This window comes from Musca domestica, unplaced genomic scaffold, assembly GCF_030504385.1.
Source record: "Musca domestica strain aabys unplaced genomic scaffold, Musca_domestica.polishedcontigs.V.1.1 8, whole genome shotgun sequence".
In the NCBI taxonomy this organism is placed as follows: Eukaryota; Metazoa; Arthropoda; class Insecta; order Diptera; family Muscidae; genus Musca; species Musca domestica.
The window spans coordinates 1873890-2448018 of record NW_026712409.1 but is presented as its reverse complement, the minus strand read 5'-3'; the positions used below and the strand labels follow the sequence as shown (position 1 = coordinate 2448018).

The 574129-nt window shown below is 36.6% G+C and overlaps 38 protein-coding genes and 2 non-coding genes across 75 annotated transcripts; 12 read left to right on the top strand and 28 right to left on the bottom strand.

Moving 5' to 3' along the window:
* Nucleotides 1-15493: 15493 nt before the first annotated feature.
* LOC101890808 (uncharacterized) lies at nt 15494-55653 on the bottom strand. Of its 2 annotated transcripts, none has more exons than XM_005176492.4 (6): nt 54464-55653; nt 30668-30764; nt 17533-17939; nt 17329-17472; nt 16347-17216; nt 15494-16279 (listed from the first exon to the last, which is right to left on the bottom strand). In XM_005176492.4, exons 2-6 carry the CDS (start codon nt 30746-30748, stop codon nt 15838-15840), a joined length of 1944 nt encoding a protein of 647 aa, XP_005176549.1. In that variant the 5' UTR covers nt 30749-30764; nt 54464-55653; the 3' UTR covers nt 15494-15837. The 2 variants fall into 2 exon arrangements, with proteins under 2 accessions (XP_005176549.1, XP_011296158.2); XM_011297856.3 differs by lacking the exon at nt 54464-55653 and adding an exon at nt 31328-31677.
* On the bottom strand, nt 18052-22181 carry LOC101900770 (persulfide dioxygenase ETHE1, mitochondrial). The gene is made up of 6 exons (XM_005176463.4): nt 22000-22181; nt 21149-21437; nt 20914-21058; nt 18508-18874; nt 18324-18442; nt 18052-18256 (listed from the first exon to the last, which is right to left on the bottom strand). Exons 2-6 carry the CDS (start codon nt 21386-21388, stop codon nt 18198-18200), a joined length of 930 nt encoding a protein of 309 aa, XP_005176520.1. The 5' UTR covers nt 21389-21437; nt 22000-22181; the 3' UTR covers nt 18052-18197.
* Nucleotides 35868-35939, bottom strand: TRNAT-UGU (transfer RNA threonine (anticodon UGU)). Its single transcript has one exon. It is a non-coding gene; the product is annotated as a tRNA-Thr (tRNA).
* Nucleotides 55654-71740: 16087 nt separating the features above from the next.
* Nucleotides 71741-74952, bottom strand: LOC101900591 (SET and MYND domain-containing protein 4). The gene is made up of 7 exons (XM_005176462.4): nt 74469-74952; nt 74184-74379; nt 73302-73658; nt 72996-73238; nt 72596-72931; nt 72060-72399; nt 71741-71989 (listed from the first exon to the last, which is right to left on the bottom strand). Exons 1-7 carry the CDS (start codon nt 74788-74790, stop codon nt 71795-71797), a joined length of 1989 nt encoding a protein of 662 aa, XP_005176519.1. The 5' UTR covers nt 74791-74952; the 3' UTR covers nt 71741-71794.
* A 663-nt stretch (nt 74953-75615) lies between these two features.
* TRNAT-UGU (transfer RNA threonine (anticodon UGU)) lies at nt 75616-75687 on the bottom strand. Its single transcript has one exon. It is a non-coding gene; the product is annotated as a tRNA-Thr (tRNA).
* A 4848-nt stretch (nt 75688-80535) lies between these two features.
* On the bottom strand, nt 80536-85670 carry LOC101900300 (protein tamozhennic). Of its 2 annotated transcripts, none has more exons than XM_005176460.4 (5): nt 85246-85670; nt 83975-84153; nt 83707-83906; nt 83371-83638; nt 80536-83302 (listed from the first exon to the last, which is right to left on the bottom strand). In XM_005176460.4, the coding sequence occupies exons 2-5, from the start codon at nt 84096-84098 to the stop codon at nt 81222-81224; spliced, it is 2673 nt and encodes an 890-aa protein (XP_005176517.1). In that variant the 5' UTR covers nt 84099-84153; nt 85246-85670; the 3' UTR covers nt 80536-81221. The 2 variants fall into 2 exon arrangements, with proteins under 2 accessions (XP_005176517.1, XP_058986813.1); XM_059130830.1 differs by lacking the exon at nt 85246-85670 and adding an exon at nt 84595-84847.
* Nucleotides 85671-86889: 1219 nt separating this feature from the next.
* On the top strand, nt 86890-88195 carry LOC101890634 (programmed cell death protein 2). Its single transcript, XM_005176491.4, has 3 exons — nt 86890-87084; nt 87155-87334; nt 87404-88195. The coding sequence occupies exons 1-3, from the start codon at nt 86911-86913 to the stop codon at nt 88148-88150; spliced, it is 1101 nt and encodes a 366-aa protein (XP_005176548.1). The 5' UTR covers nt 86890-86910; the 3' UTR covers nt 88151-88195.
* On the bottom strand, nt 88146-100051 carry LOC101899512 (ubiquitin conjugation factor E4 B). The gene is made up of 17 exons (XM_005176455.3): nt 99892-100051; nt 99447-99625; nt 99228-99354; nt 98329-99129; nt 97558-98264; nt 96490-97476; nt 96309-96421; nt 96067-96244; nt 95855-96001; nt 95438-95780; nt 95080-95377; nt 90436-90814; nt 89809-90382; nt 89567-89748; nt 88969-89507; nt 88411-88894; nt 88146-88351 (listed from the first exon to the last, which is right to left on the bottom strand). The coding sequence occupies exons 2-17, from the start codon at nt 99495-99497 to the stop codon at nt 88211-88213; spliced, it is 6051 nt and encodes a 2016-aa protein (XP_005176512.2). The 5' UTR covers nt 99498-99625; nt 99892-100051; the 3' UTR covers nt 88146-88210.
* A 2768-nt stretch (nt 100052-102819) lies between these two features.
* LOC101899337 (SRSF protein kinase 1) lies at nt 102820-110937 on the bottom strand. Its single transcript, XM_005176453.4, has 4 exons — nt 110785-110937; nt 109101-110036; nt 105578-106570; nt 102820-105509 (listed from the first exon to the last, which is right to left on the bottom strand). The coding sequence occupies exons 2-4, from the start codon at nt 109843-109845 to the stop codon at nt 104584-104586; spliced, it is 2664 nt and encodes an 887-aa protein (XP_005176510.3). The 5' UTR covers nt 109846-110036; nt 110785-110937; the 3' UTR covers nt 102820-104583.
* Nucleotides 110938-112131: 1194 nt separating this feature from the next.
* LOC101899160 (protein phtf) lies at nt 112132-116266 on the bottom strand. The gene is made up of 11 exons (XM_005176452.4): nt 115959-116266; nt 115722-115864; nt 115269-115576; nt 115010-115206; nt 114253-114952; nt 114014-114191; nt 113823-113957; nt 113357-113756; nt 113166-113295; nt 112847-113104; nt 112132-112774 (listed from the first exon to the last, which is right to left on the bottom strand). Exons 1-11 carry the CDS (start codon nt 115982-115984, stop codon nt 112547-112549), a joined length of 2703 nt encoding a protein of 900 aa, XP_005176509.1. The 5' UTR covers nt 115985-116266; the 3' UTR covers nt 112132-112546.
* A 2514-nt stretch (nt 116267-118780) lies between these two features.
* LOC101898985 (WASH complex subunit 2) lies at nt 118781-124091 on the top strand. 3 transcript variants are annotated; one of them, XM_020039879.2, is made up of 5 exons: nt 118781-119108; nt 119240-119446; nt 119549-119694; nt 119758-123839; nt 123916-124091. In XM_020039879.2, exons 1-5 carry the CDS (start codon nt 118998-119000, stop codon nt 124029-124031), a joined length of 4662 nt encoding a protein of 1553 aa, XP_019895438.1. In that variant the 5' UTR covers nt 118781-118997; the 3' UTR covers nt 124032-124091. The 3 variants fall into 3 exon arrangements, with proteins under 3 accessions (XP_019895438.1, XP_011296157.1, XP_005176508.1); XM_011297855.3 differs by having other exon boundaries at nt 119546-119694; XM_005176451.4 differs by having other exon boundaries at nt 118783-119108; nt 119546-119694; nt 123919-124091.
* LOC101898701 (uncharacterized) lies at nt 124061-149514 on the bottom strand. Of its 5 annotated transcripts, XM_059130835.1 has the most exons (7): nt 149308-149514; nt 130405-130844; nt 130020-130151; nt 126350-126589; nt 126175-126275; nt 125427-125746; nt 124061-125343 (listed from the first exon to the last, which is right to left on the bottom strand). In XM_059130835.1, exons 3-7 carry the CDS (start codon nt 130080-130082, stop codon nt 124646-124648), a joined length of 1422 nt encoding a protein of 473 aa, XP_058986818.1. In that variant the 5' UTR covers nt 130083-130151; nt 130405-130844; nt 149308-149514; the 3' UTR covers nt 124061-124645. The 5 variants fall into 5 exon arrangements, with proteins under 5 accessions (XP_058986818.1, XP_011296151.1, XP_005176507.1 ...); XM_011297849.3 differs by having other exon boundaries at nt 130020-130844; nt 149268-149514; XM_005176450.4 differs by having other exon boundaries at nt 130020-130844.
* A 4842-nt stretch (nt 149515-154356) lies between these two features.
* On the bottom strand, nt 154357-238061 carry LOC101897946 (solute carrier family 12 member 6). 6 transcript variants are annotated; one of them, XM_005176444.4, is made up of 23 exons: nt 237188-238061; nt 201082-201227; nt 181501-181695; nt 177301-177434; nt 176969-177051; nt 174928-175030; nt 173086-173191; nt 172798-172927; nt 167200-167318; nt 167019-167101; nt 166812-166947; nt 166440-166596; nt 164688-164947; nt 164359-164611; nt 163929-164291; nt 163667-163853; nt 163364-163579; nt 162374-162481; nt 161548-161580; nt 156815-156907; nt 156567-156682; nt 156357-156496; nt 154357-154527 (listed from the first exon to the last, which is right to left on the bottom strand). In XM_005176444.4, exons 2-23 carry the CDS (start codon nt 201194-201196, stop codon nt 154436-154438), a joined length of 3222 nt encoding a protein of 1073 aa, XP_005176501.1. In that variant the 5' UTR covers nt 201197-201227; nt 237188-238061; the 3' UTR covers nt 154357-154435. The 6 variants fall into 6 exon arrangements, with proteins under 6 accessions (XP_005176501.1, XP_005176500.1, XP_058986741.1 ...); XM_005176443.4 differs by lacking the exon at nt 237188-238061 and adding an exon at nt 224208-224577; XM_059130758.1 differs by lacking the exon at nt 237188-238061 and adding an exon at nt 223348-223472.
* A 10741-nt stretch (nt 238062-248802) lies between these two features.
* Nucleotides 248803-287400, bottom strand: LOC101897667 (potassium voltage-gated channel unc-103). Of its 3 annotated transcripts, none has more exons than XM_011297847.3 (15): nt 287185-287400; nt 286051-287094; nt 285554-285797; nt 283863-284044; nt 279816-279836; nt 274472-274626; nt 261487-261607; nt 261060-261180; nt 260864-260982; nt 260441-260631; nt 260133-260275; nt 253667-253860; nt 253474-253568; nt 249077-249210; nt 248803-248966 (listed from the first exon to the last, which is right to left on the bottom strand). In XM_011297847.3, the coding sequence occupies exons 2-15, from the start codon at nt 287083-287085 to the stop codon at nt 248956-248958; spliced, it is 2766 nt and encodes a 921-aa protein (XP_011296149.1). In that variant the 5' UTR covers nt 287086-287094; nt 287185-287400; the 3' UTR covers nt 248803-248955. The 3 variants fall into 3 exon arrangements, with proteins under 3 accessions (XP_011296149.1, XP_011296148.1, XP_005176498.1); XM_011297846.3 differs by having other exon boundaries at nt 286051-287119; nt 287185-287399; XM_005176441.4 differs by lacking the exon at nt 279816-279836 and having other exon boundaries at nt 286051-287119; nt 287185-287399.
* Nucleotides 287401-287819: 419 nt separating this feature from the next.
* LOC101897493 (stomatin-like protein 2, mitochondrial) lies at nt 287820-289932 on the bottom strand. Its single transcript, XM_005176440.4, has 7 exons — nt 289776-289932; nt 289606-289710; nt 289238-289445; nt 288606-288805; nt 288403-288547; nt 288227-288342; nt 287820-288169 (listed from the first exon to the last, which is right to left on the bottom strand). Exons 1-7 carry the CDS (start codon nt 289812-289814, stop codon nt 287864-287866), a joined length of 1119 nt encoding a protein of 372 aa, XP_005176497.1. The 5' UTR covers nt 289815-289932; the 3' UTR covers nt 287820-287863.
* A 1404-nt stretch (nt 289933-291336) lies between these two features.
* Nucleotides 291337-292715, top strand: LOC101897326 (uncharacterized). The gene has a single exon (XM_005176439.4). The coding sequence runs from the start codon at nt 291423-291425 to the stop codon at nt 292551-292553; it is 1131 nt and encodes a 376-aa protein (XP_005176496.1). The 5' UTR covers nt 291337-291422; the 3' UTR covers nt 292554-292715.
* An 865-nt stretch (nt 292716-293580) lies between these two features.
* LOC101897147 (nucleosome assembly protein 1-like 1-B) lies at nt 293581-295736 on the bottom strand. Its single transcript, XM_005176438.4, has 4 exons — nt 295581-295736; nt 295016-295166; nt 294098-294893; nt 293581-294037 (listed from the first exon to the last, which is right to left on the bottom strand). Exons 2-4 carry the CDS (start codon nt 295144-295146, stop codon nt 293807-293809), a joined length of 1158 nt encoding a protein of 385 aa, XP_005176495.1. The 5' UTR covers nt 295147-295166; nt 295581-295736; the 3' UTR covers nt 293581-293806.
* A 1556-nt stretch (nt 295737-297292) lies between these two features.
* On the top strand, nt 297293-297767 carry LOC101896619 (DNA-directed RNA polymerase III subunit RPC10). The gene is made up of 2 exons (XM_005176435.4): nt 297293-297520; nt 297579-297767. Exons 1-2 carry the CDS (start codon nt 297380-297382, stop codon nt 297762-297764), a joined length of 327 nt encoding a protein of 108 aa, XP_005176492.1. The 5' UTR covers nt 297293-297379; the 3' UTR covers nt 297765-297767.
* A 46-nt stretch (nt 297768-297813) lies between these two features.
* On the top strand, nt 297814-298665 carry LOC101896802 (threonylcarbamoyl-AMP synthase). Its single transcript, XM_005176436.4, has one exon. It carries the CDS (start codon nt 297814-297816, stop codon nt 298567-298569), a length of 756 nt encoding a protein of 251 aa, XP_005176493.3. The 3' UTR covers nt 298570-298665.
* On the bottom strand, nt 298557-299508 carry LOC101896972 (mitochondrial inner membrane protease subunit 2). Its single transcript, XM_005176437.4, has 4 exons — nt 299355-299508; nt 299226-299292; nt 298872-299165; nt 298557-298811 (listed from the first exon to the last, which is right to left on the bottom strand). The coding sequence occupies exons 1-4, from the start codon at nt 299373-299375 to the stop codon at nt 298684-298686; spliced, it is 510 nt and encodes a 169-aa protein (XP_005176494.1). The 5' UTR covers nt 299376-299508; the 3' UTR covers nt 298557-298683.
* A 1588-nt stretch (nt 299509-301096) lies between these two features.
* On the bottom strand, nt 301097-303045 carry LOC101896439 (gamma-soluble NSF attachment protein). The gene is made up of 6 exons (XM_005176434.4): nt 302875-303045; nt 302229-302412; nt 301972-302166; nt 301827-301897; nt 301371-301758; nt 301097-301311 (listed from the first exon to the last, which is right to left on the bottom strand). Exons 1-6 carry the CDS (start codon nt 302925-302927, stop codon nt 301219-301221), a joined length of 984 nt encoding a protein of 327 aa, XP_005176491.1. The 5' UTR covers nt 302928-303045; the 3' UTR covers nt 301097-301218.
* A 1457-nt stretch (nt 303046-304502) lies between these two features.
* Nucleotides 304503-305130, top strand: LOC109614429 (large ribosomal subunit protein eL39). Its single transcript, XM_020039876.2, has 3 exons — nt 304503-304649; nt 304761-304864; nt 304925-305130. The coding sequence occupies exons 1-3, from the start codon at nt 304647-304649 to the stop codon at nt 304971-304973; spliced, it is 156 nt and encodes a 51-aa protein (XP_019895435.1). The 5' UTR covers nt 304503-304646; the 3' UTR covers nt 304974-305130.
* A 1059-nt stretch (nt 305131-306189) lies between these two features.
* On the bottom strand, nt 306190-309398 carry LOC101896151 (LIM domain-binding protein 2). 3 transcript variants are annotated; one of them, XM_005176433.4, is made up of 2 exons: nt 309249-309398; nt 306190-308180 (listed from the first exon to the last, which is right to left on the bottom strand). In XM_005176433.4, exon 2 carries the CDS (start codon nt 308154-308156, stop codon nt 306423-306425), a length of 1734 nt encoding a protein of 577 aa, XP_005176490.1. In that variant the 5' UTR covers nt 308157-308180; nt 309249-309398; the 3' UTR covers nt 306190-306422. The 3 variants fall into 3 exon arrangements, with proteins under 3 accessions (XP_005176490.1, XP_011296147.1, XP_005176489.1); XM_011297845.3 differs by having other exon boundaries at nt 309171-309375; XM_005176432.4 differs by having other exon boundaries at nt 309207-309375.
* Nucleotides 309399-310592: 1194 nt separating this feature from the next.
* LOC101890466 (bolA-like protein 3) lies at nt 310593-312287 on the top strand. Its single transcript, XM_011297844.3, has 3 exons — nt 310593-310708; nt 310777-310818; nt 311933-312287. Exons 1-3 carry the CDS (start codon nt 310628-310630, stop codon nt 312194-312196), a joined length of 387 nt encoding a protein of 128 aa, XP_011296146.1. The 5' UTR covers nt 310593-310627; the 3' UTR covers nt 312197-312287.
* Nucleotides 312288-312906: 619 nt separating this feature from the next.
* Nucleotides 312907-317726, bottom strand: LOC105262541 (uncharacterized). The gene is made up of 5 exons (XM_059130791.1): nt 316897-317726; nt 316141-316199; nt 315827-316077; nt 313379-314822; nt 312907-312936 (listed from the first exon to the last, which is right to left on the bottom strand). Exons 1-5 carry the CDS (start codon nt 316928-316930, stop codon nt 312907-312909), a joined length of 1818 nt encoding a protein of 605 aa, XP_058986774.1. The 5' UTR covers nt 316931-317726.
* Nucleotides 317727-317794: 68 nt separating this feature from the next.
* Nucleotides 317795-321159, top strand: LOC105261435 (neuroligin-4, Y-linked). Of its 2 annotated transcripts, XM_059130927.1 has the most exons (3): nt 317795-318906; nt 318974-319445; nt 319640-321159. In XM_059130927.1, exons 2-3 carry the CDS (start codon nt 319004-319006, stop codon nt 321070-321072), a joined length of 1875 nt encoding a protein of 624 aa, XP_058986910.1. In that variant the 5' UTR covers nt 317795-318906; nt 318974-319003; the 3' UTR covers nt 321073-321159. The 2 variants fall into 2 exon arrangements, with proteins under 2 accessions (XP_058986910.1, XP_011296159.2); XM_011297857.3 differs by having other exon boundaries at nt 317795-319445.
* A 6042-nt stretch (nt 321160-327201) lies between these two features.
* Nucleotides 327202-334110, top strand: LOC101890293 (protein rigor mortis). Its single transcript, XM_005176489.4, has 9 exons — nt 327202-328846; nt 328912-329251; nt 329307-329475; nt 329547-329706; nt 332206-333029; nt 333094-333265; nt 333321-333471; nt 333527-333784; nt 333852-334110. The coding sequence occupies exons 1-9, from the start codon at nt 327406-327408 to the stop codon at nt 333961-333963; spliced, it is 3627 nt and encodes a 1208-aa protein (XP_005176546.1). The 5' UTR covers nt 327202-327405; the 3' UTR covers nt 333964-334110.
* Nucleotides 334111-334453: 343 nt separating this feature from the next.
* On the bottom strand, nt 334454-337577 carry LOC101895992 (protein disulfide-isomerase A3). Its single transcript, XM_005176431.4, has 5 exons — nt 337323-337577; nt 336091-336178; nt 335674-336026; nt 335487-335600; nt 334454-335427 (listed from the first exon to the last, which is right to left on the bottom strand). The coding sequence occupies exons 1-5, from the start codon at nt 337469-337471 to the stop codon at nt 334662-334664; spliced, it is 1470 nt and encodes a 489-aa protein (XP_005176488.1). The 5' UTR covers nt 337472-337577; the 3' UTR covers nt 334454-334661.
* Nucleotides 337578-340220: 2643 nt separating this feature from the next.
* On the top strand, nt 340221-341715 carry LOC101895817 (phosphatidylinositol-glycan biosynthesis class X protein). Its single transcript, XM_005176430.4, has 4 exons — nt 340221-340577; nt 340751-340883; nt 340950-341098; nt 341156-341715. Exons 1-4 carry the CDS (start codon nt 340459-340461, stop codon nt 341547-341549), a joined length of 795 nt encoding a protein of 264 aa, XP_005176487.1. The 5' UTR covers nt 340221-340458; the 3' UTR covers nt 341550-341715.
* A 135-nt stretch (nt 341716-341850) lies between these two features.
* On the bottom strand, nt 341851-345236 carry LOC101895644 (putative inorganic phosphate cotransporter). Of its 2 annotated transcripts, none has more exons than XM_005176429.4 (3): nt 345094-345236; nt 343211-343884; nt 341851-343143 (listed from the first exon to the last, which is right to left on the bottom strand). In XM_005176429.4, exons 1-3 carry the CDS (start codon nt 345140-345142, stop codon nt 342436-342438), a joined length of 1431 nt encoding a protein of 476 aa, XP_005176486.1. In that variant the 5' UTR covers nt 345143-345236; the 3' UTR covers nt 341851-342435. The 2 variants fall into 2 exon arrangements, with proteins under 2 accessions (XP_005176486.1, XP_058986905.1); XM_059130922.1 differs by lacking the exon at nt 345094-345236 and adding an exon at nt 343948-343966.
* A 1597-nt stretch (nt 345237-346833) lies between these two features.
* LOC101895463 (proteasome assembly chaperone 2) lies at nt 346834-347666 on the bottom strand. Its single transcript, XM_005176428.4, has one exon. The coding sequence runs from the start codon at nt 347575-347577 to the stop codon at nt 346840-346842; it is 738 nt and encodes a 245-aa protein (XP_005176485.1). The 5' UTR covers nt 347578-347666; the 3' UTR covers nt 346834-346839.
* Nucleotides 347667-349728: 2062 nt separating this feature from the next.
* LOC101895175 (TGF-beta receptor type-1) lies at nt 349729-359473 on the top strand. 4 transcript variants are annotated; one of them, XM_020039873.2, is made up of 9 exons: nt 349729-350224; nt 350477-350709; nt 350946-351200; nt 352830-352944; nt 353147-353325; nt 356910-357140; nt 357199-357432; nt 357496-358019; nt 358079-359473. In XM_020039873.2, exons 2-9 carry the CDS (start codon nt 350568-350570, stop codon nt 358259-358261), a joined length of 1863 nt encoding a protein of 620 aa, XP_019895432.1. In that variant the 5' UTR covers nt 349729-350224; nt 350477-350567; the 3' UTR covers nt 358262-359473. The 4 variants fall into 4 exon arrangements, with proteins under 4 accessions (XP_019895432.1, XP_011296145.1, XP_005176483.1 ...); XM_011297843.3 differs by having other exon boundaries at nt 349729-350709; XM_005176426.4 differs by lacking the exon at nt 353147-353325 and adding an exon at nt 353852-353994 and having other exon boundaries at nt 349730-350709.
* Nucleotides 359474-362147: 2674 nt separating this feature from the next.
* LOC101890128 (serine protease filzig) lies at nt 362148-394856 on the bottom strand. Of its 3 annotated transcripts, none has more exons than XM_059131060.1 (8): nt 394780-394856; nt 392973-393216; nt 364690-368205; nt 364061-364247; nt 363815-363999; nt 363632-363747; nt 363023-363142; nt 362148-362956 (listed from the first exon to the last, which is right to left on the bottom strand). In XM_059131060.1, exons 2-8 carry the CDS (start codon nt 393109-393111, stop codon nt 362792-362794), a joined length of 4428 nt encoding a protein of 1475 aa, XP_058987043.1. In that variant the 5' UTR covers nt 393112-393216; nt 394780-394856; the 3' UTR covers nt 362148-362791. The 3 variants fall into 3 exon arrangements, with proteins under 3 accessions (XP_058987043.1, XP_011296144.1, XP_058987044.1); XM_011297842.3 differs by having other exon boundaries at nt 394765-394843; XM_059131061.1 differs by lacking the exon at nt 394780-394856 and adding an exon at nt 393397-393709.
* A 20989-nt stretch (nt 394857-415845) lies between these two features.
* Nucleotides 415846-453730, bottom strand: LOC101889962 (serine proteinase stubble). Of its 2 annotated transcripts, none has more exons than XM_020039870.2 (9): nt 453083-453730; nt 436949-437318; nt 423737-423894; nt 422246-423671; nt 420895-421473; nt 420653-420830; nt 416918-417070; nt 416585-416856; nt 415846-416514 (listed from the first exon to the last, which is right to left on the bottom strand). In XM_020039870.2, exons 2-9 carry the CDS (start codon nt 437316-437318, stop codon nt 416351-416353), a joined length of 3300 nt encoding a protein of 1099 aa, XP_019895429.1. In that variant the 5' UTR covers nt 453083-453730; the 3' UTR covers nt 415846-416350. The 2 variants fall into 2 exon arrangements, with proteins under 2 accessions (XP_019895429.1, XP_011296143.1); XM_011297841.3 differs by lacking the exon at nt 453083-453730 and adding an exon at nt 447106-447801.
* Nucleotides 453731-458492: 4762 nt separating this feature from the next.
* LOC101889620 (serine proteinase stubble) lies at nt 458493-474624 on the bottom strand. 4 transcript variants are annotated; one of them, XM_059131063.1, is made up of 6 exons: nt 473877-474624; nt 464752-464934; nt 460145-460759; nt 459695-459872; nt 459333-459630; nt 458493-459272 (listed from the first exon to the last, which is right to left on the bottom strand). In XM_059131063.1, exons 1-6 carry the CDS (start codon nt 474043-474045, stop codon nt 458970-458972), a joined length of 1746 nt encoding a protein of 581 aa, XP_058987046.1. In that variant the 5' UTR covers nt 474046-474624; the 3' UTR covers nt 458493-458969. The 4 variants fall into 4 exon arrangements, with proteins under 4 accessions (XP_058987046.1, XP_005176542.3, XP_058987048.1 ...); XM_005176485.4 differs by lacking the exon at nt 473877-474624 and adding an exon at nt 466131-466754 and having other exon boundaries at nt 458494-459272; XM_059131065.1 differs by lacking the exon at nt 460145-460759 and having other exon boundaries at nt 458499-459272; nt 473877-474612.
* Nucleotides 474625-481728: 7104 nt separating this feature from the next.
* On the bottom strand, nt 481729-483415 carry LOC131800465 (serine proteinase stubble). The gene is made up of 7 exons (XM_059130790.1): nt 483397-483415; nt 483084-483364; nt 482654-483027; nt 482350-482495; nt 482173-482280; nt 482082-482117; nt 481729-482008 (listed from the first exon to the last, which is right to left on the bottom strand). The coding sequence occupies exons 1-7, from the start codon at nt 483413-483415 to the stop codon at nt 481878-481880; spliced, it is 1095 nt and encodes a 364-aa protein (XP_058986773.1). The 3' UTR covers nt 481729-481877.
* Nucleotides 483416-487297: 3882 nt separating this feature from the next.
* LOC101889458 (uncharacterized) lies at nt 487298-512570 on the bottom strand. Of its 2 annotated transcripts, XM_005176484.4 has the most exons (8): nt 512308-512570; nt 491177-493605; nt 490705-490935; nt 489724-489835; nt 489410-489663; nt 488171-488309; nt 487949-488103; nt 487298-487885 (listed from the first exon to the last, which is right to left on the bottom strand). In XM_005176484.4, the coding sequence occupies exons 2-8, from the start codon at nt 492663-492665 to the stop codon at nt 487770-487772; spliced, it is 2496 nt and encodes an 831-aa protein (XP_005176541.1). In that variant the 5' UTR covers nt 492666-493605; nt 512308-512570; the 3' UTR covers nt 487298-487769. The 2 variants fall into 2 exon arrangements, with proteins under 2 accessions (XP_005176541.1, XP_019895431.1); XM_020039872.2 differs by lacking the exon at nt 490705-490935.
* A 9165-nt stretch (nt 512571-521735) lies between these two features.
* On the bottom strand, nt 521736-570462 carry LOC101894795 (uncharacterized). Of its 4 annotated transcripts, none has more exons than XM_011297839.3 (9): nt 569707-570462; nt 566218-566783; nt 526588-528154; nt 526333-526527; nt 526100-526265; nt 525876-526029; nt 525667-525809; nt 525382-525598; nt 521736-524427 (listed from the first exon to the last, which is right to left on the bottom strand). In XM_011297839.3, the coding sequence occupies exons 2-9, from the start codon at nt 566261-566263 to the stop codon at nt 522224-522226; spliced, it is 4692 nt and encodes a 1563-aa protein (XP_011296141.3). In that variant the 5' UTR covers nt 566264-566783; nt 569707-570462; the 3' UTR covers nt 521736-522223. The 4 variants fall into 4 exon arrangements, with proteins under 4 accessions (XP_011296141.3, XP_019895425.2, XP_019895426.2 ...); XM_020039866.2 differs by having other exon boundaries at nt 569741-570462; XM_020039867.2 differs by having other exon boundaries at nt 569882-570462.
* On the bottom strand, nt 529756-533017 carry LOC131806641 (uncharacterized). 2 transcript variants are annotated; one of them, XM_059131136.1, is made up of 5 exons: nt 532636-533017; nt 530535-530620; nt 530232-530464; nt 529999-530152; nt 529756-529927 (listed from the first exon to the last, which is right to left on the bottom strand). In XM_059131136.1, the coding sequence occupies exons 2-5, from the start codon at nt 530614-530616 to the stop codon at nt 529812-529814; spliced, it is 585 nt and encodes a 194-aa protein (XP_058987119.1). In that variant the 5' UTR covers nt 530617-530620; nt 532636-533017; the 3' UTR covers nt 529756-529811. The 2 variants fall into 2 exon arrangements, with proteins under 2 accessions (XP_058987119.1, XP_058987120.1); XM_059131137.1 differs by having other exon boundaries at nt 532696-533017.
* On the top strand, nt 539123-544677 carry LOC131806640 (uncharacterized). Of its 3 annotated transcripts, none has more exons than XM_059131133.1 (7): nt 539123-539662; nt 539809-540070; nt 540846-541066; nt 541158-541481; nt 541566-541699; nt 541774-542022; nt 542124-544677. In XM_059131133.1, the coding sequence occupies exons 1-7, from the start codon at nt 539437-539439 to the stop codon at nt 544572-544574; spliced, it is 3867 nt and encodes a 1288-aa protein (XP_058987116.1). In that variant the 5' UTR covers nt 539123-539436; the 3' UTR covers nt 544575-544677. The 3 variants fall into 3 exon arrangements, with proteins under 3 accessions (XP_058987116.1, XP_058987118.1, XP_058987117.1); XM_059131135.1 differs by having other exon boundaries at nt 539383-539662; nt 543814-544677; XM_059131134.1 differs by having other exon boundaries at nt 539383-539662; nt 541774-544677.
* Nucleotides 570463-574129: the final 3667 nt, after the last annotated feature.

The following is a 574129-nucleotide window of genomic DNA, read 5'->3' as shown; positions in this document are numbered from 1 at the left end:
TCTCACAATGCCGTGTAAGTTTAAATAAATATGGGAATTATTTAAAAATTCAAGAGACTTATGATTATTATTAGACGAAGATAGAAGTGGGCCTAACTTAACTTCATACGAAAATACGTATAAATATGACCATGCACTAAGTTTGGACAACATGACATACAGGGTGAGATGAAAAAACTGCAACGTACTTCAGACTGCAGCATTTCTAAGCCACTCGTCCGACAGCAGTTAAAATTATTCTAGTGACAGCTTATTATATTGTTTACAAGCGTACAAAAGCATTTTGGTGAGAATTTTCCAGAAAAAAATTATTCGTGATGGAATTCAAGCGTGATAGTGTGATTTCTTTATATTTGGCTGGAAAACCACAAGTGGCTATGGTTAGAGCACTCCAGCATTTAAATGTGAATAAATATTTTGTGTCTCGTATCGTGATACTGGTAGCGTAGCCCGACGTCAATGAAGTGGACGGAACAGCAACATCAGCAGAAACGGTTCGAAAAGTAAAGAAGCGACTTGATCGAAAACCCCGTCGCAGTTGTCGAAAAATGGCTCGTGAGCTGAACATATCACAACATTCCATTCAGCAAATATTGAAAAAATGAGCTCGGAGTAGAGCCATTGAAATTCCAAAAAAGTGCAAAAACTTACACCACAACAGAAAGAAAATAGACTCAAAAGAGCTAGAGTTGCTTCGCTTGGCCGAAAGTGGTGAACTGCTAAATTTGTTTTTCTCCGATGAGAAAACATTCGTTGTCCAGCAGTTTGCAAACAAACAAAATGATCGTGTTTCCTTGCCAAAGAGGTCAGCTGAAAATGTGCACCTTCTTCTGAGATCGGGGTAAAGCCTTCGAAAGTGCAAGAAAATAGACTTAAAAGAGCTAAAGAGTGGCTTCGCTTCGCTTCGAAATGCCGAATTTGTGTTTCTCCGATGAGAAAACATTCGTTGTCCAGCAGTTTGTAACAAACAAAATGATCGTCTTTACTTGCCAAAGAGGTCAACTGAAAATGTGCACCTTCTGTTGGCCACCAGAACGCAAGCGCCGGCCATGGTGATGGTGTGGACCGCCATAACAGCCGATGGTCGCTCTCCGCTCGTATTAATCGACTGTGGCATCAGAATAAATGCCGAATATTAACGCGAAAATATTCTGGAGGGTGTATTAAAGCCTTGGGCACGCAAACATTTTGGGCCACAGACCTTGGACATTCCAACAGAACTCAGCACGCGCCACTCAAGAATGGTTACAAACCACAATGGACACAAAAATTTCCGGATACCAATCCGTTGGACTATTGTGTCTGGAGTAGTTTAGTAAGCAAAGTTGGCACTAAAAGATACCAAAGTGTCGATCACCTCAAGCAAGCGCTTCGCCGGGAATGGACCAAAATACCGCAGAGCAATATTCGGGCAGCTTGTGACGGTTTCATTGGGCGTTTGAAGGCCATAATTCGTGCCAAAGGTAACCAATTCGAACAAATCTAAACTTATTCTAAAATTTGATGCTATTTCCGTCATTTTTTGCTTTCATTCAATAAAATTTAAAAAAAAATTTTAAAAATATGGCGTTTTTTCATCTCACCCTGTAGATAGGCCTATGCATGGCACAATGAATATAAATAGGTCAAACCTACTGACCAATTTTAATTTTTTATTTATCTTGTTATGGTAATTTTATGTGTATTTCTGGGTATTATTTTTAAATATTTTAAATTTGTTTTAAATATTAAATCTGTTGTAACAAAAATGGTTATTACCAGTTATGAATGGACCAATTTTTCTCTTTTTGTGAGGAAATATATATTTTAACATATATAGAAGACTATTTTGTGTATTTATTTAGTCAAAAATCAAATAAACAAAACATTTTGTTGCATATGTGTGAATTTGGTTATATTGACAGTAAAAGCCATTGATGCCTTTCCTTTGCCACCTTCTGTTCATAAAACCGTGGGCCTACGGTTATTTACTTCTAATATGTTTGATATTTAAATCAACGAATTTTCGCTCAAGTCTTTGTAGACTGCATCGGCTGATTATACGTTTCTCTGGAATTTCAGGGCGTAATTAAATCTAATTCATCTTGGAGCAACGTTCATTCCTTGTTTCCATTTGCCAAGACCCTAATAATATTTCTATTTCTGGTGAGAACAGCTAAAATCGTTTCAATGACATAAATAACTTTGTCATAATGTTATACGTTTGGAGTCTTTGTCATAAAATGTCGGTTTTATTTATGGCAATGAGGTAATAAAGAATCTACCAACCCTCCCCAAATAACATTACAAAGAAATTCGGTCTTTGTTTTCAATTGAAATGTATTTTTACTTATATTCTTAGCACGTGGGGTTTGAGTTATTTTAGAATGACATAAATAAACATTTCATCAAAGCCTGACGACTCAGTCCACCATACAACTTCAAATTAAAGTGACCCCAATGCATCGGTAAACATCAAATTGAATGGAGAATACATTTTAGAAAAACACTGGCTAAATTTCCCACCAAGTGTAGCATGCATGGGTTAAATCGATTACAATTTTCCTGTAGATATTTTCAGATGAATCATATGGCCTGGCACGCATAGTTCACCAGCCTTATTGCTCGTCATTGGGGTGGGATCTTGCCTAAATTCATCAAGAAATTATGCCAACTACCAGTCTATTTAATTATAATGCGTGCATAAATGATAGAAAGAAGTACAAGAAGGAAAGAGATATATGAAGAAGGATATCTATAGTCCAAAGCAAAATATCGAAAAGAGGAGTCTATTTCCTTCATAATTTGATAATGCCATGCTTAGCTGTAGATGCATGGTTAGCCCTCCCATCCTGTTTGCCATGAAAATCCAAAAAAACAAAAATAAATTGTTTAACACATATGGCAAACCCATATTTGTTTACCCTATGTTACTTTTCTGACCCCTGTTTCAAATTAAACATAGAACATTCGTTTAGCACATGGTTAACAATACCAAAAATTTATTGAAAATAAAATTCATTATAACTACTCAAAAAGAAACAATTCAGATAAATGTTGAAAATCCTAAATTTATAAAGATTTTAAAATTCAATATTTTTGAAACTATCATATTTATCACCGATATCAAATACTTGACCAATTACTAATAATTTCCACAAAAAAATCAGAAAAAACTAAAAAGCTAAATAATTACGTATCAAATTATACTAAATGTATATCTATAAAATTATATTATTGAAAAACATAAGTTAAAATTTTTAAATTTTTCAAAAAAAATAGAATTTCAAAATTCAGAAACAAAATTCGGGCTTGAACGTTAGATGTTAAATTGAAAAAAAAAGAATCTTTAATCAGTTCTGTATATGTTTGTGTGTTTCTGTTTCCTTCATGTGAACAGCTGTTAAGTACATTGACCTTTTACAGCCATCATCAACACAAGCACAAATTATTGCAATCGGAGATTTTTTTATATTTTCATTTCAAGTTAAATTATTTAAAGATCATTCCCCAAAAATAAATTCATATGTAAAGCAAATGGGTTTCAATAAATATACAATGTTGGATTCGTTATTGAAAGCAAAACAAAATAAAATTAATTTAAAATAAGAAAGAAAATCATTATCAAAGAATACATTAAAGCAGTGCTTTTCAAACTATGTTCTCTCAACAACATAGTTAACAGCGCCAATTGTTCGCAACAGCGAGCTGCCTGTTAACCCAATACTTAACATTAACACATCCAACACTTGTACATTTTTTTGCATAGCGAGTAAAATTCAAACAATCATCAACATCCGTATCCTTTAGAAATATTTTAATTGCAAAACAAGTAATTTTAAAGCCATTTAAAAAGTTTTATGATCATTTTATAATATCAGCAAAATATTTGCAAATTTAAAAATATCAATGCAAATATTTTGTGGAACGTGAGAGCAATAACGGTTCACCCACTTACTCTCTGTACAATAGATCGATTGGTTGGTTGATGGTGGTTTGATGGAAGTTAAAGAGAGTTAACTTACTTTGAATATGTCGGAGCTCCCACGTTGAAAGGCCTTCCAGAATGGGTTGGTTGATATTTACAACAGCAAACTCCCGCAAATTAACCAATTTAACAGTCGTTGGATCTGTTCTCTCTTCTCAAACAAAACACTTATCATATGAACTTTTAACAGAGAATGATCTTCACTTTGATCTGTACTTTTCTTATTTTGTTCTCTGGCCTTCAATTTGGTTAACCACACAAACACTCACTTTCGTTTCAATGCCGAATGTTTCTGATTTTTTTACATTTTTTCTTTCTTTTTTTTTTAGAAAACTAATGCAACCAATAAAAAATATATGGGTATTAATAATAATTTTGACGGGATAAACTACCAATATAGCGTAATATTTAAATTTTTGGTTTTTTTTTCTTCACTTGGTATACCCGCACTCAAATATTAATAATTATAAGATTTCCAAAAAAACTACCGATCGCTTTAAAGCCTACGAAACCACTAAACACTGAAAGTTGTTGAAGAAGTTTGGCAGACATAACAGCTTGTGGACGGCATCGGTGTATCAAGGCAGGGAAATAAGGGGGAATCCTTAAACCAAAGAGGAATGACAAAATTAAAACTATGGCAAAAGAGAGACATCTCCTATAGAAGATCTTACCAAGTGAAAACAACGACATGGAGCATATATGGTACTGCTGCCAAGTAAAAAAAACAGGAACTCCAAAGAATCCAATAAAAAGATGTATCTGGGCCACCAGTTAAGTTTCAGTATTGCAAGTTTTTTTAGAGTTCCTTGCTCCGGCAAGAATTTATTCCAACAATCGTGGAAACAGGCAAAAGAAAATTATTTCACCAACAATTACAACCACACTTGAAAACTGGCTGGCTGTTTTACAAACAATTAGGAAAACTTCAAAGTTTTTTTTTTTTGATTAAAAATTTTTGGTTATGACTTGCAAAAATGCAAAAAAAATAAACTTTTCTTTTCAAACTTTCAAATAACTTTGCAGGTGAACAGCTTCGAGGTTAAGATAAAATGATCAAAATGTCTCCTCAGTTACCCCCTTTTGTATCCTCGGCTAAAACCAATCAAAAACGGCTGAATAACCAATACTATCTTAAATTTCCAAAAACAATTATGGCGACTTTTCTAGCACAAAGACATGGTAAAAGCACTCAGTTGAGGTGTTGTGCATGTACAAATGTATGAAATAAGAACATACCAAAAAAAAAGGTTAAAGAAAGTTTCACCACTATCATCAAAAAAAAATTATAGCATTTCCCCTTATGGCAAATTATAGCATTCAGAAGTGAAGGTGAACTTCAATCTGCTATAATTTGTTGAAATTAAATTTTATGTTTCAAAATGAATTTAATTACCATTAAGAAAATAAAAAAAATAAAAAGACAAAAAAAATAATAATAATGTCGGGGCTGGGATTTGAACCTGGTTCTCCCGGTCCATAGGCAGAAGCTCTTCCACTGAGCTATAACACATCTCGAAGTCGGTTCAGCTAAGTAAGATCAACATGCGATCGCGAACAGCATTATAGATTTAATGGAATGCATTAAGGGAAAAATGGCATTACATCAATGTAATGAACCAATAGAAACGTAACAAAGCAAACAAACAAAACAAAAAAAAAAAACTATAGACTAGAATCTCACAACAACGAGATCAAACGGTTGAAGAGGCGATCATGTGGATCGAAAAGTACGATCTAGTAATTATGTGTAGTGATATGTAACTAAATGTTAATTAACATTGCGTTACACTGCAATGCTTCACCAGAGCTGTCCAATCCCTAGTTGTGAGGGTGCCAAAGAAAACATTAATATTTTTCAACTGAAAATCTATATGCGCCACTACAAATGCCCCCCGCCAAAATCAGACTTGTGGGATTAAAATGGACAACAAGGATGATACCGCATGTAGATTTTCACTACTGCCTCAAATCTTTCGCATGATATGTACCAAGTAATTTACCTTGAAGGTCCTCCAGTTCATAATAACTATTACCAAGCTTCCGACGAACTCTGCTTTTTATAAATGTTGGCGCTAGTTTCGCATTATACCCTTTCTCAAAATTACTTTGACTGAAGTTTCGCCTATATATCTCTTGGCCAACCTCATAGGAGACTTGTCGTGATCTTAGATTATAATGTTTTTCATTACGTTGTTGTTGTTTTTGCATTACCCTTACCGCTTTTGACCTAACGATGTCGAATGTGTCTGATCTATTGAAATTGATTGATCTATCTTCTAAAAGGTTCAAGTTCCTCAATATTTGGTAAGTGGAACCGTTTGTGACCATATGTTGGCCAAACGCCATAAAGTAAGGAGAAGTTCCTATTGCACTATGGACAGTTGAACGTAAAGCGCAAGCTATGTGACTTAGCTTTTCGTCCCAATCTTTTTGGTCTGGTTTTACATAAGCCTTGATTGCTGAAATGACCGATCTGTTAACTCTTTCAGATGCATTCGCCTGTGGCGAGTGCACTGCAGTATAAATATGTCTAATTTTGTAGGAATTCAAGAGATCGTTAAACTTTTTTGCTTTAAATTGTGTCCCATTATCTGAGATGACACATTCTGGTACCCCGAAAATGTGGAATAACTCTTCTTCCATGTATTTGATTACAACATCAGCCGTGAATTTTTTTACTGGTCGGAGAAATGAAAATTTAGAAAAATGATCTAAAACTATAAAAATCCCTATATTTCCTGACCTGGACCTCGGGTAGGGTCCAATAAAGTCCACATACAGACGCTGGAAAAATCTCTGTGTTATACCTGTATCGCCAATAGGTGGTCTCATGATAACGTTTGGATGTTTGGTACTTTTACATACTTCACACGAGTTAATGTAATTTTTAACATCGCAAACTAGATTTGGCCAGTAATAATATCTACGAAGTCGTTCTAATGTTTTGTTAATACCACTGTGAGAAGACAATGGATCATCGTGATGTTTTTGAAGAAGTTCTGGTACCATTGCTTTAGGGATCCATAACTTCCATGACATATCGTCAGTAACCTGTTCTCCTACAGAATGCTCTGTTCTTCTATAGAGATAACCATCTATAATCTTTAAATCTGGAGTCGAATCTAAATTTCTCTCAACCTTCTTCAAAAGATCCTTGTATTCGTCCGAAGAAAAATGACTGGACGCTAAATCCACGAATACTCCACGTTCATTATCAATGCCAGATAAACAGCAGATCCCCGACAAATCATCAGTGTTGGTACGCGAGAGCGCATCAGGAACTATGTTTTGAGACCCCTTTCTATGCTCTATTTTGAACCTGTATCCCTGAAGTTTTAAAGCCCACCTTGCCAGCCGTGAACTTAAGTCGGTTTGGGACATGAGCCATTTAAGAGAAGCGTGGTCTGTTATCACCGTAAACTCATGTCCCTCGACATAAGCCCTAAATTTTTTAATGCATAGCATTGCTGCCAAGCACTCTTGTTCGGTGACACTATAGTTGCGTTGGGCTTGGTTTAGTTTCTTCGACATAAATGCGATTGGAAACTCATCACCCTCCGCATTCTTTTGCACCAAAACTCCTCCTATTCCTGTTTTGCTTGCATCACAGTGTATGAAGAACGGCTGTGAGAAGTCAGGACTGTGCAAAACAGGGGCTGTGCAAAGAATGGACTTTAATTTTTCAAAGGATAACTGGGCTTCATCGGTCCAAATAAACCTTCTATTAGTTTTTAACAAGTCGGTTAAGGGACTCGAAATCGCAGCATAGTTCCTAATGAACTTTCGGTACCAACCTGACATTCCCAGAAATCGACGCACCTGTTTGACAGATCTGGGCTTAGGAAATTCCATGATAGCCGAAATTTTGTCAGGATCCGTTCGAATGGTGCCATTACCGATTACATGACCCAAATACCGAACTTCGCTCATACAAAATTTACTTTTTCCCACGTTAATCGTTAACCCTGCCTGTCGAAGGCACTTAGCCAATTCCCTGAGCACTTCGATATGCCTCTCAAAGTTAGGAGATACCACCAGAAGATCGTCCAGGTAGACCAACACTTCAGTTCTGAGAGACGCTGGTACTACTCTATCCATCAACCTACACATCGTTTGAGGGGCGTTGCATAAGCCGAATGGCATAACCTTAAAATGGTAGAGTGGTCTCCCAGGAACCGTGAAGGCAGTCTTACCTTTCGACGAATCATCAAGAGGTATCTGCCAAAAAGCGTCTTTAAGGTCAATGCTCGATATGTACTCTGCCTTAGGCAGACGGCTCAAAATTCCTTCGATGTGAGGAAGCGGATAAGCGTCCCCTTCTGTTACGGAATTAAGTTTTCTGCTATCTAAGCATAGGCGATTCTTCCCTGGTTTCCTATGTAGAACAATGGGAGAAGACCACGCACTGGATGATTCTTCTATAACCCCCATAACTAGCATTCTCTCAAGCTCTTCATAGATTAATTTCTCAATTGCCGGAGAGACAGGGAAATGCCTTTGTTTGATTGGTGTTGCGTCACCTGTATTTATTGTGTGGCATATTAGGTTGGTTTTTCCCAGGCCCTCTTTCGCAAATGATGGAAATATATCTATGACGCTTTGTAGTTGAAATTTTTGTTCTAATGTCAGATTTTTCTGATCTAAGAGATTATCGATGTTAAAGGACATTCCAAGGCTCGAAACATTATTTATTAAGGACAATGGAAGAAGATTGTATAACCTCCAAAAATCTATACCCAATATTAAATTCTGAGATAAGCTAGGAACAATATAAATCGTCATAGGCAGACTTTTCTCTCTAAAAACTATTTCGGTTGTGAAAACTCCAACTATGTTTTGAGGCTTACCATCAGCCGTATTAACCTTGGTATTTAATTTTTTGTATGGTGTTTGAGAGGACAGAAAGTCGATAGCAGCTTGAGAACCCAAACAGGTCACAGAAGCTCCAGTATCTAACAACCCCATCATACTCTTGCCTAATAGACGAACCTCGGCATATGGTCTAACATCTCCTGGCCGCTCTAATATAGAGATATTAAAATTCTTCCTGAATAATTTAACATTTTTCCAAAAATTTCGCATTCTCGCATTGGACCGAGTAATTTTAGGGTCTTCATTGAAGATACGTTCTCTGATTTTATTATAATTACTTAACCTGACATGAAAAGGAATAATCGGTCTAGGACCTATCTGAGAAGAAGAAGAAGAACTCCGAGATAAAATTGTAACATGATTTGGGTCTTGGTTTGACACACTCAAAGGTTCTTTGTGTATCACTTCCTGAAATGATTGATTTTTAATGGTATCTGGACAAAAAGTGGAATAAGGAATATTTTTCACATCGTCTGCGAGGACTGCTGACATGTTGTCGGTTTGTGTGCACTTTTCAGTGCAGGAATACGCAAGTTTTTTGAATCGTTGCATTTTCTACAGTTGGGCTTATATACTTGTGGCGTACCACAACCATAACAAAATATTGTTCGATCAGCTAAGCACTCCTGGTATCTGTGGCCAGATTTTCTACAGTTCCAACATACCAATGAAACTTCAGATAATTCTTCAAATTCCAGCAACTCTGGATCTGTACCATCATTGTAATCTAATTCAGTAACTCTGCTTGCAAACTTATTTTGTCTATTGCCACCAAAACCTTGTTTTCGACTGATATCTTGCATGAAAAATTCCCGTCTACGACAAATTTCCCGAAGCTGACCAACAGAATTTATGGACATATTCAAAATCTCGTGCTGTATATCTGGTTGCAAATTACGGCGCAAGATTTCTACCAGGGTTTTATCATCTAACGGTTTATCTAACCTATCGACTAAATCAATAACCGAATCATAAAAGGTGTCAAATGGTTCGTTTGGCTTTTGCTTTCTATCTCTAATCAATTCTCTAAAGTCGATATCTGTTCTAGAATCTCGGTATTGCTGGCGTAAAGCTTTACAAAGATCTCTCCAAATGACAACTGGTACCGTGCGATGAAACCTCCAATACCAGTCACTTGCCTTTCCTTCAAACAACGAACTGGCACTACGACATAAAATATCAAAATCGCCGTTGAGCGTCTGCTTTGTAAGGGCTTCAACACGATAAATAAAGTTATCGACGGGTAAACTAGTAGAACTGCCATTAAACTTGATTTTCCAGTTAGTGATAATCTGGCTAACTTTATCAGGTCTTGAGGACAAATCACGACTAGAGGTAGGAAAGCTTAAACGAGACCTATTCAAATTTACCTCGTTATTAGCTTGGCCAAATCCACCATTGATAACATTGTTAACATTGTTGGAAGGCAATCCCAAAAGTTGCTCCAAGGTTCTCTGTTCAACCTCACAAACATTTTGTATGCCTTGATTATTCCTAATCTCCACAGGAGAGGAAGCATTATAAATTTGAGGGACAGAGTTGATATTTAAACGAGCCAGACTCGCTTCAACACTTTTTTCTACTAAAGAAGAAATCTGACTTGAAATACTTTCAATTATTGTTGCCTGTTGACTACTCATGAGTGAAGCTACCATTTCTCTGACGGCATCTAAATTTAAATTTGCCTGAGAGGTTGATGTTCCCGCTGAAGGATTCGAGGTAGAAGCTATATCCTGTTGAGGAATTTCTTCTGTCCTGTTTGCATCAAAATTCCTGGCTTTAGATGATGATCTTGTTGTAATTGCGGAAGTTGATTTCTGAGAAGCTGAAGAATTGGACGATTTAATATCCTTAATAATTTTAACACCACAAACCGGGCAATCCGAATGAGTTTTTATGTAACTGTTAATGCATATCTTATGAAACGAATGTCTGCATATGGTTTCAGACAAAACTGAGGGACTCTGAATCGCAGAACTGCATATTTTACATATTAGACAATTATCCACTACGACTGGACCACCAGAAGCCATATCATCAGAACTCCTTTCAAGAGGCATTATTAACAAAAAATCTCAAAATCAAAAGGACAACAAGTGAATGGTAACAAATGAAGAAATATCCTAAATTTAATAATTAAATTATTAAGCAAAATGAAAAGTACTAAATAGGAAAATAATTATTTTTTTACAAGTTTAATTTGTTCAGGAGATCAGAAATTACATAGGGCAATGAATAAAAAAATAAATAATCAAAATTTGAGGAAATAGCAGAAAAGAGAAAGAGGCAAGAAAGATATAGAAATAGAAAGGACTATAGACTTTCATTTTCGATGGTTAAAAACATAATCTTTAACGTTTTTAAATTCCAAGTCGCAAAAATTGATAGAAGTAGAAGCTTCTTATAAGGCCTTAGAATTGAAGTCAGAATTAGACCAACCTCCAAAATCTGCATTCATTCAAACCTAATACCAGAAAGAACCTTCTACAAAGAATATAAAGAGAACAAGTCAACAGAACTTCTGGTTATAAACTTAAGCACAACTGCATATCAAATTTATAAATTCCAAAGAAAGTTTGTTAACAAGACGTATGAAAAATGAAGAAGGGAAATGAAAGGATTAAAAGAAGAAAGGACCTGAGTGATAAAACTATGATATAAACTATATCAAGTCGTTTTGTGTCTAAAAATCTAAAATATACTCATCACTCGGGCCCCACGTTGGGCGCCAACATAGCTGTAGCATGCATGGGTTAAATCGATTACAATTTTCCTGTAGATATTTTCAGATGAATCATATGGCCTGGCACGCATAGTTCACCAGCCTTATTGCTCGTCATTGGGGTGGGATCTTGCCTAAATTCATCAAGAAATTATGCCAACTACCAGTCTATTTAATTATAATGCGTGCATAAATGATAGAAAGAAGTACAAGAAGGAAAGAGATATATGAAGAAGGATATCTATAGTCCAAAGCAAAATATCGAAAAGAGGAGTCTATTTCCTTCATAATTTGATAATGCCATGCTTAGCTGTAGATGCATGGTTAGCCCTCCCATCCTGTTTGCCATGAAAATCCAAAAAAACAAAAATAAATTGTTTAACACATATGGCAAACCCATATTTGTTTACCCTATGTTACTTTTCTGACCCCTGTTTCAAATTAAACATAGAACATTCGTTTAGCACATGGTTAACAATACCAAAAATTTATTGAAAATAAAATTCATTATAACTACTCAAAAAGAAACAATTCAGATAAATGTTGAAAATCCTAAATTTATAAAGATTTTAAAATTCAATATTTTTTGAAACTATCATATTTATCACCGATATCAAATACTTGACCAATTACTAATAATTTCCACAAAAAAATCAGAAAAAACTAAAAAGCTAAATAATTACGTATCAAATTATACTAAATGTATATCTATAAAATTATATTATTGAAAAACATAAGTTAAAATTTTTAAATTTTTCAAAAAAAATAGAATTTCAAAATTCAGAAACAAAATTCGGGCTTGAACGTTAGATGTTAAATTGAAAAAAAAAGAATCTTTAATCAGTTCTGTATATGTTTGTGTGTTTCTGTTTCCTTCATGTGAACAGCTGTTAAGTACATTGACCTTTTACAGCCATCATCAACACAAGCACAAATTATTGCAATCGGAGATTTTTTTATATTTTCATTTCAAGTTAAATTATTTAAAGATCATTCCCCAAAAATAAATTCATATGTAAAGCAAATGGGTTTCAATAAATATACAATGTTGGATTCGTTATTGAAAGCAAAACAAAATAAAATTAATTTAAAATAAGAAAGAAAATCATTATCAAAGAATACATTAAAGCAGTGCTTTTCAAACTATGTTCTCTCAACAACATAGTTAACAGCGCCAATTGTTCGCAACAGCGAGCTGCCTGTTAACCCAATACTTAACATTAACACATCCAACACTTGTACATTTTTTTGCATAGCGAGTAAAATTCAAACAATCATCAACATCCGTATCCTTTAGAAATATTTTAATTGCAAAACAAGTAATTTTAAAGCCATTTAAAAAGTTTTATGATCATTTTATAATATCAGCAAAATATTTGCAAATTTAAAAATATCAATGCAAATATTTTGTGGAACGTGAGAGCAATAACGGTTCACCCACTTACTCTCTGTACAATAGATCGATTGGTTGGTTGATGGTGGTTTGATGGAAGTTAAAGAGAGTTAACTTACTTTGAATATGTCGGAGCTCCCACGTTGAAAGGCCTTCCAGAATGGGTTGGTTGATATTTACAACAGCAAACTCCCGCAAATTAACCAATTTAACAGTCGTTGGATCTGTTCTCTCTTCTCAAACAAAACACTTATCATATGAACTTTTAACAGAGAATGATCTTCACTTTGATCTGTACTTTTCTTATTTTGTTCTCTGGCCTTCAATTTGGTTAACCACACAAACACTCACTTTCGTTTCAATGCCGAATGTTTCTGATTTTTTTACATTTTTTCTTTCTTTTTTTTTTAGAAAACTAATGCAACCAATAAAAAATATATGGGTATTAATAATAATTTTGACGGGATAAACTACCAATATAGCGTAATATTTAAATTTTTGGTTTTTTTTTTCTTCACTTGGTATACCCGCACTCAAATATTAATAATTATAAGATTTCCAAAAAAACTACCGATCGCTTTAAAGCCTACGAAACCACTAAACACTGAAAGTTGTTGAAGAAGTTTGGCAGACATAACAGCTTGTGGACGGCATCGGTGTATCAAGGCAGGGAAATAAGGGGGAATCCTTAAACCAAAGAGGAATGACAAAATTAAAACTATGGCAAAAGAGAGACATCTCCTATAGAAGATCTTACCAAGTGAAAACAACGACATGGAGCATATATGGTACTGCTGCCAAGTAAAAAAAACAGGAACTCCAAAGAATCCAATAAAAAGATGTATCTGGGCCACCAGTTAAGTTTCAGTATTGCAAGTTTTTTTAGAGTTCCTTGCTCCGGCAAGAATTTATTCCAACAATCGTGGAAACAGGCAAAAGAAAATTATTTCACCAACAATTACAACCACACTTGAAAACTGGCTGGCTGTTTTACAAACAATTAGGAAAACTTCAAAGTTTTTTTTTTTTGATTAAAAATTTTTGGTTATGACTTGCAAAAATGCAAAAAAAATAAACTTTTCTTTTCAAACTTTCAAATAACTTTGCAGGTGAACAGCTTCGAGGTTAAGATAAAATGATCAAAATGTCTCCTCAGTTACCCCCTTTTGTATCCTCGGCTAAAACCAATCAAAAACGGCTGAATAACCAATACTATCTTAAATTTCCAAAAACAATTATGGCGACTTTTCTAGCACAAAGACATGGTAAAAGCACTCAGTTGAGGTGTTGTGCATGTACAAATGTATGAAATAAGAACATACCAAAAAAAAAGGTTAAAGAAAGTTTCACCACTATCATCAAAAAAAAATTATAGCATTTCCCCTTATGGCAAATTATAGCATTCAGAAGTGAAGGTGAACTTCAATCTGCTATAATTTGTTGAAATTAAATTTTATGTTTCAAAATGAATTTAATTACCATTAAGAAAATAAAAAAAATAAAAAGACAAAAAAAATAATAATAATGTCGGGGCTGGGATTTGAACCTGGTTCTCCCGGTCCATAGGCAGAAGCTCTTCCACTGAGCTATAACACATCTCGAAGTCGGTTCAGCTAAGTAAGATCAACATGCGATCGCGAACAGCATTATAGATTTAATGGAATGCATTAAGGGAAAAATGGCATTACATCAATGTAATGAACCAATAGAAACGTAACAAAGCAAACAAACAAAACAAAAAAAAAAAACTATAGACTAGAATCTCACAACAACGAGATCAAACGGTTGAAGAGGCGATCATGTGGATCGAAAAGTACGATCTAGTAATTATGTGTAGTGATATGTAACTAAATGTTAATTAACATTGCGTTACACTGCAATGCTTCACCAGAGCTGTCCAATCCCTAGTTGTGAGGGTGCCAAAGAAAACATTAATATTTTTCAACTGAAAATCTATATGCGCCACTACACAAGTCTTTTATTAGGACACATATTCATTTCATGTTTTTATGTTTTATACGATTCTTTGTCCAAGGACAACAAATTAAAATATGTTACTTTTAGAATTTTCCATTTGAGTTTTTCTATTATTATATCTTGTGAGGCTTTATTTTGTGTTTAAAAATTGGCTACTTTAAAATTTATATATTCATAAAATATATAAATTTAATTTATATATAAAATATATATGGAACACATTCAGTCCATAAAAATATCCTACGAAGGGGCTGAAGTTGTGTTGTGAAAATTTTACACATCTTCCATATTAAAAATAAATGGATCAAACTTTAAGATAAAATAGAACAGTATTTTGTTGTTTCAAAATAGTCAGATTTAATCCCATTATTGTTGTTCTTAAAAAATAAAATATTAACCTTATAATATATATGCATTACAGCCTTACACCACCGTCTTTTTTTAGGTATATTTAATGGAATTGGCAATTTAAATCCACTGGACTTACTCCGCTGAACTGTAAACTAACTATTATCCAAAATCGAAAGAAACAGCTAAATATTCATTGTTTTATTATTAATATAAATTATATTTTACTATACACCAGTCAAATTTAACTAAATATTCTTTTTTTTACTCCTAAATTATCAACTAAACAATACATAAACAAATGTAACTTATCATTCTATAAGGATATATATAATTGGATGGTTTGGGTTACTAGTTCCTAAACATAGCTTAAAAAAGAAATAATAAACAAAACGAAAAATTTCCGAAAAACAAAGCAAACTTTCCACAGAAAGTTTTGTTCTTTTCAAAAGAAAGTAAAACAAAGGCTGACAAAGGCCATCGGCATCTCAACGAACTCTTTTTACTGTAAAATCAAATCTCTTCTTGTAAACGAAAGAGACTATTCAGTAATTTTCATAGATTGTGCCGATGGCGACCCAACGAAGACGTCGTGTGCATGGACGAAGCGGAGGCAACGGCATGCCGACAGTTTTCGATGAGTAAACTGCTGCCGTTGTCCACATGGTTATCACAAGTCAGGGAGGGTTTCTCTGTCATGTGGGCCCGTTTGACGGGACGCTTGCGCTCCACTTCGTTGTTGGCATTCAATTCGACCGTCTGCAGGCTTTGTGCCCGCTGTAGAGATAGGCGCAATGGTTTTTTGGGCGGTGTCGGTCTAACGGTGCGGGCCTCTGACATGGTGTCCCTGGACTGTTGAGCCCGCAATCGAGGATGATGTGTCTCATTGTCACTATCAAAGTCCAAAGATTTGACACTGCGCATATCGCAATTTAGACGGGCTCGCAATGTGTGGATGTCAGTGCTGCGTGGAGTATCACGGCGGCGTTCGCAATACCTACAACAAGAGAAGAAACAAGATAATGAATGTCTATAAATTGCTGATATATCGAGATGACCCTTACCCATTCATGTGATTTAAATGTTCCACGCTTCGGGCATGCAATTGACTTCTGCTGCTTACACTATTTCGGTCGTAGCGTTCCTTCTGCCTCTCCTTGTCTTTTCTGTGACTAGCATTGGAATCACTGTTTACTGATATTTTGGAGGAGGAGAGAGCTTTGTTGGAGATCATGACATTTATATCATGCTGACTATTTTCACGTATCAATGTTTTGGTTATGTGGGCAGCCGATTTGCTCTTGGTCAGGACATTGTGTCGTTTGATTTCGATTTCTGGTGGCGTGGGTGTGTCATCGCCCAACAGCTCAATTGGTTTGCCTCCCACCAGAGTGGTAATGTAATTGCCTCTTTGGAATATCAACGGTTTATCTGGTGGTGTGGATGGTGGCGATGATATGCTTATGCTCGTAACATGACCATGTAATTGGTTTTCCTGCTGTTGCTGCTGTTGTTGCAGTTGCTGAAGCGTTTGCTGATGCTGGAGTTGTAGCTGCAGTTGTTCGTTTTCATGTTTGCTGGCCTGCAGCTCTTTGACTTGTTCCTCCAAATAGGAAATTCGATGTTGCAAACGCAAGTTGTTTTCCTTTTCCTGATCCAATTGTTTTTGTGGTATGGCGGCTGGTTTTCTTCGTAGCACCACCAGTTGACATTTTCCCGTATTGCCGATGGATTTTTGAAATTCTTCTTTGGTTTTGCAAGCGACTAATTTGCCATTTACCTCTATAATACGATCTCCCTTGTAGAGACCATCGCCCTCCAAGGCCCACTCGACATAGAACACACCAGACCCCTCGGGTATTTCCTGTGAAGCCCATCGGCCGGTAGTTGCCTGGACAGCATGTAACCCGACTGAGACTCCGCCGCTGAGGAGGCTATAAAAAGAGATTACTTTGGTTTAACAACTTTCAAAACAAATGCAAAAAATGACATGGAACTGAAGTTCCGACATTTGATAAAGACTGCAAACTCTTCGTAGAAACTTACTTGTATAGGCTTTGGGGTTGGACCTTCGATTTCTCTAGACGTGCCTGCAAGGCCCGAGCCTCTTCGACTATTGAAAGTAACTGCAACTCTTCACGGCCCAAAGCATACTCCAGTTCTGCTTGTCTTATGCGTACATCTATGTTACTGTGGAGCAAAGAAATTGGACTTTAGAAACTCCCTATTTCCCCAGGAGGTAGAACTTACTCTGTAATATCTAATTTATCCAGGGCTCCTTTTAGATTCTTAATTTTAATTTTCTTATTTTCGGCTTCTGTTTTGAGTTTCTGTAGCTTTTGCTCGGCCGCCGGTTTATCGGCTTCATCCAGCGGCGGGCCAGAAGGTCGTGGCAGTTTTCCCAAACATAATTGAATGCGTAGATTTTGAATGACCGTTTCACGATCCTGCAAGGCCGAACGTAGTTCTTTGCATTCTCCTCGTGATGAACGGGATGACAAAGTTCCAGCCAATGAAGAACCTTTGCGTCTTCGTCCTGTGGTAGAGCTATGTGTGAGGCTGGTGCTTAAGTTATCGACATCTACATTGCTTAAGACTTTGGTATTGGTGTTGTCTTGTAATAAACTATATTTGGTTGATTTTGGATTGAGAATGGTCTGCAAATGAAATGAAAGAAAAGGGGAGGTGAATACCAGTGAAGCTAAACATCGTTGCGGATAAGAGTAAAAGGGAAATTCCGTTAAAAAGTTGTTAAAGGAAAACACACAATTGAAGGTTATTGGTTGAGTTGCTTTATTAAAAGGTTAATTGGACTATTTTTAGGGGGGACAATAAACAAATAATTATCAAATAAAAGGTTGTTCAATTATGTTCGCTTTTTACAACAAATCTCAGATATACACATTTTATAGGCATTATTCTTCCTTGGGTATGTCATAAACACCGCATTCCTTGTTGGCTGGCAGGGATTTGTCTGCAGAAGAAAAATTAACATTTATTAGGTCCACAACTTAAACTTGGTTCCACATTTCTTAACTTACCTATCTTCTTGGGATAGGGCAAATTCAAATTGTCCATAATCTTAGTGAATTCCTCCAGAGATTTTGTTAGACGAGGATTGTATCTCTTCTCTTCAAATACTGAACTTTCCAATTGGCCTCTGCAAAGGAGATACAACGACATTTAACATTTATCCCTTAAATATTTCTTAATTTTCAATCTTACTTGTAATCGTGGGCTGGATAGATACGATAATTCTCAGGCAATGAAAATATTTTGCTGTGAACATTTTCGTAGAGGCTCTTCGAGTTGCCCTCTTGGAAATCGGTGCGTCCACATCCTCTAATCAACAAAGTATCTCCCGTAAAGACACAACCTTGTTCGGGTATGACATATGTCATGCAACCGTTGGTGTGACCTGGTGTTGCCAAAGATTCAATGGCATGACGTCCAAATTCAACTTTATCGCCTTCATGAATTTTTATATCAGCTTTGGCACCACTCGCTTCTGAAATCACCGATTTACAGCCGGGCAATAATTGTTTCAACCAACCGCTGCCGGTAATGTGATCAGCATGCATGTGGGTATTAACTGTAATCATAGAGGGTTTGCGGGGCGTAATAGGGATAATAAAATAAATTAATAAGTTTGAAATTAATAAGCGAGGCAATAAAAGGGGAGGATAAAGTGAAGTAAAGTGTTTAACCAAGTGACAGCCTTAGAACGTAATAAATAAAAGTTTCGAATTAATCTGCTACAAAAATGCAAAAAAAAAACGGAAAGTTTTTGGAGAATAAAATTTGTCAGCTGTGGGATGAGTTCTCATATAATGTGTATTTAGCCGGATATGTTCAAACATGCATTGTGGTAACATTCCGAATTATAACAGGAATGGTATATAGTACAATGTAGTTAGTTCATGATGAAATTGGGAATAAAAGTACAACGCGCTATTTTTTCGAAAATAGTTGGGGTTTTGAATTAGAAGAACATTGAGTAATTTTCACATGGGGGACGTAAAGCGAACTTGACCTTTTTTCATATTTACACCCCCGCACTTAATGTTGTCCAGCCCCCTGCCTACGTCGTGTACAGCATAATCCGGATGATATGTAATGAAATCGGTTAAAGAGCTACAAGGCACTAAAATTTTTAGGAAATATTGGGAATGGTAGATATTTTAGGCTCATAGCTGACGTAAACCAGAACATAAACTTGCGATAATTAACTTTCTTACAGTCAGGCACTATATGTGGTCCTCATTTTAAGGCTATAATTTTCTCTTCAGAAGGTTCAGCTACAATTAAAGTAAAATATTTGCTATGAGAGTAGACTTCGGTCGACATTTTCGACTTTCAATATCTATCCTTATGGAAGTGAGAGAATTCAACAAAAATGGCTGGACGAAAGGGGATGCAGCATCTCCAAAAGAATGTGGCCCGTACTCTCGGAGAAGAGAACAAAGTCGTTACTGTCCTTGTCGAAACCTGATTTAAAACTTGTCGTGGGTATTATCACAGGTCACTGCAAGGTGAGGACAATGACCTCAAAATGATATTGACTACTGTAGAATCTGTCAAGACGAAGAAAAAATTGAGATGATCGAACATTTGCTCTTCCACAATGCAGCACCAATTAACGTTAGACACAGGTTGTTAGGAAACAAGTGTCACATAATTTGTCCTCGTTCTCTAACACTGACCCTACATTATTATTCTTCAATTATCCAGAAGACTTTAGTGGCTAAAGACGACTCGGCAAAATTTCTAGCCGCGGATCACCCTCATAACTATATCTCCCATCAGTAATGTCTTCACTGCTTCCACTTTCTTTATTAGGATATTAACAAGGCAAAACTCAAAACAATGAAGTCTCCGAGCGCTTACCAAACGGCAACCGGGCGTCCTTCAACCTAAGCTAACCTAGGAAAATCTAAAAAATGAACTGTAAAAGGTTACCGTTTCTAAGACCGCAAATACAAATATTTTTATAATAGGCCTTTATGTTGTGAATACAAAAACTTGTAAGTTGGTCTGAAATTCTCCCTCAACAATAATTTCAAAATTATATTTCGATAAATCCCAAAATTTCAAAAATTGATTTCCTATCGTTAAGCCTTCTCCTGTGAATTAAATTTAACCAAAAAAAAAATCAATTCATAAAATGAGGGTATTATGGGTTGTTTTAGGGTGAGGGTAAAAAATTGCAGAATATAGGGTCTGATTCTGTATGGTAATACAAACATGAATTCGAAAATTTAATACAATTCCAAATATGATTTTAAAATTTTTGAATTAATCAAAAATTTGAAACAAACTTCTTTGGATTGTCATTCGAGAGAAACAGACCCACAATCCATAGTCCACAATGGACAACCTGCCTATGTGTGAAATGTCATGACTGAACACCTGTTCTGCATTTCTTTATCTCAATCTGAGGTAATACTGTATTTTTCCAAACTAAAATATTCGGTTGATATTGATCTGTGCTCATAAAATTATCAATGCTTGCTGATGACGAACTTGTTTACCCCATATTATGGAATCTTCCGATAAGACAGCTAAACAACAACAACGACAAAAGGGGGCATGACAAATTTCATAATTTTTTTATTGTATTACTCTACTTACCAGCATATTTCAATGTAAAGCCTAAATCCTTGATCAATTGAGCATCGCGTTTGGCCTGTTCCAACACCGGATCGATAATGATGGCTTCATGGGTGGTCAAATCCGCCAATAAATAGGTATAGGTACTGCTTTCCGAATCGAAGAGCTATGACAAACAGAAAATAAGGCCAAATCGCCATCATTAGTAACAAGAGACTATTATCTTTTGAAGATCATTATTTCACTTCCAACTTACCTGACGGAAAAAGAAATCTTCCGAAAAGGGGATGCGAGGAGGTAACATGTTTGCCGGGCAGTGGTGTAAACGGAACTGTGTTTGTTTTAGAAAACTTTGTTGGGGACAGAGATTTTGGTTTGCTATTTTATGGTGGATAGTGGATAAAGCGCGTAGACTTTGAATGGAAATATACTTGGATTGTTGCGCTAACAGTGACTGGCGTAAGGTGGAAAACAGACTAAGCTTTGGCACTCTCATATTTGGAGAACGTTGATTTTTATTCACAGCTCTGTTGTACTAAACGACACTAAGAATAATAATAATAACAATAGTATGAAGAGAGTGGGGAACACGCAACCATTATATGTGTCGAAAATTGTTGGCAGAAGGAGAGTGGAAGGAGGCGATTGTGGGAAATAATAAACCATTTTAGTACTATTAGCAGCTGTAGTGGTAGTTAGATTGATTGTTGTTGCTGTTGTAGAAGTCAATGGCGGCAGAGCCCCATTACTTTATATTCTGGTTTTGTTGTTGGTCAACTTATCTCCATTAACAAAAAAAGTGGAAAAAAAACAAAACTTCTTCCAAGACCAAAGGCCCCAAAACAATCACCCATAGAGGAGGGTGAGGTAATATCTTTGCATGTGTTTGTGCGCGTGTAAACAGACGGTAATTACTAGAATTATATATAGATTTCTGTTTTGAGTTATTTGTCAAATTTCGCACAAGCCAATGTGTTGGCCTCCTGTTTTTAACAGCTGGAATATAAAACACACTCTCTGGGAATAGTTTCACCAATTGTAAAAGAAAGTTGAACACAGCTGCTAATAGTTTGTTGCTTCCCCCTCCTGAACTTTGATGCTACCTACCTGTTTCAGATCACTTCACAATTCGTTTCTTAACTCTTCTAGTTTATGTTTGTTATGTTTACAAATCACTGCTCCTCCCCAACTTGATTGGTCGTTGAGCGATGTACGATGGGATGTGTTGCGTTGACTGCTATCTCTGTGTGACCCGGCAGCACATAAGAAGAACAGCTGTTTGTAAAGAGTTCAACACGTTATGACTGAAAAATCATCTCTGTCTTGGGCCATCGTGGTGAATAAATTGCAAAAGCACACAGAAAGCTTTTAGAATTGAAATCAAAAAGCTTTTGTCTTTTCTCTCGCTCAGTAGTTTTGATTTGACGTTACGTGATCGCCATTCGAATGAACTAAATGGCTGTCGTCCCACCGAATAATGAAAAGATTCTGCTGTATGGAATGCCGTGGAACATCTTAAGAATTTTTAATTTGAAATCCATTTGATTTATTGAGGAATTTTTTACCGACTAACCGTTTTTTTGCGGTTTGCAAAAATTATCGATTGGGTGGTAGAAATAAATTAAATGGTGGCTTATGATGGTAGCAGGAGAGTATCAAAATTGTATTTAATAAAATACGGCGTAAAATGATGGAATTCAGGCTACCATTTACTAATACCGGATTTATATACTTATTAAAATTTTTAATATCAGAGGTATTCTTGAATTCTAGGTTTATTTGCATAAAGGAATAACCAAATAAACACTTGTTTTTAAAATATACTCATTATACCCTCAGTCATATGGCTAGAGAGAGGGTATGCATCATTTGATACGGCCAAAACGTGCCTAGTCGAAATAACGGTTTTAGGCCCTAGGTCTCTTTGGACCAAATCCGTTTCAGAACATTAACAGTCGATCAAGTGATGCCCGTCCGTCTGTCTCTCTGTCTGGCTGGTGTGCACGATAACTCTCGAAGTATCCGATTTGATCCATATTTGGCACATCGTAATATTACAGGGTGAGATAAAAAAATGCAACAAAACACCAACATGCTTTTGTACGCTTGTAAACAATATATTGAGCTGTCACTGGAATAATTTTGATAGCTGTCAGACGCGTGGCTTAGAAATGACAGCAGTCTGAAGTTGGTTGCAGTTTTTTCATCTCATCCGATTTTATCCAAACTTGGTACATCGTAATATTATTGTCAAACTTAGATCGAGTTCGGAGATGGGCAATATCGGTCCACTTCTTCTCAGAAAGAGAAAGGATAATCTGATTTTGCTCCAACTTTGCAAATCCTTATCTTTGCATCAGTGCTAGGTCAGGTGCGAAAATGGACAATATCAGACCACTTCATCAAGTACCTCCCCCACAAAGAGTCAAGTTGTGAATAATTATAACTCTTATAAAATTTGATGGAAGAGTTCGATTGTCTTCAAATTACACACATAGCAATACTTTTCTTAACGCAAGGTCTGGTATGAAGATGGAATATATCGGTCCACTCTTTCTGGCACCTCCCCCACAAAGGGTCAAAATTTTGAATGTCCATGAAGCTCATAAAACGCGAAATTGAAATCCGTTTCCATTCAGACTTGGTACATCTCAATATTTCTATCAACACTAGATCTATTATAAAGATGATAGAGATCGGAACATTCCTTCTGGTACCTCCCCCAGAAAGGTTCAAAATTTTGAATAACCAAAACGATCATAAAACCCGAAATAAGCATCTGGTTATCTTCATATTTCACACATCCCATTATTTCTATTAACTCAAGATCTGCTGTGAAGATGGGATATATCCTTCCTTCTGGTACCTCCCCCACAAAGGGTCAATATTTTGAGTACCCATGAAGCTCAGAAACCTAAGATGAATATGGAATTTATGATTTCGCATATAAATGTTCGATTTCCTTGTGATTTTGCCCGTACCAATATTTTTATCTGTATTAGATGAAGTATGAAAATGTCATACTTCGGTCGACTATATCTGGTAACTCATCACATTTTAACATTTTCTAAAAATTTCACACACAGGGTGCGATGAAAAACCTGCAACCAACTTCAGACTGGTGTCATTTTTAAGCCACTCGTACAACATCTGTTAAAATTATTCCAGTGACAGCTCATTATTTTGTTTATAAGCGTACAAAAGCATTTTGGTGAGCATTTTCCAGACAAAAAGTTATTCGTGATGAAATTCAAGCGTGAAAGTGTGATTTCTTTATGTTTGGCTGGAAACCCCCAAGTGACTATCGTTAGAGCACTCCAGCATTAAAATGTCAATAAATCTTTTGTGTCTCGTACCATCGCTCGTTACCATGATACTGGTAGCGTAGCCCGACGTCAAGGAAGTGGACCGAAGAAACCACCATCTAAGCAGCAATGGTTCGAAAAGTAAAGAAGCGACTTGATTGAAACCCGCGTCGCAGTGGTCGAAAATTGACTCGTGAGCTGAACATATCGCAATATTCCATTCGGCAAATATTAAAACCATTGAAATTCCAAAAAGTGCAAGAACTTACACTGCAACGGAAAGAAAATTGACTCAAAAGAGCTAAAGAGTTGCTTCACTTGGCCGAAAGTGGTAAACAGCCGAATTTGGTTTTCTCCGATGAGAAAAAATTCGTTGTCCAGCAGTTTGTAAACAAACAAAATTATCGTGTTTACTTTCCAAAGAGGTCAGCTGAAAATGTGTACCTTCGGTTGGCTATCAGGACTCAAACTGCATTTCTAGTGCACAATGGCCACCAAAATCTCCGGATACCAATCCGTTGGACTATTGTGTCTGGAGTATTTTGGAATGCAAGGTTGGTACTAAAAAATACCAATGTGTCGATCACATCAAGCAAGCGCTTCGCCGGGAATGGGCGAAATACAGCAAAGCAACATTCGCGTAACGTGTGACGGTTTCATTGGCCGTTTGAAGGCCATATTGCATGCCAAAGGTGAACAATTCGAACAAATCTAAACTAATTCTAAAATTTGATGCTATTTCCGACATGGCTTGCTGTCATTCAAAAAAATTTTAAAAAATTATGTCGTTTAACTTTGTTGCAGTTTTTTTATCTCACCCTCAGAAGTAAAAATATATTTAAATAATCGAACATTGGCTGAGGGTATACATCTGTCGGCAAAACCGTCTGATATTTTTGAACTTGTTACTTATATATTAAGCCGAGTTAAAAATAGTAGTAAAATTAACAGCTTCTGATAGGCTGAAATGTTGATTTTGATTTATTCTCGTATCATGTCGACTTTTTTGATAGTTTTCCATTGCCGTTATTTCAGGGTAAAGCCATTCTCTCAGAGAAAATTTAACAATTCTCTCATTTACTATAATTACCATTAAAATATTTTAATTGCAGTTAATTAGTCAGATGTTTTGAAAGGTTTCAAAATCTTTTTGGATGAATAGTATCCATCCCCTAGATTTAATTATGATGACATTTCTATGGTAGTGATTGCAATTATGAATATCGAAAATACAATTTTCTCCAAATTTGTAATTATTTTGCACACCTGCTTGCGTCTTCATGACGCCAACCATCCACCACCGCCACCTTATATGACGAGGGTGTTATTTAATTTCCTTTTTTTTTGTTCATTGTTGGCGTTGCTGTTTATTTTGGTTATTGTACTTTACTTGATTTCCGGCCAATAATCATAATAATAATAATAATAATTATTATTGTTTTTATCATTTCTTATAAATATTAATATAATTTTAATTTTTATTATATTCGAATTTCGAATCAACGAATAGTTTAAAAAAAGGAAATCAACAAGAATCTATCCTCACGCCAACGAACATGGATGGGATGAGATGGTGGGTACGCATCATGAGAGTGACGTCCGTGATGTTGTTGTTGTTGTTGTTGTTAACATTACGCATACATTACGAGCATAGCATGGCATGGTATACGGTTTGTAATTGCACGCACGCATGCTCATCAGACTTTAAAACTTAATGAACTTCCCCAAGGGGTGAAATGTGGTGGAGGGGGCCCGTCACCCAAAGTAAACACACACACAGCTCAAAACAATTAAAATGAACTGTTTTGAACTCTAGTTTGGCTTTTTTTGTTTGTAATCACAACGGCAAAAGCTTAATTGAAATCATTATTGTTGTTGTTATTGTTGCGTTTTTAAACAATAGACAATGAAGTTTACATTAATTACAATTTTTGTGAGTTTTCATCAGAAACTCCCTCCCCCCATAAACACCGAAAAAAAAGATAAAACAACCGCAAATAAAACATTTTGTTAAAATTGCATGATGTGTTACCTGTCCGCTCTTCCACCTCCCACCCAAGACTCGTGCTGAAATAATGATGATGTTTTAGAGAGATCTCGAGAGGGGGAAGCAAGCAATCAATGCACAAGCGAAACGAAGAAGAAGATGATGGAAATAACGCCAAAACCATTTACGGCGAAAGTAATTATTGAGGCATTAAAAAGTTATCATTCATTCATCATTGCCGCATTTACATTTGCAATAGAATAAATGGCTGTGGATGGACGGACGAATGGATGGATGTGTGGAACCCCCCAAATGAGTTGTTTTAAAGTGCGGCAAAGAAGTCAAATGTTACGAATTAAACGATTGATGAACTTTCTTATTTCAAAATACAAAAACCAAAAAAAAAAAACGTTAGTTTCTTGTTTTTATTGTCGGTGAAAATCGTTGAAGACTTTATTTTATATAAGCGGAAAAAATGGGTGGAGGTGAGATTTCTATTTGCAATCATTGGCAATTATTTCACCTGGAGTCTATCTATCATTTAATCATTTTTTATGGGCAGTCGTTAACACTTTGATAGATGTTTCTTCCACACATCCAAACCGCTTAACCATAAATGTATTGAAAATTAATTAAAAATGATTTTAAAATTTAAACTTTATAGAGTTGTCATGGATGAGTAAGGTATTTCGAAATATAGGCACTATTTATTATCGACGTTGAAGAACAAAAATCACAAAGTCAAAAACTCGATGAAATCAAATTTTAGTATTCAATCGAAGTTCCAATTTGATCTTAAATTCAATCCAATATAATTTAAAAGGGAGGTATGGTAGCAAAAAATAAAATAATTAAATAAAATAAAATTCAACGTAAATTTTACAAAATGACAGAAAAATAGCCATTTCCAAGTGGCCCGGACAATAACAAACTCGAAGCCCCCTTCACGAGATTATTTAAAGGGCTGACCTTTAGAGGGGTTGATTCTTAAAAAGTGGATCGATATTGGCATATGATAAAACTGTCATACAAATACTATGATGTTCTAAGTTTAGACTCCCTGGGTGGTCAAATATTGATAAACAGTTAGTGTATTTATTCAAAATGTTTGAACTTTGTGGGTGGGGATGTGCTGGAAGATGTGATCTGGTATTAACCTACTTGAGAATTTCTAAACAAATTGAAGACTCTGTTCATATTTCAGATTTAGACCGGATGCAGGATATATTCTTCATCAGTATCTACCGTCTGTCTGTGGTACTCTCTTTATCTATATTGTGGTAAAAAAAATTTGGTCATAAGAATTTCATGTCTGAAAGTCTCATAGTCTTATGGGATTAAAAATGGTATATATCGGCTTTCGCCACATTTTTGAAGGGAATAGTCCCTCTTTTAAAGTGTAACTTATCATCCTGCAAAGAATGACTAATGTACAGGGTGAGATAAAAAACTTCAACGAAGTCAAACGCCATAATTTTTACATTTTCTTTTAAATTTTATTGAATGAAAGCAAAAAATGTCGGAAATAGCATCAAATTTTAGAACAAGTTTAGATTTGTTCGAATTAGTCATCTTTGGCACAAATTATGGCCTTCAAACGGCCAATGAAACCGTCACACGCTGTCCGAATGTTGCTCTGCGGTATTTTGGGCCATTGCCGGCGAAACGCTTGTTTGAGGTGATCGACACTTTGGTATTTTTTAGTGCCAACCTAGCTCTCCAAAATGCTCCAGACACAATAGTCCAACGGATTGGTATCCGTAGATTTTGGTGGGCATTGTGCGTTGAAAATGAAGCGAGGAACCTCATTTTGTAACTATTATTGGGTGGCGCGTAGTGAGTCCTGTTGGAATGTCCAAGGTCTGTGGCCAAAATGTTTGCGTGACCAAGGCTTTAATACGCCCTCCAGAATATTTTCGCGATAATATTCGGCATTTATTCTGATGCCAGGGTTCTGATACCATCGGCTGTTATGGCGGCCCACACCATCACCATGGCCGGCTTTTGAGTTCTGGTGGCCAACCGAAGGTGCACATTTTCAGTTGACATCTTTGGCAAGTAAACACGATAATTTTGTTTGTTTACAAACTGCTGGACAACGAATATTTTCTCATCGAAGAAAACCAAATTTGGCAGTTCACCACTTTCGGCCAAGCGAACAAACTCTTTAGCTCTCTTGAGTCTATTTTCTTTCTGTTGTGTTCTTGCACTTTTTGGAATTTCAATGGCTTTACCCCGAGCTCATTTTTCAATATTTGCCGAATGGAATATTGCGAATGATCAGCTCACGAGCCATTTTTCGGCCACCGCAACGCCCTTTTTCTCGTCCTGTAGATCCATGTTCTGGTATAACCCAATATTCGAAACATTGATGATTTTCGACGCCTTTTACAACGTAAATGATTGAAATTTGGTATTTGAGGTATGAAAACAGTTTCTAGTCCCTTGATAGAAAATGATTAGTCCACGATTTCTATTTTATTCACATTTTCTAACAGAATATTCGATGTTTAGAGCTAGATATGAGTGCTCACTGCTGTGGCAGAACAATGTAGGTCCCCGTGTTTTCTATATCCCCTATATAATGTTACCTTTCAGTGAAGTACACAGAAATGCGTTTCTATATCATTAGCCAACTATTAAAATTCCCCTTCTAACGGTCCGGACTCAATCCGACCTGTGTATTTTCCTGGTGCCTCCTGATTTTTAGTATTATGACGGGTTTTCAACATAACATTTTGAAATTCGGTATTTGAGGTTCGTTATGTGTACCATAAACCCCTCTGCTTGCACAGGTTAAGTTCGTAAATGAGTCATGTCGGTCCACGCCTTCGTATCGCCCCCATATAACGGTACCTCCCGATATTCGGTATTTTGATGATTTCAGCAACATTATTCACCGGAATCGTTTCGAATTTCGTATTGGAAGATCTTAATGGGTACTACATCCTATGACAAAATTTTTAGTATGCAGGTCCACGTCTTCGTATGGCCCCCACATAACGGTACCTCCCGATATTCGGTATTTTGATGATTTTTACAACATTTTTCTTCGGATTTGTCCAAAAATTGGTATTTGTAGTTCATAATAGGTTCTAGCTCCGGTGGCGAAACACTATGTATAGGTCTATGTTTTCGTATAGCCCCCACATAATGGTAGCTCCCGATATTCGGTATTTCGATGATTTTTCCAACATTTTCTCACGGATTTTTCTAAAAATTGTTAAAAATCTACCACCGGTGGCAGAACACTGAATATTTAGCTCCACGTTTTCCTATAACGCACATATTGCGATACCCACCGATATTCGATATTTTGATAATCCTAGTCACATTTACCCACGAAATTATTTAAAATTTGATATTTAGAACATTTGGCAGATGACAATCCCTAAAGTATAAAATTCCGTTTCCGTTTTGATATGGCTCCTATACAACGGCCTCACCCACTTTATGTTTTTTTGAAAAGTTTAACAGCATTACCCAAACGGTCTTACTAGTATTTGTAGTTCAAAGTGGAACACAATTGCATTCAGGTTCTTTCATATAAAAATGTTTTCTTTATCCAAAGGAGGAGGTATTAAAAGTTCTCGATCCGGCTGAACTTAAGTTTTTTACTTGTTTTTTCCTAAAATGCATTCCTTTGGCTATAGGATCCAAGTCATTGTGGGAAGTTGTAAAAAGAATTTTTTTTTTAAATTTTATTTTAATATATTTTTAATATTATTTCGAAAAATTGCAGAATACTCGTAAAAATCTTCCTTATCTTCCAAAAAATTCCCATTTACTTAATTTCCAAAATTTTTTTTCATAATAATTTAAATATGTTAAGCATCGGAGGAAACATAATTACCCCTTAGGTAGTGTGGCTTATGACCGAACATAATTAGGCGGTGATTGTGTGGAAATACCCACGCTACGCTTGAAGAAATTATGAGCCATCTGAACTTTGATGACATGTATTATACAATTTTCAAATGGTATATTGTGGGTATCTTGCGTTTGCGACTTCGGGGGAGTATGTTTACATTGATATATTAACATGACAAAATAAGTATACATATTATGATACATACGTGATTTTTTAGCGAAAAAATCCGACATCAAATTTTTAAAGGCTCATTTGAAGCCTTGAAGGTAAGAATACATAAGAAAAATTTCTTTCTGGCAAAAGTCATTAGTTAACTTTATCGTAAAAGAACAAAGGAATACAGGAATTCAATTCCGGACCATAATTTGAACTTGATTAGCCTAAAGTCCTTTGTTCTGTTACGAAAAATCTAGCCAATGACAAATACTCTTATGTATTTCTCATCATCAGAATCATTTTACATTTTTTCATTATCTCTCAAAAAAATCCTGGTACACCCAGGTTAACTCGCTGCTTCGTCCATTCGAATTATAATTACATACATGTGCATAATTAAAAACTTCAATGGAGTTACATAACCACAAATTTCAAAATCCACAAACAACAACTTACCATAGAAGCCGATTTTTGTTTGGCAAATGCACGATGTGCATCCGATATTGGTTCACTAACCACACTGCCGCCGCCGTCCATTGTCGGATCAAGAAATCTGAAAAGAAAAACAAACAAAAAAATGAAAACAAACACAAAAACAAAAATAGATATCAAAATAAAAATGATTACAAGGCCCAGGGAGTAGAACAGCAGAGCAATAATATCTGCGTTTATTGTTGGCCGACAGCCGATGAACAAACGAGCAAATCGTTGCTGACCATGATCTCAGGTCTTCAATTACCAAGTGTAATAATGGTAACTCTTGCAGAACTAAAACTGGAGCATATTCTTGCTGTCATGAGCAAACAATTGCATAATAAATATAAGCATGTAAGACGGCAGAGGTAGGCAGTTACATCTTCTGGAAACCTCACCGCCATCACCGTGCTACCTTTATCCAACAACATGTTGTCTAGTTTGCCTTGTCTTTTTTTTGGTCTCTCTGGTTATGGATGACATCTTGGCAGGCATTCATTGTTTTTTTTTTTTTATTCTCACATTTCAGGAAAATATTCCCACAATCATGGCTAAAATGCAGGAATATGGCCTGAACTGTATTTTCCTTATTCACAAAACATAATTTTTCCGCATCTTCTTCTCACCCCCGTCACGTCTTACCTATAGCCCAGGGCCAATGAAGAAAGTTCATTTCCCATCACAGCGCACACATGGGCAAATTCTCAGGCATTGCAGTGTTCCAAAATGTGCCAACAACTGGGCTCTTCTTTTCGCCTTCTCCTTCTCTCCCCTTCTGTTTGTGTGCACTTTGAATTAATTTATGACCGTTGAAGGGTCTTTTAGACGTTTTTGTTTCACGTTTATCTTCTACGTCTTCTCCATCAGTTGTTTCATAAATTATTGTGGGATTTCTATCATTTCGTCGGTTCAGTTCAGTTCGGTTCGTTCTAAGCCACTGAACTGTAACAGCCACCACGAAAAGCAGCTCTCCCAGTGGCAGACGATGATGTTGCTAAATTATCTTGAACTAAATATTTAGTACAAGTCTGTGGCTTTTGGAACCATGCGCGGGATTATTCCAAGCTTTTCTAATTGCACCTGCCTTGGCTTGAGAAGACATTTTTCATTCACTTCTAAAGTTCCCATACATCTGGGGTAGGGCTCAATTAGTTTTCTAATTGAGATTGTTTTTAATTATTGAAATTGGATTAAGTTTAAGCCACGTTTAAATGTAGAAGTTCAATGTGTGATAATTACCCTCAATTACAACTACATCATTCATCAGAATTTAATGTTGTTTTAGTCATAAAGCGGATAGTGACGTTTTTAGGGGATTTGAAACTAAACGACAGAATATTGAAGCTTTGCATCATAGGAAGGTCTTTGCTATTCGTTTAAAGTATTTGCCAATTACAAGTTGTAAACTTATGTTATCTAAATGCAAGTTTATGAGTTCAAAGTCCGGAAACAACGTAATCGGAGTGCTGGACTATCGTACACAAGGGGTTGGGGGAAAAAATTGTTCAATAACCCAAAGGTACTGCAAGCAACAGCAGGTAAAGAGAGCAATTTTAAAAGCTGAGGTCCTGAGAGTTTGTAAAATATTTCTAAAAAATATTTATACCCTCAGCCATATGGCTACAGAGGGTATATATCATTTGATACGGTCAAAATGTGCCTAGTCGAAATAACGATTTTAGACCCTAGGTCTCTTTGGACCAAATCCGTTTTAGAACAGCGATGTCCGTCCTTCCGTCTGTCTGTCTGTCTGGCTGGCTGATGCGCACGATAGCTCTCGAAGGAAGTGTCCGATTTGGTCTAAACTTGGTACATCGTAATATTTTTGTCAAACTTAGATCGAGTTCGAAGATGGGCAATATCGGTCCACTCCTTCTGGTACCTCCCCCACAAAACGTCGAAATTTAAAAAAAAAAATCATTTTTTGGACAGAATGTGAAAAGATAATCCTATTTTGCTCCAACCTTGCAAATCCTAATATTTGCGTCAGTGCTAGGTCTGCTGCGAAAACGGACAATATCGGTCCACTGCTTCTGGTACCTCCCCCACAAAGGGTCAAAATTTTAAATGATTACATCTCTCATAAAATGTTATGTAAGAGTCCGATTGTCTTCAAATTTCACAGATCCCAATATTCATATCAACCCAAGGTATGGTGTTAAGATGGAATATATCGGACCACTCCTTCAGGTACCTCCCCCACAAATGGTCGAAATTTTCAAAAAATATATATTTTTTGCACAGAAAGAGATATGATAATCTGAGTTTGCTCCAACTTTGCAAATCTTAATATTTGCGTTAGTGCTAGGCCTGGTGCGAGAATGGACAATATCGGTCCACTCCTTCTGGTACTTGCCCCACAAATGGTCAAAATTTTAAATAATTACAACACTCATAAAATGTGATGTAACATTCCGATCGTCTTAAAATTTCACACATCCCAATATTTATATTACCTAAGGTCTGATGTTAAGATAGAATATATCGGTTCAATCCTTCTGGTACCTCCCCCACAAACGGTCGAAATTTTCAAAAAATACATATTTTTTGCACAGAAAGAAAAACGACGAAAAACAAAACGCTCAAAGAAGGCGAAATAAGAATCCGACTCTCTTCAAATTTCACACATACAAACATTTTTGCAAACACAAGATCTGTTGTGAAGATGCTATATACCTGCGAAACCCTTCTGGTACCTCACCCACAAAGAGACACAATATTTAATACTTTTATATGTCATAAATTGCGAAACAACTCAGCGATTCTTTACAACTCTCTCTCTCTCTCTCTCTGAGATGAATATGGAAATTAAGATTTCCCATAAATTGGATATAAATGTTCGATTTTCTTATATATTCATAATACTACTTATATCATATTTATTTAGGTCCGATATGAAATGGACAATATTGCCCCATTCTTTCAAAATCCACCCCATAGAGGGTGAAGAGTTTGAAAATTCATAACAGAAGTCAAAATATGTTTAAATAATCGAACATTGGCTGAGGGTATACATCTGTCGGCAAAACCGACCGATACTTTTTTACTTGTTATAGTAAAAGTTAGCATCAGCTGTTTGGCCAAAGAGAACATGAACTTGAACAAATTCTCTCACTAAACGTAACTGAGTAATTTTTACTCAGAAAGTTATCGAACATGCCTAATGTTAAATATCATTGAAATAATAGAAGTATTTGTATTTCTTGCTAATTAAAAAGCTTTATTCGAAAATTGGAATTTCTAATGAAAATTCAACAGATTGTCATGGCAAAAACGTAGCATATACTGAGAAGCTTAACTTTCAAGGCACCTAAAAATGAGATACGCTTATGTGGTCTACTTTTTGCAGCGGAGACTAGTGGTGTGGATGGCCAATCATTTCGATCATTTTCAACTTATAATTTAAATATGTCTTATGTTTGTCATACCTGAGATAGTATAGCTTGGAAATGCCCATTCACTCTTTTTTTGGAGTACTCCTGTGAAAAAGCAACATAAATCAATTACACTCTATTTTTCTCTTTCACAGTCCAATAAGAATAACTCTTTGAGTCGATTTATGCATGTCAGTCCGTCTGCATGTCAGTCAGGTCGTCCAAGGACGAACCCAATTAAAATTGGTGATAATCCAAATGGAAAATATAAGTCGAAATGACCTGAATTTTGGCCCAACGAACTCAGTTTAGAAGCAAGTACATACAATTTGGAGAAGATCGGTCCAGATATAGCTATAGCTCCCATACATATGTTTCATCCGATTTGGTGTTCAAGTCCTCCACATTCGTAAAATGCACCGCACAAGAATGATGTTTGGTATCAGATATCAGTTACAGCCCAGAAATACATCATCAAATGGCCAATATAAGTCCAAAAGTCCTGAATTTTGGCACATCCGACCAAATTCAGTGTAAAAGCAATTAAATAATATTTGGTGAAAATCGGTCCAGATATAGCTATAGCTTCCATATATATATGATTCATCCGATTTGGTATTTAAGTCCCTCAGATTCGTAATATGCACTCCACAAGAATGATATTTGGTACCAGAAAATCGGTTCAGAATTGCATATGCCTCCCATGTATTAGTTCCCTCTGAAACCAAACTATAACTGCTCTAAAGCCAAACGTTGATAGGTGGTATGATCTACTTTAAAAACATTCTTTTGCAACGGGAGCTCTACTAAATATGTATAGCGGTGATGTAGGGTAACATATAGTCGGCCTCTTCCGCCTTTTCCTTACTGGTTTCACTTGTCTCTATTCTTAGAGTAAACTCCTAATATTTTTCGAGCACTCACTCTTACTCTCACTTAGTGCGAAATTCGGAATATTATGTGAAGAAATTTACATATTTCCATGTTTGTATTCTCGGAGGATTAAACATTCCAACATATCTACATAAAAAAAAATTCCGGCAGTGCCGTTAATTGGTTTAGTTTTTTGTATCTCGGTAAAAACTCTCCTGCTTTCATTCTATTTCACTAAATCTAGAGCTACAGATCAATTTCCCTCCCATTAATATTGGCAGAGCTCAACTTTTACTTTCCCTCCCGATTCTCGGACATGGGAAGCTTAATGATCCATTTTAGCATTAAGTGATCCACTTAAGTGTTCATCATTTCTATATTTACCTGATGCTCATCTGCTGGTTGTTTGCTTTTTAGTGGAGCAATAAAATGTCATAAAAAACACAACTTAGGCTTATGCGACGACAATAATCGCCAACTACAACGACAAACAGCCGCAATAACCGTAAAAAGGTAGCTGCAGTTCAAAGTCAACGCAAAAAAAAGATTATTACAAGGTTTACTTTGTGCCGGAGTGTCTGGCGTTGGCTGGCTGGTTGGTTAGTCAGTTGGTTGGTGGTCTGTTTTTTTTTTTTTTCTAATTTCTACTTGAGAAACAAATTAAGGTCATTTACTTGACAAACCGCCATTTAAACATAACAAAAAAATATGAAATATTATATTTCATAGCCCAATTATATCAACAGCAACAACAACATCAGCTTCGGTCTTTAATTGCCCGCATTAGGGGCTGGTCAAAAGGTTGTTAGCATAAACTTTGGATACAGCTAGGTTTAAAGACCGCTAATAACAAATGGGGAATTCCCAGTTTTGAGAGAGAGAGAGAGAGAGGGGGAGGGAGAAAAAAACGCACCAAAAATATTATTTTCTGGTGTTGCCTCCTGTGAGGATTGAACTCACGACCCCTGGTTTACAAGACCAGTGCTCTGCCACTGAGCTAAAGAGGCCGATGATCTTTTCTTCGTCGACAACTTCCAAACTGTCAACCGCACATACACACACGCACACATAGTTAGAATCTGAGCAACACAATTGCCGAGATGAGAGAACTAGAAAATAAGAACAACAATTAAGACATTCTTTTTGGACCAAAAATAGTAACAAAATTTCACCTGTCTGACAAAAGAAGCAGCAGCAGCAACAACAACAACTATTACAACGAGAACAAAAGAACAGAGTTTACTTTTGATTCTCAATTACAAAGACTACGACACGGTGGCTGGCTGGCTGAGTGTTTTCTTCTTGGCCAAGTTATGTGTTTGGGTTGACACAATTATCGGCGGCCACAATTGGAAATAATAATTGAGGCATTGTTCTTGGCTGTCTGTCACACAATGATGCCGGTCGCCTTCATCCTTTTATTCATTCATATTTATGGAGAATCAATTTTTATTCTTTAGACCAACAATACATGAGTTGCAAACATGGATAGGCAGCATCAATCAAGTATAGAATGGCATGGGATGTCTCTCAAAGCAATAACGGCGTGTGTTCGTGTATTCTCATTTGTAAATATCAATTTGGGAGAAATGGAAGCACCAAAAAAAAAGAGACACCCACAACTCACGAAAGCCAACGAAACTTAATACAGGAGAACGTCAATAAATTAGACAACTGGCATAGGTTTCCGTTCAGAAACATCCATGGAGGTGATTCTCCATTATAGCCAAAAAAGTTTAATAATTAACTTTCGTTGCAAACATGTTCCACTGTTCCAGAATATTTTTTTTATTTTAATTTTTAAGAACTCGGTGAGTTTTACCAAATTGAAACAGTGGCTAATTGACAATGGTTGGCTGGCTGGCTCATCATCATCCAAACCCACATTCGAATGCATCGTCGCCACCATCACCAGCACCTACCTCATCGCACGACAAATTTGAATGAAGATGTCGTTCGTTCGATTGTTTGTCGCTGTCGTGTTTTTGCATTTTTTGTTTGTTGGTGTTTGTTACCTTAGAACAAATTCAATAACATCAACTGAGATCATCATCACATATTAAAAACAAAACAAAAAAAAATAATTAAAATTTTAAATTCTAAACTATGATTATTGTTATGTACTTGTTATTGTTGCTGGCATTCTACCTGTCACCCGTATGAGTTGTGCACGAATGTTGAACCCCTTAAATATAAAAGGGGTGGGGGGACCTTCATCATGAATTGTGAAAAATTATGGAAAAATATGTGAATTGAATTAATTTTTTGGACAGTGTTCTGAAACATGAATGTTGCACCAATATTAATTTTGTTCAATTACTTTCCCAACATACATTTTATTTCGTAACATTTATTGAGAGAATTTTCTCTTTCTCGTACATATACCGCAAAATGTTATTGTACGTCCGTCTGAAGTCATTTGATAGTAAACAAGTAAAGAAGCCTAACCGAACTTTTAATACCCTTTACCAATTGGTAAGAACTTGAAAATTAAAAAAAAAATTAAATTGGTAAAAAATACAATTTAAATGAAAACCGTTATATGGTAGCTATACGATACGAGATCCTGCCTAAGTAATTTTTTGTCATAGGCTGTAGTACCCATTACGAACTTTAAGTACCAAATTTCAAACAATTTCGATATTTAATGCTTCTAAAATTATCTCGTCTCGAAACAGCTGATTATACTGGTTAATTATTACTCAGAAAACAAATTTCCCAATAAGAATCTCCAACCTCTCAATAACTTTACTGTCAACATTTTTTACTCTCTTACTTACCGGACTTTTCGGTTATCGAACAAACTTTTGTAATAAAATTTAAAAATCTTTATGGAGGAGGTTCCAAAGCACTTGGCCAATTCGTATCTGACTTAAGACTGATATAAATACTGATCGTTTATTTTATGATCGTTTTGGTTATTCAAAACTTTGACCCTTTGTGGGGGAGGTACCAGAAGAAATGGTCCGATCTGTACCATCTCTATAACAGATCTTGTGTTGATGACAATATTGAGATGTGCCAAGTCTGAATGGAATTGGATGTTAATTTCGGATTTAAGAGCTTTATGGATACTCAAAATGTTGACCCTTTGTGCGGGAGGTATCAGAAGGGGTGGAGCGATATATTCTATTTTCCCACCAGATCTGGCGTTAATATAAAAAAATATTGTTATGTGTGTAATTTAAAGACAATCGGACACTTACATCACATTTTATAAGAGTTCTAATTATTCAAAATGTTGACCCTTTGTGGGGGGATACTGGATGGAGTGGGCCGATATTGTTCATTTTCGCACCTGATCTAGTACTGATGGAAATATTAAGATACGCAAAGGTATGGTAACATCGGATTATCCTTTTACTTTGTGTGCAGTAAATTATTTTCTTTGAAAATGTTGACATTTTGTGTGAGAGGTACCAGAAGAGGTGGGCCGATATTGCCCATCTCTGAATTCGATCTAAGTTTGATAATTATATTACGATGTACCAAGTTTGGATCAAATCGGGTACTCTCTTCAAGAGTTATTGTGCGCACCAACCAGCCAAACGGACGGACATCGCTAGATCGACTCCAAATGCCCTGAAACGGATTTTCTGCAAAGAGACCTAGGGCCTAAAACAGTAATTTGGAGCCATATGGCTGAGGGTATAACTAGCCATTTGGCTGAGGGTATAACAATAGTAAATTGTTTCCAAATCGGGTGACTTTAACGTAGAGCTCCGAAAAACTCGAGTAAAGAGTGAAATTTGTTCGAAGTCGAGTGGGAAAAACAAAAAAGCAAACTCGATTTTTCGGTTTCGCTGAAACAGATGTGAGAATGCTTTGCTCGTTTCAGAGTGGTAGAAAAATTCGTTGAAAAACGAGAAGATTCTACTCTTACCGAACCATCTTTTAGTTTTTGTCATACCGTTGCTGTATTTCTATGTGCGTGTATTTCCTCAAAGCAGAAGCAAAGAAAACATGCCCACCTCATCGTATAGGTTCGATTTTTGGTTTCTCCCAAAGTAGTTACTTTTCGGGAAGCTTTTGGAAATCAGTCAAATTTTTTATTGTATATTCGGATTGGGATACAAAATCAGAACAATTTAAAATATTAAGCGAATCATTTTGATTTTTGGGCTAATTTTTCAGAAACAAAAGACCACGAAACTTGTATTTTTACACCCTTATCAGCTCGAAATATATATATGAGGATCCCATAAAGTTTATATTCTATGATGTCACGCTAGGGATCGGAAATTTATAATAAATTTTCTTTTGATATTTGGTATTAAAAATGGCGGTTATATCGGTCGACGACCGAATGTGCTGTAATTCGACACTTCGAATTTTCAGATTGTGGAATGTGTTCCTGACAAAATGTTGAATAAAAGTTCAGCCACCATAGAACGGTACCTCCAGTTTTTAAATATTTAGAGATTTCAGGTCAAATTGTTTGTAATCTAGTGACTTAGATGATATTAAACCCCAGGCTAAATTTTCTACCGAATGGTTAGTAATTTGTCATTTTAGGCTCTAAGTGGATGACAATTCGCCGTAGGTCATGTTACGGTGAAGCATACACAAATTTAAAATCCGCTGTATAAAACCTTAAAACGTTAACCTTTTGATGAGCAGAAGTCTGGGGACATATTTCTTTCGTTGAGAATACCAGAAAAAATGTTAATAAAATTCTTCAGCCTTCATTTATTGTTTTCATTTAAAAAAGAATTGAATAATTTTTTCATAACAGAACAAAAACGCACACATACACACACACAATGATCAATGAATAAGAATTTGCAAAGGCGTATTTCTTGGGCTTGCCAGCGACAGAAAATCTATGGCAATTTATCTAAAAGCGTAGCTTCTCGTTTTCCATTTTTATTTCGGAGTTAAATTTGGAAATTCATTCAGCTGACAACCGAGACACGCATGATTCATACTGGCGTTGTTGAGGTTTTTCTCCTTTTGGGTATGGCTATGATGCATTTATGCAAAAAAAGTGTGGAAAATGTTTCTGTGTGGGATTCGAAAGGTATGCAGGCAAAACAATTGATTTTTTTTTCTTCAAATATTTGTCAAATGCAATGATATACGATAATATTAAATGTGAACTAGAATTTTTATTTATATTTATTATATTTTTTCTTAATTTTAAATATTCTTAATGACTTCTTAATTCAAATTCAAAACATATATAACATCGCAGTATAAACTTCCATTGCCAAATAATCGTTTTCCTGATTCAATTCAATTCAATTTTATTTATCCAATAACTATTTTCTAAGGAACATATAATACAATTTTTGAGATATATCATAGTGATTTACAGCAATTAAATTTCATGTAATAATTTATAAATAAGAGCACTACATTTTAATTGATTTATAGGAAAAAGGATACAAAACCTATATTTGAACTACAAAATAGATTTCAAATATAATTAGAAAATATATTGATTAAAATTGATTATATAAAAATAACAAATTTTAATACAATAAATTTCAAATTGATAATTTTAATTTGTCATTTAAAATATATTAAAATTCTTCTATACATTCTCTTATCTTAGAATAACGAGATGCCGAAACTTTTATAAAAAATTTATCATTGAGGCGTTTTATGAAATCGGCGAATAGTTCATATCCTGTTTCTTCATGTAACGTAGAGGTAGGAAAATGCCAGTTTTTGTCGTATATTATCTTCAGGCATTTATTTTGAATTATCTGGAACTTTTTTATATGCGATTTCGCAGCTCTATACCAAATAGGGGACCCGTAAGACAGAATTGGCCGTATTACACCTTTATATAATTATAATTATATAATTTTTGTTTTCCAAACATAATTTGGATCTTCTATTCCTGATCATATCAACCTGCTAACCCAATATTTTTAAAAAAATATGCCACCTGACATGTGGTTATTTTTTGGGCAATTAAAGACGAGATGAGCTTGATGGATATTCAAAATTTTGACCCTTTGTGGGGGAGGTACCAGAAGAAGTAAACCATTATATTCCATCTTCATAGTAGATCTTGTGTTGGTAGATTTATGAACAGAACCGGATGCTTATTTCGAATTTTATTATCGTTTTGGTTATTCAAAAATTTGACCCTTTGTGACAGAGGTACCAGAAGGAATGGTCCGATCTCTACCAATTTTATAACAGATCTAGTGTGGATGGAAATATTTAGAAGTACCAAGTCTAAATAAAATCGGATGTTAATATCACCTTTTATGAGCTTCATGGAGGTACCAGAAGAAGTGGTCCGACATAGTCCATCTTCACATCAGACCTGGGGTTAATAAAAATACTGTGATGTGTTTAATTTGAAGATATTCGGACTCTTACATCATATTTTATAAGAGGTAAAATTATTCAAAAGTTTGACCCTTTGGGGGGTATCTGTGGACGGATATCGTCCATTTCTGCACCTTACCTAGCACTGATGCAAATATTACGATTTGCAAAGTTTGAACAAAATCGAATTATCCTTTCACATTCTGTGCAGAATTTTTTTTTTTTTTTGAAAATGTCGACCTTTTGCGGCGGAGGTACCAGAAGGTGCCCAACCTTCGAACTCGATCTAAGTTTGATAATAATATAACGATGTACCAAGTTCGGACCAAAGTGGATACTCCCTTCGAGAGTTCGCAACAGCCAATCAGACAGACAGACATACCGACGTACGGATAGACCGACAGACATCGCCAGATCGACTTCAAATGTCCTGAAACGGATTTGGTCCAAAGAGACCTAGGGTCTCATACCGTTATTTCGATGAGGCACGTTTCGGCCTTATCAAATGAGAGGGTATACCCTCTCTAGCTGTGGCTCTTTGGCTGAGGGTATACAAAGCCTTACTTAACATATTATTTTCCAACTACTGGTAATTTACCAGTTACATTACCACATAATGGGGTATTCAGCAAATGTGGCTTCCGCATTTGCGCTTTAAAGGCTTAGAATTCGCTTTTTCTGTGGATAGGTTCAAAAGTCTAATTGAAACCTATACATGGAGATGGGGAGCTCTACAGCTCTACCTCATAATAATAATCAAAAAAAGGAATAAACACCGGAAAATATGAACTCATATCTGGTGTCAATGAATAATTTGATGTCATTCAAACGACAATCAGGTCAATTAATTTTTTCTTTGTTTAATTTTTAGGATTGTTCCCTGGGTTTTACCATTATTCAACATTTTTATTTGTCTCTTCCTGGGACATGATACCCCGTATATGCATAGTTTATAAATCCAACTTAGTTTTTTTCCAAAGTGACTTACCAGAGAAGGAAGGAGGAACACGCTATGTGATTAAGAATATTTCCATAATTTGGACTCCACCACACCGCCACCACCATTGTCACACTGTGAAAAACGAATTCAATTGCGGGAATATTTTATGAGAACAGGGGATACTTATTTGTCGGTTGTCGTGTCATGTTGTTGAACTCATTTTTTTCTCTTAGTTGTTGTTGTTGTTGTTGCTGAATTCGTTCCCTTTGAGAAATACTTCCCATTACAGAACTTAGCAGAGCATGAAATACTCGAAGAAAACAAAGAACCCTTTCTTTCCACTTTAATAGTTGAAGTCTGTTTTTTTTTAATTTCCTTTAAGTGCAGCAGTAGTAGGAGAGGGCAGGGCGAATGCTTTTGGGATTTGCCACAAGTGTGGGAAGAAACAACCAACTGCACTCAATGGCACTCTTATTTATAGTTGAATAGCAATTTTTTGATCTTGATTGACAGCATTTGAAAAGTTAAGAGCCATAACGTTTTTTTTTTTCTTTTCTTCTGAAATTAAAATATCTTAATATTGTCGGGAGTATCGAAGGGAAATCGCCATGAAAGGGTAATTAGGGGGTAAAATGAAATGTATGTACATGTAAGTAGGTATGTTTTAAGTTGTTAATATTGCTTGTTTGCATTACAAATTATTTTGCGGAAATACCAAAGAAAAAAAACATAAGACCTAGGAAAATAAGGGCGTTTTTTATTTAACTTCAAATAATCTTTCGCCCAATTGGCTGAAAAATTGATAATCGAGCAGAAATTAAACAGCTGTCCTAAAAAATAGGTTCCGTATTAATAATTTATTTGGATAGCCATGCAAAAGGAAAGAAAATAATCATTAGGCCTGTTTCAGAATAGCCAAGAAGAGCTGCTGTACCTTAACACGGTCATAATCGAATCTTATTTCTGTGGCAAATTTGAAATCTCTGCATAAATTTTGTGTCTCCACACTTTTCTTATGAAAAAGAAACCGTGCAAAAGCTTCCATTACTAAACAGCTTACTATTTTACCCACTACCCAGGGATGTACACAAATCCATTCCATCATTTCGGTGGGTGAAGGATATATACAGGGTGAGATGGAAAAACTGCAACCAACTTCAGACTGCTGTCATTTATAAGCCACTCGTCCGACAGCTATTAAAATTATTCCAGTGAAAGCTCATTATATTTTTTATTTATATTTATTCGTGATGGAATACAAGCGTGATAGTGTGATATCTTTATATTTGGCTGGAAAACCACAAGTGGCTATCGTTAGAGCACTCCAGCATTTAAATGTGAATAAATCTTTTGTGTCTCGTACCTCCGCTCGTTACCGTGATACTGGTAGCGTAGCCCGACGTCAAGGAAGTGGACGAAAGAAAACAGCAACATCAGCAGAGATGGTTCGAAAAATAAAGAAACAACATGATCGCTATTCTCGTCACAGTGACCGAAAAATGGCTCGTGAGCTGAACATATCTCAATATTCCATTCGTCAAATATAGAAAAATGAGCTCGGGGTAAAGCTATTGTAAAAAGTGCAAGAACTTATACCGCAACAAAAAGAAAATAGACTCAAAAGAGCTAAAGAACGCCGAAAGTGCCGAACTGTCGAATTATGTTTTCTTCGATGAGAAAACATTCGTTGTCTAGCAGTTTGTAAACAAACAAATGATCGTGTTTACTTGTCAATGAGGTCTGCTGAAAATGTGCACCTTCGCTCTCTCCTCGTATTAATCGACCGTGTCGTCAGAATAAATTCCGAATATTATCGCGAAAATATCCTGGAGGGTGCATTAAAGCCTTGGGCACGCAAACATTTTGGCCGCAGACCTTGGACATTACAACAAGACTCAGTACCAACGCAGTCAGCACGCGCCACCCAAGAGTGGTTACAAAATGAGGTTCCTCGCTCCATTTCCAGCGAACAATGGCCACCAAAATCTCCGGATACCAATTCGTTGGACTCTTGTCTCTGAAGTACTTTGGAAAGCAAGGTTGCTTCACCGGGAATGGACCAAAATACCGCAGAGCAACAATCGGCCAGCGTGTGACGATTTCATTGACCGTTTGAAGGCCATAATTCATGCCAAAGGTGGCCAATTCGAACAAATCTAAACTTATTCTGAAATTTGATGCTATTTCCGACATTTATTGCTTTCATTCAATAACATTTAAAAAAAAAAATTAAAAATTCTGGCGTTTGACTTTGTTGCAGTTTTTGTATCTCACCATATACCAAAAAGTGGCAGAAAGTAGCCATTTCGGATGTGGCCCGAGCTCCGACCGAAATAAGTAGTAATTTTAGGCGACTTTATGTCGTGCTTTTTTTTATAAATTTTCAACCTTTTATACCCTCTACCATGGAGATCGAAGCCTACATGTGTATTTTGCAAGTGTGCGTTTTAAGTTCGTAAATGGGCCATTTTGGTCCACGTCTTCGTATAGACCCCACATAACGATAACTCCCGATATTCGGTATTTTGATGATTTTAGAGACATTATTCACCGGAATTATTTCAAATTTCGTATTTGAAGTTCGTAATGGATGCTTCAACCTAAAACAGAAAATTGTCCATGCATGTCCCCGTCTTCCCCCATATAACGGTACCTCCCGATAATCGGTGTTTTGATGATTTTAGCGACAATATTCCCCGGAATTGTGTCAAATTAGGTATTTGAAGTTCGAAGACGGTACTACAGCCTATGACGAAGAACTACTTATCAAGGACCAAGTCTTCGTATAGGCCACATGTAAAGGGTCTTATTTGAAAAGTTTTTTTCTACGGATTTTTTTTTTTTTTTTTTTTTTTTGAAATTCTCAAAATTCTTAAAAGTTCCGGCCGAACTTAACTGCTTTTTAACTTGTTTTACATAGATATTTTTTTGAACACATTATCTATATTGAACTCACTCTTGCGAACATAACGTGTTGTTTCAAGTTCTAACTCATTGTTTTGTAATCGAACGCGTACACTCTGTGCCAACGTTACTCCTTACTTGTAATGTTAAAAGTAAGTTCTTTTGTTTTTTCTGGTAATGCAGAAGGTAGGTCGTTTTCATTTCATTTTGTGGAATATTTGGCACATACAACTTCTATATTTTTGGATGAGTAGTAAAAAAAGAATTGTTTAATCCGCTCTGTGAGAGAGGCTTTATTACTCAATAAGTACGGGAGCGTAAAAATGACATTGTCAATATTTTTAATCTGTCAAATTTGTCCAGTGAAAGGTTTGTAAAGAGACCGTCATTTACCACCTATCTTGTGCGTTTTTTCCTTAACATAACTACTGGTTTTACTTATTATCCGGATACAGGAACGGATTTTTAGTAAAAAGTTGCAATAACGGTTAAATTATTAGATCCTTGCAAGTTCTGGGCCGAAGCTAAAATGATGTGACCTTTATTTGGATTTCTAATGCTGATCAGGAATAAATAATTTATGATGGAGCAGCTCAAGCTTTTCAAAGCATATCACCCTAACAGTTGCCATAAAAATTCAACTTCACACAAGTTGCCACAGAAACAAAAAAACCGGCACTTGTTTGACACATTTTTCCGAATGCAACGCACAGTTATACAGGGGCACCACTAACTTCCTAATGGATACAAAAAAATCTGGTAAGGCTTCTTTTTTTTGTTGGCTTTTTGGTTTATTGTACGGCGGCATATCATGTTTTTGTTAACTGCAATCGCTGCTGTTAAACGGTGTTTTGACAATTCGGTTCATTAAAATTTGTCGTCTTACAGTTTTTTTCGACGCTGCTGTGGCCATTAAAAAACGCAATGCCGGTGTCTGTTTTAGCCTGTCCGGTGCGTGTTGTGGCTGGCCAACGGGATATGAAATGGGTTACTTCAAACTGCAAAGCCAATTCTATTTTTAGGAAATTATGTTTCTTCAAGAACAAGAATAACTTCTATTTTCAGCAGCTGGTGTTCTAATGTGACTTAGGGTGTAACGATAACTGGGATGGGGTGTATGGAAATTTCTTGCGCAGAAAATTGGGAAGTTGTGTAGACAATACAATGGATTTTTTTTAGCTTGGTTCAAGTTTAAATTATTTCTCAAGGTCATTGGCTCGATTGGAAAAAATTCCAACTGATAAGTTTCTCAAGGCCATTGGCTCGAATGGTAAAATTCCAGCTGATAAGTGTCTGGGGAAAATATATAAGACCAGCTTCAGAGTCCTCTCACGGAATGACAAAACAACGACAAACAACTGAATACTCTTCACGAAAAGTCATAAAAATTCGGTAAGCCTTAGAAACGAGTAACGGTACAATTTCATGACACCTATGCTGTGCACAACTTCCACATTTAGCCCAAAATTATGTCTGTCACAATATTTACAAAACAAAGAAATTAAATGTTTGTGGAAACAATTTCGAAAACAAACACCGCTTTTTGTGAAGTGGCTACCAGCAAACGCTGCTACGCATGTCGTCGTATCGAAGGTGGGAAGAAACCTGGTTTAATAGGCCAAAACAAACCACTTGTCTGTCTGTATGTCCGACGTCGTCTCATTACATTTTGTGTAAACAAAAATATTATCCGAACAATAAATATTTCACTTGTTTTTGTCGTTGGTTTTCATGTTTGACTAGAGTCGCAGTTGCCGTTGTCAGAAGTTTTGTGCACTTTGATCGGTTTCCGTTCTTTTCTTGTTTGACATTCAATGTTGATTTGCATCTCTGATGAATGTGGTTGTTGTTGTCGTAGTTGTTTTTGTTGCTGTTGGTCTGGTATTTACATTCATTTGTTGGTGTTGTTGCTGTGCTGTTGTCTCTATTGACTCAATTTGTTTGCTCCGACTCTCAATGCTGCTGTCGGTCGGTGCGCTTGAGTGTCTTTGCCGCTTCGATGCAACAATGATAACAACGACAACAACAACAAAGGCAACGACATCAGCAGCAACAACAATTAATGTAATTACGAAATTATATTTGATTAACGACACCATTTGTAAGGTGAACTGAAACTCTGTATTTTGAGTTGCCTGCCCCATTCCGCCGAGGCTGGGTGGGTGTACAAGTGTTTGCCCCTCTAAATGGATGGCTGAATGAATAAATGATATTTTCTTCAGGTTTATTTCCATTGAGAGCTGGGACGAGTGTTTGTATTTGTTGTTGTTGTTGTTGGAAGAAAGCAATTAAACGTAGGTATTTGAGAGAATCACCGTCGACATGAAACAATGCAACACACCAAAAAAAAAAAAAAACTACAACATCAAATCTAAACAAACGATGCGGAACCAAAACAATGTCTTTTTGCGCCTCTGCAGGTGGTGGTGGCGGCGGTGTTGTCAGTGATCCATTTTGATATTCCATTCTGGGTTTTATGTTGTACAAGTGTTGCGTCTCTCGGCAGGCCCAAACCACAAAAAAACTTATTTCGCTGGAAAACTCCTCACCTCCCTCCCCCGCCTATCCGAAGTAATGTGGCAACATCGAAAAACAAGGTGTTGTGGCAAAATGTGTGTCAGAGTTGAAAAATGGCATATCTATCAAACACTTGTTTTGTTGAGTTTCCTATTGACGAGGGTTTTCTATTGAGTGGGCGGATATGAAATTTGTTTCTTTGAAAATTATTTCAGGATAAGAAAAATGTTTAATAAAAAAAAATTTGGAATTAGAAAAATTGTTTTCAGAAAAAATGTCGAGCAAAATGAACATCCATCTAATTCAGGAAAAAAATTGTTAGCCACAGAAAATTCAGGAAAAAATTGATGCCACTGGAATTTCAGGAAAAAATTGATAGCCACATAAGCTATTTTAAAGCTACAGGTAAAAACAACAACTTATCATCTGAAAATTTTTTGATGCAGGGCTGTTGCAATAAATGAGTCATATCGAAACGTGAACCTATATTATTTGGAAATTGAAGCAAAAAACACTAAAATTCCCTGGCAAGTTATCAAATACCATTAATGGGGCTGCAAGGTTAATTCCAATCCAATGAGGATCCTTAATGACGAATTGAGAAAAAAAAATAAAATAATATTCGTAAATTCCCGACGTTAAGGTGAGGTAGAATTTTTTGGGGAATAAGTTTGTGGGACCGAAAACCTCTTGGTGAATCGCTTGGGAGTAAAAATGATCGACCAACATAATCTTCGTTTTTTTATCTGCAAAAAACTCGCTCGAATTTCCACAACGAGTGAAACTCGGCGGAATTGAAAAAATGAGCAAGCTAATTTTTTCAATGTCGCTCGAATAGGAGAAGCATGTTTTCCTCGTTTTTGAGTGGAAGCTAAATTAGTTCGAAGTCGAGCAGATTCTACTCTTGGAGTGAACCTTTTTAGGTTATATCTACCGTTGTTGTATTTCTATGTTTGTATATGTTTTCTATAAACGGTCTGCGAGCCAAACGTCAGACGTGCGACAGGCCTGCTCAAAGTCTGAAGTTTTTTCCGACACATCTGACTGAAGTAGATATCAATTCTGACAAATTTTTCTGATGACTTTTAGAGTTGTTGTACCCTCATTACCCATATTGCTGGAGAGGATATATATAATTTGATACGGCCAAGACGTGCCTAATCGAAATAACGGTCTTAGACTCTATGTCTTTTTGGTCCACATCAGTTTCAGGAGAGGTCCGTCCGTCTGTCTGGCTGGGTAGTACGCACGATAACTCTCGAAGGGAGTATCTAATTTGATCCAAACTTGATACATCGTAACATTATTATCAAATTTAGATCGAGTTCGGAAATGGGCAATATTGGTCCACTCCTTCTGGTACCTCCCCCACAACAGATCGAATTTTTCAAAAAATATGTTTTGCTGCACAGACAGAGAAACGATAATCCGATTTTGCTCTAACTTTGCAAATTCTAATATTTGCATCAGTTCTAGGTCAGGTGCGAAAATGGATAATATCGGTCCCCTCCATCAAGTACCTCCTCCACAAAGGATCAAAATTTTGAATAATTATAACTCATATAAAATGTGATGTAAGATTTCGATTGTCTACACAGATCACAATATTTTTATTAACCCAGGATGTGGAGTTAAAATGACATATATCGGTCAACTCTTTATGGTACCTCCCCCACAAAAGTTAGAAATTTTCCAAAAAAAAATATTTTCTGCAAAGAAAGAGAAACGAGTCCGATTGTCTTCAAATTTCACACATCCTGATATTTTTATGAACCCAAGATCAGTTATCAAGACGGAATATATCGGTCCACTCCTTCTGGCACCTCTCCCACAAAAGGCTGAATATCTATTAAGCTCAAAAAAACGCGAAATTATCATCCAATTCCATTTAGACTGGGCACATCTGAATATTTCTATTAAAACAGGATCCTTCCTTCTGGTACCTCCCCCACAATGGGTCAAAATTTTTAATATAAATAACTCTCATAAAATGCGAAATAAGCATCCGATTATCCTAAAATTTGCATACATCCCCAAAATTTCTATTAACACAAGCTCTGGTGTGAAGTTGGTAGATATAGATCCACTACTCTGGTACCTACCCCACAAAGGGTCTACATTTTGATTAATCATGAAGCTCATAAAACGCGAAACGAGCATCAAATTCCATTCAGACTTGGCACAACACAATATTTTCATCAAAACAATATCTGATATAAATATGGTGGAGATCGGACCATTCTTTCTGGTATATATAAATCGGTTACCTCACTCATTTCCACATTTTACGAAATTTTGCACACATGTCATATAAAGTATATGAAGTACTCGATATAGTCCTAATTTGACACGGTGATATATTTATATCAGTCTTAGCCCAGACACAAATTTGTCAATATTGGCCATCGGCTTCGGGACCTTCCCCATAAAGGGTCAACCGTTTGAATAATCATAACTCAAGTCTGGAGGTATACATCTGTCGGCAAAACCGACTATTTGACTTTTTTTTTTTTTTTTCTTAATAAAATATTGATATTGTGTGAAATACCTTTTTTTTCTCCAGCTTCTGAACTTCTATTTTACAATTTTCTCCATTAATAACTGCCGAAATTTTCCCTGACTTTCTCCCTTCAAAAATATGCATCTTTCTAATTTTCTCCAAATCCGCATATCAATAGGAAATTTATAACAGCAATTAACGATTATTTTTTGTTTAACTGAAACGCATTTGTTTATTGTATTGTTGTATTGTTTATTTCCGGAATATTTGTTGTAAGCCTCACCTAACCTAACCTTTTCCAATAAGATTTTGTTTTGTTTCATATTCTTCTTCTTAAAAATTGTCCACTTGTTGCCCCCATCCCCCTCAGAGATGCTAATGTTAATTCATTAGAGATTCATTCCGCTTGTCTTTTCTTGCCCCCAACTGATTCACCGCTCCACAACAATTCGGCATTTGTTGATTAATATTTTGAAACAATAGCTGTCTAACGTTTTATTTTATTTTATTTGTTTGTTTTTGGTTTTGTCTCTTCTCCTCCCCTCTGCTGGCATCTTTCATTCTTTTCTGATTAATCAGCTGCGTTATTTACGAATCGTGTTTGGTTTTCGCTTAGATTACATAATGCCAACGGCTGAATATCTTTCACCGTTTTGGGATTTCTTTTCTTTTGGAAAAATAAAAACCTGGCCCATACAAAGATGCACACAGAGGGAGAGGGGTAATCTATTCAAAGAGCTCCGACGACGACATTGTTGTCGCATTAGTTATCAGCGCAGTTGGGACTGTTGGGGCCTGGTGGCGACAACAAAAACAAACACCTGATGCTATTTTATTATTAATTTATGGATTTTATTGTCTTGGCCATTGGAATAATACGATTGGTTACGTTGTTGGGGGGAGGTGGGTAAAGGGAGGAAGTGAAAACAAAACTGCTCACTTTTGTTGCAATTTAAGAAAGTTATTTCGGACCCTCAACCTTCTCTTCTGTTTGTTTGCATTCTTTGTTAAAATAAAATTATATAATATTTGAACTAAATATCTTGTGTTATTATTTTGATGGGGAATTTGTTAAATGTGTACTTATCAATTGGTTGTTTGTCAAATAAATTATTAACCAAATAATCACCTGCTTGGCTGGCAACTGCTGCTTGTCTCATGCGGGTAAAAAAATCAGCGAAAGTGAAATTTGCCCAGTTAACAATTAATTGGCAAAGGTAACTAACACTTGTTCGTCAATTTGTTAAGGTTAAGTCTAAATTGGTTTGAAAACTCATTTCCCAAATTTGTTAAATCAACAGCAAAAAAAATGTTTTTTTCGTTTTTTTTTATTTTGGTTTTGTTGGTGCAGCACAACAACAAAACAACAACATTTATAAATGTATTGACATTTCCGTTATTAAGTGTTTGAACGAACGTTAAGAGGGGGAAGTCAAACACACATATTTTGACATCAAACCAACCCACAACATTAAGGTGTAACGATAGAATTAATATATTTTTTTATATATTTTTTTATATATTTTTTTTATATTTTTTTTTTTTTTTTTTGATTTCAGGATTTTGGGAAACCAATCTCTTCGTCAGGTAAGTTGAGTCAGATGTGTTTAATAATTCCTCAATTCCAACAATCTTTTCTTGAATTTTTAAAATATTGCATTCGCATCGTTACACCCCATTATTGGAGGCAGATATTTTTGTATTATTTATTACCATTATCAATGATCTTTATAAGCAATTTGTGAAAGAAACTAAAACTGGTTTCCGCACAACTTCAAATCTTGGCTGCGGCGGCCCTAAATAATGATTTTTCGTTCGCATTTCAGAATCATTAGAAAAAAGTGAAGTTTCTATTTCGCCTTCCTCGTGCTGCTGTTATTGTTGCTATTAGCTTTCTTTGCAGAGTCATTAATAAATTAAATGCCGGCAGTCAAATGTTTCAAGAAAGAAAAATAAGGCACTCAAGCTTGCGAGCGAGAGCGATAGCGTGCTGCGTTGTTGCTGCACTTTTTTTTGTTTCCCAAGTGTGCCAAATAAAAGAATAAAACACCCCACAAATCGGGCTATTGAAATTCGAACAAATAGCACCGGCGAAAAAGAGAAGGTGATTTTTTTACAACTCTCATAAATTTACACCAAAAACAAAAACAGCTTTTAAAAATGAAAACGGCCATATTTTGAAATAATTTAATTAGCTGATATTTGACATTTCTCTGGGGAGTGCGTAAAAATAGATAAATGTCCATAACATTTTCTCTTTATACCCTGAGCCATATGGCTAGATATATGGCCAAAACATCGAAATAACGGTTTTAGACCCAAGGTCTCTTTGCACCAAATCCGTTTCAGGACATTTGGAATCGATCTAGCGATGTCCGTCCGTCCGTCTCTCTCTGGCTGCCTAGTGTGCGCGATAACTCTCGAAGGGAGTATTCGATTTGATCCAAACTTGGAACATACTAATATTATTATCAAACTTAGATCGAGTTCGGAGATGGACAATATCGGCCCACTCCTTCTGGTACCTTCCCCCCACAAAATGTCAAAATTTGCAAAGAAAATAATTTACTGCACAGAAAGAGAAAGGATAATCCGATTTTGCTCCAACTTTGCAAATTATAATATTTGCATCGATGCTAGGTCAGGTGCGAAAATGGAAAATATCGGTCCACTCTATCAAGTACCTCCCCCACACAGGATCAACATTTTGAATAATTATAACTCTTATAAAATGCGATGTAAGAGTCCGATTGTCTTCAAATTACATACATCACAATATTTTTATCAAAACAAAGTCCGGTGTGAAGATCGAATATATCGGTCCACTCCTTCGGGTACCTCCCCCACAAAGCGTCAAAATTTTGAAAATCCATAAAGCTCATATAACGCCAAAATAACATCCGCTTCCATTCAGGCTTGGTGCATCTCAATATTTCTATCAACACAAGATCTGTTATAAAGAAGGTAGAGATCGGACCATTCCTTCTGGTACCTCCCCCACATATAGGGTTCAAGATTTTGCAACAGCTGTTAAAATTATTCCAGTGTTTAAAAGTGTACAAAAGCATTTTGGTAAGAATTTTCAGAAAAAAGTTATTGCTCGTTGCTGTGCCCGACGTCAAGGAAGTGGCCGGAACATCAGCAGAAATGCTTTGAAAAGTGAAGAAGTGACTTGATCAAAACCCGCATCGCAATAGCCGAAACATGGCTCGTGAGCTGAACATGTCGCAATATTCCATTCGGCAAATATTGAAAAATGAATGGAGCTCGGGGTAAAGCCATTGAAATTCCAAAAAGTGCAAGAACTTACACCGCAACAGAAAAAAAATAGACTCAAAAGAGCTAAAGAGTTGCTTCGCTTGGCCGAAAGTGGTGAACTGCCGAATTTGGTGTTCTCCGATGAGGAAACATTCGTTGTCCAGCAGTTTGTAAACAAACAAAATGATCGTGTTTACTTGCAAAAGAGGTCAGCTGAAACCAGAACTCAAGCGATGGTGTGGTTGCCGTAACAGCCAATGGTCGCTCTCCGCTCGTATTAATACAGCGTGGCATCAGAAAAAATGCCGAATATTATCGCGAAAATATTCTGGAGGATGTATTAAAGCCTTGGGCACGCAAACATTTTGGCCGCAAACCTTGGACATTCCAACAGGACTCTGCACCATCGCACTCAGCATTCACCACCCAAGAATGGTTACAAAATGAGGTTCCTCGCTTCATTTCCAGCGCACAATAGCCTCAAAAATCTCCGGATTCCAATCCTTTGGACAATTGTGTCTGGAGTATTTTGGAAAGCAAGGTTGGCTCTACCACCCCAAGAAAGCGCCTCGCCGGGAATGGGCCAAAATACCGCAGAGCAACATTCGGGCAACGTGTGACGGTTTCATTGGCAGTTTGAAAGGCATAATTCGTGCCAAAGGTGACCAATTCGAACAAATCTAAACTTATTCTAAAATTTGATTCCCGACATTTTTTCTTTAATTCAATAAATTAAAAAAAAATTAAACATAATGGCGTTTGACTTTGTTGCAGCTTTTTTATCGCAGCCTGTATACCTAAATGAAGTAGAAATTCTTTACATCTTGATCTTTATAGATTTACGACTCCTAAGTCCCCCTTTCGTGAGAACAGGTGTAAATTGGCCTAATTCCAATAAGGAATCATATCTCTCATGCATTCACCACATTCGTTATTGTCATTATTAGTTTGTTGCTATTGCTTTTTGTTCGCGGAGCATTTTTCCATTCGATCCGGTTAATGCACCACTACAATGAAGTCAGAGACATGAATCTGATTGCTCAGCTTAGTTCGGAGTGTTTGGCGGCATGATAAATGATAAATATCCTCAAACAAAAAAAAACATATCTTAAATTTCAACTTACCGCAATTTTGTTAGGCCAACAGATTGAATTACCAAGTGTCGTTAAATATTTTGTGATGATTGTGATGTTGTTGTTGTTGCTTTTCCTATTTGACTGATAATGATGTTGCTGTTGTTGTTTGAAGGCTGCATTAAATAAATTCTGTCACTTAGTTTCACGGAGTCTTTTGTTGTAGTTTTTTGTTTTGTTTTGTTCTGATTTCACCCTCTTCTGTCGGAAGAATTGAAACTGGGCCAATGCTTTCGAATGGTTGACACCATAACCGTAGACACACACAAATTGGTACAGAGAATTGATTTAAAGTTCAGATTAAATGTTCAGGAGACAATGAACCACTGAATAATGGAAGATCAGTGTGTCAACCAGAGGCGGCTAAATTCAAAAACAAGTGGTGAGACTAATTCAAAGTCAGCCAGTCAATGGATGGAATTTTATTTTTTTTTTTTCAATTTTGCAGTGAATGTTCCAAACGATATTTTTATGACAATTGTTTTTGCAAATTTGTTGTTGTAATCGTAATTTTTATAAACTTTGGATTTTTTGTATTATTATTTTGTTGTTTTTGTTTCCATTGAAGTTACCAGCAAAACAAAGTGACCAACGTCCGTCAATAGGCAGCCAGCCAACACTGGGCCAAGAATAACAAAGCAAAATGCAATTATTGTTGCCTCTTTTGTTTTTAGCTACTGCTGTCGTTGTTGTTGTTATTATTATTATTTTTGCATTCAGCTTAAACACTTTCAAATAGGTACAAAGCAATTGTGCAGCAATTTTATAAATAATAATTAACCACTTCTTTTTTTATTCACTTGTTATAAAAAATAATAACTATAATAACTGTGCAGATCTCATTGAGTATTATTATTGTTGTTTAATTGTCATTTATTTACTATTATTGAGGAATTTTTTTTTTTGCTTTCAATATTTGCAATTGGATCGGAGGTATTTTTCGATTTTTGTTTTCAAATTTTGAAAAAAATGTCGTTTTATTTTGCAACAAAATGTTTATATTTTTTGGTTTTATTTTCTTTTTTTTTTACTTATAAGAATTTTTTGCTTTACACGCTCTCGTTCGTACGCTCAGAAATCAATTTGAACAGGAACTGTACGACAAACGCAGGCGCACCACCGTTCCGCTTCGAAATGATCAACAAACGTTTTTCGTTGCTAGACAAATTCAAACTGAAACTCCGCTCTAGAATTGGAAACGAACAAGCGAACCAACGAATGAATGAATGAACGGATGGTTGGTTGGTTGGTTCGTTGGTTGTGAGATGATAGGCGGTTTAGCTTTGTGTAGCTTGGCTAGATGCAGTGCTGCGTTGTTTGTGGGGTGGTTGCTTGACTCTATGAATGAAGCCAACACGTTTTCTCTCTCTCCCTCTCTCTCAGCGGAGTTAAGCTGAGTCGTTTATTCAAGCGTGTAATGAAAACTCACTAAGCTAATCGAGACTGCACAATGGAGCAACAGCTTGAGTCTGTGTTATTCGAGTTGCCCCTGTAGCCCGGCTGTGATGAGAAATTACATAGTATATTCTCTCTCTCTCCCATTTACTCACTCTCACTTACCAATGACACATTTAAAGCACAGTGAGACTAGTTGTTTCCCCATTGTAAATATTCCCCACTTGAAAATAAATAAAAACTAAAGAATTTTAAATCTACAAGTGTGGAAAAAGCGTTTTTTACGTTATAAGTCGATGAGATTATATTCAGAACTTTGATTTTCATGCACTAACATCATAACTGCTCAAAAGCATGTGCTAGCACATCAGTCCGGAAAAGGTACCAATTATAACAAAACAAAAATTACATATATTTTTATGCCCTCAGTCATATGACAAGAGAGGATAAATATCATTTGATAGAGCCAAAACGTGCCTTATCGAAATAACGGGTTTAGACCCTAGGTATCTTTGGATCAAATCCGTTTCAGGACATTTGGAGCCGATCTAGCGATATCTGGATGGCTGATGCGCACGATAACTCTTGATGGGAGTATCCGATTTGAACCAAACTTGATACATCGTAATTATTATTGACAAACTTGGAACGAGTTCGGAGATGCACAATATCGGTCCACTCCTTCTGGTACCTCCCACACAAAATGTAAATATTTTCAAAGAAAATAATTTAGTGCACGGAAAGAGAAAGGATAATCCGATTTTGCTCCAACTTTGCAGATCCTAATACTCGCATCAGTGCTAGGTCAGGTGCGAAAATTGACAATATCGATCAACTCCAGCAAGAACCTCCCCCACCAAGGTTCAAAATTTTGAATAATTATGACTCTTATAAAATGTGATGTACTTGTCCGATTGTCTACAAATTACACACATAACAATTTTTTTATTAACCCAATGTCTGGTGTGAAGATGGAATATATTGGTCCATCCTTATGGTACCTGCCCCACAAAGGGTCAAAATTTTAAATATTCATGAAGCTCTTAAAACATGAAATTAACATCCGATTCCATTCAGACTTGGTACATCTCAATATTTCCAAAACAAAAGATCTGTTCTAAAGATGGTATAGATGGGATTATTTATTCTGGTACCTCCCCCACATAGGGTTCAAGATTTTTGAAAAAAACAAAAGGCTCAAAGAAAGCGACATAAGCATCCAACTCTCTTGAAATTTCACACATCCAAATAGTTTTGCTAAGGCAAGATCTGTTGTGAAGGTGATATATATGTGCCAAACCCTTCTGGCGCCTTACTCACAAAGGGTCACAATTGTCAATACTTATATCTGTTATAACTTTCGATGCAAGTCGGCGATTCTATACAACTTGCTATATCTAAACATTTCTCTTAACCAGAAATCTGATATGAATATGTAATTTACCGGAATTTATGATTTCGTATAAAATTGCATATAAATGTTCAATTTCCGATAAATTTTACACATACCGATATTTGTAACTGTATTATTTAAGTATAAAAATGGAATAAATCGGTCCGCTATATCTGTTACGCATATTTCCACATTTTCGAAAATTTTTCATATAAAGTATAGGAAGTAGTCGATATAGTCCAAATCTGGCAGGTTGTAATGTTTACAGGGTGAGATAAAAAACTCCCACGGTCGATTAATACGAGCGGAGAGCGACCATCGGCTGTTATGGCCCACACCATCACCATGGCCAATGGAATTGTGTGAAAATCCACACAAGGAGTTCCTTGTGAATACTTTATCCCCTGGAAGAGAATTATCTACATAGGTCCACGATATCGTATATCCCACATATGAGGTTACCTTCCGATATTAGGTATTTTGTTGTCCGAAAATTCACACAAGGAATTCCTTGTGAGTACCTTATCCCTTGGAAGAGAACTGTCGAAATAGGTACACGTTTTAGTATAGCTCCCATATAAAGGTACCCCCAGATATTAAGCAGTTCAGTATTTTTACGACATTATTAACCGAAATTGTTTCAGGTTTTGTATATTTAAATTCGGAAACGCTACCTACAGTCTATGACACAAATTACTTATGCTGGGCCATGTCTTTGTATAGCCCCCATATTTTGGTTTTCATTTCAGCGGTATTTTTCGACGGAATTTCTCAGAAAATTTTCAAGTTTTTTCCAAACGGTGGAGGATATAAAAAGTTCGGGCCGGCCGAACTTTGCTACTTTTTTATACTCTCAGCCTTGTGGCATCGGAGCATATATATAATTTGATGTGCCCAAAATAGGCTCGTTTTAATAACATTCCCTTTGGTGGAAATCCGCTTCAAGATATATCTAGACATGTCCGCCTGTCTGACTGACTTGTGTGCACAATAACGCTCGAAGGCAGTATTTTTTTATTTGGAGACAGTCAATATCGGTCCAATCCTTTTAGAACTTCCCTTACAACTGTTCAAAATTTTGCAAAGAAGGCAAACCTCATATTGAGCGGAGGGTGTTCCTCATATAGTCAACCATGGTACATGGCAATATTTAGATAAGACCAATGTCAGGTATGAAACATAGCACATCCCAACATGTATGTCCTGGATTAGAGGAATTACGAAAAATGGAAAATATGAGTCCATTCATCCTGATGCCTCCTCCACACGAAAAAATCATACAATTATTTCAGATAAAATAATCTATTATCCGATATCGTCCAAACTTTGTCAGTTAATCTTTTATAATTTCAGATAATCTTTGAGTCTGAAGTCCAAAGATATGTTAGAAATCTTTTAGGTTAATATACCTACCAAGTAGGTCTGAATATAAATCTATCTGATGAAGTCACTAAGGTCATCAGTTAGGTATTATCAACAATGTCTCTGACGCTGGTATTTAATGTGGGTAATATTATTTGCAGTTTCTGCTGAAAAATTTTATGAAATTTTCTTTTTCGACTCTTTGTTCGATCAATTGACGAGGTTATTGGCAGGCACTGGCATTGATGATGTCGAACCTCGACAAAGGGTTTTGAAAACAACGGCTTTGCTACTTTATCAAAAATAAGTCTGATATTTTTACACTCGATGATTACAATAAATCCCCAGTTAGGTAAAGAAGTTCTAGAGGTTCCCTACGAACCATATAGAGCATACTAAATGTGGAGTAATAAATTTGGTTAAGATTGGAAATAATGGAATCTCAAATATGGGATAGTTCCCAAGATTTATTAAAAAACACAAAAAGAACAAAGCTCAGAACCTTTCCTGTAGGAACCAAAAATAATACGCTGGAAAATATCACACTGTGCCATGAGAACAAATGTTGTTGTTTTTGTAATGCCTTGCTCGGTTGCATTGCGTTATGGTTTCACTGCAATGTAAATAGAAAAGAGCACACCAATAGTTGTTGCTGTTGTTGTTGGCATTGTTATTGTTCGTGTTGTTGGCTCCGCTCTCTTTGGTGTGGTCTGAGGAGTGTGAAAAAACTATTTGAGTCTTGTTTTGTTTACAATTTCATAATGGGGCTCCTGATGTTGTTGTTTTTTATTCTCCTTCATTGTTTTTGCTGCTGCTGTTGTTGTTGTTGGTAACAATAAATATTGTTTTTCTTTCCAAAGACTCACTTCCACATCCCATTTTCCATTGTCTGGCGGCTTTTTTTCTTTTGTCTCGCCGTTTGTCGTCTTAGTACCCTTTTTTATTTTTCCATTAATGAACTCTGATTTTTTCCTTCCGCACTGTACCGTTTTCTTTTTTTATTCTACAGCAGGGGGGATTTTTGTGTAATAAGTGAAAAGTCAAGAAAAATGTAATTTTCTTAGAAATATACATAAAAAAACAATTGTTTTCTTTTTTTCAACGAAATTCCATTGAGAATTTTGGTCACATATTAGAAGTAATTACGCAATTAAAAAATAGTAAAACTAAAACTGGATTCAACATACTACACCAGGGCTGCCTAAGGAAAAGAGCTCGCTCACCACCCCAATTTCTCTTAGCTTTTTAAATCATCAAAAAATACATTAAAACATTTTTTAATAATTTACCTTATTATCAATTTTAAATGACATTCATGTTTAATATTAGCTGAAAAAATCGTAAATATGAGCAAAAAATATTTTTAGTTTTCCCTTATTTTTCCACAGTTTGGTTTACTGGTGTTGATCAGCTCGTCTATATAAATTACTATAGCTTCGTCTCGATAGGAAGTATTTTTATAAAAGTTTAGTCAGACTTATATTAGGTCATTCGAATTTTTGGTTTAAATATGAAATTTTTTATATACCTCATATATCTGTACCATCAGATTTAAAGCATTTTAATCATACTTGTAAGCCGAAATTGATACCAGTATGTAGAAAACATCCTTTTGAGAACCGTCCATATGGGTCCAAGTTTTGATATGGTTCCATATAACTGTGTCTCTACGTCCTCGTATTTCCCCCATATAACTTTACCCCACCCAACATACATTTTGTGTTTTGATTAATTTAGTCATATTTTTAAAATTCAAATTATTTCGAAGCTGGTAATAGATGTTGACAATAAGTACTATCTTTTCTGATAGAAAATCAACAGCACGGTCCACATTTTTGCGTAGCCCCCATAAACTGTAAGCTTTTTTTACCCTACACCACATAGTGGTAAGGATATTATGTGTTTTTACATGGATGGGGTTTGTAACATGGAGAAGGAAGCGAGATAGACCCATAGTTACTTTTGGGGAAATTCATAGAATCACTTTCTGAGTCGATATATCCATATAATGCAGGTCGCATTTATTATCCGATTGGGATCAAAATTTTCCAAACAATATTTGTTTGGCTTAAAGGCGAACCCTCCAACATATTGGTGAGAATCGATAGATATAGCTCCCATATATATCTTCAACGGATTTCGTGTTAATTGTGCACAACATAACCAATATCAGTCCAAATGACCTTCGGCACATTCGACCGAATTCAGTCTAGAAGCAAGTACATCAAATCGGTTAACATATAGATATAGCCCCCATATATGTGTTTCATCCAATTTGATGTTGAAATCCCTCATATTCGTAATATGCACCCCACAATAATGATTTTTTGGTACCAGATATCAGAAACAGACCAGAAATACCTCTGCCAAATTGTATCGAGATCGGTTCAGATTTGGATATAGCTCCCATATACAGGGCGAGATAAAAAAAACTGCAACAAAGTCAAACCCCATTAATTTTACATTTTTTTGTCAGATTTTATTGAATGAAAGAAAAAATTTTGGAAATAGCATCAAATTTTAGAATAAGTTTCGATTTGTTCGAATTGGTCACCTTTAGCACGAATTATGGCCTTCAAACGGCCAATGAAACCGTCACACGCTGCCCGAATGTTGTTCTGCGGTATTTTGACCCATTCCCGGCGAAGCGCTTGCTTGAGGTGATCGATACTTTGGTACTTTTTAGTGCCAACCTTGCTTTTAAAAATACTCCAGACACAAAAGTCCAACGGATTGGTATCCGGAGATTTTGGTGGCCATTATGCGCTGGAAATGAAGCATAGAACCTCATTTTGTAACCATTAGTAAGTGGCGCGTGCTGAGTGCGATTGTGCTGAGTCCTGTTGGAATGTCCAAGAACTGCGGCCAAAATTTTTGCGTGCGTGCCCAAGGCTTTAATACACTCTCCAGCATATTTTCGTGATAATATTCGGCATTTATTCTGATGCCACGGTCGATTAATACGAGCAGAGGGCGACCATCGGCTGTTGTGGCGGGCCACACCATCACCATTGCCGGCGCTTGAGTTCTGGTGGCCAACCGAAGGTGCACATTTTCAGCTGACCTCTTTGGCAAGTAAACACGATAATTTTGTTTGTTTACAAACTGCTAGACAACGAATATTTTCTCATCGGAGAAAACTAAATTCTGCTTCGGCATAGCGAAGCAACCCTTTAGCTCTTTTGATAATATTTTCTTTCAGTTGCGGTGTTAGTTCTTGAACTTTTTATAATTTCAATAGCTTCACCCCTTTTTTTAAAATTTTGCCGAATGGAATATTGCGATATGTTCAGCTCAGGAACAACTTTTCGGCCACTACGACGCGGGTTTCGATGAAGTCACCACTTCCTTGACATCGGCCTACGCTACCAGTATCACGGTAACGAGCGATGGTACGACACCAAAAGATTTTTTCACATTTAAATGCTGGATTTTTTCACATTTAAATGCTGGAGTGCTCTAACGATAGCCACTTGTGATTTTCCAACCAAAAATAAAGAAATCACCCTATCACGCTTCAATTCCATTCTGGAAAATTCTCTTTAAAATGCTTTTGTACGCTTTTAAACAATATAATGAACTGTCACTGGAATAATTTGAACAGCTGTCGGACGAGTGGCTTAGAAATGACAGCAGTCTGAAGTTGGTTGCAGCTTTTTCATCACAACCTGTATAGACATATTTTTAAAAAGTCAAAAAGCAGTTAAGTTCGGCCGGGTCGAACAATTTATACCCTCCACTATGTGAAGAAACTAGAAAATTTCAACAAATTCCGAAAAAAAACGTTTAAATGATGACAGCTGTACGAAGATGTGGACCTGTATAAGTAAATTTTTGTCAGAGTGCCCATTAAGATCTTCAAATACAAAATTTGAAACAATTTGGGTGAATGATGTCGCTAAAATCATCAAAATACCGAATATCGGGAGGTACCGATATGTGCCGTTATTTGTGTCGACATTACCCATTACTTGGCAATGAGAAAAGTATGTTCTTTTGCTTTGTCATTTTCTTAGGAAAAACTCATTATTTTCAATCTGCTGCTAATGCAGTAGATGGTTCTTTTACATTGCCCGCCCAGGGGATATTCGGCTCTTACAGCTCACAATTGTTTGCTGGGTAATAACTAATTTTTTTATTAAATTATTATTATTATATTTTTTAATTATTTTATATTTTCATAAATCCCAAAATCAGGATATGATTATTTGTCGGCATTTGCCTCCAATATTGGCCAGAAATATAAAACACGATACTATATAACCCACACCCTTTCCACTCCCTCGTACTTGTCCCAATTACAAAAAACACCGATGGATTGATTTTATGAGAATTACCCTATGACTTGGCTTCTTCACACACGTCTACGCCAAGAGGTGTTTGGCTGGCACATACGCATGGACATCATAAATAATTCATGTCACTACCTCTGCGGTGTTGTACTGCGGTGCCATTTAGTCCAGCCAAAAACCGAGTCATCAAAAGACCCATTAAAAAACAACAACAACAAAAACCACTAAAACTCAATTCAACCCCAGCCAAATAGGAAAATGAACCAAAGACACAGCGAAACCCCCTTAAATACCTAAAAAAATTAATATACAATTAATTCGACAATTTCCTGTTTTAACGGCCAAATTTGTAAAATCTTAAGACGACGACGGACTGGTTGGCTGTCAGACTGACACTGGATCCAAGACCAACACACCGTGTGCATTGAATTACAAGGGAAGAACGACAATGACGATGATATTAACCACGACCACCAGCTCTGGCGGTAATGATGTAAACACCATGAAAAGTGTTGGGAACAAAAGGTGGCTGGGGTGTCTCCTTTTTGTTGTTATTGTTCTTATTGTTGCATTCCAACAAAGATGTTTGTTTTCTAACCAGCTTTTCTTCTTCTTCTTCTACCTCTTGTTGCTGCTAATTCCTATTTTTCCAACAGACATTAGAAGTCAAACGTTTTATAAATCAACACCTTTTTTCACAAAATTAATTCGATATGCAGAACGTTTTAGGAGTGGAAAGCGGAGAGGGAAGTCTAAAAGGGTGCTTCGGTAACAGTTTCCGTTGCCAAGCATTAACCCCCAGCTGCATTTCCTGCGGCACGGGGTGAAATGTCCTTTCTTTATCCTCCTCCTCCTACTTCTTCTCCATTGTTCCTTTGAAAATTCAAATTGCATTGCCTTTTTCTTTCTCCCGGACAATAAGAAATTTGAAAATTGCAACATGTTTGGCAACAAATTGTTGGTTAGACCCTTTTTTGGAAATCTTGATTGTTTTGCTGCGATGTAACAAAGGTTGCATTTGCGTCTCAAAAGAACAGCCCAGCACCAGTCTAATATTTGCTACTCGATTACAATCGAACTGGTGGTAGCCTTGCCCCCTTCTTTCCAAGACGCACACAAGAAAAAGGAAACTAATTTCATATTCCCTCAAAGGCGGCCAACACATTGATTTCCCCTCGGTTGGTTGGCTGGATATGCCAACCATCTGGTTTCATAATTAAGGGTTAGAGGTTGTGAATGAACTAAGTCCAAGTTATGACAGACATTTATGGCTACGATTTTCCATGTCAACTGCTGGCTTCATTCCTATTCTAAATAGGGATGTTAAACATATGCTATCTAGGTGTCTGTGTGTGAATATTTCCATTTCAAAGAATGGCCATAAACGGCATTGCGAGGCTCTAGAAATTCTTATTAAAATGTGAGACATAAAACGCACGCCTGCTTCGTGACAGCTACCTGTAGGCCATAAAAATGAAGCCCAATGGGATTAACTTTCACATCGTATCTTTTAATCCTGAGATGAGTTCATTTGCCTGGCCAGCTAACATATGGTGGGAAAAAAGAAAATTGGAAAAATGTTGTCGAACGTGTCTTATTGCTCGGAGCTGCCGATAGAACGAAGACAGCTTTTGTCCGATTGATCTAAATTTGTGGAAAATTCAATTATCTCGTTAAGGGGGAATCTTCCAATGGATGTCACAGATGTTTTACATACCTTTGAGACGAATGGTTGGGAGGGGATTAAATAAGAACCATTTTTTAGCTAAAACTAATTTTTTAGGGTGTTTTAAATCGTCGTTTTTCCTGATGGAATAATTCATTTTCTCATTTTGGCCATTACTCCTTTATTATTGAGTTCCTAGGGTTGTGGGAAGTTGACAAACGAGGAAAAAATTAAAACAAATAAAAAAAGCTGTTAGTTCGGCAAGAACTTTGAATACGAAATTAGAACTAATTTGGAAATTTTCAAAAAAAAAAAAAAAAAAAACCGTTAAAATTTTTGTTAAAATCTTAAAAATACCGAATATAGCCGTTATATCGGGGTTTACACGACGTGGACCTACATTGTTGTCATAAGCCATTACCATTTCCAAATTTGAAACTTGAATAGCGTTACATCGGAGCTATACGAAGACCTGGACTTGCATAGACAATTTTCTGTTATAACCTGTAGCATCCATTACGAACTTCAAATACGACATCTCCAACAATTTCGGTGAGTATTGTACCTAAAATCGTCAATATACCGAATATAGGGAGGCAGCTATATGTGGGGCCTATACAAAGTCCTGGACCTGTATAGACAACTTTCTGTCATGGGCTCAAGTATCCATTACGAACTGCAAATACCAAATTTAAAACAATTCCGGTGAATAACGTCGATAAAATCATCAAAATACCGAATATCGGGAAGTATGAGGGCTACACGAAGACGTTGACCTGCACAGAAAATTTTCTTCCTAGGCTGTAGTATCCATTGCGAACTTCAAATGCCAAATTTGAAAGATTATCAAAATTCCGCTAATATTATCAAAATTCCGAATATCGGGAGGCACCGTTATATGGGGGCTATACAAAGACGTGGATGTGCACAGACAAGTTTCTGTCTTAGGCTGTAGTACCCATTACGAACTTCAAATACCAAATTTGAAACAATTCCGGTGAATAATGCCGCTGAAATCATCAAAATACCGAATATCTCGAGGTACCGTTATGTGGGGCCTATACGAAGACGTGGACCTGCACAGACAATCTCCTGTCATCGGCTGTAGCATCCATTACAAACATTAAATACCAAATTTGAAAGAATTCCGATGAATATTGTCGCTAAAATCGTCAAAATACCGAATATCGGGAGGTACCGTTATATGGGGGCTATACGGAAACGTGGAGCTGCACAGACAATCTTCTATCATAGGCTGTAGCATCCATTACGAACATCAACTACCAAATTTGAAAGAATTCAGATGAATATTGTCGCTAATATTATTAAAATACCGAATTTCGGGAGGTACCGTTATAAGGGGGCTATACCAAAACGTGGATCTACATAGCCCATTTTCAATACCAAAAGTCCTGCAGACATAATACACATTTGAGTAAAATTTTATCAATCTATTTCAATTCGTTCGAAAGCTAGAGTGATTTCCACAGACGGACATCGCTAAATCGACATAGGATTTTATGCTGATCATGAATATATATACTTTGTGGAGTCTAAAATGTATATTTCGAGGTGTTACAAACGGAATTACAAACCTAATATATCCTCCATGTTATGGTGGATGGTATAAAAATATGATGAGTTGTTGATTTAGATATAAGAATGCTAAGAAGGGACCTTCTAGTTACTAAAATATGCCGGTGGTCTATGATCTCCGTGATCCTGGGGCTTAATGGCATTGCACTTCGATCTTCAAATAGACTATCACTTTTAAAGTATTTACTGCAAGCAATTAACAATCACATACATACCAGCTAATACCCTTCCCGTCAAATAACAAGTTAAAGAAACCATTTTTTTCTCTCGTTCGTCGGTTCCAAAGAGATTTCCCTTTTGTTCAAACCATTTCAATATTCGGTTTTCCATTTTCACGGTTACATAATTAAGGACATTACTTCAATCTTAAATACTCATTTCCATATCTTGTTTGAAAACATGCGCAATAATATTCAAATGCTAAAACAACACCGATCTGCTCTAGTTTCAAATCTAAATAAATTAATATTCAATTTTTTGTGGCATAAACAAACAAGAGACGATTGTCCCCGAAAATTTGCTCTTTTCACAGTTCCATAGTCTATTGTGCGTTGAAAATCACTCTTGGTCCCCGCTTGCCTGCCTGCCTGCTTCGGGAAAATGGAGTGGTGCACTTTAGCATTTGTTGTCGACATTGACATGGCCATTAGGGATCATCCCATACAAATAAATTCAAGTGTTTCCTCCATTGTTTGGCTTGGCATATCTGATAATTTATTATTGTCAGATAGGCCGAGGGACGGACGAGCGGACAGACAGGCACACCTAATAAGGACACCAGTAAACATGGTTTCTCGTTGCTGTTGTTGTTTTTGTATTCCCTTTACCCCCGTCCAACAATACATTTTACATTAAGGGATGCAGTGTCAAAAAAAGGATAACGCCATTTACATTTGTCGCCTACTGCGTCACAAGAGAGTGCACAGTCAACTGACTGACGGGGTTTAAGTCAATGGCACAGCTAGCGCCAGGGGTGGTGGCAAGTTGAGGTGCAACGGATGTTGGCCGTATTCATTATAGAATCAAAAACAAACAAAGATCGGAACAACCTTAATTAAAATATAGCGCTGGGGTAATCATGATTACATTGTTTCCAGAATTCCTTTGAAAACAATATGCTGCGAACGCTGCCTGGCCGACACAATTAAAAGTGGACCGGAATGTAATGAATCAAAACGGAATTATGGTCAAATTAAATTTATGGCAGAATAACATACGCCGGGGAGCGACGGGGAAAATGAACATGTAGTAGATCGAAAGGCATGGGTAATAATTCAAAATTATGCAAATAGTAAGCGTAGTTGTTGTTATTTGTAATTGGACATGTGAGATTATTGTATACAATCCCCGGCTATGAGGATATTTTTCATGTGCTGGAACTGCCGATCAAAGTTTCTATAGATACGGGGTTTAAACTTCAGGGCTTAAAGAGCCGAAGAAGCCATTAAAACAAGAACTTCAGCATTACCAGCAGAAAATACAAAATAAGTTACTTTTCTCATTACCAAGTAATGAGTAACATCGCCACAAAGTGTGAACGGGAGACTACTATACCCAAGGTTGCGAGTTTGAGACTCGACGAAGAAAAACTTAATGAGACACGATGACTTATAGATGTAAGACTTCGAACAAGTCTTAAAGTTCATAAAAGTGACACAGTGTTTAGGCTGTTTAGCAGATCAGAAGATTGCAAATTCTATTCCAACAAGCGAACAAAGTAAAACAGAGGATTGTTGTAAAATTGGAAATGCTAATTATACCCTCAGCCATATGGCTACAGAGAGCATATATCATTTGATGCGGCCAAAGTGTGCCTCATCGAAATAACAGTTTTAGACACTAGGTCTCTTTGGGCCAAATCCGTTTCAGGACATTTGGAGTCGATCTAGCGATGTCAGTTCGTCTGTCTGTCTGGTTGGTGCGCACGATAACTTGATCCAAACTTGGTATATCGTAATATTATTGTCAAACTTAGATCGAGTTTGGTGATGGACAATATCGGTAGACTCCTTCGGGTACCCTCCCCACAAAAGGTCGAGATTTTCAAAGAAAATAATTTACTGCACAGAGAGAGAATGGATAATCGGATTTTGCTCCAACTTTGCGAATCCTAATATTTTCATTAGTGCTAGGTCAGGTGCGAAAATGGACAATATCGGTCCTTTCCATCAAGTAGCTCCCCCACAAAGGGTCAAAATTTTGAATAATTATAACTCTTTTAAAATGTGAAGTAAAAGTCTGCTTGTCTTCAAATTACACACATCACAATATTTTTACTAACCCAAGGTCTGGCATGAGGATAGAGTATATTGATCCATTGCTTCTGTCTGGTACCTCCCCCCACAAAGGGTTAAAATTTTGAATAACCATGAAGCTCATAAAGCGCGAAATTAACATCCGATTGCATTAAAACTCGGCACATCCCGATATTTTATCAACACCAGAACTGTTATAAAGATGGTAGAGATCGGATCATTCCTTCTAGTACCTTCCCCACAGAGGCTCAAAGTTTTGGATGACTTAATCTATTATAAAATCCGAAATAAGCATCCGGTTCTCTTCATATTTCACATATCCTATTATTTCTACTTATGCAAGATCTGCTGTGAAAATAGGATATATCGGTACACTCTTTCTGGTACCTCCCCACAGAGTCTTAAAATGAAAATGAAGCTCATAAAACGCGAAATTAATACTCGATTTCGTTCAGAATTACCACATCTCAATAGTTCCATCGACACAAGATCTGATGTAAAGATGGTAGAGATCGGACCATTTCTTCTGGTACCTCCCCACAAAGGGGCCACATTTGGAATAATTATATGTCTCATAGAATTTGAAATAAGCATCCGACTCTCTTCAAATTTCACACATCTCAATATTTCTACTAACACAAGATATGGTGTGAAGATGAGGTATATTGATCCACTCCTTCGGACGATATAAACGTCCGATTCTTTTCAAACTTCACACATCTCAATAAAGGGTGAGATGAAAAAACTGCAACAAAGTCAAACGCCATAATTTTTACATTTTTTAATTTTAAAAGCAAAAAATGTCGGAAATAGCATCAAATTTTAGAATAAGTTTAGATCGAAGCAGTAACCTTTGGCACGAATTATGGCCTTTAAATGGCCAATGAAACCGTTACACGCTACCCGAATGTTGCTTTACGGTATTTTGACCCATTCCCGGCGAAGCACTCTCTTTTGAGTCTATTTTCTTTCTGTTGCGGTGTTAGTTCTTGCACATTTTAATAGCTTTACCCCGAGCTCATTTTTCAATATTTGCCGAATGGAATAATGCGATCTGTTCAGCTCACAAGCCATTTTTTTGGCCACTGCGACGCGGGTTTCGATCAAATCGCTTCTTAAATTTTCGAACCATTTCTGCTGATGTTGCTTTTTTCTTCCGTCCACTTCCTTGACGTCGGGCTACGCTACCAGTATCACGGTAACAAGGGGTGGTACGAGACACAAAAGATTTATTCACATTAAAATGCTGGAGTGTTTTAACGATAGCCACTTGTGGTTTTCCAGCCAAATATAAAGAAATCACACTATCACGCTTGAATTCAATCACGACTAATTTTTTTCTGGAAAATTATCACCAAAGTGCTGTTGTACGCTTGCCACTGGAATAACTTTAATAGCTGTAGGACGAGTGGCTTAGAAATGACAGCATTCTTAAGTTGGTTGCAGTTTTTCATCTCACCCTGTATTCACACAAAATTAAAAATAAATGCTCGGTTTTCTTTACATTTTGCAGGTCCTAATATTTTTATTAATATTAGATGAAGTGAAATACTTCGATAGACTATATCTGGCACTTCACGCACCTTTTAGCACTCTATAAAAATTATCACATGTCTCGTATCAAGTGAAATAAATAGTCGATATATAGTCCAAATATGGCACCTTAAAATATTTATATCAGACTTATATCAGAGGAGTTGAACAATATTGACCTACTCCTTCGTAACCTCCCCCATAAAGGTTCAACATTTTGAATAATAAATACCGATGCCAAAATATGTATGAATAAATGGACAATAGCTGGGGGTATACATCCGTCGGCAAAAATCAACTGCTACTTCTTAACTTGTTTAAATTTAGGAATATTCTATGTTTCAATAAAAATTTGAAAATATCCTCTAAATTAATTTTTCTCTTTCTCATAGACTTTCGTTCTTATTATTGGTTTACATAAAAATAAGGAGTCAAAATTTATGATTCCAAAATCTTAAAACTATTACGAAAAGTGGAAGTTGCGGTTTAAGGCACAGGGAAAAAAATACATTCCGATTTTTATGCTTTGCTTCAAAATTCTCTATCCAATGTATATTTTACACCTCAGCAAAAAATCCTGAATCCTTTCTAATACTCCTTCGAAAGACTGATATTTTTTTTTTGAAAGTGAATATCGAGTTTCCAAATGCTAATTTTCATATCAGTGCCAAAGATCTAACGGTTTTCACACTCACTTAGCAAAAAACAGGATAAGTGGTTTATCAAAAAAGAAAGGAAAATTATGCCTTTAGATTTGTAAATGGACAAGTACAGACACGCACACACACACAAACGCAGAGACACACCACTTCAATGGTGCAATGCAAATCACAAAAAGTTTCACCAAATGTCTGCAAGGCATCCAAGGAAAATACAGTTACAACAAATCATTAAAAGGATTTTCTGTTGTAATATTTAAGGGTGGGATTTTTTTTGTCAATATCTCATCCTCCTCCTAACGCCAGCAACAAACTGTTCGTCCGTCCGTCCGTCCCTCGGCTAGAGAACTATCCATAGACCCTTTTTTACACGTTCTGTGATAATTTTTCATAGATCAAAGAGTACAGCTGCCGTTTTGTGTTGAGTTGATGACAATTGCCTCGCCCCGGTTGAATGGATGGTTGGCTGGCTGGTTGAGGTTGGATTACAAAGAGCGGTGGTTGACGGTTTTGTTGTTGCTCTCTCCAAATGGTGGCTGGCTGTCTGTCTGTCTGGCTGGCACACGATTTAATTTTCATGTAATCTGTCACTTCAATTTAACGATTCGATCATTACATTTTATGTCTTTGATTTTGGTTTGGCTTCTGTGCCTCGTCTCGGTTCGTCCCTCACTACACCATCAGTTCATCCAGTCATCCATCCGTCCCGTCCTTTGTATCAATTTGGTAGATCTGATTTATTTGTGTGATTACAGTGCACAAAATTTAGATACACATATGGTCTGTCGGTCGACCGGTCGTTCGTTACGCCATTGTCGACTGCCGGCGCGTTCCCTTGATGGATGTGATTAATGAAGTTGATAACCGTTTAACTGCTCGATTTAACATTCTTTGACATGGTCCATAATTGGATCGGGTGACAGATTTTACACTCAATTTCTTTTCGTTAATTTGTTATTAGTTTAAAATTACCGAACGCCATTGGCATTAGATTTCATAAAACATACTTAGTTTACAATGGACATAATGGGATTTAGTTCAGTAATGAGTTTTCAGAGAATGGTTCCCGTGGCATACTCCTGAATTCACATTCTCCTTCATCGTTTTCAAATTCCTTTATTACCGCCAGAAAAATTAATGACAAAATAATAAAATTGAACCAAAACTAAACTCAATCCAAATTATAGAAATTGCCCAGATGTAGGAAACAATCTTTAAGGAATTGCTGGCACTGACAGTAGTCGGGAAATGGTGGAGCCAGAACTTCGGACATGATTTTAATAAGATCCACATATTTATTCAGGGCCTTCGAATAGTCACCCGTATCGTACAAACGTTTGGCAGTACGCGTCATCATTTCAGTATCCTGGAAAAATTTAAAATTCAATTCAATAACAAGTTCAAAGTCCCAGATCGATCGCTCAGATCGCACTCACCTGCATCACTTTCAGACCCTTGAGAATATTTGTACTCTCATTGCAGGTCAAACATTTGACCATGAAATCGTTGCAGTTGGGTGGAACCTCAATGACGGCGTTGCATTTGTTCGGTGCATCACAGCGGAACCGGATGACATCGGTGGGCAACTTGTCGAAGGTGGGCCAATTCTCCAAACAGGCATCGCAGCAACATTCAAATTTGTACAAATCCTTGAGTTTGGCTTGGCGTTCGTTTCGGGTTTCCTGGGTGTAGATGGGGCCGTAATTTTCACAAATCTGCAAACCAGCCTCGACGGGCTTGACCATGTTAATGTGAATGGTTGTACCGCGGTAGTATCTGGAAATGTAATGGAAAAGTTAACAGCCTTGGGATTTTTTCTAAAAATCAAAGCAAAATCCTTTATCACTGCCGGAATTTTAGGAAACTCTCGAAAAAGGGTCCCAATCTGAATCCCCTAAAGAGCGGCACAACATGAATCCGATTGGCAGCTGAAATCCCAACCCCCTGAGCAGCCCTCCTCCCATTGACCTACCTCACAACACTCGGATCGCAAGAATGATTGAACAAAGCCAATGTTGGATACAAAGCACCACCAATGAACTCGGTCTTTTCACTGCCATCCCTTTGCGATTTGTGCAGCTCAGCCACCTCGTGGGTATTGAATTGTAAAAATTGGAGATTTCTCAAAGCAATTGCCTCAATCTTAAGAATATCTTCCGAATTCAGCTTTTCACCAAAATAATTGACAGTCTTCAGGCATTTAATCAGGAAACGTGCCATCAGGGCATGTTGGAAGAAATTCGAGGCGGTACGTTCATCCTCATGCCTAACCAAATGGGCAATGCGACGATAATCATCCTTGGGAATCCTGTCGAGAATCAGAGATTAGTGGAAATTTTGGCTACGCACAAAAGAGAGGTTTTCCAACTTACTTTTGAATCTCATCGGCTGTGAGCTTCTCATCGATCTTGTCATAGACCTCCAAGAAGTGCTCCACAGATCGGCTGGTCAAAATTCTCAGGGCCATGTGACAATTTACGGATGCTCCGGAACTCCAAATGGTTGGCAAAATGCCGCATTCATATTTGTGATACGATTTGGCAGCACGTTTTTGACATTTCTCCGAGCAGTAGACAACGTCAGCACAATTGGGACAGGCCACGGGAATTGCAGTTCTGGAAAAGCCAAACCAAGTTGAGATTTATGGCAAAGATACCTTATCATAATATATGCCTAACCTTATGAAACAGTTTTCACAATGAGTCTTGGCAAATTTCTCCAAAAGAACCGCCACAAAGGGTTTCTCCACCAGAATCTCTTCGCCCACCTTAACATCGCTGGCCGCCCTCACAAAACGACCCTCACTGCGATTCTCATCGAAACGTATGGCATCGCTGATAAACTCTTTTTCATCAGCAATGGCCAGCGATAGCGGAACTTCTTCGGGCAAACCTTTCTTTTTACGGATCTCCATCTGCTTGGTAGTGCGTGGATCGCGTTCCAACATTTTGATCATTGTCATGGCCACGGTATTCAGTTGAGATTTTCGCGATGCCGGTAAATTTTTGGCGTCATCCATAGAGGTGATCATTAGTCTGAAAAATTGAAATAAGAGGTTTATGTGGAAATTGTTGAGAGGTTGTGGAAATTGCGGTATAAGCCCGAGGAGCGTAAGACAGAGAAGTTCTATGAACATTTTCGGTGGTATGGGTAATTGTTAAGAATATCATTGATCCTTGGCGGCGAATATATTTCTGTCCGGTCTGGTTTTTCTTCGGAGTTCACTTTCGTAAATCTCGAATGAAGATGGGACCCCTTCTTTAGTTAGTCTATCGCACCAAATGTTTTAAAACTTCAACTCTCTAAAAATGTGAAATGAATATCTGATATTTTTAAACTTTGAACATCTCAATATTCATTCCCATGTAAAATCTTCTGTCGGATTCCCAATAAAAAAAGTTGCAACAATTTTTGTTGTTTTTTGAAAACATAATACTTTTATGCTTCTTATCTTTCCTTCAACGAATTTTATGTAAAATAAGTAAACAATTCTCTTTCCCAGCGGATAAAAAAATTAAACATCTAATAATTGTTTTCAGATGCCAAACGTCGTTACTTACTTGAAATATTTAATTGTATTTGGATAATCCTTTTTGGCCATATAACATCTGGCCAGGCGCTCATACAACTTGTATATCAAATCCTTGGGATATCCATAATCCAGCGATCTCTTGATGTCGATCAATGCCTCGTCGTATTTTTCCAAATGATACAGGGCCGCTGAGCGATTAGCCAAAACAATGGACTTCTCGTTCACTAAATGAGATGGAGAGAGATATGCACGATGAGAACACACTCTCGTGAGAGCAGCCAACTAAACTGTTACCACATGCATTCCACCATACCTTTATCGTCCGGCAGAGCCACATAACTTTTGGTATACAACACCATTGCCTCCAACCACTTTTGGGCCTTAAAGGCCAGATTGCCCTTTTCCTTGTAGTCTAGGGCCGTTGCCGCACTTTTACCATGAAATTCACGACGTATTTGCAATGCCTCATCCCGACCGTCAGTGAGACCCTTGAATGACTCCACAAAACGTACGCGTTCCAAATCATTTTTACACTGGTCAATTTTTTCAACTTCTTCGTCGAAATTTTCAATACTATTCTTCAGCTGAACATAATAACTGGCAAAATAATTTCTTTCACCCAACGACGAGGACATTTTTTTTAATTCAAAACTATTGGAATATTCCAATTTTATCGAAAGGGTAATTATATATATTTTTCTTGTTTCAAGAAAATTCTCACCACCCCACAGAACTACCGGAGAAAAGACGTATTAATAGCGCAACTTTTAAATGAAAACTGCAATATGTATTTTCCGAAAAGAAAATTCGGCAGCATGTGGCCGTTGTTTCGACGTTACAGAGAAAAGAGAACGACAAGTGAATACACATTCACGCACGCCTTACCCCTCCTATGATGTACCAATTATACTCACATTTACTATTCCCACTTGCCGATATTTATAGATACAATGCTGAGAGTTTAGAAGAGATCCGATGAGGATGGATAGGGCCCGAAAAATCGGGGCCTGTTGAATTGCTCTAGCCAATGACTTTGGACGTGTTTGGTAAAGAAAAGAGGCTTAACGGCTGAAACAAAACATTTTTACAGCTTATCAGTATAAATCAAGCAATACTTTTCTCCAGTCCAAACCTTTACAAAGGTTAAAGAAATAAAATAAAAAAGAAATAACATAATATGAAAATCTGCTGAAATTTAAATTTTAATATCAAAAAAACGAAAGTGGAGCTTACTATAAATCGGCCAAAAGTAGTTAGTTTAAAATTAGTTAAAAGTAATGCAGGGAAGTGGAATAACTGCCTAACTCATCCTCATTTTAAAATAGTCAATTTTCGTGATGGAAAAAATATAGAGAAAAAATTATTGCAATTATTTTAAAAATAATTTCAATTTATTTTATTGTTTTTTTTTTTTTTTATTTTCATAAAATAGTATACATTAAATGTAAAAAAGTTGGAGTTGCCTCCTGTGAGGATTGAACTCACGACCCCTGGTTTACAAGACCAGTGCTCTGCCACTGAGCTAAAGAGGCGTACGTTGGTGGGTCGACGATAGAAACGATTTTCAATTCAGTCGTGGTTGCCAAGAGTCAACAAACCATTTGCGCTTGATTGTTAACATGGGTGTCGTTTTCAATCTCTCCCTCTCTTTTTAGTTTTTTCTCCCAAGTGTTTTGTTTACTCTTTGTGTGATCCATTATGTTTCTCTTAATTTCAAATTAACACATGATGCTCAGGGTTGCCAAATGTTGATGTCCATGTCATGTGAAGTAATGAAATCATAATCGCTAAACGAGAATAAATAGTTGAAAGACATAAAGCAATTATACGATGTATATATTGCTTCGAAAGAATAAAAAACTATACAGAAATTAAAATAAAATGGACATAGCACGCTATTTGAGGATTTATGAAAAACATGTTAATTGCAAAAAAAAAGATACTTCAGCGACTCTGACTTGAAAATGTTCAAATTCACACTTTTGTAATTATACAAAGTGCTGTGTATTACATGGAAACAATATGCTAAAATGTTTCATCTTGATTATGAATCATAAATTTCTAAATCACACAAGTCAAATGGTATCAGTCGGTTTTGCCGACAGATGTATACCCCAGCCTTGACTTATGATTATTAAAACTCTTGACTGTTCATGGGGGAGGTTCCGAGGATATTGGCCAATATTGACCACTTCGTATCTGACCTAAGACTGATAAAAATATTACAACGTGACAGGTTTGGCCTACTCCCCGTACTTTATATGAGATATGTGCAAATTTTTGGAAAACGGGATATATTAGTCAGGTAACAGATATAGCGGACCGAAGTATTCCATTTTCATACTTCATCTAATTCAGATAAAATTTTTGGTATGTGAAAACTATGAAGGAAATCGAACATTTATATGCGATTTTATGCGAAATCATAAATTCCGACAAATTACATATTCATATCAGACTTCTGGTTAAGATAAATTTTTAGACATTGCAAGTTGTATAGAATCGCCGATTTGTTTCGCAAGATATTTCAGATATAAGTATTGGAAATTGTGACCCTTTGTGGGTGAGCTACCAGAAGGGGTTGACAGATGCATATCATCTTCACAACAGATCTTGTGTTACCAAAAATGTTTGTATGGGGGAAATTTGAAAATTTTCAAAATCTTGGACCCTATGTGGTTGGGGGAGGTACCAGAAGAAATGTTGCGATCTCTACCATCTTTATAACAGATCTTGTGTTAACGGAAATATGGAGTTGTATCAAGCCTGAATGGAATCAGACGCTATTTTCGATTTTTCGTTTTATCAGCTTCATGAACATTAAAAATGTTGACTCTTTGTGGGGGAGGTACCAGAAGGAGTGGACTGATATATTCCATCTTCACACCAGGCCTTGGATTAATAAAAATATTGTGATGTGTGTAGTTTGAAGAGAACCGGAAGCTTATATGGGATTTTATGATCGTTTTGGTTATTCAAAATTTTAACCTTTTGTGGGGAGGTAGCAGAAGGAATAGCCCGATCTCTACCATCTTTCTAAAAAAATCTTGCGTTGATGGAAATATTGAGATGTGCCAAGTCTCAATGAAATCAGATGTTAATTTTTGGGTTTTATGTGTTTCATGAATATTCAAAATGTTGACCCTTTGTGGGGGAGGTACCAGAAGGAGTGGACCAATATATTCCACCTTCACACCTGACCTTGTGCTAATTAAAATATTGTAGTGTGTGTAATTTGAAGAGAACCGGATGCTTTTTTCGGATTTTATAATCGTTTTGGTTATTCAAAATGTTAACCCTTTGTGGGGGAGGTAACAGAAGGATTAGCCCGATCTCTACCATTTTTATAACAGATCTTGCGTTGATGGAAATATTTAGATGTGTCAAGTCTCAATGAAATCGGATGTTAATTTCCCGTTTAATGAGCTTCGAGGATACTCAAAATTTTGACCCTTTGTAGGGGAGGTACCAGAAGGTGTGGACCGATATATCCCATGTTCACACCAGACCTTGGTTCAATAAAAATATTGTGATGTGTGTAATTTGAAGAGAACCGGATGCTTATTTCGGATTTTATGATCTTTTTAGTTATTCAAAGTTTTAACACTTTGTGGGTGTGGTACCAGAAGGAATGGCCATATTAGGATATGCAAAGTTGGAACAAAATCGGATTATCCTTTCTCTTTCTGTGCAGTAAATTATTTTCTTTGAAAATTTTAATATTTTGTGTGGGAGGTACCAGAAGGAGTGGCCCGATTTGCCCATCTCCGAACAAGAATGAATTCGCTACGAAAGTGATTTTATTTTGTTTTTAGCTTCTTCAGAAAATGTAATTCGCAACATTTTATCGATTTGAAACCACTTTTGTTTTTGCAAGTGAAATTGTATTTTTATGGAAACTGAGATTTTAAAACACTCTCAAAATACTTTTAAGTAATAAAAATGTTGTCTTAATGACGATTTTGGCCGTATCAAATGATATATATCCTCTATAGCCATATGGCTGGGGGTATAAAAAATGTATAAAAATATGTGTGGAAATTAAAACGAATCGCGTTTAGAGTTATTAAATTTAGAAAATGTTTGAGAATTATATAAGCCTGACACCGTTCCCATTTAATTTTGGCAAATGAAAAAATGTAAAAAAGCTGCCAAGTGTAACTTATACCCATTGAAATTTTAAATTTCTTTCACCTCTCGTTTTGCCAATAAAAACAGTGTCATTTCAGGGACAAGACTAATCAAGGCCTACATAAGGTCGTACAAGAAGACTACTTTCGAAAACAATTTGACAACAGACATAACAATTTTTGCACAGTTGTGATTAGACTTTCTATGAATTTCAAATCACATTTGACAGCAAACATGTGTTTACGTAGGATCGATAGGCCATGAGACTAATATAATGAATAAATTTATTATTTTTAAACCATGTTATTTACTTTACTTACCAAATTTCTTTTTTCATTTCTTCTTTCAGGTACGTGCGCATTTCTTGTTTAATTTAAAAAACAAAAAACTTCTCCAGCATCTGAAGGATATATTTTTGTAATGTCTTTATTATGAGAATTGTGTTGGTATGTGTGTGTGTGTTGATCTATTTATATAACCGAGTAAGATTTATAAACGTACATATTATATAAGAGGGTGATATATAAAGACATATTCGTCCTTTTCTTCTGTATCTCCTCAGTGAATACTTAAACCGTTGTTTTACTTTAATCTAAAAAATACTTAAAGCGTTCAAAATTCTTTTATTTCTTTTCAATCAATGATACATTTTTTGTTTCCTATCAAATATTTTTACCACTCTTCAATTCTGTCTTGAGGTGATTAACAACCATTATGTTTCGGGAGAAAAAAAAACGGAAAACATAAAGTGAAAACCCACAGCTGGTTAAGGATCCATCGAAACCAAAAGTTTTTCATTCACACAAAGTGTTGGCAACATTCTTTTTTTTTGGGAAGGCTGAGATTTTTTTCGGTGACATTTTTGCTATTTTGTTTCTAAAAATGTACGTGTTTTTTGTTTTTAAGCGTTTCTAATAAATAAATAAGTAGTAGATTGGTGTACAATTTTACTGTTAATATATACAGGGTAAGAAGAAAAAACTGCAACCAACTTCAGACTGCTGTGGCATCAGAATAAATGACGAATATTATTGCGAAAATATTCTGGAGGGTGTATTAAAGCCTTGGGCATGCAAACATTTTGGCCGCAGACTTGGACATTCCAACAGGGCTCAGCACGCACCACCCAAGAATGGTTACAAAATGAGGTTCCTCGCTTCGTTTCCAGTGCACAATGGCCTCCAAAATCTCCGGATACCAAGCCGTTGGACTATTGTTTCTGAAGTATTTTGGAAAGCATGGTTGGCACTAAAAAAATACCAAAGTGTCGATCACCTCAAACAAGCGCTTCGCCGGAAATGGGCCAAAATACCGCAGAGCAACATTCGGGCAGGGTGTGATTGGCCGTTTGAAGGCCATAATTCGTGTCAAAGGTGACCAATTCGAACAAATCTAAACTTATTCTAAAATTTGATGCTATTTCCGACATGTTTTGTTTTCATTCAATAAAATTTAAAAAAAAAAATGTAAAAATTATGGCATTTGACTATGTTGCAGTTTTTTATCTCACCCTGTATTGGCGTGTGAAATACAAGTAGGTTTTGTTTCTCTTTCCTTCTCTCGATAGGATTCCACTTCTTTTTGTTAGTTATTGGGAAACATGAAATAATAAAAAAAATACATTTCCTTTTGTTTGAATTAAATAAATATGTATTTGTATGTATTTTTAAAAATTAAAGACGGGTTGACATCAAACAATTCAACATCTTTTGGGTAAAGATTTTTCGCTATAACACAGATTCGTTATGACAAACAAACAATGCAGAACCAAAATAATATTTATATATTTGTTTTTTTTTTTTATACATAAATGTATGTATATTCACAGGTAATTAAAACAATGCGAACAACAACAAATCAAAACTAATATTCATAAACGCAGGGAGGCACACTTTGTTTCTCGTGGAAACTTATCTTTATAATTTTATTAATGTACGTACCGCCTACATACACTTAATGTAAGTATGTAAGTAGTAATATTATTAATTCTATTGAATGATTTAAGACTAAGTAATAAGACTTCAAACTGCTTCTCTTTTCATACGCACAAGTGCATTCCATTGGAAAAACATAAATACTGGGGCCAAATATTACATTATTTTCCACATAAAGTTCAAGTCAAATACAATTTAATCGAATTAAAGTACAAAAATCTTTTTGAAAATGGCGTAAAATATTTACCAATAATTTTTAATATGCATTTCCATTTCCAAATAAAAATACACCTGCATGTATGACACAATGACAAATGTTCGTGCGATCATATTCTTGTTTTTATTATTTATTTATTTACATGCCCTCAACTTCACAAATTGCTATTGCAATAAAACAATTTATCCGTAAAAGCTTTCGAAATTTACAATATTTGTTTTCCAAAATTCATGAAGTTTCTTTTTTTCTAGTAGTCATTCTCTAGTCGCACAAATTTTGTATAATAAATATTCATTATGAAATCAGTTGTTGTCTGGCTTTGCTTTGCTTTTTTTGTTGTGTTTTTGTTTTTGGTTTGTTATAGTACTTTGATAGAATTCAAAAATATAGAGTGTATGTTGTAAAGCCTGGTTTTGTTGTTATCTCTTATTAAGTTATTTGTTGTAGAGTAAAGGATTGCCACACATTTTCTTACTATCGTTAAATAAATTCTTCAGTCCTTTTATGCTGGTTTAGTGAAATGATCAAATTCGTAGTTTTCCTTTCTCGCCTCCTTCTGTTAACGAACACCACCACCACCACACCACAGCAATTTGTCATTTTGGTTTACCGGGGGAGTTTGGGGGGGCTGGAAAGGGAGCGAGAGACTGGAGGTGATGATGACAAGAAACCATATTCCCAAAAAACCAACGGGTATCCATTCATCTGTAGAAGAAATAGCAGCAGGTACATATTTATAAAATAGTTATGCAGAGTAGCAGGGTTAGCAGAGCGATTCACTTCTCTAGACACATGTTGGCGCTGTGTGGTTCACGGATTGTTGTGTTGTGCCTCCACTGCTCGAGGAAGCGTTCAAATTATTGTCCTTGGTACGACAACAAATTTCACAAATTCGCGTTGAGTCGGGATTGATAAATGTACAAAAGCGACAACTCCATTCATTTGTGCCGGTTACAATAATTTGCGTCGAGGCAGGGTTATTCGCCGACGCACTGCTGGACGTCGCCATTCCTTCGGAGGCGCTCCTTTTCGTGGAGTTTAATGAGACGGAGGAAGCCTTTTTGGTCTGTCTACCGGCACCACTACCGACGCTGTTGTTGATTACCGAATTGTTGTTATCATTGCTGTTGGCCTTGCTCTTATTGTCGTTAGCTTTGGAAAAATTTGTGGACTTCTTATTACTAGTGGTTGTTTGTTTGGTGTTGTTACTAACAGCAGAAGACTGTTTCAGTGCCGACTTCATTTTTTGTTTATTGTCCATCTGAGGCTTTTGCTGCTGCTGCTGCTGTTGCTGCTTACTACTACTATTGTTTGGCGGAGATGTGCTGACATCCTGCTTGGCAGGCATTGCAGTCTGATTATTTTCGAGCTCCTTGTTGTGGATCGGTCTGCGCTTCTCCACCGAACTTGTTTGACTTGGTGTTGTCGAATCGTTAGCTATGTTAAGTGAATCCAAATTTATAGACTTCACCAACAAATCCTCCCGATCGCCCAGGTCTTTTGAATAGGCCGAACGTTCGAGATTTTTGAAAACATAATTCCACGACTCAAATGATCCGACTCCATCCTGGTTTTTGCTAAATTGGGTCGGCGAATGTTGCCTGTGAATATTCGAGAAATCATCGTTGGCAGACTCATAACTGAAGTCGGTCGAATCGCCGCCCCCAACTCGTTCAGAAGAGTTAAATGGCGGCTTTTTGGAAATATGGGCAGATGCTTTGTGGCCCTGACGACTATCCTTTGGTATTGGTTTGGCATAGACATACATATCTGCTGGATTGCTAGCGTAGTTCTGATCCCTCTTTTGACTGTAATCACTTTCGTACATTTTGCTATTACGTTTCGCCTTCATTGCGTCATGGTGTTGATACTGCTGATGATAGGGATCAAATTGCCCAGCTGGAGGTGGAGGTATAATGGGAGGATCCTCGAAATCAATCAGTTGATCTGAGGCTGAGGATTGCATTGGCTTAGCATAGCCTCCTCCAGATCCCATCATATTTCCCGATGAACTCAACATGTATCCTTGTGGCATTTTAGATACCTGGGCATACATGTGATTGTCCGGGCCGTATGAAGAGGATTCGAATGCGGGATGTGGGGGAATTTTATCGTAGGCCGATAGTTGATTAGATATATTGTAGGGTAAGGGGTAGCGATTTCCAGATACATTATAGAGATTGGAATTATTGGATGCGGGATTATCGGGTCCAGATGACGCGGCCACTGCTGCATACGAAATGGTGCTGCCACCTCCCATCGATGTGTCATCAATTATATCGTATGGGGATTCATAGAAGTTTTGAGCAGGATTGCGATAGTATTGGTGTTGCTGTTGAATCGAATGATGTAACCTTTGCATTGGGCCATAGCTCTGATGTTGGTGATGGCCAGCCGCCGTGCAGCCTTGCTGCTGATGATCAAATGAATGCCGATGCGGCAACATGTTGTGCTGATGAATGCTAGCTGGTTCGCTATAGTGTTCCAGACTTCTCGAGTGAGGTAGATGACTTATATTTTCACTTCCAATACCCGACGGGGAGTGATGGAAGTTATGATTGGAATAATTCATATTACCAAACACTGCATCGGGATGACTGCGTTGCATTTCATGTGCACAGCAGGGACCATTTGCAATTCTTTGTCTCGGAGGTTGGGGAATTTGATATTGAATACTGCCACCACCACCTCCTGCTCCTCCACCACATTGGCAGGCTGGAGGTAATGGTGCATAGTTCGGTGAAGGCTGAACATCAATGTAGCCATAATTATCGCCACTGCCACCAGCCAATGCCTTCTCTCGAAGCCGATAACGCTTTTCTTCTGTTGCATAAATTAAATCTTTTACAGCCTGGGAAATGCCACCTGAAGAAGGATAAGAAGTTGTTGTTAATGAAACCAGCTCCAAAACTTGGAAAATGCAATAACCTTACCAATATTCTTTTCCCTATAGCGGAAGATATCCAACCATGTAGTCGTCATGTTATTCCCATTTAAGGCCATGTAGATGTTTTTCATTATTTGCAATTCCACATAGGCTGCCATGGCATCTCGTGACACGTTGGTAACCTGGTCCGGGCAGATGGGACCATCTAGAATCAATGTATCATCGGACAGACGACGATAACCCATGGCTTCAAAGAGTTTTTCGGCATCAATCAAGTTCGAGTGAATTTCGTGTTGAAAAAACCCAGAATACATCTGCAATTTCCAATAATATGGGTCTGATTAGAAACAATGCAAAACAAAAGCAGAAAAATGCTACAAACCTTTAGTATGCGAAACTCCTTACGCCATGGTTTAGTGAATAAGTTATTTGCATACTGGCTGATGGCCTCGAAGGCCCCTATGGCCTTCTGTACATTGAAATCGTTTAATTCTCGTATTGAGTTCTTCAATACCATGGCTGTCTCCGGCAAAAAGAACTTCCGATCATGTCGCACAATGCACAGCAATTCCTTTAAGCATCCTAAAATGATAAATAGAACAAAATCTGTATTTATTCATTGCAAATGTATTTGGTCTTCTCCGCCTTACCTTCTAGCTTTTTGCGTTCTTCCAGTTTTTGTATGCTTTCCTCAGTCTCCAAGTAAGTCCAATGGCGTTTCAATATTTCCTCCCATAAATCGGGTAAAATATCTCGTGGCATGAAATCCGACATTTCGCCCGCTCGTTCTTTTATATGGTGTCTGTAGTTGATCTAGTTTGTGGATTCGCTGCAATCAGACGGGAAAAATTAAAATCTGTATTTTGTTAAGTGTAAAGTACAAAATAAAAATAATAATTCTCTTATTCATCATGCTTGCCCACACATTCCAACAATTAATGTCTCTCCACAACGGAGCTACCTATAGAAAGGGAATTCCCCATTTTACTAAGGATGTTGGGTTGGTTTAACAAGTGCCACAGCTTTAAATTGTGCTCTGAAAAATTAGTCCACAGCGCCCGATTATTACACGCAAAAAAAAATCGAAACGAATGGAAAATAAATAAATTCACAAATGTATAAATAGCCGGCACTAATATATTCTCTCGGTCATCCATCTGTGGTCATTTCGTCATCAAACAAAACACCACAACATCAGAATTGGCAATGTTTCAATTGGAGAAAATTAGGGCTCATGCTTGCATTCATGGGATCATCATTAGGAACGTACATTTGTATGAAAATATGTGACCAAAATAAACCCGCTCACACCACCACTCAAGGCACACTGGCAGGCAGCGGCCATATTTTCAGAAAAATATTGAGATTATTTCTTGTGACAGAGCAGGTTGCTCTACATTTTATTTATAAACAGTGGGGGCACCGAAGGCAAGGCATCGACAAAATCTCAAAAGCATGAAAGGAAGAAATGCTTTGTGAAAGGTACGAGGCGAAACCTTCTTTGCGTAATCAAATGTCTTAAATTATTTTCGATATTTGTTGTTTTTTTTATTTATTTTTAATAATTTCACTACAATCTGCGCTGTGCCGAACAAAGAAGGCAGCAATGAGTAATACGACAGTCGAAACCCCATCTGCTTATGAATTCAAAGGGCGCAGAGGTTGTTGCGTTGTTTGGGCGACACTAGTGTATGAAACTGATTGCAGTAGGCCTACCTCACCTCACCACACATATATGCCGTCGCATTTCTAAGCAATTCCTGGCATTAAGCACTAATGGTCATCACTAGCCATTCTCCCCTCCCCCTCTGTGCCGTCTATGGGCATGTGTGGGCAATATTGTGACATTACCCAATGCAAATCAATGTAAACAACAGACACACACACGCCGAGTCTTTTGTACCAACATTTTTCTACGTACTTTTTTTTTCCTATAAAAAAATCGTCGTATTGCATAAATTCCTTCTTTTAAAACTTCATTTCGTCGTCTTTGTAGCACCCCTGTGAGAGGGATATTTCTGGCGTAGTGCTTTTAATCGCTTTTCACTTCCGTTCTTTCTGCATTGTTTGGTGACACATTCCTCCGTCCACGGGACACACTCACACACTTGATTTTGTTAATCTTTTTGTGAAATTCTGCCGTTTATTACGTTTTTCATCCGATCCGATTCGGTTCGATCGATTTCTTTTTCTTGAATCTTGTATTTACGAAATTATATGTATTGGATTTGGATGTGCGTACGTCGCGTCGTATATTTCTTTTCAATGAATCTGTTGTTTTTACACACAACTGTGACAGTGTCTCTCATTTGACAGGTTGTTTTTGCGAATTGTGACCAGCGAATGGGGTAGAAAGACGGAACACAAGGAAATTGGGTGCGAATATGGATGGGAGACGAATAGAGATTAAATTAACTGTTGTCAATGTTAACGTTTTTAGTTGGCGTTTTTGTGGGTTAACATAAGAAAGTAAGGAGGAGCTACCAGCTGATTACAATTTTGAACAGTTTTGAAAGAAAATTCAGGCATTTCATTCATTTCTGCGCTTTTTAACTCATTATAAAAGCCGGGAAAAATGTCACATAAATGGAAACAAATTGTTGAATATAATTTTGAATTATTCTGACACGAAGCAGATTTTTGATTTGATTTTGATTGATTTTTCCATTTCTTCGAAAACTTTGGCTTAAATTGAGTTCAACCCCAACAGGCTGAAAATTCTGATATTCTTACCGAAGTTAGGTTTTGTTATGCCAATCACAGCGAGATAAAGGAGGAAAATCAATATTTCCCGATATATAGGGGGAAAAAGTTCCAAAAATACCCCGTTTACCCTCTTTGCTATATCTAAACCGATAATCGAAAAAAAAAACTTCAAAAACTTCAACTTATGTAAAAACCTCATCTTATCTGTGGTAAGTTAAGCATAATTTTTGGAAGTCCGCCTTGACTGTGTTTTTCACATTCATACATAATTTAATTATTCAGGCCTAGCTAATACACGACGTAATCGTACACATGTGATATCTTCAAGAACCTACCAGTTTTGCATTTTATTTCGACATCATAAAGTTTTCGCAGTAACATTTTTACATCCTTGCAAGTTCTGAAACAGAGCAATACATTTTACAATTTAAGGATAAAACAGTGATCTTCTATTACGAGGCAATTTTGTGCAAATAAGTCAACACTCCATTTCCCCAAAATAAAATTTTTGATAGAAATTTGATTTGTAAACAAAACCAATAGTTGAATGCTTTGAAAGACCATTTGACACAAAAAATACAACTCGGTAGTATTTTTCCTTATAACTTTGAAGTTAAACTATGTAGTCTATCCACGCCACGGCTCTAGTCATCTACCAAATTAATTCTAGTCCAATTTTGATCACTTTTCAAATTCTACTTCAGTCTTGATAGCGACGCTTTTAGTAATATCGATAATGGCAACCCTGCACAAAAATCAAGTGTCACATATTGAAATGGAGAAACAAAAACAAACAAACGTCATAGGCACACGTGAAAAAAGAACTCACTCACAAAGCCAAAGACCATATAAATTTATAAATTAAATACAAAAAGCAAATATGTCTGACATTGATTTGGGATTTGCCGAGGAATGTGAGCCAGAATGGTTGACCAATGCCAATTTCCCCAGCAAGATCGGCGGGAAACCAGCTTGGTTACATTTGGGAGATCTACCAAAAACCGAAACCCTCCGTTGTCAGAAATGTGGAAAGCCTAAGAGCTTTCTCTGTCAAGTAATTTTGAACATTCCAATGGACAAATGAACAAAACAATGTTATTAAAGTTTTTTATTTTCTCGAAAAGGTTTATGCGCCATTTGAGGATGATCATAATTTCCATAGAACAATTTTTCTTTTCGTTTGTCGGACTGAATCGTGCTATGTCGCCAATGATAATGACCAGTGTATAACTGCGTTGCGCAGTCAACTACCTATGCGCAACAGTTTTTATTCCGAAATACCACCGGATGATGGAGTAGCAGCAGTGAGTTTTTACTTATTCGAGTTATGTACCTTCTACCATTCATATCAAACGTTTTCTCCTCGCCCTTAGCCTGAAGTACTGCCACCCACAACAAAATTATGTGCAACGTGCGGTTGCCTTGGTACACAGTTGTGTAGTCGTTGCAGAAAAATTAATTATTGTGGACCTGAACATCAGCGCCTTCATTGGAAATATCACAAACTTCAGTGTTCTGCGGAGAAAAATGCCGAGGGAATTAAATCAGCCCCCGAAGTCACAATTAAGGAAGTTATTTTTCCTGAACTGGAAATTTGTATGAATCCAGACGATGAAAGTGTGGCCGATGTTGACGAAAACTCCAGTAAAGTTGAAGTGAATGAAGAAGAACAGTTGCAGGAGTTAGACAAGCTGATTAGTTTGGGAAAAGCAGGTCAGTTCCAGAACTTGCCCGAGTCCGAGTTGGAAAAGTATACAAGCGGATGTGAAGAAGTCGATGATAAAGATTTTCGTAAATTCCGAAAGGAGTGCGCCAAAGCTCCGAGACAAGTTATCCGATATATGCGAAAGGGTGCACCATTGTGGATAGCAAACACGGATAAAATAAAACAAACGCTTGACAACATACCACCATGCAGCATTTGTGGTTCTCCACGCGAATACGAATTTCAAATAATGCCACAAATGCTAAACTATCTGGCTGATTCAAACTTGGATTGGGGAGTTTTAGCCGTTTATACGTGTCCCAAAAGTTGTCCTCTGCCAGAGGGAAAAGGCTACACAGAGGAGTTTGTCATAAAACAGGATATCGTAGTAGATAGCGACAAGAAGAACCTTTAGTCATTTAGTAGTTTATTATGCAATAAAGATCATGTCTGTTCATAATTTCGTTACTGATTATTAATTCAATTTGATTATTGGAAAATGACGATGTTTCGAAAAGTCGAATTCCGGCTGTCGTTTGGTGTCCTTTTGATGGCCTTTAGCTAGCACATTCATGACGACATAATTAACCTTAGCCACCTGCAGCATGTCGAGTATCTAAAAACAACAGAAGTTTACAAAAAATTCCGTTTATATGAGAAATAATGCGGGCATACCTCTTGCTCTGGATTTTGTATAGACTCCAAGGCATTTCGGGCTCGGTCAAAATGCTTAGCAGCTATTGCGTAAATCTCAGATGACGGGGGTCGCATCATATGTTCGCGTATATTCTTGAACTCTTCATATGAAACCGGAGGGGGTGATGTCAAATTGGCAAATGGTGCGAAACGACGATTAAAACGAATCTCCTCATTATCGAACTTAGGCATAGGTTGACGTATACGACCATCCTTGGTCAAGGCACCCATTGCCTTGTAGAAACCACCACACATACTCATCAGGGCATGATAGTAGAAGATTTCTTGTCGGTATGGTTTCTGTTGTTTCTTGTTCTTTTTTGGCTTTGGCTTATTGCGATTCTTTGTCGCGCTTCCGGCTGCGTTCTGCTGTTCCCGCTCATATTCCTCTTGGGCCAATAGGTTATTTTCCGTTCGTGTTAACGCCGAAACAATAAAACCAATCAAAAGCTCATATGGATACCTAATTACGAATGAAGAACGAACGAAATTACTGACTGCGTGCACTAGTTTATAAATAGCTTGCAATTCACATACCAGTATATGTAGATGAACTCATGAACTGAATACAGTTCCAATTCGAATCCCGACATCAGATATAACATCATGGCCCTGAAGCAGTTGTACAGTACCCACGTTGCGAATTGTGCGCTATACTTGAGCGTTGTGGCGGCAGCTTCATTTCCTTCGGCTAACTTCTCATTTGCCAACATACTGAGGTAGGAATCGAGCCGGGCAGCTTCCACTTGAATCAGATCGAAACTTCCGATGAATCTGCCCAGCTTATCACGTTGGCGGGCACTATTAAAACCGCAAATTCTTAAGAATTGTGTAAATGTGCTGACACAATAGCGAAAGAACGAATTTAAGTTCATTTGAATTTCACAATCGGTGGCCAATGGGTTTTTGGGGTTTAGAATCGGTGGCGAAGTGAAAGCTCTCACCGAGTCCCACAAGAAGTCCTTAAATGCAATGGTACCAAATACTAAACGCCTGCAGCTTAAGAACAGCCCCTGTAGAACGCTTCGAGACAATATACATTGTCCAGACTTACGGCTAAAATCAATAAAGAAGTTCTGTAAAAGGGAGCAGAGATTAACAACAACCACTTTTCAAATACCCGACAAAAAATTACCAAACTCGAATAGTAGTCCCGCATACGTATAATTTTGCAGGCATATTTCAGCCGATGAACCAATTCTTCCAGAAATGTAATACTGGACGGGCGGTCTCTCATCTTGACACTGCGGGGAAAAGTTGGTGGTTGACTTCTGTCGTGGACCCGTGGGGAAAATCCCAGCGGATTCGGGCAATCAGCTGCAAGAAAGTAGATCTATCCATTGGCAGTTTCTATCTATATTTCAATTATGTACTTACATCCAGCCTTTGGTTGGGTTCCCATGTCAATGGTCTTTCTAATTTGCGGGGTCAGTTCAAGGGAGGCATTCAAGTGCTTGTAGATATCATTAATGGTTGGTTCATCCACCACCGACTTCATGGCACAATCAAAACTATATATGGCCTGGTAAAAGTGTCGCATGAAACGTAAACGGTGTACCACAGCCATTATGTCCTCTGGCTGACTGGAGTTTTTGCTCTGCCTCACCAGTTCGTCTTCTGCTTCTTTAAGCATAGTGGGTATAGAGGCAACATGGGAGGAGTCTTCTGGGGCCAAAAGCGAGGAATTTCCGTACAACTGAAAGTCTTCCTCCTCGTTGACGCTGCTCGATATGATGATGTTCTTCACAATGATAATCAAATTTCTAACAGCGTGCGCAAATGCCTTCAAAGCTTTGTCTTCAATCTTCGCAGGGGCATGCAAATACAAACAGGTGAACAGAACTTGGTCCATTGAATTGCCCTCTAACCAGGAAACGATGCACGAAAACAGAGCATCGAAGACGCCAATCAACTCCTCGTTGGTTAAGTTGTTGAGTTTTAGTACTCCTGCCTGTATTAAACGGATTAATGTGTACGTTTAGCCAATAGAGTTTAACCACTCACCTCAACTGCCGATTCAAATGTGTGTGGAGCGGCATCGTTCTTGTTATACCCCATGCCGACATCCATTTTAGGGTCCATCATTTCTATGGCCGACATTGCTTCGAACAAACCAAAGAGCATGTCCTGTGCCAATTCGCCCAAATTCAGCTCGGAGCATGCCGATTTGAAGTCTTGTGTAATGTCTACCCAACCATATTTTGGGTACTCGCTGGTATCTTCATTGTTGGACCGCATTATCCGTTGAACTTCGGGATCGAGAAATACACATTCCTCCATTGGATATTGTCCAGCAGCATCGGAAGTTTCCGAATCAATGGAATCGATGGAGGCCATTGCTGCTGTCATGGCTGATGCTGCCTGAAATCCAGGTTCGTTGACACTACCAAATAAAACCGAAGAATACCTTTTTATTCAATAATGGGTAATGGTAAAAATCTTACATGGGATTCATTGAATCGCCTTAATATTGTCCAAGTGTGTGTATGCTGTGGAGCCGAAGGATTCGGTCGACTATTTTGCCACAAACAAAGAACTGTTTTACGTTCTTGACTAATTTTTAAAAAAATATAATTTTAATTTTCGACACACCGCACTCACACACACTGACACCAAAATAAAAGAAACCCAAGTGGAAATGGAAAAGTCAATAAAAATCAGTAATCAAAACAAAAAAATTCTGACAAGAAGAACATTAGGGGTTTGTAGGTCAATTTCGTACCAATGGAAAACATCTGATAATGGAACCCCATTCTTGCGTCAACATAAATAACATATGAGTTGTGCTTATTGGAAATTACCGTTACATGGATCGCATTTTAATTCGGCATGATATTTTGGAATTTTCAAACTCGACAAACAACAAAGTCATTACAACAAAGTCATTATTTTTTTTTTAATTTTATTTAATAAAAACAAAACATGTCGGAAAAGCATAAAATTTTAGGGAACAACTCTAGTTTAGTAAAAACTCTTAGATTTTTTCGAAATTTTTTCCAGAGGTAGGTATTTTTACCCTGATCCCGGGAAACTATTTTTTTCTTGGGGGACGGACCCGGGACCCCAGATTTTTGACCCGAAAGTCTAAATTGGATACCTTTTGTAAGTAGCCGGCCTTCGGCCGGGGCTTGTGATTTTCTCCTCTGGGTATGTCCTAAACCGGCTAACGCGAACCAAAGTTTCCTAAATTTGACACTTTTTGTATATAGCCGGCCTTCGGCCGGGGCTTGTGATTTTCTCCTCTGGGTATTTCCCACACCGGCTAACGCAAACCAAAGTTTTCTAAATTTGACACTTTTTGTAAATAGCCGGCCTTCGGCCGGGGCTTGAGATTTTCTCCTCTGGGTATGTCCCACACCGGCTAACGCGAACCAAAGTTTTCTAAATCGGATACTTTTTGTAAGTAGCCGGCCTTCGGCCGGGGCTTGAGATTTTCTCCTCTGGGTATGTCCTACACCGGCTAACGCGGACCAAAGATTTCTGAACTTCATTCTTACGCAAAATATACCATTTTTTATTGAAAACATAGTTTTAATGAACTGGTTAGAATCGGGTTATGCGGATGGAAAGACCCATATCTCTGGACTCAGTGAAGGTATTAGCACAAATTGTAGCATTTTGGAAAGGTAAAAGTGTCAGCTATAATTTGGCATCAATTTTGTTGTCCCCCATAATGGACCCTTTTTTGACTTTTTGGGGGTTTTATAAAAAATCCGGGTCCAAAAAGTCGATAATTTGACTATAACTTCCGAACCGTAACATCTTACCCCATCATGTGACCACTTGTTGGATAGGTATTTTCATAAGCTTTCCAACGATACCCATATTGTCTATATCGGGTAAGTGGATCCGGGTCTAGTCGGGGTCTTGAACCCGGACTTTCGGGTCAAAAATCTGGGGTCCCAGGTCCGTCCCCCAAGAAAAAAATAGTTTCCCGGGATCATGGTTAAAATACCTACCACTGAAAAAATTTTCGAAAAAATTGAAGAGTTTTTACTAAACTAGAGTTAAGCCAATTTTAGAATAAGTTTAGATTTGTTCGAATTGGTCACCTTTGGCACGAATGGCCTTCAAAAAAATACTCCAGACACAATAGTCCAACGGATTGGTATCCGGAGATTTTGGTGGTCATTGCGCGCTGGAAATGAAGCGAGAAACCTCATTTTGTAACCATTTGGCGTGTGGTGAGTGCGATGGTGCTGAGTTCTGTTGGAATGTGCAAGGTCTGTGACCAGAATGTTTGCGTGCCCAAGGCTTTAATACACCATCCAGAATATTGTCGCGAAAATATTGGGCATTTATTCTGATGCCATCGGCAGTTATGGCGCCCCACACCATCATCATGGCCGGCGCTTGAGTTCTGGTGGCCAACCGAAGGTGCATATTTTCTGCTGACCTCTTTGGCAAGTAAACACGATCATTTTGTTTGTTTACAAACTGCTGGGCAACGAATTTTTTCTCATCGGAGAAAACCAAATTCGGCAGTTCACAACTTTCGGCCAAGCGAAGTCTATTTGAGTCTATTATCTTTCCGCTGCGGTGTAAGTTCTTGCACTTTTTGGAATTATTTAGCTTTACCCCGATCTTATTTTTCAATATTTGCCAAATGGGATATTGCGATATGTTCACAAGTATTGGAAATTGTGACCCTTTGTAGGTGAGGTACCAAAAGGGGTTGACAGATATATATCATCTTCAAAGCAGATTTTGAGTCAGCAAAAGTATTTGGATGTGTGAAATTTGAAGAGAGTTGGATGCTTACTTTGCTTTCTTCTTTTGTTTTTCAAATGTGGGGGAGATACCTGAAGAAATGGTCCAATCTGTATTATCTTTATAACATATCTTGTGTTTATGGAAATATTGAGATGTACCAAGTCTGAATAGAATCGGATGTTAATTTTGCGTTGTATTAGATTTATTTAAAAATTTTGACCCTTTGTGGGGGGTATATCAGAAGGATTGGACCGAGATATCATATTTTCACACCAGACCTTGGGTTAATAAGAATTTAAATGATCGTTTTAGTTATTTAAAACTTTGACCCTTTGCACGGGGGAGGTACCAGAAGAAATGGTCCGATCCCTACTATCTTTATAACACATCTTGTGTTTATGGAAATATCAAGATATACCATGTCTGAATGGCATTGGATGTTAACTTCGTGTTTTATGAGTTTCATGGATATTCAAAATTTTGACCCTTTGTGGAGGAGGTACCAGAAGGAGTGGACCAATATATATAACCTTCCCACCAGACCTTGGGTTAATAAAAATATTGTGATGTGTGTAATTTAAAGACGGTCGGACGCTTACATCACATTTTATAAGAGTAATAATTATTCAAAGTTTTGACCCCTTGTGGGGGAGGTACCAGACCAGTGGACCGCTATTGCCCATCTCCGAACTCGAGCTAAGTTTGACAATAATATTACGATGTATCAAGTTAGGATCAAATCGGATAACGCAAAAATTTAATAGTTCTTCAAAACAAAAAATGGCTCACATAAGGTCGGCCAGTAAGGCGATCTGATAACCAAGTTTATCGTCAAAAGAAAAGAGAAAGAAATTAACTATAAAAATAATATGTAATGATTTTTATGAACTAAAGGCTTCTGTGTTACAAGTTATTGTATAAATAAATAACTTTGCACTATAAAATTTGTAATTTTTAACAGATTTAGGAAAAATAGATCAAGTCTTTTGCACTTCAGACATATTTTTAATGCCAAGTCCATAGGATTGTTCACATTGAAAATGGGCCGTATACGTTTTGCTATAGCACCCACATAACGGTTCTGCTTGAAACAATCGAATCACCGTACGGTCCACGTTTTAGTACAGCCCTCAATTAATGATATCATTACAATTCTGATAATTGCAGTCGCATTTTTTAACGGTCCAAGTTTTCGTAGAGAACATCTCGATATTCCATATTTTGACGATTTTTGGTGCTTTTTTCTTTTATTAGATTTTGCAAATTTCTAATAGCAGACAAAAACTAATTCGAACAATAGATCTCTGAAACTATAGACATCGGTATTTATAAATCTGTTACTTTCCCAATTGTAGTGTGAATTAAAAGTTCGGCCCACAGAACTTAACGGATTGACTACCAAGTCACCCATTTCGTTGAAAAGCATAGACAAAGTTGAGGAAATGCATATTTTTTATGAATCATGTTTTATTTTTATATTTCATTCCTGGAGTATTGCTAGCATTGCAGTATATTATTGAATTCATATAGAACGTGGATAAATATATCTGGGCGGGGAAGAGTGAGGAGTGAGAGAGAGAGAGATAAACGGGAGGAGGCGCATTGGACATTTTTTTGTATTCGTTACATATGTATACTGTACAACACTGTTTCAAACATACAAACACACTACGACGCATTATCTCTCTTCGATCATCATCCTGAGATGAAGAAATTTAGACAATGACAGAAAAACTTAAGATGAGATAACGTCATACGAATGACTACTATAATTAATTAATATTTTATGTTTAAGTAGTACAACTATTTTGAATTAAAAGCTAAGGGTTTATGTATAAAAATTATTCGAATTCGGCCAACAAGGACGAATTCGTATTTCCTTGAAGACGACGCCTAAAGGGTACATAGATAGATAGCAAACGATAGCCTAACTTTTAAGAGCTCTTGTCGTTTAAATCTAAATTACTCTGCTGTTGCCTTTTGTAGCGTTGTTCTTTGCGCCAGGCATCGATGCGTTCCTTTAATTCAATATTTGGAACGAGCATGTCCTCCGTTAGAGGCTGTCGATTAAAGGGATCGGTGTTGCTGTTCAACAAGTGGCGTGTTATAATTGCACGGTCCATAATTGTGCCAGATGGAAGGACGACCGGGTCTGACATTAGGGTGTCCATTAGAGGGTCCTTAAACTCATCAGGAGCATTTGCGCACTCATCTTCAGACTGTTGATTGGCCACTAAAATGACAAGAGTGTTAATTAAAAGACGCGCGCGTCTAAAGCGAAAACTGAACATACCATAGATATCATGCGCTTTAGATATCAATGCTCTAAATTTCTCCACTTCAATAGCAGATCGTATACTCAGACGTTCAATACGATTGGCGGCGTCATCAAATAAGTGCTTCTGAAATGATCTTTCGTCGGCTGCCAAAGCTTGGGCAAATCTATCACAGTCTAGATGCAGATAAATATCGAAAATTTGACCCAACAGACGTCTGGGTTCCCAGCCATACTTTGTGGGATTCCGGACTTTCAAGTCATTACATTTCGGGCCGCATAGTTGGTGTAGATTGAAGTTTAACATTGAACTAAGGCGGTCAACCAATTCGTCACGCATAAATGGTTCCTTGATATCATCCTGAAAGGAGGAAATTTAACAAAAGATATGAATGGAGTTTAACAATAAGTATTGAACATTCTCTTTTATCTTACAGTGAGATAGTGGAACATTTCAACCGTCTCTCTGGCCAGTGTCAAATAGGAACGACATTGTCGTTCATCTGTTGCCAATTGTGAAAGGCGAGCTTGCTGTTGTTCCGCACCCAAACTAGACCAGGCAGAATCATTTGCCATCATAATCTGAAAATATTTCAAGTATTTATGAAAAATCGTCTTGGCCAAGGAAGCGAGGACTTTGTTTTCACCTGAGTCTGATGTATACGTTTGAGATTTTCTAAGCATTCATCCAACAGGAATGTGGTATCATTCATTAGCATATTGATAAACTTAACAAACTGTTTGCCATTGTTCGATTCGTTGATCATGACCTGACGGTGAACAGGTCTTTCCCACATCGACTTGAACAGATGGCTTATGTGATATCTATGAAAGAAAGAAAACTTCAAAATTAAATGCTGCAATCGAACGTAGTGGACTTTTGCATTACCTTATTGTGAATTTGTCATAGAACTCTGTACTTTGGCCGGTCGTCTCAATATCTACATAAAATTTCATCAATGAACTGCATAAAACGGTTTGTGCCAATTCATGGTGCCATATCTGTACAACAAATGAAGCGACGCTGTTAATAAAATAATAATAAGCTTAAAAATAGCTTGCGCACTTACCATTCTATTTAAAACATTATCTGCCGGACCCAAGGAGAACACAAACAAAACTTCGACCAGTTTGGCAGTGACATAGGGATTTTTAATCATGTGAGGAGCACACACGCTGGTCAGCAACCAGGTTAAAATCGAATGATCTATAGCGTTGCGGATGTCATTTTGAGCATGCTGCATAGCGAACAAAATGAACTCGGCTATATCGTCGATATACCATTCGGGCAGTGCAGAGAATGCATCAGTCGGTTTCAATTGTTGTGGAGGCATTGTTGACATGAATGGCCCTTCAATTTGACGTCCCTCCATTTGATACAAGAGGTACTCGCACACAGTGGAGTAAAAGAACAGGCATGAATTCAACAGCTTGGGATCCAAAAGACACACCTCGCTGCACATTTTCGATCGCAACAATTTCTTCAACTGTTTTTGCCAACGGTCCCTAAACTGTTTGTTGCGCGAGGCAAACGGGGTGGCCTCCCAATGAGACGTGGTTCGGTCTATCTCTTCGATTAACTTCTGCAACTCCTTGATGGCCCTACACTTTTGTCGGTACCTCTGTATGGCTGGCATAAAGCCCAAGTGGTGGGCTTGCAGTGTTAAGAACCAACACTGAGTTTGGAAATTGGGTTGCTTTTCCGGCGTTTCCGTGTTGGTGGCAGTAAAATGTTGATCCAGGAACTGTTTATATTCTTCTTCGGTGAAGCGTAATTTTGTATCTTGTTCGATATAGATTAATGCGTTCTTATAAAAAGGATATTGCGGATCGATACGATCTAGTTTGATTTTAACCGAAAGTTGTTGTAAAACGCACATGAGGTTAATGGCAAAGCCGTCGCGTGCCAATAATTTCTCATCGCTGGCAAATTGCACACGTCGTTCGTTGTGGCGCAATATTTGCGATATATAGTCCAGAGTCTTTGGCCGAGTATTGACATTGACAAGTAGGGAATGGAAAACTGAATACATAAGTTGACGCATTGTAAACAATTGCTGGGGGGGAGTGCGAAAATAAATTGCGATGTTATTAAAGTCTGTCATTTATTTTTGTGTGTTTATTTCGTTTCTACTTACCCACTGGAATTTGCCCGAATTAAGCGCCAATGTGTCTACATTGCCATGGGCTTCGGCAAAACGAACATTTTCTTCAGCAAAGAATGACACCGACAAAAACGGCCCTAAATAGCTACATTTGACTATTTCTCTACCCGGAATCTGGGTACACAGAGGAGGTAAGAAGTTCGTCTGGCTAGCCAACAGATCACACAGGGGCCTGGCCGTGCCAATTTTAACCGACATTAATTTGGACAGTAAGTCCATGTGATGGGTAATGATGGTTGGCGAACATATATTGCGTTGCATGCCCATAAATAAGTCCCTTAACATTTGGCTAAAAATGAATTCAAAGTCTTGCTTTCGTTCATAGACCTCGGCTACCAGATCAAACAGGAACTCCTCGGGCACACGTAACTGATAGTACAGCTCCAGCAGGGTGGATTGGTCCAAGGCATAATTAAGATTTTCGTGAATGCGATCGGTAAGCACTAAGATTGTCATGCGAAATATCTGCTTGTGGACTGCCTTTAGCATGTTTTGTACCTTCTCTGCATCTGCAGGCTGTTCCTGTACCAGGTTGGCAATAAATCTCTCGTTAATGTGGCGGTGATTTTTGTGGCACTGTATCAAATGTAACAAAACTTTATGCTTGGCCAATGTCATTGGCGTGAAGATATTGGACGATGGTGTTGGGCAAGTGCCAATGAATTCCGAACCATTTATACCTTTAGAGAAAAAGAGCATTGTTATTGTCAAGAACTCAAAAAGTAAAATTATATTACGACCTACCACTCTGTAAGCCTCTGGATGTTGAGGGCTGATCATCGATTACATTGGCCAAAATTTCCTGCACTTCTGAATCGTCGCTTTTAATCTTCTTCGGCGTCGAATATGTAGGGGTGCTATCTTTTTTCGGGGCTGAATCAGCACCTCCTTTTGCGCCGACCTCACTTTTCATCTCCTCGTCGATATTTGCATCGCCGCCATCTTCAATGACATCTTCGTCGTTGTACAGCCTTAGAACACTCTCCATCAGCACGTTGCTACTTAGCCAATCGAAATCGAATCGTAGTTCCATGTGCTTTTCGAGGAAACTGGCTGTTTGTGGACAAATCATTGATCCAGTGCAATATTCATTCCATGTTGCATTCAATATTTTGGAGAGCATAATCTCCATACGCTCTTCTGTAGATTTTGAACCCTTCTGAAGGCCATCCAAAGGATTGGTGGTAGTTTGATCTTTCTGTGGTGTCCCAGCTGGCGACATTTGTTCTAAAGTTTCCATCTTTTCAATACTTGAATCGGGATCTTTCAGAGCCAATTGACATTTCACTTTGCTCGATGCAGACATTTGTTCCACAGACGCTCCTACCACCGTAGGGGAGAGTAGTGTGGGTTGTGATTTAATTGGTGTTGTGTTGACCGATTTCATTTCCACGTCAACATCCATTTTTTGTTCATCTTGATCGACGACAGGCAGTACAATGCTCTCCTGATTACTAACAGTTGTGGGTGAACCAGTCGGGTTTACAGCTTTCACCAAGCGGGAAGAACTCGAAACGTTGGTGGCTGGACGTTGAACACCGCTTACTTAGTTCGAAAGAAAAAAGAAACAAATAAATTATTAGTATACGACGCTCTCTTCTTTGCAAGCCTTAGTGCAGCTAATGCACACTAAATAAGAGTACCTTCGGTTTTGTTGTTGTTGTTCGAGGGAAGAGGCAGATTGGCGACACCGCTGCCACATTCCGCTGCACCAGCAGATGTGGCATTATTTGTTGATTTAGCCAAAGTGCGTAGTCGTCTCGCTCGCATCTGTCGGATGGACACAAAGAAACGAATAAATTACCCATTTTTATATAATTTTTTCTTCTGTTTTCCTCATAAAAAGTAATGCGGATATTCACCTCTTCTGCTGTTAATTCTCCTAATTTTTTATTCTGTTCTTGTTCCGACATTTTGAGTTTTTCTTTGAAGATATAGGTATATATATACGTATATTGTCTGTTTGTTTGTCGTCCTTCCGCTTGTGTGCCGAATAAACAATGACAAGTCGTTAATTTGCAGCTCCGTGGAAGTCCTGATTCTGAGTTGAACGAAAAAAAAAACAAACAAAGAAAATCCAGATAATAAATTCACTCCTCTGCTACATTTGCAGATTCTACTTCTTCTTCTTCTTCTTCTATGCAATTATTTTTCCTATACGAATTCAGAAGTGACAGCTAAAGCAAATTAAATCTTGTTTGCTTTTCGATAAAATTGGCTTGATTTTTTTACACCACTACACTTTTTCCTCGCTATGCGCTTCTCTTTGTTCTGATTGGAAAATTCTTACACACTCAAAGGATTTACTTTAATTTCCACAATCCAATCGAATCCAGTCACACTCAGTTACTATTTTCCCGCTTATGATGGATTATATCTCGAAATGCAATTGTATTTTCCCGTTAATGTGTTAATTTCCGAAGCTAAAATTGCTTCTGAACTTCTGAATCAAAACAAAAAATATGCCCACACATACACATCTATACAATGACAAACATTTTTTGCATTCGGGTAACCGGCAGTTATAGGTTACCAAGAAAGCATTTCTCAAACTTTTGTGATTAGTGCAGAAGCTGCTGGGGTTATTGATGTAGTGCGGTGCGGTGTTGTGGACGTAAATTAACTTAACCCTTTAATGGCTAGTGTGGCTTGCCCCTATCGCCCATAAATTCATTTCCAACAAAATCAGATGTAATTTGATATTTCAGATTCTCAGCTGGTATGCTAAAGGTCTAAGTACATAAGAAGCTTGAATAGGCATATATTGTGACATTTCATAAAGGGGTTACAGAGCCGCACTAAAATCCTGCCTAGCCATGACTTCAAGCTTTTTATGTACTTGCAACTTAACCCTTCTCAATGATAGGACGATAAGAGAACATCCGGATTTTCGGTACTGTTTAAAGGTTTCAGCCCCGTTTTCCAATCCAATCAGCTTTAATTTAAGATTTGCAAAAATGTTGAATAAAAAAGGTTCAACATTGTGCTGCATAGGCTCTATATTACGGATCCTACTTGTTTTTAGCATTTTGAAAGTTTCTACCATGAAAATATATATCAGGGTGGGTTATATAAAGTTGCACCCGACAAGGAAAAATTTGTAACTAAAAGAAGTAAAATTTTAAGGAAATCGAACATTTATATCAAGATTTTATTGAAAATTATGACTCTTTGGGGGTTAGGTACCTGCAGGGGTTCATCTTTACAGCAGATCCTGCGTTAGCAAAAATATTTGGATGTGTGAAATTCGAAGAGAATTGGATGCTTATTTCGCTTTCTTTGAGCGTTTTGTTTTCCAAAATTTTAAACCCTATGTGGGGGAGGTACCAGAAGAAATGGCCCTATCTCTACCATCTGTATCACATATATTTTGTTGATGGAAATAGTGAGATGTACCAAGTCTGAATGGAATAGGTTGTTAATTTCTCGTTGAGCTTCATGGCAAAAATCTTGAACCTTTGTGGGGAAGGTATCAGAAGGAGTGTACCGATATATCCCAATTTCACACCAGACCTTGGGTTAATAAAAATATTGTGATGTGTGTAGTTTGAAGAGAACCGATTTTCAGATTTTATAGTCGTTTTGATTATTCACAACTTTGACCTTTTTGTGGGGATTATTCACTTACATCACATTTTATAAGAGTTATAATTATTTCAAAAATGATCCTTTGTGGGGGAGGATGGAGTATTCCGATATTCCATTTTCCATTTTCGCACCTAACCTAGCATTGATGCAAATACCAGGATATTGCAAAGGAGCAAAATCGGATTTTTCTTTCTCTTTCAGTGCAGTAAATTATTTTTTTGAAAATGTTGTCATTTTGTGGGGGAGGAGTGGACTGATATTGGCCATCTCCGAACTCGATCTGAGTTTGACAATAATATTGCGATATATTTGACAATAATATTACGACATATATTTTAATCAAATCGGATACTCCCTTCGAGAGTCCTAAAACAGGTTTCGGTCAAAGATACCTATTGTCTAAAACCGCTATTTCGATAAGGCTCGTTTTGACCGTATGAAATTAAAAAAAATTGCATCAAAGTGCAATATACCCACAATGTTTCTATACGTCCTGAAAGTCAGTCATCCTGTATTCTGACAGAACATACCAGGATCCTTTAATCCTTCTTCAAACTTATTATTCTTTATTGTTATTGTGATAAGATTAATAGAATAGACAATAGAAAATTTTGACTTTAATCCAAAAAATTGTGATTCAGAATAACATTGCCTTTATCATGAAAACTGACTGAATTTCAAAATTAAAACAAGTAAAGAAGCTTTAAGTTTTGCCGGTATACCGTCCACCATTTAAACGATTTTCGGATTTAAAAAAAAAATCCGTTCAAACACTAAATTTGCAACAATTCCGGTGAAGAATGTCGGTAAAATCGTCAAAATACCTAATATCGGGGGTTCCGTTATATGGGGGTCCACGAAGACGTGGACCTGCACAGACAATTTTCTGTCATAAGCTGTAGTAACCATTACGAACTTCAAATACCAAACTTGAAAAATCATCAAAATACCTTATATCGGGAGGTACCGTTATATGGGGGCTATACGAAGACGAGAACCTGACCAGACAATTTTCTGTCATAGGCTGTAGTACCCATTACGAACTTCAAATACCAAATTTGAAACATTTCCGGTGAATGATGTCGGTAAAATTATCAAAATACCGAAAAAAGGGAGTTACCGTTATATGGGGGCTATACGAAGATGTGGACCTACATTACCCATTTTCAATACCAAAAGTCCTGTAGACATAATACACATTTGAGTAAGATTTTATCAACCTACTTCATTTCGTTCGGAAACCGTCCGTCCAGAGACAGACGGACATCGCTAAATCGACATAGAGTTTTATGCTGATCAAGAATATATATTTCGAGGTGTTACAAACGTAATATAACCGCAATACGATGTTGGAGGCTATAAAAATAATAATAAAATGAATAAAGTTAGCTTTGTACCAAATTGTCCGAAGAAATAACTGATTGCGTTTGCAAAATGTCTGCTCAAAGGGATCACTATGGATTTCATTTCTAGAGACAGCAAATCTTCGTAGACTTCTACAATAACAAATATATAAAGCCCTCAAAGACAAATGAGACATTCCCTTTTTTGCAAAAAAAAAAAAAAAAATACAAATATGGTGTTTTGGAATCTATGAATCTTTAAGCTACTCCATGAATTTCCCAATAAAATAAATTCAAGTTAAACAAATTGTTAATCCTATCTGATTGGAAAATTAAAAGCATTAATGTTTTGTTTGTTTGTCAGGCACGTATAATTTAAAAACGGATGCAAGGGAACCCATTAACATCAATTAACACACACACAGACACAATTATGTATTTATGTATATACTCTGCTCTTTTTGCATTTAAAGTTTCTTGCAATATGGTGTTTTATTTTTGCTATTTGCTTCATTTTCTTTTTCTCTATAAGTATTGTAATATTCACTACAATGTTTTCTTAATTTTTTTTTGTGAGTAATGTTAGTTGTCATATTTTTATATTCGTATTTTCTTATGGTTTTTTGCCAAACAATTTCATTTGCTTAGTTGTTTTTTTTTTAATAATTTTAGTAGGCTGCTCTCATCAGATGTGGAAGATTCGTTCTTCCAACCACCTGTGGTTTGTGTTTCTTTTTTTTTTATTAATAATATGTTGAAAGATGATATCTTAATTCTTCCTTTCCACTACTACAATATTTGAATGTAACTTGGGTTAAGTTGTCTTTTTGTTCAATCAACAAAAGAAGAACAGGCATACATATTTATATGAGAGAAAATAAGTTAATTTATTATTACAATTATTAAATTATTAATTAAAACAAAATTATTTGAAATGTTTTACAATTTAAAAAAACGCAAAGTCAAACACAAAGAAATTCTTAATTGCTTTGGGAACTTTGCGTGTGGTGTTCCATGGGTTTCTTGAAAATTTACAAAACAAAAAAAAAGGAAACTATTATGCAGTCATCATACATATGTTTTGTTTTTAATATTCAATTTCATAAAAACAAACACAACAAAATAATGCATGTGGAACATAAAATATATTCAAAAGAAATTCGTGGTGTACTATTATGTGTTGTTGTCGTTACGTTTAAGATGTTCATCAGTTTTAATTCATTTGACATTATTATTGTTATTATTATTATTATTTACTAACTGATAGTTGTGTTGTCATTATTAGGGTACTTTCTATAATAAAGGGAGGTTTCGCGCATATAAAGGAATTTTAACTCTAAACAAAATTATTGTTGCAGTTTGTTGTTGCTTTTATTATTTTATGTGAGAATCTCATCAGACATCTCACCACAATATTATTATATTTTTCTGGAAATAGTTAAACGAACATAAATAAATATGGGGAAGGAAATGATGCCTAAACGACGAATTATTTGAGAGTGGTTTGATATTACTTCTTTCATCATCATCATCACTGTCATCGGGAGATCAACCACCGTTGCTGTACTTGTTGTAGCCCTTCGTTTCAATGCTTTTTGAAAATGCGACGCCAGGTTTTTGCTTTGCGCCAGCACAAATTTTGCGCAGCATTTGTATTAGCCACTGGTTGGGGTGATAAGGATTTTGATGTCGATAAACGCCAAATAGATGTCATCAAAGATCGAGACGGAGATCTGCTATTTGCGGACAGTAGATCTGAGGCTACTGATGGTATGGCGGCGGGCAATGATGGCGAACGTAAATATGTAGCTGCCGACGATGAGGATGAGGCCGTGACCGCTCCTGCACGGAATTCACCGCCACTATCAAGAGGCGGTGGTAACGATAAACGGGGCAATAAACTCTTTTTTTGTCGACAAACTGCATACAAAGTAGCCGATACGGTGTCGTCATCGTCATCATTTGAAGTTGTATTCAACGTTGTGTTGGATGATGAGTAGGAGCTGCTGGTAGAGGACTGACTGTGGTGGGGATTTTGGGGCTGGTTACTGGGGTTAATAAGTGTATCTTATCTTAGCCATGGATGCTTTAGACATTCCGCTGCCGTTGCCCTTTTTGCGGGATCGAATTGTAGCATGGGCTTTAAGAAGTCGGCAAATGCCTCGGCCTCCTCCAAAGACCATTCGTATTTCTCATGCAAAACAGCCACTAGGCCCCATGGCTTCAAGCCAGTTATGTTACGTAGTTCACCTTTGCGGTTGAAACTATGTGTGGCGTAGGCTCCCCTGAAGACAATGTGAGGGGGAATGGGTCCCAAAAGTTCAATTATATGGGCAATGTGGTCTTCATCCCTTGTGTAGTTATCACCCGAATGTGGTTCGAACAAATAATCACCTGTGGCCAATTCAAAGGCCATGCAGGCTGTACTCCATATATCGGCTGATGTATCATAACCTGCACCCAATATCACTTCCAAGGAACGATATTGTCGCGTTTGTATGTCCTCGGTGAAATGCTTATCGACCCAGCAAGCATTTCCCAAGTCGGCAATTTTAACCTCAAAATCACAGGGCTCTAAGGCAGGATCCTTTGGCCGGGTTTCGGGTTCTGTTGAAGGCCCATTGGTAATTGCCACTGGTTGGTGCAGTTGCGGTTGCATTGGACTATGCTGTGGTGGCTGATTCTTCGGATTCTGATTTGCTTTATTGTTTGTTTTGCTGGTGTTATTGTTGTTATTGTTAGCCCCCTTCGTCGGGGGTTTGTTGTTTTGATGTTGTTGTGATTTCTGCTGTTTGCCTTGACCTCCAGCATCACCTGTATTTGACAATTGACCTTTCAGGGTCACCGAAGAACTGCTGGTGGAGTCGTTTTGTTCGCCTTTAATCGTGTTGCTGCCACTGCTCGAGGATGTTGTTGAGTTACCCGCAACCACTTTTGTGTTCTTTTCGTTTTGTGGTTGTTGCTGTTGTTGCTGCTGCTGCTGATTACCCTTTTCTGTAAGAAAATGTTGAAAAAAAAGGTTAAAAAATAGGTTTTCTTGGAATGAATTGATTTTTGCTTACTCTTGTTTTTCTTTTTCTTCTTCTTTTTATTTTCCGTTGTGGTAGCAGGTGCAGCGTTGTTCTGTTCAGCATCACCCTGTTGTTGTTGCTGCTGCTGCTGTTGTTGTTGTTGCTTTCCATTGTTGGGTTTCGAAGTCTTTAATTTGATGGGCTTCGCCGGCTCCTCCATAACGTGTTCATCGTCATCATCAGCATCAGCGTCCGCCGCCTTTTCCTCAGCCATGTCATCCTGTAGATCTTCATCGTCATCATTATCGGATGCATCGCCATTCTGTAGGGACTTTCCGCCACCATCAAGCTCAGTTTTCTCCTCCGCTTGATCGCCATTACCCGTGGCACCACTTTGTTCCAAATAGTCCCATTGTTTTTTAAAAAGCTCTAAACGCTTCTTGGCCTTCTTCTTCAGCTTGCGTTTCTTGTTCTTGCTCATCTTGCCCGTTATCTGTGGCTCCCTATACTCCTTGGGAGCCCGGCTGACAAACGAAGGGAACATCTTGAAGTTCATTACATAAAGTTCGGTAGCTTCGTTCGCCAGCTTTCGCACATAGTTTTCGTTAACGCACAAAAGCACATTTTCGGGCTTTATGTCGGTGTGTATGATTTTACAGCATGTATGCAGATAATCAAGTCCTTCGAGAACCTGCCGTGTGATTGTTTTCACATTTTCGATGGGTATTCCACGATAATTGGACTTGCGTATCAGTTTCAAGAGATTGTCACCAAGCACTTCGAACACCATGCAAATGTGTGTTCCATTTACACCCGTTATCTTAAAGTCATCCAACAACTGGACGGTTTTCTGGCGGCGTGGATTATTTGGATCTGAATCCCGCACCGATTTGAGTATTTTTATCTCATCTCGAGCTGTTTCGGCAAAATGTTGAGCTGATTTCACAATTTTAATGGCCACATATCGCTTCTCTTGCAAGTCCCAGCAAAGCCAAACGGTTGAAAAATGACCCCAACCTAATTTTCGCACAACATGATAGCGACCTGGAAACAGAGAACAAAAGCGTTAGACTACAATAGGTAAACACCTTAAAAAGTATTGTACATCCATCCATCTACTCTGTCTACATTACAACCTAGCAGATATATGAAGTCAGTAAAACTAATGTCATCATTGAATAAGTCCATTCTGTAATGCAACAAACTGTGCGGCGCGATTTTTTTAGTTAGCTTGACTGTTTAACGTTACTATCAGGTTGATACTAATTCCATGGTTCATGTAACTAGGTATGGTACTTTTATTTAATGCTAAATACAAGCCAGCCGATCACCTCGTCTCGTTTCGTCTCCACCCTTCCACCTTGAGTATTTTTATTGTTGTTGTTATCCCACCATCATCATCATCGTCGCCTATTGACCATTGTTATGGTCATTGCATTCTTTTCAATTATATCATACAAACATACGTACAGAATCGCTTGTACATATATATGTACACACATGTATTTGTGTGTGAATCATGGAATTACTGGATTTTTATTCTGCAGTGACATTACATTACGTTGAACTTGGGGTTGTGGTTCTATCCATCCAGAAGCTGCTGCTGCTGCTTCTCGTCTGCTATCATTCTGTGGATTATCACAATACGAGAGGTTAACGACAGTAAAACATTACCAGAAGGAAATTTTATATTGTTGAATACAATGCCAGTGAAAGTATTTAGCACCCATCGATTGTTCGAAATTGTATTGGGAGATAATACATTAAGCTGCGGAACCATTGTATGAGTTTAGATTGCAAAGTGGATGTACGCTTATAGTTTTTTTTTTTTTTATAGCATAATGGGTTGCTGTCTGAGAAGTGTCAAATTCGGGTTAAAATGTGATTGAAGGTTTTAATCACATGTGGAATATTGGACGTTTTCGTCATATGGCGTCTATGCCGTACTCCATTTCAGCAGGTTTAATCTTTTATTATAAATATTAAAAAATTTCCATCAAAGCTACGACCGGAGAGATATATCTTGACTTTTTTTGTCTGGGGGTTAGGGTACCTATCAAGAACCCAACAACATAGCCAGGTGATCTGACGGACCCCCTCTAAAATATTGAATATTAACACCATTTCGAAATATTTTCGAAAGATATTTCTGACTATGTTGTTATATGATCTAAAAAAATAAACTTCAGACAAATCCCTCAAAAACATGTAGCTACGAATTTAGCAAACTTGTTGCATGTATGTAAGTATATTTTTTGCCCGCCCTGTCTATGTAGCGTTTGCAAAAATTACATCATTTAAAAATATTGCCAAATCGAATGAATACATGTTCTGTTGTGTTAGTATTTTATCCCTAACGAGGTCTCGCTGAAACATTTTTTTTAATTTCTTTAGTCATAAAATTGAAAATATGCGTTCTATAAATAATGTACCTACATATGAGATTAAATTGGCCGACTTGATTGGTTCAACAAATGCCACTAAAACTTTTGGGCACGAGTTTGGGGCAATGTCTAACAAAACCCCTATTCTTTACAAGATTTTCAAATAGAGGTGAAGGAAGGTGATGCCTAAATTTCTCTGGCAAGGTATGGAGAAACAAAATACTATTAATTGGCCTTGGAGACTTCAGTATTAAGAATGAATTGAATAAAGTAAAAAAGAAAGAATTGAAGATAGGAAAAGAAGTTCTAAACTTGTTCGTGAAGTATCTTCTTTCGGAAGCATACCCTCTGTGAACAAATTGGCGAAGTTTCCTCCACACTTTTGTGGGGAACTAAGGACGAAATGCAAGATTTACTTTATTTGGCAGGCTATACGATCGATTTTTGGGTCCAACAAATGTTTACATAGAGTGATTGCGTTCTGGATTAACATTAACATAAAGCAAATGAACTAAATCTTCCCCCTTTCCCGCAGTAAAATGAAACAGGTGTTATAATGTAATAAACGATAGTGAATTGTATTTCACCCCCACTGATTAAAATTGACCACATAGTACGAGGTACGTACCCCACCCTCCATATGTATTAATTCATTCATGCTGTAGCCAGTCAGTGTGTGCGTGTGTAATATTTGTGGGGCAGTCATTCTCATTGTCGTCGTTGTTGTTTTTGTTGTTGGTAATGTAAACAAAAACAAGAAAAAGACACAATGCCTAAATTCAAATAGATATTTAAATAGGTTGGGTTGTGCAGATGATTCTGATGATGAGAAATCGCAACAAAAATAAAAATTCTGACACCACATTTCAGAGATTGACTTATATCTTCAAAATACATTAATAGACGTTGTTAACTAAATGTGTTTTGATTGATCGTCATTTGTTGATGGCGATTTCGTCTTCTCGAAACATCTAATTAGTGTGCTCTACTGCGCGAGTGAATCACTGCGGAGCAAGTGACAAAATCTAACTATTATTTTAAGAGCTTCTACATAAACGTTTTGTGTCATTCGGCGCGCGGAACATTACGGGAAGGCATTATGGGGATTATATGAAATGATTAAAGCATGCCTTCACACTGATAAAGAACGAAATACAATAAAAAAAGTAACCGCATACCACCATATTTACCTTGGAAAAGATCTCCAATATTTACTGGATGATAGCCTCCCTTGCAATAGTCTTCTTTAAGTTCTTGTTCCTCATTTTCGCTATTCAATTCTGATTCTTCAGAATCGTTGGAAGAACTACGTGGTGGATATTGATATTGTTGTTGTTGCTGCTGATGTTGTTGTTGTTGCTGCTGCTGCTGAAGTAATTGCTGCTTCTTCACATATTCGGCATGATAGATGGGATCAACATAATGTTGCTGCTGATGGTAGTGCAAATAGTCGTCATGATTTAAATGGTGTTGTTCCAAGTAACCATCTTGTGGCATGTAATCATCATTGGAAACCTCATTTGGATGTATGAAATTTGAAAACTTTTTGGACGAAGGCGTGCCAATGTATGTCGACTCATCCAAGGTATTCGATGAGCCAGTGATGGGAGTATTGCCCGCCAATGAATTTGAACCACTGGATGATGGTGCGGCACAAAATGATTTTGAGATTTTGGTAGAGATGCCACACACTTCTGGCATGGAATTCGGCGATTTTAAAATAAGATTGTCTTCGAGGAGATGATTGCTGATTGCAGCATCGGATGGTGATGGTGTTGCTGCATCGTTTACATCGTTCTGAGACATATGCTGCTGCTGTCCTCCACCTGCACCACCAGCATTGCCGTTGGCTTTACCACGTTTCTTATTTGGCTTGTGTCGCTTCTTTTTGGCTTGGATGGCCAAAACCCGTCTGTTGACGTCAGCCTTGTTCATTTCTGTGCTTTATTGTTTTCCTTCAGAGGCGGTGACAGACCACAACAAAAAGAATAGAAATATAGAAATCGGGGTCAAATTTATCTCAGTTTGCTCGCTGCAGGCAGTTTACTTGCACCCCATATAATGTTGTTTGTGCTTCATAAACCTTCTTCCGGGGGAGTCCTGACGACAAAAATTGTTTTGTACTCCTAAACATACAACACAACAGAAATATTATAAATCAATCAATTGTTACCACTTTTTTTATTGTTTTTGCCAAAGAATTTTGTTATTTGCAACCAACAAGCGCACAGACACACTCACGCACACCTTTAATATTATACTCTACTCTCATCCAAATCAATCACTCGAACTTACAGCAGAATGGGTGGTTTTGGACGACAACGACGTTGACGTTTTTTTGGATGTGATAAAAAAGAGAGACCCAGACGGTATTGCCTTGGCTTGCAACGACCCAGTTAACTTCCAAAGCAGTTGTATATATTTAGGATTATCGCTTTTGACAAATTAAAAAATTATTTAATATTTCAACGAGTACTGTGTTACTTTATTTTAACAATTTGAAACCGAAGTTTGTTCTACACAAGTCCGATTGATTTTGTGAATTATAATGAAAAAACACACACACGGACACATTCACACTGCGAAGAAAAGAAAAAAAACACAACAAGAACAATGCAAATATCTAATTGGACATATGCTTGTCCTTGTCTATTCCATTCAATATTATACGTGCCGCAGCTATTAGACATCTATAGTGGTCTGCTCTCCCCGCCACTTGAAATATATTTTCGCATATTTTCTCGTTTGACATACAAATAGAAATTTCTGCACACTATATTTTACATCACTAGCGTCTTGTTATAATTGCACAAACATTATTCTGGTGTATTTTTTGTAAAGTTTTCTACTTTCAATTATTGGAAAATTGCTTACATAGGTACAAGAACAACTTTAACCAAGTGGTAAAAACACGTTGGTTATTTGGTTGATAGAAAAACTAGAAACGACACAAAATGCGAAAACTACCACTTCTCAATGAAAACACCGAGCCAGGCAACAATGTAAATGACGGCGGCATTCAATTTAATTTCTCGGAGTGGAGTATCCATCATTGATCTGCATATACTGTATTTATATTTTCAACGTTAATAGCAGTATTAGTTTTAATTTACAATTGGATTGGTGAAGGAAAAAAAGGCCAAGAACAGAAATATATTACACATCTTTATCGAGAAGGTATATTTCTGACTAATTTTAAAATGTTAATGGTTTCGGCGACACATAACGTTTGATTGAACCCTATGAATGCATTTTAACAACCAACTAATAGCGTGCTTACATACGAATCCATGGAAACTTCGTGGTAGAAGAATTCAGGTAGTCGGATCAATGCGATTTTGGAATTGAAAATCTTGAATGAAAAATTATTGAAATTTGACAAAATTGTTGAAAATGCATATCATTACAAACTCCGATTTGCGTTGTATAAGAAAACATAAAGATCTACTTATTTTTGACAAAACACTATAAAATTTTTGACATATTAATGTTCCCAAGCGTTGTTCCATCTACCTATAGTCTTCTACCATGATCCAGTTGTAAAGTGCCCTTTCCAAACTAGCTGACTACCTATATAAATGTCAAAATTCATTATTGTGATTGAAATCGCAGAACAAAAAATAAACCAATAGCCAACAAAGTATCAAAATTGTAAAAGTATGCCTAAGTCCAAAGTACCTTCCAGGGTTAAACATGATAGTGGACCATGCACAAAAATAGCACTTTTACATACAATTACTCTGTTCCAAAACCTGTAAGAATCGCCTAGTTTTGCAATTTTTTTTTGCGAAATCTTATTCAAAACTTTAACATTCTTGCAGTTCTGGAACAGACCAAAAATCCGTTACTGGGCTAACCCTTATATACAATAATTTTAATGTATGTTTGTCTGTAGCCAACATTATTGTGATTGGTTAATAATCAGGGCTAACCCAGATGGAAATTTGGTATTAAAAGTAGTTTAAATTTAAGGCGTGTTCTATATACCCATATTTAGATTTATCAATTATCAGAGTTAAACGTATGTAATGCAAATATATTTGGCAGTTAAAAACAATTCCATAAAAAATGTAGTTGCACATTATATGACGATCTCGAAAAATACGGAAATAATCAAGTGTAATTTTTGAAAAACGATTAAATGTGTTATCCAAGTCGAGTAGCTTGGCTGAGTGCTGAGAGCCAACTGCATAAAATTTATCAACAGATTAAAGTAAGAAATTTGTTTAAATATTACTTTATTATCAACTGAATACTAAGTTTGCCTCTTTTAGATAGATGTGTAATTCTTATAAGCTATGAATTTTGAAGAATATCTTTTGAGAGATTTGAAAACAAATACAACATCACAATAATACACTTTTCTAAATATAAATATATAGGTAAATACATTCACACGTATTGCGATACTTTAAAATGAATAAATCTATGGCATTATTTTGTTCATCCATCATCACTTTGTTTATATTACATGGAAATCACAACCTTAGTGGTCTGCTTTGTAAACGTTCAATTAAGCCTGTGCATTCCATTCATTTAGAAAATAATAATAATAAGAATAGAAATAGAAAAAAATATTCACTACGATCTACGAAAGTACAGACATCAAGTGCTAAATTTTTGAAGGTACATACAATTATTTTATTTTGATTTTATGTAATTTTAGCTTAAAGCCCAGCATTTCGCTAAGAACTCCAGATAAGGCTGACAAAATCACTACTTTGATTGTTGTAAAAAGATATGGATTTGCACTGAGCCCGGATATTTTAAATGGTGTCTCCAGCTCCTTCAATAAATCAGATGCCAGTTTTAGAACACTATTTGAGACCATAAGTTCGTCTTTCTTTTTGGGTTTCTTTTCAATCTAGAAAAGGGAAAATTCATACAAAGTGAATTGATACATCTTTAAATATATATAAAAAAATGAAGAACATACCTGTAAGTAGAGGTTGATCTGTTCCGTTATTAGTACAGAAACACTTCGGTATTTATGGTGAATTTTATTGCCCAAGGTCATGAATCGCAGCAGGAAAATTCCAATTGTGCTTGACCACAACAATGCTTCCAGATTTAGGTGAGAGTGTAAATGCACTGAATCCTTTAACCATTCGACGCTTAAGAACGCCAACAGCAACAAGGTTACAATGAAAGCTGCCGATACAATGATGTCAACCGAACGTTGGGGACCCCGTTTCTAGAATCAGATGGCAGATGTTATTTGTTATTATTTTTGCTCCCCATTAGAAATTTCTTACCTTTAAATACGAGCGTACACTTAGCCAGGTTTTAATATTTCGCACTTTGTTCAAGCGGAAATGAGGTAAATTAGATTTCCTGGCTCGTCTAGACGACGTTAGATGTGAAAACAGCTTGGCATAGAGAAATCTGACGAAGAACGTTATATTATGAAAGGTTAATTAACATCACATGTTTTTTTTTAATTTACCTCTGTTTGAAAGTACGTTCGGCCACACTAAAAAACATGAAAAGTATGAGGGTCAAACATAAACGGTTGACGAACCCTATGATCAGAACCGTTCTCTCCCACTTGGTGTCGCCAAATGCAAAACGAAAAATAGCGGTGAACGAAAATGAAGCCTTCTCCCACAGCATCATTGGTAAATCCAAATAATTGATTTCGCTGGATTTTTCCGAATCCATTGTTATTTCGCACAGCCTACAGAAAACCGGTATCAGTGATAATACAAATGAGAAAAATATACCGATATAAATGTAATCGTTTGTTTCGGGCATCAATTCAACGTTCTCAATGATTGCAGAAGATATCTCCAAAACAGACATTTGGGCCTTTTTAATTTCACGATGATCCCAAATAGTGCAGCTAACTGAAATGAGGAAGCCACACCACTTTAAGCAATGGGAGCTAATATATAATATTTTGATTTACTTACTCCTGTCACTGGTCCCATGGGGGTTTAAAATGACGGTTGGCGTATAATCCAAATCGGATATATTTTCGTCCGAATATTGATTGCCCTTATAATCATCGGAATTATCATACTCTGAACTGTAACTGCACTCGTCACCTACAATGGGGATGATTATTTCGCATAAATACAAATGGGATAGTTGTTGGACTTACTGTTTGTTGTAATGCCCAGCCATTCTGTGGCAGAGGTCGTGCATTCGTTGCAATTGGACGTGTTACCACCTTGTGATGCTGGACTTGAAATTAAATCCCCATCGTCTCCATCTTCTTCGGTCTCATCACTGCTTACATCGCGGGATTTGGCGTCACTGTTGTGTGTTTTTATTTTGCGCTAAAACAGATTTCAGGTTTTTTAATCCTTTTACTCTATTTGGTATTTGATGAACACCTACCTCTGTCATTAGCTCCACCCGTTCATGACTGTTGCCAATATTTGAACGTAATCGTAAAGCGTGTGGTGACGCATTGTTGTCCTCACCACTAGAACTCTTGCCATTCAGACTTTCAAATCCATCATCCTCTCCGACAGTACGACGTGTATTCGAGGCATTTTGTCCTTCTGCCGGTGCATTTGCTGCCCGCTGTTGTTGAGCCGTTGTAGCTGAAGACCTACTCATTAAATCTTCATAGAATTCTTGTACGCAATCATCGATACGAACAGATTTAGTTGGCGATAAACACGGACTGTTCGACGATGGGCTGGAATTTTCACCTTTTAACGATGTTCGTGTACTACTGGTAGTGGATATTGATTGCGGAGAGGTTTGCTGCTGCTTCTCCTGCGTTTCTGCAAACTTGACATTACGCTTGCGTAGAGTGCATTCCGCGGCGTTGTTCAATAAAAAGTCTTCTGAATTTGTGATTGTATCACTGAGATCTAGCTTTAGTTGTGATAAATAAGGGGGTTGTTGTGAAGCCCCCAAGTTCAGTTTTAAAGATGTGGGAGGCTGTTGGTAGGGTGCACATGGAATTTCCAAAATGGATTTAGATGGATTTGGATTAGATTTGGTAGTAGCCGCCAAATCATTGCCACCAACGCCTGCCCCACTTGTATATTTTTTGTTATTTTCCAACAGATCCTGGCTTCTCAATCTGAAAGGCATGGAAATAATTATTCTATACGGCTTCCAGATGGAATGCGCAACTCACTTAACTAGCTTTTTGCGTCTACGCATGAATTTTCCTTGTCGCCCATTGCTGCTCTGGCTGGCATTGGAGTAACGTCTTCTTTTGCACTTGACGCCTCCAACTTGAGCTATATTCGTAGCTACTATCTGAGAGTGTATTAGACTTAGTAGAAGACTTAAGGCCATAGGAATCAAAAGCTCCGAAAGTGAAACGATATGCTGAAATGCATGGTATGACTTGAACATAAAAATCGCCTTTCAATCTTTGTTGCATCACTTACATCATTCTCTGATTTTTCATCGTTGTTTGTAATTGTTTGGCTTAAGTTTGTCGCCGTCGTCGTCGTTGTAATGCTATCGCTGCTTACATTTAATGCTGCTGTAGCTTCCAAACGATTCACATTGCAGGTGTAGACGGCCCAATTTATCATTTGGGTTAAATAAAGTACGAATAACAAGCCGAATGCATTGCGGGAGGTTTGCTTCACCCACCATTGTGCATAGAGGGGCAGAAATATGTAACGTAATATTGATAAACGTATCACAGTTGTTAATGATTGTTTCGGCTTAGCCTTGGGAAAGCTTGAACCTACAAAAGGCGGACATAGCAATACAGAAATGAAAAACAGGAATAGAACAAGTGTTTCAAAGCTATACAGCAGGTGAATTTAAAACACTAAACTTCATTTTTTTTATAAAAAATTGTATTTCTTTAACATTCAATTTGGCCTTACCTCTAACCAAGTCTACATCGATTAACTCGGTCTTTAGCTTTGCTGTCTTCAGAGCTACTCCGCTATTGAAGCCATCCAATATTTTCATTTCAACTGTCTTCTCCCATGGTTCTTTGTCGTAGGTTCCAATCTTTTTCTGATACCTATAAATAGAGAAAAATACAACGCACATTTGTATATGACTGTGTTTCGGAAGTGCTTTGTCTTATCTCAACAACAACCAGCACGACCACATACCATGAGACTATTTCATCCAATATCATAATACCAATCACAAAACTGCAGTTCTTTCTATTGATTCACAATACGAATGACTTAAAATAGAAGTTATTTTTGACCTGGTGAAAATCTCAAAAATGCAGGACCACCGAAGACTTAAATGTTAACGGTTTTCAGCGTTTTTGCAATAACAGCATCGGCCAACGTTTCGTTCAATCCAATTCCAAATTTCTTTCAAGTTTTTTTTTTCGAAAACAAAAAGAATTGATTTTCTCAATGTTTACTTCATTTCTTTTCCTCTGTTTTGTTTCTGATTGGGGGATACATAAGTCGACTTTTCTTGTAGCCAGTAAACATCGAAGTAATCGATTTGTTGCTTGTCGATAAATTAAACGGGAGAGGTACAATTAATAAGGATGTTGTGTCAGCTGCTAATTTCACCCATTTATAGCATGTTCACACGATAAATTGAATGACGTTGTTTGCTCTCAGAATCACGTACACGAATTAACCCGTTCATACGGCACGATTCGTAATTCATAGTAAAATAATTCCTTTTTTCAAAAAATTTGTTTGTTTAATTTAAATGGGAATTTATACGAAAATACATTAAATTCACACTAATATGAATAGAAGAATTATTGTTTTCCTCCCAAAGATTTATTATATCATTAATTTTACAATTTTCATTCATGTTTTCAACTTTTTGTGTAAATGTTGACATTTTGGACATATTTTAGTATTTTTCTATTTTCAAATTCTGCTGGAGAGACACTTGTTAAACTTTTTTTCTGCCGACACAAACATTTTGAAAATATTGCATCTTTTGTTTCCAGTTTTCTGTGGAAATTTCAACTCGTGGACAAAATGCGCACCTCGGATGAGAGAGAAAACAAAATGTACTTTCGTTTGAATGTACATACGCCATTCAACATTGTAGTTTTCATTCATAATTTTCAGTCTTCCCAAAAAATTTTAGAATTTCATTAAATTTTCCTATTTTTAATTTTTAAATGTCATAATTTATTTTTTCGATAAATGCTCTCATTTGTTAGGGATGGGATATATTTTTCGTTGTTCTGAGAGTGATTTGATTTGAACAACGTACAAATATAAGTGTTCGCTCAGGAAATTTTGTGTGAAGAATTAGATAGTTTTTTCATAGTTAAGGGCCAAACAACGAATAGAGAGCGAATCAAGTGCAGTGGAAACGCCACATTAGATTAGTTGCTAATCATTAGTACAATTATAAAATGTTCGAATCACATATTCTAATACATGCTCTATAAATGAACCGAACCGTAAACCAAACTTTTAAGCCGCACCAAAATCCGTTTTTAAACTTAAAAAAATGGTTCGGTTCACCAAAATTGGGAATTTGTGTCGGAACGTAGACAACGTATTATTATTTTTTATTAGTTCCCTAATTTTAAACATATACAGGCCGAGATGAAAAAATTGCAACCAATTTCAGACTGCTGTCATTTCTATACCACTTGTCCGACAACTGTTAAAATTATTCCAGTGACAGCTCTTTATATTGTTTACAAGCGTACAAAAGCATTTAGGTGAGAATTTACCATTACCGTGCGACCGTGGGTGTAGCGTAGCCCGACGTGAATAATGTGGATGGAAGAAAACAGCAACATCAACAGAAATGGTTCGAAAAGTAAAGAAGCGACTTGATTGAAACCCGAGTCGCCGTGGCCGAAAAATGGCTCGTGAGCTGGCAAATATTAAAAAATAAGCTCGGGGTAAAGTCATTGAAACTCCAAAAAGTGCAAGAACTTACACCACAAAAGAAAGAGCTAAAGAGTTGTTTCGCTTGGCCGAAAGTGGTGAACTGCCGAATTCGGTTTTCTCCGATGAGAAAACATTTGCTGTCCAGCAGTTTGTAAACAAACAAAATTATCGTGTTTACTTGCCAAAGAGGTCAGCTGAAAATGTGTACCTTAGGTTGGCCACCAGAACTCAAGCGCCAGTCATGATGATGGTGTGGGCCGCCATAACAGACGATGGTCGCTCTCCGCTCGTATTAATCGAATATTATCGCGAAAATATTCTGATGGGCGTATTAAAGCCTTGGGCATGCAAAAATTTTGGCCGCAGACCTTGGACATTCCAACAGAGCTCAGCTGAGTGAGACACTCAGCACGCGCCACCCAAGAATGGTTACAAAATGAGGTTGCTTGCTTCATTTCCAGCACACAATGGCTACCAAATTCTCCGGATACCTTTCCGTTGGAATATTGTGTCTGGAGTATTTTGGAAAGCAAGGTTGGCACTACAAAATACCAAAGTGTCGGGCAGCGTGTAACGGTTTCACTGGCCGTTTAAAGGCCAAAATTCGTGCCAAAAGTGACCAATTCGAATAAATTTAAACTTATTCTAAAATTTAATGCTATTTTCGACATTTTTTCTTTCATTTAATAAAATTAAAAAAAATAAAAATTATGGCGCTTGACTTTGTTGCAGTTTTTTTTTTTTGTTAACTCACGACTAGTGCAATGAATTTTGACAAGCAGTTTGTGTGCTGGACTGGATAGTAATGTATTTATGCATAACACTGAACAGAACCGAACCATAACCGGCGGAAAAAACAAAGCATGCTTCAAAAGTCCGCGCGAAACTCTGAACCGAAATAATCCTAATTGACAAATGGAAAAAATAAACATGTAGACAACTACTTTTCGTTGTCTGATTCAAATATTTTCTATGATAAGCGTTGAGAGTATTTCATTGTCTATATTTTAATTTGCCTACGGTACTGTTGTCGTTGATTTAAAAGTCCCTAGCACTCAGCTGGTCCAAAGTATTTTTCGATCTTTAAAACTCTATATCTTTATCGATTATGTTTTGTTTATTACTTTATTATTGAATCAAACGACGCGATTTTCCTAAATATTTCTTATATTTATGCACTTTTTAAAAGTTTAATAGTTTATACTTGGTGAGATTGTGTAATTTGCAACGAACATTGGTTTGGAATAATCTCAATGAGCGAATAAACATATCAACAACCCAAGAACGTAAGAAAGAATCATTCAAAAGAGAAACATGGAGCCAGACACATCGGATGTAAATCTAGACTCAATATTGGATCAAGCTGGCGATTGGACATTTGCAGGAGATTATCAGTTATTGCAGTGGATGAATAAAATATCACAGGTTATAATAATGTGTTTTGAAAATTGATAACGATTGCAAAATTGTTTGTACAAAACATAAGATGCCGCGAGGCTAATAGGAATGTAATAGCAATAGGAATACTATCCAATCGGAATCATATTTCTTTTTAGAATTTGCATGCTAGAGCTTCTCGAACTACAGAAAATTTCGATCGCCTCAATAATAATGTAAAATATACCCACAATGCTCTGGATAATGTAACCAACAGTTTGACGGCGCTTCAATATGGCAACCAGTTTGTAGAATGTCGGGTAGAAGATGATGATGAAACGGCTTCACCCAGTGGGAATAATCTACAGCCCACAAATGGCGTTGATGTAAGTTTTACAACTGTGTCTTCTTTGGTATAGACAACGATTTTAAAACGAAATGAATAAGTGCATGTTATGAAAAATAACATTCAAAATTCTTTTTAGAAGTTGGATAAACCAAGTGCAAAAGAAACTTTTGCTGCCTTTTTGGATAACAATCTAAAGTTATTGCGTATTTACGAAAAATATTCAATAGATGTATATGATTCAGATGATGATGATGATGACGTCGACGAGGGAAAGCGTGAAAAGACGTAAGTCTCTAGTATTCACTTAACAATAAACTGCTTATCATTTATGGTTTTCGGGCTTTGCAGTTGTATTTTTCAACCCGTGAATCCATACAATGAAAGACCTTTGCCACACATCTTTGGTTCGAAAGATTGGCATATGTCATCACATGTTGGCCTTCAATACGAACAGCGTGAATCCTCTTATTCTGGAGATGAGGCATCTGATGCATTCTCGGAATCATCCTTGTCGGCTGCAGCTGACAATGATGATTCCTACGAGACAAATTCCGAATGTGCTTCAAGTTTCTCGGCAAGCAACAATACTTTTGGTGGCAATTTTGAAGTCAGAAACGCCTCATCAGCCTTAATACCTCCTAAAACATCGAACTCCCAGTCATTTAGTGAATCAAGCTCTGCTCAATCGTCGAGTGCGAAAATAATCAACTTCCACACGCCCACTAACAATGTTAAACGTTCTGAAAGTAGCAGTTCTACAAATTCTAAAAATCCAAGTTTGCAAGAGTCAAATGCAACAAAGGTCACAACTTTACCGAAACCTCGACCATTTCAATCGAATATACCGCCATACACAGATTTATTTTCAGAGCCTCCCGAAGATGTGCAGTCGACTCCCTCCTCAAGCATTTCCCGTAAGACTGTTAATCTTTTTAACGATGACGATGATGAGGTATACAAACATTTAAGTATTGCCGGAAGCATACGCAACGAGCCAGTAGCAACTACTGAAAGAAAAGCCAGTTTTACTGGAGAGAAAAAGCCCACAGTGGACCAACAAAGCATTGCTAAACCCAAAACATATGAAATTCCTAAACCAGTTTTTGTTGATGAACTCCAAGATAAGCTATTCCATAAAACAGATACTCCCCGAAGCGCCGTTACTGCAGTGAAGCAAAATAATAAAACACAGTCTACAGCTTCTCCAGCAAATCGTCATATTAATTTATTTGATGATGAAGACGATGATGACGATTTCTTAAGTGCTTTTGTTCGAAAAGATACACCTTCGAAATTAGAGTCACAACCAACGCTTGCCACGGAAAGTTTGAAAAAACCATCCCCTGAAATAAATAAGTTTGTTGGTGTTAAAGACAAAACTGAAAATAAAAAACGTCATATAAACCTATTTGAAGATAGCAACGATGAAGAGGATGATGTCCAATTCAAAACCGGGCCGATAAAGGGAAGCGAAAAACAAGATATTATTACAAAGCCAAGCATTTTCAGTAGTTTAAAAACCACAAATCTGTTCGATGATGATGAAGATGAAGACGAGGATAACCTTTTCAAAGTCAAACCGAGAATATTTTCAGCTGGTCTGGATAAACTTGAAAAGAAGACAGAAATATCGAGCATTGCTCAAAGCAAACAAACACCTGGTGATGTCACTACAACTCCTGCATTTGAAACCAAGATTAAGGCAATTGACCTATTTGAGGATGATGTGAAGGAGAAGACAATATCTCCAAGCATAGAAAATCCCAAAGAAACTGAAAAAAATGTTGAAATTTCTGAAAAATCCAATGAAGTTCAAGAGAAATCATCTGATATTAAAGAAGTCCATCATCAAGCTGCCCTTAAACCCCTCCCTGGAGACGTGAATGAGCAAAATAAAGACAATGAAAGTATAATACCATCTCCAAAACTATCCAGAGATACTTTGGAAGACACCCATGAGGATACTCATAAACATCAATCAAATAATTTGAAAACGGAGAACTTATTTGATAAAGTTGTTGCATTACATGATCCAACCGTACAGCAGAAAAATGCTTCGGAAGGAAAGAAAAGTATTTTTGACGATGATCTTATAATACCATCTCCTTTGCCAAGAAAGTCTAGCGTAGTACAGGAGGAGGATGTCCCGCCTTTAAGTAACAACGTAGTAGAACATAAGGTTCTGACAGATAAAGAAAAACAACATACGGATACAAGCAAAGTTACTACACCACTCGCCGCAAAAATTACAAATTTGTTCGATGGCAATGATGATAACGTTACTAATCCGGATGAGGCTGATAAGACTGTGTCTATTGATGCAAACGTCGGTGAAGAAAACTATAAGCCTGATCTGTTTTCCACTGCCTCAGAAAATAAAGAGAAAGAAGAATCTTTGGTTCAATCGTTCAATCTTGCAAAAGAAAGTGGTAGAAATTCAAATGTTCCAGAGGATACAGTTGGCAATGTTTTTGAAGATCCACCTCATATTGATATACCATGTAGTGATGGTTTTATTAAGAAAACTCCTGAGATCAAAAACGATAATAATCAGTTGGAACAAAATGCTAATGAACCAGTTTCCGATGAAGGTTTGACGGTGCCACCGGAAGTAGTAACATCTTCCAGCACTAAGACATACAACTTCGATTCAAGCCTGCTTTTTGATGAGCCACCTGATGACAATGATTTCTTTGAATCTCTGGGAAAGTCCTCTCAAAATCCTAGTGTGAAATTTGGTGGCTTCGATTTAGATCACGATTTGTATTCTGAACCTGAAATGTCCAAAACTGTAACAGCACCAGCCGATAAGGTTTCGGAATATAAAGGATTACAACTGTTTAGCGATATACCACCTGAAGACAATGATTTTGAAGACGTTATTGAGCAGCGGGACACAAAAGAAATAGGCACTACGAAAAAACTCAGCAGTGTATTTTATGATGATTTCAATGAAACTATTCAGGCTATAGATCGCAACCAAAATAGACCTTCGACTTATTTACATCCAGTGTTTGATGAGGAACCACCCAGTGTTGACAAGCACATCAAGGATGAATCTACTCTTGTTAAAAAGCATGAAGCTCCAGCGGACATAGAAGGAAACTATGTGGGTATTGAAAATGAGAGCGATGCGAATGTGATTAGTGAGAAATCGATCACTTCCCAGAAAGATAACGAAAAAACGGTTGTCGAAAATCTAACCAGAATTTCAGATAAAGAAGTGATGATTGCCAAGACAGTGTCAGATGAAAATGTGACTAATGTAAAATCATTTAATTATCGTCCAATTTCAAAACTTCAAATGCCCAATTTCAATATAAATGTCCAGGCTCTGTTACCTGGTGGTGTTGGCAAGACTAATTCCTCAAAAGTAATGCAAAAGCAAAGAGAAGAAAGTGAACAACATATGCCTCCATCGACACCAATTGAAACGAAAGCCAATCACGATGGTTCCCCAAGTATCCAAAAAGATCATATTCTACCCAATGTTAATAAAAATCGTGTAAGGGCCCCTCTAAATCGCAGGCCCTCAACTCGAAAAGCAAGACAAGAAAATATTCGAAAATCGTTATTGGAGGAGAATCTAATAGATGACCAAACCGATGAAAATAATATGACGGAAACACATAAAAATTCAATGGTTCATGCAAAACCTCCCGAGGGTCCTGAAAATAAAGATATTTCTATACATAATACAAAAGGTCTTGAGATTGAGAAAGAAGCTGTGAAAAAAGAAGCACAGAAAGTTTCCGCGCTTAGTTTTCTCGATGGAGATGATGAGGAAGCAGACGACATTGATTTATTTAAAAATATCGTTAGTAAAAATGTTGGAAATAACCCCAAAAATACAACGGTGGGAATGTCAGCCACCTTAACATCGGCGGGTTCCATAACTACAGTTTCCAATAAACCTTCAGTGTCTGCCGAGATAAATACAACAAATACCAAATCGCCTGCAAATCCTTTAGTTACTTCCAAAGACAATCAAAATCCTTTAACAACACCAATGACATCCATTGCAGCAAAAACACCATCAAACCTGTCCTCCTCAGCAAGTAAAGAAATTACTAAACCTAGTTCAAAATCACTTTTCACCGACTCCGATTCTGAAAGCGAAAGCGATTTCTTTGCTAAGTTAGTTTCATCGAAACAAGCGAATTTACCTAGCCCTGCAACGCAAAAAGTAAAACATAGTGTCAGTGAGCCACCACCAAAAATGACCGCAACTCAAACGATTGCATCCAATTCCAATAAACATTCGTCTCTCTTCAGTGATGACAGTGACGACGATGAAGATTTCTTAAAGCCAAGCACCAAACTTCCACTATCGAAAAGTAAACCAAAAGCAACGACACATTCCAGCAGTATTTTTAGTGACATCGATAGTGATGATGACGACAATGATCTGTTTAAGAGCACACCCCTAGGTAAGTAGTCTGTGATTGAATCCTCAATTTAATTATATTCTAATAAATTGTATTGGCATATCTTTTTATTTTTGAGCAGCAAAGAAAAATCCCAGTTCTGCAGCAACTCAAGTTGTCACCAAACACGCCGCCGAAACAAAACAATCGACAAAGACGCCCATAGCCGATAATCCCTTAGCTGATCTTTTATAACAGACCTACAAACCATTTAAAGGCGAAAGTGCATTCAAAATTCGTATAACGAATATTTTTTTATATTTAATAGAGAGTTTTTAGTTATTTGTTTCTTTTTTTTTTGTATTTACATTGAATTGATCTTAGAAATATGGAGCGTATGGAATAGTTATATTACAAAAGCAAAAATCGTTGTGTTTGTTCTTTATATAAAACTTAACTCTATAGAACTATTATTACTAAAAAATATAAAAATATATAAATAAATATCAATTGTTTCACAAAATTAAAAAAAAAAAAAAAAATCAATTGCACTGGACGTTTATTCTTAGTCTTCTTAGTCGAATAAACAAAAGCAAACAAAACTGCCATTAGCTTACTTGTGGATCGTAATTTCAAAATAGCCTATAGTTGGTATTTCACTTGAGTTAGTTGGGTTTATCGATCTTTGGCTAAATCTTAACTATAAAAAAATGTCTTTCCTTATTTTCGAACTATTTTTACGCGATGACTTGACACTTCTACTATTTATTATTCGTGGAAATAGCTGAGCACCTTCAAGGTGTAACAAAACAATAATGAAAACTAAACTTACAATTGCCTTAAACTAGAACTTCTGGAAGGGATGTGGCCTACAAAGCCACATCGCGATACTTGCGATAATCATCCGACTCATTGCCCAAAGACAATTTCGAATTCGCTGTTATGTAGGGGTTTGTGTAGTTGGCATAGCCGAAACCGCCGTAGTATTGTAGTTGTTGGGAATTGCGTCGCTGGAATTGTTGCGGCATTGCTGCATTGCCTGCCAACACTTGTGGATTGAGACTGGTCTGACTGCCCGGTCGGCGATAAATACCACCATTCATGGCGAATTGGGCCGAGTGTTGTTGGTGCTCTTGCAGGTACCCCAGCATGGCTAAGTAGTACTGTTGTTGCTGATTATAGTTTTGCAGCAGATTGTGACCATAGGCGGCTAAATCGCTTTGAACCTTGTTTATACCCTCCAGATTCTCCAAGGATATACAGTTACGGGCCAGCTTAGTGGGTGGTTGCTGTTGTCCCGGCAATGCCATGGGTTCTCTTTGTCCGCGTGGTTGTGTTGGCGGTGACGGCTGCTTGGGTTCAATGGAGCAATAAATTGGATCGTTGGACGAGGAGCCCACCAGGGAAGCTGGCTGTTTGTGGGAATCTTGTAGATTATTTTTCAAATCATCAATTGTTATGTTGAAATATTTGCCGTTCTTTTCATCGCTGTTCTCTATAACATAGCGGGGATTGTACAGGCCCGGCAGGGTACAACGTAGATCCATTAATGATTGGGTGCGATTGCCTGAAAATGAGAACCGAGAAATGAAGTAGAAAATTTCATTTGAAAACACTATTGGATTGCTTCAATTATAGCATTTAACTTACCATTCCGATTAATTCCGCTTGCTGGATTGAATTGTTGCTGGATAAACGGCAAGGCAAACATGCTGGCGTTGAACTCATTCTGTGATCCAAACACATTTAATCCTTGCGGTTGTGAGCCGCCACCATTGACTGGTTTGCTCACCTCGGTCACTTGATAGCCGGAATTTTCAAAGGTACTCTGTTGATTTTGTATGCGCTTACTCGAACGTCTTGAGTCCGATTTTGATGTCAGCATCGGCACGCTAGGTGGCGGTGTCTGTAATTGCAGGCGTGTTGCCAAATCTTGCAACTGTGTAAGGACTTGTGATTCGCGCCGCCATCTATTGAAGAGACAGAAATTTATGGCATGTTAATGAAGTGATTGAGAATTAATTTTCTTCTTGAAAATTATATGAACTCTAGAGATGTGTCGGTGTTCCCTTGAAGGTCGCATATGTAATCATTGGTTTTGTACCATAACTTGCCCGGAGACATGGTTATAATCCATTAATTTATTGTTATGTTAGTAAGTAGCATCCCTGGGGCAAACAAATGAAAGTGGAATAATTTAATGGCCAAACCATCGCTCCATGTGGATATGGTGAATTATTGATACAAATTATCATCAGTTGCTGCGGATACATTGGTAGCAGCAGCAGTTTTTACGTTTCTTTCATTTCCATTTTCTCATTCGCTGTTTTTTTGGATTGGTGTAATAATTTCTACAACATATTTTTGCTTGCTGTTGTGTTTTTTTTTTCGTACATACCTTAGGCCAGTGGGAATCACGCAAATTAAAGCGAAACAATTTATAACCAAACGAATGAGGTAGGCTATTAACTCCGTTAGGCCGTGCACCGATTGCAAACCCTAAAACATTTGGAGATAATTGAAATATTTTCTGGTGTTGTTGCAATATATATTTTCGAATTGAATCAACTTACCCAATGTTGTGTTGTCATAATCATAACAAATATCAATTCAGGTATTGATAGAATTCCAATGATCACCGACCATGCAAATAGACCCCATGGCAGGCCCGTCACTAGACCGTGAATGAGTATCGTTGTGGCCACAAAGACAATGAAATATTGTGTGCATAGGACATATGCGGCATAGGGCAAGTCTCCTCGGGCCTCCAAAATCCACGATACCTCACAGGAAAAGGCACCTAAGTAGACAATCTGAAAAAAATGATAGGAGAAGTTGTAAAAAATCAAATTTTTCATGATATAAAAAAAAAAACAAAATAAATATGTATCTCAGATGGGTTAAGTTGATTTAAACAGGGAAAGAAAGAACAGATTAGAGGGATATTCGCAAAATTTTCAGGACAAAATATTCAAATATGAAGTGGACAAAAACAGAAAACAATGGTGATTCAATCTACGGACCAATCGTTGTGAGTCCGTCCATGTATTTTATAAACAAATTACAAAGATCGCATTTTTTGCCGATCGAGATATAATTTTGCACAAATCATTTGTTAGGACCAAGGACGAACCCCATTGAAATTGGTAAGAATATAGTACATGTATTTTTTGTATTTTTTATTTAATTTTTAAATCACCCTGCCAAATAAAATCAAATAGTTTCGAAATAGGCATTGAAAAATATTTATAATTTCAGTTTTGTATTCTTTCTCGTGGTTTATTTTTATGTCCTCTACCATTTTATGGATATATACCATCCTAGCTTTGTCATTCCGTCTGTAACTCATCGAAATATTCATGTTAGACCCTACAAAGTATATACAGGGTGAGATGAAAAAACTGCAAGCAACTTCAGACTGCTATCATTTGTAAGCCATTCGTCCGACAGCTGTTAAAATTATTCCAGTGACAGCTCATTAAATTGTTTACAAGCGTGCAAAAGCATTTTGGTGAGAATTTTGCAGGAAAAAAATTATTCGTGATGGAATTCAAGCGTGATAGTGTGATTTCTTTATATTTGGCTGGAAAACCACAAGTGGCTATCTTTAGAACACTCCAGCATTTAAATGTGAATAAATCTTTTGTGTCTCGTACCATTGTTCGTCACCGTGGGACCGAGGGTAGCGTAGCCCGACGTCAAGGATGTGGACGGAAGAAATCAGCTACATCAGCAGAAATGGTGCAAAAAGTAAAGAAGTCGCTTTGATCGAAACTCGCGTCGCAGTGGCCGAAAAATGGTTCGTGAGCTGAACATATCGCAATGTCCCATCGGCAAATATTGACAAATGAGCTCGGGGTAAAGCCATTGAAATTCCAAAAAGTGAAAGAACTTAAACCGCAACGGAAAGAAAATAGACTCAAAAGAGCTAAAGAGTTGCTTCGCTTGGTCGAAAGTGAGGATACATTCGTTGTCCAGCAGTTTGTAAGCAAACAAAATTATCGTGTATACTTGCCAAAGAGGTCAGCTGAAAATGTGCACCTTCGGTTGGTCACCAGAACTCAAGCGCCGGCCATGGTGGTGGTGTGGGCCGCCATAACAGCCTATGGTGGCTCTCAGCTCGTATTAATCGACGGTGGCATCGCGAAAATATTCTGGAGGGTGTATCAATGCCTTGGGCACGCAAACATTTTGGCCGCAGACCTTGGACATTCCAACAGAGCTCAGCTGAGTGAGACACTCAGCACGCGCCACCCAATAATGGTTACAAAATGAGGTTCATCGCTTCATTTCCAGGGCACAATGCCCACCAAAATCTCCGAATACCAATCCGTTGGACTATTGTGTCTGGAGTATTTTGGAAAGCAAGGTTGGCACTAAAAATATCACCTCAAGCAAGCGCTTCGCCGTGAATGGGCCAAAATACCACAAAGCAACATTCGGGCAGTGTGTGACGGTTTCATTGGCCGTTTAAAGGCCATAATTCGTGCCAAAGGTGACCAATTCGAACAAATCTAAACTTATTCTAAAATTTGATGCTATTTTCGACTTTATTTGCTTTCATTCAATAAAATTAAAAAAAAAGTGTAAATATTATGGCTCAGCGTAAAATTTTAAGACGATTTAGAGATGTCTGTCTCTTTGTCTGTCCGTCTGTCTGTCCTTTCGAAAGAATTGAAATAGGAACCCTGAAATTTTGCACACATGTGTATTAACTAGTATGCAGGTTAAGTTCGGAAATGGGGTCACATCGGTCCATGTTTTCGTATAGCCCCATATAACGGTACCTCCCGATATTCGGCATTTTGATGGTTTTAGCGACATTATTTATCCTAATTGTTTCAAATTTCGTATTCGAAGTTTCTAATGGGTACTACAGCCTATGCTTAAAATGTTCGTATGTGGGTCCACGTCATCGTATAGCTCCCAAATAACGGTACCTTCCTTAATTCGCTATTTTAATGATTTTAGCGACATTATTCACCGAAATTGTTTCAAAATTCGTATTTAAAGATCTTAATGGGTACTACAGCCTATGACAAAAAATTACTTATGCTGGTCCACGTCTTCGTGTAGCCCCCGTATAAAGGTCATCATTTACATGGTACTTTTCGGAATTCTTTGAAATTTTTCAAGTTCTTTCCAAATGGTGGAGTTAGCTAACTTAGTTGCTTTTTTCCTTGTTATACCCTCAACCTTAAAAAGGAGGGTATATTAACTTTGGCATTCCGGTTGTAACATCCCTAAATATTTGTTGTAGACCCCATAAAGTATGTACATTCATATTCAGCATAAAATTCTAAGTCCATTTAACCATGCCCCCTCTGTCTGTCTGTTGAAATCACGTTAGAGCCCACATTATTTGACATAGAGCTTCAAAATTTGGCAGAACAATTTGTATTGTGTCTAGGATGTAAATGAGATATATCGGTCCACGATTTGATATAGTCACATAATTGTACCTCCCGATATTTGGTAGTTTGATTTTTGCAATATTTTTTTATGGACTTGTCTAAAAACATAATATATATAGGTCCACGTTTACGTATAGCCCCCACATAATGGGACCTCCAGATATTCAGTATTTTGATGATTTTTGCCACATATTTCCCCGAATTTTTCTAAAAATTGGTATATTTAGTTCATGGCAGAAGATTTAATATTTAGCACTACAGAACAGTGTTGGCTTGTTTGTTCGGAATACCATAGTATTTTGTTGTTGCAAAATGGTCAGGCTTAATCCCTTTATTGTTGTTTTTATAAAAACAACGTTTGTTTATTAGTGGAGAACGATGGTAATGTTTACCAGGCTCTACGTTTTCCTATAGCGCACTATAACGATACCCACGAAATTCGGTATTTTGTAAGTCCTAGTCACATTTACCCACGGAATTGTTTCAAATTGGGTATTTAAGAAGATTTGGTAGATGGCAATCTTTTAAGTATTAAATGGTCTGTAGAGGTTCCCGTTTCGGTATAGCCTCCATATAACATCTTCACCCACGTTTATGTTTTTTTTTTTTTTTTGGAAAAGTTTAACAGTATTATCCAAACGGTCTTACTGGTATTTGTAGTTTAAAGTGGAACGTGTTTGAATTTAGATATTTTATATAAAAGTGTTTTTTACCCAAATGTGGGGGGTATTAAAAGTTCGGCCCTCTCAGCAGTTTTAATACAGATATAATTTGTAATAATTAAGAATCGAATTATTTCCGCTGTCATCATGTTCCGAATGCAACTTACCAATAGTAAACCGGCTGCAACACAGCATATAACGAAAAGATTCGCTTTTATAAAGCGCTCCATAATGTGCTGGTTCCAAAAGCTTGTTATGCCATCCGTTCCGCCGCTGCCAGCGCTTTTGAACGTCTCACTCTGTTTTTCACAATTCATTGCGCGATTATTAATATTTTATTGTTCGATGACAAATGGAAGGCAGTGATAGAGTGATGGAGGTGGTTTGATGCAGGTTGGTGGCCAAATGCCAATGCTATGTTGATGAGGGGCGGCCGGGGGTATGTATTTACGAAATGCTCAACAAAAGGCTAAGAATCAAAATTTTGTTGCGTTTTCTTTCTTTCTTGCCTCCTTTCTGTCGAAAGTAATGGTGATGGTGGTGGTGGCTTACTTTCTTCGCTGGATATGTTGTTTGTTTGCTGCTGCTCTGCTTGGCTTCGTATTAAGTAGCTGTAATTCTTTTTTATTCGCTTTTAAAAAATTTTGTTTTTTGGAGCATCGAATGTAGTTCTAAGTCAGTCTAGTTTTATTTTCTTATAATTGGTGTTGTTGTTGTTTTATGAAATGTTGCGCGGCGTAGCCCCATCATCTTTGTCTGTTGTGGCTCATCATTTTTGCTTTCGAGTTTCTTTTTGTCAAATGGGCTGATTTTTGGTCTGGCGGGGCAGGTGTTGTAAGTTGATTATAAATACGTTGGTTGGTACATATGTATGTTTGTATGTAGGTATGTATGATTGCTGTTTATGTTTGAACGAGCATATGTTTGCACTTGTATTTTATGTTAGTTTATTTTTTGTTTTTACAAAAAATGTTGAAGCGATAAAATGAAAGCTGTAAAAAGTTACAAGAAATTAAATTAAAAATAACACAAATGAAATAATAAAACAATAAATGCTATTAAATGCTTTTTTAACACGTCTGGCTGGAGCGAGTTTGGGGGATTTCTCTGGGCAACAGTGGTCCAAAATAAAATAGGTACTTTTTGAAAAAGTTGTATTGCACATTTTTGATTAAGTTTTTGAGCAGCCTCAAGATTAGATATTCAACTGACAAATTTTAAATTTGCATTGTACATGACACTAGATGGCGCTCAGGTACTGTGTTTGTAATACAGTGAAATTATGCGATTAAAATTATTTTTCTATTTTTGTTTGTTGAAAATTCTGTTTTGGACTTTTAGTGTAAATCGAAAATTTACACAGTGCCGCCATACATTTTTCATCATTATTTTATACAAGTTTATCCGTATGAAATAATTTAAGGCTAAACGTTTTAATAATATAAAGCCAATGTCCAGTTATCCGAGGATCACTGCACAAATTCCACCAGACACAGTTCACCTAATAACTTGTTAAACTTCAAACAAGCTTGCAATGCTATAATGAAATCTTGTTTTATTCCGTTTGAACTTAATTTGAGTCACATTATTTGCCGGCTGGCCAACTGACTGACAGGCCACAAAGAAGTCAGTCGTAGCAAGAGGAGCAAGAAATTAACAGATGAGATTTATTTCAATGGCTTGTCGTTGTCGAGTTGGTGGCAGATATGTTCCAGTTGACAAATGATTTCGGTATAATGGGGATAACCAGATTCATTCTCTGACTTGGCCAGAAGAAGTTCAAGTCCAACGCAGCAGGAATTTAAAGAATCCATGTCAAGATTAGTTTTGTGTTTTTTTTTTTTTTCAAAAACTGGATAGTCCGTTTTTATTAATTTCATGCAGTTTGTATTGAAAGCCACTTTTTTTATTTTTACCTCAAAAAGTGAGGATGCTGTGCTCTTTATTGTAATAAAGTTAAATTCGTAGTTCGTAACTTCACTTTTAAAATTTTTTATACCCTCCACCATAGTATGGAGGGTATATTAAGTTTGCCATTCCGTTTGTAACACCTCGAAATGTCTGATCAGCATAAAATTCTATGACGATTTAGTCTGTCCGTCTATCCGTCTATTAAAATCACTCTAGCTTCCGAACGAAATGAAGTAGGTTGATAAAATTGTACTCAAATGTGTATTATGTTTGCAGGACTTTTGGTATTGAAAATGGGTCATGTAGGTCAACGTTTTGGTATAGCCCCCATATAACGGTACCTTCCCATATTCGGTGTTTTGATGATTTTATCGACATTATTCACCGGAATTGCCTCAAATATGGTATTTGAAATTTGTAATGGGTTCTGCAGCCTATGACAGAAAATTGTCTTTTTGTATAGCTCCTTTGGTATAGCCTCCATATAAAATTACCTCCCTATATTCGTTATTTTGATGATTTTTATGATGCAGATCCACGTCGTCGTATAGACCCTAATATAACAGCTACATTCGGTATTTTAAATATTTTAACAAATTCGTTCGAAATGGTGGAGGGTATTCAAAGTTCGACCCGGCCGAAATTACGGCAAGTTGTAAAGAATCGCTGACTTGTTTAGCAAGCTATGGCAGATAAAAGTATTGAAAATTGTGACACTTTGTGGGTGAGATACCAGAAGGGGTTCGCTGATATATATAATCTTCACAACAGATCTTGTGTTAGCAAAAATATTTGAAGAGAGTTGGATACTTATTTCGCTTTTTTGGGAGTTTTGTTTTCCAAAATCTTGAACCCTATGTGGGGGAGGTACCACAAGAAATTTTCCGATTTCTACCAGCTTTCTAACTTATCTTGTGTTGATAGAAATATTGACATGTGCCAAGTCTGAATGGAATCGGATGTTCAATTTTCTCCAAAATTTTGACCCTTTGTAGGGGAGGTACCAGAAGGAGTGAATCGATATATCCCATCTTCACACCAGACTATGGGTTAGTAAAAATATTGTGATATGTGTAATTTAAAGAGAACCGCACGGAGAACAGTTTTGGTTATTCAAAATTTTAACCCTTTGTGGGGGAGGTACGATAAGGGATGGTCGAATCTTTACTATCTTAAAAACAGATCTTGTGCTGGTGAAGATATTGAGACGTGTCAAGTCTGAATAGAATCGGATGTTATTTTCGGTTTTTATAAGCTTCATGAATATTCAAAATTTTGACCCTTTGCGGAGGAGATACCAGAAGCAGTGGACCAATATATTCCAACTTCACACCAGACCTTGGGTTAATAAAAATATTGTGTAACTTGAAGACAATCGGACATCACATATAATTTAAGAGTTATAATTATTCTAAATTTTGACCCATTGTGGGGGAGGATATTTGATAGAGAGGACCGATATTGTTCACTTTCTTTTTCTGTACAGCATATTAGTTTCCTTGAAAATGTTGACATTTTGTGGGGGAGATTCCAGAAGGAGTGGACCGATGGAATTTTAACAATAATATTGCGATATACCCTTCGAGAGTTATTGTGCGGACCATCTAGTCAGACAGTCGGACGGACTGTCGACTCCAAATCTGGATCGACTCCAAATGTCCTGAAACGGATTTGGTCCAAAGAGACCTAGGGTCTAAAACAGTTATTTCGATGAGGTAATTTTGGGCCGTGATTTATACCCTCTATAGCCATATGGCTGAGGGTATTAAAATGAGTAAAGAGGGAAGCATTTCCGAGTTTGTAACATTGTCCTTCAACACATCAAATAATTAGGTTTGCCAGTTCCAAAATAAAAATGCTCTATTTGTCTGACAAGACAAATAACTGTCCGAATTTCTCTCTCAAACTCCTTCTCTCGCAGAACTTTTGCGAAAAACAGACAACTTTCAGTAACAGTTTGCAAAAATTGGGTTATCCCATGGTAGAAGAATACAGGTAGATGCATCAACGCTTGGCAACATTGATATGTCAAAAAATGTTTAAATGTTTTTCAAAAAATAAGTAAATTTGTATATGCCAATCGAAAGTTGTTATGATACACATTTTTTTAACAATTTTTACAAATTTGAATAAATTCTTCTGCCATGGGTTATCCTAAACACCTATTTAGTGAAAAAAAAACGTTGCTCGCCACTCAGCAGATTTCGTAATTATTCTCACATCAAATTCGATAAAAGCCAGCCAAACCAAATATGTCCCATGAGTTGGATGCGTGATTTCCCTCTTTCCTCCCTGGTAAATATGTTTCTGTCATTTTCTCTATTTTTTTTTCGGCGAAAAGTATTTCAATCCACACATGACCCAGTTCTTGACCGCGTACAACATTCTACGTTTTTTTCGGCAATTAAACGCGCATATTTTTCTTTTTTATGATTCAATCAAATCAACGCCTATTTGGGTTTTTCTTCAAGCGTTTAACATTCATTATCAGGTGGTTAGCAGAAAAACACCTCTGGCCAATTTAAATAATCACCACTTTTTTTCAAAGCGTTCGCTTAGAAGCCGGTTCTGTTGAGGTTTGTTTCAACAACATTTGTGTGTGTGTGAGTGAGAGTTTGTCCGTCTATTTGTCTATAAATAAATAAATAAAAGAACGCCATTTATCAATGGATAACAAAGGAAAGAACTTTGATATTGAATAGCAACAACAACAACAATACAAGTATTTCACAAACGGAACGGAAAAGATTGAGTGTTCGAGAGGAAAAAAAGAGTAGGGCGAAGAGTGGTTAAAGAATGGGAACCACCAACCAACCAAACGGGCAAGGGAAGTTTACAGAGAAACGGAACGAAAAACAGAAATAACTGTTCTTTGTTTTATTGTTTTCAATTGAAAGAAAGAAGAAATGTGAGACGCAAAGAAGACGAAAACTTATGGCCATAAATTTCTAATTTCATATTTTGCATACGACCATAACTGAATGCTTGGACTTATCAGCAAGACTCGGTTTGAAGAAAAGCTTCATTTATTGCCAAGAGGTTTATTTCTGATAATCCGATTGCCGTTTACTGCCGGGCTGTGTCTGTAATAGGGAAAAATGTTCAATAAGCATGCGCGTGGCTGCGTTATGCGTTACCGCACTCAAACGTTTAAGTGCGTTTACACAGGTATGGTCAAGACCATTTATACGGCCATAAAACGGCAACAACACAACACAACATTTTTGGTTTCCTTTTTATTAGTGGTTTCTTTCATTTAAATACGAGCGATGAACGGTTCAACTCTGATTGAATGGCGGAATATGAATTTTGAATGGTGTGAGTGTGTGTGTGAGAATGTGTTTAAATCTGTGGTTAACTTGAGCTGAGATTCTTAACTGACATTTTTGTTTTTGTTTTAAAGGTGCATATATCCGGCCCCCGGTTTTTATGGCAAACATGTCGTGTGAGTGTGTACCTGCATATGAGGGGGTATAGAGATGGACAGGTGTCTACGCGGTACTAGTGGTAAACAAGTGTATAGATGAGGATTTGGGGAAGGCTTGGTTCGATGGATATAAAATCTAAAGTCAATAAAGTATTATTGAGACTTCTTCAAATGGTTGACCCTCTGTGAAGTAGCTTCCCAAGGAATGGGCCAATATTGTCCATTTCGCATCGGACTTAAATAAATATAATATAAATATTGGGACGTGAAATGGACTTCCTTCACTTTTTATGAGACATGTGACAATTTTTAGAAAATGTTGAAATGTGCGAGAGGCCACAGATAGAGTCGACCGAAGTATTCCATCTTTATACTTCCTCTGTTGCAGATATAAATAGTGGTATGGAAAAAATTAATTTCATATTCATCTGAGGTTTCTGGTTGAGAGAAATTTTTAGATATAGAAAGTTGTAAAGAATGACAGATAAAAGTATTGAAAATTGTGACCCTTTATGGGAGAGGTACCAGAAGAGGTTCGCAGATATATATCATCTTCACGACAGATCTTGTGTTAGCAAAAAGGTTCTTATGTCTGAAATTTGAAGAGAGTTGGATGCTTATTTCGATATCTTTGTTTTATTTTTAAATATATTGAATCCTATGTGGCGGAGGTACCAGAAGAAATGGTTCGATCTCTACCATCTTTATAGCAGATCTTGAGTTGATGGAAATATTTAGATGTACATACAGTCTGAATGGAATCGGATGTTAATTTCGCGTTTTATGAGCTTCGTGAATATCAAAAATGTTGATGATTTGTGGTGGAGGTACCAGAGGAGGTTCGCAGATATATATCATCTTCACAGCAGATCTTGTGTTATTAGAAATAATGGAAGGTGTGAATTATGAAGAGATCCGGATGCTTGTATTCGATTTTATGACCGTTTTGGTTATTCAAAACTTTGACCTTTTGTGGGGAAGTTACCCGAAGGAATCGTCCGATCTCTATCATCTTTATACAGGATCTTGTATTGAAAGAAATATTGAAATGCGCCAAGTCTGAATAGAATTGGATGTTAGTTTAGCGTTTTATATGCTTCGTGGGTGGATATTAAAAATGTTAACATTTTCTGGGGGAGGTATCATAAGAAGTGGACCGATATATTCCATCCTCGCAGCAGATCTTGTGCAAGTAGAAATAATGGAAGCTGTGAAATGTGGAGAGATCCGGATGCTTGTATTCGATTTTATGATCGTTTTGGTTATTCAAAACTTTGACCGTTTGTGGAGGAGTTATCAGAAGAAATGATCCGATCTCTGCCATCTTTATACCGGATCTTGTATTGATGGAAATATTGAGATGTGCCAAGTCTGAATGGAATTGGATATTAATTTCGCGTTTTATGAGCTTAATGGGGGAGGTGTCAGAAGGAGTGGACCGATATATTCCATCTTCACACCAGACCTTGGGTTAATGAAAATATTGTGATGTGTGTAATTTGAAGGCAATCGGACTCTTACATCTCATTTTATAAGAGTTATTATTTTTCAAAATGTTAACCCTTTGGGGGGAGATACTTAATGAAGTGGATCGATATTGTACATTTTCGCACTGGACGTAGGACTGATGGAAATATTAGGAATTGCAAAGTTAGAGCAAAATCGGATCATACTTTCTCTTTCTGCGCAGTAAAATGTTTTTTTTTTAAATTGGGGTAGGTGCCAGAAGAAGTGGGCGGAACTCGATCTAAGTTTGACAATAATATTACGATGTACCAAGTTTGGATAAAATTGGATACTCCCTTCGAGAGTTATCGGTGCACCAACCCGACAGGCGGATGGACATCGCTAGATCGACTTGAAATGTCCTGAAACGTATTTGGTCCAAAGAGACCTAGGGTCTAAAATTGTTATGTCGATGGCCGTATCAAATGATATACACCCTAAGTAAGTCTGAGGGTATAAAAATGCGAAATACCGGAAAGAAAACTTCCAAATATTTCAGAGATTTAAAAACGGGCTTCAAAAGACCTTAGGGTGGTTTCTGATCGAAGAATATCAATTGAAGGTCTTCTATTCATAGAATCTTTAACAGAAAAAATTGGAAAGTCTTCTATCATCAGAAGACTTTTCGAAGCTCTGTTATCCAGATAAGTCCTTTAGAAAGTCTTTTGTTAATAAATATTTGGAATGTCCTATGTTTGCAGTGGAAAGTAAAATTTCTTATAAGACGTGGTAATTAATTCTAAGACAACTAGCACTCAAATCTCAATCTATTCACATGAAAATTCGCCAGGAATTGAGGGGCAACATAAAAAAGTTCTTGTCCGAGTTTCGCAGTGTTAGTATCATACATACAATAGTCACTTTGTTCTTCAACGAATTGGTCGTTGAACGGTTCAAAAGACTGTTACTTACATGCCACAACTTATGTTCTGCCTACCAACCAACCACCACAGACATTCATAATTTGTTGTGGTTTGCAAATATGTATGTATGTACACGTTTGAATGTACGAATATGTAATGTGAATGAATAATTTAAAAAAAAAAATCGTTGTAAACCATAATTTCAATTCTGCAGTTTTAGCTAGGGTAATATAAAGTCATTTAAACATACATTTTTCGGTTGCAATGGAAAGAACTTTTTTTTTTCAAATTTCCTCTTTCAGCTGTGGGTTCCGGTCAACGAATGTGTCTGTGTGTATGTGATTTTCACAAAATTTAACGAAATGTTGTCTATTTGTGTTTTGAGAAGTTCAGTTAAGTAATAATTATTTTAAAATCATAGATTTGTTTTTGGTTCACAATTTGTTGTTGTCTGTGGCTGCACTTACTACAGAAAACAAAAGACTTAAGACCCGAACGTTAATTACATATAATCTTTGTTTTAGTCGATACCGACCGCCCTAAGCCTCCGGAAATATTATGAAATTCAATATTTCTTTGCACCTTCATATTATGAGGTTTTTGTGGATTTTGGGCAAGTTAACTTTCTTTGAAGAAAAATTTGTGTCTATTCCAAAATTAATGTTGATAAAATTTCTCTTTCTTAAAATCTGTTGTAATAAAATTTTGCTGATTTCAAATCAATCAAAAGTTGAGTTTTTTCTATGGCAAAAATCGAATAGTCTAAAAACGAAATTTGTTTTCTATTACCTATCCCTTGTTAGTAATATGTAAGTAGTTAAAGGCGATATGGTCCCTTAGGACTAATTGTCTACACTCAAAATATGAAAATGAAGTGGTTCTATTGTATGTGGACTATACCTATATTGAATATTTTTTTGATAGAAATTAAACTACCCACTGCAACGGAATTGTCAAAATTTCAGATGATTTGTTTAACAATTGGGGTCGAAATCTTTTAAATAGCAAAATACAGAAGATATCCTTATATGGGGGCCATATCCAAAGTGGAACTATATTGAATATTATTGGCGAGGAATTTAGTTGCCCAATGAGAACCCGAGATGCCAAATAACAGGTGGATTTTATGAGCTTGGCGTCAAAATATTTGAAATACTCAAAATTAGGTGCTACCGCTATATCGGTATTATAAAAAAATGTTGACCCACCTGGAGCATTTTTTAAAACTACCCAATGAGAAACTGAAATATTAAATACATGCTATTTGGTTAAAAATTGGGACCAAGAACATCGAATTACCGAAAATCGAGTGACAAGTTGTAATGGGCGCTATAAGCTCTGTTTTCATTTTACAACCGAACTTTTTTGATTGGATTGTTTTCTGGAATAGTTAATTATGATCAAATGGAGTTAATTATGTAGTAACGACTCCGAACTTCGAATACGAAAATCGAACCAATTCCGGTGAATAATGTCGCTAATATCATCAGAATACCGAATAAAGGGAGGTACCGTTATATGGGGCTATATGAAGACGTGGTGCTGGATAAGTAATTTTCCGTCATAGATTGTAGTACCCATTACGAACTTCAAATACGAAATTTGACGCAATTCCGGTTAATAATGTTGCGAAAAGCCTGGAAATACCGAATTTCTCGGTGTAGCGTTATATGGGTACTATACTAAAACGTAGACTTCCAGGTGGTAAAAGACTTGTGTAAATTTTCAGACTATTCCATTGAAAAATGTGGCTAAAATCATTAAAATGCCGAATATGGGACCACCATTGTACGATATCGTGGACCTATACAGAAAACTCTCTTTCAGGATGTAAAGTACTCTCAGAGAACACCTTGTGTAGAATTTCAGATAATGTCATGTAAAAGCGTGACTAAAATCATCAAAATACCGAATGTCGGGAGGTACAGTTATATGGGGGATATGCGATATGGTAGACTTATATAGAAAATTCTCAGGGGGCAAATTATTCACGAAGAACTCCTTGTGTAGAATTTCAGACAATTTCATTGCAAAATGTGGTTGAAATTATCTAAATACTGAATATTGGGGGTATCGTTATATGGAGGCTGTACGATATCGTGGACCGATATGGCCCATCTTCAAACTTGACCTGCCTGCAGACAAAAGACAGATCGGTGCAAAATGTTATCTTCGTATAATTTATTCGTTTTGACTCTAGCGTGATTAAAACAGACGGACAGACGTACGAACAGGGCTAAATTGTGAAATTTAACGTAGGGTCTATTTTTATGAGTTACAAACGGAATGACGAACTAAATATACCCTCAATACTAATTATTATATTAGCCCAACTACTTTAGTATTTTTTTTTCATTTCAGACTTTGACCTTTAACCTTCATTTTTTTAAATTATGATTTTATTCTTGAAAATTTGTTATGGAAATATTTCAATTAACAGGTATTTTAATAACTCAGTTAGTCTGTCAGTCGCACATTGGCATCCCGCAAGTCAGTCACCTACATTCATGTGCAGTCACTCGAAATGGCATGACAGACAATCTTCGTTCGAAGCACTCCCAGTTTTTGCACATTGGCCTTATTTGAGCAAACATGGCTTAACCTGTCCAATCACAAGCTGCGGTGATGGATGCAACATCCAAACAAATGTGAAAATACGCATCAAAAAAAGTGAGATGAAAGAGATCTCTATAACAGGGATTAGTTCGATGTTTGAGATCAAACCACTTCTCTGCGTATATCGATACCCAGATACAGTTGTGGGCTGATAATTTGGAGGGGTATTTGTTTTGGTGTGCCATCATCATCATCATTGTCGTCAAACATGTGGGCGGCACAATTGTCGACATACAGGAAGGAGTGTTGAGCCAACATTGAAGAAGACGTCATTTCATTGCTGAAGATGACGATGATGGGGTGATGGCCGCCGCAACAAGGCGGCAATGAAATACAACAAATTTAAATACAACAATTATTATTGTTGGCGTTGGAGTTGTTGCTGCTGGTGGTGGTGGTGGTACTTGTAATTTGGCTATTAACTCCTCCTTGATGTAAGCAAATCGCAGACCATGAAAAGCCAATAAACTTTTGAACAAACATTGTGAATCGGAATCTGAATGTGCTTGCTGTTGTTGTTGCTGTGTTGTGCATAATTATTACGTTAATTATGACAGTACACGCATTTGAATTGAATTGAAAATGAAATTGAAAACATGTATTATTTTGTGTAGGATGGGTGTTTTCGGTTACAGTGGTTTAACCATAAAAAATACAAAAAAAAAATTGAAAACTTTACAGAAAACAGCACTTCTTGAGAATAACAAATTGAAGCAATAAAATGAGTGACATGGAGAGCTGCCCATCCTTCCGATAAACATTTTTTATACACTCCACCACACATAATATGGAGGGTATATTAAGTTCGTCATTCCGTTTGTAACTCATTTTTCAATGAAATTGTCTGAAAATCCACAAAAAGAGTTCTCTATGAGTACTTTGCCCCCTGAAAGAGAATTGTCTATATAGGTCCACGATATCGTGTAGCCCCAATATAATGCCCCCAATATTGTGGTTTTTTATGATTTAAGCCACATTTTTCAATGAAATTGGCTTAAAATTTACATAAGGAGTTCCTTCTGAGAGAATTATCTATACAGGTCCACGATATCGTATATCCACCATATAGCTGTACCTCAGACATTCGGTATTTTTATGATTTTAGGGTTTATATGCAGGCCGCGTCTTCGTATAGGCTCGATGTAACGGTATCTCCCAGTATTCGGTGTTTTGATGATTTTAGCGACATTATTCATCGGAGTTGTTTTAAATTTCGTATTTGAAGTTCGTATGCATACTGCAGCCTGTGACAGAAGATTGTCTGTACAGGTCCATGTCTTCGTATAAGCCTCATATATCACTACCTCAGTATTTTGACGATTTTAATTAAAATATTCACCAAAATTGTTTGAAATTTCGTATTTGAAGTTCTACAGCCAGCCTGTGACAGAAAATTGTCTATGCAGGTCTTATCATAGCCCCGCTATAACGGTACATCCCTATATTCGGCATTTTGATGATTTTAGCTACATTATTCACCGGATTTTTTTAAGTTTCGCATTTGAATATTGTAAAGTTGCCTATACAGGTCCACGTCGTCGTATAGACCCTAATATAACGGATATATTCGGTATTTTTAAGATTTTAACAGAATTTTTTGAAAATTTCGAAATTTGTTCCAATTAATGGAGGGTATTCAAAGTTCGGCCCGGCCGAATTTACTGCTTTTTTACTTGTTTTTGATATTAATTTTTAAAAGAGAACAAAGCTATTCTCAATTTTTGTAACACCCTCCTGTGCCATTTGAGAATGAATTGTCCAAAACGATATTGGGTCACTTTAACATTTGAAGCCAAAATAAGAAATAATCCTCTCGTCAAACTCTGTGAACTTTCCATTTTTATTTTGCTGCCAATTTTGTTTCCAATATTATTAGCAACCGCAAATGACTTAACATCATTTTGCGAACTGTTGTATCATCCGCTCTCTTAATGGTCTGTTCAAGTTCAGTGAATGAGTGGCTCTAGCATTGGACTTCATTAGGCGATTATTGAAATGTGAAATATTTTTGTCTGCAAAACATTGTTTTTTTTTTTTTTTTTGGACGTCTGATTGATTGGCTTTGGCAGTTGTCAACTGCACAAATACAACGATAGACTTGCAATACAAAAAATGTGTTTATAAAATTACACTTATCAAACATAATTTAAAAAAAATAAACATTGTGTAAGTAAATATAGTGCTACCCTTCGGTTATAAATAATACATATCGCTCATTTACTCAAAAAAAATTTTTCGAGAAAAAACACTGAAATTTGACTTCCCGAATTAAAAAAAAATATTTCACAAAAACTACATGCTATTTAAGATCAAAGATGGTATGAAGCTTTGTTTATTTAAGTAAATTTCTGATTGTAAAGGTGTTACTCCTTGAGTTCCACAGATACCAACATCAAATAGTTTTAGAGAGATAAAGTAAGATTTGTAGGAAAAATTGAAAAATTCCAATTTTGAGTTATGCCACTCTTTGAGTTAGTAAGCGATATCAATATTTAGTTGGTAGGAAACCAGTTGAAACCATAAATGAAAGTTCTTCAGAAAGGAATTAGAACACGTTATCGATTTAAAAGAAACAAGTAAAAAAACATCTAAGTTTGGTCGGGCCGATCGTTTAACACCTTCCCTCATTTGCAAGGATTAAAAAAAAATACAAAAAACAATTAATGGGGGCTATACGAAGACCTGGACCTATATAGACAATTCTCTTCCACGGAATAAAGTACTCCTGTTGTGAGTTTTTAGAAAATCCCATTGGAAAATTTGGTCCCCATCCCATTGAAAAATTTGGCTACAATCATCAAAATACCGAATATCGGGAGGTAGCGATATTTGGGGGCTATACGAAGACGTAGACCTATATAGAGAATTGTCTTCCAGGGAGTAAAGTACTCAAAAGGAACTCCTGGTGTGGGTTTTGAGATCATTCCATTGAAAAATGTTTGTTACAATCATCAAAAAACGGAATATCGGGAGGTATCGATATTTGGGGGGATATACGATATTGTGGACCTATATAGACAATTCTCTTCCGGGGGAGTAAAGTACGCAGAAGAAACTCCATGTGTGGAATTTCAGACAATTCCATTAAAAAATTGGCTACAATCATCAAAATACTGAATATCGGGGGTAAGCATTATATTGGGGGGATATCGTGGACCTATATAGACAATTGTCTTCCAGGGGGTACAGTACTCCAAAAGAACTCTTGCTGTGAGTTTTGGGACAAGTCCATTGGAAAATGTGGCAAAATCATCAAAATACTGAATATCTGGGGGCTTCGAACTTGACCTGCCTATAGACAAAATATTGATCTGTGCAAAATTTTAGCTTTCTATCTTAATTTGTTTTGACTCTAGCGTGATTACAACAGACGGACGGACAGGGCTAAATCGAATCGTAGAATTTTACGCTGATCAAGAATTATTTATTATTTCGATGAGTTACAAACGGAATGACGAACTTTATATACCCTCCATACTATGTATGGTGAAGGATATAAGAATTTTGAAACCATTTCGGGGCCCAACTAGCAAAACCTTTATTTTTCATGTAAAATATACATATTCATTAAAAAAGGTCGACGAATCCTGAAAAAATGTTTATACAAAAAGAATGACAAAAATGGCCATTTAGGAGGGGGTCCTCCTTAAATAAGTTCCTTAAAGAAGATTGTGCTAAGTCAGTTCGTCAGTGGCAAATTAGCTTTCAAATGGAACCTCGGCCTTAAGCGTCTAAACGGAAACTAGAATAGCGAACGATTAATCCGGAGCTGTATCGTCTTTTTACGAGCTCTCTAGAATACGTCTGTAGCAACACGAGTCCACAATACGCTCCCAGCTTTCCTGGCCTATTAAAAACAATTCAAAGCATGTCAAACTGCCACTGTCACAGAGCACTGCCACAAATGTGGTAACGAAGAAGAGAGACAACCAGTTAATCACCTCCTCGATAACTGTTCTCTCACCTCCCCCTTGATAACTGTCAAGTTTAAGCCGGCTACCAATCCAAATGTTGAACTTCCAACATGTTGGCACAAAGTAAGAAGTTTTACCCGACGTGTATTATGTCCGAGTTGTCTTCTGTTTTCTGATGTTAATATTTTTTATAAAATTTCATATTTTAAAGAGATTTCTTATGCTTACAGGGACGTACGTAAAGTGGGGGTTATGAGAAAAGGGTCTAATCTGAAATGATTACTTTCCTGAGTTTTTTTAACTTTAACAAGAAAATGTATAAATTAACCAACATCCCTAATACATAACACCATTAAATGGAGGATATATATAATTTGTCACACCTCGAAGTATTTCCCAAAAACTCCATAAAGTATAAGCAAGAAATTCCAGTGCTTTTATAGACAGTAAAATACTTCCAGGTCTTCAAAACAGCAGCAGGGAACAGATCCAGGGATCCACGTATTTTAATGGCAGTAGAAGATCTCCAGGTGTTCTAAAACTCCAAAAACTCCATAAAGTATTAGCTTAAAATTCCAATGCCTTAATAGACAATAAAATAATTCCAGGTCTTCAAAACAGCAGCAGAAAAAAACCTCCAGGGCTCCACGTATTTTAATGGCAGTAGAAGATCTCCAGGTGTTCAAGAAACAATGTGAGGCTTCCTGGCCTTTTGATGGCAGTGGAAGACCTTCAGATCTTCAAAAGGCAGTAGAAGGTTTCTTTGTCTTCTTTAAAAGCTGTATGAGACTTCCTGGTTTTCTTATGGTTGTAGAAGACCTCCTTGTCGCCTATAGCAGAAGAACTCCTCTAAACCCACAACCCACATTTATATGGGACGAAAGTCTCTGTTTTTTTTTTTGGAAAAACTTCTACCCGAAATTCCCTGAAATGGTTTCATTTTCTCTAAATATTTAGTTTGAACTATTTGAAATTTAGCACAGCCGGTTATGTTATTCTTAGGATGTTTAGGTATAGCCACCATCCTTCGACCTGACTCTCTGTATTTTAAAGATTTCTGGTTCAATTTCCAGTCGATGTAGGTCCTCCTTTTGCTTCCTCCTGATTTTCGGTATGTTGATGGTTTCTGGCCCAATATCTAACCAAATCAGCTTTAATTTGGTATTGCTGTTATTTGTGGATAAACTAGCCTTATTAATAAAATATTCAATATAGATTACCGCACCCCCCCATGTTAGGAAATCTCCAAACTTTAGGGAATTTAAGAATATCCGATCTGGTTTTCATATCTTATCACGAATTTCGTCCCGTCCGCACTTATTTCATTTTGAGCTTTGTATTTAGGAATAATTGATTGGATTGTGTTCAAAAAATATTTGAGAGAAAGAGGATGTTCTCTTTTTTTCTATCCAAGAGAGGATAGACTTTCCAGACTTTCATTCCAGGATTCGGTCGGATTCGTTCTATTTTCAGAAGTCATTACTACAAATTGCTACATTTTTCATAGGTCCACAAAACATATGGCCTCAGACTGATATTTAAACACCTACTTTGGCCTTCAAGCCAACTATTATTTGAGATACTTAGCCTCTAAGCCGCCATTATGCTGGCTTGATTTGACTTCATTTCATCTTATGAGATAACTAAGTTGAGTTTACAAATTAACACTTTTATTACACGCTTACATAAGTTACACCAGACTTTTCTATTTTGGCATGGTCTCCAAAACAAGGTGACGGAACTTTATTTATTTCTGTTATTGTTGTATTGTTTTAATAAATTTAAGTTTATTTAAATAATGAATAGAGTGAGACTAAAATTTAGGCAATGTCTTTTGTGTGTGTTATTATGGGAACAAAAAAAGTAGTTGCGTATTTCCACTCCTAATCTGAACTGATTCCATTGAAATCTTCGATAATTTAGTGGAGCAAAGTCACAGAAGACAAAAACCCTCCTGGGTGGGGTCTGGCTTTGTTTTTCTGTTTATGTTTCCAAGTTAAACCGCGAAATGCATTAAAATTATTCACAATAAAATCTCGGAGGTGTTGTGTGCTCACCACTGTGGATGTTAAAAACCTCTCCCAGCCAAGGTGTTGAAGATGGGTGTGTTATTAATTTCGGGTTTAAGGCCAACAAAGACGACATGCAACCTCTTTTCAAAACAACAGAAAACAAAAGCCAAGTGATGGCTGTGACGAAAAGCAACAAACCTTATAATAGCTTTGATATGCCATATTCGGTTGGTGGTGTTTTAATCTTTTTTTATTATTTTTTTTTTTGGAGGAGCACAGATTATTCACATGATGGGTAACTTGGGTTTGTAATGCAAATTGGATTTTGGAAATAAAGAGGTTTGAATTGCCTGCATGCCTTTCACTTGGTTTCAGTTTTGAGTTTAAATCCATTGCATGTCTTCTTGCTAATCAGGAAGAGTTCCAATTGAATAAGCCAACTGCCAAGCCTTTAAGTCAGCCAGCCAGCACAGAGAAGTGACGCATTTTTCATGTAAAGAGTTATTATTACAGCATGGAATTTATACAGCCGTTGAGGTTTGCGTTCAGCAGCTACAAAACTTTTTCGAATAATACAATGAAAACCACCAGCACAGCACACACATACAGGGTGGGATGAATAAACTGCAACCAATTTCAGATTGCTGTAATTTTCAAACCACTCGTCCGACAGCTATTAAAATTATTCCAGTGACAGCTCATTATATTGTTTACAAGGGTACCAAAGCATTTTGGTGAGAATTTCCCAGAAAAAAAGTTATTCGTGATGGAATTGCAGCGTGATAGTGTGATTTCTTTATATTTGGCTGGAAAACCAGAAGTGGCTATCGTTAGAGCACTCCAGCATTTAAATGTGAATAAATCTTTTGTGTCTCGTACCATCACTCGTACCGCACCGTGATACTCGTAGCGTAGCCCAACGTCATGAAGAGGGAAGTGGACGGAAGAAAACAGCAACATCAGCAGAAATGGTTCCGAAGCGCTTGGCAAAGAAGCTACTTGATCGAAACCCGCGTCGCAGTGGCCGAAAAATGTCTCGTGAGCTGAACATATCGCAATATTCCATTCGGCAAATATTGAAAAATGAGCTCGCGGTAAAGCCCTTGAAATACCAAAAAGTGTAAGAACTTACACCGCAACAGAAAGAAAATAGACTCAAAAGAGCTAAAGAGTTGCTTCGCCGAAAGTGGTGAAATGCCGAATTTGGTTTTCTCCGATGAGAAAATATTCGTTGTCCAGCTGTTTGTAACAAACAAAATGATCGGGTTTATTTGCCAAAGAGGTCGGCTGAAAATGTGAACCTTCGAGCACCTTGGCCTTCAAGCGACCATGCCGGCCATGGTGGTGTGGGCCGCCATACAGATGATGCTCTCGTACTAATCGACCGTGGGATCAGAATAAATGCCGAATATTATCGCGAAAATATTCTGGAGGGTGTATTAAAGTCTTGGGAACGCAAACCTTGGACATTCCAACAGGACTCATCACCATCGCACTCAGCACGCGCCACCCAAGAATGCTTACAAAATAAGGTTCCTCGCTTCATTTCCAGCTCCTAATGGCTACCAAAATCTCCGGATACCAATCTGGCTCCACCCAAGAATGGTTACAAAATGAGGTTCCTCGCTTCATTTCCAACTCACAATGGCTATCAAAATCTCCGGATACCAATCTGGAGTATTTTTGAAAGGAAGGTTGGCACTAAGAAATACCAAAGTGTCGATCACCTCAAGCAAGCTCTTCGCCGGGAATGAGCCAAAATACCGCAGAGCAACATTCGGGCAGCGTGTGACGGTTTCATTGGCCGTTTGAAGGCCATAATTCGTGCTAATTCGAACAAATCTAAACTTATTCTGAAATTTGATGCCACTTCCGACATTTTTTGCTTTCATTCAATAAAATTTGAAAAAAATGTAAAAATATGGCGTTTGACTTTGTTGTTGTTTTTTTATAGGTCACCCTGTATATAAAAATTCCACACAGAGAAATGCCTTACGATTTAGTCATCAAAGCCAGTCAGCGAACACAGTAACAGAAACAACACCAAACAAAACTGAGATTGGCGAATAAAACAACGTCATACCTGGCTCTAGCTTTGGATATCTAGGAAATATTCACAGCAGAATTCACAGCAATAGCAATAAAATGAAATTTGTTGTTCTTCTCCAAAAAAAAAAAAAAAACATAGAAATCAGATTTGGTGATGATTTCAAACCAAGATACCTTGAATATCTTTTTTCTAAAACAAAGTTATTGTTGTTGGTGTTTTTTCACACACCACACAAATCTAGCTTCCAAAAATGGTGTTTTTATTTGGGGAGCTTGGGAAAAAGAAGAATATTAAATTGTGAACCAAGATCACGCTGACACACTGACAGGCCATTTTTCTGCAGACCTCCCATTAAATGTTCGCCTTTTTTTATTGCATAGAACAAGTTTGTTTTAATGTGCAGGCAGCCAGGCTGGCAGGTATTTAGCAGTGGGTTAATTGTTTTTGTTATAGTTTATTTAGTTTTTTGCTTATTTAGACCCGCAAACTACTTTCGTTGGCTGGTTGGCTGGCCATTCACACAGCTGAGCACAGCACAGCACTTCGCGTAGCAAGTTCACTGAATGATGATTATCTGTAACGGGTTTCAATAAAAAGCGAAATTTAATTTCCATTTCAATTGTTTTGTATTTTTTTTGGTTTGTTTCTTTCGTTGCTATATATTTTTGTATGCATGCGTGTGTATGTGTGTTTTACTATATTTCACTATTGCAAATCAGTCAGTCAGCCAGCCAGTCACATAAACACAATTTGTTTTTTTTTTTAACTTTTGATTTGAACACTTCGAAATTCAAATTATGCAGATTAACATGTATTCTCGGGTATTTGTTTTTGTTTGCCTTGTGAGACATTAGACATCAGCAGGAACAACAACAACACTATCATCAAAATGTACAAAATGGTAGCAATGGTAGCGACGGCATACCTATTAGTTGAATGTACATTTAATTATAAGCATTTTCAGTTAGCAGTTGGCTGGAGCTGGCGGTATGACATGCTGACGACGATGATGATGATGAGTTGTAAACGTCATGACCGTGTACGTTTCAACGTCGTAGATGATGATGATGATGTCGGTGGATACTGGTGTTGAAAATGCTATAAATATTTTCTCACTGTTTTATATTTTTATAATTTTCAGCCAGGTTATACGCACTTTGACTTTTGACGTATCCAAAGTAACATAAACAACAACAACAACAAAACACTCAAATCGAATGGAAATCAGAAAACAATGAAATGCGCCTTCGAGTGAAAACAAAAGACTTAAGACACGAACGCGCACACACTCGTTGAACACTTCTGCTGAATCTACGACCGACCGTCACTCGCCGCGGTTTTCTAAGCAACTAAATCAGATGTTCGTCAGCCATGCTGGACATAGCGTTGAACAGCCAACAGCTACGTGGGAAAAAAGAGCCAAGTTGTTGTACAAGAATAAGCAAGCTTTCTTCTCATGGCTCTCTGTGTGTCTGTGCCATAGCCAGACAAAAGAAAAGCTTTATTTCTCTAAGACTTGTTTCTCTCCCTAACTCTCTCTCTTCCCTTGGCCAATTCATTTGTTTGTTTAAATTTGAATAATATTTGAAAATTTTCATTGTTTTAATTTCGGTTTTTTTTCTGTAACGGTTGTTAAAATGTGTTCATTATTGTTTTTATTGGAAGCTCGTTATGCGATTAAGTGTGGCCATTTTAAAGAACTTTCTCCTGAATTTATCATTTAGCTTAGAAGTAGCAGGTATTCCAAATACCCATAACTGTTTTTTCTTCTTGGCAGAGGTTTTCTTTATAAATCAGTAGCATCATCATAATGCGTTTGAAAACGAACTTGAAATTATCCATTTGCAATTAATAAATCGGGTTTTAAAGGTCTTGATTTCTATTTTTTTTAAATCTATGTTTTTTGTTGTGACTCAAAGCAGTGGCAGGTCCTGAGAAAAAGTAAAATAGTTTATTGGCAAAAATAATTAATGCTAGAATTAAATATTGTTTTGGACCATGTTCTAACACTACACCGACAACAGAGAGCAGAAATATTTAAGGAATCTGAGAAGATTGTGTTCTTAAAATATGAGGAAGAAGTTTTTTATGAAAAACTTGCGACGATAAAGATACAACAAAACAATAACAACAAGTAAAAAAGCAGTAAGTTCGTCTGGGCCTCCACCATTTGGAACGAATTTTAAAATTTTCAAAATGATAAAATCAGTTTAAAATCTTAACAAGTTAAAAAGCTTTAAGTTCGGCCAGGCCGAATTTTGAAGATCCTTCTCCATTTGGAACGAATTTGGAAATTTTCAAAAAATAAAATCCATTTAAAATTCTGTCAAAATCTTAAAAATACCTGCTATAGCCGTTATGTTGGGGTCTATGCGAATACGTGGACCTACATAGGCAACTTTTGTCAAAAGCCATTACAATATTCAAATAAGAAACTTGAGAAAAAAATCCGGTGAATAATGTAGCTAAAATCATCAAAATACCGAATATTGGGAGGTTCCCTTATGTCAAGGCTATATGAAGACCTGGACCTGCAATTTTCTGTCACAGGCTGTAGTATCCATTAGGAACATCAAATAAGAATTTCGGTAAATATTGTACCTAAAATCGTTAAAATATCAAATATAGGAAGGTACTGATATATGGGGCCTATACGAAGACCTGGATCTGCATAGACAATTGCGAACTCGAAATTTGAAACAACTCCAGTGAATAATGTCGCTAAAATAACCAAAATACCGAATATCTGGGAGTACCCGTATGTCGAGGCTATACGAAGACCTGGACCTGCATAGACAATTTTCTGTCACAAGCTGTAGTACGTATTAGGGACTTTAAATACGAAATTTCAAACAACTTCGCTGAATATTGTTCCTTAAATCGTCAAAATATTGAATATTGGGAGGTACTGACATATGGGGCCTATACGAAGACCTGGATCTGTATAGAGTTTTTCTGTCATAGACTGTAGTTCCCATTGCGTACTCGAAAGGTGAATACTGTCTGAAATCATCAAAATACCGAATATCGGGAGCACCGTTATATGGAGACTATACGATATCGTGGACCGGTATAGCCCATCTTCGAACTTGACCTGCCAGCAGAAAAAAGACTGATCTGTGCAAAATTTTAGCTTCCTATCTTTATTCGTTTTGACTCTAGCGTGATTACACCGGACGGACGGACAGACGGAAGGATGGACAGGGCCACGATAGAAGAATACAGGTAGTCGCATCGACACAGCTGCTGGGACAATGAACTGTCAGACCGATTTTGGAATTGAAAATTTTGAATGAAAAATTTTTGAAATTTGTAAAAACTCTTGAAAAATTCATATTATAACAACCTCTGATTTGCGTCGTATAAAAAAACATTTAAAAATGCACTTATTTTTCATAAAACATTTTAAAATTTTTGACATATCAATTTTCCCAAGCGTTGATGCATCTACCTATATTCTTCTACCATGGACAGGGCTAAATCGTCTCAGAATTTTAAGCTGAACAAAAATATATATACTTTGTTATGTCTAGAATTATTATTTGGATGAGTTACAAACGGAATAGCGAACTTAATATACCCACCATACTATGTATGTTGGAGGGTATAAAATAGGTCTAAAGAGTATTTGGACATTGGCCGCTAGCAGAACTGTTTAAGACCAATCGCAACTTTAATAGTTGTCTCCAAAGTCCCCAAAAGCTAAGGTGTCTGTAAAAATAATTCAATATTTGGCAGAGACTTCAAAATGGAATTCGAATGTGCAGATAAAGTAAAGTTTTTTTCGACTAAAAAAATTGGCTGCAACCTTCAATATCTCATAAATTAAAATTGTCTAGGTTCTACATTGAACTGAAAAAAATGGTAAATTGATAATTCGATTCGAAAGTGAATACGAAAATATAATACCCTTTTTTAATATTTTAAATTTAATTTTAACAAGTAAAAAACACTAAGTTCGGTCGGGCCAAACTTTTAATACCCTCCACCTTAGGGTAAAGGAAACATTAGAAGGAATGTGGCAAAAACCATTAAAATGCCGAATATCGGGAGGTACCGTTATATAGTGGGTTATACCAAATCGTGGACCTACACATGCAATGTTTCGCCAAAGAAGCTAGAACCCATTATGACCTACAAATACCAAAAATCATCAAATTACCGAATATAGGGAGGTACGGTTATATGGGGACTATAAAAACATTATGTCCAACAAATACCAATTTTTAGACAAATCCGTGAATAAATGTGGCAAAAAATTAAAATACCGAATATCGGGAGGTACCGTAATATGGGGGCTATACCAACACGTGGACCTATGCATGCAATGTTTTGTCACACGCACAGGGACCCGTTATGACCTACAAATACCAATTTTTAGACCAATCCGTGAAAAAATGTGGCATAAATCATCAAAATACCGAATATCGGGAGGTATTGTTATATGGGGACTATACCAAAACGTGGACCGATATATCTCATTTTCAATACCAACCATCCTACCAACACAATACAAATTGCAGACAGAAAGATGGACATCGTTAAATCGACTTAGAAGTTTATGCTGATTATGAATCTATATACTTTATGGGGTCTACGACGAATATTTAAGGAGGTTACAAACGGAATGAAAAAGTTAATATACCCTCCTATCCAAGGTGGAGGGTATAAAAATGCACTTGGATGGAGGTTTCCTTTCTAGAAACAGACTCTTAATTCGAATAAAAACTCAGTGTCATCTATTGGAGCATTTTAATGTAACGGTTTTCGGTGATTGTCTTCACTGTATTCCTTTCCAACTATCAACAGGGCGAGTCATAATTTTACTAATATTTGGGCTTTATGCTGCCTTAAAGTATGCAACATCTTAGCATTTTTTGCGCCACCACAATTAACAACAGGGGATGTAGTCGTAAGAGATTAATTCAACCGCAAATATTGGAATGTTGAACATGTTACCAAATTTGTGGAAAAAATATTTTGAAAAATGTACGTAATTGTATTGGAACAAGTAAAATATTATCAGTCGGTTTTGCCGACAGATATATGCCCCTAGCGTTGAGTTATGATTATTCAAACTCTTGACTTGACGTTGAAAATTTTGAAAAGATTTGGTCCAAGAAAACTTAGGTTCTAAAACCATTATTTCGATGGGGCACTTTTGGCCGCATCAAATGATATATACCCTCTGTAGCAATATGGCTGAGGCTATAACATTGAGATTGAGATTCATTTAATGGGAGAGTAATGCGAAATTTTTAGTGACAATCATGTGTGCTGTAAGTTAGATCTGAGTTAAGTGTGGCAAGAGGCACATTCCAATATTTCTATCATTACATGATCTGGTGTGAAAATGGAATATATCGAGCCAGTCATTGTGGTACTTCCCCCAAAACGGGTCATCATTTTGAATAATATAACTCTCATTAAATGCAAAATAAGCATCCAAATCTCTTCAAATTCACAACATTTTTTCCATAATTTTTAATAACACAAGATCTGGTGTTAAATTGACAGTTATCAACTCGCCCCTTCTGGTACCGCCCCCACAAAGGGTAACATACTTGTCTATATCACAAATTTCAATACATATATCTTATTTCACATTTCAACATTTTCCCAGTCGATATAGTAGTCCCATAGCGACTCTTGTATATCGTTCCATACTTCCAACTATCATTCTCCAGTTTTAATTTTGAAATAATTGAGATATTTTGATTCTGTATTTCAGGTTGATGCATTGAGGATTTCAACTCGGTAAGTGATGAACAAATTGAAATTATTGTGAAATGTCCGTCTAAATGGGATTGAATTCTTTTTAAAATGTCCTATTGTGTTTATAACGCCGCAAGCCCCCTCCCTCCTCCTTCATCGTGTCCCATGACAAAACAAAAACTGCATTTCTGGGTTTTAATTTACTAAATTTTGGTTTTGTTTTTGTTGTTGTTGTTTTTTTTATTATTTACTATAACATTTTTTATTATCTTTTTACATAAAATTAAGTTAAAATAGTTTTAATTGCATTTTACTTTTTGTTTTGTGTTTTTTTGTTTTTTGTTTTTGTTGTTTCATTTTATTATTTATTACCTAGAATTACTACTCGAATATTAATTGATTCAAAAAGTTGCCTAAGTTTCAAATATTACAAAATTGTTGTTATCATCTTTTTTGTTGTTTGTTTCATTTGTTGATCTTTTGTGTTTCCTTTTTGTTTTGTTTTTGTTGGGGTGGTGTTTTGTTTTTGGATTTTGGTTTTTTTATTTGTTTTGTTTGGTTTTTACTGCTTAAGAGTAAATAGTTATCACTTCACGCCCGCCTCCTCGCACCATTAGCACCTTTTCCAGTCCTTCTGTCAGAACTTCCATAAATTCCATATCTGTGAACGAAACAAAAAAAATGCAAAACGCAAACGGAAAGAGTTAAGGAAAACCATTTCGGTGGCTGACATTGGAAATGCTGGAATAAATAGAGAGAGAAAGAGAAATAGGTTTGCAAATAATAACGAATGGCCTAGACATGTTTGAACGGACCAGGGTCGGGAGTCTTGTCCACAAGTTAATGCCCCGAATGTTATCAGGGTCGGGAGTTTTGTTCACAAATTAATACCCCGAATGTTACATTTAAATGTAAAAATGTTGAGGTATGTAATTTTACCCAATGAAAACTCCGTTCCAGAACCAGCAAGAATCTACTACTTTACCATTTTTAAATTTTTCTAAAAATCCTGTACTAAAAGACCCCATAAAGTATATATGTTCATAATCAGCATAAAATTCTAAGGCATTTAACGATATCCGTCTGTCTGTCTGTCCGTCTGTTATTTAACGGACGAGATATATCGGTCCACGTTTTAGGATAGCCGCCATATAACAGTACCTCCCGATATTCTGTATTTTGATGATTTTCGCCACATTTTTCACGGATTCTAATGGGTTCTAGCTCCGGTGGCGAGACATATAACGATACCTCCCGATACTCGGTAGTTTAATGATTTTCGCCACATTTTTACCCGGATTTGTGTAAAATTTGGTATTTGCATGACTAGCTCCGGTGGCGAAACATTGTATGTATACGTCTACATTTTTATATAACCCCCACATAACGGTACCTCCCAATATTCGGTATTTTAAAGATTTTTACAACATTTTTCCACGGATTTGTCTAAAAATTGGTGTTTGTAGTTCGTAATGGGTTCTAGCTCCGCTAACGGAACATTGAAAAATTAGGTCCACGTTTTCGTATAGCCTCCACATAATGGTACCTCCAGATATTCAGTATTTTACTGATTTATTTCACATTTTTCCACGGATTTGTCTAAAAATTGCTATTTTTAGTTCATAATGGGTTCTATCTCCGGCGACAGAACATTGAAAATTTAGGTCTACGTTTTCCTATAGCGCATATATAACGAATATTCAAAATTTTGACCCTTTTTGGTGGAGGTACCAGAAGAAGTGAACCAATATATCCCATCTTCAGCAGATCTTGTGTTAGTGGAAATAATGGGATGTGCGAAATATGAAGAAAATCGGACTCTAAAATCACATTTTATAAAAGTTATAATTATTCAAAATTTTGACCCTTTGTGGGGGAGGTACTTGATGGAGTGGGTCGATATCGTTCATTTTCGCAGCTAACGTAGCACTGATGCAAATATTGGGATTCGCAAAGTTGGAACAAAATCGGATTATTCTTTCTCTTTCTGTGCAGTAAATTATATGCTTTGAAAGTGTTGATATTTTGTGTGGGAGGTACCAGAAGGAGTGGACCTATATTGTCCATCTCGGAACTCGATCTAAGTTTGGCAATAATATTGCGATTTACCAAGTTTGGATCAAATCGGATACTCCCTTCGAGAGTTACCGTGTGTACTAGCCAGCCAGGCGGACAGATGGACGGACGGACATGGCTAGATCGACTCCAAATGTTCTGAAACGGATTTGGTGCAAAGGAATCTAGGGTGTAAACCCGTTAATTTTATGAGTCACGTTTTGGCCTTATCAAATAAAATATACCCTCTCTAGCCATGTGGCTGAGGGTATAAAAATTCAAAGCGTATATCTCAACTCTTTTTTTGACAAAATAAATCGTCATACTCTCATGATTCTACATTTGTTCCGACAACACATGTCTTGCCATCTTTCGTTATTGTTTTCTTTTTTTCTTGAATTTTGTGAAATTCTTTAGTCGTTTTGAAAAGGATGCAATTATTTTCACGAGCTGAATTAACTTCCTTGGGTGGACCAGGTAAATTCATAATAACCAATTGGGCATCTTGTGATTTATTTACAATAACTTCGTTAAGTTTAACAGCCGTATGCATCCGACGAACGTTCATTTCATCGCTGGAAAAGAAGGGAGGAAAAAATAAATTTTAAATAAATTCCAAAACAGTGGTCAGCTCTCAAGACGTACGGTTTCTTTTCAACGTAGCTATCGTTGTTTGAATCTTCATCGTCGTCATCGTTTTGCCGGTTGTCACCATTCGCCTCGTAGGCTTTGCTGATGTTGTTCTCATCGTCCTTAGATTCCTGTGACCAAAAACACAAAACAAAAGACAAGAAAATGAAAAACATCAACATTAGTTAGGTAATGGAGGCGGGGTCTTCTTTTGTTTAAATTTCAATAAAAATAAATTTTGATAATTTTTTTGGAAAACTGACATTTTCGTGTTTTTCTTCTACTGTGGGATCAGCGAATCGCACTTTGGATGAGGTTTTCATACTTTCATGATGATGATCGATTATTGTTTGTACCTATAAAATTAAACAAAAGTAGGAAATTATAAACAAATCATTTTTGTTGTTGTTAAGGTGCATTTGTTTCACATTTCTCTTTTTTTTTGTTTTTGAACATAACAAATAGAAGAGAGAGATAGTATAGATTATAAGAGAGAGAGAAAGAGAAAATCGAATCAAACTATAAACTAATTTTGGGAAATAAAACGAAAACTAAAGACTATCTCATCAACAAAGCTTTAAATAAACAAACAATTCTCCATAACATTATTGATTATTTGTTGTAAATTAAACTTGTGTGCATTAAATCATACATACATACATAAATACTTTATAAATAATTATTTAATTAACTAAGGATTGGTCATATTTATAAATAATTTTGTTGTCCAATTAAACGAAATTAATTAAACTAAATTAATTGTTCCTAAAGTAATTTGGGGTCCTCAAATTAACCGAATAATGTGAGTTCATTTAGGTTTCAATTCAGTGGGTAATCCTTTGTGTGCTCTTTTAGTTAAAAAATCAATCCTTAAACTACTGCAATCCAAATCGAGACAGATGCCATCATTTTAGTAAAGCTTGATATAACACATTCCGCTTATTTTTAAGAATATCGAATTTTAGTGTAAGTTTCAAGGATAAATTGGCAATTAGTGCTTGAAAAAAATATTCACTCATTGGGCGGAGCTGCAGAAGGCAAACAGAAAAATACCTAAAAAGCGTTTTTTCTCTCAAAAGCACATTCCAAAGCAATGCTGTACAAAATCCTACGTTAGCCTATGTTTTTGTCGAACGCTCGTTCTCTTACGACGCTAATTATTGAAACTTCGATTAACAGAAAATTTTCTAATATTTGTTAAATTATCTTTCAATCAGTGAAAAAAATAAAGCAAACCTTTTGGTTTGGTTCTATAAATTATTTAAGAGAAGTTTGTTCTTTCTCGTCGTGAGCCTCAATGTTCTAAGAATGCCACGAGAAAAACGTAATTTTTCTCTCATAAATCGATGATTGCCAATCAAATTCATCGAAGCTTTATAAATTTCTTTCTTCCTTAAAGTGACGGATATTGTTTATTACAATTGTTAAAGTATGTTTACATTAGAGTCTTTTTTCCGAATTAAACTCATTTATGAGTATTTATTTGAGTTATATTTAATGTAACATCCTCTAATGTGAACGTACTATGTTTAAACTAAAAAATAATTTTAAATTTATTTTAAAATAAAAAAAAAAAAACGTCCGAACAAAAAAACCATATATTTTTTTGATATATAAACATTGCTCACATGCCATTTCCTAATCTATGCCAGTGCAAAAGAGTGTATCCGCAGGATTGCCATACTAACTTGCGATTGAGTTTTATACCTAAAACTTATTTAAAATGTAAATAATCTGGATATATCTGCCATACATAGTTCCCTCTGATTTCATGTTACAATGGACCAAGTTGGAAATATCATCCGAAGAAAAATAAAATAAAATTTTATGACACAAGAGAGGAATGCTAGAAATTGGTCAAATTTTGTGAAATCAGTTCAGCTGATTGCTACAAGATGAGGAGCTACAAAAATTCACGGACAGCTTAGGAATACTCCTGCTAAATTCGCCGGAAACCGATTCAGATGAAGACATAGCTCCGAAGCTCATTTAAGTTCCGTCCGATATAAACCATACCAAATCCGTAAAAAATGCATGGTTTGGTTTAGCGATTCTGGAGTATTCCCTATCGTCTTAATTTCATATTGTCCTCTTTTCAAAAAGAAGAAAACATAGCAACGTTGCAAAATTTGCTTATCGCTACCAATATCATGACTTAATCTCGGTGAATAGGATGGTCACTCGGCTTTTTCAGCTTGTTGATATGAGACTTTGGTGAAAGTTATTATTTACCTTAAACCCCCTATAAACACAAAATTTGTTACGGAATCTTAAGACTTGATACGCGAGTGAGAGTGTTCGAAGTGTACGAGTTTTATACAAAGTTTACTCCTTCTCTTTCTATTTATGTGGGAGCACTCGCGATTTACTCATGTTTGAAATCGAGCGAAGAAAATTATTTCGTTCGCTGGTTTTATGACTATAAAAGCCAAGAAGGTAAAACGGTGGACTTAGTGTACAAAAACAACCAAAGCAAAAACATTATTATGTGCTTTGTAGGTACAAATTGGCGACATTGATCTTGCTTCTGCTACGTATGCAGGTGTGTATTGAGAAAATACACCTAGTTACGGAATGGCAGAAATTAAAAGACTATTCGGAACGATTAAAAACTGATATAATTCCAACGAATTTTACTCCCACTCGAACATGAGCAAAGCTTGCTCGCGTTCTTATCCCAGTGACATCAATAAATAGAGAATACTCGATTTATTTTTGCTACTCTTAGGGGGGCTCCAGCTCCACTACGAGTGAGTTTCACTGTCTATTCGTATTCGAGCAAGCTTTTCGGAGTTTATGATACAAAGTGGTGTAGAGAATCATATTTTCGAGCTTTCCCCACTTTTGTCCTTTCCTTCTTGTCTAATAGATTCGTGTTCGTTTATTTCATGAATATCATGAAACTCCTTATGGTTGTAGCCACCACTCGGGACCGGGGGCCAGAAATTTTTATATTGCAATACATATATTATATAAAGCTAGATTTCTGAACCTTGTTGACGCTCAAGAAGACAACTGATAAATTTTCTAACAAATTACGAAGGCAGGATTTTATTGGATTAACTAGTCTGGAATTTGTTCATGGGTTAGAAAGGTCCAGTGCTTCTGTTATGTCCTGCCAAAACGGTCAAAATTTTGGGCATGTAGTAGGAAAAATATCGATGGTCATTTAATTCGATGTTTTTGCGATATATTTATTGCTAAAGATCGATATTGTAAATACTCTTAGTAAAGTAGGAGAAATTCTTAAGATATAGCCTTGAATCAATTCTCCCAATTTTTGACAATGTTTTAGAAACTCTAAAAAAAGTTGTGAAAAATAATTTGAAGAAAAAAATTAAACCGGACAAGAATAAGATAACCTCCTTTTTTCACATTGATAAGTACACTCCTGTGTTTAATAAAGGAGATCATCATATTCCCTCATATCCTCTTTATTCAGTTTTTCTTGCAATTTTTCTTATATTTTTATTTATTTAGTGCCAGAGTTTTGCCCAGAATTGTTGAGAGGGCGGAGTTAAACAGTTTTTTTCAGGTTTTTTTCTCATGTAAAAAGTGTTCATTAACAATTTCCAACGTTTGGTCCTTTTGGATAATATCGAAATTGAAAACTATATATCCCTAAAGTGCAAGTTTTTGCAGGGTGCACCAAAAACAAATCCGTTGTTTTTTGTCATCACCAAAGCTCGTACGTCCGTACCTAGAAAAAAGGCATCAACACTTCTAGAAGCCCTATAAATAATTTTTGGTGTTTGATCTTTGCCATGACATTTTTATTAGAGTAATTATGGCTACTAAAATATTCATTATAACTTTTATACCGGCTAATAAAGATTTTCCTTAAATATATCAAATCGTATTACAAAATAAAAATCCTTCATGCGGCTACGTTTTATTTGCAAGACTAGTAGAAGTTCTATTTTGTTGTCAAAACGCAATTTTTTAAATCTGAAATGAATTCTTAAAATGATTTCTTTAAAACTTCTAACTTTTTTGATTGATTCCTCGTAGAAGAGGTTTGACAGCAAGAGAAGACTGTGGCTTGAGTTGGCCTTCTGTACGACCTTATTAAATTGAATTTACATACATTTATAAAGGGTACTATGCTAAAAAAAATCCATTAACTCCCAAAAAAAAAAAACATCCTTTGGATACACTCAGATCAGATTAAATAACACAACATACACAAACAGTTATAAAAATTTGCACAAATAAGTACAGCAAGAGAGTTTGACAGAGAGAGAGAGAGGAATATAGATAGGAAGAGAGAACCAACATTGAACAATAACTGACGGTTTTTGCATGATGTGTGAGAGAGAAAGAGAGATATAGAATCCCCATGGAAGTTATGAAATGTGATACATGGACGACAATAGACGGTAATGAGTGACAGACATGGGCAACCATTTCCGGTGACAGGGATGTAGAATGTTTTTGTAGAGATATGAAGGCATATGCAAAATGGTTTTAAAGTAATGATGATGAATGTTCGTTGCAAGAAGACAAATGGAGGAGACGATGATAAAAGTGTGTTGTCACATAACCACACTGCCACTAAAATGGCAGAAAGAGATTTATGAATGATGAGAGAGAAAAATGGAAAAATAAAATGTTTTAGTCATTGGCTAAAACTCAAGGCGGTGAAGATGGAGGTGTGTTGCTTGACAATAATGGATTGTTTATACAAATGATGTTTGGCAGAGTATGCTCCCCATTGATGGATGAATAAATAAATGAATGGATGTTGGGTTGACGATGTTGATAAAGATCCTGTGATGGAATGCTGCGAATGCACTGCTAAACACAACAACAACAAACAAACAAAACAAAAAAAGAACACGAACGGATTCTCTCTTTTTGAACATTTAGTGATGATGGCTGATGGACAGATGAACAGATGGACGAATGGATGGCATTGCTGTTGGTAGTAGTAACAAAAAGTGGTAGTAGTAGTAGTAGAAGAAGAAACAGAATTAGATTGTTTTTGTTTTGTTACCAAAGGTATTTTATCCTCCCCAGTTGTTGGTTTCTGGTCCATTTGCAATATTTTTGTCGTAAAGGATTTTTGTTTTGATATTTTTTGTTTTCGTTTTGATTTTGTAGTAGTGGTAGTTGTAGAAACACACATATATAGATGTTAGATTAATACAAACAAATAAATTTCATTTTGATTTTTTTTTTGGTATATAAAAAGAGAAGAGAGGGAGATACAAGAACAATTGGTGTTTTGAGGTGTCAAATGCTCAGTGTGTGTGTGTATGCGTGGGTGGGTAGGTGGTTGGTTGGTTGGTTGGGTGTTGTTGTAAACAAAATGAATACAAACTCAATGTCGAAAACCGAAAAAAAACAAGTAAATAAAAAATATGACACGCATATTTTGATCCAATGAGTTTTCGAGAGATACGACAAAATAAATATTTGAATAATGAATAAATAATAAATTAATTCAATTAAATGGATACCAACAGAAATTAAACAAATGTAATAATGGCATAATGCATGGGGGGAATGATCGTGGGGGTGTCGCGCAACGGTAGACAAGTAAAGTCTTTGGACACATTCAATCGGAAAAACATTTATCGACATTGAATTCACCCAAAATAATATTCCAATAAAATTATCTTATTTAGCAGAACAAATTCGATATGCAGATAAGATTCCTTGTTATCTATAATAGTAAGGTTCTTAGGTGTAAACATATAAATATATGATGCTAGCCTTATTTTCAATCTTGGGGTTTGACAAAGACTTTACTTTTTCAAACATTTGTCAATTTTCGTTTTTTGAAAGAATTTTGGTTTCGTTTCTTGGGCAATACATACAACTTTGGTTTTCTCTGTGCGATTCAATCGTAATTCACGTAACATTTGATTCCTTTGCTCCATCATCAAGGTACGCTCATAGGTATAAGCTGATATATCACTGTTCATCTGGAAATGACAAAAGAAAAAGAAAATACACAATATATTAGAAAGAAGAAATAAGATATATTTTTGGACAGAAAAATATTTCAACATCTTCGATTTGATTTGAATTATTTTTTTATTTTCCGTTAAAAAAGTTTTCAAAAATTGGCATATTTTCAATTTCATCTAATGCAGATAAAAATATTGGTATGTGCAAAATTTGAAGGAATCGAACATTTATATCCAATTTTATGCGAAAACAGAAATTCCGATAAATTACATATTCATATCAGATTTCGGGTTAAGGGAAATATTTAGATATAGCAAGTTGCAAAGAATGTCATGACAGATATAAGTATTGGAAATTGTAAGCCTTTGTGAGTATATCATCTTCACATGAGGAAATTCGAGCAGGTTGATGAATGAATTTAGATGCTTATTTCGCCTTCTTTGAGCGTTTTGTTTTTCAAAATCTTGAATCCTATGATGGGGAGGAAATTATTTTTTATTGAAAATGTTGACGTTTTGTGTGGGAGGTACCAGAAGGAGTGGACCGATGTTGGCCATCTTCGAACTCGATCTAAGCTTAACAATAATATTACAATGTACCAAGTTTGCATCAAATCGGATACTCCCTTCGAGAGTTATCGTGCGCACCAGGCAGCCAGACAGATAGACGGACGGACATCGCTAGATCGACTCCAAATGTCCTAAAAGTATTTGGGCGAAGAGACTTAGGGTCTAAAACCATTATAGACGAGGAGGGGTTCAAGTGATTGCAAGAAGACATTTTTTCCAACAAGAATTTGCAAGCTCTCAGTGAGAATTTTTCTCTCGAATTGCTGTCCCTTGCAGAACGACTTCCAGTAACAGCTGTTAACAATTGTTAAAAATCATTTTACTCACCATTTCGACAACTTCAACTTCTGCCTCAATTCGCAAATGATAAAGGAACGTTTTCAAATCTTTTTTCATTTGTATGGAATTGTCCTCCATCTGGGCAACGGTGAAGATGCGCAATTTACAGTTTCTCCAAGTGCGGTGTTGTTTCAACAAGAAAGGCAATAACATTAGAAGGCCACCATCGTGGACAATCCACCAAATATCGATGTTGCCTCCAATCTAAGGGGAAGAGAGAGAGAGAGAGAGAGAGAGAGAGAGAAAATTTAATAGAATAAGGAAACCAGATCCCCCTTTCGATGAGCTTACCTTGTGATTTGATTCGGGGAAAAAGTTAATACCCTTTGGCACCAACAAGGCCATGTGACAGGCGGCGACAGTGCGCACCGTTTGTATGAAGATCTTCCAACTTTGCACGCCATCCTTGCGCCAGCTGTAGGGCCAACCCACAATCACGGTGTTGGGTTTCATGCCACCCAGACCAATTGTTTGAACCCTAAAATTGGAGGTGATTTTATTATCACGTTCCTATTTTTATCTCACTTTCATCTCCCGACGGGAGGGTACTTACACTGAACTAATACCCTCACCGATTTCCTTGGCCACCAAGACATCGCAAAATCCTTTAACTTTCTCGTCGTCCATTAGCTTGCGCAGAGCCTGTTTGGCTTCTACGGCCCGTGAGCCGATCTTCGAATGATCACCCTGTATGACCGAGACACAAATGGTCAGACCCTTGCCAGCCTTCAGCTGGGTGGCAAAGGCAAACATTTTGCGATATTTGGGCATGAAATTGTCATTGAGTTTGGAGAGCACCAAAATCTGTGGACGCCAGTTCTTGGTGTGCTGGGGACCCTCATCCAGACGTAACAACGAATATCTGGCAGCGGTGAGAGCCATACCTCGGATGCCATCACCCCATTCCTTTTCGGCTCTAAGGGTGTGGACAATTCATTAGCAATGGCGACTAGCAATGGAATCTCTTGCAGTGGCCAACTTACCCTCGGTATTCAATGTATTTATAAATCACAACCGCCATTCCCATGGCAATTAAGGCAAAGTACCAGGATGTCATGAACATAACGGAGATACACAATGTAAGGCCAATAAGTGACAGAGACCAGTGATAGAACTTGAAACGTGGCCTCCAGTTGGGTGTACGCAACAGGGTCTGTACAGCACAGGCCAGGTTAACGAAGCCGTAGCACATCAGGAAAAACATGGACAACAAAGGCGCCAACAAGTCAACGTTACCTGATAGAGGGAGGGAGGGGAAGTGGAGAGGAATTAGATTTTAACTCCCGGTCAATTACTCCTGACCCTTACTTACCCAACAAAATGCCGCACTGGCAAATGCACAAAGTCAACAACAGGGCCCGTGTGGGCTCACCACGCTTGGACGATTTGGCAAATGGTGCCAGGAATGGTATAATCTCATCTCTGGCTATGGCCTGCAGCAGACGCGGGGCACCAGTTAAACTCTGTAGACCAGCTCCCAGAGTGGATAAGAATGAACCGATCAAGATGACCCATTGATTTGGCCAAGCAATGTTGGCTACAACCAATTTACCGCCAATGGATTGACCGAATCTGAAATTGAGAGCAATCGAAAAAATGAAAATCGGAAGTCAGAAATATATGTTTGAGGAAATCTAATGGAAAATCATAAATATCTGGCTTGAATGTTCGCTTCGAATATAATGTAAAATTTGTCGTACTTTTTCGAGCCGAACAGACAGACAGACGGAAAAAATCGACATAGAATTTTATTTATATTATTTATTCCGATATTATTAATCAGAATTGTTTCAAATTTCGTAGTTGAAGTTCAAAAGGGTACTACAACCTAACCCCCTTATAAGCGAAGGGGTTTCATTTGAGAGGTATTTTTCTACGAATTTTTTTGAAATTTGTGAAGTTCCTTCAAAATGGTTGAGGCTATTAAAAGTTCTGTCCGGACGAACTTAGCTTCTTTTTTACTCTTTGAACTTCCTGTCCCCTACCCCTCTTTTTCGATATCAACATTTCAAAAATATAATATTTTTTACACCACTCCATCATAGTCTATGTCCCGCACAGCTCTAGCTCTTCCCTCTTCTTAATTGTCTGTATTTTTCGCATCCCCCAGTACGAATTTCAATAAAGTCCTTCTGAAAACTTTTTGCAGAGCCACACAGTAAATGTCTATATATTTTTGTGTACAATTTGGACTTTTTAGCACAATTTAGTACTTTTTAGTACAATTTAGTACTTTTTAGTACAATTTAGTACTTTTTTAGTACAATTTAGTACTTTTTAGTACAATTTAGTATAATTTTCCAAAAATCCAGTCTCATAAAAGAAATATGGACTGAATGCAAAATCATTAGGAATTTTAGGAATTTATTTCGAGCTATCCTTCTCTGGGAATAATGACTTGTGAAAATTTATATTCCAGAACAAATACAGATTTGAAAATTTTTTATCATTGATCCCGGGTGAGACATAAATTGTAGAATTTTTTCAGAACTGTACAGTGCATCGCCTTAAAATTTAAAATATACACTTGGTAGGATATTTTGAGTCATTACAAAAGCATATCCTTTATCTTACTATAGAAGGATGGACTTACGCTGGCTTGGCCCAGGAGTCCAAGCCCGCTCCTAGATGTCTATATTGCTGGCATTTTTCTTAAATTTTATATAGAAAATATTTTTTTTTTCCAGTTGGGCATCTCCCTCGAAATGGCGTCGGAATGGATTCTTGTGTTCGTCGCAAAATTTAGGCAATATTACTTCGAATATTTAAGATTTTTTTGTAAATTTAATTTGAACCATGATCCTTATAGACCCATAAATTATACGCAGTAGCCTAATAATGCTATATCCCCAGTCAGGACCATTGTGGGTTTCACTGCTTGCATAGAAAACCATCTTAACTTTTCGATCCTGTTTTCAGTGGTAAACCTCACTTATTTCGCTTTACTCGAAACACGAATACATTTGAAATATCGCTAAGTTTTATTATTCTAGTGTTTTATTTTAATAATTCACTAATGGATTTGACCCTCCCTCCTCCACCCCTCCCTCTCGCACATACTTACTTGTCTCTTAGCAATAGATTGTCCACGGTACCGGCAAACAACAAAACACACGACAGGTACACCGAACTCGTGGTTAGAATGGCGCAGATTGTTCCAATGGGTATGCTCTTTTGGGCATCGGCCAAGTCACCTGATCTGTTTGAACCAGCCATAATGCCTAGTAATTAGTGAGGATATAGGAAAAAAAAAACCAAACAACAACAACAATATTAATTATATATCCATAAACAATCATGAAAAGATTTGAAACACATTTGGCCATTCAAATTAGCGGCTTTTTTTGGCCACTGCTAACCACAACTAATGGCCATAAAAAAATTCACTCCCACGAAATGGATTTAATTGAATTAGACCCTCCAACCCCATACTAACCTGTTACTGAGGGGAAGAAGATGCCAATGAGCAGGGTGAAAGAGGTGGTAATATCAGCCATAACTTGATTGTAGGTCGATGGAGCCATATTGTCAATGTCTGTTGCATTTTTGCCATAGGCAATGAATTGTCCAAGCTGGAATGGAGGAGGAAAGGGGAAAGAGAGTTGCAATACTTCGAGAGGGAATCATTCAACCAAATACTTACTTCCAAAAATGAGGGCATAATATTGTCATAGAATACACCGCTGGACAAACCTTTGATACCCTTGACCTTGGTCACATTGTGGGCTAAATGAGTGAGGGGCGGGAAATGGAAGAAAATTGGAAATTGTCATTGAACCATTTACGGGATTTCTTTTTTTTTCAGTGGTTAGTCTGACACTTACTCATGTAGTATTCATCGCATTTGCCATCTGGACAGAATAGATCGGAGAGCACAGTGTCTTCTTTGGTACAATTGTCGATGTGTATATCTTTGAGTAGACGATTTCCGAGCACGCACATGCTGTACAACAAAATCAACGTGTGGAATAGATTGGTGTGAAATTTTAGACAAATTTTGGGGAGATGTTTTTTTTTTTTGATTTTTAATTTTGTGAAAAATCAGATTTTTAAATGAAATTACAGACCCGCAAAACAAAGACCTGGGATTTATGGAGGGATAATAGTTCAAATATTTGAGGTATTTAGAAAAGAGAAATAAATTAATGTTGAAGGGTCAATATTTTAGTTTTTCGATTATTCTCTTCAACAAATAATCGACTCGTCTATCTCGTATGAAAATGAAAAGAGACCAAAACTCAAACACCGTTCTAGAGATGACTTTTACTTTTTAATATCCTCCACCATTCTATGGAGGGTATATAAGCTTTGTCATTCAGTTTGTAACTCCTTGAAATATTACGGATGGACCCAATAAAGTATATACAGGGTGATATGAAAAAACTGCAACCAACTTCAGACTGCTGTCATTTCTAAGCCACTCGTCCGACAGCTATTAAAATTATTCCAGTGACACCTGATTATATTGTTTGCAAGCGTACAAAAGCATTTTGGTGAGAATTTTCCAGAAGTACAGTTATTCGTGATGGAATTTAAGCGTGATAGTTGGATTTCTTTATATTTGGCAGGAAAACCACAAGGGGCTATCGATAGAGCACTCCAGAATTTAAATGGGAAAAGATCTCGTGCCACCGCTCGTTACAGTGATACTTCTAGCGTAGTCCGACGTCAAGGAAATGGGCGGAAGAAAACAGCAACATCAGCAGATGTGGTTCGAAAAGTAAAGAAAGCGACTTGATCGAAACCCGCGTCGCAGTGGCCGAAAAATGGCTCGTGAGCTGAACATATCGCAATTTTCCATTCGGCAAATATTGAAAAATTAGCTCGGGGTAAAGCCATTGAAATTCCGAGAAGAGCAAGAGCTTACACCGCAACAGAAAGAAAATAGACTAAAAAGAGCTAAAGAGTTGCTTCGCTTGGCCGAAAGTGGCGAACTGCCAAATTTGTGGCGAACTGTCAAACAAACAATATGATAGTGTTTACTTGCCAAAGAGGTCAGCTGAAAATGTGCACCCTCAGTTGGCCACCAGAACTCAAGCGCCGACCATGGTGATGGTGTGGCCCGCCATAACAGCCGATGGTCGCTCTCCGCTCGTATTAATCGACCGTGGCATCAGAATAAATGCCCAACATTATCGCAAAAATATTCTGGAGGGTGTATTAAAACCTTGGTCACGCAACGCCAACAGGACTCAGCACCATCGCACTCATCACGCGCCAGCCAAGAATAGTTACAAAATGAGGTTCTTCGCTTCATTTCCAGCGCAGAATGGCCACCAAAATCTCCGGATACAAATCCGTTGGACGTTGGACTTGGTCTGGAGTATTTTGGAATGCAAGGTTGGCACTAAATAATACAAAAGTTTCGATCACCTCAAGCAAGCGCTTCGCCGGGAATGGGCCCAAATACCGCAGAGCAACATTCGGGCAGCGTGGGACGGTTTCATTGACCGTTTAAAGGCCATAATTCGTGCCAAAGGTGACCAATTCGAACAAATCTAAACATATTCTAAAATGTGATGCTATTTCCGACATTTTTTTCATTCATTCAATAAAATTTGAAAAAAAATGTCAAAATTATGGCGTTTGACTTTGTTGCAGTTTTTTATCTCACCCTGTAGAGTCTATGTTCGTATCCTTAGGACTTATTTTTTACATGTTACAATTAATTCAAGATAACCTCATATCAAATAATAATAATAAATAACAGATATTTATATTGATTAAAGGCCGGTTTACAAATCTGATTTCTGAATATACAACGGAATTATTAATTTTCATCATTTTGACATTAATATATTGTTAAACTTATAATTTGGATAAAATAGTTAAAAGTAATATATTTGGAAATTTTAGGTTCAAGTTTTTATTTTGTTGAGGGTCTGTAATTTCATTTCTTATAGTTTTTTTTTTTTTATAAATATTTATATGTTAATTTTTTTGATTTGATAATAGTGTTCAGAATCATGTTCCAAAGTCTCAGAGTTTGTTTTTTTTCTGTGTTGTTTGTTGTGAATCCTTTGTACCTGCTGAAAAGAAGTATCCTAACATTGTCCTATAATAGATTGAAATATGGCATTGAATGGAAGTTTTATTTTCATTTCGATTCTAAACTAAGCTTCAAAGCATGCAAAATTAGCTTTTGTAACGGAATTTATTCAATGACGGCATGAAAGCAAAAGAAAAATATTTTTGGTTTTTTTAACAAATAATTAAATTTTTTGTTATTCTTTTCTAATGTTAGCATGAAATATCGATTTGAGTTGTCTAATTTTCGGAATTAAATTGAAAGCATATGAAATGAAACATTTGGGGATAATTGTATCTGAAATTGGTGCAAATTTTAAAACACGTGCTTAAATTGGAAATAATTATTTTGAATTCACTTATTTTCAATAATTTCCAGCCCAAATGCGGAACTTACGAGTCGCGAAAAATACTTACTGTTGTAGTTGATTTGAATATATATATTTTTTTTATTCTATGGTATAATTAATTCCTGGTCTCTAAGAAATGTCACTAAACCGTACGTAGGTGCTGCCGCTGTTGGCAGAATTTTTTGAATCAGACAAAAATGTATTTTTCGCACATGATTTGAGAACCTAAGGTATTTTATTTTTTTTTATATAAATTATGTTTTTCCGCGACATATCTCGGCCATTGAAATGGAATAGGGCAAATGTTGTTTATTTTACCAAACCAGATTGGGGATAATCCGCAAAAATCTGATCTATCTGAAAAAATGATTGATTTTGTCACATTTAAACGTTGACTTGGATTTTCAATACCAAAAGTCGACTTACGTATCCTTATTAACTACTTCCCCACAGACATTGAAGTATAAAAGTGGAACATTGCAGAGTTAAAATATTGAGACTTGTTGGGTTGATAACCTTATGGAAAACAATATTATACTCATAATTTCGGTGACCTATAAAGGAGGTTTACCAATTCGTATCTGACCTAAGACTGATAAAAAATATTACAACATGCCAAATTTGGACTATATCGACTACATCCTATACTTTATATGAAATATGTGCAATTTTTTGGATAATGTGGAAATATATGAAGTAACATATATAGCGGACCGAAGTTTTCCATTTTCATACCTCATCTAATGCACATAAAAATAATGGCTTGTGCAATCATGAATCATAAATTCCATATTCACATCAGGTTTCTGATTAAGAGAATTATTTTGGATATAGCAATAATTGTGAGTTGTTTCGCAAGTTATGACAGATATAAGCATTAAAAATTGTGATCCTTTAGGGTGAGTTACCAGAAGGGTTTCGCAGATATATATCATCTTCACAACAGATCTCGCGTTAGCAAAAATATTTGGATGTGTGAAATTTCAAGAGTGTTGGATGCTGAGTTCGCTTTCTTTAGTGTTTTGTTATTCAAAATCTTGAACCCTATGTGGGGGAGTTACCAGAAGAAATGGACAGATCTCTACCATCTTTATAACTGATCTTCTGTTGATGGAAATATTGAGATGTACTAAGTCCGAATGAAATCGGAGATTAATTTCACGTTTCATGAGCTTGATGAATATTCACATTTTTGAACCTTTATGGGGGAGGTACCAGAAGGAGTGGACCGCTATATTCCATTTTCAGACAAGGATTAGTTAAAATATTGTGATGTATTTAATGTGAAGAGAACCGGAGCTTATTTTGGATTTTATGATCGATTGGGTTATTCAAAAATTTGAATCATTGTGGGGGAGGTACCAGAAGGAATGGACCGATCTTTACCATCTTTATGACAGATCTTATGCTTATGGAAATATTGAGATGTGTCATGTCTGAATGGAATCTGATGTTAATTTCGTGTTTTATGAGCTCCATGAACATTCACAATTTTGACCCTTTATGGGGAGGTACCAGAAGGAGTGGACCATTTTCACACCAGACCTTCGGTTAGTAAAAATATTATGAGGTGTGTAATTTAAAGACAATCGGAATCTCACATCACATTTTATAAGAGTTATAATAATTTCAAATATTGACCCGTTTGTGTGGGAGGTACTTGATGGAGTGGAGCGATATTGTCCATTTTCGCACCTGACCTAACACTGATGTAAATATTAGGATTCGCAAAGTTGGAGCAAAATCGGATTATCCTTTCTCTTCTTGTGCAGTAAATAATTTTTTTTGAAAATGTTGACCTTTTGTGTGGGAGTTACCAGAAGGAGTGGACCAATATTACCCGTCTCCGAATTCGATCTAAGTTTGACATTAATATTAAGATGTACCAAGTTTCGATCAAATCGGTTACAACCTTCGAGAGTTATAGTGCGCACCAGCCAGCCAGCCAGACAGACGGACATCGCCTCCAAATGTTCTTAAACGGATTTGGTTCAAGGATACCTGGAGTCTAAAACCATTATTTCGATTTTGTTTTGGCCGTATCAAATGATATATATCCTCTCTAGCCATAGGGCTGAGGGTATAAAACGATGCAGAATGATTGCTTTGAATGCTTAGGTTTACCTCTCTCATAATGGATTCTCCTATTTTTCGGTATTCTGAATTTGCTTAAATAAACAGCATTATTAGTACATACTTTCTTTCATAAACACTATCCCGCACCACTTTCCTCCTTGTCACAATAACATTTTCTGTTATCCTTATTAAACTCCCTGTTTTTCCTCTACACATTTAAAAAGAATGCTATTTATAGACCATTGTTCAAATATAACCTCAAACAGACTAAAAGTATGCTACAATACGCATATGCATGTGTACACAAAAATAAAAAATAGAAACAATATTGGTTTTGAGGATACTGTCAATACGAATCTAATGAACTCCCTATAAAAACAGAATACCATTTCATTTCATTACCTCGACACGTGTGTAACTCTTTTTCTTTTGGGTGTAGAGGAAACTTTTAATATATGTACATTCACACACACACACATATGTAGCAGTGTGTATGTGTATGAGTGGTAACTATGATATTTGATGGAGGGCTCTGTGGTCTGGTAAATACAACTTTCAAAATGCCAAAGTTCCAATCAATGACCGCAAACATTAGGGTGGCTAATAATGCTTGTTGCTTTTTTACGTTTGGGTACAAAGGCTGTAATCTCCTGATTAAGTTCAAGGATGGTAGGAAGGTGTTTGTCGTCCATTAGTCAGTTCATGTGAGGAGTGTTGCTGTATTTGTTATTTTTTTCTTTTTCAAAGTGATTGGATTGTTATCCAAAAAAGCGTGTCCTTTCTATGTATGTGTGTGTGTGTGTCAAGGTATGTATTGTTTTGTGTGTTTGTGTGTGAATGAGCGTGGCAAGAAGTAGTTGTACATGTGTCTGAAATACATTTTGTATCTGTTTTTCTCTTTCACTCATTTATTTTTGTAGTTGTTATTGCAATTGTTGCTCTCTTCTTTTTTTGACGAATAATACTTACTAAAGCTTTTCATTGCCATTTATGTTGTCGAAAATACCGACATAAACGGCGATTATTGAAAATATAACACAGGCCAAGGCCACGGCAGCGAATTTATTAACAAATCTTACACCCAGGAAGACAATTAAACCTATAGGGAAGGGAAGAAGCCCATCGCAGATGCGTGGTGGGGGAAGGGAAAAAAGTCCAAAATAGTATCAGTTATTTGAAACAAAGAAATCAATTCGTGTACCAAAGTGGCAATAATTTCGTATTTTTTTTCTTTTCATTCTTTCAATTTCAATTTACCCATGAAACAGAGCAGTCCAGTGCCGTAAACCCGAAAGTTGTTGTACATGGCATCGGCATCCTTGGTGAAGTCGCCAAATATTGAGGCCCATGGCGCCATGTAAGTCTGTGGGGGGATAGAAAAGAAAAAAAACCATGGAAAACACACATTTTAGGTGTCGGTTTGGAAAAACGGGACACAACACCAAAAATTATATAATAATAATAAGAATAATAATAAAATTAATAATAATAAAAATGATAAAAATAATAATGAGAATAATAATAAAAATAAAGACAATAGTAATAGTAATAATAATAATAAAAATAATAATAACAATAATAATAATAATAATAATAATAATAATAATAATAATAATAATAATAATAATAATAATAATAATAATAATAATAATAATAATAATAATAATAATAATAATAATAATAATAATAATAATAATAATAATAATAATAATAATAATAATAATAATAATAATAATAATAATAATAATAATAATAATAATAATAATAATAATAATAATAATAATAATAATAATAATAATAATAATAATAATAATAATAATAATAATAATAATAATAATAATAATAATAATAATAATAATAATAATAATAATAATAATAATAATAATAATAATAATAATAATAATAATAATAATAATAATAATAATAATAATAATAATAATAATAATAATAACAATAATAATAACAGTAGCAATAATCATAGAGATAATAATAATAACAATATTTTTTAATAATAATAGTTTTGGCAAATTTTATTTTTTCCAATAATGACGGGGAAAATTTAGCAGATAATGAAAGTAGAGCTAAACACGTGTATCAGCGTTTTGAAAACGTCACCGCAAAGTAACTAAAATAAAGGTACGTACTTTTGGAAATTTTCGGAGGCTGTGCAACAATATTGCAGATAAAAATACGAGGAATATTTGGTCGATAATTTTTACCCTTGAGTGAGTTAAAAAGGGATATTTTTGTTTTTTTCCTAAATTTTGATTAAAAACAGCCCTTTAACTGGATCGTAGCATTTTTTTATAAAAACTGTAGTACCTAGACATGGGGTTTATTCTGAGGTTTATAGCGGAATTTTGTATAGAATAATTCTTTTTTTGACACCTTTCGCCTAAAACGGAATTTTATGTTACTTTCCGGCGTTAGCTACAAAAAAGTCCGAGGAAAAATGGTTAAAAAATTGGACGTGTTTTCGCTTTTTTTGGAACATTGAATCAAATATTTATTTGATATACCATGGAATTAGAGACTTCCTTTTCTTTGGTGACTTAGAGTAAAATTAGATAGTGAATATTTTTGTGTTTGACGTCATCCTTCAGAAAAAGAGGCTTTCTTGGAGATTTTTGCACAAACTGACACATAGTACGGCTTCAACCCCAAAATGTCTTTTTAAAATTTAAATGAATTCTTGGCGTTTAGATAAGATATAGGCTTTTGTCGTCTTCTAGGACCTATCGTAGAATTCTATGAAAAATAATTTTGTAAAATATTTTAACTTGCTATGATGCTGTTTACAAGGAGTTTTAAAACATATTTTAAAAATCGGACCAAAAAAACCCCTTTTGTTGACTTAAGGCTTAAATTTTTGAGCAATGTATTGCACGTATTTTCTTCTGCAATGTTGCCTAATACACTTTATACCAAAAATACGTAGATTCTAGAATTCTTTGATCGAAAATATTCAAAAAGTGTGGTAATTGCCCCGCTTTAGGTCATACGTGCCTTCTTTTTAGCTCTACTTTCATAAACTTCTGGATTTTTTCCCGTAATTAATAAATTTGTCCTGCAAAAAAACCTTAAAAACGGCGAACTCACCAGGACAATTTCAACAGCACCCACAATGTACATGGCAGCCGCTAAAGTTGTACCCGTATAAAACAGCATTCCCACAGCACCGCCAAATTCAGGACCCAGGGATCTGAAAATGATAAGGAAATTATTAAAAATTATTGAAAAGTAATCAAAGTATAAATTAAAAAAAAATATTGGTTCTCAATTATGACCCCAACCGGGTTGACCTCAAAATCCCTAAAATTTGAGGATAGGTGTGACTGGAATCTTCAACAAACTAATAACTTGGAGGCATTCCATGTCAAATAATGCAATTGCAGCCACTTTGGCTTTAAGATATGGCTGGGGCCTTTAAATAGCTTTAAATCTATTAGCAAATCTCCATGGTACTTATGCCAATATGAGAAAATATATAGATCGAATTTTATTTAAGGACAGCTGCATTAGCCGTCCTTTGGGGGCTATAACCAAACGTGGGATCATCCTAGATACCTTCCATACAAATCTTGATTTCAACAGATACAGACAGACAAATCGACAAAGGAATCGACTTAGAATTTTATTTTGACCAAGAATATACATTATTGGGTCATCCGACGAATAATTCCGGGCGTGGTAAGCAACTTCCGTTAAAAGGTAAAGGTTTTATACCCGATTTTTAAACAATTCGAAAACGTCAATTTTTAATTTATGATCCACGGGACGAAAATTGAAATAGTTGTCGAATTGAGACCCTCGGCCAAATGAAAGGTGCTGAAAAGAACTCTTGGAAGAATTATGCCTTTTACACCAAAATTAGCAGTAAATGTCGGATTTTTACTAATTTTTACTTTTGGAAAATCCATTTTTTTCGAAAATTTCCTAAGAAATTGCTCTGAAATTGTATAAATAGCCACTAAATGAGTCCATTTTGCTTAGAAATGACTTATTTTCAACGGATTCATGTGGATTTGTAACTTTTGTATACCCTCCACCATAGAATGGAGGGTATATTAAGATGGTTAAGCCGTTTGTAACACCTCGAAATATACATTTCAGACCCCACAGCATAGAATTCTTTGTCGATTTAACGATGACCGTCCGTCCGCCCGTCTGTGGAAATCACTCTAGCTTTCGAACGAAATGAAGTAGGTTGCTAAAATTTTACTCAAATGTATATTATGTCTGCAGGACTTTTGGTATTGAAAATGGGCTATGTAGGTCCACGTTTTGGTATAGTCTCCACATAATGGTACCTCCCTATTTTCGATATTTTGATTATTTTGGCGACATTATCCGCCGGAATTGTTATAAATTTGGTATTTGATGTTCTTAATGGGTACTACAGCCGATGGCAGAAAATTGTCTGTGCAGGTCCACGTCTTCGTATAGCCCCCATATAACAGTACCTCCCGATATTCGGTATTTTGATGAGTTTAGCGACATTATTCATCGGAATTGCGTCAAATTTTGTATTTGAAGTTCTTACTGTATACTACAGCCTATGACAGAAAATTGTCTGTGCAGGTCCACGTTTTGATAAAGCCTCCATATAATGGTACCTCTCTATATCCGCTATTTTGATGATTTTATCTACATTATTCACCATTTTTTTTTTTAAGTTTCGCCTTTGAATATTGTAATGTCTTATGACAAAAGTTGCCTACGCAGGTCCACGTCGTCGTATAGACCCTCATATAACGGCTACATTTGGCATTTTTAAGATTTTTACAGATTTTTTAGACGGATTTTTAATTTTTTTTTTTAACTTTGCCAAATTCGTTCCAAATGGTGGAGGATATTCAAATTTTGGCCCAGCCGAACTTGAAGATTTTTTTTTGAGTCTTAAACGATAATTTAAGTTCCCAACTTAAATTCAATATTGAAAACCACTTATGTAGTGCCATTTTTTGGACACCACTGATTTACAACTACTACTACTACAAAAAAGCAGAAGTGTTTGTTATTTCTTCTAATGACAGGGTGATTAGGCATGTTCAATGCAAAACTAACAAAAACAACAACAAAAAAATATTTAATATAACTGCCATTAGCCCCCCCAGTAAATACATAAAAATCTACTTACCTTGATATCATGAAATAACTGCCTCCCGCCGGCACCACTCCATTTGTTGCAATAGCCGACATTGAAATCGCCGTTAACATAGTCTAGATTTTTTACAAAAAAAAAAAAGAAACGATAGCAACAACAACAGCAGCAAAGAACAATAGAAAATTATTATTTATTTTAATTACACATATTCCATCCACAAGCTGGCGGACAAGCTGAACGAACAACAAAAGCCTCTTAAGTAGCTGTTCAGTAGTGGGCCCAGTTGTGGGTGGAGGGGATAATTATGTTACACGTATGTATGTCGGTATGTAAAACAAGAAGAGACCGTGGAGAGGGGTACTTACCACACAACAACAAGTCAGGACAATCAGAAAGCCACATACCGCACCAGCCGTACCAACAACCCATGTCAGACGAATGAACAAAATGACACCGAAGATATTTTGAATGCATGGCAAGAAGACACCAATCAGGGTTCCTGGAAGAAGGTGGTTACGAAAAAAAAGAAAGAAAAACAATTAAATTGGGGTACCTTGAAAAGGACAAAAAAAAATTAGATGCAGATATGTTCGAACATTGACAAAAGCAAAACACCAAGAGAATTAATATCAGTTCCTTAGGTTTAATAAAAATTGAGATTCTCAATTTCCCATCATCCTTTTACTCCCAATTGAATCTGCTTTCAGGTGGCACATCATCTTTTGAGTTCCTCCGTTTCTGTTCATGGCATCAACATCAAAATCTGACAAATTTCGAACTGCGTTGTTGTTTTTGTTAGACCAATTTCGTCGTCTTACGGGACGACGACGACGTCGACGACAAATTGCCATCTCGTTGCTTTTTATGAAAAAGTCATAAATTTCACCATTGACGACATTTGATTTATGGATCTCTTTGTGTAAATTCGCCTCGACTCTCTCACAACGCCTGTTATTGACGTTTTGTTAAATTGCCTTCATTGCCTACCAGCCGGGTTCCAAAATTAGCCGGGGACTGGTGAATGGACGGTTAAAAAGAATTAATAGCTGTAGACATTGGCGGTGGCGACCTTTCCTCAGAACGACAATTTCGACAATTATACGAACATGCATGAATATAAATAGATATGTATGTGTGTGCATGTGTCTCAGTCGGATTTATTTTTAAAATTATCAGGAGGTATACTGAGGTGGTAGTTATGGAGCTTTATTTGAAGAAAAATACGAAAAAGATGCTTTGCTTTAAGGATAACACAAATTTGGATGCCTCAGTAGGACAATTTCCCTGCTCTGATTGGCTGATTTTTTTTGAAGGATTCGAAGTTGTCAGTTTTCTCATTTTTGGGACAAAACAGTTACCTCAGTTCTAAATACACGATCCGCTCTTTAACGGATTTCACCTCTTATGTAACTGTTCTCAGATAATTTATCATTAAAATCTACATGTATATACCTCTTGAAGTTGATTCTGTTCCTAATTCCAAATGAACTTCCCACTTTCAGTGAGAAATATATGGTGAGCCCGCACTTTTTTAATCGTGAAAGAGAGAAAATAAATTTCAAAATTGCTCTGATCGCTCTACGCGTGCCAGAAAGTACGAAAGGGATCGGAAACCTAGTAAAAATGGCAATTTTTCAAAGTAAATTTTTCGGCCAAGTTTGTCTGGTAAAAAAGGGACCGTCAAACTGGAGGCTCAGTATGTGGCGTAAAAATACACTAGGGGGTATTTTTATAAACCAATGGAAGATTTTTGTCCCCTGCCGATATTTTTACTCATGGGAGTATCAATTTTTTGATATTTGATGTTATTTCCATGGAAAATATTCCGCGATTTCCAAAGTGAAATCATGGAAGGAGTCCTAAAATCACTCAACACGGGGTCCACAAGGAAGGAATTCTAGATTCTTGTGTTCACCAATATTTCTGATTAAATGATCGGGAAATTGTGTGTGATTGAGTATACAGGTATCCTTCAGAATCTGTCAAGGGATATAAAACCAGCACTGACTACCTGTCTTAATTTTAAAGGTAATATTCAGCAGTAGATTTTCTCGTATGGGCCAAAATCTTGTGGCGCACCTCTCCAAGAAGAGTTTCGTACTATTATTGGAGTTTTTTTCTCAGAGTAAAGAAATATACGGACCGCATTTGTGACGATGACCTTGAATATATGATAAAAAGTAAACGAGTTCTCGTCAGAATAGAATCTGCTCAATTTCGAGGGAATTTTACTCCCACTCAAAAATTAACAAAACATGCTCTCTTATTCGAGTGACATCGAAAAATAGAGAATGTTCTATGGTTTCCTACTCCCAATAGTAATCGCATCCGAATTGAAGTAGAGGATTCGCATTTCGCATGTTTGAGTTTTTTTTTCTCAGAGAAAAGAAACATATGGATCGTTTAAACGGTCCCAGCAGATTGGAGACAATGCACTTCAATGTATTACAAAAACTAAACTCACGAGTAGAAGCTGCTCAATTTCGAGCGAAAATGAACAAAACATGATCTCTCTTATTCGAGCGACATCGTAAAATAGAGTATGCTCGTTGCTTACTTACTCCCAGTAGTGCTCTCGCTTGAATTCGAGCAGAGAGTGGACTTTGTATTTCGAAGGTATGATTTCAAAATGTTCTTCTATCCATTTATATAAGTTGACTAAAATCGATATAACATTACAAAATTCGATTCAATATTTTTGGGGGGGGGGGGGGTAAGATCTGCTAACTGTTTTTATACCCTCCACCATATGGCACCACCATACCCTTCCAGTAGACAGGTTAAATTCGTAAATGGGCCATGTCGGTCCACTTTTTCGTAAAGCTCCCATATCGGTATTTCAGCAATGTTATTCACTGGAATCGTTTCAAATTTCGAATTGGAATATCTTAATGGGTACTACAACCTATGGCAAAACATTTCGTATGAAGATTCACGTCTTCGTATAGCTCCCATATGGTGGTACCTCCCTTTTTCGGTATTTTCATGATTTTAGCGGCATTATTAACCGGAATTGTTTCAAATTTCGTATTTGAAGTTCGTAATGGGTACTATCCTATGACAAAAAATTTCGTATGCTGGACCACGTCTTCGTATGGTACCCACATAACGGTTTTCATTTAAGTGGTAGTTTTCGGATTTTTTTTTTAAATTTTTCAAGTTTCTCCAAATGGTGGAGGGTATTACAAATTTATCCCGGGCGAACTTAGCTGCTTTTTTACTTTACTCCCATCCTTGACTTTGAATATTCCAATAAACATTTTATCCATATGGTTGCATTAAAAACCGCCACCGCCACCACTCTAACGTCAGGTGGATGTCGGACCCTTACTAAGTATACAAAATACAAATATTTTTGGAAATTAGGCGGAAAATGTGGGTATATCGACAACAAATATTTTAAATCGGGATAATGGTATATCCCGATAGGGAGACTATGGCCATAAAAATTAATCTATCAAAACATCTGATATCTCGTTCCATAAATAATATTTCGAAGTATAGAGCATTATATTGGAGATTGGTTAAGGTTATGTATAAAGGACTTTCATACCAATACCCTTTCATATTCAATACCCTTTTCGATGACTTTTGAGGCATTTTACCATAATTGCTTTCGGATATTAGAAATATCCTTTCGCATTATTTAAATTCAGTACTTTTGGTTCTCAACCCCCTCTTCATAAAAATGTAAATATCGGAATATATTTAAAAAGGTTCCCAGCCTATATAAAACTGAGGTCTTTGGAAGGGTGCAGGGAAGGCTATTATTATTTTTTATGAAATAGATTCTTTAGTATAATTTAGGCTAGTTTTTCATGCATATGTATAAGTGATATGGTGGTCGCCACCTACATGCTCTGTTGGGTAAAGCTTCCTCTCACGTGCTCAATTATTAATTTATATCATTCACATGAGTCTTCCCAATCTCTTTTAATCTCTAATTGATTAGTTTTTTCCAAATCCCCCTACACTTATTTCATTGTTTAGCATCATTTTCCTAATAAATAATTAATAATTGGCCAACAACATAATCAATTCCAAATCTTTTAGCATCTAAGCCACAGCAAGTTGGTAATTGACAGATTTGCTCTATTTTTAGATGGAATAAACAAAATAATTTTCTCAAATTGCCAAAAAACCAAAGTCTGCACCTCACATGTTTCTCTTCTTAGCCATAAAATTATTTAGCAACTTTGAAAATGAAGACGCGTTCGAGTACAAATCGAAAGTCACGTTTCTTTTATGACAGCTGTCGTACAAGTCGACAATGTGGGTGGAGGAACTGGATGGAGTTGTCGCCTCTGCTGCTGCTGGTGCAGGTCATATGAAAGTCGTTGTTTCCTAATTTTCAGGTTTCTTGGTTTTATTGCCCAGATCTTTTGGCCTGTCATAAAATAATATGTGCTTAAACGTGGGGGTGGGGTTGAATGTATATAAAAGTATATTTTATCACATGCTGACTAAATGCTCGTCTTGGCTGCTGCTGGCATGACTTTTATCACATGATAATATCTGCCTTGGATGGGATGATGATGATGATTCGTCGTAACTTTACTACTTACCCATACGCGCTGAAGGCGCCGGTGCCTTAGCATCTGGATCGGTGGCAGCAGGTATGGTATTCTCATAATTGGCGAGTGAAGATATAAACGTCGATATATGCGGCCTCGTCTCCAAGTCATCATCGTATAAATATAAGTTGGGTTCTTTATTTGGTTTTTCGTTGTTTTCTTCTACGGTTTCGACATCACATTTTTCTGAAAGACAGAGAGGAAAGAAAAACAGGGAAATATATCCATTATAATAAGCTGTTATGTGAATGTCATAAAAATAAATAAATCAAGCAAATAAAATGCTTTGGAAAAAAAGAATAATTGGAGGGAATCCGATTAATATCTATGAAAGGGAAAATTACACATTCAAGGGGAGGAGGGGGTTTTATATCAGCATATAAAGTAAATAATTTGGTGGAAGACACAGTTGGTGGGAGGAGAAGTGGGGGTTGGGTGTATTTTTTCTTTAAAATTTCACTCTCCACTTTCCTTTCAACCTGATTTTCCTCAATGCTCATAATTAAATATGAAAATGGAATAAGGTATTAGAAAAATAATCTCATATAGGAAGACATTTGGGACTACCATAAATCTGCTGCTGGAACATGGAGATGGATGTCTGTGTAAAGCTCATGGAGAGTATTACAGATTGACATTTTCCAAATTATATTCTAAATTGGCTGTAATTTCGCATTTGGGGAATCGTAGTGAGTAACAAACATCCTTGCACTTGACGGAATAGGCAATAATGCCGTTAACGCCTAAATTAGTTTAGATCTATTTCCCGTTTCATAACGAATTGTTGAAGACATTCCCGTGATGGATTCAGGTTTTTGCAATGGTCTCATGATGCGGTAGTAGACCAGCTTTGTCCGTTGTGTCTAAGCTATATTTTCAGCTATCAGGTGTAAGCTATATTTTCAACGAATGTGCTAATACATTTAATATTATTTAGGCATTAAAAATGCGGTCTTTATGTATACCCGCTATTGAAAACGAAATAATGAAACCCATTTTGCCATGTCAAAATTCTAAAAAACAATGTAAAAAACACACTAAACATGGGCAATCATTTGCACAATGTATCGGTTCCATAGTTCTGAATTCGAGCGGCAGTAATACTCCGAAAACATAGAAAATGATCATATTTTTCTATGCCACTCGAATAAGAGCGAGTAGGCTTTGCTTTGTCGCCCAAAATCGAGCAGATTCTACTCTTATTGAATACTTCATTATTTTCTGTCATACCGTTGTTTTATTGGCATCTGAACCAACAAAACATATGATAGTGTTGTTGTTGTTTTTGTGCAACGACCGGCCCCCCCTTGCTTCAATTTTTCTTCTCTTCTAGGATTCTGTACACGATCTACCTCCACCTCTCTAGTCGATAGCTACATCAATACCTGTTTTCTACTAAAAAGACACACGAGCTAACAAATTTGTTCATCCTCGATTTAACTCTGCGAGTAAACTCTTACTATAATTCGAATATTTCGATTCTCTCACTACTTTTTAAACAGGAGTAACTAGCAACTGCTTCCATATCTAACAAAAGAGTGGAGAGTAAACTTCGTGTAAAACTCCTACTCTTTGAAAACTCCCTTTCGCTTGTCCGCCAAGATAAATTTAATTAGCAAAGACACCAACCAGAGTGATTTTTTCTCCGGTTAAGAACGAGTTAATAAAAAGAGTAAACCAGAGAAAAACAAGTAAAAAATAAGCTAAGTTCGGTCGGGCCGAACTTTTAATACCCTCCAACATTAGGAAGGAAATTAAAAATTTTCAAAAAAATCCGAAAACTACTACTAATTTGAAAACCGTTATATGGGGACCATACGAAGACGTGGACCTGGTTAGGAAAATTTTTGTTATATGCTGTAGTATCCATTACGTACTTCAAATATGAAATTTGAAACAGTTCCAATGAATAACGTTGCTAAAATCATCAAACAACCGAATATCGGGAGGTTCCGTTATATGGGGGCTATACGAAGACGTGGACCTGCATACGAACATTTTTGCCATAGGTTGCAGTACCCATTACGAACTTTAAATACCAAATTTGAAACAATTCCGGTAAATAACATCGCTAAAATCATGAAAATACCGAATATCGGGAGGTACGATTATATGGGGGCTATACGAAGACGTGAACTTGCACAGACAATTTTCCGTCATAGGCTGTAGTATACATTACGAACTTCAAATACCAAATTTGAAAAAAAGTTTGAAACCCTTAACCCTACAGAATATAGGATTTAAAAATGAAGCGGTGTTGAAGCTTGGCACAAATGATCTCTAGGAGTACTTTCCGAATATATGGCATTTATACACAAAAAACTTCAGAACTTTTCGTACTTTCAGAAAAGTTATCGCTTAATTTGAGGGAAATTACAGATAAAAGGGTCCACCGGACGGAAACTAAAAATGAAGCGGTGTTAGGGCAGGGCACAAATGAAAGATTTTTTTATCTGTAATTTCACTAAAATTAAGCGATAATCTTTCAGAAAATTCGAAAAATGCCTAAGTCTGTATTTCTTTTTGCCTATAAGGTCCCTATATATTTGGAAAGGACCAAAATCCCGCTTCGTATTTAAATCCTATATTCTGGGTTTAACAGTAGAGTTAAGGGTTTCAAGCTTTTTCAACGTAATTTGTATTATGTTAAAGCGATTTCTTTGTAAATTTCAAATTTGTAAGGAAAATTTTGAAATTTGATAAAAACTAGAATAAATTAAAATACCTTTAATTTTTCTCTGGTTTACCAGTTCTCTCTCTCTTTATTAACACTTTCTGAAGCAGTGAAAAATCTCATTGGTTTGTGTCTTTGCTAAATCAATGTTTAATTTGTCTTGCTTCATTCTCGAGTGAAATCTAAAAAATCTAGGCTCAGATAGAATTTATTTTCTTAACACAACAAAATCAGCTCTTAAGCAAAATCCCACATTTCCCAGTTGCGGACCTAATTGTGCTCGTCCATTCTAAGTTCCCACTGTTTTTACTTATTTTCCAGATTCGAGTATAAATTTCTTTAATTTCTCATCATTACATTTCTGAATACTCATGGATGTATAATAAAATTGTTGTTTTCAGACTTTTGGTGATCTTTTACAACTCAAACTATTTGTTGTTAGTGTATTACACCCACATACACATGTAATATTTTTATTATTTTGGTACGTCAAGGTGACTGATTCCGATGACAAATTTTGCACAGTTACATAAATCTCTATTGGTATTATGAACGCACACATACACACATGTATATGTATATATGTTTACATGAATGCGTGTGTATATTTTCGCACATTAGAAATGGGTCTAAAAAAAATCTCACACCGCCATTACTGGTATAGCCCAACGACCCTGATGAAAAACAACGCCAGTCGCCTTTTTAACGGGACATTATAATGCGATGTGTTGTTGTTAATAAGAAACTTTAAGTATCAGGCGATGATGGTCTCTGCAGTTGTTGTTGGCGTTGTTTTTATTGTCGCTGTTGTTGTTGTTGTTGTTAATGTGTACAAAACAGATCAAAAATTGTGTCGTGCTATTTTCACATATGTACGTATACTCGACATACATACGTATGTTTATTGCACAAACACACACACACACACATCATAATAATAATCACGGCGACTAACAATAGCGAAAGGACGAACTACAGACACAGACACACTCATGTCCTCCATGTCCCGACGACACGCTTGTCTGTTTTATGTGCGAAATGAATGGCAACATGCATGCAAATGTAGTTGAATATGGGAAAAGAAATACAAAACAAGAAGAAGAAGAAGACGAAGAAGCGGAATAACAACAACAACAGCAACAATCTGTAACACAAATAACACCTAACTAACTTGTTTTTCATCTTTCGCTCTTCCATTGCTCTCAAATCCATCCAAATGGTGTAATAAAAAGGCATTCCTTTGTATTTATGTGTATGTAGGTGTGTGTTTACATATATACACACATATAAATAGCGGAATTGTATGATTGTATCATAATTTCCATTTACAAAAATACATTTGCATATTGAATAATGCAAGGTATTTTTGGGGGGAGTTTTTCAACACTTTGTGGGTTATAAGTTCTCCCCATGAATGTGCTCCAAATTGTAGCCATCCATGGAATTGAAGCGTGTTAACCCTCTTATCCACTGACCAAATCCGAAGTGTTTTAATTTATCTCCTCGGAAAAATATCTCCCTGATCACCAATTACAAGGGAAGAGAAGCATTGAAAAATGCAAAAACAGGGAGTTAAGACTTCAGGATACATACGACTGCACGAGACTTGACACACATTATTTCAAATCAAACCAGGCTAAGCTGAATAGTGCAAACCCAGCAGCTTTGGTTCTGTATTTGATGCGTCATAAACAACCCGGTTGCACGAAAGGCAGATATGTTATTTGCGAGTGGAACTTGCCGTCAGCGAAAGTGTTCGAAGACTGCGAATTTTATACGAAGTTTCGTCTTGACAATTTTTTTTTTTTTTTGTAGAAGTGCTCTCTTGTTACTCCTTTTTGAGAAAAGCAGAGTGGGAGTCCAAATCCCCTAAATAGAGTAGGAGTTTACTCTAAGAATGAAATCTAGTGATCAAATTTGGCTGACTTGTGTGTTTAGTAGCCATTTGACTTAACTAACTAATTTTACCATCTCTTCAGATTTTGTTAAAATTCTCTCTTCTATTGTAATGTTTTGTTTTAATTCAAAAAATCATTTTTTACTTATTTTAATTTAAAATATACAAGCGTACACCTATAAAACAAAAAGTTATCAAAAAACAATTTTAAATAAACATTTTGGTAAAATTATGTGGTGGTAAAATTTGCAAACACGTCATGAAATACGTCCCAAAATTTCACCTCGACAATTAAAGGTTAAGTTGCTGGGGGTTGGAGGAGAGGCAGCCAAGAAAGAAACAGAAGAAGCAAGGGCCGTTAGATGTTATGCACAAAAACAATAACCCTATCAAATGCTCTATTTTTACAAATTTGCGACAATACTCTTCATTTGCTTTTGTTTAGTTTACAGCTGTGGGTTTTAAGTGAGTACTCGATAAGAGAAGAATTTACTCGAATTTTAATCCTCGTGAAAACGAGCAAAGCATGCTCGTTCTTGTTCGCGTGACATCGAATAATAAAGAATTCTCGATTTTTTTCTACTCCTTAAAGTTCTCCCGCTCCAATTCGAGTAAAGGGTAAAGTATTACTAAAGGCAATGCTGGATATAAAACTACTGAGTATCCTTTTTCAAATGTAGCTCAACCACATAAGTGATTTCCTCTCATCGGTAGTCCTTTTTTAGAGAGGCTAAAATCCCAAATTCAAAAATTCCATCCAAAATTCCATCTTTCTAAGCCCCTGAGGCTGGTGTGGTCCAAGACGCCAAGTGCTTCGCGCAGACCATTGTTGCATTGGGCGCCATTATTGGAACTTAAATTCTGTTTTATTCAATCTAAGGTTCTAATCCAAGATTGGTATTGGAAATGAGATATATTGGCCACATTTCCCTCCCAATATTCGGTATTTTGAAGATTTGTCTAAAAATTGGTATTTGTGGGTAATAATGGGTTCCAGCTCCGTATAGCCCCCATATAACGGTACCTCCCGATATTCGGTATTTTGTTGATTTTTGCCACATTTTGCCACGGACTTGTCTCGAAATTGGTATTAGTAGTTCGTAATTGGTTCTAGCTCCAGTGGCGAAACAGCGTATATATAAGTCCACGTTTTCGTATAGCCCTCATATAAGGGTACCTCACGATATTCGGTATTTTGATTATTTTTTCTACATTTTTTCACGGATTTGACTCGGAATATTTTACAGGTTCAATATTGTACAGGTCCATATTGTATAGGTCCACGTTTTAGTACAGCCCGCACACAATAATAACTCCGAATATTCAGTATGTTGATGACTTTTACCAAATTTTTCCACGGATTTGTAGTTCATAATGGGTTCTAGCTTCAGTGCCATAACATTGAATATCTAGGTCTCCGTTTTCCTATATCTCATATATAACAATACCCTCCGATATTCGGTATTTCGATAATCCTAGTCTCATTTACCCACGAAATTGTTTGAAATTTGGTACGGGTTGCCCATATTCGACAGACCTTTGGTTCTAGCTCCGAGGCTTGTCCGCAGGCAACATTCTTTGCGTTAATTGAATTTTGTACGGGAACAAATCCAAATCAATGCGAATAATCCGTTATAAAGTGGACCGAGCCATGCCCAACTGCCGAGAACGGCGTTTTTGGGATGTTCTTGGGGACCTCTCAACACTGGCTCGTACGGCAGCGATATTCTCGGCCGATCGCCTTGGTCGACTTTTATATGGCCTCTTCGGATTAGAAAGAGCCTTACCAGTCGAAACTTTTTCGTATAAACGCTTAATGGTGTTCTAGAAGGCGCATTTTCAACTATTTCAAAGCGCTCGCGTGGCGTGTATTGGTTCATGGTAAAAATCTGCTTGGACTGACGCTTCAAACGCGGTATGTCATTAAGCGATGTGACATCTCTGTCAAAAGTTATGGCGTTGCCAGATAGGTCCGTCGAATATGGGCAACCCTGTATTTAGGACTCGCAATAGATAACCATCCTTGTAGTATAAAATTGTCTATAGAGGTACCCGTTTTGGTATTGTCCACATATAACAGCTTCATCTACTTTATGGTATTTTGAAAAGTCTAGCAGTTTAACGTGGGACACGTTTGAATTCAGATACTTTTATATAAAAATATTTTCTTTACCCAATGGTAAAGGGTATTAAAAGTCCGGCCCGGACAAACTCAATGGTTTTTTATTTGCTTTTTTTGCTAGTTGCTTCCCCAAAATGATTTGGAAAATGCTAATGTGAAAGGCTATTACTTTTTAACTTTACAGTCAACATTTCAATTATTAAATCAAATTTGCCTTTTGAAAAGATTAACTACATATATTTAATTGAGCTATGGTATCTGGTTCTGGATTTTAATGACAAAATGTATTCCCCAATCCGCCGTCATTAACTAAATGTTTCCCTTTATTTATTTAGTTGGAATTTAAACCTATTTTTCTGTACAAAGTCAATTTATTCCCCAATACTTCCTTTGGTCAAATTGATTGTCATTTATCCACCCATAGACACTAAAGACCGATTTTCTCATAATTTGTTCTCGTTAATGGATTTAATATTGAAAATGACACATTTTTTAAAGCTGTGATGTCCTTTTATAATGGTATTTATTTATTTTTTTTTTCTTCAAAATAATGATAAAAAACCTTAAACACATGTTTAAAAATAACATAATTTCTTAAGAAATTTAATATGAACATCATAACACAAAATCTCTCTGTATGTGTGCGTGTAAGATTCATAAGATTTCTTCAGCGCGATAACAACAATTTATCTTCCACTGAAACATATTTTAAGTTATGACATTCTTGTAGTAAACGAACGTTTTGTATGTAAATATATGCAAATGCTTGTATATGGGTATGTCTGTGTGTGTGTACCTGTAACATTAGACCGTGCACATGTATAGGACATTGTAAAGCTTGCTCTCACTTACAGAACAAATAAACAACAAGATATTCTCGCACACTGCCAAACACCATCCCACACCCTCCCCCGTCGTCCTTAGACAAACAACGTTTTTTTTTTGTTATTTTTTGCTTCATCTCAACACAAATAAAAATACTAAGGCGCAGCAATAAACAAACAAAAAACAAGTCCTGCTGGTATTTTGTATGTATGTATGTAGTTACGTATGTGTGAATGTATGTTGTGTTGCTTTCCAATGCCCAAAACCCAAGAGTGTACATACGACCATCCGCACCTCTTTCTGTGAACAAACGAAGAACCCACACCCGCCCAAAAAAATATTTTTAATTTACATCGTGTTCTACCTCTACAAACAAATGAGAAAATCAAGAGTGAGATTTTCTAAACCTAGGTCGCACTCACACACACACACACACTCACGTTGACACTTTTATTTACAATGGAAAACATGCAAGCTCTCTCGCTCTCTCTCAGTTCCACTTTTCTCGGCAGAGCAGAAATGAGAGACATCCATATGTTGGCTCTTAAATTATGCTAACCATCGACTGGTGGTTGGCTCCTCGCCCAGTATGTCCTGGCTGAGCAAAAAATATTCATGCAGTCCCGAATCGAGCATGAAAGGCATCAACCCGAACTGAACAAATCCAACGAGGATAATAACTGTAAAAGCTCCATCATATTTTATGATCTTTGCAAAATAACAGCTTTCTGTGGCACAACACATGACGAAGACAACAACGGCGACGACATGGAGCGGTGGCCAGATGTTGGCCGATTCACTTTCGCTTTCTCTCGGCCACAACGAAAGTGCTTTTAAATGGTTGGCTGGAGACCAGTTAAATCGACAAAAAGGCTGGTTATGAATTTTTAATCCGTTCCCATCCAAAGTAGTTGTGGTTAATTAGCATTAGCCTCTCTCGCTCCCCACCACCCCCTCTCCCTACAAAAAAGCAAGTAGTTTTTATTCCACAGAGATTTAGCTGAAATTATGGGGTTTTTTTAAAAACTAAATGTTATTTTCTACGAAATTGGTGTTGAGTGGCCCAAATGATTCCAAAAAAAAAAGAGTTGCGTATACGTGATGTGTGAGAGCAGCAGCGGATTTGTGTTGTTTTCAACAGTTTGTGAACAGTTTTGTAGAGATTTTAACAACAACTGTGTGCTGAACTGAAAACGGTTTCTTAGATGCCATAATCATTTGAAAATCATTGCTCATGGAAATGAAGATAAATACCCAGTGGAACTGTTTACAAAACTGCCTCTTTAAGGGAACCTGAAGGATTGTCAAGAGTTTTTATTAGAGAAATTCATTGGAAAATTGAACCAAATATGGACTTCCATATCAGATAGTTCCCCTTTCGAGAAGAAATTACAATTTTAGTAAGAAATGGAAATTATCTTAAGTATGTATATGTGTAGCGTAGAACGAGGACCGTCGAACCCATCGTAATCAAAAGAACAACGAGTGCTTTGTAGACATCGTCAAAGGAGTAAGTAGGTGTCTATTGAAGAACTTTCATGTCCAAAACTGCAAGAATGTGAAAGTTTTTACTACGATGACCGATTTTCCCTTTTTGATATAGAAAAAATTGGAAAATTGTTAGATTCTTACAGGAACAGAACAATTGTGTACAGTAAAAGGCAAATAATAAATAATTGTAAAAAAAAATTAAACAAGTTAAAAATTATCAGTCGGTTTGCCGACCAATAAGTCCCATTTTCACAGTATGCTTCGTACGAAGTGCGAAGAAATATCGGTGATTTTGTTTGCATTTTATTGTGATAGAGTTATAATTGTGGGGGAGGTACGAGATGGAGTCGTTCGTTTTACCACGTCTTTATACCAGAGTTTTTAGAAAAAAGGTTTAAAAAGAATAGAATGTTATTTTTCGGATTTTATAATTTTTATTCAAAAAGTAAGCCCTTTGTGGCTGATATCGTCCTTTTCCGCATCTAAGAAATATTAGCATTTGCAAGGTGTAAACAAAATCGTATTATCATTTTTTTCTCTCTGTGGGTTAAATTAATATTTTTGATTTGAATTTTTGATGTTTTTTTTTTTTTGGGGGGGTAGAGGCACCAGAAAAAGGGGAACGACATTGCCCATTTCCGAACTTGATCTAAGTTTGACAAAAATATTACAATGTATCTATCAAGTATGGACGAAATCGAAACCATATGACTGAGGATGCCGTAGATATTTTGTTATTTGAAATCAGTTATAATATACCATTGTTATTTTTATATAAAGATAATAGCTACGGAGATATTCTTCGTCATGAATGTTTTTTTGAATAGGAGATGTTTTAAAACAATTCAATAAAAATGGACCAAAACACGTGGTTAATTTAAATATATTTGGCATTTTTTCTAAATCATGAGTCGCAGATTTTCTATCGAACGTTTATGCAATTCACACTGGACAGATGAGATATATATATCGGACCCACTTTTCAAAATTTCTTTCGCCGCAACATTTTTAATAATAATAATAATTATTGGACCATTTCTGCCAAGTCCCTTTTGGTACCTCTCGCAGTCGACATTATAAAATAACATAAATCTCGTATCAGACGCAAGGTTTTTTAAGTCGCTTCAAACTTTATACATCGTTACTAAGATTCAAGGCGAAGATGGAATTTTACGGTACACTGTGTCTGACGCCTAGTTTCAATGTTTAGAGCCCCCAGACTCATAGCTATGTGGGAGTAATACGGCTGAAAAGTGTTCTTCATCGAATTGATGGTCTTACACCTCATAATCTGTTTGAATAAAATCCACTTCTGGATGTCCAGGCATATCATAGAGATCAAGGGAGTTTCCGACTCAAACCTGAATTTGTTCATTATTATTTGTACTTTTGGGAAAAAACTACTATCACTCCTTATTAGATCTCTTCCTGCCACTACATCCTAAATAAACCCAACATTCAGCAACACATTAGTTTATGATTTATTTTTCTTTTATTATTATTTACTTTGAACAGTTTTGGCATGTTTGTTAGGGATTCCGTAGTATTTTGTTGTTGGAAAATAGTGCGGCTTAATCCCATTATTGTTGTTTTTATAAAAAAAAAACGTTTTTTTATTAGTGGAGAAAGATGGTAATGTTTACCAGGGGATAAGGCAGGGAATACCAAGGTTTCAGAAAAAACACCAATCCTCGTCAGTTCCCTTGTTGTTTGTCTGGGATATTACTTACTTATATTGTACCTAAAAAAGACATTCTGACAATTCTAGAATACTAAAAAACGAAAAATCCCTTTAAAAAATCGGTCGTATTTTAGCGAGAAAGTTATTAAAGGCATGATATCAATTTGGTCCAATTCGGATCTTCTTTCTAAATGGATATTGAGAATTTACTGCTTTACACCACACCACACTCCCGAAATGCTCGCTCGTATTTGAGTAGAGAGTGAAACACGCTTGACACTGAGCGGGAGTGGAGCAAACTCTATTTTTCTGTGTCTCTCAAATTAGAGTATGCTTTTCACATTTTCAAGTGGGAGTAAAATTCGCTTGAAATCGAGAAGATTTTGCTCTTATTGAGTGATCTTTTAGTTTTTGTCATACTGTTATTTTATTTGGACAGTATTCAATTTTTTCAAGGGACCTTATGCCCTTATAAATGAATAAGCCACATGCAAACAACGTTGGCCAGGAAACTATACAGCATGGGATTTTATAACACCTTTTGTTAGTCGCCGCCGTATCTTTAGGATATCTCAATTAAGTTATCAGAAAATTTTAATTATTGGAGGATTGCAATCAAAATTTACAGTTTAGGCTCTAAAAATCGGTTCTAATTATCGCTATACGAAAATTTGACCGTACTCATGGGATCCAACCTTCTATTAAAAAAAAAAACTTCTAAACTGTGTATATATAGACCGATTATGCATAAGGTAAGTTTACTGACGCAAATCTTGTAGGAGAGAGAGAGAGGGAGAGAGGTAAGGGGAATAGAAGTGAGTGGGAAACAACTTCCTCGCATGGAGGTATTTTTATTCTCTCCACCATTCTATGGAGGGTATATTAGCTTTGTCTATATATATTCTGGATCAGCGTAAAATTCTAAAAAAAATTCTAAGACGACTTAGCGATATCCTATCTATATGTTGTAATCCGCTATCTTTCGAACTAATAAGATAAAAGTCTTTAATTTTGCGCACATATGTATTTTGCCAGTATGCAGGTTATGTTCGTAAATCGGCCATGTCGGTCCATATTTTCGCATAACCTCCAAAAAACGGTACCTTCCGATATTCGGTATTTTGAGGTTTTAAGCGACATTATTTACGGGAATTATTTTAAACTTCGTATTTGAAGTTCGCAATTGGTACTACAGCCTATGACCAAAATTATTATATGTAGGTCCACGTCTTCGTATAGCCCCCATATAACAGTACCTCCCGATATTCGGTATTTTGATGATTTTAGCGACATTATTCACCCGAATTGTTTCAAATTTCGTATTCGAAATTTATAATGGGTCCTACAGCCTATGCCTTAAAATTTCGTATGCAGGTTCACGTCTTCGTATATCCCCCCAACAGTACCTCCCGATATTCGGTATTTTGATGATTTTAGCGACATTATACGCCGGAATTGTTTCAAATTTCGTATTTGAAGATCGTAAAGGGGAAAACAGCCTATGACAGAAAATTGATTTTGTAGGTCCACGTCTTCGTATTACCTCCGAATAAAGTTATAACGTTTATTTTTTTTTCGTAATTTTTTGAAAATTTTCAAGTTCCTTCCAAATGGTAGAGGGTATAAAAAGTTCGGCCAGGCTGAACTCAGCTGTTTTGTTACTTGTTTTTGTATGTTTTTTAATACGAAAATATTAACAACCGTAACAGAAAAGGCAATGTTGAAAAACGAAAATGCTTAAAAACAAGAGAACAATAAAAATTGCCGCAAGTATATTCGCCCACTTTAAAATCAATTATATAAAAGATATATACATTGATACATGTGTGTGCCAGGGGTGCCTATATTTTCAATTATATACTCTGGTTTGTATTTTGTAAATCCTCTTCAGATTTAAGAGTATATACCCACTTTTGTGGAGGATATTTTAGGTAGACATACTTCAATAAACTCTCATTGCCCGACACAACTTTAAATTAAATTTTCATTTTATCTTGTCTTTACATGAATAATGAAGTTTTGTTTGAACACACAGACACACATGCATCTGTGTGGATATATATCGTAGTTCCTACGAATATATAGATGTATATACATATATAGATGTGTAAGGATATACCACAACATTTTTTACATTGCCATTTCTGTTTTAATGGATTATTTGCAATTTTTGCCAATTTCCTTTTTTCCTCTGGCTTCGCAATACTGTGTGCCAATTGTCGCCAAGAATAGTGGATACAGACACTCACACACACGCACACACACAGAGAAACACTCTCGTGAGTCTATTGCAAATACCTTCATTGTGTCTCAACAAATGCCTGGTTGGCTGACTGACTCGATGGATGGCTGACTGTGGCTGGCTGGTTGACAAGCAACCATCATTGCCAGCTAAAGAACTGACCAAGTCAAATTCCCACCAGCAGGGGAGCAATGGGGGGATGGAGGATGATCCATCCAAAAATGATTGGGAAACAGGTGTGGTACATGATTTTGCTATTCAATTTCTTTAGCATCGAAAAAGTTTTGCAGCTGAAAAGGATTAGATTGTGTTGCTCCAAAAACAAAAACCAGACTTGGTCCTTTTTGCAGATTTGACTGATGAACGGCCTGAACTGAGCAGTGCTGCCAAGGTGGCGGTGTACAGGGATTCAAACTAGATGTGTGCGATGATTACAACATTGTCGTTGTCGTTGTTGTTCTTGAGTGTATAAGGATTTCCATGATGGGCAAACGTAAGCTTACCCGTGTTCGTGAGAGGAGGGAGACCGTTAGAGGGAGAGAGAGAGTGAGTGATTTTTATCATAATTTATGTAAAATATGTAGATTATCGAATTTAGCACTTGGGGTCTAGTGTCGGCCGGGCCTGTGACAGAATTTTAATTATTATTGCTTTTGTTGTTGGGGGCATTGTGTTTTGTTTTTTATTAATAATGCTGACAAGTAGACAATAACAACAGCCAAAAGAATAAAAAAGAAAAATTATGTTAAATTTTCTTTTGGGTTTGACATTTCCGTTCATGAGGTGGGTACACCATTGGAAAGGTGGGAAGGAGGAGGGAATATATATTTTTTTAATTTACAATTGAATGAAAATCCATACAAATTTTGTATAGCTTTCTGGGGTGTAGATATTTGTGTGTGTGTTTTTTTTAATCCTTAACTTGTTTGAGTATACAGGTATTTTTTGGACGATTTTAGCTGATTGTGTGTGTGTGTGTCTATGTGCGTGTGATGTAAACCTAAAGTGATGAAGGGATTTGGGCAATGTTTTGTGTAAGTGTGTGTGTGTGTGTGGCTCAGTGCTTTTCTCGTTTCAGCGAGCATCTGTGTTATGATGTACCTACACAAAAATGCTCGTGTATCGGCGGTTGCTGTGTGTGTGTATTGGAGAAATTTTAAAATGTTTTTCTTGTTGCTGTTGGTTTTGGGATTTCGGATGTTCTGCTTAAAGTGACTTACCATTTTGGTTAGTTTCAGTATTTGATTCATTTATTTTTGTATCCATTGCGGATGAGTTTTCCTCTCCCACATTATTTTCCGTCATTTTTGCAGGAGATGAAAGGGGGGCAGTAGTTTAATAGGTATTGCACCAACGACAACAACGAAACTGAAATTCAAACGACCGACCAAACCGAGCGAACGACCGACCGACAGAACGAATGTATTGCGGAACGAGGACACACACACGCACGCACTCACTCAAGTAAAGCCAAAGCCAAAGCCGAGTCAGTTGCGCGAGACCTGATTTTCTTTTTGCAAAAATTTTCCGTGTTTCGCCTTTCTTTTTTTTTTGCTTCGTTTCTATTTTCTGGGTTTTATCTTTTCTCACGCCACGTTTTGACAAATGTCTCTGCCGTTTTTGGAAAACTTCCTTCTTCTCGCCTTCTTCGGTTTCACGTCCTGGCCCTTGACTTGTGTTTGACGTTAGACAACGACATACATTTATCTTGGTGTGGCTGCTGCTGCTGTTCCTTTTTCTAAGTGTCAGCTATGGCGATGAAGGCGGCGGGGACAGTGTTAAGGCTCCTGGTCTCAGATCCTCAACATCTTTGCATTTTCCAAATATCTTTGTAGGAGATGTAGGATTTCATCTTTGCAGGTTTTGTTTTTATAAAATTTAAAAGATTTTTTCTTTTTCTTATATTTTTGCGAATTGTGTGCGATTTGGCTTAAGGTTTTAGGCGTTTTTGCTTTTTTCTTTGTGTTTTAGTTTTACCGTGGAAAGGAGGTTACCGAGCTCCCGTTTAGAAAGTAAATTGCTTATGTAATTTTGCTTGGGTTTTCTCAGTTTCTTTTTTTAATTTTGGATTGGTTTTCTTTTTTTTTAAAAAACGTTAACATTAACCAATAAATAAATGCATATTTTTCAAAATCATTTTTTGTCGACTTTTTCTGGCGAATACAAAACTAAGAACAATGTCCGGGGATAAAAAGAACCACAAACTTTTTTTTCAAATTTTTTCTTTTTTGTTTTTCTCAGGGGATTGGGGAAACTTGATATTGTTGTTTGCTGCCCTGCTGGATTGTGTGTGCTTTTCTTATTTTTTTGAAAATGGATTTGAATGATTTGTACAAGTTTTCAGTTTTTTTATACCATTTTTGCGAAAGGCTCAGTTTTGTCGAGTGGCGCTTAATATTAAGAGTCAAATGTTTGTGCTACTTGGTGAAAATTCGAACTAAACTGGCCGAGTTGAGTTTTCCCCGAAAATAACAACGAAAATGGTATCGACTTGGCTGCTGCGTTAGCAAGTGATGTGATGTGAGAGCGTGGTCCATGTCCTGTGCTGGCAAAAGGACCTGCGTAGTAAAGAGCCAGACTGGTAATTTGTGAGCAGTGGCGGCAGCAGCAGCATACCGCATCTGAGAAATCCTTGAAAAGGATGTGTTTAAAAGCTTCAGCAGCCATCAGGCACCAGTATTGCCAAATGCTTGCTCGCAACATATCGAGAGAGGGAGAGCGACAGGAAGAGAGAGCGAAAGAGCGGAAATATGCTGGGTAATCACATGCCAGCCTCCCCTCTAACAGAGAAAAAACGTTGGGTTATTTGCTTTCAAAAACAAACATGATGTTACGGAGGTCAGTCCTGCCATAAATAATATTCCCACCATTCGGCGGAGTTTGTGGGAGAAAGCTTTCGTTTCCACGATTTGTGGGTCACTGGGAAATCCTGTCAACTCACTCTTCTCCGTGTGGAGCTTTTACAATCACAACGTGAGATGCCCGAGAACAGAGATGAATGAGCAAATCTAGGGATTTTTGTTTTCCTTTTTTTGCTTCGGTTTCCAAAAGAAAATCTACCTACCTACCAACCTAACTACCTATGCATGAATAAGCAAAGCTGCCAAATGAAAGCAAAAAGCTTTGGCAGCATAACCACTCCCCAGTACGGAATTATGTAAGTTTTTTCATGTTGACCATTAACGCCATTCAAGCATCCCTAGATTTTTATCAGCCGCCAGCCACAGCAGCAGCTGGCCGACGAAGAGATGATTTGCTCAATAAGAAAATCGAGAGCCTAGTTTTGATGAGGCAAGTCAGCCAGCCAGCCAGCAAAAAAGTATGTGTACATGTAAGCTGGCAATATGTGTGTGTATACGATAAACATTTACACTTACATACAATGTAAATTGTGTGTAAGGATGTGACAAGTGTTGGCTGTGTGTGTGTGTGTTTGTGTCAAATACACACGTTGTTCCATAATAGTGGCAGCAGCCAGTCAGCCAGCCAGCCAGCCAGCTGCAAAAAAAGAACTGAGTCAGGACGAAAAGCTACGACATGCCTACATAAAAACAAGTTGTAAGAAACTGAAAACACAGCATCATTTCGGAGATTCGTATGAGAGGTGAGTGAGTGTGTGTGTGCGTTTGAGGAATTTTGCAAAAACTGAACAGTAGGTCAGTAACACACACAGACACATAGCCATATAGTAGAAGCAGCAGCATTAAGCTAAGCTCTATGTGGAATTATTATAGGTGGTATACCAGGGGTCACACAAACGCCCACACATCCATATTCGCATAATCGCATATTCATGTTGGCACACAGATGTAGGTTAAACGAACAACAGCGTTTTTTATACCCTACACCACAAGGTGGTCAGGGTATTATGTCTTTGTTCATTCGTATGTAACAGACCGAGATAGACTCATATTTCCTTCTGATGATCTGCATAGAATCACATTCTGAGGCGATTTATGCATGTCCGTCCGTCTGTCCATGTATTTCAGCCATATGGCTACAGAGGGTATATATCATCCGATACTGTCAAAACGTGCCTAGACGAAATAACGGTTTTAGATCCTAGGTCTCTTTGGACCAAATCCGCTTCAGAACATTAGAGTTGATCTAGCGATGTCCGTCCGTCCGTCCGACTGGCTGGTGCGCACGATGACTCTCAAAGGGAGTATCCTATTTTGTCCAAACTTGGTACATCGTGATATGTTTGTCAAACATAGATCGAGTTCGGAGATGGACAATATTGGTCGACTCCTTCTGGTACCTCCCCCACAAAAGGTCGAAATTTTCCAAAAATATATTTTTTTCACAGAAAGAGAAACTATAACCCGATTTTGCTTCAACTTTGCAAATCCTAATATTTGCGTCAATGCTGGGTCAGGTGTGAAAATGAACAATATCGGTCCACTCCATCAAGTACCTCCCCCACAAATGGTCAACATTTTAAAGAATTACAACTCTCGTAAAATGTGATATAAGAGTCCGATTGTCTTAAAATTTCACACATCTAATATTTTCATAAACCCAAGATCTGATGTTAAGATGGAATATATAGGTCCACTCCTTCTGGTACCTCTCCCAGCAAAAGCTCGAAATTTTGAATATCCATTAAGCTCATAAAACGTGAAATTAACATCAGATTCAATTTAGACTTGGCACATCTGAATATTTCTATCAACACAGGATCTATTAAAAAAAGGTAGAGATCGCACCATTTCTCCTGCTACCTCCCCCACAAAAAGGGTCAAAATTTTGAATGACCAAAACGTTTATAAAATCCGAAATAAGTATCAGGTTCTCTTTATATTTTACACATCCCATTATTTCCACTAACAAAAGATCCGTTGTGAAGATGGGATATATCGGTCCACTTCTTCTGGCACCTCCCCCACAAAGGCTCAAATTTTTGAATGTTCATGAAGCTCATAAAAAGCGAAATTGACATCCGATTCTATTCAAGACTTGGTGCATCCCAAAATTTCGATTAATACAAAACAGTCCAAACCTAGCACGTCGCAATATTGATATAATATTTATTTAAGTCCGGTACGAAATGGCCAATATAGGCCAATTTCTTCGGAACCAACTGCATAAGGGGTTAAACATTTGAATAATCATAACAGAAGTCAAAATATTTTTAAATAATCGAACATTGGCTCAGGGTATACATCTGTCGGCAAAGCCAACCGAATCTTTCTTACTTGTTTTAATCAAAGTACAGGTCGCATTTCTTCCCCGATCCAGATGAAATTTTGCAAAAATCATTTGTTTGACTCAAGGACGATCCCTATTGAAATTGGAGATAATCGGTCAAAATTTAGATATAGCTCCGATTTATATCTTCGTCCGATTGGCCTTTTATTGTGCACTTAACGTGCAATATTAGGACAAATGGGATGGCATTTGGCACATATGACCAAATTAGGTCTGAAAATAAGTATACTTAATTTGATCGAAATCGGCTGAGATATAGCTATAGCTCCCATATATATTGTTCATCCGATTTGGTATTTAAATCTCCAACTTTCGGAATATGCACTCTACCATAATCATATTTTGTACGAGATATCTCATAGAGCTCAGAAATGCTAAATATAACTACGAGAGCTATAATTACGAGAGCTCTACTAAATATGCATAGTGGTGTAGGGTATCATATAGCAGCCCCGCCCGACTTTTGAGCTTTCCTTACTGTTTTTTTTTTTTTTGTTCTCCATAGCCGTAATATGCACTCCGTAACAACAATATTCGAGGAAATACAGCTCTGCTAAATTTTATCGAGATCGGTTCAGATTTGAATATACCTCCCATACATATCTTCGTCCATACATACACTTCGTAAAAGTGTAATATTGGCCCGAATGGGGTGGAATTTGGCACATATGACCAAATTGAGTCTAGTCTATGTCAAATTTGGTGAAAATCGGTTCAGATATAGCTAAAGCTTCCACATATATTGTTCATCCAATTGCTGAATTGGTCCTGTACAGCCGTAAAATGCACTCGGTATTAGCGATATTGGGGGAAATGAATCAAATCAGCTCAGAAATACCTTTGTCAAATTTTTGTCGAGATCGGTTCAGATTTCGATATAGCTCCCACGTATATCTTTATCTAATTTCAAGTTAATTGTGCACCAAATGAATAATACAAGCCCCAATTAAAAATGTACAAATGCCTCGGCAAATTTAGTAGAAATCGATTCAGAGGAGGATATTCCTCTCATATATAAGTTCCTTTGGACGTATTAATTTGGACTTTAAGTTCGTATGATTTATTTCTCACAAATTCCCCATAAAATCGTTTGTTTGTTATGTGAAGCTCTACTAAATATGCAAAGTGGTGTAGGGTATCATAAAGTCGGCCTCGCTTGATTTTAAGACATTCTTTACAGGTTTTCTTGTAGCTACACACTTTTCTACTCACACAAAATGTAAAAAAAACAAGGAGAAGATATCCACTATTTGGTGGATGTGGATATCACAAAGGATTGATACACAGGTGTTTTAGCTCTCGTTTGGACATCGCTGTGTAATTGTTGCTTACTTACCCGTTTTTGATACTTGGCAAAGGATTAACTTTACATCTATTGTTGTCGTTAATAAATATTGGTATATAAGTGTGTAGGTGTGTGTAAACTTACCGTTATCACTTAGATCGTTTAGTAATTTCCCGGTGCAAGACTCTTCCAGGAGATAGTCCGGCGGAGCTTCACTCTCTTCAGTCTTTGTTACTTTAAATCTATCCGTCATGGTCATGTGTGTTGTTGCGTCTTTGATTTGCACAGCTCTACAAATGAGGGAAAAACGAAGAAGAAGAAGAGAAACAAAAATAAACAACAACATCAAATGTAAACTACAACTACAAAAGCAAATAAATAAATACATGTTCATATGTACGTATGTAAATAGGTAGGTATGTATGTTTTTTTTTTTTTTGTGTGACCGTCTATTTTCACATTTTAAAAATAATTATGATTGAGGGACATTGGATTTGGTTCTCTGTGGTCCATGATGTCGCACAGTTGCCTGTTGGTCTACCACAGAAAAGTGCACAGAATTTTTGTGAGCCTCTTTTTTTCCAACTACACATCTAAATCATCTCACACACTCGCCAATTTGGGGAAAAAATATAAAAAAATCAAAAAACCACAAAAAGCTGAAACTTTTAGCCAATGTCGTCACAACAGCGTTTGCCGGAGATTATGTCAACAAGCAAAAGCGAAAAATTATAAAAATTACATTTTTTTTGACAAGAGCTTGGCTGCAGAATATCTAAAACCGTTGCGGCTTAACTTTTTATGATTTTTATGTTATAAATAAATGTTTTTTGAATTTTTGTAAAATTAGTCATTTAAATTTGTTTCAACCACAAAAGTTTGTCAAAATTCTGTGATTTTGTGTTTTAACATTCCTAATGTTGTTGAAAGCAATCTGAGGCTAATGAGAACAACAAAACACATTCAGCTACAAATAATGGCAACTACATAATTTCCAGATTACCAGTAGGCCAAGAAATATTGACAACCCCTTACCCTCCGCATTATCAAGTAATCAAAAGAAGATAATAGTGAGTCAATGCAAAGTAACTTGTTTTACTTTTACTTGCTTGGAGGTTACATTAAATTTGTCACCTCAAATGGCCATTTCAGACCCCTCCAAGTATATACCCAGCAAACCAAATGTTGAACGTCTGCTCAAAGTCGGAAGTTTTGTTTCGAAATTATGTCCGAATTCTTCCAATTAGTCGGAAGAATTTTTTCTCTTGCTATTTTGTTGTTCTTCTTGCAGCGGAGAGCTCAGGAGAACTGCTGGTAACATTTGTTGTAAGTGCAAATTTTTTCGATACCATAAAGGAAAATCTGTAGTAAAGACGTTTACATTCTTGCAATTCTGGAACAGACCATTATTTAACTGTCATTACTGAAAATAAGTCAACTGTTAGTGCTACTTGCTTTTGACATTACGTTATGGCAGTTGTTGTTAATGTATACAACAGAACTTCATACGACTTTTTTCCGTAGTCGGACCGAGAATTATTAGAAAGTAGGCTAAAACTCAGAAATGCGCCCCATATTGCAGCCGAGTTCGGTCTGAAATCGATTCCACAACTCTAATGTCCCTTCCGAAGTGCGAATTCGGTTCACAAATCGGCTAAAACTTCAGACTTTCAACCAACCCTTCGGTCCAACAACAAGTCAAGCGCTCCATACAACTTTCGGTCAGAAGTAGGACCAAATTCGCATCCGAACTCGGAAGTTACTTCCGACTTTCGGTTCCAAATCGGACCGAACTCGGACACTTGGGTTCGCTGGGTATGTATAGGGAGAGATAAAAAAAACTGCAACAAAGTCAAAAGCCATAATTTTTTAAATTTTTTTAAATTTTATTGAAAGCAAAAAATGTCGGAAGTAGCCTCAAATTTTAGAATAAGTGTAGATTTGTTCGAATTGGTCATCTTTGGTACGAATTATGGCCTTCAAACGGCCAATGAAACCGTCACACTCTGCCCCAAAGTTACTCTGCGGTATTTCGGCCCATTTCCGGCGAAGCGCTTGCTTGAGGTGATCGACACTTTGGTATTTTTTAGTGCCAACCTTGCTTTCCAAAAATACTCCAGACACAATAGTCCAACGGATTGGTATCCAGAGATTTTGGTGGCCATCAGGACTCAGCACCATCGCACTCAGCACGCGCCTCCCAAGAATGGTTACAAAATGAGTTTCCTCGCTTCATGTCCGTGCGCTGGACTCATTTTGTAACCATTCTTGTGAGGCGCGTGCTGAGTGCGATGGTGTTGAGTCCTGATGGAATGACCAAGGTCTGCGGCCAAAATGTATGCGTGCCCAAGGCTTTAATACACCCTCCAGAATATTTTCACGATAATATTCGGCATTTATTCTGATGCCACGGTCGTTTAATACGAGCGGAGAGCGACCACCGTCGGTCATGGCGGCCCACATCATCACCATGGCCTGCGCTTGAGTTCTGGTGGCCAACCGAAGGTGCACATTTTCAGCCGACCTCTTTGGCAAGCAAACAAGATCATTTTGTTTGTTTACAAATTACTGGACAACGAATATTTTCTCATCGGAGAAAACCAAATTCGGCAGTTCACCACTTTCGGCCAAGCGAAGCAACTCTTTAGCTCTTTTGAGACTACTTTCTTTCTGTTGCCGTGTAAGTTCTTGCACATTTTGGAATTTCAATGGCTTTACCTCGAGCACATTTTTCAATATTTGCCGAATGGAATATTGCGATATATTCAGCTCACGAGCCATTTTTCGGCCACTGCGATGCGGGTTTCGGTCAAGTCGCTTCTTTACTTTTCGAACCATTTCTGTTGATGTTGTTCTTTTCTTCCGTCCACTTCCTTAGTTTCGGGCTATGCTACCATCATCATATCACGGTAACGAGCTATGGTACGAGACACAAAAAATTTATTCACATTTAAATGCTGGAGTGCTCTAACGATAGCCACTTGTGGTTTTCCAGCCAAATATAAAGAAATCACACCATGACGCCTGAATTCCATAACGAATAACTTTTTTTCTGGAAAATTCTCAGCAAAATGCTTTTGTACGCTTGCAAACAATATAATGAGCTGTCACTGGAACAATTTTAACAGCTGTCGGACGAGCGGCTTAGAAATTAAAGCAGTCTAAAGTTAGTTACCGTTTTTTCATCTCACCCTGTACGTTTAAATTCTGTAACTTTGTGTTTGACCCGCGCAAAGGCATATTTTTCCAAAGATAGCAGAGTAAAGTAATCGAAAAGGTACGGACCTGTATCTGCATGGAAGAACGAACCAGTAATCATGTTCATTCATAAATTACGAATATTTTACTTTCATTTCATTCGATCGGCCGAATGAATTTTATCTCAACCACGATAAAACAAAACAAAGGCTCTTAAATATAATTCCAGTTCTTAGCTTTGTTGCCGTCAGATGTGAAGGTTTTGCGTCACAAGTGACGTTTGATTTACAAAAACGTGTTTAAATGGGGTATCTTGACATTTTTGATGATTGGACGAAAAAGTACATTTGGGACACTTTATTTTTTGAGGCAGACCGGCGAGAGACCGAATTGAGCAATGGAAAATTCTCATTATCATGTATATGGTTTTCCAAGGTCCCAGGCTGTCTCTCCAAAGTGCATTGAACATGAGAAAATTAGAAAACATCAGAGGGCCGTTGTCAAGTCTCCATTCTAACTGTCTGAATATTTACTTTTGTCTTTCAGGAAAAAGAAAACATTTATTTATTCACTTGTCATTCTGATGTCAATTCTCAGTTGCTGGCACTGTCATTTCATCGCGACAAAATTCAAAATCAACAACAATAACAAAGTACATATGTCATTTTTTTTTTTTTTTTTGTTTATTCATTCATTATTTTTGCTAATGATCGCATTCGAATATCTATGAAATACGTAATTGATAATTTGTTTCGTTTTTTTTATTTTTATTTTTAGAATAAAAAGATACAAAAAATGTTTTGGTCGTTTTTTCTCTTTGCAATTATTCAACACTTCGGTCAATTACCGATAAAAAAAAAACCGCTTAATTTCTTCGCTCTTTCAATAGCCGGTCGATTGGCCAGTCGCACGCGCCGCTCCGCTTTGTTGTCTTTGCATGCCGTTTCGAAATGATCCGCTGCAACAACAAAGAGCAGATTTACTGGGAGGTTATTTGCCGAATAATTTTATCGTTTTAATTTTTTTTTCCGTTGGTGATACCGTGCAATGAACTGTTGGGGTTTTTTATTTGGTTCCTTGTCCCTCCTTCATTTGGATGGGGGTAATTTGGAAATTTATCAAAAATATTTAATGTTTTTTAAATTATTGCAGCAAACAAGGAAATTCGGTTTTTTTTTTTTGATAAATAAGGAAGTTTAACATACACAGTAGGAAAATGGAAGCAATCCTTGCATCATTTCAGAAGTATTTTGTCTATAGAATATGAGAAAAGGGTGCCATTTATATGTGTAGTAGACTTGCAGAGATTTATTTTACAGAGGGCTGACGTGGCCTTCTAATTTTTTGGTATTCATTTCGGCGCTAGTATGGAGGGTATATTAAGTTTGTTATTCCGTTTGTAACACCTCGAAATATACTTTTTAGACCCCACAAAGTATATATATTCTTGATCAGCATAAAATTCTATATCGATTTAACAATGTCCGTCCTTCTATCCGTCTGTGGTAATCACTCTAGCTTCGGAACGAAATGAAGTAAGTTGATAAAAATTTTCTCAAATGTGTATTATGTCTGCAGGACTTTTGGTATTGAAAATGGGCCATATAGGGCCACATATAACGGTAACTTCCCATATGCGGTATTTTGATGATTTTAGCGACATTATTTACCGGAATTGTTTCAAAATTCGCATTTGAAGTTTTTAATGGATGCTACAGCCTAAAACAGAAAATGGACCATGTAGGTCCACGTCTTCGTATAGCGCCCATATAACGGTACCTCCCGATATTCAATATTTTTGATGATTTTAGCGACATTATTTACCGGAACTATTTCAAATTTAGTATTTGAAGTTCGTTATGAATACTACAGCCTATGACAAAAAATTGTCTGTACAGGTTCACGTCTTCGTATAGTCCCCATATAACGATATTTCCCGATATTCGGTATTTTGATGATTTTAGCGACACCATTCACCGGAATTTTTTACAAATTTAGTATTTGATGTTCGTAAGGGATACTACAGCCTAAGACCGGAAATTGTCTGTGCACGCTTATGACAAAAGTTGCGTATGCAGGTCCTATAGACCCTAATATACGGCTACATTCGGTATTTTTAAGATTTTAACAGAATTTTTAATGGATTTTAATTTTTTGAAAAATGACAAATTTTAACCAAATGGTGGAGGGTATTCAAAGTTTGGCCCGGCTGAACTTGTAGCTCCTTTACTTGTTTCTAATGGTACATGTTCAAAAAATGTGCAGTATTCGCCGAAACTTTGTACCTTTTTAGTACAAACGTCCATAACACCTTCAATTTTTAACTTCTTCTACTTACAAGTGTGACCTTTTGACAAATTTTAGAATTGTTTCGTCCCTCTAAGCACCATTGATACCTTCCTTATATCATCAGCCATATGGCTACAGGGGGTATATATCATTTGATAGTGTCAAAACGTGCCTCATCGAAATAACGGGTTTAGACCATAGGTCTCCTTGGACAAAATCCGTTTCAGCACATTTGGAGTCGATCTAACGATTCGATTTTTCTCCAACTTTGCAATGATTTGTATCAGTGCTAGGTCAGGTGTGAAAATAGACAATATCGGTCCACTTCATCAAGTACCTAACCCACAATGGGTCAACATTTTGAATAATTATAACGCATATAAAATGTGATGTAAGAGTCCGATTGCCCTCAAGTTACACGCATCACAATATTTTTATTAACCCAAGGTCTGATGTGAAGATAGAAGATGGAATGTAACAGTCCACTCCTTCTGGTACCTCTTCCACAAAGTGTCGACATTTTGAATATCCATGAAGTTTACAAAACGCGAAATTAACATCCGACTCCATTCAGACTTGGTAAATCTCAATATTTCCATTAACACAAGATTTGTTATAAAGATGGTAGAGATGGGCCCACTCCTTCTGATACCTTCCCAACATTGGATTCAAGATTTTGAACAACAAAACGCTCAAGGAAAGCGAAATAAGCATTCAACTCTCTTCAAATTTCACACATAAAAACATTTTTGCTAACGCAGGATCTGTTGTGAAGATGATATATGTCTGCAAACCTCGTCACAATTTTCAATACTTTTATCTGTCATAACTTGCGAAACAACGATTCTTTACAACTTGCTATATCTAAATATTTCTCTCAATCAGAAACCTGGGATGAATATGGAATTTATGATTTCGCATAAAATTGGATATAAATGTTCGATTTTCTTGTAATTTTGACCATACAATATTTTAATTTGTATTAGATGTAGAATGAAAATGGAGTACTTCGGTCGACTATATCTGGTACCTCACATTTTAACATTTTCTAAAAATTATAGCAAATCTCATATAAAGTGAAGGAAGTAGTCGATATATAATCCAATCCTGGTACTTCGCTACATTTATAACATATTTATTTAGGATACGAAATGGACTATATTGTCCCATTCCTTCGAAACCTACTTCATAGAGAGTCAACAATTTGAATATTCATAATAGAAGTCATAATATATTTAAATAATCGAATTTCCAAAATTTCCAACTATTTGCAATATTAAGAGTTTATGCCTTTGGGTAACTTTTTAGTACCCTAACAGGTTAAATTTTGAATTTTCAATCAGCATAACATTTTAACATCGTGGCAGAGAATTCAATACACAATTTAAGGTTCTAGCTCTAACAGTGTATTCTTTATGTGCGTTACGATAAATTTTTGGGAGAGAGAGAGAGAGAGTTAGACTAAACGAAAGGAAAATTTAAGGCAGGAATGTTAAATGTGGACACCCATTCCATCTGAGACCACTGACAATGTAGGCGCGACTCATCCAAAGCCTGTATACAATTTCTACTTACATTTACACAGCGAGTCCGAAATCTACCGGCAATGTAAGTGAATGTTGGATGGGTCCGAAATCTACACACATTGTAAGCGAAGGCTGGATGGGTGCGAAATCTACCGACATTCGATTCACATGCAATTGCAATGGACACATTTTATTATATTTTGTTTTGCTCTTTAATTTAATATAGATTTTGTTCCTCAATGTAATAGCAATGCGACTCATCTAAATCGGATGCTACTTAAATGCTATTAACCACTGCCATTTCATTATTTCCTATTGGCAAAATAGCATAGATGGGTATTAAATTGTCAAGGCCAGTTTACTGCTGGGCATGGACGTTTTGAGTTTCTTGAAAATGTATCGCTCAACTTTAGTAAAATTATATATAAAAAATAATTAAATGGGGTCGAGAGAGACTTTCCTCTCTCTCTCCTTCAACTCGAGAAGAATTCCCTTGGTTTGGGTCTTTTTAATAGGACCATCTAAAAACTCCATCCTGTCACATGCTCAAAACACAGTTTTTTACGACTTTGGAGGATTTGTTCTGCCTAGAGTCCATTTGGCACAAATTTCACACACCTTGTTTATTATTCAATTATATGTCATTTAGAACCCTTGTAACTAAATCTAATGGTACATTATTTAGCACTTTGTAGCACCTTTTTTATAATTTATAAGTGCTGAACTATCTCCATAAATACAGTTTGTGGCATGGTACAATAAAAAGGTAAGGTAGAGCTACCAGCTGATTACAATTTTTTCTAAGTGTGCCCGTAAATTGCGAGACGCGCATTAAAGCTATTCGCCAGTTTTGCCATATGGAATTGAAAGATGTGTAGATCATATTTTTGAAATAAAATCCAGACATTTCATTAATTTTTTCCACTGTTTAAATGATTTTAAAAATCAGGATAAATATTGAATAAATGGAAAAAACTTGTTGCATTCAAGTTTGACATGAAGCGGGCATAGCCTCAGGTCTATATTTATGTAGTTTTACGAAGCTGTTCTAGCTCCTTATTGTACCATGGTCAGTAGCATTTTTCTATGGCTCTCAGAGCATGTTTGAGTAAACTCCTATTTCTACACCAACAATAATGCATAGTCGAATTTTCAAATGTTACTTTATTTTTTTTCATCTGAGCGTTGATTGACCAATTTTGCCTTAGTCATGTTTACGACTCAATATCCATATCTTGATTGGGGCTGCCATTAATTGAAATTATTATTTAATGAAATCATAATTTTGTGACGATTTGGATTTTCGCATCGAATTGCATTTGAATTCGAAAATAAAAACAAAACATGGCATGTCATGAAGTTCTCTCGCCACAACAGCAAAAGTTTCAAATAACACAACCTAGCGATGTAACGAAGCAGCAGCACTCAATTTAAACAATTAAACACATGGCGATTAGATAAGGCCGCCGTGTCCCGACCAAAAAATATAAACAAATTTTGTTACTGATTAATAAAGAAAGAACAAAAACAACAAAACATTTGTTATTAGCAATATTCGATTATCTTGGCAACCAAAACTATTTGGCCAAAAATCGGGTGTTTGCTTAAAAATGCTTCGTGACTTCATCATAGCCGAGTCCGAATCCCTGTGTGATAAAAGTTCATAACTTTCCAGTTGGGGCTTTATGGGGAATAACATAAAAAAATATCAGTTGAAAATCAAATATAGATATGAAAAATCGGGTCTTGCCCTTGAAGGTTATAACATGTCCTCCCCTCCCTCTGCCATCACCACCATGTACATATATGTGTAAATATGTTGGTATGTATGTCACAATGCTTTAACAGTTTGTATCGAATTTGCCGGTAGTTTAATTTCTGGTATTTCGTCACAATGTCGCCTTAGAAATGGCTTTGCTTTTGTTTTTTTTTTTGTTCCTTTTGCAGGGTCCACTGAAGACATGGAACAGGAAAATTCTTAACAATTTGCAATATTTTCCAATTGTTGTTAATGACCAATCTACCATGTCCACTTGAATGAATTGAGCGAAGAGGGGAGGGGATATGGAGTAGTACTCTCCCATTATTCAGCTTTAAATGTTCGTTTGTTTGTACGGCTACTGGCTTTGAGTCGTCGCCCACGAGCAGAGGAAGAATAAATGCCCAAACAAAACAAAAGCAAATACGATATCGATAAAAAAAGTCGAGCACATTGCGTGCCTCAGTTAATAGTGAGTGGGGTGGATGGATATCTTTTTTCCGTTTTTTTTTTTTTTTTTTTTGCTACAAATAATTTTACTTTGTCGTAGGAACGAAAACACATCGATAAATCGGCTAGTCCGTCCGTTCGTCTGTCTGTTCGTTGATTGGGTTGTTTGCAATGGTATTAAGCGACACTCACTCACACACACACACATCTGACAGCTGCTAAATACTTCATACCCACCAGACAACGAACAGCGAGTTCACAAATACATTTTGGGTGGTTGGGGGACTACTGGCGGCTCTGATAAGGTGCCATTCTCTGCACATTGGGATTTGAAAGAACTTTTGTGGCACGCAATTCGATTACAATGTAATACCTTCGGGCAGGGATGGGAAAATTGAGTACTGCATACGATAGTATTAATTTCAATACATTTTTATTTTAGAGAATTTGGAATAATATTCGAGAAATGGTGAAATCGAGACTGGGAGCATTCTCTAATTGGGTTCAAGAGTCAATACATTTTTAAGATAAGAGATTCTGAATAAGCGTTTATATAACTCGAAATATTCTTAGATCCCATAGAGATTCCATAATGTATACTTCGCTTATTAACTCAAAGAGTGTCAGATCCTAAAAAAAATCAGTTTCGAGAAAAATGCATTTGCAATTGATTGAATTTTTTCACCCCGAATAAATAAGATCAAAACAAAAAAATATGTAACTACAGGGTGAGATAAAACCCGATGAAACCGTCACACGCTGCCCGAATGTTGCTCTGCAGTATTTTGGCCCATTACCGGCGAAGCGTTTGTTGAAGTGATCGCCACTTTAGTATTTTTTAGTGCCAACCTTGCTTTCCAAAATACTCCAGACACAATAGTTAAACGGATTGATATCCGGAGATTTTGGCCATTTTGAGCTGGAAATAAAGCGAGGAATCTAATTTTTTAACCATTCTTGGGTGGCGCGTGCTGAGTGCGATTGTGCTGAGTCCTCTTGGAATGTCCAAGGTCTGTGGCCAAAATGTTTGCGTGCCCAAGGCCTTAATACACCCTCCAGAATATATTCGTAATAATATTCGGCATTTATTCCGATGCCACGGTTGATTAATTCGAGCGGAAAGCGATTATCGGCTGTTATGGCGGCCCACACCATCACCATGGCCGGCGCTAGAGTTCTGTTGGCCAACCGAAGGTGCACATTTTCAGCTGACCTCTTTGACGTGTTTACTTGCCAATTGCCAATAATTTGGTTTGTTTACAAACAGCTGGACAACGAATGTTTCTCATCGGAGAAACCAAATTCGGCAGTTCACCACTTTCGGCCAGCGAAGCAACTCTTTAGCTCTTTTTAGTCTATTTTATTTCTGTTGCGGTGTAAGTTCTTGCTCTTTTTGGAATTTCAATAGCTTTACCCCGAGCTCATTTTTCAATATTTGCCGAATGGAATATTGCCATATGTTCTGCTCACGAGCCATTTTTCGGCCACTGCGACGCGAGTTTCGATGAAGTCGCTTCTTCACTTTTCGAACCATTTCTGCGGATGTTGCTGTTTTCTTCCGTCTACTTCCTTGACGTCGGGCTACGCTATCATCATCATATCACGGTAACGAGCGATGGTACGAGACACAAAAGATTTATTCGCATTTAAATGCTGGAGTGCTCTAACGATAGCCACTTGTGGTTTTCCAGCCAAATATAAAGAAATCACACTATCACTCTGGAATTCCATCTCGATTAACTTTTTTCCTGGAAAACTTTCACCAAAATGCTTTTGCACGCTTGTAAACGATATAATGAGCTGTCACTGGAATCATTTTAACAGCTGTCGGATGAGTGGCTTAGAAATGACAGCAGTCTGGAATTGGTTGCGGTGTTTTCATCTTATGTAAGAAATGTAAAAAATTGTATCTTATATCTTTCCTACGCACCAACAGTGACCTACAAGTGAAGTTGCAGCTCTGAATGTGAATAAGAGAAGACCCTAATGTCATACTTCAGAATTCTAGGTCTACCGCTTCGCACTTTGTCATATAATTATTTGAAACTGAAAAATTCCATTCCAATTTATAGTTCCGATAAAAATTCTTCTTCGAGTCTGCTTTTGAAGAATATCTTCCATAGATGTTGTAAAGAAAGAACCACTTCTTGCGATTTTTTTACATTTGTGATTAATTTTTTTTTTTTTTTCAATAAAAAATTTAGATTCCCCATCTCTGATCTAAATTACCGAGTGTTTTTCTATAGGTGGCAACAGCTAATCCCTTTCAAAATATTTGATTAAAGTTTAGATTTCAGAAGGCTACGTAAAGAAAAGTTGAGCGGAGACAAAATAAATAATATTTTATAGAGTTATTTAAACTTGGAGAGAAATTTTTTGATAACAACAGCAACAACGCGGCCAAGGTGTCTGATTCATGGGCGAAATGTTGAATTTTAGGATTTAATATGAAAAGTTCCGAAATTTTGTTTTGCGAAGGGATCTTCTGCCCACTGTAAAACAAAGAAATGAGTTGCACCCTATTTATCAATTTCGCTCCTCTGTTCGATTTTTCAAACTTTTTTCAAAAAAATATTTAGGTATGAAAAGGGTAAAATTTTAAACAATTTTTTGTTTTGTTTGTAGTAAAAGTCATCTGTCAATAATTAAAAACAAATTCCCTTCCCCTTCGATTGTGGGGAACATTTCTAAATTAATTTTAAAAAAGTAACAAAAAATAGTAAATGGAGAAATAATGATGAAGAATTATTGCCAATATTTACACAAAACATAAAAAAACATTGTTTGCATGCACAAGCGTGACTTTATATATATATAAAATTTCGAACATTTCGAAATTTCTGACGTAAGTGGGTCCAAATTACCCTAAAAACATTTTTCAAAAACAAAAATAAAAGTTGCAAAATGTGGCCAAAACTTTGAAAGCAGTCAACAATGGTAACCAACCATGTTATATGAGGCCTATTCTAACGCCAGATTTACACCGGAATGTTTTTGTGAAGATATGTTCTATCAGCGCAAAGATTTCAAGATAACGAATTCTAATTCTTTGGCTGGGAAATGGACTTTGGACTTTCAAAAATCAGACATAACCGCCATATTGAATTTATTTAATTGAATATTTTTGATTAAAGGAATTTTTATACCAACAATAACTAAGAATAATAAATCACAGGTTTAAAATTGGTGCTGAAACCTACGAAAAGCCGAACAATAGATCTGCTATATGGGGGTCTCATAAAATATTGGACTTCTATGAAACATTTTCTAATGGGATGTTTGATATCCTCTTCCACGGAATTGAAAAAAAGAAATCAAAATCATTAAAATCCCTAAATAAGGGCTATACCGAGTAGTGGGCCTATTTTAAAAAGTTTTTGCCGAGAAAATACTCGAAATAAGGTGGTACCGTTTCCTGGAGTCTACCATAACCTGGAGATATAGTTTCCGATTTCATGCATCTCAAAAGCTTTGTCGTAATTCAACATTTGGAAGAACCGACAGACATAAGAGCTTTTTCTAAATCCCCGTAAAGTGGCATCTGATGATTATTTTGAGAGTTGTGGCAATCTAATTCCATCGAACGAACCAGTTCCTAACGAACTAGCTCCTTCCGCGTATTCCGGTTGTTTATATGGAAACTCCGCGTATGAGTGATGTGAAATATATGAAATCACTCATACGTTTAGGAACTGCTGTACTGCACTACGAACTAGATTGACACAACTCTAGTTTAAGGCGCAGATTGGACGTCTTCTAAACAATAAACCAGTAAAAAGGCCTAAAAATCGAGCGGGCCTACTTTATGATACCCTACACCAATTTGTGTATTTAGTAGAGCATCACATAAGAAATAAAAGTTTTTATGGGGAATTTTTGAAAATTAAATCATACCAACTATGATTATAGTTATAATTTAAAGACCAAAAGGAACTAATATATGAGAGGAACATTGTCCTCTGAATCGATTTCATCTAAATTTGGCGAGACATTTGAGCCTTTTCAATTCGGGCTTGTATTACCCATTTGGTGCACAATTATCTTGAAATCGGATAAAGAAAAATATGGGAGCTATATCCAAATCTGAACCAATCTTGGTAAAATTTGGCATATGTATTTCTGAACTGTATTTGATATATTTCCCCGCATATCGTTGTTACGGAGTACATATTACGGCTGTGGAGAGCAAAATATAACAATCGGATGAACAATATATATGGGAGCTATAGCTTTATCTGAACCGATCGATCTGTTTTGACATGCTAGTTTTTTGGCTCAATTTAATCGTATATGCCAAATTCCATTCTGATGATTATGGGAAGGGAAGTAATATATGAGAGGAATATCCTCATCAGAATCGATTTCTACTAAATTTGCCGAGGCATTCGTGCCTTTTCAATTCGGGCTTGTATTATCCATTTGGTGCTTGATGCCTTGAAATCGGATAAAGATATATATGGGAGCTATATACAAATCTGAACCGATCTCTATAAAATTTGGCAAAGGTATTTCTGAGCTGTATTTGATATATTTCCCTAATTCAAGAAATCGAATGAACAACAGCTATAGCTATATCTCAGCCGATTTCGATCAAATTTAGAATACTTATTTTCAGGCCTAATTTGGTCGTATATGTCAAATTCCATCCTATTTGGGCTTACATTACAAAATTTGGTGCACAATAAAAATCGGACAAAGAAATATATGTGAGCTATATCAAAATTTTGGCCGCTTATAGACGGGCATGCATTAATCAACTCAGAATGTGATTCTATGCAGATCAACAAAAGGAACTATGGGCCTATATCGTTTCCTTTTGCCTGTTACAAAACAAATGCACAAAGACATAATACCATGACCCCCCTTGTGGTGTAGGATATAAAAAAATGTCCCAAGTAATCTCCTCTAGTCTATATAAGGCCAATTTTTAATACCCAAATTCCAAGAAAAATATTACGGTTTCTGACAATATTTACATTAAAATTGAATGGGCGTGAGACCACTGTGCTCTGCAAGAAACCCATTCATGCTTGAATAAATAATGGGTTCAAAGTGAAAAGTAAAACACGTATTTGTTTGGGAAGGAATTCTGAAAAGACGAAAAAATTAAACTCTCCCTCCCCTTAGAGAAGAAAGGGTCGTTTCCCAAAAACAATACCTTCAGGAAAAATAATTTTTTGCAATGACAAACATTTTTTGTCTTTACCTCTCTCTCTCTATTGCCGCAAGGATTAATTTTTCAGTTCACCTTTTTTATTTTATTTGTTTCAATTAAGTCCGATTTCTTTGGGGAAATGATTATGCAAAGTCCATAGATAGCCTAACGTAAAGAAATGTGAGATTTCCAGTCAGCCATTACAACCAAAAGGGTCAAGCAGCTTACGCAGCACATTCTTGCAACTGCCGAGAGAGGCACAAACAAAATCGCAGTTGGTTAGCATTCGACGGACGGCACTCCTTTTTAAAATAAATCAAGGTAAGCACGGCAATTTACTTGAAATGCTCAGCCTTTGCAGATTGTACGCTGTAATTTTCTCGGTTTGTTGCAAGTGTTTTGCCCAAAAATCCTTTTCCCTGGGGTCCTCACATGCTTACTGGTTGGTTAGTGTGTGAGTTTGTGTCTATCGGTGTTGCTTTTGTCTAGCCACTTGCGTTTCAGCCGAGACGGGCTCAACCCAAAATAGAATATAAACACCAGGCAACAACAGCAACAACAATAACTTACGATGTGCTATTCTCCAAATGACCTCGGTCACACTCAACCGCACTGACATGCACACTCGTCACTACACACACACACACACACACACAGCCATACAAACATACGTTTTGGACATACCCATTAGACAGTCAACAGTCAAAGATAAACAGAAATAAATTGTTGTAGTTTCGCGGTATTCTATTCTGGCGAGAGTGGTGGGGGTGTGTGTGTGTGTGCGCTCGTTTTAGTTTTAATGTTATGCACACATGTACACTGTTGTTGGTGTTGGTGTATACATACACAATTGCATGTGGCAAACAATGTCTTTATTTCCTCGCATTTTCCATTTTCTTCTCGTCCTTCTCTTTTGGTATCCTTTATTCTAGGATTGCGGATGCACCAAGTCACTGTGTCCGTTTGGCAGACATTCGTGTTGCAGCGACTTAAAAATATTCAAAAGGGAGACACATTTAAATCTTCACGAAGCCGCTGTGTGTGTGTTCGGAATGAGTCCTGTCGTTGACATGCTCACTATTTTCATTTTGTATTAATTTCCTTCCGTTCCAATTAATTTATTAATTTGAGTTTTCCGCCATAGGAAAACTACTGCTTATTTATTTGTCCGTTAGTTTTCGTTTTCATTTTTTTTTTTGTCAGCTAACGGACATTGACCTCGCATTTGACAAATTTCGGTAGGTAGGTAGGGCATTCGTCCGTGCACACAAACATTTTGGTCTATGACATACAAACACACCTACACACATACGAGACTACAAATACGCCATAAACATATCAACAAATTCTTTTAATGGCAAGTACTTAATAACCAAGGAAACTGACGAGGATTGGTGTCTCTCCAAGCGAAAGAATGGTGTCTGTCCTGCCTTACCCCACCCCCTTGTAAATATTGTCACTTTCTTCTACAAATAAATAAACGCTGTTTATTACAAAAAATAAAAACAACAAAAATTGGATTAAGACTGACTATTTTGACATCATTTAGTAATGTCCTGTAACATTCAATGTGAGTCCTTTAATGTGGATGTATTTAAGAAGATGTGGATATATTTAAAAATATGTGAATGTATTTAACAGAATTCGTGGTTCATGGCTGTGCTAAGATGTCATCCTGTTATCAATGCTGCTGTTTTCCATTCAGCATCTGTATTTGTGGACAAAGCTTGTGTGGGATATGACAAAAGCTCCATGGTATAACAGGCGATGCTTTCAACAGATGTATTTTAAACTTTTATTTTTTCGTTAAAAGGAGACTTTTTTTTTCTCTGCTCAGTTTAATTTGATTCTGTATCGGAATTTTTCCCCAAAGCAGTCGTTGTCAGGTGATATGGGTAAATTTTTGAACCATAAAAGTTCGAAACTTTAATGAGGTGTTCTGTGAGGTAACAAATCATTAATGTTTTTCAATCCAAGAAAAGTGGATAAGACAGCATAGAAAGCAATGACCATTCAAACGGATATAAAGCTTACAAATAAAAAAGCAGTTAACTTCGGCTGGGCCCAACTTTTAATACCCTCCACCAATTGGAAGGAACTTGAAAAATGTAAACAAAAATCCGAAAACTACCACTTAAATGAAGACCGTTATATGGAGGATATACGAAGACGTGGACCTACATACAAACAGTTTTGTCATAGGCTGTGGTACCCATTACGAACTTCAAATGCGAAATTTAAAATAATTCCGATAAATAATGTCACTAAAATCATGAAAATACCGAATATGGGGAAGTACCTTCATATGGGGGCTATACAAAGACGAGGACCCGCATACGAATTTTTTTGCCATAGGTTGTAGTACCCATTAAGATCTTCCAATACGAAATTTGAAACGATTTCGGTGAATAATGTTGCTGAAATCAGCAAAATAGCGAATATCGGGAGGTACCGTTATATGGGGGCTATACGAAGACGTGGACCCTCATACGATTTTTTTTTTGCCATAGATTGTAGTACCCATTACGAACTTCAAATACGAAATTTGAAATAATTCTATAAATAATGCCGTTGAAATCATGAAAATACCGAATATCGGGAGGTACCGTAATATGGGGACTATACGAAAACGTAGACCCACATGGCCCATTTAAGAACTTAACCTGCCTACTAGTGAACTATGCCTGAATGTATTTTAGCCTTATATATTTATACCTTCGTTCGAAAGATAGCAACAGACCGACAGACAGACATCGCTAGATCGTCTTAGAATCTTACGCTGATCCAGAATATATATGTATACTTTTTAGGGTCTAATATGAATATTTCCAGGAGTTAAAAACGGAAGGTGTGTGTGTCTTTTTAAAAAAATAATGAAGAACAAATTAAAAAGCAGTAAGTTCGGCCGGGCCGAACTTTTAATACCCTCCACCATTTGCAACGAATTTGGAAATTTTCAAAAAATAAAATCCTTAAAAAATTCTGTTAAAATTTTAAAAATACCGAATATAGCCGTTATTTGGGGTCTATACGACGTGGCTTTGTTTGTCATAAGCCATTACCATATTCAAATTCGAAACTTGAAATAAACGGTGAATAATGTAGCTAAAATCATCAAAATACCGAATATAGGGAGGTACCGTTATATGGGGGCTATACGAAGACCTGGACCCGCACAGACAATTTTCTGTCACAGACTGTAGTTCCCATAACGAACTTCAAATACCAATTTTTAAACAATTCCGGTAAATAATGTCGCTAAAATCATGGAAATACCGAATATCGGAAGGTAACGTTATATTGGGACTATAAGAAGACGTGAACCTGCAAACGGAATTTTTTGCCATAGGTTGTAGTACCCATTGCGAACTTCAAATACGAAATTTGAAATAATTCCGGTAGATAATGTTACTAAAATAATTAAAATACCTAATATCGGGACCGATTTACGAACTTAACCTGGCAAAATACACATGTCTGCAACAATTTTAGCCTTCTATCTCAATTCGTTCAAAAGATATCGTGATTACAACAGACAGACAGACAGAATGACATCGCTAGATCGTCTTAGAATTTCAAGCTGATCTAGAACATATATACTTTGTAGGGTCTATTATGAATATTTCGAGGAATGAGAAAGCTAATATACCCTCCATAGAATGGTGGAGGGTATAAAAATTGGTTAAGATTATGGACAATCAATGGCACAAATCGGAAACTTTATATGGCATTTTTAGTTTTTAAAAACTCAAGTTTGAATGTCTCTTAGTCTTGTGAAACAAATTTTAACCTATCCAAATTTAAAACTTCTTTTAATTCTTTTGGTATCTAACTTTGAATCGAACATGTTTCTCTTTGAAAAAAACTTTGATACGATATCTGCCGTGATGAGGAAACGTTTAAAATTTAATTTTTTTTAACATCGTTGTATGAAAAATATATATTTTCACAAAAAAAAAAAAAGAAAAAAACAATTTTGAAATATTTTTTACAAAATCTTTAACAAATTTTGTTAAAAATTCAAAAAATCCTTGAAAAACATTGAAGTTAAAGGCTTATTCAAGTTGGTATGTCTCTTAGTCCTGTGAAACAATTTTCAAAAAATCGTAATTACAACACTTTTTATTCCTTTTTTGAACAGACTCCACTATTAGCGATATCCTGATCCTTTGACATATATATTTGAAAAGATACACATTGGAAAAACATTTAGAAGTTCGAAAACAACAGACCTCTAGGTCCTTTGAAAAATATTCAGGTTTCCAGTAGTTTTTGTTATTAGTAATAAAAACAGCACAAAAAATCCCACAATAATATTTTTTTATAAATCACAAAAAACCCTGAAAAAAATATTTTAATATAAGGAAAAGAACGTAAATAAGGTCAAGAAAGCCTTTTTAAATAAAAGTTTTAAAAACAATATAGTGGGTGGAGCCGTTATTTGGGGGTCATACCAAAACGGGAACCTATAGAGACAGATTTCTACTACAAGGATTATCAAAATACTGAATATCGGTGGGTACTTTTATGTGGAAACCTGTTCTAACCGGTTGTAGAATTCCGTGAAAAAATGTAGCTAAAATCGTTCAAATTGCGAATATGGGGAGACATCGTTATATGGGGGCTATACAAACTATTGTGCCAAATTTTAAATAATATGGACTGCATCATAATCTCAATATCAATTTTTCAAAAAAAAAAAAAAATAAATAAATAAATAAATAAAAAATATTCTTTAAAACTCCTCGTCAAAAGGTACCCAAAAAGTGTTTTTTTATAAATCCACTTTTTAATATATAAGTGGAACAAGTGTTATTTTTGTCATTAATAGCTAAAATTTTTTATTTTGTAATTTAAAGATTCAAAATTCAAATTTGAATGTTTAATTTTATTTAAAAAGTTCTAAAAAGAGTTCTAATGATTGAAAATCATCTTCAAGTATGGGGTTATGTCATGGTGCAATTTTTTTTCCTGCATAATCGGTCATGTGACCGCAGGACGTAGGGCTGAGTTGTGAGTTTCAAGTGGCTCATATTCAAATTTTCTTGACCAATGGACATGTGAATGATCTCTTAGCACCACAAAATACTTCTGTTCTAGATCGTTCAAAATTCTACAACTTTTAACTATTTTTTAAACTTTTATCAGAGGACCCATTTCCACGTCCGAAAAAGAGAAGGTGAATAAATTTGGCACTCTCTTAAAAAAAAACTTTAATTTGACAAATGTGGCCGGGTAAAAAGTGATGCCACTTGATAGGCTACTTGTAATGGTCCATCAAGATCAGATATTTTTACTAGTTTTCGTTCCCCGAACTTACTGGGCGTAGTATTCGTCTCAGAGCTATTTCTCTTGTTCCACCACACACAAAAAAGGTCTGCAACATAGCAAGTGTCATATTTCAGGCTTAGCAGAAAAATACCAAGCTTTTGTATTTTTAAGACGGTGGCTCTCTAAATAATAGACATTTTAAAATCTATAGCCACATTTTCACTGGAATCGGTTTTTGAGAATTTTTTTTATAAAGAACAAAACAGAAAAAAAAATATATGGTGCTTTGTCGGGGTTTAAGCCTACGATTTTAATTGTACAAACATAAGAAAATCATCAAATCACTTATCATGCGAAAGAATAAAAATTTTTGCAAATTTTACGTGAAAATGGAATCAAGAAAAAAATTGAATTTTGAAAATAAATTTCAGAAAAAACCTAAGAAAAAAATAAAATTATTTAGTTTTTGGCGAAAATTGAATTAATAAATGGTTGCGCTTTCAAAAGTATCAGAAAACATATTTGCACAGAAATATATCTTCCATATCCTGTTTTTAAATATTTGAACATAAATTCTATTTTTCACAATTTGGTGTAATTTTGACATTTAAAATTGAAAAAGTTTGTTAAGTAAAAACTCGGGCATTTTTTGGAAATATTCTCAGAGGTAAATAATGTTGCCCTGATTATGGAAAGGTATTTTTTTTCTTGGGGTAAGAATTATTGTATTCAAAATTTAAAATGAAAACTTTTAATAAGGCAAGAAATGCCGAATGAAATTTTTTTTATAGAAAACTAATTTAGCCCCAGACATGGACTCGGATCGATTTAACCGATTTTGACAAAATATGTAGCATTTGATAACTTATTTTTATAAGCTATCTAATAAGTGGTCACGTGATATATCCAGGAAAGATAATAATACATATTGTAGAATTTTGGAAAGGCCAGCTTTTATTATACCATATAAAACTATGTGTTGGGGGTATTATAAGTTTGTTTGGGCCAAAAATTATGTAACGCCTCGAAAAATTGGTTATCCACTTAGGAAAGTATATATGGGTCTCCCTATCTCGCCGAGCTGAGTTGATCAAGCTATGCATGTCCGTCCGTCCGTCTGTCCATAGTGATTTTTAATCAAGCTACAGGTCGCAATTATGGCACAAAATTGAAAGTGGAGGTGGGGTCACGACTAGAATAGAACCCTATTGTTTTTGGAGATGATTGCACAATATTAAGGGGTTGAAATGGACCAAAAACGAAAAAATTTCCTGGTTTTGCAGTTGCTTTATATACCACAATTATGAAACATTCGACGGAAATTTACATGGACTTAGAGTTTAGGACTGGGCAGAAACCTACCAATTTGGGCGGCCATCGTACAATATTTAGCGGGTAAAAAATACCCTTACTTTTATGTAAGGAAATAAGCAAATTTTCACTAAACCGCGAATGTTTTCTATCCCAGCCAAATCACAAATACATTAAAAGCTCACTTCTGACCATTAAAGTTATGCTAATAGCCAAGAAATCGGATATGTAGCAAAATAGGTACAAAATATATGTATACGAAATAGATCTTCGTTATTCTGCTATAAGTCAAGAACCGCTTGACTGGATTTTCACAATTCTCTTCAATTCGGAATAGTTTCTTGCTAGAAAAGAAAATCGCGTAAAAATATGACAAAAGAAAAATGAGTTTTTTATGCTCCATTTTTTCAATTTTTTTGTCATATTTTTTATCGCATGCGATTTTTTCAATTTGACTTACAATTTAGAATTGTAAATTTTTTTAATTTTTACACCCCCCGCAACACTACGTTTTGAGGGTATTATATGAATGTTGCAATTATCGTCCGATCCTCACGAAATTTTTCATGGGTTATTTTTTAAGGTTAGGGTCAGAATTAAAGTCTATTGTTCTTAAGATGTACATTTAGGGATTCAAATGGAAAAAAAAAATTAAGAGAAGAGAGTTAAGGACAGGGACATTATTTTTGACATTATTTCAAAAACGAAATTTTCCAAAATGAATTTGGGCATAAGAGGACTTCGAACAAATTGTAGTGTTGTAGGGTATCACATTGTCGGCCCCGCATGATTATAGCCTTTGCTTACTTGTTTGGGATTTATTTTGTGGACCCCCTTCGAACAAATTGTAGTGTTGTAGGGTATCACATGGTCGGCCCCGCACGGCTATAGCCTTTGCTTACTTGTTAGGCATTTATTTTGGGGACCCCCAAAATGGGCGCTTTTTGGATTTTTGGAAAAACCTACCTCTAAAAAATGCACAAAAAATCGAAGAGTTTTTTCCTAACTAAAGTTGTTTCCCATCAGGAACTTTCAAACGAACTTTGGTTTTCAAGTGGAATTTTTCGAATTCAGTTTAAAAAAAATACAAAATTAAATTTAAATTTTTTTCTTCAGAACTTTCGTATTAGCGATTAAAATTTATAAAAAAAGTATATATTTTTTAATTGCCCTTGCTAATGAGATATCGAAAATGTCCAATTAAATAAAACCAAACTTCAAAATAAATCCAAACAATTTCAAAACAATTTCCATATCAAACTGTCCTTTATGTCTAGTTCAAGTTCAATAAAAATTAGGCACAACATTGTAGTCTAACACATAACATTCGAAATTAAAAAAAAAAAAAACACACACACTAAACACTTGTTCCTCACATGTCCTTGAAAATTCAAGGATTGGTATTGAAAATTGCTCAAACAAAAATAAATGAAATTCCACTACTTTCTCACTTTCGTTTTAAAAAACCACGACGAAATAAAGCCATTACGGGGTTTTTATTATCTTGACCGCTAAACTCAAGGATACGAATGCCGCCGCCAACGCCACTGCCACTTGCCGCCATGCAAGCGAGTGATTTCAATTCCACCACTCAACCACCTGGATCGATATTCTAAATTGTATCCTGTCACTTTTTTCCGTTGCTTTTGTGCAGCGACATTCAACGATTTGATTTGTGCAATGCCATTTGAACTGGCCTCGGGACCGAGAATGTCCCTACATTCGAAAGGCAAACTAGGGGTTGGGATGGTAAGGAAAGCTAAACGTCAGGCTCAACAGTTTAGCCAGGAAGACGCAGTATCGTGGTTGGGGCAAAGGCAGGTGGATGTGGAATACACGAAAGTTGGTGTCACAGGTGTTGCTATTCCCCACAGGCTAACATTTTGAAATCGCTTCCAAAGGATGGAAGGATATGCATTCTAAATTTGAGTAATTAAAAAAGGATTTTTTCAGTTTTTATGCTTCGACATACTTTTCACTTGGATATTTTGATTTGTTTTTCTCTGCCTGTTTTTTCTACTTTTGTTTTAATTGTTGTTGTTGTTGTTGTTGCTGCTGGCATTGCCTTTTTCAATGTGTGTTTTTATTGATATCAATTAAGGCAAATTGTGAATGGTTAACATACGCAAGTAGAGGTACTACACGAAAAAGTAGAAAAAAAAATAAAAAAATGCTGACTAAGGAACTATCGTCCGGCCAGCCAAGTAAATGGCCAGCGATTCGTTTGGTAGTAGCACAGCAGAATGGCAAAAGGAACCGATTGATTTTCTTTTATTTTTTTAAATGTTCATAAAATATTTAAATTCCTTACTTTTACATACACAAATCCTTTGCGGCAGGTGCTGGCCTTTTTTGTGTTTAAATAAAGGCTCTTAAGGCGGCAACACTTTTAAAATTTAGACACTTTTTTCTTGGATTATTATTATTATTTTTTTTTTTTTAATTTTTCTTATGCTTCATTGAGACGTGCGAAATCTGCGCGTAAACCGAATTTCCGTATCAACGTTTAAACTTCAAGTATTCGTAAAGCTGAGATTTCAAATATTTATATTTCACTTTTCTTAGCTAATCGCGGGACTTTTGTTGCTGTAATAATTTTTATTAAATTTTTTTTTGGGGAGTTGAAAATCTGCTTTTTGTTTCTGTAATTTATTATTATAATTTATTTATTATTTTTTTTATAATTTTTCCTAATTTTTTTTTCACTGTTAAAAGACAACAACTTTTCTAACGAACGTCTATGCGAAAACTAATGTCACGAAAAGCGCATGAGTAATACGAAATACCACGAACGGCCGAATGAGTTGCTGTTTTCACTGGCCCCGCTGTTGTACTGCTCAGACACGGAACACGGAGCGTACGGAGCACAGCAGTGCGGACACAATCGCGGCCGGCAGCGATATTGATGACGTTATTTAGCCTCTCTAGATTTAGGTCTAAATGGTTAGCCAAATAAAAACAAATTGTGTTGCGTTGTTGTTGTTGTTGCTGTTTCAGTTTCAGTGCTTTTTGGTTTTGTTTTTGTATTTGTATTTTATTACTACAATAATTACACAAATTGAAACAGCGAAAACGAAGAAGCAGAATAAGAAGGAGCAGACCGAGGCGTATTCACGAATGCATTAACGGGTGCGACAGACACGACGACACATGAAACCAACCGACCGGCCGACCGCACACAATTATACTGGAAATTAAGAAATATTAAAAGAAATAATAATAACAACAACAATAAAAACAACAGCATTGAAAGAAAAACAATTTTACACCCAATTCCCATTAACTTTGTATGTCCATCACTTTATCGGAAAAGCGCTGGGCCAAAGGGGTGCGGTGGGGGGATAATTGATATCCAATCGCCAGGGACTGTGTGAGGGAAAAAGGCGATATTGCATATTTCGGTCGTGAAAGTGTTTTGTTTTCAATGTTTACTCGGACGAACGAAAATAGTTATGCACACCAACCAACACACAGACGCAAGACTCGGGCCAACGTCACATCGCACATCGCATATGATCGCCCCAGAACAATAATGATAACAGACAGCCAACCCAACCAGCCATCCAACCATTCGTTCTGACTGCAGACAGTTAAAAATACTAACAACATTTCGATTCTGTTCGATTGTCAATCGCGGGGTTTGTAAGTTTGTTTCGTCGTCGTGTCTGTTCTTTCTCTCATAGCTATCACTGGGTATTAGTTTTTTATCCTCGTCTGAACTATGCACTGCAGGGGGGATTTTAAGTTTATTGTTACATTTGAAATATTTCGTAGCATTTTGTTTTGAGTTTTGTAAAATACTACATGTCGACGTAGCTATATTGGACCTCTTGTTCGGTATTAATGTGTCAATTTCCAACCAAGTGTCTGAAATTTGGCATTTGAGATTCTTGTTGTGCAAGAGGTCGCCTTATCCTCAGTATAAACTGATATTTTGAAAAATAACCCATGCAGAGGATTCTTGCGATTTAAGGTGTTTGGGAGTTCCAAAGTATTTTTTAAGCTAAAGTAATCTTGTCATTCCGTTTGTAAATCCTCAAATTAAACACGTTGGCCATCCTACCTGGCAAATACTGGAAAGCTACATAAGCCTAAAACCCATTACAATGTAATATAAACAAACCACCTTCTGCATTACCAGTAAGTTGGAAATATTGGGTTATTCCTTAAAAAAATGATAAAGCAAAAGAACTTAGTTTTCTCACTACCAAGCAACCCGGCTAAGAGTGTGCGCATCCGACAACAAAACCGAAGCTACGATGATGTAGATGAAAGGCTTGTAACAACCCATGATGTTCCTAAACGTTGCGAGTTCAACTTTTTGATTTTTTTGGATGTCCAATCCTGGATCTTAAAATAATGAAATAATGTTCAAGGAACAATAGAGGTATTTCCAGGATTTTTAAATATTTATCTTCAAAAACCAATAAAGTCATTATTTTGGACTTTCAAAGACCAATACTCTTCTTTAATATTTCTAATTTTTTCTATTCCATACTCATATAGCAAAAGCAGCGTTCGAAAATAAACAGTACACTAACATAGTGTACTGTACCGGTACAGTATCACTAAAAAAATTTTTAGCGGTAGTGTTCCGGTACACTACCACTAAAAAATATTTTAGTGATACTGTACCGGAACACAACGATGATCGTAGTGTACCGCAGTCGGAGCGCTAAAAAATCGTAGTGTACCGCAGTCGGAACACTAAAAAATCGTAGTGTACCGGAGTCGGAGCACTAAAAAAACGTAGTGTTCCGCAATCGGAGCATTAAAAAATCGTAGTGTAGCACATGACCACATTAAAAAATCGAAATCATAAAACTCAGCCATACACTGTAAAATATTTAGTTTTTTACACCAACACTCATTCATTTTTCGGTACCACAAAATAGCAGGTAAATTATTTGCATAATAACCCATTACAATGCAACCACTAAAATACCCTTTTTCGTGGAAAATTTCAATTTTGAATGGTTAAATACAAATTATGACTTCAGATTTGGTCCTTTTTTATTCTTTCTACCTATTCCCATATATTTCTACTTTCTTCAATCTTGCAACCAATCTAAACATACATGACAAATAAAATAAATCCAGCTTTTATTTTCATAATATTGAATTATGCTAGTAATTTTTGCATTATCAAAAACATAAAACATCTAATTTTTCTCACAAATCGTAAACAACACATATGTGGTACACTACCGATACATTATTTTTTTAATGTTCCGCCATGCGGTACACTACGATTTTGTAGTGCTCCGACTGCGGAACACTACAATTTCGTAGTGCTCCGACTGCGGAACACTACGTTTTTTAGTGCTCCGACTGCGGTACAGTACGATTCTGGTTGTGCTCCGGTACAGTATCACTAAAATATTTTTTAATGGTTGTGCTCCGGTACGGTACATTATCTTAGTGTACCACTCCACCTCGGAACGGTACAGAACACTACGGTACAGTACCATACTGTTTATTTTCGAACGCTGAGCAAAAGTGAAAATACCTTAAAGAAACTTTGTGTAAACGGCCATACATAAATTAGTATTAAAGAATATGTGTTGTCTGTGGGTATGTGTATGCTTAGGGACATTTTTAAACACTGAATAATATCCTCTGATATATCCATACCCTAAAGGTATTTGCAATTGTCAAACACACATTAGAAAACATGTTCAAGCAAAATAACCTTTGATGTTGCATCTATTCGAGGTCGTTGTTAATGTGAAAAAATGAGTTGAAAAAAAAAAATATGTTGAAACATAAAAAAACAGAAGCTCAAGAATGGCTTCGGAACAGAACCCAGATTAGACGACCATGTCATAAAGCTTAGCAGAAAGCATAGGCGGCCATGTCATAAATTTAACCCAACAACAATTCTTTATTGCAGATATAGGTATGTAAATACTTATTTCAGGTAGTTTCCTGCTCTAACCTTGACACTATTTTCAGAAAAACAAGTAAAATAGCAGTAAGTTCGGCCGGGCGCAACTTTGAATACCCTCCACCAATAGGAACGAATTTGGAAATTTTCAAAAAAAATAGAATCCGTTAGAAAAATTCTGTTACAATCATAAAAATACCGAATATAGCCTTTATTTTGGAGTCTATACGAAGACGTAGACCTGCATAGGGAAATTTTGTCATAGGCCTTTACAATATTCAAATACGAAACTTGAAAAAATTCCGGTGAATATTGCACCTAAAATCGTCAAAATACCGAATATAGGGAGGTACCGTTATATAGAGCTATGTGAAGATCTGGACCAGCATAGACAATTTTCTGTCATAAGCTGTAGTACCTATTAGGAACTTCAAATATGAAATTTTAAACTAATTCGGTAAATATTGTACCTAAAATCGTCAAAATACCGAATATAGGGAGATACTGATATATGGGGCCTACACGAAGACTTGGACCTGCATAGACAATTTTCTGTTATAGACTGTAGTTCTCATTACGAACTCTTAATACGAATATTGAAACAACTCCGGAGAGTAATGTTGCTAAAATTATCAAAATACCGAAAATTGGGAATTACCGTTATATGGAGGCTATACTAAGACCTGGGCCTGCATACGTAATTTTTGGTCATAGGCTGTAGTACCCTTTTCGAATTTAAAATGCAAAATTTGAAACAACTCTTGTGAATAATGTCCCTAAAATCGTCAAAATATCGAATATTGGGGGGGTACCGTTATATGTAACCTAACTTCATCGTGGACCTAACTTCACATTTTTCTGCCAGGGGGTAGAGTGCTTAGAAAGAACTTCTTTTTAGACAATTCCATTGAAAATGTAGCTAAAATCATCAAAATACCGAATATACGGTGGTTCCGTTATATGAGGGATATACACGATATCGTGGACCTATATAGACAATACCCTTCCGGGGGATAAAGTACTTAGAAGGAACTCCTTTTGTGGATTTTCAGACAATTTGGCTACCATCATCAAAATACCGAATATAGAAAGGTATCGGAGGACACGATATCGTGGGCCAATATAGCCCATCTCAAAACTTGTCCTGCCTGCAGACAAAAGGCTGATCTGTGCAAAATTTTAGCTTTCTATCTTTATTCGGAAAGACGTACGGAAAAACTGGGCCAAATCGTTTTAGAATTTTACGCTGATCAAGAATATATACTTTCGTTATGTCTAAAATTATTATTTCAATGATTTACAAACGGAATTACGGACTTAATGTACCCTGCATACTTTGTATGGTGAAGGGTATAAAAACTGATTATTAAGTACCGGGACGTACACAGAAGTGCATTTCGAAACAATTTCCAAAGCATAAATTGCCATATGAAATTGCCGTTTCGATTGGACCCAGACGTACGTCCATGACTAAATGAAGAAAGTCCATCAATAAATTTTTAGCAGTTATAACTACTTACAATTTAGCTTACTGACACACACGAAATAAGTAGTTAGTCTTGTCTACTAAAAGTCATAAAATATGTTCGATGTCTGATTTGTTCCATTTTTGGATGAGTTGAGGTGAATTTATGTCGAATTTCGCCACGCCCTACTGGCGATGAGAATAGGACTCACAATTATCGGTTTTGTGCCACGGTCACTCATTACTTCGTAATATGTTCATGGCCAGAGAACATTTTTATGGAATAAATGTAGTTTTTTTCAATTACATTGTAATGAGTTATTCATCTCCAAGTGATTACTTGATATGTAATTAAAGGTATGGCATGTTATGTCATTAGTGGAGCAGTCAGTCGTAATTTCGAAATTTTCCTTCAATATTCACTTTTATTTTTAACAATTCAGAATTTCACATGAAATCGATGTATTCCATTCCAAAATCCAATTTTCATTTCATTCAAATATGTTTGAATTCCCTCATCTGAAATTTGAAGCCAATCGCTACGATTTTTTATCACTACTTTCTCCTAGCTGACAACAAAATATGCCACTCGCTACTGAACAACAGTTGCTCCCCAACTACACCACTGTGGTGCCGTCCTTGACCCAATGCTTAAAAGAATAACGAACGAATGATCTTATTTGGAACGCATGGCCTCGGGAACGGAACAGCTGTGCAAAAACAGAAAAGTGTTTCAGCCAAAAATAATAAACTCTTCTCGTCTCGTAATGCTCTCTTCTCTTGCACACTTCACTCTTTTACTCTCTCTCTCTCCCGCTTCGTTTACATTGTTTATATGTTCTCGAAAATCACGAAATATACCCGCTGGCAATGAAAATTACATTTAACTCAATTTCACCAGTCCTATACTAGATATAAGCCGGACTAGTACCAAATGTGTCCCCAAGTAATGCAAAGGTAACCAATTGACACCTTTTCGTCCCCAAGTAATGCAAAGAAGCGACAGTTGTGCATAAATAAAAACCACCACGAAAAAACCAAACGAACATTTGAATGAGGTCTCTACGAACAAGAACCACTTTGAATAGTCTTTTGTCACTGGTATATGACTGTAAACCTGGAACTAGTAAAGTACCATCTACAGGTAATGCAAAGGGAGCCAATTGGTTACCTCGTATGACATCCCCATGTTAAAGTTTACAGTTGTTTGCACTGTGAGGGGTCTTAAGTGGAACTAGTTACTGTAACTCTGAGAATCGACGAGTTTCCGATGCCGAACTAGTTCATGTTGCTAGCGGGTAGGCATGGTTAAATCGACCAACCGAGAATCTTTGGAGAAAACAGATATGCGACAGCGAGTGTATGTGTGTGTGAGTGTGTGCGTCTGTAAAAATCCACAGTTTTTTCTAAATTTGTCCGAATGTAATGTAGGAAAAAAACAACTAAATCTGGCACGAAAATGGGTGACGTACCGTGGACGGACGGACAACCGGTCACATTCGAAGGCGGCTGTCATTGAAATTCTTCTTTGGCAGAAAATTTTGAATTTCAAATTTGAAAAGATTTCAGCAAAAAAAGCAATAATCAGCAAATGCCAAACAGATTTTTGAGGTCGTTTGGTCGCATTAAAATATCATATGGCCGGGAAAAGAGACCGTCACAACTACCACCACCACCTCCATCCACCGTCATCTGCGCCGCCATCCAAAACACCCCCGTTTTAATAAATCATCAAAGGTGGGAAAATCAAAATCGAATGCTTATGTCAAATTAAATGGGGAAAAATATTGGCTGTTCGAGTACTTTCTAAATATGGACAGCGGACATGCTTTTGGACAGCCGATCAGCCGGCACGGGGTACATGCTTATGCACATTGTACATACATACCTACAAACATGTGTATGTACATAGATATTTTGTGTTATTTACAAAACAATTTTATAATACTGTTTGTTTTCAGTGTATTCTGCTATTGAAAATCACTCGAAAAAAGACCGAAGAACGAAACTGTCATAAATTATAGTTTTTTGTTGTTAATTCTAGAACTCAACGAGAATATTTTGCGATTAGACATAAAATTAACTTGGCCCCTGAGTCTGAGCGATGTTTATCGTCGATTTAATCTGTTTTTAACTGAAAAATAACTGCACAACTGTAAGGAGCCTTAATCTCTCCCCTCCCTGGTGTCATAAATATGTATTGACGTTAATGGGAAACAAAATGCCAAGTATTTAATACTTAACTGCTGATTAACTGAAAACATTTTTTGGTATTTGATTTAGGGTATGCGAAAGAATTTAGAATCCGGTCAAATCTAGTGATTTAATGGTATCTGGAATACAAGGGCGTTAACACGAAATTTTCTTTTGAAGAAAGTTTGAGACCCAAAAATCTTTAAAAATTTAATATTGATTTGAAAACGTTACATTTGATTGGCCAAAATAAGTTATTTTGTATTCGAAATTGATAAAAACTTTCGAATTGATGCATAAAAGTCCGCAGATACCGCAGGGTATACAAGGGATTAGAAAGCTAATATGATTTTATAATTCCAGCAGTGGGATGCTGACGTTTTCAACTGGCTTAGACGAAAAGTTCGCTTCAAATATAGTACGCCGATTTACTCGTTCTCACTCGGGAGTGAAACTGGCTCACGAGCGAGATTGCTCGAAGTTTGGGAGTTGTATACGGAGTTCACTCTTCACTCTTTTGTTTTGTGTGAGAGAGATCCAGAGTCAGTGTTGTTTGAATAATTTGACCCGGAAGAGAATCGCTCGAAATAGAGGGAGAGGTTGCTCGAGTGTGAAACAATTTGTTTGCTGTTATATGTGTGTTTGTGTAACTGCAAACGAGTTTTGATGTAGGTTTGGAATTGAAGAAGAGGAAAACAGAAGAAGCAAGAGGGCTTTGTTGATACAGTTTAGCCTTTCGTTTGCTGCTGCTGCTTCGAGAAAATACACATACATAGAAATACCACAATGGTATGAAAAACGAATCTGTTCGTTTTCGAACGAAATTTGCTCCCACTCTAAAACGAAAAAATTATGCTCACCCTGATTCCAGCGAAGACCGAAATATAGTTTTTGCACATTTTGCAAAACGTATTTTTCTATTGAAAATTTGTACATCCTCAACCACGGAAAGAAAAGTCTCTTCCCGAAAATTTGTTTTAGTATTCCCATGATTTTGGACGAAATTTGTTTCAAGACATTTCGACCTATCTGTCTGTTTGGTCCGCAGAAAAATTATTAAAATGGGCCTTCTCTTCAATTTACGCTTTGGGCTTGCTATTATTTTTTCTTCCTGAATCCTTCTATACTCTGTCCCCAAATTTCTTACACTTTTTAGATCCTGAAATATAGGTCAAATTTACAAAAAAAAAAACGATATTTACAAAAACGGAATATTTCCAGATATAAATCTACATTGAAGGGCTTAGGTATTTTCTGAAAGAAAATAGAATCGCCTCTCAAACGTTCAATATTCGCGTATCTCTTTTAGATCCTGAGATAAAGGCTATAGCATGCATTGTCCTTAAAAAATTGTATTTTCAAATGCTAATATCAAATCGTATTCGGAATGTAGAGGGAATCACCTCCCTAACGATACCTATACATATATACGCCTTAACATTTTAGTTTCTGAGATATTCGCCAAAACATACTTGGTCCTCAAAATTGTTAATGGTTCTGTATAAGCTTTAAGCAGAAAATCGTCTTTATTTTCCGTTTAACACTTATACATTTGTACAGTTCGCCGTTTGTCTCCGATAGGCACATTTCTTTAACTCCACCCGTTTATGTGCATTATTTCGTACATTTTAGTATTTGTACATTTAATTTTTGGATACGCGGATATCCCTAAAACTTAATTTTAAAATTCTTTAGAACCAATTTTCGATAACCGGTTGTTCAATAACACAGAATTAGTCACTCCCATACCAAATTTCAGAATTCGAGGATTACTCCTTCTTCTCATATCAATATCAAGTAAATTTTAGTAACTTTTGTACCCTTTTAATAAAGACCAATTACCAAAAGCTCAATACCAATAGTAAAATGTTTCATACCTTTTAGTTCGAGGCGTTTTAGTAAGAATTTTCGAAAACCCATGCCATGCACATGAAGAATGACCCTGATCTATATGTATATCATGTCTAGGATCTACCCACTCTTCTAATATCCATATTCAGTACATTTTAGTTCTTTTCGAGATTTCAAAACATTTACAAAAACCTTTTTCCATTGGATTTTTCATATTTATGATAGCATATTTTGTATATTATTTCTTTTCAATTTTTGTTTTTTTTTTTCTTTATTCTTTCTTTTTCAGAATTCGAGGACTACTCGTTTTCCTGTTGTCAATATCGAGTAAGTTTTTTTCTAACTTTTGTATCCTTTAAGTACGAGATTATATAAAACCTAACTGCCGGAAGCTCAATATCAATGGTAGGATGTTTTGTATATTTTAGTGATTTTCGAGGCGTTTTAGTAAGAATTTTCAAAAACCCATGCCATGGGCATGAAGAATGATCCTCATGCCATATTTCTGATATCTAGGGCTACTCACTCTCTTAGTATCCACATTCAGTATATTTTATTTATTTTCAAAACATTTTCAAAAACATTTTCTCATTTGGATTTTTTATATTCATGATGCGATTTGGTTAATCTTAAAATTATTTCAGATTTTTTTTAATTCGAATATGTTAAAGGTCATGGGGACTCCTACCAAATTTCAGATTTTTAGTTCAATCATTTCTCATAATACGTTCTGTGTCTTCTAACCACGTCGGATTTCCAAATGTGATCCCCATGGAAAATTTCACAAATTATCTAGAGCTCGGTTTGAAAACATACACACACATACCCAAAAACCTATCGAAAAAAGGTGATTGGTTTGCTGTCTCCCTAATTCACAATGATTCGCATCATTGATTTTCTAAAATACGTCAAATAAATACAAGAATGCGACCTGGTGTTAATAGCCCTAACTTGTATGAATATAGATTTTTTGCCATAACCAAACAAAAGAACAAAAATAAAATCTGTAAATTAGACTCTTCCCCCTAACAAACAAAAATAACAATGAATTGGATTGTTAAAAATAAAATGTCTCCGTCACAGCAAAAATAAACAAACGGGACGGATTGTCGTCACTCTCTTGCAGAAAAAAGGTATTTAATTAACCGCATAACCAAAAAACTCACTACCAAATAATGGGTTTGCAATAATATTTTGGCATCGTTAACTGCTTTCGAAACAGCACCCTGATCCCTTCTTTTAACCTTTAACTTACGAGGTGATGGTAAATTTTACCCTCCCTTCACATTTTATTTTTTTAACATATGGCTACAGAGGGTATATATATACAGGGTGAGATGAAAAAACTGCAACCAACTTCAGACTGCTGTCATTTCTAAGCCAGTCGTCCGACAGCTGTTAAAATTATTTCAGTGACAGCTTATTATATTTTTAGAATCGTACAAAAGCATTTTGGTGAGAATTTTCCAGAAAAAAAGTTATTCATGATGGAATTCAAGCGTGATAGTGTGACTTCTTTATATTTGGCTGGAAAACCACCAAAACCTGGCTATCGTTGGAGCACTCCAGCATTTAAATGTGAATAAATCTTTTGTGTCTCGTACCATCTCTCGTTACCGTGATACTGGTAGCGTAGCCTGACGTCAAGGAAGTGAACGGAAGAAAACAGCAACAGAAACGGTTCGAAAAGTAAAGAAGCGACTTGATCGAAACCGGCGTCGCAGTGGCCTGAAACTGGCTCATGAGCTGAACATATCGCAATATTTCATTTGGCAACTATCGAAAAATTAGCTCGGGGTAAAGCCTTTGAAATTCCAAAAAGTGCAAAAACTTACGTCGCAACAGAAAGAAAATAGACTCAAAAGAGCTAAAGAGTTGCTTCGCTTGGCCGAAAGTGTTGAACTGCCGAATTTGGTTTTCTCCGTCTCCGACGAGAAAACATTCGTTGTCCAGCAGTTCGAAAACAAACAAAATGATCGTGTTTACTTGCCAAAGAGGTCAGCTGAAAATGTGCACCTTCGATTGGCCACCAGAACTCAAGCGCCGGCCATGGTGATGGTGTTATGGTCGCCATAACAGCCGATGGTCGCTCTCCGCTCGTATTAATCGACTGTGGCATCAGAATAAATGCCGAATAGTATAGCGAAAATATTCTGAAGGGTATAGTATAGCCTTCGGATCGCAAACATTTTGACCCGCACTCAGCACGCAAATGAGGTTCCTCGCTTCATTTCCAGCACATATTGGCTGCCAAAATTTCCGGATACCATTCCGTTGGACTATTGTGTGTGGAGTATTTTGGAAAGCAAGATTGGCACCATAAAATACCAAAGTGTCGATCAACTCAAGCAAGCGCTTTGCCGGGAATGGGCCAAAATACCGCAGAGCAACATTCGGGCAGCGTGTGACGTTCTCATTGGCCATTTAAAGGCCAAAGGTGACCAATTCGAACAAATCTAAACTTATTATATTAACTTATTAACCCTAAATATTCGTCGTAGACCCCATAAAGTATATATATTCATAATCAGCATAAAATTCTAAGTCGATTTAACGATGTCCGTCTTTCTGTCTGTCCGTCCGTCTGTCTGTTGAAATCGCGATACAGCCCACATTATTTGGCGTAGAGCGTCAAAATTTAGCAGAATAATTTGTATTGTGTCTATGATGGTTGGTATTGAAAATGAGATATATCCGTCCACGTTTTGGTATAGTCCCCATACGGTACCTTCGGTATTGATGATTTTTGTCACATTTTTGACGGATTTGTCTAAAAATTGATATTTGTTAGTCATAATGGGTTCTGGCTACGAATTTGTCTAAAAATTGGTATTTTTGTGTCCTAATGGGTTCTAGCTTCGTTGGCGAAACACTGCATGTATTGGTATAGCTCCCATATAAAGGTACCTCCCGATATTCGGTATTTTGATGGTTTTTGCCAAAGTTCTTCGCGGATTTCTTTTGGCGAAACACTGTATGTATAGGTCCATGTTTTTGTATAGCCCCATATATTCGTATTTCCCGATATTCGGTATTTTTATGATTTTTGGCACATTTTTCCATGAATGTATCTAAAAATTGGTATATGTGGGTCATAATGGGATCTAATGTTTCCTTTACCCTAAGGTTGAGGGTATTAAAAGTTTGGCCCCGCCTGTACATCTGTCGGCAAAGCCGACTGATGGTATTTAACTTGTTTTTTTTGTAAAATTTAGAGGGATAAAATTTACCACCATGTTATAAATATGCCACCTCACCAGTTAAAGGTTTACGTGGTTTCTTCTTCTCATTTTATTAGGCTTTGAATTCGAATAGAAATAACTATTTATTTTTTACTGTGCTGGTAACGTAGAGGATATGTGGTTGCCATTAATGGTTAAAAGCTTAAATGGCAGATACGCCTACCAAATTTTTGCTGAATGCCCTGTTAGTCTGAAGCAAATAATCTATAGAGGAACTATTTGTGTTTACTATAAAATTAGCTTAAGCTACTTCGAAACCCGTTCAATTTCCCAATAGGTTATTTATACACATTGATATACATACATTAAGAGTTATATCCTATGAAATATGCAGTCGAGCCCTTCAACTCTTCTTCTGCTCTCTTGATTTGTATTTTATTATTAATTTGATATTTTTAATTTTTTTTTTTCAAATGTTTTCCCACTGATCTATAAATTTATGGGCTTCCCAGAACAACAGCAGCAACAACCACAAGACTGTGTTTCCCACACACGAAGAAGGCCAGTCTTCAATTGAACACTCATTCATTTATTTGGCCATTCAAATAATTCATCTCATCAATAAAATCATCTTTTGTCACCGAACTGAACGCTATTCATTCAGTTTGTTGTTGTTGTTGCTGTTGTTATTATTAATAATAAATTATTATTACCATTAATTAATTGAAAGACATAAACATTTGTTGTTGCCACTGTAGATGTAGATCTTGTTAGAAACGTCGTGGGTTCTGCTCCTTCGTTGTTCTCATTAAAAGCACATTTTAATTATGTATGTTTGCACACATATACATACACACAGAGATACATACGCACATATATTTGTTCAATATTGAAACTTTTTTTTTGTAAATTATATGTTTTTATTTATTTATCTTTTGTTATTTCTCGATTTGATTCGGCTTTTTTAAGTATTAGGTTGCGTTTTGTGTCTTTGCCTTGTTCATTTCATTGTTCATTCACTTGTTCTTTAATTATTTCGGAATTTTCGAATTAAATTCACAAAAACGAAAGACCAGATCATATTTGTTGCTTCTATTATTGACTGGGTTGGGGTTGGGGTTGGGGTTGAGTTGTTGCTGAATTGGTTAGGCTTAATAAGTTGGCGCGTCTGTTGTGGCAGCTGTTTGCTGTAGTTGTTATCGTTGTTGCTTTTGTTGTTGTTGTCGATGATGGAGATGATGACTTTGATGCTTTTAAGTTATTTATGGTTTGCTTGACATTTGTTTTGGCATGGGATGGGACGGGATGGGATGGACAGACAGACATACAAAGACGTCTTGTCTTCACTTTATGGATGGGATGCCTTTGTCTGGCCTGGCCGTTCAGCCTGAATGGCTATTGACGCGAGGGCACAACAACGTTGTCGTCGTCGTTTACTATCTTCCAAGTCGTCACGTCACTTTGCTTCACTTCACTTTTCAATTGAATTGTATCTGTATCGAGACCATTTCATTCATTAAAATTAATCAAGTTCGAACGCTCGGTGGCTCGTTTTTGTTTGCCCGCTTTTTCGTCTTCTTCTTGGGCTTTAAAACACTACTATTATTTATTTATTATTATTTTTTTTTAATATTTTATTTTCTTATTGTTATTGTTGGCTGAGTTGACCAAAACACGAAACGAAATGTTGTGGCGCTTGCCTTTTTCAGTGGCAAAACACAACAAACATGAGAATCTTTACCAAGGAACAGGCGAGCGACAACAATGACGACAACGGCGACGGCGTCGGCAGCGATGTCAGCAGACTGATACTCCTCTCAATGTAGCGTTTTGCCGCACAACACTCAACAGAGTAACAACATTTGAACGCGGCACCCAAATAATTCTCTGTTTTGTTTCACATTTCGTATTGTGTGCACAATTTGCGACAGTGTACGTGTGTGTGTGTGTACGTATATTCATGTTCGAACGGGAGTGTGTGTTTTTATACATCCCCAAAAAACGAAGCCAGGTGAAATTCAAAAGCACCCAACAACAGAAATCGAAAAATAAATTAAAAAAAATTACAAAAATGAATTGTGATTTTTGCTAATCTTTTCTTTTTGTTAATTTTTTTAATACTATTTTCTATTGTGATTTTTAAGATTAAGGGTGTTACGAATAGTTTTGAGTAGTCATGTATAGGAGTTCTTGGAACCATCAATCAATTGTTAATTTTGTTCATTTTTTGTTAATTTGTTTTAGTGTTTAATTTTAAGTAAGTCTTCTAGGATTAAGGATATTATAATTAATTTAGAGTAGTCATGTATAGAAGTTTTTTGAACCGTCCATGGCCCTGTCGGCTAGGTTTCTGTACAAATTGAAAATAAATAAAAAATAAATAAATAAAATCCGTAAAATAGATGTATACAGCTTCTAAACCAGAAAATAAAACGGCGCCCAAATGTTACTGTTTTCTAACTACTAATGACGAGTAATGCCCAATTACAGCCCCTTTGCCAGGGAAATATTGTTAGGTTAGACTTGGAAGATGTGGCATAATATGGATTATTAAAGACCATCTAAATACCTAACTCCCAGGTTAGACGTTACATGCAAAAATTTGAGAAAATGTTCTGACAGAAATAAGTAGATTTTTATGTGCTTTCTTATAAGACACAAATCGGGGGTGTTATGCAATGCATTTTTCAACAATTTTTAAAAACTTCAATGTTTCTTCATTCAAAATTTTCAATTTCAAAATTGTCCCAGCACTTGTGTCGATGCGACTCTCTGTATTCTTCTACCATGCATGAAAGATATACTATTCTTCAAATTATGAAGTCGATATCCCAAATTTCGGCCTATTCGGTTGGAAACCTACCTTCCATGTCACAAGAGTAGGATAGTCTGATGAAACTTCTTAAAACGCGTAATTTATGCGTCGTTGTTTGGCTGTCTTTACAATCGCACTCGACCATGTCATTATATTCTCCACGTTTTCGTATAACCCCCATATAACGGTACCTCCCGTCCTTTTTTTTGATGGTTCCTACCACATTTTTGTAGTTCGTAAGGGGTTCTAGCTCCGGTGGCGGAACATTTTACATATAAGTTCAAGTTTTCGTATAGTCCCACATAAAATACCTTCCGATATTCTGGAGCTAGATATTACGTACCTCCCAATATTTCATATTTTGATGATTTTAGCCAAATGTTTTTACGGATTTGTCTAAAAATTTGGCTTTTGTAGTTCTTAATGGATTCTAGCTCCGGTAGCAGAACATTGACTATCTAGGTCCCCATTTTCCTATAGCTCACATATAACGGTGCCCACCGATATTCGGTATTTTAATAATCCTAGTCACATTTACCCACGAAATTATTTCCAATTTGGTATTTAAGACTCGCAATAGATAACAATCCTTGTCTAGAGAGTGAGATAAAAACTGCAATAAAGTCAAACGCCATATTTTTTTCATTTTTTTAAATTTTATTGAATGAAAGCAAATAATGTCGGAAATAGCATCAAATTGTACCATAAGTTTAGATTTGTTTAGATTTGGTACTAATTATGGCCTTCAAACGGCCAATGAAACCGTCACACCCTGCCCGAATATTGCTCTGCGGTATTTTGGCCCATTCCCGGCGAAGCGCCTGCTTGAGGTGATCGACACTTTGGTATTTTTTAATGCCAACCTTGATTTCCAAAATACTCCAGACACAATAGTCCAGAGATTTTGGTGGCCATTGTGCGTTGGAAATAAAGCGAGGAACCTCATTCTGTAACCATTCTTGGGTGGCGCGTTCTGAGTGCGATAAAGCTGAGTCCTGTTAAAATGTCCAAGGTCTGAGGTCAAAATGTTTGCGTGCTCAAGGCTTTAGTACACCCTCCCAAATATTTTCGCGATAATAATCGGCATTTATTCTGATGTCACGGTCGATAAATATGAGCAGAGAGCGATCATCGGCTGTTATGGCGAACCACACTATCACCATGGTCGGCGCTTGAGTTCTGGTGGCCAACCGAGAACCGAGCGATGGTACGAGACACAAAAGATTTATTCACATTTAAATGCTGGAGTGCTCTAACGATAGCCACTTGTAGTTGTCCAGCCAAATATAAAGAAATCACACTATCACGCTTGAATTCCATGACGAATAACTTTTTTTTTCTGGAAAATTATCACCGAAATGCTTTTGTACGCTTGTAAACAATATAATGAGCTGTCACTGGTATTTTAACAGCTGTCGGACGAGTGGCTTAGAAATAACAGCAGTCTGAAGTTGGTTGCAGTTTTTTCATCTCACGCTGTAAATCTAATAAAAACTATAAATCTAGTCGTGAAAAGATCTATTTTGTACTTAAAAGAGTCATACCCAATAGAACAGGGGCGGGCAGCTTCTGATTGATGTGTGGAGAGAAATATGCGGGGCTAAATTTGCCTGTCACTGTTTTAAATGGAGAAATATTACTATGTGCTGCATTCGGACCGTATTATGTTTTAGAACGAACTATTTTCCGAAAAGGATTTCTACAAACCCATTATTTTGATACGAGATATTTTTAGTTGCACGCACCAGATTTCATGAAGCCCTAATGTGGCTAAAGGTAGTAAAGCAATGCCAAATACGTACCACATGAACAGTATGACGTGATGTAAGTAATTCACTTATTCCTGCAATTGTTTTAAATATTTTTTTATTCAAATGTTCGAGTGGAAAATTTGCTTCTGTCGGATGGGTCCAATATGTTAATAAAGTACACTTAAGTTCATTTGCATATCAGCCGAAATTGATTGAATGCGTTGGTTCAAATGTATGAATGTGTTTTATCGTGTGTGTGTTGTGTGTTTGGATGTGGCTCATTCATGCAAACACAGCAGACAGAGACACCACATGGACACACTCTCAGTCAAACAACACCACCCAAAAGTTCTGAGTGTATTTTGTATCCAACGCTGTAGCGTCAGCAGCAGCACCAACAACGCAAAGTAAACAAAAACAAGGAATCGTAGCAGAAACTACCAAACAAAGCAAATGCAAAAAATAGGGGTATTTTGTTGTTTGTCTTTTGTTTTGTGGCGGTCTTTGTGTTCTTTTGGTTTTTTTTTTTTCGTTTTTTATCTTTTGTTTTCCTTTCTGTTTCTTTTTTGTTTGCCTTCGGAAGGAAATCATATGGCATGGCTGACTCTCAGATACAGCAGAATAGGAATTCACATATCAGATGTTTGGATTTTTCCGCTGGAAGAGAGTGTGGGAGAGAGTAGGAGAGAGGCCGTTATTAGTACAGTGGGTGTTGTTAATGGGTGTGAGAAATGGTGAGAATATATCCCATTGACTTTGTTAAGGAATTTTTGTATTAAAATTAACTTTTGTCCAAATATTGTTAGAGATCGATGCATTCCTCTTAGTATTCATTTTTTTAGCATACTTAACTTTTTCCAATTAAAAACAGCTGATTTTTTATTATAAATTTCTTTCAAAGTTGAATTTGTTCATCATTGAAAATTTGTACCTTCACGTATTTCGGTGGCATTCATATAAACACATGTGTTCAAAAATACTCACCTTCCCTACTGTGGTACCTTATATTCTGCGTCCGTAATATACAAGTTCTAGAGATCCATTTATTTAAGGGCAAGTAAAAAAATTAAAAAGTAAAGAATTCTGCCAAATTTAAAATTTTCGCTATAGCCAAGACGCGAGAGAACAAAATTTAATTACAACCTTCGACGTTTTACTACTTTTTTTTTCTGCATTTGATTTTACTTATTAATGTTTATTTAATTTTTTGTAAATCCTTGTTTGCGTTGTTATCTCTTGCATGCAGTGACGGTTCGCTAATGCCATTGTTGCGTATTTGTTTTTATGATTCGTTTCCAAATGTATTTATTGACTGCCTGATATCATTCTGCACTTCATGGCTATCTACAACCATGGAATTAAAAATATTGAAGGCTATATGGAAAAGTTGTAATATTATGGGTACGGCCACACCCACAGTGATTTTGTTTAAATGACCTCTGACATTTTCTTCCAAATATCACCAAGAAATTTGACAATCTCACACCGGTCTATAGGATAAAAATTAAAAAAAAATACGTACAAAAGTATCAGTTGGTTTAGCCGGCAGATTTATATCCCCAGCCTAGAGTTATGATTATTCAAACTGTTGACCCTCTATGAGGTTCGGAACCTCGCTGGCTGATATTGACCAATTCATATCTGACCTAAGACTGATGAAAATATTACAACGTGCTAGAATTGGACAATACTACTCGACTACTTCCTATACTTCATTGGAATGTTCAAAATGTTGACTCTTTGTGGGAGAGGTACCAGAAGGAGTAGACCGATATTTCCCAACTTCACACCAGATTCTGTGCTAATAGAACTATTGGGATGTGTGAAATATGAAGAGAACCGGATGCTTTTTTTCGGATTTTATAATCGTCTTGGTTATTTAAAATTTCGACCCTTTGTGGGGTAGATACAAGAAGGAATGATCCGATCTCTACCATCTTTATAACAGATCTTGTGTTGATAAAAATATTGTGATGTACCAAGTTTGAACGAAGTCGGATGTTAATTTCACGTTTTATGAGCGTAATTAATATTCAAAATTTTGACCTTTTGTGGGGGAGGTACCAGAAGATGTGGACCGATATATACTATCTTCACACCAGTTCTCGGGATAATAAAAATATTGTGATTTGTGAAATTTTAAGACAAATGATCGATATTGTCCATTTTCAGATATCACCTCGAACCGATTCAAATATTAGGAATTGCAAAGTTGGAGCAAAATCGGGTTATCCTTTCTCTATCCGTGCAGTAAAATATTTTTTGAAAATGTTAACCTTTTGTGGGGGATGTACTCGAAGAAGTGGACCGATATTGCCTATCTCCGAACTCGATCTAAGTTTGATAATTTTATTACGATGTACTAAGTTTGGATGAAATCAGATACTCCCTTCGAGCTTACCAGCCTATCGTGCTCACCAGCCAGACAGACTCCAAATGTCCAGAAACGGATTTGGTCCAAAGAGACCAAGGGTCTAAAATTGTCTAAAAAAATTATATATACCCTCTCTAGCCGTATAGCTGAGGGTATAAACCCTCTCACGAACCTCACAAATCACCTCAACTGGAAATAAAAAAAAACTTGACAATATACAAATGGTTATGTCAAAGTGTATTGACACAGTAAAGCCAGCCACTTGGAATTCGATTCTCACAAAAAGCGCTTCTCTCGCGAAATTTTTATTAATGACTCTTTATTTCGGATATTTGACCTGAGTGTCTCGGTTCTAAACAAGGAAGGATCTATTAAACCGATTTAAACAATATAGTTAACATTTTGAAGCTTATTAAAATAACTATGGAAGAGGTCTCCATTATAGGAATCTACGAGTACAAACTAGATGCCAAATTACAACTGACCCTCTAACCTTTCCAAAATTCTATACTATATTTTACCCGGAATTTCGGCTCAAATATATGGCTACCGAGATCCGTCTCGCAAGAAATAAATCTATTTCCGAAATTAAGGCATAAATACTTATCTCTTGAAAGAATATATAACAAAGCGGAAAGTTTTTACTATCTAGAGCTAAGCCAAAAATTTGGTAGAAATATTACGACATGTAAAGTTCGACCAAATCAATTAGACTAGACTGAATCCAATGTCCAAAAATACTTAAGGTCAAAACCCGAAATTAGGAAGAGGAGAATTCTAACCGTATAGAAGAATTGAATCCGAAACAACGTCACATCGAAAATCGAACGACAATCAGTACTTAAATAGCTGCGAGGAAACTTCAAAAAAGGACCAAAACCGAAATGACGCAAAGCGTCTCTTCTTTTGAAAGAGGACACATGGCCGCCTTTCTTTCATATTCCATAAAACTTATCTTTAAAAAACTAATAGAACAGGATGCGCCACTGAAACACCACACAAGCTGCAGTGCAGCAAGCCGCCACCGGCATGTGAGGACGTGCACATATAAACGAACATTCGTTTTCACTTTATCTTTTCAAATTCCTTGTTATGTATCACGTGGCGACCTGATAGCAATTTCAAAATATTCCTCTGCACTTTAGGTTTGGCACGTTGTTTAGATTTGTTTTCAAATAATTTAGACAATTTATTTTCTCCCCAAAAATATCATCAGCAGCCATCAAGGGGGATTATAATTATGATATAGTACGAATTCGGGGTGGTTCGTTCAAATAAGATAAGATTAATAGATCGAAATTTCATTTTCCAATTTTGTATTCGTGGTTTTATAGAGCACTTGTTTTTTTTATTTTTGTTTTTGGTGTTTTATTTGTTTTCAAAATTCATCGTTTCTTGACATTAGAAATAAAGTAAACACGACTCGTTCCACATAATTAGTTATAAAACAAATGTAAACATTCAACCGAACATAATAATTTAATGCCGCCTAACACTGGGCCAACAGACAGTCTGCAAACTAAGAAAAAAAACGAAAACAGCTTGTCATGAAAAGAAAAAAAAAATAAATACCATAGGTTACTTAAACAATGAGATTGGGTAGAATTACGAAATAAATGACAAAATATTGGAGGTGGCGCTACATTTATTTTCAACTGCCTTAATTTGGATTATATATAAATACCTAGCGGATTTATATATAATCCAAATTAAGGTAGTTGAAAATATGTGTAGACCAGATATGTTTTGAACGTTTCGATTGTTTTTCTTTCAAATATCATGGATGGCATAGGCCCGAAAGTTAGTATCAAGAGTCATATATCTTTATGGATTTCAAATATAAATAAGAAAATTAATAGTTTTCATAACAGAATAAGTTGTTGGGTGTCATATTAGAATGTCAAAGAAAATGGGCAAATCATCTGTTTCCTTTTAAGGTTTTGCCCAAAAGTCCAGAAGATTTTTTCATTTCGGAGTAAAATATCTTCCCCTATCTCCCCTGAAAGTTGTTGAGCAATGTCCATTGATTACCAATGAAAGCGATCAGAATATTTCACTAATAATAGGTGTGTCTGGTTACCCTAACATTTGTAACAATTTCTGCAAATTGTTACTGAAATTCGTTTGTTAACACAAAAGTTCTGCAAAAGAGAGCGGATTGAGAGAGAAATTTTGACAGTTCTTAAGTGAAAATTTGCAAATTCTAGCTGCACATATTTTTTGCAATCACTTGCAGCTCTTCTTCTCTTGCCGATGATTTATAAGTGGGTATTCAATTTTAAAACATAATTGTTCGGCTCATTTTTATACCCTCCGCCATAGTATGGAGGTTATATTAAGTTTGTCATGGCATGAAATTCTATGTCGATTTAACGATGACAGTCCATTTGTCTGTCCGTCTGTGAAAATCACTCTAACTTCCGAACGATTTGAAGTAGATTAATAACATTCTACTCAAATCTATGTTTGGTCTGCAGGAATTTTCGTATTAAAAAGTCAAAGTCAAACTCCATAATTTTTACATTTTTTTTTTAAATTTATTTAATGAAAGCAAAAAATGTCGGAAATAGCATCAAATTTTAGAATAAGTTTAGATTTTTACGAATTGATCATCTCTCGCACGAATTATGGCCTTCAAACGGCCAATGAGACCGTCACACGCTGCCCGAATGTGGCTCTGCGGTATTTTGGCCCATTCCCGGCGAAGTGCTAGCTTGAGGTGATCGACGTTTTGGTATTTTTAGTGCCAACCTCGCTTTCCAAAATACTCCAGACACAATAGTCCAACGGATTGGTATCCGGAGATTTTGGTGACCATTGTACGATGGAAATAAAGCGAGAAACCTCATTTTGTAACCATTCTTGGGTGGCGCATGCTGAGTGCGATGGTGCTAAGTCCTGTTGGAATGTCCAAGGCCAAAATGTTTGCGTGCCCAAGGCAGGCTTAATACACGCTCCAGAATATGGAGCCGGCGCTTGAGTTCTAGTGGCCAACCGAGGGGCACATTTTGAGATGACCTCTTTGGCAGGTAAACACGACCATTTTGTTTCTTTACCAGCTGCTGGACAACGAATGTTTTCTCATCGGAGAAAGAGAAAACCAAATTCGGCAGTTCACCACTTTCGGCCAAGCGAAGCAACTCTGTTGCGGTTTAAGTTCTTGCACTTTTTGGAATTTCAATGGCTTTACCCCGAGCTCATTTTTCAATATTTGCCAAATGAAATATTGCGATATATTCAGCTCACGAGCCATTTTTCGGCCACTGCGGTGAGGGTTTCGATCAAGTCGCTTCTTTACTTTTCGAATTATTTCTGCTGATGTTACTGTTTTCCTCCGTCCACTTCCTTGACGTCGGGCTACGCTACCAGTATCACGGTATCGAGCGATGGTACGAGACACAATAGATTTATTCACATTTAAATGCCGGGGTGTCCTAACGATAGCCACTTGTGGTTTTCCAGCCAAATATAAAGAATCACACTATCACGCTTGATTTCCATCACGAATAACTTTTTTCTGGAAAATTCTCACCAAAATACTTTTGTACGCTTGTAAACAATGTAATGAGCTGTCACTGGAATAATTTTAACATCTGTCGGACGAGTGGCTTAGAAATACAGCAGTCTGAATTAGGTTGCAGTTTTGGTCATCTCACCCTCTATATCCTTGATTCGCATAACGTCGATTTAACGATTTATTGAAGTAGGTTGATAAAATTCTACTCAAATGTGTGTTTTATCTGCAGAACTTTTGTTATTAAAAATGGGCTATACAGGTCCACATTTAGGTATAGCCCAATATAATGGTACCTCCCTATATTCGTTATTTTGATGTTTTTGGCGACATTGTTCACCGGAATTGTTTCAAATTTCGTTATGATAGTTCGTAATGGGTACTACAGCCTGTGACAGAAAATTGTCTATGTAGGTCCACGTCTTCGTATACCCCCACCCTATTTTCGGTATTTTAATGATTTTAGCGATTTTATTCAGGGGAATTGTTTCAAATTTCGTATTTGAAGTTCCTAATGAGAACTTCAGCCTGTGACAGAAAATTGTCTAAGCAGATCTTCGTATAGCCCATAAATATCGGCACCTCCCTATATTCGATATATTGATGTTTTTTAGCTACATATTCACAGGAATTGTTTCAAATTTCGTATTCGCACTTCGTAATGGGTACTACAACCTGTGACAAAAAATTGTAGGTCCAGATCTTTGTATGGACCCTAAAGTAACGGTAAATCCCTATATACGATATTTTGAAGATTTTAACAGGTTTTATAACGAATTCTATTTTTATTTATTTCTTTAAAAATTTCCAAATTCTTTCCAAATGGTTGAGCGTATTCAAAGTTCGGTCCGGCCGAATTTACTGTTTTTAACTTGTTAATTTCTGCAGGCTTAACCTCTGTTTCTGCAGACTTGTTTTCTTTGGACAAATCAGCTGATTGCTTGCAAGTTTTTGCAGGCATTCCGTCTCTTGACTTTTCACAGCATTTTTGCAAAAGAGAATACAACTAACTTACTCTCTCGTAAAGGGACTACCGGACACTTCCTGCATAAAATGTAACCAGTCTCACCTAATAATAAAACAACGATTTGGCGGTGATTTGGAAATGTGTACTATTATTGTAGGAAAAGTACGAAGTGGTACCAAAATGGGTATTGAGTAAAGGGATGGAACTGGAATCCCGAAATTTGATATTAAGTTCTCTATCTGGGATGGTGACACGGAGATGGTTTTGGAATTGTGTACTATAATTGTACAAAAAGTACTAGATAGTACTAAATTTGATGTTGGATGAAGAAATAGAGCTGAAATCCTGAAATTTAATGTAGATGTCACTGTTGTTGTCTGGGGTTAAGATATGGATATGGATTTAAAAATGTGTACTTTATTTGTTCGAAAAGTACTAACAATAAAACAACGTTTGTATTCATTTCAATTTATTGTTTTATTAACAAAAAAATATGGTAGTATAACCATTTCAGTTAAAAATGATGAGCACACATTTTGCAATTTTTTATGAATGTTAACCGAAAAAATATGGATTTATTTATTTGTTAATTGTATTTTGTAATTTTGTTTTTTCTTTTGCATGGCAAATCTTCAAAGATGTGTGAAACTGTTAAAACTTGATTTAATTTAGCAATAACTGCCTAGCATTTTGCTCCGACACTGTGGAATACATGATACGGCAATCTGGTATTTCATTAAAGGAAGGATCTCCTTCGTCTTCGTTCTAAGCAGCATTTTTCCTCTTCTTTTCTATCTTTTGTTTTTTCTTTTTTAACTTGTTCTTCTTAGCTTTTTTTCGGTTTAGAATTGCGTTGGTGTTGAGTTATAAAAATGAGATTTGGTTGTGTCATTTGTTTTTGTTTCTGTTTTTCCTTTTTTTCTTCTTCTTCTCAAAATTTAACAAAAATGCAAACGCATGTCATATTTGCATACCTGCAGTGGGGGGAGGAGGGAGGGGTTTATATTGTCTCGCCGATAAGACTCCATCTTAATGTAAAAGCAACAATTGAACACTTGTCTTAAAAATAATCTAAAAATACATTATAAAAATTACATTATTAATTATAAGGGTTTGCAGCAAGAACAGCAACAATATTGTGTAAGAGAATAGGTTTTCCAACTTTTTGAAACGGCACTAACCACTTTTCGGAGCTTGTCCATATTTATAGTTGTTACTGTCTTTGCCCACATAAATATTGACGTCTGGCGTCTCCTTCATTGGAGCGTCACGCACGTATGCCTTGCTGTTCATTTTCTGATATGGCATTCCGACTCTGCAAAGAAAACAAAGGAAAAAACGCAAGCAATAAAAAAACAACAACAACCGCACATTACATTAATAATTTGTAATAATATTTTGTAATTGAAATGAAAACATTTGCAATTTAGAAGGTCTCGGATAAATAGTTTCAATTCATAGGAGAGGGTCATTATCGAATTGAGAAACGGCCCAATGAAACATTTTTAAAACAAAATGAGAATAGCTTTTGTAAAACTTCATTAAATGAAGAGACATGTATTTATTTATAGCAGAGAATTTAATTGGTTTATGACACCAAAAACCCATAAAACCATAATTAATAATTTTCAATTTTAATTTTTGGATTTCGTAAACGATCTGCTATCTGATTACTAGAGATAGAGAGAGAGAGAGTGGGAGAGAGAGTGGGAGAGAGAGTGGGAGCGTCTCTGAAAATTACTACTTTCAGGGATATAATGGAAATATTTAATATATCCATTTTAAATATATTTTAGTGATGGAACGATCGCCTTGGACTCCAAAAACATGTTCAACAGTAAGTCTGTCTGGTCACTTTTGCAGGAATACTTACTATTTACTCAAATTTCCAGTAGTAGCCAATGACTGCAAAAGATCGAATTGGTCAAAACACAATAATACGAAAGTACTTCTTAATTTTCAGCTTCCGATCCACAACGAACAAAACTCTACCACTTTGGCCGTTTTTCTAACTTTTTGCCCATCCCTGTACCCGAAATTCTAGTAAAACTGGCAGGCAAAGCTAAGAGAAAATACGCAAAAATTCCATCGAATGATGATCTGTTTGGAAACGTTTTACTGGAAAAATTGAACGAGTAAACAAGTAAAATAAACATTAGAAGAAATGTGGCAAAAACCATTAAAATGCCGATTATGGGGAGGTACCGTAATATGGGGGCTACACCAAAACGTGGACCTATAATTACAATGTTTCTCCACACGAACTAGGACCCATTATGGCCCACAAATACCAATTTTTAGACAAATCAGTGAAAAAATGTGGCAAAAACCATCAAAATACGAATATCGGGAGGTACCTTTATATGGGGGCTATATCAAATAATGGGCCCATGCATGCAATGTTTCGCTACCGAAGCTGGAACCAATTATGACCAACAAATACCAAATTTCAGACAAATCCGTGAAAAAAATGTGGCAAAAATCATCAAATTACCGAATATCGGGAGGTCCCGTTATATGGGGGCTATACCAAAACGTGGACCTATAATTACAATGTTTCGCCACACGAACTAGGACCCATTATGACCCACAAATACCAATTTTTAGACAAATCAGTGAAAAAATGTGGCAAAAACCATCAAAATACCGAATATCGGGAGGTACCGTTATATGAGGGCTATACCAAATCATGGACCCATACATGCAATGTTCCGCCACCGGAGCTGGAACCCATTATGACCAACAAATACCGATTTTCAGACAAATCCGTGAAAAAATGTTGCAAAAATCATCAAATTACCGAATATCTGGAGGTACCGTTATATGGGGGCTATACCAAATTTTGGACCCATACATGCAATGTTTTGCCACATGCTCAGGGACCTGCTATGACCTACAAATACCAATTTTAAGACAAATCCGTGAAAAAACGTGGCATAAATCATCAAAATACCGAATATCGGGAGGTACCGTTATATGGGGACTATACCAGAACGTGGACCGATATATCTCATTTTCAATACCAACCATCCTAGACACAATGCAAATAGCTCTGCTAAATTTTGGAGCTCTACGTCAAATAATGTGGGCTGTATCGTGATTTCAACAGACAGACAGACGGACAGACAGACAGACAGACGGACAGACAGACAGACGGACAGACAGACAGACAGACGGACATCGTTAAATCGACTTAGAATTTTATGCTGATTATGAATATATATACTTTATGGGGTCTAAGACGAATATTTAAGGATGTTACAAACGGAATGACAAAGTTAATATACCCTCCTTTCCAAGGTGGAGGGTATAAAAATAGTAGCCAGAGTCTGATAGGCTCAAAAGTTGATTTTAAACGACTACAATATTATTCAAAATTAAGTTTTCAGCTGATCCGACGCTAGCTACTATTTTTTTCTCGCTCAATTTTTTTAATTAAATAAGAGTAGTGAAATAACTGAGTGACTGACTGACCGAGAATTAACGCCCAGCCGAAACGGCTGAATCTAGAAACTTGCAATTTTGCACGAGGGTCAGACTTGGGTCATAGGCGTGATAGAATTTGGTTTTTGAAAATACGCACTAAAAGCAAATGAAAAGTACTAAAAAATAATACTTAAATAATACGAAAAGTACTAAGTGGTACTATATTGAGTATTGAGTAAAAGGGCGGAACTGTAATACCGAAATTTGATATTGGGGTCTCTGTTGGTATCTGGGATTGAGAAACGGAGATGGTTTAGGAATTGTGTACGATAATTGTACGAAAAGTACTAAATAGTACTAAATTTGATGTTGGTTGAAGAAATAGAGCTGAAATCCTGAAATTTGATATAGATGTCACTCTTGATGTCGGGGGTTAAAATATGGAGTTGGAATTAGAAATGTGTACTATATTTGTACGAAAGGTCCAAAATGGTACTTAATTTGATATTGAGTGAATTTATATGTCGGGTGTTCCGAAATTAGGTATTGAGGTCTCTGTTGGTGTCTGGTGATATTTTTGATAATATGTACTATAATTGTACGAAAAGTACTAAATAGTACTAAATTTAATGTTGAGTGAAGAAATAGAGCTGAAGCCCAGAAGTTTGACATAGATGTCACTGTTGGTGTCTGTGGGTCCATTGTAAAAGGCTTCACTGATATGTAGGTGGATTTGGAAGTGTGTACTATACTTTACGAAAAGTACTAAACGGGAGTCCCGAAATATGATATTGAAGTGTCTGTGGGATCTGGAATACTATAATTGTACGAAAAGTAGTAAATAGTACTTAACTTTTTATCACTATTGGAAAGAGGTAGATTGTTTGGATATGCGTACTAAATATGACTAAATTTGGTATTGGAAAAAAGAATAGAGCTGAAATTTGATATTGAGAGCACGGCTGGTTTCTAGGGTTTACATATGGAGGCGTTTTGATCAGAAAAATATGATGTGGTAAAAGGCTTCACTATTATCCTCCTCGTTAACTTCAAAATTAAAATTTTCAAGACTTTTTGGTATGAAAGTCTTTATTTTCTGAGAAATGTAGTTTTCTCTGAGGTAATTTTACATTTTTCTCTTTTGTATAATTAAATTAGCAAAGGAGAGAAATGTGAAATATCCTCAGAGAAATCTATGTTGTTCAGAGAACAATGTAATTTCTAGCATTTTTATAGGATTCTCATAGGTGCTACTCAATTTTTTTTTTTTGGAAAGAAATGGTCGGAGTTTAGTTATTGGAAAGAGTGAACCGACATATCTCATATTTGGGGAAAATATTGAGAGGTGTGAAGTTTTGAGGATATCATTGATTTATTACTTAAAATGTTGACCCTTTGTGGGGGATTTCATTTCCAATTCAAGTCTCACAAAAGTCTAAGAATAATCGGATAATCCTTTCGATTTCTGCATGATTATGTGGTGGGAAAGAAAGAGGGAGCCGGAGATAGCTAGCCAGAAGTGACTGAATCGATTCAAATGTTCTGACATTAATTTTACAAAAAGGGACAGACCCCATTTCCTTCTAAAATTATGTCGATGAGACACATTTTGGCAGTATCAGATGAAATATACTCTCAGTATCCATACGGATGAGGTTTAAAAAAATGTTTGGAACATTTTTTTTTTAATAAGAAGAGTTTTTTTCGAGCTTTAGTTAATTTCCCTGAAGATTCAATTTACACAATTTCTAAAACAGAAATAAATTAATGAGAAAACCGGCTTAAAGCTCCAATAAAACTCTTATTATTAAAAATATTGGAAAATAAGTCGAGGAAACATAGAGTTTGCAAAATTATTAAAATGCATTTCTATAGCAATGTGGACATCGCAGGATATTAAATGATCAGTCAGGCAACGCTGCACATAGTACAAATCTACTCCTTTCTGAAGCTGGATTATTGTTGGTTTAAAATTTAAATTGATTGTATTTTTCCATTTTAATTGACATTTCGCTCCTTTGAAAATTTTTTCAGTTCACATTTCCATAAGAAGAATATATAAATGTTAGATATTAACATTTCCATAACAAGAATCGGGTCCATATTCCTCAAAATAACACAATTGGTAACCCCTTCCTCTTATTATACTCACATTCGTATCGAATTCATATCGCTTGTGCTGCGTTCCTTGTCCATTGACTTCACTCGCAAATATTTATGTTTCACATCCACGCCGGAAGTGTATTCCTGGAAGAAGAAAGAATCCGATCAAAAATCATTCCATTTCATCGGAAATTCAAACACAGAAAACGCCGCCACCTCTGGACATCGTGCGATATACTTACATCTCGCATAACATAGGTTATCTCCAGGTTATTTACAAAACTGTCGAAGAACTCCGGGTACAGGTGTAATATATCCAGCAAATCATCGCGATGGATTTTATGCAGATCACAATATGTTAAGGCACGAACGTTGGCATTTGATTTGCCAATGTTGGGATAGATACAAGGATTCTCACCAAATATATCATCTTTTCCTAAAACAGAAATGAGATGTACAAAGCTGTGTATGTGTGGGTGGGTGGGTGTGTGTGTGTGTCTGTGCATATGGGTGGATAGGGTGGCCAGTTGTGTTAGTGCACAACACGTTGGAGTAGTTGCTGCAAATCTATCCATTCCCAGGAATCTATTTCTATTTTGCATGCCATTCAAAACTATTCTATTCGACCAGGGACAATTTAGGTGTAGACGAGGGAAGCACAACTTGGAGACAAGGGAAGCGTTTTGTAACACAAATACATACAAAGAAAAAATCATTGGTAGTAAATAAAGTAACTAAAATGTGGTCGACATATTAATTAACACACGTATCTAAATCAAGACCAAGAATAGGGGCTTCAAAATATTCGTATTTTTCTAATCTAAAAAAATTGACTATTTTCCACAAAAAAAAAAAAAAAATATAATATTTAAACAAAAAATTTTGTACACTACATGAAAAACTGTACAATCAGCTATAAAGATTATCAATCTTGTCATACTGTGTCTAGAACATTTTTTTTTTGGCAGTGATTAGTTCCAGAACATGTTAGATCACCTTATCCAGAGACATGTCTCAATACGACACACTCCATATAATTGGTTTATTTCCCTTATATTTTCTGTTTTTTTTTTTTTTTTCTTAATTATTGACATTCGGTAATAACAATAAAAATTATTGGAAAAGTTCCTTCGCCCAACAACTGCAGAAATCATATAAATTCTGTTGTTATCGTGTTTCTCCTTGTTTTTCCATTACGGATTATGAAACTCAACAGATTTTATTAACAAATTTAATATACAATACGAACTGATTGAATTGTATCAGATTAGATAGCCGCGCAATCAAGTGGGTCCCCAGAGCGATATGGCCTAATGGAATAATAATTGTGAATAGGCTTTTGAATTATCGACGGCTGGACAGACACAATCAAGTGTTTCTCAGCGATAATTGGATATATCAAAGGTAAGGGTTTTCAGAAGCAGTTCTTGTGGCACTGCGGCTCTCGACACAGTGAAGTGTTGGGGTTTTGTAACACTTGGAATTAATTTCAAAAATACTTGATGAGAAATGTATTGAAAATGGGAATGGAGGGTAGACCACTTCAGTCGTTATTCTGCTAAAGAGAAGCAGAAGATACGTCCAACTTACAAACCGTTTACAATGGGCCACAACTTTTGGGTCATGGTTTGATGGTGGGAAATTTCAAGTGGAGATGGTAGTATTCGGATTTTTGTTTAATATCCAAAAAGGGGGTTGGGTTTATTTAGGGTTTATTATATACACAACCCTAACCATAGACAAAGGGTCTCAAAAATGTTGCTCTATTTTTCGCAAAAAAAATTTACTACCTATAAAATTTGATACAGGCCTTTGAGTTGTACATGTAGTATCCGCTGTAAAAATATACGTCTACGTATTTTTTACATTTTAGCCATATTTGTATACCCTGCACTTTGAAAAGGAAGGTATATTATATTTGTCATTCCGTTTGTAACATCTCTAAATATTCGTCGTAGACCCCAAAAAGTATATATTCATGATCTGCATTAAATTCTAAGTCGATTTAACGATGTTGAAATCTCGATACAGCCGTAGACGTAGAGCTCCAAATTTAGCAGAACAGTTTGTATTATGTCTAGGACGGTATTGAAAATATGATATATCAGTCCACGGTAGGCTCCTACATTCGGTATTTTGATGATTTTCGCGACATTTTTCCACGAATTTGTCTAATAATTGATATTTGTAGTTCTTAATGGGTGCTCTGGTGGCAGAACATTGAATATCTAGGTCCTATAGCGCACATATAACGGTACCCGCCGATATTCAGTATTTTGATAATTCTAGTCACATTTATCCACGATTTTTTTTTCAAATTTGGCATTTTAGACTCGCAATAGATAACAACCATTTTAATATAATGTTGTCTACAGGGTAAGATGTAAAAGTGCACCTATCTTCAGACAACTGTCATTTCAAAGCCACTCGTCCGACAGCTGTTAAAATTATTCCAGTGACAGCTCATTATATTGTTTACAAGCGTACAAAAGCTTTTTGGCGAGAATTTTCCAGAAAAAAGTTATTCGTTATGGAATTCAAGCGTGATAGTGTAATTTCTTGATATTTGGCTGGAAAACCACAAGTGGCTATGGTCAGAGCACTCCAGCATTTAAATGTGAATAAATCGTTAGTGTCTCGTACCATCGCTCTTTACCGTGATACTGGTAGCGTAGCCCGACGTCAAGGAAGTGGACGGAAGAAAACAGCAACATCAGCAGAAATGGTTTAAAAAAGTAAAGAAGCGACTTGATCGAAACCCGCGTCGCAGTGGCCGAAAAATGACTAGTGAGCTGAACATGTCGCAATCTTCCATTCGGCAAATATTTAAAAATGAGCTCGGGGTAAAGCCATTGAAATTCCATAAAGTGCAACAACTTACACCGCAACGGAAAGAAAATAGACTCAAACGGGCTAAAGAGTTGCTTCGCTCGGCCGAAAGTGGTGAACTGCCGAATTTGGTTTTCTCCGATGAGAATACACTCGTTGTCCAGCAAATTGTAAACAAACAAAATGATCGTGTTTACTTGCCAAAGAGGTCAGCTAAAAATGTGCACCTTCAGTTAGCCACCAGAACTCAAGCGCCGGTCATGGTGATGGTGTGGGCCGCCATAACAGCCAATTGTCGCTCTCCGCTCGTTTTAATCGACCATCAGAAGAAATGCCGAATATTATCGCGAAAATGTTCTGGAGGGTGTATTAAACCCTAAGGCACGCAAACATTTTGGCCAACAGGACTCAGCACGCGGCACCCAACAATGGTTACATCCAGCGCACAATGGCCACCAAAATCTCCGGATGCCAATCCGTTGGACTATTGTGTCTGGAGTATTTTGTGTCGATCACCTCAAGTGTCGATCTTCTCAAGCAAGCGCTTCGCCGGGAATGGGCCAAAATACCACAGAGCGACCTTACGGCAGCTCGGTTTCATTGGCCGTGTAAAGGCCATAATTCGTGCCGAAGGTGACCAATACGAACAAATCTAAACGTATTCTATAATTTGGTGCTATTTCCTTCATTTTTTGCTTTCACCCTGTACAGCCTTAAAGGGCCTCAAATATTTGCTCTATCCTTTAAGGTATAGCTATACAATTTGATACATGCCTTTGAGTTACATGTAGTATCAATTGTACAAAATATAGTTCATGTCGGTCCACGTTTTGTGGTAACCCTTACATAAGGCTATACCCCGATTTCAAGTATTTTTTACTTTTTAGCAATAATTTTGAAATATTTTGGTTATTTGAGATCTTAGCAAAAATAAACCAACCATCCTTGTAAAAAATATATCAATGTAGGAGCACGGTTTAGTATTACCCTCATATCAAAGTAACCCCTGATTTCACCTATTTCCAGGGTCTTGGCCACATTTTTCACTTGACTTGGTCTTTATTTAGCTTCTTGATTTCTAAGGGGGTAGAAAACCTCTTCCCAGAAAAATTTCATATGAAGGTACCCCCGTGATTAGTAGTGTGTTTATATACACCACACTTCAGGAGAGGGAATCTACTACGCCCGTTAATGACAAATATCAGTAGATTTAAAACGCAAACATTTTATCTAAATAATTAAAAAAAAGTTGAGAGCAGTGTTTGTAATTTTACCGATATCGGGTGGAAACATGGGACCTTCTGGTAGAAATATTGCCCACCATTCACCGAGCCACTTTTGTGAACATTTGTTTTTGTTGGCAGCCTAGGAAGAGGCAGTCGCAATAAAAAATGGACCTGTAGACTCAATAAAAAAAATCAACTTTCAACTTTCGGTCTATCAATCAGTCTCCAATCAGTTAAAACCGATTTTCCATCATTATTTCCCAACCCGAAGTCGACTGAAATCGAGTTAGTTCTTTTTAGAACATTTTAAAAAATAGTAGTGAATCAAAAATTACGATATTTTTTTCGTTGATATTTTTGGTATAAAGATTGTATGTGTCAAAAAGCGATTACAAACAGCCCATTTCATGAATATCCACTCGAAATTCAATTCCAACGGAAAACATTTTTTTATGAGAAGTTATTCCCCCAATTTACGAATGTGGCAACACTAAAGTGCTAGCCTCTTTGTTGTGAAAATTTGAGCAAATTTGAAGTGTTTTTTTATTAAAAAAATTGCAGCTTAAAAGTCTAGGTTTCGAATACAAGTTTTAGATATTGATGAGTACATAAAAGAACATAGAATTTTGAAAATACGAATTTTTAACTATTTTTTTTTTCAATAAATTATATGCAATTTTAAATCAATTTCCAAGTTCAAATTATGTCTATGTACATAAAAACACGATTACTTTTCAATTTCTTTACAAACTCCCTTTAGTTTCTCAAGTGAGATGTTCTGGAGCAAAGTATGATTTTGAGAACATTCGCGAGGCCTACCTTATTCCGCAGAAATGCTTTTGGAGAGGAATTTTTATTTATGATAGCAAAAAAAGGAAAGAAATAAATGACTCGCGCAATGGGGTTTCATTATTGGGCTGACCTCGACTTCAACTTCAATTTGGTGTCCTTACATTCGTAATGTGCACCCCACAAGGATGATATTTGGTACCAGATAGCGGATACAGTCCAGAAATACCTCTGCCAAATATTATCGAGATAGGTTCAGATTTAGATATAGCTCCTATATTTATCCTTATTGTGCAAATAATGGCTAATAACAGGCCAAAATGGAGTGACTTTCGGACGAATTTAATATAATCCTTCTCGAAGTGATATCATGTACTTTATAGCAATGTTATTTGGCAAAAAGATCGATTCTGAATTGGATATGCCATCTATACATTAGTTTCCTCTGAAACCAAATCATAACAAATGTTGATTCCAAAGGAGTGGGCCAATGTTGTCCATTTTGTATCTGACTAAGTCTCATATAAAGTGCCACATTTGGGCTATATCTTCTACTTCATTTACCTTTACATGAGAAATGTAGTAATTTTCGGAATAAAAATATTTGTATTTGCAAAGTTTGCACCAAATGGGATCGTCCTTTCTTTTTCTATAAGAAAAATAATTTTCTATGAAAATGTTGACCTTTTGTGGGTGAGGTACCAAAAGGAGGAGTTTACCAATATTGCCCATCTCCAAACTCGATCTAAGTGTGACAATAATATTGATGTACCAAGTTTGGATAAAAACCAGCCTGACAGAAAGACAGACGGACGCACATCGACTAGATCGACTCCGAATGTCCTAAAACGGATTTTATCCAAAGAGACGTAGGGTCTAAGGCCATTATTTCCACTAGCCACGTTTTGACCGTATCCAATGATGTATGCCCTTCCTAGCCATATGGGTATAAAAAAGTACGAAGAAGGACTTGGTCTTAAGAGTCGTTTCTCCTGTTCGAATGTCGACGTAGAAATTTAAATTTGCCAACACCTCAACTAGAAAATTTGGAATTTGTATTCATCTAAAAATAAACATTTAACCATAAGTAAGCAAAACAAAAACGATCGATGATCCAATAATTTCATATCTCATAATTTTTTGCTTGTCTCGTGGAAAGTAAATAACATTCACATGCGTTTTTGTAATTGTTTCTGCCAGAACATGCTTGGCAATTGTAGTGCAGGCTTCACATCATCTGCACCTAAATGATTTTCTCCTGGCATTTTCATAGCTTCCATTTCAAGACTCCTTTGATTATGACATTATTAAAATACTTGGATTTATGCTACTTTACACATGGAAGGCTCAAGGTCAAAATGAAGTCATTGACTGGATGTCACATTGAAATCATATTTAATGATTAATTAATTAATTTCCTTATTCTAAAAATACCGAATGAATTCAAATTCAAAAAAAAAAAAAAAAAAAAAAAAACAACAGACAATTTCTGTATTTTTCACGGACAGAATATAACACTGAAGTTTTAATCCAATTCACCCATCGTGAGGACGAGGTGTCAACCAAACTGAGAATAGGAATTAATATCATCTCAACATCGAATTTCCAGTAAAAATAAAATACTACGGATATGCATTTCGATTAGACTACGGCATAATTGTACAACAAACACTAACATCGACAACAAATAACAACAACATTCATCATAGCATTCAACATTATTTTAAGAGCCTTCATTTCTACAACGCAAACCACAAACAACAACTACAACTACCATTTTTTGTTTTGTTTTTTTTTTTTTCGAAGCGGCCAACGGAGAAGAAATCTGTCCATCGCCCATTCTTCGTCGATGGTTGCTACTTACCCAGGATGACTACTGTCGTATTTTCTCTTTGGATTTCTATCGATCCTCTAGCTATGAAAAATAGTGAAGTCAGAACATCGCCCTTGTGGACCAGGACATCGCCGGGCGGGGCGTGGGTAGTTTTGAATTTCAACGAGAGAGCTCTGTGTGAGACGACGACGCAATCGTTTCGGTGGGAGGAAAGAAATCAAAAATAAAAAAAAAAAACAGAATTTCGCACGATTAGGATTTTGACCATTGTTTTGTAGAATTTAGATTAGAATTTTTTTTTTAATTTTCTTTTTTTTTTTTTTGTATTTTTTGCACACCTCAAACAGCCCGGACTGGCGCCGGCAAATGCTGGACAGTTTTGCAAGAGTTTACGATTCAAATGTAAACAGATATCGGCCTGCAGGCATTCGGGAAATCCTTTCAGCACCGAATTCATATCAATGCCATTCGTGTAGGTCCAGGCATGTTGGAAATACTCTTCGAGGCGCTGACGCAAGGGATTTGGTATCTTTGATGGCACAGTTCGGTGGATGGTTGTGTTGTGGACGTGTGGTATTGGTTCGTGTGTGTCGGAATTTCAGTTGTGGTGGGGTATGGGCGTGTCGTGGCGTGGCGGTATTGGTTTGTGGGTGGGGGAGGATATGCAGGATACACATACATTTATATATGAAATAAAGGAAAGTTGTTGTTGTAATTGTTTTAAGCTGAAACATGATCTCAAGACAATTTGTATGATTTACCTGGTGGAACCTTATAAATTCTCTTACTCTTAACATTTGTGTATGATAACGAGCTGTACCCGAATACAATCTTTGTATAATAGCAGAGACGTTACCGAATATACTAGCATACATTAAAGCTGAAATTATATTCGAACATGAATACAATTGTGTGTTGCATGGATCAGTCACAAACATGAACAGAAAGTAAACTTACAGCCCACCAACATCACACAAATGGTGAAAATCTTTTCAGCATCAGTATTGGGCGCCACATTGCCGAAACCCACCGATGTCAACGAGGTGAACGTAAAATATAAAGCGGTTATATAACGGGACTGTAAATAACGGATTAGAACAGAACATGCAGACAGAGAGAGAGAGAGAGAGAGAAAGATATATAGAGAGAAGATCGGGAGAAGAACAATAAGAAAAACAGAATTTGTTGATTAGACATCATTGTGTGACCCGCTCCAAGAGGATGTTAACTCCTCCTCTGCTAATCAGCCAGCCAGCCAGCCAGCTAGCCGTATAGCCAGCCAGCCAGCCAGCCCAGCTCTCGGCTGCCATGTATGTATACGCTTGTATGTATGCATGTATGGGTGTATCGGGTGTATGGTAAAACAAGAAACGAGAGACTTTACCTTGATAGATGGACCTCCGGTTTTGTTTTCAAAATAAGGTTCATCAATATCATTGCCCAACGTATGTAACCACCCTATATTCTTTGTGAGCATAATGCGTTCAGCATTGCCAATGGCATACCTGAAGGGGGGAAGGAATGAAAGAGGGACACATGAGAAAGAAATCAAAATTCAAGTGTAGCTCGGTATAATCTTTGATTAGGCTTTTTTGATTTTGTTTGTATTGCCTTACGGCATATTCTTAAGAGATATAAACATTGAAAACAGAAAATAACAACAACAACAACAAGAACAGCAACATTAAGTTTTCGTTTTTTTGTGTTTCAACTACGGACATACATACACACACACGTATTAGTAATATATATATATAAGTATATTAATTATTGTCCTCTTTGGAGTGGAGGGCGGGCGGTCATGGAATTTCCTAAAACAAAAAAAGTAGATCGAGGGCTGCATGGTCAACAGCAACAAAAAATTTGAAAAAAAAAATACATTTTATACAGTGTGCAGACGCTAAAACGATTTAAATTTTGGATCATTCCCGCAATGAGATACCTATTCGAAAAGGAAGATATGAATTCTAGCTAACTTCTTCTAGAGAGATGTTCCGAGTTATATCTATCTATGGGGTTGCTTCAACTTTGGTTTTTCAAAATGAAAAGGATGTGGTTCTATGAAGAAAACCAGATGTTTATTTCGGAGTTTATGATCGTTTTGGTTTTTCAAATGTTTAACCATTTATGGGGAAGGTACCAGAAGGAAGGGACCGATATATTACATCTTAACACCAGACCCTGGGTTAATAAAAATATTGTGATGTGTGTAATTTAAAGAAAGCCAGACGTTTTTTTTCGGATTTTATAATCGTTTTGGTTATTCAAAACTTCGACCCTTTATGGGGGAGGTGCCAAAAAGAATGGTCCGATCCCTACAATTTTTTTAACAGATCTTGTATTGATCGAAATATTGAGTTGTGTCAAGTCTGAATGGAATCGGATGTTAAGTTCGTGTTTTCTGAGCTTCATGAATATTCAAAATGTTGACCGTATGTGGGGGAGGTACCAAAAGGAGTGGACCGATATATTCCATCTTTACACCAGACCTTGGGCTAATAAAAATATTGTGATGTGTGTAATTTGAAGACAATCGGACTCTTAAATCACATTATTTAGAGTTATAATTATTCAAAATGTTGACCCTTTGTGGGGGAGGTACTTGCTGGAGTGGACCGATATTGTCCATTTTCGCACCTCACCTAGCACTGATGCAAATATTAGGACTCGCAAAGTTTAAGGAAAATCGGATTATCCTTTCTTTTTCTGTGCAGAAAAAATGTTTTTTTTTAAATTTTCGACCATTTTTGGGGGAGTTACCAGAAGCAGTGGACCGATATATTCCATCTTCACATGAGACCTTGGGTTAATAAAAATATTGAAAGGAGTGAAATTTGTAGGAAATCATACTATTGCATCACATTGTAAAAGCGTTATAATTTTTCAAATTTTTGACCCTTTGTGGGGGAGGGGCACTTGATGATCCATTTTCGTACCTGACCTAGCACTGTTTGGAAATATTAGGATTAGCAAAGTTGAAGTAAAATTGGATTATCCTTTCTCTTTCTCTGCATATTTTTTTTTTTTTTTGAAATTTTCGACCTTTTATGGGGAAGGTACCAGAAGGAGTAGACCGATATTGCTCATCTCCGAACTTGATCTAAGTTTGACAATAATATTACTATGTACGAAACTTGGATCAAATTGGATACTCCCTTCGAGAGTTATCGTTCGCACCAGCCAGACAGACGGACGGAAATCTCTAGATCGACTCCAAATGTCCTAAAAAGGGATTTGGTCAAAGAGACGTAGGGTCTAAAATCGTTATTTCGTTGAGACACGTTTTGGCGTATCAAATGATATATACCCTCTCTAGCCATATGATTGAGGGTATAACAAAAACTCAACAGCCCTCCCATTCAATTGTTTTAAAAAAATTTTGCATACTTTAAAAACGTCTTCCTTTCTGGTTATTCCAGGGCTATACCTATTGAGAAAATTAACCTTTTTGTATTAAGAGACTTCTCTAACGAAAACATATATTGTCCATAAGTAATAACTTTGCCTGTTTAAAGGCATGAATACCCAACTTTTTTTTCATTTTTGCAAATTTTTACCGGAATACCCTTTTCCGTACCGGTAATGCTGACATTTTGTTCTCGCCCACATTTTGCTATTTATTTTTTGAGATTAAAAACCTAAGAGAACAAAGCTATGACTAATATTTTGCAGTTATATTCAATACTTAAGTACCAGGGACGAATGTTGGGGCCCTGGTGTCCCATTCCCTCCTAAATTGTTAATTTTCGGTCATTTTTTCTACGTTTTGCATGGAATAGTTAATATTTTTCTAATTGAGCCCTGCACCGAAATGGTTTTCAAATACATATCGAATCTATTTTCAAGGCCGATATTTATGATGTCAACAGTAAATTATATAATAAATACTAAACTATCTAATGGATTATCCCATGGGGAAGATTCGAGATAGTGAGTCCACACTGTACAAATATCAAAAAAAAAAAAAAACATTTTAAATTTATATAAAAAAAAAATAGATTATTTGAAAAAAATTGAATATGATTTCAGTACCACACTTGACATTTAGAGTTGTTTTTTTTTACATCTAGATAGGTATGTATGTAGGTATTATAATAATTTTTTTGCAGACACAGTGCAACGCATACTTGAAGGTTTCAACCAAATCACTTTCGCTGTACCCAGAAACTGAAGAGTATTCATAATATAGAATTTTATGCAGAAAATATAATTTTGATTGGCCTTGCCGTTTATGCTTTTTTCTTACACTTTTTCGTAGGAAATCCGTAACAATCATTAATACGAATGACACTATAGTTCGGGCGAATATTTATAGAATTCAGTATTTGAAATAAAACAACAGAGAATGGCAACGCTGTCCAGAAAAAATGGATTGCAAAAAAACATCGATCAAAATTGTGAAAAAAGTGAGCGAAGAAAGACCGAGACTATGGGAAAAGTAGTAGACGAATTCGGCCGTACCGAGAAAACCGAACAATATACCTTTAATATTAGAAAATATGTGGAAATATGAGGAGCTTGATGAGTACCTTGACCCATTGTAAATGTACATATAAAAGTGGGCATATTATATTATACCCACGTTTAAGAAACAATAAATCAGCGATGTGCGAAATTGGGACAAATCGGAGGGACATACCCAGTCCTGTAACGAATTTTTTTACACTCTGTAGCCATTAGACTGTGGGCATAATTACAACTTGAAATTTTTTTAAAAATATTTTGATTTTAAGAAAAAAAAAAAAATAACGGATTATAAATAACTTAGATTTCGTTGCAGAATCTTTAGCTTAAATTCATGCTCAAATCTAAAACAGACCTTTTAAATGATAACTGTTTGCAATATTATGATTGCAAATTAAAAAGATCGATTTTGAAATCCTAAGGCTCCGGTATTTTTACGGGTTATGACAATTGATTCCTTTGTAGAAGGGAATGAAGAAAAAACTCAGGTCATCTTGGTTTAGCGATCAGTAAATATTGCGATCAGTAAAGCAATTAACGAAAGTTTATAGCCTCCTCTGGAAGAGATGAAAAAACTGAATGCCGAACAACGGAACACTCTTAACTCCAGAGGAGGTATTCGTTAATCGGTAGAATCGTAGAATCGGAATCTGCAAGGAATATGAATTAAGTTCTGATGTAGAGGCCTTTTGGTTATTCAAAATTTTAATCCCTTTTGTGGGAGAGGGGCCAAAAAAAAGTAATCCATTGTTCATGGCAGATCAATTGTTAATAAAAATATTGGGATGTGTGAAATTTGAAGAGAATCGAATGCTTATTTCACATTTTAAAGGAGTTATAATCATTCAGAATTTTGACCCGTTGTGGGGGAGGCACCAGAAAGAGAGGATCGATATATTCCATGATCTTGTGATAAAAATATTGGAATGTGCGCATTTTATAAGATTTTTGGTTATTCAAAATGTTGACCCGTTATGGGTGGGGGAGGTACTGGAAGGACTGGTCCCCTTTATTCATGCTTCATACTAGACTTGGTATAAATATTGAGAATTGGGACATTTGAAGGCAATCAGACTTTTTTTCACATTTTACAAGAGCTATAATTATTCAAAATTTTGCCCACTTGGGGGGAGGTACTTGATGGAGTCGACCGATATTGGTCTACCTTGCACTAATAATAATAATATTAGGATTTAGAAATTTTGCACAACATTAAATGACCTTTTCTTGTTCTACAAAGTAAATTATTTTATGTGGAGGTACTAGAAAAAGTGGAGCGATATTGCCCCTCTCCAAGTTAGATCTATGTTTGACAATGAGATTACGATGTACCAAGCTTGGACCAAATAGGATACTCCCTTCAAAAGTTATCGTGGGCACCAGCCAGACAGACGGACGGCTAGATCGACTCCAAATGTTCTGATTCGGATTTGGTCCAAGAAAACGCAGGATCTAAGACAGTTATTTCTATTATCCACGTTTTGGCCAAATGATTTTTAATTAATATGCAACATGAGTACAAAAGGAAGGCTTCGAGATGAATTCTGCTGATCCATTATTGGTATGGCTGGAAAACTCATGGAGAGTACCACCCAGATTTATGTTAACGGCTATGCTTAATATGTGGTCCTTGTCTTTGCTATTTTTTATGGAATTTATCGGAACCGACTTTTTTCAAATATATGAGTGTTACAATTAAAGATTCCGGGAAAATTTGTAGGCATATATTCTTGGTATTCGGAAACATAAGCCGTTCTTTATTATTTCTGCATTTTTGTAATGGGCCAGTAAGTTCGTGTAAACTCTGTTGGATTTTTGGAAAAATTAAAAATACCACCACATTGTAGGTCATGGAAAAATAATATGAAATCCGTTGTCATTTTTTCTCCTGGCATTAAAAAAAGATTCCGCACCATTAAAAAGATTTCATTGCATACATGTTTGCCCTTGCACTTTAGCTTTTCAAACAAATATTCTTCATTAGAATTGAGTATAACCGTCAATACTAGAGCATTTTACATAGACCTCATTCAGGATCTTCTCCAAATCGCAATATTTAAATTACAAGTTTCTTCAATAAAATATTTCACCGAATTGTTCTAAAAAGGGCGTTCTCAGAATAAAATTCCCCACATGATATATTGGGGTGGTATTTTTTTGGTCATAACCCTAATGCGCATACATTATTCGAATAAAAATCATCATCAGGGTTAATATTTAAACAGTTTCAAACATTGCCAAATCTACCCAAAATAACCCCGGTAGTGACCATAGAGCGGATGATGAATGCTAATTGAGTCTCTATGTATTTCTCAGTAGTTTCCCATGAGGAAGGGTATTTTGAGTTCCTGAAAGTTAGCATTTATAAATATTGAATTGTTGTTTGTCGAGTTGTGTCGATCTAGTTCATAGTTCAGAACACACAGTTCCTAAACGTATGAGTGATTTCATAAATTTCATATCACTCATACGCAGAGTTTTCATAAAAACGACCGGGGTACAAGGAACTAGATACGGAACTTGTTCGTTCAATCGAACTAGGTGGACCCAACTCTGATTATTTGTATTTAAAAATGAAAAATATTTTGCTAAAGTATTCAAAATTTATAAACAAGATAAACTAAAGCTCTTAATACTTTAAAGATAAAGCTTTTAGTACTTTACTTTTAAATTTATGATTAAAAATTATTTATAAAAAAATCTATTAAATTTTAATTTAAATTCCTTAGAAATATTATGAAAGCCAATATACATATGTTTTTTTTTTTTTTCTTTAAAATTTGAACAATTCTATTATTAAATATTGCACTTGTTAAAAGTTAAATATTATTTTTCGATAAATTGTAAATTAAATTTTTCAAAAATATTTAATTAAATGCTAAAGCGTTATTTAAAAAAATATATATATTTTTGCTAGTAAAACTGTAGGCGTTAAAGCTTAATGGTCAAGTATATAATTGCAGGAAGCGTTTCAAAATTTTTTTGCCGGCTTTGCATCAATGTGCGCATAGTGCATGAGTGCAAATAAACTTTTTCGATTTCGGATATATATGTACATATATTTTATATATTTCTATTCCCTTGAGTTATTTTCATTTGTCGAGATTGGTCAGAAAATCGTAAACATATTATTCTTAGCTTATTTGTTATGGATGTAGCTTTTAATCGATTGTTCATGAGTTAATAGGAGACAACAATTTGGATAGGAAAAATATTGTTCGACTGTATACCTTGCAAAAAAGGAGTACAAATTAAGGTTAGATCAATAATTCCATAATTTGAGCCGAAACTCTTCCCGTAATGTTTGACATAAGAAGTAGGTGGAAAAAAAGGAACAATATAACGAATGAGGTACCAAATCGTAACGCTGCCAAAGACCTAGAATGATAAAGACTAGACAAAATACATTCTGAGCTAATGGTTTGTGTCTATACAATCTAGGTAACAGCTCATGACAGAGCCATGTTAATATAAAAAACATATTTATAGAAAAAAATGACACAAAAAAGTTTGAAAAATTTTAAAATTGGGTTTCAAAATTCTATTCCATAGACTTTCCCAATTGCCTAAACGGTTTAAATCGTGATGGTGATCGTGAATGATGGTACAAGCCAGTGTCAAGATATGGCAACTCTGTGAAAATACCTCTGTTGTTATGATATCGTAACAACGGAGGAATTTTCACAGGGTTGCCATATATTGACTCTGTCTTGTCCCATCTTTACACTTCTGTGTCTTTGACGCTACAACCGTTGTGGCCAATTGGACAAAGACATAGAAGTATAAAGATAAGACAATTCGGAGTCAAGATATGGCAACCCCGTGTAAATACTTCTATTGTTATGATATCATAACAACAAAGTTACAAATGTTAACTGATTTATACCGCCAAGGCAATATGCAAATTTTCGGAAGGTCTATGGATAAGAAGTTTAAAACCACATTTTTGGATTTTTATACCCTCCACCTTGGAAAGGAGGGTATATTAACTTTGCCCTAAATATTCATCGTAGACCCCATAAAGTCTATATATTCATAATCAGCAAAAAATTCTAAGTCCGTCTGTCTGTTGAAATCACGATACAGGATGTAGGATGGTTGGTATTAAAAATGAGATATATAGGTCCACGTTTTTCTATAGTCCCCCATATAACGATATCTCCCGATATTCGGTATTTTGATGGCTTTTGTCACATTTTTTCACGGATTTGTCTAAAAATTGGTATTTGTTGGTCATAATGGGTTCTAGTTCGTGTGGCGAAACATTGTATGGCTAGGTCCACGTTTTGCTATAGTCCTCCATATAACGGTACCTCTCGATATTCGGTATTTTGACGATTTTTGCCACATTTTTTCACGGATTTGTCTAAAAATTGGTATTTGTTGGTCATAATGGATTCTAGCTCCGGTGGCAAAACATTGTATGTATAGGTCTACGCTTTGGTACAGCCTCCAGATAACGGTAACTCCCGATACTCGGTATTTTGATGATTTTTGCCACATTTTTTCACGGATTTGTTCTAAAAGTTGGTATTTGTTGGTCATAATGGGTTCTAGCTCCGGTGGCGAAACATTGTATGGCTAGGTCCACGTTTTGGTATAACTCCCATGTAAAGTTACCTCCCGATATTCGGTATTTTGATGATTTTTGCCACATTTTTTCACGGATTTGTCTAAAAGTTCGCTAGAACCCATTAGGACCCATGGGTTCTAGCTCCGGTGCCGAAACATTGTATGTATAGGTCCACGTTTTGGTATAACTCCCATATATCGGTACCTCCAGATATTAGGTATTTTGATGATTTGAGCGAAATTATTCATCGGAATGTTTTCAAATTTAGTATTTGAAGTTCGTAATCGATACTATAGCCTATTACAGAAAATTGTCTGTGCAGGTCCACCTTTTGGCATAGCCCCCATTTAACAGTACCTCCCGATATTCGGTATTTTAATGATTTTAGCAACATTTTTCACCAGAATTGTATCAAATTGTATATTTGAAGGTCGTAATGGATACTACAGCCTAAGACAGAAAATTGTGTGTGCAGGTCCACGTTTTGGCATAGCCTCCATATAATGGTACCCCTCCCTATATTCGGTATTTTGATGATTTAAGCTACATTATTCACCGATTTTTTCCAAGTTTCGCATTTGAATATTGTAATGGCTTATGACAAAAGTTGCCTATGCAGGTCCACGCCATGGCATATACTATAATATAACGGCTACATTCGGTATTTTTAACATTTTAACGGATATTATTTTTTTGAAAATTGCCAAATTCTTTCCAAATGGTGGAGGGTATTCAAAGTTCGGCCCGGCCGAACTTACAACTTTTTTACTTGTTTATATTAACATACCTCTGTCATGAGCAGTTACTCTTTGTTTCGTAGACACAAACCATTTTCTCAAAATTCATTTTGTCTAGTCTTTACCATTTTAGTTCTTTGAATTGGATACTTTTTTAAAATCGAACTGCCTTGGATTTTTTTGGCAAATCCAAAGGGTTCGTACAGAACTTTGTACCTCTAATTTTACTAATCAACCCGCTAGGAAATTAAGAATCTTCCCATTTTTTGTGAAAACAATGATCTTGATCTCTTGATAATAACCCCAGTTTAAAGTATACATGGTATAATTATTTCACGGTAACTTCACTTTAAATAAGAATATCCAGCTCTGCATTTTTCTGTAATTAACCGTGTTTCAAATATAACGGCATAGAAAATGGGTTTCCATCTCTGATTTCTGCATACACAATGGAGTTATGAATATACATTTTGACAATTAGATATTGTCAAAGGTATAATTTTGAAAAAAAAAATGTAAACAAATGATTGCATGAGGTTACCTTTTTAATTTTACCATGAAAGTATAGCAAGCGAGTCAATTGCGATTGCTTTAAAATCGCCTGATCGAACCAACTTTAATTTGCGTATAACACCACGATGGCATCAAAATAAAATTTCGAAAAGAAAATCTTCAATTTTAAAGACCAAAAACAAAAGAGAAACCCAAAAGTTGCTGAACATGTTCTCGGATTCACTTTCACGTTTGGTGGTCGCACCGAGTGTTGCAGATTTCCGGTCGTTGTGAGAGGCAAAAGTGAATTAAGAAACATGATACTCTCAAGGACAATTCAACTCTCACTATATCGTGGAATGCTGACCATAGGCATGTAAATTTACTCTAACAGCATTTTATTCAAGGTTCACGTGAAGTTGAAAACATGCAACAGCTTCCTTGGCGCTGCTCTGCAGAATAGAACAAAGAAACACACTTTATTAAAAATCATTTCAAAAAGGCAAATTCAAAAAACGAAACAACATTTTATACAGCAATCGTTCCATTCGCAATGGTAGAACTCCTACGGGATAGACTCTTGAAGTAGCGAGAGTGAAGAACAGTTACAAGAAGAAAAAAAAGGAAAAAGAAACGCTACAGGTGTTCAGTGGATTCCAAGCAATACATATTTACACACAATGTTCCTTAGTACATTGGATTGTAGGGTGGAACTGTTTCGTGTTGGAGAAATATTACAATGTTCTCTTAAAAAGGGGGTTTGGGAAGTAAGGGCATAGAAATATAGTGGCAACGAAATCAAATGTTTGAAGCAAGCAAAATACTACAATTACAAAATACGCAAAGCTGTGACAAGTGTTAACATAAACAAATTACCTTTTTCCATCCAGCAAAAATGTTTATCGTTTTTTTAATTTAAATTAAACTCTGTTAAGTTTTCAAATACAATATTACATTCTATATGGCGAAGAACTCCCGTTCAATTTAGGTATTAAGTTAAAAACGCTTAGCAGAATCTTTAAACCCATAATTTGCCCGAAGTTTTTAGAAAATTAATAATCAATCCTGGCCCCCATTCATGGAAACGTTGACAGCAATATTTCAACTGTCACTCTGTCATTTGGAAACTTTTGCAAGACTTAACATCCATGTTGTGTAAATTAATACATTACAAAAATTAAAAAAATTTATATTTCTTTAAATAAACTCTAGCTTGCTACTCTTCAAGACCGAAATCAATTCTGTGGAAAATGCCAGAATGTGTTTTGCAAAGTTTTTCACCAACAGGCAACTGTCTCAACATCGTGAAGCGTTGCCATATTTTCGCAAAACTCCACATCAACATTTGTTGTTCTTTCTCTAATGGTTTCATTTTCTCACACACAAATTGATTTTTCTCTTTTCTCTTCTGCGTATGTATGCGTATAGTTCAAGCTGGATTTGGTTGGTCGTCAACTCCGTCAAATACTTAATATTGTTGTTGCACTGTGTTTCAATATACCGATGAATCGGTATGTAAAAAAAAAAACATTTTATTTTTGGCTAATACTGAGCATACACGTAGCCACCATCACCAAATCAACCATCATCGAGAAAGTTTTCTCTCTTCGTTCATTTTGTGAAATAATAATGAAAAGTAAATGTGTGTGTTTATATATACATATTTACATGTGCACAAACAGACTAACTGTAAGCGATAGTGAGTTTTTTACATTTCGCTGGGTGCATTTTTTGCATTAATGGTATGTAAAGTGGTATGATATCACAACAAAATCAAACACAGGTGGTGGTAGTGGTGGTGTAAATGTTGTATTATGATCCACATTAAAGCGGTGTACACACCATCAATCTTCACAGGCTTTTTTATCGGTGTTGTCAGTTCACTCATTCTTTTCCGTCAACGATAATGATCGTGTTTGGAACCATAAAGCAAGCAATGGGCTCTAAGCAAACCAGTTAGATGTTTTTTTTATGAATTTCACTAAAGACTACTGTTTGTAAGAAGCCCAAAATACATGCAGTGCAATAAAAATAAAATATCGGAAAAAGAAATGCTTCCATAAAAATGTAATTAAAATAAAAAACAAGTTAAATAGTATCAGTAGGTTTTGCCGACAGATGTATACCCCCAGCCTTGAGTTATGATTATTCAAACGGTTGACCATTTTAGGGTTGGTTCAGCAGTTGGCCAATATTAGTATCTGACCTAAGACTGATAAAAATGTTACAACGTGCCAGATTTGGACTATATCGACTACTTCCTTTACTTTATATAAGATATGTACAAATTTTTGGAAAATATGTAAACATGCGTGAGGGTAACATTTTCATACTTCATCTAATACAGATAAAAATATCGCTATGCCCAAAAAAAATCGAACATTTTTTCCCACTTTTCGCGGAATTATAAATTCTGATAAATTACATATTCACATCAAATTTCTGGTTAAGAGAAATATTTAGACATAGCAAGTTGTAAAGAATCGCCGACTTGTTTCGCAAATTATGGCAGATGTAAATACTGGAATTTACTGGAAAATACCTGGATGTGTGAAATTTGAAAAGATTTGGATGCTTATCTCGCTTTCTTTGAGCGTTTTGTTTTTCACCAAAGGAGATACCAAAAGAATTGATCCGATCTGTACCATATTTATAACAGATCTTGTGTTGATGGAAATATTGAGATGTACCAAGTTTGAATGGAATCGGATGTTAAGTTCGTGTTTTATGACCTTTATGAATATTCAAAATTTTGACCCTTTGTGGGGGAGGTACTAGAAGGAGAGGTCCGATATATTCCATCTTAACTCCAGACCTTGGGTTAATAAAAATATTGTGATGTGTGTAATTTGAAGAGAACCGGATTTAATTTAAAACCTTGACCCTTTGTGGGGGAAGTATCAGAAGGACGGGTCCAATATCTACCATCTTTATAAAAAAAATCTTTTTTTATGCAACTATTGAGATGTACCAGGTCTGAATTGAATCGGATGTTAATTTCGCATTTTTTGAGCTTCATGAATATTAAAAATTTTGACCCTTTGTGGGGGAGGTACCAGAAGGAGTGGACCGATATATTCCAGCGATTCGTGTAATTTGAAGACAATCGGACTTCTATATCACATTTTATACGAGTTATAATTATTCCAAAATTTGACCCTTTGTGGGGGAGGTACTTGATGGAGTGGACAGATATTGTCAACTTTCCCACCTGACCTAGCACTGATGCAAATAATAAGATTTGCAAAGTTGGAGGAGAATCGAATTATTCTTTCTCTTTCTGTGCAATAAATTATTTTCTTTGAAAATTTTGATATTTTGTGGGGGAGGTACCAGAAGTACTGGACCGATATTGCCCATCTCCGAACTCGATCTAAGTTTGATAATAATATTATGATGTACCAAGTTTAAATCAAATCGGATACTATAAATCGATATTAAAACTTAGCTGGCTGTAAGTTAAAGCTGGTGGTGTAGACCGCTTAATGTGTCCACTTAGGTCCATGTGTATACAATGCAAAAATCATTCATATATAATTAAGATAACATATATATGTAGATAGGATACATATCTATATTAACAAACAACTATTAAAAAAAAAAAAAACTTTTTACAAACATAAAACTCTTCCTTTGGAATGACAACGAAATCTCGAAGTGGTGTGGCATATGGTGATGGTGGTGTGTGTTTGGCTGCATCATTAATTTATGCACACACAACCATTTACACTATGTAAATATGTTGACGTGTGTGTGTGTGGTCCAAATGCCACACACACATACTCTAAACTAAAAAATTTAAACAAAAACAAATTTAGAATTACTTTGGATCTCACTGCAGTTCGAAGCGCACACAAATATTAACCTACACACATTAGCAATTCATTTAGGACGTGCGGCCACACATCAGGTTCGTACAACGTTCACAACACGTGGCCCCAATCAATTCACTTGTTTACCCTAGTAAGACATAAGACAATGCAATCTGGCTAATGTGTGGCCCTACGGTTCTAAACCAATCCGGCCATGTGTCGGGCCAATTCGTGTGTCCTGGACTCGCTTGAGATTGTAGCCGACCGTTTTTGTGTAACAAAAAACATTACCATATGCAAGCCAGCCAGTGTGCAATGAGAACAAATGTGGCCATAAGCAGTACCAAGACAGCAGCTCCATATTCCGAATAACGATCAATTTTCCGTGCGACCCTCACCAGCCGCAGCAGACGGGCTGTTTTCAAAAGACCAATCAGAGTTGTTGTCTGGGTAATAAAAGATAAGACAAAGTGACATTCAGTTACATTTTTGGAAATGGATTCGGGGCATGCATCAACTAAATAAGGACTCTTCGCCATCAACCAAAGCTCCTAGGCATTCTATACAGTTAGTTTATTAGTTATTATTAATAACAATAGTAATAATAATAAGAATAATAATAACAATAATGAGGATAAGAAACCACCTTCCCATCAATATGCGGCGAGGTGTTACTGTATTTGGAAAAAAACTTGGTATGTTGCTACATATGTATTATGTATTTGTAGGACACATATGTGTGTGTTTTATCTATGTATTCACTATTTACTTACATCGCACATATTTCAGCCATAGTGTGGTATAGGTGGTTTTCTAATCCCTTTTTTTTGCTTTGTTTTTGTTTATTTGCTAGGCTCAACCAAAACTTTACTAAAAAAAATTAAATCTAGTTTTTTTTTATTGATTTTGTATTTGTCTTTGTTTTCTTTTTACCGATTATTAATAAGTTTTGGGCTTTGTTTTATATTTTTTCCAAGTCTATTAAATTGTGTTCTTAACTAAAAACCAAAAAAAGTTTCCAACTAAAATCTTGATAAAAAGCATCTAAACAACACTTGAGTTCAAAAAAAAAAACGGAAACTAGAAAAATTATCGAACAAAGTAGAAGAAGAAGAAAGCATTATTGAGAAGTTATGAAAATCCAAGAACGGAAGAAAAACTAAAAACCAAAACTCAAAATCACACACTCAGTATTCAATCGAATCGAAACGAAGATTTACACATACACAGAACCAAAAACAAAGGTGATGATTGATAACAGAGGTAGAGAAAGAGGAACAGAATGGAAACTGAAATGGAACTAAACGCAAATAGAACGACACTAAATCTTTTCATGACATATATTTATAATTGGACTTTCAAAAGTGGGGTGGGGGTAGGCCCTGTGGTGGCCTTCCATCACAAACGGTAACATTTTTACAAATCTAATTTCACTAAAAAATTTCATACGAATCGTTTATGAAAATTACTCACACACACACGCTCCTATGCAAACGATATGTATGTGTATGCAATTATTAGATTTTTTTTTTTTTTGATTGTTTGTTGTTTTTTTTATTTTTTTTGCAAATGTTTAAACTACATACTCCCTTTGCACTTATTAGGATTTGTTGTTTTTATTTTATTCTACGGCAGATGTGAATTTAGTGGTGGATTGGTTAATAGAACAAGAAGAAGAATAAGGTTAGTTGATCGGTTTGGAATAAGGCCTGTAAAAGTATTGAATAAAAATCAACTAAAAATGAAATCAAACTCAGTGATGATCACAAAAAGAGAGAGACGATCGCCAACTAGCTATCAACAACAATTATTTATCTCATGTATAAATGGTGCTTGACTACAAACTCTTCTTCTTTGTTTTCTGTATCGAAACTAACGATTGCGTCGTTCTCAATCTATTTCCTTTGCCGGCTGCTAAAAATTAGGTTACTAAGACAGTGCTGGCAAATCTCGCATAGAAAAGGAGAGTCTTCATATCATAACATAGTCTTTTCTATTATTGTTTCCATTTTAAAGCAGAATTCTTTGTTTTCTAAGAATTCTTTGCAATAAGGTATGAGTTTTTTTACCCCAGGGTTGAGTTATGGATGCAGAAATTATTACAACTTTAGATCAAAGGTAAAACAATTCTTTCAAAACTGGGGATAATTTTGTAAAAATGTTTTATGTAGGATGAAAAACTCATTCAATACCTATTCTAGAAGCCAATGGCAAATGTTATAAAAATTGTCTAGAATAGCATAAAGATTTCTAGTCTGGAGTATTCTCTCATTAGCCTAACTTCATATTATTCCCTATTATAGAGAGATTTTTTTTTTCAAAACTTAAGTGACAGCCATCATCTTGGCAAAGGGAATGGTCACTTTTCAGTTTTTTAATATGACGACTTTGTTGAAAAGTGTCGAACATTCACAGGTGAATGATTATCACACTCACTCCTGCCTTAGTTTTTTTGATTCCAGGAATCTTCAACATCAAATTTAAAGCAAAGACATGAAAGTATAAATATAGGAAAAGACAGAGTAAAAATATGGCAACTCTGTGAAAATATCTCTGTTGTTATGATATCATAAGAACATAGTTACCAATATGAACTAGTTTAAACAGCTAAGGCAATATGCAATTTTTTGGAAAGGTCTATGGAATAGAAGTTTGTATCCACATTTTTGGATCTTTCTAGTTTTTATTTGTCATTCGTTTTTGTAATCGTTGTTTTTATATTAACATGCCTCTGTCATGAGCTGTTACTCTACGTATTGTAAACATAAACCATTCGCTCAAAATGCATTTTGTCTACTCTTTACCATTTTAGGTCTTTGTTTGAAGTCTCGCTATTAAAAATGGTAGAAGAATACAGGTACTCGCATCGACACAGCTGCTGGGACATTGAACTGTCAAACCAATTTTGAAATTGAAAGTTTTTAATGAAAAATTATTAAAATTTGTTGAAAAATGCATACCTCCGATTGGCGTCGTGTAAAAAAAACATTTGAAAATCTACTTATATTTGAAAAAAAGACATTTTTAAATTTTTGACAGATCAATATACCTAATCGTTGATGCATCTACCTGTATTCTTCTATTATGGGGCTGGGACAATGAACTGTCAAACCAATTTTGGAATTTAAAATGTTTAATGAAAAATTATTTCAATTTATAAAAATTGTTGAAAAACGCTTTTTATAATAACCTCCGAATGACGGAGGTGATTCAGTGTGATTTTGACAATTGACAATTTTAGAAAAGTTATTTGCTGAATTTGAATATTTCAAAGAGAGTGAAGCAAGATAGTCTATAAAGCTCAAAGGGATAAGAATACGGACCTACTATTCTATTCCTATTATTTCGATTAAAATAACCTTAATTTCTTTTATGCTAAGGAAAATATATTTTTGCTAAACTTTTGTTGAACAAAACCTATGAAAATATTGTTGTTGTTGTTGAAGCTATAGGACGTTCGTCACCTCTGTACCAATTGTATTCCTTTATTAAAATCGTAAAAATTAAACAGAATATAAGTAAATTTAGATTTTTCAACTCGCTGTCTTTTTGGTGACAAAGAAAAACAACAGAGTTTGAATGGAAGGCGAGTGAACAAAACTAAATTAAAAAAAAAACGAAAAACTACCGAAAGTTGAAAGTAAATAGATCTTGTTCAGGGAATATATCGTCGTTCGCTCAATAGTAATAAAAAACCAATCTGTCAATATTGGATTGTGGAGTAATTCGATGAAAAAGGTATCTAAAACTACCTACAGCTATTGAAGAAAAAACATGCTGTGTACTCTTATCAGTTCACCTTTTAAATTTATTTTCACCGTTTCTCGTACAATTTTGAAAAAGATAATAATAAATGCAATAACTTTTGCACAATAGTTCCGTGTGAAAAACAGGATGGAAGGGATGTAATGTTGAAATGATAATCCTTATGTGAGAAAGAAATTAGCATTGCGTTATGGGCTTGCCATTCACTTTTTAAATGTTTTTTTAGAAAACATTGGATATTAATCTGGCCCTGTGCTGGTGAATATGGTACGATTTCTTCTGTGTTTTCAAAAAAAATCAAAAAATGGCACGGTATCAGGAAAGGAATTTTCACAAAAATTAATTCATTGGAATGACATTTTATTAAAAATTAGGCGGAGATTGAAATCTTCTACAGCCATTGCTCGTCTCGGTATCGTGAAGATATGACAAATTCGATGTGATGTCTTATGCATACGACAATTAGATCTCGTGATCAAAACTGAGGTGTTTTCGAGTTATGTTTCAAATCAGAATTTCCATTCAGGATAACATTCGGGGATTTTATTTATGTTGATGTGCCACTAAGGTATTGCATTTACTTCGGTTTTACTGTTAATCACATTGTCCCCGCTAATGACCAAATTAGGTTCCCTACAGCTCAGATTACGGAATTTCTTTTAGAAAAAACACGCAACGTTTTATACCGGGTACACGTTAGAGCAGATGGATGAATGGTTTTAAATTACAGCTATAAACTTTCTTTCCAATATTTTTTCTTTGTGGTTCTCACATATATATCTTTTCAGATGTCAACCAATTCATCCATCGTTTTCGAGCCCCTGCAACAAACTGTTATTTACACAAGTGTCGTAATAAATTCGCTAATACCTGTATCGTGTACATGTAGTTTTAGTTGTTTTGACACTGCATACGTAATTTTTTAAATATTTTTTTCTTTACGAAATGTCTTGGTCATCATTCAAACTAAATCCGAAACTATTCTATCGGAAAGGGATTTCTAGTTTGTTTAATAAAATCTACGAATTGAACTAAAAAACTGAAAAAGGAAACTAAACTAAACTAAACTAAATAATACAAAGTGTACAGCACATGTATGTAAGTAGGTAGGTAGTTAGGTTGGTAGTAGGTAGGTACATTGGCAGTTCATTACAAGGTAATCAGTCATTGGGTACTTGCGCTTTTGCAGTTGTTCTGAAACGAAATTGTTTGGAAACTTTGCAATTGAGAGAAAGCAGTGTAAGTTCATTGGAAATGAAAAGGGCGGTGGTAGATCGGTCATTTGTTGTTAGTCCATAAATTCGGTTTTCAATATGGTTTGAGGTGCTACTCCTTTGTTTGGAATTTGGAATTTCTTCAAGTCGAGCGAGATAGACAGAGAGAGAGAGTGAGGAGAGAGAAAGAGGTGCAGTATGTTTGTCAAACGAGAGCTTTGATGTATTTACAGGCAATACAATTTTCGGCCAGATATCTAGGGTACTTACAAGTTATTGCTGCGGTTGTTGTGGTAGAGTGGGTCTTTGGTCAGTAAAGGAGAGAAGAGGGGTTGGTTGGCTTATTGCGATCAATGCATTTGTGAAAATTTAGTTAGCTCAATTTCTCAGCAATTATACCTATTACCCTGACTGATTGACTGACTGTCTGACTGATAGGTTGACTGACTGACTGACTGACTGACTGACTGGTTGACAAATTGAAAATAAACAATTTTTGTATACGAATATTCACAAAACTCTTTATGCAAAGTAGTAGAAAATATTGAAAAAAATTAAAATCAAAAATCGTGTATGTTGTGGAATATTAAAGTTAAAGTTGTTTTTGGTTGCTTTGGGTTTTTGTTAAAAGAAATGTAGAAACTGGCTTTTAATACCTCTTCATTATCCAAGCCAAGCTGTAAAATATGTTTGTTAATAAAAACAACATTAAATTCGGAATTATTACAGTTAAAAGAGATTTTGTTTTTTTTTTTTAATTTTTGTGGTAAGTTTTTGTACAATAAATTAAGAGAATTTGTACGATTATGAGAATGAGAAAGAAGAGTGGGTGTTTAAAGAGAAATGGAGAAGAAAGTATAAAAAAGCTTAATGTTTTTTTGTTAAAAGGCTGCCTCTGATTCTGAAATGCTCGTTTTGATTTTTGTATCCTTCAAAGATCTTCCAATTATTTTTTGTTCATTAGTATTGTTTGCAAGTGTAGATGTAAGTGTTTTGGTGTGTGTGGGCGTTTTCGTTCGTTCGTTTGTGTGTGTGTATGTGGTTGGTGGTAGTTGCCCATTCGATCGAAATATCAACGATGGTGTCGGGAGTCGCCTTACTTTTGAAAATTAATCAACCAAGTCCAATTCGGAATGAAGATATCGACCGACTGTGCCGACTCCTTCGTTGACCTTTTAAACTCGATGGGAAGCAACGTATTTATTGTGTCTCGTTTCAATTTTAGTGCTGAATGTATTTGAAAATTGAAATTTCGCCAGAGAGCTTGTAAATCAAACCAATTTTTCGAACGAGAACGAATTCTAAAAATCAATAACTACCGTGAGTACGGTTGTAAAAACGAGTAAAATCGGAATTTTACTACCAGGCCTATCGTAAATATTGTATAAATTTTTAAGATTTTTTTAAAAGTTTAGACTTAAGAATAGTGTTAACCAAAAAAATTAAAAGGAAAATGAAAAAGAAACAAACATGCAAAATAGACTGCATTTTTCGGCTATTCGAAAAACCTTAGAGTGTTTTTTACCGCAAAAGATAGTACACACCATGATTATCCAATTAATTGCACCATGTCATCTGTGTAATCACTCTGTGCAAATAGCAATAGATATGACCTATAACATGGTAGAAGAATATAGGTAGACGCGTCGACACAGCTACTGGGAAAATGAGCTGTCAAACCAATTTTGGAATTGAAATTGTTGAATTAAAATTATTTAAATTTGTAAAAAATGTTGAAAAACGCGAATTATAATAGCCTTCGAATGACGTAGTATAAGAAAACATATAAAAATCTACTTATATTTGAAAAAAACATTTAATTTTTTTTTTTTGACATATCAATGCTCCCAAACGTTGATGCATCTACCTGTATTCTTTTGCCACGATCCATAACAAGTTGAGTGCAAAATGTTAATGTCCACATTGTTATCGATGTTATCATCATCGCAATAATTCTTTCTGTTATCATTTCTGGCAATATTTTCTCATTTACTTCTTTCGAGAGAGCAGAGAGAATTGGCGGTGTAAAAGTAAACAGACGATCTAATTTTGGCTGAGATTCCTTGAAGAATCTAAACGGACAGTCTTTTTGGGATTCAAAATATAGAAGAGAAATATTAAATATTTGGTTTTTTTCATTTTACCTCTCACATAAGCGAGTATCTAATGGAATATAAAGCACTAACTACGCAGGATCTATATATCTTTAGCTTATGTCAAAGGAAACATTTATTATTTTTATAATTAATAACAATTAAATAAATTGTTTCAACTTGGTAAAAAGCAAGAAGAATAATCACTGGCAGATTCTTATTTTAGTTTCGCGTCAAAGGACATTCTTCAATTCATGGGCCTTTCACCAAACTGGCACAAATGATCCCAGAAAATTCCTTGGCATTGAAAAATATCTAGACAGGTATAGAGTTTTAAGTTCCAAGTTATAAAAAAATAAGTAACTAAATTAAACTATTTTTCCCTTCCGACAAGGATTAGATGCCGTTAACCCGACACGCACCCATTTCATTGCAATATATATAACACTCAAAAAATGAAAACATACGGAGATTTTAAGACGGGAAACCAAACTGTGTAGATCGATGGATTTATTCGCACAAGTTATACACAAGTTTTCTTTTATACCCTCAACCATGTTAATTCGATTTAGTGATGCCCGTCTGTCTGTTGTAGTCACCTTACCTATCGCACAAATTAAGATAGAAGGCTTAGTAGGCAGTAGGCTTAATGGGCCATTTCGCCACTTGTCCATTTAACAGTACTTCCAGATATTCGGTGACAGGACGGTTTAAGCAGCATTTTCAATTAAAATTCGGTTTCGGAATGTCTTCTTCCTCTTGTGGCAGATTATTGTCCATATGGTGGCACTTTTTCCTATAGCCCTCATATTCCGGGCATTCTGATGCGTTTAAAAAGTAGTTTGTGAGTTTGTAATGCAAGAAGACTGTTTGAATAGGCTTATTATTTCTTATATCACCGAATATTTGGTACTCTTGGTGTTTTTTTGCAACCTTTGAAAAAAATCCAATAGATAAATTTTGAAAACTTGTCACTGACAAAAGTACTTTTATCTAAAAAGGTTTTATTTACCTTATGGTAGTGGACATTAAAAGTTCGGTCCGAGTCGTCGAATAATACATAACCTTAGCAACCGGTAGAGGAAATTTGTTGTTTTATCCTGAATTTGTTTGATTTTTAAACTGGAATAACTATTCTTCTCAGACCAGTGATTATTTTCTCTCGATTATTTTACACAAGCCGCCATATCCACATCAAACCCAAAATGTATACTAAAAATCCCACAAAATGTTGAAAGAAAAAAATATAATATTAAGAAAAACCAAAAAAATACACACGTTATACAAAACTCAAATCGAAACTGAAAATATGTATGTAGGTACCTATTCTGTTTTCGAACACAACGCTTGGCTTTAAACACATTTATCATGTAAAAAGTTTGGAGTCATTTTCTTTGGAGTGTACTCTATGTGTATATGTGTGTTTCATTGATGTTGTATATAGATATATGATGTATATGTGTATCTACGCATATAGACGTATAGATATCAGTGTAGACAATCAATGTTAAGTCTTTGCAGTTTCCAGTTTAGTCGTTTTCGGGTGCCAGTTTCCTGTGAACTGATATAGAAACAAAACGAAAAAGAATTAGACGAACACAAAAAAAAAGTTGAAATGAAAATCCATGATTGGACACTGTGACTGACTAATGTATTCAGAATGTTTTCATTTTTTCATAAATGCAAGTTGGTCCAATTAATGTTGCACAACAGTTAATCTCATTACTCGGAAACGTCATGAAAAGGTTTATAGTCGTTTAAAGCCAATATTTTTTTATATATATGTACCTATGTAGGTTTCAAAAATATAAAAATATTACATAACACTCGTATTGTATTTTCGTTTTTTTTTTTTTGACTTACGTAGGCTTGACAGTGTCCGATTTTCCTTGTTTTTTTTTTTTAATTTTTTATACTCTGTTTTGTTTTTACAATCGGACCAAGTAACTTAAACATGTGTTTTATTCCTTCACAAAAAAATAAGAAATAAACAAAATGCCCATTTATGTATTACAGTTGCTGGTGGTAGGTGGTTTTGATACAACTGAAGGGTGGCTCCTCTAAATTCAAAAAAAATCCCCAAAGAAATATTTCTCCAAAAACAAAGAACCATCCACATAAGACAATAAAACTAAAATGCTTTTACACAAAAAACAAAAAAGGATTCTCTATAGAAAAGACGGCGATATTAAGCCATGTATTTAGGTTTTCTATTCAAATATTTACTTTAATGTGTACACCCTTCAGTTGGTATTCAGCACACCTCCCAACAGTCTTCTTTTCTCAAAACGCAGCAAATGTCTGAAAATCCTCGCAATATTTTCATGTTTTTTTTAATGAATTAGTTCTTTGCAAATTCTGCCGCCATTTATTTTCTTTTGATTCGTCAAATAAGAAAGCGAAGCTAGATGATTTCAATTTTCTCTTCAATTGCTTTTCTTTTGTAAAATTTGTTTTTTTTGTAGCTAAGGATGAACTAAGAGATTCAAACAAATTCAAATCAAAATACAATCTAGTATTTAATAATAAATATTAAACAAAAAATACTATGCGCTTATTTGTACACATTTAACTAAAATACTAAATGGCGAGCTATTGGCTTTGACTTACCTCGTCCGTATCACTGCCCACCAGGAGTAAATCGAAGGGAATGGCTGCCACCAGGTCTATTAGGAACCAGCCACTCAGATAGTGGACTGCTATGCGACCGGGGTGGGACACCACCTCATCTTGCCCATTGACGAATGTGGTGCGAAAGTTGATTAAGATATCGACGATAAATGTTACATCAACTGCAAAAATGAAGGAATGTACAAACATGTAAAGAGGAATGAAAGAGAAAAGCATAGAAAGAACAGGAATTGAGAGTTAAAATTTTTGTAGAAAAAAAAAAAACTTATTTATCAGCCCTGGATAAATGCACGGCCCGTTTCAGTTGGTGTTTCTAAACCAAAACGGACCTCGAATGGCAAAGAGGTGCACACTTCTTTAATCTAGCTATTTATTGAACATGAACTAGTCGCAGGAAGAAAAGAGGAAAGAAAACTGAACTGCACTGGAAATCAAGATGATTTCGATTTTAATGAAACGAACTGATGATGAAGATGTGTTTGTGGGTGGGTGGATGGTGTCGAGGAGTCATGAGTATTTACATATTTTACAGAATATGAATGTATGTGTATGCGCTATTATGATTGCTCTGGAGTAATCAATGAAAGGTCGAAACGAAAACAGGTTACATGTGGTGCTTCTTGGCTTATTTTACAGTCCATCTTACCTGGGTCGGCTTACATTGTCTCTGCACATGTGTACATGTCACTTTTAATTGTCAAAAGAAATACCAGCCCACTGGCAAGATATCCAATGGGCCGTGCACTTTATTTTGACAATTAAAAACATTGGATATTTTATAGTTTTGAAATAGGTATCAGAGACCCCATAAAGTATATGTATGGATTTCAAGGATCAGAAAAACTTGATCTGTCCTAACATTCAATAGACCCGATGTTTGGCAGAAAAAAGTTCAACATTTTGTGTGTTTGAAATTGGGAGTCTAGCACGATAAACTTTTTCCCCACGAGTCTAGCGATGCAATCTATTTATCAAGACAACCCATCAATGCAACAAGTAGGGTTAATCAACATATACAAGAAAAATATTCGACTTGCCCTTAAGGTTCAGCCACCTTCAGTTGTGGCGAAAATACACATAGAAATATATTTTATCCACTACAAACGATATGCGCCTATTACGCTTTTCTTTTCTATCAGCGACTATGCCGTCTTTTTGAGGGGAAACCGTTTGTAAATTGAAGCGCATACACTTTTTTAATGTGAATCCAGTTAATTGGTTTTTTTAATTTTTGTAATTCAAAATCCTTTTAATTTGGTCCAATTTGATTCCAAAAGAAAAGAGAGTTTTGGGAAAGAAGGGATTCTCTTGTGAAAACAAACTCACTTGGCTTTACGGAATACTTTCAGCGAGTGACTTGGAACTTTCCGAAAATTAAATGGAATTAAGAAATCAGTTTTACGAATCCATAAATTTGCCATTGAACTATGTTAAATTGTCCTGCCCCCCAGTATGTATTAGCTCTGATTTACACCCTTGCCGCCCTCCCCCACTGACATCGACATACATATGTACAAAAAGGTTGTCATGGAAGATAACAGAGTACACAGATAAAGATAGAGATAGGAATAGCTAGAAAAAGATCATATTTCCTGATCACTGTTCAATATTATTTTCATATTCGCCCTTTTCGTTTTTCTGTATATGTCATCTAGGTGTTTTCCAATTACCTATAAGATCCACAATAACTATAGGATCACTGTTTATATACTTATTGGTACGTCTCTGATAATCTTGTTCACCCAACAAAAATGCAGCAACATATGGGGTAAATATAGCCGTGTACATCACCAATATCAAAATGACCCAGTCCCAGACAGCCTTGAACGGTGAGTAGTGAAGTATGGTCCAACGATGGGTTTTCGCTCCCATATTTTTCTGTTCGGGCAGGACATTGGCACCCAATGACAAAACCTGGAAGAAGAAATACATTGTTTACAGAAATGTCACACACAGAAGGCTTCTCGAAAGAGAAACAAATTTGAGAATAAGACAGAAAAATTGTTTACACGTAGAAAGTTTGCCACAGAGGAAAGTTACTTAAGGTGGAGATGGCCGAAGAAAAGCTCACATTGAGCCCTTTCTCTCCTTCAAAACGTAGTTTTCTTTACGCCAAACTTTCCACAGATACACAGCACACATACATACATATTCCACTTTTACATACCGTTTCAACGGGATCTGGAAATTTAATTTCCATTTTTGGACTCAACAATGCTTCCTTGTCCATTGTATCTTCGCCATGTTCGCTGACATGCTTCGATGATAGCTTTCTTCCAAATATTTGCGAAGAAAATTTGTATTTGTTACTATTGCTGTTGGCATTCTTTCGTTTTTCGTCCGGTGTTGTTTGGCAACTGCTTTGCACAGTCGATTTCGAGTAACCACCGCCGCCGCCAATACCGGCACCTACACCACCACCTCCTTGCTCGTAATGTCCACTATAGCCTTCGGATTTCGGTTTCTTACTCTTCTCGCTGGTGTTATCCATACCGCTTAGTCCGGCTTGTGTCTGTATTAGTACAGCTTTGTGACGTTGTTTCTCACATTTGTCGCACGAAACGCCCGCCCCATTTGCATCCATTTTATGGATCGGCTTTAACGTGCAGTTTTCTAAGGGTGTGTGGTGCTGTGGGTGGGTCCCCACCGTCTTCGCCGATTGCTGTTGTTTGTACAATTGTTGTTGCTGCTGTTTGCGTTTGTGTTGTATGGCCTCGTAGGCATTTGAACCATATTTTTTGCCCTGCTTCAAATTTTCATGCAGGCAGTTTTTTATGTTTTCCAAACAATTCTGAGAAAGCTCGTTCTTGGCACACTTGCGGTACATGAACTCCTCTTCGCCGTCATCGATGTTGTTTCGCAATATCTTGTGGTACATGTGAAAGTTGTTGGGGTTCTTTTGGCAGGTGTTACGTAAAAAGTACTTGCCGTTCTCGTCCTTGTATGAGAAAAGATTGGAATTCATAAGAATGTCCGAAACAAATACACTCTTTTTGTTCATCCTGTTGGCTGTGCACATCATCGAGAAGAGTTCACGCTCCACAAATTTCTGCAGCTTCGACGAGCTAAGGATTTGGAATTTTTTCTTGCGTGTATCCACCAAAGGAGTTTGCTTATTTTTCGATACGTAAATTTCACATTGGCGTAGAATCTCGTCTAACTTACGTATCTCATTCAGCTCAATGCAGGATTTCTGTGACATAATGCAGATCTAAATCAAAATTCGAAAAGAACATCTTTAGGAAGAAAGAAAAAAAAGTGAAAAATCGATTTCAATTTTCTTGTAAGGTCGACGACTCACAATATTACATCAGTCCCAATGTAAAAACCAAAAAAATAATTAAGTTTATGTTGTTTTTAAACAATGTATGTTCGCCTCTCTTTTTTTTTGTGATATTTTATTCACCCAACATTGTACTTTGCCACTTTTCGATTTAATTATTTGTAATTTTCTGCCAACTTTTTCGATTTCATGTATATTTGCTCTAGATACTCTCTGGATTGAATGAATCAATTGTACCCTTCAGAGAATTGCCATTTATTGCATTCAACCCCTAAATAAGTAAGTTCTTGCCAACTATCATCAAAAGATCGCATTGCCAACTACAAGTTTTATCATAATGTAAATAACGGTAATAGCTTGTTCTATATTAGATTGTACGGCAGCCCTAGAGCTGAGCCAACGAATAAAAGTAGACCGCGGCGAATACCGGTGGGCCTCAGGCATTTCATATTAAGTTTTTGAAAATGCTATTATAAATGTGTTGCTCATCAAACGTGCATGATTTTAAGATAATAAGATATCGCATCACTGGCAATGCAAATGTAGGGTTTTTTTTTATCATATACGACCAAAAATATCATTGCTCTTTTAACACCATGTATTTGCATTCAGTAATGTTAACCTTTATCCATTATGAGATTACAACAAAGGTATTCTACACAATTTGTATAACAGTTTTATTTTTTTATTTTTCTTGTTATTCAATATCTATTTTTGATACGTTTGCAGCTTGAAGCTTCTTTCGTTCTTTCAAGTCGGAGGTGTCATCATCTTCATTCATTACACTTGACGTATTCAGTCCAAATTCATTGTTGTTGTTGGGAACCTGCGACTCCAAGTTGTGTGTGGACACATTTTTATATACACTCAATGCTTGGGCAACAAATGACGAAATATCCCCCGTGTTGGCAGGAAGAATTAATGTATTATTGGTTTTGGCTAAATGCTTAAAGGCGGAAATGTATTGTTCAGCTAAGGTTAATGAAGCGGCGTTCTTTCCGTTCTAAAAGAAGAGTAAAATTACATTATCTGTGGTGTTATAAAAATGTGGTTTCAATACCATATCATGCAATGCTTTCGACAACGTCAGAAGACCACGGGCTCTTGCATCAGCTACAGCCAGCATAGCCGCTGCCTCACCACTAGCTTTGTTTATTTGCTCCTGGCGGTCGGCCTCTATTCTCAAACAAGAAAGACGTTAAAACATAGTTCCATTCGATTTAGCCTTTTAGTTACCTGAAGCCAATATCCGCGACTGGCGTTTACCCTCGGCAATATTTATTTCTGCTTCTCGTCTGCCCTCAGATTCCAAAATAGCAGCACGCTTTCTGCGTTCCGCTTCAACTTGCATTTGCATAGCTTCATGTACTCTTGAAGGAAGCTGGACAGAGAAAAAGGGTTATAAATATTAGAAAACCGTACATAGAGAGGATACTTACTCTTATATCCCGAATTTCGTAGCGCAAACATGCTATACCCCAAGCTTCACTAGCTTTGTTTATCGAATCAACGATGCTAACATTGAGCGACTCTCTTTCTCGAAAGACTTTATCCAGAGACATTTTACCCAACTCTGAGCGCATAGTTGTTTGAGCCAATTGAGTAATGGCAAACTCTGGATCTTCAACGCCGTACGAAGCTATGGGAAAAAGAAACATTTAAAATAAGATGGAGTTGATTAAATAAATGTAAGGTAACTTTCAATTACATCCTTAACCACTTAATTTATTGTTTTTGCAATTAGAATGTCATTTGATCTAAGGGTTTTCACACATTTAGAAAAATGTTTACCATGTATAACGCATTCAATAAAAATACAAATTCCTGGCGCAAACTGATAAGTGATAGGGACATATACACCAATAATTTAAATGAATAAATGCACAATCACTAATATTGGAGAATAATGACCAGACGCAAATGCCTAAAATGAATTGCACTATTATCCCAGACACATATATTCGGAACTACTATGTACGAAATGTCCTAGCCCAAACAAATTAAAAATTAAGTTTATGTAATATGAATGAATTTACGATTTGTTTAAACAAATTTTCAAATATCAACTTACCTCGATACGGGTCAATAATTCGTAAATACAATACACCATCAATGCTGAGAGTAACATTGTCGGAAGTGATGGCACTTTGTTTTGGAACATCAATAGCAATTTCTTTCAGACTTTGTACATATTTTATTTTGTCTACGATTGGTAGTAGGACATTTAACCCCGGCTCTAGAATGCGATGAAACCGACCCATACGTTCCACAATCCATGCCTGAAATAATTTTATTATCAGAGTTATCTAATAAAAGCTCGAATATAATGTGTATAATATTCCGACCCATCCCCCATTGTTTTAAGCAATGGCTCAGAAAACGTCAAGTCGTTTTTAGGCGAACTCTAAAAACTGGGAATGAGATGAAACGAAAACTTACCTCCTGTTGTGGAACGAACATAATGATGGTGTTGATTGGAGTCGAGGTCTTAGTCCTGTATTGATTTACCATCAGCGCATTATGCCGGCGTGTATTTAGAATTTGCTAGAATAAAATAAAATGTAGGGTGATGAAAATTGTGTCGTGGGTGCGTTGCTGTCCTATATTACTCTTGCTAATAGCCTCCCACTATTTACATAAAACGACATTTTAACTTAATTTCTTATTTCAGATGGTTTTGTAGATTAACTCTCTGCAAAAATACAATGTTGGTGTTGCCACTAGGAAAAGTGGTCATTCTATAAAGCAAATATGTCAAATGAATGTCGATAACAAAACATCGATAGATGCATGCTTGCGATCCATGTTAGTGCTCTATCAGACGGAATGTTCTAACAATGGGCTCTCAATTTTTGGTCTGTTCAAGTACCTATAAGAATCTACTAGTTTTGCAATTTTCTTCGATATTATAAAGGAAAAAAGTACCATTTATTATCGGTCTGTATCAGAACTGCGAGAATGCAAAAGTTTGTGCTGCGACACCCGATTTTCCCTTTATAATATTGGAAAATTGCAAAAATAGTCGATTTTAGCAGGTTCTGGAACAGAGCACACTAGAGAAATCAAATTTTTTAACATGACTCATAATTTTTGTTATCACATACTGCAATGTTTAATGTTTTTTAATTACATTTTTTTATATTATTATATTTTTATGCTTTATAAATTAATTTTTACCGCAAATTTAATTGTATATATTTTTACACAACAAACAAAGACAACTTTTGATTAAGTCATATTTTTCATTAAAATTGTGATTGAAATGTTCATATGAACTTTACTCATGGCGGCCATGTTTCACACGATACGTTTAACTTTTACATATGGAAATTCTGCACTACACGTGTAAAAAATATTATGCGTACAAACAGTCATCCACGACTTTGCCCATTGTTGAAAATATTTAAAAAAAAAAATTCACAAATGTTAACGATATTAGAAATTCCAGGATCCCGGGAGTTGTTCTCGAATGGCAAAAGAGTCATATAAAGCTAATAGAAATTTGGCCAGATCAGAAAAACCGACAGTAAAGATTGATTATTTTTTTAAAATTTCGATGAATTCATTAAATTTCGTTAGAAACATTTTGACTTGTAAAGTCTGGCACCAGTAACTACATAAAAATAGCATTCTAGAGTTGAATTTTTATTTATGGCACAGCCACTGATACGAATAAGTTGCTCTTTTCCGGAAACTGCAAGAATCTACTCCTAGTTTTACAACATTTTTCGATATCATAAAGGGAAAATCTGTTATCATAGTAAAAGGTTTAACATTCTTGCAGTTCTGGAACAGACTAATTACCAGATTTTTTCTGGGTAATTTTGGAATTAAGAATTAGTTCAATATTTACATATGATAGCCTTGCAATGTTAAAACATACACAGATATTGTATTTATTGTTTAGAGTAAAATAAAAAATAATTTTGAAAGTTTTTTACAGCTTTTGGGATGAAAAACTCCGAATCATTTAAGAACTCCATATTGTGAAAAATATAAATCCGTGAAGTTTCATTAATTTTTCGCGATTTTCTCTTTATATATAAAACCAGCTTCAGAGTTGTATTTTTCACATCTTATCCATCTGCCTTCCCTTTTTTATTATTCCACGATAAGTACAGACATTTCGTCCGATAATAATGATAAAAGAAACTCAATCGATATCCCCTTTAAATAAAGTATCGATACCGTCGAAATTGACATCGATTCCTTGTCTGACCAACAGAAAACAAAAAAACACTATAAATAATAAAAATATGGATTTTATTGACGATTTTATTCAAGAATATCGGAATAATCCATGCCTCTGGAAGGCGGATTCGGTTAATTATAAAAATCGAAGCAAGCGCCAGGAGGCCTATATGAAGTTAATTGACGTAGCAGCAAAACATGGCGAGCATTACAATGTAGAGAGAACCAAGCAAAAAATAAATAATCTTCGCTGCGCCTTTCGACACCAGCTAAAGAAATATAATGAACTCAAAAGCAAAGGAGAAAAGGAGGAGCCTTATTGCCCGAAAAGGAAATACTTCGAGTCGCTAATGTTCCTCAAAGACGAGGAAACAACCATAGACAAACGTAGCAAACAGGACAGCATTTGTGAACCCACCCCTACAATCAATAACAGTGGAAATAATGGTAAAAACAAATTAGCACGACTGCATGCAGATGCTGAATCAATCGGTTCAATTGAAGTAGCAGACACTGACAAAACATCAACATCGAATAGTGGTGCCAGTGCAAGTGTAGATGTCGAGGATCCTTTGCAGGTGCCTAGCAATATTTTTTCCGACATATGCAAGGAAATTAATAAGGAAAACAATGGCAACGAAGGTGAGGAGGACACAAATATTGAAGAGACGGCACAAAACATTTCCGTGGTATCTGACAAAGCTGAAATTGAAGAGGTAACTACCATTACACCAGTCAGGAAAGAACAGGTTTTTGTAATTGGTACATCAACCGTTAACAACACAAATGCCACTCCGACTATCAACACCCCCACAATGTCTTCTCCACAAAAACAACAACAGCAGCAGAGGGATTCAAGCAAAGCACGGAAGAGATCTTCTTCGTTCTCCTCGCAGCATAGTAATGAAACAACCGATACCACCCCCATTAAAACAGCAAAAAATGATGTCACATTTGATTTGGAAAACCTATTGTCCTTAGCGTGCAAAAGCTTTCAAAAGAATACCGTCGATCATCACACCAGTTTCGGTGAAATTGTTGCATACAAATTGCGCACTATGGATCCAACCCAAGCACTTTACGCCGAGAAGATAATTTCCGATATCTTGTATCAAGGTCACATGAAGTATTTATCACCAGCTGCAATACAACGTTGTTCAAATCTAGAAAGATTGCAAACACAGGAGAACAAGTAGATGGATGAATTTCCTACTCATCCAAAATGACACAATTTAATCAACTCCCATATTAAGAATTTCTATAATTATTTTAAAAATTAAGATATAAGCAAATATATCTATGATAATTTTTTTAGTCGCAAATCATTTAATAAGAAACCTTTCATTTTCGCTAAACAATGTGTTTCTTTAAATCAGTATATAATTAGGACTATGAACATGTATCTATCACCATCCATTTAATCGGAAGGATCGTATCCGGTGTTTTTTTGTTTGTTCTGCATTTAATTTTAAATTTTTGTAGGAAATGTTACCTCCGTTGGAAAAAAGTTTAAAACCAAATTAGCTTTAGGCATCTTTGACTAGAAATAAGTTACATACATTGAATCATTCGATAAGCCACTTGAAGCTGTAAGTCAAACTATGAAACTGACTCTCCCTGCGTACTATAAGACATAGGCTGATTTTCAATACGCACCTAAATAATGTCGGGGTGCAGATAGTGTCTAAGCCCCTTAGGTGCACTTTGATACAATATTCTCGACAAATGGTAGATTTGTAAATCAAAGAATATTTGCCTCCATACTGCACAAGGACAGCATTCCGAATTATATACTTTACATACATCTTTGGCAGTCAGCCGGAGTTCTTTTGAAATTTTAATATAATTTTTTGCTATTGTTTAACAATGATAGTAGATAATGCACTAAAAGTCAACAAATGAGTAGAAAAAATATTTGCTTATTTTTGACTTCACTTTTTGTCCGCTTCTGGTATTGAACCTTATGATTTGTTGTACTTTAACACAAAACACACTGTGCCATTAGTGCAAACATAGTGTTGTTAAAAGTCTAATATCTACATCAGCAACTCATACTTTTTATTCTTCGTTAGCAGAAGACGAGTCTCGAACTCACACAACCCCCGGTTTTGTAGTCGGACTTGTGTGCGTGTCCGACGTTCCGAACTACTACATTTTAATGGGGTTTCAGCCTTCGGGAGTTTGCTGGGAATCCAAGTTGTAAACAAATATAAATTGAAAATGTTTCAGCAGTAATAGATGGGATGGACCGTTCCCAGTATTTATTTTTGTAATGTGTTATAAATTCATAATTAAAAAAGTCGTTCCATTATCATCAAGTTTGCAAAGATTTTTGATCACTGTTTTTAGAAAACTACAGTATTAGAAAAACAAAATGAAATTTTATTTCATTTTCATATTAACATCTGATCGGATTGTGTTGTTATTTGTGAGGAGCTGCTCAATTAATTCATTGATTTTGACATTCATTTACATTTGGTTTCTTCTTATGGCCGCCACCTCCGCCACGGGGTTTCTCTTTTTCGTCGTCAGACTCTTCGTCCTCCTCCTCTTCTTCCCCATCTAAGGAGTCATCATCTTCGTCTTCGTCGTCGATAACATCTCCGGTGTAATACAAAACGGCTTTAGGAATGATTCTTGCACGCAAGAAATGACCGATTTCGAAATCAGTTGCTAAGATCTAAAAAAAACATGGATGTATAACATAAGAGCAGATCGTTTGTAGCCGAATAATACTTACGCCTTGTGTATCATCATCAATTTCTTCTTTGTCATCAGCTACTTCCGGTGGGTTAAAGAAATTGAAGAATGAGTCATTGGGCACCACCTTAACAATGGTTCTAAGTTCAGCACGTTGCTTATGTCTCTGCTTCTTTCTAATAGTTCTGACTGTCAAATTCATTTTCTTTTCCCAGTTAATGGTACATCCCTTACATTTATAGATCTCGGGACCCTCGAAACCAAATGGAAAGTCTTCGTCTAGGGCCGACTTTAGGAAATATTGTTTGGTCAACACTTCGTTAGTGAAATACTCATTCTTATCGAAGTGGAATTCCAAAGTGTATGAATGTTCGTCGTCGTATTTTATAGTAATGTCCCTAAGTTTCTGCAATACAGGCTCGTCGTGTTCCTGTACCATTTCCGACAAAATTTCCGTATTGCGGAAAATAGTTAACCAAAAGTTGGGAATACCTTTTGTGTTAGCGGGTATATCTTTAACTTTTTCCAACAACTTGGCGAACTCGGGCATATCTTCATGGTTTTCTTCTTCCGGCTCCACTTTCCATTTTGGTTCTTCCTTTGGTGGGTCGACTTCACCAGTAACAATGGCTCGGCGTTTCTCAAACAGAACTTGATACTTTTCATGGTACTTTTTCTCAAGCTGGTAAACCTCATCAAAGAACTGGGCTTCCAATTTGAAGTGCTCCAATTGGATATTTTTCAGCACAGTAATACGATCTTGCATCTTTTCTGGCAGACTCTTGACCATTTCTTGAAGAAATTGCCGGCGCAAAAAAGCATTCAAATAAGCAGGCCTTGAAGAAAAAATAAGTGTTTGTGTTGTGAATATTGTGTATGCTTTCCCAAGAACCGGTTTTAAGCCGGCAACTTTAAAATACCGCCACAAGACGATGAATTTTGTTTTTCATTTACTTACACCACCATTTGATTTGCGGAAAGCTCTTTTTTATCTTCATTCTCGCTCATAGATGATCCAGCATCCTCGTTGTCCTTTTGGGCGTCATCGTCGCTCATCAATGCATCTTCTTTATCTTTTTTGGCATCCATGCTGTATTCCTTTCTGATTTCTAAGAGTAAAAACGCAAAACATATACATTCTCATACATTTGTGTGTGTGCATGTCGAATAAATTATACATATAGTACGTGCAAAAATTACGAATATTAAAACTGCGTATTTCCTAACGTAATTGAAAAGGGAAAATGTAAATGAAAGTATCTTCAATGGAACCACAAGAGACAAGACAGACAATTTTTCTACATTACCAGCACCAAAATACTAATTGATATTATTTTTAAGCGCTCGCCATCAATTAGGCCTTATTAAATGAAAATGTGTGCTTTTGACGAAACGATTTTTGCAAAAACCACGTGTAGTCGACTGTTTCAGAACTATTCCCCGAGTTAACATGTCAACTTTTATTGGAAAAGCTATTTAATAATTATGAAAAAAAAGCCTGCAAACATTATTGAATTACTTACATAGAAACAAAAACCGGTAGAATCAAAAGAATTTGCAAATTTTATAAAGTCACGCTGCTCGACGCGACGCTTTTTCCACGAAAGAAAGAAGTACAGGACAGGGATTTCCAAGTCGACTTCCTCTGGAAGAAGAAGAAGAAATTGGGCTCTTACCAAAATGGTTGCGATTGGTTTTGTCCCAATTAGGGGCACATAAGTCTACTTTGTATTGATCGATTAATCGACTTGTTGTAGTGACAAAAATCGCAAAGTCCACTTAAAGAATCAATTGTAACAAAATTTTACTGGATGTTGACTTTTTACCCAAAAGTGCAGTAAACGAGAGTTAAAAGTTATATATATTTTGACAATTGTATGTAGAATTCATGGTAGAAGAATACAGGTAGTCGCATCGACACAGCTGCTGTCAAAGTGATTTTGGAATTGAAAATGTTGAATGAAAAATTATTGAAATTGTTGAAAAATGCATATTATAACAACCTCTGATTTGCGTCATATAAGGAAACATTTAAAAATCTGCTTATTTTTGATAAAACATTTTAAAAAAATTTGACATACCATCCCAAGCGCTGATGCATCTACCTATATTCTTTTACCATGGTAGAATTGTAGTAGACTAATACTATGTTCAGAACCTGAAGAAGTATCTACTAGTTTTAAAGTATCTACATTTTTTCGATATCATAAAAGAAAATCGGATGTCGTAGTAAAAACTTAAATATTCGTGCAGTTCTGAAACAGAACATAATTCTTGTCATGTGTAATTTCGATCAGCTGTTTTATAGTTTGCTCCACGGTTACCCGGCTGGAATTTACTAATGATATCTTTTCTTCTATTTTCGCACAATTTTCGCATACCACATCTTTACACTATAAATACAAATTTTAACGAAAATGAACGATGTCGTGAACAATTGTTAAATACTTATAATTATCATTTTAGTTTCACAGATAAACTGTCATAATTAGTTTTTAGTGTATATATGTCAACACACACATATTGCGGGCATTGTTCCATGTCTTTTTTATTTTTTCATTTTATTTAAAATGTGACACATTTTGTAGATAGTAGTTTGGAATTGATTTTAAAATTATTTGTAAATTACAGATGAAGTTCCAAAATATATAAGGGTTGCCGTTAGCGCTGTACCTTGTTAATTTTGCCATGGTAATCCTCTTAAAAGAATGAACGCAGCGATAACCCCGTCTTTTTTAGTAACCTTAAATCAATAAGAAAGGTTGCTCAACTTCAAAGAAACTAAAAAATGCAACTCTGTGCTGGAGTCTTTTAGTGTCAAACATACCTTTAAATATCCAACAGTTGGTATTGTTTATTTTTAAGTTTTTAACAAAATTTTTATATTGCGGAAAAACCGCGAACGAGGGCGGATTAAATCTAAAATAGTAGGACAATACAAATCGAAAATAGGCATTTATTTTGCAACCAAATCTGAAATAATTTCAAATTATTATATTTTTTATTCAAAACAATGCACACACATACATGTGTATATGTTTTGACAGAGTAAGGGCACAAAAGGAAAAAAATTGTGTTTAGAGAGCAGCTACATTCTGTAATTGTACCATGGATGTTAACCAACCATAGAATTGTTACTTAACGCAGATAGCTCTGATTTATGTCTTTCAATTAATGTCAAATACGGCAATCTCTATCAATAACAGCTGATATGAAAACGTGTTAGTACTTGTACTAAATTCATATGTTAAACGAGAAGCGTACTCTCAAACGGTGAATGTGAATTTCTGAACAAAATTTTGAAATTCCCAAGTAATGAATAATGTTGTTATTTTGTCCTCAGTGTAGTAACATTTTAATGGTGGAACAGGGCACTACAGGCCATCGTTTCTCGTGCAATACGTGTCCATATATATTTAACATAAAGAAGAAATCCTCGACCAAAACATATCCCCGTTTAAAGGTAACGTTAAATAAAATTCACTATAAACGTAAATATACATATGCTGCATATTTTCTAGGAAGTTGATCATGTTATGGGCGGCGCTGCTGCATGGGAGAACGTAGATTCCACTGACGCCGAATGTCCGACTTGTTCACACAAGAAAGCTTACTTCATGCAAATGCAGACACGCTCTGCTGATGAACCTATGACAACATTTTACAAATGCGCTAATCAATTGTGTGGTCATAACTGGAGAGATTAGATCGCTATTACTTTATTTTGTATTACCATAAGCTGTCTTGCAACAATTAATGTCAATTTTAATAAGAAGTTTTAGGCCCTTTGGCGTATATCGCTTTGCAACATTTAAACCAACATCAGAAATTATGCAGTCCCCTAGTAATCCACCGATTCATTATTCAAATGATAAAAACGCTTCCGATATTGCTGCCCACTATATTAAAAGTGGACACGTTATTGCTCTGCCTACAGATACAGTTTATGGCCTAGCGTGCGATGCAAATAACGAGATTGCTATAAAGAAGCTTTACACGATAAAAGGACGTGATTTTCACAAGCCAGTTGCTATATGCGTCAGGGACTTGGGTGATTTAAGGAAGTATGGACGAGCGGAACATTTAAGTGATTCTTTGTTGGAAAAGTTATTGCCTGGGCCCATAACCATCGTCATAGAGCGTTCCAAACATTTGAGTAATCCTTTCCTTAATCCCAGCACAAGCAAGATTGGGATACGCATTCCAAACTTTAAATTTATTCAAGACCTTTGTAACATCTATAATGAGCAACCACTGGCGTTAACTAGTGCAAACAGATCTTCTGAGAAGAGTAGTTTAAATATTAACGAGTTTGAGAGTTTGTGGCCTTCATTAGGGGGAATATTTGATTGTGGTCAAATAGGTACCTCTGAAGAAAGAAGATCTGCCTCAACTGTTGTAGATTTGTCTACACCAGGGCTTTATAAAATAGTTCGTGAAGGCGTTGCTCTAAAATTTACTCTCGATGCCTTGAACCAACACGGATTGAAGTCACTGGATTCTATAGGATAATGTTGATATAAACATATATTTATTGTACAATAAGTTAGTCTAAATAATGCTAGAAGTGTAAGACATAAACCATTTCACAAGTGTGAAAAAAATGTATTCAACGTAGTTTCTTCATCAAGCTTGTTGGTAATTCGTGGACTTGGCTATTTGAATGGGTATTCTTTTTCGCGGCAATTCACTTGGCAAACTTTGCCACCTTTCTGGTGGCCAAACTATGAACGCAGCCCTCGCCGTCATTAGGCCTGTAATAAAACAATCAATATTATATAATCCATTTATATACATATTAAAATTTGGCAAACCGATTGCAATGGGACCAAACGTATTGGAATCTAAAGAATGACCAGTGTGATCCCCTTCTACCCAACAGTGACCCTCTGGGACACGTACAATTTCCTGTTTATAGCCCAAAGTAGCGACCACATCGCCTTGCAGACCTACAACCCGTTTAATAATTTTCTGGCTTGGATCTTTAGGTGAAATTAGACAAACGATGTGTCCTCTTTGTATATTATTGCTCCGCACAGCCCATCTTGATAAGAATACATAATCAGTCTGAGATGAATCTGGATTTAAAGCCGGCTGCATAGAAATACCTTAAAGAACATCTTATTTTAGGCACGTTTTTAGGGGAAACCATTTCATTTTTTACGTACCATCGACCCTGGCCACATATCCAACGCAGTCCAAAAATGTTACCCCAATTGGAATACCAAAAAGCACCTTTTCAGACAAACATACGTTCGTAATAAATGCATTGAAAAGTTATCATGAAAAATACTAACCGACTTAAAGAAACGATACATGTGAATTTATTTCTTTGGATTTAACGTTGTTTTGCTATTGAAAATTAAATATATTATTTACAAATTGAGGAGAATGGGGTTCAATAACTATCTGGCATTGTTATCTAAACATATTTCTTCTTCTTATTCATTATAAATGAATGATGTTGCCACTTTCACGAAATAATTGGATATTTTTTAATCCCATGATAAAACAACATAGGTAACAGCGAGTGGGCTTAACTCTAGTTTAGTAAAAACTTAAATTTTTTCCAGTGGTAGGTATTTTTACCCTGATCCCGGGAAACTATTTTTTTCTTGGGGGGGACGGACCTGGGACCCCAGATTTTTGTCCCGAAAGTCTGGGTTCAAGACCCCGACTAGACCCGGATCCAATTACCCGATATAGACAATATGGGTATCGATTGAATGCTTATGGAAATACCTATGCAACAAGTGGTCTGGAAGTTATAGTCGAATTATCGATTTTCTGGAACCGGCTTATTCACTGTGATCGTGAGAAATAAATATTTGCTGCAACAAAATTTGAGCGCAATGATCTGAAATTTGCAGTGTTTACCTGTGTGCTAAAAACCTCACCGAGTGCATCAAATTTTACTAAAAACGTTGATACCAAACCTTAGCGACTACTTTTATTTCGTCGCTTACTTACCGCAAAGTTCGTTAATTATCGAATTAAAAAATTTTGTTTGCGATAATTGTCGTTAACTAGTTACAGAATCACACTACAGATGGGCTTACTGGCCTTTATGCACATGTTTTGTTTGTCATGCCAATAAGAAAAACAATAATAATAATAACATGGATAGTTTGGTTCGCTGGATAAACCTCGTACCCAGTAAACTATTTTGGCCGGTACCTTACCAAATGCGTACCCTGTAAACTATTTTGCCCAGTAACTTACCAAATGCGAACCGAACTTGTGTGAAAAAGTGGGAAACTTTTTGTGTAGGACGTTTTGTCGAGAGATATTCGAAAGGATCGTTAGATTTTTTTTCTTGAATTATCGAATTAAAAAATTTTGTTTGCGATAATTGTCGTTAACTAGTTACAGAATCACACTACAGATGGGCTTACTGGCCTTTATGCACATGTTTTGTTTGTCATGCCAATAAGAAAAACAATAATAATAATAACATGGATAGTTTGGTTCGCTGGATAAACCTCGTACCCAGTAAACTATTTTGGCCGGTACCTTACCAAATGCGTACCCTGTAAACTATTTTGCCCAGTAACTTACCAAATGCGAACCGAACTTGTGTGAAAAAGTGGGAAACTTTTTATGTAGGACGTTTTGTCGAGAGATATTCGAAAGGATCGTTAGATTCTTTTCGATTTGATTTAGCATTAGTAAATTTTATATATACAAAAAAAATTGATTTATAAGTCTTTACTGTTTTTTAATGAATAAAGGCCTTTATTCTGTATGACGATGAAAATAAGAAAGAATGCGAAAGAGAAGCAGAATTTCAAATGAGTTTTTAAAAATGTTTATTTTCCTTTACCTTCTCAAACAAATCAAACGTTTGATCCCTTCCAGAGCCTGCAAGAATCCACTAGTTTTGCCATTTTTCGGTATTATAAAAGGAAAATGGGTTATTTATATTTTCGGATCTCTGGAACAGGCCCGTTGTTAAACATTGTAATTTTTAGTAATAATTTGTAACAATTGTTGCAAAACATCGAGTAAAGGATAAGCATTTTCAAAAACAACTAAAAACTTTGTAACGGTATTTTGACTATATTTGGAATGAAATATTTAAATAGCATTATTAATTATACATCAATGTCATGTAATAACTAGCATTGTAACATTTAAGCCTTAAATAAACAAAATTAGAGATTAACAAAGTCCACCTTCTTCGTCGTCTTCGTCGTTTCCCGCCCCGGCACCGGCAGGACCTGCTTCGCCTTCATTATTTCCGCCCTTCGATGCCTGTAGGATCATAAATATTTCATCACAATCATGTCGTCTGAGATTTTTTCAATACTTACATCCATGTTTGGTGACGTATAGGAAGCTGTAGCATTTTTTATAACAGCAGGTTTGGAAGCATTCGGTAACCCCTGGGGTAAGGGAACGATTAACGCCAACTTGGAATATTCTACATCCATATGCCTTATAAATGGAGAAGCTAAGGCCTGTTTAGCCGTGTCGGGATCTTCATCGTCATAAGCCTGTAACAACATTTCTAATGTTTGTACTTCTTGAGGGTCGCAACAGTTTCCCCATTCCTTGAAAGCTTTCTCGGCCGCTACTTGATCTCCCCTGGCCAATTGAACTAATACCAGTGCTACGGCAAGTCTGCCGATTTGTCCATAAGATTCAGTTTGTTGGTTGAGACCGATTTCTCGCCTTAAAGCGTCTGCCGCTTGATCATACCTACACAAATAAAAAAGAACATTATATCTAAAAATTCCATACAAAACTATAACATATCAAATATTTACATTTGCAGTTTAACCAATATGCGTGACACTTTGCTTGCATATTCGGCCGCTGTTCGTGACGCATCTTCAATCTGTCATAACAAAAAAGACCACAATGCATGTAATGAAGCAGAGTATCCATCTATTATCATCACAAAAAACTAACCATGCTTATTTCCAGTGCTCGTTGATAGAAACGCAATGCTATTTCCGGATGTTTTTGTTCCACAACCTTAGACGCCTTATCTAAAGCCGATGCAGCCGACTCTGGAGATCCATGTTGTTGATATAGGTGACTAGCTCGGCCAGCGTATTCCTCGACGCTAAGCAAGTTATTTGTTTCTTTACATATTAATATAATCTGCAATAAATGCGAGGCATGTTAAGTTGGTTAAAGGACTCCTACTACTCTCCTCCACTTACTTGTTCATAACACTTGGCTGCATGGAACCAAGAGCTATTGTTCTTATGACAATCTGCAGCCTTTAGAAAGCACTCCTTGCTTTGATCGTACGATTTTGCAATACGGAATGCGGTTGCAGCTTTCGTGTAGCAGTCCGCAGCAGTATCGTATTCGGGTCGCCATTTCAAAAGGCCTGTTTTTAGACTGATTTGATAAATAGAAAATGGTTGCTGTAATATTCCAGTGTTTAAGTAGAATAAGGACAAATATGTAAAGTATTTGTAATAAAAATTGAATTCCGTTTTTTACAGCAACCCTTTTTTCTCTGCCAGCAACTCCAGAAAGACAGACGGTTGTGCTTAGTGCAATGGGGTAAATAAAAATATTGATTTTTTCACAAATATATACTATGATATGATTTTGTTTTATGACTAAGTGTCTTCGTTGTGGGAAAAATGGAAAGCAACGAATTTTATTAGGTGTCAGTAGGAAAATTTTTCCACGGGCCGCGAATGAGATCCACCAGTTCAAGGTCAGGGAACAATTCTACTTGTGTATTTAATAGTTAATTGACTCGTTCTTTCATGACCCTTTTTTTCAAATGACCAACGTAAACATTTACATTTGTTTATACAGAGTGTTCAAATATTATTATTCATAAGTTACCTTTTCTCGGCCTGCCTTATGTATTCCTGCCCTTCTTCAATTTTACTACTCATTTCAAGGAAACGTAAATTTTATGCAAAAATCAATAAATGTATTGCGGAATGTTAGATGTCAGATCCTTTTTCCTAGTTTGACACCTTAAAAACGCAGATACACACACTTGACTTTAGAGCCTGTCTGTAATAGTCGACGGCGTTGCGGGTTGCTCTGAACGATGAGAGAGATGGTTTCTACACAGAATGAATCGTAAAACGTAAGCTCAGCAAGAACGTTAAGCAAAGGTATGGGAAATGAAAATTGGAAACAATTGTTTCCTTTGTTTTTTTTTTAATTTTTAATCAAAAATTGGTCTGTTCCATGACCTGCAAGAACCCACTAATTTCAAAATATTTATTTGGATAACATAAGGGTAAAATCGGTTTAAAAGAGAACGATAAAAATACCACATGTAAACTCGCCTGGTCTAAAGTAGAACATATTAAATTCTTTCAAATGTTGTGCTTTCCAAAATTTGAGATTTTATCGAAAGATAGCGTGATTAGAACAGATAGACAGACAGACGGACATAGCTAAATCGACTTAGAATTTTACGCTGATCAAGAATATGTATACTTTGTTGGATCTGACATGAGTATTTCTAGGAGTTACAAACGGAATGACAAAGTTAATATACCCTCCATAGTATGTTAGAGGGTATAAAAGAGTTTTAATTTGTAGGTTTTGAAATACATATACTCTGTTCAAGAACTTACAATAACCAAACATTTTTACTACGATAGCTGATTTTTTTATTTAATTTGTACTAATTTGCAGGTTCTGGAACACACAGTATATGCTCTGTTCCAGTACCTGCAAGAATCTACTATTTTTGAGATTTTCTTCGATATCATAAAGGCAGAATGGGTTATTGTAGTAACAACTTTTACATACTTGCAGTTCTGGGTTACTTGCATATAAATGGGTTAACCCATTGGAATTGGATTAAATTTATCATATACTAGTACTTCATATAAAGCCTCCTAAAGTAGGTTAACCCTACAAAGAATTCTAACCATGCCTGGTAGAATAATACTAGTAGTCGCATTGACACAGCTGCTGGGACAATGAACTCTCAAACCCATTTTGGAATTAAAAATGTTAAATGATAAAATTATAGAAATTTGAAAAATGCATATTATAACAACCTCCCATTTGCGTCGTATAAGAAAACACGTAGATACCTACTTATTTTTGACAAAACGTTTTAAAAATGTTGACATATCAATGTTCCTAAGCGTTGATGCATCTACCTGCTTTCTTCTACCATGTAATCGTGGAAGTAAATTCATGCAAACATATGTGAACAATTTTTTCAAAATAATTAGTTTGACAATATCTCATTGTCAAAATATGTATTTATAAATTCATTGTAAATACACAAATCAGATATGTATACATTGTTTTAATGCAGTGAAATGTGTGCTTTTTAATTATTTTTTCATTCCTTTATAAAAGTTTTTATTTTGCAAAAAAATAAATTTGCCTCAGCCCATGACTTGTGTAAATATTTAGGCTTTGAGAAAGAAATTTCTTATGAAATAGTTAGCTTGTGACATATGACATTAAAACGGAATGCTTCTTCTTACTTTATAAACTATAATTGATATTAAACAAATATCGATATCTTGGATATCGATATTCGTATTAATTCAGTAATCTGAATTGTTATCGATTAGTTATTTTAATTTGACAGACACTTTTTTCTCTCTTTTTGTCTTAGCTACGAAGACGAGATGGTGCGTAATTGTAAATTAATCTTTAAAAATAATTGGAATCATTAAATAAAATAGTGCAATGATTGTGCAAATGCAAACTAATGGGAATAAATTTTGTGTCTCACATTTTAGGCGGCCCATAAAACATTCAGAATCAAGCAAAAGCTTGCCAAAAAGTTGAAGCAAAATCGTTCCGTGCCACAATGGATTCGTTTGCGCACAGGAAATACCATTAGGTATGTAAACTAAATGTCAAGAGTGGGGCAAACTTAAACATTTATGTATTTTGTTTTTAGATACAATGCCAAGAGGCGCCACTGGAGACGCACTAAGTTGAAGTTGTAAACTTCATTGCAGAGAAATTTCGGTACCATCTGCTTAAGGCAATGTTTGCTGATAGTTTTATTATTTGCAAGCTTCTACAATCATTCTTGTTTGCAGTGTAAATGTGTGTCGAGAAAAATAATATAATAAAATCATGTCTATGATTTAAAAAAAAAAATGCATTGTGAGGACGTGTTATTTTTTCTATGTATAATTTAACTGTGGAAAGGCCTCAAAAGCCGGGTACAATGTCGTCAATAGTATTAGCTCTATATTTGATGCTATGGCAACAGTATGAAACCAGAGAAATATACTCTCGGGCGACTACCAAAGGTCTACCAGATCTACGCAAATGTCAAATAGGTGAATTGTCGTGTTATTTTTTAGTAAAGGGTTTCAAACAGAAAACCCAAAATCTCAGACGAGTTTGCATATAATTATCCGGCCTTATAGGTTCCGCTAAAATCTATCGTAGTACCGTGTCCTAACCGACTACTTAAAACATTTGTTGGCCTGTGAAAATGGTTGGACATTTATTTGTCTATGACTTTTCGCTTTCTCACTATTGAGTTCTCAATAGATTTAGAGCATTAACCAAGTTAATATAAACAACACTACATTTTGAACAAGAAAATGTTTGGAATTGGAAAATAAGGTTTTATAATTAATATAATCAGCTTGGCTTGTTTTTGAAACGAATAAATGATAAAAATAATTTAACTGCCAAAAAAATCTGAATGTTTGCATCTAACATTTTTACGAGTGAAAATATTGCATTCCACAAAAGGTCACGTTTTTTAAAAACTTCCACTTGAAAATAGTTAAATCAATGTCTGATTTTCTTAAACTTTGCCCATCTTCATATTTTTTACCAACATTACGTCCCGGTATCCGATTCAATTTAAGCGATGTAAGCTAAAATATTTTTGTCAGACTCGGGTCAGTTGCGGCAATATCTCTCCCACAAATGTTCAATGTTCTTAAATTCATAACTCTTTCCCAATTTTCTTCAATCTTCGTCTACAGGCTGATCTATTGTTAAGGTGGTATAGGCAAGTCCACTATTTCTGGCACTTCCCCACAAATGGGCTGATATAAATCTGTGGGCAAGATGACTGATACTTTCTTACTTGCTGTGTTAGCTTAAACCGCGGCAAGAAATTGTTTAGTAAAATGTAACATATCCTAGCGGGAAATAAAGGCAAAACCTATCGAGTTATTGAAAACATTAAGTAAAGAATTTTCCATTGGTCTTTTATTTTATATGAATAAGTAATAATGGAGAGAAGGGGTCTGCCTTACATAAATACATTGGGTAGGGTGTATGGGGCGGTCAGGGACTGTCGATGAGAAATACTTGTTTCAATATCATTTAACTCTAATGAATAATTACGCATGTATATCAAATTAAAATTGTAACTTAGTATAATGTACACTATTCTCTAGTTTTGAAAAATAAATGAATATATTTTATTGAGAGACTATCGGGCTCTTTTTGTCTATGTCGGCCATATTGGTATTGTTCTGAACTGACCCACTCCCGGGACTAGCTGGTATTGCACCTGACCTATCCATGTTCCAGGGATTTGCACCTGAAATTGGTGAATCTGAATGTCCGAAACCAGTGTGATTTTCGTGATCCATTGTATTCGAACCGTCATACTGTGTATTTTCCAGTCGTGTAATGAGGCGTTCATCCTCTTCGCCAAATTCGCCACCCATTAGTGTGGGCTCACCTACAACCATGACATCTTGTGAGGACAGCGAAAAATTGTGACCGGACGGAGAGCGCTTTTGATTACTCACTGGTGGCGTGTTTGCGTTTGCGCCCCCGCCCGAGTTTGACCCCTTTCTTTTGCGCCTTTTGTTGGCCGGCCTCTGCGGGTCTTTTTTCCCAGGGGGTGCGACCATTCTTTGCCACTTCTGAAAAAGGGTCGTCTTTAAACAATCTCGGGGACTTAGTGCATATGCCTTGTGTCGAGACATTAGCTCTTGCATTGGCTCCAAAATGACACAGAGCCTTAAGTAATTCAAAGTGGAATTTGTTATGCCAGCTCTTGTGATATTTTTGGTAATTTGCTCTAGAATCATTGGGTCCGATGGTAAAGATGTTCCAATTACTGATCTAGGAATAAGTTCCCTGTGACCCTTGATTGTCATGTGCCACGATTTTATCCGCATATAGTCGTCATACATAAATTCCAGTATGAGACGAGCATCTGCACAAACTTTGGTAAAGAACGGTTTACCATGTTGTGTGATAACTGTACACTGATCACAATCCAGTGTTATTGATGTATTATGGAAAGATTCCTTGGCGTGTTTTAATTGAAAATATAAATCGGACACTCCTCCTTCGTAAATGCTTCGGAAAAATCTTGGAATCAATGTGCGTCCGATAGTATAACGTTTGGGTCCATCTTCCAGGCAAAACAGTACAGTTAATTTAGCGTCGTCTTCAAAGAATTCTGTTGTAAAGGAGTCCCACCAGCAGTTGTCGCTTTCCTCGGTCCTTTGCTGTAGTCGTTTGTTCATTTCAAAGACCCTATGCTCGGTGTGACTGAAGTATGAGTTATGTCGTCTGTATCCCGGATCAATACGGTCCATTTGAGGACCCCCCATCATTGGATGTCCACCACCGTGACCAAAGCCGGAAGTCGGTGGCATTGAGTTAAACTGCCCGCCAACGTTAAATACAGCCTGTCCGGGAAAGTGCCCTCCTTGACTATTAAAAGGTGTACCGGAACTAGCGGGACGACTAAACTGACCCATTCCAGAGGAAGGGGAGCCAAACGGCCCACCTACAGGCCCATTGAAATTTCCCGAATTCGATGGCTGTGGGTAGGGACCAGACATGTTTTGTTGCGAAACAGGTCCCGGTGTCGATGAACCGGAAGGTGCCGGCGATGATGTATATTGTGGTGTGTTTGAACCTGTTGGGTTAGTGTTTGGAAATACTAGTGGTTGGTTGCCGGCAGGCGAATTCTGTCCTCCCTGTGAATACGGTGTATTAGAGCCACCGTAAGGCATATTTCCTTGCGCAAAGCCTCCTTGATTTGATCCATCGGGATTCAATGATGGATTATTTCCACCTCCACCCATCATAGAAGGGTTTTCGGGAACATTTACGTTTTTCCAACTGGCATCATCCATGACTGATTGTGAATTTAAATTTGTATTTGCGTTAATACCTCTGCGATTCATAACTAACAAAAGTTCATTTCATTCCTGCAAATAGAAGAGAGTACCATTAGAATTTACACAGCCTAAGAAGTCTAATTGCAGAAATTTATTTTGAGCTTTGACATTGATACACAAATCTAAATCCAACATATGAGCACCTTTTTTAACAAAACACAAATCTTCTACGTGTTATGTATGATAGATACTGTCCCAGTAAACAATTTTTTCCGACTGCTCTGATTTTAGATTTTTTTCCGAAATTTCTGACGTTTTTTTCAGAAATTTCTGATAGAAATAGGTCCGATTTTGTAAACGTTTTTTTTTTAGAATTTCTGCACATTTTCCTGTGTTTTTAAGCGAAAAAAACTCGAAAAAATGTACAAACGGAGAGAGTAGATTGTCTATTGCTCTGGCATATTCTCTCCCACATGTAAACGGATGGTGGTGGTTTGACACATTCTCTCCCATAGTAGTTGTTGTTGTGATCATTCATTTCAAGATCTCAAGAACAACAAAGCGCAAAGCAAAATTGCTATTTGTTATTGTTATTGTGAACTGTTAGATTTTCCGTTGTAAAAATGTGCGTTTTGTTGTTGTTGTGAATCAGCCTCTTTCTCTTTCGAATTTTATTCCGAATTTTCTTTCGAATTCTGACCGATTTCTTTTAGAAAATCTGAATATTCCGCCGAATTTCCAGACGAATTCTGCCCGGAGTTGTCCTCCGAATCTTTTCCGAAAATCTAATTTTTTCTCCTATTTTTTCAAGAATTTTCACCGAATTCGGACCGAATTCGTCCAGAAAATCTAATATTTTTTCAGATTTTTTTCAGAAAATCTTTCCGAATTCGGTGACCACGTCCATACAACTTTCGTACCGAAATCGGAAGGAATTCGGAATCAGAATCGGACATTTTTTCAGAGATTCTGACAGAAATCGGACCGAATTCGGCAAAAATTGTTTACTGGGGTATAATATGTGTGTATGCGTTGATTGTGTTGGTGCCTAATGTTGATTCTTCTTCCTTAGGTACATACGGAACAAATACACTTAATTTTTCGATGCAACTTCACCTTTGTTTCTTGAATTGTCTGTAAATTTCAAGTAGAAATAACCTTTTTCGTTCTAAGCAACAATTTGCAAATATTCCCGATATTCTTTATGAAAAAATTAAATAGCGTACACCACAGAAACGAGCTGCAATTATTCAATTTGAACGGCGGCACAATTATTGGACAGTGAAATACTAGCTAGGGAGCTGTGAATCGATTATCGAATCCTGAAGTTGGGTCTCTACTATTGCAAGTTTTGAGGTGTGTTTCATGGTCACACCACTCGTAATACTAATAAAATTATTTTTTCTAATTGAACTTTCATAATTGTGCGCACACGTTTAGCTGGAACTAAAGAACGAGTGTTTTCTTTGTGATGGCGGCCGACATAGAGAAACTAACGAAGCAAAGCTATATTAACCTTTAACTGTCGAGGTGAACTTTTGGGACATATTTTATGACGTGGTGGTAATTACAAAGACATATAATATAATAAGATGGGACATTACATTGTTACTTTTATTCAATAGATGGCGCAGGTAGTGGAAAAAATATGTTATGTCACGATATTTCCAATGCATTTCTGTTATGTCGCCTGTCATCTACTACTTAATAGAAAAATTAAAGCCCATATGCATTTTGTCCAGTCTTTATAGTTTTATGTCTTTGTAATTACATACCTCTTAATTTTATAAAAACACCAATAATGGGGACTATTTTACAACAACACTGTTCTAAAAAAATATTTAAAAATATTTGTTGATAATTATTTTTGTTGTTGTTGCAAAATGGTCAGGCTATATCCCTTTATTGTTGTTTTTATATAAACAACGTTTGTTTATTAGTGGAGAACGATGGTAATGTTTACCAGGGATATTCTCCCCAGTCTGTCTGGGATATTCTCCCCAGTTAATTACCATAAATAAAATAAAAACAATTTTTTCATTTAAACAAAACAGGTAATTTTATTCAATAACTCGTGAGATTAGGGGCTATGTTCGGATTATTTTGTATTTTTTATCATAGCTAGGTAATCTGGCAAACACATATTTTTTCAATAACTGTGTATTTCACCATTTTCAGGTCAAAAATGCCTATAAATGATAAATATTTTACGCTAATCGGAACATAGCCTTAGTCTCAACATAAACGGGTTTTTTCTTTCATTCTTCAATAAATAACGAAATAACGCATACAGTGATCATTCTGTGTGGCATAAAATGTTGCTTAAAGCAACGTGTAAGTAATAGTATTTTTTAATGGGCACTTTCCATTTATATTTTCCTTTATGATATAAAAAGAAAACAATTGCAAAGCTAGTATTTTATTGTAGGTTCTGGAACAGAGCATGTTTTATGGTTGCAGAGCAATTTATTTGTACCAGTATGAGTATGTGTACTCTACCTAATATTTCTTTTGACCGGGGTTTCTGTCAATATGGTATGAAAATCGACGTTTGTGTCCCTATGTCATGTTTACGTAAATTTAAAAAAAAAACAATGGCTTCTATATCTCAGAAAATTGTAAGTAAAAGTATTTGTTTTAATGGGCATTTTCCATTTATCTAATTATTTTTTTATCCCTTAAATAGTTAGGACATATTCGGCCTTACAACCTTATCCGTTTTACACAGGTGAGTCAAGTACATTGTTTACCTTTCCACTCACCACCAATCATGCTGTACAGCCGGAGAGCCCATTGCATGTGTGAACTTGAATAACTTTAATACTGCCTCTATGTTCCAAATTATAAACTTTTCAGCAAAAATATATTTTGAGCTTAATTTTTAGTTTCTTATAAGGCTTTATACCATTAACTGCATTAAAAACAAAACAACTTTTTTGATTTTGATACCTCCCGTTTGAAATGAGATTAACATTATATATACAAGAAACTACCGGATTTATTATTCATCATTACCTTAAGAATTCGGGCCGGAAATGGATCTAAATTCGCATGATTTACTTTTTACCAAAAGAAAACTATTTTTATTTTTGGCTGACCATTTTCACAAAAAATAAAAAAAATGTCAGCAAGGGACCGATTTGAGAAGAATTTGTGCAACATAAGTGCTTTGCAAGCGTTGTTGAAAAATTATTGCGACACACTATTTTATAAGATTATTCTCAAGCTGTATTGTATTTTTAAATTAATAATTTTTGAAATTCCTCTAATAGTCATATCTAGCATATGCAAACATTTCCTGCATTATACACTTCTATCTTCAATACAAGAAAAAAAGAAAGAAATTTTACTTTTAAATTTCGTACGCTCGACGTATTTGGGTTACATTTATATAAAAGACGTCGACCAAATAGTCCAATTTTAGGTAACGCTGTAATATACTGCATTATTACATTTTCAAAAACTTGTTGGACAATATTAAAAGTGAACTCCATTTCTGAAATTGAAATGGTTTCATTTTTAAAGTTACAACTATAAAAATCATACATTCATAAACTATTTAAAGTCCGACTCACTATCAATATTGCTGTATAGCTAATGAGCCCCATGTACATGTGTAAACTTGAATGGTTTGTGCAAAGTCTTCAATCCATATCTCTGCTTCAATCTGTTTAATAAATAGTTCACTGCCATACAAAACGTTGTTATTTGTCACATACATATTTCTAATATTATTTTTTTTTATAAAGCCCTCTCATAGATTTCACATTTAGATTTCTGAATCTCAAAAGGCAATGAACTTTAGAAAAATTATTTTAACTGAATATACAATTGATTTACAGATTCAAAATGTGCGACTTTATAGCAGCACAGATGCTGAAAAAACAATTCAACAAGCATTAGCAAACAGATTTCCCAAAGCAACTATTGAAGTGAAGGATGTTTCAGGCGGATGTGGCGCAATGTTTGAAGTGTTCGTCGAAACAAAAGAGTTTGCTGGCTTAAATACTCTAAAACAACATAAACTTGTAACAAATACGCTCAAAGATCAGATCAAGGAAATGCATGGCGTACGAATACACACGGCTGTTCCTAGTTCTCCTTAAGACATTCTTTTGGAAGTAGATGTAAATTTATTTATATATTAAAATACATATGTACAAATATATTTTTAGTATGTATATACTGTTATTTAAATATTGACCAAAAATATTAATAGAATGAATTTTACAAAACGCTATACAAATTATTATAAGGTAAGGCCAAACTAAGTCCGAATTTACACTACGCAAGTTTAATTGAGGCCATCTCTGTAATGAGGAAAAACAGTATTTCTTAAAACAAATTACTTTGTATGAGTGCAAGAGGCAAGTTCAAAAGAGTTCGATAAAAATTGCCGCAAATAAGCTAGCCTAGTCTTAATCAGGACTACCATTTTCTTTACTTTACTGAAGATATACACTTTTTACATTGGCTATTTTGCGATTTAGCCTTTTTAGAGAACATTCTATCAAAAGAGACATAACAGCTGCAGAATGACTTCCTTAATAAGTAACGATTTTTTTTATTAGAATTACCAAGCAAATTCCGTATATTATTGTAATTTTATATTTTATTTTGGAAGTCAATTGATATAAGTTTATTCACATACATACTTATATCTTGGAATGTTGGCTTCTTTTAAAGTATATTTCAATTGGTAGAGGAGGCACGTTTCCGTCTTTTGTGGATAACAAACCGTTGTCCGCATCATTTGCAATTGGAATGGTGTCTGCGACTGGGACATTAGTAGACTTTGATCTTGTTTCGTTGTGATTCAATCGGGATCGGGAGGTTGTAGACGTTTCTGAATAATTGATCGATGTTGGTTTTGACATTGAATTCCCAGAATATGAAGCAGTGCTTCTTATATTTTCAGCCGTTTGGTTGCGCCTCCTATGTTTGTTTTTTCCTCTTGACCTATTCACAGAAACAGTATTGGTCTTCTCAGTTGATGTCACCTGCGCCCTGTTCGTATTTCGTGATGTGGTCTTTTGACTTCTAGATTGTTTGTTCGGACGATGTGCTCGTCTTGTTGATTCAGTCGAAGGTGCTATTGAAGTCACTCTCCTATGACTTGTTGTACTAGTCTCTACGGTTTGTGTGTATGTAGTTGATACCGGTGGCGGTTGTGTAGTGGTCGATGTGGATGTGCTTGATGTTAATGTATACTTCAGAAGCTTTATTTTTTTCGACTTGTATTGACGATTATATTTCGAGGTCTTTTTTGTTGCAAGCAAGGGACTTACTGTGGTTGATGTAGTCGATGTACTGTTTTTGTTGGGCTTAAATAGGCCTCTAATGGTTTTGGGATATTTGTGTGTGGCATTTTGGCCTTGGTAAAACGGACGTTTTAATTTTGTCTTTTTAAAAATATTTTCCCTAGTAGTAGTGGATGTTGCAACTGTTGTATAGACAGGCAGTTTGGAATGGTCACTAATGCTGGTGGTAGTTAATGGGGAATCTGAAGTCTGATCTTCAATCAAGCGGGTTGTAGTTGTGTCATCTAGTAAGCTTTGTGGTGTTGTATACTTAATTAAATTGTATGGTTTAGAAGTTGGTATTTCCGCACTGGTCGGAATCAAAGTTGTTGTTTTGCTTTTACTTATTCCAGTGTATCTATATGGAGGCGATGTGCTTATATATTGATATTGGTTGCCATTGGCTTGCTTATAGCGAAGATGTGTTTCATGGAGAAGATTTTCTTTATTTTGGTTTTCATCAATTATTCTATTACGAATTGGCGCAACATACTCGTTCGTGTTGACATAGTAGGGATCAGGGTCGTTATAACCTTTATCAAAGTTTGTGTAGTCATCGATCTGTTGTGTTTCCAAAGTATCGTAATTGTCATCAAAGAAATTGTGCATGAAACTTTGCTTAGTCGTTTTCAAGGTATCGTGGGCATTACTTTGCAACCTCATGGAGTTTTGTTGCTGACTTTGAGCATGTTTGAAAGCTTCCCATGGGTCATTGAATATTTGATTGATCGATGGAGGCTTTGTTATAGCATCTTCGAGGGTAAAGAAATTATGCTGTTGTCGGTGATGATATGCCTCCTTTCGGGTTGAGGAAGCTTCATTCTGCCGTAGTGGTACAAATGTTATAAAATTTGAAGTAACAATGGTTGGAGGGGTGGTGCTGCTAATGGGATGATGTGCTATTGGAGTTGGTAGGAATATTTTTTGTGTGGTTGTCTCGACTACATCGGGTTTAAAACTTGAACTCGGTGGGGTTGAAGGAGTAGATACCTCGACTTTTGTTGTTTGTTGAGGTAAGGGAATAATTTTTTGCTGAGAAACGTTATGTCCTTGAGGAATCGTTTCACAAGAGTGAGTACTAGCTATTTGTATGGAGTCCTTGGGTAATGATTTTCCAAAACATGAATATGACTTCGGCTCTCTTTCTTTAACAATGTTGTAGTTATCAATTATGGGCTTACTGATCGCTGTACTGCTACTTGCTATTGGCATGTTTCCGTAAATAGGTTGATATTGCTGAGCCACAATTGGAATCCTGCTGATGTTATTCCATCCTGTCAATTTATTTAGATATGGGTGGTACAGATGCTTGTTATTTCGATACTTAGGGTATGTTGGAAAGAATTGTGTTGTTGGCGAAGTGGGAGGGGGGAAATGTGGTTTTGGGATTACAGCATTTATGATGGTAATATGGTGAAAATTCCCAGGTTTTCTGTTAATGAATCAAATAACGATAAATAAAATTAATATTAATTAACATAGAGGAATTCAATTTATTTGTAATTAGATGCAAATTAAAAATTCTACAGTTGGTGTGCAAATTGTTAATCGGTAAAAAATGACTACAAAAATCTATTACCCACTTTTTTCATATTTTTGTTATCAATTGGAAATGCAAATTCCGTTAAATCATTATCATTAAAAGTTTGAAACGATAAAGGTATAGACGAGGAAATGTTCACAGAGAGTATGCTTAAATAAAGTTATCCGCCCGTTTGGCTTGTTTTAGAATTCGAATTTAGTGAATAAAAGCCCACATATGGTTAGTTTTAATCAAATTCATGAAAGTTTTCCCAAAAATCGGCTCGAATATTCCATAGTTTATACCTTTGTTTGTCATATGTTCTAACTTAATTTTACGAAAATAAATTATTTCAGGACTTTGCTTTTATAAACTTTTATACAATTGTGAATCGCTTGACCATTCAGTCGTTGAGAGTTCCGGTGATCAGACAAAAAATTGTTTAAGAATTATATGTAGATCCCCGCTGTACATTAAAGAGACATGTAAACATCCAAAACAGAATTATAAAGTGAATGCTTCATATAATTTTTTGAAAAACAAAAATTGCGATTCTACAATGTATTCCAACAATTTTTTTGACTTTAGTGTTTAATATTGCTTTACACTGTAAAATAACTTGTAACGATATATCGTATTAACAGAGGTAAATCCACGTGGTTTTTATATTTTGACTCTGTAATTTCTATGTTTTTTTGCACTGTTTTGAATAGTAAAGATAATTATTATGAAAATTAACTCAAATTCAGTTACTAAAATGTATATTAGTCATAATAATTGTTACAATTTTGGGATAAAACAACATTTGAGGAGTTGCATTTTTCCCATTTCATTTTAAATTAAACTACCTTTCCAGGTGTGCCATGGTTGCAAGTACTTTTTGATGAAATTACTTTATGAAACGTTTGTATTACCTTTTTTCGGCCATTTCATTAAGTCCATACGGCTGTAATTTTTGGTTTGGAGTTGGCATAGCAAAAATGTAACTTTGAGGTTTGAGCTGTGCAGGTAAATGAGAAAATCCGTATCGGTTGTAGTTTATTGGCATTGATCCAGGCAACATCGGTGTTTTTGGATTCATATATAGGTGTTGTGGCAATACTGGCTTCCATACCAAAAGTCGAGGATGGCTGTACAAATCTTGTCGATTATTTAGTCGCCATTGCTATTTAGAAACAATATACGTATGTGTGTATTACATAGAAACTTAAGTGATTTTAAAACTTACGGTTTCGGTATGAGGTCGATGATTTTGTATGCAATTTATCTCGACAAATAAAAAGAATACTAGCAAAAGGAAAGTAAAAAGTTATATGTTATAACTATGGGGTTAAACGTGTTCATGCACTTATTTAAAAGCTCTTCAACTTATTTAAGAGTCCTTAGGCAGTAATGCAAACTGTTGGGCTAAACTAATAATTAGAAACAGACAATCCGCCAATATTTTTCAACTTCACCTTGCTTCATTTAACTTTATTAAAAACAGGCGCCCATCTCTGATTTGTGTATATGTGCAATGGCAATACCTTCTTAATCCTACCATAGTCTAATATTCCATACTTGGATTCACTTTTTTCTTTAACAAAAATTACCAAATACTAAGTTTTTGGCAAAAGCGCACTGCTTGCATTTAGAAACATACAAGAAAGCCGTTCTTTAAATGTGGTTCTTTTCACAAACAGAAGCTGTTAATGATACGTCTTGATCAGTATTTATTTTCACGTTCCCATAATAATCACAATAAGTTTTTATAGCGGAATTTAAATTTTTTTTATTCTTTTATTTGAATGAAAAATTTGCTTCCATATTTCGAAAATCTTGATAATTTTTAATGTACTGACGTCAATTTAAACATATATCTTTGGCTTGGATAAATCCTGAACATTAACACTTTGAAAATATTGACTTCCCCTGGTATTATGATTTTTTATCAAGAGTCCGATGTGTATAGACATATTTTTTTCGTATAGAAATTTTCTTTTACCACAAAATGCAAAAAACAACGCAGGGCCACTCATCTTTTGCTAGGCCTTCTTGGCAGATTTTCGCAAATTTTCTCGTATTAGTATGAAAGTGCAATGTCTAGCGTTAAGACCAAACTGATTAAAGAATCAATTCATATATTTGAACGGCTACAAAACAAGATGGAATTAACCGAAGCAGAACAGCAGCATGGATTTTTTTGTTTAAGTTTTCACTGCATACATTCATAGTCTGGGTATGTTTACTTGCTATTTGATGCTCATGAACATCTATTTAATAATAAAATACAGACATTTAAGTACGTTTGGCATCGTGAATGCACGTTAACACTGTGCAACATAGAACTGGATTTAAATTGTTGCTTTAAATCAATGTAAAGGTAAAGAAATCATTAATTAGTAGCGGCAGTGAAAAAAGGTTCGGATATTTTGAAGCAGACCTAAATGAGTCATAAAGCTACCCTCTTTATTTAGCATTTAAAATTAAGTAGGATGAAATATGTGTCCAAAATCTTTATAATATCTGCTATGTAAACTCTGTATAGAAATGACTCCAAATTCTGCCAATTCAATTCAATTCCAAAAAAATGTACAAAATATACGCAAACATGCAATGATTGTTGTTTACTTTTTAAAATTCTCAGGCTTTATAAAATATAAAAAGATATTTCAAAATATAATAATATTTGCAAAGAAAAAACTTTCAATAATCTGCATGTGAATAACAGAATCCTTTTTTCGAAAATGGGCGAACCACTTTGGAATCATTTTTTACCCATAAAAAACTTCGATATGCATTTTTGCCTGCGGCATTATTTGTTGCGATACTTTTGTTGTGAAGTGTAATATATGTGTTAAAAACTACAATCATGGTTCACTTACATTTTAAAATCGTTTCAAACGCGATTGTAGTGAAAATATGAGTGTCTGCTACTGCAAGGAAAGTGAGAGTATTTCAAGACTAAAAGAAATATTTAAGCATATATTCACCTGCAAATATATGTATATTTATGGTTTTCAATAAAAATATTTCTTTAAAATGATATGTCTTAAGTTAGATATTCTTTTCGAAGGAAGTTCCCTTGCGAACAAACGCAATTTTACTAGATTAGGGTTTTGTAGAGGATGGAGGAAGTACGGCTTCGGCATCACATAGAAAATTCACTTAAACACTCTTAATTTTCTGAAATTACTCAGGTGTATAAGATGTATAATGTTTCTCTATGCCTACATTTTTTCACAGTTACATTTACACTATTGCTCTGCTACTACCTACTCTATCATAATTACTCGTCAAAAGGGTCATGATAATCAAGACTCAAGACAGAGGGCCTAAAATGTAAACTCAACGAATTATTTAAACCTCTGTGCTAAACCCCGTCTGTATTGCAAAGGAGCTTCGTCGATAGTTGTGTATCTTTCCTACTCCATTAAGTTAATGATGCATGGTTAACAGATTAAATACACAAGAAAGCTAAGAAGTCCCATTGCAGGACTAGGAACTATTTATGTCCATAGTCAGGCAACACTTCTAGAACCATCGTGAATCCCATAACTCAGAAGATCAATGCTTTCATTATGTTTGCCTGATATAATTATATACTATTGCTCTCAGTTTCTTCGAAGTAAATTTTTTCTACAGAATCTATGTTCATATTTCCATTGGAAAAATCTACTTCTTATATTTCTCAGTCCAGTCATGCAATCCAATCCTTAGCCGAATAGAACATTATATCAAAACTTCAATATAAATACACATTACTGTTGCTGCGCTCTGCGTAGAGAAGCTTGAGTCATCAACATTTCAACAAGAAGCCTTGCCTGCACATCTTACATGCCATTGCCGAAATTTCAGAAATCAAGGACACCGAAGAAGGAGTAATAATTTGCAATTGAACTAGTAATATATTCACCCCCGTACCAATAAAGACGAAATATTCAGTGGTTGTGTGTCACGAAATGCAATATCCTGGCAACGGCGGGCAATTACACCATGACAACGACCAAAAAAAGTAATTTCGTATTCACCCTCATAGGAGTTGAGAACGGAGCAATGTTTTTACCAAAAGTCTTTTGCAGAATTCCCTTAGTTATTGCTTAAGTTCGAAAATGTCAACAACGAATCGCCATATATTTCGGGCGCAGAGCATCGTCTCGGCCAAGTGGATTTTTATAATTGCCCCGTTATTGGGTCAGTGTGCATTCGTGTGTTGCTTGGAAGCACCCACGGTTCATCTGCCCAACCAGGGCGCCATTGTAGGAATGTATATGAAGATGTTCCGCACACAGAATATCAAGGCCTATTTGGGAATACAGTATGCCAAGGCTCCAAGATTTGCGCCACCCGAAATTAAGGTGAACAAATGGAATATGATATACAACGCGACATCTTATGGACCGAAATGTTGGCAAAGGCAAAAGGATACCAGGCCGACGGATAAACAAACATCGACGATACAGGAACTCCTAATGACTTCGACAACGGGCGGAACGAGTTTTCATGATGGCTACGATGAGGAGTGTTTATATTTGAACATATTCATTCCAGATGGTTAGTAATAGCACCTACACACTATTAAATTTAAGTGGATAATTCGAGCTTTATGAGGATCAATTTTTAAATGAGAATTTTCAAAATTACCGTGTTTTCAAATAACGGCAATTCGATTTTGAGTCTCGTCTAATTTTTCTTTGGTTTTCTAATGCGTATTAGTCACGGAAAGTTTAAATAACAAACTCTTTCAGGGTCCCCTGGTTTGACGGGTTATGCAGTAATGGTATGGTTTCATGGCGGCGACTTCTCATCAGGCAGCCCTACTGACATTGATCCATTTCAAATGGTTTTCAAGCAGAAGGTCATTGTCATTACCGTGTCTTATCGTTTGAGCATAATGGGCTTTTTATCGTCTGGCGATGCAGAGGCTCCCGGAAATTTTGGTCTAATGGATCAATCGGCTGCACTCTTATGGATACGCAAAAACATTGCTCACTTTGGAGGCGATTCGAAAAAAATTACCATTATTGGGATAGGAGCTGGGGCCGTTAGCGCAGGTCTACATCTTACTTCGGGTGATTGGTCTAGAAACAGTTTTCACAGAGTTATCATGATGTCGGGAAATCCACTAACAGAAGACACGGTCCGGACATTTGATGCTTTCAGTCCACATTTGGATTTGATTGCGAATGTCTTTGGATGTAATCGTAAACCGACTTCGATGCTAATGCAGTGCTTAAAGAGAGTTGATGCCAAGAGGTTAATGGATAATTTGCCCGACGTGGAATTCGGGCCTCTCATAGACAAGGGCTTCAGCAATTCATCTAAAGGATTCATAGACGACTTTCCAGTGGCGCTTTTCAGAAGTGGAAATTACCACAAAGTACCAATAATGATGGGGATGACTGACATGGAGGACGTTCTTCAAATACTAGACGACGAAGAACGAGAGGGCACCGAGATGACTGCAGAAGATTTCGAAACATTTGCCTCCAAGGTTGCAATGAACGATATTCAAAAGAACAATCAAAGCGATTTATGGTGCACTGATTATCCCATCGTACTGGATTCCATCAATCTTATGTATAAAAATGAAGAGGAGGCCAATCAGGAGACCGTATTGAACAACTTTATAAGTTTCCACACTGATCGAGTGTACTTGGCCCCTCTTTTTCTCTTGGCAAATCTGGTGAGCACCGAAGAAGATGTCTATGTGTATTACTTTAATATTCGTCCAAAAACCGAATTCTATACGCTTCCCAGTTGGATAAGTGTACCAAAGTATTTTGATCAGATATTCATATGGGGTGTTCCATATATGAATAACCAAATGTTTATAAATCGCTGGAATGCGACCGATAAAAAGATCGCCGAAATGGTAATGACTCTGTGGGCAAACTTTGCTAAAACTTCCAATCCCACTGCTTCCAATGTATACATAAAATGGAATTCATACAATATCAATAATCAGTCTTATCTGGTTATCAATGAGGACTTCAATGTACGGACTGTGGCTGAAAATCAAAAAATCAATTTTTGGAATGACTACTATCCCAAGTTGATCGATTTTGCCATCGAATGCTGCGCTTCCAGAAATAATGCGAAAACATATCTTCCATCCATTGGTTTCAATTTACCCTTTATAACTACAATATATATTTTACATAAAGTGTTTATAGTGTAAAATTGTTAAGAAATATTTATATATACACGGTATTTATTATTGTCGAATAAAATAGGCTTATCTAAACTGATTTGTTAACTTCGTCAATTATTGTTTTCTCATTTCAATTTTAAAGCAGTATTTTAGAGGAGTAGAGAGAGTCTGGTACTAATTGTCCATATTGATGGACTCAGGTTGACGGTTGAGTTGTGTACTTGAATGGATTTGAGAACATCAGATATAAGATTTTAACAAGTTGAAGCCAATTTCAAATAGCAACAAATCAATGTTTATGCATTATTATTTTTTTTTAAATTGTTGATGACCAAAACAAAATCAAAAAAGAGCTTGATGTAGAAGGAAGTAATGTTTCATTCTTAAAAAACTAGAACTGAGTGGACAAAATAGAAGAGAGATAATAATACTTAAACGTTGGTGGAAGTTTTATGAAAAATAAGACAAACTGGTATCAAATTTGTACTCTCTTAGAAAATTTAACAATTCAAATTTACGATTCCCTCAAAGCCGTTACAAGCATGGAACAATAAAAACGTAAGGTAGAGCTACCAGCTGATTACATTTTTTTTCTAAGTGTGCCCGACTTCTGCCAATTTTGGGTATGTAATTATTGTAAAAAAAAAAACAAAATATATATGTATATATAAACATAACATTTTTTAAATAAATGATTAAAAGAAACGTCGTAAATTGCCGGAGCGCATATTAACCAGTTTTTCCAAGAAATTGAAAGATTGAACAGTTTGGATCATACTTTTGAAATAAAATCCAGAAAATTTATTCATTTTCAGAGCTATTAAACTCATTTTAAAAATTAGGAAAAAATATGTAGGACATGAATACAATGTGTAGCATATAACTTGAATAATTCTGACAGGAAGCGGACATAGCCACAGGACTGTATTTCTGTAATTTTTCGAAAACATTCTGCCTTTTTAATTTTCCATGGTTATAAGCACTTCCATGGCATAATAATCGGAAGGTAGTAGCAAAACCCAGCTGGCTCGCTTCTATTGTAACATTAGTTTCAACTTCTATATGACGCCTCGTGTACTTATACGTGGGAGAAAAATATTCTCATTGAATTTAGAGGAAGGACATGAAAGCATTAAAATCATTAAAATGAAGCTTTTATTAATATTTCTTTTAGGTTGAATATATGATCTTATTCTACTTAAACTGCAGAAAAAATGCGCTAAAAACTCCTGTTGAAAAAAACTGTTAAATATTTTTTTTTACAAAATTAATAATTTTCATAATTTTGATCTTTATTTATTCTCAATTATCAATTGTTTGACATACTTATTATGTTGTCTACAGCTGCGCTGATGCGACTACTTATCATTCTGCTTTGACATTCAACGCAATTCGCATGGTAGAAGAATACTGGTAAATGCATCAACGCTTGGGAACATTAATATGTCAAAAATTTTAAAATGTTTCTTCAACTATATGCTAGGAACACAATTGGAGCGAACGACGAATTTCGCCCTACGCGGCGACAAAATGAGCCGCGAAAATTCGTCGTATGGAACACAATACCGACGAAATTATAAAACAGCTGATGAAGTTGTTTACTTTTTGCTCATTTGTTGACTACAATGAATTATACAAGAACACATAATTCTTTACGTTCTCTATTATAATTTCACTTATGTCCATCTTCTCTATTATAAATTCACTGATATCCATCTTCACTCAGGCGCAAGTACACAAATAAATAAACAAATTAATTATGTTTTTTTTATACGGCAGCGGGTTCTACGATACCGGATTGACCCGAAACAACAAGATTCCAGTTTCGGCCAGCGGCTGCCAACCCAGTATGTACATGTTTGTGTTTGTTTATTTTTCTGCATTGGGAGCAGCATATCCCGGAATGCTTGCTCCGGATTTTATTGGTCCGTGCCGGGATTGAGGAAAACCCCGGACCTTGGTTCTGCTCGGTTTGTCAGAACGTCATCCACCACAGATCTGTCTCGGTGCGATGTAATGGATGCAGAGAGTGGGTGCACTTCAAGAACTGTTCCGGATTAAGGCGTTTGCGAGACTACAGCGAAAGGGATTATGTTGCGACTTGCTGCAGTAACGTAGTCCCCAGCGAGTCCTCTTCTTCGTCGTCCTCGTCAGAGACGTCGTCGGAGTATGGCACTCCACCGCAGTCTCCAGAACAGCAACCAACACCGCAGCACCTAACGCCACATGTTGCTGTTCCAACTCCGGATTGTGCATCATTCTTGCAATTCAATTGCAACGGACTTCGAGGCAAAATAGATGAGATAGTGGAATTTATGAGTCGGAGGAATATTAAGATCGCAGCGGTGCAGGAAACCAAGCTGAATGAAAATTGCAGCCTACAACGTTGTTATGGTTACAACGTACTAAGGAAGGATCGCACCAGAAGTGGAGGTGGGGGATTAGCGTTCCTGTTACACCATTCTGTTCAGTACAGACCTATCTCGCTTGAGCTAGTCTCTAGTGACCCATACATGGAATGTATGGGGGTAGCAGTCAAGTGTGGAACTGCCGAGGTAGAGGTGCTTAATGTGTATATCCCGCCGATTAATAGCTGTGAACCACGTTATTTGCCTGATATTAGCCCATTATTGGTAGGCAATAACCGCCTGGTACTAGGGGATTTTAATGCCCACCATGAGTTGTGGCATTCCGTCCTAGGTAATGACCAGAGGGGATCAGCGCTGGCAGAGCAGATTGACTGCTCCACATTCTGCACGGTTAACGAGGATGCCCCCACCCGAATAAGAGGAGAGTGTCACAGTTCGCCAGACTTAACCATAGTGTCACCCGGTCTGATAAATGACGTGACTTGGCAACCCGTCATTTCTCTTGGCTCAGACCATCTCCCGATAATCGTCTCCATAAGCAGGTCGCCCGATTTCATAACCTCTGAACGCCGCACTTTCCTTAACCATGGGAAAGCTCACTGGCCAGAGTTCAGAGAATTCACCAACCGCCGCTTCAGAGAACTGCCCAACCCTTCTGATGTTCGGGTAGCAGAAAGGATTTTCCGAAACATCATCAGAGCTGCAGCCGCTCGCTATATACCTGCTGGTCGAATACCCGAGATAAGACCAAACTTCCCAGCAGAGGCAGCGGGATTAGCAAACGAGCGTGATGATCTCCGTCGTACCAACCCTACTGATCCTAGAATCAGTGATTTGACAGTGGAAGTCAACCGGTTGGTACAGGAGCAAAAGAGGAAAAAGTGGCTAGACCATCTGAAGTGCTGCAACATTGGAACCGATATGAGTAAGCTGTGGGTAACGGTTAAGTCGCTCTCGAACCCTGGAAAAAAGGATGATAGGACCTCAGTCACTTTTAACGACGTAACGGTGACTGATCCGAAGAGGTGCGCGGAATATTTTAACCGACAATTTGTCGAGCACCCCGAGAGTGATAGGGCGAAGCGAAGAGTACTACGTCGTATCAGATCTCTTCCCGCCGAGGAGGAACCACCACAGTTTACGATGGGTGATGTTGCAAATGTCATCCGTAACGCTAAGTCATCCAAAGCGTTGGGCCCGGACGGAATCTCAATGGTAATGTTGAAGCAGCTGGATACGCCGGGAGTCGAGTACTTAACGAAAGTTCTCAATTTGTCGCTAGCCACCCACATAGTGCCCGAAACCTGGAAAATGGGCCGGGTGGTCCCGCTACTGAAGCCAGGCAAGGATGCCAGTAAAGGCGAATCGTACAGGCCGATTTCGCTCTTGTCGCCAGTAGCAAAGACTCTTGAGGCTTTACTCCTCCCCAGCATTAGAGGAAGCTATGCAGTTGCTAACCACCAGCACGGATTCCGTCCACAACATAGTACCACAACAGCATTACACGCCATTTCCACACATATTAGTAGAGGACTAAACCAGAACAGGCCGTGTGACAGAACAGTGTTGGTAGCCCTTGACCTATCAAAGGCATTTGATACGGTCAATCATGCCACACTGTTTGAGGACGTACAGAGAACTACCCTCCGGCCAAGTTTGAAACGTTGGATAATCAACTATATGTGTGGACGCCAGTCGTACGTGGAATTCCGGAACAAGAAGTCCAAAGCCCGTAGAGTGAAACAGGGAGTTCCCCAAGGTGGGGTGATATCTCCGGAACTGTTTAACCTCTACCTTTCCGGAATTCCTCGCCCTCCAGACGGCATTGAGATCGTAACGTATGCGGATGATTGTACGATCATGGCGTCGGGTCCAGTGGTCGATGACATATGCGAAAGGTTGAACCCCTATCTCGCGGAGCTTGCCGCATACTTCCACGCGAGGAATATGAAAATATCCGCCACGAAATCAACGGCCACACTCTTTACCACATGGTCTGCGGAGATGAGAACACAGCTGAATGTTCAGGTCGAGGGGAATTTAATACCGACCACGAACTACCCCAAGATTCTTGGGGTAACGTTCGACAGCATGTTCAAGTCGTCCGCGCAAGCCACAGCTATCTGCGACAAGATGAAAAGTAGGAACAAGGTCCTCAAGGCGCTAGCCGGCAGCTCTTGGGGTGCGGACAAAGAAACCTTGTTGACCTCTTATAACGCGATAGGTCGGTCTGTGGTCAACTATGCGGCTCCAGTGTGGTCTGCGAATACTAGTGCTACGCAGTGGAAGAATATCCAGACCTGCCAGAACGCTGCCCTGAGAACTGCGACAGGGTGCCTCCTCATGACACCAGTGGACCATCTACATGAGGAGGCGAAAGTCCTTCCCTTACGTCAGCATAATCATATGCTTTCGTTGCAGTACCTGCTTGGGTGTTACCGTGAGAGCCATCCCAACCATCATATGGTGGATAACTCTCCCCCACCCAGGCGTGTCAGGAAGGACATACATGATCTAGAGAGGGAGGTCCAGCGCTACAAGAGAGAGCCTCTAGATCAAGAAGCCTATCAGGCAGGTCTGAGTGGCATTCACACCGATGCAGTCGCGGATGCTATTAGCAGTTATAAAGTGAATGCCGTCCTCGGAGTCCACCCCCCATCCATTGCAGCCGAAGAACGTCAGCTGCCTAGACAAACCAGGGTAGTTTTGGCGCAATTACGTTCAGGATGGTGTAGTCGCCTCAATTCGTATTGGGCACGAATTGATGAAGATGTGCGTGACGCCTGCCCGGCGTGTGATACAGGCCCGCACAATACGCTACACCTTTTTAATTGCTCAGCCAAACCTACCCAACTCACTCCAGAGGATCTCTGGCTACAGCCCGTTAAAGTAGCCGAATTTCTAAACCTGGAGCTGGAACCAGATTAGCAGAACACAAACACACACATGTACTACTGCTACAACAACAACAACGAATTTCGCCCTACGCGGCGACAAAATGAGCCGCGAAAATTCGTCGTATGGAACACAATACCGACGAAATTATAAAACAGCTGATGAAGTTGTTTACTTTTTGCTCATTTGTTGACTACAATGAATTATACAAGAACACATAATTCTTTACGTTCTCTATTATAATTTCACTTATGTCCATCTTCTCTATTATAAATTCACTGATATCCATCTTCACTCAGGCGCAAGTACACAAATAAATAAACAAATTAATTATGTTTTTTTTATACGAGTAACAGATAGTAGAGTGACCATAACAAATTTTAAAGTAAAAAGTAACTTTATTTACTAAAACACATAAAATTCGTACAAGTATGGCCACCTTGTACTGTTTTGTTCGCCGGTCGCCGGCGTATGAAATAGAAATAAAGCTAATTGAGTTCGCGGCGACCGACGAAATTTTCGCCGGTGCCGTGATTGTGTGCACTTCCATATACACATATGTGTTTTATTTTTGACGACGAACATACGCCGCGAAAAAATTCGTCGTTCGCTCCAATTGTGTTCCTAGCAATAAGTAGATTTTTATATGTTTTCTTACAAGACGTCAATCAGATGTTGTTGTAATATACATATTCAAAAATGTTTACAAATTTCAATAATTTTTCATTTAAAATTTTCAATTTCAAAATTAGTTTGACAGTTCATTGTCCCATCAGCTGTGTCGATGCGTCTACCTGTATTCTTCTATCACGGCAATTCGTTTACTCAGTAAACAAACAGCTGTTGCGGCATGTTGTCTCTTCCACTTTCTACATATTCGCCGTGTTGTTTCTTCCTTCATCCTCTGTTTGTTAAAAGGTGTAGAGTACAAAGCAAAGTTCGCCGTCGTCCATCGGCTTACACTGATAAGCCGCCGCCGCCGGAAAAAGTCGTTCCGCTTCGTTGTCTGAACAGGACTTAACAGGACAAAATTCGCAAGCACGTTTTTCGTTATTCCAGAAAATATAATATATAGACGAATTCATTATATGCCAAAATGAAAATTAAAATTCCGTTGGTGCCGCAATGGAATATCAAAAATGGTTGTGTTTGTACTCCCGATGGGGGATTTCTCTATGTAGGTTCCCGCAGCATTAACTACATAAGTTCCATCAAAGATGAGCAAGATACGCCCCAAATAAAAGTGTTCCATACCCGGCAAAATATTCAAATGATCGATATAGATCATCATTGGGGCGAAACTGAACAGGGTGGTGAGACTAATGAGCCTGCATCGAAATTTTTTGTGGTTTTATTTCAAGACAACTCTGTACAGATATGGGATTTCAACAAAGGCTATGCTCTACAGGGTCACCAAGCTCATTTGGCATGTATGCGCTATATGGAAGGCAATGGTCCCTCGCCTCAATATGCTGGAGAAGTATTTGTCAGTTATATGATTAATCGAAATGTGTTGTCTATGGACAGCAAGGATATAGTGGTGTACTGTGTTGCTTCGAATAGCTTCTGCAGGAGACCGATGTTTATATCGCCTCGTCATCATCAACTCACATCCATGAAATGTTCTCCATACCATGAAAATCATTTTGCTGTGGGCACAAGTCGTGGTTTGGTGTTACTCTGTGATTTGCAAAAAATGGTCACACTATATACCTTACGTGGTCATAATAGTGCCATTGCGTCTTTAGCATGGAATAGGGTTTTGCCATCGGATGCAGTTCAAATTGAGGACGAGGCTAAGCCGGAGAGGCCGTTGTCCAAATTTGCAAAATTAACAAGAACCGATACTACTATTGTCGATGCTGATGACATTTTTGATATATATGACTACGATTATTTAGATAATGAGTTTGGAGCCACTCCTCAAGAGCCCAAGACAAAGTCCGATTCCATATCAGAATTTGTTGGTATTGAAAAAACACAGGACACGTCGGGGACTGCGGCAGAGTTTGATTTCGCTGAAGCGTGTCAAAGCCTAAAGGAGGAAATAAATGCCTTAAGAGATGAAAAACCAGAACTCTCACCAGAACATATAGTTTCTCTTGAAGATTGCAAAAACTCAAATATACGCTGTGATTCATCTTCATGTGGCAGTGAAACTGATCACGAAGAACAACCTTCAGGGAGGAAATCTTCTGAGGACAGCCTGGTACGTTTAGTGTGCGGAACACCATCATCTGAAGAAAGTGTCGATGTGGATGGAATGGATCGTGTGGCAAAACAGAGTCTGGTGTGTCAAGCAGATGTCCATGCTGCATTATTATCTGAGTCCTCAACGACTACGTGTAATAGGGAAAATGAACAGAAACTTACGGTGGGGGTAGGTGAAGTGAAGAGTACAACAGATCACCTAAGTGCAGACTATCTTCTGGCATCATTAAGTGCAGATGGAAATTTATACATTTGGAATGCATCAACCGGGGCAACATGTGACCACCACAAGCTCCGGGGTTCAAACGGAAATAAAAATAAGAAACGTAAGCGAATTACATTTTTTTAAATATAGAAGTAGTGGTCTAACTCCAACATAATTCTATTTAAGATACAAGTGTTGAGATATCTTGGCTAAATTCGACATCTTTTATAACATCCAATAAGTCGGGCGAACTTCAGCTATGGACGATTGAAGCACAGACTGGTAAAAAATGTACCACAGGCGAGAATTCTTTAAAGCGGTATAAGTTCAAAGAAGTCAAACGACCTTGGCAGCAATGCACGATTGTTGCCTTCTCTGCTTGCAGATCCAGGCAGTATTTGTGGTGTGTTTCATCCAATAGGGAAATCACAATGGAAAATATGTCTCTTAACAAAATACAATTGCAATATGGTTGTGTCTCTACGAATATAGGTGCCTTGCGCGAATGTCCGGATGATATGAATAAGTATGCATAGTAATGATTTGAAAAAAATGCGTTAATAAACTTATTTTTTATTCAGAATAGCCTTGGCATTTTCCGATCGTCGAATTGGAATTATAGATATTTCCAAAATAGCTCCAAATCACATACACATAGACAATTTTGTACAACGAATCGAATCACCTGTAACTTCGCTTATTTGGAGTCCGGACTGTAAAAAAATCGCATATGGAACGCAAGAGGGCAGAGTGAGCTGATTATTTTTTGCTTTTCCCATGTTAAAACACATCTATATTTATTGACTTGCATATATTTTCAGATTGGTATTATATCAGTTGAGGCCGGACATAAACAATCACCATTCGCTTTCAATTCAGTTTGTGGTAAAACCATATACTCCATAAGCTGGGAAGATAAATATTTGTTTGTGGTGTGCAACGATCGCATCGCAGTTTACGAAGACAATCCAAATAAGAAAGGTACTTGTTTTACGATGACTGTGCCGTGTAACATTGGATATGACAATTCCTTTTGCCAAAAGATGTGTCTGTTTGTGCAGATGTAGTTTGTTTTTGTCTTTGATTTGCCAATTCTATGGTGCGCCTATGATGGTCCCATACGTTCCAGGAGACATTTGAAAGATTGTTATTTTTTGGTTTCCACTCTTTCTGATGCAGTTCAGTTTGTGCAAAACAATTTTTTTGTTTTGTTGTAACGTCCTCCGACGAATTCAAGCCTAGCTTAACTATGGCATCTTCCAATTGTAAAAACAATATCATGCCAACTGATCTTAAAATCATATTATTGAATTCCTGCAAAATACGTTTCTTGTTGTTTTCAGCATATCTGAGAAAGTCAGTGTTTGCAAGGCCGAAAATCGTGTTTAAATGTTGATTTGACTTCCACTCTATTCTTGAAGGAACTAATAAACCTTTTGTCACAACTATTGTAAGGAAACAATAGTCCTTAAGAAACAGACCCTGAAATTGTATGTGTGTATACATATGGCATTATAGCGATAACAACATTGTAGCAAACTTACAAGCTTCGTATAGTCCATACTTTGTTTTTTGTCATCTATATTCAGTTGGCCAATCAGTGTTTCCTCAAACCTTGTTTTTGATGTACTTGTGGTTTGAGAAATACTCCTTATCAAGGAGTGGTAGTGCTTCTGCACATTTTCACTGACAATTCCATCTAGATGATCTTTGATTTTGTTCACTTCCATTAAACAATTCAGATTTATAATCAAGGAGGTCCACACTTCACTAAGATAAACAAAGTGAGGCTAAAAATATAACTAATAATAATGCTTTGTCATTTAGATTATCAATAATTAATAATCTCACAAATATAAATTCAGTCTCAATTGCAGATCGAAACTTAAGAATGTCGTTGATTTTTTCGGTTACGCAATGAAACTTCTTCTTTGCCACATCAATCCAATACTGTATCTTGTGGACCATCTCGTTTATACGTTCCAGGTTTCTTTTATAGATCGAAAAGACTATAACGAATTTATTGATTTGACGTAGGACTTTTAAGGGCTGTCCATATGTGACAGTTTTCTCCTTGATGTTGATTAGTACTGCCTCTTCCAGTATATGAACAGCAGTTTCAATGTTAGCTGCAGCCATCTTTAAGCTCTCTCCCAATGATTCGTTGGTGTTGAGCAAAGCCATTTCTAAATCGCCATTTACTGGAACAAATAACACAATGTCAAGATCCATCTCATGAAATTTTTTTAGAAACATAATTACCGTTTATAGCATTATTGGTCTTATCCCTTTCTGTACCATTATACATGTTATATACCATAATACCACATACTGTTGCACCTAATCTATGTAAATATTCGTGTCGATGATATTTTTTCTTTAACACATACTTCTGAATATCTCCACGAGCCAAAACACTGTCAATACTTTGACGCGTTCGCTTAAGTAACTGCAGAACATGGTTAGTGGTAAAAGGTGCCAAATTAGACTTGAATCATTCATCTTACCTCAGTATCTGACGGACAACCAATAAAATAATTCGTTATTATAAAAATTTGAATTTTTGTGTACATTTCGTCCAGTTGTTTGGCACCGCAATTCTCTGGATATCTTAATATCTCATGCATTAAACTGCTTGTTTTTTCTTTAAGAGAATGCTCGACGTTTTCCTTTAAATCATCTAGTTTAAATCCAAAATTCTGCCTGGAATAGTAACTAAGATTCAAGGAACCCATGGTTATGTCTGCAGGATCGGCATATTTGTTTAAACATCTGTGCATAAACTGTTCGATTTTGCACAAACTCAGTTTTCCGGGCCCAAGTGTCAACCCGTCGACGTTATCGTGCAACATTAGACGTAGCAGAAACTTTGCAAGATTACAATCTATTTTTAGAAACATTTTTGCACCTTCATCAATGAAATATGGTACTAAGTCGTCGATACCAATGAATTTGTTTCGAAGGATTTTCTGTTTGTAGTCCCCAGTATGACCGACATTTGATTTGGGTTTGCCATTCTCAAATATAAAATTTAAAAGATAATCCCTAAAGCTGTTATTTGAACTTCCTTGGTAGGATTTTTGCAAAATATCGGGTAGAATATCATTTACGCTAACGATGAAAAAATTCATTTCGAATTTATAAGTAAAATAATTTTTTTTGACTTTGTTGTCAGTAACAACCAAATAACAACACTTAGTTTTATAGCAACTAAGTTGCACATAGAGAAAAAAATCACATTTTTTTCTACGTCAACCCTGGTTGAAAGTACACTGTATATCAGGGGATACAGAATAAACCCTCATAGGAGGAATAAAAAAATCTATTTCATAAGAAGCCTATGTGTAACTATATCATAGATAGATACTCTAAGTGAATTTCGAAATAGAATCGTTGTAATAAATTACATTGTGGAAATTTATTCTTCGAGAAATTGCAAGCGCATAGTGACGTTGTTCTTCTTCATTTATAATCTTCTAGATGCATACATAATACCAGACATTACTCAGGTATCGGCCTTATCAGTGAAAAATCGTTTTCTCTTTGTCGGAACTCAAAATGGTCGATTACGACTGTATGAACTAAAATCTAAGGAAACTCCAAACTTCGAATATGAATTGAGAAAGGAACTTGAATTATCTTCACGCTATGTAACAGAAATAGTTTGGAGCCCAATTACTAGAAACAAGTTTGCAGTAACAACCAATTCCAACGTTATTCATATCCTAGAGTTCAAGGAAGAAAACACATGTCTGTCAGTATTCCGTAAGATAGAAATACAATCGCCAAAAGCTGCAAACTCCTGTGTGAAGTGGAGCAATCGAAATGAGAATTTATTACTAACTTGTGGCTTTGATGGTGCAATACGTGTTTGGGATTTGAAAAAAGAAAGTTCAGATGAACGTTTCCTCAAATTGTACCACTGCCCAATGAAATGCGGTCTATTTTTACCAACTGACGAAGAGGTCGTAATGTGTGCAGGCATGAGTACATCATTGGAATTCATAGATATGCGCACAGAAAAACCAGATGTAAATTCCACCAAAACGAAGCGTACTCGCACTCTGGACAATGTTCAGTGGGCAACCAAAACCCCATCAAGGAACGAAGGCAAACCGCTACAAGGCGACAAAAAGTCGAATAAAGCTATAGACCTGAAGAGTCCACTGGAATCCAGTAACTGTAATCGGTGTCCCGATGGATCAAACGGAGCAAAAACAAACTGCGATGAAGTTTCAAAAATGTTTGAAGAACTAGACATCCGGAAGAATATTTCAACTGTGGGAACATCAGTCTATATGAAGGTTAATTGAATTGAGAACATCTCAAAAGGCGTAAATTGTATCTGAAATCGAATTAAAATTACAGATTCCTTCGACCCTGTTGTACCTCACATCTAAGGAATTAAATAAGGAAGCTTTGGAAATTATGTTTAATATTCTAAATGATTCGGCTCTGGGAAAGACAATGGAAAACAAGTCATTGTGTGCCAAATTGTTTGGTTCCAAAACTGAAGCAATGCAGCTGCTGTCAGAGGAACGTATGTACAGCAACGATATTGATGATTTTATTTATGGAAATTTATTGTTTCTTAGTTAAGAACCACCAGAACAGTGAAACCAAAGGAATATCTAACCTCTACATGCCGCAGGTTAACGGTACTTTAAAGGATGAAATTCTTAAATGTGTTCAGAATAAACAGTTGTGCGAGTGGCATGTTTCGCTGGCGCCCAGCATTTCATATAAGTATGTGGAGTTATTCAAATTCGCACTGATACATGGTTATTCATTTTTTGTTTAGTTTTTGGCAAAAATGTTGCCAGGCCTATGCCGAACAACTAGTGGAGCAGGGCTATGTACTTCAAGCTGTGGTTTATATGATGGCCATTCATCAGGAACGCGATGCCATAGAAGTCCTTGTGGAAAAGTCATATTTTAAGGAAGCGTTGTTGATATCTCGCATTTACTTACAGCCAGACGACCCCTTGAATGACAAAATAAGTGAACAATGGATTACACATCTTTATAAAAACGGAAATTTACATGGAGCAGCTCTCTTGTATGTAGCATAAGTTCGCCTACATGTAACGTTATTTTATTTTGTTTTCTTTTCTCGGCGAATCTAGGTGTTTGCTGAGCAAACAAAACGATCGTGCTTGCGAGTGTTTGACCAAAATTCGAAATATTGGCGCAGAAGTTGAACGAGTTATTCGCTTGTTGAAAAATTTGGAGAAATAATTTATTTAATTGGCAACAATAGCCTAAAGTTTTAAAAATTGAATTCAATATAAGTTTAAACACTACCAATTTAATTTTTATTTTTATAAAATAGAACCCGAAGGAATAAAATTCAAAATGAATGATAAATAAATGAATTGTGAGAAATAGCTGAGTTTTTATGTCAGGAATAGTAGAGTACGTTAATACCCACATTGATTTTATTGGTACGACCCGTGAAAATGTTTAAGTTTTACATAACATCTGTTGCTGCCTCTAGAATGATGATGCCGCTTTTGTATCGAAATATTTCCTCAATTAAAGCTTTTGAAATATCAAGCACCCACTTCCTATCTTTGACTCCATATTTTTTCTAAAAATTTCTAATTTGGTTGAAAATGATGATGTTGGTAAATTTCAACTCCCATAAACATTATTTGCGCAAGTGGAGTTCTAAACAAACCAATAATTATTTGAAATAACCTAGAGTCATGTAAAATAATACTCCACATTTCTTAGATGTAATTTTATTGTTTAAATTCAATTAAAAAAGAAGATTCACGATTTTAACATTAAATGCTAGCATATACTCCTAAAGGAATTGTATGCGATGTCGAAAATGCTCTGGGATATTTTGAGAACAAATATGAAAAATGGAAATGTGAATGAAGTTTTTGCCTTCTGGCATTATTAATATTACATTATACTTTTGTTACAATTTACAATTCTGTCTTCTTGGGTTTTCCGCTACGATCGAAACCCTTCAGTTCCTTGGTAGCGTGTTTCGAAATAAATTTCAAGAAGTCGTCGACTTCACGACCTTCATTGTAGGAAACTGGCTTATTCTTGGAGTCTTTGGGCAACCAGAATAGTGTAGGGAAGCCGCGTACATTGAATTCTGGAGGCACATCGTTAGCCGTGGCATCCATTTTCGCAATGACTACGTCTTCGTCTTGTAACTTTTCGGCCAACTCATCGTAAACAGGGGCCAATTTCTTGCAATGGCCACACCATGGAGCATAGAATTCGATGAGAGTGTCTTTGTCATTGTTCATAACAACTTCATCGAAGTTTTTCGCAACGGCAACTTTAACAGGGGCGCTGTTATCTTCGGGGATTGGTTCAGATTTAATGTAAGGTTCCAATTCGCCTTCCAACAATTTTTCTGCAAAGTCGCGCAAGTTTTCGACAGAAAACTCCTCTTTCAGTGCATATTTTAAGTTCTTAGCATCACGGGCCAAAATAACTGGTTTATCCCCAACAAAATCATAGCCATACTCATTGAGCTCGTGTTGGAAGTCATCTTTGGCAGAAATAGCAAAGGTCAACTTGCCTGCAAATTCCTTAGCTACCTTAAGTACGCGATTGCGCCAGTAATTTGTACCTTTTGGATTCTTGACATAGTCAACACCGTAATAAGCAGTGATCAGAGGGTTTTTGAAATCGCGCACAGTGTCTTGAGTACGGTGACCCACTAATCCGTGGCTAAAAAAAACACACAATTGTGAAATTGACATCTATGTATATATCTTTGGTAAACTCACTAGTTTTCTTTCACGAAAGCGGTTAGATCAGATTCGGACGATCCATCGAACTTTACGGTGGATTCTTCAAATTTATTCGCCAAGTGTGGAGCACGGACAAGGACGATGGCATCGCTATTCAGAAATAAAATACAATGAATTACAATCATTTTAATTTTTCAAGAATCTAGTTGTTTTCTGTTCTAACCTTTCAGTTGCCTTTTCCAAAACCTCTTCGTTACTACTGTGACCAAAGCGGTACTTTTCACGATTTTTGTCGGCGAATTTCAAGAATGTTTTGGCCAGTTTGGAGTTGACGTCTTTGAAGTATCCAAAGATGGTTGTTTCCTTTGCCGTAAAGAACTTATCCAACTCCTCAACCGATTTTATTTCTTTTGAAGCTGGGCCAACTTGGGCACGCATGTACTTAGCTATACCAGCAGCTTCACGGGGTCCATTGTAGTCTTGTGAAACCTCTTCGCCCTTGAAAATCTTTAATGTAGGATATCCACTGACGGAGAATTTATTACATGTTTCTTTTCCAGCTTCAGTACAATCAACCTTTATAAAATTAATAAAAACATGTAGTTTAGTTGTGTAAAGTATATAACCATAACTTATATACCTTGGCCAATGTAATAGGAGGATCATCATCTTTTACAATTTCGGCAGCTTTGGCGTATTCGGGTTTTAGTCGTTTACAATGGCCACACCTAAAAAAATATACATAATTATGAGAAACTAACTTAATTTCTTAACAAAAATTTGTTATCAATACAACCCAACGTTAGTTGTTTAAAAATACTAAAACAAATCTTATCACAAAAAATATTGCTTTATTGTTGCCACAATTTTATCAACAAAACGGAAATTAAATGTGTTGACCTATTTTGAAAAATTGTATTTTTTCTGTTCCTAGAAACACGGCACCCATTACAATATTATATCAACATGAGGGAATATGCGGGTTTACAGATTAAATCTACCGGATGGACCATTCAGCATTTAACTAAAATAACAAGCCGCACTGATACTAAAATTTGAGTTGATTTAATTTTATTAAAATCATGACGTTGCTTTCAACATTCTAACACTAATGGTCCCAGTCTTTATTCGTCTCCATTTTGGAAGTTAGCTATAAATAGTCCCAAAAACCGAAATTTGTTTATCCGTGTTTCTAAATGGAAACAATTGTTTAGTAACAAAATTATAACATTTGTAAATATGTGACGAATCTTCGAATATTGAGCCGTGGATACAGTTCCTAAGTCATATACTGGAAAATAGGCTCTGCCAATATCACACAAACATTTGTTTGTTTTCTGCTTCCCATTTTCTGTAGTTGTTGTTAAAACATCTCATTTAAAGCAATGTTCGTTGCAAACATTTAGTTGACAGACTGTAAGTGTGTAAGCGAAGTATGTTCAGAACAGCTTGTCGTTAACATTTTCATTATATGGAAAATAAGATATTCCACGTTATTTATTACCATATAACGCGCGTGAAGACAGCGAGGTAATAGGTGATAGGACTCGAGATAAATAGACATTTACATCATGCAATTCCCATAAAATTTGCTTTTCTTTTTCTGTTGACCGGCTAAAAAGGCAATTAATTCATTGTTTCTACAAGCAATACATTACAAAGTTATCTATAGAAGTGCTAGACATTAAAACCAAAATGAAACGATAGACCCTGTTCACTCACACTAATATAAAAACCGTTTATATGCACACACCTTATGAAAGTGTGTTTGTGCACATACCATTCCCAGTAGAACAAAAAATTTTAAAAATCTTTCAAGATGACGTGTAAATTTTGTTAATACTAGATTTTTTACTGATTCTTGAATCTTACCAGGGGGCATAAAACATGACTAATGTAGTGGAATGCTCACTCAAGACGGATAAGAAGTTATCATCGGTCAGTTCCAGTACATCGCTTTCCGCTGCATTGGACAAATATGCCAAACCAGCTAGGCACAAAACCAATAATGCTTTATGCATATTTTTTATTTGCTGCACAAAAAGAATAAAAATACGAATACACCACCAACTTTCGACACTGACTACCGGCAATTATTGATTTTACAAGAGTAACTCGGAGGCCACGTCAGTTTCGAAATACATAATAATGGCAACGCGAACATGTCGGCAACGTTGCCAACGTAGTGGTTGGCAAGCATGGTATAAGAATTCAGGTAGATGCATCATCGATGCGACAAAACTGTGCTCCGTTCCAGAACCTGTAAGAATCTTCTAGTTTTTCTCACCAATAATAATTGGCCCTATTACCGTTGTCGTCGTCGCAAAATGAAGTCGAGACGACAATAACGGTATTAGAGCTGTCATTTTTTTGTCGATAGCGATGAATGTTTGATATTATCATTGTCGATAGAACAGTCGACGTGAAGTCGTTTTTAGAGAATATCAGTTGCCGTAAAAAATTGTGACGATGTGGTATTTTTTAGTCGACCTTCATTTTTTAACCATTGATATCTGACCATGAAAATAACAGCTGCAGAATAATTTGGTAATATTGAAGTAATTTCCGACACTGGTCTAATAAAATCCTAGCGCTAAAAATCTCAATGCTTTGCCCAATTGGAACAACTCTAGTTTAATAAGAACTCTTCGATTTTTTCGAAAAATTTTTTCCAGTGTTAGGTATATTAATCCTAATTCCGGGAATCCTAATTCTTGGGGGACGGATCCTAGACTCCAGATTTTTCACTCGAAAGTCCGAGTTCGAGACCCGAATATACCCGATATAGGCAATATAGGTATCGATTGAAATACCTATCCAATAAGTGGTCACATGGCCACCGAAGGCCGGCTACTTACAACATCTGTTAAATTTAGAAAACTTTAGTTCGCATAGCCGGTTGAACATACCCAAAAGAGAATATCTCTAGACCCAGAAAATGTATTTTCACAAATTGTAGCATTTTAGAAAAGTTATAATGTCAGCTATAAGAGTATGTTCGCTAATTTAACTATAACTTCCGAACCGCTTTAAATAACCCCATCAAGTGACCACTTGTTGGATAGGTATTTTCATAAGCGGTACGTATATAGCCTATATTGGGTAAATAGATTCGGGTCAAAAATCTGGTGTCCGGGGTCCGTCCCCCAAGAAAAGAAATCCTGGAATCAGGTAAAAACACATGCCATTGGAAATTTTTCAACAAATATTGAAGAGTTTGGCAAAAATTCTATTAGTACACGCTGACAGCAGTCCTTGTTAATTCTGAAGTAATTTAAAAATGTAATGTAATCGATGTAATGTATGTTCGGTTCCAGGTTCTCTTTTCTGACGCACAGTTGAAAAAAAGTATTAAATTTGAAAATTCGATGTTCTGAGTCACCCTGTAGTTTTGGTGAAATCCGATGTGATCGATAGTTAGCAACGTTGCTAACTTCACGTAGGTGAATTAACTTTGTTTTGTTTCTAAAAAGTCCATTATTGATTTACGTATCCCTTCCCGTGACATTGCAAATCAACCGCGCTGAGAGAGGAGAGAGAGATGTTCCGACTTTGACTTAAGGATAATATTCGCCTGGATAATATTAACTTAAGGATAATATTATCCCCAGTATTTGTGTAGGAAATGCTGCCCAACTAGCATTTAATCATCCCGCCTTAGTACCGTGCTATGGGCCGTCCGCTCTCCAGCATGATCCTGAGGAAAAAATGTTGCCTGCGAATTGTATTCGTGTCCTTGTATTGGTATCCTTTCATAAACTACTAGTCTTTCAATTCCGCTCACCATAATGGCTCATAAAGCGTTGACCAATACATTGAAAAACGCTAACGCGATGACGCATCTACCTGTATTCTTCTACCATGAATGTAATAAACAATCGATGACAATAACAATAGCATCGATACTCAACTGTGAGAGTTATTATCGATTAATAGTTTTTCTGCCATATTTATCGGATAAAATGCCAGAACTAAAATTTATTATTTAGACGATTTATAGTATGTTTCCATTGGAAACCGAACAACGTTGTTCGCTCTCAGAATTAGGTACACGAATTAACCCGTTCATACGGCACGATTCGTAATTCATAGTAAAATAATTCCTTTTTTCAAAAATTTTGTTTGTTGATTTTAATGGGAATTTATACGAAAATACATGAAATTCTCACATATATGAATAGAAGAAATTATTGTTTTCCTCCCAAAGATTTATTATATCATTAATTTTACAATTTTCATTCACGATTTCAACTTTTTGTGTAAATGTTGACTTTTTGAAAACATTTTTGTGTTTTTCCATTTTTAAATTCTGCTGGAGAGACACTTGTCAAACATTTTTTCTGCCGATAGAAACATTTTGAAAATGTTGCCTCTTTTGTTTGCGTTTTCTGTGGAAATTTTAACTCGTGGACAAATTGCGTACCTCGAATGAGAGAGAAAACAAAATTTACTTTCGTTTGAATGTACATAAGCCATTCAACATTGTAGTTTTCATTCATAATTTTCAGTCTTCCCAAAAATTTTTAAAATTTCATAAAATTTTTCTATTTTTAATTTTTAAATGTCATAATTTATTTTTTCGATAAATGCTCTCATTTGTTAGGGATGGGACATATTTTTTCGTTGTTCTGAGAGTGATTTGATTTGAACAACGTACAAATATGAGTGTTCGCTCAGGAAATGTTGTGTGAAGAATTAGGTAGTTTTTTCATAGTTAAGGGTCAAACAACGAATAGAGAGCGAATCAAGTGTAGTGGAAACGCCACATTAGACGGAAAATTTGGAAATTTTCGTAAATTTCATTGAAAATTTTGGGAACAAAAATGTCTGTAAATTAAAGCCAAGATTCCTTTTGTCCAATGGATCGATTTGGAAAATATTGTTGCAGCATCAATACCTCTTGCAGTTAGACACACACCTGCCCCAAAATCCTACATAAAATTGCGTTTTGTATGATTTGTTTGTTTTATAAAGCAAAAAATATATCGAATAGAAAACAGTCAAGGATATGAGAGAAATATTGTTTGTAACATGTTTTCTGCTTGGAATCATGTCGTCACTGCAACAAAAGGATCTATTGTCCACACCTGTTGTCGGCGTAGAGTTGGGTGAAGAGGGATTTCACAGGTTTGTAAAATGAAATGAAATGCCTCAAGTTTCATTGTATTACTCATACCATTCCACGCAATTGAATTGTACGGTTGATTAGCTACTCAAGTGTGTGGAGCCCTGCCCACATTGTTATTGGAGATATCAGTGTCTTTGGGTATTCTTGTGTATTTAATTTTTTCTCATTCCAGAAACCTTATCTATACGGTGCAATTTGATTATCCGCTGGCAGGCAAAACTTGTGAGTACATATTAAGACAGTCCTTTCCACCATCTGTGTACATAAATGTGGATCAGCTGGATGATCTTTCAAGGAAGGATAAGGTATGCCCCAACATTTTTACATTTTAATGACAATGGGTAATCGATTATACATATTTTTGGGAACAGCTAAAAGCTATATATCCTCGATTTGTTGATATTGAAAAACCTACAGAAGACTCTAGTGGATTTGAGATATTTATAAAAGGAACAACTAAAGTTACAGACACAATTCATTTGCCCATACATTTTCGCTACCATGCACCAAGTGAAGAACAGTAAGGGTATCAGATGATTTGTTGCTTCCGTTTCTTTGACAACCATTTGTATTTCAGGTCATTTATTCCTATAGATCTCTTTGCACCAAATGCTATGTACATAAGCTGTCCTAGCCAAGAAGAACAAACGTTTGTTGAGCGCGAGTTAGAAATTGAAACTAGTCCAGGCTACTGTTTAGATGAAACAATTCCGACGATCAGGGAGGGCCCTAAACACATTCGCGATGCAACTTGCAAGTGGAAGGATATTAAAATCGCACTGCAAATTAAGTCGCCATTGCATGCTGAAATACCTATCGGAAACGAAAGTGCCCACCCGACGGTTTTATACATAACCATTATAGCCAGTTGGGTAGTGTCGTTATGGACAATACTTAGAACACGGCATATACCGATTGCCATTAATGCAAATCTAGAAGAGCAACGACTGTTGCAGCGAAAAAATAAGTAGTTAATATTATTAAGTAAATGGAGAAATGATGAAATCATATTTGGTGTGACAAGTTTTTATGTAGGTATGTTATTATGTTATATTAGTCATTTTATAATTGTTCATAGAAATAATTAAATGTATTATACGTGATAAAATAAAACAATTCACCGTACACAAGAAGCAATTATTTTGTTTTTATCAATTGCGCTATAAAGCTTGTTTACGCAGATCTAATTGTTTTTTATAAAAACGATGTGGAATAATTATAATGTTATTATAATATGTTAAAAATTTAGCGTCCAATTTTGGTAGTTTTTCATTTCATTAGAAGAAAGTTACCAGAAGCAAGGGAAAATCTGCGAAAAACAACAATTATATGATTGGATTCAAGTATAATTAAAAATATGTGCCACATGTACCTATTTAAAGTATTATTAAATACCGATTTACATTTGACATAAGAGTTCGTATATATTTTTCACACTCAGCATGAAAATACATATATATAACAATCGATGGTCACATAACAAAAATCTGTATCAAAAAAACAATACTATTTATTTTTTTTATTTTATATTGCAGAGCTTTCCATTGTGCGGCTCAATGAAACAAAGATAAGAGCAGAAGCATTAAACGTCTTGTTAACAAGAGCAACGATAGGGGTAAAGTAAAATCTGAAGTGTTCTCAACAAGAAAAAAAAACATTGATCGCTGAGTACGTTAAATATAGTTGCTTATTTATTTAGGTATCAAAAGTTAACCTTATCATCTATTTAAATATTATACAATATTTATTTTTTCACTTCACGATCCCTTAAAACCTTGCTATCTATATCAGTCAATGTTTCCTAGAGTGTATAACACAGGTACCACTTTTCGTACAAGTTCCTTGTCTACGCTTGTCTTATGAATGAAAGTCTGTTACTGATAAACTATCGGTGTTGTTCGGTAATGTGGTGGTACTAGCCGAAGTATTCACATTATTCCATGGTTGTACTGTAGCTTTACCAAATACCAAAAACAGACCGTTGCAAAGCAAATACACTCCGGCTGTTATAAAGAATACTATACGCCATTCGTCAGGACTTTCTTCATCTACGACAATTGCTCCTACAACCAGAGGGGTGCAAATGGATAAAAGGTTGGACACCATGTTGGTTACGCCCATCATTAAACCAGCAAAGTTGGGCGAAAGATCCATATGATTCACCAAGTATCCACAGAAGGAAGCTGCATTAAATCCCACAGCTATGGTCAATAAAGCGGTGGCTGTGGTTTTTTGGTCTTCCGTCATGTAGCCCAGAGCAATGAGACATACCATAGGCACCCATTGACCAATAGTATTAAATATTTTTCGTGATGCAGTGATGCTTGTTATATTGCGATTGATCAGTGTATCAGCTATTGGACTTACAACCAGGCACAGCATCCACATTACAAAATAGGGAAGTGCGGAGAGCAAAGCGTTTGTTTTAACATTAAAATGCAGGACATTAGCCATGTATGTAGGTATTTCAGTCAAGAGAGTGTAAAAGCCCCAAGTAAATCCACAATGAGCTGCTATCAGCCCATAAAAGCATGCAGATGTGAACATTGCTTTCCAAGGCACAGCCTGAAATGAAAAGACAATATTTAGTTTTCGATTTAGTGATAAAGTCAACTTCAGTCGGAAAACTTACTGCGTTTATCGGCTGGTTATCACTTCCTGTTGAGCATTCGACATACTTCCTTTCAGCTTCAGATATAAACTTGGTATCACGAGGCGTGTCGGCGCCAAAAATTAAAAATACCAAAGACCAAACAATTCCAATACCTCCGGTGACGTAAAATATGCCTGGCCAACCCATCTCTGAGTCAAATATGTTACCGCTAATTGCCAATAGGAATGCTGTTCCAAATTGTGCGCCAGAGTAAACAAGACAGGATAAGAAGCCTCTTTCTTGATGTGGAACCCACTTTGCCAAGAGCGTGTGCATGCATGGGTAGACGGTGCCCTGCGTAAAGCCAATTAAAACTCTTAATGCACAAACATACTGCCAGTCTCCCTTGTCCGCAACTAAAGGATTTAATATGGTTAATATTGAACCGACGCACGTCGATACGCCAAGAACCAATTTTCCGCCAAACCGTTTGGCCATCAAACTAGCTGGCATTTGACATGCCACATAGCCCCAAAAGAAACTGGATAAAATAAGACTTTTCTTGGAGGGATCCCAATCGTAAAAGGGTTGGCCAGCTGTAGGTTGTGTCATAGGAACAATAGCCGCTGATATATTCACACGTAGAAAGTACCCAAAGCACATTCCAAAGAAGAGTAGTATGCTCTGGACATGTCGAATTCCAAATATATTAGCTGTAAATGGAGAATAAAGTGTTTCTTTGAAATTCTTGTTTTGAATCCTTCAAAATGATTTACTGAGATCTCTTGATTCCTTAGAATATATTTTCATATAATTTCTTATTAAAGGTGTTTTTTCCGAAATAGATGATAGATAAACCATTACAAATTTTTGCAATGTTCCGATTTCAACGAATTCAAATGCAAAACTGATCAAACTCTAAGCTCAATTTGTTTTTAATTCAATAAAATTCAAGGTTTATTACAACACACATGTCATATGAGAGATTAGTTATTTGTCCACTACAATGCGTTAATTTGTTATCAGCTTCTAAAAGACTTGACTAGTTTATTGAATTTATAAAGGATAGAAAGAGATTCGATCGAAGTGAGGTAATTAAAAAAATTATGCCTGAATAGCAATTAAAATGTGCAAAACAGTTATTTCTTTAATATTTCACACGCTACATTGCTTTTTCGGGCTACTTCAATAACACTATTAATTTGATAGGCCCGTACATAGGCACAACGCCAGGAAGCTATCTTTTGTTTAGGGCAGTAAGACAATGTATTTTATCTGACATGCCATCTAAAGAACATACGTATCAAGCCATATATCAAGTGCCTACATGAAAAATAAAATAAATTATTATTATTTCACTATTTTTTTTTTTTTTTGAAATACTAAAATTTCAACGAGTTCGAAGTTTCAGCTCATATTAATCTTATCATTTTGAAGAGAAAACAAACAGGTCTACAATCGTTAAATAAAAAATTTTGAGTAGTGCTTGGGGCTAGATTTGGCACCTTCTTGTGCCTGTAGTTGCATGATTTCTGGTAAGATACAATTTGCAGCCTTCAGTTTCTTATACGACACATTCGTTCAGGCATTTGGAAGATCGTAATTTAAAAGCCTTTGTTAAGTGAGATAGCATTCTGATAGAACGTAACACCATTTTCGTTATAATCTAAATTAGGTATTGATATTGATTCCATTGATTTGTGTGTTTTCTATAAAAAATATATGTATATAATATATTGAAATTTTGTGTTTATTTTTACATTCTCAGAGGCACACTTTATACGAAAATAAATCTACTAAAGATCCACATATTTTCTGATTTGTCACGAATATCAATAACATCTCTGTTTGTTAATTGTGTTAATTGATTTGAATATTTCGAATAGATAAATGCGAAAGGTCACGAGGCGAAACAAACTCACGTCTTTCCATATTATGGTCAGATGTATCAGTTGGCGCTAATACTCCCATGACTTTGTATTTATTCCTGTTTTAATTTGAACTTGTTTTTATACAAAATATCTTTGAAGTGTTTGGCAGCTCGTGGTATGTCTGCACCAAAATACCGTTATTAACTAAGACGGATCATGGCACTGTCGTGGGTTTTTATCGTAAAAGTACTTCAGATCGCACCAACTGATTAGACACCTAAAGCACATTTGAGTGACACTCCAAGACAACGATTATCTTCAAATTATTTTACTGTTGACGTTTTGCTGGAATTAGCTAAATATAAACGATAAATTGGAGTTCCGTGGAATATTTTATTATTTAATTGTTATAAGTATAGTGTAACCCTTGCTCATTATAATGTTGACACACTTAACTACTTGATATATATATATATATATATATATATATATATATATATATATGCGTTAATGATTTGTTGCCCAAAATTGTTAAATGCTGCCCTTTTTCAAAGAACATTTAAATAAATATGCCTAGTAAACATCGTTAATTAATAAACAAAACGTTTCAAACGTCCAATCAAACTTGCAATATTACGACTGATAGCACTCGAAACCAGCGGTGTTTGAAATGAGTGACAATAGGTAGCAACATTATTCGAGCGGTTTTAATGTTCAGAAATATATAATCTTGATAGATGCTTTATTATTTCTAACAATCGTAATTATCTTAAATCCCAGAAAAAATGTTTTTAACATTCTCATATTCGGTCAATGCATTTCAGTACCGTTTATTGCCAAAACGTTTTAATAATAAAAATATATTGATTGAGTACTTCCATAAGATAAAAATGGTATCACTTCAGATGTTCATGCATTTAACATATCATAAAGTTTTATTTAAAAATGTTTATATCTTTATTTTCTGTTCTGTATAATTTGTACCCTATTCTTTAGATAATATATAAGTATTACAAAAAAATTGTTATTCTATCATATACAAAGACTAAAGACTGTTTTGTCACTGCGTATATTGTTTGAGTAGCACAAAAATGCCGAAAATATTTTAAAATTTAGTTGAAACAAAAAATTGTTCTTACGGCTTAACATTTTAAGGATGGATAATCATTTCAATCGTATTAAACTGTTGTCAAAAAAATAAACAAACGAAACGACGTTTGTATTGTTAAAATAGTAATTCAGATTGTAGTGACCACATTTTCGCGCTTATGGCATTTGACCAAAATCAACACATCCGCGAAATTGTTCAAACATAAGGGGGGCTAACAAAACAAAATAAGGCCACTATAAAATGGGATCTAAATAATGAGCAATACTTTACCATAGTTTGTGCAATGATAAGAAATTAATCAACCTTCGAATAGAAATGAGGCCGCCGTAAAAGGGGATCTATTAGAAATATCTTACCCTATTTCACATACACTCTCACATATAAATGCCATAAACTGAAGACCATACTTTAATTGGCATTGCTACCAAATAATCATTAAAATGCCTATGTTTATAACAGGTTTGATACATTAATCGCAAATGGGTTCCCTATGTTTTTCAATATTTAACGAAGTAAAAAGCTTTTATTCGGAGAATTCATTAAAAAAGAACATCAAATTGCAATTTCAATAGAAAATGTGGCTTAAGCTTTCCACATATTGCCTATATTAAATTTGGCTTAGACCAATACAGCAGCAAAAATTAACCATGAAATTTACCGCTACCAATAAAAGATAAGCATTTTCATCAAAAAATTAATTCTGGAATATCATTTCCGAACAAAAGTTTCCACGATATAGGAACTTTTAATTGTAATCCACCAACATCTGTGTTTAATGCTAAAAAGTCTTTGCATAGTTCGCTGAGCTCACTTAAAATAAGTGCGGCATCTGTTGAATTGTCCCCTTCTAACAAATAACGGAAGAGAATCATAACAGGTACATTCTGCTCATCCATAATTTTATATAGATCCAGGGCATTTCCGCCGCCAAATATCATTTCACCACCAAACTCTTTCCATTTCATGTTTTGCAATCGATCGCCATGGATTCCTTTGAATGATTCACTTGCTTTGTATTCGTACGGACAAGAATCAATAATGCGTTTTTCAAATCCCAAACTGCCACTTAGGACTATAACTTTTTCAGCGTTGTTCAATGTGTTGGCCAACTCCTTGTGAAAACTTGTCATATGCGTCGATATGAAAGGTGAGCGGAATTGAAAGACTAGCAGTTTACTGTCAGGACACGAATACAATTCGCAGGCAGCAATTTTTTCCTCAGGCTCATGCTGGAAAGCAGACGGCCCATAGCACGGTATTAAGGCGGGATGACTAATGGAAGCTACTCGCTTTAAATTCTTTGATGATATTAGCAAATCACATGCTAGTTGGGCAGCATTTCCTATACAAATACTGGGGATAATTACAGTGTATCCCTTGAAGTCTTCTAGGCGTACGTTATCCTTAAGTTGAAGTCGGAACATCTCTCTATCTCTCCTCCTCTCTCAGCGGGGTTGATTTGCAATGTCATGTGAAGGGATACGTAAATCTATAATGGACTTTTCAGAAACAAAACAAAGTAAATTCACCTACGTGAAGTTAGCAACGTTGCTAACTATTGATCACATCGGATTTCACCAAAACTACAGGGTGATTCAGAATATTGAAATTTTACATTTAATACTTTTTTCAACTGTGCGTCAGAACATCTCGGTTGATTTGCAATGTCACGGAAAGGGATACGCATGGCAGAAAAATACAGGTAGATGCATCAACGCTTGGGAGCATTGATATGTAAAAAAAAAATTTAAATGTTTTTTCAAATATAAGCAGATTTTTATATGTTTTCTTATACTACGTCATTCGGAGGCTATTATAATTCACGTTTTCAACATTTTTTACAAATTTAAATAATTTTTCATTCAACATTTTCAATTCCAAAATTGGTTTGACAGTTCATTGTCTCAGCAGCTGTGTCGATGCGTCTACCTATATTCTTCTACCATGGGGATACGTAAATCTATAATGGTCTTTTCAGAAAACAAAACAAAATGGAATATCGAATTATCGATATTTTTATAATCGATTGCATTGCTCAACCGTAGACACACCTCTGTTCCAAAACCTGAAAAATCTAAAAACTTTACTTTCGCTACCCGAATTCACTGGTTCAGGAACAAAACTACTTTTTACAAAACAACAATATCCGCATTCGTCAAACGTCAAAACAATTTCACCATAATCGCACTAATTCCGGTTAGTAACAGTTAATAAATTTGTTTAATACAACTTAATATTTTACTTCAGAAACTGCAAACTAGTATTAAATAGCAAAAAAAAAACCGGTTACTTGCCGTTTCTGAAACAGAATTTACATTTTTAATCATAATTTGTCACTCATACGACAAGATCGCCAAAATTAAACAAATATAATATTGATACAACGTATTTTTTTCTTTATATGTTCAAAATAATGAATAACAACTAAAATTAAAATGCTTGGATGTCGAAAATAAAACATTTTAATCATGTATTCACTATGTTTTTTCCGAAAGAATCGAAATTAGAATTCAAAATACAAACAAAGGGATTTTTGCCAACATTTTTTTTAAGTTGTTGTCAACTTTTATAACTTTTATTTTAAACTGTCGCTTCTATGGCTTACAGTAATAGCATTTATGAATCGAAGCGACGGCGAGGGTGACTTGCACATAACGTCGATGACGACTATAGAAACACCAACCGTATTGGGCCGATTATTCCTATTGTTATTTTTTACGTATTGAGATAAATAAATATCAAAATTTGTCTTTGTTACATAATATCAAAAATGGAATGCTTATGTTTTTTTTCATTTTCCGTTCTTCATTTGTTTTAGACGATATATAATTTTTATTTTTTTAATACTAAACAGATTGCTCTGTTTCAGAACGGAAAGAATGTAAAAGTTTTTACAAAGATAACTGATTTCCCCTTTATGATATCGAAGAAAATCCCAAAAATATTATATTCTTGCAGGTACTGGGACAGATCAATCATTATTGCTCTATTTCAGAACCTGCCAAAAAAAAATCTTCCAATTTTGCAATTTTGTTCGATTTCATAAGGGGAAAATCGGCTATCGTAGTAAAAACTTTTAAATTCTTGTAGTTATTGAACGGACCAAGTAATGGGAGATATTCAGTCATTGTACATTGCAGAAGAATATAGGTAGATGCATCAACGCTTGGGAACATTGATATGTCAAACATTTTAAAATGTTTTTTTCAAAAATCGGTAGATTTCTATATGTTTTCTTATACGGCGTCAATCGGAGGTTATTATAATATGCCTTTTTAAATAATTTTTACAAATTATAATAATTTTTCATTCAAAAATTTCAATTACAAAATTTGTTTGACAGTTCATTGTCCCAGCTGCTGTTTCGATGCGTTTATCTGTATTTTTTCTACCATGGCCATTGTATATGTGGTAATAAAATGCAACGCTGATTTAAATCAATTTGTCATATGTAAACGGTGAGACCAGTTGACATCGGCGGCCTGGAAGAAGACAACGGCTGTCTAAATCGACCGAAAGTCGATAAAAACAATCGATTATTCGGTCTTCCGAATAACCGAGTTTTGTGAAAAAAGAAGTCGATAAATTCGTTTCGACTTACTTACGTCCGTCATGTCGCAGTGTGTGTTAATTCTTTAATATTTTTAACAATTATTATCAAAAATATTTATTTCGAAGCATTTGCAAATATTACAGTGTGAACTTTGTGCAATTTAATAAATATTTGAAAATAAATAGAAGCATAATCACGTGATAATGTGTTAGTGAAAAAGAAAAGAAATTGAAGAGTTCTGGTGGAGAGTGAAAGAGAAGAAAACAAAATGAAAATTGGGGAAACTATAAGATTAGGATTTAATATGGCCAGAAGAGCAACAAACCTACAAACTGTGAATTGAAAATCGAAGTTAACAACGAAAATATTAGCAGTGTGTGAGATTAAAAAAGAAAGAATTCTGAAAAGTTCATAATAAAACACGTTAAGTGTTTGCGGTGGTCGTGTTATCAATGACGTCGTAAGAGCACAGTCCCCCAGCCCCCGAATGGTTTAATAAAACAACAAAAATAATTAGGGTAATAAACAACGGACTCTATAGTGTACCTGCCTAAATGTGGAGATTTTTGGTATAGCCGCAGCAAAAGCAAAGGATGTCAAATAAGATCGGCTGTTGGAGCAAAGCATTTAATTTTTTGTTTTCCTAGTGGTTTTGCTCGTGCCAGTAAAATTATCGCTTGCATTTAAATGATTTTGGTAAAAGAGTGCCCATACCGCTGTACATATTTCGCAGCATTTATGTATTCATCGATATCCTCTCCCGAACATAGGCCACTTAATTTGTTACCCTGAAAAGAAATTAATTTCGAATGCAAATGAAGAGCAAGTGTACTCGACGAAAGAACAAAAACAAACAAGAAAATGAAAGTTATGCCCGTTTTGAAATATAGACAATTTACGAATAATCTCCATACACTCTATTGGAGGCATATGTCGTTTGGCCATACTATGTCCGTCAGCACAACGATATTTTTGTATTTTCTAATAATTCATGTTGCACAAGGTAAGTAAAATGACAATAGATTTTTCATGGCCCAAGTCCAGTTTAAGAGCTTCACTTGTTTCGCACTGCAAATGTGGTATCCCGGTAGGTGTATGGGTTTACTTGATTCTTGCGATAATACCGTGCTAATTCACTTTGGGCCTTCAATTTTCAAACGATCCGAGTGAAGCCAATTAAAATGAACTTGAGGCCAAATCGATACTTGATCTACATTGTAATGTTTTCCTTTTCCACAGTCACTCCCGTTGCTATAAAATCTCCGCCATTGAACTACAACGGCACCTCATCTATAGGATACAACAATCTAAACAGACCTATGGAGTATGCACATGCCTACAACGGGAGTAGTAGTAGTAGTAATAATGGAGGAAATTTAAGAAGATATGTTTCTGGAACCGGTAGACCTTTTGCAGCGATTCGCAATGAGTCAATGCCGCAGTTATTGGTGTCTCCCACATTGGCAACACCAAAACAGATAAGGAATAAATCACGTAAGTCGGTAACCCAAGTTGATTTGTTTTAAATTGAAATTATGCTCGAGTGTTAAATATAGGTCATAACCAACTGTCTCAATAAAGAAAAAGGATGTTTATCCCAGGATAACCAGGGTTTTACCCAGTTGAAGATTTGTTTTAAAATTATGCCAAAAATTTATTGAACGTTAAAATTATGAAAGTATCTCATTTTTTTGGATCACTTGTCTACTTTAACGCACTAAAACCAAAGTCATATGCGAAAAGATATAAAAATCAAAATTACGTAGATCAAATCGAGGTTTTCTTTTCTAAAAGCCACCGAAGAAAACAAAGCAGGTTTTGGAATGGAGCATACACTATCATGGTATAGGTATAGGTATAGGAAATTAAAAAATACAAATTCGTAGAAATGTTGTCTGTAGTAAAAATCGAGAAACGTGTTACTTGTTTTTTTAATTTGCAGAAGTTGCAAAGTTCACTTGCATTTTATTCCAATTAATTTAGAAATGTTCAAAACATTACGTTGCATTGCTTAGAACACCCTAAACAGTGCATTTGCTTTTATGAACATGTAAAGTTTTTTTGGAACGAGATCTGTGTTATGGTAGTTGTTTTTGTAGCAGCTCAACAACAAATATTATGAAACATATCTCGTTCCAAAAATAACATGATATTTGAATAACAGGATAGTGGATTTAGGCATTTCCGTCTGTCACTCTTGGCACATCGTGATATTTCTTTAAACTAATATCGTTTCAATGAAGGGAAATTTTGGTCCACTCTTTCTTGTACTTATATTCTTATCAATACAGAAATTGCTACATTCGCTCGGTTGGAAACGAGTGATGATTAGCGCTTTGATGTATTGATACTTCTAACTTTTTTCTTGCTTAACTGTTGTTCAGCTTTGTGGAGGGGTTTTAAAATTTTAAAATAACCATAAACTTCGCATAGCCCAAAATGTATGGCTCACGTAGATCAGGTATGAAAATATCTAGCTGACAACCACAAAAGTTCAAATTTTCTAAAACTTATATCACATAAAATGCGTACGGAGTATGCATTTTTTACAACATAATTGATCTGTTGCAGAACCTGCAAGAATTCTGCAATTTTCTTCGATATATTAAATGGAAATCGGTTATCGTTGTACAAATTTGTACATTCTTGCCCTTTTGGAACAGACCAAATAATTATATGACGCTTAAGTAACTTGAGTAAATGGACAATATCGATAAATTACCCACAAACGACCAACATTGCGAATTATAGTTGCTCTCATAAAATGTGAAATCAATTCAGAATTTTCTTCGAAATGCGTGTGTATTTCGATCTACCCTCTTATAAAGCAAACAGAGTCTATAGTTAAGTCCGATCTTAGCACATGTATGTGTGTTATGTATCGCGCAGTAAATTGCCTAATACTTTTTATCTGATTTCTTTTAGATTTTTATATTCTTCTTTGAGGTTGTCGATATTTTGGTTTCCACTTCGCACATGTTAGGGTTTGACTTCTCTACTCCATCGGTACATATTCGGGGATAATTATCCAATTGATTAATATATTTTAAACTGTAGACACATATACATTTTGCGTTAAAAGCACTACTAACTTATAATACTTGATTTTTCTTTTTGTACCAGGTCCATTGAAATGTCATTGCGACATTTGCAAAGACAGCAACTATATATGTGAGACATATGGTTTTTGCTTCACATCAGTGGAGAAGAAAGATGGAAACACAATATTCAGTTACAGGTAAGTTGGGTTTTTTTCAATGCACCACGTAGCTACGTATTTAAATTAGCATTTTATTTTAAGAATATTTCTATTAATTTTATTAATAATAATTTTTTATGACAACACTACGACTTGCAATCAAACATATATATATGCGTTTGTCAACTGCAACATTATTGCCCTCATATTTACCGATCGGTCATTCGGTATATGTCTGTAGATGCCTTCAGAAGTCGCAAACCTATCCCCCAAGTCGATTTATCTGGTGTAATGATGGCCGACATGGTGGTGATGATGGGCCAAAAGCCAGGCACGTTGATAGCTATGGTCACGCATGTTGCAAGAACTCTGACCTTTGCAATTTGCGATTATCGCCCATTTTGAAAGATTACAAAAAAGGTGGGCAGCAACTTATCTGAAACGAAACCAACGGTTTTAACACAAGCCACAGCTTTCAAATTGTTACATACATTTGTTCATTGCTCCCCAATCTAATCTTGTTATGCAATTCTCTCGCGTCCCAAATAAGTTGTGCGTTTCAAATCTTTACTATCCCAAATTGCGCGAGAGAAGAAACTACTAAAATAGCCCTACTTCCCACTTTTTCCAGCAGCTAAGATGGCTTTAGCATTTTGTCTTATTTTCTTTCTGTTTTATTTGTTTTTTATTTGAATTTGTATATATGTATTTTTGAAAAAAAAAAGAAAAAAAATAGAGAATTGTTTTAAGTTACATTAAGTGAAGTACTAACTACTCTTCGCTTAATAGAAGCGATGCAAAAAAGAATTGTTTTTAGGATGTATTCTAAGTACAATGATTAAATTTCTAACCAATTGTTTGCTCTTGTGTTCTTCTTTTTTAACGTTTTTAATTAACCATGTTCGTCCACACGTTTTTGAATGCTCTTCATTATTGTAATTGTTAGCTGCCTTGATAAAACATACGATCTCCAGCGGGAGCCGTTTGAATGTTTGACCAGTAAACCGAAACAACATGTCTATGTAGTTCAGTGTTGCCATGATGATTTCTGCAACAAAAACGAACTCTTAAAACTGAAATTCTCCGAAGGTACTTTCAAAACAAAAAGCATATTCAGATTGCCTACAATACAAGTATAATACTTCCACTTATTCTTCACCTTTACCAACCACTATTGCTAATTTTATTTATTTTGCTAGTCTGCATTAATTTGTTTAACTAGACTCTTTAGTAGTGGTACTTGCCTATGTTAAACCTATGAATTATATGTCTAATAAAAAGTATGGGCGTATGAGCAAATAAAAAGAATACACAGGTCTAAATCCCGTGAATGCAACCACATAAATGCTTCCTTCCTTTCAATCCCCCGATCAGATCAAACAAAATAAAAACAAAAACTATTTTTATTTTTTTGCATTGCTAATTACATATTGAAGTAATGGTGCCGGATGTTGTGAATGCCTTTCCTTTTCTTAACAATTGAACATATAAATATACATAGACCTTTCTCTTCCACATCCTTTGTATGTTAAATGCCTTCTTGTTACTTTTCCCCCTTCTCTGAAACACTCATACACAACACAATCACACATTACAAACTGCACACAGCAAACCAAAACTACCGAAATAATATAAAACAAAACACGTATCTATCATCATATATATATATAAATGCGGTTAGTGATAGTCTTGAAGTGTGTCCTCATAACTAAATGAAAAATGACTAATTCTTATGGAAATATTTGTTATCCATCTATACGAAATAACATCCAATTTCGTTTTCCCTTATTTCGAAACTAGTTTTATAACTGCCGCTTTTAACAAATGCACTGCTCGCTCTCTTTCTTTTCCTAATACAATTGACAACTTAGTCGTATTCTAGTTAAAAATATAATTTTTTTATTTCCTTTAATGAAAATTTACAACTTTGTTATTATTAAGGTTTTGAATTGTAGATCGGCCTATTTTCAATCATGTTTGGATAGAAACATTGTGAAAGAGACCTTGGTGGCATTCCAAGAGGAATTTCTTTTCATGAATTAAAGATAATATTTACTTGAGAGCATTATTGGAACATTAACAGTTGTATGGGTACAGCATTTGCCACTCTGGTGTAGTCGAATTGCTTTCAATTGACAATCGTGTTACACTATTAATTTTGAACGTGAAATGTAAAAGGGTATTATCCCCATTTACTTGGAATACTTCAAATGCTCGTATACAAGTGTCCACCACATAGGGAGTCACATAAGAAGGACGGAGAATAATTGTAAAATACCATATTAAATATTACATTTCAGCTTTTTCAGCTGAAGAGCAAGCAAATTACATTTACTGACCGTTTTTAATATTCATATTCTTAAAGTTGGGCTACCTAGTTTGCTAAGACAACAACTCTGACAACATCAACATGAACCAAATACTCTTATTGCATTTATCGACTTTTGTTTTGCACCTTCAATTAGATGCTTTCCTGTAGAATACCACTTACCGCCTGATAACCCGGCCTGGTGTCACGTAAACACCTCTGAGTCCTCTATACAATGTTGTGAAGAAGATTTCTGTAATACAATAAAAAATGATGCTGGTACACTGGCAGGTGAGACCGAAAATAACCAAATCTAGAATTAGAAAAAAAAAAAAAAACAAAAACTTTGTATGAAAATCATCATTTGATATCAGAAATAAATAGATATGGAAATCGAGTAAAACAACAGATGTTCAGCACCCTCATTATCATTTCTTTTGCGCCCATTCATCGTATTTGAAATTCAAAAGCGAACATACCATTAATGTTTAAGTATCACAGTATCCGGAATTATAAATATCACCTCCACTCTGTATCATTGGCAATAAGGAGGAGGACGTCAGCTCGTTCTTGTTTTGTCGACAATTGCTTACTATATTTACGTGCGTCATCTTTGCTACGTCAACCTTGGTCCGGTCCATTAATATTGTGTGGGTTTTTTGTGTAACGTCCATTTTATTTGTATCATATCCTCTATATTGTTTCGTAATGTTGCGTACGTTTTGTGGGAAAAGTTCGTTGGTTGGGTGGTCCTTCATTAATGAGCAAGTTCCAATTGCAAAGTCCTCGCTATTGTGGGTTCTGTTTGTCTTGGATGTGTTTTTTTTTTTATCATTTATCTCACCCGTATGTACCTATTTGTGCACCATTCTTTTAGAAGTCAAGTCAGGTTTTAGGTAAGGCCTCTTGGGGGTTAAGCTTAAGGTGTAAATTCTGCAACTGTAAAACGACAAGATGTGTTTTATCTGTGGATTATTTCTGCAAGAACACCCAGCCCCATCCACACACACACACACGAGGAGAAATGAAGTCGTAGCTTTCATTTTGGCTCAGAACTTTTGCAGTTAGCAAAATATGGAATGTTAAATGGATGTGAGCGTTTGTAATCCTGTAAATATGTACATAAACTTGTGAATGCCAGCATAACAAACATCTATGTTCTCTATGTAAATAATTGACTCCAGTGTGTTTTCAACGCTTGAAAAATATGACGTCCAAATTTAAAATATTGCCGCAAACTAATTGATGTTTTAATATATGTATTACACTCTGGTCCCACACCTATGCTAAGATAAGTACTAATACACATTATGTTCCCCAATACATGGCATGTACAGTTTGGCTTTTAATTTGTTGCACTCTGGCCTTATCTTTATACCTAGTTGAGAATATACTAATACCCCAAGCACACATTTTGCACCTACGTACGTTCCATGCACACCTACAACCCCGCCTACATTTGCGTACATTTTTCTGTGACTAAATTTTTTGTGGAATGTAAAAATAATAACCGCATGTCCTAACTTGTAACTTTGGCTTTTGCTTTTGTTTGTTTTTGGTTCAGTAATTGTGGTGGCTTTAAGTAAAATGCAAAATTAATAAATAAATGTTATAAAACACGCACACACACACACACGCTTAAACAAAGTGCCCATTTTTTGTAATAATTTGTGCCGAAATGTTATGACACATTTAGATTTTCCGCCGGAGGAGACCATCAACTCTTGGGTGCTGGTCGCCATCATATTCGGGGCGACACTATTTGCCTGCCTGTTGGTATTTGTATCTTGGTGTTTTTATCAAAAACGTAAACAGGGTACGAGTCGCGCGCGTCCCTTTGCCCCCGAGGACTCAGTGTATGATCCAATCTTAAATGGTAACACATTGCAGGACATTATAGAAATGACAACGTCCGGGTCTGGCTCAGGTTTGTACTTAAATGAAACCCCTCCCCTGCCACACATAATGCTATTCTTTATTCTTAGCCGGTCTGCCACTGTTGGTGCAGCGCTCTATTGCACGCCAAATACAGTTGTGCCATGTAATCGGCAAAGGACGCTTCGGGGAAGTTTGGCGCGGTCGTTGGCGCGGCGAAAATGTGGCTGTGAAGATATTTTCCAGTCGGGAGGAGTGCTCTTGGTTCCGTGAAGCGGAAATATATCAGACTGTCATGTTGCGCCACGAAAACATATTGGGTTTCATAGCAGCCGACAACAAAGGTGAGCTTGCTGTATTCCTCTGAGTTGATGAGTTACATCCATTTTTCTTTATTATCACATCAGACAATGGCACATGGACCCAGCTGTGGCTAGTCACGGATTACCACGAGAATGGTTCACTCTTCGATTATTTAACGTCGCATACGGTCGATACCAAAACTATGCTTAGCATGGCACTGTCCATTGCCACGGGATTGGCCCACCTTCATATGGACATTGTGGGTACACGTGGCAAACCAGCTATTGCCCATCGAGATCTAAAATCCAAAAATATTCTGGTTAAATCGAATCTAACCTGTGCCATTGCCGATTTGGGCCTGGCTGTGAGGCATGTCGAGAAGAACGACTCCGTGGACATACCTTCGACTCATCGTGTCGGTACAAAGCGTTATATGGCACCAGAGGTATTGGACGAGAGCATGAATGCTCAACACTTCGACTCGTACAAGAGAGCCGATGTCTACGCCTTCGGGTTGATCCTGTGGGAGATTGCTCGTCGTTGTAACATAGGCATGATTTACGATGAATATCAGTTACCTTATTACGATGTAGTGCAGCCGGACCCCACCATAGAGGAAATGAAAAAGGTAGGACTTTCCATTGCGTATGTCTATTTAATACTTTGACTACGTGTTTTCAATTGCAGGTCGTTTGTATAGACAAGATGCGTCCCAATATTCCGAATCGTTGGCATGCCTCCGATGTGTTACACAGCATGGCCAAAGTTATGAAGGAGTGTTGGTATGCTAATCCTGTGGCCCGTCTCACAGCTCTCCGAATAAAAAAGACTTTGTCCAATATTAGGGTTGAAGAGAAGGTTAAAAACTGATTATACACAAAGGAATACAATACCATTCCCATTCCCAACCAATTTGACTTTATATAATGAAATTTGTTTTCAATTAGTCAGCAGCCCAATCTTCAAGATTTGTAAAATCTTATTGCCGCGCTTCACCCAGTGACGAAGAATGTCGTTGTGCCCAATACAACAGGAATTGACAGACTTCTTAAAATACTTTGAATAATTTCAACTGCACTATGTAAAGACAACGACAACGTGCTCATGACGTGCCCAGTTCGCGGTTGCTCCTGGAACTCCAGTGTTTGCCCATCCGCCTGACTTTTCCGATCAAATTGACTGTAAACTTTTTTTTTGGACATTTTAAATGTTTCCATTATGGTTAATATAATGTAGGCATTTAAGGCAGCTACTTTTAAGGTAACAAGTCGTTCAGGAACGACTATAAGTAAATAAATATTAAGAAAGGAAAGAATGTAAAATATTTCTGCTGATAAAAAAGACAAATTCGACGTTGCTAGTGTAAGTTAAATGTACCTAATAACTATTTATGTTTGTATGTATGTATCTATACTTAGTACATTGCACAGAGGAGCTGAAATTTCTTTAAATTCTTTCCATTTGCCCATTTTTAGAGATCATTTCAAATTAAGTGTACCCATGAAACCAAAGAATCAAATTGGACATCACACCACATGTACCCTCTAGCCCCAATTGTAGTGCAATGCGCCAGGGCCATAGTACCAACAAGATCTTGTTCCTTTGTATTATAACACTTCAGATGTTGTGTTTCGATTTTTATCCTGTAAATAAATCCTGGAAGAAATTGTGTATACCTTCGTTCATTTCTAGATTTAAGGTTTAATGTAATGTATGAAACTGTTATGCGACAACAACTGAATTGTAAATATATATTTTATAAAATAGGCATACTATTTATGCATAAGTACTAATTGTGAAAGTCTTTTATAAGAGGATAGATATTTTTGAATATTCACAGGTCCTTCATTTGGCTTGCGGCCATATATTGTTTCGTTTTGTTACATTTTGTACATTTCCCGTTGTTTTAAGCTTCGACGACATACACATTTTCCTATTTTACACTCACTCATACCCATCTAGTTTAGTTTATATGTATATGCGTAGCCTACAGATTCATGTGTTGTTTTTTTGCAAAATTATTCATGAAAAGCGGATTTGTTTTGATTTGAACAAAAATATATACAAAGATGTACTGACTTATTTATTACTGTAGTACCTTTTCCTTTATTGCTGAGTTTTTGTTTTCGTTTACTCCTCTACTACCTACACTCACACCTACACCCATAGTTCGGGCTCAGAACACAACAGAAGACTGCCATAAACTAAGTTTTCAATTCTGGTTAATTTTCCTCTTTAATTTCATTTTCAATGTGTGTAGCATAACTATTTAACAAATAGGAACATATATCAATAGCAGGCATTAACGATTTCTGCTAAATTACAAATACAACATAATAACAACAACAACAACAAGATACAATCTACGTCTTTGTTCATTTTGTAACATATTCAATGAAAGAGTATAGTTTTTTAAAATAAAACATTTTATTTATAAACCAACAATGCTTTGTGCTTTATTTGACACGTAGGTCGAAAAAATAATTCATTTATGTAATGACATGGTTTTTCTTCGAGTGGAAGGTTCCGGAGCGAAGTCCCAGTAAATACAAGTAATTTCGATATTTAATACTGAGCAACGTAGTGGCGTTTGCATACTCTCAGGCACATGGCTATAGAGGGTATATATCATTGAATACGAGCAAAACGTATCTTATGGAAAATACGGTTTTAGATCCAAACTCTCTTTGGACGAGATCCGTTTCAAAACATTTTGAGTTGATCTAACGGTGTTCATCCGTCGTTCGGGTAGGTGCGCACTATAACTCTTGAAATGAGTATCCGATTTCATCTCAACTTCGTACATCGTAAATTAGCTAACTTAAACCGAGTTCAGAAATGGACAATATCGGCGCTATTCTTCTGGCACCTCTCCCACAAAAGGTAACAATTTTCAAAGAAAATAATTTACTTCATATAAAGAGAAAAGTTTATCTCATTGTCCTCAAATCTCGCAATTTTTCTAGACAAGACAAGATCTGATTTGAAGAATACAAAGAACGAACCACTCCTTCTCGTACTTCGCGCATAACGGGTCAACATTTTGAATAACCATGACGCTCATAAAATGCAAAATGAGCGTTCGATTCTTTTCAGTTCTACCAACACAGGATCTAGTGTGGATGAATTATTTTATAACATGCAAAAAATCAGCGATTTTTTGTGTATCCAATATTTTATCTCGATCCACTTCCTTCAAGTACCTCTTCCAAAAAAGGTTAAAATTAAAATTAAAAATTGAAATCAAGTGTGCGTCTTCCTTTAAACTTTTTACGTGGTAACATTTATACCAGACATAGACCAAATGGGAAATTGGACCACTCCGTTGGCATGTTCCTTATAAAGGGTCAACTCTTTGAATAATTATTACGCGCGTCAAAATTTATTAAAATATGCGTGTGAGAATGTACATCAGTCGTAAAAATCGACTAATACTTTTTATACTTTTTTGTGCCAAATCCGTTTCGGGACATTTGGAGTCGATCTAGTGGTGTCCGTCTGTCTGTCTGCGCACGATAACTCTTGTAATATTATTATCAAAATTAGATCGAGCTCAGAGATGGACAATATCGGTCCACTCCTTCTGGTATCTCCCCCACAAAATGTCAAGATTTTCGAAGAAAATAATTTACTGCATAGAAAGAGAAAGTATAATCCGATTTTGTTCCAATTTTGCAAATCGTAATATTAGCATCAGCGCTAGGTCAGGTGCCAAAATGGACAATATCGGTTCGTCCGCTCCATCAAGTATCTTCCATAGAAAGGGTTAAAATTTGGAATAATTATAACTTTTATAAAATGTGAGGAAAGTGTCCGATTGTCTTCAAATTACACACATCACATTGTCTTCAAATTATTAATCAAATGTCTGGTGTGAAGAGGGAATATATCGGTCCATTCTTTCTGGTACCTCCCCCACAGAGGGTCAATATTTTGAATATTCATGAAGCTCACAAAACACAAAATTAACATTCGATTCCATTCAGACTTGGCACATCTCCATATTTCCATAAACACAAGATCTATTACAAAGATGGTAGAGATCGGACCATTCCTTCTGGTACCTTCCCTGACAGATTTTGAAAAACAAAACGCTCAAAAAATGCGAAATAAGCATCCAACTCTCTTCAAATTTCACAAATCCAAATATTTTTGCTAACGCAAGATCTGCCAACTCACAAAGGGTCACAATTTCCTATACTTATATCTGTCATAACTTGCGAAACAAGTCGGCGATTCTTTACAACTTGCTATATCTAAATATTTCTTTTAACCAGAAATCTGATATGAATATGTATTTTATCGAAATTTATGATTTCGCATAAAATTGGATATAAAAGTTCGATTTCCTTCAAATTTCGCACATACCAATATTTGTATCTGTATTAGATGAAGTATGAAAATGGAATACTTCGGTCCGTTATAACTGTTACCTCGCGCGTATTTCCACATTTTCCGAAAATTTGCATATATCTTATATAAAGTATAGGAAGTAGTCGATATAGCCCTATTAATATTGGTCAACTGCTTCGGAACCTCTTATAAAGATTTTGAATAATCATAACTCAAGGCTGGGGGCGTACTGACTAAATATTTTACTTGCTAATTTATTAGCCTTTAGGTATTCAACCATTGTTACCAATATTATGGAACTGTTAATTGTTTTTTACATGTGTTGTTTCTTACCTCTCCATTTCGAAATTATCGAGTGTATAGAATGTTGAATAGTTGAAAATATTTTGTTGTTTTTCTTTTATACAATTTGTTTTTATTTAATCTTGTTTCTAAATGGGGTTTCTTTCATATTTCATAATATTATCATATGTAATGATAAAATGTGCGACATATAGGTCGTATGCTGTCGTGATTTGATGTTTTTGTTGATCTCCAAATTCTGCTAAACACATACGAGATTATATATCACATGGGGATGTAATGATAAATGCCTTATTGAATCAACTAAAATAAATTAACTATGCTATAAACAATAATTTAACTAATGTAATAAATAAACTGCTGTCGGCGTCGTCAGTCTGGTTGTCCGTTCGAAAATAAATAGACAAATTTAATAAATAAAAGTATAAATAAATAAGTTAATTAAATAATAATAAATAAATAAATAAATACATGCACTATGCAAACTGCTTCAGATTTGCACACAAATAAATGTGGACTACTTATATACTAAATACGACGAGTACGGAGATGCCTTTCAGGTTACACAGAGGCCCCATTTATTGATCAATGAATTCCTCATTCATTGCAAACCAAACACCTTAAAAAGTAATCGTTGTTTTGTTTTCGTTGTTGGATTTTGCATATGGACAGGATGATGCGATGCTTTGTGTGTGCGAAGAGGGAAGGATGCGGAAATAGGGCTTTGGATTTGCGTTCAAACTCTTATTTCACTCCAGTTATACTTCTCAACCAGGGTTTGTAGAATGTGGTGCGCATATAGACACCGGGAAGATAGGGTGCAGCACATTTAATGCCATGCGAAACCGTGCCGGCCAATTCATAACGGCCATCGGGACGTTGCAATACCAATGGACCGCCACTGTCACCCTGAAAGATTAGAAGGAATTCCCGATTATAATTTCAATGTATCGTCGATTCGATTTGATTGCTTACTTCACATGAATCCTTTAAGCCGGTGGCATAGCCAGCGCACAGGAACGAGTTCAGAATTTTCTTATTATGTCCGCCTGTATTAAACATTTCTTGACACACGCTGTTCTCTATAACGGGTACCTGGAAGACACAATAAGCATATTAGTAGATTCAGTACAGTGTAAAAAGCTACATTTATATCAGTGGGGAGCATGTAACGGCAATGTTTTAATATTATTTGAGGACCGAAATGGCTGTAATATAGCATTTCGGATTCCCCTTGCAAAATACTAGATGTATAGGTCCTCTTTTCCGCGTAGCCATTTTCACTGAAATTTTCTGTTTCCAAAGATTTAACTCGAATATTGAAACACTTTACTCTTGTTTTGCAATGTTTTCTTTTACGTAGTTGTGGAGTTAGTCATTTGAAATATGTTGTGCCATGTTTGAAACCCAAAAGTACCACACAGTAGGCTTTTTGTTTGAAACAATATATACCCTTCGTTCCTTTTTACGTACGTACGTCGAATTTAACATGGTATTATGGACGCACTTAAATTTTGCGTGGGTAAATTCGTACGCATACGCAATGAGTTTGGTAGGGCCCTGAAACATACAAAATGTACTTACTTGAACTTCCTGCAGAACTGAGGGTACACCACCGCCATATTTCAAGCGACCCCAACCCGTTACGGTGGCCATGCGACCGGTGAAATCAGCATTATCGGGAGGCATACAAATTGGCACTGTAATTTGTTAGGGGAAATAATTATTTGATCTGTCGGGCCATAGAAAGAACTGCTTCCAAATTACCTATATGGGTATCGAATTGCACCGGACTCTCCAGTTCCAACAGGGCGATGTCATTCTCAAATGTGGCTGGATCGTACTGACGGTGAACTATTACTCGCTTGACATTTTTCGTGACGGCTCGCTTGCTCTCCAAGTCTCCAGAGATGTCGAATTCTCCCATGACCGCAACTAAGGAAGCTAAGAAACTGCAGATGGAAGGTCAGAATATGTGGGCAACGGAGCCTCTAATGCAAACTATCGACTTACCCGGGTTGGCAATGGGCGGCTGTTATTACATAACGATTGGTAATGAGGACTCCACCACACTTGTTTTTGGTGAATAGCCCCAGCCAGGTCGATTCTCTGACCAGAACTTGCCAGGGATAAGCTCCGAATGTGGCGCCCTTACCACCGACAATTCTGCCGGACTTGATGTGTGGTCGGACTCCGCATTCTGTTGATGTGGAGTGAAATGTTTTAGGTTTTAGGAGAAAGGGAAAGTATAGTAAGAACCAAGATGTGATTTTAAATTAAGTGCGTGTGTAGGTGTGCGGGTGGGTGTGTGCGGGGATGGTTGGAAAAGTGTGTGTGCGTGTATGTGCTTTGTGTGCGTGTGGCGATTAGAACGAATTCAGATTAGTAATTGTTAGTATTTGAGTATGGAAACAGGGGAAGGAGAAGGAAGAGGTTGTGGGTCGGAGGATGGGGTTTTCACAGAATTGCTACCAGGTGGCTCAATAGACGTACTGTACGCATTTGGGTACATTTTGCCAGAGTGAGGAATGAGGACAATGAGTGAGTAATGAATTAAGAAGAAAAGAAATTTCTATTGTTCGGATCTGTCCATCTTGTTCAATAATAAATATGGTTTGTTTTCTATTTCATTGCAGACTTACGTATTTTACGACCTCCGACACCTGGTCCCGACTGGGCATCATCTTCCTCGGGTATTTCGTTGTCGCTGGGATTGACGTCTTCCTCATCTTCCTCGTCGACGATTTCATCCTCCAGCGGTGCCTTGGTAGTGGTAGTCGCCTTGCGCACCGGCTTCCTTGTTGTGGGCTTGCGGGTGGTGGTAGTGGTACGCCTTACCACAGGCTTTTTCGTGGTTACCTCGGGTTTCCTTGTGGTTGCCGTCTTCTTAACGGGAGCCTTGGTAGTTGCTGGCTTCTTGGTTGTGACTTTCGTCTTAACGGTGGTTGCTTTAACGGGTTTACGCGTGGCTGGTTTCTTGGTAACCGTTGACGCTGTTGGGGACGACGCTTGGTAGGTGAGGACGGGCGCTGTGTTGTTGCTCTCGTCAATTATATCTGCCAGAGCCTCAAAGTTGCCTTGCAGCGACTCGACGATTTTGTGGACCAAGGTGTTCATTTTGTTCTTCAGAATTGTGTCTTCGACAAAGGCTGGCGTCGAAAGTTCCAAGTCGCTGGTCACAGCACTGGATGCAGCCGACATATTGAGGTTGGGATTTCTGACAGGTGGGAAGTTGACAAAGTCATTGGGCGATGTATATGTCTCTTCCTCAATTGCGGCACCCACCTTCTCCCCGGGGACGGGGAAAGCAGGGTATGTGGGCGTTGGTCCATAATAGCCAGGGAAGGCGGGCTTGTCATCTGAGGGCGGGGGATAGACATTTTCGGTGGATGATTGTATGAAAACGCTTGACAAGGGCTGAGGGGGTTGGGCGTGGTCGGGTGTGCCGTAATAGCCGGGATCATCAAAGTCGTTCGAGTTGACCGTTGTAAGGCCCACATACTCTGCACCAGCTCCAGCATTTTCTACGGCTCCAGGTTGTCTCGTGACCTGATGATTGCTGAGATACGATGTGCTGGAATAATCGGCTAATGGTGTAGTCGGAGTGGTATATTGGAAGACAGGATAATGGCTGCTGGCCACAGTGTTCAGCTTGCTGGGCTTGGGTGTTATGAGCACAGTTGGCGAAGGGGGTCTCTGTGTTATTGGTTTTTGAACGAAGGCGGGTTTCTTGTGCGTATTGTATTGAGGTTGAGGTCTGAGGATGGGCACAGGACTATCGGCAACAGAATTGTCGTACAGTGGCGATTCCTGAGTGTTGGCAGCAGCAGCAGAGGCCAAGCTCTCGGCCGTGCTGTGAACAAATGAGTCCAGTTTGTCGTCTGTTGCAATGACTTGATGTTGGCCATCGTAGCCAAAGTCCAATGTGGAGGTGGGTCGCGGTGACGTTGGTCCTGTCACATAGCTTGTGGAGACCGGCTTGGAGGTGTGTTTCTTTGTCGGCTTACGGGTGACAATAGGCTTAGGTGACGATTCTGCGGTGTAGGTGTTTTCTTGATAGTAGCTATTTTTGTTGTTGTTGGTGTTGGCGATGGATGAAGGATTATAGTTCTGATTGTTTTGTGGTTTGGCTTCGACTGGTTTTCTTATGGGCTTCTGTGTTGTGACTGCAGGCTGTTTATCCTGGTAGTAGTTGTTGGATGGTGGACCGTAATTTTGGTTGCTTGGCTGCTGATATTGGGGCTCTGGGGCCTTTGTCTCGACAGGCGTTGTCAGATAGGAGCTGGTGGTGCTGGCGGCTATTCTATTGATGGGCGCCTTGGTAGTTGGTTTCTTGTTTGAGGGTCTCTTGGTCACTAAATTGGGACGGGTTTTGGCCGGTTTCAAAGTCGTGGTGCTCGATTGATACATTGCTGTGGTAAGTTTGTTTGTGGTCATGGTAATCGGCTTGTATTCCACGGAGGAATCAATGTTTCCTTCCACCTTGGTGGTGTGCGAAGAGACGATAACTTCGTGCGGTACCTGCGGCTGGGGTTGTCCATAAGTTTGAGATGTCACGACTCCAATATAAGTAGCCACCGGATGGGGTTTTTTGGTAATGATTTGGCCTTGATATTCTTGCTGTTGCTGTTGTGGCTGCTGCTGTGTTGAGTATGAATTGCTTGCAGCGATTCTATGGTCACTCAAGTTGTCTTCTTCCATGTGCGACATATCGACGGGATAGGCAATGCCCATGGCGGGCATTTTGTTGAAGTCAGAGGTGTGGTGATTGGAAGCCAGCTGGTCATTGTAGTTAGTCTCCGGCATGGTGTGGTCTTCCAAAGTCAATTCGTCCGCATAGTGGCCATTGGTAGTGGTGGTCGTTTTGGTCGTAGAATCTTCGGAGGTCGACGAGCCATACAGCGGGGTGGCCGTTTGCTTTTCGTTGTGCTCAGCCTCAGCTTCGCCCTGGTACAGCGTAGTCTGTTCCTGATTGTAGTCCAGTGCTGGAGCATTTGTGGCATTGACGATTTCATAGGCAAATGTGGAGGATTGCGGACTAATGACGTTGTATGTGGGGCCATGACTGCTGTTGTTCAACTGTTGAATGATGGTCTCAATGGAGTCGACATGCGTTGTGATAGACGACGATGTAGTTGTGGTGGTGTCGTATGAGTTGCTGGCACTTGGTTTCTTTTCGCTGGCATCAGGGGCCGGTACGAAGACTGGCTGAGGACCATAGCCGGTGGAGAATTGCAAATCATTGTCGACTAGAACTGCATCGGCTCCGGGATGAGTTATATCACTGTGGCTGAAGGTTCCTGAGTTATAAAGGGCATCCTTGTGATGTGTTTGGGTATTTCCATTTACGGATACATGTTCTACAGTCTGAGATGACTCTGTGGCCGGGCTTGCGTGGCTCTCCTCAAACGACTCGGACTCCGAGCTCACGTGTTCGGTTAATCTGTTTACAATTTTCGTAGGTATTTCTGTGGTGAACGATAACTGTTGGTTGTCCTCTTCATTCTCCGGCGGTATGGTGTTTAGGGCTTCCATTACAAAATCGTCGTTTTGTGGGGCCTGAGGACTTGCTGATGAGGACATTTTCGAGGGTTCGTTCGTGGGTGGTTCCTGCGATGAATCACTTTGATTCTCGGTACTTGACTGGCCACTGTAGTCGGCTTCGGTACTGGAACTTGCTTGGGAATTTTCCGTGGACGTATCGGCATTGGCTGTACTGCTTGTCAGTTCCAAGGTGTCCTGTAGCAATTGTTGGTCGTTATTGTTTTGATATTCGCCATTAACATTGGCCGAGCCATAGGCATTCTCCTGTGAATGGGCGGAGTTTTCGGCAAAGTTTTCATAGGCCTGGGAAACGATTTTGTTTGTTTCGGTTTCCTGTTGCTGCAGCTTATTCTGTTGATACTGCTGGAAGTAGGCGTTCTGCGCATCATTGATGAGCGTACTTTCGGGCTTTTGTGTCTTCGGTACTTGACAGCAGGCACCGAAAAGGAACCCATCCATACACGCTCCCACCACTTCGCCATTGCGCTGGGCACACTCGTGGTTGAACATACATATCGTTGGTCCGCTGGCCCTGGGATCGGAGCTGGGCAGAGTTTTAGTTGCCCGGCACTGTTTCGGTGTAATGCGATAGCCACCGAAGAGTTTACGGCCTTCTGTAATTGAAAGAGCAACAAAAAAAGACGATTTTGAAATTCATTTGCAGTTGTAACATTTTTAACCTAGTTCTAAGGGAGTTTTTTTCCGTATGTCGATACGAATGTGAATAAGAAAGAAAAGCACCATTCCAAATATGTATTTCAGATTTAAATAAAAATTTTCGCATCAAACATACATACATACACAGGTCCGAACTGTTGTTATTTAATAGGCCAAAGCAAAATCATATACATTTTGAAACAGTATCTCATTCTGGATCAAATGCAACATTTATACAATCTATTTACTCAATAATTAGAATTATTAACCTTGAATGTCTCGGTATTTATTTATTATTTTATTTTTTTTTTTTCTTAAGGCTAACCCAAACCAATAATGTACCCGCACATTTTCTTTCTTTCAAATTAAATTCCACAATTATCCAAAAAGAGAATGTTAAACTGTTTTGAAGCACAGTGCCATCATCATCATCGATCATCAATGTGTTCGGCACGAAGATGGCTCAAATTCAATAATTAACACTTTTTCAGAAGTGAAAATAGAAACTGGGTCACTGGTTCAGTATTTTTTTCGAACAACGTCGGACGTCTAAATGTGTTATTAGAACAAGTAAAAGTTTTTTTTTTTCAGTAAATACAAATATTTCTACAGACATTCATTCATATATCATATCTGCTTGTAAGTCGGCAGCTTCATTGGGACCGTAGGGTTGGGTTGACTATACCCTTTGAAAGAGTCAGTATTTAAAGTGTGTTCACGTTAAACGTGGTGAGTCGTTTTTTAAGTTTGTCATTCCGCTTGTAACTCCTCGAAATATTTATAATAGACCCTATAAAGTGTATAAATAATCTGGATCAGCGTAAAATTCTAAGACGATCCAGCGATGCCCGTCTGTCTGTTGTAATCACTCTATCTTTCGAATGAATTGAGATAGAAGGCTAAAATTTTGCATACATGCAGTTACCAGTAGGCAGTTTAAGTTCGTAAATGGGCCATGTCGAACCACGTTTTCGTATAGCCCCATATAACGGTACCTCTCTATATTCGGTATTTGCATGATTTTAGTGACATTATTTACCGGAATAATTTTAAATTTCGTATTTGAAATTTGTAACGGGTACTACAGGCTATGGCAAAAAAAATTCGTATGCAGGTCCACGTCTCCATATAGCCCCATAAAACGCTACCTCCCGATACTCGCTATTTTCATTATTTTTGCGACATTATTCACCGGAATCATTTCAAATTTCGTATTGGAAGATCTTAATTGGTACTACAGGCTATGACAAAAATATTTGTATGCAGGTCCACGTATCCATATAGCCCCCATGTAACGGTACCTACCGATATTCGGTATTTTTATGATTTTAGCGATATTATTTACCGGAAATATTTCAAATTTCGTATTCGTAATGGGTAATACAGCCTATGACAAACATTTTTGTATGCAGGTCTACGTCTTGGTATAGCCCCCATATAACAGTACCTCCCGATAATCGGTATTTTGATGATTTCAGCAACATTATTCACCGGAATCGTAACAAATTTCATATTGGAAGATCTTAATGTGTACTACATGCTATGATAAAAATTTTTGTATGCAGGTCCTCGTCTCCATATAGCCCCCATATAACGGTACCTCCTGATATTCGATATTTTCATGATTTTAGCGATATTTTTTACCGGAATTATTTCAAATTTCGTATTGGAAAATCTTAATGGGTACTACAACCTATGGCAAAAAATTTCGTATGTAGGTCCACGATACTCGGTATTTTCGTGATTTTTGCGACATTATTCACCGGAATTGTAAGAAATTTCGTATTTAAAGTTCGTAATGGATACTGCAGCCTATGACAAAATTTTCGTATGCAGGTTCAGGTTTTCGTAAACCCCCAAATAACTATTTTCAATTAAGTGGTAGTTATCGGATTTTTTTTTTGACATTTTTCAAGTTCCTTCCAAATGGTGGAGGGTATTAAAAGTTCGGCCCGGCTTCTTTTTTTTTGTTATTTTAAAAAATATATAATATTTTCGATAACTAGACGTCCTATTTTCACGATCATAAGTACTCATTAACAAATAAAACTACTCATTTCATGATTATTTAAAAATATGTTTTCATTTAAGGAAATCATCTGCAGTTCGAATGGATTATCGTCATTAGTTTTTTTGTCATTTTGTCTTTCTGCAATCGGCTTATTTCTTCACAGATTTGCTGTAAACCTGAGTCAACAAACGAAATAAAAATAACAAAAAATTCAAATCAAGTGTTTTCGATTCGTTTATCAATCGAATCAAATCTAGCTTATTTGCCATTATAAATAACAAAAGTCGCAGCAGCAATAGCAGAAGCTGAAGCAGTTACCTCAGCTAGAAACTATAACAATAGCAAACGACAACAACAACAGTATGCTTAGTCACAACAATGCCATTCATCCAGCCGGTCATCTATCCATCCATCCCGCATTCCATATTCCAAAAATGTCTTTCGCTTGTAGCCGAAAAAACAAAACAGAACAACAACAAAAACATTGGTAAAAACCAACCGCAAACCACGCAAGCGCAAAGCGCGTCGCACGACAAAAAAATGAAAGTTCTCATTTACATAATTTCTCATTTGTTTCTCAAATGGTTTCACTTTCATTGGATTCGACATTTATTCGTACTTGAGGTTTTGAAATTGCGTTTCTTCCCCTCTCCAATCGGCTGAAATACGGAATGGCGTTGACCCAAACGACCAGGGCTCCAATTGATGGGATGACCAAGACCACCATTGTGGAAAGCCCTACCTGACCTAAGCTAAAGAGAAACAGGGCATTGGAACGTGCTATATGTGCGTTTGCAAGTTCTTTTTTGTTTTTTCTACCTCCCTCCCTCCCTCCCTCTCTCTCTCTCTTCCCCAAAATGTCCACAGTCTTCAAAACGCTGGATTTGAATCTTCACTCGACAGTGGATTTCTTCTTTTAGCTCTCACGAAAGTGGCACAAGTTCGTCGTATGTGATTGGATTATCAATGAATTTTTTTTGGTTATAAATTTTATGGAGTGTTTAAATTTTGTGAAAATGTTTTTATTTGAGTATTTTAAATAATCGAAAGAAATTGAAAGTTTGAAATGCACCAGCTATGCAATGTCGTTGAGGAACGAGATACGTGACTCATTAATGTCATTGGTAAAATTTTATGGAATCAACCATTCGTTTTTTTATGTTTCGAACATTACAACAGGTGCTCGCAACATTGTAATAAAATGTCGTTTTCAAAGGCCGCTGGGGTTGAAATGTTGTTTTATTGGTGAAATTGTTTTATTTATTTTCTGCCACAAATCACAATTTTTCCTGCAGCCGTTATGTATGCATCTGGGACTGTGTTGCTCACGTTGAGAGTTCGATAGATTGGGCTGTATTGGGTTCAATCGACGCATATCCGTTAATTGTTACTTGTGAGTCAGGGGTGTACATAGGAGGGGGAGGGGGGTGTGGTGGCTGCCCTTACCTCTCCGAATTGTTTTATTGTTTTCTGGTAGAGTCTTAGACGTGTATTAAGAACCATAAATACCAAATTTAACACAATTTTCTTAAAAATATGACGCAAATCTCAAAATCCCAAAAAACCAAGTGGCCATATTTAAGGCTACTATTTCAATGCTTGTATAATCGTAGGAAAAAATTTTGTCTATTGTAAAATCTAAGAGAATAGTGATCAAAATAACAATAATCGACTAAAAGTTCAAATATGCACTGCCAACATTTCTCCATAATTTTGCTCATTTTTACTGGACTTTTGGATAAAAAGGCCACACATATTTTAGAAAAGGTCACAGAAAGCCAAGATGATTTTAGCGACATTTTATTTAGAATTGTTTCAAATTTCATATTTAGAGTTCGTAATGTGAACTACAGTCTATGACAGAAAATTATCCATGCAGGTTCAGGACTTCGTATAGGCTCCATATATCTGTACCTCCCTATATTCGGTATTTTGACGATTTTATGTACAATATCCACCGAAATTGTTTGAAATTTCGTACTTGAAGTTCATAATAGGTACTACAGCCTGTGAAAGAAAATTGTCCATGCAGGTCCAGGTCTTCGTATAGCCCCGATATAACTGTGCCTCCCTATATTCGGTATTTTGATGATTTTAGCTATGTTATTCACCAGATTTTTTTAAGATACATTGTAATGGACCATATACAGGGTGATATAAAAAAACTGCAACAAAGTTAAACGCTATAATTTTTGAATTTTTTAAATTTTATTGAATGAAAACAAAAAATTTCGGAAATAGCATCAAATTTTAGAATAAGTTTAGATTTGTTCGAATTGGTCACCTTTGGCACGAACTATGGCCTTCCAACGGCCAATGAAACCGTCACACGCTGCCCGCATGTTGCTCTGCGGTATTTTCGCCCATTCCAGGCGAAGCGCTGGTTTGAGGTGTTCGACCCTTTGGTATTTTTTAGTGCCAACCTTGCTTTCTGGTGACCAACCGAAGGTGCACATTTTCAGCTGACCTCTTTAGCAAGTAAACACGATCATTTTGTTTATTTACACCGAATGTTTTCTCATCGGAAAAAACCAAATTCGACATTTCACAACTTTCGTCCAAGCGAAGCAACTCTTTAGTTCTTTTGAGTCTATTTTCTTTCTGTTGCGGTGTAAGTTCTTGCACTTTTTGGAATTTCAATGGCTTTACCCCAAGCTCATTTTTCAATATTTGCCGAATGGAATATTGCGATATGTTCAGCTCATGACCTATTTTTCGGCCACTACGACGCGGGTTTCGATCGAATCGCCTCTTTACTTTTCGAACCATTTTGGTAGATGTTGCAGTTTTCTTCCGTCCACTTCCTAACGAGCAATGGTACGAGACACAAAAGATTTATTCCCATTTCAATGCTGGAGTGCTCTAACGATAGCCACTTGTGGTTTTCCAGCCAAATATAAAGAAATCACACTATCACGCTTGAATTCCATCACGAATAACTTTTTTTCTTGAAAATTCTCACCAAAATGTTTTTGTACGCTTGTAAACAATATATTGAGTTGTCGCTGGAATAATTTTAACAGCTGCCGGACGAGTGCCTTAGAAATGACAGCAGTCTGAAGTTGGTTGCAGTTTTTTCATCTCACCCTGTATATATACCCCAATATAACGGCTATATTCAGTATTTTTAAGATTTTAACAGAATTTTCAACCGATTTTTTCAAATTCGTTTCAAATGGTGGAGGGTTTTCAAAGTTCAGCCCAGCCGAACTTACAGCTTTTTTTATTTGTTTTAGGTATAATAATAGAAGTATTTAAAATCTTGAAAGGTCTGGAACAGAACATTTATGGATATGTAACTCGACTTTTGCGGAAAATGATCATAGGTTTGTAGTCAATTTTCGATTTTGATGTACTCCTCCATTCTTCTTCATTTGTCCATTTGTAAAATGGCCCATGTAATGCCATAAAAAATTTAAAACCTTTATAATTTCATATTTTTGCCGGGATCAAATTCTTTCCTCAAATTCTTCCTAGATCTCGAATTACCGTCCATGGTATTGTCATGTATTTTATATTTTTGGGTAGCACAAAGGGAGACAATACTGCGTGCTTCTATGGTCGATGGGAAAGTTTAAGTTTTCCTTGCCTAGACAATGTTTATCAATCTTTCAATTGTGTAGCATTTGCAGAACGACAACGCCTTTTGAAACACTGTTCAGTAAAAATTTGAAAATTTGCAAAAAATAAATTTGTTTTTATATTTAATGCCAATTGAGCTAGGCGGAGAAAAGTAGACGATGGAAGACAAGACAAGAAGAATAGAAGACCGACGTTCGAAGCAAACCAAACCAAACTGCACATAAATGGAGCATATATAAGTATTTTCGACGGAGCCGCGTCACGAATGATTGCCATGCGTGGCTGTAAGTGTTCAACTTCATTCCACATCCCTCTTTATCTTTTCGATTTTCTTCTTCTTCAACTTTGGTTTATTTGTTCCGTTTTGTGTGTGTGTGTGCATGTTCGCTTATTCATCTAATAATTTATGTATGTCAGTTAGTGGGTTGCAAAGCAACTCCAACCACTATCAATCAAACTGTTTAAGACATCGGCCACAACGAAACCAGAGCACAAGTCTACTGTCCATCTCGGTCCATCCGATGGCTGCCCAAGAAAGCATTAGCATAACATAAAAATATTAAACTATTAATATGTTTCTAAGAATTCTGATAAAAGCCACTGACCAGTTATTAGCCGTGGCTTACAATAATTGGTTATTGAATGATGTTTAACTATGAGCGGACATGTTTTATGGCGTTATAATTGATGTCAGATGCCAAAAATTGTTTTTTTTTTTAATTAATTATTATTTTATGGGCTTCAATTTGTGGAACTAATCGATTGACAGTATGATTGGCATTTAAGAGATACGGGAATCGCGATATTTAACCTTGACCGTGGCTATGGAATTTTATGAAATCCTGGCTGAAGGCAATTTTTCAAAAAGACTCGATTTATGAAAAAGATGTACCATTTTAGATGGCTATGCAATCGGGGGCTAAGGGTCCGGGTCTTCAGATATTTTTTCAACTTTTTTTTTTAATTTTGGGAAGTAATTTTAAAATCACTTTTTTTTGTTGCAATTTATATATAACTTATTTGGATGCGGATTTGACTTATCGGGAATCATAAATAAATCTTTGGCATTTGTGGAAATATATTTCAAAACGTGGATAATTTTACAACGTCGGAAGTGAGAGTTTGATCGGACCTTAAGCTTACGGCGTCAAAGTTTTCCTTTACATTATTTTTATTTTTTTATATTTTAATGTCTTTAACCATGGAGGGTATAATAAAAATAACATAATACTTAAATTCTGTCTCGATTAGTTGAAGTCACGGTTGAGATTTGAAATTAGTCTCAGAATTGACAATGTTCTTAAGAAGTTTGGTTTTGAAAATATAGTACGTCGGTCCACGTTTAGTTATAGCCCCCACGGTATCTGAATTTTTTGAGGTTTGCGTCCCAATGTCCAACCAAATATGTTGTAATTTAGCACTTTTGGTTCTCTGAGGGCATATTTACTCTTCGCGCAAAAAATATTTCATAAAGGTCTACTTTTTGGTATGTTTCGCCTTCCACGAATAAAAGGGAAAATTACCCCATTATTTTCAAAAACTATAAAGCAAAAAGACTTACTTTTATCATTATTAAGTAATGAGTAAAGTCGGCATAGAGCAATGGCGCCCAACTACAAAACCTAAGATTGTGAGTTCGAAACTCGTGATGGGCAAACGAAGAAAAAATAAAAAAACGATGAGTTGTTGGTGTAGATATACGATTTCGAGCAATTTTTTGTGTTCGCATCAGTGGCACAATGTATTTCACTACAAATCTGAAGATTGTGAGTTCAATACCAGCAGGAGACAAAACAAAAAAGGGCAAGTGCAATTCAAACTATTTCAATTTTCGATTTTCTAATGTGACACACACATACATGTATACCAATAAATATTCAAAATATTTAAAGCAGTCTTCGCTGATCGTAACATTCCAGTCGACCGGTAGCAATATCGATTTATGTCACTCATCAATCATAAGTTTCAATAACGCCCCCATACCCGCTCCCATGTACATACTTGCAACTAGATTCCTTTTTACATGGAATTTATCCGATTGGAAAAAAATCTTACCACCGGCACACACTCACTCACACACACACACAGAGATTTGGACTGCTTGTGTTTACTCTAATTGTTCTAAAACAACAAAACAAGTTCAATTCTGACACACAGCTAAATGATTTAGTTTTGGGATCAATGCGCGGGACACCAGTAATCCAATGTCCAGCAACAGGTATTCCCATTTATGTTCATACATATATGCATCGAAACGCGCACACACACACACACATTACTCCACTGTAACAAAATGGACGTATTCATTCATTGGGAGAATCTGGTGGTGCCGGTTTTTGGGGTGTCGAGTAGCAGCAGTTGTAGTTCCACTTGGATATTATTGCGGTAGTTAAAAATGTAACAGTAACCCAAATAAAGAGAATTTCTCGACGTGTTGTCTGCTTCCCCGACCGGTGTAGCAACAAATTTAACTAAAGAAGAAGCAGAAGAAGAAGAAAAAAAACAAAACTGCTGCTAACGACTCTCAGTGTGGCTGCATCATCGCCATCGTCATTTTCCAGGCTGGCGTGAGCGTTTAAGCCAAGTATTTGCAAAAAAACCAATTGGAATTAAGTGATTTGTTGTTGGCGTAGATGTTTTTGTTTTTAATTATACCAATCGACTCACAATTGCGTCTAGACTCTAGACAATCTGTTGTGGTGCGAATTCTGAAAAGTTTGGCAAAATTTAAAAAAGCTACGACTTATGAGTTTTAAATGTATATCCCACGAGGGACAGAGATTAAAAATCTATTCTGTTTTAGGTTTAGTGCAGAGAAACTAAGTCCTGACATCTTACCGAAGAAGTTTTTATGCCCCACACCACATAGTGGTAGGGGTATTATGTCTTTGTGCATTTGTTTGTATGCATGGAGCAGGAAATGAGATAGACTCATAGTTACTTTTAGGAATCTTCATAGAATCACTTTCAAAGTCGAATTATGCATGTCAGTCCGTTTGTCAATCCCTCTGTCCATGCATTTATTATCCGTTTGAGATGAAATTTTCCAAACAATATTTGTTTGGCCCAAGGACGAACCTCATTGAAATTGACGAGAATCGGTTCAAATTCAGATATAGCTCCCATATATATTTTCAACCGATTTCGGGTTAATTGTGCACCAAATGGCCAATATCAGTTCAAATGGCCTGAATTTTGGTTTATCCGACCGAATTCAGCCTAGAAGCAAGTATATCAAATATGGTGACATATCCGATTTTTCATCCGATTTGGTGTTAAAGTCCCTTACATGGGTAATATGCACTCCACAACAAAGATATTGGATCCCGGAGATGCAGCTCGAAAATACCTCTGTCAAATCTTATCGAGATCTGATCAGATTTTGATATGGCTCCCATATATATCTTTATCCAATATCAGGTTAATTGTGTACCAGATGAGCACAATTGGACTGAATTTTGGCAATTCCAACTGAATTCCTCCTAGAAACCAGTACTTCAAATTTAGTGAAAATAGATTCAGATATAGCAATATGCACTTCACAACAGTGTTCCTTGGTACCGAACAGTGGAACTCAGAACTATCTCTGCCCAATTTTATCGAGATCCATATACATCTTCATCCGATTTTACGGTTAAAAAAACTGCAACAAAGCAAACGGCATAATTTTTACATTTTTTTTTTTAAATTTTAAATTTCGAAAGTAGCATCAAATTTTAGAATAAGTTTAGATTTGTTCGAATTGATCACCTTTGTCACGATTGTCAATGAAACCGTCATACGCTGCCGGAATGTTGCACTGCGGTATTTTGGCCCATTTCCGGCGAAGCGCTAGCTTTAGGTGATCGACACTTTGGTATTTTTTAGCTTTCCAAAATACTTCAAACACAATAGTCCAACGGATTGGTATCCGGAGATTTTGGTGGACATAGTGCGCTGGAAATGAAGCGAGGAACCTCATTTTGTAACCATTCTTAAGTGGCGCATGCTGTGTGCGATGGCGCTGAGTCCTGTTGGAATTTCCAAGGTCTGCGGCCAAAATGTTTGTGTGCCCAAGGCTTTAATACACCTTCCAGAATATTTTCGCGATAATATTAGGCATTTATTCTGATGCCACGGTCGATTAATACGAGCGGAGAGCGACCATCGGCTGTTATGGCGAACCACCCCATCACCGTGGCCGGCGCTTGAGTTGTGGTGGCCAACCGAAGGTGTACATTTTCAGCTGATTTCTAGGCAAGTAAACACGATCGTTTTGTTGGTTTACAAACTGCTGGACAACGAATGTTTTCTCATCGGAGAAAACCAAATTCGGCAGTTCACCACTTTCGGCCAAGCGAAGCAACTCTTTAGCTCTTTTGAGTCTATTTTCTTTCTGTTGCGGTGTAAGTTCTTGCAATTTTTGGAATTTCTATGGCTTTACCCCGAGCTCATTTTTCAATATTTGCCGCATGGAATATTGCGATATGTTCAGCTCATTTTTCGATCAAGTCGCTTCTTTACTTTTTGAACCATTTCTGCTGATATTGCTGTGTTCTTTTGTTCACTTCCTAGACGTCGGGCTACGCTACCAGTATCACGGTAACGAGCGATTTTACTAACACAAAAGATTTATTCACATTTAAATGCTGAATTGCTCTAACGATAGCCACTTGTGGTTTTCCAGCCAAAAATAAATAAATCACGAAAATGCTTTAGTAGGCTTACAATCAATATAATGAGTTGTCACTGGAATACATTGCACAGCTGTCGGACGAGTCTGAAGTTGGTTGCAGTTTTTTCATCTCACCCTGTATGCTGTATATATTTCAATTAGACTATGGTCAAGTGTATAATTAATTCTGCGCTTTTTATCGCTGTTAATGGATGCTTGCAACCTCCTAAGTAATATTGAAGGAAATTTCTCCGACTTCAACTTTTAAATCGGTCGAATTAGTCGACGGATTTTATAAAATCCATATGGCTTTTATATGGTGTCTTTAGTCTCAGTATATTTTCCGAAAATCTCGACCCAATTTTGAAGACAGCATGTGGTTGTCATTATTTTGGCCCTACTGGTAATGCAGAGGGTAAGTAGTGGCCTTTGTTTGTATTGCGTACAGAAAGTGGCAAATGTCTCCACCAAATGTCTTCTTCAACCTGCTGGAGTTTATTCTATTCTTCTTCAACTGAATAAACCACTTTTTTGTCGACCCATCTGCATGTACATTTGACTTTAACAATGGCACAATAGCACTTGTACTTATGCCTTGACGCTGTGCGTGTTTCCAGTGTCCAGTATTGTGGTACGAAAAAAACAACAACAACAAAACAGTGAAAGTAAAAAATGAAAATGACGAAACTCGTAAAAATGAAATATTCTTTGTTAAGTGCTGTGAGATTGTACCCAAACCTTGGCCGGCATATTGGGAAAGAAGATACGTCGTTACGAGGCATTTATATACATACCTACACCTACCTATGTAAATATGCATGTTCATGAATATTGAAAGTACTTGTCAGTCGTTCGGTTGATGTATCAATGAGTTGAGGGTATTGACATATCATTCCCAAGACAATAGCTATTCGATTCTTGAGAGAGTTTAGATGGCTGTCCATTGCAGCGGGTCCAATTCGAGTTTAGCTGAAATTTCGACAATAATGATGCGATGGAAAATATTCATATATATGTACATACTTTGGAAATGATCATAATCATAATTGCAGAGTAGGTACGTGATTAGTGGTCTCAAAAACAAACCCCATATTGCCTCTCGATGCACAATTATGGAGGTTCATCGAAGAAAACATTGCGTGTTGTGTTTGTTTCAAACCATTGAAGTTGGAAACACGTCGTCTTTGGACAGGTTCATGCAATGCTATCATAGTACAGGCACTGGTCTTCAACTTGCCTAGTAATGGCTCAATAAAAAGCCCAAACTTTCCTTATGGACAGACAACACACTACCAGACGAACAATTTTTGCATGACGTCATTGTGGCATTTGGCAAAAATTGAAAACCAACAAAAACAGCAATGCCGCCAATTTACCAGCCAAGCAGCCAATAGCTCATACAATAACTTTCACTGACAATGTAAAACAGCAACAACAACAAAAATGTAAATTTCTTTTGGCTGACTCCGGTTGCCAAGAAGGGCCACCGCCAGTCATGTCTCCCTCAAAAGTATTTACATTTTTCTTCTTGCCGCCACAAATCATTGATGGCGAGTGAGGTGACTGAATTATGTTTGCCTTTGTGACGTGTGTCAGTATGGGTGTGTGTGTGGGGTGGTCACCACCAATATCACCTCTGCTGAGTCTCAAAGTCCTCATGCTTGGCGATGGGATTTCGGTTCGCAGGTCATGAAATGCACATTCAAACAAAATTTTCTTCATACACTTGGCCAACTCATGTCATGGCTGGCATGAAGATCTGCATTTTACCCTGTAGTTGTTGTTTTTGTCAAATCTCATTAATATTCCAAGGTGAATGAACATTTTATTGCTAATTCACTGAGGCCTTTTTTTCAACACAAAATACATTATGAGAGCATAATAACCTTGTCAGTTTGGAATAATCAAAATTATTGTCTCGGCCATTAGCCATTGTGTGAGGGTGTGCATGTGTGTGTGTGTGTGTGAGTGTGAAAATACTTTGGGTTAATTATGTGAAAGTTACTCCCAAAATGGTAATTCAGTGTTGCGTTATCTTGGGAATAACGTAACCTGTGAACTCGATTGCAACACACTGTTCTCTATGACGACGATGCAAATACAAACAGAAGAAACTATCAAATATTTCAGATCTTAAAAAATTAAGATTATCATTCGCTCTAATGTGACGTAATAAGATAAACCCCATCCAAATGCAAAATTAAGGCCATATTTTGGTTGGTTTGATGGCATGCGGTGCAAATATGATCAGAAATTGCCCCAAAAAATTTCGGTAAACCTCATATGGAAAGCCCTTAAAAATCGTTCAATTTTTGTACAAAAATGTGAACTTTCGATTCCAAAAAAATATTGCCAACATATGTATACCTCCAGCCTTGAGTTGTGATTATTGAAATTGTTGATCCTTTATGGGGGAGATTCCGAAGCAGTTGGCCAATATCGACCATTTCGTATCTGACCTAAGAATGATATTAATATTACAACGTGCCAGATTTGGACTATATCGACTACTTCCTGCACTTTTTTGGAAAATGTGGAAGTATTAGATTTTTATACTCCATATAATACAGATAAAAATATAGGTATGTACAAAATTACATATTCATATCAGATTTCTGGTTAAGAAAAATATTTAGATATAGCAAGTTGTGAAGAATCGCCGACTTGTTTTTGCAAATTATGACAGATATACGTATAGGAAATTGTGACGCTTTATGGGTGAGGTACCAGAGGGGGTTGGCAGATATACAGGGTGATTTGAAAAAACTGGAACCAATTTCAGACTGCTGTCATTTCTAAGCCACTCGTCCAACAGCTGTTAAAATTATTATTATTATTCCAGTGAAAGCTCATTATATTGTTCGCGAGCACACCAAAGCAGGTGAGAGTTTTCCAGAAAAAAAGTTATTCGTGATGAAATTCGAGCGTGATACCGGGTTTTTTTTTCTATTTGGCTAGAAAACCACAAGTGGCTATCGTTAGAGCACTCCAGCATTTGAATGTGAATAAATATTTTGTGTCGAAGCGTAGTCAGACGTCAAGGAAGTGAACGGAAGAAAACAGTAACATCAGCAGAAATGGTTCGAAAATAAAGAAACGACTTGATCGAAACCCGCGTCGCAGTGGCCGAAAAGTGGCTCGTGAGCTGAACATATCGCAATATTCCATTCGGCAAATATTAAAAAAAAGAGCACGGGGTAAAGCCATTGAAATTGCAAAAAGTGCAAGAACTTACACCGCAACAGAAAAAAACAGACTCAAAAGAGAGTTGCTTCGCTTGGCCGAAAGTGGTGAACTGCCAAATTTGGGTTTCTCCGATGAGAAAACATTCGTTGCCCAGCAGTTTGTAAACAAATAAAATTATCGTGTTTACTTGCCAAAGAGGTCAGCTGAAAATCTGGTGTAGGCCGCCATAACAGCCGATGGTCGGTCTCCGCTCGCATTTAAGAATAAATGCCGGATATTATCGCGAAAATATGTCCAACAGGACTCAGCACCATCGCACTCAGCACCCGCCACTCAAGAATGGTTACAAAATGAGGTTTCTCGCTTCATTTCCAGCGCACAATGTCCACCAAAATCTCCGGATACCAATTCGTTGGACTATTGTGTCTGGAGTATTTTGGAAAATAAGGTTGGCACTAAAAAATACAAAAGTGTCGATCAACTCAAGCAAGCGCTTCGCCGGGAATGGGCCAAAATACCGCAGAGCAACATTCGGACAGCACGTGACGACTGTTTCATTGGCCGTTTGAAGGCCGTAATTCGTGCCAAAGGTGACCAATTCGAAGAAAATTAAACTTATTCTAAAATTTGATGCTATTTCCGGCATTTTATGCTTTCATTCAATATTTTTTTATTTCATCCTGTATATAGCTAGAGCTATATATGAACCGATTTTTACCAAATTTGACATACTTGTCTCCAGACATATATATATATATATATATATATATATATATATAAATCGACTCAGAATGTGATTCTATGCAGATCATTGAAAGGAACGTTTCCTTTTGCCTGTTACAAACAAATGCACAAAGACATAATACTTTGTGGGATATGAAGAATGAACAAAAATCACATTCGTATACTATTTGTTTAAAAAAATGATTTTTTTAATAAATTTCATTAAAATTTAATTAAAAAATAGTTGACAAATTGCCAGAGATTTTTCCAGGCTCAGACAGGTGGTGTAACATGTTGCACATTGTATTTTAAGTGCAACATTTGCGCGCTAACACATGTTTGAAGGCTAGTGTTCTCTAGCCTAAATATCCACTTTCAATTCAGGTTTTTTTTTTGTGTGAGTGTGTGCCAGATGTCTTGTTTTGCTTAGATTTTAGATTAACATTTTTATGTTCCCTCAATTGTGCGAAGTGGTGCCAGAAATTTGCAAGCATATTATGAGATGATTATGCGGGAATGCGGCATCTGCTTTTTTGAAAACATTTTCGATTTTCCAATTTCAATCATATGCACACAATTTATATACTACTTTATTCCACTTTCAATTCATTTAAATTTCTATGAAACTTGTTTTCTTGCCTTCAAGTGCCAATAAAATTCGGCTGGAAATCGTGGCCTTTCAACTTGTAACTGTAACTTCTTAAAAATGTCTACTAAATCATATTTCAAAATGGGAATTGATTGTTATCATTATTTATGTATGATCCCATTGTGTAACCCTCACCTGAAATGGTATATATGTGACGTAACACTTTCACAAAAATTTGGACATACACAGTTTTTTTGGGGGGTTGTAATGAATAGGTTTTTCATATTTATGTTACAGGCATTTTGCCAGAGGGCATGAAGTTGTAAAAATTATTTTATCTTTCTGAATGATTAATAGCATTCAAATACTATCGCAACTTGTCAAATTTCGTTGGAATTTAGCTCTGAAATGGCATTGAAATACATACTACAAGTAAAAGTAAAGAGCTTCGGACGGACTTTTGGTAGGCCAAACTTTCAAAATATCAAAAATCTGGAGGTACCTCTACATTGGGGTCTTTCCTATATGTGAAAGCTTTTGCAGGGAGGATTAATATTTTGTGTATGTCAGAATAGTCAAATTACCAGCAATTTGTTTGGGGAATATACCCAAATCTTCGATATGCGAATTACACTCTCTACTCGAATTTGAGCAGAAGTAGAAAAGAGCATGGGAGTATACTCTATTATTCTATGAGTGAGTGTAAAATCCGCTCTGTTATTGTATTTATAGTTTTTGCTCACAAAATCTACCGGTCCTTTATTTTTGCTGTTTTTCTCTTCTTGTTCTCTCGATATTTCATACCCAGTCCACAAAGAGGAAAATGTTTCATTTTTTTACTTTATTTCACTCTAACAGTGAACTTTGCAGACACTTCAACGCCACACATAAAACAAAACAGTGGAGAGAAAATTTCGTATAAAACTCCTACTTTTCGAGCATTCCCACTCACGAATAAAACGAGCAAATCTGAGCTCTGCATCAGGAGGTATCGTTATGTGAGGACTATACCAAACAAGAGGTATAAGGATTTTACATACTGAAAATAGGAAAATCAGGTCCATTAGCGACCTTATTCAAACTTTTGTCCAAAATTTTTCTTGATTTCAACACACAGCTCAGAATTTTATGCAGACAAATGATGTTTTTTTATATCCTCCACCATTGTGTGGAGGGTATATTAAGTTTTTCATTTTAGACCCCACAAAATATATAAAATCTTGATCAGCATAAAATTCTATGCCGATTTAGCGATGTCCGCCTGTCTATCCGTCCGTCTGTGGAAATCACTCTATCTTCCGAACGAAATTATGAGGGTTGATAAAATTTTACTAAAATGTATATTATGTCCGCAGGATTTTTGGTATTGAAAAATGCAGGTTCACGTTTTGGTATAGTCCCCATAAACTGGTACCTCCCGATATTCGGTATTTAGATGATGTAAGCGACATTATTCTCCAGAATTGTTTCAAATTTGTTATTTGAAGTTCGTAATGGATACTACAGCCTATGACAGAAAATTGTCTATGCAGGTCCACGTCTTCGTATTGCCCCCATATAACTGTACCTCCCGATATTCGGTATTTTGATGATTTTAGCGACATTATTCACCGGAATTGTTTCAAACTGTTACTCTAATATATATTATGTCTGCACGACGTTTGGTATTGAAAATGGGCAATGTTGGTCAACGTTTTGGTATATCCTCCATATAATGGTACCTCCCTATATTTTCGGTATTTTGATGATTTTTGCTGCATAATTTACCGATTTTTTTTTTCAAATTTTGCATTTTAATATTGTAATGGCTTATGACAAATGTTGCCTATGCAGGTCCACGTCGTCCTATAGACCCTAATATAACGGCTACATTCGGCATTTTTAAGATTTTAACAGAATTTTTAACGGATTTTATATTTTTTTGAAAATTGTCAAATTCGTTCCAAATGGTGGAGGATATTCAAAGTTCGGCCCGGCCCAGAACTTACAGCTTTTTTACTTGTTTTAACCTACCTTTCCGATACACATTAATAGTATTTTTCTATTTCAACATTGCTTATTCCTGCACATGAAAGCCCATAAGTAATGTTTGAGAAATCTGCTTTTGTTGTGAAGTTTAATGAGTTTATAGTCCTGCATTTTGAGCATAGCTCATACTCATTTCAATTCTGATTTAAAATTCCAATATTTTAACAGGGTCATGACGAGCTCTGTTTTTAGAGGCCATAAAGTAACTGCTTATTTTCGAGCAACATGCCTTTGTTAAAGCGATGGTTTGGTAATCAGATTTGTAATGAGTTTTTTGCTAGGAAATCGCCTTCGTATCATGATTTTCTTAGACTTTGAGGACACTTAAAACCAGTTCCGTTAATTCTACCCACTTTTCACCTAAACTACATGACAATTTTCAATTGAGTGAAGTCACAGCCCATACAGCTCTTCAGCATTCCATAAACTTTCGTTGCAGGTATTCACATACAATTTGTCTGCTAACATTTAATCAAACGATGATTGATTAGCATTTTTCCGCCACCACTAATTTTTGCGATTGGAAATTGTGACTCATACATATTTGTTGTTATTGCAAAGAAAACTATAATTTCCGCTATAACACAATTGATCGATCAATGGCATCCAAACTGGCCACTTAAATTAAAAAAGAAGAAGAAAAAAAGCTACAACAATAACAACGGCAACAATGATAATAACCGTGATGGAGCGACAACGACGACGACGACAGATAGATGGAAATATTTTTACATGAATTTCGTTGGCTTGAATGAGCACAAAAGAATAGTGAGAGTTGATAGTGGATCCATGTCTATTTTCACCTTAACAATGTTTTCTTTGCACATAGACGAACACACACACAAACGTACGTACGTTTCATATTCACATGCCTGAGCGTGTATATGTTAATGCACACATTCATTCCTACATGGCCTTTGTTACGGACAGACAAAAAAAAAGACAAGAAGTGAAAAATTTTAAGTACATTATTCACTTGTTGTAAATACCCGTGTTGCTGTTGTTTGTCGGTTTATTTCCAAACGAAATTTGTGTTTAATTGTATCGCTTGCCATTGTTGTTAGCCCACTTGACACAGAGAACTGCTGTTGAATCGCTTGCTACCCGCTCCCTTCCCCGGCTGGGCTGAAGGCCAAGGAGGTGGTGGAAAGAAAACGAAATGCGACATCTTAAAATGTCACAAAAGTGACATGAATGAAATGAAACGAAATGAAAAGAAGATCATCGTCATTATCGTCACGACGATCGTCATTGGCACTCATTCATTCGCCAGCACTCACCTGTTGTTTCTCTCGAATAGAAAATAAAAACACAAAACAAAACAATGTCAGCCAAATAACAATAATAGTTTTCACACAAAATATTATTAGCCAAAAAAAAAAATAAAAATAAAAATTTGAAAAAAAAAAAACGAAAACAAGTTAACCTCTCGAAAGCGTACCCTCCTCCGGCCCCTGCTCTGCTGCGAGTTTAATTGAATGTGTGACACATAAAAAAGTAAAACATCTTCACACTTCTCACCGCACTAGTCAATACATTTGTGTGTGTGAGTGCGTCGACAAATTGAAAGCGTGAAGAAAAGAAGTTAATCTACCATTAAATGGTCTAAATAGTGCAAAAGTAACCAGAACAAGGTGGCTAAATGTCATAAAATTATCAACAGCAAAACGGGCCAGAAGAACTTCATTTCATGCGCGTGAGCGTGTGTGTGTGAAACAAGTGTTTCCTCTTTTACAGCAGTGCTGCCGTGCTCAGGTATAATATCTTGTGTGAAAAATCGACCAGAGAATTTAAATACTAAATCGGATATTGGGGGTCTAAATTTCGACCTGTCGTTACGGCCGAGGCCCGACACCATCTGTCTTGAAAGGCAAGAGTAGTAGTAGTAGTACGGCTTTCACACGTGGCGGAACTCAATGGCGACCACAAAGCTTTTGAAAGCCGTACAATTGTATGACCGCCTATATCACTTCCATAAGTTCCACAATAGAATATCATCATTCTGATCAATAAGAACTACCAACATTCATTTATAACATTTGCCCTTGATCTATAGATCCAATAGGTCAATGTGTCCAAACCCCAAATGGATATCGTGTTCTCAGCCCCTGACCAGAGACAATATTTGTCAAAAATGTTCTGAACTTTGTTATAGTTAAATTAGAGCCGGGAAATTAGTCTTTCTATAATCTTGGTAATGAGATTAGGACATATTGGCTCAGGTTTTGATAAAAGTTGCCCAAATACAAGTAACACCAGATTAGGGTACCAACTTATAAGGTGCAGTCTCATTTCGAATATAAATACTTTTTTTCATAGAAGCCCATCGAGTTTTCTGAAATTTAGGCTTGGATTCAGAGATTGGAAGTCGAGGTGATGGTTCCAATTCCAAAACGATTTTCAGTTGCCAGCTTTCATTTTTTTTTGTCCTCGACCAAATATCCAATACTCCATCTTTTACGCTGTTCCTGACAACATCTTATATAGGGTTCTGAAATTTACAGAAATCAATCCTAATATCGAGGGTGTTGAGAATGGGACCTATATGTTCATGGTGGTAGTGTGACGCAAAATGGAAGTCAAAAGTCTAGAAGGGTAGGCAATTTCCTTGGAGAGGGTTGTCAAAAGTTTTACTGGTTGGTATATTTAGGACCCTGAAGGCCAAACTCGCCGTGAGACGAATTTTCAAAATAGAAGGACAAAATTTTCCGAAAAAAATTCCTCGTCCTCTTTGGCTCAAAATATGTTATCTCAAAAATAAGCTACAAACAAATATAAGACGATTTCGTGAAGCAAATTGGGGTCTTAGGCAAAAAATTCGTCAGGTTATAACTCGTAATTTCTATTCTAGGCGGATCTGTCCTTGGGGATTCCTAATGTATTTACCTCGCAAATTTTCGGTTCACAGTGTTATGTTTGGTCGAAAAGCTTTTTAAACCGGCAACGGACAACGACACAACCTCACGTATATTATTCTGGGCAAACATACATTCATGGACGTGGGGCTGTGTGCGTTTAAGTGTGTGTTAATTGTTAAAGACACAACACTGCATTAAGCCTGCTTGTTTGTGCCAGCTTGCTTGTTTACATACCTTAGTGTCCGATACGATGTTCGTTGGTCTGAGCTTGTTCGGTTCGGTTGGTTGTCTGTTGTTTGCATGCCAAACGAGACTGTCTCAATGAATGTTTTTCTTCTTCTTCTTCTTTTGTTCGACAAGAAAGAGAGTGTCATCCGGATCCGGCGTGTTGCTGCTACTGATGTTGTTGCTCTTCTTGTTGTTGCTATTCATCATTTTCATGTTAATTTCTTCTTCGAAATGGCCATAAGGTGTGAGTGTGCGTATGTGACTATCCATCCATGGCTGCGCAAGAGTGTGCGTCTGTGTGTGTGTCTGTGTGCGGCTATGCACTTGCTATTTGTTGTCTTGTTAATGATTTTCATTTTTCGCTATTTCTGGTTTGTAAATGAAACGCATAAACTTTATTGTTGATGGCGTCAAAAACCATGATTTTGGAAGTCAAGTGGAATTTTTTTGGGAGAGTGGAGGGACAAGTGACGCTCTAATTGTAACAATTTTACAAGTTTTCTTCCAAATGCTGATTGGTGTGATTTTTGCTGTAGATCGAAATATTTTTAGGCCACCAAAAAAAAAAAAAAAAAAAAACGAATCGTATGGGAAAGTCTTAATATGGCAAAGCCCCAAAAAGGGCGTGGAGGGAAATTCCAGCATTGGGTAGAGATGACCTTTAAATGTGCCTTCGACTATAGCGAGTTGGTATTCGACCGAGCTCGTTTATTTAAAAGAGGAAATATTAATTTTCCATTATAGCAGAAAATTCTGCTAAAGCCTTCTAAATATTGAATATCGCCCTGCAAATATCAATGAGGGCTATATTACATTTATTGTATTTACACAGACAATTTTTCGAAAGCAGAATTCTAAATGCTAATTGATGACTTAAAATTCCGTTAAAAATATGTCTTAACCCCCGAAACATGCTGACTTAACTCACATGGCCAAATTTGAATATCAACGATTCTGATGACTTAAAATTTATTCGAACAACATTTTAATCAATTTGTGAGAAAATAGAGTTATTTCTATAGATTGGCGAACATTGCTAAAACGAAGTAGAATTTTAGGTTGCTAATGATTTTCTTTAGTATTTGGGGTATAAAATCATTATTTCGATAATTTCGGTAATTATCCTTTTTATTGGGGAGGGAATAAAAATTGAATATCCAAATCTCTCTGAAGCCTCTGTCAAGGTTGGGTGTCACATGGAGGTTCCTATGATTGAAGAACAAATACATTTTGAAACATGTTGGTTATGTCATTTAATTTTATCCTATATTAAGTATTTAAAAATATGAATTTTAAAATCGATATTAGATAACTAACGAAATTGAATCAATTTTTGTTTTAATTTTTCTGAACTTTGAAAAATATGTTTGGGAAACATTTCGTTTTTTTCTACAAACCTTAAGCCAATGTCTATAAATATAAATGTATGTATGTTGGTATGCTGGATGTTGCTAATGCAAAAGAAATCGAATAAATTAAGAAGTCCATGTTTTGCAATAAAAATTACGCAACGCAACTTAGTTTGCCATAAAACAGATGTATGGCTACAGCAGTTAGTTCGATTTGCATTTCAAATTTGCATTTTTCGTTGATAATGCCGACATTCAAATTAAGAAGATGAAAAAGTAGCCGTCCATTAAACAAAATTTGTTTTTATGGCGAATTTATAATTATTTTTAAAATATCTATAAAAGTTAAGTGAAAATATAATATTTACCAATTATTTCAAATCACATTTGAATATCCCTGCCAAAATTTGCGGTAGACAAATCTGAAGATCTAGAATTGCTAAGAATTCTCACATAAATTAAAGGTCATAATCGTTAAAAATGAGTTAGGAAGATGTTTATAATCGAATATTTGATTCAGATAAAAAACACATAATTCGAAGGCTGTATCACTTAAACATAAACAGCGAATTTGATGATAGATTAATATCCAAAGCCTATCTCCAGTTTTTTAGGCTCAAACCACATGCGACCAAAAGTTGTATTTTATTTAATTTTTAAATATAAAAAATGAAGGGTGAGATGAAAAAACTGCAATCAACTTCAGACTGCTGCCTTTTCTAAGCCACTCGTCCGCCAGCTGTTAAAATTATCCCAGTGACAGCTCATTATATTGTTTGCAAGCGTACAAAAGCATTTTGGTGAGAATTTTTCAGAAAAAAAGTTATTCGTTATGAAATTCAAACATGATAGTGTGATTTCTTTATATTTGGCTGGAAAACCACAATTGGCTACCGTTAGAGCACTCCAGCATTTAAATGTGAATAAATCTTTGGTGTCTCGTACCATCGCTCGTTACCGCGATACTGGTAGCGTAGCCCGACGTCAAGGAAGTGGACGGAAGAAAACACCAACATCAGCAGAAATGGTTCGAAAAGTAAAGAAGCAACTTGATCGAAACCCGCGTCGCAGTGACCGAAAAATGGATCGTAAATTCCATTCGGTAAATATTGAAGAATGAGCTCGGGGTAAGGCAATTGAAATTCCAAAAAATGCAAGAACTTACACCGCAACAGCAAGAAAATAGACTCAAAAGAGCTAAAGAGTTGATTGCCAAAAAGTGGAGAACAGCCGAATTTGGTTTTCTCCGATGAAAAAACATTCGTTGTCCAGCAGTTTGTAAACACACAAACAAAAAAGGGCGTGTTTACTTGCCAAAGAGGTCATCTGAAAATGTGCACCTTCGGTTGGCCACCAGAACTCAAGTGCCAGCCATAGTGATGGTGTGGGCAGGTGTGGACAGCCGATGGTCGCTCTCTGGAGGGTGTATTAAAGCCAGGCACACATTTTGGCCGCAGACCTTGGACATTCCAACAGGACTGAGCACTATCGCACTCAGCAGGTGCCACCCAAGAATGGTTACAAAATGAGGTTCCTCGCTTCATTTCCAGCGTACAATGGCCACCAAAATCTCCGGATACCAATCCATTGGACTATTGTGTCTGGAGTATTTTGGAAAGCAGGGTTGACACTAAAAAATACCCTAGTGTCGATCACCTCAAGCAAGCGCTTCGTCGGGAATGGGTCAAAATACAGTAGAGCAACATTCGGGCAGCGTGTGATGGTTTAATTGGCCGTTTGAAGGCCATAATTCGTGAAAAAGGTGACCAATTCGAACAAATCTAAACTTATTCTAAAATATAATGCTATTTCCGATATTTTCGTTTTCATTCAAAAAAATTTAAAAAAAAAAAATTAAAATTGTGGTGTTCGACTTTGTTGCAGTTTTTTTTTATCTCACCTTGCATATTGGTTGTATTCGAAATTCATAGAAATACTACGGCGTGACATTTATATTTTAAATACTTTTTCCACATTTTTAATTTTTTAGGATTTTAGCAAAAGGAGGGGGCCGACATTACCCTCATTCAGGCTCCATATAGTTCTGGAATGATACGATATTCGAGAGCAGTTGTCTGTATTATTCGGACATACCGTCGCATGAACAGGTGGACATGATAGAACCGAGTCAAAATGTCCTAAAAGGGATTAAATCAGAAGGGACAGTGACATAAAGATTTAATCAAAAAACAGGAAAGTGTCTGAAGCAGATGAGGTACTGTCCTTAGGCTTTCGAAGTTCTCTACCTCTAATACTGGTTCTTGAAATTCTTGGTATTGGCCGTAAAAAATGTCAATTCAAATTGAAATCCCCAGAAAAAGCAATGGCTACAAATATTTATATCCATCTTATATTCTTGTAGACTTTTTGGTAAAAATCTCCATTTGAAAAAAAATTTTTTTTGAAATAATTGGTTCTGATAATGAAAAGTCTTTTTTCCCTAAGTTTTGTGAGTTTGAAAAGTTCCAGATTGGATCGACATCGGTCTTTCACCACAAATCTTCACAAGCTATATTGGTATTTTTCATTTTTCAAATGTTGTTTCAATTTCCTGTTCCAATAAGCCTATCCCGAAAAAAAGCATTTTTAAAAGCTTAAGAAGTTCCTTTCAAAAGTTTGCTCTCTATCGACATCCTTGTTGATTGATACCTGACGATAAAACATTTTCAATGTTTTCAAAAAATATCCATAAAAAACTCTCCTTCGATACAGAACCGCCTCTAATCAAAATGAAATATGTTATCCTTTGAAATTTTAGTTATCTCCGTCCGTCCTACTAATAATATAAAAGCCCATTCATAGTATAACAAAAAAATCATAAGATGTACCCCCTTTTCTTCCTCTATTAAGATTTATTTGCTGCTGCTGCAGTGTTTATTATGCATACATTTTGAGGCATTTACTGAAAGTGGCAAAAATTGTAGACAACAAGGCAAAAACAAAAACAAAAAAAAAAAGAGACAAATAGGCAGATGGCAACGAGTCACACAGGCCAACAACAGCAACAAGAACAACAAAAAGCTTTCACTGGCAACAACATGTTGGCCATAACAATGATAATGATGGAGATGATCTTCATTATTATTGTTGTTGTCGTCAATGGCAATGAGGACAACAATGACACACAAAAGACAAAAGCAACAACTACAACAACAGCAACATAATAATAATAAACAATTTGCACAACGCGATACTGAAACCAGACAAACAACTGGCTTAGCTACGCTAAGTCAGAGCTGAGCTGAGCTTGGCTTAAGTGAGCACACAACAACAAATAGTTGTCAATTGGCCAACAACAACAACAACAACACCAGACCCAATTGCTGTGTTTTATTTATTTACATTTGTTGCTGCTGTTGTTTTTCTAAATTATTGAAATTATGCCATGATACACTTACGATAAATTGCCATGAACACACACTTGCGTTCTTTGCGATTGACAAGAACAACAAAACTGACAACAACAGGTTAATGGAAAGAGGAAATATTTTCCGTTTGTTGGTATTTGTGACTTACCTCCACTGGTCATTCTAAATCCATGTGATAACGGCACTAAGGCCACAAGAGCCAAAAGCAGGACAATTTCTGGAAACGGCCGCCTTGTGTGGTTTAAGGATCGCCCGGTGAGCGATCTTTTGGAATTTATCCTTGACATTGTTGTCTCTCTCTCTGTCTTTTTGTAAAATTTATAAAATGTGATTTTTTTATTTCTTTCTTTTTTCAAATGTCGTTTTTGTTCAAAAAAATAAAATGACACTAACTAAAAATTTAAAAAAATTAAGAAAAATTTAAATAAATTGAATAATTTAAATAAAAATAATTCGCGTTGTTCCTCAAATCGTATTGAACTCAAACAAAACAAAAGACTTAAGCGACAAACTCGTTTTCCCTGATCACATTGAGGTTCGTCTGTTTGTTGCATTTGTTGCTGCATACGCACAATTATCGTTAGATTGTTATTGTTGTTATTTTTCTGTTAGAATTCGTTGCATTGCAATTTCTGCATTGGGCAGGTGAGAGTGTGAGTGCGCGCGTGTGTGTGTTTGCGTTTTGCTTTTAATCGAAGAGAAATTCTAAAAGTAATTAGTTTGTTTCGGTTTTTGTTTTGTTTTGCTGTTTATTTTTTTTTTCTTTAATTTTTATTATTAGCACTTTGTTCTTGTTTCCTTCTTTATTGTTTTGTGTTTTTCTTGTTTTTTATTTTTTTCTTGTTATTTGTTTAATTTCATTGGTATCGGCTCGCGTTTTCTTCTTCTTTTAAGATTTCCTTTTTAGGAGTTAACATCGAAGAGCTCTTGAAATATTTTACACTTCATTAAAACGTTTTGCTTTTCTTTATTTCTTTCACTTTTGTTCCTTCCTTTCTGTTTGTTTGCAAACCGAGACACACGCACAACTACGCGATGACCAAGGAAGGGTGTCGGAATGGTAAGGTGTTCGTGTTTATCTAATTTGCATACACCTGCTGCTCCAAAACTGTCCAATGCGCGTTTGAGTTCGAAAAGCGTGTATTGGAAATGTTGTGGGGTGGAGGGTGCAAAAATGGTTACCGCTCGCCGTCAGAGTGGCAGAAATGGAAATAATGTTACGTTATGAAACCACCGACCGACCGTTGTTAACAATTCGGACGTCCATACGCTTGGACGTTGCGCCAGTAAATGTTTAAGTGATGACCAACATTAAAGCATTCTTCTGTTCAGTTGCTGAGAGTTGGTCGGTTAGCTCGTTGGCTGACTGACTGGCTGGCTGACTAGCTGACTAGCTCACTAGCTGACTGTGTGTGCAAAGAAGAAAAGATAACGGACTTCGAATTTTATGCTTAACAAACTTTCACTTTAGACATGGAGCGCAGAAGCACACCGACCGACCGACCGAGCGACCAACCGATCGACCGCACGATCAACAATACCTGAGATTGAGTACGCTGGGCCAGCTCTTTTTAATGCGGCAGCTCAATAAAAACTCTCAACAACGGTAGCACCAAAAACAAAAAACCAAAATACCCGGTTTTGTTTGTTTTTCCAGTCGGCCTGTCAGTCAGTCCGTTTGTCCGTCTGTCTGTCTGTCTTCAGATTATTTTTGGAGCAGCATCTTAAATTGTCAAAAAAGAAGCATTTGTTAAACGATCTCCATTCAAAAGCCTATTGGTCATGCGCACTTCAATCGCTCTTCACTTGTCAATTGCCACCGGTCTCTGGCATGAATGCACTTTATGTTGCCTTGATTCGTTTCTGATTGTCTGGTGTGCTGTGGTGTGGTTTGTGTGCGCGTTTGTGTTTTCTTTCTTTCTTGCAACTGTAACGGTTACCGTTCGTTTCAATACCTCGAAGAAGTAGAAATAAAAAAACGTAAAGTTCGAACACTTAAAACTTCCACATGACCGTACCCTACGAAATCTCTTGAATAACTGAATCGCAGCTCGGCGGTCTGAAGTATTTTTAGTTTTGATCGCAAGCTCATGTCGTAACAGCTCGCTTAACATTGTTATGTTAAGCTCTCGCTCTCTTGTTGTTGCTGTTCCTCATCGTGGGTTCTCTATGACCACAAATCTAAGCCACTGTTAATGTTCGAATTGAGCAGAGAGTGTGGAGAGGCAATGGTCTTTGAGTTGTTGAATTTTCGGAAATCCGATTTTTGTGTTTACCATGTGTCTTAGGAGTTTGAATGACAATGTTGTCCCTCAAACGATCAATATTTCCAACATATCAAAGGGTCAACATTTTGGATAGTCAACTTCAATGAAATGCGAAATAATACTCGGATATTTAATTTTAGATCGGATGTAAAGATGATTTGCTCCGATTCACTAACATCTGGTAATCCATTAAAAAAAATCAGAAATTATATTTCTGGAAAATTGTCATACTTATATATTAGTCGGGGTCAAGTTATCCCGTTTTATTACACGAAATTTGAAACAATTCGGGTGAATGATGCCGCTTAAATCATCAAAATACCGAATATCGGGAGGTACATTAAAAATGTGGACCGACATGGCCCATTTAAGAACTTAACCAGCCTTAACCGAAACACACATGTGTGCAAAATTTTATTCTTCTATCTCAATTCGTTCGAGAGGAAGCCTGATTACTACAGACATATAGACATACACAGAGACAGACGGACATCGCTAAATCGTCTTAGAATTTTACGTTGATGCAGAATATATATACAGGGTGAGATAAAAAATGCAACAAAGTTAAACGCCACAATTTTACATTTTTTTTAATTTTATTGAATGACAGCAAAAAATGTCGCGAATAGCATCAAATTTTAGAATAAGTTTGGTCGCCTTTGGTACGAATTATGGCCTTCAAACGGCCAATGAAACCGTCACACGCTGCCCGAATATTGCTCTGCGGTATTTTGGCTCATTACCGGCAAAGCTCTTGCTGGAGGTGATCGTCACTTTGGTATTTTTTAGTGCCAACCTTGTTTTCCTAAATACTTCAGACACAATAGTCCAACGGATTGGTATCCGGTAGTTTTAGTGGCCATTGTGCGCTGGAAATGAAGCGAGGAACCTCATTTTGTAACCATTCTTGGGTAGCGCGTACTAAGTGCGATGGTTTGAATGCCCAAGGTTTGCGGCCAAAATGTTTGCGTGCCCTAGGCTTTAATACACCCTCCAGAATATTTTCGCAATAATATTCGGCATTTATTCTGATGCCACGGTCGCTTAATATGAGCGGAGAGCGACCATCGGCTGTTATGGGGGCCCACACCATCACCATGGCCGGCGCTTGATATCTGATGGCCAACCGAAGGTGCACATTTTCAGCTGACCTCTTCGGCAAGTAGACACGAACATTTTGTTTGTTTACTACGCTACCAGTATCACGGTAACGAGCGATGGTACGAGACACAAAATCAAGCTTTAATTCCATCACGAACAACCATTTCAGGACATTTAAATTCGGCCCAGCTGTTTGCCTTGCTATTGTGCATGAAAACTCTCGAAGGTAGTACGTCCGACTTCGTCAAACTTGGGTGTTTGGTGATGGCCACTATGGACCCACACCTTTTGATACCTCCCGCACAAAAGGGTCAAAATAGAAAGGGGAAGAAAACTTTGTTAACCCTAATATTCATATAAGCGCTAGGTCAGGTACGAAAATGGACAATATCGGCACATTCCTTTTAGCACCTTCCTCACAAAGGGTAACAATTTTGAATGATCATAATTCTTACAAAATTTGAAATAAGAGTCAGATTGTCTTCAAAATGTATACATTCCAATATTTCTACCACCTCTAGTTCTGGTATGAATACATATAGTACAGAACGAACCTCATCTTCCGATAGCTCCATACATCAAGTCAGAATTTTGAATAATTCAATCCTTATATAATGGAAAACAATAAAGCGATGTTCTTTAAACTTTGTAATCTCTATATTTCTGTCAACCATACCACAACCATAGGACTTATCGGTCGACTCCCTCTGGAACTTCTTCCACAAAGGACCTCCCTCACAATGATTAATAATTTTGAATAATCACAATTCTTACAAAATTTAAAATAAGAGTCAGATTGTCTTCAAAATGTATAAATTCCAGTATTTCTACCACCTCTAGTTCTGTTATGAATATAGTACAGAACGAATCTGAATAATTCAACCCTTATATAATGCAAAACAATGTTCTTTAAGCTTCGTAATCTCTATATTTCTGTTAATATAGTTCTCGTGGGAATATAGGACTTATCGGGCCACTCCCTCTGGAACTTCTTCCACAAAGGGCCAAACATAATATATTCGAAAATATATTCGATATATCATAGCATAATATATTCGCCTCTATTGGAGCAATAGTGAAATACAAGTCCATATTCAGTTGAACGACCAACCGATATAGTTCGAACATTGCAAATCATTAGGTTTAGATATGACTTAGGTCCTACAAAATTGGTTAACTCATAAAATATATATATTTTTTAATCGTACAAACATCTCATATAAAAGAAATAGGGTACCTTACAACGTCTTAATTAGGTCTGTGTAGTTTTTATTTAAGGCTTAGGCCAGGAGAGAAATTGACAAATATTGGCCCATTTATTTTACTTTCAATAACTTTCGAATTTTATTGAAAGGGGTCATGACCTTAAAATAGTTCTTCGAAAAAACAAAATCAATCATATATCCTCAGCAGTAACAGTATCGGATTATTATGATTTCGCTCTACGAAGCAGATATAATGCAATCGGAGTCATATAGTAAAGGCTTTAGGGGCATAAAATTGAAAAAAAAAATCCCATAGCTATTGAATGGACATGTGCCTTTGTCGATGGAATCAATCATTGAACAAAATCCAACACACTCACACAAATATGCATGCATAGACGTGCAACTCATGCACTTGAAGAATCACTATTTTCACTTTCTTCTTTGCAAAGGAAGTTGAGGTGTTTGTTTGCTCTTATCGCCCTGCGTTGTAAGCGAAAGAGTTGCGGCAATAGTGGTTAGCGGTTAGCAACGGTGTCTACTTGATGGGTCATACTTGGCACTTTAGTGGTGACTACCACAATTGAGAATGTTTGATGGGTACCAACGTCAGTGGTAATTACTTGTCAACACGATGATTACACGAGATTTGGTGAACTCAGGATAAACAAAGACGGACACACGATAGCCACTTCAAGCAACCAATGCAGAAAACAAAAACAACCGCAACTTCAGCAGCGACGTGGAAAGTGAGAGTGTGTGTTGTTGGCTATTTGTTTTTGTCATTTCTTTGCTCACCTTCCATTTGTTGTGGCCATTTCAGCAGCAGCAGCAGCTTCATTTCAATTGTCTGAGTTGTTTGTTTGGCCAGTTGATGGGTCCATAATTTAAGGGCTTTTATGTTTTTTTTATTTTTTATTTTCTTGTGATTAGATAACCGCGTACTTTGTTTGCTTAATTACATATTTAGAAAATATGAGGAAAAAAAAAAGAAAATGAAAATATTAAAAAACTCCGGGAATGTCTTCTTCATGGCGGCCACTTTTGAGGAAATCTTGGCATTTTCAAGTGACGGTTGGTATTTCGAAAGGCCCTTTTGTCGTCTTTTGTCTTTAATAGTTGTTGGGTTTTTTTTTTACAATTTTGATTAAAAAGCAGGTGCTATAAGCCGAGTGTTAGAAGGAAATGAATGACATAATAGTGGCGTCTATTGAGTAATTCAACACTTGAGATACTTGCGCAGATATGTGTGTGAGTGGCAGTTTTGCCAGGAATATTCCAATGGTGGCTGTTAAAGAAATGTGTCAATTGCCAAGTATCCGGTTGTTCTTTAATGGAAATTTCAATATAAATTTGAAATATTTTCCGACAGCGAATTCCGATTAATTGACGATTGTACGAGATATTTTATTTTTATTACTACCAAATTATTTTTAGTAATAAAGCGATCCTAATAAAACTTCCACGGAATTTAGCCAAGAAAAAATTGGCGTGATATAGCCCATTTTTATATCAAGTCTAATATTGAAAAAAAAATTGGATGGATGCAATGTTTGAAGTAACTTGGCCACATTGTTCACATTTTATTAGGGCTGTGATTATTTGAAATTTTGGCATTTCTATTGGAGAGGAACCGTTGGCTGACACAGCGTTCTAACTTGTTTGATATTCATTTAATTAAATCATCATTATTTGGAAAGGGAAGTATCCGAAGGTCACAGCATAACTAAATTAAAAAACTGAATTCGGACTTCAGTGCTCCATTAATTGTGTTTGGATTTGTATAATTTATCATTCTAATTTACCACCGAAGCAGCATGACCATTTGAAATTAAGAAGGCACACGTTTACACTATTCGAAACAAAGCAAACACTCTGCCGTTGCTGTTATCGACTGGATACCAACATTACATAATGCGATTACATAGAAAAAACAAAACAATTAAATCAAAATCATCAGCCAAAGAGAAAGGGTTTCACTTTCATCGACAATGACCGATGGGTCAATTTGGAGTGGACCACATTACAAGGGAGTGGCCTCCTCGCGCAGCGCACTCACCCAAAAAAAAGAGTTTCAATTATTTTTCTAATCAACACCAAAGTCGACGAATGTATTTTATGTTAGCTTAAGATTATCTTTAACACGCCATGCCATGATTTCATGTTACACTGACGGAAAATAATTATTAAAAGGTTTACAGGCACTTGGGTACTGGATGGATTCAATGAAGACATTACATGGCCACAAAAAATTGAAAAAATATATGTGACTGATTGCCTCATCAACGCCTGGACGAAACGGTGAAAGCGTGTGAATTATATCTGACTCACAGGCGCGAAATGTGCAAACAAATGTGTGTTTTATAGTAGTATTTTCAAAGCTAGAATCGGGACCATTGATCCTTTGTGCGAGGCATGGGATAAGTTTGAGGTTTTAGAAATCCGTACTAAAAGATACAACAGCTCATCTGGCTAGCTTTCCTGTAGTAGCTAAGAGTAGCTATACATTCGGAAGCTACTAAAGGTCAGATACAATTTTACCTCCCCTTTTACCTTTTTTATACCTCCCTCACAAGGGGTCAACATTTTAAATAACCATGACGCTCATAAAATGCAAACGAGCATTGGAATTTTAAAGTTTTTTTTTTTTTAATAACTTAAACAGAATGTGAAAGCAAAGCCGGATTTTGTTCAAATTTCGCACATTCTTATATCTCTGTCAACTCTAAATATGGAAAATGGACAGAACAGACCACTCCTTCTGTTACCTCCCCTATAATGGGTCAACGTTTTGAATACCTATAATTTATAGAAAAATGCTCACATCACATTATTTCTACCAATGCAAGACCTGGAGAGAAGATGGGATATAGCTGACGCCTTCTTCAGGTACCTCTCCCTCAAAACTTAAACATTTTCTAAAAAACGTATCTCACGCAAAAGTCCAAACCTGAATAAAGTCCAAACCTGGCACGAGTCAATATTTATATAAGACTTATGTCAGATGCGAAATGGACAATATTGACCCACTTCTTCGGTATCTTCCCCGTAAAGGGTAAATTTTTGAAAAATAATAAAATAAAATGTGAAAGATGAGACCGATTTCCTTCAAATTTCTCTCAGGGTCAACATTGTGCATAATCACAACATAAGCCAAAATTTAGCTAAAGAGGGTATACATCTGTCAGCCCAAAATGCAAGAGCTTGACTTGCATGACATGTGGATTCAGCAAGACGTTGCGAATGCGGTGAACATTTTATTTCTTTTTCGGGACCGGTCAATTGTCCGCTTTAATGATTTGTTTTTTTTTTTTTGGAAAGCTTTCCAATAGTTTTTTATACCCTCTCCCATACATAGTGTGGAGGGTATATTAAGTTCGTTATTCAGTTTGTAACTCATCGAAATGATAGTTTTATACCTAAAAAAATATATTTTTTTTTGGATCAGCGTAAAATTCTAAGACTTAAGACTAAAATTCTTAGACCTGTCCGTCTGGTTGTTGTAATCACTCTAGAGTCAATACGAATTAAGATAGGAAGCTAAAATTTTGCACAGATCAGTCTATTGTATCAGTCTATTACCGTATAGCCCCATATAAAGGTACCCCCGATATTCGATTATTTTAGCCACATTTACAATGGAATTGCCTGGATGAGACTCTTCTGAGCATTTTATCCCCTGGAAGATAATTTTCTATATACGTCCACGATATCGTATTGCCCCCATATAACGGTACCCCCGATATTCGCTATTTTGTTGATTTTAGCAACATTTTTTAATGGACTTGTCTGAAATTCTACACAAGGTGTTCCTTCTGAGTTTTTTTCCCCTGGAAGATAACTTTCTATATAGGTCCACTATATCTTATAGACCCCATATAAAGATACCTCCAATATTCGCTATTTAGATGATTTTAGTCTCATTTTTTACCGGAATTGTTTTATATTTCGTATTCAAAGTTCTTAATGGGTACTACAGCCTATGAGAATAAATTGTATATGCAGGACCACATCTTCGTATAGCCCTCAATATAAATGTTTTCCTTTGAGCGGTATTTTTCGACGGAATTCGCTTGGACATTTTTCAAGTTCTTTCAAAATGTTGGAGAGCATTAAAAGCTCGGATGGCCGAACATAGTTGCTTTTTTACTAGTTTAACTCTCAAAAACTCAGTTTCGGGCAAATCCCTTTTTAAGTTATCGATGGATATTTGACTTCCCGAATTAAAATGATTATTACACAAAAATTATCAGTATTAAATGTTTGATCAAGATCAAGCATGGTTTGAAGTGTTTAAGTATATCATAAACCCAATATACTATTTTGTAGATTTAAGTCAGGCTCCACGTAAAACAGCTCTATCTCCTTGAGTTCTCCAGATATTATCAAGACAGTTTGACAAAATTGTAAAGTAAGATTCGTAGAAAGAATAGAAATTGTTAACTTGAAAAGCTTTTCTGGAGTATGCCACTCATTGAGTAAATGAGGAACATGTTTAGATAACTAGCGCTCATTTACACATAGTCGATTTTCCAGAAAAAACATTTTAAATTTTAGTTAAAAAAAATAAGATGTCTCGTTAACTAACATAGCTTATATGTTGTACCGAGGCTTAAAATGTTGACACTGAATATTTACGTAAAATCAAACGCAATTAGACGTGTAATAGGGTCTCAATGGCTCAAGTAACTTGTCGCTCAAGACAAGAGTTTTCGAGATAGCACCATGAAATTTTGATACAGTAGGAAGTTGAATACGGTCTAAAAATTTATTCTTGAGCATCCGAGCAATATGTAAAACACATAAGAATATCAGGAACAATTGTCTACACAGAAATTTCGTTTCGTAATCAGCTTGAAATTCATTAATCGTCTGCTTCTTATCATTCCCATTGATCTAAATGGGAGTTTCATTAGATTTGCAGCCAACAGAGCGATTTGGTTTACCTTTTAAAAGGCCACACTATAGCGTCGTTCGTCACACATGAATTTGGCCAAATAAAAACTAAACTGAAGTGAACTGAACTGACAAATCAATTTCACTTTTAACATGTTGCTGCTTATTTTTGCGGTGTGCGTGTGTGTTGTTGTTGTTGCTTCGATGTTTGCCCAGTGCTCTGAAACTAAAACAAGAGTGTGAACTGCCGAAAGAAAGTATTCGGTTAGTATGAAGAGGAGACTTGTGCCAAATTATCACCAACTAACCAGCCAACCAATCATCCAGGCAGCCAAGTATCTCCTCTATAGCCAGCAATACGAAAGACATTGGGGTAGGTAGTTAGGTAGGTGAATAAATAAACGCTCGGATGGTGGAACAATAGGCCAATAATTGCAAAATTTCCAAAAAGCAAACGTTTAATTGGCGTACTTAAAAAGCCATAACTTAAACACTTGACATAATAAAGTAAACAACAACAAAAAAAGAAGAGAAGGAGAGAGAGAGGAAAAAACCGACTTTATTAAATGTGCAAAAATAAATATTAAATTTCATTAGAAATTAAAGAAACAACACCGAAAATAATTACACGTGAAATGTCGGATGAAAGGGAAACTCGGCGCAGACGCAAATGACAATGACGGCATTTCACACGCTTCCACGCTTGTTTCTCAGCGTTGGCTTGTAACTTGGCCTCGCTAGTCAACCAATAAAACATTCCACCGTCCGACGGAGTGTCTGTTTATTTATCATTATTAACTAAATATGCGCTTAAATTAAATTTTATTCATGACAGCAGAGGCAGAGTAAACACTCATCATTAGGTTTGGTTTGTTTGACTAGCGACGGTCTCGATGACTGTCACCCAGTCCCACTGACTCGCTGCATTCAGTCGAAGAAGCCCAAAGCGTTTAATTAAAATATTTGACCACAAGAAAAATATTTTGGCTTTTAAATTCAACAAAAGCCGAATGCGCAACGGCAACAACAACAACGCCACGATAGTCTTAACAGAAATCACTTTCATTTTCAGGCTAAACGGTACTTTGTACTATTTGAGAGCATTGTTTTGGAACGAACAACATAAGTCACGATGGCGACAATAGCGACGAGATCGACGAGACATTCACGCCAATGTTATTTAACATTCATCGAAACTCTCCGAATGGTGGAATCAAACGATCGAATTGATGAGCACTGATCTGTGTCTGCATTGTCAAGAATCTTCGGCATTGCTTTAGTTCTTCTTTTTTGTCTGCAACGGAAGTTCGAATCGAACATGATGTAATTTCACATAAATTTACATTAACCATTGTGTTTTTGCTGTTGTTGTTGGTATCTTTGAATAACAAAGAAAGTAATGGCGAGCACTGCTCAGGAATAGGTCAGGGATGGGAAATATCATACACGATGAGATCTACTTCGCAAAGCATTGGTACATCACTACAACACCATGTCCTGATTTTAAGCCTTTTACACGAGAAGTGATGGCCATGCCAAATTTCTGAATTCTATCTCTATGCCTCCACATTATGTACTACAAGTAAGTTTTATACCCTACATCATGCATGTCGGTTTATCTGTCTGTCCGTCTGTGAAAATCACTGTAATAGGTTTATGGAAATTAACTCAAATGTGTTTAGGTCTTTTCATAAATTTTGGTATAAAAATGGGTGATATAGATCTACGATTTGGTATTGTCCTCATATAATGCTATCAAAATATTTAAGACATTTTTGTAGCTTTTTTCTAAGTTGTGGTATAGACCCCATATACTTCCGGATATTTGGAGTTCGAAATGATTGTAGCCATCCTATGACAATTTTTGTTATAAAGGCTTATGTTGGGGCCCATATAATGGAAACACCTGATATTCGGTTGGTTCAGGTTTCGTTTAGCCCCTCAGCCATGTGGCTACAGAGGGTATATATAACTTGAAATTACATGGATATCGCATTAATGGCGAAATCCGTTTAAGGACAATATGATTTGATCTAGCTGTGTCTATCTTGCAGACTGTTGCGCAGAATATATCTCGAAAGGAGTATTCGATTTCGTCCAAACATTGTACATTGTAATGTTATTATTGAACTTAGTATTGAGTCCAGAGATGGACCAATCCTTCTGGTACCTCTCATACAAAGCGTTAACATTTTCAATGAAAATAATTGAACTTATAGAAAAGAAATGCTCATCCGATTTTGCTAAGTCTTGCAAAATCCAAATATTTATATCCGAGCTAGGTCTAGTGCGAAAATAACAATATATAATACCTGCCCCATAAAGGGTTATATTTTTGATAATTAATAATCTTTATAAAATGTGAAATAAGGTTCCGATTTTTTTTTAAATTTTACACATCTCAATATTTCTAATAGACCTGATATGACAATAGGCTTAAATGGACTACTACTTCTGGTACCTCCCCCTAATTTTTGAACGCCTATAAAATTAGAAATAAGCTTCCGATTCTTTTCAAACTTGACACATTCCAATATTTCTAGAGAGGGTATATATCATTTGATACGGCCAAAGTGTGCCTCATAGAAATAACGGTTTTAGACCCTAGGTCTCTTTGGACCAAATACGTTTCAGAACATTTGGAATCGATCTAACGATGTCCGTCTGTCTGTCTGGTTGATGTGCACGATAACTATCGAAGAGAGTATCCGATTTGGTCCAAACTTGGTACATCGTAATATTATTCCCATACTTAGATTGAGTTCGGATATGGGCACCACTCCTTCTGGTACCTCACAAACAAAAGGTCGAAATTTTCAAAGAAAATATTTTACTGCACAGAGAAAGAAAGGATTTTGCTCAAACCTTGCAAATCTTAATATTTGCATCAATTGTAGGTCAGGTGCGAAAATGGTCCCCCACATGGGCTTACAATTTTGAATAATTATAACTCTCATAAATGTGATCTAAGTGTGCGATTGTCTTCAAATTACACACATCACGATATTTTTATTAATACAAGGTCTAGTGTGAAGATGTAATATATCGAGCCACTCTTTCTGGTACCTGCCCCACAATGGGTAAAAATTTTGAATATTCAAGAAGTTCATAAAACACGAAATTAACATCCGATTCCATTCAGACCTGGCACATCAAAATATTTCCACCAACACAAGATCTGTTATAAACAAAATAGAGATCGGACCATTTCTTCTAATATCTCGCTCACTTAGGGTTTAAGATTTTGAAAAACAAAACGCTCAAAGAATATCTCTTTTCTATAATGCAAAATAATTCAATGACATTTCCTTTAACTTCGTATGCTTCCACTAACAATTCTTCTAATGCAAATATGGGACTGGTACCTTCCCCTAAAAAAGGGTCGATATTTTGAATAAATCATAAAATTCGAAAAATTTTCCCAGTTCTTTTCAATATTGCCTGATTTATGCAGTAAATGCACTCCCAATTATATCTGGCTGCGATCCATTTGGAAGTCGCAAATTGCGAGCATAAAACTTTGAAATATTTCATAGTTTGTTCTTAAAATAATTTTTAAAATGAAGACAATCGTTCTGGCCAGTCTCTTTCTAATTTGGTCTAAATTTGCAATTTATAAAAAAATAAGTTTAACTCTCAAACTATGCCACTCATTCATAAAATGAGTCAGAAGCATCACCAGGCGAAACAGTATTTCTGCGTTTCTCTGAAAGTTTTGGGCAACTCTTCAATGGATTGCCATGAACGAAAACATGATTTCGAGTTAGACGTTGTTTTGGATTTCCAACCCTGATTGTTTTCTCAGCAAATCACTTGGCTTATTGTAAACGGTTTATTAAAAAGTGGTCATAAATAGTTATTGTTTTTTTTTTGTGTTGCTCTCTGAGTGGTGTTAGAGCTTCGCTCATTTTGGGCCGGCTTACAAATGTCCAAAGTGTTTGACGTTTCCAATAACTTTGTAGCGCTTCGTAAATCCATTTGGTATGGCTTTCAAATGAATATTGATTTCTTTTTATGCCCTTTGCCTTTTGCCCGGTGTTTTGTTGTTGTTGTTGGCATTGCTTTTAGTGTGCGTCCAATGGGTCGATGTTGTAATATTTTTTTCTTGCTGTGGAATTGAAACTTCCGCATCATTTACCGACATTTAAGGGAAACTCTAATGAAGAAGACACAATTATTTGAAAGGCATTACCGCCATCATTGCTGGCATCTTCTCGTTAGCTTGGCTTGAGCTGGGGCTTTGGGATCTTTAATGATTTTATCATCAACGTTTGTCCGTCTATCTGTCTTTTGTTAAGCCATTGAAGCTTTAATTGTGGATTTTCTTCTCAGTTGTTTTTCGATGCATTGTAAGTACAAGTATTTACGTTTAAATGGTCTTTCAAAAAATAATTGGACGAAACACGAGATATGACCGGCAGTCTAAAGATGAGAAGAAGAGGAAGCAGAAAAAAATCCAACTGAATAAGAAAGGGAAAAGTATTTCTATTATTGTTTTTTAATTATTTCGGTTGTGGTTTGGATCAAATTTAATGCACAGTGGTTTTAAATACTTTTGCTCTAAAAAGACTGATTACATAGATATTTTTATCTTTAAAACCAAATAACATTGCTATAGAGTGCATGATATCACTTCGAGAAGGATTATATTAAATAAATATACTGGGTGAGATGACCAATTTCAGACTGCTGTCATTTCCAAGCCACTCGTCTGACCGCTGTTAAAATTATTCCAGTGACAGCCCATTATATTGTTTACAAGCGTACAAAAGCATTTTGGTGAGAATTTTCCAGAAATAAAGTAGTTCGTGATGGAATTCAAGGGGGATAGTGTGATTTCTCGATATTTGGCTGAAAAATCACAAGTGGCTTTCGTTAGAGCACTCCAGCATTTAAATGTGAATAAGTCTTTTGTGTCTCGTACCATTGCTCGTTACCGTGGTACGGGTATCATAGCCCGACGTCAAGGAAGTGGAAGGAAGAAAACAGCAACATCAGCAGAAATGGTTCGAAAAGTAAAGAAGCGACATGATCGTCGCAGTGGCCGAAAAATGGCTCGTGAGCTGAACATATCGCAATATTCCATTCGACAAATATTGAAAAATTAGCTCAGGGTAAAGCCATTGAATTTCCAAGAAGTGCAAAAATTTACATCGCAACAGAAGGAAAATAGACCCAAAAGAGTTGCTTCGCTTGGCCAAAAGTGGTGAACATTCGTTGTCCAGCAGTTTGTAAACAATCAAAATGATCGTGGTTACTTTCCAAAGAGGTCAGCTGAAAATATGCACCTTCGGTTAGCCACCAGAACTCAAGCGCCGGCCATGGTGATGGTGTGGGCCGCCATAACAACCGATGGTCGCTCTCCGCTCGTATTTATCGACCGTGGCATCAGAATAAATGCCAAATATTATCGCGAAAATATCCTGGAGGGTGTACTAAAGCCTTGGGCACGCAAACATTTTGGCCGCAGTCCTTGGACATTCCAACAGGACTCAGCAGCATCGCACTCAACATACGCCACCCAAGAATGGTTACAATGATGTTCCTCGCTTCATTTCCAGCGCACAATGGCCAATTTAAAAAAATGTAAAAATTATGGCGTTTGACTTTGTTACAGTTTTTTTTTTATCTCATCCTTTAGTTATTTCTGGGTTGTCTGGTACCAAATATCGAATGCATATTACGAATGTGAGGGACTTACAGACCAAATCGGAAGAAACATATATATGGGAGCTAAAGCTATATCGGAACAGATTTTCACAAAAATTTGGTGTACTTGCTTCTAGGCTGAATTCGGTCGGTTGTGTCAAAATTCAGGTCATTTGGACTGATATTGGTCATTTAGTGCACAATCCACCCGAAATCGGTCGAAGATATATATGGAAGCTATATCCAAATCTGAACAGATCTTGATACAAATTGGGAGAGGTATTTCTGAGCTGATCTCTGGTACCAAAGATTATTGTTGTGGAGTTCATATTACGCATGTGAGGGACTTAAAACCCCAAATCGGATGGAACACATATATGGGAGCTATAGCTATATCTGAACCGATTTTCACCAAATTAGAAGTACTTGCTTCTAGACTGAATTCGGTATGATGTTCCAAAATTCCGGACATTTGGACTGTTATTGGCCATTTGGTGCATAATTAACCCTAAATCGTTTGAAGATATATAGCGGAGTAATATCTAAACTTGAACCGATTCTCACCAATTTCAATAGGGTTCGTCCTTGGGCTGAACAGATATTGTTTGGAAATTTTCAACACAATCGGACAATAGATATGACCTGCATTTTGTTCACAAAAATACATGGACAGACTCGCGGACGGTCTGACAGGAAAAATCGACTCAGAATGTGATTCTATGAAGATCCTTAAAAAGGTCTATCTCGCTTCCTTCTTCATGTTAAAAACAAATGCACAAGCACAAAATACCCTTAAATCCTTATAGACTGGTACCCCGAGTTGGTTTGATTTTTGTTAGAGGTGACAATATAAGATATGCGAAGTTTCGAATGAAACATGAATTCCCTTTTATCTATGATTCTCCAAAATGTTGCCCGTTGAGGGGAAGGTCTCTGAAAGTTTGGAGTTATACATCCCATCTTTATACTAGTATTGAAAGACTTGCTGAGATTTTCCAAATCAAAGGCAACTAAAGAATTTTTTTGCGATTTAGGAGAATTAAGATTATTTATAGTTTCGACCAATTATGAGGGAGGTACCAGAAACTATTGGCCGATATTGCTCACCTTTGAACTCGATGGAATTTTTAGGACAACGTTTGAACCTAATTGGATATCTTCTTAGAGACATTTTTAGCTGGCTGGGTCAGATAAACGGACGGATGTCTCCAAATGTCCTGAAAATTTCTTTCAAAGAGGCATGGGGTCTAATGTCATGGTGAGACTCCTTTGTGATAGAGGTACCAGAGGGAGTATTCGCGATATCCCATCTTACAAAAGATTTGGGGTTGGTATATATATTAGGACTTGTGAAATTTAAAGAGGGACTCTTGTTTTACTCTTATAGGAGTTATTAAAATATCTAAATTTAACACTTTTGGGGGAGGCAATAGAGGAAGGCGGCCCGTTTGTCCGTTTTTGCACCAGACCTAGCACTGATACAAGTATTAGCATTTGCAAAGTTTAAAGGAAATCCTTTTTCTTTCTTTATTTGCCACTCGGGATTTTTTTTTCAAAAAAAAAAAAAAAAATGGAAGTTATTACACCTAACATTTATAAAAAAATATACATTATTTGAGAGAAAAACACATTTCTGATTTTACATCGTCCTCTTCTTTAAGTTTGGAAGTTCCGTTAATTGGAACTTTATCTATATTGAATATTGGTTTGAGACAATTAAATCTACCCACGAAAATCCGAAATATGAACATTTTGGTTAGAAATATATTGAAGTACTGTTATATGGACCGTTAGGCCGATGTGTTCCATTTTCAATACCAAACAACCTTGGTTCAAAAGCTCTATGTTTAATGGCGCGAACTCTATCCTGATTCCAACAGACAAAAAACTAGACGGACATGTCTAAATTCGATATAATTTATGGGATCCCCGAAGTATTTCGAAGTGCTACAAACGGAATGAAACATTTAGCATATCCTCCATTTTATGGAGGAGTGTATAAAAATCCATGTCGTTGGTTACATTATTCAAATAAATATCCCACTAAAATTATTTAAATAATACCCACAACCAGTGCAGGCCTATCAAACTTATCTGTCATACAAATCGATCTGCATTGTGACTACTGTGTAATTGCTTCCAAGAATCGATTCAAATAAACAATAGTACTTGTTGTAACTTTCGTTTTCGGTTCAAATGTCCAACAACAAAACCCCCAAACATTTCGAGTGGGTATTATGTTTGGAAACATTGTTTCCCATGCCTCTTACCCATCGTAAGTGGGTGTCTTCGCGTTTTTTGTTTTGTTTTGTTTGCTTTATTATTGATGTACCGTTGTCGGTGAGGAACTCCCCTAATGAATGAAATTATTCGCTCGCCCATCTCCATCTTCATCATGTTTGGTAACTATGTTTATTGAACCAAAAATTGGTATTGATAGTGGTGGTGGCTGTAGCTGTGGTGGTGTGACCGATGATAAATGATAAACATTTGTTCACAACTTCATTCCAGCCCTGGGCCAGTGGCAAATCGGAATTCGCACATACGGCTAATGCCACTAATAACAATCAATTTAACAATTTATTGCCAATCGAATGATCTATGCCGCCGATAGCGATGTTTCGAATCGGTGCGGTCCGGCCAGGCGGCACTTTGCTCAATGGAGGAGATGGAGATGACTCTCCTCAAATGGACTTTCTTTCATTCGATTTAATTGGCTGGCATTAATAACAGGTGATGGTCGATCGGATTTTATGAGCGACGACATGGAGCGCAAATTACCATCAACTCGCCGGGCAATTCGAACATCCAAGTGGATTTTATTGCCAAAACATTTGATTGAGTAGCAGCTCCATGAATACAAATATTTCCAAATAAGTCTATGACAAGTTAATGAATATCTATTAGAGTAGCCGCATCCAATAAAAACTATTATAATCGAAAGGGGTAGTTATTTGCAAAAAATTTGCATTTTTCGTCTTATCTATGGCTGTGTGTGTGTGTGCGTAACATGGGAAATGTGGAAACCATACATCAAAGTCAAAACAATTTTATTGTGGATATTTTTTGAATTCCTTGGCAAATACTTGAAGACAAGTTGTCCGTATTTGACAAATTGGGCGCCATTTTCAATAAATACATTTATTTGGTTCGTAAGTAACGAATTCTTCCATGTGAGTTCCCAGATGTCCCGACGCCGAGCCTAACCTAACAAAAGGTGGATAATCACATCTACTCATTTTGGGAAGACCTTATTATAGTCTCAACAAGGGAAACCAAATTTCCTCACATAATGTACAATCTCTCATCCAAGGAAAGCTAATATCAAATTTGGAATTGATGGGTATAATAGTTAAGCACCGCCTTAATGTCGATTTGTAGATCCTGAGAAATTTTTCTTCGATTCGTCAGACGCTAATAATTTCTCATTTTTTTGTTGGCAGCACACCCTTACTCACCCGAAAATAATGGAATAGGCAAAGTGAATTTATTTCAAATATTTTCTTTGTGATCCGCAATGAATGGGGCTCCAACATTTGCAATCTCCAGATTCGGAAAAAAACATAATTATATAAAATCACTTAATTATGAGTAGAAAAAGCAGATACGCGCTCCCAGTAATGTTTTCGATTATTACAAAATACCGTCTTCGTTCTGTTATTGCCGCTACAAGGAAACTACAATGAAAATGAAAGTTGGCCATAAAAGAAGAAGCCAACAACATGAAATGCATGACAGACAACACCTCATAAAAATCTTAAATTTTAATTAGTGTTTTTGTGTAGTTTTGTTTGACTTTGATACGACTCATCTGCTTTTGCACAATGGGCCGTAAAGTTTTCAGTTTTAAATTTTAGTACAAGGGCAAAAAGTGTTGGATTAAATTGTGGTTGGCCGTTTTGAACGTGGAAATAAGACCCAAATAAACAAAGACTAGACATCTCTATTTATTTGAATAAAGGTTTCCTTCACTTTAGATGCCGGTATTTAAGGCGTTAGTCTTGAACGGATTCACATTGGACTGTGCTGATTTTTTTTAAATTTTAAATATTTCTACTAATAGGATTGGTTGGGACAGAGGATCCTTGGACAGACGTGTACTCGAACTCAACTTTTGAGTTACTTAACCTTAACAAAACATCACAGCGAAGAAAGGGCTTTTTAACTGAGGTTCACCCGGTTACAGTTAGGGACGTATTTTGTTATTAAAAATTAGGCCGTTTTAGCTAGAGAATATCAATTCCTAAACAATTATTTTGCTAGAAGCTACCCAAGTAACAATTGAATGCTCAACAGAAACGAAGACTTTGACATTTTGTAACGTGGTTTTCTCGTCGGCTGTCAAGTTCTCCATAAGGATTCACTAAACATTATGAAACGAAAAGAGAAGAGTTTTCTCTTTCCTGGAGGTAAAAATAGGGTGTTTTATTGAATTCAATTACTAGATTATGTGAATATATAGGTATGATGGCAATTGACTTCAGAGATTCCCGGAATTCAATATATTTATTGTGTAGATGCGATTAATGATCGGGAATTCGATTTTTACGTCGGTCGGGAAAGTTTTCGACGGTCACGATGTTGATACTCGAGTTGTTGACGAAGTGTTATTGATCGGGGATAGCGTTCAGGTTTAATACGGTTTGAGGATAATAAGAAAGTGATGGGTCGTGATCGGATGTTGACGAGTTGTGGCTGGTCAGGATTTACTATGGTGTCGATTTGTAAGTAGTTGAGGTTTGTAGACGATTGGAACATAATCGGACGTCGAGTATTCGGGGATTGTGATGATGACGTTCAGGTTGTAGACGATTTGATGATAATCGGAAACTCAGATGGATGGACGCCGGTGTCCGGATGTTACGATGAAGCTGTTTGGGTTGTTGACGATTTGAAGATAATCGAGAACTCGGACGATTGAACCTCGGGGTTGTTCGGGGATTACGATAATGATCTTCGTGTTGTAGACGATTTTAATATGTTCGGGTTGTAAACGATATAAAGGTAATCAGGGACTCGCGAACTCTGGTGAGTGTTCGTCAAGGATAACGATTTTCGGTTTACAGATAATCTAATTTTGGCGAACGGCCGTCGAAGACCACGATGATGACGCTCAGTTGTAGATGATATTCCCCTTTGGTTTGTGGACGATACCGTTGTTCGGGCTATAATCGCGAACTCTGGGGAATGGAATTTTGCTTACATGTGTTCGGGTCGTGATGTCGGGTTATAATCGCAAACTCTGGAGAATGGCATTCGGCTCGCTTGGGTTCGGGTTGTAGATGATGGAGCGCTCGCATTAGTGCTCGGCGGTTAGTTAGCCGGGTCTATGCTATGGTCTTCGACTACCTCAACGTGACTACTCTGAATTTCGAGTAGGACAGTGAACCCGAATCTCCAGTGGGACAACGAGTCCGAAGCTCTTGTGTCAATGTATTACCTGACTTAAAAATCACTACGTATCCTTTAGGTAAGCCTCCTGCAATAACGATCCTCCTCTGTCAACCGAAATGAAAACTCTATATGTCACCGGCAAAGCCAAGTGAATGAGAATTATTTCTCATCTGTTATTAATTGAGTATGGTGGGCGTGATTGCCCTCAGGGCCTAAGGGGATTCCCCAATGGCCTCGGAAGATTCCCCCTATAACCCGAGGAAAAAAACAACGTGTCAACTTCTTCCAAAAGGGCCAACATGACAACTTTTGATTTTTACTAATATTTTCCAAAGAACCAGATGGGCTGAAAAAGAGGATTTGTAAAATTTACTTTTCAAACGATCAACAGGACCCTAAAGTTGGATTTTTTAAAAATATTTTTACAAAGGCCAATAGGATGTCATCTTGGAGCTTCTGTAAATATTTTATTTTTTTTAATATTTCTCCATAAAGACCAAATGTACCAAAAACGCAGTTTTTTTTCGCGTGATGGAGGGTCTCAAATCTTCAACACGGCCGAAATGTATTGATCTTTATGGCCTTACTTATGACAAAACACCAACCAAAAAATCTGAATAGAAGGATTATGACAGATAATATTTGAAATATGAAATTAAAGAGGTATTTCATTTGGTGGTTTAATGATTGTATTGCCTGGACAGTCATATGCTTAGGGTTTCTATCTTTGGGAAAACTAGTGGCACTTCCTAACTTGTTTTTTTTTTCAGAATTTTTGATTGATTTTTACTCCATGGAACAAGACAAAGAAAATGTTCGTCGTAGACCCCATAAAGTATATATATTTTTTAATCAGCATAACATTCTAAGTCGATTTAACGATGTCCGTATGTCTGAGTGTCGGTTGAAAACACATACAGCCCACATTATTTGACGCAGAACTTAAAAATCTGGCAGAAAAATTGTATTATGTCAAGAATGGTTGGTATTGAAAATGAGATACATCGGTCCACATTGTGGAATAGCCGATAGGTATTCGGTATTTTGCACATTCTTCCACAGATTTGTCTAAAAATTGGTATTTGTTTGTCATTTGTTTGTCCGGTGGCGAAACATTGTATGTATAGGTCCACATTTTTGCATAGGCCCCATATAACGGTAAGTCCCGATATTCGTATTTTAAAGATTTTTGCCATATTTCTCTACGAATTTGTCTACAAATTGGTATTTGTCTGGAACTAGGACCCATAGTTCCGGTGGCAGAAAATTTAAAATTTTGGGCCACTTTTTCGATACTCAGTATTTTGATAAACCTGGTCACATTCACCCACGAAATTGTTTCAAATTTGGTATTTAATTCTTAAAGTATAAAGTTGTCTATGGAGGTTCCCGTTTTGGTATGGCCCCCCTACCACGGCTTCACCCACTTTAGGGTCTTTTGAAAATTTTAACAGCACGTCTTACTGGTATTTGTAGTTTAAAGTGGAACACGTTTGAATTCAGATACTTTTATATAAAAATGTTTTCTTTACCCAAATGTGGAAAATTTAAAAAAAATCGGCGCGACGGTATATTTGAAAGAAAAAACACCAAACCCTTGTATGTTTGTCAAATCTTCGATTTTTATTTAATTAAAAAAAAACACACACAATGTTCCATATTTTAAATATTTTTCCAAATTTTAAATGGCATAAGGAAAACATCCACAAATGTGAAAGTTTACAACTATTGTTGCAGTGGAGTAAACCATTTTATGTAAAGCTCTTGAAGCTTTCCCCTGCACGTTGCCAAAATAAATAAGGTATCCCAACAAAAATAAGTTGTTACTTTTTGTTATTGTTATATAATGGTTTGTAATTTATTATTGCCAATTGTTGTTTACACTTCAATCAATAATGCTATTGTGCTTGTAAATGTGTGTGTGTGCGTGTGTTTTTGTGTGTATGTTTAATAATTGTTAAAAATTAAATAAAATAATAATAATTTATGTAACCATATAATTATCTAATATTACTTTCCTTACAACTAATTGTTCGTTTGTTTATGATCGATTGTAAGAGCGTGTGTGTGTGTGCGCATGAGAGAGGGTGAGTGAGTAAATGTGGGACAGTATTTGTTGGGCTCTCAAATGGAATGGAATGAATTTGTTAAATAATTTCAAACTAAATTAAGTCGATGCGTTCCCCCATTCCTTTTAAGGGGGGAAAGTTGGCTGATATGTCGGTCGGTCTCTGTCTGTTTATCTATTCATATTTACAATGTTTGTATGTTTTTTGTTTGTTTGAAGGGAAGTGGGTCCTGGGGCAGTTTTCTGTTCTTCTATAAATTTGTGAAAGGGTCGAATAGGTTTTGTATTTAAAATAAATGAAATCAGTCGTTGCAATGGTTATAAATCCGGAAGATCTGGGTACGTGGTGTTTTATAGAAATTCTCCGGGTTTGATGCAAAAAACTATTGAACTGATTGGTGAACATGCATCATATTGAACACCTTAGCTGGGTTGTTTTTCTGCCCAAGGGCATTCTAAGTGGAGATTCCAACCTCTACTCGGATTGCCTATAACCAAAGAACAAGTTGATTTCGTTTCAGGGCTTGTTGTATTCTCCGCATGTAATTGCCAATTTGTTTTAGCTTCGTTCTTTTTTTTCTGTGTAAATTTTCATAAGGAATATCGACTCATATCACTGGTTAATGGTAATCAAAAAAATAATAATAACGAAATTATTGCTCTAATTTGTTAATGTAACGAAAATATCAAATAAATTAGATGAATTAAATAGTGGATGGGGCGAAGTGGCTTCCGCTACTTCATCCCAACTAAAACATTAAATAAAAGTGCCCTAAATTCTAATCGCTTAGAATAGTTTGATTTACATAGGCAACTAACTAAATAACTAACACATACTACAATATATATAAATACAAATGATGATTATTTGCTACAAATGTCGTCGATCATCATCAACGGAATGTTCGTTCGGTGATCGTCGTTCTTGTTGGATTGCATTTAAAGTCTAAAATTGTAAAATCTGATTGATCCAGTCTCTGAACTCGGAAATTCTTGTGTAGACACCGGGCTGGTTGGCCTCGGCACAGCCAATGCCCCAGGAAATGACACCGCCCAATTGGAATCGTTTGTCGGATTCACGTTGCAGGACCATGGGACCACCAGAGTCGCCTTGAAATTTATGAAAAAAGAAATAATATTTAAAAATTCTGATATAATTTTAGGCCAATTTAGACTATACCTTCACATGAATCGTAGCCACCCTTTTTCCATCCCGCACAAATGAATATGTGCGGTATGTGCTCAATATATCCGGCCGATCGGTACATGGACTCACAAATGGTGTTGTTGATAACGGGCACCGCTACCTCTTGCAGCACACTGGGCAATGGACCATCTTCATAGAGGCGACCCCAGCCGGTCACAAAGGCCGTCTGGCCAATGAAATCTTCATCGCTGTCTGGCACACAGACTGGTATAATGTTGGGTTGGAACGTCACCGGTTCATAGAATCTGCAAAAGAGTTCATAAAATTACAACGTTTCATTCAAAATCAAATATAAATGGAATTTACCTCAATAACGCCAAATCGTATTCGAATGTCCGTGGATCGAATTGTGGATGGGAGGCAACAATTTGTACTCTCCTTTCTTGATATCCATAGGGTTCTTCCTCTTCCGCCAAATCGTATTCACCCAGACGCAAGAGCAAGTCCGATGGGGGAACACTGAAAATGGAAAATGTATTGAAAAATTATTTGGTGCAGAAGAAAGAGAGATTGAGATGTTAAAATAATGGATAATTCACAAAACATGTCACATTTTTTTAATATTTGTATTAAAATTGGTCTGGACAATTCAGCCAAAATTTTAATTAGAAATGGAAAGTGTTTCCTATTCAATTTTTTTGCAATCGTAAAGTTCTAACAACTTTGCATACTAACCCAATCATCTTCTATATATATCATTTTGAGGAAATCTATTTCAAGATCTGGGCGTCTGACTCTCAATGGGAGAGCCCGATTTGCTCAATACTTGTAACAACGACATATTTTGTTAAACTTAGATTTACTTCAAACTTCTCACATTCCGGTAGATCTACTAAAATAAGGTTTAGCGGTGAGATGGGATATATCGTTCTCTTATTTTCGACAACTCCCACAAAAACGTTCAACTTTGAAGAATTAAAACTTTGAATGATAAACTAACGCATGGAAAGTGTTCGGGTTCAAGGCTGGTAAATCGGTATTTCTGTGTCAAACTTAGGCCAAGAGGGAAAATGGGTAACATACAATTTTAAAAAATGATTAATGCAATATAATGTTCATGTTAGTAGTATTTCTACCAAATCAAGTTTGAAAAGATAGACTACATCGTTTGACTTTCTCTGGGAGTTCCCTAAAAGGGTCCTTTTTCGGAAAAACTTGGGTGGATTTGGTATATACGAGGGAACATATATCCTAAGTATGTTAGCCTGATTTGGTGAAAACCCTCTCAAATATATTTATAGCTCCCATATATTTGTCTCATCTCCCATAGCCGTAATATTCATTGTATAAAAATTATGTTCGGTACGGCTTAGATACATATCGGTTCATATGTGGATATACAGGGTGAGATGAAAAAACTGCAACCAACTTCATTTTTCTTCAATGCTGTCATTTTTAAGCCATTGGTCCGGTGACAGCCCATTATATTGTTTACAAGCGTACAAAAGCATTTTGGTGAGAATTTTCCAAAAAAAATTTATTCGTGATGCAATTCAAGCGTGATGTGTGATTTCTTTATATTTGCCTGGAAAACCTAAAGTGGCTATCTCGTACCATCGTTCATTACCGTGATACTGGTAGCGTAGCCCCACGTCATGGAAGTGGATGGAAGAAAACAGCACCACCAGCAGAAATGGTTCGAAAAGTAAAGAAGCTACTTGATCGAAACCCGCGTCGCAGTGGTCGAAAAATGGCTCGTGAGCTGAACATATCGCTATATTCCATTCGGCAAATACTGAAAAATGAGCTCGGAGTAAAGCCATTTAAATTCCAAAAAGTGCAAGAATTTACACCACAAAAGAAAGAAAAGAAACTCGAAAGAGCTAAAGAGTTGCTTCGCTTGGCCGAAAGTGGTGAACTGCCGAATTTGGGTTTCTCCGATGAGAAAACATTGGTTGTCCAGCAGTTTGTAGACAAACAAAATGATCGTGTTTGCTTGCCGAGAGGTCAGCTGAAAATGTGCACCTTCGGTTGGCCACCAGAACTCAAGCGCCGGCTATGGTGTGGGCCGCCATAACAGCCGGTCGTCGCTCTCCGCTCGTATTAATCGACCGTGGCATCAGAATAAATGCTGAATATTATCGTGAAAATATTCTGGAGGGTATATGAAAGCCTTGGGCACGAAAACATTGTGGCCGCAGCACCAGCGCACTTAGCAGGCGCCATCCAAGAATGGTTACAAAATGAAGTTCCTCGCTTCATTTCCAGCTCACAATGGCTACCAAAATCTCCGGATACCAATCCGTTGGACTATTGTGTCTGGCGTTTTTTGGAAAGAAAGGTTGGCACTAAAAAATACCAAAGTGTCGATCACCTCAAGCAAGCGCTTTGCCGGGAATGGGCCAAAATACCACAGAGCAACATTCGGGCAGCGTGTGACGGTTTTATTGGCCGTTTGACGGCCATAATTCGTGCCAAAGGTGACCAATTCGAACAAACCTAAGCTTATTCTAAAATTTGATGCTGTTTCCGGCATTTTTTGCTTTCATTCAATAAAATTAAAAAAAGAAGTAAAAGTTATGGCGTTTGACTTTGTTGCAGTTTTTTTATACCCTCCACCATACTATGGAGGGTATATTAACTTTGTTATTCCGTTTGTAACTCCTCGAAATACTCATGTCAGACACAACAAAGTATATATATTCTTGATCAGCGTAAAATTCTAAGTCGATTTAGCGATGTGCGTCTGTCTGTCTGTTGTAATCACGCTATCTTTCGAACGAATTGAGATACAAGGCTAAATTTTTGCACACACGTTTATTTTTACAGTAGGCAGGGTAAGTTTGTAAATGGGCAATGTAGGTCCACGTTTTCATATAGCCCCCATATAACGGTACCTCCCGATATTCGGTATTTTGATGATTTTAGCGACATTTTTCACCGGAATTTTTTCAAATTTGGTATTTGAGGTTCGAAATAGATACTACAGCCTAAGACAGAAAATTGTCTGTGCAGGTCCACGTCTTCGTATAGCCCCCATATAACTGTACCTCCCGATATTTGGTATTTTGATGATTTTAGCGTCTTTATTCACCAAAATTTGTTCAAATTACGCATTTAGGGTTCGTAATGGAAACTCCAGTCTGTGACAGAAAATTGTCTATGCAGGTCCAGGTCTTCGTATAGGCCCCATATACCAGTACCTCCCTATATTCGGTATTTTGACGAGTTTAGGTACAATACTCACCGAAGTTGTTTGAAATGTCGTATTTGAAGTTCGTAATGGATGCTACAGAATATGACAAAAAATTGTCTACGCAGGTTCAGGTCTTCGCACAGCTCCGATATAACGGTACCTCCCTATATTCTATACTTTGATGATTTTAGCTACATTATTCGCGTTTATTTCAAGTTCCGAATTTGAATTTGGTAATGACTCATGACATATAATGCCTGTGTGGGTCCACGTCGTATAGGCACCAATATAACGGCAATATTCGTTCCAAATGGTGGAGGGTATTCAAAGTTCGGCCCGGCCGAACTTACTGCTTTTTAACTTGTTTTAACTCATCCTGTACCTATCTGGTGCACCTCGTAATTCACACACAACTAATATTTATATCTGAACATAACATGTTATCGTTTCAAAGTTAAAATAATCTATTTTTCTTGATTTTTTCAGAGATTTTCCAGTTAAAAAATGAGGTTTGCCAGTCCAACTCCACAGGATAATCTGTGTTCAATGTAAAACTGACTTAAACATAATCTGCACTACAAAACTGCAATACACTACTACTATTACATATTTTGTAAAGCCGTTTAGAAGCGAAGCCTTCTAAATACGCTTTATCGGAAGAAATAACAGGGGCCTTAAATGAAACTGTTAAAGCTTGATATTCCCTATGGGATTTCTCTCAAAATGTCTGTTCAAAATGACAACCATGAGATCTGGATACAATTTTGGTATGTATAATTACATGTTTTTTCTAATCGAAACTATGCATCCATATAATTTCCGTTTACGGTAAAAAAATTTGACATTTAAGCAGAGTGTTTCTTTTTCCTTTCAAAACTAAACATCAAAATAACTCCATTACTTACTTATCCACACAATGTGCCGCTGTTATGGCCCAATTTTCATTCAGCAACGCAGCTCCGCACTTATGCAAGTAGGTTGAGGTACGCCACTGTCTCAGCGATATTTGCCATGGCCAACGACCAAAGGCCGCATTGGAACCACCCACAATGCGTGGTTCGGGGAACATTCTTCGGCCGCAAACTGAAATTGGGGAAAGAGGAAAATCGATTATTCTCTAGTTTAACTGCCACTGGGCGATCATTACCTTGTCTATAGTCGACACCCTCCAGACTGTTCGTAATGGAGACATTCACTGCCAGACTTTCAGGACTTTCGGTGGTGAATAGATCGACGATTGGTATGTCTGTGGCCGGTGGCTGGGGTGGTGTAATGGACGAGGCAGCAAATGGAGCCTCGGTAATTGGACTTGGTGGGATTGTTGGCGAGCTGGGTTTGGAAGTTGTAGTCGTGGAGGTGATTGGTGTGGATGGTGTTGCAGTAGAGGGTGTGGTGGGTTTCTCTGTGGTGCTAGTTGTCGTTGTTGGGGTGGTATAATGAGTGGGAGGTTTATGTGTAGTTGTCGTCGTTGATTTTGTTGTTGTTGTGGTGGTGGTGGAAGTGGTTGTGGGCTTGGCTGTCGTCGTTGTTGTTGTACTGGTACTAGTTGTTGTGACAGGCTTGCGGGTCGTTGATGTTGTCGTCGTAGTCGATGTGCTGGATGATAATTGGAAAATAATCGGTTTTTGTGGTGGCGATACAAATACTGTATTGTTATTCACCACAGCACTAATACTGGTGATGACAGAGACACCGACTTCCTCGTATTTGATTGAGTCGAGTGATTCTGCAAGAAGAAAATTCAAAGGTTTTATTGAGGTCTATATGAATTGAAAATAGTTTATTAAATTTATTTTTCACTGGTGGTGACTTCATGATCCCACTAAACAATCACAAACATGCAACACCACATAATATTGGAAACAATCCACAATAAGGGTTAACACCAACAGACGTAACAATAATCTCAGCTCCTTGTCGTACTTGGGCAGGGTAAACAAATGAGGTTAATTGGAATACTACCGTTTTTATAGGTCAAAATTTATACTTGTTTCGAATATCGGGCTAGAATCGGTATATCGGCTATACTTGTAATCAATATCGGGCTAGAATCGGACAAGGGCGATAATAGTGACGAATTTGATCACAAGCATACTTTGGGCCTGATTTTGAAAAAAGCTCCCTATGGTCAAATATCAACATAGATTGGAATTCGGATTTTTGTGTAGAAAAATTAAAATTTGTATTATCTTGCGGATATTTTATTTTGGAAGCCATACAGGACACACTTGTTCGAAAAAAATTATCTTAAAGGGGTCAAATACTGTACGAATTTAATGAATTTTCGAGTTCTACTGAAGATTACAATCTTCCATGATGTTGCAGCGATAGTTTATCGAACATGTAAGTTTAAACGAAACATAAAAAATGTGTTCTGCCTTAGAATTATGTCCACGTGTAGTATCGTGTCTGTTGGTTTAACTTTATTCCCCATCTTATATTCTTCTGTGGACTTTGAGTTTTATCCCCAAATCGACCACCGCCCTCTTTCAACTTACCTTCCGTTTTGTTATTGGCATTGGGGCCAGCTGTTGTGACAGGCATCCAGTCGGTGTCTGAAGCTTTGTTAGGATCTGCAGGTTCTGCATCAATATTTGTCCAAGTTACCAAACCTGGTTTTTGGGTGGTCGAAACGACCTCAGGAGCATCGGTGGTGCTTTGATGCACCGGTGGTGGTATGGTTGTGGTGGTTGTTGTCGTTGTTTTCTTAGTGGTGGATTGTGGTTTCTTTGTGGTGGAAGTCGTCGTAGTAGTTGTGGTATATGCAGAACTGGATGAGGAGGTCGACGACGTTGCTGGCACTTTTTTCGTTGCATCGGTTGTGGTGCTGGTAGTGACGATGAGTTCTTCTGGCGCATTGGTGGTGGTGGTGGGTTTGGGTCTGGGCTTAAATGAAGTCGTTGTCGGTCTCGGCACCTTGGTAACTGTCGCGGTGGCGGTAACTGTGGGTTTCGGTTTGGGTCGGTATCCACCGGGATATTTGGTAATGGTTGCATTTGCTGTTGTTGTGCTGACATGTGTCGTCGTGCTAGAGCTGCTGCTGGAAGTTGTGGTGGCATTCTGCTGCTTCATTTGATCGGCCATTGTTGTAGGCAATGGCTTGTTTGTTGGTTTTGCCGTCGTCCGTTTATGGCTTTGAGGCTTCTTTGTCGTGCTTGGTTTCCGACTGGTTTGTGGCTTGGGTTTAGTTATGGGCCGTTGAGCCGTGGTCGAAGTTGAATTTTTGACATTTGTTGGACCGACAGTGAGTTGTGGTGACTTTGTCGTTTTGGACGCTACATTCGGTCGCTGAGTGGTAACGGATTCCATTAGTTTTGTCGGTTCGGTGGGTGTTGCCACAGTGGTTTCCACAGTTTGGAAAGTGAATAGTTTTGTGGGTGGTGTGTTAAGCTCCGAGGTCAGTTCATCTTGTGCCACTTTGCTGCTGGCTGTTGTGGTGAGTATGGGTCGTGGTGTTGTAGTGGTTGTTGTAGTTGTGGTGATTTTCTTTTTCTTTGTTGTTGTGTTATACAAAGGCTTTCCCCCACCGGTTGTACCCTTCGCCGGCTTGGCTGTGGTCCTAATCACAAAGTGCGATTGCTTGTGTGTGGTGGATTGTGGCGGTTTGGCCGTGCTCGTTGTGCTGGGCTTCGTAGAACTTATTGCCGTTGTATTTGTTTGTGTTGTGACCGGTTGGCGGGTGTTTTGGTATTGAGTCGTTGAGCCTTCTGAGAGCATAGTCTGAGTTACAATATTCGAGATTTGAGTCAAATCTGCTTGCGGCTGTTGCAAGGTTGTATTGCTGTCAATGTGTGGCCCCAGTGTGGTCAGTTTGAACAGGGCACTCGTCGGCATTGTGGTGGACTCTGAGGTATAATGATGAGATATGGTATTTTGATCTATGCTATTGTCGCCTATCTCTGGGGCAAACAATGAACCTTCGTCCTAGAAGAGAAAGCGAAAGGATTTAATGACCAAATGCTCATTTGTAAAAAATGATGACGACTCACCTTAATGTCACAGCATGATCCGAAGTAGAAACGATCAATGCAGGTGCCCAAATGGGTTCCATTCTGTTTGATGCAATCGATGGCGAACATACAGACGCCAGAACGGCCGGACTTTCTCACTATGCAGGGTAGATGTCTGATGTTTCTGCCGGATTGAACTGAAAAGACAAATAAAGAGATTTTCAACATTAGACACGCCAGTGAAGACCAGTAGCATGGCCGGTTCGTGACATGCAAGTTTTCATTTTGATTTCCATGAGAAGTCATTTTGAAAAGTTTAGAAAGTTTTCTTTGTTGCTTTACATAACATTTCATTTCCTTTCCAAAATTCTGCCTCAACTGGGAGTGGAAGAGGGGAGAATACAGTATTTTTTCTTTTGCGAATTTCATGGCTTGTTATTTTTGGTGTGAGTGTGTGTTTGTGCGTGCGTGCGTGTTTTCAACCCAAAGATCTCCCATTTTTTTCAGTGGTATTTGGGTTGTATTTGTGGTGTTTTTTTTTGTATCTTAATATCTTTTTCTTTTACTTCTTCTTCTTCTTCTTGTCGTCCATCTTCTCCCCTAACAAGCTGCTGGTGATGGCAGTAATTTCATATAATTAACGTAATAAATTCTAAATGACTTCCTCCTCTAGCATAGATTGGATTGTGGAAAGCGGTGGTAGTCGATTGTTGGCCAGTATTCGCCGACTAACCAACTGGCTGTTGTGATTTTCTTCGCATTGTCGGTGGTAGAGTGGCGGGTCTTCAAAATGCGGTCACTCAACGGCAAAAGCCTGACTACCGACCATTATTGTCTTCTGCGTCTCCTTCGTTGCGTGTAAAAGTCCGCACTGCCCAGCTTCACAAATCATTTGCTTGTCACTGTGTTGGTCTTATCTACCGGCCGTTGTTATGCTGTGTAAAAGTTTGCGTCGAACCAACGAGCGAACGCTAATGACTTGACCATCCCATTTGGAGTATCTTTGGTTTGGCTTGAAAACAGTTTACACGATTTACGATTTGTATTCAACTTTTAAATCCCCCTCTCATATAATTTTTTTTTGTTGGCTTGACGTATATCATATTTCTTGCAGTAACTGATCCTGCTTTGAGTCTGCTTAAAAGGGTCACTGAAATTGTAATCGAAACTTGAGAATAACCGTTTTTCTTCGGTGAATAAAACGAGGAAAGATGGAGAGTGGGAAACGCATAAACTGTGGAATTATCTGCGTTGCTTTGGTGAATTATATCGGTAATGACTTGTAATAATAATCGGATTTCCAAAAAGGCAACAAATTAAAATGAACTTAAGAACACCATTATTCAGGGGTAATCAATTAGCTGGCTGCTTAACCCTCTTAAATTATTCTTTTGTCCGACAATAAGCGAGGAAGCTTATAATTTCGATTTGTTGGGTGCGTTACGCCACATTCTAGATACTTTAAATTATGTATGTTTTTGGACAGATCATCTATAAAAATTGTAGAGGATAGACTTCGTATTGCCACCACGGGAATCTTCTCCAAAAATAGTAAGAGTTTAGAGCACCTTCGACAGATTTGAAAACTTTTGTAAAAATGTATCCACATTTTGGTGAACCCCACGGATAACTCCAATATACCGTTTACATGCAAAAAGAAAAAAAAAACCTAAAAGTTGGGCGAGGCCGACTTTATGATACCCTACACCTTTTTGCATATTGAGTAGAGCTTCATATAAAAAAAATAAAATAAAAATATAACAAATCGGATGAACAATATGAGAGCAATAGCTATATCTGAACCGATTTTCACTAAATTTGACTTACTTACTTGCCTCTGGGCTTAATTTGGTCGTAAGTGCCAAATTCCATCCCACTTGGTCTAATATTACACGTTTGGTTAAGAATAAAAAGCAAATCGGAAGAAGATATATATGGGAGATATATCCAAATCTTAACCGATCTCGAAAAAACTTGGGAAAAGTATTGCTGTGCTATTTGATAGATTTCCCCAAATATCTTTGTTACAGATCCGATTTGTTAGATTTGTCCTCCGCAGCCATATTATGGACGGCTGCGGAGGACAAATTTAACAAATCGGATGAACAATGCAGGGTGAGATAAAAAACTGCAACAACGCCATAATTTTTACATTTTTTTTTAAATTTTATTAACTTGCTTGAGGTGATCGACACTTTGGTATTTTTTAGTGCCAACCTTGCTTTCTAAAATACTCCAGACACAACAGTCTAACGGATTGGTATCCGGAGATTTTAGTGGCCATTGCGCGCTGGAAATGAATCGAGGAATCTCATTTTGTAACCATTCTTGGCTGCTGAGTCTTGTTGGAAGGTCTGCAGCCAAAATGTTTTCGTGCCCAAGGCTTTAATACACCCTCCAAAATATTTTCGCGATAATATTCAGAATTAATTCTTATGTCACGGTCGATTAATACGAGCGGTGAGCGACCTTTGGCAGTTATGGCGGCCCACACCATTACCGGCCGGCCGGCGCTTGAGTTCTGGTTGCCAACCGAAGGTGCACATTTTCAGCTCTTTGGCAAGTAAACACGACTATTTTGTTTGCTTACAAACTACTGAGTGGCTTAGAAATGACAGCAGTCTAAAGTTTGTTGCATTTTTGTCATCTTACCCTGTATGGGAGCTATATCTAAATTTTGACCGATTATCTCCAATTACAATAGGATTTGTCCAAGGGTCAAACAAATGACTTGTGCAAAATTCTGGATCGGACAATAAATGCGACCTGTACTTTATTTACAAAAATACATGGACGGACGGACAGACGAATGGACGCACGGACAGGAATAAATCGTCTCAGAATGTGATTCTATGCCGATCATCAAAAGGAACTATGGGTCTATCTCCTTTCCTTTTGCCTGTTACAAACAAATGCACAAATACATGATATCCAGACCACTATTTTTGAGATGAAGAATTGCAAAGACTTTTCTTGTTCTGTTTAGATATTTGATCCTGAACTAATATCGATCTGAGAACAAACACCAGACGAAGTTTGGACTAGATTCTTAGGATTCTTATGGAGTTTTTATACCCTCCACCTTGGTAAGGAGGGTATATTAACTTTGTCATTCCGTTTGTAACATCCTTAAATATTCGTCGTAGACCCCATAAAGTATATATATTCATAATCAGCATAAAATTCTAAGTCGATTTAACGATGTCCGTCTGTCTGTCTGTCCGTCTGTCTGTCTGTTGAAATCACTATACAGCCCACAGTATTTGACGTAGAGCGCCAAAATTTTGCAGAGCAATTCGCATTGTGTCTAGGATGGTTGGTATTGAAAATGAGATATATCGGTCCACGTTCTGGTATAGTCCCCATATAACGGTACCTCCCGATATTCGGTATTTTGATGATTTATGCCACATTTTTTCACGGATTTGTTTGAAAATTGGTATTTGTAGGTCATAGCGGGTCCCTGTGCGTGTGGCAAAACACTGCATGTATAGGTCCACGTTTTGGTATAGCCCCCATATAACGGTACCTCCCGATATTCGGTAATTTGATGATTATTGCTACATTTTTTCACGGATTTGTCTAAAAATTGGTATTTGTAGGTCATAATGGTTTCCACCTCCGGTGGCGAAACATTGCATGTATGGGTCCACGTTTTGGCATAGCCCCCATATAACGGTACTTCCTGATATTCGGTAATTTGATGATTTTTGCCACACTCTTTCATGGATTTGTCTAAAAATTGGTATTTGTTGGTCATAATGGGTTCCAGCTCCGGTGGCGAAACATTGCATGCATGGGTCCATGATTTGATATAGCCCCCATATAACGGTACCTCCCGATATTCGGTATTTTGATGGTTTTTGCCACATTTTTCCACTGATTTGTCTAAAAATTTGTATTTGTGGATTATAATGGGTCCTAGTTCGTGTTGCGAAACATTGTAATTATAGGTCCACGTTTTGGTGTAGCCCCCATATAACGATACCTCCCGATATTCGGAATTTTAATGGTTTTTGCCACATTTCTTCCAATGTTTCTTTTACCCTAAGGTGGAGGGTATTAAAAGTTTGGCCCGGCCGAACTTAATGTTTTTTTACTTGTTTTTTCTATAACTTTTTGTGTTTTGTTCTTCCGAAATAAAATATCTCGCTCAAATATAGTTTTACTTCAACCGAGTTAGAATGAATTTATTACTTATCGGTCTGTAGAAACCCATCAAGAAATCGTCAACATAAAGCCAAAATTTAAAGTTGCCGACCGGGTTAATCGATTTATTAACATGCCACCGCTACAATACTGCACCTATGAAAACTATTGATATCATAGCAACTTACAACTATTCCCATGAGGGAACAAAGAATCTGTTAATTAGACTAAAAGTTTTGGCCTCAAAATCTATTCTGGCAGTTATTTAATTTTATCTTCTCTGGTACCCAATAAAATTTTCCATTTCCAAAATAAAATGGAAAATATTGAAACAAAAATCTAAATTTTCACATAACCGATAGAGAAGAGCTGATCACACGCTATCCGTCAATCTGCATTTAATTGTGGCCAATTAATACTAACTGACAAATAGCACAGTAGTCAATCATCCTCAATGGTAACTTCTTTTACGGCGAATACAAACACACCAAAGAAACCTTCACAAAAAGAAAGACATTCAAAATTAAACCAAAAAAATAAAAAAAAAAAACAAAAAAAAAAATCAACGGCAATTAGCATCCAAATGAAAACAGAAGAAAAAAATTGAATAAGTGAAAGGGAAAGAGAATGAAGTTCGCCGCACTTCAGCGTCTGTGTTTTCGGTCTGAACAATGAAATCTGAAGAAGAAAAAAACAAAAGTATCCAATAAAACCTTCATCTGGTAGAGAAATACAAAATGCCAAAACGGCTGACACCTAGGTATGCGAAAAGGAAGGTAGCTGCCCCAACCGAGACGAGGGGGCGGTCGTCAACAGAAACCGCAAACGTTCCGATATTCATTTCAGATGCATTCGTAGCCCGAGGCTTTGTTGTCTTTTCTTTAGCCATCATAGAAAACGTGAAAACTTACATGACGACACACATAGATTTGTGACTTTACTGCCTCCACCCGCCTAACGTCCGAACAACCCCCAATCGACCAATAAACAAAACATTGGCGACGGGTGGTGGTAGTGGAATTATAAGGAAGCACAGAGAGAGATATTCGGAATATGTGAGACAGCGAAACAGCACGCGACCTACTTTCGTTGTGACAAACCACCAGCAGCGTCGACCGCACCGCACCACCCCGCACTGTCACCACCGCACCATCATCGATAACAACAACAAAAACCACATTAACAGCAGCGACAAACAACCAATATTACATATGGTCGATGAGTCGTGCGGCCAATTGGTAGTCAGTCAGTTAGTAAGTCACCCACAAAAACAAAACAAGCGATACTTTTGTTGTCCGCGGGGCCCTGCTTGCCAAAGAACCCACATTCCCATATATTCAAATTCCTCGAAAGCCACCGCAGCACCCGAGTACGGACGGATGGACGGACAGACGGACCCCACAAACAAACCACTGAAATCGTTCTCGCCACCAACATCAACAGCGAATCGGTAGCTGTAGCAGCGATCGTAAAATTAGCACCAGCATAAACTGCGCATGCGCGCCACTTAGTTGCTGGTTACCAACAACTGGACATGAAATTGCTGCGCAGCTTTTCTTTCGCTACTGCTCTGCAGCCAGTGCACCGTTGACGGTGGCGTTGCTGTTGTTTGGGCCAACAGACGTTGTTGGCCATTGATTGTCGTTGGTTATTTTGTTGTTAACATTAACGACGACTGCGAAGCGATGGCTATACAATAGCCGAGTGAATGAGTGAGTGGCTAGCTGACTATTTGTTTGATCGTTTGGCTGGCTGGCTGTCTCACTAATTGACTGACTGACGCATGACCCAAAAAGAATATAATATTTAAAATACTCCAATACTTATGAGCCACAGCAACAATAGCAACACCAACAACCGATATTGCTGCAGAGCAAAGTGATTTGACTTTCCAAGCATTTCGCCGTGTGAATGAAGAAAATGCAATAGACAAACTGTCAGACAGACAAATGACCAACGAAACCAACCAACCAACCATCACTGTATGTTGTCGATAATAGCAGAACCACTTCTATTTTTAACCCATTCAGGTGTAATTATGACAAAAACAAATTTTAGTAGTTCATCAACGGCAACAAGAATAATTAAGACATTTGAGAATAATTAAAATATATTTCTAACAAAATAATTGAACATATCAGGGAAGTATATATTCGTCTTTGTCAATGATTTATATGTCATACGAATCACTGCAGATCGCTTCAGAATCCTACTTTTTTTGTTGTTTTTAGTGGAATAGAGGATTCAAGAAAGTTACAAGGATTATAAGGGTTGTAATCGTGAATTCTGAAAAATATTTATCAAGATTCATAAAGGCTATAGCTTGGATTCTTTGAAGAATATTTCTTGATTTTAAAGAATGTTTTTAAAGATTTATAATGGCTAAAGGAGAAAAATTGCCAAGGATCAACAGGGTTACATTTATGTATATTTTTAGGCATAATTTTCAAGGCCCACCAGGGCTATAGTTTTGGATTTTTAAATAAGATTTTTCAAGATATTAAGTAGGGATCTTTTAAAGACAATCAATTTTAAAATTTGGGATTTTCAACGACCATCAAGGCAAGCATTTGGACTTTAAAAATAATAAATTAAAGAATGATTTCAAGGACACTCGCGAATATTTAAGTTGCACTAATCAAGGACCTTTTTTATACTTTTTAAAGAATATTGCCAATAATATGTTCTTCTCTGTAAAAAAATTGCATTGTTAGGGCTATAATTTTGGGTATTAAAACATGTTTTTTAAAGGATCAAAAGAGATTTAATCTAGGTTATAAAAAACCTCCTACGATCATCAAGTTTTATTTTACAATATTTCGTACTTTTTGGAACTTTTCACTAATAAAATAATCATTACCTTATACCAGGGTTGTTAACCGGTTCCGAACCGAGCCGCTATTTTTGTAAATAAACCGAACCGTAAACAACACCATTGTCTAAAAAAACATCTGAGCCGAACCAAAAACCATATTTAACGTATTTTTTAAAAATGATTCGGTCCGATTCAACAATTTGCACATCCAAAATTAGGAATCTGTGTCGGAATATAAACAACGCTTTATTATATATTATAGGTTTCTTATGACAGTTAAAATGACACAATTTAACCTAATTTTACTATAGATATCTTGAAAAACGCTTTGAGGTCAGTCACAGGGATAACAAGTAAATAAGCAGTAAGTTCGGCCGGGCCGATCTTTGAATATCCTCCACCACTTGGTACGAATTAGGAAATTTTCAAAAAAAAAAAAAAAAAAAAAAAAAAAAAATATATATATATATATATATATATATATATATATATATATGTATATATAAAAAATATAAAATAAAATAAATAAATAAATAAAATCCATCGGAAGATGCCGTTATATGGGGGATATACGATATAGTGGACCTATGTAGACAGGGGGTAAAGTACTCACAAATAACTACGTGTGTGGAATTTCAGACAATTCTATTGAAAAATGTGGCTAAAATCATAAAAATACCGAATATCGGAAGGTGCCGTTATATCGGGGATATACGATACTGTGGACCTATACAGGCAATTCTCATTCAGAGAATAAAGTGCTCACAAAGAATTCATTGGGTAGAATTTCAGACAACTCTATTAAAAAATGTGGCTAAAATAATCAAAAAACCAAAAATGGGGGGAGGGTGTACCGTTATATGGGGTCTATACGATATCTTGGACCTATATAGATAATTCTCTTCCAGTGGATAAAGTACTCACAGAAACGCCTTGTGTGGATTTTCAGACAATTCCATGGAAAAATGTGTCAAAAATCTTAAAAATACCGAATATCGCAAGGTGTCGTTATATGGGGGAAGTACGATATTGTGGACCTATATAGACAATTCTCTTTCAGAGGGTAAGCTACTTATAAGGAACTCCTTGTGTGGAATTTCAGGCAATTCGATTGCAAAATGTTGCTAAAATCATCAAAATACCGAACATTGGGGGTACCGTTATATGGGTGCTATATATCGTGGACCGATATAGCCCATCTTCGAACTTGACCTGCCTGCAGGCAAAAGACAGATCTGTGCAAAATATTAGCTTCCTATCTTAATTCGTTTTGACTGTAGCGTGATTACAAAAGACGGCCCGTCGGACTGACAAACGGTCGGACGGACGAACAGGGCTAAATCGTCTTAGAATTTTACTCGGATCAAGAATATATATACGTTGTTGGGTCTAAAATAAATATTTCGATGAGTTACAAACGGAATGACGAACTCAATATACCCTTCATACTATGTATTGTGGAGGGTATAAAAATAATAAATTTCAAAAACCGAACCATGGCTCAAAAAATAGCCTGAATCACTGAAAGGAACCAACCCAAAGCGACAAGTGGTTTACAGTCCTGCTTTATATAATATCTTTCAACACCAGAGACCACCATAGGAAATTCCTAGCTTCCTCAGAATTTAACTTTGAAAAAAAGAAAAGCAGTACTTAGTACTTTTTTGTACTACCTTTTAAATTATTGGTTCGTGCAGTGCTAATCGTTAACATATCTTGTGTATATAAATTGTGTATCTCAAACAGTTTTATGATTCAAAAAAAATTTAGTTTTTTTTTTTTTTTTTAGTTTTTTTCTTAAGATTTCTACCAAACCAAATAAAACAAGATTGCCAATATGTAATGTAAACAACTCTGCCTCCTATTTAACAATGGGTTAAAAGCTTGTCTTTGGTGAACTAAAAAAAAATCGTACCAAATCTTGAACTGAAAACGTGATTGCCATGACTTTGGTTTGCTTGCGGCCTATGAGGTTGGCCATTTCGTTTTCGGTTATCAAGAAATGGTGAATGAATCAATAACTTGTGGAAATGAGCAATTTGTAGTGCAAATAGTTAGGCCTATGGTCGATGGAGACACGCTCATGGCTAAAGTCATATTTATAGATCCACCAAATGGAGGAATCCATGAAGAAATTCAAAACCCGTCTCCATCCATTAGCCAGTTTTTTGTTCTCTACCGCCATATCAAGTTGTTCACAACGTACGTTAAAAATCAGTTGGTCACTTGCCAGAACACTGCCAGAGTCCTGATTATGCATTAAAAAAGAGAGACTACGAAATATGCATCCATCCTCAAGCTGCTGGCAGTGCTGCAAGTTATTAATCTTCGCAAACAACTGCACTTGCATGTGCGTGAGTCTGTTTGTTCGGATGTTGATCTCTATGCAAATGTATGTCGCAGTCCCGTTAGAATGGAATTGATTCTTGTTGCTGCAAAATTTGCCTTTGTTTTTGTGCCGCATGGATTCGTTCCAGCTGCACTTCCATGAACTCAAATCATAAACCCAGGCATGTGGGGTTAATTTGTTTCTGCCAACCTGCTTCTCGAACGACGACTTGGTTAGAAAACAAGTTCCACGAGACAAACGATTTGCAAGACATGTTCATTTGGATGGGGGACTACCTCAACCATGGAGTATGCGATAATTGTTGTTGTTCTTATCAACCCCCCAGCGCACCATCGTCTAATTTGAGGAAATGAAGAAATTTGCCCAGATAAAATCAACTGAGATTTTATTGTGAGTGTAAATATTTAACTATGAACGAAACGGCAGAAGAAGAAGAAGACAAAGTTAAACAATGCCAATGGTGATGGTGGTTTTACCTTTTCTTGTTGTCGTTGTTTTTTTTTTTTCTTCTTTCCTCCTCTTTTTGTTTAACGTATTTGTTCCTAAAGATAAGAAATCCATCAGATAATTACGTGAGAGAAAGTTAAAAAACCGCTGTCACTGATTTAACAGCAACAAAAACAAAAAACAAACAAACGCACGAATGAAGACCACAAGAACAACAACATCAGCTCCGCAGCAGCAGCAGTGGCTGTAATGCCAATCATACTGACTGACTTGTCTTGTAGAGCTGGAGATGTGTTATTTGGAAATTTTTCTAAAAAGTGGAACATTTAATACGAGACAGGTTGCTGCATCAGTTACAGCTGGGGAGGAGAGATGACACTGCTGCGGCTGCTTGAAAGTTTTGTGGGTGTGTATTGTCAATGCTGATGCCCCAAAGCCCATTGCAGTGCTGGTTGCTGTGTGCCCGCAAAGGAAGCAAACGAATAGTACAACTGGTTGCAGAAAACATCTGCAATCCTCCAATTCATTCGACATTCCAATTCCTTGGCCAGAGGTAAAACCAAATGCTTTCTTCTCCATGGAAAGCGTTTCGAACTCAATTCAATTCTATGCCACATGGAATGTTTGCCAGCCTGTGTATGTGTGTGATTGTGGCTATCACGTTCTTCTAATGGAAACCTGATACATTCCAATGGCCAAATACACATCCACATAAACAGGTTAGCTAGAACAAGTGCGCCTACTTCTTCATTACTAAAACAAACAAATCGAAACTTGGCTATCGAAGAATTTATAGCGAACCCATGCAGGGGGATTGGTGAGGGGTATTCAAAACTATTTGTTTTATATTGACCTAAGAAATGCCATAAAGCTGAGCTGTTCTTGATTGTGACGAACATTGGCCAAATTAATAAAACAGGCATTGATATTTAATTTGGGCTAGAAGATTCGGACAGAATTAGAGATATGGGACAGATATCGAGGCAGTCGATCTTCATCATTGGATACTTGACGCCAAGAAAAACGTCTGAATTTCGAATGAGATGGTGTACCGTGATAGGTAAGAGCTAAAGCTCTGAATCCAGACAAAATGACGAAATGTACGGAAATGAATATAGCTATTAAGGGGACGACTAGATCTAAAAATCGAGAATTTGATATGTCAGTCACTATTTGCGTACACGGTTGAGATAAGACTATTTCGTACTAAAAATTAAAAAAAAAACCTACTAACCAAGCTACTGATCGGAATTTGTACGTGGTATCCGTCGGTTTTGCCCACAGATCTATACCCTCAGCCAATGTTCGATAGCAAGTTGCAAAAAATCGCTGACTTGTTTCGCAAGTAATGACAGATAAAAGTATTGAAAATTGTGACCCTTTGTGAGTGAGGTACCAGAAGGGGTTAGCAGATAAATATGATCTTCAAAACAAATCTTGTGTTAGCAAAAATAGCAGATGTTAGTAGAAATAATAGGATGTGTGAAATATTAAGATAACCGGATGCTTATTTCGGATTTTCTAATCGTTTTGATTATTCAAAACGTTGACCCTTTGTGGGGGAGGTACCAGAATGACTGGACCGATCTCTAGCATATTTACAACAGATCTTGTGTTGATAAAAATATTGAGATGTGCAAAGTCGGATGGAGTCGGATATTAATTTCGCGTTTTATAAGCTTCAGGCGTATTGAAAATGTTGACCCTTTTGTGGGGAAGGTACCAGACCTTGGGTTAATAAAAATATTGTAATGCGTGTAATTTGAAGACGGTCGGACTCTTAGATCACATATTATTAGAGTTATAATAATTTAAAATTCTGACCCTTTGTGGGGGACGTACTTGATGGAGTGACCGATATTGTCCATTTTAGCACTTGGCGTAGCACTGATGCAAATATTAGGATTTGCAAAGTTGGAACAAAATCGGATTATCCTTTCTCTTTCTGTGCAGTAAATTATTTCCTTTTAAAATTTTGATTTTTTGTGGAAGGTACCAGAAGGTGTCGACCGATATGCCCATCTCCGAACTCGATCTAAGTTTGATAACAATATTACGATGTACCAACAATATTACGTACGAACCAGCTAGATACACAGTCGGACGGACGGACATCGCTAGATCGACTCGAAATGTCTGGAAACGGATTTGGTCCAAAGAGACGTAGGGTCTAAAACCGTTATTTCGATTAAACAAGTTTTGGCCGTATTAAATGATATATACCCTCTGTAGCCATATGACTGAGGGTAAAATGGAATAGTAATAGGTCATTGCGTAAAGCAATGCATAGGAATATGTTTTCATCCTCCTTAATCGATTTGCACTGTGGAAATGCCTACTGAAATTTTAATTGTCAATTTTCGATTTCGTGTCCCAAAGTTTTTTAAAATCGAAATTTTAGGTTTCATGTGGTTTGATTGTCAATTTTCGGTTTCGCGTCCTAATTTTTTTTAAAATCGGAATTTTACTGAGCTGAAGTAAAATTCGAAGACCTATGTTCACCACGTAAGTGGGCTTTTTTGTAATTGAATCGGGAAAGACTTGTTTGCGAAACTGAAATAAAATAACCAGTTTGGCCTGGTTAAAAGTTCTGATTGCTCATGAAATATTTATAGTGTCTGCGAGGAAGTTTTCAATGTTTTCCAAATTCATTGCAATTATGGTGTCTCCAAAATATTTAACTACTTCTGTAAGCAACGTAATACGGTTTATAAATTATTTCATATTTTGTCCCAACGAAGACATTTTCATGCCTTCAGAAGCTTTCTTTGGTGTTTTCAACTTCTTTATCTTTAACTGCCTACTTGTATTGAAGTCGGCATTTTTATAAATAGAAACATTTCATAGCCACCATTGCCGTGGTAAAAAGGTTAAAAAAATTAAAATAGTCTCCACATGGTGAGAAATGTCGAGGCAATTAACATCTGGCAGAGTTCACACACACACACTCACACATTTAATTTAATTAAACCTCCCAGCACTTCGTCTCCCTAATTGCACCTGTTTTTGACGTCAAATTTAATTTAATGTAACATTTTATGGATCGTTGGTTGACAAGTACAAGATAATGTCTAAATTACATTATTTCAAAAACAAAAGACTTAAGACACAAACTTGAAAACCTGTTTAAAAGCGCTGCGACTCATTTACTTCACACAATTAAAACAAAATAATCTCTTGTTTTTTCGGATGTGATAAAAAAGAAATGTCTAATATGTTGATTGACATGAAAGTCAGTCTAACAATTTTTTACTTAGCCGATATCATCTATAATTTGTTAAGAATTCCCTGCCTTTTCTGCTAAGAGGAAATGCATACCGAAACAAACTAATGGCATAGATTTTGAGTTTGTCATTTTTATTTTTTACTTAGCCGATATCATCTATAATTTGTTAAGAATTCCCTGCCTTTTCTGCTAAGAGGAAATGCATACCGAAACAAACTAATGGCATAGATTTTGAGTTTGTCAACAATTGGGATTTAAACTTACATTGTGCTAAGCTGGGATTATCCACAAAAACGGGATTGGCCGATGCTGTTGTTATCAACGTCACCAGCACCAGGGTTGTTATGCTGATCAAATTCATCAGACTGCTCAGCCTGCTTCTGGTGCTGGGCGCTGACTTCTGTGCTGCTGACGGGCTGGAGACATTGTTGAGCTTCTGATACTGACAACGACGTCCCGGATGGGTATGGTTTTTGATTTGTGTGAAATGTTTTCTCAGCTTGGTGCAGAACACGGTGGCTGCGGATGGCGCTTCTTTGGCTTGGCAGGTATTTTTTCCGGTGCTCATGGTTGCATAATCACAAAATATGGGGGGCGAACTACTCGTCGCTTTCATTGGTTTATCTGACCCCATCTGAAATGAAACAAAAACGAAAGAAAGAAAGACATAACAAAAGGTTAGTCATATGCAGATCAGAGTTAGTCAATGCGTTAGCAGTTAAGGGTCGTCCTCACGCATCAGCTTTGATGCGGTGTGGTCAATTGTGTGTAACCAGGGGGTGAGTCATTTCAAATGAATTGGCTTGGCATCGGAGTGGCATACCAAAACAAAGATTATGAAAGTACTTGGTAAGTCCCATGAATATGATGATTAATGAAATTTCTTGCAGCTATTAATGACACACCGCCATCGAGGAGGGTTTCTTGTAATGACTTTTTATTGGGAAATCAAATCGCATCCAAGTTTACCTCGTTGTGTGATGCCCAGTTTCTTAGGAAGTCGATAAGCGGCGTTTCTGGGCCACACTTCGTTAAAAATGTTGTCTAACAGTTTGGCTTTCTTCCTCACAGAGATGTTTAATGTACCAACTCCTCTCCCTCCCTTTTCCAACACTACTTCATCTTAAGTTCATGGCAGTAGTTGTCTTGAGCAAAAACCCAGAGAAGTAAAAAAAGTTAACGCCACTGTCTTAATATAACTTACGCCTTTTGTTGGGTTAGAACAATGTTTTTCTTCTTCTCCCCATTCGCCGTCATCCAACCTCCAACGCCACCACAGTTGTCAACGTTTCTTTCTCCATTAGCTCTTGACTGATGAAGACATGAATTATGTCTACCTCTTGCGCCGACATAAGTCTTGCGTAACAGGTCGTTGACACAAACATCTCTAGTGACAATCACAATTGTTTTTTTCTTTCTTCTTCTTCTTTATTTTGCTAAGATGAATGGCAAGAACGAGAAGAAAGAAGAAAGGTTCTGGGGTTCTTTGTAAAAGAAAAGAAGCTCAAGCATAAAGGCAATGACAAAGGGCTGACGATTTGGTAGGTTTTTGGTAGTTTTAAAATCCATTGTGATTCTGAAGGGTTGGTTTTGGGGGAACTTTGGGTGAAAAATGAGTATATTTGAAATCAATTGATAATCAATTGTGGCCTCAACCAATAAATATGAGTTTTAATCGATTTTTAAGGCATTTACAAAATTGAGTTTGCGGGGAGATCCCAAAACCTATTGCCAAAAATGTATACAAATTATAACTAATTATAAACATGGATATATTTAATGTGCCAAAGGAGTCTCTTTACTAAAGGCGGAAATATTTCATAGAAAACTAAATAAAGTACTTCGATGGAGAAGACATCCTGTAGCAGTCGCATGATTTTTTTTAAGATTTGTAAGTTATTTTGATCGTTAATCGTTTGGCATAGGATTTAATCCGAAACAGAACAAAATGTATAATTTTTCATATCTGTTAAAAGGGTATATTATCATTTCCCGCAAAGATTATTTACCCCCTTCTGCGATTCTACGATCAAAATCTCTCTTAGAACAAAAACCTTAGTCATCTTTATTTTTGCATCAATTAAAAACCATTTGTTCGAAAAAATTATGTCGCTAAATGGCTATATATGTCATTTTACATGGCCAGCATGAGTCTCATTAAAACAAGTGTGCCTCTTTGAACGAATTCCGTGTTAGCATATTTAGAGTAGGCCACAATAATTCCATCACTATAAGCGTGAAGTTCGAAGATAAGCAATATACCCCTTATGGTTGCGCTCCCACAAATGGTAAAAATTAAAAAAAATATTTCCCAAATTTCGATACCTGTCATCTTCACACCAGATCTTGCGTTAGTAAAAATATTTGGATGTGTGAAATTTAAAGAGAATCTGTTGCTTATTTCGCGCTCTATGAGAGATATTATTATTCAAAATTTTGACCCGTTGTGAGAGAGTTACCAGAATTAGTGGTGCGATATATCCCATCTTCGCATCAGATCTTGAAAAAGAAATCGTATGTTTATTTTGGCGTTCTGTAAGCTTTATGGTTACTCAAATTTTTGACCGATTGTGGAGGGGGTACCAGAAGTAGTGTGCCGTTATATCGGTTCTATATACCTGATATTGTTTTAGGGCAAATATTAAGATGTGCGAAATTTGAAGACCATCGGACTCACATTTCACATTTTATAACAATTATTATTGTTCCAAATTTTGAACCTTTGTAGGGGAGGTACCAAAAGGAGTGAGTCGATACATCGCACCTTCACACCAGATCTTGTGTTTTTTCGTGTTTCATGAGCGATATCAGTATTCAAAATGTTGATCCGTTGTGGGGGAGGTACCAGGAGGAGTGATTCGGCCTATCCCATCTACGTACCAGACCTATAGTTGTTAGAAATATTGGGATATGCGAAATTATTTCACAATTTAATAAGCGTTGGGAATATTCAAATTGTTTACCCTTTGTGAGGGAGGCACTAGAAGAAGTCGGTCTGTATTGTCAAATTTCGCACCTAACCTAGGGCAAATACAAATAATAAGTTTGAACAAAAACGGATGATCATTTCTTGTTCTGTGAGGTAAATAATTTTCTGTCAAAATGTTAACCTTTTGTGGGATAGGTTCCGATATTGGCCATCTCCATGCCAGGAGTGGATCGATATTGGCCATCTCCGAATTCGATCTATGTTTGATAATAATATTACGATGTACCAAGTTTAGATCATACATCAGAGAGATGGACGGACGTACGGACATAGCTAGATCGACTCCAAATGTCCTGAAACGGATTTGATCCAAAGCGACCTAGGGTCTAAAGCCTTTATTTCGATGCGGCACGTTTTTGCTATATCAAATGATATATACCGCCTCTAGCCACATGGCTGAGGGTGTAACTGGCCATTTGAGGCGGAAAATCAATAGAGAAAAGAAAAGAGGCAATACCCGATTTAGTTAAAACTTCGATCTCTGCAATTTTTGTGTGAGACTTAGGTTAAATACGAAAAAATATAATATAGACCCACTCCGTTTGGTACCACGAAAGGACACAATTATAATAACCATTAATTTGAAAATATAAGAACTCCCTCCATTATATGAGAAGTTGGATATTTTCTTGAAAATTTTAACATTTTGTGGGGCAGGTACAAGAAAAAGAAAGGTGACAAAAAGAAAAGTAACAATATTAAGATTTTTTCCACCTTTGCTTCCAATATTGCTACCTTAATGGAATCCTTTGATTCTTTTTTTTTGTGTACCTCCCCCACAAAATGTAGGAATTTTGAAGAAAAAATTCAAATTCTCGTATAATGGAGGGATCCTCTGATATTTTATAAACGGCCAACAGTCCTGAATACCATATGATGTAAACGTAGTCAGTGACCACGTCCAAAATTTGCAAATCCTAATATTTCTATTAAATATAGGCCATTCTCAAAGGATAAAAACTGAAATTTGCCAAAAGATAACTTTGTCATGTAATGTTACAAAAATGTCAGAATAATAATTTACGTCCCTGGGACCGGCTATACTGGCGAATAACTTCTAAAAGTACCCTTACAACTGGTCAATTTTTGAAAACTCATATCATTCGAGAGGTGTATCGAAATTGACCCGATCTTTACACTTCATTATATTTCGATGAATTAAAAAACAAAGACATGTCAGTCTTTGAAATGGAGAATCCTCTTTTGCATTTCATTTCTCATTTGCCTTCTGTTAATAGACTATTTCCAAATCTCGTACAATTCGGTCCTTTGTATTGGGCTTATACAAATCAATACGAATTGGAAAACTTTGAGAAAACATATATTTTCAAATCAGTCTCCTAATTCGATTTTTGTAAAACAATCCCTTCTCAAAATATAGCCTATTTTTGTTTCATTTCCTAATTTTTTTAAAACAGCAGTTTGACTTTGAAAGATTTTTGAGCATTTTTTGTGGTTTTGGAGGAAAGCCGATATAAAGAAATCTTTTTCTATGGCAATTTCAACATTCGAAACTCAAATATTTTTACACCCCGCAAAATAATCTCCTGGGACGAAAAAAATATATGTAATAGATGAGGGTATGACAATCAAAAACTTTGAGAATTCTACGTTCTTTGAACACATACTTTTTTGCACATCTAAATATGTATGTGTGTCTGAAAGCAAAGCAAACACCCAAACACTTTTTTCAACACTGGCGTTCTGATATGGCTAAACTGGCTAATCGATTAAATCCATTAACAGGTTCTCTGGCACGAGATTTTGGCCTAATTTCCATACCAAAAAAAGAAAAAGAAAAAATCACACCTAGTAGGTTAACAGCGAATTTGGGTCACGTTCTTTGTGTTCGATTTGCAAATAAACATGTCTCAATGGATATCAGTGTATGTGTGTGTGTACGTGTGCCAATAACACAAACAACATTTTACGAGTGGAATTTCGCTTGTTTTTGGAAATGATGGAGGAATCTATAAACAACAATGAAAAAAAAAAAAACATTGTTGTAACACTTAAAAGCTCATTTGCAATTGAAGTTAACCCGCAGCCGGACATTTGGCCAACAGCTTCCGTCTGTGTTCGAGTTCGTGTGGGTTCGAGTTGTACACACACATACACTCACACTCTCGATGATTACTCATGGAATAAAAACGCACTACTAAAAGTGAAATTAATTTCGTTCATATTTTTTTTTTGTGTTCGAGTGTGTGAGTGTCCGTGCACTTGTGTGGCCATCACAAGCGTCATATCTCTGTGTACGATGGAAGGAAGGGAAGTTTTACAATCACTTTCTGTGTATTGGTGACGATGAATATATACGGGTTTTTTGTTCCACAGCTCAGCCGTTGTGTTGAGCATTTGTCGTTTTTTAAGTGTTTTTATTTGATCAGCGAGAATGTTAAAAAAAGCGAAAGTTTTTTATTCAGACTACGGCGAGGAGGAGCGGGCTAGGTAGGGTAGCCATAAATGGCAGCTTTTACCCACACTTTGGCCTTTTTGGTCTGTCATAATTTCTGAATAAAAGTGAAAAGCAAGCAAATGTCTTGGACGGTTCGCGACATCGCAATGTGGGCAAAAGCTGAAAAGAATCTGCTGCGGGAAGATGCGACTGGCTGACTAGTTGGCTGGCCGGTCGTCACAGTCGAGCTAGCCCCACCATCATCACCACGCATTATGTTAATGTTCACAAAATACTACATAACAATTTGTCCGTTTGTCAGTTTGTTGTATTGTTTGTTTTGAGAGCGGTTTAGTGTGTGTGTGTGTAAGTGTGTTTTACTTCTTTGGCATATTTATGGCAGTTTTATTGAAATCAAAGAAAGACGAAAGAAATGATTCCTAAGACTTTTCTCAGATTGGCAAAGCTAACGCCATTCGCATCAGTGACAACAAAAGAATGAAATTAAAATTTCTTTTTTGACTTGTTTTCTTTGAATCCATTCCGTCGACCGTTCGTCAGACCGTCGCCACTGACGGGTATTCACCATCACCAAAAATATAACGACATAATTTTTATTTTCAACAACTTTTACTTGAACATATAAGGAGGGTCTTTGTTGAGGCATTACAACATTTCTTCTTTTCGTTGGGGTTTTTGGTTTGTTGCTGTTGTTGCTTTTCGCATTGAGCGTTGGACAACGAAAAACAAGAAGAAGAGGTGTGTGAGTGAGTGTTGATGGGTTTTTGTGTTTCTTCGTCTAATGGCAATAATGGATGTACACCGTTATGGGAGTAATATTTGTTTGTTTGCTTTCTTTGTTGCTGATGGTGATTTTGTGATTTTCTACAGAAATACATACACATGTGTGGGTATGTATGTATTTCATAACTCATTATGTCAACTCGATGACAGCACGGCGATGATACGTTTTGTGGTCAATTGTTTTTGCATTCGGAGCACCCTTTGGCTTTGATATCTAAGTATGGGCGACCAGCTATTACCTAATTGCGGAGAATTTCACTTTTTCCATCCATCGCAACGAGGTGGAAAATGCAAAGAAAGGCAGCTCACAACGGAGCAATTGAAGAGCATGGAAACAATGTTTTTGTCATTTTATTTCTATTGAAAATCAATCAAAAATGTATTACATTACAAATCCGATATAATGGAAATACGAGCCATCGGGATTCGTATAAATGAGTTCACAACTTTCTTGCATTTTAGAGTTGTGTAGCATTCTTAAAATGTTTTCAATTCAAGGCCAATTATAGAATTAGTCACTTTGAACTGGATTTAAGTGCTAATGGGATTATATCCAGTCATAAATGGAAAATAAAACCAACACTCCATTAGATTTATTTTGAAGTCAGATCCATTATGTCTAGAACGTGGACCCATAAAGTATGGGTTTAAAAACTGAACCGGGTATAAAGCCCATTGACCATTAATGTTTTATTGTATAAAAAATAAAGGCATTTCAAAGAGTAGGTTAGAAGCCAGGCCATCAAAAAAAAATTGGTATGAAATTTTACCATTCCTGAAATCTTATCTCCTAAGTGAAAAATCGAAAAAGTGTATCTGAAGGTAAATTTTATCGGAGTTTGCCAAATAAAAGTCACTATTTGCCCTTCTGGCCGATCCTATCTCAAAACATAGAATATATGTTCGCAGTGGCCGAAAAATGGCTCGTGAGCTGAACATATCGCAATATTCCATTCGGCAAAAATTTAAAAAAATGAGCTGGGGGTAAATCATTTGAAATTCTAAAAAGTGCAAGAACTTACACCGCAACGGAAAGGAAAGAGGCTCAAAAGAGATAAAGAGATGCTTCGCTTGGGCGAAAGTGGTGAGCTGCCGAATTTGGTTTTCTCTGATGAGAAAACATTCGTTGTCCAGCAGTTTGTAAACAAACAGAATGATCGTGTTTTCTTGCCAAAGAGTTCAGCTGAAAATGTGCACCCTCGGTTGGCCACCAGAACTCAAGCATTGGCCATGGTGATGGTGTGGACAGCCATAACAGCCGATGGTCGCTCTCCGCTCGTATTAATCGACCGTGGCATCAGAATAAATGCCGAATATTATCGCGAAAATATTCTGGAGGGTGTATTAAAGCCTTGGGCACGCAAACATTTTGGCCACAGACCTTAAACATTTCAGCAGAACTCAGCACCATCGCACTCAGCACGCGCCGCCCAAGAATGGTTACAAAATGAGGTTCCTCGCTTCATTTCCAGCGCACAATGGCCACCAATATCCTCGGATACCAATTCGTTGGACTATTGTGTCTGGAGTATTTTGGAAAACAAGGTTGGCACTAAAAAATACCAAAGTGTCGATCACCACAAGCAAGCGCTTCGCCGGGAATGGGCTAGAATACCGCAGAGCAACATTCGGGCAGAGTGTGATGGTTTCATTGGCCCTTTGCCAAAGGTTAACAATTCGAACAAATCTAAACTTATTCTAAAATGTGATGCTATTTCCGCCATTTTTGCTTTCATTCAATAAAACTTAGAAAAAATGTAAAAATTATGGCTTTTGACTTTGTTGCAATTTTTTATCTCACCCTGTAGACTAGGGTTGACCGAAATGAGACCAGACGAAAAGCATTGTATGAGAAAAAGAGAATATCCATGATAATGTATTAGTGACCTGTTTAGTCATTCTATGCGATTCGGGTCGTAGACGAAAATTGTCGTCTCCTGCGTGAACTGTCTGATCTATGCTGGTGTAGATCATTACCACGTGAGTGGCTGTTATGTTCATTTACATTTCTTTCACAGAGATATTTTAGAGACTGTTAGCAGGAAAACCCAGTTAATGAAGGCTTTATTTTCAAACTGTTTTATTATTGAACTGGTATCTATACCCGATTATTTACCCGAAATTATCTCAAATGGTATTTCCATGAATCACCTGCTGAGCATAGTAATGAAATCATGATAATATTTTTGTGGAAGTGATCAGAGATGGACAAGGTCTTTTGGTTTTTTATTACGTTGTTAGGTCTTATGTTGATCTCAGTGTTCTGTAACTTTTTTCAAATCTCATTTCTATAGAGATTTCGTACAAAAATAACCACTGGAGATTATGTTGTGTGAAAACTTTCTCTGCCTTTTATTTATGTTACGAGGGTAGTGTTACACAAATCATAACCCATATCCAAAAAAAAAATATTTACGAATCTGCGAAATATGAGCTGAGAATTTTGAAATTTGCCAGAAATTTGAAAGAAGTAGAATTGTCATTAGTACCACATTGTCGAAGCACTCAGACGATGCGAAATAATCATTTTGTGTTTGCCTTGATCCGTTATGCTTAAATCAAACCTAGCTTCCAGGTAGAAGAAGATGACAGAAACCCTCAAATATATTCGAAACGAAAAACAAACAAACAAACTACCAAACTAAAGAACTAGCAGCCACTGTTGTACAATGCCATCGCTAATTGCTCTTTTAGCTAGCCAACCAACCAACCAGCCAGTCAGCGATCCATGTACGAGAATTGGGGTTTATCTCACAACAATCCATTATTTCAACTTAATAAACGAAAGACTTAAGACACAAGCACAGCATGCTAAATCAAATCTGAACAGATTTGCCACTTTCAGCAAAGCGTATTCAAATTATGCTTAACCCATGGCAATATCTCACTTCCAGAACCTATAATTTTCCGTAGCATGCAAGCATTTCATTTTAATTGTCAGCCAACAGCGCAGCGAAGCAAAGAACTTGGCCAAGACCCCGAGATACTCCATCGCCCTCGTGGGGTGGGGTGGAGGCTGTGAGTCATGGAGCAGCAAAAATAGTTGGCTTTTCGATAATCTTGAAATAGATGGAAATGAAGTGGTTTTTAATTGCAGTGGCAGTGGCATTTAATTGTAAAGAAATTGATGTGATTTTTATTTGATGACGACGATCTGGTTCAGAATCTAAGAACGCTCATGAATGGCCGGGCGAGAAGTGAAGGATACCCGTTTTGGGAGGAGATTATGACAAGTGAAACGAGATATGAATGAGCTCTGTGGGGAGGTGTGGGTCATGTGGTTAGTCTTTGGTCTTAACTGAAATGGAAAAAGTGCTGCAAGCAAACTTACCACAAAGCAAGAAGCACCAACACCAATGCTGATCGCTTTGAATGGTTAAGTGGCTCTGGCACAAGGAGGAAAACAAAGAAAGACACAAATCTTCGGTGCTCCACAGTCACTCGATGCGACTGGAAATGCGATGTTCCAAACAATCAAATGAACCGAACAACAACTTTCAACGGAAATGTAGAATGTTGTAGGCCTGCTGCTGTATGTTAATATTAAGTGATACGTGCTGCTGGCTGTTGGGCCTGGCGGTTGGATGCTGATGACGATGGTAATGTGGCTGGTAACTGGCTGGCACTACTACCACTCGTTACAAGAGTGCGGCAGATGATGGCTTTAATGCCTTGCCTTGCTTGTCCATGGAGCAAGTTGGCCGGTTGCCGATAGCTGGGGTAGGAATGCTGTTAAACGATGATGGTATGCCTGTTTGGCTCTTTGTTTCTTCACTTCTACCGCTGATCTTGCAGAAGAGAACCTGTTGTGGCAACAACAGTGGAAGAAGAAGAGGCAGATAATGATGCTGTTGCAGATGATGATACCGATGCCAGCCAGTGCTTAAAACTGTGGTTATTTGGTTCGAAATGGTTGTTCTCTGGTAGGGGCAGGCAGGCAGATAACTGTTGTAAACTGTGCGTGCCTATGTGTGCATGTGTGTGTGGGGGAGGGGTGTGTGTGTGTGTTGGTATAACTTGATTTAATGTCAAACTCTTGTGCCAAAGAACCAATTTTTTTTGGGGTCTTTGTGATGTCCCTCTGTCTGTCTGTTTGTCTGTCCGTCCGTTTGCTTGCAGCTACAACATGTGTAAGTTGGAGTACATACAAGTGTACCCACTTGGCAAAATTTCCACTGTTTTTTTTTTTTTTTAAGAAAAGGGGGACGAAAAGTTGGATGGGCACTTTACCGTTTTAGAAAGTATGTTCCGGCTATCTGATAGCAATTTGCGATGCGGTAGTTAGCCAATCACAAGCGTAGTTTTTTGTCGTTCTTATTCCAGTTTAAATATCCTCTGGCTTGAGTTTGGACCATTCATAACTCTTGGTGGGCTTTGATGATGATCATAGATTCGTTGTCGTTGTTGTTGTTGTCTTTGTTGTATTTAATTTGTTAATTTCTTGTTGTATTTCACAGACTTTCTTTTACACTATTTTCCGTTTTAATGAATAACTGAACGAATGAATAAATGAGTGAGTGACTGACTGACTGAATGACGGTTAGTTTGTGGACACAGGTTTTAATTTAAATTTAATGACCCCTCCGAGGTAACCGTTATAAATTTGCTTAACACAATCTTGGTACACGACTAACAAATGCTAGATAGACGACCACTCTTCACATCAAATTATCGCATTTAATTAATTTTTATTTGTTTGTTTTTTCTTTTTTTTTTCTCTCTCTCGTCTCGAGCTGCTACAACACAAATTTGATTTTCTTTTCTTGTTGTTGGTTTTGTTTTTTGTTGTCGAGGGTTTTGGTTTGTCACAATTTCTTTTTCATTTCTCTTCTTTTGGTTTTTTGTTTTGTCGGAGATTTGATTGCGGCCGTATTCCCAAAGCCTGTCCGACAAAGGCAAATGTAAAACAGCAACTGAAGATCCGAAAGTAATAAGCTTTAGCATTAAGACCCATTTGGACGACGGCTGACTGGCTGCCTTGGACGACGGCTGACTGGCTGCCGGGCGCGATGCGACGCTTCGGTGTGGCTGCTGTTGTTGTTGTCGTTGTGGAGTTTTGTTGTTTGCTTGTCGGATGGAAACTATCTTCGGTCCGTGGCAGAGGATTAGCCAACGTCTCAAGCCAGTGGTTACGAAGTCGGCAGCAACGTCAGCGACGGCGTGGCTGAGAGCAGCATTTAAAGCCTCGCTCTTGGCTTAGCAGCTGCCTTGACTTTGACTTTGGTTAACTCCACATTACCGCTATCGTCTTTGTTTGTGTCAACAACAAAACACAAGAATTCTCACCGTCATCAACAGCAACAAGAAGAGCACCAGTTCCAGTTCCAGCAACACAACATCACCATCATCCGCCTCAAACCGTAGTATTACAGAAATAACAAAACTTCTCAGAATTTCGTTTTATTTGGTTTGGTTTGGTGGCTGGCGATATCTTCTCGGGGTTTGTTTATGGACAAAGATTTGCGTTGGTAATGCCTTGTTTAAACAGACATTTCAAATCGCCGAGTCTCTGTCGTCACTGATTAGTTCTGTGGTAATGTGAGCATGGAGGAACGCGAGAGAACTCTCTGCTTGTGTACACATGTTCGTTGTTCTTGCAAAACACCAACAACAACAACAACAAGAATATCAACAACAGAAAATGTATCCAAGAAAAAGAAAAGCGAAAAGAAACATACCTTGGGGAGCATGCGCAACAAAAGCTCAGGCTAGGTTGACTAGGAAATACCGTACAGGCTTACTTTTCGCCTTTGGGAGACATATGAGGGACATTTTTGAAGAGATACATTAAAAAAATATAAATTCCTTTTAATTCTGAACATATATTCTTGTTGGCGCTCTTTAGCTGTGAAAGTTTTTTAAACATTAGTGTATATTATAAAAAAACGACGTCCTATCCGACAACCACAGAGAAGCCAATGCCCAATTCGTTTTATTTTGAGATTTGGTTTTTATTATATCCTCCACCTTGGAAAGGAGGGTTTATTAACTTTGTCATTCCGTTTGTAACATCCTTAAATATTAGACCCTATAAAGTATATATATTCATAATCAGCATAAAATTCTGAGTCGATTTAACGATGTTCGTCTGTCTTTTGAAATCACGATACAGCCCACATTATTTGACGTAGAGCGCTGAGCAATTTGTATTGTGTCTAGGATGGTTGGTATTGAAAATGAGATATATCGGTCTACGTTCTGGAATAGTCCTCATATAACGGTACCTCCCGATATTCGGTATTTTGATGATTTATGCCAAATTTTTCCACGGATTTGTCTGAAAATTGGTATTTGTAGGTCATAACGGGTTCCTGTGCGTGTGGCAAAACATTGCATGTATAGGTCCACGTATTGGTATAGCCCCCATATAAAGATACCTCCCGATATTCGGTATTTTCATTATTTTTGCCACATTTTTTTACGGATTTGTCTAAAAATTGGTATTTGTTGGTCATAACGGGTTCTAGCTCCTTTGGCGAAACATTGCATGTATAGGTCCACGATTTGGTATAGCCCCCATATAACGGTACCTGCCGATATGCGGCATTTTAATGGTTTTTGCCACATTTCTTCTAATGTTTCCTTTACCCTAATGTGGAGGGTATTAAAAGTTTGGCCCGGCCGAACTTGATGTTTTTTTACTTGTTTTTTTTTTTTTTTTTCAAAATTTAGCCACCTATTGCAATCATTTTATCCTCTGATCTCATAAAACAGATTCTATATCAAGGAATTTCCATAATTCCTGGTATATTTCTTTGAATACAGGTGATCTTAAAAGTATATTTTTCTGGTACAAATCGCTACATAGAAAAAATAGACTATATAAAAATGTGTGGCCGAAAATTAAAACTTTGCTTTAAAAATATAGGAATTATTACCTTAGAATATAATGGCAATGCAATTTCTATTGAAAGGAGACTTTATCTGGAGTATGAAGAATTGGTTTCATATGTTTTCAATATCTCTTTCACAATAATTTGTAATAAATTGTAAATATGACCTTCCGTAGGGTACTCACCATGTATCATATCTGTTTATGCTCTTATGAGCCATAGAGAGTAACAGGTATGTTTGGTCTTGTTTACTCAAAGCTAAACAGTTTTAGCAGATGTTGATGGCGATGAAGAAGAAGACAACAACAACTTAACGCACACAGTAACGATTGTGTATCCAAAGAAATCCAAAGCAGAACTCTAACCAAAGAACGCAGAGTTGGGGAAAAACTCTGGACAAGAAAAAAGTAACAAATGACTGTGGGACCTTATTAATTCAGATTGTGTTGTCTAGTGCTCGAATTGTAAATATGCCTAATAGAAATATGAACCTAATACAATTACTTTCTAGCCATTAAATTTTTTTGACTTTTGATAATTACTTTAAGTCCGGCGGTCCTTTGGAATTTTGCCTAATTTTTAGTTTTAATTTTGATTGTCCTAAACGACACTTTGGCCGTTTCAGACGAAACTGCAGTTTTGCATGTATGTCACTATTGCAGGGTAGAAGCGTAATATGATTGAGTATTTGGAATTTCCTTCCTAAACGTACTAAATAATTTATAACGCCTGCACCAGCAGAGTTAGAAAAGTGATTCTTTGTATTTTGATTTATAACTAATTAATAATTTGTTGTGCAAAAAGAGTTACTGGTAATTCGCACTGAACGAGTACAAAATACTAAAAGACTACAAGTGTACGTAACACTAGTTCAACATAATAAACGATAGACTTAAGACACAAGCACAACATGCAAAATCAAACCCGAAAAATTTGCCACTTTTAGCACAGCGTGTTCAAAATATGCTAAGCCCATGGCAATACCACACTTTCAGAACTTATACTGAACGAGTACAAAAGTACGGAAAAAATTAAATTTCATTTGTATGGGTAGACGATATAAAAACTGAAATGAATGCGGCTAAGTTTTGTAGATTTAAAGGACGGAATTTTTTTTAATATGGGAAATTCGTACTTAATCTCCAAGTATACTATAACGTTCTGAATACGATACTATAGAACAAGATTTTTGTAAAATATTGTCCGTCAAAACCGATATTATGAAATTCGTACTAAATTCAGAACTTTTAGAGAACGAGAACATTTCGAAAAAGTACTAACTATTGATCCATAAGTGTAAAAAGTTTTGAAATATACAGGGTGAGATAAAAAAACTGCAAGAAAGTCAAATGCCATAATTTTTACATTTTTTTTTAAATTTTATTGATGAATTGGAAATAGCATCAAATTTTAGAATAAGTTTAGATTTCTTCAAATTGGTCACTTTTGGCACGAATTATGCATTCAAACGGCCAATGAAACTGTCACACGCTGCCCAAATGTTGCTCTGCGGTATTTTGGCCCATTCCCGGCGAAGCGCTTGCTTGATGTGTTCGACACTTTGGCATTTTTTAGTACCAACCTTGCTTTCCAAAATACTCTAGACACAATAGTCCAACGGATTGGTATCCGGAGATTTTGGTCATTGTGCGCTGGAAATGAAGCGAGGAACCTCAATTCGTAACCATTCTTTGGTGACGCGTACTGAGTGCGATGGTGCTGAGTTCTGTTGGATCTGTGGCAAGAGGATTTGCGTGCCCAAGGCTTTAATACACCCTCCAGAAAATTTTCTCGAGAATATTCGGCATTTATTTTGATGTCACAGTCGATTAATACGAGCGACAATCGGCTGTAATGGCGGCCCACACCATCACCATGGCCGGCACTTGAGTTCTGGTGGCCAACTGAAGGTGCACATTTTCCACTGACCTCTTTGGCAAGTAAACACAATAATTTTGTTTGTTTACAAACTGCTGGACAAAGAATGTTGGACGAGATGCTTAGAAATGACAGCAGTCTGCGTTTTCCAAGACTTGATAGTAGAGGAGTTTTGGGTTTTCAGTGCCGCTTGACTATCGACGTATATAGTCACCGGACTGTTAACAGGCTCAGCAAATCTCGGAGATATGTCTAATATGGTCAAATGTCGATTTTGTCAAACTTGGAAAATCATTTTCTAATAGCGGTATTTTTTGATAAAATATAAAGTTATGAAAACCAAGAAAAGTGGTTTAATGTCTGAAGAACAATATTCTGCAAGATTAAAATTGTTCCGTTTTTTATCATCCTCTTTGCCTTCATTACCCATAACTTATTTTTTAGTATTTACTTTTTATTTATTTATTATTATTTTTAATTTACAATTTCTATTTATTTTTATTTGCAGTGAAATGCCACAACCTTGCTTGCCGCTATAGCCGCACTCCACGGTTTGAGCCAACGTGCTTGGCAAGAAGTCTCAAAACTGAGAAGCCATTTACGCAGCGTCGCTACATTTTATTTTTATGATGGATTCTACGCTTCTCCCCATTTCCTTGGGTAAGTCTTTCGTTTTGGAGCTCTTCTGTTTGTTTGCTTTCTATGTACATTGTCTTTCTTGGGTTCTGGTGGTGGTGCTGTCTCTTTCCTCATGTATTGTTGTTGTAGCTTTTTTGTTTTCTTTTTGGCCACTTGTTTGTTGTTGCTGTTTGGTGTTCAGAAAGAAGTAAGGCTTTTATTAGTTTTTGTGGCCAACGACTTACGCGCATAACGGTTCTCATTAAGGCCAACACACTCTCCGTTCACATTATGTACACACTCTCGCACACACACACACACACACATGACATTCCCATGTGTGTTTGTGTGCAGCGCCACAACATAGAGGGAGCACACGCAGCTCATGAAGAAGCCAAACGGCAATCCAAGCTGAACCAAACGGTAGTGTTGAGTGAGTGAACCCCATCAAATGGCTTTCTCACGAAAAGCAAAGCAAAACCCCGTTTCTGGTCGGTCAGCTGATTAACCGCAGTCAAGTGTTATTGGGACGTTGTGCGCATGCGCACCAGCGCTTTGATTTTCTCAGTGTGAGCAGTACATTTACGCAGGAAACATGGGATGTGTGTGTGTGTGTGTGAGTGTGAAAGAAGAGATACAACTTTCTCCCAATCAAACTAGTACTCACTCTTTGCTTCTCTTTTGTCTCCCCAAAATTTCTTTTTCTTCAAACAAACATACACATGCATATATCTGTGTACATACTTTATAAATAAAATACTGTTTTGGGGAATGTTATTTAATTGCGACAATTCAATTGTTTTGAAATATAGAATGCACTTCTGTTTGAATCATTTTAAGACAGTTATTTTTAAATAAAACCCCCATGATTTACTTACATTTGTAAATGTATCCGAACAAATCCAAGGGAGAAACAATCCACTTTGACAAACTAGAAATATTTAAAATTGTTGTTTACACTGGCATTCTTTTCGGTACCCTTTGGGAAACATTTTTCTTCTCTGCGGATTTTCTTAATTTTTCAATTTTTGTTGTTTTTTTTGCTCTTTAAATTGTTGTGGCTGTTTTAATGGCCGGCATTTATCGTGTAATGAAATTCATAATCTATTTTTAGACAAGACTCGCACTAAAACACCAAACCACACCGAAACGTAACGTACCGAACCGAACCGGGCGATCAATTTGCAGAATGGATATTTCTTCTTTTTTTCTGCACGACACGGACGCGACCATCGCCACCAACTGCGGACAAATACCGAACTTCTTCTTGGTGTTCTTCGCTATTGCTTAGCTTGGCTGGCACTATCTTGGCAACTCGCACAAGTACTCCCTACCAATTCACTCATTTGCCGTACGTACACCTGAGCAACACACCTATACAGCGTTGTTGCCTTTTTTGTTTTGGTGGCAATGTTGTTCTTTGTCGTGTTTTGTTGTTGTTGTTGTTGCTTTGCTTTTTCTCTTTGATTTGTTCTTCAGTTCTTGTTCATCCCGTCGATGATGAACTTGAGACCTTGACACTGAAGACGTTTCTTAGCAACTGAGCCAAATGTGTGGAAGAGAAAACAAGTTATATCATGTTCGTTGGTCAATTACAGCAAATCATCGATCCATCCATCCATCCGGCAGTAGCAGCACCAAGCAGTGGCAGTGGCAATGGCACTGCCAGTGTGGTGAGCACCAACACAAATGCAATATTTCACTTTAATTCATTTGTTGATTCCCTGGGATTTGGTATTGGGGCTCTAACGAACAAGAGGAAATGAGGCACAGTTCGCAGTTACCACATTTTTTTGTATTTTCGATTTCTTTAGGGACAACTATTCAGTCTTTGGCGACAATACCAACAGTTGTTCCCACATGGCGCACACATTCCACAGTCCCATCCCAGTCATTGCATTGTCAACAACTCTGTGCCCTCTGCCACCAATCGACCGGTAGTAGTGTCGATAAGATTAGGCGAACGTGTAATGCATTAGCAAGAGGCAAGTGAACATTGTGCGAACAGACATGGTTCAAAGGTGTCAATCAAAATTGGTTGTTTTTGAGCTCTCTATTCACACCATGGGATATAAAATCGAAAATGTTGAATCATAAAAAAAAAACTCCAGCTCATTGTGGTTGTCAGAAGGCGGAGACGGTTAAGCATGAATTTCAAAAATGACAAATTTATAGTTGCTGCTTTTTTAGGAGAAAACATTTTTTGGGGAACAAACTTTGTGCTACGCAAGGTACATTAGCCGTTACATAAGGACCAAGTGCTGTTAGGTCTCTGTGAACAAAATCCGATTTAGAATATGTTACGTCGATCCAGACATGTCCCTCTGTCTGATTGGATGGCTGTCTTATGAGAGTAAACTTTCCATTATTTTATTATATCTACATCGAGTTCAAAGATAGGCAATATTCCACCACTACACCATAATTTGAATCAAACCTTACAAGCCGTTTTGTTTTTCCTATACAAATGTAATCTTCGAAGATCGATCTACTCTTTTTGCCACCTTTTCCACTCAGGGTCAACTTTTTGAATAATTATAAGTCCAAACTCTCAATTGTCTAAATTTGTAAAAATTTGTAGCTTAAAAATCTAAATATTTTATTTGTTGTTATTCTGAAGCTTTTCTTTTGTCACCAAAAAATGTTGAAATTTTCTCAATAGTTAACAATTGAAAAAAGCAGCTATGTTCGGCTGGGGCGAAGGAACTTGAAAAATTTCAAAAACTTCCGGAAACTACCACTTGAATGAAAACTGTTATATGGAGACTATACGAAGACGTGAACCTGCTTTTTGTCATAGGCTGTAGTACCCATTACGAACTTCAAATACGAAATTTGAGATAATTCCGGTAAAGAATGTCGCTGAAATCATCAAAATACCGAATATCGGGATGTACCTTTATATGGGGGATGTACGAAAACTTTAACGTATAAACGAATTTTTGTCATAAGCTGTAGTACCCATTACGAACCGACATGGCCCATTTACGAACTTAACCTGCCTACTTGTATGCATAATTTTAGCCTCCTATCTCAATTACTTCGAAAGATAACGAGTTTACAACAGACAGACAGACGGACATCGCTAGATCGTCTTAGAATTTTACGGCGATCCAGAATAGGGTATATTATAAATATTTCGCCAAGTTACAAATGGAATGAAGTTAATATACCCTCCATAGAATGGTGGAGGGTATAACAATTATTGATGAATCGATAAAATCAACTACTGCGAGAAAATGTTTTTGCTCAATTTATAAAACACAATAAATAGATGATTGTAAAATTAAGACTGAATCGCCTAGAAGCCTATTTTAGTGAAATGGAATTAAGTATTTCTTGCCATACAATATTTTGACACTGGTTGTCTTATTATTGAAAAGCCTTTGTAGAATTGTTGAATTAGAAGAGTTTTAGAAACACAAGCATACCCTAAAACGTTGCTATACCTTTGGCTCAGAGAGAGTAAGAGAGAGATAGAAGGAGAGAGAATCCAAATTCTAAACAATTTGCAAGGTTTGAGCCTCACAAAATGTTTCCTTTGGATATCATGACCCAAAACTTTTGGGGTCAATAACAGCCAAAGTTGATTAGATAGGAACAACTGGAAAACATGTGTATTATCTTTTTTGGTAGTCTATTATGTTGCGGAATATATATATATATATATATATATATATATATCATCAGAATATAGTTAATAAAATGGTGTTTTTGGAAGTTACATTTTCACATGAATTAGAATATGTGGCGTCGTCAATTACAAATTCTGCTCCGTTTTTTTGTTGTTTTCACTTGTCTATCGATTCTCAGGGTTACAGTAACTAGTTCCCATTAAGGCCCCTCACAGTGCAAACAACTGTAAACTTTTAAATGGGCACGTTCTACGAGGTAATCAATTGACCGCCTTTGCATTACCTGTAGGTGGTACTATGGATGGTACAATATTTCCAGATTTACAGTTATACACCAGTGACCCCTACCTAGTCCCAAGTATCCAGTGTTGGTGGTGTCTTTTTTATTTATGCGCCTTTCCTTAACTTGGGGACAAAAAGTGTCAATTGGTTCCCTTCGCATTACTAAGTGACACATTTTGTACTAGTAGCCGAATGAAAATTCAAATTAACTCAACTTTGTAAGTCCTAGAAAATTGAGTTAATTTGAATTTTCATTAATGAATTTATTTTCCAAGTCTTCTGTCTTTCCAAAAACGGTATGCTATTTTTTTAATTCCTCAAAACTTGAAACAAAGGAATTTTTTTCGCTTGTAAAATTCGATCAAATAATCAAAATGCCGGGCGAACACCATATGATGAAATACAACACTGTGCATTACCTAACAAACTGATATATGAATTTAATTTGTGGACATTTTGTTATTCCGAATAAAGTTTCGTTAAGTTTTAATAATACATTGCGCCTAAATGTATGCCACATCTTCTGTGCTCTATAAACGAAATTAAACCTTATAAGCACAGTAGCCAGCGTTTGTTTGTTTACCGTTTGTAACATCCTTAAATATTCGTCGTAGACCCCATGAAATATATATATATATATATATATATATATATATATATATATATATATATATATATATATATATATATATATATATATATATATATATATATATATATATATATATATATATATATATATATATCTGATCACCATAAAATTCTAAGTCGGTTTAACAATGTCCGCCTGTTAAAATCACGATACAGCCCACATTATTTCACGTAGAGCTTCAAAATTTGACAGAACAATTTCTGTTTAGAATGGTTGGTATTGAAAATGAGATATATCGGTCAACGCTTTGGTATAGCCGCCATATAACAGTACCTCCCGATATTCGGTACTGATGATTTTCGCCACATTTTTTCACGGATCGGTCCAAAAATTAGTATTTGTAGATCATAATAGATTTTAATTTCACTGGCGGAATAATGTATGTATAAGTCCACGTTTTCGTATTGCCTACATATAACGATACCTCCCGATATTAGGTATTTCGATAATTTTCGCCACATTTTTCCACGGATTTGTCTAAAAATTGGTATATGTAGGTCATAATGTATGTATAGATCTATATTTGTGTATAGATCTATATTTTTTTATAGCCCCCATATAACGGTACCTCCCGATTTTTGGTATTTTGATGATTTTTGCCATATTTTCCAATGGATTCGTCTAAAAATTGGTATTTGTAGCTTTTACTGGGTTTTCGCTCCAGTGGCGGAACATTGAATATCTAGGTCCATGTTTTCCAATATATAATGATACCCACTGATATTCGGTATTTTGATAATCCTTGTCATATTTACCTACTGATTTTTTTTAAGTCTTGCAATAAGTAACAATCCTTGTATTATAAAATTGTCTAAATGGGTATCCTTCTTAGTATGGCCCCCATATAACGGACTCAATCATTTTTTTTTTGTGAAAAGTTGAACCAATTTATCCAAACGGCCTCACTGGTATTTTTAGTTTAAAGTGGAAAACGGTTGAATTAAGATACTTCTATATAAAAATGTTATCTTTACTCAATAGTGGACGGTATTAAAAGTTCGGCATGGCCGAAGTTAATGTTTTTTTACTTATTTAGTATGTATTTTTAAATCCACCTCCATATGTCAACCCCACCACACAAAAAGTGATCCTAATACCAAATTTCGGGTTTCCAGCTCCATTACCTCCACAAATACAAATTTAGAATCACATACTTCTCTTCGACTTTTTTAGCTGGTTTTTCCAAATTCACCTCCAAATTTCAACCTTAAACACTAATAATGCCCAATTTCATATTTCAAACATTACCAGTTAACCCAAACCCATATTTAGTACCATATAGTACAATTCTTCCATTTAGGTCATTTCCAAAATTAACTAACCCCTAAGTACTCTTAGAGTAAAGATTTTGTTATTTATTTTTTTTTTTGGCCTCAGTAATATAAATAGCTTTTGACTGGCAACCTCAATTTTCCGAAAATAATAGCTGTTTATTTTGCTCTTATTTATTAAAAATCACTATTAAGCGGGAAATTTGATTATCTGAAGTGCTCCGGTCTCGTCCGGCATGGATAATCGAAAGCTCATCTACTCGTGCTGCCAATTTATTCCTCAAAATTATATGCAGTTAACACGTCCTTAGTTCTAAATATGTCTGTAATTCTAAAATTTTATTTGAGATTTGAAATTTTATTTTAGAAAAAAAAATATTCTGTATATTATTTTAATTTAGGAAATCTGAATTTTAAGACTTAATTCCGATGGATTTATTTTCATATTATAATGAAAGTATTTTAGAATTTCCTTTTCCCAAAAATGTTGGGTCTAATTTTTCCAATCTAACAATTCTCCTGACAGTTCTCATTTTTTTAAATATTTTACATACTTTTCGTTATTTTTCTTTTAATTTATTATTATAATAATAAAAAAACATAAAAAATCAAATACAAATAAATAAATTAATTTAATAACTAAATGTATAAATATGTTATAAATAAAGGCGTTACTCAGTTCGTTACAAAGTCGGTAGGATGCATAGCTTATAGGCAAACCCGAAAATACTTTTTAAGACGGCTACAACGACAGCTGAAGTGGGATGGAGTAAAGACGGTCCAGATGCATAGATACTTAAACACTGATGACTTAAGTGCTAACAACCCCGAGATGTTGACGATAACCATCACTAAGTGGGCGACGCTTCAAGGAGTAAGTGACAGATGAAGTGTGGTGACGTGGGTGCTCAGATCAGCAGCATGGCTACGTGTTGCCGTTGTCATTGAACATGACTTTGTTAATCCAGGGCACAAACTTTTGAATGTTTGTATAGACACCTGGGAGGTGTTCGCGACCACAGCCAATACCCCAAGAAACAAGACCTATTAGAGTTTTACGGCCATCTAGGGTAAGGGTCAAGGGGCCACCAGAATCGCCTTGACATGAGTCGCGACCACCTTCCTTATAGCCAGCACACAGAAAGACATCGTGTATTGCTTCACGACGGCCGGCCGCCCGGAACCAACGCTGACAACGGTCATTGGACAACACTTCGACATCAACTTCCTGTAAATGAGCAAAATCGTTTCAATCAGAAATAAATATGGCATTATTCAAATCTCTAACCTGTAGAATGGAGGGAACAGTACTCTGACCATGTCTGGTTCTACCCCATCCAGCAACTGTAGCCATTCTGCCCACCAGCTTGGAGTTTGGTGGTGGAAGACACACCGGTATAATGTGTTGCTTGTAGACCACATTCCGATCCAAACGAATCAAAGCCAGGTCGTTTTTGAAATCAGCCGGGTTATAGTTGGGATGGACCTCTTTGCGTTCTATGCCATATTCCTCGTGATTGAGGCGTTCCTCTTGACCTCGCACATCCCATTCGCCCAAACGTATTTTCATATTGGAATTAGGGGTGCTGTAAAAATTAAAATGATTGCTCATAGTGCGCAAAGGAAACTCTGCAGGGGGGAATAACTTACGTGGCCACACAATGAGCAGCAGTAACAACCCATCGATTTGACACCAAAGCTCCTCCGCAGCTTAGCTTGCGTGATAAAAATCCACTTTTGATGAGGGCCACCTGCCAAGGATGCGAACCAAAGCCAGTCGAATGTCCTCCCACAATACGGTTCGAACGGGTATAAACCTCCCCACAACCTGAAAATGAGAAAACAATCAAATGAAATTAAAATGAGTTAGGAAGAAGAAGTAATCGAAAAATATCCAATTCAGAATGGCAGTGCAAGAAGCAAGGGTGCTGAGATAGATTAGGAAGAGCATAGTGCAAGACCAAGAAGTGTCATAGATTAGAAAGAGAACTGCACTACAAGTCCCAGAAAGTCCAAAAGAAAAGATTATGAAATGGGGTGAAGTAATCAAAAGTGTCTGGTGTTCTAAAAGAGATTTGGGTAAGCTTTATCAAAATATACCCGGCACTGGACGATATGAACCATCGGTGTGGGATGAACCGCTGGGGTAATCATCGCCTGCTTCGCCCGTATTCAAGTCCAAGACATTTCCCACCGCATAGTTCGACTCATTCGGCGGGACCAGGGAATGTGAGTTTGCTGAGTCCAGACTACTTGCCGGCCTCTGAACCTGCGGTTCGGGAGGCACATCGAAGAAGCTGTCCAAATGATTGGTTATGCCGGTATGACTTCCAACACCACCGCCAACACCTCCATGGCCAACGATGTGATTAATGTCATGGTCCCAAGTTCCTGGAGCATTTGCAAATCCACCGCCCGTCGATACAGGTCGCGTGGTGGGTTTATAATGGGAATGCAACTGTGGCCGATTGGTGGTGTAATGTTGTGACGCCGACGACGAAGATATCTGATACTGGTGATTGTTCACCACGGCCGGATAGGGATTGCCATTCGACAGACCCGAATGCGTTGTGGAGCTGCTAATTGCATTGCTGTGCACGGGTCGTTTCAGTGAGGTGATGTAGGCGTGGCTGCTGCTATGACTGCTCGGATGATGCTTGTTGTGGTTGTGATTGGCCAGGTCGGGATAGATGTCGTACAAGTGTATGATATCACCTGTGGAAAGCAAATAGAAATTTTTGTGCGATATTTTTCTTTGGTATGCAATTATTTGAGTACATTTCTCGGGAAATGAGCAGAGTTTGAGGCCAGATTTACATTCGGAGTAAAGTTTCAAAAAAGGGATAATCGTTATGGCACAAGTAATTTATAATAATTAAGGTAATAATGGATATATAATCACGATGGATGGACTAACCAAATGCATTTTTAATTGCGGTATCCTGTGCTTAAATTTGATTAAAGATAGTTTTTTTTTTAACTCACAGCTTCGTGACCCTTTGTGGAACCCCCTTTTTTGTGATATAGAAAATATTTTCTTTTTTATCCATAAAATATTTGAATATCTTAATATCTTTAATGTGGCTCTCATTTCAGTTTAATTGATTGAATAGCTGGGAAAGGTCGCATAAGAAAGTTGCTATATTCCCCACAATTTTCCTCCCACAAAAAAGTTTGTGTCTTAAGTCTTTTGTTTACTTTCCCTTATTATCGCCGAAAACAATGGTCAAAACTTTACACAGTGTAATTATTTTAAATAAACTAGGCAAATCTCATTTCTCACGACCAGTTACAATTGTTACATAAGTTTTACTCGGCGGTCCGGCAGTGCCGTCGGGTTTCTTTTTCTGACGAAAATTATATCATTTACACAGTGATAAACATAAAACAGAGCCACAAGTGTTAAAATATAAAGCTGCCGGTAAAATCCAGTTAATAACAAGGCAAGGGGATGCAGTCGCCACAGTTCGTCACAAAACGATAACGTAATGATGAGATAACTGCTTCTTCTTCCCCGTCTTCTTGTTCATTGTCAATTTGCACATCGGTAATCCCTCTTCCCCCCGCCTTTGTTTTATGATTATAACAAGTCACAGTGGAGGGGCTGCGAAGGGGGGAGGGGTTTGACAGGGCACAATACACGATGTCAATGCATTGCAACAAATTTTTGGAGCAGCAATCAAGAAGAGTGATGATGGAAGTTAAATTGTTTCTCAAGGAACGCGAGACCTTCATTAGCACTTGTTGCCCAAACAAATGGTCGGACCGGCTAACGGACGTGGAAATGTAATATTCAAAATTGTTGGGGTGGTAATGGTTGTTTTTGTTGCCAGTGATGTGAATGTTTCGACCGTTGGAGTAAAAGCGTTACACTCGAGATAGTTCAGTTCCTATGTGGCTGCATTGTAAGGCGAACGAATGAATGAATGAGCAACCCCCTCTCAGGGAGGCAGTGGAAAAAAGGTCGTTGAAAAAAAAAAGAAAAATTATGTGAATCTATTTAGAAAAACAGTGTAAAGCGAAATAAGACATAAATGCTATAACTCACACACATACACGCACACACACACACACTCCCACACATACATTTACACACCAATTGGAAAATAGCAAAAGTCTTAAATCATAACACAATACATGCATAGCAATGACTTGCTTTTTTTTGTTGTTTTTCTTCCAAAACAGTTTCACTTTTACTTTTCATAAAATATTGTTTCAATGAATTTAAAACAAATTCTTTGTTTAAAAATAAATGAGAATTTAAGCAAATGAAATGTTTAGGAGGATAAATCAGTTTGGTCGTCTTTATGTAGACGTGACATGTAAAGAGTGACGAATATATTATTTTGTAGTCTCGAGTATCGAATGTTAAATTCGCGTTTTATGAGCTTCAGGATATTCAAAACTTTGACTTTAAGGGGGAGGTACCGGATGCTTATTTCGGATTTTATAATCGAAGGAATGGTCCGATCTCTATCATCTTCATAAATATTGAAGACAATTGGACTCCTATATCACATATAGATGACAACAACTGCAACCAACTTCAGAATGCTGCCATTTCTAAGTCACTCGTCCAAAAGCTGTTAAAATTATTCCACTGACAGCTCATTATATTCTTTACAAGCGTACAAAAGCATTTTGGTGAGAATTTTCCAGAAAAAAAATGTTATTCGTGAGGGAATTTAAGCGTGATAGTGTGATTTTTTTATATTTGGCTGAAAAACCACAAGTGGCTATCGTTAGGGCACTCCAGCATTTAAATGTGAATAAATCTTTTGTCTCGTACCATCGCTCGTTATCGTGATACTGGTAGAGTAGCCCAACCTTAAGGAAGTGGACAGAAGAAAACAGCAACATCCGCAGAAATGATTCGAAATGTAAAGAAGCGACTTGATCAAAAACCGCGTTACAGTGGCCGAAAAATGGCTCGTGAGCTGGACATATCGCAAAGTTCCATTCGGCAAATATTGAAAAATGTACTCGGAGTAAAGCCATTGAAATTCCAAAAAGTTCAAGAACTTACACCGCAACAAAAAGAAAATATACTCGAAAGAGCTAAATAGTTGCTTCGCTTGGCCGAAAGTGGTGAACTGCCGAATTTGGATTTCTTCGATGAGAAAACATTCGTTGTCCAGCATTTTGTAAATAAACAAAATGATCGTGTTTACTTGCCAAAGAGGTCAGCTAACAATGTGCACCTTCGGTTGGCCACGAGAACTCAAGCGCGGCTATGGTGAGGGCCGTCATAACCGCCAATGGTCGCTCTCCGCTCGTATTAATCGACCGTGGCATCAGAATAAATGCCGAATATTATAGCGAAAATATTCTGGAGGGTGTATTAAAGCCTTGGGCACGCAAACATTTTGGCCGCAGACCTTGGATATTCCAACAGGACTCAGAACCATCGATCGCACTTAGCACGCGCCACCCAAGAATGGTTATAAAATGAGGTTCCTCTCTTCATTTCCAGCGCACAAAGGCCACCAAAATCTCCTGACACCAATCCGGTGGACTATTGTGTCTGGAGTATTTTGGAATGCAAGTTTGGCACTAAAAAATCCCAAAGTGTCGATCAGCTCAAGCAAGCGCTTCGCCGGGAATGGATCAAAATACCGCAGAGCAACATTCGGGCAGCGTGTGACGGTTTCATAGGCCGTTTGAGGCCACAATTCGTGCCAAAGGAGACTTATTTGAACAAATCAACACTTATTCTAAAATTTGATCCTATTTCCGACATTTTTTCTTTCATTCAATAACATTTAAAAAAATGTAAAAATTATGGTGTTTGACTTTGTAGCAGTTTTTTTATCTCACCCTGTATTTCCCAATCATTTTGTGGCAGTTTTTGCTAAACTGTTATGCTTGGAAGATTCTTCAATATTTAAACCGACTTTTCTATTAAAAACGATTAGGAGGCTCTCCCAAATATTGTATTTTAAACACCCCATTTCTCTTATGTTATTCTGGTATGTTAATAAGAACCACTTTTATGTCACAAGCTACCGTAATTTTTTCCACAACACTTTTTAATAATTTTTGTTTTCTAGAATAATAAAGCAATGCAGATTAATTAGACCTCTTTCTGCAACAATAAATGAATATGGTTCAAATTAGCCCCAATTACAGTTTATTCCGCCGTAATTGGTAACCAAGAATCGGGCTATTGGCATTGAATTGTAAATGTTCGACTTGATTTTCATTCGCCGACTTTGTTTATTATGCCACTCTTTTGGAGGGGAATAGAGGAATTGAACGAATCACTGCAAGTGCATGTTTCATGCCACAAATGGCTGCATTTGCTTGCCCATTTACACCAAATTGCCAACAACAACTACGGCATTCACAGCTCGGGCTGTTTTTTGCGATTCTTGTGTTGTGCCAGTCAGACGTTGAAGCATTTCAATTTTGTAGAATACCGTCAAGTTTTGCGAAATTGATCTACAAATCTAAATTGAAATTTTGTTGCAATTTATATGTTCAGCTTTAATGCAGCAAAAAAAAAAAACAAAGTTGCACAATGGCGGCACATGGCATGGGGTGGCATGTGTGCGCTTGTGTTCATGTAACAATTATTTGTATGCGGGTGTGAATTTGTTGTTTTCGCTTTGTAAACTAAGCATTGCACCTGTGTTGGCTGCAGGAGATGGCATTTTAAAGCTCGCTTTTAAATGTATTTGGAGTATACTCCGTCGTTGGATACTTACTGGTGTTGTTGACTTGACCTGCATTACTGGTTTCCTCGGCACTGTTTTCATCCTTGTCCACGCAGCAGGACCATATCATGCCACCGGAACATAAATCCAAAGGTTTGCCACCACTCAGAACACACGATATCGATAGGCCACATTCGAATTTTTGACCACGATAGCGACAGGTTTGGGGTATCACTGAAATGGACGGAGAAGAAAATTTAGTCAGATTGAGGCTATACACTAACACATGTTTTCGATTATTTTGTATTTTTAGATGTAATTTTATTGGAACACCAAGTATTTATAACTTTTAATTTACAAAATTGGAATTTTTTATTAGTAACAGTTTCCTAAGAGTGGGGAATTAATCCAAACATTTTGGCTATTTTAAGTCCGTTTTAGCAAAAGAAATATCAATCATATTAAACTTTTAAAAATGGATCTGTTGCTGGATCACAGAAGAGCACTTAGCAAGTTAGATTTTATCCAAATGTGGCTATGGAACGTGCAAAAATCGGATCTTTAGGGTAAAACGGAATCAAATTTCTAGCTTCGTTGAAGCTATTTTATAAGTGACTACGACGTTAGAATTCCAGAAAGTCTCCGAATTATTTATAATTCGAAATTAGCAAATTAAGAAAATGAAGCGAAGCGATGATTCGAATGGCATTACAAATAGTAAAAAACCTAAACAAATTTTAATATTTGTTTTGATTTTGAAATATTTCTTCAAGAATTATTTAAAACAAATAATATTTTCCGATTCAAGAATTCCCATAGTTTTTGTACTTTCAACATTGGTAGCCAATTAATTTCATATTTTCAATTTATGTGATAATTATACGAGAAATAAATAGTCCAAAGACTTAACCACATTTTGGTCATTTTCCTAAAGTTTTTCAGATGAAATTCGAAACATAAATTCAAGAATTTATTTTTAACTCAGAATATTTTCATTATAATTCAATTTTTCAATTTTTTATTTGAATTTAAGAATTCCATTTGTAATTCGTTTAATTTTATTTGAAATTTCAATTCTTTACTTGTATTTGATTTTCAATTTGAAAATTTCCATTATTATTTGAATTCGAAATATTAAATACGCGAACCCAATGCGAAATTATTTTGTAATTATTTTTGTTTCGAATTTTAAATGGAAAAATTCGATTTAAAATAAAACTCGAAAATAAATAAATTCGAATTACAAATGGAGAAAATATGAATATTGAATAGAATGCCATGGATTTAAAATGGAATTCACGAGCTGCTATTGAAATGTTACGAATTACAAATCGAATTCAGAAATCACACTTCCAAATCTTCAATCCAATCCAATTATCAATCAATAAATTCCAAATACGTAGAAAAATATTCAAAAACAATTGCACTACTTCTTGCTAGCATTTCCATGACAGAGTTTTCGCCATAGTATCCAGGTCCACTGCGCCGTGACAGCGCATCCAATATGATGAGATCGTGTTCCTGTTGCGGTGTGGGATAGCCCAAAGAGGAGAGCGAGTGGCTGGAGTGAACAAAGAGACACATTATTTCGAATGTCCATCTCAGCCACGTGTCCTTTTTGCATGCGTGGCGACGTCGCTTAGTTCTTGAACAAAACATTGCTACGGATTTTTTATTTCACTTCTGCGGTTTTCTTTTCTTCTTCTTCTTTTCAAATTTGATTTCTTTAGTAATTTTGCATTATTCCGTTTTGCGTTTCTTCTCCAATGCTTCACAAAGAAAATTTTCCACAACAAAAATAAAAAAATAACCCAAAGGTAGTCGTCGTCACTGATTTTCACGTTAGCGTTGAAAGCGAAAGGAAAATTTGTACACTTGTGTTGGTGGCTGGGTGGGGACAGAGGGGGGAGGCAGTGAATTGGAGAAAAAAGAAAGCTTTTGCTTTTTTTTGGGATCAAGCACACCAAACCAGCGGATATTTCCTCGAACGTGTTGCGTGTTGCTAAAAATTTTCACGAACCGCTCTTCTTCGAACACAAATCAGAACTAAACGCCTCAAATGAAACGCTCTGGCTTACAGGTACAAGACGCCAGCAGAGTTGTAGCTGTAAAAACGGCAATCACAACTTTTAATGAGAAGAAACCAAGTGAAGAAAATAATCCAACAAAAAACACAGAAGTAAACTCCACGATTTCGTATCGCTCGCATACGCTTTTCACTTTTCAACCCAATCCAGCCAGCCAGCCAGCGAACCAGCCATCCGTCCAACTACTCAGCATTTCTTCATTCATCCACTGCTGCAGCCTTTCTTTGCACTTGTTTGCTGTCGTTGTTGTCGTCGTTGGTGTTTTTGTTTTGAGTTTTATATTTATTTCGGTTGTTTTCTTTTGATTAAAGTTTTTAATTAAACTCGTCTGTGGCTTAGTCGCTTGCCGTCGTCTTCTTCTGCTTCTTCGGCTTCATGTGCCTTGTCTTCCACATTGAGGCTAAAATGCGTTGTTGTGATGGATGTGCGCATGCGCATTTCAGCAAAATGCTGTAATTGAAATGTTGTTTTGTGAACAAGAAACATACATATAAAATCTGCATGTGTATGCATGCTATGATGATATTATCAGTGCGAAGAGGAAGCCTAAAAACGGTATTCTCCTGTTGCCGTGGGTGCCTGCAATTATTTGATATTACCTTCTTTCTTATTCTTCAACTTCTTTTTCTACAAAACGGAATCGGAAAAGTGTTGAGTTACTACTCTTGTATCTGACACTCTTAACGAAGGCTTGTAGAAATGTTTCTCTCGAAGCCTATTCAAAAAAATATAAAAACAACGCTTAGCATGTTTGATGTTGTGGTAAAACTTGGATAAATATGCTTGGCATCAATGGCACTGCTGCTGCTGCCACAACTTTGTGTCCGGGCCTTGGAAAAGTTGTTTTCCTGGATTTTACGGACACACTTGCCACCATTGACTGCCGACGGCTCCATTCGACTCTGTCATTGGTGGCGTTGTAGCTGTGGCTGTTTACTCGCTTACAGGTACATATTAATGTCTAAATTGCATGCCATTGAACTTGTTGCAGCAACAAATCGATCTGGTTTGTTTTGATAGCTGTGCTCCAAAAAAACTGCCTTTGGGGCAAAATTATGTACGAACGAACATTATAATTTCATTTGACCTTTTGGCTGTCAATATTTTCTATGGCTATATTTTGGATGAGATTTCATGGATAGATAATATTTTTGGGGACGAACTTTTAACTGCAGTGACCAAACCCAAAGATGTTAATAAATTTATTTTAACTATTTTAATTTACAGAACAGTGTGGCTTGTTTTTGTTTTTACATTAAAATTTTGGCAAGAACACGAAACGCATCAATCCACTACCGTTGAAAGGTATATCAATGATGTCTCAAATAGAATCGATTGCTGTAGGGTCTTTGAAAACTAAGCAAATTAAACAAATGATCTATTTTGCTGTTCGTATTTAGTTAAAAAAATTATTAGGTGATCTTGAAAAATATTCTTAAAAAATCAAGTTTAGGTGTTCTATAGGTCTTAAAAATTATTTATCAAAATTTCACGTATATATTGGCTATGGGTCCTTGAAAAGCATCCTTTAAAAAATTCACGTTTCGGTAGTATATGGCTGTTTCGAAAGTATCTTTTCAAAGTCCACGTTTAGGTGATATATTGATCCATCAAAAATATTCTAAAGAAATCCTAGATAATTTAGTCCATTAGTCCAGGAAAAGTAATCCAAAAAATCCACGTTGATTCAAAATCGAAAACTTTTTCTAAAACCCATGTTTATTGACATATGTGAGTTATTGAAAAGTTCTTTAAAAATCCATGTGATCTCCAATATTCCCTGAAAAATTCAAGTTTATTAACCTTCAATTGTTCCCAAAAAATTATCTAAAAAAACCACGAGGTAGGATGAGAAGGGCTTTTAACGTTTTTGAAGTAGAATCACGAATGCAATAAATTCGCCTAATGAAAAAATACCAGAATACGATTCGAAACTTTAATTTTTTTAAACATTACAATACTCGAGGTTATTTCCTCCGCTTTATAGCTCAGATCTTGCTCCTTTCATTAGCTTTTTATTTCGCTCCTTCAATTGGAACACCGTACTTGTCAATATTTAAACTAGGGATATGTGATTCAGTTATTTGACCCTTTTCAACAAACGAATTCGATGTCGATTTTTGTCTGTGGTAAAAATACGCAAAGGGGATTTTCGATTCTGAGATTTTTGGATTAAGATTTTCATATCCTCCACCTTGGATAGGAGGGAATATTAACTTTGACATTCCGTTTGTGAGATCCCTATATATTCATCGTAGACCCCATATATATACTTTATATTGATAAGATTCTAAGTCGATAAAACAATGTCCGTCTGTCTGTATAAATCCCGATATAGCCCACATTATTTGACGTAAATCTTCAAAATTTAGCAGAACAATTTGTAGTGTGCCTAGGATGGTTGTTATTGAAAATGATATATCGGTCCACGTTTTGGTATAGTTCCCATATAACGGTACCTTTCGATATTCGGTTTTTTGTTGATTTTTGCTACATTTTTCCACGGATTTGGGTTCTATCTCCGGTGGCAAAACATTGTATGTATAGGTCCACGTTTTGGTATAGCCCCATATAACAGTACCTTCGGATATCCGGAATTTTGATGATTTTTGCCACATTTTGTTCACGGATTTGTCTAAAAATTGGAATTTGTTGGGCATGATGGGTTCTAGCTCCGTAGCGTACATAGGCCCACGTTTTGGTATAGCCCCCATATAACGGTACCTCCCGATATTCGGTGTTTTGATGATTTTCTACATTTTTTAACGGATTTGTCCAGAAATTGTGTGGCGAGACATTGTATGTGTAGGTCCACGTTTTGGTATAGCCCCCATATAACGGTATGCCGGTATTCGATATTTTTAAAATGGGTTCTAGCCCAGTGGCAGAAAATTGCATATTTACTTCCACGTTTTCCTATAGCGCACATATAACGATACCCACCGATATTCGGCATTTTGATAATCCTAGTCACATTTATCCACATACATAATTCTTTCAAATTTGGTATTTCAGAAGATTTGATAGATGACAATCCTTGAAGTACAAAATTGTCTATCGAGGTTCCCGTTTTGATATGGCCCTCATTTTTATAAAAATATTTCCTTTACCGTAAGTTGGAGGGTATTACAGGCTCTGCCCGGCATAACTTTATGTTTTTCATTTGTTTATTTCTCAACAAAATTTCGAATTTTAGCTAAACTATTTGATTTTGTTTGAAAGTCGAAATCCAAAATATATTTATTTCATTTCATATTTATTAAATTCAGATTTTAAAATTTTGTCTCAAAACTGAATTTGTTCTATAAGTAAAAAATGCATTTGTCGGTTTTTGATTCATAACTCATCTTTTGATGTTGATGGGAATACTCCGAGTTTTGCATCAATCTCACTATTTTCTATGTGTTTGTTTCTCTTTCGAGACGTGCTTAATGATCTGAAATTTTCTGCTTTCTATTTTTTCTTATTGATCTTTATAAAGCTATACAATTCAAGCAATTGACTGACTTAGATATCATTGTCCAGTCTTTTCAAAACTATGAGAGTGGTATTGCATTCGATTACATGGACCTACTAAAAATACGGAATAATTTTCGGTGCGTTATTTTTTGCTGCAAAACGGATGGAAATTGTTAGGCTGTTCCCAAATGGATTGTTATTAAAGAAACACCTTGTTAAATATACCTGCAACTTTTCGTATCAAATATGGATTCCGATCGTGAAATTTTTCGGGGAAAACATAATTAAAATCACTAATACTTCCTACAAAAACATTTACCATAGACAAGCTTGTAAAAATCAGTGATGTCTGATGGTGATAAGCTCAAATGTACATTTTGGGTGATAGCTGAAATTAATTTCTACGATTTTTATTTCTTTTTGGAACGTTTTTATTTTCTTTCTTTGTTTTCGGTTGATCTTTTATTTCCTTAGCTGGCTTAGTTACAAAAGGGTGCATGCGTATTTCACACAGAATGGCGGAGGGGGATTCGGTTTGGGTTGGATGGCGTTTGTTGCTTGTTTGTGGTTTTGATTTCGTGTTGCCGAATTTAACTGCAGATCGGAGCAGAATCATTTGTTGGAGCTTGTTTCAGGGTGCTGGAATGGTCAACGAATTACTTTCACTTGAACAGCTTAGCGATTATCGCCGACTTCCCTTTTTGGATGTTTACATAAATTAAGTTTTTGTCTTAATTGGTTTACATCCACAATTACGATTGTTGAGGCGGGACAGAAAGGTGTAGGTTTTGGGTTTATAGGCTAATGGAAAAATACGTTACACAGATGTGGTAGAAAAGCTATTGGAATGTTTCATCTTGATTTGCGTGTGGTGGTGGTCAGGAAATTTAAAGACCTTTTCACAAGAAGTGTGTCTTATGTAAGAAGCGTTACCTACTTATGTTGTTGTGATAATTAATAGGTCAAATCGATCAAATTTATATAGGGTAACTAAACGGATATCATTGTCGCTGATTAAACGAGGGCTGTTCACAAAGTATGGCAAATTTTGAACTTTGTGCGACTAGATTTACAATTTGTTAATATTTTTTCCAAAATATCCATTATTCGTACTTCGTTACTTTCTGATATAGGTTGTTCCTAGTTGGGTCCGTGGTACCTAGCCTGTATAAAATAAGTAAAAACTACTTTATATTTGGTTGGGCCGAACTTTTTGCATCCTTCACCATGTGAACACTTAACAACTACTTATTCTCAAAATATTGGGGCGTACAATGTAAGTTTTTACCCACAAATAATCCGAAATGTCAAATCTCAGTTTATTTGAAATACCGAAAATTAGGAGTAACCATTACATGGGAACTATACAAAAATGGGTAGCTTCTTTCAATATATTGAATTTCAAAATTTGCATTTTATACGGTTGGAAATCGGGAGCGAATATCAGGAGTATCGGGGCCATACCTATTTTCAGTACCAAAGAATTTTTAGAACTACAACCTCTGTGCTAAATTTCATTAATTATCATGGAAATTGCAGCCTCTATTTACATTTCATCAGACGGAAGAACGCACAGACTATGGGGTCTCCGACAAATTTTTCGAGAGGTTGCAAACGCTGTGACAAAATTAATATACCATAACATATGGTAGTGGGTATAACACGTATAATCAACCTTGAGTGCCGAAATATATTGGCTACATTTTCTTCTGTGTATAAACTGAAAATGTGGCAGGAATCGTCCAGAAATTGTAATGTCTAATGTAATTCCGAAATGTCTAATTGCAATTAATTTAGCCGGAAATACTGACCGAAACCTTAACGATCGGCAGAAATCTTTGTATTGGGGCCATACCTGGATACATATACTGTTTGAAATTGTAACAAGTGTAAAGTATCAGTCGGTTTTCGGATAGATTTACACCCTCAGCCTATGTCATTTTATTAAAATATGTTTTGACATACATTATGATTATTTAAAATGGAGGAGATACCGAAGGAGTGGACCAATATTATTCACTTCTCATCTGAACTAACTCTGATATAAATATTACAACGTGTCCGATTTGGACTATATCGACAACTTCCAAATGTTGAAATATGCCAGAGGTACCAGATATACGGATAAAAATATGACGACGTCCAACATTTGAAGAAAATCAGACAAATATAATTTTTTTTGGGAATAATCTGGTGTGAAGCTCATTATGAAAGATATAAGTATTGCAAACCGTGAATCTTTGTTGGAGAGGTAGCAGAAGGGGTAGGCCGATGTCTATAATTTTCATACCGGAACTTGTGTTAGTAAAACTATTGGGATACATGAAATTTGAAAAGAATTTCATGATTGTTTCGCATTTTTGAGATATACAATTATTCAAAATGTCGACCCTTTGTGGGAGAGGTATCGGAAGGAGTAGACTGATATATCATACGTACATATCAGAGTTTGTGTTAATAAAAATATTAAAGTGTGTGAAATTTGAAAACAATCGGCCCCTTATTCCACATTTTATAAGAGTTATAATTATTCCAAATTTTAACCCCTTTGTGGGGAGGTACTTGATGGAGTGGTCCGATATATGCCGTCTTCACTTCTTGTGTTGCTAGAAATATAAGGATGTGCGAAGTTTGAAGACATTTTATAAGATACATAATTATACCGAATTTTAACCCTTTGTGAGGGAGGTACCAGAAGGAGTAGTCCGATATATTTCATTATATTAGGATGTACAAAATTTGGAGACAATCGGATTCTCTTTTCACATTTTATATTCAAATTATTCAAAATATTGACCCTTTGTGGGGTAGGTACTTCATGGAGTGGACAGATATTGTGCATTTTCGCACCTGACCTAGCGCTGATGCAAATATTATGATTTGCAAAGTTGAAGCGAAATCGGATTATTCTTTCTTTTTCTTTGTTGTAAAATATTTTCTTTGAAAATTTCGAATTTTTGAACCGATATTGCCCATCTTCGAACTCCATCTAAGTTTGATAATAATATTACGATGAACCCAGTTTGGACCAAATCGGATACTCTCTTCAAGAGTTATCGTGCGCACCAGCCAGTCAGACAGACAGAAAGACAGCCGGACGGACGGATAATGCTAGATCGACTCCAAATGTTCTGAAACGGAATTGGTTCAAAGAGACCTAGGGTCTAAAACTGTTATTTTGACTAGGCACGTTTTGACAGTATCAACTTTTTGTGATTTTAAGAGAAATGAAGTCTGACACACGGGGTGTTATAAATGTTTTGATTTTTTTCAAATGTACCTTTTTCAATTCAAAAATTTTATTTAAAATTTTTTTTCTACATCAAAAATAAGTTTTGTCGGAATTGAATTTATTTTTAATTGTATGTATTCCAGTAAGAATCATGTATTAGGTAGATTTATTAAATGAATTCTTGGGTATCTCTGAAGTAAAATTAGAGTTGTAAGTCTGAATTTGGGAAAAAAGACACAAAATACACAAAAAAACGTCATATATTTGTCGACATGTGTATTCGACTATTGAAACAAAGGCTATGTCTTTTTGTTTTAGCTCGCATAATTTCTGATTTATATTTCTAGGTTCGATACCCCAAAAATATATTATACACCTAAAAATTTATACAAACTTACAGTCCAGCTCATCGAAGAACTTTGCTTCCTTGGGCAATTCCTTTTGAATGGCTTTTTTAAGCTCTGGGCTGACGGCTTTGTTGTAAAGGGAGTTGTAATTTTGAGATGCACTTGTCATCACCGTACACGTCCATAGCGCTATGAGCCACCATATTGAGTAGCTTAACATAGTCGGTAGTGCTCGTTATTTTTTGATTTTTTTGAGAACTCTTTCTTGTTTTATTTTGTTAATTTTATTTCAAATTTCAATCCGACAAGTACATATTTTGGGCTAAAGCGATTGTAAATATTTTGCACTAATTGGCCTCGTTTGGGCAAATTATACCAATGCACAATGGTGGCTGTTGTTGTTGTTGTTGTACCGGCAGTGGGAACAATATTTTTGTTTAGATGGATTTTGAAATTCGTTTTTGATTTCGCTCGAAATATTCACTTTGAATTTTTGATTCGACGTGACTCTGAGTTGTCAACACTTGTAAATGCAAATCACTTTGAAAAATCCGCGTAATTATTTCGAATTGAGAGGAGTAGGAGGAGGGTGAACGGCGGCGGAGGCTACAACGATGGCGGTGGTGTTGGTTGAGGTCGCGTTAAAACTGTTCGACAGTATTGAATTGTACTCCGGTGTAATCGATCAGTATGCGTCAACTTCGAAATAACTAATAACACTGGACGACAGTCGGCTCATGCCAATCCGTGGACGAGCATAAACGCGCTCTTCACACATGGCAATATATGATTTACGTACTCACTGGCGGTTTTTTTTTTCCTAAAGCTCAGCTCAGCTCGGCTCTGCAATGTGAACAGCCACCGCAAAAGCCACCAGAGAGGCGAACAAACAAAAAAATAGCAGCCAAATGAAATCGAAAGTGAAGTGAGTCAATGAATGGAACAATAACAACAACGACAACAACGGACCAAAGAGCCGTATAGATGGATGGATGCATCGACGTTGGGACGGACTTGTTGTTCGCACATTGGCACAACGACGACGACGGCAACGTCGAGCAGCAACATCGGTCGCTACTCAGCCAACAAATTGCGTACATTACAACATCAACGGAATTTGTAAGTGCGGATGTTTGTTTATTTTTGTAAAAGCCAATATGTGATGTGTGACTGTGTGTGTGTGTGTGTGTGTGTGTGTGAGCCACTGCCGATGAGGATAAAGGCATGCGATTCTTTTTAAACGACGCTCATTGAATTTGTAATAGAAACACACACACACACTCAAAATAATAACAGCTGTTTCAAGTGGAGGGTGGTATACGTTGGTGTTGCGAATTAGGGAAATAATAACAATAACGATCCGAAGAGAGGGAGAGAGATAAGGTTTGGGTAATTTGTATACCCTACACCATAAAATTGGGTGGGGCGTATTAAATTTGTCATTCCGTTTGCAACAGCTTAAAATATTCGTTAAAAAGGACATGAATTATACCTTTTATTGATCAGCACAATATTTTAAGTGGAATCAGTTATGTCCGTTGAAATTAAAAAGAGGTCGAACCATTTTATAAATTGTTTGGAAATTTGGTAAAAAATATATTTGATATCTAGGATAGTTGATGTGTTGATAATGGCTTTTAGAAGCCTACGTTTGGGTATACAGGGCGAGATAAAAAAAAAAATTGCAACAAAGTCAAATTCCATAATTTTTACATTTTTTAATTTTAAGTTTTATTGAATAAAAGCAAATAATGTCGCAAATATCATCCAATTTTAGAATAGGTTTAGATTTGTTCGTATTGGTCACCTTTGTCACGAATTATGGCCTTCAAACAGTTAACGAAACCGTCACATGCTGCCCGAATGTTGCTTTGCGGTATTTTGGCTCATTCCCGGCAAAGCGCTTGCTTCAAGTGATCAACACTTTAGTATTTTTTAGTGCCAAACTTGATTTCCAAAATAATCTATACACAATAGACTAACGGATTGATATTCAGAGATTTTGGGTCTGCGGCCAAAATGTTTGCGTGCCCAAGTCTTCAATACACCCTCCCGAATATTTTCGTGATAATATTCGGTATTTATTCTGATGCCACTGTCGATTAATACGAGCGGAGAGCGATCATCGGCTGTTATGGCGACCCACACTATCACCGTGGCAGGCGCTTGAGGTCTGGTGGCCAACCGAAGGTGCACATTTTCAGCTGACCTCTTTGGCAAGTAAAACCGATCATTTTGTTTGTTTACAAACTGCTGGACAACGAATGTTTTCTCATCGGAGAAAACCAAATTCGGCAGTTCACCACTTTCGGCTCTTTAGCTATATTGAGTATATTTTCTTTCTGTTGCGATGTAAGTTTTTGCACTTTTTGGAATTTCAATGGCTTTACTCCGAGCTCATTCTTCAATATTTGCCGAATTGAATATTGCGATATGTTCAGCTCACGAGCCATTTTTCGGTCACTGCACTTTTCGAATCATTTCTGATGATGTTGCTGTTTTCTTCCGTTCACTTCCTTAACGTCGGGCTACGCTACCAGTATCACGGTAACGAGCGATGGTACGAGACACAAAAGATTCATTCACATTTAAATGCAGGAGTTCTCTAAGGAGATCCACTTGTGGTTATCCAGCTAAATATGGAGAAATCACACTACCACGCTTGAATTCCATCACGAATAAGATTTTTTCTGGAATATTCTCACCAAAATGCTTTTGTATGCTTGTAAACAATATAATGAGCTGTCGGACGAGTGGCTTAGGAATGACAGCAGTCTGAATTTGGTTGCAGTTTTTTCATCTCACCCTGCACGTTATTGCTTTTGTAACCCATTGAAAACATTCATTTGAAAGAAATGACCGAAAAAGTAAGTTCCAGTCCTTGAAAGTACGAAAAATGGTATTTGGAGGCAGATGGTCAAAAGAACTTACTTTCCAGCTCTTCATACTACTCAATTATCGTACACTTTCCCACATCATTATTTGTGAATATGCGCAATATATTGATGGATAAATAATTTGATATAAAAACCTCCCAAGTTGACCCCTAGCCCAAGTCCGATCAATCAAAATGTCTTTATTTTCAATACTGACATTGATGTCCGGTCGAGTTAACGGAACTGCATCGCATTTATGGCGGCAACCTTTTCTTTTTGTATTGCGTAACGTACTTAACCTTGAAATCTGCGTTTATGACACATTTAGTATCTCTGTGTGTGTGCGTGTTTGTTTGCATTTGCTGTTGGCTGGCGGGTTGATTGGTTGCTTGGCTGCTTGACTGACTGACTGCGGTTTTCAATTGTATTTTGTAATCCAAGGTATTTTTCCAATTATGTCCAATAATGTTTATTTATTTAAATACTTACAGCCATAGCTGGAGCTGCTTCAGCGGCATGCATATCGTTTCGTAAGCCAACAGTAAGAAGCAACAGTGACAATATGACACTGTGTAAAGAAAAAAGTAAAAGAAGAAACAACTATCGCTCTGCAGAGAGTCAAAAACAGAGACTCACGACCGGTGCCTGCAAGTGAATTCACTTTTTACCAAAACTACTTTAAACCAAAACAATGACAAATAAATGTCAAATTATCAGATAAACAATATAATTTAACCGTTTGTGCCATCTTCGTCTGCCACAATACAGTGCATAGAAATGGGTTGCGTTTCAGACAAGATTTTTTCTTCATCTTCCCAAAAGCTTAAACAACTTTATGTGGGTATTTCCTAAATTGGGTTGTGCCAAAAGGAGAACCCAGCTAAAACCCCATTAAAAATGCCCTGCAATAAAAAAATACGCTGATCTATTTTTAAACATCAAATGATATATACCGGCCAAAGCGTATTTCATCAAATGACAGTTTCGGGATAGTATTTTTAGTCCAAATTAAATTCGGGACATTTAAAGTTGATGGGTGATGGGTTTCCGTTCGTTCATCTGACCGATGAGCACGATAATTCGCAAAGGGAGATGGGCAATGGATATTTTGAATAATCAGCTTATAAAATGTGAACAAAGATTCCATTGTCTTTAAATTTCTCATATCCCAATATTGTTAACAAATGTATGTCTAAAATGAAAATGGGATACATTATATCACTCCTTTGAATTACCTCCCCCACAATGGGTGAACATTTGGAACCCACAATCTTTAACTAGTTTAAAACTTGGAACATCCCAATATTTCTACTAACACAAAGTCTGATATAAATACGGGATTTATTGGTCTATTCTTTCTGATATATCCCCCACAAGAAGTCAATATTTTGAATAATTATAAGCATCATAACGAAAAATTCGTGAATTCCAATATTTTTATGAATCTTAGATGCATGTCTAAAAAGAGGAAAATGTTTGTTTGTAATTTATAGACTCGAAAACTGCTGAACAGATTTTCCTGAAAATTTCCAAATATACTACAGCAGAGCCTGAAAGTTATATAAACTACATAAATTTTTGAAATTTTTACTTGGAACGGGAGATATAGCATCAGAAACGGAGGTACATCCGAAGAATTTAGTTTTTGTATTCACATATCCATTGATTGATTACAGATATGGTCTTTAAATTTAGAGTGAGTAACGGAATTTGGAGCAAAAATAATTTTGTAAAATTATATAATGAAATCGGGTCGTGTTTGCCGCCATAGAAGCCGACCTTGGCATCAGAATACATTACGAATATTATCGCGAAATTATTTTGGAGGGTGTATTAAAGCCTTGGGCATGCAAACATTTTGGCCGCAGACCTTGGTCATTCCAACAGGACTCAGCAACATCGCACTCAGCACGCGCCACCCAAGAATGGTTAGAAAATGAGGTTCATCGCTTCATTTCCAGAACACAATGGCCACAAAAATCTCCGGATACCAATCCGTTGGACTATTGTGTCTGGAGTATTTTGGAAAGCAAGGTTGGCACTAACAAAATATCAAAGTGTCGACTACGTCAAGCAAGCGCTTCGCCGGGAAATACAAAATACCGCAAAGCAACATTCGGGCAACATTGGTCGTTTGAAGGCCATTCGTGCCAAAGGTGACCAATTCGTACAAATCTAAACTTATTCTAAAATTTGATGCTGTTTTCGACATTTTTTGTTTTCATTCAATAAAATTAAAAAAACTGTAAAAATTATAACGTTTGACTTTGTTGCAGTTTTTCTCACCCTGGACTTCAATGGAAAATATCGGTCCACTCTTTTAAAGTAACGAGATAGAAACATTTATTACTAATCAATAGACAGATTCATAAATGTGCCATACAGTCCGGGTATTTATCAAGTATCTTCTGAAAAAAAAAATATTTCAGATTTATTTACTTTCAAAACACTGTACACTGTATTGAAACTACAATGAAACAAATTACATTAAAAGACAAACCAATGTAAATTGTATTCCTATATGTATGACAACACGCACACACATATGACTGTAAAAGTATGTGTGTCGTTGCCATTTTTATATTGACTAACAACAAATTATGTCATTTGGCCTTAAATACTGCCAATTTTAGAAGAAATTTAGGAAACTAGCACAGCGCTAGTAAAAATAACAATCAAGAGGCCATTTACACTTGGTAATAACAACAATTGCAGCAACAATAACAACACGGGAATCTCCAAAATATAAACATATGAGAGCTTATTTATGTTAGTTTTCGATTTCGATTGCACAGGGGAACGACGGCGTGGGGGAAGTGGCAGGAAGGGAGGGAGGGTCGTCCATCATCAAGTGTTTATTTATGTCTACTTGTCTTCGAACTGTTGATTCGAGCAAGGCCAAAGTTGTTAGACAAAACATTGTTAATAGCGCTTAACACAATAGAAATTGACAAAAAAGTAAACCACGATATGTTGTACTTTCCGATCAGTGTGTTTATTTTTTTTACAGGCCTTTCGTGTGTGCGATCAGTGAGGCAGGCCATGGACGCCAGGGGAGAATTCATTGGTTTTAGAAACCAATCTCAATTTACATAGCAGTGCAGTACAAATGATATTTTTGAGGGACTAAATTAAACCAATTAGTTTTGCCGTTGGAAAAATTTAATGAAAGATTTCATCGTAGGGATCGAATATTCTAAAAATACCTTATCTCCGATGACTGCATAAAAAAGATTGAAAATATGTCTTAAAAGATTTTTCTGTCAAAATTGGTTCATCTGTACCTTAAGTATGTCAACTACCTCGCTCTTAGTCATAGCCTAATGCCAAAACTTTGAGTGAATTGGAACATCTTCACACTTACCACGCATACTAATTTGATCATTTATTTGCTCTGTCCGCAGCAACGAAACGTCAACGAATTGTTGTGTAATACGATCGTCGTTAGTTTTGGGAATGCTCTCCGGCTGTCGTACTGTCACCATTCCGCCGCAGCCGGCGTTTAAAATGTCGTCGGCCGAAAGCCAGGCCATTGTTTTTAGCTGTCGCCACAGAAACATATTAACATTTTATGATTTGTTGTTGCTGTAACCAATAACTGACCGACTGCAAGGTCAAGTTAATAACTCTGAAACCAGTTGTGGGTTTTGGGCCGAAGCCTTCACGTTTCATTTGTTTTTATCATAAACTTCACAAAGAATAATATAGAGGGTGTATTGAGTTTGTCATTTCGTTTGTAAATAATCGAAATTTTTTCGAAGCCCCATGGGGCACACAGGATGAGATAAAAAAATGCAACAAAGTCAAACGCCATAATTTTTGACTTTTTTTAATATTATCGAATGAAAGCAAAAAAATGTTGGAAATAGCATAAAATTTTAATAAGTTTAGATTTGTTCGAATGGGTCACCTTTGGCACGAATTACGGCCTTTAAACGGCCAATGAAACCGTCACACGCTGCCCCAATGTTGCTCTGCGGTATTTTGGCCCATTCCCGGCGATGCGCTTGCTTGAGGTGGTCGACACTTTGGTATTTTTTAGTGCCAACCTTGCTAAATACCAAAATACTCCAGACACAATAGTCCAACGGATTGGTATCCGGAGATTTTGGTGGTCATTGTGCGCTGGAAATGAAGCGAGGAACCTCTTTTTGTAACCATTCTTGCTGAGTCCTGTTGAAATGTCCAAGGTATCTGCGGCCAAAATGTTTGCGTGCCCAAGGCTTTAATACACCCTCCAGAATACTTTCGCCATAATATTCGGCATTTATTCTGATGCCACGGTCGATTAATATGAGGGGTGATGGTCGCTCATCGGCTGTTATGCCGGCCCACGCCATCACCATGGCCGTCGCTTGAGTTCTGGTGGATAACCAAAGGTGCACATTTTCAGCTGACCTCTTTGGCATGTAAACACGATCATTTTGTTTGTTTACAAACTGCTGGGCAACGAATGTTTTCTCATCGGAGAAAACCAAACTCGACAGTTCACCTATTTCGGTCAAGCGACGTAACTCTTTAGCTCTTTTGAGTCTATTTTCTTTCTGTTGCGGTGTAAGTTCTTGGATTTTTTTTGGAATTTCATTGGCTTTACCTCGAGCTCATTTTTCCATATTTGCCGAATGGAATATTGTGATATGTTCAGCTCATGAGCCATTTTTCGTCCACTGCGACGCGGGGTTTCGATCAAGTCGCTTCTTTACTTTTCGAACCATTTCTGCTGATGTTGCTGTTTTCTTCCGTCCACTTCCTTTACACAGCTTTTGGACGAGTGGCTTAGAAATGTCAGCAGTCTGAAGTTGGTTGCAGTTTTTTCATCTCACCCTATAGTTAAAATCACCCCCATCTTATGGTGGAAGGTATGAAAATCGTGAGTGCCCACAAGAAACGAAATCCGAATTTCATTCCATAGTTCGATTAACGATGTCATTTACCTCATACTCTCCGAAATGTAGGTGCCCAGTACACACATATTTTTGATAAGAAAAACAAAAATCGAATTAAATCCAAAGACACGTGAAAGGAAAATTTAAAAAATAAGCTTTTATTATAGATTTTCTTTTTGGAACAACAAATACCCTGATTACTAAAAGTCTAAAATATTCAAGTTTACACACAAATTAACTAGTTCTAAACTAATAAAAACAGAATCCATTGCGAAATTATTCGTTCACATCTAGACAGCGTGTCGCATCAGAACGTCTTGAATCCATTTCGATGTCTTCTGTACATTGTGATAAATTCCAGGTTGATGGTCGACGCCACATCCAAATCCAGCACTGGTGATGCCGACCAGAAAGAAACGACCTGATGGATGATTTGGAAATAGAAAATGTCAACTTTCCTTAGCTTCCTAGTGAATGAATATAACAGACTTTACCTCGCTCTTTGACAATTAGCGGTCCACCAGAATCACCTTGAAAACAATATGTTTTATTCGACCGCCGTAAAGTATGCTTTGAATAACTTACCAAGACAAGCATCTTGATGGCCATCTGAATGCCCGGCACAAAACATTTCATTGAAGAGTTCCACTTTGATTTGTTTGCTTTCATGCCAACGAAGACATTCCAAAGAAGCTGCACAAAGAAGACGAAAAAACAACATTTATATTTTGGCATTTTGGTGTTTTATCTTAAAAAATGTACTTATAATGGGCACGGTGGCTACTTGCAGCATATTGGTTCCTGCTTGACCCAAACTCGCCTCTGTTTTTCCCCAACCAGCCACTATTGCTTTACGCCCTGCCAGACGTATCGGATAGACTGGCAAGCAAATCGGCAATATATGCTCACTAAAAATGCAAAACATTTTTGAGAATTAAAAAAGACTATCAAAATCCGCAGAGGGTTATTTTCTTTCCTATAAATCAATGTCACAATTTATTTTATGGAAAAATTTATATTTTCCAATATTATTTCATTACCGCTGTCTGTGGTTTACAAAACTTACCTAAATCCCGTTGGTTTGGCCAATTTAAGTAAAGCTAAATCATAACGATCCGGTTGAGTCATACGAAACTCAAACAGTGGATGTATTAACTTTTGTATGACATTGTGTTTCTCTGCAGGCAGAGGCTCTTGGGCATGACCCAAATTTTGAGTATCCAATTCGCCCAAATAAACCGATATATCCTGTAATCGAGCCTGCTGGACACAATGGGCTGCAGTGGCCACCATGTTCTTTGATACCAATACTCCACCACATTGGTATTCGGCAATGCGTATGTGAGCCTGCCAAGGATATTCTGCAAATTGTGCCGGTCTGCCACCTATAATGCGCTTTTGTAAGGTGTTTTGGAAGGTATGGGGTATACCACATTCGGGCTATAAAAACAAAACAGTTTCAATTTAAGAAAATCGTAATATTCCAAATCACCGACCTTAGAGGCAATGTCGTTATCATCACGTCGGCGAAGAAAAACCCGTTTTGGAAGATTTGTCACTTTTTTGTTATATTCCACCAAAGCGGTTTCAACCAAATTAGCCGCTGGAGAGATATCGCCATCGGCCGCTATACAACATGAGAAAAACCATTTGTTGTTGCCACAACCTCTAGCATGTTTGCCGCCCTGTAGCCAACAGGAAAAGGAGAGCTTGCAGGGCCATACTCCACCTTGATGGAGACATTCCGTCGGTACACCCAGAATGGCGTTTAAAATACCTGTAATAAGAATCAACTTGAATTACTTTAGCTCAGATAGGTTGCTAACATTCCACTTACTTGCTTGTGCTGCAGTTAAGCTAACTTTGAGGGTTACTATATAGAGAACTCCCGATATGAGTGTTAGATAGTTCCATAGGTACATTTTAGGTGAATATTATCGACGTTTTTGCTTCATTTCCATGAGAATTTTACTGAAGTTAAATCGAAAAGATTTACTCTAAATTTGATCTTCTATTTTTATGAGACATCGTAGAAAACAAAAGACTTAAGACACAAACTATGTGGCAGGTGGTCATATAATTCGAAATATTTTGGTTGTGATTCTTAACTTTTCAATTCCGAGGAGTTGATTTTTTATTCAAATTATTTCAAGAGTTTCATTCGTAACAAGTCAAATTATATTATAATTGTTTAATTTCGAATTCGAGTTACTTCGCATTTGTAATTCGTTTGTTCGATTTATTTATTTTGTAATTCGAAAAGGCTAAAACGAAGCCAATGGACCTGTAAAGGCTACTTTTTTCATAAGCCATTACAATATTCAAATGCGAAACATGATAAAAACGGCGGTGAATAATGTTGCTAAAATAATTGAAATACCGAATATCACGAGGTACCATCATATGGGGGATGTACCAAAACGTGAACCTGCACAGGCAATTTTCTGTCATAGGCTGTATTATCCACTACGAACTTCAAATACCAAATTTGAAACAATTTCGGTGAATAATGTCGCTAAAATCATCAAAATACCGAATATCGGAGGGTACCGTTATATGGAGGCTATACGAAGACGTGGACCTGCACAGACAATTTTTTGTCATAGGCTGTAGTATCGATTACGAACTTCAAGTACCAAATTTGAAACAATTTCTGTGAATAATGTCGCTAAAATCATCAAAATACCGAATATCGGGATGGAGGCAAAAGGTGAACCTACATGGGACCTAAACTCAATACCAAAAGTCCTGCAGACATAATACGCATTTGAGTAAAATTTTATCATCCTACTTCATTTCGTTCGGAAGTTAGAGTGATTTCCACAGACTGCCGGGCGAACGGACATCGCTAAATCGACATAGAATTTTATGCTGATCAAGAATACATATACTTTGTGGGCTCTAAAATGTATATTTCGGGGTGTTACAAAGGGAATGACAAACTTAATATAGCCTCTTTTGAAATCTGCTTGTGTCTTAAGTCTTTTGTTTTATAAACATAAATGTATTCAACCAATATTTTTTCACAAAATTTTCATTTGAAAGATTTGTTTATTTTCCTGTGTTCAACTGCTGCTAGTTTACTTTGTTGCTGGTGTCCGTGTACTGTGGCGCATTGGTAATGACACCATTGACTAGAATTTCTTTAGTATTTTTACAATGACACTGAATCTGATCTAGTTCACAACAACATCGTTTTCATTTGCTCTTGTGCTGTCTTGTTTTATTGTAATTCTTTGAGAAGCCATGAGTGGGGGATGGGGCAGGGTGGCTCATATACACAAAAAAAACACACACACATATACATGTCCATCAACTTCAGTGACCGGAAATCAATGGCATGCGCCAATAAAGCGAGGGAGTGAGTTTGCATTCGACTAGAATATCAACCTTGAGACAAATTTTCATGGCCAAAGCCGCGGAGAAAACTAATGCGGACAGTTGGTTTTCTTAATGACACACATTTAGATTTAGAACACTTTCATTCGCTAAAATGATTTTCAAAATATTTAAAAAAGACTTATTTTATACCGCTTTGAATATGATTTATTAAATCATTATTTTGTCGATTCCACTTTTTTTGAGAATTTTTGAATTTTGATTTCTTTTTGTGATTCTTAGAAGTTTTGGGTTGTTGTTCTTCTATTTTCCAACGAAACGAAACGAAACGACCTTACACGTAGACTGACCAAATAAAACTGGTGTTGGAAGAGTAAAAGTATCGGCTCGTAGCCATCAGCCACAGTGCGGCGACTATGTTGCATGCATCAAGAATGGCTCCCAGTACGACACGAGCAACAGGTTCTAAGTAGACAAGCAATGTAAAGATCTCCTGTTGATAGCTAAGAACAAAATCATTTTATTAATGCATCTTGTGTAGATTTTCCACAGCAACGAGGGTAGATTTGAAAGGGTTCTCTTTGAATAAATGGATGTATGTATGTGATCATACAAGTGTATCAAAAAATATCTATGTGAGTGATGGAGGTCATTTTTATAGTTCTGGTCTTAATTAATGACATGTCTATTTCTTCACGCTGATTCGGTTATAAAATTCTGTCTGTTTCATTTTAAAAAAATGATGCGTTAATGCTTAAATTATTATACCACCATCTCAATTTTCCATCCCTCAATTATGTACCTGTTTGGGGATTAAATGTGCTCATATTTCTTTGTTTTTATACCCTCCACCATAGTATGGAGGGCATATTAGGTTTGTCATTCCGTTTGTAACACCTAGAAATATGCATTTTATTTTTTATTTATATTATACATTATATTCTTGATCAGCATTCTATGTCGATTTAGCGATGTCCGTCCGTCTGTGGAAATCACTGTAGCTTCCGAACAAATGAAGTAGGTTGATAAAATTGTACTCAAATGTATATTATGTATGCAGGACTTTTGGTATTGAAAATGGGCCATATAGGTCAACGTTTTGGTATAGCCCCCATAAAACGTTACCTCCCGATATTCGGTATTTTGATGATTTTAGCCACATTATTCACAGGAATTGTTTCAAAATTTGAAATTTGAAGTTGGTAATGGATACTACAGCCTATGACAGAAAATTATCAGTGCATGTACACGTCTTCTTATAGCCCCCCCTATATCGGTACCTCCCGATATTAGTATTTTGATGAGTTTAGCGACATTATTCACCGGAATTTTTTTCAAATTTGTTATTTGAAGTTCGTAATGGATGGTACATCCTAAGACAGATAATTGTCTGTGCAAGTCCACGTCTTCGTATAGCCCCCATATACCGGTACCTCCCGATATTCGGAATTTTGATAATTTTAGCGACATTATTCACCGGAATTGTTTCAAATTTTGTATTTGAAGTTCTTAATGGAAATGGTACATCCTAAGACAGATAATTGTCTGTGCAAGTCCACGTCTTCGTATAGCCGCCATATAACGGTACCTCCCGATAATCGGTATTTTGATAATTTTAGCGACATTATTCACTGGAATTTTTTCAAATTTGGTATTTGAAGTTCGTAATGGATAGTAAATCCTAAGGCAGAAAATTGTCTGTGCGGGTCCGAGTTTTGGTATAGCAACTATAATGGTCTCTCCCTATATTCGGTATTTTGATGATTATAGCTAAATTATTTACCGAATTTTTTTTTTCAATATTCGTATTTAAATATTGTAATAAAGTCGTCGTATGGACCGTAATATAAAGGCTACATTCGGTATTTTTAAGATTTTAAGATTTAAGATTTTTAATTTTTAACGGGTTTATTATTGTTTTTATTATTATTATTATTTTTTTTTGTTTTGAAAGTCCCAAAGTTTTTCCAAATGGTGGAGGGTATTCAAAGTTCGGCCCGACCGAACTTACAGCTTTTTTACTTGTTTTCCTCTTAATGGCATTCCAATTAATATAAGAAAACTTGCATTGTTAAGCATAAATTAACGAGCCCAGTTGTTAGAGTTTATAAGATCTAAAAATATTTTAGGAAGAAACATCTTGATCGATTAGAGGGAGAAGAACGTGTAATAATTTTTTTAGGTGATCTTCATAGCAACGGCAACATAAAAAACAAGTTGCATAACATAAAGAAGCTATTTCCTGCAAAGATGCAAAGTCCTTGATTTTAATGTATTTTACCTAAAATTCAGATATTTTTTGAAAGTAAATCAAAATCAATCAATCTTTAAAAAAATATTTTCAATTTATTTTATTTACATTTTTTGTTGTTTTTTTTTTTAAATAATAAAATAAATTATTTGTTTGTGGTTTCATTTGAATAAATATGATGTTTGTTTTTAACAATCTATAACTAATATGCATTTCGATTTGTATCGCTTACAAAACAGACCAATGTGCTTGGAATGTAACATTAAAAAATATTTATAAAATATGTTAATAAATAAATTTAAATGGATGTTCTTACAATTAATGCTAGAGTGTGAAAGGGGAGAGGGGAAGAGTGATGATAGCTTAGCATTTTGAGCTTAAGTATCTTATATATTAATGAGAGACCTATTATTAATATCAGCCTAAGGTAGGACGTTAGGCGTTAAAAGCAATACAGTTGTGTTGTGTAGGTCCAGTTCCACCTACAGTTCATGGATTCCATGCGAATTAGTAGCAGCAATAGTCAGTATATTTACAACAGAAGAAAATGAATGAACAGTGCAATTGGATGGATGGATGGGGAGAGCAGCATTTAAATGTTAGCCGTCAGACCGACAACGTAGGAAATCCAATCGACAGTATAGGCCACGCGATGATAGATGCCAGGTTGGCCGCGTGAGGCACACGAATAACCCGCTGAGACCACACCTACGAATCGGGAATGAAATGTGTTAATTTTTGTTGGGAAGACATTTCGAAACAAGAACCTACCAATCAAGTGCCAACGTCCGTTCTTTTCGTGCATCAGGGGCCCGCCGGAGTCTCCTTGACATGAATCTTTGCCACCATTTCTGTAACCGGCACACATCATTTCCGGGTATATCACAACGTTAATGCCATTTTGACGATGCCATCTCTCGCAGATTCTGAAATGCCAAACGGTAGAGGTTAATTAAAATTGCTCTATTTTCTGAGTTATTTCATTTTACAAACCGGTTTTCAATGACGGGTACATCGACTGCCTGCAATGTCTTGGGCCTCAATCGAGAACCAGGATTCAAAGCGCCCCAGCCCGCTGCCCAACCAAATTTGCCAAGGAAATCTTCATTCTTTTCGGGTAAACAGATGGGAGCTGTGAAGAAGGGCAGAAATACATAAAATTATTATTTAATTAATTAGTTTTTTTTTTTTCTGAAAAATAAATTGACATGCCAAGCCGGAAACCCCTTGCGCTCTACTGAAATGTTGTAAAGCTTTTCAATTTGATAAATATAAATAAATAGATATGTCATTCATAGCTCATTATGTCCATTACTCTTCTGATGTGTCTGGCACGTGTTCAAACATGCATTTCAAGTGTCTTATTTGGCAAGCGTAGCTGGTGAGCAGGCTGCCACTTTGTTTTGATCAATTCATTTTCAGTTGGCAGTCGAGAGCATTTCATTGGCCCTTAAACTATTTTTTTTGTGTGTTGTAACAAATATTGAGGTCACCTGCCATTACTTAATCTAAGCAAAGTGAATAGAGAATAAAGGTCAAATTCCTCCTGAGGCAACGATTTTCCCTAGTCCTTGAGGATATCTAGACTACAGAGATCAAAGATACTTATCAAAAAACTTTGTCAAATTATTTGTTTATTTATCTTTCGATATGAGCTTTATGATCTGGGATCCACAGTGAAAGGAAAAGCCAGAGAGACACTACTAGAGACACAAACTCACCACTATTCGATTAAGCAAATGCAGATCAAAGCAAATCGGTTTCACAGAGTTGCTTGTTTTTGTGATCAAATAATATTATAATAATAGTTTCTACTAACACTTGATCGACAGTGGAGCTGATTCACTCCTTCCAGTAACTCCTTCAAAAAATTTTGGCATTTGCCAAAAATGCATTTAGAGAAGGGTGTACTTTCCGTCCGCACTTGGCACAAGGTAATATTTCTATTAGTCCTACTCCAGGTGTGGAAATGTACGATTTTAATCCAGTCATTCCGGTACCTCCTATACAAAAATTCAAAATTTTGAATAATAGTAACTCTATAGATAGTGAACCAGATTTAAATTTTTTTAACTTCGTAAATCTCTTTTTGTCCTAAGGACATAACATTTTTAAAAACTAAATTTGCACATTGCAATATCAGAAACCTGAGGTTGTACCAAATTTTGAGGGTGTATAACAGTCGGCAAACCGACTGACATTTTACACTATTACCCAAAACTTTTTCCTTACCTATGTGAGGCATAAAATGCACAGTCCTCTCCAGCGTCAGCACTGAGACATCGAAACGATCCGCCTGAGGTGTAAATTTGAAGTAGGGATGTACATCGATGCGCCGCACTCCAAAGGTATAGGCTGGCAGAGGTTCCACGGCTGAATTGATGACATAATCACCCAATGTTACGTGGACCTGTCGCGGTGTGGCCCTTGCCACACAATGGCCGGCTGTTACCACGTGTCGTCGAGATATCAAAGATCCACCACATCTAAATCAAAAAACAAATTAAACTCAATTCTATTTAAATTGAAAAATCGCTGCCACTTACCTTGATGATCCAATGCGAATGTAGGCTTGCCAGGGGAAGGAACCAAAACCGGCATCGTCACCACCGACAATGCGTCTCTGGGCCGTCTGCTTTGCCAATGAAATGCCACAACCTAGATATGTTACAAAAACAAAAATTGTTGTTGCTATTGTTGTTCTCTTAATTACCCCAACATTTTTCACAAAACACCAAATAATTTCCATAAAGAATACCAATAATTTTCTAAAATGTTAAGCCAACAGATTTAAGTGCAACATAAAGCGGATACATTTAATGCAAAGCCAAGCTAAATACATGTAAGAGCTAAGACACATACACACACACACACACTCGTATTAGGATGTGGGTAAAATACGATTTGAGCGCCTGATCTTCCGCAGGAACAATGCTTGTCTTGGTTAGCGTTGGTTTCTTTAGTTACATTCCGCGCTACAAGATGTCTCTGTTGCTTGGAACTTCATTCGAATTTCAATCTCTGAGGACGACTATCCATGCATAACAACAACAAAAACCACAAACATCCCCATAACCAGAGTTGCGAACCCTACCCAACCCCCATCATAAAGGTGTTCTACGAAGCAGACTATTTGCGACAGCTACTCTACCAGTTATAAAGACTACAGGGTCAATTAGAGGTCAATCAGTACTAAAGACGATAGAATTATTCATGCGGGTCAGATCATGCAGCCGAATATATATTTTTAGGTATACGTATAGCTCAACATTTAAACTTGAGTGCAGTCGTTAGCAGTTTGCCCCATACAAAGGAGGGTAGCATGCAAAACCCTTAGCACCACCAATGTAAAGAACCGTGCATTCCCCCCTTGATCCTAGTAGACCTGGGTGGTGGACATGTTGCTGGGTGGGGGAGTGTTCGGGGAGTCATAAGTTAAGCAAGTGCTTCGCTACAGGGGACCTTTAACCAACGTTGCTTTGCCGGGCCGGGCGATCGTGCAGTTTTCTTTTCTTTCTAACACTCACTGGGATCATTTTTCACGGGTCCATATGTCTTTTGCGGAAGATCAGTCAAATCGATTGTGTTGCCCACGTATTCGGAGGTGCGCAAGTTGGCTGACTTTGCTGTGCGGTGACAGCAGCCGCGCAACAAGCCGTGGCAAGTGCCCTGCAGCAGGCCGCCAGTCATCCAGCAACCTACGAAAAACTCACAGGTTCCACCGCGATGCTGGCACTCCAGTTCGCTTGTGATGTCAACTGAATGTGAGAAAGAGAGAGAGGAAGGAGAGAGGAAGCATATACCAGTGTTGCTGAGCGGTGCTATGGACCTTGAACTACTTACAGCGGAGGCAATTCCATAGCAGGTCGATGGTGAAGTGCAAACCAGCCACTGGCCTCTATGGAATTGCCTCCTTGCGCATTGTCATGCTCGTGGTTATTGTTATGGGAGGGCAAAAGCTTTGTGATTAGTTGCTACTACAGGCTACACTGGGCTTACCTTTTTCCTTAAAGGTACTCGCCGACTGAGCTCCGTTCAGACTGCTGCTCTCCGAGGTGCTGTCCAGATCCTGTAAACTAAACTCGTTGCGAACATCTTGAACGGACGCCAATTCGTTGAGACCGAAATTTTGATCACGGAACACCACGTTATCGTTGAAATAGACTCCAGTGCCGGTGGAACTGGGCCCTGTTGCGCCCACATTATCGTTGGTGGGGAAGACCACTCGTGGGCTACGCGATGACTTGAAAGGATAATAACGACTTTTGCGAGAACTAGACGGATCCACGGCACCAATGTAGTCATTGAATGTTTTCTGCGGAGTAAAAGGCCTCACGAGGGAGCCGGTGCGAAACTCAGTATCTCCAAAGAACAGACCTCTCTGTGGTCTCTGTGGTAGAGCAGTAATGGGCCCATTGATGTCACCAAATTTCGTTACCTCTTCACGATATTGTTTTCCAGCTGCCACGGCAGAGTTCAAAGTGTGTGGAATGGTGCTAGCTCCTATGCCGGAAAAGTCATACGAATATGAGGTCGGAGAAACATCCGGCTCGAAGACCAATTGGCGAGTCAGACGCTTGTCTTGCAACGGAACCTCTTCAAAGCCAGACGTGTCGCCGAATACGGGGTTGTCTTCTCGGTAGCCCTGCGGTTGGAATGGACTCGAGGGGCTCAGACTGTAGCTGGGGAATTGGAAACCCACCCGGCGGCTGCTCGTCTCTTCGCCTCGGTCGTACCGATCCGTTGAGGTAGGTGTGCTGACTGGAAAACTATCGCTGCGTTCTGTTCTGTCCGCCGATGGTGTCACCTCTTCTCCGATTTCTGGTACGGCCGGCAGCACATCACTCGTTGGTGGTCCCAAATCACTCAACGATGTATTACCCTTCGGTTTGAGCTGCAAGAGATAGTTCTGGGAGGGGTCTTGCTGCAGAGGAATATAAAGGTAATTTCGTTTACGTCCTTGCCTGGTGAAATTGGTGGCCAGCGTGGCCGGAACGACGTTCTTGGGTATGGTTATCAAAGGACTGGAGGGAAGTTCCACTGCCGGGGCGTTGATTATCTCTACTTCAGCATTGTCGGAACGTCTGTTTGCCTGATGGAGATTCGCTGCCCCCGAACGTCCTTTGCGATACGCACTGAAGGTCTGCGCCGCTGAGCCATCAGGCCTTATAACCACGTTGGGAAAATTGGCAACATCTGCTTTGGAAAAGCTTTGATAGGGGGCGTAGAGGTTGCGCGCTGTATTCTTTTGATCCCTTGGAGGCAAATGTTTGTTATCTAGCCATGGTGGCTGATTTGGAGAGGTAGCGTAAGGCTGCGTCGACGAGGAGACTTGGAAGGGGGTTGTGGGCGTAGCCGTCAACTGTAATGCTGGGGCCAGCGATGGCGTGTGCAAGAAGTGTGCGTTACCTTCAATCACCTGAGCTGTAGCCGACACTGCTGATAAGACAATGAGAGACCAAATACTGCATTGTGTGGTTGCTTTCATTTTACATCGAGCTCTTCACAAGAATGACCTTGACAATGGATACTGTTGGTTGGATGTAGGAGGTGAGGACCGGGGCAATGCACAATGGCAGCACAAGGGGAAGTGGACAAATGTCGAAATGACGGAAGGAAGCTTTTTTGCTGGAAACTGGTTCGTTCGGGAAGGAAATAGAGTTGCTTCCGCTCGCCTGCTGCTGGCTTAGGGAGCCGCGTTCATTGAACTCCTTTTCGGATGTTATGGAATGTTGTTTGGAGCGAAGTGGCGTCTGCCTCTTTTCCTGTGCAGCAGCGCTATGATCCGATGATTATGTACCTGCCGCGGATATCTCGAGTTGCTGCAATTGCTGGCGGTATGTTGCTGCTGTTGGTGCCGGTATGGGCAATGATGTCGTGCTTAGCTATTTTGAGGAACTGCCAGCGTCTGTCAGGGGGATGGTTTAGCGTTTCGCGTGGTGGTCTGAATCGAAGCACTTGCTCCAATTGTTAGCCTTCTGCAGCTCGTGTTGTGCTCTGCTCCGCTGCCGATGCGGTGATGTGATGTGATGTGTGATGCACACAACTCGTCTGACTGCGGTTATTGGTCTTTGCAACTTGGCCTGTTGCTGCCTGTTGGTGGTAGCTATTGGCAATTGCTGGCAATAATAATAATTGGTTAGCAAGATGCTTCGCCTGCCGCTGCTGTTGCTGTTGCCGTTGCACGTTACACACCTTGTGTTATTTCGGCTAAATGTTGTTATTACGTGAACATGAAAAACCTGTGTTAACAAAGTCCGCTCATCGCATCACTCTGGACGTTGCGTTGCGTCGCGTTTCGTTTTATTTTTCGTTTTGATGTCAGTGCTGCCTCCGTTCAAGTGGTAGTTGTTGTTGTTGTTTTTGGGAAGAGATATCGATGATGGACTTCCTTACTGCCACTTGCCTTGCAACGTAAATAACTTTGGCTGTAAAAAAAAACAAAACGAAAGGAGAAGGAGAAGGAAAGATGTTAGATGATTAAAACAAAACAAAAAATAAAAGAAAACCAAAAAAAAAAAAAAAAAAAACACAAAACGTGTCTATTAGTTAAAGCATGCATCCGGAAGTCATCGATGCGCTAAGGAGTTCAACAAACACATAACGGCGAGTTTGAGACTGTGTGTGTGTATGTCTGTGCATGCGGTCAGTATTTGATTTTGAAATTCAAATCAATTTTGGCTTCAATTTTGCGCGCCATGGACCACCACGGTGCTGGTGAAATAAGGTCAATGTTCCGGATGGCAATTCGCGCATTCATTCACATTTCTGATGTTGTTTTTATTATTATTTTGCTTCCATCATGAGTGTATCTGTGTATGTGTGTGGATGTATTTGTGGGTGAATGCATTTTATTGCATTGTGCAATGATAACATATTTTTGAAGTTTGAACCTTTTTTTTGTCGTTCGGTTATTGTCAAAATAATGGAAAAAATCATAAAAAACAAAACTTTCACTGCAAACGAACAACAACAAAAATAATAAAAAAAATACAAAAAAAAAAAAAACAAAGGCCAAAACTGAAACTAAAACGACAGATAGGTCGGTACGCAGATGGTTGCGTGATTCAGTAAATATGTACGTTTTTTTTTTCTTGTGCTCACAAAGGGTATCCCACTGCCGTTCTCCATCACCACTTCCATCCGCTGTGACTGCGTGGCTGGGCCAAACACCAACGAAATGACAACTATTCGACTCCAAGCCATTTTACTCCAGTCATTGGAAACTCCAAGTCTTTGCATCTCTCACAAAACAAAGGCAACAGCAAAAAAAAAAAAAAAAACAATGTTTGAACAATGCAACAATAAAAGGCAACCGCACAACCGTTTACGAGGAACAAATAATGCGAATGATTAGCGAAAACAAAAGTAACATATTCATTATTTGGCCGAATAACAAATACAGTCCTAAGACAAAACCTACCAACGAAGAAATTAGACAACAGACCAACAACAGCCGAAAATTGCCCAAAAATACAACAGCTAAGTTTGGGCAAGGGAGAGCAGCAGATACATTCATACATACAAACATACATTCATACATATCTATTGTAATTGAAAAAGTCCATCCATTACGATGTCTTTTACCGGGAAAGCCAATCTCTATACCTTTACCACCAAATGACTAATTGAAATCATACCTACGAGATGGACTTTGACAGTCCAAAGTACAAATATTGAATGGAGGCAAAAGTTTAATGGGAAATATGTATACACACATATTGGTTAAACAAATTAATATTGGTTCGCATAGGAAGTGTGAAACAGATTTGATATGGAGAATAAAAAATGAATCGGTCATGGTACATAAAATGCATTTTTTTAATCGCCACAATAATGCGTCTAGATAGGTGTTCCGCGCAGGATTGTATTCATGTATGCATCAGATTTTTACCGGCGATTAAAAATGGATGCATTACGAAAACTCCAAGTTCAAAAATCATATCTGAAGCCCTGAAGCCGACCAACCAACCCGAATATCCGCGGTGTCTAAGTAGGGATCTGTATTTGGCGAAATTTATTATTTAGCTTAAAGAAAATCCTTAAGACAAACGAAAATATTCGGCTGGGCAGGACCTACTGAGGGTATATTTGTCGAGACTCTACCCCTTCCGACAATAATTCGCTACGGTCAATATGAAACGTTATTTTAGAATATTGACGAGAGTGGATAGAGTCACAGATTAAAAAAATGTAGAATATGTTGTAATATGAGGCTCAGCCCCACGAATTTGTTTGAACAGTTAGAAAAATCTAATTTTTGTGTTTTGAGAAAACACCTCGCCCATCCCCATCGTTGGGGTTGGATTGCACTTAGAATAGAAGCATTTCATTTCAGGGTTGCAGTGGACCCAAAAAAAAGTTTTCCTCAGTTTGCGGTCAATCAACAGGTCTTAATTTCAGTCTGTCGACATGAATTTTTGCAGTTAAGAATAGACACAAAGGCCTATAATGGTGGCGACCGGATAATATAGAATAGAATATATTTTTAATTGAATATTGAATTCCGTTTAGCCCTCTAGCTCAATTTAAGGTCAATTGGCATGGACTTGCAAAATTTAACATGGATAAATAAAATGAATAAAAAAAATAAAAACGTAGGTTTGAAAATTCAAAAAATAGAATGAGGGATCCTTTATTATACGCAAACATTGGGGTAATAGACTTGGTCAACAATTTTATTTAAAAATATCTGACTCAAGGCAATCGAGTCTATAAAAAGGGAATATGTTTGTACGTTTGATTGTTTGTATGTAATTTTTAGACTCAAAACCCGCTAACCAGATTTTCCTGAAAATTTCCATATATGCTAAAGCATCGTCTGAAAGTAACCTAGGCTATATACATTTTTGAAATTCCACCCGGAACTGGAGATATAGCATCAGAATCGGGGGTACCTCAAAAAAAAAATAGAATTTTTATGCACATATCTATTGATCGGTTACAGAAGTAGTCTTCAAATTTGGAGTTTGTAACGGAATTTGGTACAAAAATAAAGCTGCCAAATTTAATTGAAATCGGTTCAGATTTGGGTGTAGCTCCCATATATATTTTCGGTCAATTTTACATATTTGATGCACCAACCACGATATGTATGTCCGATTCCAATGAAATTTGGAATTAGTGACGAATTTTAGTGTGAAAATAAATTCGCCAAACACGTTATGTATCTCCAATATCAATGGAATTTAATTTGTCCAATTATATTGAAATCGGTTCAGATTTGGATATGGCTCCCTTACAAGTGTTCAAAAGCATTTTGGTGGGAATTTTCCAGAAAATATGTTATACGTAATGGAAATCAATCGAGATAGTGTGATTTCTTTATATTTGGCTGGAAAACCACAAGTGGCTATCGTTACGCACTCCAGCATTTAAATGTGAATAAATCTTTTGTGTCTCGTACCACGTTACCGTGATATTGGTAGCGGAGCCCGACGTCAAGGAGTGGACGGAAGGAAACAGCAACATCAGCAAAAATGGCTCGAAAAGTAAAGAAGCGACTTGATCGAACCCCGCAGTGGCCGAAAAATGGCTCGTGAGTTGAACATATCGCGATATTCCATTTGGAAAACATTGAAAAATGAGCTCGCGGTAAAGCCATTGAAATTCCAAAAAGTGCAAGAACTTACACCGCAACAGAAAGAAAATAGACTCAAAATAGCTAAAGAGTTGCTTCGCTTGCCCGAAAGTGGTGAACTGCCGAATTTGGTTTTCTCCGATGTGAAACATTCCTTGTCCAGCAGTTGGTAAACAAACAAAATGATCGTGTTTACTTGTCAAAGAGGTCAGCTGAAAATGCGCACCTTCGGTTGGCCACCCGAACTCAAGCGCCGGCTATGGTGATGGTGTGGGCCCCCATATCAGCCGATGGTCGCTCTCCGCTCGTATTACTCGAATGTGGCAACAGAATAAATGGCGAATATTATCGCGAAAATATTCTGGAGGGTATATTAAAGCCTTGAGCACGCAATCATTTTGGCAGCAGACCTTGGACATTCAAATAGGACTCAGGACACTCAGCACGCGCCACCCAACATAATGAGGATCCTCGCTTAATTTCCAGCGCACAATGGCCACTAAAATCTCCGGATACCAATCCGTTGGACTATTGTGTCTGGAGTATTTTGGAAAGCAAGGTTGGCACTAAAAAATACCAAAGTGTCGATCACCTCAAGCAAGCGCTTCGCCGGAAATGGGCCAAAATACCGCAGAGCAACATTCGGGCAGCGTGAGACGGTTTCATTGGCCGTTTGAAGGCATAATTCGTGCCCAATTCGATCAAATCTAAACTTATTCTAAAATTTGATGCTATTTCCGACATATTTTGCTTTCATTCAATAAAATTTAAAAAAATGTAACAATTATGGCGTTTGACTTTATTATATCAAGGATTTTTAAGAAATTGCAGGTTGGCAATCTATTTTTGAAAATTTTAAGCCTATACACAATAAAAATGTTCTTTACGACGACATCATTTTACTACCAACACATGGCAATCCCCCTATAGGAATTGCCACAAAATACTTTTGATGGAAAATTTCTTTGGTGAACGCAGCTGAAGACTAAGTTGTGCTTTGTCATTGTTTTTAGGCATTTAGTATTGTCATTTTTCAAACTCGCTGAACGTTTACTGAGCATAGCCAAACTTCACATTTTATTGCATTCATTGTTGGTAGGCATTTTGAGTTGCACAATCTTTCTGGTGACTGGAAAATGAGGAGCTTCCATGCCAAATTAATGACATAATCGCTTGAGAAATGGATTCAATTTAATTAATAATCATCATGAAAGAGCACAGCGGCAGACAGACAGACAGCAGCGATGAACACTATCAAATACAGCTTTGACTGGGTGGGGTGTCGGCACAGGCGGTGACTGGTGCTAATCGCTGTAATCACGCTTAATACTCCTTTTTAATTAAGAGCGGAATATTTTTATTTTGTTTTTAAACATTTAATTTAATAAACCATTTCGAAATGTGAATTAGGGCGGTGGAGGGGGGATTTTAATAGGAGAACACTCTGTAAGTTGTAAATATGAACATCATCATAAAAGTAGGCATATCTTGGGAGGCAATAAAACCCAAGCCTGAGTGCATATATTTTTAAATTTTGTGTGGGAAATTGTTAATAACGAGTATTCCACCATTAACGCTGGAGGCCCAAGCAAGTGGGAACTTCTGTTTCATTAAATCATCGGTGGCATTCAACGACTAATGGAATTGTCAGATGCCTCGAGTGTGTCCCTCGTCATTGGCTTTCTGCTTCTTTGTCGTTTTCACTTTCAATAATGAGTTCAGCACACTTTAAGAGGATGTTGTAATAAAAAAACATTTAACCGCAAAGAAATACAAACTCACTTTCATGCACACACATACACACACAGAGAGACACATTTTACTTTCGACCAACAACGCTACCTTGCAAAAATTAAAAAAAAAAACAAACATTCAAACATGCATTTCCTATGCGGGAGGGTACCAAGTCCGCACGATCATTTCAGCGTTAAGCGATGTTCGTAAACTTGAATTTCCACTTCTTTTCCACGGTTAGTGGTTTGGCGTTGAACAAAACCGGCGGGCGGATAACTTTCCATTTATCTGCACAGCAACTACAACAACAGCGGCAGAGAAAAGCGGAAGTAAGGTAGAAATGCCATAAAACATAACTGACCTTGAAGAGTTGCTTTTCCAAGCACGATTTTCCACTTGAAGGCAGCGGGGTATGCTGCTGGCAACTCGATTCAATTACGAAATTGTGTAGTGAAATAAATATATAAATATAATCAATAAACAAATTTATAACATGTACCCGTACGTACGCACACACACACACATATGTATGTAATATGTGTGAAATACGAAATTAAATTGTATAATCATCGATACAGAGAATTGCAACAATGTTGAAAAGTCGATGGATTGTTCATGGAGAGGTAGAGGCGTTGATGAGTTGTCTTTGTATTTTGCCCAGCCAACACTCAGAGGAAAACATTCATCGCCACAAATTGTGGTGCAATCCTTGTACACATGCAGCCAAATCTTTGGTGACATTCGTCCTTGGTTAACAAAAAATATTACATTCAATAGGAAATAAGTGCGACACGTACCTCCATTTCAAAAGTATATTAAAGGGCAAGTAGACTTCAATGAACTTTACCAGTTCATGAAAAAAATCTCTTTAAAAATTATCGATATAAGTCCACCACATTTTAAACGAACTTTACTATCTGAGCTTTGAAGCAAATTGACTGAAATTTAGCAATTTTTTCATTATACACAACTATGTGCAATTATATTCTAAATACGTGCCTTTTCTAACAGTCTAAGCCCCTACAGACCCATAGTGGACAAATTTCGAAAAATTTGTAATTATTTATTGTTCCCAGTTAAAATATATTTCTACACATTTAACCTAATAATAGTTAATTCCTTTGGTCTTTGATTTAGAGGGTGGGGGAAAACCTCCGAAGGAAGGGTGTCTTTATAGTTTGTCATTCTGATTGTATCTCCTCAAAATTTTCATTTTAGAATCCTCAAGCCAAGCTGACATGAGAAAGAAGTGCCTAATAAAAAAGTATCCAGCTATAACATAAAGCCCGGAAATGGAAACGACATATTCAATATATTGTTACAAATGTAAATTTAATAAAAAACGAGCTCGAGGTCTTTGTTGTTGTTTAATTATTTTCGATATTTCGTCCTCCAACGGAAGACATCATCAGGAATAATATTGTTTAAACATATAACAAAATTTTACAAAATACCGCCAAGCTTCGACGCCGACCTTGTGTTATTGCCATCTGTTTTGTCATTGTTTCTGATGATGTCTTCCGTTGGAGGACGAAATATCAAAAATAATTAAACAACAACAAAGACCTCGAGCTCGTTTTTTATTATACCCTACAACACTATGTGTTGGGGGTATTATAAGTTTTATGTAACACCTCGAAATATTGGTTTCCCACATAGGAAAGTATATATGGATCTTCCTAGCTCGCCGAGCTGAGTCGATCTAGCTATGTATGTCCGTCCGTCCGTCTGTCCGTCTGTCCATGTTAATTTGTAATCACTCTACAGGTCGCAATTATGGCCCGATCTTCACGAAATTTAGAATGTAGGTGGGGCTTGGACCAGAATAGAACCCTATTGCTTTTGGAGATGATCGCCAAATGTTTAGGGGTTAAAATGGACCAAATACTGAAAAAATGTCGGATTTTGCAGTAGCTATACAGGTCGCAATTATAGACCAATCGACGCGAAATTTCGCATGTAGATAGAGTTTAGGGCGGGGAAGAAGCCTACTAATTTGGGTGATCATCGTATAATATTTAGCGGGTAAAATAGACCATATCTTTTGTGTTGAAAAAAATCAAAATTTTTCATTAAACCGTGAATATTTTAAATCCCGGCGAAATCACGAAGCCATCACAAGGTTACTTCTGACCTTTACATTGATGTTATTATCCAACAAATCGGATATATAGCAAAATATGTGCGATATATAGATGTCTATCAAAGAAGATATGCTTGAAAGATCTCTTATATGTCAAGAACGGCTGAACTGATTTCGACAGTTCTCATTAATTCAGAATGGCCTCTTGGCAGGAAAGAAAAAACGTCTAAAAAAATCGCATAAAAATATCTCTCTAAAGATGATAATATTGATTTTCTAAAATTTTCTCTAATTTTTTCAATTTTGTCATATTTTTGGCATATTTTCATTTTGAATTAAACATTTGGTAATATTTCTACAGCTAACAAAACTAAGTAGTTAGGATATCAGGATATCATATACAGATCTCATTTATGGCCCGATCCTTACGAAATTTTGCATGGGGATAAGATGAGGGTCAGAATAGAAGCCTACTCTTTTTGGAGATGATCGCCATATATTTAGGGGTTGAAATTGACCAAAAAACTGCAAAATTGTCGGCAGGTCGTAATTATCGCCCGATCCTCAAGCACATTTGAATGGGGGTTACCGGACATTGCAAAAGCCAAGCAGTTTTGGATGGCCATCCAAAAATATTCAATGTGTGAAGGAGTTTACCAACTTTTGTAGACTAAATACGAAAATGTCCATTCCAGTGACTTTTTGGAGAATTCACAAATACAGGAAAGACGCACTTCTGACTATTTCGTTAACGCTGATTTCATTGAAGAATATAGTCAAATGTCTGTATCTCATATAGATGCGTTTCAGTCAAAAACTAATAATAAATGTTAATCTTTTGCCACTTCTGAGAGGTTATAAGTCTTTGGGAAATATTGGTTCCAGATCTAGGAAGACCATTTACGTGCAAAATCTATCGACAAATTGGAAATGAGCAAATTAGTTTAAGTTGCTATTATTCGAAAATTAGAGAACGAGTCCTGGTGGTTTTCTTTTATTATTTGTCACAATATCTTGTGGAATTCTTTCGAGTATTTCGCCTATATAAACTGTATGGTTTATTATAGTGTTGTAGGGTATTCAACTGTCGGCCCCGCTCGACTGTAGCCTTTGCTTACTTGTTAAATTTACATTTGTAACAATATATAATAAGGGTCGAATTAAATATCTAAAAATCAAATAATATTCAATATATTTTGGAAATATGGACATAAAATGTGTTCCACTCCAATTTGTGTATATAATTTGTTTATAGTGATCCCTCACGATATAGAGGTTCCTGACATTTTTCAACCAAATTTGACATAATTTAATATGTCAGAGTTTCAAAGGATAAAAACCCTTCTAACCTGTATTTTCCAATATAGGTTTATTGTTTGGCATAGTTCATTTATAGCGATTAATTCTGATATTCGGTATATGAGGGTATCGGTTAAAACATTGAAAGGAAATATGTTTAATTATGCATATTGAGTTCTCGCAACATTTTGAACCTCGGTCCACATTGCGACTTTTCTCAATTTAGTGGTTGAGTATTTAATGCCTTATCCACATTTTCTTAATGGGTAGAAAAAATTCGATCCTAGATGTAGTTATTTTAAATGCCAAATGGCTTTACAAAGGTATTGCGTCTTCATACATTCTGGTATTTTTAAACCAGACGATTTGGCTTGTGGGGGGCGTGCTTAATAAGTTAGACCCTAAAAACTTAATAATCATGACGGTATAGGCTGACCAAGATAAATGGTTTGTGCTTTCCCATATTTCCTCGTCCCTCCCCATTGGTCTTTATTACAGGCTGATGACAAACATTTCATAATCTCTTAACATTGTTATAAATATTTCGACAAAACAAACTCGGACATGACCTACCTTTATAATTTTTAAACATTTTTGTCTATTTTTCAACTTCTTCAAATGATTTCATAATAGTTACTGTCCAATTATAAATAATAACTCAATATGCGGTCCAATTTCGACAACAATTTCTTGAAATGCCGTCAAAAGCCATATAACCTATTTGGCAACATAGACTACTTGGGAAATGTGTTTCGCTTGAATCTTCTTTGGAACACCCGCGACAGCGACTGACGGCTTACCTTTCACCCAAAAATTAATTTTGCAAAATTGTGGGGGCGTATCTGTGTTTGTCATCTCGAAACGAAACATTTTAGTAAATTAAATATTAGTACTTCTTTTTCCTGTCATTTTTTCATCACTTGGCCTTTTTTGCTTGGCTTTGAAGTTTAGCTGGTGCTGTTGCATAAGTACGGGAGAAATTTCGTAAACAAATGTTGAGGCTTGAGATTGAAGTGAATGTCACCAAATAAAGACATTGCGATGTTTGGCAGACTCAAGAACTCTAACAACAGGCCAAGGAGACGGAAACCAGGCAGGCAGGCGATCGAACGACCGGTTATGATCGACAGAGTCAGTCTGGTGCCCTGATGGTGTAATGGGCCAAAAATAGCAACATCAGCTGCCGTATTGTGATGCGTTTGCCCAGAGTGCCATAAACTTGTTTCGATTTAAGGGCACAATATCGAAGAGATGAATTTCGGCTAACTTGTTGTTGTCGTTGTTGGGTTTTTGTTTTTATTTGGGTTGTTTTGAGGTTGAACAACAAAACAACTTAAAACTTGACTTCAAAAATCACGTAATAACTTCATTATAGTCTCAATGGTAATCATGTTAATGATGATGATGATGACGGTGATCATGATGATGATGGTGACTGCAAAGGCATTCAATTCGAATAGAGCGCATGTGTGAGTGTGTGTTTTCTTGGTAGTGTTGAGGTGCTATGTCCGCCTGTGTAATGCAAGCTTAGGAGATATATTTTTGTTTAGTGTTTACAGGCTAGTCATAGGTGTATTTTTTGGGGGATTCAGAGGAACTCGTTTTGACGGTTTTCGTAAAATTGTGGCCATGGCCATGGAAAAGACCAGCTATTGGTAACATTGTTTCGTTAAGTTATCATTAACACGGACATGGACATGCATGTTTTGGTGGTTGTGAGTGCAGCAACATGTTGTCTTCGCAGCGGGCCAAGGGGGAAATCGATAACTCGGAGAGCTGCAGCCTTTTAAACCGTTACAATGTTTTCTTGCATTTGGAGTTTATGTGTATCGACGTTGGTAGGTAGGAGGGAGCGACCAGTTCAGATACATACATACTTGTGTGTGTGTGTCTTTTGTGCATTTCGTTAAAGTTTGTTTGGCTTATTATATAAGCTTTTGTGAACTATGTTTACCCAATTGATTATGCAAATGATGACGCCAGTGACGAAGATGGCGTTGATGCGATCATGGCTTTTTTATTATTTACAAATTTTGCCGTTTTTCGGGCAGGGGCTATTTGCCTTGCCGCAAGACGGAAATGTTTTATCTTCGGTGGATGTTTTTAACGATGCGTTGGTGTAGTTTTGTTATTTTCATCTTTCTTCTTTTTATTACACCGGCTTAATGAGGGCAGCCATAAATTTTCCTGCCAGCGCGAAATGGCAAATCAAGTTTGTTGCCTAAGTCTTTCGTTTTTTTTTAAAGGGGGGGGGGGGAGATTTTCGTTCGTGTTAAGTCTAGCAATTTGTCTGTTATTTTATTTCGTACAAACACGATTATGTTATAACGTTTTTTAATGTAGCTATTAATACGACCGCCCCCCGCATTTGTTGCAGTTGCTTGGGGAAGATGGGCTGCTGTCTTCACCATTATCCACGCCTCTCCTCTCCTCGCCTCGCATCACATCGCCTCACCTTCATTGTCGTTATCTTCTGCTCTTAGGTAATAATTTCGTCTGTTGTGTTTTTGATGTTACAATTTTTTGCTTTTTGTTTTAATATTTTGTTTTATTTCGTTTGTACATTCATGCATCCATTTCGTCGAACCCCATCTTCAGCCAGCCAAGCAAAACCGTTTTCAATCCCGCATCTGGCTGGGTTATATTTACGAATTATATCTCCGTATCTGGCCTTACATCTGCAAATAGCACACACTGAGTTGCGGGTTTTGGTTATGTTTATTAAACTGCTATTACTACGATATTACATAAAAAAATAAATTCATTTTTTTTCTTGGCGTTGATGTTAATGTTGTTGTTGTTATTTTTTCGATTTTGTTAATAATAATTTGAAATGCCTTAAATTGCATAATCATCAATCCCAGTGGCGAAGAAGAGTATTCGCTGTAAAAACACAGACGAAAATCGAAATCAAAAGAAGCCACCAAAGTGGCGCTAAACATTTGCATGACACTCTCAGCACGACTTACTGCGGATTGCGAAGAGCGATGTGAATATTTCTAAGCGGGTAGTAAATGGATGGGTGGGCAATTTGCTGGCTGGAATAGAGCAGCGAAATGTAGGGAAGGTGGTTTTGGCCGTTTTGGCTGATTTTTGTTTTCAATTCGTAGTTTTGGTGTTTATCTAAGCCATGGCACAGTATCTGCTCAGTACTCGGCGTTTAGTTAGTTAATCGTTGTTGTTGTTGCTAAAAATTGCTTAACCGCCAGCTCAAGTGATTGAGACGCTCGCATAGCCGTTGCGAAGACTTGCTGTGGACTGAATATTTAATAACACTTTTAATACTTTTACAAGCACAAAATTCACTTGTCTGCGGTGCCCATTGCTGTTGTTGTCGTCGGTGTTGTTGTTGTTGTTGTTGCCTTATGGCATCTCTCTGACAAAAGGTGTTTGAACGAACTGTTGTCTGCTTTGCTATTGCATTGGAATGGTAGATAGCGGACTGACTGACTGCTGGTGCGAAGTGGGAAGAGCAGGAGGAGTTGGAGGTGGTGTGCCTCCCCACTTCCATGGGGAGGTTAGTATTGTGTATTTTTACGCACTTACCTTACCCAATATTATATTTCACGTTTGTCATTTTACCAGTATGGCGTGTTTGAGTGTGTGTGTGTGTATGTGTGTGTAGCTGGCTTAGTTAATTGACAGCTGCTGCACACAACTGCCGTGTTCAAATGACTTTTTCGTTATGATTGTGGTATTATTTAACACATTTGTTGTTGTTGTTGCTGCTGCTGTTGTTGCTCCAGTGCGACTCTCCTCTTTCTTCATATGCCATTCTGTTGATTTGTGTGAATGTGAGTGCTTTGTTTATAATTATTGTTGGTTTTTTTGTTTTGTTCAAGCTACGAGTTTTTCGGTATTAGCATAATCAGTCAATATGTGTCAATGCCATGACATAAATTGTTCACTTTTTTTTTATTATTTTCTCGAAATGGTCATATGGTTCAGGGCTTCCCCCGGACTCAAAAAGGGCGAATTAAAACTCAAGTTGTTTAGGTTGCCTTTCTTGGAGAAATTAAGTGCGTCTGTGTGCGTGTGTGCGCAATATATTGACCTTTTCATAACTGCAAATTTGGCTTTTTGGGTCGAGGTCGTGTGTCTTCTGTTGCAATTATTGGACAGTGGACAAGAAAGCTCAATAGAAGATCGAGTTTTTGTCATCGGTGAAGGTTATTGTACACGGTTTAAACTTTTTTCTATATTATTTTTATGTGGACTTGTCAATTTTAGTAATACGACGCCATTTAGTAGTATTGTAAAGGGATTGTATGACATTTCGTCGGTGATATACATAAGTGCCTTATATGCCATTTATATGCTTTGAAGAGAACGCATTTGAAAATTCAAATCTTGAATTGCATGGAGCTGCCTGAAAAGTGTGTTTGTATGTGTGATTTAAAAAATATTAAACCATATTTACATATGTCTCGAATATTGGATCAATTGTGGTCGAACTAGCCAATCATTCAAAAATACCTTACTCAAAAGCTGTAGATATCACAAATATCTCAACAAGTCAAATATGGTGTACAGGAAAAAACTGCAACCAATTCCAGACTTCTGTGATTTCTAAGTTACTCGTCCCACACATGTTCAAATTATTCCAGCGACAGCTCATTATATTGTTTACAAGCGTACGAAAGCATTTTGCTGAGAATTTTCCAGCAAAAAAGTTATTTGTAATGGAATTCAAGCGTGATAGTGTGTTTTTTTTTATACTTTTGGCTGGAAAACCACAAGTAGTTATCGTCAGGGCACTCCAGCATTTAAATGTGAATAAATCTTTTGTGTCTCGTACCATCGCTTGTTACCGTGATATTGGTAGCGTAGCCAGACGTCAAGGAAGTGGACGGAAGACAACTGCAACATCAGCAGAAATGGTTCGAAAAGTGAAGAAGCGACTTGATCGAAACCCGCGTTGCAGTGGCCGAAAAATGATTCGTGACCTGGACATATGGTAATATTCTATTCGGCAAATATTGAAAAATGAAATTCCAAAAAGTGGAAGAACTTACACCGCAAAAGAAAGAAAATAGACTCAAAAGAGCTTAAGAGTTGGTGAACTGCCGAATTTGGTTTTTTCTGATGAGAAAACATTTATTCATTGCCCAGCAAACAAACCAAATGACATGTGCACCTTCGGTTGGTCACCGGACCTCAAGCACCGGCCACCATGTGTGGGCCGTCATAACGGCCGCTCATATTAATCGACCGTGGCATCACAATAAATACCGAACATTATCGCGAAAATATTCTGGAGGGTGCATTAAATCCTTGGGCACGCAAACATTTCGGCTGCAGACCTTGGACATCCCAACAGGACTCAGCACCATCGATCGCACTCAGCACGCGCCACCCAAGAATGGTTACAAAATGAGGTTCCTCGCTTCATATCCAGTACACAATGGCCACCAAGATCTCCGGACACCAATCCGTTGGACTATTGTGTCTGGAGTATGTTGGAAAGCAAGGTTGGCACTAAAAAATACCAAAGTGTCGATTACCTCAAGCAAGCGCTTCGCCGGGAATAGGCCAAAATACAAAATTCCAACAAATCTAAACTTATTCTAAAATTTGATCCTATTTCCGACATTTTCTGTTGCAATTTTTATCTCACCCTGTATAGAACACTAAATAATTACATCGACGATCTATTTGAAATTGCGCCAAAAATTCTAAGCTAAACTTTTACAAAACTAGCGCTTTCATATAACGTTACCTTCAAGTTTAATTATTTTTTGCGTATTCTCAAAAGTTGTTAATATGGGAGGTGGACTTGTGCCAGAAAATCCATTTTCCATATAAAAATCTGTATTGTTATGGATTTCGAATAAGTTTTCCCTTATGGTAACATTACTCAAATTGCCAATAAGAGTTTTCTGTTTGAATTTAGCTTCGTACCACTTGTTATATAAGAATAATCTATATTTGGAAACTGGAAATTTCTCAACAATATAACCATAATTTGCCACTAAGCAGGACAACAAATAAATATTTCCATCTGAAGAAAGAAATCTATTTGGTTTATGGTGCTGGTGTCGGTGCTGGTCTGTTATGTTATATGATTTCATATGTATGTCTGTGTACATTTCTATTTCACACCATCCGAAATCGCAATACTCCTCATAACAGTTCGTTCCATCCCACTTCAAGCCCCCGCCTGCGCTCATGCCGCCGAAACTTAATGAAAATAACAAATTTATAACAATCTAAGCTGTGGAGTCGCTCGCTTCACCGGGCAAACAAATTCAAAACATTTCAACAGCAAATAAGAGAATGTGTTCGCTATTACTCTATTATGATTGCTTTGATTGCCATCGCAGCCACCATAACAGCCATACATTTAAACGCTTACCACCACCACCACTACCACCAGCAGCGCCATTGCTTTTGCGAAAAGTAGCAAAACGCAACAGCAGCCAGGTAAAAATTAAATGAATTGTACTTAAAGCCTCCACTGTGGAATGGAAGAAATTACGGCGACGACAACTGCTCGGCCGTCTGTCTGTCCGTTCGTCCGTCCGTTATTACATTCATTCGTCTGTGTTGCAAACACAAAGTGGTGTAAAAATAATAATAACAACAGCCAGCCCGTCAGCCAGCGAGTAAGTAACAATAAGATAGCAAAAATAAAATAAACAAATGAAATACAACAGCACTATCCAGCCTAACAAAAAAACACAACAATAAAAAAGAGCAGAGTGGAAAAAACATACCGCACCGCACCCCCAGCCCACCTCATTTCACCTTGGTGCTGTGCCATCAACTACAACAACGGACAAGGAAAAATCCATACAAAAATAAAATCACTTTCACTGACAGCACAGTGCCCCTTTGAACGGCCAGGCCTGCTCACCAGCCAGCCAGCCTGACTGGGCTGCTGGATGATGATGGAGGCCGTGACTGGAAACGTTACGTTACGAAGGTGACGATATGCAGCAGGAGCTAAAGGCCCGTGGCGAGAGCAAGTTTATCCCTTCAACAATAACATCTCTTTCTCTCTCTCTCCAAGCTAACCCCAGGTTCAAATACAAGCCCAAGGTATGCGATGAAGAAATAATCAATATCGAATTTCGACGCATCGTTTAACTTTGTTTTTGCCAAACGAAAAGACCTTGAACATTTAAAATTCAAATATTCAACCAATAACCAATTTCGACTGAGTCATCACAATTTAGCAAAGCGAGCATCTGTAACGAAGTTTATTTTTTTAGGTCGCACTAATTCAAGTGGCCATAATGAACTGAAAGCGGGATGCCTTAAGGCGTTGTGATAATCATGTTCGATCGCAGTTTGCTTCACAGAGCATATACGATATAATATCGACGAGCATAACGATATAATCGTATTCAGTTTATTATCAACACCTTTTAAGATACTACGACTTTTTATATTCCCTAGGGCCAAGCATCTTTGATTACTTTTCGAAATGGTTGGACCGATTTTGATGAATGTTCGTTTTTTGTGTTCGCTATGTGCGAGATTGTGTTGCTATTTTTTCGACTTTCGTAGTTGAGGAAACAGGAGCTTATTTTCATTTATTTAATATAGTTAGTGTTAGTAGCGGTGATTTTAGATACCTTTACAGATGTTTTTTTTTTTTTTTGGATAGGAGAACCAAGGCTCACTTTCTAAAATAGGGAAACCCATTGAAATATATCCAAGGAATTTATATTGCAGAATAGAATTTGAAGTTTATAAAAATGAAACGAGTGAAATTTCACTTCAAAAAATTTAAGGGTACCTAAGAAGACAAAAATCAATATTTCATGAAAATTCGGGCTTATTGGTTAGTCAAATTATTGTCATGAAATGTCAACAATTATTTGATCATTTCCAAATCATTTTTTAACCGGAATTTTCAACCAATTGGCCTCTAATTTGGAAAAGTTGAATAAATAAAATATTCGTAGTATAGACTACGTTTTAAGGAAGCCCTCATGTGAGAGAATTTTGAGTTCCAATAAAAAGTTTTTTTTTGCTAAATATTATCAATATAGTTTAATTCCTTTTTATATATCCCACATGGCTGATGGTTCAGATACATTAAATTAGTTTTGAGAGTTCCTTCAATTTTTTAGCTGTTTTGAATTTTGAGTTAAAAACAAATATATTTTAACCATTTTAGCTTGTTGTTCCAACAACAAATTTATATTTCCGACACAAATGGGCAATACATTTTACGATTTTGAAATAAAAAAATATTGTCCTTTTATCTTCATTCAAATTTGTGGAACAACCATAATATTTTATTGAATTTTTTTCTCTTTCGTTTCCCTAATATGTAATTATTTGGTTCCTCTTCTATTGAGCTTACGGTCTCGTCACTTGGGTAAAAAAAGATTTTTTGTCATAGAAGTTATTTTTAAAAAAACTTCTGGGGAGAATATCCCAGACAAAAAAACCAAGAAACTGATGAGGATTGGTGGCTCTTTCCGAAACGTAGGTATTCCCTGCCTTACCCCTGGTAAACATTACCATCAACCTCCACTAATAAACAAATGTTGTTTTTATAAAGAACAACAGTAAAGGGATTAAGCCTGACGATTTTGCAACAACAAAATACTATGGTATCCCGAACAAACAAGACAACACTGTTCCATTTTGTAAATAACAATTATAATGTTAACAAAAACGATTGTTGCATCCTTTAACCCAACGAGATTTTGGTACTGAGTTGCACTTTTCGAGTTCTTTCAGTTATGCCATGCTGAGAGTACATAAAATGCGTATTTGACTGGCTTAAGTCATCGGCTGTCTTCTTCGAAGAGGAACAAAGAGTTTTAGGTTGACTTATTTCGATTTTGGTCTTACGCTAATTTTTGCTTTCCGAAAAAGCCAGCCGATGACTTAAGCCAATCAAAAATTCGTTTTATGTATTCTCACCATTAGTATGATAATAAAAAAAGTCAAATTTTTGGCAATAATTTATTTTGACATAAGTTGTATGCGGAATTCTGAACTTTTGCTCTGAAAAATATTTTTAATTTCAATGGCATGAATTTTCATATTGAAAACAGTTTTATTATATTCTAATTTTTAGTAATTACACTCATAAGTGTTTTACTGCTAAAATATAGCCTTTTGCGGCACCACGCATAAATTGTCATTTTAGCTTTGCAAACTCAGGCGTAAATTAAAAAAAAAATTGGAAATTTAAAATTTGAGAATATCATCCACAACTGAATTTAATAAATTCCCAATATTTATCCTTGGGCGGAAAGAATTTCCCTAGAATTCGATGCAGTCATTTTGAGTTATGCATTATTAATGTTTTGAAAATGGATTGGATTGAAATTATTGACCTTTTATACTTAGGTTTGAACGGTACGCTGTCAACGTGTTGTTTATACACATATCTTTCCTCAACACAATTTCGAAATAAGTTCATTAATTAAATAATTAGTTAAAATACAAATAATCCTCTATTTTAATTATAAATTGTATTTTTATAGAGGTTGTGTCACACTCAAAAAAAAAGTAAACCTTTTCTCAAGAACCTGCAAGAACGATTGTTCCTTTATGGTATCGATGAATACACCAAAACCAGTAGATTCTTGCAGGCTCTGAAAGAGAGCATCAGACTTAACTTTTTTTCATAAGTCAAAATTTTTTCATAATTCAAAAATGCTTCAGAAAGAATACATTCATGCACTGATTTCTGAACATTTATTTATCTTGGACATAACAGACACACATATTAAAAATACACAGCTGCAAAATTAGCAGAACTGATGCTACAACAAGGACTTTTATCGAAATTATCATAAATACCCTCCAATATTAAAATAGAAAAGAAAACTACAGCATTCCAAACAGGAGTAAACATGAAAACGCTCTCACCGTGCATCCGTCCGCTAACTCAAATGCAATCTCAGTCACCAATCAAGTGGACAGACAGACAGACGGACTGACAAACAAAAAGAAATAAAAGCAATGCAAATATCTCGACTCAAAAACATAGATAATTATTTTTGAGGTTTCGGACAATCGATTTGCGGTGAGGAGTCAGTCAGTCAGTCGTCAGCATCATGGCCAACACAACATGTGGCCGGCCACAAACAAATCCTCTGTTGCCGGAGTTGGTCGCAATCGGCGACTTGTTGTTTTGCAATTGTTGTCACAATGACAACTACAACAACGGTAACAACAACTCTTTGTATTGGTTCTGCTTTCAATTGTTTATAATTGTAACTCACTAAAGTTTAATGGCTTTCGAGGCAACTTGCAACTTGTTGCATGCAACCAACCAACCAACCAACAAACAACGTTAGACTCATAGTAACACTTTGTTCAATAGGCTTTTGAGTTTGAATCTTTGTTTTGATTTCGTTCAAGTATATTTCTTCGTGTATGTTTCTTTGTTTTTCCTTTCGTTTTTATTATTTTTTTTTGTTTTTCAACTTGTATCCATGTAGAAGAAGAAGCACTTACACTTTATCACCACCAACAACAAATTCACAAATAAAACGTTTTCTCGTCGAAATATAAGTCTTTCCGCAAATTGAGTCCGTAGCGCGTGCCGCGTTTAGCCCCAACGACGTTTAATCCACAATTAATCGAAACAAATCGCAGAGAGCGCGTTATACTCCAAAGACGAATGGCGATACAAAGAGGAGACAGAAAAAGTCGACCGAAAATCATGGACTGATTACCAAGCGTGCAAACAAATTAAAACGACCTTCTTGAGTCGAGTCTCAAAGAAGTCTGACGCGCATGAACATTGCGAGCGTTGTAAACACCGCTTACGAATCGGTCGAAAAGGCAAAACAAAACAGCTGTGTCTTGTTTTGTTATTGTTTGGTCCGCAGTGCAGCGCAGCTTAACGCTCTGCGCCATAGCTGGATTGGAGCTGCTTGTGGTTTTGCAGTCAAAAAGCTTTAGATTTTGGGGTATTTTTCATCTCCATGGCAGTTGTGTGTTTTCTTTGCTTTGCTAGTAAGCCCAGCGCCTGGGTCTGCAAATTATGGCTGCCCTGTCCTCGCTTGGAGTAACTGTTTGTCGAGCGAACGATGCGAGAGAGTGTGATTGGATAACCTCCTATTGCATTACCTGCAACGATCCTGCTGGCTACTGCAAATGCATTCACCGTAGAAAAGCTCCGCCGAAAACAGCTGTGTCGGTTGTAATTATTCGCATGATCGACGTAATGATGAGGCAACAACGAATTCGAAAAGCAGTGACGGCCATGAACGTATCTCAAGAGTTGGACAAAAAAGGGGGTAAAACAGACTACAATCAAACGAAGGGTTTTGAAGTAAAAAGTAATTGATCTGATGTGAATGCAATTTACCAGGATTGAAAATCTAAAGCTTATTAATTATACGTTCGGCCATATAGCTATAGAGGATATATATAATTTGATACGGCGAAATTGTGAAGTCGAAATAACGATTTTAGAAACTCTTTGGAACCTCTTTTGGTCTCTTCGATGTCCGTCCATCGGTCTGGCTTTTGCGAACGATAAGTTTCATCCAAACTTGGTACATCTTAGATCGAGTTCCGAGATAGGCAATATAGGTCCAGTCTTTTGCTACGTCCTCCACAAAAGGTCGAAATTAAAAAAAAAAAAAAAAATAAAATGGTATCAGTCGGTTTGGAAGACAGATGTATACCCCAGCCTTGAAGTATGATAATTCAAACTGTTGACTCCTTATGGTGGAGGTTCCGAAGCAGTTAGGCAATATTGACCAATTCTTATCTGACTTAAGACTGATATAAGTATTGGAAATTGTAACCCTTTATGTGCGAGGTACCAGAAGGGGTTGGCAAAATGATAACCCATTTGTGGGGGAGGTACTTGAAAGAGTGGATCGATATATCCCATCTTCACACCAGACCTTGGTTTAAAAAAAAATACTGTGATGTGTGTAATTTCAAGAGAACCGGATGCTTATTTCGGATTTTATGATCGCTTTGGACACTAAAAATTTTAACCCTTTGTGGAGGAGGTACCAGAAGGAATGGTCCGATCTCTGCCATCTTTATAACGGATCTTGCATTGATGGATATATTGAGATTCGTCAAGTCTTAATGGAATCGGATGTTAATTTTTTATGAGCTTCATAAATATACACAATTTTGACCCTTTGTGGGGGAGATATCAGAAGGTATCTGTATATATTCCATCTTCACACCAGACCTTGGATTAATAAAAATATTGTGGTGTGAGTAATTTTAATACATTCGGACACTTAAATCACATTTTATAAGGGTTAAAATTATTCGAAATTTTGACCGTTTGTGTGGGGAGGTACTTCATGGAGTGGACCGATATTGTCTATTTTCGCACCTGACCTAGCACTAATGCAAATATAATGATTTGCAAAGTTGGAGCAGAATCGGATTGTCCTTTCTCTTTCTGTTTTTGAAAATTTCGATCGTTTGTGGAGGAGGTACCAGAAGGAGTGGAGCGATATTGCTCATCTCCGAACTCGACCTAAGTTTGACAATAATATTACGATGTACCAAGTTTGGATCAAATCGGATACTCTCTTCGAGAGATGTCGTACACACCAGCCAACCAGACGGACGAACATCGCTAGATCGACTCCAAATGTCCTGAAACGAATTTGGTCCAAATAGACCTAGTGTGTAAAATCGTTATTTCGATGAGGCACGTTTTGGCCGTATCAAATGATATCCACCCTCTGCAGCCATATGGCTGAGGGTATAAAAACAATTTCAAAAATCTTCGCATCCTATATTTCAATATCCGACAGATGGCCGTAATCTACCAGAATTAACCATTAAATTATGTAATTCTAACATAAACAAAAAAAAAAAAAAAACACATTTTTACATCATTCCTCTTGTGCACATGTGTGTGTGTGTCTGTATTTTATTTGGACCAAAGGTCATTAGACTTTTACCCACCAAAATTAACTAAATAGGCCATTGTTTGTTTGTTGGTGGTAACACTGTTTCAAAGTCAATTGTTGTCCCCCTTTGGAGATGTACATTTACCTGGTGTGTGTATTGGACTTGTTCCAGCGTCTATGTGTGTGCGTCTGTGTGTTTGTTGGTTGTGTTTTCTGTTGTTGCTTTGTTGTATATTGTTAACAACAAAAGCCAAAAATTGCCTAATTTCCCAAAAAGCCAAGCCATAATTACAGTAATACTCAAGCTCGTAGATGGATGCATAATGTCGCCACGGTCATCACACTGGTCAAATGTGGTAATTAAGATTACATTGGAAGCATTTGTGTGGATTCATTCAAGCAAGACCCAAACTGGCAGGCACAAATCAATGGCCAATACTACTGCTGCGGAGCTTCGTTTGTCTATTTGGTTACTTGGCTGAATAGATGGCTGATTGGCTCCGATCTCTTGCTGTTGTTGTTTTTGTTGGTTTTATGCATCGATCCATGGTTCCCCCGACAGTAGCCATCATCAGAAGCATTGACAACATTTTCTGGTAGCTGGTTTATATCGGCTCCGTTGCCAGTTTTATAGCTATTTATGATTTTCTTTTGTCTGTTGTCTTGCAGATTTACGACCAGCGAAGGGGGGGGGGGGGGGGGGGGGGGGGTGATATATGTATGTATATTTACCAGTAGGATTTTCGGAGAAGCCTCACTTCTTTTTTTGGGAACAAGTTTTTACATGCGGAAACTGTTTGAGATTCGAATGTAACAGTGTAACAGAGGGCAACTTCATCGGCATGACTATGGGTCATAGTCGCTTCTACGGCAAATGAATATTTATTTCTGAATCTCCCTCCATGTGTTTTGGCCGAGTTCAATATAGCCATTGTATCGGCATGTATGTATGTGTGTGTTTATTTTTTGCGGAGAAACCTTCAAAATTGTCAAAACTCAGTCGAGTACCGGTAATTAACTTGACATCCATAGCCAAAGATGTTTATTTTTCAAAAAACCCATTGTATTTGACTCTCAAATGATCGGCTGACTAACTGTGCGTATGAGATATCATGGTCACTTCGACGTCTAATGGGTCGTCCAGCAGCTTGTGATTCACATACAACAATCGTCTGCTTGGGTATTTTGAGTTTTGTTTTCGCTTTTTGTCGCTACCGTCAATGGCAAGGGGGGTATTGTTATGGTTTTAATAATTTATAGAATATTTCGAGACTAACCAACTGTTGTTATAATGATTTAATTATTTATTGTAATTTTTTGTAGAAATATAATCAAAAGGCTTTGAGGGCTAACATTTGGAGATAATTCACGAAAAGTACTTATGCTCCGTTTCAGGACATTTGAAGTTGATCTAGCGATGTTCGTCCGTCCATCCGTCTGTCTGTCTGGCTATACGCACGGTAACTCTCGTAGGCAGTAACCGATTTGATCCAAACTTGGTGCATCGTAATATTATTGTCAAACTTAGATCGAGTTCAGAGAAGGGAAATATCGGTCCACTCCTTCCGGTATCTCCCCCACAAAATGTCAAGATTTAAAAAAAAAAATAATTTACTGCACAAAAAGATCCGATTTTGTCCCAACTTTGCAAATCCTAATATTTGCATCAGTGCCAGGTCAGGTGCGAAAGTTGACGTTATCCGTCCACTCTATGAAGTATCTCCCCCACAAAGTGTTAAAATTTTGAATATTTATAAGTCTTATAAAATGTGATGTGAGTGTCCGATTGCCTTCAAATTACACACATCACAATATTTATATTAAGCCAAGGTCTGGTGTGAATTATATCGGTGCACTTCATCAAGTACCTCCCCCACAAAGCGTTAAAATTTTGAATATTCATGAAGCTCGTAATACATTCAATTAACATCCGATTCCATTCAGATTTGACACATATCAATATTTCCATTAACACAAAATCTGCTATAAAGAAGGTATTGATTGGATTATTCCTTCTGGTACCTCTCACATAAAGGTTCAAAGTTTTGAATAACAAAAAGGTTAATAAAATCCGATATCAGTTTCTGGTTCTCTTCAAATTGCACACATCACAATATGTTGATTCTGTCAAGGTCTGGTGTGGAATTGCGATAAACCGGTCCACTCCTTCTGGTACCTCCCCCACAAAGGGTCAAACTTTTGAGTATCCATGAAGCTCATAAACTGCGAAATTAACATCCGATTCCATTCAGACTTGGTACATCTCAATATTTCCATCAACAAGAATGGTACAGATCGGACCATTTCTTCTGGTACCCCACCACATAGGGTTCGAGATTTTTGAAAAACACAACGCTCAAAAAAGTGAGATAAGCATCCAACTTTCTTTAAATTTCACAATCCAAATATTTTTGCTTACTCAAAATCGGTTGCGAAGATGATATATATCTGCCAACCCCTTCAGGTACCTCACACACAAAGGGCCACCATTTTTAATACTTAAATAAATTTTGCACACACCAATATTTATATCTGTATTAGATGAAGTATGAAAATGAAATACTTCGATCCGCTATATGTATTATCTCACGCATATTTCCACATTTGTCAAAAATTTACACATATCTCATATAAAGTAGTCTATATCCAAATTTGCCACGTTGTAATATTTTTATCAGTCTGATGTCACATACGAATTTGTAACTATTGGCCAACTGATTCGGAACCTCCCCATAAATGGTCAACAGTTTTAATAATCATAACTCAAGGCTGGGGATCGTTGTTTTTTTTTTTTTTTTTTTTTTGATATACAATGAAAAAATAGATTCATTTTCTTTGGTGACTTATAGTAAAATTTAACGAAGAATATGTTTGTCCTTCCAGAATGGTTCTTTGTTAGAGATTTTTGCACAACTCACAAAATTTTCTACCAAAATATTCCGTGTATCTTTATCTGCAATATTACCGAAGACACTATATACCCGATGCACGCGGATTCCGAGGAACGAGGTGAAACTTGCACCACTTTTTACAATATTTTCCCATGTAAACTTATATACCTTTTTATACCCTCAGCTATATGGCTACAGAGGGTATATATTATTTGATACGGCCAAAACGTGCCTAGTCGAAATAACGGTTTTAGACCCTAGGTCTCTTTGAACCAAATCCGTTTCAGAACATTTGGAGTCGATCTAGCGATGTCCGTCCGTCCGTCTGTCTGTCTGGCTGGCTGGTGCGCACGATAACTCTCGAAGGGAGTATCCGATTTGGTCCAAATTGGGTACATCGTAATATTTTTGTAAAACTTAGATCGAGTTCGGAGATGGTCAATATCGGTCCACTCCTTCTGGTACCTCCCCCGCAAAAGGTCGAAATATTCAAAAAAATATATATTTTGCACAGAATGAGAAAGGATAATTCGAATTTGATCCTCATTAAATGTGATGTAAAAGTCCGATTGTCTTCAAATTGCACACATCCTAATATTTGTATTAACCCATGGTCTGGTGTGAAGGGTGAATACATCGGTCCACTCCTTCTGGCACCTCCCCTACAAAATATTGAAATTTTGAGTACCCATGAAGCTCATAAAAGTCCAAATTAACATCCGATTCCATTTAGACTTGGCACATCTGTCGCAATATTTGTATCATATTTTTGGGTCCGATAGGAAATGGGCAATATTGGCCCATTCCTTCAGGACCTGCTCCATAGAGGGTCAAACGTTTGAATAATCTTAACACTAGTCAAAATATATTTAAATAATCGAACATAGGCTGAGGGTATATATCTGGCGGCAATACCGACTGATACTTTTTAACTTGTTTAGCTCCACTTTCATAATCTGAAGGTGTTTGCCCATAATTTTTGAACACGTTTAATTTTGTCGCACAGTGTTATCGATAGAGATTCCTGAACTAAAACAATTAAAGATTACACAGAAAAGTACTTGAGAAAATTTGATATATATATAAAGTAAGATTCCTCAAAATTAGAAAATTGTAACTTTAAAAAAACTCTTCTTTTTGAGTAATGCCATTATTTAAGTAAATGAGCAAGCAAATATTAAAAATTACGTGAATCTATTTTTACGTCATTTGCCCCCCATTCGAATTGTTGTAGTTGTCTCTAGCCAAATCGAATCGAATCTTAAACGTGTGTAATAATTATCATCAATGTGAGATAAGAAGCCAAAGATGCAAATTTTTTGAGTCAACAAATTAAGATTCTTGTTAATAGCCAGCGAAACGTTTTGAATTGCCGTAGATAAATGTTGTCGGTGTCAACAGAAATAATTGCCGCCATCGATTTGTTGATTTGCCACAAATTTCATTTTTTTTTTTTTTTGTTGCAAAATTGATTTTTCACCATTCGAACTAGGAAGTTTTTGCATCGGGAATGATCCTCTCGAAAAGAAAGCAACGCGAAATAAATGTTCGAATGGTGTTCGATCAGCTGTATGTTTATTTAAAATCCAACCCGATGGTATGCAACATTCAAGTGATACTTCAATTCCAATCAACAACTTCTGCGACTCGACTCAGTTGTGTTTATGAGGGGGATACACTGTGGAGCAATCATTCGAATGTGGATATATGTTACGTGTGGAATTGGTATTTAATAGATGAAAGAGGCTAATTAAATGAAATTATTAATTATTTATGCGAACAAATACAAATGCATTTACAGGCGCATACACTCTTATATTTTTTTACTCTTTTGAATTCTACTTTTGTTATTAATCAATATGTTTGCTTTTTTTACTTTTCAAATTAAACTTATCACTCACTATTGCTGGCATGCAAAAATATATCCAAAACTATCTGTCGCTGATTATCGAGTGTGGCCTTGTGAATGGCTTTCACTTAACCGATATGTGGATATGCAGTGCAATCAGCAGCAGTAGCAGAGTATTGGCCAGAGTCATCCGATACTGGCAACTAACATTGTTTGCCATCCAGTCTACTTGGATGACAAAGTCACTTTTCCGTTTTCATGTGCAAAATAAACAAAATTAGAAAAACCATATTTTTTGGTGTGTATGTTCCCAGCAAAAATTGGGTGATCGTATGTGCCACTTTTAGCATTACCGGTAATGACAACTGCATACCCTCTGCATTCTAGTATTCCAATAACAATGCAACTACATACTCTCTGTATTATCTGTAACGCATGGTGTGCGCGACTATCAGTCAGAAGAACCGAAGTTCGATCCCTCCATCAGACAACTAAATAAGACTGAAATGCATAATTGATAAAGTTGAGGTTCCACTTTACTTGCCGATTTAGAAATCTATTAACATACGCTTTGAATTGTATTTAATCTTAGAATCACTTCCAATTACAGTTACTTTCTCTAATTAGAATGTTTCGAAAAAACTGCTCAATAAATTAAACCTTTATTACTATCCAGGTATTGCTATCCTTGTAATTTGTGAGGTAAACTCTTTTATTTGGCCACCTCTATAAATAAACGAAACATTTTCCCCAATAATAATACTGTGTTTTCTTTTTTGCAGGAAGACGATGACATGGAGAACGATGGCTGAAGTTTTCGAATCTTAAACTGGAAATACATCAATGCAAATTTGTATTTAAATTATTATGAACAAAACTGTGAATAAACTTTTTCAAAAAAAATATATAAAAAAATAATTGTATGTAACTAAAGAATTAGCAAATGAAATGTATGAAAGAAAAGATAAATCGTAAATAAATGTAAAAGAAAATAAAGTTGTTTGTTTGTCTTCTTTGATGTGCGCCTGAAAATAGGCTTTGATATATCATTGATTTAAAGTGGTTTTTCTATTGGCAGGGTAACACTGGCAATTACATCGGGATAGCGCCATCTATTGAATTGTATGATTCAAATGATGAAAATTTTTTTTGAATGCGAAATTTTCATATGCCCTTAAAAGCAATATTTTACGGCAAACTCTTTGAAATTAAACGGTTTCATGCGAGATATTTACTAAACAATTTTAAGCATAAAACAAACCAATTTTAAAAGCAAATTTAAACCCAAAAGCTATGTTCAATTTTATTTGAAAATATCATTGGACATACATATACCATTTAGATACATTTAGGAAATACCAAAATGTGGCGAGCAAAAACGATCTGATCGAAATTTTAATTTAAAGTTCAAAATGCATAGTTAACGTTCCGGAAATATTTATGTTGTATTTTCCTAATGCTCTTCCTTGTTTACATTGAGATGTGCCTTTTCCGTGTAATTTTTTTTCCAGAATCGCAAATAATTCAAAAGAAAAATTGTGAAATTGTCATGTATTAGGTCTATTCCAAAAACAAAAAATCACTTTAAGTTTTCAAATAGCAGACTTCGATCTGATCATGGTACGATCACTACAAGGCAGGGCAGATTGATTAAATCCAAACACTTTTCTCTCGATATTTTAATGTAAGAAAAAATTATGAAACATGAATGGAACTCCACGGATTTTTCACAATATAATTTTCCTAACATGATTGTGTTTTTCAAACTAATATGCAAAAATCCCCAAAAACTTGTAGATATGATTTTAAAGTTCAACTGAATTTGACAATTTTTTTGTATGTTATTGAAAATAACACACTGCTCTGTCCAATACCTGCAAGAATGTACTAGTTTTGGCATCATAAAGGAAAATCGGTTATTGTAGTAAAAATGTTTACATCCATAATAAAAATTTGGAAGGATTTTTATAGAAAAATACGTATTTAAGTGATTTGGTCATATCTGCCACTTAAATCGCAAGAATAAATCGTATTATTGGCTATATGACTGTGATTCTCTTTAACGACCTGTAAAAATTTCGAAATTAAAAAAATATCTGGCTTTTCAAAACATGCATATCAATAGATGGCGCTATCCCGATGTCTTTGCCAGTGCTGCCATATCTACAACAAACGTGCTATTTTTATTCATTGATATGAGCATACTTTTAGGCAGAAAGATATGCGGCGCCATGTCAGTCAAAACATTCAACTCGGATCAATCTACTTAATATTTGCAACTAAAAATCCTCTTTACTTTTATTATTTTGTGTAATTTTTCGTATTACTTACGCTTTTATTTTCTTGTATTTATTTTATTAACATTACAAAATTCGCTATATTTTAAAGATTAACATAAAAACAATATGAATACAATTTGCAATAGAAGGGACAGAGAGAGAGAGAGGGGGAATATATTGCTGATGCAGAGAATGTAATAAATTAATATTTGTTTTGTTTTAAACATTGCAATAATTATGAAACTTACAATTATGATTTGAAATGTGTACATTTCCATTTTTAATGCCTTTTTGTGGGTGTATGCTGTCTTGAAGATTGCCTTCCTAAACTATGAATATTGTAAATCTAATGGCATTTGGTGCTGATCCAAGCCATAGTCTTTGGATAATGAATGATTCTATGAAAGTGTAAGTCTAAGCGATGCATGCAGAGTAAAGTGGTTCGTTTTGATGATCTATATATGTAGGTATGTTTGTATGGCAGCTAGAATCTAAAATATCTATTCACATTTACTTATTAAAATTATCGATCTGTTGAAGCACCCAACTTCGGGTACTAGAGGGACTTAGATCAGGCGGGCACATTATCACACCGGGTCCGCGATTATTGGCCAAGGGCAATGTTTGATCTTTGATCGACATCGATCGCTTAAGGGGTGATTTTTCTAGAGGAGAGGGCGGTACATTTGCAGGCTTCGGTTTTACGGGAGGATTCTGTGTTATTCGCAGTGAAAGCGAAAGATTTTTATCAATTCTTCGATCATTGTCATCACTGTACACAGCCGAGTCTCGAAAATCGGTCTCCAAACTGGCCTCAACGCTGTCTTCGTAAGCAAAGCTTTCCTTGTTGAACCGGGACTGGGAGTTACAATCAGTAGCTGGTTTCGGTTCGCACACACTGTCATTAGACGAGGTCAGCGAGAATACGGAATCACGTTGCAAGTGTTTATTTTGATCGCATTTAATCATGGCGAACAATGTGCGGGGGTCTGCATAGTCAACATGGGCCATCCGCTCCCCAATGGTTTCGCTACCTGGCAAATGTAAAATGGAATGTCGCTCCTTTTCGAATTCGGCCGAGCCTCTGCGCTCCAGACTGCTCACAGAACGACATAGGGCGGCATTGGATGTGCTCTCTTGCACCGTCAACGTGGAGTGACTCCAAAGTCGTTTCAGAATACTTTTGGCTGTATGAGGTCGGGTCTGGTTGTAATCCGAGGTTCCGTGGAAACTGGCACTCATTTGCTGAGGTATTTCATTGAGACTACTTTCTGCCAGATTTTGAGAATCAATGCTATCCCTTTTGAGGGTTACAGTAGACGATGAGGAGGACGAAGGAGAGGTTGGTGATGTCAAGAGTGTATCCTTGGGTGGTAGGGGCGGTGGAATTTCATCGTCATCAACATGTTTTAGTACCCCGTCGGCAGTGTAGACTAATGTGACATAGTCCGATTCTGGGCGTGGTGGAGATTTTGATTTCTCGGGACTGCTGTTTTGAAGATTTGAATTGTTACCTGTGTTGTTGGTGGCGGTGTTGTTATATTGCACAGATTTCGATCTCGCCATTACAGGTGAGAATTTATATGGTACATGGACATTCCTTAGAAGTGTTTCATAGATTGGCTCTTCTAGTGCCTGCTGGTCCAATGACTTGAATTCGAGGCAATCTACTTCGGTCTCTAAAGGTGGCGGTGATCTAGAAGGAGGCCTAGGTGGGATCTCCAATGCCTCCTTATTCCATTTTACGTCGCAAACTTTCGACAGATGACCATTCTTTTCCAGCGACCGTTTCTTTTGCAACTTGGAGCAAAGTTTATCGAACTCTTTACTGTTCTTCAAAAGATCTAAGACTATTTGGGCATCCTGCTTTGCTTTGTCGGTAGGAGCCACGAGTTGTGTTTCACAGGGACTCATTTCAACAGCATTGGACGATTCTTCAGTCTTTTGTATAACATCCGGTAGTTGTTGCTGCTGTTGTTTTTGTATTCTAGAACTATCCGACTCCTTATGATCGCTATTGTTGAGTATATTTTCTGAAGATTCAGTAATCTTCAATACCGTATTGCTGGTGTCTTCAAATTCACTTAAAGCCATGTAGAACGTTGACGTCTCCTTGGCTTTGGATTTCTGTTTTCTGAGCGTGGATGACATGCGCTTCGGCAATGTTTTACAGCTAGTGACTACAGCATCGGTTGGTTTCGTGCATTTGTCCTTATTCGTATCGGGGTCAATTTTTTCTAGACTTCCCGTTTCCATGCTGATACGGGGAACAGATTTACTACGCTCTTTTAGAGGCTTTCCACCACCGAATCGGAATGATTTGCTGGCATGGCGGGCGGATTTCGCCCTAGCTTCGTTCGTTCCATTCATTTCGGCAAAGGAGCAGATGCATTTGTGATTCTTAGCACATTTCGGATTCTTACAAACGCCATCACGTAACCTCACAATATCGTCGGCTTCTGCCTCCATGGAGGCCAGCGATTTGTCGTTTATACTTTCGGCACTCTTCGAAATTGACTTTAAGAAGTTGTGGGACTCTTTGTTGGCGCTCTCATTGAAGACTTCAATGGATGAGGCATTTGTAATGGTTTTCCTCTTCACCTTCGAACGGTTGCGCATTTCGCTGCGACGAAATTGATTGCGACGTTCCAGATAGGTGGGAGTAGATGTGGAATGTAGGCCCCATTTCCAAGGACTCTTGTCGACCGAATGATCTGCAAAAGATGGGAAGGAAAGTGTCAACGAATATCGCCATAATTGAGTTGTGGTTTTAGTAAAAACTTAAACGTCTAATAAAGCCAATGTTAAAATGGAGCAAGAGATGTGCCTACAACCATGCGAATGTGCGGGTATCTGAGATGGAAAATATGGTCAAGAAGAGGCAGGGTTCTGCGACAACTTGACAATGCCAATTTACAGAATCCAGATGTTGTTCGTAATGGATTGGGGTGCGTAAGGTGCATTCGGATGTATAGCAGATTTAGACTAACAGTACTAACCCTAATTGGTGTGATGGTATTAGGATTGGTTTTTTAAATTTGCTTTTTATTTTTGACTTCACCCATTTCATCGAACTACAGATTGATTGTGTACACTTTCTATATACAAAGTTTTACATCACTAGAATTGAAAGAAAACAGTGTCAAGTTAGCCAAATAATCAAATAAATATGGGTTATTTTCCATTAGACCTCAAGATGGTGTAAATTCTACTAGCCTCCTTGTATTTTTGGAAATGGATTACAAAAAGGTTACTTATGGAAACACTGGACGTTACAACAAATATTTGATATTGTTTTGCAATCTCAAGTATAACAGTAAATAATTGTAGCTTAGGAAGACTCAAAGATAATGGACTTAGCTGTGTTCAAGATCAGCCGATGTTTGAATGGATTTGATTTAAAGACCTGCCCATCTGGTCAACCATTCGAGTAGATTTCAATACGTGATCAAAGTTCATTACTCTGTCAACTAAGTCCATTTCAATTTCAGCTTCCCTTAATAGCTACAAAATAATAAGATAACAATTTTACAAATACAATAACAATAACAACAACACAAGATGTATATGTGTCTAACGTGTAACGTAACGCAACAACAGCAACTCAAGGAGCACAGGAGTAACTCGTGACAGAGTCAAGGTGTGATGGAAATTGACGACATACATACCTTCTTCGTCGCCCAATTGGTAGACCAGTTCCTTGGCGCGTAGTGGAATGTTGTCGAACTTTTCGAGTATGACACTTTTAATGTGTTGTGTCCACAGGCGTTTCTGGTCACGATTTTTGGCTGTTAACTTGATTTGGTTGCGGGGTTCATCGTATGGTATTACATAAAAGCTTGTGGGTTCGCCGGCCAAGTGTTCGCTCAGCATGAGATTGTTTTGCTGTAGAAGAAGAGATAAGCATTAGTTTTGTGTGTGTGCGAGAGTGTGTGTTGTCTTCTGCCACTTACATGTATGTAACTTTTGAATTGCAATCGATTGTCCTCTTTGGCTTTGGCTATTATAAACATGGTGGCGAAAAGTAAAACTTTTCTTGGCTTGTTATTTTCCATAAGTACACCCTCCAGACGTAGTTCGCCCAAAACAGTAAGCTCTAGAAGATAAAATGTACATTGTCAAAAAACTAATTTTTTGGGTCTACCATTCTTCGGAATAATACCTGGTCCCATCCATCCATCTAAAATGCCAGACAGCTCCTTTACTCGGGTCTGTTGTTCCAACTTTCTCTTCACTTGGTCAATATTGCGTGCCACCTGACGCATTATTTCATAGGCCTGCATCACTTCCTTGATGTCGCAATGTTTCCTCAAATTCTGAAATAAAATCATGTAAAAACGTATTTTTCAATAGGTCTCCCTCATCGTGTCCTCATCTTCAACTTACATCCAATAGCAGGTGGTATTTGAGGATCCTTTGTACTGGCTTGAGCAAATACGATCCTAAGGGCAGTGTATGGTGCAGCATTCGTTGCGTAGATGCCAACAAGGCATTGGTATGTGTGGCCTGTAGCAGTTTGGTAAGCAGGGATATGGCTTCGGGATAGCTGGTGCTGAAATGGGGACACATAGAATATATATTTGAATCCTATGAAATCAATATTCATCCTGCTGACTTACCAATAGGTGGTGTACACATCAAAGCCATCTTTCAGATCAATAAAACACTTGGCAATTTTAACTGGATTCAGAATGGCATCCGATAGGTGTTTGAGCAAATACTGATTGAAGTGGTAGACATCTTCAATATTCGAAAATAATACCTGTAGTTCATTTGGGCGCAAGCAGGCGCGCTCCTTCCAATCCAAGAGATATCTGAAAGGGTCAAAATTGATTAAAATCGATTTCATAAAACTGGCCACTCAGCTCACTTACCCATTTATAATTTCTCCCAAATCGTTGACATAGTTTCTCTCTGAGTCGATGATTTCCATACAGGCTCTCTCGAACACCGTCATCCCGGAATGCGTTTCTGTTAATTCGTTTTCACTGTGATCGGCCAAACTCTCCACACTTGCTAGGTAGGAGGTATTGAATTTGCCATTTATGTGTTCTGCTCCCGAGCTGGAGCTAGAACTTGAAGACGTGGTGGAACATATCGATGAGGAAGAGAGTGGTCGATGTTTTAGCTTGGCTATATCGGGCAAGACGAGGCCTGATAATTTCCTTGATTCCTTGGGAGAGAACTTAGACTTGATGTCGGAGAGACGATCTAAGCTCTCGGCTGAAATTTGACTTTCGTCAGGCTCCAGATCGGGCAGAAGCATTGATCGCGAAGCCGTTTTCTTCACTTCAATATTCTTTTGGGCAAAATCGCGGGCAGCCAAACTCTTGGAACGGGCATAGGTTAGAGGGCGTGTTGTGGCGTTACGAGTTGTATATTTTGAGATCAGCGGTGTGTTAATGGCATCGACAAGTTGAATACTTTCCGGATCGGCTGGCTCGTCACTGGCATTAGTAAAATTGAGATTTGTTTGAATTTCCGCTCCAATACCTGCGCTAGTGTTTGTCTCTGTTGTGTGGTCTTCTACGCCGATGTACTCCAAAGACATGTTGGAGACTATCTCATCGAGGGTGGACTCATCGGCCAGAAACTCTTCTTCATAACGCCTTTGAGGCAAACTTAACTTACGACTGCTATGCAGTCCTTCTCCGTGCGTGGAGTCGAACACAAATGGCGAAGCGTTTGTGGGTGTCCGCTCGTCATCTACCCCGGGAATGGGATAAATAGCAGGTGTTGGTGGTTTTCTTAGGCAATTCGCATTGATTTCGGGTCTTCGAACTGCCTCAATGTCGTCGTCGTTTAAACCACTGCCGTTGTAGGTTTCGACTAAATCTGTACCGGTCTGGGTCAACTTCCCCGTGGTTTTCGACAAAGGCAGATGGGAAAATTTTAATTTGTGTGGTGTAGAGTGGGGTGTCGATGTCTTCTTATATAGACGTTGCTGAGTGTGAGTATCCAACTTGGCAGTGCTCTGCAATGCCTCAATGTCCACAGCTTCGACTGCTTCCGCATCCGAATGAGTGATGATGCGCTGAACATTTGGCGATAGCACGCGTATATTAGAGCGATGTTTACTGAGCGTGCTACTCGTCGATGCCACCGACTCTAGAGATCCCCTGACACTGCTGTTGCTACTGCCGCTATTCGAAGGCGTGCGAGAGATTTGCGAGATATTATCACAGGTGTCCACCTGACTGGCAGCCTTCAGTTCAGCCCTCTTGGCATAGCTCTGGAGTTTGCTAAGATAAGATTCCGATGCTGTCGGAAGCTGTTCTTTAATTTGCAAACTCGAATTGTTGAGATTATCACAGTCGGATTTTGAGCATTTGTTAGGTGTGGATTGTTGTTTGGCTGATGCTGCTGACGCGGTGTTGTCTAGCACCGTGGTTAGTTTATCGTAAATGCACAAAAGGGAGGGGGCCAAGTCTGTGGAACTGCCTGCAATGAATAAAATTGGGGTATTAGAATATATTGTCAGGCCGAATGTGTCAGCGAACATAGAGTTTTAACTGCATATTTTTATATAGTTCTTAGCAACTTTATTTTGTTCGTAGTTCTCATCAAAGTTTTGAAAACGAAGTTCTTAATAATGTCTACCGTATGTATGTTTGTGTGCAGAAACGACGTCACACAAATATTCAATCTACAAAAATCTTAGGCGCAAAACAAATAGAATAGCCCTACATATCTTCGCATTTCTTTCGAAAAGAAAATGTATGGCAAACCTTAGAGACAGATTAAAGAATTATTTACTCGTAAAGACGTTTCAGTTAATATGCTCTGTAAAGAAGCGAGGAGGTTCCCATAGTTAGACCCAAACAAATTAAAAATGCACTTGTATTTTTTTGAATTTCAAGTGAAATCATAGAATTAATGTGGCCCTTGTTAATATGACCACGCTTGGCGAATGCGACAAAACACATTTCCGCGCTGCTGCTGCTGCTGTTGAGGCGAACAGGCGAATGGTTTTCCCACAACAGCCAGCCAGTTACACATATATTTGTTTGTTTTCGTCGACTCAAGTATTTTGACCTCCCGCCTTCCCAAAAGTACTTTAACCCAAATTTACGCGCACACAAAATCGTAAACGTTGCCATAGCATCATGGACCGACCAACCAGCCGTCCATCTTCCATGATTGGAGATTGAGCAGAACATTTTGCTTTCATTTCGATATTAAATGTTTGGTTTCTTTTTATTCCAGAGGAGGTATGTTTGTAATGACGATTCTGCGAATACTTCAAAGATGCTCTCGTCGATGTTCGCTTCATTGCTACACACACGCACACTCACACACATACACGCACATTGGTAAGAATTCCAGAATACTTCTTTCAGACCAGATGAAAGGAAAATCTCCCACTGATACAACGGACAGGAATGCATTGGTTGCCGGGTCTGAGTGGACTAAAAATAGCTTTCCTCGGAAGATCAATGCGGTTATGGTAACGAGATGCAGGCATGACAGTTCTGGGATGAATGTGAAATTATGTCGTGGCATTGTGATCGTCGACGCTACACCATCCTCGGGCATGGTGTGGCAACTGGAAATGGGCACATGTGAGTGTGTGAGAGCCGTACATACCCAGTAAAAAATTGGATCATCCAACGATTAATCGTAGGACGCTCCTTTTCGAGCAATGGAGTACTCCTTAAATCTCCGACTCTCTTGCATTTTATACTCTTTTTTAACATTGCATGTCCTAGGAGGCGAGCACTCCTTTTGAGCTCCCATTGGATGACAGACGGAGTACTCGTTTTCATCTCGGAAAGGAGGACAAAGGGAGTAATCTTTGTTATCTCCTGAAAGAGCATAGACGGAGTACTCGTTTTCATATCGGAAAGGAGGACAAAGGGAGTAATCTTTGTTATCTCCTGAAAAAGCATATAGGGAGTACTCCTTTTGATCTCGGAAAGGAGAATCAAGGGAGTAATCTTTGTTATCTCCTGAAAGAGTAAAAGAAAGTAAAGAAGTAAAAGAAAAGAGTAAAATAAAGAATATATATTTTATCATTTATTTTTAACGAAAAAAAAACAAATAATTCATTTTTGTACTATAATTTCTTATAATTAAAAAAACATATTAAATACTTTATTTATTTAGATTTTAGGCTGTAGGTTTGCCGGTAAAATGTTGCCTTACATTTGCGAAAGGCCAACTTAAAAGATTTTTCAAATTCAGGATAAGTTTCGTAGGTGTCTCTGAGTGATTCTGCAAAAATAAAGGAAAAATAAACATCATGTACATATTATTTAAAACACGTTATAAAATCAAGCTATTACCGAAATAAAAAAAGTTAAACAACCGATATTTGTTTATGGCTGTCTTATTTTTAGCTCCATCCCAATTTACCCGAAGCAAAATATTGTCACCAATCATTGCATGTAACGCCTTTTCTATTTTGTCTTTGCCAAATTTTAGTTTCATATATGATATCTGAAAATAATTAAAGATAAATATAATTAGCTTTTAGTACCAAATTCACTTAAATTATGCATTAAAAACTCTGGCTTACCACTTCTGATTCAGGCTCGTTATTAACTAATTGTTCTGCCGAATTTAATTCCTCTAGTGAATTTATTGGAAAAATTTTGAGATCCTTGCTAGTTGGGCGTATGTGTTTAACGACCTGTTCTAACAAAATTGTCTGTTTACACATAATTTTCTTTAAAGCTTCGACTTCAGTTTGAAGGAGATCAATTTTGTTTTCCAATTTTTTATTGGTGTTTTTTGTTTCATTGTTTGTTTCTAGAAATGAACATAAAATCAAATAATTACTATGATAAAAAATATAAAAAGAGCTATGAGTTAACATTACCTGCGACATTATTCGGTGTGCTTTGTACAGTTTCATCCGTAAAAACTGATTGAGTTTGGAATATGTTCGCATTAAAATTCATGGTTCTTAAGGTAGAAAAATAGTTTGAAATATAGTTTAAATATTAGTATTTACTAAATTTGACAGTGGTGTAGAATAGGAATAAATACAAAATATTCCCCATCAGGTACGCAAAATATCTTGCAATATATGTCACGCATGTTAATTTTCTCTCGGTGGATATTTAGTGTTTTCGCCTTACAAATTCCTAAACACTTTTTAGAGTCCACTGGGTACTGAAACAAGCTTACTGCATCTGTAAATGCGTTACCGACTACGTATTCTTCGCCGCTATCTACCAAGAAACCATATACTTTAATTGGAACCATACTCATAGTGAAGCAAAAATTGTCAGGAGATTTTCCGGATAAGAAATATGTGTCGAACTTGTATCTCATAAACAAGTTGTTTCTGTGTTTTTGCCCAAGTGGTAAGAATTTAGGATCATTTGTTTTCAAAAGCAAATGCCGCTCCATGCATCGATTATTTAGCTGTTGGCTAATGTATGATGGTTTCCGACAATCTTTTTTTAAGGTTTGCAAAAAGTTCTCATATTTATATGATGAAAAATTTTCTACATTTCCAAAGTTTTCCACGCATTTCGCCAAATGTAGTAAATTGTGCACGTTATAACTGATCTTATCACTTCCATATATCAAGGCAAAATCGGCAACAAAAGCTTCCATTAGTTGTTGAACGCATTGCAAATTCTTATGACAATTTGAAGGACACGAAACCATCCGATATGCTGTATGTAATAGTAAAAAGTGTGTATATAAATCCTCATGCAATATGTTTTTAAAAATAATTATTCCCGTGTAAAGCACAACTTGCCGGAATTCCTTTGCCTTCCACCTGCATACCTCGTCAAATAGTCTACCTTTTCGAGCAAACTCCTTTGGGGTATACTTCGCAATATACAATATTTTGCGATTTAATTCATTTATTTCCGCTACATTTAACTTTGATTTTGTATGCTTGTTTTGTAAAATTAAACGCAACATCTTTTTAAACACTCCAAGGTCAATCAAATGCATAGTGTCAAGCGGAAATTGTGTGACCATCTTAATGTTGCATAATTCCAAAGGGTGAGTTTCGCTACGAAATTGCTGTATGTGATATGCTTGACTTTTTCGTGCTAGGAAAGCTTCATCAGTCCTGGCATTTCCGGGTACTATAGCATAATTTAGTCTCTTATTTTTATATGAAGCTTCTTGCTCACATTTCGAACATCCTTGCGCAGAAGTGTGTCCCACTGTACCGGTTAAAAAAGCCCTTGCAGGTGTGTCACAAACAAAAAGTCTAATTTTGGGTGTAAAGTATTTATCACCAATTTTAAAACCTTCATTTTTCAAATAGATGTATTCCTCCACAAATCTTTTTAAGAAATCCTTTACATCCGGAGGTTTTGATTTACCAATATAAGTAGCAATTAAAAATGGTTGTGAGTTTTTGAACTCTGAGAAAGAACATAAGATTGGCCATAATGACGTTGATGAGCTTTTATAAAGCGGCATTCCATCCACAAATACATCAAGAAGTAATTCGGACTTTGCATTCAACAGCAAGTATTGGCCATGCATCATCAGCGCTTTTTCTAATCCAAAATGAAAATATTCACCTGGTGGCATTTGTGATATTGACGGGCTCTCATTAGGGCAATAAGAGTTTTCTGCATATAACGCTTTCAACAATGTTTCCTTGCATAGTGCAACATTAATACCTTCACTTTTTAAAATGCTAAGAAGCGAATTACAGCATTCGTTGGAAACGCGATTATTTATTACCCACGAAGCAAGCTTCCGATCAATACAATCTTTTTTTTCACTGCTGAAACTCGTATCATTTGGATTCATTTCGTCATGAATATTAAAGTTTTCCGATTGGCTACCCTCATTTGATGACTGATTAATTTCTATAGGTGCCGAAAGTTCCTGATCAGTAAGAGTCTGCCGAGTACAATTTGAGAAATTTTCAATTTCTTTTTTTACAAGCCGTCTAAGATGACGTTTAGAAACAAAATTATCACACATTATTTTACCAATTGATTTTTTTAATTACACTTTTTTAATTTTTTTAATTACACTTTATTTACACTTACAACACGTGTTTCACTTCAGACGGACACAAGAAAACTGAGCAAATGGACGGACAACCATAAAGAAATAATCGAACATGACGAAAGCAACAGTTAAACAACAGTTACATCAAACAAAAAAAAACATGCCAAAAATGCTTTGATGCATCCCTTATTGATCCATTTGGAGCATAAGGCGAGACATCAATTTTTTTCCAACTTCGTGGAATTTTTTGGCAAAACAAAATTCATACATTGCTCGCTTATTACTCCAAATGGATGAAGAAATCATTACTCCTCTATTGCTCGGTTGAGGATTACTCCAAATATTTTTTACTGGGTAGTTCCTGTTGCATGTCGATGGGGGCACGTGTATATCGAATCGGATCGCCACTCGTTCCCTAACTTGCACTCCTTCCTAGATGCACAACAAAGAACTTTGTTTCATTATTAATTGAACAAGAGCGAATGAGTGTGCCGATCGGGCCAAATGTGTGTGTGTGTGTGCGGAGAGTGTGGGCAATTGCAATTTAACATGCACCGCCACACCATTCGATTACTTTGAACTTTGGAATGCCAACAAGACCACCACCCTCCGCATCCGCCCAGACCGCCAACGGCAGGCACCACTTTGCCATTGAAGATGGATACAACTGGCGCCTCTTAGACACGATCCATAATCCAGTGTTACAAGCCAAGCACAACAACAACATTCAGCCAAAGTTAACAAAACCAGCAAAGACAACAACAACAACTGCTATCAGCGAAATCAAGAAAGAGAGTACGGCCAGTATGTGTGGGTTGCCAGGGGAAGAATAACTTAAAAGGCAACTTTTGTTTTTATTGTTTTGTTAAGACAAAAACAATATAAATAAAGCAACACAAACAACAACAACAACAACAACAACAGCTAAAGCAGATGCCTTTGAATCGGCGATCGGGAAGCATATGCATACATATGCTTTGTTTTCAGGTTTTTTGTTTTCTTCATTGGCACGGTGCAAAGCCATAGTTATCTGCCCGCCACCGACGGAGTGCACGGTGCGCATGCGATGATTAAAGCCTTTGGAATGCACCTATAAATTGTTGTGATTTATTCACTCACAAAGAAACGAACATCTTGGCTGACATTGTGGCTTATGAGCGATTGCATGTGGCAACAATGGTCCCCAGAATGGAAATTTGCATTCTTTGTGCTACGGAGAATATTCAAAGTTTCGACTGAACAATTCTAATAGTTCGAATATGGTTAAGCTTAAACGGGTTAAATGAGCAGAGGGTAGTAAATGTGTCAGATTGTCGATACATTTCAACTATGTGTGGTAAATGCCATGTCTTCTCCAAAAATCCAGTAAAGGAGGACGAATTTTGTGACAGAGTAAACAGCTACAGAAAGGAGTTTTTCATATTCTGCAAGATGGAAAACATATCGAACTGTTTCAAAGTTTTTCTTGGTTTGAAATATTTAGAAATTCACAATACAAGGTTCCAATTATTGGTTATATATAAATAAAACCAGTTGGAAAATATCAGTCCAGTTTGCCTACAGAGGTATACCCTCAGCCAAGGTTCGATTATTTAAATATATTTTGACTTCTGTTATGATTATTCAAACTGTCAACCCTCTATGGAGTAGGTTACGAAGGAATGTGTCAATATTGACCATTTCGTGTCGCACCTAAATACTTATGACACAAATATTGCGATGTACCCGATTTGGACTAAATTGGCTACTTCCTTCACTTTATATGAAATATATGATAAATTTTAGAGAATGTTGAAATGTGCATGAGATACCAGATATAGTCGACCGAAGTATTCCATTTTCTGAAATTCTGACAGTTTATGCGTATAAAAAAATATTAAAATATTTTAAACACAGAAAAATTGGAACAGTACTTTCTAGCGGACTTGGGTACAAATTGGTATTTGGGGTTTTTTCTGAGCAGGCAGAGGTAACAGCCTTATTAAAAAAATATACAATATCGAATAATTGCCCAAATTTGCAGGCATTGACCTTGTTTTCCGATTGATTTCACTGATATTTGTATTAAATTCAACTTTGTTTTTAGTTAAACTCGTTCTCCCTAATGGTTGGGGAACCATTTTTTTGGCAATGAGGTGTAATGGGGAGTAATATTTTTCATTGACTTAGCTAACAGGAAATATATACAAATATATTAAGAGCCATTGGTAATTAAAAAAAATCGCAGCATCAAAATGGCATCCAGCGAATAAAAAAAGCGAACTGAAGAATACCCTCAAATTAGAATGCTTCAAGTTTTTAGCAACGGAAGTTGTTGCGCTTCCTCTGCCAGCCCATGTTTTGTTTTTTGCATTTGGACACGTTTTCGTTCGTTCATGACATTCGTTCATTTCTGAATATTAAGCAGAAGGCTAAAAACAGCAAACAACGCATGTGTTGCACATCGAATTTAGGAAAAGGAATCCTTTGAAATGTGCGGAGATGCAGCCAAGGGATCCGTCAAGAGTCATTCATATTTGCAGTCAGTGAGCGAACACATGTTTCCAGTTGTCGGTTGTTTTCCATGCAGTTTGTCTGTGTCTTAGATTTCCTTGGGTGTATTCTTCTCCTTCTTCTTCTTGAACGTCTTGGCGTCTTGGTGCTGAAGGCGACGTCTGTAACCCTGAAAAGTTGAATGACTTCTTGAGAAGTGCTCCTCTCTAAGCAAACAGGGACACACAGACGCACTCCCGAGAATCGAGGAGACACCGGGCGTTTTGAGTTTTGTGCAGTGCGCCTTATTTGCATTCATAAATAGTAATTCGTACGAATAAGCAAAGTGATGGCAATCATGAGGGTGGGGAGGGAGGCGTTAGCGGTTGAAGTTATGAAGGAACGTTTATGCAAAAAAAACAAAAACAAAAACTTGGTTATGCATATTACCATCACCATACAGCACCACAACAACTGGCAATTTGAAGTCAGTCAAATGCCCATACACACATACATAAATACGTACATATATAAACACATACATACGTTTTTGTGTGGCGTTGCAGTGTTTTGTGTTCACTCAATTTTGTTTGTTATCTGCTACAATGCATCGAATCTAGGCACAAACTTTTGTGCAGATATACTCGCATTTGAATACATACAGACGCTAAATATCGCCAAAATATTAAAGAAAAACCGCAATTGAGAGATGGTTGCGCATTGGCAGAATTAGAATGTAGGTAACATGGTATATTACCAGTAACGTGTAAACACAAACATTTAAAAATCAATTCAAGCTATAACATGCATCGCAAAATATCACTTCGTTTGAGAAATTTGGAAATAATCTTTTAAGATGGTTATTAGATATATTAAAATATGTAGAAATATGTAAATTTATACATTATTACTTTGATCCTGTCATAAACCATTATGGTTTTGAATTTTCCAGAAAAATCGATTGATGTCTCTGAAAATAAATTTGAAATTTTTAGCGTATAACCACGTTCAACTGTGATACTTCACCTTGTAAATAGGTATCCGTTCTGGTATCAACGATAACATACATAAAGCTCATATTTGGCTGGCTTAAGTCATCGACTGGCTTCTTCGGAAATGAACAAAGGAGCCTAGAGCCATTTCCGAACTAAGTCAAACTAAAACTCCTTTGTTCCTCTACGAAGAAGCCAGCCGATGACTTAAGCCAGCCAAATATGTGCATTTTGTATTCCCACCCTAACTCAGACAAGTTTCGAAGTTTAATAGCTTTTTAAGTTACAAAGAGGATACACATTAAAAATTCTTGCATATAAAAGAACAAAGCTAAAGGGGACAGGTTTCCGTTTATCGATATGGTTCTCGGAATTTCTTGGACCTGGGTCTCTATCTAAAATTTTTGTTTAATAATCTCGAAATATATCTATTTGGTTAGAATTCACATTTCACAACACAAAATTCGAAATTCGTTGTTGGATGAGCTGGTTATATATTTTCAGATGAGCTGGTTATATATTTTTTAAAGAAGCAGGTTGAGATTTAACCAGATTGTTTGTTTCCCTACCTGGGACTGCGTGGTGTTTTTATGCCCTACCCAAAATAGAAGGAAGCGAGATAGACTCATAGTTACTTTCGAGGATCTTCATAGAATCACTTTCTGTGTCGATTTATGCATGCCAGTACGTCCGGCTATCTATGTATTTTTGAAAACTAAATGTAGGTCGCATTTATTATACGATTGATATGAAATTTTTAAACAATATTTGTTTGACCGAAGGATGAACCCTATTTAAATTTAGATGTAGCTCCAATACATATCTTCAACCGATTTCGGGTTAATTGTGCACCAAATCAGTTCAATATCAGTTCAAATATCTTAAATGTTGACACATTCGGCCGTATTCAGTCTAGAAGCAAGTACTTCAAACTTGGTGAAAATCGTTTCAGGTATAGCTATGGCTCCCATATACATCTTTCATCCGATTTGGTGTTTAAGTCCCTCACACGCGTTATATGCACTCCACAACAATTATATTTGATACCTAGCTTTGCCTACTTTGCCAAATGTTATCGAGATCGGTTTAGATTTTTATATACCTTTGGTATACATCTTCATCCGATTTTATGGTTAATGTTCATCATAGCTCAAATTGAACGGATTTTTTCACATTCAACCGAATTTTTCCATTTGGTGAAACTCGATCCAATAAATATTTTTTAATATAATTCTTTTCGAAGTCATATCATCAATGTTATTTGGTACTAGAAGTAAAAAAGCCTCCGTCAGATTTGTTGAAATTCGCTTCAGAGTTGGATATAGTTCCCAAATTGTGACTATTCTATAGTCCTGATACGCATTCAAATAAGGTTCATAGTTGGTATGATCTTCTTTACATAAATTCCCAATATAAACTTTTTTTACGGGAGCTATACTAACGCCCGACTTTTGACCTTTTCTTACTGGTTTGGTGTATAGAGCTTGCATCGCCTTTCTTACAAAGTATCATATACTTTTCCAATTTCTTAGATATCATAAATGCAAAATCGATTATCGTAATAAAAAGTTGTACATTCTTGCTGTTGTGGAGCAGAGCATAAACAGGTTGTTTTGGAGTTTTTTTTTGGAATTGTGTTTATTTTTTAATGAGCGAAACTTGAATTGAAATTTAAACCTCCATACATTTAAATCTTCGTAATCACAGCCATATTTGGAAAATTTTTAACTCCAACTTCAAAAGGTTAGCTATGAAGCCTTACCCCCAACCGATGTTCCTAAATGTATCTAAATACTCAATCTTAATTAGTTTAGTTCCCCCAAATTTCATATGAGTTCCATGAAAATAAAATCATCGAATCTTTACATATCGTTTTCTGCAATTCCATGCGGATACATTCCCCCATTGACAAGGACCCCGAAATATGCGTGTCTATTGCATGTTGCCCATACGTGTGCACATGCTGAAATGTAGGCGTCCATACGTTATCGCCCACCTTCGAAAAAAATCACTTAAAGCCTGCAACGGCATTTGCTGCATGCAACACCACTCTGGATGCACTGTACTTGCGACGTCTACAATGTCTACACGCAGAAAAATATATGTTAGAAATATGTTTGGATCCAAACATATATTTGTTTGGGACTGGTTGCAAACAAATATATTTTTGGATGCAAACATAATTTGTTTCGGTGCAAACAAATATTTGTTTGCAACATTTTGTAACATAACTCAATTTTATTTGTTGGGTACCAACATATTTTATATGTTAGAACATATTTTTTTATGGGTGCGGAGAGGATTTTTTTCAAAGAGCTAAACAACAGAGCTCTCGATTACTTTTGAATTGGTGTTATAGGTGACTTAAAAGAAGACAGGAGGGTGAGAAGTCTGTTTTTGCGTTGATGATGTGTTGGCTTGGTTGGCCGCACAACAAAGCAGAACCGAAACATTTTTTGCTCTCTTCCAAATATAACTGTAAATAGAAGTTGTATGTATGCATGAACATTAGTAAGAAGTAACGTCTCAGCAACAACTAGAAAATACACACCGCACAACAACAACAACGAAAAAACTTTTTGCATGTTTTTTCGTTGCTGTTGTGCGGTGTGAATTTTCTAGTTGTTGCTGAGACGTTACTTCTTACTAATGTTCATGCATACATACATACATGCGTTTTTCGCATTAACACCGACATATATACAGAGGAGTCAATTTTTTTGTGTGTTGTTGTTGTAACGTTTTCTTTCTCAAGTAGGCATTTTTTGGTGCATGGACAATAAAAAAGAAATAAACGTCTCAGCAACAGTTTCCATCCCTCTTGCCGCGCACACACCACACATAGTTCCATCAGCAATCGGCAGTGTTTGCTTGGTGAGAACAAAAGAGCGTAACATTGGCGCGTATCTCAACTTGAGTGTCTCAACTTGAGACACGCGCCAATGTTACGCTCTTTTGCTCTCACCAAGCAAACACTGTCGATCGCTGCTGTAACTATGTGTGGTGTGTGCGCGGCAAGAGGGATGGAAACTGTTGCTGAGACGTTTATTTCTTTTCTATTGTCCATGCACCAAAAAATGCCAACAACAACACACAAAGAGCTGTTTGGATGTTTTTTTGTTGCTGAGACGTTGCTTCTTACTAATGTTCATGCATACATACATACATGCGTTTTTCGCATACACACCGATTTGCTTGATGAGAACAAAAGAGCGTAACATTTGCGCGTGTCTCATGTTGGCATTCTGGTTGTGTTCTTTTTTATTCTTTTTATTTGTTTTGTGCCTTCGCGTCGTGTCACAAGTGTTGTAATAAATGTTGATACCAACTGTTTTGTGGGAAGACAAATTATTTGTCGAAGCGCCGGAGCCTTTAAATCTACAAAGCTTTATAAAAGCAGCCAAATTAGAGTTAAAAATTGATGCCTCAAGAAAAATAACAGCCTTAGTGTTTGGTGCAACCATTAAAGAAGACCAGTTTGAAAAAGTAATTCATCAATATATGTCAACACCTACTTTTCATATTGAGTTGCAATTTGGAGGTAAGTACACTGGATTTACAGCCTGTTTCTTTATGTCGGAACAAAAAAAATTTCGTTTCAAAATAAAGAAACAGGCTGTTAATATTTTTTTCTTTTTTTAAATAATATATTTCTTTTTTTAAATAATATATTTAATTTTCATTTAGACTCCGTTCGATCAGTGGCATCAGCATCGACAGTTAGTGGCACTCTATCGGAGTGTGAATCCGTAGGTGGTTTTGGGGATCTTACCCCAAAAACAAATGTTATTTCAACTTTAAAGACTGACATAGAGTCCATCAAGTCAATTCCGGCTGTCAACAAAATATGGAGAATTTTTATTGCCGAAAAACGCCTGCAAAATAAAGATAGGGTGAATATTTCGAAGGCCCTTATTGACGAATGTCTAAAAGAAGACCCTAACAGATTGTAAGTATTTTACTTTATTGAAAAAATAGTGATTTTAATAAAAGGAAAAATAATAAATTAATAAATAAAAATAATAACAAATATTAAGAATAATATTAATAATAATAAATTAAAAAAATAATATAAAATAAAAATTTTATGAAAACTGGCACGATATAAATTATAAACTTATTAACAAATGTTTATTTTATTTTATCAATAACAACAATATATTATTTATAAAAATTAAAACATAATAAATTAATATTAGAAACATAAGAATAATTTTAAGCATAATAAAAATTGTAATAATTAATATAATATTAATATCAGTAATAAAAAATTGTTAAAAATAATAATATTAAAACAAAAATTCTACTTATAAAAATATTAAAGAAAATAAAAAACTATGTTTCATTATAAATTATTTATTTTCTTTAATATTTTTATAATTAGAATTTTTATTTTAATATTATTATTTTTAACATTTTTTTATTACTGATATTAATATTATATTAATTATTACAATTTTTATTATGCTTAAAATTATTCTTATGTTTCTAATATTAATTTATTATGTTTTAATTTTTATAAATAATATATTGTTGTTATTGATAAAATAAAAATGTGTTAATAATTTAATATTAATTATTAATATCAATATTTTTATTGATTTTAATCAGTTTTATTATTATTTTTTTTAGTATTTGCAAAAGTTTTATATTTTTTTGCTTTTATTATTTTTTAATACTTCAATAATTATTGTTATTTATTTATTAAAAAAAATATCTTTCAGACTTAAACGTGAAGATTTTGAAGTTCTGGCCGAATCGATTGTCCACATTTTTTATACCGAATTAGCTTCTGCATACTTCCTCCCCTCGGAGAAAGGCTGTATTGCTAGAGGAAAGTTGTGGAGTGCGTACAATAACAAAAGGACATCTTTACGTTCTGATGGAATAATAAGTCGAAGGCCTCGCAAGGACCTTAAGCGTAAAGCAAATGTGTCTCTCCCATGTAAGTTATTGGTTTATAGGCTACACCACTATGTGGTAAAGGATATTAGTAATTTATAACACCTTGAAATTAAAAATGATTTTTTTTTCAGCTGAAGCAGAAAGTATTGAGTACCTTACTGAGAATACCTCGGATTTATCTACAATTATTTTAAAGTGGCAGGAAACTCATGCTTATCGCCGAAACGAATTAAAAGGAAATATTTCCACATTTGAATATATCTCAAAGTACCCTGTGCTACAGGGTAACAATGGAATCAAGCTAACCACTTTGGACGTGAAATTATTGTATTCAGCAACAGAACCTGTTGAAAATTGGTTGATGATATATTCAAATGTTTTGAATCACGCACGTACTCTTCGGGACAAAGCAGTCTGCAACTTACTTACGAAAATCGATACATCCACTGAAGAACGTAAGTGTTAAAATTATAAAGCATTAATTAGTAAAACAAATATTTTATTTGGATCACGTCATAAATACAATATTTATTTTTTAGGATTGAGAGCACAATTGACCCTTCTTTTAATACCATACATCTTACCACACAGTGGAAAAAGACACGAAACGCATGAAAAGAAAGGTAGAGCCACTAAATTTGAAATTCAGGAGCGTTTTATTAAGGAATATGAGGTAAGCTATTTTAAAATATGTTAATATACAAATATTTATTACCCAAAATAATCAAATTTTATTTTAATTTACAGTCAATTGTGCAATTGAAAGAGGATTCTATTACGGACTTACAAATTAGATTTGTAAAATTTGGCCATGACATCACTTATGCGCAGTTTAACATCGCAGGTTTCATCTATAAATGCACTGATCTACTTGAAGCTTTAAATATAGGATTCATGTATATTATGGCTTTAGATGTTGCATACCCACCACTGTGCAAACACGTATGGGAATTTATCCAATTATCCATTTTCAACATTAAACTGCCAAACGAAAAGGTAGCTATTATTGAAACCATAATCAAAGACTTATTTTAATAATTTTGTATTTGTATTGTCTTTTATTCATTATTATATTCTTGATTTATTTTAATTTAAAGATCATTTTAAGTTACTTTACGATGACAGTATTAACTTGCCACCTTTGCAAAGCAAATTGTGATATTCTTAAAGATCTCATAAAACACTATAGGAAAAAACACAGAAGTTGCAAATTTTTTGAATGTCTGGTTTGTAGTCGCAAATTCACCAATATAGAATCATTTAGATCCCATTTGAGAAAACATTTATGTGTTGAACTTAGAGAAAGATCAGATGAACATCAGCCTGTAGTTAGTCAAGAACTAGATATTCATCATATTTCAAACGAATATTTGCAAGAATACTCAGAGCCTGTGGATAATGAAGATTTTGAATCTAGCACTTTATTGTCTCTAAAAATAGAACAGATTCGAATGGAATTTCTGAAAGTATTTATTAAAATATACAGTCATAAGACAATTTCACGGAATTCAGCAATAACAAATTCTAAGCAAATAGTGCTGTTTTACAAAAAATACCTTCAGAAAATTCATTTGCAGTTACAGCTTTCAAAATGGGACGACAATGAAAAGAAAACGGAATTAATTTTATCTGTGTGTAATTTAATACAAGCAAGCCAACTAAATTCAGAATACAAAATTATATCAGAACTAAAACGTAGTAAATTATTTTTCGATATTGAATATCATAATATACAAGATGAAATTAATGAATGTATGGACATGGATAATTCAGTTGTTTTAAAAAAAATTAATTATACTGTAGGGATATTTCCTTTAAAAATATTTTTTGGCGTTCTTTTCAATTCTACCCCTTTTCTTCGCGACATTATTTTATATTACCAAAATTTGTTGACACACCAAAATAATGGCACCATAAAAAACTATGTTCAAAGTAATCACTGGAAAAAAATAATATCTAAATATCCAACATCGAAAGAAATATTTTATTTACCTTTGTTTATTTTCAGTGATGACTTTGAACCGAATAATGCTCTAGCTTCGCACGCTGGCATCCAAAAAATTTGTGGTGTGTATGTAAAATTCGCGTGTATGCCAGACCATATGGCTTCGAAATTACAAAATATTTTTACAGGAATGCTTCTCTTTAGTGAAGACAGGAAACAATTTGGAAATTCCCGTGTATTCACACCATTCATAAAATATCTGAACATCCTAGAGAGTGAGGGAATAATTTTAGATTCAGAAATAGAAGGATATAAGGTCGTAAAAATTGTTTCTGTTTTGGTTCTAGGCGATAATTTGGGGTTGAATACTGTTCTCGGATTTTCAGAAAGTTTTCAAAGCAATTTTTTTTGTAGATTTTGCAAAATGAAACGTTGCGATACGCAGACATCTTGTGAAGAAAAACCAAGTTTGTTGCGAAATGACATTAATTATGCTGATGATGTAGAGACATCAGACGCTAGACAGACAGGTATAAAAGAAACATGCGTTTGGAATAAATTAGAACATTTTAATGTACTTAACAACTTTGCCATTGATGTCATGCATGATTTGCTAGAGGGTGTTTGCCATTACGATTTGATATTCATTTTAAATTCATTTATTACAAAATATAAGTTTTTTACTTTAGAACAGTTAAATTATCGCATTTTGGTATTTAATTATGGTCCTAACTGTAAGAATAAGCCACCCATTTTAAATAGTGATGCTCTTCTGAAATTTAAGTTTAAAATGTCTGCATCTGAAATGAAAACATTTTCTTCTAATCTATCTTTAATAATAGGCGACTTAGTCCCAGATTGCGAAGAATGGCACTTGTATTTACTGCTAAGAGAAATTTTAAACATATGTTGTAACTCTGACGTTTTACAAATTAAGTCAAACGTAATACTAACAAACTCGATAACTGAGCACCACAGATTATATTTGAAACTCTCAAATTCAACATTGAAACCTAAATATCATAATTTGACTCACTATGGACGAATTATGGACGAAGTTGGTCCGCTAAAACACTTGTCATCAATTCGATTCGAAGCGTTCCACCAGCCTTTCAAAAACTGTGCAACTTCCACCAATTCTAGAGTTAATTTAATAAAAACATTATTCACAAAATATCAGCTTAACATCGCCAATACTATATTAAACTTTGAAGAGTTTTATACTAACAAAGTTGAAGGAGAGAGAGTTGTAGAATGCGACATAGAAAGTATTGTAAAGAAATTTCATTTACAAAATCCTATTTCAATTATAAACAATCTAACTATTAATGGCATTTACTATAAAAACAAAATGGTTGTACATATCGGATATAGTGAAGACCAGTTGCCGGAATTCGGCCTTATTTTGCATATTTGTAAAGAACCACAACCAATTTTTTGTCTGCAAAGAATATTGAATCATGGATTTGATTCCCATTTTTATGGATTTCGAGTAGAACTCGACGATTTTTTTTTCACACATCCAGTCGATTTATTGTACACAAATGACACATTTTATATATGTTCAAATTTTGAAAATAATTTATTTATAAATTGCCTTTAAAACATATGCTTATAATATGTATATGTTTTTTAATTTTATATTATATATTATAATATGTATGAATTTATTTTATGTTAAATAAAATGTGAATATCAAAAATTGATTTTAAAACTAGTTTGCATTATGGTTGAATTATATCTGCAGTAAGTATACAAATGGACCCAATCATAAATTTATGTTTGCACCCCAATATATATTATGTTTGGACCCAAACATAAATTATATCTAGGTCCAAACACAACTTATGTTTGGACCCAAACATAAGTTCGTTTCCAGTCAAACATACATTATGTTTGGATCTAAACATATATTATGTTTGGACCCAAACATAAATTATATTTAGATCCAAACACAACTTATGGTTGGACCGAAACATAAGTTTGTTTCCAGCCAAACATACATTATGTTTGGATCTAAACATAATTAATGTTTGGGTCCAAACATAAATTATGTTTGCACCCGAACAAAAATTATGTTTGGACCCAAACATTAATTATGTTTGGACCCAAACATTAATTATGTTTGGACCCAAACATTAATTATGTTTGGACCCAAACATTAATTATGTTTGGACCCAAACATTAATTATGTTTGGACCCAAACATTAATTATGTTTGGACCCAAACATAATTTGTTTGCAGCACCCAAACATATGTTATGTTTGGGAATGTTTGCAAACATATATTTGTTTGCTGCAAAATATGTTTGGGACATATGTTAGAGAGGCTTATATTTTTTTGCGTGTAGACTTAATTTTGTGCGCCTGATTGCCTCCCTCCTCTTACGTTTGCGACAAATGCAAATGAAAACAATGAGCCCAAGAACCCAGCTCATGAATGAATAAATGAAACGACAAAACACTTCGCCTAATGGCAAATGGTGCTAAGTAGTCCTTAACAGAGACTCCAACCCACAAACAAAGGTTAAGGGTACAAGGGCTGCCGCACTACCACACTGCCAAATGACCGGTGTACCGTGCACGGTGCACACTCAACATGTAAGGTTTCATTTGGTTCTTTTGCCAATTCGATTCCCATTGCACTGCTTACCTTACAGAGAACACTTTGGAACACGTACAAGTCACCGAAAACCCACAACACTGCCAACGGATTTAATGAGCATCCCACCGACAAGAGTATCGAGCAGGCACAAGATAATTCATGTGGGAGCCCGTCGAAGACGACACAAGTCACTCTTAATTACGAGATGCATCCGAATGCATTCAAGCAGAAATCCAAAGCAAAAACGCTCGCTGCTAATGGGCGACCGAAAACACACAACAGAAATAAAACAACAAGCGGGTACAAGAAATGTGAACGCCACGGGCTCAAGCAATCACCAGTATCGATTTCAGCGGTTGGGTGCTTAGACGAACGGTCGGCCGGCCGGAGATGGATGAATGTCCAACTGTGAACCCTCGAAGCGACACAATGACACAAACGTCCAAAACTGACTGAATGTTGTTGGTTGCTCAACGTCCACCGGTGTGCATTTGCGTGCCGGGTAGCTGTGGCGACGACCAGATTCGATTCGATTGCAAACCGGTACTAACCTTAGCTGATTAACTTCAATGCATTCCAAGCATGGCCCGGCAGTGTTGTGTCACTTTTTTGTTTGTTTGTTTGGTTCGCCTCTCTTTGGCATGCTTCATTTTTATGTTTTTGTTTTGTTTTTGTACGTTTGTTAGCTTGGCCTGGTGATACATTGCCAACCTTAGTTTTCGGAAAAGGGAGAGACTTTTTCTGTGTGACGACGGTCTGCTTAACTAGGGGATGCAACATGCAAAAGTGCCAAAAAGTTCTCTTCAGTGACAGAAAGTTGTAATTTTAAGAGAAATGGCGAGACTGCGTGACACCGCATATCATTGCGATATAATGCTGGAAATTCTCTACCCTTATTTGTGGGGGGATAAATCCAACGACAATGCACATCGTCGGCCGTTTGGCACGAGTAACCCGGAACATCTTTTCGTTTGTGTAAATATGGGTCCCTGCGGCCAACGAATTAGGGCGTATAATGGCTCACTGACACTTATTTCCTTCCTTCGATATAAATAAAATATTAAACGGTGTCAAAGAGCGGTAAATAATGTCAGATAGCTTTGCTTTAATTACTCTTTCGTTGCATTTTAAAATGCGAAGAGATATTGGGTTTTTTGTTCGACAAAAAAGGATTATAAATAAAACGAGAATTGGGTGAACCAGAAGTAATTCGGGGTGTGGATGAATTATGTGCAGCATGAATGCAGTTAACCTTCTTTTCGAAGTAAATAAAAAGAGAATTGTATTCCTAAAATAGAAACCATTAAAAAATGGGGGAGTTGGATAGATTAAAGAAATATAAATGGATTTTTGTAAATTTGATTAAAGGGATGTAAGCGCGATGAATGCAGTACATAAATCATTAGACAATATATTAAGCTTAATATAAACATCAAAAGAAATTTCCAAGGCTGTATCCGTAAACAGGGTGAGATGAAAAAACGGCAACCAACTTTACACTGCTATCATTTCTAAGCCAGTTATTCGTGATGGAATTCAAGCGTGATAGTGTGATTTCTGCCTATCGTTAGGGCACTCCAGCATTTAAATGTGAATAAATCTTTTGTGTCTCGCACCATTCCTCGTTACCGTGCTACTAGAAGTACGACGTCAAGGAAGTGGACGGAAGAAAACAGCAATATCAGCAGAAATGGTTCGAAAAGCTCACGAGTGGCCGAAAAATGGCTCTACAGCTGAACATATCGCTATATTCCATTCGGCAAATATTAAAAAATGAGCTCGGGGTAAAGCCATTGAAATTCCAAAAAGAGCAAGAACTTACGCCTCAACAGGAAGGAAATAGACTCAAAAGAGCTAAAGAGTTGCTTCACTTGGCCGAAAGTGCTGAATTGCCGAATTTGGTTTTCTCCGATGAGAAAACATTCGTTGTCCAGCAGTTTGTAAACAAACCAATTGATCGTCGATCACCTCAAGCAAGCGCTTCTGCGGGAATGGGCAGAGCAACATTCGGGCAGCGTGTGACGATTTCATTGGCCACTTGAATGCCATAATCCGTGCCAAAGGTGACCAATTCGAACTAATCTAAACTTGTTCTAAAATTTGATGCTATTCCGACATTTCTTGCTTTCATTCAATACCATTTAAAAAAATTTAAAATTTTGGCGTTTTTTTATCTCATCTGTCCATGTTACAAATGAGGTGCGGATTCGGTTCGTGGTTCTTGTCCATTATCACACCTAATCTAAGTCTGGCATTAATATTAAAATACCGAACTTTCTTCGTTTTCTACGTGATATACGATTTGTTTTTGAAAATCATGAACTTAAGTAGACGAGGTTCCAAAAAGAGTGGAAAAATATTATATGGACACCGGACTAGCAGAAAAGAATAAACTGAAAAGAATCGCCAAAAAGAACTTTCGCATGCAACGTGTTTTATTCCATCAAAGTGAAGCATTTGATAACGTTTTGGTATGAAACAGTGTCATTTCTACAAATGTGAACGTTAAAGTTCCAAATGTCTGAATTCGAAAGCAATAAAACGTATAGCCTAGACTATTCCTAATGGAACACAATTCGTTCATCAGACGCCCTTAATTCAATACCAAAATGAACGCAAAAAATATTCATAAATAATTTAGAATTTTATTTTCAGCTATGCCTGTGTGGCGTGGTATCGTTCATATCGTATCTCTCTCCTCTATCTGTTCTGGCGTTGTTGGTGTTGCTGTTGGTGCTGTTCTGCGGTTCTTTTGAAAACAATTAAATTGCCTTTTAGCGCAAACAGTGAAAAGTAGAACAATGATATCAAATGAAAGATAACACTGGTTTTCCATTCAAATGGAAATCGACTCGCTGTCTGTGGATATGTGAGCTAGAGAGCGGCGCGCGAGTTAGTGTGTTCGAATGCAGAATGTGCATGCAGTCACTCACTCAATCACCAATCGGGTAATGGTGCATGTTGTTAGTTTGTGGTTGCCCAGACGCATTTCTTCTAATGCAGCAGCCAACATCGGCTGCAACATCAATGACGGCCATAGCGCGATCCACTCGAAATTCGCTGACTGAACGAACAAATTGTATCCAGTGGATAAATTAAGGCTTGAAGAAAGACTGAAAGAAAATAAATGAAAGGCGTAGAAGCGAACAGTCAAATGCTTAAACATACTGCACTCATGCGCGTTGCGGTACGACGTTTGCTCACGCTCGTATCTCATGTGTCACCGACCATGTACTACCGCTCATATGGGAATAGGTATTTGGCTTGGCTTGTTTGTTCCGCGGCTAGTTGATCCGCGATGAGGTTAGTTGTCCAATTTATGGCTTGTACTTGACTTTCACGCGCTCAACTTGTGGCGGTGTCACATTGAGTTTTGGTCGATCACCCTTTTCACCAAAATTTGTTGCTAAGAAGTGCTGTTGTTGTTGTTGTTGTTATTTTTTACATGGATTCTTAATGGAGATGTGCTAGTCGCCGTTTTTTGGTCAAACACACAGACACACGCGAACACACAGTCGCATTCAATTCGAAAGCGAAAAAAATACGCGGTTCATGGACAAAATGTGGGTCATGGGGTTTAGTTGACTTTTATGATCGCATTCAAATCTTAACAATGAACCGAAATGCCACATGCCATGCCAGGCATGATGGTCTTGAGTAAGTACATCATACGAATTTGATGGAGTACCATGTGTCTTGGTTGGATGGTTGGTTACATATCTTTCTATCATTCATTCATTCTTCGTCTGCTCGTTCGTTCGTTCATTTATTTGTTACTTCGTAGTCAGGGCAAGTAAGCAGGCAAAACTAGCAAAAGGCCGAAGATCAATTAAATTTGAAAAACGTTGTCATTGCTTCACTTATCGAGCAGAGCTGTTGTAGGCTGTTGTTGATGCGATCGTAATACGACAGCCGTATGATAAGTGTGACTAAGAGAACAATAAAAGCATTCGAACTACATGGAGGTTGCATTTAATTGGTTAACTGCTATTCGGAAATGTTGCTACGTAAACTATTTCCTCATCCCGAAAGAAATTGGATTTTTTTCAATCGGCTATTGTGACATTCTGCCAGTCAGGGCATTGTGTGAATTCATGTCAAATGTAGCGTGTGCAGCGAACACACCCATTCTCATTCAAATAAATATTTGAAAAATATTATAAAACGAATGCAGAGCAAAAGAGAATTTGCTCCAATTTTATATCCGCATTTGTTATCTTTCAATTGATTTTTATGTAAATTGGAAGTGGCATTCGCACCTATATGAAACGCAGGGTTTCGTGAAGCGAAAGTTGAAAACAATTCTGGAATAAGTAATTTTTATCTGAGATGTGAGAAATCAAACGCATTGCCCCACTGAAGACCTTTGAGTTATATAATATAAAAAGTTCGGCAAATCTAGTTATCTCATTACGATACAACGAAAATTCAAGACTCTGTGACTCATGGACTATTTTGAGATATCTTTGGTATAAAGAAATTTGCGGTGCACAATGGACGAATTTTTAAATAGCAAACACTCACAAACAATTCATCGCTTGTACATTTAATTCCAAAAGTTCTCAGGCATTCCTGAAGATGGTATATTCCTTTTGCCATTTCAATTTTTGTCGGAGTCCCCAAAAAGTTTATACATTCTTGATCGCCGAAAATTCTACCTTGAATCCCACCTATGAGATTCTAAAAAAAGGATCGGAACTGGTCTCTGGCGTTGATATAACTCAGATGATATTGACAATGTTAAATAGTTGTATAGTTTGGGTATGATAGCCACATATTGACCCCTCACGAATAAGTACCCATTCCTAAAAGGATAAGGTATCACTTAACCTTTTGATACTCAGCAAAAGAATGATTTCATGTAAAGTAATATCGCTATTAGTGAGCAAAATTTCAGCTGAAAACTTTAAGAAATGTGGGGAAAATGTCCAAGTACCAAATTTCTTGATGTACCCTTATATAAGTACCATGTGAAAAGGTGCAATTTCGAACATTAAATACCAAAAAAGCCGGGTGGTTCCGCAATTTACGAAATAGTGGAACTTGATCTAAGTTCAGACCAAAGACACATATAAATATATAGGGATACAATATTCGAACGATCATAAAGTGGGTGGTACGGTTACATGGGGCCTACACAAAAACGTAGAGCTACTAATATAATTGTCTGCTACAGGTGTTTTTATTTATAGCGAATATTAAATACCAATTTGATAAATGTGACTTAAATCATGAGACCGTTATGTGGGAACTTTAAAAGAAATTGATCTGTATACCTCTTTCCGTCTGAAAGGTTAGTACTGAATTAGAACTTTGAATACCAAAAGTTCAGTTGGAATTCAGATTTTTGTAGCTTCAAACTACCGAATACCGGGAAGTACCGTTATAGGGGGGCTATATGAAAACGTAAACCGATCTACCCCATTTTAAGCCCATTTCAGATGTTGTTGCAAAATGTTAGCTATTTTAGGTCGATATATACGAATGTTAGTGAGAATACAACAGACGAACGTGTTTATATTGTCTTAGCTCCGTTACAAACGGAATAACAACCTAAACATACCCGCCAAATTATGTATGATGAGGGCATAAAAAGCCAAAAAATTGTAAGTTCGGCCGGGACGAAGATTGGAACGAATTTGACAATTTTCAAAAAAAAAAAAAAAATAATAATAAAATAAAATCCGTTAAAAATTCTGTTAAAATCTTAAAAATACCGAATGCAGTCGTGATGTTAGTTTCTATACAATATAGTTTCATTACAATATTAGAATGCGAAACTTTAAAAAAAATATCGGTGAATAATGTAGCCAAAATCATCAAAATGTCGATTATAGGGAGGTACCATAATATGGGGGCTATACCAAAAACATGAACCTATACAGACCTTTCTGTCATATGATGTAGAACCCTTTGCGAACTTCAAATACTAAATTTTAATAGGGAGGTACCGTTATATGGGGGCTATACGAAGACGTGGACCTGCACACACAATTTTCTGTTACCATTATATGGTACCTCAATACCAAATTGACAAAATTAATATACCATCCATACTATAATAAATATTCTTCTTGATGGGGAACTTCACTTCGAATTCTAGGTTATGGAGCATCCGTTATCCCACCCGAACTTTTTAAGCCTCCTTATGGTTTTGGCAAGAAAGGGTAGTCGCCAAGAAAAACTTTATTCGCATGTCATGTCTAAATAAAACCATCATTAATTGCTATCGTATTACAACCTTAATTTTTTTGTCGTTTAAAACTTTCTTTTAGAATTGAAATTTAAATGGAACATCTAATAATCAATAAATCAATATAACCTCCTTTAGTTATTAGAAATCAACCCCATTTTTATGGAGTAGCAGTATTTTGCCTAGACCCTTTAAACTCAATAGTAATTGATTTTCGCTTTTCACACATACAAGTGTTGGGTGGTGCTGCCAAATATAGCAGTGGCTTGGAACGTGTTAAATTCCGCTTTTTTTCCGTCGATAATGTCATTTAATTGCATTACTGCACATTTCGACCACTGGATATATCACCTGTAGTCTTTGTCTGAAGTCGGTGAGCCACTTGGCTTCGAGTGCATATCAAAAATTATTAATTATTCAAAACAGATGCGTGACCTCATAATGTTATTTACGCCATAACGCACGTCAGTGCAACCAACCACTTTTCAAATCCGTTTCCATTTTAAAGGAAACATTCTACTTTATTTGGACAAAACAAGTCTCTAGTCATTTGTTATCAAAGTCACAGATGGAATAGCCCAAAAGAATGGCCACCCAAATAACAACAACAATACAACAAATAATAATAACAATAAATTAGTATGCCCATTTATTTTGTTCGATTTCAGAACAAGTTTTATGTAACCCATATCACATTTCGCTGCTAATGGAAACCACCAGCCAGCCAGCAATGTTTGTTGAGATATGAAATGCACAAAATGTGTCGTCTACTCTTTGAATTTTTAATTCCTCCCTTTACATGGTGGTAAAGAATTTTGTTAAATTGTCGTTGGATTGATTTTTGTTTGTGATTTGCCCACACACACACACACACTTATACATACAACGCCGAAGCTCCTACAGTCAACAATTGGCATGACCTAATTTCATCACTTAGCGCTCGATTCATGCGTCTAATAACGGCTAAGATGCAAGACAATTGGCAATCGTTGGTGACAAATCATCGGATGTTTGTTAAACATTCAAAAGCCGCATTCACACCACAACGCCAATGAATCTCGATGTGAGTTGCACATCTTTGTAATGGCAACGAACCATCATCAATCCCCCCAACCAATCATCCAGCGATACGTCCATTGAAATACCTTTCGACAAGGAGCCGCTCATTCATGACAACAATGCCGAGCCATCTTTGACGCGATGACAAATTCACATGAACATGATACGTTTTCTACTTTTAACCGACTGCTCTTGCAGATCGGAAGGGTTGGATGGATGAATAATGAGGTGAGTCTACTAAGTTGCAATTACATGGGTATTGATTGGTTAACCAGACTAAATAAACAGTGATTGTCACTTTGAATTTGCATTCTCAATTAATCTATTTTTGTTTTCTGTTGTCACTTTTTGTGGATAGTTAATAATAATAAAATATTTCTAGATAAATTTATTTCTAGATAAATGTAAATGCTGTTATCTGCGCTTGAGTCAGCGTCAGTCAGTGAAATGCCTTTAGATTACGGGAAAGTCCCATATATTGTACTTCGAAAGAATAACCTAGGGAGCGCTTTGTATTTTACGGATGGGCGCTGTCCATTAATATTAGTAATTGACACACACACACATCTCTCATTTACACAAAAAGTTGCACATCTTTTTCGAGAGCGATATGTTTTGTATTTAACAGATAAATGGCTTAACTTACTATGATCTTTATATACACACAAGTGCATTTAAATACATTCCAAATAATTGATAGCCCGACCTGACATTTTGTACAGTTAATTCTTTTCGTCTAGGGACAAATTGATTTTAGTGGACATGTGTGTGGGATTAGATTCAGATATAGTTCCATCAGACTTCAATAAAGCTACATATATCTCCCATATACATGGCGAGATGAAAAAACTGAAACCAACTTCAGACTGCTGACATTTCTAAGCCACTCGTCCGACAGCTGTTAAAATTATTCCAATGACAGCTCTTTATATTTTTTACAAGCGTACAAAAGCATTTTGGTGAGAATTTTCTAGAAAAAAGTGATTCGTGATGTAATTCAAGCGTGATAGTGTGATTTCTTTATATTTGGCTTGAAAACCACATTTGGCTATCGCTAGAGCTCGATAGCATTAAACTGTGAATAAATCTTTTGTGTCTCGTATCATCGCTCGTTACCGTGATACTGGTAGCGTAGCCCGACGTCAAGGAAGTAGACGTAAGAAAACAGCAACATCACCAGAAATGGTTCGAAAAGTAACGAAGCAACTTGATCGAAACCCGCATCGCAATGGCCGAAAAATGGCTCGTGGGCTGAACATATTGCAATATTCCATACGGCAAATATTGAAAAATGAGTTCGGGGTAAAGCCATTGAAATTCCAAAAAGTGCAAGGACTTAGACCGCAACAGAAAGAAAATAGACTCAAAATAGCTAAAGAGTTTCTTCGCTTGGCCGAAAGTGTTGAACTGCGAATTTGGTTTTCTCCGATGAGAAAAAATTTGTTGTCCAGCAGTTTGTAAACAAACAAAATGATTGTGTTTATTTGCCAAAGAGGTCAAATAGGCACCTTCGGTTGGGCACCAGAACTCAAGCGCCGGTCATGGTGCAATAACAGCCGATGGTCGCTCTCCGCTCATATTAATCGACCGTGGTATCAGAATAAATACCGAATATTATCGCAAAAATATTCTGGAGGGTGTATTAAAGCCTTGGACACGCAAATATTTTGGCCGCAGACCTTGGACATTCCAATATAACTCAGCACAATCGCACTCAGCACACGCCATCCGAGAATGGTTCCAAAATGAGGTTACTCGCTTCATTTCTAGCGCACAATGGCCACCAAAATCTCCGGATACCAATCCGTTGTACTAGTGGCAGCAGTATTTTGGAAAGCAAGGTTGGCACTAAAAAATACCAAATTGTCGATCGCCTTCAGCAAGCGCTTCGCCGGAAATGGGCCAAAATACCGCAGAGCAACATTCGGGCAGCGTGTGACGGTTTCATTGGCCATTTAAAGGCCATAATTCGCGCCAAAGGTGACCAATTCGAACAAATCTAAACTTATTCTAAAATTTGATGCTATTTTCTGCATTTTTTGCTTTCATTCAATAAAATGTAAAAATTATGGCGTATGACTTTGTTGCAGTTTTTTATCTCACCCTGTAGTTCCCATATATAATTCCCTCAGACTTTTTGCAATGGTGCACTTTGTCTATGCTCCTCCATCCCACATTTAATAAATGTTGCTCGATTGTAGAAGTTTGAATTCAAGATATAGATATGATATTTATTCTTCATCCGAATTTAAGCCGTTATGATAGGGTCATGATTGAATAAGTCTGGAGTATCCCCCTTTGGCTTATCTTCGTATTATTCTCTATTATATATTATTCTTTTTTACATATTTCATCTAGGCGAAGGGAATGGTCAGTTGGTCAAGTTTTTGATACGACGGCTTTAACCGGTATGTCTTAGCTATACTTCATTTTCGTTAAGTACTGGCATTTTTATCGGTTGAATAATTTTTATTTGCGATAATTTTATTACGAATTAATCACAGAATCCCTTTACATACCCCTTATTCCATATGGCATCTATTACGGCATTTGCGTTCGTATGTTTGTGGCTACATTCTGTGTGATATTCTACACACCAGTCTCTTTGGCTAATTTCCAATATAAACACCTTGAAGTTTGTAACATTGACAACCCTGACATTTGTTGAGTTCAGCAAAAGTAAATAAATTAAACAGAAACACCTGCTTGCTTTATTCGCTCACGGTGTAGTAAGAATTACTGTGACTTTGCGAAACGTTTTCAGAATTACGGGCTTAGCGTTTAAGCCACCGCCCTACTCAACACAAATGGTTGAAAATTGAAAATGGGAATTTGGCTTCTTAACAGAATCCTCCACGCAAAGACGTTTGTGTGAGAAACACAGAGGACCTATTTTATTGTCGATGAGATGGGGAAGGGGGTGGATGGTCTGGTTTAACTTAGCTACTGTCAGACTGACCGTATCGCCATTTCTACGTTTTGCTGTGATTGCGGCCAAGACTAAGTGACAAGCGAATTGAGGCCATCATGGGATGGATGGTGGTAGATGTTACCGGCTTCTGCGTTATTCGCTGGAATGTGGCCACAACTAGTTAAGTTGGCCAATAGCAGCTGAAATGTTTTGGTCTAAACTGAGCCATAAATCATGTTTTCCTTGGAGACTAATGGAACATGGGTTTCTGCTTTTTCCACGACACGTCGCTTACCCCCCTCCACCACCCCTTCAGCTGGTATAGCGGCCATGCAGCTAATGCTCAAGAACCGCATACAAATTAATGGCTAAAACCATCTTCACATGAGGAAAACATGTGATAACATTTATGGCAACATCGAACACTAACCAGTCAGCTATCCAACAAAGACACACACACACACACAGACAATCAACAAACATTCATTGGTTCGATGGTAGTGTCTCCAAGGAGAAGAAACACAACAAAGCTGCACAACCAAACAAAATTCTCAGAAGTTTTTTGCCCAACAAATTGCAAGGCAACAAAAAGTCCGACCGACGACGGTCTGAACGTTGAGTGAGTGATCCATTTGCATCTACATAGCTGGGAATAAATCGATCAATTGTCGACAAGGAGATCTATTGTGGGTCTGGCTCTAAAGTGAAACGAATCGTTGTCTATCATTCTACCAATAATTCGCCAAGCATGATTCTCTCTCCATCCGTGACCATTTTGCAGAGGGGGAAGGTGGGGAGGAGAATAAACCGTAGATCGCCTTTAGCAACAGGTTGTCAATCAATCTATGTCGTCGATTAACTAATGCGTCTCGGCTCCATAAATAGATGGTAATGTCTTCTATTTCCAAAATGAATACATCGATCCGCATATGATGATGATGATCTGGCTGTTTCTAATATTTTTTCGCACATAGACCTCATGTTTGCATTGATAGATAGAAGCAGCCATGCCAGGCAGTCAGCACCATCATCGGAATGATCCTTCATTTGTGGACGTTTTGTGTTTGATATTTATCTAACCGGACTACAGAATGCCGGATCATAACAAATCATTGTAGAACATGATATGTTTGTGTAATAACCCAGTTAAAAATGTTATGACATGCAACAGTTTTAGAATTTCCATTCAGTCGGTTTGCGGATTTTTGATTGTGCACTAATCTGAAGTGCTGTTAACGGAAGCACCGTTTCAGTTAGAATATCATAAGGTTTGATTAAACTTTTCCGAAAATGGCTCGTAAGCTGAACATATCGCAATATTCCATTCGGCAAAGTTCTTCCAAAAAGTGCAAGAATTTACACCGAAACAGAAAGAAAATAGACTCAAAAGAGCTAAGCAGTTGCTTCGCTTGGCCGAAAGTGGTGAACTGCCGAATTTGGTTTTTTCCGATGAGAAAACAATCGTTGCCCAGCAGTTTGTAAACCAACAAAACGATCGTGTTTACTTGCCAACAAGACAGCTGAAAATGTGCACCTTCGGTTGGCCACCAGAACTCAAGCGCCGGCCACGGTGATGGGGTGGTCCGCCAACAGCCGATAGTCGCTCTCCGCTCGTATTAATCGACCGTGGCATCAGAATAAATGCCGAATATTATCGCGAAAATATTCTGGAAGGTGTATTAATGCCTTGGGAAATTCCAACAGGACTCAGCACCATCGCAATCAGCACGCGCCACCCAAGAATGGTTACAAAATGAGGTTCCTTGCTTCATTTCCAGCGCACAATGGCCACCAAAGTAGTGAAGTATTTTGGACAGGTAAAAAATACCAAGTGTCACCTCAAGCTAGCGCTTCGCCGGAAATGGGCCCAAATACCGCAGAGCAATATTCGGGCAGCGTGTGACGGCTTTAGTGGCCGTTTGAAAGGCATTTTTCGTGCCAAAGATGACCAAAATTCTTCAGAGAAAATGGTCTATTTTCCATATTTGGTAAAGTCTCAATTTAACGATACTCCCTGGTTTTAAAGATTTAATAGTTTATAGGCACAACCTCGTATGAAATCGACAATATTTCTGCGAAGGCGATGTTCAAATTTTCCAGCCAAAGTAAGAGAATATAAACCACCATGAGAAATCATTTTCAATATAGGTCGAGATTTTAGAATAGCACCATAGAACTGTGTTAGGGCGCCACTCATATTTCAAAGATCCTAATTGAAATTTTCAAATAAATCGAAATCGATTCATTATTTTTAAAAGTTTAGACAAATACATGGAATTTTAACAAGCTATCTTGTTACAAATAAGATAATACCCGACATTATCTGTTTTTAGGAAATGTTTTGTTTACCAACTGTTTATGCGTAGCTTTCGCTATACACACCTTTCCGGTCATATTTAGTTAGGCTGTAACTGCAATTGTTAAAACTGAAGTTCTAATTTGGTATTCACATTTCTTCGGAAATAGTTTCTTTGTTTTCCCAAGCCAGCAAGGAGTTGCACTGAACACAATCTCCAAACATGAAGGAAGTTTGCACACCCAGATATTTCGCTGGGTTACATGTATGCACATTCGCATGCCCATATGTAAAGTGCAGATAAAATTTCACATCTCCTCGTCAGCAAGGCGACAGACATAGCAAAAACCAAATGCAAAAAAAAATATATCAAACTCAAATCGCTGATATGGACGTGGCGGCATGTGGCGATCTGCACTGGTCGTAACTTCGAATACAAGGCGTCCATTAGATGGGTGCACAAAATAGCAACGCATGCCCAGTGCAAGTGGTGCACGGCTTTTTGGTTGGATGGCCGTAAAGAGAAATCACCTTCAGAAAAATGCAGCAGCACCGCGATAGCCATACCAAAACCGCTTCCTTTTCACTTTTTGTTTAGTTTTTTTAGGTTTTGTTTTTATTTCTGTTTTTTTTTTCTTTTTTCTATTATTGCAGTTTGATGTTTGTTTGCACTTATTTACATGTCGATTGCTGCTTCGTAAGAAATTTTGTAATTAAGCGCCATTAATTTTCGAAAATATAAACTAGAAAAGTCAATTTACATACACACCAATTGATGTGTTTACACATCTACAGGGGATTCCGCATAAGTGGAACGAGTGATGTTCAATGATTTCAAATGTGTGTACGAGATACGTTGACTTGCTATTTTTAGAGAATCTACCAAGCTGAGAATTGTTTTAGAGGTAAACATTTATTTGTATACCCAATTCAAAACATGTTGTCCCTTTGAATTGCAACACAGTTCTTTTTATTCTGTCAAGTACCTAATCTGACCTTCCTGCACCCTGGAATGTTATGTTTTAAGATTGAAAAAAAAAAAAAAAACAATAAAGGGATTCCAATTACAGAGCCACTTGACTGTCGAAAAACAACATTCGAACACTTCGATGTTCCCACTTTTGGCTTCATTTCCCGCAGTGTACACATGTTGGAGTTGGTATATTTACCAACATCTAGCAACTTCTGATGTAGTTAGACCTACCACCACTATTTTTGTCTCCTCCTCCCCCTCTCCCTCCCATGTTACATACACACTTGGCAGAGTAAATGGCGTTGCTTGTTTTGAATTTGTGAAATGTTTAGCCTCGAGTAAGTGGCCATTGGATGCGTGGGCCTCGCTGGATGCTGAGTGTTGCATCAGTAGGTAAAACCTGTTCGTGCTCATTTGTATAGCACAATGCGACCGATGAATGTATGGAGGAGCGAGTAAAAAAAAATTCAAATGTAAAAAACAAATAAAAACCCAAACAAAAAATTAACGCCAACCACCTCTGGCTTACTCTATGGCGGCGGTGTGGTGGCGGTGGTGCCTGTGTTCGATGGATGGATGTGTGCAATTCACCAAAAGATGTCATTTAGATTTATGAAGTCTTTTTCGGGGCTACAACAAATTCAAACGCTAAGTATTTCAAAACCGGCAGCTTAATTCAGTCTAAAAATATGAAATATGTTCGCATTGAGAAATTGTGGCGGGAGGCAACCAACCCAACATATGTTCAAACAAACTCGAACCCGGACGGACGCGCGGCCATACAAATGTCTGAAAGCCAATAAAAAGTGTGAAACCGACAGACGGACGGACACGCGTACACTCGAAATCGTGTAAACTGCAAAAATACAGGAAAATACAATTTAATGGCTGTTCATGCACACGTTCAAACACATGTCATTTTGAAAGGATAACACGAAACGAGTGTTCAATTCCGGATTGTTAGAAAAATGAAATCGTACATGAATGCGAGGGAGGTGGACTTTTATGAGAAAATTGAAATATGGCCTCCGAAATGTGTTCGTGTTCGATGGAAGTTTTCAGAAATACCAACAATTACAAATAAAAAATAACTTGGACTCAGAATTCGCAAAATGGGCGAATTTGCAGAGATATGAGAGATTGTAATAATGAAAGTTAGTTTCCATTGATGATGTTGTTTTATGATCATTTCTGTGTTATAATATAGTTGATATATACAGGGTGAAATGAAAAAACTGTAACCAATTTCAGACTGCTGTCATTTCTAAACCAACCGTCCGACAGCTATTAAAATTATTCCAGTGACATATCATTATATTGTTTACAAGTGTACAAAAGCTTGTTGGTGAGAATTGTCCGGAAAAAAATTATTTGTGATGGAATTCAAGCGTGATAGTGTGATTTCTTTATATTTGCCTGGAAAACCACAAGTTTCTATCGTTAGAGCACTCCAGCATTTAAATGTGAATAAATATTTTCTGTCTCGTACCATCGCTCATTACCGTGATACTGGTAGCGTAGCCCGACGTCAGGAAGTAGATGGAAGAAAACTGCAACATCAGCAGAAATGGTTCGAAAAGTAATGAAGCGACTTGATCGAAACCCGCGTCGCAGTGGCCGAAAAATATATATTTGTCGAATGAAAATATTAAAAAATTAGCTTAGGCCAAGCAATTGAAATTCCAAAAAGTACAAGAACTTACACCGCAAAAGAAAGAAAATAGACTCAAAAGAGCTCAAGAGTTGCTTCGCTTTATCGAAAGTTGTGAACTGCCGAATTTGGGTTTCTCCGATGAGAAAATATTCGTTGTCCAGAAGTTTGTAAACAAACAAAATGGTCGTGTTTACTTGCCAAAGAGGTCAGCTGAAAATGTGCACCTTCGGTGGGCCACCAGAACTCAAGCGCCGGCCATGGTGATAGTGTGGGCCACCATAACAGCCGATGGTCACTCTCCGCTCGTATTAATCGACCGTGGCATCAGAATAAATGCCGAATATTATCGAGAAAATATTCTGGAGGGTGTTTGCAGACCTTGGACATTCAAACAGGACTCAGCACCATCGCACTCAGCACGCGCCACCCAAGAATGGTTACAAAATGAGGTTCCTCGCTTCATTTCCAGCGCACAATGACCACCAAAATCTCCGGAAACCAATCCGTTCGACTATTGTGTCTGGAGTATTTTGGAAAGCAAGGTTGGCAATAAAAAAAAGTGTCGATCACCTTCGCCGGGAACCAAAATACCGCAGAGCAACATTCGGACAGCGTGTGACGGTTTCATTGGCCGTTTGAAGGCCATAATTCGTGCCAAAGGTGACCAATTCGAACAAATCTAAACTTATTCTAAAATTTAATGATATCTCCGACATTTTTTGCTTTCATTCAATAAAATTTAAAAAAAAAATTAAAAATTATGGCGTTTGACTTTGTTGCAGTTGTTTTTTATCTCACCCTGTAAGTCCATAGTTTATAAATTTTAGTAATTTAAGTGTCAACTTAGTTGGCTGATTCTTACGTTTTTATGGAGGTTGTTATGAAAAATTTAACCCAATCTACATGCCTCATTTTAGCAGTTGATGCGTGGAAGCGTTAACATTTTTAGCGATTATCAGAGCTCTGAATATCGAGCAGAGTTGAAATGTGTTTTTATTGTGTCCTCAGAATCTGCTACAAAAGTGTGATGATGTTAAACCCATGAGTCATAAGAATGGGAAATATGACATTCACCGAAGAAAAAAAATTAATCATAATGATGATGGTGGTTATATTCCACTTTGAGATTAAGATTATTGCTCGTTTAGAAGCTATTTTCCATTTAACGAGTGATGAATAAGTGTGTGGATCAACGTGACGTATTTTTTACATTTGTTATTCTACAGAGACTAATCTCTAGTTTATGAATCTAAATAAAATAATACTCTGATATTTAATTTAACAGTTTCACCTCATAAATCTTGCGTTTATACGTTCAAATATCGAAACATAAGGGATATATCAGACAATTGACAACAATCTCACAGAGTATCTCGGAATTCTTGAAAATCGCCTATACGAGCATAATACTGATGACACCATAATATGTAGATATTTAATGTATTTTAAAGATACTGAGAAAGTTGTTCAAAATCTTCACGATAGGATGAACATAAACTAGATTCGGACTTTATTGCATGTAACAAGAACTTCACAATTCTCTTCTGAATTGATTACTACTACATATCTAGTCTTAATTAGTAACAAAATATATTTGCGAATACCAATCATGTTCGTTGGCATTCCGTGGACATCTCTCTGCGGCTATTTCACACATTATCACTGCATAAAATTTGTATTTCGCATTTTATTTGTGCGAACAACTCCTCAAACGCCGTGTGACGCAAAGAATGTCAATGTTCCGTTTCGTATTTCGTCCCTGACTAACACGAGGGAAGCGGACACGCTGCTTGCTTGTAATTTAAGAAGAGGCCGAATTGATTCAGCATTGACTAGCTACTTGTCGATTAGTTATGGCCCATATGAAATTAATGGCCCGATATTAATCGGCTGGGAGCAATGGACGACGGTCTTTAAAACTAGGGGAGGCAAAGTGGCGGTCTACAGGAATGTGCGCCATGAGCGTTTTGCCTTCATTTTCTTGACAGATACAAGGAGCAAGACGCCGCTGCTGTCGCCGTTGGTGATGGCCATGGTTGGTGCTATTTCTGGCACAAAGTGCGGAGCCGTTTTAAGGCTCGCTGTTGTAGCTGTTTTATTGCTGCTTGCTGTTCCAACAGGTTATTGTGTAATAATCACTGTTGTCTCGGGTATGGATACAGTCGCTGCCGCTATTGTTGCTGGCTTGTCGTTTATGGTAAAAAGCAAGTACAACAACAGTGAGCGCAACCAGGTATGATACCCCCAAAACTGGTTTCTAGGTTTCTGGTCTACAACGAACTTTGATCAGCCAGTCCTCCAACGACGACCGCGACGACGACATCACCAACACCACCAACAACAGCAATTGCCATGCTAGTCAACTGCTTGCTGGTGATTGTTGCTAATAATGGAAGCGCATCATCAGAGATCAGCAGCAGGGCACGAGGTAAAAGTGAAGTGGCGGTGCAAATAGTGGCGCAAACACTTCATTTGGCACAAAGAAACAAAAGCCATTGCAAAGGTATTGGGGTTAAAGTCATTTCTCCATTCCTCCGGCTCTTTATCTGTCTCATCTTTGCGTTTTGTTTTGTTATTTTTGTTTGTTTTTCTTTGTCAATTTATGGGCAAAAGTGATCACATTCATCAGCGCTAATCAATACGGTGCGGGCATCATCAATACCGTATGCTCTACATTTCTGCCCGTTGACTGGGGGAACCGCATCGGTGATGGACGAGCGAGCTTTTTAAACCATATTTAATGATCAGACGCTTTCTCAAAGCTGAATATAGGGTAGAGCGGCATAATTATCCAATCCAAGGTATTGAATGACAATTTCAATTCATTTCAGCCAGATGGAGGTCGATGACACGGAAAAAATGAATATTGTGCGAAATGTTGTGACATTTCAATACAAATTAAAAACCAAACAAAAAAGAAAACAAAACGAAAACAGAAACAAAACGGGTCTAAAGGAATTCTCATCATTCCATAAGTTGGAACCGAAGTCAGTACACTTTAATTGTTGAATTTAATTGGGAAAGCATCGCGCTCAATCACAATCCTCATAAATATAAATGAATGATATTTCATGCAAAATAATATTATATAATGAGATTTAGTATTAAAAGAAATATTGTGTGAATGTGTACATGAAATAAAAAATGTGAGAGTCATGTCATCCTCAATGTTTGAGAATTATTTTGGGCCCAGAAAATAAGCGACATTTTATGGAATAAAATCGAATAGAATAAAATTCAATAACGAATTTTATTGTTTCTCTGGCATAATTGGAACCATAGTCCAGGTAAAAAGAACTGAAGAAAAGACTAGTGGCTTTAAATTACAATTCCCAATTTGTTTATCTGCATTTAAGACTGTCCGCCTGTCATTTGAAATAAAAATGTTATTTTAGCAAAACTTCGAATTTCATCACAAAAGTTTATAGTGCTATGTCTAGGATATTCGGTGTTGGGGAAACGTTAAATCTGATCACATTTAGGTATGACTGTTTTATAACAGAACTTCCCGATTTTTTGTGTGTTTTGAGGGGGTTTTACCATCATACCCATTCAAATATAGGCTCATCATTTTTATAGCTTCCCCATAATGAGGGTAGGCCTCAAGTTTTTAGAAACAATAGTCAACAGAATTTGATGAATTTTGCCGTTTTATGTTCTCAGCGCGCTGGAATTAAATTTGCAAAAAAATATTCAATATATCGATATTTATTTAATATACAGGACGAGGTGAAAAACTGCAATCAACTTCAGACTGCTATCATTTCTAAGCCACTCGTTCGACAGATCTTAGAATTATTCCAGTGCCAGCTCATTGTATCGTTTACAAGCGTACAAAAGCATTCTGGTGAGAGTTTTCCAGAAAAATGTTATTCGTGATTGAATTCAAGCGTCAAAGTGTGATTTCTTTATATTTGGCTGGAAAACCACAAGTGGCTATCGTTTAAGCACTCCAGCATTTAAATGTGAATAAATCACTTTTGTGTCTCGTACCATCGCTCGTTACCGTGATACTGGTAGCGTAGCCCGACGTCAAGGAAGTGGACGGAAGAAAACAGCAACATCAGCAGAAATGGTTCGAAAAGTAAAGAAACGACTTGATCGAATCCCGCGTCCCAGTGACCAAAAAATGATTCGTTAGCTGAACATATCGCAAAATTACATTCGCAAATATTGAAAAATGAGCTGGGGTAAAGCCAAAGAAAATAGACTCAAAAGAGCTAAAGAGTTGCTTCGCTGGGCCGAAAGCGGTGAACTGCCGGATTTGGTTTTCTCCGATGAAAAACATTCGTTGAACAGCAGTTTGTAAACCAACAAAATGATCGTGTTTACTTGCCAAAGAGGTCATTTTCAGCTGACCTACACCTTCGATTGGTCACCAGAAGTCAAGCGCCGGCCATGGTAATGGTGTGGGCCGCCATAACATAACATAACATAACATAACGATGGTCGCTCTCCGCTCCTATTAATCGACCGTGACATCAGAAAAAATGCGGAATGTTATCGCGAAAATATCAGCACCTCAGCACCATTGCATTCAGCACGCGCCACCCAAGAATGGTTACAAAATGAGGTTCCTAGCTTCATTTCCAGCGCACAATAGCCACCAAAATTTCCGGATACCAATCCGTTGGACTATTGTGTCTGGAGTATTTTGGAAAGCAAGGTTGGCACGAAAGTGTCTATCACCTCAAGCAAGCGCTCCGCCAGGAATGAGCCAAAATACTTCTGAGCAACATTTGGGCAGCGTGTGACTGTTTTATTGGACGTTTGAAGGCAATAATTCGGGCCAAAGGTGACCAATTCGAACAAATCTAAACTTATTCTACAACTTATTGCTATTTCCGAGAATTTTTGCTTTCCTTCAAAAAAATTTAAAAAAAATTTTTAAAAATTATGGCGTTTGATTTTGTTGCAGTTTTTATCTCACCCTGTATAGAGGCTATAAAAATGTCTGAACTAAAAAATCTATCAAATTTCATATTCCAGGTTGTTTAATCGCGCTTATGCATCGGTGTCTATCGATGCACGGCACTGTTTAAACAAAATATTACCTCCTCATGTCTTATGTTTAACATAAACTTACTCTCATATTTTAGTCACCTTTGGTTATGCCTAAAATGCTGCAGAAGTTTATTTCTCCCGAATTTCTCCTTATCGTCTCTGCGACCAAAATTATAATATAACTGTATAATTTTCACAGCTCACCCAATTTAAGAGGTATTTTGCTTGATCGATGGTCATAAAATCCACGGCCCCGAACCCGAATTTCTAGTCATAAATTTCAAATATTTGTATGTATTGAAATTGTTGTTCTTGGTTTGTTTATGAAAAAGTTCCATATTGAAATAATGTTACTGCCTTTTAAAGGCGATATTAGTTCTTTAGGAGTTAGAGACACAACTAGATATGCGTTAATTTCTCTTACTCACCCTATTGTTTATAACCAATCAGAAGTTTACAAAATTCTACATTTAATTCGTTAAGCTATAAATCAATGATATAATGCATAGTTATCTAGAGATTATTTAAATAGAAAACCGATTTATTACTCACCAAAGAAATCTTCCCAACGCTCCGAATCATCAGATTCAATATCCATTTTATTCGACGCAATAGTAAGTTGTCCGTTCGAAGGTGTGGACTATCTAGCAGCTTCTTTCTTTCCTTTTTTAACTGGAGGTGATTGTATCCTTGAGCTGGTGCAAAATTCTTTGCTCAGCGTATTAGCGGTGTTGTTGTTGTAATGTGCAAAACTAAGTAAATATTTAACATAATTTTTCCACTCTTCGTTTGACACTTATTTTTTCAAGACACGACAGGCGTATTATCACTTTATTTATCTTTTGACATTAACGAACGCGCTAAGGCGACAACCTCGACAGCACAATGAAAGCAGCGTTGCTGGTCGTGTTTTGTTTATATTTTAATTGGAACTAGCGAAAGGTCTTTGTTTCCTCACACTGAAAGTGATATCCAACACTCACTCGCTCGCCCGCCCGCTCACTGACAATTCATTAGCTGGCACTTAAATCGAGACTTTATTTATTTATTATTTCATTTATTTGTCTCCGCTATTATTCACTCGCTGTTCTTTACCGCAGACGCTGCGCACGTCGGAACTAGATGTTAAAAATATTCTTTAAGATTCATGCTCTGACTAGGCTGCTTCTGGTGATAACCCAACAACGAGCGTTACAAACAAAATATTAACACTGTAGCTATTTTTTCTCTTTAGTTTAGTAAGGAGGTGGGTGGAGGAGTGCCAAGTGATCTCCCATGCAACTTCGCTAACAACACAATCGAGTTATCGATATTGAGACGTTGCACGATTTCGTTAGTTATATTTTGGGCCGGGGGTATTGTGTTGCGGTTGGTTGACAATGACTAACTAAAAACGATCGTGAAAACGAAACTTATCAATCGGTCAAATTTCCTGGCGATAAGACGACGTCGTTCAAGTGTGCGTGTAGATGCATGGTATTTTAATATCTCGTTTTGCAGTTTTGTTTTTCTTTTTTTTTTGTTAACATTATCTTATCGATTTCGTTGGGAGCAGGAAATCCACCTCTATTCTAAAAGAGTGGCAACAAGAAGTGGAGACACCCAACAAATCAATTAAGGGACCTTCGATAAAGGCCAAGTATCTATGACTGAAAACAAGATCATTGACACGAATTTGAAATTTGAAAAAAAGCTGGGAAATACCTGTCAATGGGGGAATGGGAAGTAAAGGGTAGTTGTTGGGCCTGCACAAAGAAGAATAGAGTTAAGAAAAATTCGTAGTTAACCAGCAAGCAATTTATTGTAGGTCATATGCTTATAAGTTGCCCTTTTTGCATTAAACCAAGAGTTGGTAGGTTTGCCAAAAATCCAAGGGACCGTTCGTAAACGATGATAAGGCTAACGGATGCCCTTCCTATCTTCTAAATCAAGAATTTATATCATCATTCTGTTTTGTAACAATCCCAACATTTAAATTTGGTCAACAATTTAATAACATTTCCTGGACTTAATAATGACAACTACCAACCACCAACGTCAGGCGTCAGTGGTCCGATATATTTCATCTCCACAGCAGATCTTGTGTTAGTAGAAATAATGAGATGTGTGAAATATGAAGATAACCGGATGCTTACTTCGGATTTTATGATTGTTTTGGTTATCCAAAACTTTGTGCCTTTGTGGGGGAGCTACCAAAAGCAATGGTCGAATCTCTGCCATCTTTATAAGAGATCTTGTGTAAATGAAAATATTAATACGTGTCAAGTCTGAATGGAATCGGATGTTAAATTCGTGTTTTATGAGCTTCATAAATATTCAAAATGTTGACCCTTTGTGGGGAAGGTTCCAAAAGGGGTGTCTTTACACCAGACCTTGGGTTAATAACAATATTATGATGTGTGTAATTTGAAGACAATCGGACTTCACATTTTATATGAGTTAAAATTTTCAACATTTTGACCCTTTGCGGGGAAGCTACTTGATGGAGTAGACCAATATTGTCAATTTTTGTACCTGATGCAAATATTAGGATTTGCAAAGTTGTAGCAAAATCGGATTATCCTTTCTCTTTCTGTGCAGTAGAATATTTTTTTATTTTTTTTTTTTTATATTTCGACCTTTTGTGGGGGAGGTACCAGATATACCCATATTGTCTATATCGGGTAATAGGGTCCGTGTCCAGGCCGGGTCTTGGACCCGGATTTTCAAGTCAAAAATCTTAGGTCCCGGGTCCGTCCCCCAAAAAAAAATAGTTTCCCGGGATCGGGGTAAAAATAACTACCACTGGAAAAATTTTCGAAAAAATTGAAGAGTTTTTACTAAACTAGAGTTAAGCCTTACGATATTTGAAATATTTTTAAGTTTTCAGTTCGTTTAAACTATTTTAATAAAATTCTCTACACTGTATGTAAGTCCAAGGCTTCAGTTGAGTAGACAAAGTGAACACTTCTTTGAGTTTTCTCTTATTATGTGGAATGCTTAGAAAACTCTTGCCAACCAATTTTCACGCCAACCCTTAGCTAATTTCAAATATTTTTTACTTCAAGCCAATCATTCAAATAGAAAGCTTTTCATTTCAGACTATATTTAATTATTTTCTTTCTACGACTTTTCTGTTATTTATTATCTGCGAATTCACATAGCAAGTCTACACGAAAACGAGGAAATGTTTTTTGTTTTGTTATTTATTTTCAAGACGACGAAAGATCTCCGGTGAATGCGAAACAGACAGCGGTTGGATACGACCCTAATTCTCAGAAAGCGAGTTACTCATGCAAAACTTTAGCATACAATTTACAAAAAAAAATAAAGAAAAGAAACAAACAAAACAAAAATCCATAAAGCACACACACGCACAAACGTCTCTCCGACACACGAACAGAATACGAAAATTAATTTCAATCAAATCAAACAACTGTGGAGATACCAATGTACTCGGAATTGACTCCACTTGTGTTCTCCAACCAAGAGAACAATGTGAGAATAAATAAAGCCAAGAGAGATACAGAAAAATGTGTTTTGTTGGTATCTCCATTGACGATCCACTCTCAAAACAAGCTATCGACTACTTTTGGCCATGCCAATGCAAAAAGAGTTATTACCCCCCTCCCATACTCCCCTTTTTGATATTCTTCTTCGCACTAACAAACTGGGTGCTCCCATTAGGTCGCGGTAGGCTGCATGTAATGGCATATTATAGTGTCGGCGACGTAGTAGTAGTTGTTGTTGTTTGTGATAATTTGGTGGAGGTAGATACCTACGACATATACGAGAATTCAATTAAACATTTAACGACTTTGTTCGAAGTGATTTCATTGTCATTACAAGCAATTCAAACACCAGAACCCCCTACTCTACCCTCCAACAAACTTGCTCCCGTCGGACAGGGTGGTGGTTGGGAGGGACCAACACCACTCTGTCTGATATAGACAATAGATCCCCCGCTCCCCCCGTTGACAACTGTCTAACATATCCATACATTTATACGTTCACCGACCGTGTCGATGTCAAACACCAACAGACACACGCACACACACTCACATTTTGAATAAACAATAATTTGAACTTGGCTCACTTTAAGAATAGAACAAATTTACGAGCACTTCTTGCCAGTTGTTTTTGTTGTTATTTGGGTCGTATTGCGTAAACGGGGGCCACTATTATTGTTGTTGTTTTTTTGTTTTGTTATACCCAGTATGTAGCTGTATGTTCGTACCTTTGAAGGTGGTCGGGGGGTTAGGGTAATTGAAACGTTTATGCACTTATTTCCCGTCTGGGGTGTTGAAGCAGATCAATTTAACTGCTGCTGCCGCTGCTGCTCCAGGGCCAAGCAGAAATCGTACATTCCAAAGTGTTTCGCGTTTCTATACACTTTTCTTACTTGTTGTTGTTGCTTGTGCTTGAAATTCTTTTATCTCCCGATTTGTGTGGGGAGGGTGTCTTTTGTAAGCTAAATTCACTTCAATTCAATTCATTTGTTGTTGATTTCTTTCTTTTCAATGACTCTTTATTGTAATTTTTTCACTTCAATTGATTTTCTTTTCTGTTATTTTTTTTCGTTCTTGTGTCTTCGCTAAGTGGAGTAGTAGCAGCTCATTGTGGCATGCGCCCGTTTTTCATACAAACACCGAACTTGACTGAATTAAACCGACTGAGTTTGGTTCGATGAGATCGCCGGAGCCGGAGCGTATCTCCTCTGTGGGTTAGAAATATGTTTTGTTTTTTTGTTTGTTTTAAGTGTTTTATTGGAGAGCGAGCAGTGTTCGATGAGATACGAGTACATACTGAACGAATGTGTATCTTTTGGATAGCCATCCAAACAGAGGTTGTTACAGAGAGTAGAAGTGAAAATAGTGAGAGAGTGAATGAGAAAATTGCAGCCAGCGTTGCCAATGAGGGGGATTTTATTTCTCCAGACAGTGGATATTTTTCCAAAGTAGGAATCGGGGGATAACGAATTTTCGAATAAGAATATTTTAAAATGGCCGTAACTCCTTAAATATTTAGTTTTCGGCGTTTTTAGCTATTATTTGTGGTCACTTTTTTAAGTGTGAATTATTACATGACCATAACTCCTTATATATTGAATTTCGGCGTTTTTAGCTATTATTTGTGATCACTTTTTTTAAGTGTGAAATAATCAATATTTTAAAATGGCCACAACTCCTTAAATATTGAGTTTTCGGCGTTTTTAGCTATTATTGAAATCGAACGAAAATATATAGGAACTTATATCTAACTTGGATCAATTATTTCCATAGGGTTCGTCCTTGGGCCAAACACAGGATTTGTGGAAATTCTTTATCCAAATCGGACGATGAATGCGACCTGTACTTTGTTTACAAAAATACATGGACAGAAGGTTATAAAAATAACTATGGATCTATTTCGTTTCCTTCTGCAAATTCACAAAGACCCTGTAAACCCTGTACCACAGCGTGGCGTAGGATATGATACGACGTTCTTACACCTTGTTAAGGGACACAAATTAAAATAGTGAGGATTTTTTGTTTTTATCTCTTTCGAGATAATAAAAAAAATTAATATAAAAAAACTCCAACCTATAAGATACAATTTCCCCTTCTTAAAAAATATTCCCAGCTCTGTAAAAAAAAAAAAAATGTTATGTTGGCAATGCTGTAAGTGTTGCAAATAAAATGCAACTTAACCGATTTATAAAATTGGTAAACTATATATAAAGCGTATTATAAAATGTTTTCTATACTTTTTATATTGTAATGCCAATTTTTATTAAACAAGTAAAAAGCTGTAAGTTCGGCCGGGCCGAACTTTGAATATCCTCCACTATTTGGTACGAATTTGCAATTCTCAAAAACAATAAAATCCGTTAAAATCTTAAAAATACAGAACGTAGCTGTTATATTAGGGTCTATACGACGACATGGACCTGCATAGGTAACTTTTGTCATCAGCCAATACAATATTCAAACGCGAAACTTGAAAAAAAATCGGTGAATAATGTAGCTAAAATCATGAAAATACCGAATATAAGGAGGTACCATTATATGCGGGCTATACCAAAACGTGGACCTATACAGACCTTTCTGACGTATGCTGTAGTATCCATTACGAACTTCAAATACCAAATTTGAAACAATTTTGGTAAATAATGTCGCTAAAATCGTCAAAATACCGAATATCGGGAGTTGCCGTTATATGGGGGCTATACGAAGACGTGGACCTGCACACATAATTTTCTGTTATAGGCTGAAGTATCCATTTCGAACTTCAAATACCAAATTTGAAACAATTTTGGTAATTTATGTCGCTAAAATTGTCAAAATACCGAATATCGGGAGGTATCGTTAAATGGGGGCTATACAAAAACGTGGACCTACATGGCCCATTTTCAATACCAAAAGTCCTGCAGACATAATATACATTTGAGTAACATTTTATCAATCTACTTCATTTCGTTCGACATAGAATTTTATGCTGACCATTAATATATATACTTTGTGGGGTGGCGAGATGTTACAAATGAAAATCTTAATATACCCTCCATACTATGGTGGAGGGTATAATAATCCAATAATGAAATGATGTGTGATTGTTAATTGGGTAGCTCTTTTGATTTGACTACCAAATGGCATCACTTGAAACCATATTGTTTTTTTTAATGCCTAGAAGTATGCTACATACTTTATTATAAATTCGTGTGCACAATGGAGTTTGGCTTTGCTAAACACTCGAATGATTTGAACAGTGTTCAAATGTTCAATAAACAATCATAGATGCCAAGCAGATGTATGCCAAACGAAAAAAACCTATGAGGGTGCTAGATTGGAATGGAAAATCCAGCAAACTTATGAAACTAGTAAATTCTATGATGTTAGAAAAATATCGACTTTTTATATAAAAAATATTATATTTTATATGGGATTTGTTTGGGATCCAAATTACATTAAATGTACATAGTTCAAAAACAATATAGGACTTCCTATAAAACACCGGACTTTCTTATTCATTAAAATTTTGATAATTTTATATGTTTCGACAAAATTATCATTCTCAAGTAAAATGTACAAAATATTGAATGGCGAGACCTCAATTCCTTTCTTTCCTCATTCCCAGCGAACATCCCTGATTAATTTTAGGACAAATGATGTTACATAGATTTTTAGCTTGCAAGACCTAAAAAGTGAAAATATAACTTGCGATCAAACAACGTAACAATTCTCTAAATATATATCAGAATTTCAACCTCAATCTCAAGAATGCACATGGAGAAATTTCTGCACATATGTACTTCCTTTGCACTTCCAAGTGCAATGGAAACGGTGTAATTCTATGACGAAAGTGAAATGTTAATACTCTTAACCCTTTTGGCATAGAAACGTGCAGCCAAGGCGTTTATCAGAATTGGGCAACAGTTAAGACTTACTTGTTGCTTCCAAGGAAACTTTCTTTATAAAACCAAACACACACACAAAAAAGGAAAAACGAGAAAATGGAAAATCGTATGGAATAATAGATGCTAATTTTATGCCAAAAAAACAGTCAAAAGCAAAAGAAAAACGTGTATTTTGCCAGTGGAAGCGTGTGCTCGTGTGTTTGAGATCCATGTGGGAGGAGACCATTTGCATATGGCGGCATTGTAGCAACATTTCTAGTCATTCCTGGCCTAAGGATGGTTTTTCCTTCAATGTTGTTGTTATTAGCATTCCTTTTTGAGTACGAATTTCATCATTTTGAGGTTGAAGTTTTCGTTTTTATATTTATCTATTTGCAAGCATATCCATGCGAAGGAACTGCAAACATTATTGAATGGCTTATTTTGTCTATTTTGGAAAGTGTGCTAATTTCCATAAATTTGTTCCATTGATTTAGATTTGCCATCAATTGGCTATACGTTAGTTTGCCAGCGGGATAACCTTAGTTGACCCATTTATGTGGCAGATTTATGACCAAAAAATGAATGATAGCTGATAGTCTGCGGTAAATCCACTACTGACTGACTAACTGGCTCATACTTCCATATCCGCATTTACTCATTCTCATGTGCTTCAAATCGGTTTTATGTTTGAGACAAATGAAAATGTAAATATTTATTACTCTAATAAAAAAAGCCTCCAACAATCGCGGGAAGGAAATGCAAATGTGTGTAAACATAGTTTGTCTGTATGTAGACTTGTTCTATGCATTTGCTGCGCCCACGTATATTTTCGGAGAGCTTGAAACGACACCATTTCCAAATGTATGAAAATGATATATGACGATCATGGCGACCCGTACAGAAAGCATTGTAGGCTACCGATTTTTCCCTTTATGAGGAAAATTTCTATTCAATCTGAAATATTTTGTCGTAATGTCTTAATATTCAAGACATAATACATATGCAGGTTCGGCTATGTATTGAAAAATACATTTTAAAACCATTTCTGGAGGGCTGGGTTATAAAAAATACCATTGCGGAGGGATCCTTTGCATACATCTCTGACTT

Bases quoted from the DNA above. Each gene is read 5' to 3' on its own strand.
- LOC101900770 (XM_005176463.4), bottom strand. From the start codon at position 21,388: ATGAGAGTGCCAAAGCTTAGTCTGTTTTCCACCTTACGCCAGTCACTG. The intron at 21,059-21,148 runs GTAAGTTGGAAG...TGTTTGTCATAG, and splicing joins AAGATTTCTTTTTCCGTCAG to CTCTTCGATTCGGAAAGCAG. The intron at 18,875-20,913 runs GTAAGTAGAGTA...CTATGATTACAG, and splicing joins CTTTACATTGAAATATGCTG to TTAATACCCACATGCATGCT.
- LOC101890808 (XM_011297856.3), bottom strand. From the start codon at position 31,365: ATGGGAAATGAACTTTCTTCATTGGCCCTGGGCTATAG. The intron at 17,940-30,667 runs GTAAGTTGTTGT...TTTCATTTGCAG, and splicing joins AACAAAAATCGGCTTCTATG to ACCATTCTCAATCCAAAATC. The intron at 16,280-16,346 runs GTAAGGGTCATC...CTCTTGTTGTAG, and splicing joins CATTTAAATCACATGAATGG to GTATTGCGAACGCCGCCGTG.
- LOC101900591 (XM_005176462.4), bottom strand. From the start codon at position 74,790: ATGTCCTCGTCGTTGGGTGAAAGAAATTATTTTGCCAGTTATTATGTT. The intron at 72,400-72,595 runs GTAGGTCAATGG...TTACATTTCCAG, and splicing joins TGCGATCCGAGTGTTGTGAG to ATACTACCGCGGTACAACCA. The intron at 71,990-72,059 runs GTGAGTGCGATC...AAATTTTTCCAG, and splicing joins AGGGTCTGAAAGTGATGCAG to GATACTGAAATGATGACGCG.
- LOC101900300 (XM_005176460.4), bottom strand. From the start codon at position 84,098: ATGTCGGATTTCATGCCACGAGATATTTTACCCGATTTATGGGAGGAA. The intron at 83,639-83,706 runs GTTTGTAGCATT...TGGAAATTGCAG, and splicing joins AGGAGTTTCGCATACTAAAG to ATGTATTCTGGGTTTTTTCA. The intron at 83,303-83,370 runs GTAAGGTTATTG...ATCCTTCTTCAG, and splicing joins CTATAGGGAAAAGAATATTG to GTGGCATTTCCCAGGCTGTA.
- LOC101890634 (XM_005176491.4), top strand. From the start codon at position 86,911: ATGTCTGACATTGATTTGGGATTTGCCGAGGAATGTGAGCCAGAATGG. The intron at 87,085-87,154 runs GTAATTTTGAAC...TTTCTCGAAAAG, and splicing joins CTAAGAGCTTTCTCTGTCAA to GTTTATGCGCCATTTGAGGA. The intron at 87,335-87,403 runs GTGAGTTTTTAC...CCTCGCCCTTAG, and splicing joins CGGATGATGGAGTAGCAGCA to CCTGAAGTACTGCCACCCAC.
- LOC101899512 (XM_005176455.3), bottom strand. From the start codon at position 99,497: ATGTCGGAACAAGAACAGAATAAAAAATTAGGAGAATTAACAGCAGAA. The intron at 99,130-99,227 runs GTACTCTTATTT...TTTCGAACTAAG, and splicing joins CAACAACAACAAAACCGAAG to TAAGCGGTGTTCAACGTCCA. The intron at 88,352-88,410 runs GTATGCCCGCAT...TGTTGTTTTTAG, and splicing joins TACAAAATCCAGAGCAAGAG to ATACTCGACATGCTGCAGGT.
- LOC101899337 (XM_005176453.4), bottom strand. From the start codon at position 109,845: ATGAACAAGGCTGACGTCAACAGACGGGTTTTGGCCATCCAAGCCAAA. The intron at 106,571-109,100 runs GTAAATATGGTG...CTCTGTTTCCAG, and splicing joins TATTGGAGATCTTTTCCAAG to GTCGCTATCATGTTGTGCGA. The intron at 105,510-105,577 runs GTAAGCAAAAAT...ATTTTCTTACAG, and splicing joins GAAGAAAAAGAAAAACAAGA to AAAAGGGTAATCAGCAGCAG.
- LOC101899160 (XM_005176452.4), bottom strand. From the start codon at position 115,984: ATGATATTGGATGAAATAGTCTCATG. The intron at 114,953-115,009 runs GTGAGTTGCGCA...CATGCCTTTCAG, and splicing joins AGACGCAAAAAGCTAGTTAA to ATTGAGAAGCCAGGATCTGT. The intron at 113,105-113,165 runs GTAAGAAATTTC...ATCTGATTCTAG, and splicing joins GTGTACGCTCGTATTTAAAG to AAACGGGGTCCCCAACGTTC.
- LOC101898985 (XM_011297855.3), top strand. From the start codon at position 118,998: ATGGAGCCAGACACATCGGATGTAAATCTAGACTCAATATTGGATCAA. The intron at 119,109-119,239 runs GTTATAATAATG...ATTTCTTTTTAG, and splicing joins GGATGAATAAAATATCACAG to AATTTGCATGCTAGAGCTTC. The intron at 119,695-119,757 runs GTAAGTCTCTAG...CGGGCTTTGCAG, and splicing joins GAGGGAAAGCGTGAAAAGAC to TTGTATTTTTCAACCCGTGA.
- LOC101898701 (XM_011297849.3), bottom strand. From the start codon at position 130,169: ATGAATTGTGAAAAACAGAGTGAGACGTTCAAAAGCGCTGGCAGCGGC. The intron at 126,276-126,349 runs GTAAGTTGATTC...CAAATGTTTTAG, and splicing joins TTATGACAACACAACATTGG to GGTTTGCAATCGGTGCACGG. The intron at 125,344-125,426 runs GTAAGTTAAATG...TCTCATTTTCAG, and splicing joins AAGCGGAATTAATCGGAATG to GCAATCGCACCCAATCATTA.
- LOC101897946 (XM_059130758.1), bottom strand. From the start codon at position 223,460: ATGGCGGCAAGTGGCAGTGGCGTTGGCGGCGGCATTCGTATCCTTGAG. The intron at 175,031-176,968 runs GTAAGTAGATTT...TATCATTTTCAG, and splicing joins AGTTATTTCATGATATCAAG to ATCCCTGGGTCCTGAATTTG. The intron at 167,102-167,199 runs GTAAGTGTCAGA...TCACTCATTTAG, and splicing joins ATGCGATGAATACTACATGA to CCCACAATGTGACCAAGGTC.
- LOC101897667 (XM_011297847.3), bottom strand. From the start codon at position 287,085: ATGTCACAGAAATCCTGCATTGAGCTGAATGAGATACGTAAGTTAGAC. The intron at 260,632-260,863 runs GTAAATCATACA...GTGCCATCAAAG, and splicing joins AATTTATAAGGTTCCACCAG to ATACCAAATCCCTTGCGTCA. The intron at 260,276-260,440 runs GTGTGCAAAAAA...CGTCTCACACAG, and splicing joins GCCAGTCCGGGCTGTTTGAG to AGCTCTCTCGTTGAAATTCA.
- LOC101897493 (XM_005176440.4), bottom strand. From the start codon at position 289,814: ATGTCGTTTTATGTAAATAGTGGGAGGCTATTAGCAAGA. The intron at 289,711-289,775 runs GTAATATAGGAC...ATTTTATTCTAG, and splicing joins GTGGGAGGCTATTAGCAAGA to CAAATTCTAAATACACGCCG. The intron at 288,806-289,237 runs GTAAGTTGATAT...TTTTTCCCATAG, and splicing joins AATTATTGACCCGTATCGAG to CTTCGTACGGCGTTGAAGAT.
- LOC101897326 (XM_005176439.4), top strand. From the start codon at position 291,423: ATGGATTTTATTGACGATTTTATTCAAGAATATCGGAATAATCCATGC.
- LOC101897147 (XM_005176438.4), bottom strand. From the start codon at position 295,146: ATGGATGCCAAAAAAGATAAAGAAGATGCATTGATGAGCGACGATGAC. The intron at 294,894-295,015 runs GTAAGTAAATGA...TTTTTCTTCAAG, and splicing joins TCCGCAAATCAAATGGTGGT to GCCTGCTTATTTGAATGCTT. The intron at 294,038-294,097 runs GTAAGTATTATT...TGTTTTTTTTAG, and splicing joins TTGATGATGATACACAAGGC to ATCTTAGCAACTGATTTCGA.
- LOC101896619 (XM_005176435.4), top strand. From the start codon at position 297,380: ATGTTGTTATTTTGTCCTCAGTGTAGTAACATTTTAATGGTGGAACAG. The intron at 297,521-297,578 runs GTAACGTTAAAT...CATATTTTCTAG, and splicing joins AAACATATCCCCGTTTAAAG to GAAGTTGATCATGTTATGGG.
- LOC101896802 (XM_005176436.4), top strand. From the start codon at position 297,814: ATGTCAATTTTAATAAGAAGTTTTAGGCCCTTTGGCGTATATCGCTTT.
- LOC101896972 (XM_005176437.4), bottom strand. From the start codon at position 299,375: ATGTATCGTTTCTTTAAGTCG. The intron at 299,293-299,354 runs GTTAGTATTTTT...TTGTCTGAAAAG, and splicing joins TGTATCGTTTCTTTAAGTCG to GTGCTTTTTGGTATTCCAAT. The intron at 299,166-299,225 runs GTACGTAAAAAA...ATGTTCTTTAAG, and splicing joins ATATGTGGCCAGGGTCGATG to GTATTTCTATGCAGCCGGCT.
- LOC101896439 (XM_005176434.4), bottom strand. From the start codon at position 302,927: ATGAGTAGTAAAATTGAAGAAGGGCAGGAATACATAAGGCAGGCCGAG. The intron at 302,413-302,874 runs GTAACTTATGAA...TTATCAAATCAG, and splicing joins ATAAGGCAGGCCGAGAAAAG to TCTAAAAACAGGCCTTTTGA. The intron at 302,167-302,228 runs GTAAGTGGAGGA...CATTTATTGCAG, and splicing joins CAGCCAAGTGTTATGAACAA to ATTATATTAATATGTAAAGA.
- LOC109614429 (XM_020039876.2), top strand. The intron at 304,865-304,924 runs GTATGTAAACTA...TTTTGTTTTTAG, and splicing joins CGCACAGGAAATACCATTAG to ATACAATGCCAAGAGGCGCC.
- LOC101896151 (XM_005176433.4), bottom strand. From the start codon at position 308,156: ATGAATCGCAGAGGTATTAACGCAAATACAAATTTAAATTCACAATCA.
- LOC101890466 (XM_011297844.3), top strand. From the start codon at position 310,628: ATGAAAATCGACGTTTGTGTCCCTATGTCATGTTTACGTAAATTTAAA. The intron at 310,709-310,776 runs GTAAGTAAAAGT...TCCCTTAAATAG, and splicing joins CTTCTATATCTCAGAAAATT to TTAGGACATATTCGGCCTTA. The intron at 310,819-311,932 runs GTGAGTCAAGTA...ATTGATTTACAG, and splicing joins ACCTTATCCGTTTTACACAG to ATTCAAAATGTGCGACTTTA.
- LOC105262541 (XM_059130791.1), bottom strand. From the start codon at position 316,930: ATGAGTGGCCCTGCGTTGTTTTTTGCATTTTGTG. The intron at 316,200-316,896 runs GTAAAAGAAAAT...TCCTTTTGCTAG, and splicing joins GTTGTTTTTTGCATTTTGTG to TATTCTTTTTATTTGTCGAG. The intron at 312,937-313,378 runs GTAAGTCCCTTG...TCAATTATTCAG, and splicing joins CATCGACTACATCAACCACA to AAACGTCTACAACCTCCCGA.
- LOC105261435 (XM_059130927.1), top strand. From the start codon at position 319,004: ATGTCAACAACGAATCGCCATATATTTCGGGCGCAGAGCATCGTCTCG. The intron at 319,446-319,639 runs GTTAGTAATAGC...AAACTCTTTCAG, and splicing joins GAACATATTCATTCCAGATG to GGTCCCCTGGTTTGACGGGT.
- LOC101890293 (XM_005176489.4), top strand. From the start codon at position 327,406: ATGAAAATTAAAATTCCGTTGGTGCCGCAATGGAATATCAAAAATGGT. The intron at 333,266-333,320 runs GTATGTACAGCA...ATTGTTTCTTAG, and splicing joins GCAGCTGCTGTCAGAGGAAC to TTAAGAACCACCAGAACAGT. The intron at 333,472-333,526 runs GTATGTGGAGTT...TTTTTTGTTTAG, and splicing joins GCGCCCAGCATTTCATATAA to TTTTTGGCAAAAATGTTGCC.
- LOC101895992 (XM_005176431.4), bottom strand. From the start codon at position 337,471: ATGCATAAAGCATTATTGGTTTTGTGCCTAGCTGGTTTGGCATATTTG. The intron at 336,179-337,322 runs GTAAGATTCAAG...ATATTTTTTTAG, and splicing joins GTCATGTTTTATGCCCCCTG to GTGTGGCCATTGTAAACGAC. The intron at 336,027-336,090 runs GTATATAAGTTA...AATTTTATAAAG, and splicing joins CTCCTATTACATTGGCCAAG to GTTGATTGTACTGAAGCTGG.
- LOC101895817 (XM_005176430.4), top strand. From the start codon at position 340,459: ATGAGAGAAATATTGTTTGTAACATGTTTTCTGCTTGGAATCATGTCG. The intron at 340,578-340,750 runs GTTTGTAAAATG...TTCTCATTCCAG, and splicing joins GGTGAAGAGGGATTTCACAG to AAACCTTATCTATACGGTGC. The intron at 340,884-340,949 runs GTATGCCCCAAC...TTTTGGGAACAG, and splicing joins ATCTTTCAAGGAAGGATAAG to CTAAAAGCTATATATCCTCG.
- LOC101895644 (XM_005176429.4), bottom strand. From the start codon at position 345,142: ATGGGAGTATTAGCGCCAACTGATACATCTGACCATAATATGGAAAGA. The intron at 343,885-345,093 runs GTGAGTTTGTTT...CTCCATTTACAG, and splicing joins TGACCATAATATGGAAAGAC to CTAATATATTTGGAATTCGA. The intron at 343,144-343,210 runs GTAAGTTTTCCG...TTTTCATTTCAG, and splicing joins ATAACCAGCCGATAAACGCA to GCTGTGCCTTGGAAAGCAAT.
- LOC101895463 (XM_005176428.4), bottom strand. From the start codon at position 347,577: ATGTTCCGACTTCAACTTAAGGATAACGTACGCCTAGAAGACTTCAAG.
- LOC101895175 (XM_020039873.2), top strand. From the start codon at position 350,568: ATGAAAGTTATGCCCGTTTTGAAATATAGACAATTTACGAATAATCTC. The intron at 351,201-352,829 runs GTAAGTCGGTAA...TTTTTGTACCAG, and splicing joins ACAGATAAGGAATAAATCAC to GTCCATTGAAATGTCATTGC. The intron at 358,020-358,078 runs GTAGGACTTTCC...TTTCAATTGCAG, and splicing joins CCATAGAGGAAATGAAAAAG to GTCGTTTGTATAGACAAGAT.
- LOC101890128 (XM_059131060.1), bottom strand. From the start codon at position 393,111: ATGTCAAGGATAAATTCCAAAAGATCGCTCACCGGGCGATCCTTAAAC. The intron at 368,206-392,972 runs GTAAGTCACAAA...TTTCAATTACAG, and splicing joins ATTTAGAATGACCAGTGGAG to AAGGCCGTAAACTCTTCGGT. The intron at 364,000-364,060 runs GTAAGTCGATAG...TTCCATCTGCAG, and splicing joins GCCGCCCATTGCCAACCCGG to TTTCTTAGCTTCCTTAGTTG.
- LOC101889962 (XM_020039870.2), bottom strand. From the start codon at position 437,318: ATGGGGTCAGATAAACCAATGAAAGCGACGAGTAGTTCGCCCCCCATA. The intron at 417,071-420,652 runs GTAAGTAATGGA...TTCCATTTTCAG, and splicing joins GCGGCACATTGTGTGGATAA to TGTTCCCCCATCGGACTTGC. The intron at 416,857-416,917 runs GTAAATTCCATT...ACTCTTTTGCAG, and splicing joins TACGATTTGGCGTTATTGAG to ATTCTATGAACCGGTGACGT.
- LOC101889620 (XM_005176485.4), bottom strand. From the start codon at position 466,359: ATGTTTTGTTCAAGAACTAAGCGACGTCGCCACGCATGCAAAAAGGAC. The intron at 464,935-466,130 runs GTAGTGCAATTG...CGTCCATTTCAG, and splicing joins CATGGAAATGCTAGCAAGAA to TGATACCCCAAACCTGTCGC. The intron at 460,760-464,751 runs GTAAGTATCCAA...TGCTTTCCACAG, and splicing joins AGGTCAAGTCAACAACACCA to GTGATATCATACACTTGTAC.
- LOC131800465 (XM_059130790.1), bottom strand. The intron at 482,496-482,653 runs GTAAGTTTTGTA...TTGCATTTTTAG, and splicing joins GCCAAACCAACGGGATTTAG to TGAGCATATATTGCCGATTT. The intron at 482,281-482,349 runs GTACATTTTTTA...TTCTTTGTGCAG, and splicing joins AGCCACCGTGCCCATTATAA to CTTCTTTGGAATGTCTTCGT.
- LOC101889458 (XM_005176484.4), bottom strand. From the start codon at position 492,665: ATGAAAGCAACCACACAATGCAGTATTTGGTCTCTCATTGTCTTATCA. The intron at 488,104-488,170 runs GTTTGTAAAATG...TTGGCATTTCAG, and splicing joins GTACCCGTCATTGAAAACCG to AATCTGCGAGAGATGGCATC. The intron at 487,886-487,948 runs GTAGGTTCTTGT...CCCGATTCGTAG, and splicing joins CGGACGTTGGCACTTGATTG to GTGTGGTCTCAGCGGGTTAT.
- LOC131806641 (XM_059131136.1), bottom strand. From the start codon at position 530,616: ATGAATTTTAATGCGAACATATTCCAAACTCAATCAGTTTTTACGGAT. The intron at 530,465-530,534 runs GTAATGTTAACT...GTTCATTTCTAG, and splicing joins CACACCGAATAATGTCGCAG to AAACAAACAATGAAACAAAA. The intron at 530,153-530,231 runs GTAAGCCAGAGT...AATTATTTTCAG, and splicing joins ACGAGCCTGAATCAGAAGTG to ATATCATATATGAAACTAAA.
- LOC131806640 (XM_059131133.1), top strand. From the start codon at position 539,437: ATGTTGATACCAACTGTTTTGTGGGAAGACAAATTATTTGTCGAAGCG. The intron at 539,663-539,808 runs GTAAGTACACTG...ATTTTCATTTAG, and splicing joins TATTGAGTTGCAATTTGGAG to ACTCCGTTCGATCAGTGGCA. The intron at 541,067-541,157 runs GTAAGTTATTGG...TTTTTTTTTCAG, and splicing joins AGCAAATGTGTCTCTCCCAT to CTGAAGCAGAAAGTATTGAG.
- LOC101894795 (XM_011297839.3), bottom strand. From the start codon at position 566,263: ATGGATATTGAATCTGATGATTCGGAGCGTTGGGAAGATTTCTTTG. The intron at 528,155-566,217 runs GTGAGTAATAAA...TATTCATTGCAG, and splicing joins GCGTTGGGAAGATTTCTTTG to GCAGTTCCACAGACTTGGCC. The intron at 526,030-526,099 runs GTAAGTTGAAGA...ATTTTATTTCAG, and splicing joins AATACCACCTGCTATTGGAT to AATTTGAGGAAACATTGCGA.